Source organism: Rattus norvegicus, chromosome 4 (genome assembly GCF_036323735.1).
Source record: "Rattus norvegicus strain BN/NHsdMcwi chromosome 4, GRCr8, whole genome shotgun sequence".
In the NCBI taxonomy this organism is placed as follows: domain Eukaryota; kingdom Metazoa; phylum Chordata; class Mammalia; order Rodentia; family Muridae; genus Rattus; species Rattus norvegicus.
This window is the reverse complement of record NC_086022.1, coordinates 37,192,244-37,604,692: the sequence shown is the minus strand read 5'-3', so window position 1 is coordinate 37,604,692 and position 412,449 is coordinate 37,192,244. Positions and strand designations below refer to the sequence as shown.

General features: G+C 39.3%; 3 protein-coding genes and 1 long non-coding RNA gene across 11 annotated transcripts; 2 read left to right on the top strand and 2 right to left on the bottom strand.

Annotated features, from left to right (window-relative positions):
- Positions 1 to 2,794: 2,794 nt before the first annotated feature.
- Glcci1 (glucocorticoid induced 1) lies at positions 2,795 to 330,422 on the bottom strand. Of its 5 annotated transcripts, NM_001177442.1 has the most exons (11): positions 330,342 to 330,422; positions 312,154 to 312,253; positions 209,386 to 209,447; positions 165,297 to 165,511; positions 48,826 to 48,977; positions 30,252 to 30,338; positions 21,304 to 21,417; positions 17,464 to 17,616; positions 14,522 to 14,732; positions 6,940 to 7,060; positions 4,526 to 5,681 (listed from the first exon to the last, which is right to left on the bottom strand). In NM_001177442.1, the coding sequence occupies exons 4-11, from the start codon at positions 165,403 to 165,405 to the stop codon at positions 5,336 to 5,338; spliced, it is 1,293 nt and encodes a 430-aa protein (NP_001170913.1). In that variant the 5' UTR covers positions 165,406 to 165,511; positions 209,386 to 209,447; positions 312,154 to 312,253; positions 330,342 to 330,422; the 3' UTR covers positions 4,526 to 5,335. The 5 variants fall into 5 exon arrangements, with proteins under 5 accessions (XP_038963188.1, XP_038963189.1, XP_063141794.1 ...); XM_039107260.2 differs by lacking the exons at positions 165,297 to 165,511; positions 209,386 to 209,447; positions 312,154 to 312,253; positions 330,342 to 330,422 and adding an exon at positions 74,875 to 76,821 and having other exon boundaries at positions 2,795 to 5,681; positions 21,304 to 21,420; XM_039107261.2 differs by lacking the exons at positions 165,297 to 165,511; positions 209,386 to 209,447; positions 312,154 to 312,253; positions 330,342 to 330,422 and adding an exon at positions 74,875 to 76,821 and having other exon boundaries at positions 2,795 to 5,681.
- LOC134486727 (uncharacterized) lies at positions 300,304 to 306,567 on the top strand. 2 transcript variants are annotated; one of them, XR_010066099.1, is made up of 3 exons: positions 300,321 to 300,548; positions 303,531 to 303,594; positions 305,520 to 306,567. It is a non-coding gene; the product is annotated as an uncharacterized LOC134486727 (long non-coding RNA). The 2 variants fall into 2 exon arrangements; XR_010066100.1 differs by lacking the exons at positions 303,531 to 303,594; positions 305,520 to 306,567 and adding an exon at positions 300,749 to 300,944 and having other exon boundaries at positions 300,304 to 300,548.
- Positions 330,423 to 330,695: 273 nt separating the features above from the next.
- Positions 330,696 to 333,727, top strand: Rpa3 (replication protein A3). The gene is made up of 4 exons (NM_001106584.1): positions 330,696 to 330,825; positions 331,900 to 331,974; positions 332,859 to 332,967; positions 333,425 to 333,727. Exons 1-4 carry the CDS (start codon positions 330,727 to 330,729, stop codon positions 333,505 to 333,507), a joined length of 366 nt encoding a protein of 121 aa, NP_001100054.1. The 5' UTR covers positions 330,696 to 330,726; the 3' UTR covers positions 333,508 to 333,727.
- A 15,103-nt stretch (positions 333,728 to 348,830) lies between these two features.
- On the bottom strand, positions 348,831 to 375,160 carry Mios (meiosis regulator for oocyte development). 3 transcript variants are annotated; one of them, XM_039107768.2, is made up of 12 exons: positions 373,968 to 375,160; positions 371,757 to 371,815; positions 367,250 to 368,583; positions 366,878 to 366,976; positions 362,212 to 362,466; positions 359,927 to 360,096; positions 357,885 to 357,950; positions 356,808 to 356,966; positions 353,471 to 353,623; positions 351,726 to 351,930; positions 350,632 to 350,761; positions 348,831 to 349,735 (listed from the first exon to the last, which is right to left on the bottom strand). In XM_039107768.2, the coding sequence occupies exons 3-12, from the start codon at positions 368,541 to 368,543 to the stop codon at positions 349,639 to 349,641; spliced, it is 2,628 nt and encodes an 875-aa protein (XP_038963696.1). In that variant the 5' UTR covers positions 368,544 to 368,583; positions 371,757 to 371,815; positions 373,968 to 375,160; the 3' UTR covers positions 348,831 to 349,638. The 3 variants fall into 3 exon arrangements, with proteins under 3 accessions (XP_038963696.1, XP_006236152.1, NP_001167025.1); NM_001173554.1 differs by having other exon boundaries at positions 348,833 to 349,735; positions 374,198 to 374,408; XM_006236090.5 differs by lacking the exon at positions 371,757 to 371,815 and having other exon boundaries at positions 374,198 to 375,160.
- Between the last annotated feature and the right edge of the window lie 37,289 nt (positions 375,161 to 412,449).

Sequence of the window (412,449 nt, the reverse complement as noted above, 5' to 3'; positions counted from 1 at the left end):
TACACACATACACACATCCCTGAGGTCAGGCAGTCAGGAAGAGCAGTTTAGCTCAGCATTCTGGTCCAAAGTACCTGGTGAGATTGAACTCATCTCTAACCTCATCTGGTCTGGCAGATGTTTCTACGTATCGGTGGGCTGAGGCCTCCATTAACCACAACTCCATCTTTCACAGACATCTTCAGTTTGGTTCCTTAAGCTGCACACTTAAGACACTAGTCTTTTTATAACCTACCTTCAGAATTAATATCCCATCCCATCTGCCATATTCATTTTTCAGAAGAAGCCACTTGGTCCAGTTCACACTTAAAGGGACAATTAGGCTATCCTTTAAAGAGAAGAGTTTTAAAGACTATTGTAAAGGTTTTTTTATAAATGATATTACAAAGGCTAGAGATGGGGAGACGTGTATGGCAAGGTATAAAGGAAGAATTCATGCTCCTGTGAGCATATCACTCTCTGAAATCTCTCCCTGCTTAGCCATTTGGAATCCTCCAAATCCTGTCCTTGGAGACTTCAACGTATAGGCACACGTTTTGTTTGAGAGGAAGAACTGAGTTGGTCCTATTAAGGGTCTAAGTTTTAGATTCATTTTGGTCTCTCATTCCTCTTCCAGGCTATGAGACAGAACTCTTCTGAATAAAGAGAGAATGGGGAGAATGTCTGTGGCCAATACCGAGACTTTGCATGACCCACTTGAGCAGAAATTCTAGTTTCTGTGGCATGCCTCAGAAAGGAAGCTATAGGCCAGGAATGTAAACCCAATTGTGGGGTGATGTCACAGGTGAGGCAGGTATAAGATAGAATGAGGCCTGTCATTGGACAGGAAGGAAGAATGGGCGGGAGAAAAGTTTGAGGGAAGGGGAGGAGACTGGAATGGAAAGGTAGAGACAGAAAGGACGGGAGAGAAGCCTTGGCAGAGAGAGAACATGGAGGCAGACGCTAAGATTACACGCTGTACCTTTACAGGTTGTTATGAATGTTCTTAAGGGATGGATGTGTATTGGGTTTTGTATGTTTAGGTGGGCAATTATATCTTATCAATTGGATCAGGTTATTGTGTTGTGTGTTCTTTCATGTATCAATTTAAGTGTAAGAAAGTGTGCAGCGGTTAGAGACACTGGGCCGCCTTGGAATTGGGATGTGTGTTTCCGGCATGGAAACCTGCCTTGGGAGCTAGATAGGTAGAGAGATTGCTGCCAGGCTCAGAGAGAGGCCTTCAGCAGTGTGATATGGGATGGAGCAGAGCAGGTGAGCAGCTTTGCTGACTGAGGCTTAAGATATCTAGTGGTGCTGGGCCTAGTGGGGGATAAAAGACAACTTTTTATTTTTATAATTTTACAACACCACCCAATCATGCATGTCATGGGCTGCTTCCTAGGGTTTGAACACAGGTTTTGTCCTCACTCAAAGAGGACATATATAGCTTAGAAGACTCTGTTGCATGGTTAGTAAGGACGAGAAGATCTGGCCTGACGTAAGGGCAAGGTGATATTTTTATTATGTTTAATCATTTAGGATGAGATAAGCTGAAAGTCTGAGAATAGGTACAGGTACAAACCAGATACCACATTAAGAATTTAATTTTGAATGGAAGTATAAATTAAGCAATTATTTTTCCAAATAAGTGTGCAGGTTCACACATTCAATGAACCAAGAAGGAACATACAGGTGGGTACAAGAGTTCTAAGTATTAGAGATGGGTACAGAAGGCAGAAGTCACCTATAGAGCAGCAGGAAGTATATAAAGGTGGCACTTTTCAGTGTGGGATGACAGGCAGCCATGTAGTACTCACAGATATAGCTGTTTTAGGTAGAGATGGCCGGAATACCTACATTCCTGGGCTCCTTTCTCTCCCCACTTGCTCCTAAAGCTTGGTGTACTTCTCATGGCTACTTATACTAGGTTTATGATATAATTAAGTCAAATAAGAGGATGAAAATGTAACTTTCCTTCACATTTAGTTTCTCTTCCTTTTCTTTTTTTTTTTTTTTTCTTTTTTTCCGGAGCTGGGGACCGAACCCAGGGCCTTGTGCTCCCTAGGCAAGGGCTCTACCGCTGTGCTAAATCGCCAACCCCCACATTTAGTTTCAATTAAAATGTAAAAACTCTTAGAATATTTTTCTGTATGGACTATATACCCTTAGTAGATTACTAATACATAAATCTCAACTTCAAAAACTTTTATATTTTGTTTTTCCTCAACCAAAAAGGCAATTGTTTTTAAGTTTAATATAAATGTCAATTTTGTCTAATTCTTCCATGTATCAGAAACAAACAATACTCTGGGGCAAATTGTTCTTCACAGTGGCTTCCCAAAGTGTTTTGCTATTTGTATAATTGTTTACTTGCATAAAATATGTATTTTCTTTGTTTTGTTAAAATTTTTGTCCTTTTTATACTGATCCTAGTAAGATTAAAACAAACTACTATATAGTTTTGTAGGAAATATGCAACTTCTTTGAGATGATTTCATTGAATTTAAACTCATTCCCTATAAATTCGTAGGCATATGAATGAAACAGAATACTGTTTTCTCTGTTAGAAATGCTCACAGCTGAAAGGAGCACAAAACTTTGGACTCCAAACATCCAACTTGTTACCTTGGATGCGAAGTATGCAAATTAAATGTCAAGAGGAAACCAAACTGGAGAAACTGATCCAATGAAGACGCCCCACAGATCTACATGTACAGGTCGGAACTCAGCACCAACACTGCCATTACCTAAGGCAGAATTCACCTCTGTGGGTAACGTGCCAGCATCCAGTCTTTTAAAAAACACATGTAAACTATTCCAGTTTTACTAATAACTTTATTTAAATAAGACACAGGAACTTCTATACTGAAAAAAATACAAAACAGAAGCCACACATTTCTTGTGTAAAGCCTTATTATATAACTTGAATACTGTTCAGCGCAGTGGCTAAAATTAAACAGTACACCTATATACAAAATTTAAACAGTTTCTGACAAGTGTCTACAGCTGGTGTAGGACACGTTTGAGCTCAACAACCTCTGGGAAATTTACATGGCAAAGCATAAGCTTTAACACATTTGGTTCAAAACTTTAATATACGCTAAAAACAAATGTACAGCACAGTATTTAGTTTCTCATGAGAAAATAAAAGCACATCACTATAAATATTGTACATAGATTTCGTCACCAAGAAAAGCATATTCAGTCCGTCTTTCTGAAACTGACAATGATTCCATTGCATCTCAGACAAAAGCAGAGCACACGATCAACACATCGGGTAATGCTAACCCAGTGTCACAAGTTAAAGGGAGCTCATATTTCTCTTACGGAACTAGTAATTTTCTTCCTTTAACCATAATCTACAAAATATAGTATTTTCATCAAGGCCTGAGATTATTAGGGTTAAAGGTGTCTGCTGCTGAAAAGATTGTTTTAAAAGGTTCCCCTGTGAAAATGGCAAAAGTCAACTGAGTCCTTTCTCCTTGACAGTCTCTGTAACACTGCCTGTGAGGCAGAGCGCACCTGCAGGAGAGAGTATTACTGCAAACTTTGGTGGAAAGGAGAGATTGAGGTGACAAAATAACACACGGAACACACACACACACACACACACACACACACACACACACACACACACATACGGTGCATGTGTATGCATGCACACACACGGACAGCATTTTATAAAAGTGAAAATGGTGTCACTTGTACCAGCTCATGTTTCTCCTACTCATCGACTCCGTAGAAGAGTCCAAAGAAAACCTCAGGAATGATCTAAGGAAACCAGAACATTAACTGTAGGCAACTTGCTCTCCTAATTCTAAAAACAAAACAACAAACAAACAAACAAACAAACAAACAAACAAACAAATGTGCCACACACTTTAGGTGGAGATGAGTGGACTCTAGGCTCCAACTGAACAAAGCAATGGGACACGAATACAAAAGCTTCCCTTTACTTTTGCGAAAGCTATGCTGCAGAAAACAGTCTCAAGTCAGGCTCTCTTCACACTCTGTGGAGAACTTCTGTCAAGTCTGCACGTTCAAGGCTATTTACTTGGGGTTCTGCTCCACTCCACACATTCCAAGTCTTAACAAAATTATTCATGATAGTGTTATCTGAGGCTTAAATGAGACAGCTTTAAGCTATTGCTCTTGTAAGTTACAAGAAATCTGCTTGCTTATGCTGCATTGGTTCTGAGACATACACATTCTCTCTACATGAATACAACTCATTTATCAAATACTCGAGGAAAACAATAACCAAAATGCTTCACTTTGTAACCAGCAAATTAGAATTTCCTAAAATGAAGCTAAACATAAATATGTCTTTAGATAAAAATAGTAGCAGTTATGACCCCAATGGCCAATATAAGCAAAAATCCTTAATTATTTATTCCTGCAAAACTTCACTTGCTTTGAAATCAAATCCAGCCATTCTTGCATTTAAATTTCATCACACACAATGTGGAATGTTTATGTACAGTCTACTACTGAAGCTTTATTTGCAACATTGTAACAGTCATTAACTGAGCAACACGACTTTTTTAAAGCCACATTTACACATGTTGAAACAGTGAATGCAACAGTTGTTCTACTGGTAACCACATGACAAAAGTGATGTCACACACCACAGATTTGCTGGTTCTCCTCATGGTCCCCATATCCAGGATTACCATCTCCTAGGGATGAATGCACTTCTTAGTCTAATGTGGAATGGAATGAAGAAAAGGAAATGCAGAAAATAAGGAAAGGCAAAGAGTGATGTTCTCTCTTCAGCTTGGTAGCTGTGAAATATTTACTATCCCAATATGACATACATTCCAAGTTACCTGAGTTTAGACTTCAACTGAAGTACCTGAAGCTAGGCCATAGGGTGGGCACTGTGCAACTGTTGTGGCCATTTTTTTTTTTGCATTGTATGTATTATAGAAGTTAGAAACAAACACCTGGATCAATTGTAAACATAATCCTGAAGTACAGTATTTTCCATAGGACAAAACACAGCAAGACATTTTCTACTTAGACAGGCAACTTTTTGAAGTAGAGCTTATTCATACTGAAAAATTTGGAACAAAACACAGGACACAGTACTAGTCTGTCAGACATACTATGAAATGCATAGTCTCCACTTAAATGCTGAATGACACACACATTTTTGCAAGCATTACTGCTTTCCACAAAAACTGCTGAATAGAAGTCGGTCCCTGCCAAGATCAGTGTTAATAGCTATTTTATGATGCTAAGTATTTTGCTGTTGGTGGTGGTGTTCAGAAAGTTTGTCACTCCATGCAGATAGATGTCTGAGATCTCATTCCCGATCCATGGAACATGGGCGGAGGCCAGCTCCCCCTCTGCTTTAGATCATCACATAGTTCTGAGTGGAGATGTGTTCCTCTGCCTGCAAATCCTGCAGGAGCTGCTGCTGCTGAGATGGCTGCTGGACAGAGGGCTCCAGGGAGTCTGCGGTGCTGGTGTCATCAGAAAGGGACGTGAAGGAGACCCGGGAGGAGAGCTGCTCTACGGTTAGTGTGGCCAGAGCTGAGCTCTGGCCAGAATTAGGAGAGTTCTTGAGCATCAGGTCAGAGGCAGGTAAGAGAGGGCCTAGAAGTTTTACAGGACAGAAAGCTGATCCGGTTGGGATGAAATTAACCTTGTTTTTGTCAGGACATGAAAAGAGAGGGGCCGAGATAGGCTGACGAGACCTAAAACCATAAAACAGAATTAGTTTTTGGATCACTGTAAAAGTACTTTGTGAATAAACTGGAGTTTTCTAAAACAGCTGGAATGTGAATGACAGGGATGATGAGTTATGTGCACACAGAGGAGAAACATCTTCCATAGCATAGGTCAGCTGGGACAATTATCACATACAGGGCACTGAAACTACACTGAAGGAAAAAACAATTTCCAAAAGGGCCAGGCAAACTTTTAGAAATCTTTGGTTTGCTTCCAATCATTGAGGAATATAAAAGAAATTCTACACTGTACTTGGATATTACACATATTTAATATCAACTTCACTGATAAGGGTAAATTGAGATGTTACTTATCATTTATTTGATTTTTAAGCCCTTTCCACAGCTTTAGATATATCAGTACCGATGGGAGGGGGGTGTTTTCTGTGGTCTGTCAATCAGCCACAGAATAACCTAGGCCCCACACCACACCCATTCTCCAAACTAAACCAAAAACTCCAGTACAGTGTCTGTTTCCTTCTGGGATGCAGAAGAAATAGTCTGCATTTGCTGCCCACAGGGACAAAGGGATGAGTAAGTTACACGAGAGCCACATAGTCACCTTCTGAGTGATTCTAGATGCCCAAGATCAACACCACGAACCTCTTTTTCCTAATTTAATTTCTAGCCTGTCCATATTGAAACTTAAAAAGGACAGAAAACATGAATTCATGAATTAACATGCTAGATAAGTCTACAGAGAGGGAAAATACTTTCCCCTTGACTTGCAGACTCACAGACCGTCTGTAAGCTACTTGCGTGTGGACACTAGTTTTGCTCCTAAGTGCATTTCTATTAGTCAGCTAAACTAACAGTTTTTGAAAGAAATATCTTAAAGATTAAAAATGGAGTTTTTCAAAAACGGAAATAAGGAGAAAATAAAAAGGGAGAATACAGAGAGGAAGAAAGGAAGAAAGGAAAGGAAACAAAGAGAAAGCAAAGAGAGACCATTGGGAGAAAGCAAGAACAACAGGCAGGGAAGGAGGTAAAGAGGAGACCAAGGGAGAGTCTAGCCACACGGGGAACCTCTCTCTCCGTTTGTAATACTGTCTCATTCCTTTCTAGCAGCTCTCCAATCCTCACTGTAGGACCTTTTGTCTATTCAATTCTCTTTTCCAAATTGCTTTTGAAACAAGTATCAGCTGGACAGAGGAGTTGATTCATCTGTAATCAACATCTCAGTAAAAAGTTTCAGATCCCAGCTGACAGAGAAGACATTACTTACGCCATTTCCTCAAAGACCTTCACTCGCTCACATCCCTCTGGGGGCTCCCGTTTGAACATGTAGCTGTTGTTTGGTTTGGGAGATGAAGCATACTTGGGTAACGGTGAGCTACTCCCACTGTCTGTAAATTTAAAGCAGTTATATTAACTAGGAGTTGACAGTGCTTTTAAATTAAACTTGATTTCCAAATAGACCTTTTTGTTCACCACAGAGCCAGGCAGCCACCTGCCATTGTAAGGGTATTTCTAACAGCCTTGTGTAGTACTTTTTTTTAAAAAATAATAATTTAAATTCAACAGTAATCTGCCATACCACAGAATATAAAAGGTTGACATTTTAGCCCAGAAAACTTCATTTTGAGAAAAATCACAGTTGTGATCTGAAAAAAAAACATAAACGAATGTAGCAATATGCATTAGACAGAAGAAGTATGAGATAAGTGAGTTCTCTACATGATCTCTCACTGTCTAACCAATTTAACTGTGTATTTTTGTATATGAATAATTTTTAATTACAGAAGTAATAAATGGCACTTTTATAACACCAGGAATAATAACCATACAGGGCAAAACAAGATTGCAACATGTCTTCCATTTCTCCATAATAATTTTAAAACGGGTAATGTGTCCAGGATTTTGCCTTTAGAGTCTATAAAATAGAGACGTCAGCACAGCTTGCAGCTTAGGCACTAAGGACATGAAGAAATCCAGAAACATCACTACCAAATGTTTGCCTCATATTTTTTGACCCAAAACAAAATGGTCTATTCATAAAAAGCTTTAAAACCCATGTGCAACTTCTCCTTTTCCTATCTGGCAAAAGTGTGTGGAAATCCAAGTCCACTAAGATGTGTCATTATCTTTGTAAGATGCCAAATTGTAAACAAATCTGTATAATAGTCCTATTTACCTAAGATCTGGCTTCAGTCAAACCAATGAATGCTCACTGCTAAAATATCACATACTCGATCTAGTGACATGTATCATTTCCATGAAGTTTGAAAAATAGTATTAACAACAAATTACATTACAATTTCGGTGACTTGCTTTAGTTTAGGATACAGAAAACAGCCCAGCATTCAGAAACTGAGTAATATGAACATTTTTATCATCACAAGGTACACAATACATGCTTAGAAAATATGTACTCTAATACTGTGTCTTGTGAATATTTAGAATGTTCGTCTTAGAAATGCAGATCTAGGCTTATATTTGAAAGTGGCTGTCTCCCTGGCTGGGAAATCACACACTACTAGAAAAGCTACAAAAGCACATAGTGTATCACTACTAGACATATCCTTACAGAATATGCACAGAATAATCTCTTGGAATGAATGAAATCATAGGATGAGTTTAGGTTTTACAGATTTAATGATTCATTGTTATGTATAGGTTTATTCAGATTTAATGACTTTCTTAGAATAACCATTTACTTCTTTCTTACTCACACACACAGAAGAGAGGAGGGGAAGAGGATCTCTTGCCTAGGTTAATGCAGTACACTCAAGAGCTCAAGTTTAGTGCTGTCTCTGAGAAGAGTTAATCTACTAGGACTACTCAACTCCTAAGTGGTTGTGAATGAGACCTTGAGGTCCCCTCTCAACCTCAACCTTCCTTTTCTAACAAATGGGCGGCTGAGGCATTGGGGTGCCTCAAAGAGACTGCTGATGAGTACAACACAACCCACCGGTAAATGGATCCACTTAAAGCTATGACTTTGATATCTTTAACAAGACTTTCACGCCATCAATTGGGATGTTGTTACATAGCAATCAAGAACCCACCCTATTATCATACAAAAAATGTCACATTGGTCTCCATTACATAACCAAGCCTATTACACAACGTCTCTTTACACTTTTATTATAATTTCAAAGGACTCTCCAAAATTGAAGCTAGTTGTGAGCTAAATAACTTGAAAATGGATACATTTTTTTTCTGCCAGTATTTTAAAATAAATTATTTTCTATCCTAAAAGTTTTTCCTTATAATTTCAGAGGTAGTTTGTTTTGTTTTAACTTATCCAATTAAACATTCATGTTCTTTCTTTTTGTAGGATAGTGTTAATGTAAAAACACACATAAATATGTTCAATACCTTAAATTTTTCTGCTTTTTTTAGTAAAAACCATTTGGTTATATATGAGTATTTATGTTTAATATTTGGTGACCTAAAAAGACAACTATAAACAATAATAAACTATAAACAAATATTTGGTAAATCTGACCTATTTCTATGAAGTTAGCATACACTTAATTGCTTATTATTATAGATCATACTAATGCATGCATAATATTCATACCAAATAGAACTAATTTTCCAACAAATTAAAGCTTGGAAAATTTTAAATTATTAAAACTCGGAATTTTATACAGAAAGTTTTCATTGAACCATGTGTATCTTTTATCATTCAGAAATGACTTTTAGTATCTCATAGACTACATTCTATGACTCACAGTTCAGTCATATATATAATCAGGTACATAAAGTCTTTATTATAGCCCTAAGTCTTTACATATATTTTATTCCTATGAATTATCAAATGATCTTAATTTTCAAGCAAACAATCCTAACTTGCAATGCCTTTGCTCTGTGATGTGCTGCGACTCGAGTGTCGGGCCACACACATGCTAGACAACTGTTCTACCACTGAGCCACATGCCTAGCCCAGGCAGTGACTCAGAAGAAGCATTTTAAATTCCAAAGTTCACATCTCATCTCTCAAAGGAGCCTGCCTTTTTTATTTTATCCTTTTGAAAAATCTTCTAAGTGCATCTGAAATACAGGCAAATTTGAGAAACGAGTGTTAAGAGAATTGAGAATTCTGGCTTGCAAAGAGACTACCTGACTTACCTGTGCCTATTTGCATGACCCATGCTGTTGGTTCATTTCTGGCTTTTGATCCATAAACAGGAATGACTAATGAGACACAGCTGTTTTAGAATACAATATAAAAGGACTAAGAAGGGCCTAAAGCACAGTATGTTCTCAAGAACATCAACAATAACAAAATCTCTAATGTGCACATTTCAAACCAGTGCACCATTCAAAGATTGTCTCTGTCTCTGTCTCTGTCTCTGTCTCTCTCTCTCTGGCAGACACTAGTAAAATAAGTGTTGTTTTAAATAGATTGACACATACTAATTGCTTAAGTTACACAGATAATATTCTATTTCTTTCAAGAAAGCAAGGGTGTGTGTGTGTGTGTGTGTGTGTGTGTGTGTGTATGTTCCCACCCACGCTCGTGCTTGTGTACAGGTGTATCTGAGTGCATGTGTCAAAGACGGCCAGAGGAACATCCTAGGTGGGGTGTGGAGCAAGATTGGCTGGCTGGGCAGTAATGCTCAAGGACCTACATGTCTCTACCTACCTGGTGCTGAGATTACAAGTACAAACAACTGTGCTAGGTTGCTCTTTACCTGGCTTTGGGGACTTTTGCATGGCGAGCACTTTATAGACTGAATCATCTCCATAGCACTGAACATCTTTGGAATACCAGATTCTCCAGGAATGAAGCTATCTAGTATCAACACTGCTAGCTATTGACTGTGAAGGCTAGACTGGGAGGTCTAATGTCTTGAAATTATAACCCTGCCTAAACCATTAAGAATCTTCAGACTACTTTGAAAAAAAAATTTGAGGATATATACAGCAGTAACCAATCAAGAAATAAGAATATATTTATTCACTGCCAAGTAGGTAGTAGTTCACTAGGAAAATGGATTTGAACAAAAATATTGAAATAAAATACTAATATAATAAAAAGCCTGTTAGCCTATGAATTAGGTTAGAAATGAGACTGACTAGATACATGGGTCTAAAAAGAATTGCTACTTTGATCAAAATTGCTTCAAGATCAAAATTTACCAATCGTCAACTGGAGTAACTGTAAGGGAAGAGGGCATGTCTTTCTTTTTTTTTTTTTCTTTTTTCTTTTTTCGGAGCTGGGGACCGAACCCAGGGCCTTGCGCTCGCTAGGCAAGCGCTCTACCGCTGAGCTAAATCCCCAACCCCAAGAGGACATGTCTTAGTGAAGTTATTTTCTTTTCTTTAATTTCACCAAGAAATGAGAACTTTGTGGCTCCCCAACTCCTTCATCAAAAGTACCTATGCCTACATTTGTCTACCTTTTTATTCACTAAGAGAACCACACTTCTCATGAACATTAAAAAAGCGTAACACATAATATAATAACTTAAAAAATGATACCAGTATTTTCAAAACAGTAATAAAGACATAACCTTTTAAATTTGAACATATTATAAAGAAAGTTCTGGTAAGAATACTTTTAAAATCTCTACTTAGCACCACACCTGCCAGGTATGACTGAATTTGCTGTGGAGAAAAGCAATGAACTAAAGTAGGTCGGCCATCATTACTGAAATTTACTAGTTAGTAAGCAGGTAACAGCAGGCCAAGTAAACTACACATGAAGGAATGTTCATCTTCCGTTTGCTTGTATTCTAGCTGAGCTCTAACAGATACGACTGACTCATACTTACTAAGTACTTTGAATTATGAATAATACAACATTCACACAGACTGTCCCATTACCTGCTGTCGGTACAGTTCAACTGTAAAAATTATAGAAGGATAAGAATATGGCAGTTTCTAGACTCTCACACTTCCAGACACTGGAAATGTGTGCAATGTTTCATGTTGTCTTAAAAAAGATAAATTGGCAGAGCTTAGTAAGATAAATCTACAATTGGGCAGTTTTAACATGTTATATTCCTTTGTTGGAATATTTTCAATCTATCGTTTTACCATTAAGAAGTTCTTCTAACACAACAGGGCAGTTTTGTCATGTGATATAAAGCTCTTTGTGGGAACAGCGCTTTTCATCTTAGTTTTACCATTAAAAGGTTCCTCTAAGGAGTCCCAGTGAGGACCTAATACTGATGGTGTCGCAGAAGCCAGAGCTCTTGGGGCAGACTCAACACTCACTGCAATGAACATGTGTAAGTGAGGATGTGTGGACAGAGGGGTCACTGTAGGACACACTCTGACCCACGACAGTTTTCACAACGACATGTTTCCTGTGCTTCATTTTTTTGTTGCTTGTTTGTTTATTTGGGGTATGGAAGGCTCAAGGGCAAAAGGAAGAATATGAAGGGAAAGGGAGATGAGTGGGATTAGGGTGTATGATGTGCAACTCACAAAAAAAATCAATAAAAGGTTAAAAGAAATTACTCCAAATCATAAAAAAAATTGATAAACAGATTCATGTTAAAAAATGGTGGTTTTCAAGATAAGGTAGCTAAACATATACTCAACATTTGATTTCATAATATAAATCACAAAAAAGTTACAAATCTGAGGTTATGATTAAAGGTTAATATGGCTAAATAAGAAATAGAAAACAGGAAATTAAAAAAAGTCCAAATGGGCCATTACACCCTATACTTTCTATTTGTTCTCTGGGGACCAATGATTGATTATGCTTAAAACCCAAAGTGTAGTAATACTAATATTTATGAGTCACTCACAGTATGAGTTAAATTGCTTTATATGCCCTAGCATTCACATAGCATATTTCCTCCAAGAAAATATAGTTTAAACCACAAGTAATCAATTTATTGATTCTTAGAATATAACTTTTATTAGTAGTTGGCCTGAACAAAATGGTTCCATCTACTTCAAAATTATAACAATCAACGTTTCTACAATATCTTGCAACATGGCAGAACTTTGTAACAAGTAACTTGTGCCTAAATAACTTGTCCCAAAGACTCATGACAAGCCGCAGACTGAAGTCTAGGTTTTACGGCTCACCCAGCCCTAGTTTGGCTACCATCAAGGAACATTGGTAGAGCTGCTAAAAGAACTAATATTTGGATGCTGCCATCTGTACTATATATTTCTCCCCTTGCAAATTGGACATGCTGATGTAGGACTTAGGCCAACTCTTGGGATTTATTTTTGACAGTGTTGATATAAGAGGTGTCAAGATGCGAGCTCTTACTCTGAATTGGAGTTCTTCAAATGAGGTTTAGGTATCATTCTCTATTAGGTTAAAGCCAGCCTAGCGGCTCAGCACATGTGACCAGGCTACTTTAAGTCTTCAGAAAATAACAGGACCCAACACAAACAAACAAACAAACAAACAAACTCAAGAAGAAAATCTCCACCTGAAACAAGTTTCTCCAACAACTGGCCCTTTCTCAACGAAGTGTTTTTGTTCTGGCATTGCAACTGATCTAGTCAAAGAAAAAAGCCTGCTATTAACTAAAATTCTTTAGTTGAAAATTATACATGATTCATGAGGAACAGATATTATAAATAGGTAAAGACAAAATATCAGTTTTCTAACAGTTAGCAAGAGTCTATAAACCTTAAGAGGATGCTCTGTAGACACGCTCTCAAGCTTCTCTGGTTACTTAAAAATACAGCCACGGGACCCGAGAGCAGTGCATGTCTAGAACTCTGGAGCTCGACGGCCAGTTGGCTTAGCTGAGCTCCAGCTTTAGTGAGTAATTCTATCTTGAAAAATAAATGTATTCTTCTCTCGTATATTACAGTTTGACTATTGTCCTTCCTTCCATTACCTCTACTCCTCTCTCCTCTCTGACCTCTCATTTTCCCTAGATCCAACCCTTCCAGCTTCCCTCAAAGGGCATGCCTTCAGGGGACATCAGCCATGCATGTAACACACTACAATAAAACCAGGCACATACCATAACATCAAGGCTGGACGAGGCAACCCAGTAGCAGAAAAGGGATTCCAAAGGCAGGCAAAAGAGTCGGAGACAGTCCCTGTTTCTACTTTTACAAATTCCACACCAAGAACACACAGCTACACAACCATAGCACATATGCAGAGGTCAAGTCACAGGGGCTTCTTGATCTCCCCTTAATATTGGTGGTGGGGCCCTGCATTTGTTCCCATCAGTTGCTAGATAAAGTCTCTCTGATGACAACTATGCTAGGCTCTGGTCCCAGCATACCCCACTTCCTACATCTTAACTGGGCAGGGCTGCATGTTCCTGCAACCCCCCAGACTGGTAGGCACAGAGGCAGGCAAATCCTAAGAGCTCATGGCCAGTCATTCTCATCCAAAAAAGCAAGCTTTTGGTTCAGTAAGAGACCTTGTCTTAAGGCAATGAAATGGAGAGAAAAACAGAGGAAGGCATCTCATGTCTTACTTGAGTCTTCATATATGCATACACACACAAGTAGTACCTTCGCACCACACACACTCATTCTCTCAAGACACTCTTAGAAAGTATTCCTCCAAAGTCACTGAATATAAACTCTACCTTTAGACATAAGAAATACAAACTGTATCATAACCATCATCAATTCTGAAAAAAAAAGAAGAAAATACTGACATGTAGTTGTAGCCAATCCACTTTATAGCTCTTGTTAGCTGTTAGAACCAGGCACTGTGCTTATCTGACACATTTATGGAAGATGTTTGAGAGTTACAGAGGAGGAAAGTGAACCACTGAACAAACAAACCTGTAATAACTCATCCTTTACAATCACCACTCAACAAAGGGGAAAGTGGGGTAATGGTCTAGGACACAGACTACAGTGAGGAACAGCAAGCCTTCTGTGTAAGTGGGTGACTTCGTTCTCACCTTTATCACGATCATACAGCAAATCTTCTGTTGAACAAGGACTTCCATCCTGGGATTCCGGAGGACAAAATGGGGACACACAAGGGGAGTGGCTGCTGCAGCTACTGCTGCGCTCTTGGACAGAAGGTGTCTGGGTATCTATGCTTCGGGTACTACTGCTCCTGTAGTGCGCAGGGAGCGGGGCTCTTCGACCATCTGGTATATCCAACGGCTGCAAGAGGAACACGAGTATTATGTAGGATAGAAAGTATATTCTATTTATCACAAAGCAGGAGGTGCATCATCAGATTTTATATTCCACCAGTATCACCACCATAATTTATTCCTCAGTCAATAAATACAACGTTTGCATCTTAGAGTGACTTCTGGGCATGTTGCCTTTATTGAAGTTAACATTTGTTTCAAATTGTTTCCCTTAAAAATTACAGGATTCCCTGTAAATCCTTCCAGGCAGTTGCACGAAATTCCTTAAGAGCAGCACGAGTTTACCAAGGACTCTACACAGAGTATCCTGAGTGCACAGAACACTGAGGATAAACTCAACATTCAGAGACATCATTTTCACAGGCTAATAAGGTAAATCAAAAACCTCATAGTGGTGAGTATACATTTTCACTTTATTAATTCTATACTAATTAGATCCCAGGAACTTTTGTTTCTTTTGAAATCACATAAAATATCTAATAAAATTTTACTACTATTCAGTGGAGAATACAAATCTCGACAATTCTGTTAATCTGGCATATTACTAAGTATGACTATTTAAAATTTTGCTTAGTTCTAATGTGGAAGAAGTAGAAAACAGGAAACTATGCTTTGAACTAGGGGACTCATTAAAATTCATCAGTATATTATTTTGCTTCTATAAATAAAAAATCTACAGATTAGAGTTGATGGTGACTGTGCTAATTAAAAATATTTTAAAATGCAGAAATACCCCAAATACAGAATTTCTAAAAAATTCAATGTTTTGAGTTATAAGTGTGTAGATAATTCTAGAATAATTCTGAATGTGCATCCTTACAAATTAAAATACAATTCATTTTCAAGAAAAAGGTTTTGCTTTGAAGTTCTTAGCAAATAAATAAATTTGTGAATGATTATCTTCCAAATATAAGATCAATTTATTTCGTTTTATTACTATTCTAAGGCAAACATTTTAGCAGCAAATAACTAAGAGATGTAAAAATCTCCACTCCAATAAACTCCTTTATATCATTCTTTCTATAAAATAATGTAATTATGATAAAGATTAAAATAGCACAATGTTTTGGGAGGACATACTCTTCAAAACTTAAATATGAAAATGCCTTGACAAAGTAATTTCACCACTAACAGCCTGTTTGCAGAAGTACACAATGTTTTATAAAGCACGGATCAAGACAAAGATGGGAAACAGTCTAAATCTGATAGAATTTTAAGTTATAGAAATTCATATGTAGAAACTCATTACATACTAACGAGTATAGGTACAGAAGAACCTATGAATATTGCTTATATCTGCTGATCTATAAATACTAAGATCTAGAAGATTCAAAATGGATCAAAGACTTATATGTAATTGTGCTGACTAGTCTTGTGTCAACTTGATGTGCACTCTGTACTTTTCTGAAAGGAGGGAACCTCAACTAAGGAATTGATTCCATAAGATCTGGCTATAAGGCATTTTCTTAATTAGTGATTGATAGGGTAGGGCCTAGCCTACTGTGGGTGGTGCCATCTCTAGGCTGGTGGTCCTGAGTTCTGTAAGAAAGCAGGTTGAGCAAGCCATGGAGATCAAGTTAGGAACAGTGGCCCTCCATGTCCCCTACATCCGCTCTTGTCTTGGTCCTTGTCCTGACACCCTTTGATGATGAACAGTAATACGGAAGTGTAAGACAAAGCCTTTCTTCCCCAACTTGCTTTTTGGTCATGGTGTTTTGTTGCAACAATAGAAACCCTAACTAAGACAGTAAGAGAGGGACAAATCTACAAAACTCACAGGCAAATAATGCAAGAGAAAATCATGGGACCATGGATTAAGGAATGTACATGGAAAATAATAAGCTAGACTTCATCAAAAATGTTGTTCTTCAAATAAATCATCAAGAAAATGGAAAAACGACTCTCATGTTTCCACATGAGGTATTTGATAGAGAATTTATATCTATAAAATAAAGAACTTGGCAGAGAACATTTACATTTATAGCTCTCTAATAAAAAAAAGACAGTCTAATTAAAAATGAAACAAGAAATAGAAATAAAAATCTCCCTAATGAAAACACACAAATTATCAATAACTCATGAAAAGATGTTTAGTATCATTAGCCTCTAGGAATGAAAAGCAACATTATGATGAAATGCCACTCTGCTCCCAGTAGAGGTTCACTATAATAAACCAAGGAAGATCAGTGAAACGTTTAGAGAAAATGTAGAGAAATCTCAACTATCCTACATTACTGCTAGGAATGTAAAATGGTACAAATAGTTTGGAAACAGCCCGAACATTCTTTCACATCTAAACACATAGCTATAGTACTACTGCCTGTTCTAGTCCTATGTCCATACACAAATGAAAAAAATACATGCATAAGAAAATTTGTACAAATGTTTATAGAAGCACTGACCATATGTGATGTGTGATATATGATATGTGCTGCAACCAAGATGAATCTTAGACTTCTATGTAAGTGAAAACAGCCTGTTACCAAAGGCCATTCATTATATGATGCATTTATTTGAAATGTCTAGGAATATTATAGAAATATCCACAGACCCAGAGAGTACATCATTGGTAGCCTATAGCAAAATATACTAGCAAGATAGGAGAGAAGCCTGACAAAGACAACAACCTGTATGGTATGGACATTTTATTTCCATAAAGCTGTTTCCACTCCCTCAAAGTGCTTTTGAGAAACACTATAACTTTAGAGAAAAAAACAAACTATTCCATGTAACCTTACCTTGGATACTTCTTCCTTCCCATTGTTTTCTTTGATGAATACCTTTTCCAGTTCAGGACTTATCCCTTCTACATTGCAGGGCACACGGGAAACAGAGGATTTTGGCACGGATATGTTTGACAGAGGCATAGGGACTGACCTGGACCCAATAGCCTTTGAGGCAGAAGACAGAATGGAGTCAAGTCACTTACTGTCGAAGAACAACCAGTGGGAGCATGATACATCTTAAACATCGAAGGGCTGGGGATGTAGCTCAGCGGCACCCTTTGTTTAGCGTATGTAAGCATATGTAAGGCTCCTGTGCGTGTTCTTGCCATAAAAACAAGACGTGAACAAAAATTCTTTAAAACATAACGTCATTTAACAGTTATTTCTGACACTTCAAATAGAATAAAATTTCAAACACATATACAGAAATTTAAATTAAAAAGGAAGTTAAAAATAATATGAAATCAAAACAATCCTTCAAAAATCTTTAAGTGCAAAGGTGTAACTGTACGCACTTGATCAGTACAACAGCAGATTAAAATTTTCAGCATTTATTAATGTCTCCTTTTGTTTATTAGGAAAGTATAATTAAAACTGTGTAATTTATCATGTGACTCAACTGATAGTCCTGGGATATACCACAATATTTACATGTTAGTACTTTTGTTTCCATTTTGTCAACTGATTAAGACAATAACTGAATTATTAAACAGTATAAAAACAATACTATTAAATTTAACACTCACTTAGCAGCTCTAGGTTGTTGTCAAAAATCTTCTGCAGGGTTTTCAAAACTTAGCCACTTCTCACAACTACTATTAAAGTTACCAAAGATGCAAATGGACATTTTACAACTCAAGGCTATTATACAATAAGGACGTGAGGAAAAACAAAGACTGAGAAGGTGAAGGATAATAATGAAGAATAATCTCACGCAATGAGCAGCTGGGGTTTATACACATAATCTGTAATACAGCAGTCGGCATGTGAATACCCCATGCTTGAACTGCCCCGGGTGAAGGCGCTAATGTGTTACACTTCATGGACCCCTGAGTGAACGCACCGAATCTCTAGCTCTATCACACATTTCCATTTTCTTGTTAAAAGTTTAGCTTTATAGTTTTCGTAATAAAATCTTACATCATCGTTTACTTCTGTGTATAGGTGAGACAGTTTTAGTGCCACACCCACACATTGACCTCACATTTCTTCATGAATTTTCTATTTATTTCTTTAAGCTATTATCTAATAATCTCCATACAAAGCTCATTTTAATGTAATGTTTCAGCAATTTTGGATAGAAAAACGTCTTTTAAAAATGTTTTCCCTTAGTTATAGCTGTATTTGTATGATCTTTGGGAACAACTACTTAAATAATAAAAGCAATACGTTTTCAAATTTTCTTTCTGAGCAATGGGTGTGTGTGTGTATGTGTGTGTATTTATAGTTTGATCTTTGAAAATAACTATTTTAATAATAAATAATAAAAACAGTTCCTTTGAAGTTTCCACTGGAACTCATACACAATTTGTATACTAATTTGGGATGAATAGGTATCTTAAAAATACCTTCTCATCAACTAATGAGTTAAGACAATCAATTTTCTGTTTTTCATTTTATAACCTCAATAAACATGTATAACTTGCATATTTCTTTTCATGTGAATTGGTGGGATTGTGTATTTTTAAAGTAACCCAAAATAATACTGTTAAATTTTTGCATGGCTATACTTTTAATCATTTCATTAAATTTCACTTTTCTTTTTTATCATACAAGATTCTAATCATAAGCATAATTAGAATAGCAACAATGCTTATGAGTATATATGTACATAAGCGAGTTTAAATATGCTGAAAATTTCCTAATTTATTAACTTATTTTATTTAAATAGCTGCTTTTATTTTTTAAAACATTTCAAACTTGAGTCCATATTCCATGACAACTATTTATATAGCAAAAGTAAACAGTTTCTATGAACAACCAGATCCCAAGAAGTTAAATGAAATTTAATCATCTTTAAGTACTTAACTGAGGTCATGGGATAACATTATAGTTGGTGCTTACAACAAAGTTGCAAATATTAATTTTACCAGATTAAAAAGCAAAAGGAAAGCAAACTTAACTCACACTTTGAATGTCTTGGGATACCAGTTTGTGGATCTCAATGATCAAAATATGACCAGATATGATCAGTGACATACAACAAACCGCCCCAGTTTAACATGAGGCTGGTTGAGCCCTGCTAACATAAGGTGCCTCCAGCTATCAGTACAGTCACAGCGAGAGCCCTCATTACTCAAAAACATTCTTTAGGGCCTCTCTCTATCAGTTCCCACTCCTGGCATTCAGTTTATGTAATTATACCTTCGTGAGAATTTAATGTAACAAATCATACGTTATACAGTTTCTTCATCATAATTTCTTTCACTTAGCAAGTTTTGAAATTCAATTCTTCTGTCAAATCTATGAGCTTCTTTCCTCCATTCTATAGAATAATACTACCCTGTATAATTATGTAAAATATTTGTCCAATCACTAGAAAAAGAATATTTTTCATTTTTTTATTATTATGAATAATGTTTCCCCAAGTACTCATGTAAATATGTCTTAATTTGTAGTGGTTACTTGAAAGGGAACAGTACTGAGGAGAATAATCAGTATATGTGTGGCAAAGTGGTTATATTACTGTGTTCTAACAGCAACACACATTGTTCTTTTGTTTTACATTTTCATTACCACTTGGTATTGTTAGTATTCTCCATATTAATGATCTTATAATTAGTTTTTATAGTATGGCTATTCATTTTGATAATAATTGTATATACAATATAATATACAGTTGGTGATGTCTTATTGCCTTTTATAACATGTCACTAAATGTAGATCTTGGCGATTTCTATCTTGACATTAATGCAACCAGTGTTTTAAGGATAAGATCTTTGCACACTCAAAATCACATAGAAAATTTTGCTGTTTTGTGTTTAATTAAAAACTTTTTTTTTTTTTGGTTCTTTTTTTCCGGAGCTGGGGACCGAACCCAGGGCCTTGCGCTTCCTAGGTAAGCGCTCTACCACTGAGCTAAATCCCCAGCCCCTTAAAAACTTTTATAACCACAAATGGATACTATGTTTCACCAAATGTTATTAAACATTAAGAAAATCCAATTTCCTTTTTCTCTGCTTTGACTTTCGGATATAGTGAGTTATATTAATATTTCCCCAGTGTTGAATTATCCTTATCTGTATGAACTACCAATATGCTATTAGGTTGTGGATCAGATCTAATTCATTAAGATTCATTTCTCCAGAGCAGCACTGGTCAGCTCTGTTCCATAATATGTGTTAGTGCAAATTTCTTGAAAGAAAATAAAAAGTCTACTTTTAAATTTCTTTATATGGAAAAAGATGCAAAATACCCAACACAAAGCAGGTAGCTTAAGGTACCTTGTACTCATAGAATGATTAAACAGGTTACTCCTCAGTTGTTTAGTAAGCATATTACCTGTGATTTCAGCATAGGCAAAAATCATTCTTAGCTCACCACTATACCATGTTTTGTCTGTTATTAAAACATTGTTAAAATACAATTTTAAAGCATTTTTTGAGAATTTATTGGGGAGTGGAGGGTGACAACTTAGAGGAGGCTTCATCCTTTTCAAAAGAGCAGGGGAAGGTAGAATGGGGGGGACTGAGGGGATTACTGGGAGGAGAGGAAGGGCTGATATTGGTTTGCAAAGTGAATGAATGAATGAATAAATACAAGAATTTATCTAAGTAAAGTGATTTGGTGAAGGTAAGACTTTTCCCTTAGTAATACATTAAAGGAATTAAAGTCTGAAAGAACCTAGCCTACCTGAGTATGACTGATCGGTATGTGGTTGCCATGGAGAGGTGACTGTCGATCTTTCTCTCTACTGTGCCGACTGCTCTGCTTGCTGCGCTGTAACTGCTGCCTGAGTTTGGCAATCTGCTTTGGGAAGAAAAGAGAGAAAAAGAAAACAAGTGAATACCAGGGCTTTATTTTTCCTTCAGTTTTTAAAAAAATTTTTTAACTTTAATAATGTTTTACCACAATGATTTACTCTTCAAGTTGTTATGACTGATACAACTGAAAATAAAAAAAATGTTTCATTTCTGCAACTTTATATGGTGTGCTGGTAAGCAGGTAGACTAAAATTTCTTGGACTCTTTCAGATTTTACCTTTATAATGCTACAAGTCTCTTCCTTTAAAGAAGAAACAGTGTTAGGAATGAAATATTTCAGGCGTCTGATTAATTTGTCAAAACTGACATCTGTTTTTCCCCCTGGTTTTCCTTTTAGACAGAATCTTACCACACACAGTCTCAAACTCACAGAGATCTGCCTGTCTCTTCTTTCTGAGAACTGAGATTAAAGACCCACATCACTATATCTTAAACAGAGGCTGCATTAATTTTCATATTTCAATTTTATAAACAAAAGAGATACAGCTTATCTACTAACTAAATGTTCTAAACTATAGATTGCAATGGTAGCAAAGGCAATCAAATATTTAGTATCTTCTTGGTCACTGTACATAATATTGTGTTTCATGAGGACATTTTTAAAGTTCTAAACTATAGATTGCAATGGTAGCAAAGGCAATCAAATATTTAGTATCTTCTTGGTCACTGTACATAATATTGTGTTTCATGAGGACATTTTTACATATTTAATCTTATAATGTATTATTTTTTACTCATTTAAACAAAAATGTATGTTTGGATATAATCTCCTAAAGAGATCATATTCCAAATTTAATTGCAAAGTGTTTACTATAATATGATTTAGAACTTACTAAACTGCTTCCGTACTGTAGGTGATACATAATGTACGTTAAGACTTCTCAAGCATTTTAAAAGTATATGGCTATTGTTCAAAGGTGTGGGTGAAAACACTGGTCACTAAATAACGGATATGTTGTAATTTGGTCTTAGCGTGGGACTCCTAAGTCTCAGTAGACATAGGGGCTGGAGAGATGGCTCAGCAGTTGAGAACACCCGCTGCTCTTGCAGAGTAACAGAGTCCTGGTCCCACTACCAAACAGTGGCATCTGTAATATCAGTTCCAGAGAACCTGACACCCTATTCCTGGCTCCACAAGCAACAAGCATACATGTGGTACACATTCATAACATGCACACAAAATATGTGTGCACATCAAATTTAAATGTCTTTTTTTTTAAATTATATTAAGAAAGCCTCCACGAAACAGAGCTTAGGAGGAGTTGATATGAAACATTTTTTAAAAAGTGGGGGCCATGGAATATGACTGCATCATTAGAGGTGTTAGTTCACCCTTAGAAAATTATGTGCTTCTTATGGGATTCTAATTCTCATGAAGGTTCTTGTTTCCTTATGTGATTTCTCTTTCCTGAACACCCTGCCACCTGCTATTCGATCTTCCATCATATGACTCACCAAAGGCCAAACAAGATGGGGGCTGTCTACTCTTAAGACTTTGACCTCCTCACTTTCTGAATGAATCAACTTTTTTATTTTATACATTACTCAGTCTCTAATGAAGAACAGATTAACAAAAGAACCATTAACAATTTGGGGGAAGTCTTTAATACTAATATTACTTTTTGTAATAAAGAAGATGACAATGACAACATCAACCAATCAATAATTATTCTTTAAAAATCTAGGATAATAGTAAGAGCACCAGTGGAAGGGGAAGCCCTGGGTCCTGCTAAGACTGAACCCCCAGTGAACTAGATTGTTGGGGGGAGGGCGGCAATGGGGGGAGGATGGGGAGGGGAACACCCATAAGGAAGGGGAGGGGGAGGGGGATGTTTGCCCGGAAACCGGGAAAGGGAATAACACTCGAAATGTATATAAGAAATACTCAAGTTAATAAAAAAAAAAAATCTAGGATAAGCGGTTTTATATTGTCTACTAAATCAAATACAAGCACCAACTGTTAAAATGTATGAATTTTCTCAAGAATATATATAGCAAAACCACAATTTACTATGAAACTACATAAATATGTACCATGAGTAACTGAGACATCAGAAAGCACAATAAGACAATTAGTATTAAAAACCTATAAATGCTCAAGGTAAAAAGATATGGCTTGTTGAGATAAATGGGGAAATAGTACAGTCAACCAAAAAGGGGTATAACTAGTCCTTACTATCAAGATTTTACACTTTTTCACATTTGTGACTTATCGATCTCTCATACAGTATCTTTGTAAAAGATATACAAGTAAGACTATGATAATATTTCTGTTCCTGGCTCTAGTTTTAAATGACTTAATTTTCTTCTGGAGCACATTAATTTTCATGAGAAAAGAAGTCAAAATTAGTAGGTAATTATTATTAAATCAAGACAAATTATGCTCTATGATAGAAGGTAAACAGGATCTCAAATTGTACAAGTTATTTTATTAGAATATATTAATGATGTTTTAGTGGCATTTGAAAACTGGAAGTGATTATATAAAACAGTTTTGCATGCCTAAAAATTAAAGCAATGTGTGATTATGCATTTTAAAGATAAGTCTTTAAAATTGGTTAATCTTAATTAGTCTCTTGTGGCTTCTTACACATTAAAATGAACCAGAAATTTTTTTCTTCTATGTGGATTTTAAAAACTCTAGAAAGAGAAGCTTAAAAAAAAAGTTCCTATCCCATAGTTCGTGGCATGTCAATTAAAGAGTATAGATTCATAGTTCTTAAAACTGTTATCTTTGTTACAACAGCTATGCTCTTGTTTCCAATCGGTAGGCATCAACATAAAAGGAAAGCCTATCTTCCCAAATGTATAGTTAAAACATTGCGAATTCCATGTTAGACACATATATACGACAGTGAGATCGCCATTCCACAGCCCTTCTCTGCTTCAAAAGGCAGAGACTCCTGCCTTTCTTTATTAAGCCTACAAAGTCAAGAGGGCACACTTACACAACACGGCAACTAAAACCACTATAGCTTTGTATAGTCTTTGTTTGAAAGTTCTTTCTTTTCCCTTTGACAGGCAAAGAGCCTCCCTGTTATCTGAAGCCACCTCTTCTCTCCATCCCCAGTACCCATGAGGAGCACACACAAGTGTCCGTTGGAGGAAAGGCAATGGAATTGTGTTTCTGCTTAGCCTTGGTGCCTAATTCTGCCTTAACCGGCCTATGTAAGCCCATACCCGGCTGCATTATATCAAAGTAAATCTTCTTGTCAGTAAGTCATCTACTCGGGCTACCGTGATGTAAGGCCCAACACAACCGTCCATTCAAAATAGAACATGTAGTTATATAAGGTATGCATTTTTTAAAACTATGAACGGTTATTTTTTTCTCTAAAAAATTTATTTTCTACTTTGTGGCCTTAAGAAAACCAGAGAGAAACTGTATTGAAAATCTGAAAGGAGTCTTAAGTGTTCAAAAACACTAGGAATAAGTAATCTTGGGTCACTAATTACAGATAATAGCATAGAGAACTAAAAAATTCTCAAAATACTGGTTGAGCACATTTGTATCAGGGACTAGGAATGGTCTTAGTTCTCAGAATTAATTCAAATCCATACTAGCTCTGGGAAATGAAAAATCATAATTTAAAAAGATTAAGTAGTAGCACTGGGATGGGGTTCAGTCTTGGGACTTTTGCAAGAGAAGGCATAAAAAAGAAAGCCCATCCAAATCAGAGAAATTACATAAGTTTACATCAGCAATATATATATTGTTGCTAGTGAGTCCTTGCCCACAGTTATCACGGCACCAAGATGAAAGCACGACCACAGGAAAGGTTCTGAGAACGTCAGGGTTCTTAGTTCTGAAGTTAAAATAAATTGCTAAGTATGTGTGTCACTGCTAGTCTAAAAGTTCTCAATAGTATTTGCTACAAAAGACTATCGCCCACAGTGGCTAATCCATCCATAGCATGGTTCATAAGTGACACTCCAGAGTAAAACTAGGACTTGAACATACCGCACAAAGTCTGATGACTTGAATTCTACCCTTCCCTACGAAGTGAAGGGAAAAATCTAATTCTGGCAAGTTGTAGTCTGACCTTCACTAGCCTGTGGAGATATGCACGTCATATGTACAGATATGCATCCACACCAACACAATTGAATGAATAATATAATAAAATGTAAAGACAGGAAGACTACCCTAGAAAGACATAACATATATTCCTCAAGTATAACGAAACTGAAAACAATCAGTCAAAGATTCAATGACACACGTGGGTAAAGACAATATCCAAATGGCTGATGTACAGAGAAGAAATGTTCAACATTATTCTTATCAGAAAAAAATGTAAGTTAAAACAAACTGAAGAAATAGTAAGCACCAAATTCTGGCAAAGACATAAAACAACTGTAACTCTCCATATACTACTGAGATTGGGGCTGGGAGTGTCTTTTATTTTAATGTGATAGACTTCACTGTATATTTTCTTCTGCAAGAACTATTCTCCTCATCTTTAACATAAGGTGCAAAGTAACGGCTCAGCAGCGGGAGGCAATGTCCACTCTAGTGAGAAGTGTTAGTGCTGCTTTTCACACGGGGAAAACTGCAGTTCAAGTTCAAGTTATGCTCTAAGCAACCTAAAGGGAAACATTTAAATGAAGAGAAACCTTGATCCTACATCAGGAGTGCTGGGAGTTATAGTTTCCAGAAATGAGCTAGCAGTAGGAGACCTCAGAAGTATATAGCTATAATATCCTAATTTTGTTATTGATATTTTTACAAGTGACACACTAGAACATACTTTTTTGTGCAAAGAGACATGCTTATATTGTGAATTTATCACTTGTCAAATATAGGTGACAAAACCTTAAACATATTACAATTAGCTATGCTGACATGTTCTAACGATGTATATTCTGACTGGTAGCATATATTTTCTAACCACTGTTCAGAGCAACTTGAAGGCTAGTTTGCTTATGATGATGTCAACCACTAATAAAAAATTATGATTAAAGGTTAGTAACTGCTTATTGAGCACTAAAGCACCATAGGAGTTATTTTATCACTTAAGACATTAATTGTGTTTGGTTTTCAACAATAGAATATGAGGTAAGTACATTTAAGAGGAATGGACATAGGATAGCAAAACTTTTAAAGCTTGATACATTTGCATTAAATGTTGAAACGCAAATGTGAATCAAATGAAATTCGGGAGTCTACTCTCTTAATATACTATAGTTACGGTCTAGAATGTTCTGCAAAGGCCTATGTGTTACTAGGGCTGGTTCTCAGCCTCCGGTGCTACTTGAAGGCTGTGGAAACGTTAAGAGGTAAGCCTCATGGAAAAAGGTTAATTCACTGGGTGTGTGCTGGGATTATACAGGTACCCAAATCCTTCCTGTCTTTTTCTTCACTTCCCAGCCACCATGAATTAACAAAGCCTCCTCTATTACATGCTTCAGTATGCTGAGTTTCATCACCACCATCCAAAGAAAAAGATCCCAGTGAATACGGACTGAAAAATTTGAAACCATGTGCCAAAACAAACCTTTTTTTTCCTTTTAAACTGATTATCTTACACATCTGATATAGTACTGGAAAGCTAAGACAACAACCAAACTATATTGGCTAAAGAATCAAGATAAAAAGTAAAAAGTTAAGTTTTATAAAAGTAAACCAGAATAAAATATTTAGCAAGAGTTATATTGTTATATATATCATATAAGATATATATTATGTCACTTGTTTTTTCTAAATAATCACTAAGACAATCTAATTTTTCTGAAAATGAAACTGGCTTTAAATCTCAGGCTGTTAGTAATTTTGATATTAAATAGGGACTATGTAACAAGCTTTAATGCTTTTAAAGATCAAGTATATCCTTAGAAACAGTCTACAGTCTACCTAAAAGCAAACTGATTCCTATACATCTATGTATCTGTCTATATACAGCCTCACATAAATGACCCAGGGAGAGAAGAGACAGATCACATACAAAAATCTCAAACACAGCTTGCTTTAAGAGAACTTTCATAAAACAAAGTTTTAACACAGAAGTATATTTATAACTATCAATACAGCATTAACAAATGTAGCAGACTGCTGATTCGTTTTTGTTGCCAGCTTGGCAAAAGCTAGAGTCTCTTGGAATGAGGGAACCAACCTCAATTGAAGAATAACCCCGATCAGACTGTTCTGTGGCCATGGCTATGAGGAACTGTCATGACTGGTGATTGATGGGGAAGGCCGGGCCTACTGTAGGCTGTAACGTCCTAGGTAAGCGAACTAAGGCTGTATAAAGGCTAACTTATCATGAGTCAGGGAACGAACAAGAAGGCAGACAAGGCAGGAGCAGTGCTTTGCTGTGGTTCAGACCTGTGTCCCTGCCCTGACTATCCTCACAATGAACTGTGACCTGAAAGATTAAAATACAATGTTTCTTTCTTTTAAGTTGCTTTTGGCTTACTACAACAAAGAAAAGCAATGAGACCACACACTAACTTTTCAAAAATATTCACAAATCTGCTTGATCTCTTAATTATATCCATTTTACAGATGGCAAAACACTTAAAAATAAAGTGCCTTTCCCATGTGAGAAGCCTAATAAGTAAGTGGTAGATCCAGTCGTTGACCTTCCATTTCTAACCCTTGTTAGTTCTTCACAATGCTGTGCAATCCAGCAGTAATGCTTAACTACAAATATGTACTGGCCTGGACCACAGCCACTTCACCAAGCAACTTCCTTAGTGCCAGAGACACATGAGCTCGAAAACTGAAAACTGTGTGTGTGTGTGTGTGTGTGTGTGTGTGTGTGTGTGTGTGTGTGTGTACACAGGACTGCCTTTTAAGTTACAGTCTTTTACAATCTTAACTGCCTTTTATTTCCATCAGCATCTAGACTCTCCTTTGCAATTATTCTTTCACTTCAACCAAAAATACACTATTCTAACCCTAAGTTTTCATAAATAAAATTGCTCAATTATTTTCATTACATCTGGAGCACTGAAATATTTATTTTGACAATTTTGTTTGGCTTTATGGTTGTTTTCCAGGGAGAACAATCAATTCTTCTACTTTCAGTGTTCTCTTTTAGTAGCACATATCATGTGTTACTATAGACATTCAGTTAGAACACAGCCATGTGAGATGTGAGCAGATGTCTGAAACTATACTGAACCGAGATAAAATGGCAAATTTGATTGTCCAATATATATACATATATATATTCTACGGGTGATGTCTATTTTGGCCTGGCTGTACTAAACCAAGCTTCTTTTTATTCTGTTCCTGATAAAGAATTCTACTTTCACTATGTATTTGGAAAGAGGTATGCCAGAATTACAGACTTTACACATTCACAACACAAACAAGTGGCTAAAAATGAAATCATAGACAATATCATGCTATTAGACCATTTGGTTTAGACATCACAGTACATGAGAAACCTGACAACTTCAAAGTATATAAAAAATGAATACTGGTACGTGTGAAACTGCGTAAGAAAAACATTGGAGAGAAATGCTGAGAGGAAAGGGCGGGCTCAACAGTTACCAGTACTTGCTGTAGTGGGAGACCCAGGTTTGCATCACAGCAACTCCAGTTCCAGGAGAGCCAGGGACATCATGAGTCACAGACATACAGGCAGGCATATACACATATACACATAAATAAAGTCTGAGAGAACTTCTATGCTGAACATACAGCAAAACTGGTTTACTGCCAAACTTTCAGAAATTTCAAGGAGACAACACTGATGCAAGGGTTAGGAGTCAAAACTAAGTGACTCCATTCTAAGTCCGAAATATAAAACTAGGCAGGTTAGCATTTGTCAGCTTAACACAAGCTACAATTACCTGGAAAGAGGAAGCTCAACTGAGAAAGGTTGGCCGTAGGCCACCTTACAGGGCATTTTCTAGATTAATGATCGATATGGGAAGTCTCAACTCACTGTGAGCAGTGGCACTCGAGAGGTGGCCCTGAGTTGTATAAGAACAGTAAGTAAGCCATGTATAACCACAAGCAAGTTAGTAGCACTTCTCCACTGTCTCTGCTTTAGTGCCTGCCTTGGTTCCCCTCAATCTGTAACCTGTGATCTATAACCTGCAAACTGACATAAACCCTTTTCTTCCCCAAGTTGCTTCTGGTCATGGTGTTTTATCATACCGTAGAAAGGAGATCAAAGCATCGTTAGCAACCTCAGCTAAAACTAGTACAGTAGTTCTCCTAAAAGCAATGCACTCTCACTACCGAGAAGATTACAAAGATGAGATGGTCATCTTTGGAAGAAGTGCTTACCTAAGAGATCTCTGGACTAGATATTTTAACTCTAGGTATCTATAGCTTAGGACAAATAGCTAAGAATTAAAATGATTTACATAAATAAAACAGAAAAACACCATAGTATAAATATAGACATGTTATTCATAATAATTCACAGAGTAGACTGGCATCCACTGTACTACTGGGCCCCAAAGGGTCCTAATAACCTACATACCATAAAAAGCTGTCAGGAAACAAAAAGTGCTATCTTACCATTGCCTAAAGGTATGATCTATGGTTCAACTTGCTGTAATTTTTTTTTTTAAATCAAGCTAAGGGAGAAATATTGATAATTTAAAAGGATGATATAAAAATTATTATACAAAATCAGAGTTCATTCTAGAAGTGCTACAGTTGATGGGGTACCTAAATATTTATTGAGAATATGAAAATTACAAACATAAAAATTCATTTTACCAAAATGTAAGATTCAACTCTGTATGAAAAGTAGGTTATAATAAATGGAAGTCTCACAACATTGGGAAATAGTAAAAACTAACCCAGGGAGAGCTAAACAAGTTTTAGAATGAAGTAAAAAAACAACAACTTACCTCTTTCAGTTGATCAGCACTTCCCCATGACGCAGAGCGCTGATGTGATCGTTTTTCTGCTCCCTCCTCTGCCCAACAGCTAGGTGTCTTTAAAACCAACCAGACAAACCAAATGTAAGGAATGGAAATGGCGCTACTACCTAAATTCAAGTAACTAAAATATTTTCTTAGTGTTAGTAAAAAATTTTAAATGCTAATTAATTAAGCCTGATTAATCTGAGATGTCTGTATCATCTATATTAGAGAAATCATTCGATACTTTCACATCAGCATTAATAACACAGCAAATTCTATTAAAACCGTCAAGATTGATAAGGTTTTAGTTTTGGAGTCAGGGTTTCTCTTTGTATCCCTGGCCATCTGGAACTGACTCTGTAGACCAGGCTGGCCAAGAAACCAGATTTGCCTGCCTCTGCCTCCCAAGTACTGGGATTAAAGCCGTGAATAACCACTTCCCAGCTTACATACTGAGATTTTATACAGAACAAACTAAATGAGAAATAGATATTCTACTTAAAAGATAAAGAGAACTTTCAGAACCGTTTGTAGTATTGATAGCTTACATAACAAGTATCTAGCTAAAGGGTTAATTTTACTAAGAGAAGAAAGTATTGACAGGATTCTCTTTGGGGGAAGGATTAGTCAACTTCATCTTAAAAATACAGTTAATATTAAACCTAACAAAAGAATTAAAAATAAGTATAACTCAAGTGCACTGATTTAAAAATGAAAGTAATGCAGCTTTTTTTAAAAAAACTAAGCTACTAAAAGCCATTTTAACTAAAATATAATTTTTCAATTATTTAAGCATTAATAGATATTAACTAAATTGTAACACTAAACATTTAACCTTGAGCATTGCCATAAAGAAGAAATTTAGGAGTTGTATTGAAAAAAACTCAAACATTAAAATACCACACTTTAACATTTGAGAAAAGCCTAGTAAATTAGAAAAAGTAAAATCCAGGAGACAGATGGGTGATGGGTAATGATTACCACAATAAATACATGGAGCATTAAAGTACTTTATGAACTGCATGCACTTGGGCATCTCCATGATGTGATGAAGAAGCCATTGTTGCAGTTTGTTTACAGTTCAAAATGCTTATGAGCGTCTTTAAAATCACTCCCTCTCAAAAGTCCCACTGTCCAACACCAAACTGGTGACAACTGGGTACAGAAGAGGGAAGCCACCTGAAGGGGTCGCTATTAAAGGGAGCCATTTCGTCAGCTGACAAGAAAAGGGATAAGAAGTAATACATTTAATGTTTGTCAAAAATTACCAAAGTTTGCTATGTTCAATCCTAGATAGGACAACCAAAAAAAATTTAGCCCTCCAAATAATATTTTTAATAATCTATTACAGGATTTTTCCCTTTATGACCACTTTTGTTAAAATTTTGAGTTTTTGCATGACAACGCTTTTATATTTCTTCTAAGTAACACTCTTTTGTCACAAAAAGCAACAAAAGATCACATTTATAAACCAAAAGCACAGTGTCACAGAAAAAGTGAGGCGAAATTTAGTCATGTCCATGAATATGCTAAAGAAGAAAAGCTAAATAAATTTTAATCCAATTTCAATGTTGAATATTTCATAAATGTTTAAAATTTGTAAACAGAAAAATAACTGGACAAAATAAAGTAGTAGAGGTTCTTTTCTTTGGTATCAGTGAGACCCAAGGTCCAACTGCCATTATTTTGTCTACAATGTGGACTAGAATTTTAGAAAAAGTGCTCCTTATAGCTTTGCTTCTAGATATTAGTAAGATGTTTAATAAGAGTGTTCCACGGTCAGATAAACTTGGGGGAAACCATTCATTCTATTTTTCTACTCCACACACAACATAATTTAGCATTCTAAAAACTCAAATACACACTTTTTTAAAACCTGCATAACTTTTTCCTACTTCCATGATTGCTGGACACTTAAAAGTATTCTTACTAACACCATGTGGAACATTATTCCACAGAGCGTTTGGAAGCACAGTCCTCACTAATATTATTATTGTATATAATTCAATGCTCTTAGGCCACTATACTTTAAGAGGTTCCTCTTCCTATCCAAACTGCTTCCGCTATCAAGGAAGAAAAAAGGAACTTTTTAGGCATCTAAACAACCAAGTGTAAACTCTAAGACTACTGATAAAGAGAGATTAAAGCCTGCCATGTTGGCCACTTGTGTATCTTGCTATATTTTAGTGTGTAATACTTTACAATTCTCTTATCCCTGATAATCAGTAACTATTAGATACTGCCAAATATTTTTCACACCATTCCAATAAACTCCACTTAAGCCATAAAAACTAACCACGCTCAGATAATGGTAAACTTAAATAACAGCCAAAGGAGAAGTTTTCATAATAGAAACTCAAACTTCCACACCTTTGTCTGCAAATCAAAAATACAATTTATTTGTAAAATTACAAAGAAGACAAAAAAATACTTGACTAAATTATAGTTCTGACCCTACAGTAATTATAGAATTACAGGGCCTTTTCAAGCTCCAAGGTAATCTATCGTCTTTAAGTTACTTCCTGCCAGACAAGACTTACTGTTTGTAACTGTACAATTCTATAATAAACTGTTGGTACTACTAATGACATCAATATCAGTGTATTTAACCTTTATAACAATGAAATATTCTATTCTATTCCACAGGTCACTGTATAGGGCAGTGTAATAGATAGCGGAGTGTTACTTTGGTAAAGGATCTTGGTTCAGTTCTCAGCACCAAGATGGTGGCTAACAACCATGAGGGCTAACAACTTTCACTTTGGTTCAGAGGATCCTACATCCACTTCCGGCCTCTGCAGGTACTGCACACTCACAGTGCCCAGATTATTTATACATACATAGTAGTTGCATGATATGTAAATATACACATATATATACTTGTATTTATATAACATATAAAAATATATAAATATATACATACATCATTTACATATATAAATAAAAGGAAAAACACCTATACACATAAAATAAAATCCTTTTAAAAAGTAGCTAATATTTATTAGCATCATAATGTCTAGATAACCATGTTAAAGCTTAACATAGATTATTCTGCATAATCTTCTCTGTAGTAGGTAAAAGAATTATCCTGTAAATTCTGGAAGCACAAACATCTTTTCAAATGGTTTACATTGTTCCTCTCATGGAAAAAACAATCATTGACACAAAAGAAGTATTAGCATCTAGTTCTCATATCACTCCTTCATGTTCATCTAATCCTAAACTGTAATCATATTTAACTGTAATCACACTCGAGTTAAACAGGCAGTCCGCACCAAAGTAGTCATGGTCCTGGTTTGGGTAGAAATTTTTGTTGTTTAAACGATATATTTAACTGTACTAAGAAAAAAAAACATGAGTTTCTTAAGTATATTTCATTCAAGTATATCATGCATTTTGATCATATTTACTTCCAAAATTTTCCAAGATCTACTTTTACGCCATTCACATATAAATGATTATATATGCATCTGTCAAGCCTAATGTCCTTCTATGTGAGAAAACATGCAATAACCATTCTGAGTCTGACATTTCATTTAATAAATTTAAGTTCCATCCACTTTCCTTCACACGACATTTTTTTCTTCATGGTTAAAGCTCCATAACTGTGAGTACACATATGCCTATCAGATTTATCTATTCATCTGCTGATGGACACCAAGGCCGATGCCAGCCTGCCTACCATGAACAGTGCAATAAACAAGGACATGCAGGTGCCTCTCTCCTGTCCTCTTAGGTAACTTAGAGTACATTCCTCGTAGTAGATTGATTATTATATGGGAGTTTCACTTTTACTATTTTTGGTATTTCCATAGTGGCCATGCTCATTCACGTTGCTGCCATCCCCATCTTCACTGGCATGTTGTCTTCTTAGAGACAGGGACTCTAACCGGGGTTTAAAAAAACCCTGACGTTTTGATTTGATTTGGTCCTGATGGCTAAGAATGTTGAACACTTTTTAAATGTTTATTAGTTATTTGTATTCCCTTTTCAAAACGGTCTGTTCATTTAATTTGCCCTTGACTGACTGGAGTGTTTGGTAATCCACTTCAACAATCAAACGGTGCACAGAAATCTGGAGACCCACAGCAAAGAGGAAAATAACACCTATTTCTCACCCTGTCACAAACCAATTAACAATAGATTGAAGACCTTAATATAAGACCGGAAACTCTGCTTAAACTAGAAGAAAACATTCTGGAAGTTTAAGACCTATATAGGAATAGGCAAAAGCTTTCTGAGAAAAACTTTTATAGTACAGGAAAGAATCAAAGAATTGACACATTTAGAGGGGAGGTGGTAAAGAAATGGTTTAGTCAGGAGCTTGTCACAAAAACATGATGACCGGAGTTCAACCCCTAGAACCCCTTAAAAAAACAACTGGGCATGGTGACACATTGGTAACCCCAGTGCTTGGGAGGAAGAAGAGATCACTCCATGAAGTTCCTTGGTAAGGTAGCCTAGTCTAATTGGTAAATTCCAGTCTGTTGAGAAATGCTGTCTCCATAAACAAGGTAGACAGTGCCTGAGGAACAACACTTGATGTTGACCTCTAACCTCCACACTTACACCTACACACAAACTTTCAAGTTTCTATACCCACACCCACATGCACACTCACACACATACATGCACAAACAGAAGTAACATGGGATTACATGAACTGAAGAAGCTTCCAGACAGCAAAGGGAATAACAGTATGAAAAAAAAAGCCCACAAAATGAGAGCACTATGACCACTATTAATCTGACAGATTAATATGTAGAACATATAAAGTACTCAAAAGTTAAATACCAAATAATAAGCAATTACTGCTTTTTCTTAAGAAAATTTCAGCTGGTCAGGTGGGCACCCCTGAGGCTGCAGAGCGGAGGAGACCACCAACACTGCGCACCCCTGCCCACATCCCTGGCCCAAGAGGAAACTGTATAAGGCCTCTGGGCTCCCGTGGGGGAGGGCCCAGGAGCGGCAGGACCCCTGCCTGAGACACCGCCGGACCCTGAAGGAAACAGACCAGATAAACAGTTCTCTGCACCCAAATCCCGTGGGAGGGAGAGCTAAACCTTCAGAGAGGCAGACAAGCCTGGGAAACCAGAAGAGACTGCTCCCTGCACACACATCTCGGACGCCAGAGGAAAACACCAAAGACCATCTGGAACCCTGGTGCACTGAAGCTCCCGGAAGGGGCGGCACAGGTCTTCCTGGTTGCTGCCGCTGCAGAGAGCCCGTGGGCAACACCCCATGAGGGAACTTGAGCCTCGGGACCACAGGTAAGACCAAATTTTCTGCAGCAAGAAAGCTGCCTGGTGAACTCAAGACACAGGCCCACAGGAACAGCTGAAGACCTGTAGAGAGGAAAAACTACACGCCCGAAAGCAGAACACTCTGTCCCCATAACTGACTGAAAGAGAGGAAAACAGTTCTACAGCACTCCTGACACACAGGCTTATAGGACAGTCTAGCCACTGTCAGAAATAGCAGAACAAAGTAACACTAGAGATAATCTGATGGCGAGAGGCAAGCGCAGGAACCCAAGCAACAGAAACCAAGACTACATGGCACCATCGGAGCCCAATTCTCCCATCAAAACAAACATGGAATATCCAAACACACCAGAAAAGCAAGATCTAGTTTCAAAATCATTTTTGATCATGATGCTGGAGGACTTCAAGAAAGACGTGAAGAACTCCCTTAGAGAACAAGTAGAAGCCTACAGAGAGGAATCGCAAAAATGCCTGAAAGAATTCCAGGAAAACATAAATAAACAAGTAGAAGCCCATAGAGAGGAGACACAAAAATCCCTGAAAGAATTCCAGGAAAACATAAATAAACAAGTAGAAGCCCATAGAGAGGAGACACAAAAATCCCTGAAAGAATTCCAGGAAAACACAATCAAACAGTTGAAGGAATTAAAAATGGAAATAGAAGCAATCAAGAAAGAACACATGGAAACAACCCTGGATATAGAAAACCAAAAGAAGAGACAAGGAGCTGTAGATACAAGCTTCACCAACAGAATACAAGAGATGGAAGAGAGAATCTCAGGAGCAGAAGATTCCATAGAGATCATTGACTCAACTGTCAAGGATAATGTAAAGCGGAAAAAGCTACTGGTCCAAAACATACAGGAAATCCAGGACTCAATGAGAAGATCAAACCTAAGGATAATAGGTATAGAAGAGAGTGAAGACTCCCAGCTCAAAGGACCAGTAAATATCTTCAACAAAATCATAGAAGAAAACTTCCCTAACCTAAAAAAAGAGATACCCATAGACATACAAGAAGCCTACAGAACTCCAAATAGATTGGACCAGAAAAGAAACACCTCCCGTCACAAAACACCAAACGCACAAAATAAAGAAAGAATATTAAAAGCAGTAAGGGAAAAAGGTCAAGTAACATATGAAGGCAGACCTATCAGAATCACACCAGACTTCTCGCCAGAAACTATGAAGGCCAGAAGATCCTGGACTGATGTCATACAGACCCTAAGAGAACACAAATGCCAGCCCAGGTTACTGTATCTAGCAAAACTCTCAATTAACATTGATGGAGAAACCAAGATATTCCATGACAAAACCAAATTTACACAATATCTTTCTACAAATCCAGCATTACAAAGGATAATAAATGGTAAAGCCCAACATAAGGAGGCAAGCTATACCCCAGAAGAAGCAAGAAACTAATCGTCTTGGCAACAAAACAAAGAGAATGAAAGCACATAAACATAACCTCACATCCAAATATGAATATAACGGGAAGCAATAATCACTATACCTTAATATCTCTCAATATCAATGGCCTCAACTCCCCAATAAAAAGACATAGATTAACAAACTGGATACGCAACGAGGACCCTGCATTCTGCTGCCTACAGGAAACACACCTCAGAGACAAAGACAGACACTACCTCAGAGTGAAAGGCTGGAAAACAACTTTCCAAGCAAATGGTCAGAAGAAGCAAGCTGAAGTAGCCATTCTAATATCAAATAAAATCAATTTTCAACTAAAAGTCATCAAAAAAGATAAGGAAGGACACTTCATATTCATCAAAGGAAAAATCCACCAAGATGAACTCTCAATCCTAAATATCTATGCCCCAAATACAAGGGCACCTACATACGTAAAAGAAACCTTACTAAAGCTCAAAACACACATTGCACCTCACACAATAATAGTGGGAGATTTCAACACCCCACTCTCATCAATGGACAGATCATGGAAACAGAAATTAAACAGTGATGTCAACAGACTAAGAGAAGTCATGAGCCAAATGGACTTAACGGCTATTTATAGAATATTCTATCCTAAAGCAAAAGGATACACCTTCTTCTCAGCTCCTCATGGTACTTTCTCCAAAATTGACCATATAATTGGTGAAAAAACAGGCCTCAACAGGTACAGAAAGATAGAAATAATCCCATGCGTGCTATCGGACCACCACGGCCTAAAACTGGTCTTCAATAACAATAAGGGAAGAATGCCCACATATACGTGGAAATTGAACAATGCTCTACTCAATGATAACCTGGTCAAGGAAGAAATAAAGAAAGAAATTAAAAACTTTTTAGAATTTAATGAAAATGAAGATACAACATACTCAAACTTATGGGACACAATGAAAGCTGTGCTAAGAGGAAAACTCATAGCGCTGAGTGCCTGCAGAAAGAAACAGGAAAGAGCATATGTCAGCAGCTTGACAGCACACCTAAAAGCTCTAGAACAAAAAGAAGCAAATACACCCAGGAGGAGCAGAAGGCAGGAAATAATCAAACTCAGAGCTGAAATCAACCAAGTAGAAACAAAAAGGACCATAGAAAGAATCAACAGAACCAAAAGTTGGTTCTTTGAGAAAATCAACAAGATAGATAAACCCTTAGCAGACTAACGAGAGGACACAGAGAGTGCGTCCAAATTAACAAAATCAGAAATGAAAAGGGAGACATAACTACAGATTCAGAGGAAATTCAAAAAATCATCAGATCTTACTATAAAAACCTATATTCAACAAAATTTGAAAATCTTCAGGAAATGGACAATTTCCTAGACAGATACCAGGTATCGAAGTTAAATCAGGAACAGATAAACCAGTTAAACAACCCCATAACTCCTAAGGAAATAGAAGCAGTCATTAAAGGTCTCCCAACCAAAAAGAGTCCAGGTCCAGACGGGTTTAGTGCAGAATTCTATCAAACCTTCATAGAAGACCTCATACCAATATTATCCAAACTATTCCACAAAATTGAAACAGATGGAGCCCTACCGAATTCCTTCTACGAAGCCACAATTACTCTTATACCTAAACCACACAAAGACACAACAGAGAAAGAGAACTTCAGACCAATTTCCCTTATGAATATCGACGCAAAAATACTCAATAAAATTCTGGCAAACCGAATTCAAGAGCACATCAAAACAATCATCCACCATGATCAAGTAGGCTTCATCCCAGGCATGCAGGGATGGTTTAATATACGGAAAACCATCAACGTGATCCATTATATAAACAAACTGAAAGAACAGAACCACATGATCATTTCATTAGATGCTGAGAAAGCATTTGACAAAATTCAACACCCCTTCATGATAAAAGTCCTGGAAAGAATAGGAATTCAAGGCCCATACCTAAACATAGTAAAAGCCATATACAGCAAACCAGTTGCTAACATTAAACTATATGGAGAGAAACTTGAAGCAATCCCACTAAAATCCGGGACTAGACAAGGCTGCCCACTCTCTCCCTACTTATTCAATATAGTTCTTGAAGTTCTAGCCAGAGCAATCAGACAACAAAAGGAGATCAAGGGGATACAGATCAGAAAAGAAGAGGTCAAAATATCACTGTTTGCAGATGACATGGTAGTATATTTAAGTGATCCCAAAAGTTCCACCAGAGAACTACTAAAGCTGATAAACAACTTCAGCAAAGTGGCTGGGTATAAAATTAACTCAAATAAATCAGTTGCCTTCCTCTATACAAAAGAGAAACAAGCCGAGAAAGAAATTAGGGAAACGACACCCTTCATAATAGACCCAAATAATGTAAAGTACCTCAGTGTGACTTTAACCAAGCAAGTAAAAGATCTGCACAATAAGAACTTCAAGACACTGAGGAAAGAAATTGAAGAAGACCTCAGAAGATGGAAAGATCTCATATGCTCATGGATTGGCAGGATTAATTTAGTAAAAATGGCCATTTTACCAAAAGCAATCTACAGATTCAATGCAATCCCCATCAAAATACCAATCCAATTCTTCAAAGAGTTAGACAGAACAATTTGCAAATTCATCTGGAATAACAAAAAACCCAGGATAGCTAAAGCTATCCTCAACAATAAAAGGACTTCAGGGGGAATCACTATCCCTGAACTCAAGCAGTATTACAGAGCAATAGTGATAAAAACTGCATGGTATTGGTACAGAGACAGACAGATAGACCAATGGAATAGAATTGAAGACCCAGAAATGAACCCACACACCTATGGTCACTTGATTTTTGACAAAGGAGCCAAAACCATCCAATGGAAAAAAGATAGCATTTTCAGCAAATGGTGCTGGTTCAACTGGAGGGCAACATGTAGAAGAATGCAGATCGATCCATCCTTATCACCCTGTACAAAGCTTAAGTCCAAGTGGATCAAGGACCTCCACATCAAACCAGACACACTCAAACTAATAGAAGAAAAACTAGGGAAGCATCTGGAACACATGGGCACTGGAAAAAATTTCCTGAACAAAACACCAATGGCTTATGCTCTAAGATCAAGAATCGACAAATGGGATCTCATAAAACTGCAAAGCTTCTGTAAGGCAAAGGACACTGTGGTTAGGACAAAACGGCAACCAACAGATTGGGAAAAGATCTTTACCAATCCTACAACAGATAGAGGCCTTATATCCAAAATATACAAAGAACTCAAGAAGTTAGACCGCAGGGAAACAAATAACCCTATTAAAAAATGGGGTTCAGAGCTAAACAAAGAATTCACAGCTGAGGAATGCCGAATGGCTGAGAAACACCTAAAGAAATGTTCAATATCTTTAGTCATAAGGGAAATGCAAATCAAAACAACCCTGAGATTTCACCTCACACCAGTGAGAATGGCTAAGATCAAAAACTCAGGTGACAGCAGATGCTGGCGAGGATGTGGAGAAAGAGGAACACTCCTCCATTGTTGGTGGGATTGCAGACTGGTAAAACCATTCTGGAAATCAGTCTGGAGGTTCCTCAGAAAATTGGACATTGAACTGCCTGAGGATCCAGCTATACCTCTCTTGGGCATATACCCAAAAGATTCCTCAACATACAAAAGAGACACGTGCTCCACTATGTTCATCGCAGCCTTATTTATAATAGCCAGAAACTGGAAAGAACCCAGATGCCCTTCAACAGAGGAATGGATACAGAAAATGTGGTACATCTACACAATGGAATATTACTCAGCTATCAAAAACAACGAGTTTATGAAATTCGTAGGCAAATGGTTGGAACTGGAAAATATCATCCTGAGTGAGCTAACCCAATCACAGAAAGACATACATGGTATGCACTCATTGATAAGTGGCTATTAGCCCAAATGCTTGAATTACCCTAGATCCCTAGAACAAACAAAACTCAAGACGGATGATGAAAATGTGAATGCTTCACTCCTTCTTTAAATGAGGAAAAAGAATACCCTTGGCAGGGAAGGGAGAGGCAAAGATTAAAACAGAGACTGAAGGAACACCCATTCAGAGCCTGCCCCACATGTGGCCCATACATATACAGCCACCCAATTAGACAAGATGGATGAAGCAAAGAAGTGCAGACTGACAGGAGCCGGATGTAGATCTCTCCTGAGAGACACAGCCAGAATACAGCAAATACAGAGGCGAATGCCAGCAGCAAACCACTGAACTGAGAATAGGTCCTCCGTTGAAGGAATCAGAGAAAGAACTGGAAGAGCTTGAAGGGGCTCGAGACCCCAAAAGTACAACAATGTCAAGCAACCAGAGCTTCCAGGGACTAAGCCACTACCTAAAGACTATACATGGAGTGACCCTGGACTCTGACCCCATAGGTAGCAATGAATATCCTAGTAAAAGCACCAGTGGAAGGGGAAGCCCTGGGTCCTGCTAAGACTGAACCCCCAGTGAACTCGACTATGGGGGGAGGGCGGCAATGGGGGGAGGGTTGGGAGGGGAACACCCATAAGGAAGGGGAGGGGGAGGGGGATGTTTGCCCGGAAACTGGGAAAGGGAATAACACTTGAAATGTATATAAGAAATACTCAAGTTAATAAAAAAAAAAAGAAATACCCAAGTTAATAAAGATAAATTAAAAAAAAAATTTGCAACAGAAAGGCTTTAAAGCAAGGGTAAAGGAAACCCAAATTGTTCTATCAATTGTGATTTAGGGTAAAAACAATAAATTTCTGATCTATGAGGTAAATTAAAAGTTCTCTATTTTAATTATTATTAAGGTTTATATAGTCACTTATTCCTTTGATTACCTAAACAAGCTATTTTCAGGTAAACGGAGAAGAGGCTGAACATTTTAGTACTATTCAAAGGATGTATATATTTTAATTCAGAGCTGTGACTGCTGAGTGATGGCAACAGCCAACTCCTAGATAGGTATTCTCAAAGACTGGCTCTTCCAGAAGGCTATTGTAGATCATAAACCTCCCTGTACAAAAGCTTAATGGAATTTAAAAAAACTTACATAATGTATCTTTAGTATGTTGAAGGTTCATAATTTAACTAAAAATCATTTAAAATAACAATTAAAATCAATAGTTTAAAATAGGAGATAACATCATTTAGAGAAAGAGCACACATATACGAAAATTGCATTCATGTTTTTGTTTTTGTTTGGGTTTTGTCTTTTGTTTTATTTGAGACAGGGTTTCTCTGTTTATCTCTGACTGTCTTGGAACCACTTAGGTGACCAGGATGACCTTGAACTCATACAGATCCGCCTGCCTCTGCCTTCTGAGTGCTAGGATTAAAAGGCATGTACCACCACCCCTGGCATCATTCAAGATTTAACAACCCACTTTTCATCCTTAAAGGATACAATTTTTAATGGGGTTGGTTGTTTAAAATAAGAGTGTTTACCATATCACCCAGGATGTTCTCAAACTCCTATGCTCAAGGGACCATCCTGCAAGTATCTGGCTCATGGAACGCATGTATGGACATTTCTTTCACATATAAACAAAGGACAGAAAGAGTCATGACAAATGATTGAGGTGTCTTTGCTACAGAACACTAATCTAAAAACATACTAGGCTGATAAACTTCATGGAAATGTAACCTATGAAATTTTTTCATACTTAAGTGACAATTCAAACAGTATACATACCATGCTAGAACACTAAAGAAGGAAATCTTGTAAGACATTTTCACAAACAAGTATAACTAACAGTAACGTATGTATTACATCATTAAAAACAAACTTCAGGCTTTCATGATAATCTTCTAAATATTTAATACCATAAATATTAATAAATAATTCACATGTTACTGTATATTTATTTTAGGTCTCCATAAACAAAAGTATTTTTCTGAAAACGTTCATTAGAACAACCAAACAAGTTCAGTATAGTCTATTACTGAAATTCACGACAGCTAGAGAGGTGACATCGGCGGAACTTTGTCTCTCATGCTTGAAGTAATAGGTCCAAGCATGGAATAAACATTTTTAAGGGAGACTCATATAGAATGCTATCTTATATAACAATAAAATGTCGTTTTTATATAAGTAATCCATCATATACACAATTCCTCTTGACTAAAATAGGAAGCAAAATTAGTAAATAGGAATATAAGTACTGGAAGCATACCCAGCGCATACTTACATCACAGCAAAACAATGCCCAGAGAATACATTAACTTAGAGACAAGAACAGGATCTGCTAGCATAATAAGTAGTGTGAATGGTTGAGAATATTAACACATGCAATTATAAGAGAACTCTTATAACAAGAAAAAATAATTATTTGCATGATATCTAGAAAGCCAAAAAAATTATCTGAAAATGTATTAGAAACAAGAACATTCAACTGAGATACAGTAAAAATAAATTAGAAGAACTTCATTACAATAGCAAACCATAAAACAAAGTATTAATCAATATTTAGATGATCTTATAGTTAACAAAAATAACTAAATAAACAGATAACCTTTTACTTAGGTAAGATTCAATATTGTAAAGTTGATAGTTTCAAAGCAATATTACAGCAGAAAGTAGTCTATGATAAATTTAATAAGGCCATGAAGTCAAGACTGATGCCTAGGATCCACAAGCAGAAAAAGTAAATTAGAGTTCAGTATAAAATACAATTACATCAGCATGCACATATTTAATGCTTTTCTACAGGCACAGACACTCTCAGAGGACCTCTGTTAATAATGAACAGTTAGAGAGGACTCAGGAGGTGGCAGCTGTTACTCATGCTCTTCCAAATCACACGGACCATCCTGACCCCAAAAGGTTTTAACTTAAACACATTCATTAAAACCCAGAAATCTAACCTGAAATAGTCCTACTTTTTTAGTACAGATGAATTAAAACACTCTGGGACAAGTATGAAAGCTCTGTTAATGCGCTCCTGTGAGAAATGAAAGTCTGTGGGTTTCATGAGCTATTTTAACAGCATGGTATTCTTGTCCTATAACAAGTGGTACGGGTGGTGTCCTCGGTGAAGTCTCTCTTAGGCTATATGTAAAAAAGGCTGACTTCACTGTCTTGTTAGAGTATGTATCTGAGACGTTTTACATTTTTGTTTAAAAGAAAGGTATTGTTGGTGGTGTCTCTTAAGACTTGAACATACCTTATCACCTGGAATAAGCTAGAGAACAGTAACATATCGAGGCCCTAGCCCATTATTTGGATGGATTACTCACACAGAGAAAACTGTCTCTACTGAATGAGGAAATGATCAAAGTAAAGCTCAATGGTGAACAGAACAGTAAACTATTAAAACTTTGTTTTTAAAAATTTGAGTAAGATTAAGAGAAAAAGTAATTGTTAGTAATTTAAGTTACTAACAAAACTGGGCAGGAGGACTTCTACTTTATGTCTTTCATCTATTCATTTTTTATATTGATTTTATGTCCACATTGAAAGTTTTACAAGCTTTTTTTTTTTTTTTTTTTTTTTTTTTCCGGAGCTGGGGACCAAACCCAGGGCCTTGCGCTTGCTAGGCAAGTGCTCTACCACTGAGCTAAATCCCCAACCCCGTTTTATAAGCTTTTAATTAAAACAAGCAGCACCATGCTCCTAGAGATTTATAAAATTGCTTGAAATGGTTATGCACTGCCTATCAGTCTACGGGATTATGAGATGGTAACTATTCAACAGTCATACAAATTAGAATTAGGAAGCATTTATACCTGCTCATACCAAAGTGATAAGGTCAGGAAGAAGCTTATACTTCGCAACGTCACTCAGTAACCTAGATGGATGGAGCAGCAATAGAGACAGGAATTTTCCTTTGTTATAACAAATATATACCAGCTTTTTAAAGCTATTCTCCAAAGTCAGCATCTGCGAACAGCTATAATTATAATGTGCCTGGGAAATTATAGAAAGCACCTTTGATCATTGCTATAGACGGTTTTGTTTGTCTACTTTACTCATATACACACACACATATACATGCATACATACATGCTTTAGTTTCAAACCCAGATTTAAAATATGATCAGAGAATGAATATACTTTACACTTTGGGGCAAAGGCTAAAAAAGCTGTCCCTGAAGCTTAATGCCAAAGTCAAAATATTTAGATTTATTTATTTTTATTTTATGTGAATGAGTATTTCTCTACATATATGTCTGTACCATACATTTGTGCCTGGTGCAGACAGATGTCAGTAAATGGTGTGACATTAGGTCCCCTGGAACTGGTGTTACAGATGGTTGTGAGTCATACCGTAAGAGCTAGGAACTTAACCTGCACCCTCCCTCTGCAAGAACGAGAGCACTTAACTGCAGAGCCAGCTTTCCAACCTCCAAGCTAAATTTAAAAGATTATAATTTTTCATTAAAAAGCACTATCCATTCAAGGCTAAAGAAAAAAATTACAAAATTTTACAGATGTTTTTTAGTTCTTTCTACTAAGAGAAACAGGGTAAGCTAATAATCTGGCAACAATCCATTTCTCCAGTGGACTTTTCTTTTAAGACTCACAGTAAATATGTGATTAGGTCAATCAAATATTAAGTTTATAGAAAAGGATATAAATGTGAGAATCATACAGTAGTTAATTTAATGTTTTTTGTTCTGTTTTGTTTTTCTTTTAGAAAAGTTACCACTATGTAACCCAAATCTGCAGGTTTTCCTGTTCCAGGCTCCCAAGTACTGAGATTATATATATGTACTACCCACACTATGCACAGGAGATGACAATTTTTTCTTCTGAAAAATTTAAGAAGTGTTTCAAATAGCAAAGTTAAAACCTGGTGGTGTGGTTGTGGGTTCTGAGGTAGTACTTGTTTCCCATACAGAGTACTATGGGTCCAATCTCAACCACAGCGAAACATTTCAGTGGGTTTCTATACAGCAGGCATTGATCTGAAAATAAGGTCTGTCTCCAAAATTCATATTCTTTTGACAACCTTAGGCTACTTCCTTTTTAAAGACCCACATGTATTTTTTTTGAATTAAGAATTTCTCTCTAGCCATCAACTGTCACATAATTGAAACATAGAAATATGAAAGAAGGTATTACCAATGCCCTTTACAAAGGAAAGACAAATATTTAATATCTGTAGCAAGATGAGAATATACTCTCTACCCAATTGACATTCATCAAATTAAGGAAAACTACTCCCCGTAAGAGTTCAAGAGTCAATCCACAAACATGTATATAGTCATAAAAGTCATTTTGCATGTTCATCTCTTGTGTCTTCAATTAAACGCACGGATGCTTTGGAGGCAAGACCATTTCTTGAGCATATGAGGCAAACACTAGATTAAATGCTATATAACTTAGTATCTGTTTGAGAACTGAAAAATTGGAGAAAAGCCAGGAGCCTAAGAATCAGCACAATCTGGGCTCTAGTCTCGTCATACATAACAAGCTATGCAACATGTATACATTAGTTAAGTCTTTTAAGTCTTAAATTCATCAACTCAGAATTAAGTCTTTTATTTTCAGTATCAAATTTCAAATAAATGACCTATATCCAGACCAAGGCATGGAAAGCCCTCTTTCTGTTCTTCATGATTCAGAGGAAACTATGCTGACCCTATTCTAGACATATGCAGGGTGAAAGGTCCCTCCCTCAGAGACAACACACATACACATACACATACAGACCTTAACCTATATTCCTACATATAAGGGGATGTAGATGTAGATGTGCCTGTTTAAAACGAAAAAACAAGAGTCCTCACCTCCACAGTCTGAGAGGACCTACTTCCTGAGAGAGTATGGATAGAATGTGACTGTGAGAATGAGAGTGGAGAAGGATATACTAACTATCTATAAATGTATAAAAGCACTTGAAATCACATAATAAAGTATGACACAGAGAGCAGTTTAGACTTGAGCTGGCCCACGCAGACATTTTCTGCCATGTAACTCTGAGGAATCCAAGACCCCGCAGTTCAAGCCTGACTCTCTGGTCCCTAAGAAAAATTTGTCAAAATGGAAAGATGAGCCATATTTTATGGAACTATAAAAGTTATACACATGTGCTTCATGGATGCTCATATTTGATAAAGACCCCGCAAAATATCAAAAGTGGTTTTTTTCTAACAGCTAGTACGAAAACCTGGTGTTTCTGTATCATTTGCCACACTTAGGTATCATACTTAATCATGTAACAAAACATTAGGTTTCAAGGTACCAACTGCATGGGTAGAGACATGTAGGGAACTTTCCAGAACTGTCTCCTTTCCCTCTGTACTACTATCCACTTACAGGTTTCTTGGCATTCTACCCCAGTGCAGCATCAATCTTATACAATCTGCTCTTAATCCCTAGATCCTTATTCTCTGTGACTTCTCAATACCTTTCTTAGAAATGTTTCCTCTTTAGGCTTCTAAGACTACACTAATCCAGGTCCTCTTCCTGCTTTTTGTTCCTAGGCTCCTGTTTCTCAGAGTTGTTTTGAAAGGTAAATAAGATACTGTTTTTGGATATTGTCAGCACAAAGCATATGTTCAATAAACAGTAGATATTCTTGTCTTGGTGGTGACTAAGAACAGCAACTATTTTCAGCATCACGCCAGCTATTACACTAGGGAAGCCAGGCAATCTGTGTAAGAAATCTAGCTTTGATATCACTCGGATGCATGGCCATTGCAAGTCATTTTGTTTCTCTGAGTTTCTGCTTCCCATGTGAATTACAAAGCAATGTTCTTGTAAAAATTAAACAAGATACAGGTAATAAGACAAACAGTTTATAGTATATAGTTTATGTTTGCTCCCTGTAGTTGCTTCCAAATGAATAATCCTAGTTCTTTCGTCCCTCTGTGTACCTTCCTAACACCATGCTCTTAGTCATTTGTCATGTTCTTTTGTCCTTTATGCCCACACTCTTTCACAACCAGAATCTAACTCTTCTAGAAGATGGCTCTCAGCCATCTCCTCAGGTGCCTCCCTCTAAATGCTTAGGCCCACGTGTGTAAGGTGTGCAAATCATTTCTGCTGAGCATCCTACTGCTTGCTATATCGAATTTATGCTTGTTCTCATTAAAACAAGAAAAAGCAAAGATTGCATCATAAAAAATTATGAAGTAGAGCTGACAGGATGGACGAGAATAAAGCAACTCGTTTCAGTTTCCAAGCTCGCCTGCCATAATGACAACAAACTGATAGGGGGCTTCCGAGGCCACGTCCAAATGTTCCACCCTTCATCAGACAAGAACTCGGATTCTTTTCAAACTATAAAGCCCAAAATGTTCTTATTCTGGATGTCCTTACATTTTCATATTCCCTAATCTAATCCCTACTTAGTATTTTCTATCCCTACCTGTCTAACATGTTCTTTATGTCCAATAATAATCATTTACATTTTTAATAAAATTCATGATTTCTCAAGAAACACTTAGTGAAGATATAGTTCATAATAAATGAAGATGTTTAGTTTTTTTTCTGATATGAGAGGAAATATTCTTCAAATCAAAAGGCTAGGGAACCTCCTAAAATAGGATGTTAAGAAAATGGCAAATCTCCTATTTTACTGTATTAGCACTGCCTTTGCAACAGGAAAAAAACCTTTCAACATAGTTCATGTTGCTAACATTCTATAAACTATTTTTCAAGACCTGTGCAAACTTTTCTTGAAAAAAATTTCAAAAATGCTCCCTAATCATTACCTCCATTTTATTATAGAGCAATTCTTAAAATGACAACATGTCTCCAAATTCATAATACTGCCTGAATTTACTTATTAAATACTAAATAACTAAAACTTCTACAGCTGAGTGACAAATTATTATTATTATGCTGCATATTTAAAACAAGGGATTTTGCTTTAGTTGAGTTTATTTCATATTCAGGTTAATTTAATTACATTCTAGTTTCAAAGTCAAAGAAATGGTTTTGATTTTCTCATCTTACCTGAGTCGCTTTATCTTTCATGCACGAAGGGTAGTGAACATGAGGGTCACGTGGCCACTGTCCTGTGAGGTAAGGTCCTGTTATCGTATCCAAAGAAGAGGTTCGCCTTATTGTACTAGAGTTTCGAATTTGCTGAGATTTTGGTCTGTCCACTAAAAAAAAAAAAAAAAAAAGTAAAAAAATTTAGATTAGATGTTAGAGCCTATTTTTAAATTCATAAACTTCAGAGCTTGTAAATGTCACTTTACCACTTTCTCCCGTAACATAGACACCCCAAACACTTCTTGTATAAGCTGATGAAAGTTATGGACCCTTTTCCAAGGAAATGCATTCATACATATAACAAACACGTTTTGAGGATTTTCACATACCCTTGAAAGCCCAACTATTTTAGGCATCTGTAATGAAATCCACATATCATCTCTATTACAGCTTTAATTAAGATTCCATCATGCCTTACAAACTGCCAGTTTTGTTTGTAAATGCCATGTCTGCATTTATTTCAGTTAAATCTTACAGTGGCTCCTCAGTACCACTGTTAAATCCAATTCCGTGGTTATCATCTATTTTACGAAGTAAATGATTTCCACAATTTGTTTCCCGTTTATCCCAGTGTTTGTTATATTGCTATTCCTCCACGTGCCTATTCAAGAGTCGCATGAATAATTTCTGTCTTTTCACAAGCAGAAGGCGCTGTCTCTGTCTCTGACCCTTCAATGTCCTCAGCCTTTAATCCTGTCCTTCCAAGTTCACCTGAAAAACTGTACTGACCTCCAAGGCCACTTCAGATGTCAGACATCACACCAATGCAATGCCCAATGTCATGAAAGCTTGCTCAACATCCTTGTCTCTCCTTTCTAGTGAAGAAATTCTCAGTTACTTCTGCTTTCATGGCACCCTAAGCTTGTCTTTCCCACAGAAAGACAGTTTCAGATACTGCAGACTGAAAGGAAGCTGATGTTTAATACTTAATCAAATTTACTAATGACCATACAAATAGCATTCACAAAGAACTTCATATTTTAACTCAACATCCATATTTGCAGATGAAGACCTCAAAGCAGTAGAGGGAATTCACTGTGTAATGACATAGGGCAATACGAAAGGAAAGCTGAACAGAGAGACCTCTATATTCTATACAGTTCTATCCATATGCTTCAACAATTTGTCTTCCCCAGTGAGGTTCCATAAGTATCAGCTGAAAACCAACATCACATGAACACCTAACATATAAAGAAACGAGAAGATTTTTCCACGTAGCCAACCCAAATAACCTACTACCAGTGTATACACCTATAGTAAGTCCAGAGATTGAGAACCAATACTGTTCCCAAGACTCAGGTCTGATCCAGGCCCATTTTAAGTCAGGCAATATATTGCCTATAACAATAAAGATCACAAAATATTTTGGTTTGTCAGTGTCACTTAGCTATTTTCTTAAAACCAGAAAGCCCTACTAGTTTATTAAGATAGAGAAAAATAATTATACTAGATACTAGACAGCCACTATCTTAATAATGTAACTTTTGTTTCATCTAAGAATTATTTGCAAAAAATCTGAAAGTTACCAAATTCCCTCCTTATTTTTATAACTTAATGAAAGTTTAGTGTACACTAAAGGCAGAAAATCTAATGTTGCCTATTTCTGTTTAGAATTATTTGTAATTTTCTTTGTGATTAATTGTCCTGCGTAGTGAAGAAATTACATTTTGTTTTTAGAAGACAAGGCAACTTGTCACTTTAAATAAAACCCTATAATGCAGAGTCACTTGATCTGTTACTTAGGAATGTAGTCTAATACGTCTAAACTATTAAGTTCTAAAAACTTTCTTTGTGAAAAACTTCATTTATATTTTAGTTTTTCAATTAATTAGTTAATTAAATAATTTTGCACTCAAGATTCTATCCCCCTCCTAGCCCACCCTCTAGTTGTTCCACACACCCATACCTCCCACCCCGACCCTCACCCCGTCTGTCAGTTTGATACATGTACAATTCTTAACATCATCATGACTTATACGTACTGCAACTAAACTCTGTTTCATTTACTGCTTTTTGCTTTTAAATAATGTCAAGCTGAACATTATGATCCCCTCTGCTCTATATAATTTATCTTGTATGTTTATTCTTTAACTTTCAGGATTTACCAATCAAATTTAATATTCATATTTTGTACATATTATCTAATTGACTTTTCATTTTAAAAAGTGAGTTTATCCTACTGATTTCACTTGTTACAACAGCATGTAGTATATTTTTTCCTATTTTATAATCCTTCCTACTTGCTTTTCTTTTAGTATTTTTCCCATTTCCTTTTCTTACTTCCTCTTAATTCTTTCCAATAGTTTTTCCACTTTATAAAAGCAATATTTACTAATTTTATGAACTGTGAAAAACAAAATTAATTTTTCCCACAGAAAAGAATGAAAACAATTACTCCTTTAATGGTAAAGCTAATACTTAAGCAGTTGCCCGCTAATAAAAAAGGACATGGAAAAACAAAAGCTATCAGTAGTAAAATTTACATACCTCTACTTAATCTACTCTAAACTATTTGAAAGCTGTACATAGTTTTCATGCTTTTAAAACTCTTTTTAAGCTGAGGATGTAGATCATTTGATCAGTACCTGATTCTGGGTTCAGTACCTATCACTACAAAAAAAAAATACAAATTCTTCTTAATTTAAAAGTAAATAAACACATTTAAAAAATTATTGTGTGCATATTTATGTATGAATGTGCTCAAATATGTATATACATGTATGTGTGATCATGCATGTAAAGGTCACAGGTTGATGTAAAGTGTCTTCCTCAACTGACAATGACAGTATTCTTCCATGAATAGCCATAATAGCCCCATTTACCAAATAAAATTAAGACCTTAGATTTATCGGAAGATTTATCATAAACAGTTAAACTATTTCAATAAACTCAACTGTTCGTATTATGTAAATTGTCAATGAGATGGGGTTTTGACTCCTTCAAAATCTAACCCTAGATGCCCTTAAATTTTATTGATTTGTATATATTTATCACTAATTCCAGTTTTACATTTTAGCATAACAAATCCAACTGCTAATGTAATTCAACAGGATGTCTAACTAACTTGTTCCCAGCATTTGTGTATGTTTTTTTCCAGTGTCAATTACTGAAGATTTGTAATTTTGAAAATCTGATATCTTAAGATACTAATCTCCAGTAGAAAGTTAACAAAGTAGAATTTCTACCAAAACCAACCAAAAAAACAAACAAAAACAAAACAAAAAACAAAAACAAAAGTAAACTAAATAAAAATTCCCAAAGTTTAAGAATGTTAGAAACTTTAAGAAGTTTAGATACAGGGTGATACAAGTCATCAGACCCTGCAAACTATACTTAAAACATAGTAAAGATCTATTTCTGGCCATCATGCATAATGTAAAGCATACAATAAAAGTACTCCCATTCTTTATTAGGCTAACACATTTCAGTCTGGTTACCCTATATTTAGTTCATCTGTATGTGCAAATAAAAACTGTCAATTCTCTGTGTCTAGGCCCCAGTCAAATCGGGGTGAGCCAACGCATTCCATTTACAATGACACAAACAAAGCACAAACTTAGATCATTTCTATTTAAATCTTTAAATGGAGCTATCGTTCCCTGAAGTATAGCATAAACAGATGTCACAACAGCACTAACAGGAATCAACTGCTTTATCCTTAAGTCAAGAAGCAGATTATTACACCTGCAAAGTATCTAACTAGAAAAGTATTCAGTAGCATGTTTGATACAACTAAGCACTAATTATTTTGGATGTAGAAATCATATTAGCATTTTATTACAAATAATGAACTAATAACACCAGCCAACAGAAGCAAGCAGTAGTGACCATCTGTCATCCTGGCAACATAACCTTACAGGGAAATGGAAGCGGAGGAAGGAACATCTTCAGAAACTCTCAGACCAGCTAGCAGATCATATGCAACAAAGAAGTGACCTTTCTCAAACACAATGGAAAAGCAAAGTGACACCTGAGTTGTCCTCAGATCTTCACAGACATGCCGTGGTACACAAACATATCCAAACACAAAATACGTCTATCACCAAGCATGATTTGCCTGTTAGTCCTAACACTCAGATGTCGAGCCAGAAGGATCCTGAAGTCAACAATATCCTGGCATGCATAGCAAAACCCAGCCTAGGAGAGTTTGACAGAAGAAATCTGAATTTTTCAAATAAACTTTCTATGGTACTAGATCAACCAAATTCTACGGAAGCTCAAAAGCCAATGGCTAGAAAATTGGGACTGAATCTTTAGGATCCAGGTGCTCAAACACACACACACACACACACACACACACACACACACACACACACACACACACACACACTTTATTCCACTTAAGGAAGCTCAAAAGCCAATGGCTAGAAAATTGGGACTGAATCTTTAGGATCCAGGTGCTCACACACACACACACACACACACACACACACACACACACACACTTTATTCCACTTAAGGGCACCAAAAGCTTGACTTAAGAAAATATCCTTCTACATAAAGGATTATCAGTTCTTTGAAATTTGCAATGACAAGCTAAGCTTCTAGAGCTAACTAATTAATTCTAATAACCAGCAGATCTTCCAAAGGTCACTTTCCAAACTAAGCACTGGCTATACATCAACATTTTAAGTAAAGGCTAAAGTGAATGTTTATGAACACTAGGAAGATAAAAGCTGAACGAAGATTGGTTAACATTAAGGTGTTTTAAAAGCATATAGAAACATGTTTTATTATTTACTCATATAAAAGAGTTTAATTGGATCTATGCTACATAAGGGATAATGGTCATCCCAGAAGCTTTATTTTACCAAATAGAAACCCTAATGCCACATACAGGTACATCATGTTGCTGGTCACAGTTAAACTAGAGACACCCCTCTGAATGAATGAATGAATGAATGAATGAATGAATGAATGTTATAGATAGATGATAGATAGCAAACAGACAGACACAGGCTGTTGCCCTTTCTCTTGGTTGAGCGCCAGAATTTGATGATAAGAACTATTGTTGAAGACCTCACATATTTTGCTCACAGGACATGGAGAAATCAAGTGGGTACTGACCAAGAAGCTTCTTTGCTGCCAGTTTTCACAGTACCAGAGGGAGCTAATATAGGTTGCTGAAAGGAAGTTAGCAACAGCTTTACCCAACTGAGAACTTTGTGAACCACAATAACCAGTGTGACACGATATCCCCATGGGTGCAACAGAAGCATGGAGTGTTACAATGGTAAACAAGTGCTTTCTGATTGGAGTCAAGACCCACTCCACAAAGGCAAAGCATTTCCTACAGCGAGAACCCAGTTAAACCCATGGTTGATGTGCTCATGGGCCTCAGGGGGAGCCTATTATTACTTTGTTAAAAACCACAGTCTCAAACTGTCCTGTAAATTCATAACTATCTATACATTAATGCAGCCATCAATCCTCATTTTAAGTTTCTTTGTACAGTGGGTGGTGCTTACTGCAGGAATTCACAACTGATAAATGTGCACAGAATAAATGTGCATGTGCTCCATCATAAACAGAACATCTTTATCACCCCCTCCCCGGGCTTCATGGATAAGGCAGGTTTTAAGAGCCAGAGGTTAGGGAGAACAGAGTGAAACAGTGTCTATTAGACATAACAAGATAATTGCACTCAGGAACTCACATTAGCTGTGGCTGCCTGCACAAGGGTAAACAAGTCAATGCTGTAGTATAGAAGAGGGAGGGGCTCATGAGTCCCCCTACTCCTGAGATCTACTGACAGTTTATGGTTTCTTGGCAAGGATAAAAATAGCTTTTTTAAGGAAATGGTCCCTATTGGGTGAACCATACTCCAGTGGCTGATCCTATACCCATTGAGAATAGTAATAGCATAAATAGGACTCCATGGGTTATTAAAAAACAAACTGGGGCGTGAGGGTGGATCTGGGAGGAGTTATGAGAGCTGAGTGGGAGATGAAGGTGATCAAAATACCATGGAAAAGAGGAAAAAAAAGTTGGGTAACAATTTAAGCATTTAAAGTACTTAGAATGTAAATGAAATCTGACTACAATAAAAGTCATTTACTATAAGCAAATCTCAAAAAATGTATTAAATAGACTTTCTTATACAACCAAAATGTCAGGACTTTAATATGTAAGCAAGGTGAAACTTCAACCATAACAACTTAATTTTATTGAAGGATTTAATCCTGAATCTGAAGTTAGAATCCTGTGTATGGATCTTATAAAACAACCTTAACCCTTTAAAAATACTATTTTATAATGTTTAACCTATTTTAATCTTCATAGAAATCAAAACAACAAGTGCATCAAAACTGCAAGACATTATTTATGTGGCTTTTCCCCAATTTCAAAATATTCAAAACAGATATATGTTTTGATCTGAGATTTGAAATATAGCCATAAATATATACTACACAGTAGGGAAGTCCCACCATTGGTTTATTATAGTTAAAGAAAAAATTGACAAAGTTCCTCAAGCTAGGAAATTCAAAGGCATGGATGGTACCAGCTTTGGCTGGCCTCTGTGAGAATGTTATTGTAGCTGGGATGAGCCTGAATGCTCAGCAGAGGCAAAAGGGCAGTTGGGTGTGTGCAAAAGGCAGAAAATAAGGGCTAACTTTGCTGTAACTAACTGATCACCACACTAGCTAGCTATGTGGATCCAACAGAAGCAAGAACTGGCTCCTTCACTCTTGTGACACATCAATAAACTAGTCAACAGAACACTAATGATCTAAGCACTTAGATCATTCCTAGGCTCCTTCTCCTAACACTCACACTGATGTACTCGGCCATTATTTAAAACCGATATCCAACCACAACAGTTATACAAAATAAAATCACGAGTTCAAATGAACTTCAGATAAGAGAAAAGAAGGGAAAATGACCTGAAATATGCTATTTGAAATAAAACTGGAAGGCAAGAACCAAAGTCCTTTCCTATCAGTAGACACAATTTGGTAAAATAAATGCATAGCTGACTGATCACATAGGCAAAAAAGTTCCAACACATGCCTAACGAGCATTAAAAGAACAGAATAAGGGAAAATAATTTAACAAGCGCTCCTAAAATAAAACTTGAAACTATTTATTGCAAGAAGAAAAATAAAAAAATAGCCAAATGATCCAGAAAAATTCAAATGAAATTTATCTTTCTGAAGTATGTTTCAATAAAATCAAAATGACCTTTAAAGTATAGCCATAGTTAAAAATTACAGGGGCTGGGGATTTAGCTCAGTGGTAGAGCGCTTACCTAGGAAGCACAAGGCCCTGGGTTCGGTCCCCAGCTCCAAAAAAAAGAACCCCCCCCCAAAAAAAATTACAATTGAGGGAACATCACAGAAGAGGATGCAGACTGAAGATAAGAGGAGGATAATGGAGTGGAGTGCTGTGAAACACTTTCCTCAGGACATGACTAAGCTATTGCACCCATTAATTCATAGCTGGTGTGGTTATTTTCATAAGACCTGCTCAAGAGCAAGCCAGCCAAATTCCAGTGCGGGCAACAGATGCTCTGCAGCCTCTGCCACTCACTGACAAGCTATTGGCTGCTGACAGGTGCCAGAGGAAGGAAAGTCATTTTCTCTGGAAGTGTGGTCACTAGTCAGCTTCTCTGGCTCCGTATGGACACATGGGCACCCCTAATTGGACTTAATAGGTTGTACCAAAAAACCCCACACCCCAAAACATTGTTGGGGGGAGACAGATTGAAAAGACTACAGGGAGGTAGGAGAAATAGGAGGAGTGGTTAAAATATTTCATTATAAAGATGTATGATACTTTCAAGAATAAAGAAAAATTAAAATGAAAACTACATCTGGGTTTTTACTATTCTAATTAGCAAAAATTAAAATAATACTTTTCTTGAGTCTATTTGGAAAGAATCTACCACGGATGGAATTGAACCTAAAGTATGCAAAGCAATTAAGGATGGTAGGAATGTATGGACCAAAGTTAGCATCTTTGAAAGAGGAGAAAACATGTTCAGGTAAAGCAAATAAATACTGAACTACATAAAGGAAATCAGAGTTCTTCTTAACTACTAAATCTAAGACTAAAGTATCAGAACATGTGATTGTGTGATACTGAATTCTTTCTAAAACCAGACACGGAGAATAGCTCTGTGTGTGTGTGTGTGTGTGTGTGTGTGTGTGTGTGTGTGTGTGTGTGTGTGTGTAACTGGTATTCAACTATACTTTCACTGTGTTTGGCTAGGTTTATATAAAGACAGAAATGAGTTTCTGCTCAATGTAGAGAGGACACTGAAGTCCGAGTACTCACCTACACCTTACTAATCCGGTTCTGGCCTACTCTCGTCAGCTCTACAGTCCTGGCCTACTCTCCTCAGCTCCACAGTCCTGGCCTACTCTCCTCAGCTCTACAGTCCTGGCCTACTCTCCTCAGCTCTACAGTCCTGGCCTACTCTCCTCAGCTCTACAGTCCTGGCCTACTCTCCTCAGCTCCACAGTCCTGGCCTACTCTCCTCAGCTCTACAGTCCTGGCCTACTCTCGTCCGCTCCACAATCCTGGCCTACTCTCCTCAGCTCCACAGTCCTGGCCTACTCTCCTCAGCTCCACAGTCCTGGCCTACTCTCCTCAGCTCCACAGTCCTGGCCTACTCTCCTCAGCTCCACAGTCCTGGCCTACTCTCCTCAGCTCCACAGTCCTGGCCTACTCTCCTCAGCTCCACAGTCCTGGCCTACTCTCCTCAGCTCCACAGTCCTGGCCTACTCTCCTCAGCTCTACAGTCCTGGCCTACTCTCCTCAGCTCCACAGTCCTGGCCTACTCTCCTCAGCTCCACAGTCCTGGCCTACTCTCCTCAGCTCCACAGTCCTGGCCTACTCTCCTCGGCTCCACAGTCCTGGCCTACTCTCCTCAGCTCTACAGTCCTGGCCTACTCTCCTCGGCTCCACAGTCCTGGCCTACTCTCCTCAGCTCTACAGTCCTGGCCTACTCTCCTCAGCTCCACAGTCCTGGCCTACTCTCCTCAGCTCCACAGTCCTGGCCTAGTCTCCTCAGCTCTACAGTCCTGGCCTACTCTCCTCAGCTCTACAGTCCTGGCCTACTCTCCTCAGCTCTACAGTCCTGGCCTACTCTCCTCAGCTCCACAGTCCTGGCCTACTCTCCTCAGCTCTACAGTTCTGGCCTACTCTCGTCTTCTAAAGCTCACAATCACAGACGAAATCTAGAGAGCATCCATAGAGAAGCCTTTGTCCAACTCTAAAGAGGGACTAAGAAACAGAATCAGGCATTCCTTTAAGGGAAATGGCTAAAGACTTACAAATTACAGAAGGACCTTTTCCTTGCCATGGAAGAAGCTAAAAGGAACTCTGAAGGTCCAAAGAGAATAACCAGATTTCCCCACAACTACCCAAAATGACAAGGAACAGAAAGAAATTAGTCTCTTTAAAAATGTTTACATTTCTCTATCTCTGTCCGTCTGTCCGTCTCTCTCTCTCTCTCTCTCTCTCTCTCTCTCTCTCTCTCTCTCTCTCTGTGTGTGTGTGTGTGTGTGTGTGTGTGTGTGTGTGTGTGTGTGTAGGTCACAGAAAAGCTTGCAGGACTTGGCTCTTTCCTCTCACCACATGGGCTTCAGGGCTGAAGTCAGGCTTCAGGCTTAACAGCTTTACCTACTGAACCATCTCATCTATACCTGAAAATTCTTAAAGCAAGGAAAAAATGATCTCTGTTAATATCATAGAAACTCTACAAAAGAACAATCAAATTATGTCAACTTTTTAAAGTACAGTATGAACAGATATGACGTGAGAAATATAAGAATGCGACGCGTACATATCTGCATTACTATAGTTTCTTTGACTTCTAAAATGATATAAAAACAACATTCTGGAAAAAAACATAAGCTTTCTATTTGAGCAGCAACAAATGATTTAATATATTGCTGAAAATATCAGTCTGTCTCAACAAGTGAAGAGTTTCTCTCAAATTAAAATGAAAATCTTCTAAATTATAAATTCAAATATCTTTTGGCATATAATTTGTAAATGAAAAGGTTCAATTACTTAAAGTGCTTTGTCCCTACAATAGCAAGTACAAGTTAGGAGGCCAGTAACAGTCCAGTAACTGAGTGAGCAGCTAAGTCCACAGTAACCTACAGACGAGATGAAGCAAGAAAGGTTTAGGCAAAGAAGGACTTAAAACCTTATGGACGTATGACTGTCCTTTAGGTTAACCTACTGATGCCATGATTATAAACAGAAATCTGTGCTAATATACATGCAAATCTATCAATTTTCTCAACATAGAACAGCCTAGTAAATTAAATCTACCCTACAAGTTGTAGTTTCCACAATAATATCCTTAGGCCCACCAAAGGGAACACACACAACCACACTTCTCCAGAGTAAATAGGTTCAACAGACTCAAGACTCCAGAAATAGGGAGGTACAAATATTTATGTAGCATTTACTTTCATAAATATTGACACTAAAGAACCAAATACGTAACTATGAAGCAGTTTATCCAAAATTGAGTGCTTCATTAAAGCTGGGATAGCAAAAAAAAAAAAAAAAAAAAAAAAAAAAAAAAAAAAAAACAGAAGAAAACATTCTGAAGGAAAACAAAATGGCATCTTCATCAAGGTCAGGGTGCTGGGGTGGGGGTGTTTTCTGTTGTTTTGAAGAACAGATAAAACACTATTAGTTCGTGTTTGCATACACAGAACAACATTCTACCAACATTCCATGCCAACAATTCTACCAATATTATACATAAAAGACTTTCAAGAAGTAATGCCAAGGATTGAAAACAACTTGAAAATAAAGTAAATCCACTGCTAGAAATATTTTAGAATAGCATCTTGCTTTATTCCTCTAATCATAGAACTGGTCATTTCATCTTAGTCAATAACAGCCTATGAAAATAACTGAACAGTCCCTGAGTCAAGACTGGCAATCCCCAATAGAGAGAAGTGGGGGGCCAGTGTTTATTGACATCTAAGTTTAAAATTTTACCTTAAATAATGGGATAACTTTATTCAATTCCAGTGCCCTGCAACATGAGTGAAATCATCCAGATTTTAGTTTGGGAAAAAAAGTGTCATTAAAAATAAACATTAGAGCTGGGACAATTGGACAAACATGAGCACCACCCCCAGATATACTGGAGATTCATCTGAATGTGGGAGGAAGATGAAACCACACCAACCTAATTATACAAAAAGGATGACTCAACTGTTTTTTCCCTCTCTCCCCTCTCTCTCCCTGTTTTTCTTAATCTTTTCAATGTAGTGTTGAGATGGAATAACAACTGAACAAAATGTAAAACCATTTAGCAAACAAGTTAAGTTCCTTGAGCTTCCCAGGTACTCTGGTAAACTGGTCTTATTTCTATGAGGCAGCCATTACTTAAGAGCTCTCAAAATGTTTTTAAAGATTATGTTTTAAAATTTTAATCAGAGAGTAGCTATAGGTGCTTTGGTTGGTGATACCAAACTACTTCCAAATATATTCTATCACAGTCACACAATCAACTTGATGGGTTATCTTGAAGCACTGACAATATATATGCCTATTTAACAAACCGGACAAGAAAGAATGGGTCTCCCAAGGAAAACTATCAAAGACAATTGCTAGTTAACCACCTTTCTTTAAGCTCTAAAGTAATGTTGGTTAATGCTAACTGCTATTATTTGAAAAGCTGAGTGGATTATCTCAGTAACAGTCTAATGTGTATCTTCCTGGCTGACAGGTGGCCCTCAGTATTATCATTCAGTGACTCAGACTTCCTCCACCATTTAATCACTATTCTTCTAGACCTCCTCAGTCTTCTGCAGGAATCTATTTCAGCTAGCAGAGAAGGGCAGATCAAGAATAAGGAAGATCGGGCTGGAGAGATGGCTCAGTGGTTAAGAGCACTGACCGCTCTTTCAGAGGTCCTGAGTTCAATTCCCAGCAACCACATGGTGGCTCACAACCATATGTAATGAGATCTGATGCCCTCTTCTGGTGTGTCTGAAGACAGCTACAGTGTACTTACATATAAATAAATAAATAAATAAATAAATAAATAAATAAATAAATCATTTTAAAAAAAGAATAAGGAAGATCAAACTAACAGTTTTTAATTGAACAGGATAAAAGCATCATATGCCATTTAGCTTGTTTAACTGTAAGGAGTAAGACTACAAAGTATTCACTACGAGTAGACTTAAAGGAGGAAATAAAAGAAGATTTAGCAAAACCACAGAAATCCTTAACATCAGAAGGGTCTGAGTTATCCCTAGGGACAGTTCAAATCAAGTGTCTAAGTCAGTCTCACTGGGCTATCATCATCATCTGTCATTGCAAGCAGGATAATCTCAATTATTCAACACTATCTTCTTAGTAACTTTTTTGGGGGGTTATTTTCAAAAGTCTTATTCACCCCTACAAAAGATTCACTTTCACTGAGAATACCATAAATAAATTGTTCTCCCAAAAAGATTTAAAAAAAAAAAGTTAGGTTACATATGTAAATCCTCACTGTGATCTTCTTACACAGGTTTGGAGAACAGTACACTTACCTAAAAGTTCTACAGGTTTAACCATCAGAGATATGAGGTATGTCATTTCAACCAGATTATAACTACACATGTATGCATGTCACATTTAATAGAAAAAAAATACTTTGCTAAGCAACATTAAACAAAATACTGAAGCTCAATCAATACTGAGAAAGTTCATCAGAAGTTTACTGAACATACTTTCAGACTACATTTTAATGTACTGTGGGCTTGTGCTTATTTGCATCACACAGGTCAGAGGACACTCTCAGGAGTCCATTAACTCCTTCCACCACGTGGGTCCAGAGGACAGACCTGAGATCAGGCTCAGAGCAGACATCTTTGGCTGCTGAGCTACCTCACTGGTCCTACAGAACACCTCTGATAAACCACAACCTTTGGTAAGCAAAGACTCCAGTGCTACTGTCTGTTCTATGTCTTAGAATTGAGAGCCTCTTGAAGACTGGATGTTGTATTTTCGAATGCCTAATACCATCAATCTTACTGAAAGGTCAGCACTTTCTATCCATCATTCTCTTCTACTTTTAAAAGAACATTCATTCTCTTGGTAGCGTTTCTTCTTATCTACTTAGCACAAGGGAAATAATTTAACAAGTCTCAATGTCCTTTCAGAACTTTTCAGTAACTGTCAACTCAGAAGAATCTTTAATAACATTCCAAACAAGCTGATAAAGAAACATTAAAACATCTGAATAAAGGAAGATATGTGTTGGGTAGGGACATCCAAAAGTGACTATTCTCAAGAAACTGACACTTTTAGTAAGACCACAACTGCTTAAATAGACACAACAGAACAAAAAGAGATGTAGTTTATGCTTCAAAAGATAACAAGAAAAGAAAAGATAATGAGAAATAACAATTACCTCCATCGGGAAAAGGTGGGGATATTTGAAAGCTACTCACAGAGATTTCAGGAATTTTCAGCAAAAACGCATGTATGTTTGAGAAAGAAACATTCCTAACAGGGACCTTGAATTCAAAGCAAAGAGTGACAAAAGAACATTCACTTAATAAAACAAAACTGAACATTTTATTAAAAACAGCAAGTTCAATCAAGCAGGAACACAGGTACAAAATGGATATGTCAAGAGTGAATTTTTTATGTCAAGTTAAATATGGTGAATTTTATTTCATATTAACCTTAACTTAGAATCCAAAAGAGATCTTTTATAAAAAGCACTTTTGTTTCTTCTTCTACAGATAGACTATACTTAATTATAGACAAATAGCAAAATAAAAGCCTAGTGGCAGGGAGAGGCCTAAGTTGTATCACTTCCTAGAATACTAAGCAGTCTATAGTCTAACAGGAGATAGTTAGGTCCTGGAGGGAATGTAAAGAAGCCAAAATATTGAAAGGAATTTTGAGACTGAACAATATATGATAATCAGAATGGAGAAATAAGTTAAAAAGAAAAGTCAAGCTTTATGCTGACACAAAACTAATCATTATCATCACCACCACCACCACCACCCCAGCAGCACCACCCTCCCAGCACCACCAGCCCCCAGCACCACCCCAATACTCTAGGTTTACCAAGCTGTGTTCCACAGTGCCAACAAAGAAATCATTTCCACATCAAGTCCTTGACTTTAAACTTAAATCACTCAATATCCTGATCTTGAAAACTGCTCTTCTAAATTGTATCTCTGTACAAATGAATCATTAAAGCATGATTCAAACTTGAAACTATACAGTTAAGTATTTATTACATTATTTTATTCTCTTAGTAGCATAAAACAATTCAAAGCATGTACTCTGAACAACCAATTTCCACACTAATAGTATAGTGTACTCTACTCTGTGGAAACATAGGTCTAAGAAAAAGGTACTAACAAGCTTCCCGAAGATAGTTATGTTTAAAAATACTTAGATTTTTAAGTTTAAAGACTATAGAGAGGTCAGTTTTAATCTTTAGTAAGTTTTACCTGTCAGAATAATCACTCTATTCCTTAGAAATGCCACACTTTTTAAAGATTTGTATGTGTATAGGTATGCCCATATGTGCCTGCAGAGGCTAGAAGAGGGTGTCTGGATACCTGAAACTGGAGTTACAAACAGTTGTGAGCCCCCTAACCCAGGTGCTAGGCATGGGGTTCCAATTCACTGCAAGAGCAACAAGCACTTTACTTCTGAGTTATTTCACAAGCCCCTATACTTTTTGTTTTAAATTCAGACAGGATCTTTTGCTCAGAATGGCTTTAAGATCACTATTTTTCTGCCTCTGTCTCTGGAATACTAATATTACAGGTACACACAGCCATTCCTAGCTTATTAGTATACTTTGCAAAGATTGTTTCAATTTTGAATATAAAAACCAACAAAATTTGTGCTCACAAATTATGAAGCCTTTAAGAGAAAAGTAAGATGCATTTGTTAAGACTAAGCAGGCTGGAAAGATCCATTAGTGGTTAAGAAGAGTCGAGTTTGATTCCCAGTACCCATCTGCCAGCTTATAACTGTGTGTCAACTCCAGGCCCTGGGGATCTGACACCTTCTTCTGGCCTCCATGGGTATTAGGCACGTGCATGGTGCAGAGATACATATGCAGGGCAACACACCCATGCACATAAAAAAATAACAAATTTAAAAAGATAATATCCTGGAAACAACCATGACTTTAAGTTATGTTTAATGATTCACAAAAGGTAACATGTTGAAACTAAATTCTCCAAACCCCAACACAACAAATCTACTCTTATCAAATAACTTCAAAGGAAGTAGTTTAGTCCACAAGTACAACACCTAAACCATTCCTCCAGGAAAAAAACATAACTGTAATGACATAAGTTACCTCATAATCACGGAATGTCAAAACTGAACCTGGCTGGTTCTCCAATGACTTTATCTTATATGAGCGGGCAAACTTTGAGTCACTACCATTCACTGTACTAAAACTGGAGTACTACAAAAAGATGACCATGAACCTCTATACTATGTGGAGAGAGCATCAGCAACTTCTTATCTGGTGACCGAGAAAGGAATGTGATCTTCAAAGCACCTTGGCACATGAATGTATTCTCATTCTCCTCTTCCCTTCCTCCCCTTCCCTCCTTCCCACAACCTGGAAAGCTTCATATTAAAAGGAAAAAACAAACAAAACACAAAACAACACCCTCTAGGAATATCTAATTATAAACCAAAGAATCCATTCCTACAAATAAATGACTAGTCTTTTGATGTTTACTCATTGTTTTGTCTTCTGACGGTGATAAGAATATAAGGGTTTCTAAAAGCTCTTCCCAAGGAAGGAGTGCTACTTCCTAAGGCTGCTTAGGAACAGCGCTATGATGGAGTATTATACAGAGTAATGCCTCTTTACTTTTTATTTGTTTGTCTAGTAAGGACACAACTACAGAAAAAACCTTGGAATATTTGTCTAAAAAAACCACATCTTTTCACAGGATAGCAGGTGGGGGGGGGGGCTGTGATAATTAGTACAGGAATCCTTTCCTTTTAGGAGTTATTTGAATTCCAAATTTCTAAGAACTTCCAAACTCAGACTGGGGAGGAAATGGAAATGATATATTTGTATTCACAAAGATCTATTAGAACCTTTATTCAGCAAAGAGAAATTATACTATTTAGTAATATGTTTTAACAACCTCAATGAACCTCAACCTTGTGCAACTGACTTCCTAAACAGTTTGTGCAAATAACATTTTGGTAAATTAAATCATTTTACTTGTACATTAAGTTAGAAAATCAGTAAAGCAAATAAGCATCTGAAATACGCCTGACACTTTAAGTTATCCATCATAATAAAACTCAAATTAATATATAATTCACATCTCCTTACCTGGGTTTTACAAATAGTACAACTACATTTCTAACTTAAAGAACCACTGAATTTTGGCCATGATGATGTTAAATCACTGGAAATAAAATAAATTTAGATCCTTATTCCACGGAATAAGCTGCTGAAAGAGGGAGAATTGGTCTTCCCCAGGGATGAGCTCCCTAATTGGCTATCCATATAGGAAGCAGTAATACACATACAAGCAACACTAAATGTACTTGGTAGGCTGCACTTATGTAGTTATACATTTATATATAGAAAAGTGGTCTGAGTATAACACAAATAAAAAGGAAAACGAGCCATGAGTTTGAGAAAGTGGAGAGATGTGGAAGGAGCTGAAGGGGAAAAACAAAATCCAACAACAAAAAAGGATAGTCTGTACATGGGTCAAAATATAAGAAAACTGTTTGTTTACATTTCAGACTTTTGGCTTCCTACGAAATTGTCTCAAGGTCAAAGTTCGTTTACATATTGGTTTGTGTTACTCTTTTGAATAACTTTGTAAGCAATAATTTTAAAGTCATTTAGTACATTCCATACTTTATGAAACATGTTTAGTTGTGTCTAAACTTTATATGTTATACAAAAAAAGCACTCTATAAAAACCTATGTTATGTCTTTCAAAATATGAACACTTGTGTAAAATTCATTTTTGTCCAAACTATTTCTATAGCAAAACACTGATTCCTTCTACACTATACAAAGATCTAAATCAGTGCCTTCCCAAGCTTAACCATATTTGAATTATGCCCAAAACAAAGACAGAATTCATAAGTGACTCAAATTAGTTAATATTCTATAAAAGGAACAGCATAAATACAACCTATTAAATTTAAACTATCATGTACTTTTAAGATTTCATGTCTTATGATCATTCTTCAGCAATTTCATTCCATAGTATGCATTCTTGTCTCTCAGTGTGTACACATGTGTATTTATATAGCTCAAACAGAAATCTCTGTAAATCCTATATACGGATTTAATAAGTATTTACTGCAGGGCCTTTTAAATACCAAATATCAGATTACATACCATAATACTAAAAAGAAACAGGTGTATTAGTTAAAACAGACACACCCACCAAAACAGTGATACAATTTTAAGATAAATGAACCAAACTACAGCTAAACTGTCAAGGACTTGCAAACAGCTACATTAATTATGGACTATAGGGGCAGTTATGTGCTAAGGTCCAGTTCCCCAATTGGTTCTTAATCTGTCAATAAAGAAAGCCATGGGCCAATTGCTGGGTACAATTGGCAGGACTTCCGGGTCCCTGGAGCCAAGAAAGGAGACACAAGGAAGGAAAGACAGAGTTCCACATGCTTTGGAGAGATAACAGGGCAGCCATTTGAGGAACAGTGGACTGTGGCTGCTCCTATAGGCAGATGGTCAGAGATGTTTAGCAGGGACTAGATTCAACTGACCAACTAAAGTCAGGGCAGGTAGGAGTTGTGAAACTAAGAGTAATGATAAGAGCACACTGTCGAGGTTGGAGATTGTAGCGCCCAGCAATTGTGCAAAGTAGGCAAGCTAAAAATGAACAACTGTGTGTGTGTGTATGTCTTTTATCCCTAGATTCAAGGGAAGCTGGAAGTGGGCTGGTAGTATGGCCCATTCCTGGAGCACAAGTTGGGTAGCAAAAAGCTACATGGAACAATGGACTAAAAATGGGAATCAAACATAAAGGATTCATCAACTTCGCTGTGTATGAACTGTTTTTTCTTTTTCTTTCCATATTGAGAAACTTCAAGAGTAAAGTGTTTTAGTGAATATAAAACAGCAGTAGTTCACGTATCGCTTTCTATGCCTTATTTCCCAAATTCCTACTTAAAATTTCACATGACTTACCACATGGTCATATTCAGGGTCCATATACTTTTCTTCAATATTCTATTTGCATTAGAATAGAATATAGTCATTAGAAAAGACTGACCCCTAAGAAGTGCAGGCTGACAGGAACCAGATATAGATCTCTCCTGAGAGACACAGCTAGAACATGTCAAATACAGAGGCGAATGCCAGCAGCAAACCACTGGACTGAGAACGGGAGCCCCGTTGAAGGAATCAGAGAAAGGACTAAAAGAGCTGAAGGGGCTTGAGACTCCATATGAACAACAATGCCAACCAACCAGAGCTTCCAGGGACTAAGCCACTACCCAAAGACTATACATGGACTGACCCTGGGCTCCAACTGCATATGTAGCAATGAATAGCCTAGTAAGAGCACCAGTGGAAGAGGAAGCCATTGGTCCTGCCAAGGCTGGATTGTTGGAGGTCGGTAACGGGGGGGGGGGGGGGAGGATGGGGAGGGGAACACCTATCTCGAAGGGGAGGGGTTTGAGTTAGGGGGCTGATGGACTGGAAACCAGGAAAGAGAATAACATTTGAAATGTAAATAAGAAATACCCATTTAATAAAAATGGGAGAAAAAAAAGACTGACTCAAAAATATGATTTACCAAGCATCTGTTTGTTCTTCCATAAATTAGGTGTAAATTTTAATCCTTAAATAGTAATTATCTGTATAAATATTTATAATATAAAATATCTGTATAAATAACACTTTGAGTGCATGTCTTATAGAAAGTGAAAAAACACAGCAACCATCCTAAAGACAAATATAAGAGTAAGTGTAAGGGGTATAATGCTAATATTACCTTAAAATAAAAACTACAAGTGAATAAAAATAAAGACATGTAAATTCTGAGTATAAGAAAAACAAACAAGTCATTGAGCACTCCACAAAAATAGCACATAAATGCTACTATAGGAATGGTTACTACTTTACATTCTCATCAGTAGTAGCAGGTATTTTAGTGAAAGCCAAGTCAAACTCGTTTCAATGGTCTCAAAAGGCATCATTAAGTATTGCTACAGTCTACAATAGTGCACAAGAAACCACATTCAACAACAATTCAGACTTCTACAACAAAGTGTGTGTGTGTGTGTGTGTATGTTCAGAGTACACAAAGGTCAGTGACACTACCCTATGTCAAACTGCAGAAGAACATTATATATATATATATGAAATGAGTGTATTCTCAGTTTCAAAAATGAAAGAAAAATATGTAACAGAGTGATAACTTTAAAATAACTCCCTGGACCACTACACTGTTCTGACATTTGAAAGAATGCTTTTTAAATGTGCACCTACAGACAGATACTAAAGATTCTTAAGGAACAACAGAGACTGGGTATTGTATAGCATGCCTGTAGTCCAAGAACTCTGGAACTTGAGGCTGAAAGATAGCCGGCTTGTGCTACCTAAACTATACCAGGTGACCCTGTCAATTGAATGTTCTCTTAGGACCTATATTAACAAACAAATTTTCTAATAATGGAAAGATAAAAATCAGTTAATGAACTCTTCAACAAGTTTTCCCATGACCATACTAGATAAAGAAGACAAATAAGATAATTTATTAGTATTAGCAGTGTATGGGTACTTTTGACCTTCAGCAATACTAGGCTACAAGTAGCAGTGCTTTTCAGTTTTTTGTTTAGAAATAGTGCTAGATGACTGCTGAATTATGTAATTGTAATAACTTGGCAGACAACCTTGAACACTAACCTTGCCACAAATACTATGGGGTTCACTAGCTTCTTCAACTCATTCTTAATTTTGGCAAGTAATAATTAAGGCACAACGTGGTAGCACTCCGTTAAATTATATATGTGGAGCTCACACTCACACTGCAAGCATGGCTGTTAGCTTCCAAAAAGCTGAATAAAAAAGCTACTGCCAGCTACCGAGACAATTACTTGAGACTAGTACCTACTTAGTAATTCTTTAGGCATTAGTCAAGTCAGTTTACCACCACATATAACTAATTCTTAAGATTTATGAAGAGAAAACCACTTTGCACAGTATAATGCGATTTAAGAAACAGCTAGTTAGATGTAAATGAGAACAGACACAATAATGTTTATAACCCTGAGCTCTCCCAGCCCACGAACAAGGTGCAATGTTCATCTCTATTTCCTCCATGTGCATGTAAGAAGCAAGAATAGAAAATAGCCATCCTTCCGTATTCCATTTTAGTTCCATTCAGCCAACTATCTTAACATTTTTAGATACCCTGAAAGTATTAGAGCATGTCCCAGAACAACAGAGTAGTGCCATGGAAATACAAAGGGAAACCCATGTTTTGTCGTTCTTTTACCTAAAAATCCCAGCAATTCATCAACTGTGAAATCAACACAGAATCCAGAATTAAAAGAACAGAATTCTAAACCCATTTTCTTGCTAAATTTCAAAGTATACATAGCTTGGCAAAGAGTCATCTTCAAATGTGCCCTTCTTTTCTATCTATAGCAACTAGAGAGACAGGACAATACAAAGGAAGCCACTGAGTATTCATGAACCTGCCTCCTCCTGTCATTTGCCTCAACAATATGGACATGAAATAAGGCCAGTGATAAAAGTATCAGCCATTCCCTATTTCTATAAAAATGACAATTCTGGATAAGTATTTTTTGACAATTTGCTCATAAGTAATATTCTTAACTTCAGTCTTACTGTTAATCTACTAAATTTTACTTTGCAGAATGAACACAAAGATTTTCCTAAATTGTCAGGAAAAACTAATTCTGTTTTGGTCATTTCTAGAGGTCCAGACAAAGGGTAAGGGACTTTGGTGCTCCAGCCATTCTATCAGTTCCCTAGACTTTACCAGCAAATGAATAGTATTCTCTTTCGTCAGCATAATTTTAGCAGACCAGTTAATAGACCATATGTTAGATCAGTTTCTTTTTAAATAAATAATATGTAGGATGTAAAAAAAAAAGACTGTCAAAAACTTTGTTTCTTAGACATTTAATAGGAGAATAAACAATATATACTAAACACAAATGACAACAGTGCCAGGAACAGATCCAGGACAGGTGTTACAAAGAAGCCAACTTGGGTGGTGTCTGGGAATTCTAAGTGCTGGGAAAAAGACTGAACTAAAATTAAGACCCAGAGCCATTGGTACTATAATATGCATCTTGACACAGTATTTGCAGCAAATAAGTTTGGTAAAATTGACTTTTCAATTTCTTTTTAAATTTCAGACTTAATTTGAATGTTGTCTTATTTGTTGCATGGAGATGAGTTTTGTTTCCTCGATTCAAATATAACCTACATTATCACAAGTAAAATAATTAAAAGAATGCTATTATCTTTCAATATTTATCTAATGTATAAACCATAATAAGCCTTTTCAGAAATGTAAACCAGAGTAAATGAGTTATCCTTTTGTGAAATGTACTCCAACTAAAATTTCAATTTAATAAGCCCATGTAAGACTTTATGTACAGTTAAAAATTCATTAACCTACTTCATACATCTTAGGTATTCAATGTTCTATATGTTTATGGCAATAATATTTGGGAAGAATATACTCTTTGAACATAAATTGATAAATTTACAGCATAAATTACTGGTTAACTTTGCTACTCATTTACTAATTTTAAAACCTTATGCACCATAAGGTAACTGAAAGGGGAAAAAAAAAATCAGAGCCATAAATTAACACTATTTAGTTCAACTCTAAGAGATTAAGAACTTTCTCCAAAATCAGAATTCAAAGATTATTCTGGAAGCCTAAAGCTTAATGCATTTTCACTGTACGCAGGGATGTTTAGAAATAAGTTCCCATAATGACTCTAATAAATTTCAAATGGAGGAGGGTAGTACAGAGAGTCTCAATCTCTATAAATGTCAGCCAGATAATCAACTTCCAAAAGGGAAACTGAAGAGTATCTTTAAACAGAGGAAAAATACCAAAATGTTGATATTTCACAACTAAGAACATTAAAATGACTCAAAAAGAGGAAATTAATGAAGAGCTTAAAACTTAAAACAAATGAACAGGTTAAGCACACACATATACAATACAGTGTCCGCACTTACACATTCTGTGCTGGCTGGCTTTGAATTATCTTTTAAAACACACATAATTTTTTTACATATGACAAAAGCCTTTCAAGATTCCCAAGGAAAAAGTTCTGATCAAATTTCACACTTTAGAATTGCCAATTTCTTAGGAGTGGGAGGCCTAAAAAAAATCTAGTAGGTTGAATCAAAAATTAACACACTTTTTCATAGAAGAAACTAATAAATTATCAGATCTTCAGAATTTTTGTTACTAGATTTGGTAAAATAAACATAAGCAGGATTCTCTAACTAGAGTACTCTAATGCATTTAGTTTTGCCTCTTTTATAACCTATAATTCTTTAATTTGGATATTTACAGACATAAGGATTTCTGTTACCTACTGTCTTATTTGTTTACTGTTTAAATCCATGGGTTTATTCTATTGGCTTTGAGAAAGCAACTACTTTATATTTTCTTTAGGTTATTCCTAATGACTTTTTCTCAAAGATCATTAATTTTAACTCTAACACTCTGCTTTAGTCTCATTTGAATTGTTATACTTATCTCAACGATAGAGTTTGTGTATTACCATCACAAAAATAACTATTTGCATAATACTTTATGATTTTACATCTATTACAAACACATCACAGGGAGCCATGGGATGCATTCAGTAGCTTGTCATTTACCACTTCAAGACCCTTCAGAATCAAACAAGGGGAAGGATGACATTTTGTTAATAGCAGAAGTTCAGAAATGAATATAAATAATAACCTTGAAGTTTTGAAATACACAAGAAAGAAAAAATACAAAAAGAGAATGGTCCAGGAACACCAACAAAACACAACTTTCAGTTTGTAAATTTCCATGTCTTTTAAATAAAGCATGATGTTAGCAGGTTTATGCATGTTCCATTATGGTAGTCATTTAATTATCTATCTAAAGTTATGGTTCAAAAATAAAGAGAATCACTATCTTTCCACTGGATTTTTAAAATACAATAAATTTTAAAACTGATTGTTCCTACTTACAGAATTCAGTTTTCTCCCCGCTTTCTGACATAAGCATCAACTCTCTATTACTTTAGCTTAACCCTATAAATATATATGCTAGGAGTATTTGAGAAAAACACTGACACTAGATTCAAAATTCTGCTTATAATTTGTGATAAAAGAATCAGAAAACTTAGTTTCTATATTTCCTTCCATAATTAGACAAAATATGAAAACAATTCTGAATGCTTCCTTGTCACCCACAATCCAAATGCTCATAGCTCTTAAAGCTTTTTGTAAACATCTATCTCCATGAAATACATATCCCTTGAGTCAATGTCTACCTATGTCTATCTTTATGTGTAGTCTCTCAAAGCATAATATAATATCTACCCCCCCACCTTGAAAGGTGCCAAAAAAAAAAAAAAGGACGGAGGAGAGTAGAGGGAGATTGATTGGTGCACATTGCTGTTTTTCATTCATGCAGTAGAGTGATGTCAGTGTCTGCAGCAGCAGCAGAAGCAGCAGCAGCAGCAGCAGCAGCAGCTTTGGTCAGTGGAAACTAAAACCCACTGATGTCAGAACCTTAGTGAATTCAAAAGAAACTAGTGAAATTGTTATGTCACAGGATAGATTTGAAGTGGCTAAAGAGACAGACCATGATAGTTGTATGTTGTACTTTCACTATGGGCAGAGGAGAACAAGGCAGAATGTGAACAAGTAATATAGCGGTAATACAATCAAAAACTAGGAGCACAAGAGCATGGCTTTCAAAAAGCACTTCGATGTAAGAAATGAACAAAACACCTGATGTTATAAACAGCAGAATACAGCATAGAATGTTCATCCCCAGCACAAGCTGACCCTGCAAATCTGTACTGTGACAGACACAAAACTAAGTGTTTTCATCATGATTGCATTAAAATTGCATTAAACTCTGGTCTGCCATTCTACAACAAAGAGAAGAATTTAAGCCTGATCACAAATTTCATTAAAAGTACTTCATGATGGGGCATGTAATTCCTAAGCAATTAGGGCTTTTGAAGGATGCAGAAAAACAAGTTGCACTATTATCTGTGGTAAGATGTTACTGTTTTATCAACAAAAAGAAAAGAGGTACTAGGAGGCCATTATATTGTTACAGCAATTGCCAAAACTTCTCAAACTCTGCCCACAAAATCCTCTGCATACGATCTACAATTCTTATTTTTTTTACATCATTCCTAAAAGAAAATCCCCCAAACTCCCATTAACGACCTGCTAAAGCTAAATCATTCAAAAATGTCTGTGACTACTGCTGTCTTCTTTTCTTTCTGTTACCTCTCATTTAACACAGCCCCAGAAAATGTGCAAGGGAGTTGCATATGGCATTAATCTGTTAGAAAATGGTGGACTTTTCTATAAAATACAGCCAAAGATGTGTGTTCGGTTGTGGTCATTATTAGGGCGATCACGTTGTTTTCATTCATTCATTCAGGATTTGCTGGAGGATGTCAGTTTCTGCAGCAGCTGGCCTGACCTGGGGGAGGAGTTGGGGAGCAAATTCCTCCTGGTGCATACAGATTACAGGATGTATTTCTTAGTGCTCCCGCACTTATTCCACTGCACTACATCCTACCCAGAGGCTTACCATCAAGGGATCTGAAAGCAAGTGCTTCAGCAACATGCTAATCACAGGTCTAAATTAAAGCTAAAAATACCTAAACTTTGATCTATCCTATTGCAATCCCTTTCTCTAATTCTAAACACCTTAAGAATGTCCACCTTAAACAAAAACCCCACATACCACATAAACATTGTGTGAAGCTTGGTAATATTTTCCTTCCGAGCAGGTTTTGTTTTGTTTTGTTTTGTTTCCCTACTCCGAATGATTCCTTCCTTCCACAATGCTGCAGCAGCAGCAGCAGCAGTAGCAGAAGCAGCAGCAACTGTAGCTCCAGGCTGCTATCTGAGAATATTAGGTACTCGACTCTCCCTCATGGCCTTTACGTCCCTGTTTTGCCTAATTTTCCTTTTCTCCCCCAGGAGTCAACTAGTTCCTGCACTATGTCCCTAGACATAAACAAAACCAAACCCAAACAGAAAACATTAAGGGGAGCCCACAGCATCCACCCCCTGACCATTACCTTTGACACCTAACAAAAAAGAAAACTTGAGATCCCTACACAGCTCAACTGAACTGGTAAGTATACTTAAAGATGGAAGGAAAAAGTGAACACACTCCACAAACAGGCTTTAAGAAATTCCCCACGAAAATCACCATTCAGGCATAAGCCATTTGTAGTGCAGTAGTGATCTAATGCATGACTATATAAAGTAGAGGAGAGGGGTGCATAAACCCTATACACTTAAAACTGTCTCCCCTACACAAGCAGAGGATATCCTAACTACCGCAATCAAGTCTCCAAAACACAAAACCAACAAAACACACTCCAGACGAGAACTTTGTGGGAAAGCACAAAGGCTGCAGAGATTACCACTACCACCTTATTCACCGCTAGAGTTTGTGTGCGTGTTTAAGGGTTTTGCCCCGCTCCTCCTTCCCCGGCTCCAAACACAGAAAGCTAATAAGCTATTAAACCGAAACACTTTTCTTTTGCAGGCGAGGGATGCAAGATAAAATCTGAGTGGCGGTGTGAGGGTCAGATAAAAGTTGATTTTCAGGTCACTCCTTCAAGCCCTGCAGCGACCTCAGGAGGGGTTGAGATTCCCAAAGCCACTTTCACACCTTCGGTAATGCACTAGCAAACAGAAGCCCGGAGAGGCTGAAGTTTCCACGCAGGGCACCGTCGGGGAGACGCAGCCCGGGAGGACGGGAGGGTTGGGCTCGCTACCTCTGCACACGGGCGAGCCGGGACTCCGTCTCTCAGGTGAGCTGCTCCTCCGCTGGCTCTCGGGGGACCGTCTCGGGCGGCCCTTGGCGCGAGGCGCCTGCTCGGCTGGGGCAGTGGCCGGCGGTGGAGTCGGGCTGGACGGGCTAGGGCCACGGGCCCCGCTGGGCCCTGGGAGACTGCCGAGCGCGGCGGCGGCGGCGGGGCGCGTGGGGCTGTGCTGGCTGCCCCGCAGGAGCTGGTAGGGCACCGTGGCGCGGATGGGCTGCAGCAGCCGGCCGGCTCCCGCAGCCGGTGCGCAGCTCACGGCCGGCCCCGTCCCGCTCCCGGCAGCGGCGGGCGGGGAGCCCGCGGTGCTGCGCCGCATCCTCTGCGGCGCGGGGTGAGGGGTCTGAGAGGAACTGGAGGACGCAGTGGACATGGTGGCTCCGCGGGCGGGCGGGCGGGCGCGCGAGCGTGTGGGAGCCGGCGCGGCGGTGCGTGCGATGTGTACGGGGGAGGGGCGGCGAGGGGCGGAGCCGCGGGGCTCCCCTTCCGACGCGCACCCCGCCGCCGAGGGGGAGGGGACGCCGCGACGGCCAACGTCCAACGGCCTCAACCGCCCCGCGGCGCTCTGCGGGGCGCTCACGGCCGAGCCCGCGTCCAGCCCATGGCCGCCGCCGCCCCGGGCATCGCGCTGACAGGGCACTCGCCGGCTTCCCGGGGCTCCTCAGCCCTCACGGGGATCGCCCGCGCGACAGGACCCGGCGGCCACGGGTAGAGCCGGGACTCTGGCCTCTGAGGAGAGAAAGGGGCCTCGAGGCGCCTCGCGCTGCGCGTAGCCCGCGCCACCGCAAACGCCGCCGCCGCAGCCACCTCGACCCGGTTCTCACTCGGAATGGCAACTAATCCTGTGTCTGCGCCCCGCCTCCGGCCACGCCTCTGGGCGGTCCGGACCCGGCTCCTGCGGCTGCAACTGATCTGATTGGCAGAGCCACACTACTCCGGAGTTCTAAGGATTGGTTATGCAGCCGGAGTGAAAAGAGACTTTGCCAATTACGGTACGAGGTTTCCGCTCTGGGGCGGAGCGTGAAAGTGGATGAGAGAGGCGGACCTGGCGCGGAGGGGAGGGACAGAAGAGTTGACAGCCTTTGAGGTGAGGGTCAGGCTAGAAAAGTGGGTCCATACGTGCGCTACGCGTGCTCTGACGCCCAAAGACAAGCGCGCTCTACGATAAGCAAGTTGCAAGGGCTCCACCCTCCAGTGCTCTCTACAACCTGAGGCTGAGGACACTGAAGCCAAACTAACTTTACAAATACACCTGCATCCGGTGAGATGTTTTAGTTAAAGCTGAATAAAGGATCCCTAACCCTTTTAATCATAGAAATGTCTTTAAGTGTCTTAGTCGTCTTGTGAATAAAAACAACTTCAGGAGTAGTGTATGGAACTGAACAAAATGCACCTGCCATTACAACCTGTCTTAACGTTTGTAGTTGCAGAGTGGGGTGGAGAACATCACATTCTGAATTGTAGATGTCAACAAGAAAATTTACATCATCGCATCATCAGATTTATTAATGGAGGGCACCTAGTTTACTACCCAGGAGCAGATGGTCTCTTGGGAGAAATAAATACCAGGCATAATGTAACAATTCATTGTGGTCATTTCCTCTGTGTGGTGGGGGTGGGCAGTTATTCTGCAAGGAAAATGAGAAGTACAAAGATTATAGATGGGCAAAGGAAAGTATATAAAACCCTAATTAGGAATAATTAAAGTGCTACATCAGATACCTCCTATTAATGCTCATGAGATTCAAAAAATATGGTTTTACAAAATAAAGAAATGGGATGTCAGAATGGTGTACTCCTGGTGTCTGCCCACACTGAGAAGCTTCCTGATTCCAGCCACTAAATGGTCAGTTTCTCTGCTTCCTTGTGTGGTCAGACTAAAAAAAAAAAAAAAAAAAAAAAAAAAAGAATGATGCCTAATATAAAAAGTAGCATCTTGTACTATATCCCACTACATTAGTCATAGTTCCACACTTTATCACATATGAAAATACTAGCTAATATTTACTAAACATTCACCACGTGCCAGCCACTGTTCTAAGGACTTTATTATGTGTTAACTCATTCATTCTTCACATAATCCACAAGGTATGTGCTGTTATTATCCTCACTGTTTTCCCATCTGGGGCACAAAGACACTAATTGTCTTGTCTGAGATTACTCAGCTACCTGGAAGCTGAGAGCTGAGTCCAGAGGGACCAAGGCAGGCATCTGAAGAAACCCTGTGCTCCAAGCATAAGATGTATGTGCTCGGCAGACACATGATCAAGACACTTTTCTTACTTTCTAGAACAACATATATTTTGATTATATATAGAACAAAATGACCTTAAAATTTGACATAATTTGTCTATTAGGTTTTCTATCTAAAGATTAATGTTTTCATATTAAGTTATAACCTTTTGTGAATAAAAACAATGGAATCTTTTGGTGCTTTTTTTTGGGGGGGAACAGCAAGAATAAGATAACAAATTTATACTAAAAATGTATAAAGTTTTTAAACTACTGGCAAATATCTAAAGTTGGTGATTTGATTACAGCATAGCTTCATCATAGAAATGTCATTTCTGGTCACTTCCATCCAAGTGTGGAACAACTTCAGCGCGTTAGCTTATGATGATTCTAAAGTCATAGGAAGCCGCAGATGGCAATGATCGGTAGCACTTCATTTGGAGCTAAAACAATATAGCTGGCCATGATTTTAGGTTTCATGTTCATTCAGATCGAACATCATAAACTTAAATTGTATCTAAAATATAAGTGAGAGAACTTGTATGAGTTTTTAAGTGCCATTTTGTTTTGCATCTGATGCTGGAAATCGAACCCAGAGCCTTACATAGGAGGCTGCGTGAAGTGTTGTGCCATTGAATTAATTACACACCCAGGTACTATCTGTTCTTACAATAGTATTTTCAGTTTCCAGAAAGTTATCATGAGTTATTTGAATGTCCAGGCATTTTCTCTTTATTCAAGAAAACATGGTTCCCTCTAAAAACTTTATTCTCAAGAATTAAGGAGTGATGGTCATACCTAAGAATTTAAATGCAGCACCTGCCTTCAAATGCCTGTGAGTTAAATGTGTGATAATTTATTCATACTGATAAGGGTAACAAAAGCCAAGAGAATATAAGCATTAGAAAAAATAAATTTTAAACCCTGTAGTCACAGTATGGGTTGCTGGGTTTGAAATCCACTGTGAATACTACTGTAGCATAGACAGGCCCAGTGCAATTTTCCTGTCCATTGAGTGTGAGTGTAATGACCCCTGAGCATTTTACATAAGGCCTAACGTTAGTAATAAACCCATTACTAACTGCTCTGTCTTGAAGAAGTAACAGCACTCATTGATAACTTTAGAAAAACCTCTGTTGGCTGAGTGGGTAAAAGCACTTTGTCAAACCTGACCACATGAGTGTCATTCCCCAGGACTCATAGAATACAAAGAGAGAGCCAACTTGCCCAAGTTATCTTCTGCTCTAGGGTATGCAAGCACACCAATGCATGCACACACATGAACACATACACACAAAGGAACACACACACAACATTCCATCCAAACTAAGTGAGTGTAATTAAAATTACAATCATGAACACCTTTTTCCTCAGGCCTCATGTTTTGGATATTTATGGAACAACAATTTGCAAATCCCAGGACCATCCATAGACTAACTTAAAACAGGAGTAAGCAGAACTTTCCAACTACCTGCAATTAACAATACAATACGCTGCCCCTCAGGGAGAGCAAACAAGATGAGAAATTGTGAAGCCCATAGAGCTACCAGTTCCAGCTGCTTGCTTCTGCCCATGCTTTTCCGGCTTAGGATCTCCCACAGATTGAATACGATTTGTCCCCTAAAAGTCACGCTGAAATTTATGTGAGATATTAAGAATGGGGAAACTCAGAGCTGGGGAGATGGCCTAGCTGTTAAGAGCACCTGCTTTTCTAGAGGACCTAGATTCAGTTCCCAGCATCCACACAATGGCTCACAACTACCTGAAACCATCCCCTGTAATTAGGCACCAGATGTCAGTGTAACTTTTATTCTCCTGGTAAACTGTCATCTCCAAGGCTTATTGCCCCAGTCTGCTAATCTAGGCCTAGCCCTGGAAGCCTCCATATAATCTAATGTAGGCCTAGAACGTTTTTCAGTCTCTGAGAGCTGCAGCTGAATAAACACCCCTTTTTCTAGTTCTTCCTGAAGTTCTTGCTGTTTTGACTCAAAACTCCTCTCCACACTAACCGATTCAAGCCTCTCTCTCTCTCTCTCTCTCTCTCTCTCTCTCTCTCTCTCTCTCTCTCTCTCATCTCTATCTCTCTGCCTCTCCCGAATTGCTGTTTGACCTCAAACTAGCACTAGGAATCTGTTCTAATCTTCTGCTCCTTCTCATTCTTTGGCTCCTTCTGTGTTTACCTGTGTCTAGCTCGTTCTCTCTTTAACCTGTGTGTATAAAACTGCCTCCCTCTCTGCTTCCCCCTCCTCCTTGCCTCCCATCCCCTCTTTCCATTGCCCCTTAAGTAGCTTCCCTTTTCTGTCTCGTGAGAGTTGGGCACATCCTATACTGTCAAATCTTTTTTTTTTTAATTTTTTTTTTTATTAACTTGAGTATTTCTTATATACATTTCGAGTGTTATTCCCTTTCCCGGTTTCCGGGCAACATCCCCCTCCCCCTCCCCTTCCTTATGGGTGTTCCCCTCCCAACCCTCCCCCCATTGCCGCCCTCCCCCCATAGACTAGTTGACTGGGGGTTCAGTCTTAGCAGGACCCAAGGCTTCCCCTTCCACTAGTGCTCTTACTAGGATATTCATTGCTACCTATGGGGTCAGAGTCCAGGGTCAGTCCATGTATAGTCTTTAGGTAGTGGCTTAGTCCCTGGAAGCTCTGGTTGCTTGGCATTGTTGTACTTTTGGGGTCTCGAGCCCCTTCAAGCTCTTCCAGTTCTTTCTCTGATTCCTTCAATAGGGGACCTATTCTCAGTTCAGTGGTTTGCTGCTGGCATTCGCCTCTGTATTTGCTGTATTCTGGCTGTGTCTCTCAGGAGAGATCTACATCCGGCTCCTGTCGGTCTGCACTTCTTTGCTTCATCCATCTTGTCTAATTGGGTGGCTGTATATGTATGGGCCACATGTGGGGCAGGCTCTGAATGGGTGTTCCTTCAGATTCTGTTTTAATCTTTGCCTCTCCCTTCCCTACCAAGGGTATTCTTTTTCCTCATTTAAAGAAGGAGTGAAGCATTCACATTTTCATCATCCGTCTTGAGTTTCGTTTGTTCTAGAGATCTAGGGTAATTCAAGCATTTGGGCTAATAGCCACTTATCAATGAGTGCATACCATGTATGTCTTTCTGTGATTGGGTTAGCTCACTCAGGATGATATTTTCCAGTTCCAACCATTTGCCTACGAATTTCATAAACTCGTTGTTTTTGATAGCTGAGTAATATTCCATTGTGTAGATGTACCACATTTTCTGTATCCATTCCTCTGTTGAAGGGCATCTGGGTTCTTTCCAGCTTCTGGCTATTATAAATAAGGCTGCGATGAACATAGTGGAGCACGTGTCTCTTTTATATGTTGAGGCATCTTTTGGGTATATGCCCAAGAGAGGTATAGCTGGATCCTCAGGCAGTTCAATGTCCAATTTTCTGAGGAACCTCCAGACTGATTTCCAGAATGGTTTTACCAGTCTGCAATCCCACCAACAATGGAGGAGTGTTCCTCTTTCTCCACATCCTCGCCAGCATCTGCTGTCACCTGAGTTTTTGATCTTAGCCAATCGCACTGGTGTGAGGTGAAATCTCAGGGTTGTTTTGATTTGCATTTCCCTTATGACTAAAGATGTTGAACATTTCTTTAGGTGTTTCTCAGCCATTCGGCATTCCTCAGCTGTGAATTCTTTGTTTAGCTCTGAACCCCATTTTTTAATAGGGTTATTTGTTTCCCTGCGGTCTAACTTCTTGAGTTCTTTGTATATTTTGGATATAAGGCCTCTATCTGTTGTAGGATTGGTAAAGATCTTTTCCCAATCTGTTGGTTGCCGTTTTGTCCTAACCACAGTGTCCTTTGCCTTACAGAAGCTTTGCAGTTTTATGAGATCCCATTTGTCGATTCTTGATCTTAGAGCATAAGCCATTGGTGTTTTGTTCAGGAAATTTTTTCCAGTGCCCATGTGTTCCAGATGCTTCCCTAGTTTTTCTTCTATTAGTTTGAGTGTGTCTGGTTTGATGTGGAGGTCCTTGATCCACTTGGACTTAAGCTTTGTACAGGGTGATAAGCATGGATCGATCTGCATTCTTCTACATGTTGCCCTCCAGTTGAACCAGCACCATTTGCTGAAAATGCTATCTTTTTTCCATTGGATGGTTTTGGCTCCTTTGTCAAAAATCAAGTGACCATAGGTGTGTGGGTTCATTTCTGGGTCTTCAATTCTATTCCATTGGTCTATCTGTCTGTCTCTGTACCAATACCATGCAGTTTTTATCACTATTGCTCTGTAATACTGCTTGAGTTCAGGGATAGTGATTCCCCCTGAAGTCCTTTTATTGTTGAGGATAGCTTTAGCTATCCTGGGTTTTTTGTTATTCCAGATGAATTTGCAAATTGTTCTGTCTAACTCTTTGAAGAATTGGATTGGTATTTTGATGGGGATTGCATTGAATCTGTAGATTGCTTTTGATAAAATGGTCATTTTTACTATATTAATCCTGCCAATCCATGAGCATGGGAGATCTTTCCATCTTCTGAGGTCTTCTTCAATTTCTTTCCTCAGTGTCTTGAAGTTCTTATTGTACAGATCTTTTACTTGCTTGGTTAAAGTCACACCGAGGTACTTTATATTATTTGGGTCTATTATGAAGGGTGTCGTTTCCCTAATTTCTTTCTCGGCTTGTTTCTCTTTTGTATAGAGGAAGGCAACTGATTTATTTGAGTTAATTTTATACCCAGCCACTTTGCTGAAGTTGTTTATCAGCTTTAGTAGTTCTCTGGTGGAACTTTTGGGATCACTTAAATATACTATCATGTCATCTGCAAATAGTGATATTTTGACCTCTTCTTTTCCGATCTGTATCCCTTTGATCTCCTTTTGTTGTCTGATTGCTCTGGCTAGAACTTCAAGAACTATATTGAATAAGTAGGGAGAGAGTGGGCAGCCTTGTCTAGTCCCTGATTTTAGTGGGATTGCTTCAAGTTTCTCTCCATTTAGTTTAATGTTAGCAACTGGTTTGCTGTATATGGCTTTTACTATGTTTAGGTATGGGCCTTGAATTCCTATTCTTTCCAGGACTTTTATCATGAAGGGGTGTTGAATTTTGTCAAATGCTTTCTCAGCACCTAAAGAAATGATCATGTGGTTCTGTTCTTTCAGTTTGTTTATATAATGGATCACATTGATGGTTTTCCGTATATTAAACCATCCCTGCATGCCTGGGATGAAGCCTACTTGATCATGGTGGATGATTGTTTTGATGTGCTCTTGAATTCGGTTTGCCAGAATTTTATTGAGTATTTTTGCGTCGATATTCATAAGGGAAATTGGTCTGAAGTTCTCTTTCTCTGTTGTGTCTTTGTGTGGTTTAGGTATAAGAGTAATTGTGGCTTCGTAGAAGGAATTCGGTAGGGCTCCATCTGTTTCAATTTTGTGGAATAGTTTGGATAATATTGGTATGAGGTCTTCTATGAAGGTTTGATAGAATTCTGCACTAAACCCGTCTGGACCTGGACTCTTTTTGGTTGGGAGACCTTTAATGACTGCTTCTATTTCCTTAGGAGTTATGGGGTTGTTTAACTGGTTTATCTGTTCCTGATTTAACTTCGATACCTGGTATCTGTCTAGGAAATTGTCCATTTCCTGAAGATTTTCAAATTTTGTTGAATATAGGTTTTTATAGTAAGATCTGATGATTTTTTGAATTTCCTCTGAATCTGTAGTTATGTCTCCCTTTTCATTTCTGATTTTGTTAATTTGGACGCACTCTCTGTGTCCTCTCGTTAGTCTGGCTAAGGGTTTATCTATCTTGTTGATTTTCTCAAAGAACCAACTTTTGGTTCTGTTGATTCTTTCTATGGTCCTTTTTGTTTCTACTTGGTTGATTTCAGCTCTGAGTTTGATTATTTCCTGCCTTCTGCTCCTCCTGGGTGTATTTGCTTCTTTTTGTTCTAGAGCTTTTAGGTGTGCTGTCAAGCTGCTGACATATGCTCTTTCCTGTTTCTTTCTGCAGGCACTCAGCGCTATGAGTTTTCCTCTTAGCACAGCTTTCATTGTGTCCCATAAGTTTGAGTATGTTGTATCTTCATTTTCATTAAATTCTAAAAAGTTTTTAATTTCTTTCTTTATTTCTTCCTTGACCAGGTTATCATTGAGTAGAGCATTGTTCAATTTCCACGTATATGTGGGCATTCTTCCCTTATTGTTATTGAAGACCAGTTTTAGGCCGTGGTGGTCCGATAGCACGCATGGGATTATTTCTATCTTTCTGTACCTGTTGAGGCCCGTTTTTTGACCAATTATATGGTCAATTTTGGAGAAAGTACCATGAGGAGCTGAGAAGAAGGTATATCCTTTTGCTTTAGGATAGAATGTTCTATAAATATCCGTTAAGTCCATTTGGCTCATGACTTCTCTTAGTCTGTTGACATCACTGTTTAATTTCTGTTTCCATGATCTGTCCATTGATGAGAGTGGGGTGTTGAAATCTCCCACTATTATTGTGTGAGGTGCAATGTGTGTTTTGAGCTTTAGTAAGGTTTCTTTTACGTATGTAGGTGCCCTTGTATTTGGGGCATAGATATTTAGGATTGAGACTTCATCTTGGTGGATTTTTCCTTTGATGAATATGAAGTGTCCTTCCTTATCTTTTTTGATGACTTTTAGTTGGAAATTGATTTTATTTGATATTAGAATGGCTACTCCAGCTTGCTTCTTCTGACCATTTGCTTGGAAAGTTGTTTTCCAGCCTTTCACTCTGAGGTAGTGTCTGTCTTTGTCTCTGAGGTGTGTTTCCTGTAGGCAGCAGAATGCAGGGTCCTCGTTGTGTATCCAGTTTGTTAATCTATGTCTTTTTATTGGGGAGTTGAGGCCATTGATATTGAGAGATATTAAGGAATAGTGATTATTGTTTCCCTTTATATTCATATTTGGATGTGAGGTTATGTTTGTGTGCTTTCATTCTCTTTGTTTTGTTGCCAAGACGATTAGTTTCTTGCTTCTTCTAGGGTATAGCTTGCCTCCTTATGTTGGGCTTTACCATTTATTATCCTTTGTAGTGCTGGATTTGTAGAAAGATATTGTGTAAATTTGGTTTTGTCATGGAATATCTTGGTTTCTCCATTAATGTTAATTGAGAGTTTTGCTGGATACAGTAACCTGGGCTGGCATTTGTGTTCTCTTAGGGTATGTATAACATCAGTCCAGGATCTTCTGGCCTTCATAGTTTCTGGCGAGAAGTCTGGTGTGATTCTGATAGGTCTCCCTTTATATGTTACTTGACCTTTTTCCCTTACTGCTTTTAATATTCTTTCTTTATTTTGTGCGTTTGGTGTTTTGACAATTATGTGACGGGAGGTGTTTCTTTTCTGGTCCAATCTATTTGGAGTTCTGTAGGCTTCTTGTATGTCTATGGGTATCTCTTTTTTTAGGTTAGGGAAGTTTTCTTCTATGATTTTGTTGAAGATATTTACTGGTCCTTTGAGCTGGGAGTCTTCACTCTCTTCTATACCTATTATCCTTAGGTTTGATCTTCTCATTGAGTCCTGGATTTCCTGTATGTTTTGGACCAGTAGCTTTTTCCGCTTTACATTATCTTTGACAGTTGAGTCAATGATTTCTATGGAATCTTCTGCTCCTGAGATTCTCTCTTCCATCTCTTGTATTCTGTTGGTGAAGCTTGTATCTACAGCTCCTTGTCTCTTCTTTTGGTTTTCTATATCCAGGGTTGTTTCCATGTGTTCTTTCTTGATTGCTTCTATTTTCATTTTTAATTCCTTCAACTGTTTGATTGTGTTTTCCTGGAATTCTTTCAGGGATTTTTGCGATTCCTCTCTGTAGGCTTCTACTTGTTTATTAATGTTTTCCTGTGTTTCCCTAAGTGTGTTCATGTCTTTCTTGAAGTCCTCCAGCATCATGATCAAATATGATTTTGAAACTAGATCTTGCTTTTCTGGTGTGTTTGGATATTCCATGTTTGTTTTGGTGGGAGAATTGGGCTCCGATGATGGCATGTAGTCTTGGTTTCTGTTGCTTGGGTTCCTGCGCTTGCCTCTCGCCATCAGATTATCTCTAGTGTTACTTTGTTCTGCTATTTCTGACAGTGGCTAGACTGTCCTATAAGCCTTTGTGTCAGGAGTGCTGTAGACCTGTTTTCCTCTCTTTCAGTCAGTTATGGGGACAGAGTGTTCTGCTTTCGGGCGTGTAGTTTTTCCTCTCTACAGGTCTTCAGCTGTTCCTGTGGGCCTGTGTCTTGAGTTCACCAGGCAGCTTTCTTGCAGCAGAAAATTTGGTCTTACCTGTGGACCTGAGGCTCAAGTTCGCTCGTGGGGTGCTGCCCAGGGGCTCTCTGCAGCGGCAGCAACCAGGAAGACCTGTGCCGCCCCTTCCGGGAGCTTCAGTGCACCAGGGTTCCAGATGGTCTTTGGCTTTTTCCTCTGGCGTCCGAGATGTGTGTGCAGGGAGCAGTCTCTTCTGGTTTCCCAGGCTTGTCTGCCTCTCTGAAGGTTTAGCTCTCCCTCCCACGGGATTTGGGTGCAGAGAACTGTTTATCTGGTCTGTTTCTTTCAGGTTCCGGCGGTGTCTCAGGCAGGTGTTCTGCCGCTCCTGGGCCCTCCCCCACGGGAGCCCAGAGGCCTTATACAGTTTCCTCTTGGGCCAGGGATGTGGGCAGGGGTGAGCAGTGTTGGTGATCTCGTCCGCTCTGCAGCCTCAGGAGTGCCCACCTGACCAGGCGGTTGGGTCTCTATACTGTCAAATCTTTCTCTGATTCATCACTTTGTCTACTACTCAATTAGACATCACTTCCAAGCATGGGCGCTTTCTTCTCCAAACTAACTTTACCTTCATTGTTTGGGGACTCAGGACATGTCATTATTCAAGTCAGAGGGATTAAAGGGATCTCAGGGTTCACGGCGGGAAATGAATCTATCCTGCAAAAATCACCCTATTCTGTTCTCTGAGGGTACAAGACACACACATGCTACACAGATAAAACATCTACACTAAAAAAGTAAACAATTAGTAGTCGTGTTGCTGTTGTTTTTTGTTTGTTTGTTTGGCTTTGCTTTCCATTTTGAAAGCACATGGAAACACGAAGCAGTGAGAGAACGCCACAGGTGAGGGAGCCTGGGCATCAAGGCTGAAAGCTAGAGTTCTATCCTAGGAACCCAGCTGAAGAAAAGAGAGAACCAACTCCTAAAAGATGTCTTCTGGCCTCCTCATGCACACCACGACACACACAGTTGGTGTACACACATTCACACAAGTAAATAAGAATGTGAGAGTATGGAAATTGAAACTGACTGCTTCAGAAGTAAGCACGTTAGGGTGGAGCCCCGTGATTCAATCTGGTGATCTTATATGCCTTATAAGAAGAGGAAGAGAGACTAGACATACATACACAAAGGCTTCCTGTCTCTTGCTCTGTGATGCTCTACACCGCTGCCAGAGTTACCAGCGACACTGCCGACACAAAGACTATCAGTAAGAGATCCCACCACCACACCCCCACTGCCACTGCCACCATAGATTTTACATGTCCCAAACAATGAACCAGCTGTGCCAATTACTTTGTTTCGGGAATGGAAAACAGTCTAATGCAGCACTGCAGACTAACCCCAATCTGAGTAGCATCCAGGCTGCCCAGATTAACAATGAGGTCATGGCTGAGAGAGAACGCTGAGCAGATCTGCACTAATGTTCACCTTAATCTGATTATATACTCTAGTAGTGGATCCCTAATAACAGCAACAAAGCCTTGCCTGGTTTTTACTCCTGGCAGATGCTTAAAGTAAAATTCTTCATTGCTGGTGTTAGCCTTTCTCTGTATTGGGCATTGCCTTCCTTTAAAATGCTTTTGCTCCACACTCTGCTTCCTATCAGTTTTCTGCTCAAATACCTCTTTAAACCGGGAAGCACCCTTTAGGCTTCTTCTACTCGGTCATAATTTCTCAACGTACCTATAACCATCCAACCCATTATATAATATTTTTGTTGTGTCTACAATAAAAAGGTCTTAAAGATTTATCAGATTTACAGCCTCCCCAGTGCTCAGGACATAAGAGATGACAATAAATATTGTTCAATGGTGAGGGAGAAGTGGCAACATTTAGTCATTCATGAACTAAAAATTGGGCCTTGCAAATGGTTGTTGAAACTTACAAGGAAAAGAAAAGAGAACAGAATTGATGGAGAAAGGCAGCTGAGGAAGATTAGTTAATATGTGACATCTGCTGACTGGTAGGTGGCCCTATCTGGTTTTATAATAGCTATTCCCAAGAGTCAGTGTAAGGGAACTGAAAAATCTTTAACTCTGGCACAGACCATCACCTTTAAATAAAATAAAAATTAAAAATAAAAAAAACCACTTTGTTTGATTTATAAAAGAAACTCAGAAGAAATAATAAAAACCAAATATATTTTAATAGAAAGCAAATATATTTGTAACTGGTAATATGATAAAGTTCACAAATATCCAATGATCCCTGAAAGGAACCACAAGTTCCTTTTTTCTTTTTTTCTTTTTATTCCAATAGCAACCATGATTGCCAAGTGGGAAATTGATGCCACACCCAAAGGCATGCAGATAACTAGTGGCTATGTTATAGAAACCTACACATGAAGATAACCCAAGGTGGGGTTAAAACGTCAATATTCCCTTCTGCCCTGGAACATTGCTTCTTGTTTAATTACCAAGGACACGGGATCTGTAATATATTAAAGCAATGGTAGTCCTATGAAAGAAATCTGTTTTGTTATATTTTAGATGAGAGTGTATAAAGATTACCATGTGTCTCTAAATTAATTTCCTCATCTATCAATGAATTTTTTCAATCACCAAAATGAGTGTGTGGAAGGGTTGTTAAAATGCACTCAACCTCCGGAGACTGGCTCCTCAGCTGAGCACGCGCTGCTCTCTCAGAGGATGTAGGTTAGATTCCAGAACCCACATAACAGGCTCACAACTGTCTGGAACTCCAAGCCTGGGGGATCCAGTTCCATCCTGTCCACTCCAAGGGCACCAGACACACAGGCAGACAAACCATCATATGCACGAAATAGTAAAAACAGAAATAAACACTCGTCAGCAGTAATGAAGTTTCTTTATTATTCTAGGCCTTTGATACCATGTCCACTCAGCATTCTACTGAAGAGGTCCATATGGATGGATCTAATAAGCATATAGGGAGGCTTAGTAGCAATAACACCACACCAAGCCACAGTAACTCTTCATGAGGTTACTTATTAAATATCTTTGAAGTGTCTGACCTCTATTCTACAAACTGCACACTATACTCATTCTCACACTTTGGTAAATTTAGATCTATTTAGGATCAAAAGAACATGGCTCCAAGATAAAAAAGATAGAAATGAGGTATCATGGAAACCATGGGAGAGGAAAACTCCCTCTTATGGAAAACTTTTAAGGCATTTATACAAGGCAGTGCATGGGACCTGCCTGAAGACTGCAGTGTGCCTTGGCTGACTGACAGTGGAAGGTAACATTGCATCAGGGAAGGCTCTAGCTGTCCAGGAAGACATGCAGAGAGCACGCACTAAGAAACTCTTGGAGATTTTTGAATACATGCAAAAACGTGTGAAGCTATACTTTAGAAAGATGAATGTAATAATAATTAACATGAATTGGACAGCTAGGGGACCATGTAGGAGGTGCTGAGGGTGGTCTGTTGTGAGGTCAGTGGGCTAAGTAAGGAGAATGGCAGAGCCCAGGGAGAAAGGTGCAAAGATGAAAATGGTACTTCCTGGCTGCTGATCCTGTGAGCCTTCAGAGACGATTGGACAATTCTGAGGCTCCAGGTTCGGATGCCTGAGAAGACAGGGATGGCTTTAATAGGAGTGTGCAGCCGTGCTACACACTGCATACTCCCCTCCCCCACCACCTCCTCCTCTTCTCCCACCACCATCACCACCACTTTCTCTTCCTCATTAGAATTGAACTTGAAAATGGCAGATGTATGGATTTGGTAATTACCCAGGTACAAGGTATTGTATTAAAAGCCATACAGCTAAAGTTGGCAAAGCAGAGAAGCTTAACAAGGAAGAGAGTCAAGGAAACGAACTGAAAGTTAGACATGGATGGGAAGATTACAGGAGGAGGAAATGGGGGAAGGGGCAGAAGTATTCTTCACAACGCTGAGAGTTTGTGTTTAAAAAAAAAAACGTAAGTTTAGTAGATGTTTTGTAAGCTAGCAAGTTAATGACCTCCATGAATCCTCTCCCAGCACAGAAAGTTGGGGCCTGGTTGCTGTATTTGTACCTAGTAATCTTGCCCCCCTGACTATAGTTAATTTGACTTATTTTTAATGAGTGACTAAAGCTGTGGCAATCATATTTTCTCTCCTGGGAATTTCCAACTAAGAATTGAAAGATAAAGCTATACCACTTTAAAGTATACACCCAAAACAACCAGGCACTTTGCTTCAGGGATACCTGCATGAACATATTTTTGCTGCATTATTCATAACGTCACCAGCTTATTGAATCAGCCTAAGTGCCTATCAATAGAATAATGCATAAAGAAAATATGGATATACACAATGGGCTTTATTCAGCCATCCAGAAGAAAGAAATTATGTCATCTCGAGAAAAATCAATGGAACTGGAGATAATCATGTTAAGTGAAATAAGCCAGACTCACAGAGACAGGGACCGCATGGTTTTCTCTCACGTGGGTCTGTGCAGGGGGAAGGAGAAGAACATGAAAATAAAAGGAAGACAAGATGGGCTGAGGAAGAGGAAGAGGCAGATGGATGGCCTGGAAGAGAAGATAGAGTAAAGGGGCAGGAGAGACAGCTTGGCTGTTAAGATAACCAGTTGCTTAACCACCACACCTGACCAGTATTGTGTGACTCGTACAATACTGAACTGACAGTGAGCCCCAGTTTAGGAAAGAGGGCTGTCCTACATATGAATGTTGAAAGCATGGGAACAGCCTAGAAACAAGTAAAAGAGAATCCAATGATATTGTCTCAAGATTGTACTAAGCAGGGGGAGGAGGGGAAGAGAGAAGAGGAGGGAGAGAGAGAGAGGGAGAGGGAGAAGGAGAGGGAGAGGGAGAGGGAGAGGGAGAGGGAGAGGGAGAGGGAGAGGGAGAGGGAGAGGGAAAGGGGATAGAAGAGAGAGAACCTGCTGTTCTTGCACAAGATCTAGGCTCAGTTTTGAGCACCTATGTGGTAGCTTACAACCATACATAACTCCATTTTCAGGGGATCTGAACCCCTCTCCTCTGCAAGCATCAGGCACACACATGGTGTACATACATACAGGTAGGCGAAACACTGATACACATAAGAAAAAATGAATAAATCTAAAGAGGAAGTTAGAGAAAGAGTAAGAGGGAAATATGATAAAGTCCATTGAATGCATATATGAGGGCATTACAGTGAAATCCCTCTGTACAATTAATACATAGTAATAAAAAGAAGCAAAAGGTTAATCTATTAAAGACTTGGGTTAGGTAAACACCGAAATTTGTGCGTAACATGTTCACTTTCTATTACAGGTCCAAGGAAACAAAAGCAAAACTCTAAAAGAATGAAGTGACTTGTATAAAAGGAGAAATGAGGCCAGATGTTAAGAAAAGGAGCTCGTGATGACTGTTTGTGTCTTCCCCACTCCCTTCAGTCCTGTCAAACTACTAGCATCCCACCTCCTCCCAGTAGATACAACTCCAGTATCTTTCTGCCATCAGATCTACATTTACATTCGTTTCTCCCTCCTTCCCAAAGCCATCTCTTCTACTTGTACCTTAGCTTCTCTGTGTACCTTTCTTCTCTCCTAGTTTCTTACCTTCTTGCAAAGTTCATCTCTTCAGTTATTCCCCCCATCTCTACCACCAGCTGCTTGACTGTTCCCAATAATACATGCTAACATTACAACAGAGAAAAAGGTTTTCATGACATTTCTTTCTATCATTATTCAGAATTTGATGATACTCTAGCAGCAATACATCTTCAGAGAGATGTCTATTCTTCACTTCCGATTTCTTACCCAGACTGGCTTCTACCCACTCACTCCATGTCACTGACAATCAGTAGATAGTATCAAGAGAGTCCATCTTTCGGGGCACAATGGATACCATCAGCCCTGATCTTACTCCAACCCTCAGCCATTTTGCACACAATTGGTTGAGCTCAGATTGTTGGAAGCATTCTCTATCATTGAGATCTAGGACACTGCAGTTGCCTAGCCTGTCCTCTTCTCTAACCACCACTACTTGATGCCTTCAGGGAGTCTTTCTCTTCTATGTAGCTGTAGAAATTGAACTGAAGTCTGCTTTCTTCTCTATTGCTCATGCCCCTGTCAATCTCAGCTTTAAATACTGTAAAATGCTGGCACCTCTTAAATCTATTTCTCCAGGCCAAACCTTTCCTCCAGGTTCAGTATTCATACAACCAATTGCCTCCATGAATGTGAAGTCTTCACCAATGCCTTAAATAAATATGTTCACAATAGAAATGTTTTTAACAACCGTGTTCTTACTTTCTCCCAACAACCCTAACAGTTTCCTGACTTCATTTTTCTTCTAATTTTCATAAAGGTGTTACTACCTTTCCAGTAATTAAAATTAGAAACTTGGACAATATTGATTTGTCACTCTCCCTCACTTGCCATCTCCAGCTCTCAGTTAAGCTTCTTTATCCCTTATACATAGATATCTAACCCATCCAACCGTCTTCATCCCTTCTGCTGCTACTTTAATTCCAAACAGCATTACCTTTCTTTTCTCCTAGTTTCTTATCTAAGTGATTGTTACAGTTCTACAGCTGCAGGTCCATGCTGGTTTCCAGTTATCAATTATTAGTAAAGATAACCTTGAAAGTATGCTGGACAACCCCTTCCAATAACTTTGCAATGAAATCCAAATTCTCTAACATAGTTTGTAAAAGTAACTTTTATTCACCAGATGTATTTGCCAACTTGGAGGTATATTGCTGAATAAGCTCATCCTTTCTAGTTCTTTCTGAACTCTGGCTGGCTGGTTCAACTCAACAGTTCTGGCTCAAACTCCTTTCCAAGCTGACTGATTCAATCTGGCTTCTCTCAGCTTTTCACTGCATTGTTCTGCTTAGCCTCAAACTAATTCTGATCATTTGTTCTAATCTTCTGGCTTCTCCTTATTCTCTGGCTTCAACTACCTCTGCTGACCTGCACTGAGCTGCATGAACTCAACAACAAACTCAACTCTAGTGCACTGCACTCACTGCTGACTCCCAACTGACTGAACACATTGTTTGGATCGTCTTCACGCTCTCTGCACTGCTCTTAAATAGCTTTTATCCTGAGAGTTGGGTGTAGCCTATCTCTGACTCATTCTGTCACATCTTCCTCTGATTTGTCCCTTTGTCTGCCGTTCAATTAGGCTGGGACTAAAAGTGTGTACTACAGCATTCCAGCAAGATGGATTAAACGTGTGTACTAAGGGCTTCTTTACCTTCTAACTAGATCATACAGGCCTAGAAGGTCTTCGGTTGTGATCAGAGCAGTCTGGATTAAAATTCCTCTACAAGGGGTTGGGGATTTAGCTCAGTGGTAGAGCACTTGCCTAACAAGCGCAAGGCCCTGGGTTCGGGCCCCAGCTCCAAAAAAAAGAAAAAGAAATTCCTCTACAATAGCTCAAAAAGACCTGGTCTGTTTCTTATTCTACCTCCCTCTTCACCTGATCTTGCTGTACCTCTTCCTCCCCTGTGGGTTCCAGCCACCATGGCTTCCTTTCACTTCCTCTGAAAGGAGTCTGCAGAGCCCGTTCACAGGTGTGTCCTCAGCCCACTCAAATCCTGAGGGCTTCCCTTACATTTATCAAGTCTCAAAAGCCAGATATCTAAAATGTCCTTTCTGAGTCCTCATTTGTCACTAATAATTCATCATTAAGTCACTTTGTTTCAACCACAGTTCTCATTACAAGTTATAAACTTGCCATGTATTTGTATTTCTCTACTTCCCCATGAGATTGTAATGTCCCCAGGGGCAGGGACCTTGTTCTTGCTATTCATTAACTGATCACTTAAGGCTTACACAGTGACGAAAATACAGCAGGGACCCAGTAATAACTGAAGGTAATTGTCCTGGTTGTTGATAGTTTCTCAGTTCCTTATAGTTATTTCTACAACTTTACTGCACTTTCTGCGTGAGCTCCTCTGTCAAGAGATCACATCCACGGACCTTCTAGGTCTGTGTGGCCTAGTTGGAATACAGACACTTTTAATCCCATGAGACAGAGACAAGCAGATCTCTGACTTCAAGGCCAGCCTGGTGTAGAGCCAGTTTCAGGTAAAGGAAAGTAAGTCCAGGCTTGGTGGTATAACACCTTTAATCTTAGCACTCAGGAGGTAGACATAGCAGATCTCTGAGTTCTAGTTTGGTTGAGTCAGTGAGTTTGGAGGCAGTGCAGTGGAATGGAGTTCATGGCAGTTCAGTTTTTGGAGTTCAGAGGCAATTTTTACAGGGACAGTTTTATAGAGGCAGGATGAGGAGAGAACAAGCTAGATGGGGCAAAGACAGACTGAGCCAGAGAAGAAGACGGAGCCAGAGGATTAGAACAGATTGCTAGAGTTAATTTGAGGCCAAACAGAACAATTCAGTCAGAAGCTAAGAGAAGCCAGTTTTAATCAGTCAGCTTGGAGGAGAGTTTAAGCCAGAGCAGCTTGAGTTGAACCAGCCAGCCAGAGTTCAGAAAGAACAAGAAAGGGTGGGCTTATTCAGCAGTAAGTGTCTGAGACTACAATTATGTCAGACGAATAAAAATTACTTAGACGGGCTCATGATTTCAGACATTTCAGTGTAAAGACAGTGGGGTCTATTGCTTTGGACAGAAACCAGCCACACATCACGGTAAATGAGGCATGAGAGAGCAGAACTGCTCATGGCAACCAGAAGGCAAAGAGAAACATAGATGGTCAGGGGACAAGATACATTTTCTGCGTGATTGTATACCCTAGAGACTTTGTTCATTAAACACCACATGATCCCCTTTACTACCTCTTTAAAATGCTATCATATTTGATTCCTCAAGGAATTAATCCTTTCCTTAGCTTAGAGTCCTCATGATCCAGTCATTTCCCAAAAACTATCAGCTGGTAGCCAAACCCTCCTCAGCACAGGACCCTGTGGGGACACATCAGATTCAAAACATAATAGTAGGTTTCTGCTTTTACATCAAAAGGCCTCTGTTTGACCAAGATTTTAAAAGGGTGAGGTGGTTGGCAGTGTCATATGATGTTGAACAGGCTCTGTGTTGACTTTTACTGGGGAAATGTGAGTACCTATTCTAATCCTGAGAAGGTACCAAGCACAAGGAAATGATTCCACACAATTCTGCATCAGTGAACCAATAAACTTGTAGGAGCATGGCTAAAAGATCATCTCCAGAAGGACAGGCAGCATTTAAAAGGCCACCCACCAAAGGAAACGACACTACTACAGAGCAGCTGTTCGTGAGTATTTACCACCTTGTGAGCCTTCCCTCTTGCTGCACAAGGGAATGTCAATGGGCTCAATCTTATAAGGCTCTCATGTGGGTAGTCACAGCTGACCTGGTTTTAAGGAGTCGGTGCCACAAGATTAAACAAGCTCTCTCGGAGATTGGTATGATCAGGCAACTGGGAAACACTAGTTTGGAAATAAATGTTTTTCAAGGACCCAAATAGCTTTTTTTTTTTCAGTCAGTTGCACATAAGCACTGATATATGCTATTTAGTTGTGAAAACTGTCAAAAGAAAGCTTCCACAAAGTTCTACCTGGCTTACTACAAAATAATCTAAGGGGTCTGGCATTTCCTGCAATTGGTGTCTAATCATATGGTTTCAAATAAACTACAGGGATATTCAAAATAGAAATCAGCAGTATAAAAACCTCACTATATTTCATTTTCTGTGCAAGGGTGATTTGCTTGCATGTATGTCCGTATCACACGCATGCCTTGTGCTCTCTGAAATCAGAAGTGGGTATCTGTTCTCCTGGGATTGGAGTTACAAACAGTTGTAAGGCATCATATAGGCACTGGGACTTGAAGTGCTCTTAATTGCTGAGCCATCTCTCCAGCCCAGGACAGATGTATCTTAATTACATAGAATTTCCCCGAGGAACAGGTAAATGGGATGGACTCCCTAACAGTTATTGTTTGTAATATGATAATGACCCCAACATTTTTAAAGGGTGTCCTGCTTCCACATTGTTTATATGCCAGATTAGTAAACTTAAGTATAATAAAACCCAGGGCTGTCATTGGCCTCAACCATTCCTGAGAACCTAAAACACAATCTTTAGCACCCCAGCAGTAGTAGCACCCCGAGAGTAGATCAAGTCCGTGAAAACAATTCTTCCTCCCTTCGGAAAGAGTGCTTTGCCTCGGTGTGGAACCACTGTAGCACAGTCACTTTCTGGGATGATAGAGCCACTCGCCGATCTTTCCCAGTTTTCTTCTACTGTAGCTTGTCTCGACCAACAGCTATAAATGAGTGTTAAGTCAATATTAGCTGTTATTTCCCTAGGTGTAGGAGGTGAGGAAACCCAATCTCATGAGTAAACTCAGCCTTCCTGGCTGCATGGTTACAGCTGTTAGGTTGTAGTACACTTTAACTGTAGTTTCTAATAAAGTCATATGTACTGTTTTCCAGGAATGGATATGAAAAGACTCTACAGAGATGTTGGGTGTCACAAGGGAAACCTACCCTAAAATGGTTTTTAAAGCTAATTGAAGAAGGGTCCCTAAAGTAAACTGAAGAAATCCTCAAATCTTCTGGCTAAGAACTTAGAAGTTACCAATGACTGTTGCAAAAGACAGATAAAAGAGGGCTTAAAAAGCACAACTGGATGACCTTGAGAAAGGGCTATTTTCAGAGGGCCTGGATGGACAGCAAAGAAATCAAACCAAGCTCTTAAATAAAAATTTATTGACAATAAATAATTTTATACATTAAAAAAGAACCCTTAACACACACACACACACACACACACACACACACACACACACACACACACAAAGACCATTGTTGTTATACTATGTGTGTATGTGGCTGGGAGAGGGGTAATTCTTTTCTTGAGAAATCTTATGCCATTCCAACTTGTATTAACCAGGTAGGCTGCAATCAGTAGTCAGAATGAATTTCCACTTAGAGACTTTCCACCAGCATTCTCATCTCCTGCACTTCCTATTTCTTCCTACCCCAACTGGATCATCTGCTCCAACCCCCCTTTTCTTCCTAGACTGCTTACTTATGGCCAGGGTTGAGTGGGGGAGTCAGGGTGACTGAGTTTACACACATACCAGCTCTGATTGCTCACCTTGGGTGGAACAGTGTCCTAAATAAACTTTAGTTTTGCCACAGCATCATTACTCAACAAAGTATTTGCAGAAGTGTTGCTTAATAATACAAAAAAATACACAAGGCCCTTAAAGTTATTACTGAATAAAGAGGTTTGAGCTGCCTTCTTTCCTTCCTCTCAGACCAACCTTACTACACTTGTTCTTAGAAAACTCACACGGGGGAAACTTTGAAGAAAGTCAGAGTGCACAGGCACACCGAGCCAGCTGTAAGTGGCCTAACCCCTTGTAAGGATTAGTCCCTTTGTTAATTTCCAAAGGAAGGTATGACTTCTTTCAACACTTCTCAGTCAGAGCTATCCACAGTATAGCCATGCATTTGATGTCACCATAAATATCACACACATACATGCTCAGTACTTAGCCACAGATGGAAACCGAAACTATTCAAACATACAGAGAAGTGACAGCTCTCCCTCACTTCCCCCTTCAGTCTCCTGGATCTTCTAGGAACCTCATGGGACTCATTAAGCACTCTCAAATCTATGATGTTTTTATCACAAGGTAGACCAGGAACACTCTCTTCCTTATTCAGATGGGGAAACAGACCTACCACCTTGGCTGAGGTTACAGTTAGCACATGGGAAAATGACTACAGCATAGAAAACAGGTCTGCCTGACCCAAACCAGCGGTTTTCCTTCTTTTAAACTGTCTGTGTAGCAAGAGACAGGGAAGTGATCCTTATGGGGCACAGGGGCACGTGCCTTTCCCCCTGGACTCTGATGACCTATAAGTCAATAACACATGGATAAGAGACATGAACACAGAAAGAAGCACAGTCCAGAACAGCAGTCATCAGTGTCATGGTGGTCTATTGGAGTTAACAGGACCAAGGCTTCAGTTAAAAACCAAGATCTTACTAGAGTCCAGTGGCCACACACTGCAATGTCCAAGATCCAATGGAATCTCTCACCAGGTCTATCACCAGCCATAGCAATTGTAATATATTTATCTAACTTGGTATCCCACAATTCTGGAGGGTCCAAATGTTTGGAAAATTATAAAAGCAGACTCTGGGAAGAGTCAAGTGGACTCACCTTGGAGAAGAAGTTAAAAATGGACTTAGTTCATAACCCTCAAGTGTATTTAGCACCATAGATACTGGTGTCTGAAGGTAGTTCATTACAGAATGACTGCACAAAGATGTTATAGGTCTAAGAGAGACAGGAAAATGGAAGAAAAAAGCAAATGTTTAACACCTGCATGTACCAGGGACATGATGTACTCTCTCTCTCTCTCTCTCTCTCTCTCTCTCTCTCGCTCGCTCGCACACACACACACACACACACACACACACACACACACACACACACACACCGATACCAAAAATCAAACAAATAAAGCAAATGCCTCCTGCAATACAGAAACTGAGAATAGAGAAGAGGGAAGTAAAGTTAAGGCCAAGGCCAAGGTCAAAGGTCAAAGGTCAAAGGTCAAAGTCCTTTATCTCGTATTAGTAATAAGGACCATTTATCTTCTAAGCCTGTGCTAGCACACCTAGTCCCTGTAATATTACATTGGGCAAGTCAGTGGAATCTTTTTCCTTCATTAAATGCAAAAACATTTTCTAGAGACAAGTACCTTAAGTAGTGATCTAGGCCAGTCTCGAAACAGAAAAAGGAGCTGAATTCCTATGAGACTAACTGCCTTAAGCCTTGTAATCTTAGATTAAAATTCAAACCAACACAGATGTAGTCCAAGGTTTTTATTGAGCACACACTTTATTTATTTTAATCAATAGAGATGTGAAGCCTACAGCATGAGTAAGATTTGGACATTTCTGTCCAACATTTTCTCCACCTACTTAAATATCTGAAATAAGAATTCAGTCCAATCAATTAGAGCATAACAAAACAATGGGCTTCTTCATTATAGCTAGATTAGTGTGGTAGAAATTTTAATGACTTATGCAAATGTTTAAAATAGTTTACCAAATGAATCAAAGCTCAGAAAAGAAAACCAAATTATTAAGTGTCTCTTAAATACCTATCTACATATGCATGTATGAAACCACTGGGCAAGATGTAGGCCAGAACATTAACAGTGGTTTCTTATGGGTACTAGAAAATCTGGGACTTCTGTCCTATACTTTTGTAAAATGAACATGTCCTTACATATATTGTTAGAATGCTTTACGCACTGCACAAGCACACACAGTGTTTCCTGCAAATGTCTTGAAATGTATAAATAGGATAATAGTGTATTATGAGTACGATTATAAAGGAAAGTTTATTAAATGGCATGAAGCCCATAATTGGCAGCAAATGTGAACTTTGCCCACACTGCAAATGAAACTGGCACCCATGTAGTTTCTTAGTATGCTAGAATGACCATATGTAACTGCCAGACGTCCTTTAACTTTTGCCTAAATTCCCTCTCTTCAGAGTGCACAGAGAAAACACAGCACAACTTACAGTTGTACGAGAATTGAAACACAACTTACAGTTGTACGAGAATTGGTATTTCTTAAAATACCAAAAGTAAAACGAGACTTCTAAAGCCCTTAGCACGGTGCCTGGACCGTCGTAAATGTTCAGCAGGTGTTAGCCGTTTGGGGAATTATGTGGTTACTGTTGAAGACTTCAGCATCAGAGAAGGGTTGCTGATCCAAGAAACTATCAGCCGCCTACTACACATACTTCTTTTAAAATAGCCTTCAATTACTAAAGGCGGAGTCCAAAGGAATCTTTGACACATCATAATTATATAGCTCATTTTATTCTCCATACTTAATGAGTAACAAAAGCAAGAAATTAAGCCATGACATAATTCAGTTTTTCTTCCTCTGACTTATGTTTGTAACAACAACAACAACAACAACAAAATTAGAATAAAAAAAGCATTAGGGTTAAGATTTGATCAACGGTTTTGATTTAGATACATCCTTCAAAATTACTTTTTAAAACATTATTTAAAAATTTCCATGAAAATATCATCGCCCATCTGAGGACACACACTTACTAAATGTGTTTTAATCACATATGTTTAGTTAAAAAAAAGAAAATGTTTAGTCCCACATTTTAACTCAAGACTATAGATTAAGGTAAGTATGGTTAATACCGATGTCACTTTACAGGTTCTAGAATCTAAGAGACAAACCTTTGGGCATACGTGTGACACAATTTCTAGTCTGGGTTAATCGAGGTAAGAAAATCCATCGTAACTGTGTCTCCACTCCATTGCTTGAGTACAAACGCGAAAAAATGAGCTAAGTGCTCTCATTACCCCTTTCTACTTCCAGACAGAGGATATCATGTGACCAGCTCATATCATGTGACCAGCTCACCTCTGTGCTTCTGCCTGCATTCCTTCTTGGCAAAAGTGGACTGCATCCTTAAAATGTGAGGCAAAAGAAGCGCGTGCTTCCTGCTGTTAGCTGCGTTCCTTTTCCTTTCTTTTCTTCTGACACTATCTCACCGTGTAGCCCTGGCTGGACTGTAAGTCACTACATAGACCAGGTTGTGCTTGAACTTACAGAGATTCGTCTGCCTCCCGAGTGCCGAAGTTCAAGTCGTGTGCCATCGCATCTGTCCCTTTAGTCGCTTGGGTCATGTGTTTGGTCACAGCAACAAGAAAAATAGCTCCTATGATCATTATCCCATTTCAAGATTAGGAATGAAAGCCTCACTGCCACTTCCTTAACCTAGGATAGCTTCTAACCGTACCCTAAACACTGACACCAAGAGATAAATATAGCTCCCACCCTCACCAGAGGAACTTCCTTTGACAATGGTCCACACCTGGCCACAAGGCAAAGAAGAAATAAATGATCAGGAGTATGCCCCCCAGTTGGTATACATACAACATAACCCCCATACCTAAAGCTCAGGGAAAACTGGGGAGAGTGACAAGAAAGATTGTGAGAGCCAGAGAAGCGAACATGCCTGCTGGGAGATACTATCTTCTAGATGTGGTTGGGACTGCACCCCTGAGTTCCCAACAGCGTGCTTGTCTAAATAAGACCGGCATAATGACATTACCAATTGACATGCCAATTCGGATAGGGGAAATGTCACAAGGCCCCACTCCTAGATGAAGAGATACAGGCAATTACAGTGACTTCCGAGAGAGGTAGAACCAGTTTTCTTCAGGGCCCAGTCACCTGATAGGTCATCCAATCAATCCCAAGCGATTGGCCCTACGCACATGCAAATACAATCAATGCTAAATAGATTCAGTCAGTTTTATATATGTATAGAAGTAAGTCACGTGTGTGTGTGTGTGTGTGTGTGTGTATGTGTCTTCATATAGGTGTAAGTACCTGTAGCAAACAATAATTAAAGAAGAGGCCATGAATTTGAGAGAGAGTTGGAGCAGGAGAAGGACAGGTAGAACTGCTGTAAATATAGTCTACCTCTATGGCATTCTCAAAACATGAAAAATTTAAAGAAACAAACGTACAAAAGAATAAAAACTCCACTTACCTAGTGAAGGTGACATTGTCATAGTTGATAAAATAGTTCCACAGAAATGTGGGGTGATTTTGAACCTTTAAATTTATTTTTATTTATGGTTTTCCTCTGATTGTAGGGTAGGGAAAAAAAGAAACAAAACAAAAAAACAAAACAACCAAATGACTAGATGGCAGGTTCTTCAGTTATGTGAAAAATAACAATCTCTCCTACCCAATGGAACCATTTCAAATATGCAATTAGGAGTCAGTCATGGCAGTGCACACTGCAATCCCAGCACACAGACGACTGAGGCAGAAGGATCGTGGGGTTAAGGTCAGCCTGGGCTAGAGAGTGAAGTTTCAGCTCAAGAATGAGAGGCTATACCCAGCATCCTGTTTCCTCTCCTCCTCAGAAATTCTGCATTCTCCTCCAGGACCGATGTTAATGAATGCTTTTGGAGGTGTGATCCACCTTCCTGTGGTTCAAGAGCCCTCTCCTTTCTCTCAGAAGTCCTCGGTGATGGATGCCAAACCTTGCCCACGCTCATCTAGCTCGTTTACTAGCCAACAGGTTTATTTTGTGCCCCAGGAGGCAAGATATTGAGGGAAGAAGGAGGAGAAGACTGGAGGTCCCTCAGCTTCTCGGCACCATTCAGGATGAAGTTGGGGAAACAGATGCCAACAGGTTCCTGTATTTCTTGTATGTGCTCAGTAGGATTAAAAAAAAAAAACTTCATCCAAATTTCAGATTTTAAATATGTACCTTCATGTTCTTTTCTATTCCTATCACGTAACTTACATGCTATTCTAAGCATGATGTCATGTGACTTTGCATGATACACAATACCATGTAAAGCAAGAAATTCTAGATAAAATTCAAAGGGAAAAGGACGAGAACCTATGGAAGATTATGCCCACATACTACAGCTGCTTTCTATGATTGCCTGGTGGTTCTGGGTTTACAGTCCAAGTACTGTAGAACTCTTGTGGATAATGGACCCTCGCTCCTTCCCTTCCTCCCTCTCCTCATCCCTGGGGAAGCTGTATGGCTCTACCTTTGGAAAGCAGACAGCAGCAGCTAACAGGAGGGAGAATACTTAAAAGAGCACAGATTTCCATTTCAGAGGACCTGCCAGAGACAGACTTCTCAGGGAAACAGAAAGAAGGCATTTGGCCCTGTAAGATTAAAGGCCCCTTCAGGAGGACCAGACTTCTGTGGATAGACTTTCCCAGGCACAAGAGCCCACCTCAGTGATGAGAGACACATCAGATGCCTGGCTTGACTTTCTTTGTTCGTCTCAAAAATCTGAGAATTAAATTGGTTTAGCAAATGACATAATATTCATAATTGGGACGAGTCTGCATTTCCTATCCTGATGAATTTTTTTAGAACTACATTAAGTGGCTAACTGAAAACTTGAAGATCAAAGAAAAGGACCAGTCATGCTTCTTGAGGTAAAAGGGTGTCTGACAGAACCTGCTGTCTCTGAGGACAGGAATATAAAGAAACGGGAATCACATGATGCCTTTCATATTCTACTCTAAGAAAGCAATGGAAGGCATGGTAAAACAATCTCTACAGAAACATAAATGTCAAAATGTGAGCATTTTGCCTTTTTTTTTTTTTTGGTCTAAAAATCAATAAATAAAATGTCAAAGAGTCCCGTTTTAAGTTGAACTTCTCTGTACAGAGATGCATATGTACCGAGTACTGAGAAATCTGTTCACAGACTGTGACTGAATATTCTCCGTGCGATGTGTAGGTGTGGAGCAAATTGCTACAGTTGGTTTACTCTAAGATACTGGTTCACATTTCTGTATCTCTGAGAGACGGATAAAGCCCAAAATGAACAATTTGTTCAGTAACAGCATTGTTTTCTTCATTCCCCTTCAAATGATGGGATAATCTGTAACGCCGTCTTAGATTTGAGGAAGCATCCTTTCAAAGAAATGAAGTGGTTGATAAACTTTCCCCATGCAGTCTAAACCCCAAGCCCCTGTTTAGAGTCCCTAGGGCCTTCTAGATGTCTTAACACTGGGGAGTTAACTAAAGAGCTTCCTGGAAAACACTAAGGAATGCTTCCAAGAAGATCCCCTGCTGGGGACACAGGTGGCAAGCTCTGTCAGGGGATGTTGGGAGACACAATGAGCTGAAGTATCTTTTTTTTAATTAGATATATTTCTTTATTTACATTTCAAATGTTATTCCCTTTCCAGGTTTCCCGTCCATAAGCCCCCCATCCCCTTCCACTCCCCCTCCCCCATAAGGGTGTACCCCTCCCCATCCATCCCCCTTACTGCCCCCACCCCCGACATTCCCCTGCACTGGGGGTCCAACCTTGACAGGACCAAGGGCTTCCCCTTCCACTGGTGCCCCAACAAGGCTATTCATTGCTACCTATGCAGTTGGAGCCCTGGGTCAGTCCATGTGTAGTCTTTCCGTAGTGGTTTAGTCCCTGGAAGCTCTGGTTGGTTGGTATTGCTGTTCTTATGGGGTTGCAAGCCCCTTCGAGCTGAAGTATCTTGCTGCGCCTTTCAGTCTTGTCTCTCTGATTCTCTTACCGAGCTCCAGAGAGTCTTGGTCTCTTCACACTGGACCAGAGATTGTCCCTATGCTGGAACCCATGGATGGTATTCGTTTTCCCCAAAAGTGTTCAGAATAGTCCAAATTTATCCTAGTTTTGGTTGTAAAGAGGTGTCTTACACTTTTAAAAGAACTAGAAACGTTAAAACTCTTAAAAAGGAGATGAATTTTGTAAAATGCTTAGTTAACACCCCAACAGCACAAGCTCTTCAGAGAGATCGTAAGGGAACAAACCAGAGTCTCAGTAGTATGGAATACCAGAACAAGCTGGTTTGTATTTTTAAATTTTATTTATTTATTTGAAGGAGTGGGAAATGAACTCAGAACCTCTTGCACACTAGGCAAGTACTGTACTGCTGTGTTATAGCCCCAGCCCCAATAATAGGTTCTTTTTCAAATGCTGAATATATATACATATATATATATATATGTTACATATGTATAAAATATTTAGATGCATTGGTGAAGCTTAGAAAGTTTATCATATCTGCATGAAAATTACTGGAGTTTTTTTATTATCTTTCTAAATTTAGTCACAGTAAACATGTACTTAGTGTATCATATAATTGTATTATATAATTACAAGAAAGGAGCAATAGTGGTTTGGTTTTCAAACAATTAAATATTGAATGCTATAAACTACAGCTGACATCTTTAAGGATGCAGTTATTTCATTAGTTCTCCCTGAGAAGTTACAGGTACCATCCAGTAAACCCAGAGTCCAACCACACTGAGTCAAGCGTGAGACCACGGGGCCCACAAGCTGATGCAGGATGACCTCCACATGCTTCTGTATTGACAGCAAGTGTGGACATCTACAACCTGCCTGCCCCAGCCAGCCCACAATTTTGTTCCAAATGCTGGAACTGAAGAGTCTTTTATTTGAGTGTTGCTTTTATACCTTAAAGCATAAGACCGATTTAGTAAGGCCGTCTTCTTTGTCACAAATGCATTTGTCCCAAATTTCAGATACTGATAAGCACTAGGTGACTAGAACTGAGACGCCCTTCTCTGTGGGGCCAGCAGCGTGACTCTGGAATACTGTGCTTCCCGTACCAGATATTGGGTATAAAATTACATGTCTGCCTTGTATATTCTCCAAACATAAAAGTTGATATTTTGTATATTAGTCAAACATAAAACTAGATAGTTTGGGTTGTTTCCTCAAATCATGTTCCTAGCAATTGTTGAAATACACCTCTGTGCTTTCTTCTTTTGGGTGTATATAATCTCTCTAGCTTTTCTGAGAAGGCAGACACCCTTAGGGTCTGAACTGGTATTTAAAGAGATATGCTCACTTTTAGTCCTGGCCAACAATATTACATTACTGTTTAGAAAGAGATAGCAGGTTATGTCTTATAAATTTAATGTACTCTTTCTGTCATCAAATAACAGTTAAACTATTCTATTGATAAACACCAGGGCTCACATCAAGCTCTGCTTATGTCTAGATTGCTCCATTTTTTTTTTCTTTCCCCCAGTGAAGAGCGGAGAAAAACATGCCAACCCCAGCATTTCAGGGACATTAGCAACCAATATGCAGTTAGTAGCTCTTCACAAATTGTTCAGAAAACATCTCACTAGGGGAGCCGAAGGGGCTCAAGGGAGAATTTATTGGCTATTTGCAAAACTGATAACAAAACCTCTCTAAGCCTCCCTGGTAAGTAAAGATAATCCCCCCTTCCATCACGGTATCAACTGTTAATAGGATGGTGTAGTTAGGAGACAGTTTGTAAGCCCGAGCTGCTGTTATCACCATTGGTCAAATATCAACACTGAGCATATTAAAGCAGGCCTCCTTAAACCCAGTGCTTTAGATGTGGAAGAGAGGGCTGCAAAGGGAACACACTGCGTACCATTAACACACTTGAGCTCCAGATCCACTTTGCTTGTGGTGGTGCCCCTCCTGGTCTTTCCAGGTAAGGTGTTTATTCTGCCTGTTCTGCCTCTCAGCGAAGGAGCTCCTCCCTTTAGCAGGAGTACCAGACAAAGCTGATGTCTGCCAGTTGGACCTCCATAAACAGGATTAGTAGGAGAAAAGATGTTGGTCATCTTCTGAGGGCAACCAGGGAGGCTTTTTTTCCCCTTCAACCAGACATTTATGTGGGCAGCAAACTATGATTTAAACGACTAACAAGAGTTATCCGTGTGCCTCCAAAACAAAGGCTGGCCTGAGGAAATACGCATCAAGTGCTCCTGTATCTAAACACACAAGGGACTCCCATGAGCTCAGCAAGTGAAGGAGTCGAAGGCCACTGCCCTGAGCTATGATACTCACAGAGGCGCAAACGCTCTGGCCTGCTTTCGGAAATCTGGGAGTCCACTACTCCTGTCCACAGAGACAGCAAAAGGGTTTTCCTGAGCGGTTTGAGTGAAGAAGAAATGAGACCAAATGTGGAGAAACTGATGGGCGTTCACTGAAGAGCACGGAACATGATTTATAAGGCCGAAGGGACTGCCTTCGGGGAGGCAGAAGAAGGAAGACAGTCTCCCAGCATGACCACCAGGGGCCAACCGTCAGGGACTGGCTCATTGGCCACAGCCAAGAGTACTTGACGGGTGTAAACAGCACGGATGGAAAGACGTTATTTAGTGTGGTCCAAGGGGACAGGAGGAAGAAGGATGGAAATGAAAGTCAAAATACAGATGATTAAGGTGGCAGAGCAGGTCACACGCCTTAATGGAGGGGTCTATTATTGACCGTGTGGCGCTGTCCCCGGGGAGAGGCAGAAACCCTTTCTCTTGCACTATTTGCAATTGGAAAATGCACTAAAAAGTAGCCAGGCATACGGGGGAGGGCAAAACCACCATGTGCCCTCAGAGAATCACTGAGATGGCTTAATAGGTCTTTCCTATCTCAAATTACTCTGATGTAGCTAGTGTACACAGGGACCTGAGTCGCCTGAATCATTTTTCCACCACCCGAGAGCTGCTTCTTTGTTACTATAAAGAGGCGGTGAAGAAATCATCACAGGTAATGGAAACAAAGCCTGGGCTACAAAGAGAGGCCTACAGATCCAGACGCTGTCGTGCAAGGATGGGACTGACTAGGATTCGTTTCCCATTGTGATGTAAGCCTACAGAAACATGTCTACCAGCTGAGACCTGGGACGACGCGCTCATATTGATCCCGATCTGAGACAAAGAAGATGTTGGCTCCAAAAATAAAAAAGAAAATCAAATAGATGGCTTTCTAATCTAGAAGAAAGACTTGAGGTTTATCTTTTCAAACGCCATTAAAAAACGGTGCAGAAAGCAATTACTGGGTAGAAACTCGGGCACTCATGTGTTGAATGCGCGCATCCGACGTCTCTGTTTACAGCTGCAGCTGTGACGAGCAACTGACACATCCTAAAACCTGTGGTGGCCCAGAAGGGCATAAGCGGGCACGGGCTTGAATGCACCTGGGATGATGGCTGCAACCGAGAGGAATGAGTACAGCATGGTCAGATGGAACCTGGACCCGGCAGGCAAGCCCTAGTGTCATCGTGATTGCTGGAAGGAAGGCACACACCTGTGACCATCGGGGCCCCCTCTCACCCAGAGAATGATGAAAGCAGGAGGACAAACAAAAGAAAGCAAGAGGCTAACAGGGGGGAGGGGGAGTGAAAGATGAAGCAAGAGAAGTTAGAGCCGGGGGAAGCCCACGGATGTCAGCATTTCACAGGTGTGGGGTATCTCACTTCCTGATAAAATCATGGTACTGTGGTAGGTACTAAGCGAAACTTGGCGTTCTAGAAGACTGAAGCTTCTACAAACAAATTCAGGGGTTGACCTACAGAGGACAGATATAGGTCAACCCTCATCCTGCTACTCGCAGCAGCTGTGGCGAACGAGAGACACAGCTGCCTCACACATTGAGTTAAGCTGCTGCTGAAATCAACAGAAGCCATTTCCTGCCTCTTTGCTGGCTTTACTAGTCTGGTTAGGACCAGTTTAGGTGCAAGCTGCTGGCTTGCTAGAATCCCTGGAACACTTTTGAGTGGCTTGGCCTGCTGGCCTGCCTGTTCCTAACTCATTCACCTGAAAGATCTGTTTCTGTCTTTAACGGAGGCTTAAGATGCGACAGTTCCTCATTACCCCACCTGCTAGCACAAATGTGTAGAACCCGGGAGACTTTATCTATTTTTACCTCAAAATAGTAGTTGGAAAAAGGGGAGAGTCAACACAAGGACCTATTTCTGAAGAGGACATGGCAAAAATTGTTAGGTGGCTGATTCCAGATTACCCAGAAAACACACGGTTAAGACAGAAGGAGAACTGAGGGAGTGGATCTGGGAATCAGAAAATTATGAAATCAGATCCAAAGACAGAACGTCACTGGCCCACACTAGGCTAATTAGCTGTTGGAGATCATAGCTCGGCTCCACATGTTCCCACAGGCTGACTGATTATGAGGCTGGCACTCCTCTAACAGGAGATTTGACCTGAGTTGGTACTAAGTTGATTAGATAAGGCTGAGAAGGAATACTTTCCAATGGCTTCCAGGAAAGAAACTCCCCTTCTCTGAGCGAGGTAGTAAGATGGCATTCCAGCACCTGTTGCTGCTGGCCACCATTGGGGATCCTGAGAAAGAGCCCTTCTGGACTTCTAACTACATAAGCTAATGGTTTCCAGGGCAGGAGAGATGGCTCAGTGGGTAAAGTACCTGGCACATAGGCATGAGGATCTGGGTTCAGGTCTCCAGCATTCGTGTAAAGGTCACAAGGCAGCACCTATCTGTAACTCAGAGTTAGGAGTGTGGGAGGCAAAGAGTCAGGACCTGTGGTCTTGCTGGCTGGGCATTCTGGCCAAGTGGTGAGTTCTAGGTTCAGTAAAACAAAGCAATGGAGGAAACACTGCTCCTCGCTCCACACGTCCTCCATCCCACATCACCAATTCAATTCTTTAGTGACTACATCAGCCTGATCAGCTGACTGATGGCTCTACATTTTATAAGAATCTGTCATACTTATTTTTTGTTTCTGGGGGTTCTTGTTTTATTTCTGCCAGTCCCTATCGATAATTGTCAATAATGCAATAATTTTACTATTGATAAAGGACTTGGTTTGCTTTGTTTTATTTTTCTCTTTGCTTTGTGACAGGGTCTTTTTCTAAAATCCAAAGATCCCCAAACTTAAACTCACTATGTAGCAAAGACTGGCCTGAGATTCAGGTAGTCATTCTCCTGCTTCAGACTTCCAAATGCTGGGACTATAAGTACAGGTATAAATGACCACCCCAGCTTAAGAACTCTGACAATGCCCGTCTTTACATCTCCAAGACAATTGTTTCTCTCTTTATTTTTATTCAGCATAGAAAAAGTAATTCTAGTCTAGTCTAACAAAATCACTAACCCCCCCCTGTGTGTGTGTGTGTGTGTGTGTGTGTGTGTATGTGTGTGTGTGTGTGTGTGTGTGTGTGTGTTTACAGGGCCTGCAAGCCAGACACTAAGAATACTAAGCTTAAAAGAATGGTCTGCCCTCATGAGTGCACATCCTACAGAGAAGTGAATGTAGGTCAGTCACTAGCTACAAAGCCACATAAATGAACCTGAGCTGCTGGTGGATGGCTTGCACACAGGAAGGTACACAGTCTATGAGAAGAGAAGAATGAGTAGACTTAACCAGGAAATTCAGAGGAAGCTGCCTGAGGAGGCAGTGTCCACAGTCTGAATAAAAAGGGGCTGGGTAGTTAGGGAAGACCATAGCAGAATGTGAAACTCCTAAGTGCAAAGACCTAAGAGGCAAACACAGGAAGCATGAAGGCCTTTAAAGAGTGTGAATTCAGATCAGATCCCAGAGGGGGAATTGATATAAAGTGAAACTGGAAAGGTCCTCTGGGGATGCTGACAACATAGGTAGGGTAAGTGCACAGATTCCTAAAGTCTACAGGAAACCTTTCAACACATCACAGGGACAGTCACATTACCTTCCCCCTCAATGGTCAACCCAACCTGAGTATTATGGATTTTCTTTTTTTCTTTAGTTCCTTTCATCCACATCGCTCCCTTCTTTCCTTCCTTCCTTCCTTCCTCCCTCCCTCCCTCCCTCCCTTCCTTTCTTTCTTTCTTTCTTTCTTTCTTTCTTTCTTTCTTTCTTCCTTTCTTTCTTTCTTTCTCTCTCCCTTTCTTTCTTTCCTTCTTTCTTTCTTTCTACCAATGCCCTCTAGTTCATTTTATTGATATTATCTCCTCTTATCATACAGCCTCTATGATGATACCTTTGTGTACACCTACTCTTGCCCTCCTCCAGGTCATTCCTACATGAGAATACAGAGCCAGCACTGATAGCATCCAGTGACCTAGAAAAAGGGGTAGCCTAGAGGACATTGCACTGCACATGAGATATTTGCTACAAGAGCAGATTCTAGCTACTTTTGACACATATACACAAAATAAGTAGCCATGTGGCCAGGTTGATTTGCTTAAGTATAATAATCTCATGACTAATATGTATATCAAAACACACCATACAACTTAAATATCTATGCAATGTTTTTTCATTCAGGAAGATAATTTGTGTTGATAAAATAAAGGAGTTGCTGAAAGTGTGCTTTGGAGTTTTGTTAGTGTTTTGCTTTTGTTTGTTTTTAAGAGGAAAGCCTTTGGAGCAAGTACTTTGAGTTCAATTTTGAGCCTGTTGACTTCGGTATGCCTTAGAGAAGGAAGAGAGTGGGAAACGAAGGCTATGTTGATGTCTTCTGCTGGCTGACTTAAAGCTATACTCTTTGCTGCTATGTCCAGAGAGACAGCCTTTCTTTTTTTTTTTTTTTTTTTTTTTTTGGTTCTTTTTTTCGGAGCTGGGGACCGAACCCAGGGCCTTGCACTTCCTAGGCAAGCGCTCTACCACTGAGCTAAATCCCCAACCCCGAGAGACAGCCTTTCATAGAACAAATGGACATCCCACTCATCACTAGTAGTCCATTCCCTTATCTTTTGACTTCTAGTTTGGTTCAGTCACTAGGAGACAGAGTGAAGGAAAGGGTGAAGAAGGGGTATTGGCCCCATGTTCTTACCAGACTGCATTCTTTCCTTCCCATCTTCTCTTGTTTCCTTTCTCCACCTCCTGTCCACCACACTCTTCCTTTGTCACAGGCCATCCTTCTAATCTCCCCTTCCGCATCAGCAGTCCTCTCCACCTCAATATTTTGTTTTTACCTCCAGGCTCTTTCGTGTTTAAGACAATGATTGTCCCCTGAAATACTGTATACTGTCATCATTGGATGCTTTGGAAATGATCTCAACTAAAACATGTAGAATGTGCCACTGTTTCCCTGCCTGGAGCCTAATACTGATATTTTAGAAATAGCTGAGTTGGGGTTAAGTCCGTGAGTCACCTGAGTAGAGGTAGTAATTGGAGCTCTGCATAGGTATGAGAATACCTCAGGAGACAGTGTAAGGAAGGAATGAGCCCCGAGGAACTCAAACATATGGGTCTTTAGAAGAGGCAGATTCTGCAAAAGTACTAGGGACAGAGTAGCCCTGGTGTTAGAGGGAAATCAATAAGTAATGAAAGCAGGAAGAAGCAAAGGGTTAGCAGTCCAGAGTCATTAGAAAGTCACACCATTCTAAATCTAGCACACATTTCTTGCACTCTTTCCTATTTATACTACTTTTTTCCTTTATATTTCTTTAACTTATTTAGAATTTACTTTGGAATACTTCAGGTAAAAAGACACTTGCCTTTAAACAGCCGTCACTACGATGTCATTTTAGTAAATGATTCACCAAATTTTTCACTGTATTCATTTCACCACCCACTTTTAAAACACAATGATCCCACCAGTCCTGAAACCCACAGGCCACAATAGCATGGCAGGATAACCGTAAGGGTGCAGCAGTGGCACAGATATCCTGCTTACTAACTGGACTTAAGGCCTTTAAACAAGAGGGAACCCATACCTAGTACTAGACACATGGCCAATTACCCAAAGCTGGTGAAGTCATAGATCATTGAGGAAAACCTGCAGCCACCACTTTACTAAACTGGCATAATTCTTTACTATATTCTACACATTCCTTTACATGCCCAGATAAGTGTCGTTCTCACCATTAAGCAAGAAAACTTCTCTTTGCAACAGACAGAGACCATTACAGAAATCCCAAACCAATACAAAATGCAGAGTTGTGGAACCCAGTCCTAGTGGCTGCATCTACAAAACAATGCCCACACCTAAGGCTTGGGAAACATTGTGCAAGAGTGGGCAGACAGACTAAACGCTAGAGGACCAGTGAGTGAGACTGTGTCTTCTAGTAATGTCAGAAGCTAAGGTCTCACCAACGAGACTTCCTAGACATGAGTTAAACAAGGTCAATAATAATAGACATGCAAAAGTAGAAAATGGAAAGCCTGGAAGCCTCAACCCTGTACAAAGAATCATAGGCAACTAGCAACTAAGTTGGGACTGAGCTGAGAATGGGACAAAGCGTTTTCCCAGAGAATAACACATTAATTGTTTATTCCACACGAAAAGGCAAGTCCTGAAGGCATACATACAAGTAGCATTATGCAGACTGAACAGGCTATATTGAGGAATATGTATGCATGCATACATACATACATACATGCCCATGATAGCAACTAATGAAAAAAGGAGCCACGAATTTGAAAAAGAGCAAGGAGGGGTATATAGGAGGGTTTGTAATAAGGAAAGCAGAAGGGGAAATGCTATGGTATTTCCTTAAAAACTTTAAGGAAATTTAAGAAATACAATGAGATGTGCAGCTTTCATTGATGCATAAGAACTTCCTCCTTGAATTATGATGGAAAATGATTACTGCTTTGCCAAGTATCTTAATATCTATAAGAACAAATCTCACCTTGTAATTCCTTAATTTTCAAAAATATATAATTAATAGTCTCAGTTTTATCCCCAGATAGATTTTGGAATCATTTTACCAATTAGAAAAATCAATTGCAGTTTAGTTTAGAATTATTAAATTATGTTGAAAAGAATTTAACTTTATTAAACTTAAGTCTTTTTAGCCAGAAACTTATTGTACACTGACCACTGACTGGCATTCATAAACACCAACACACACACACACACACACACACACACACACACACACACACACACAAACTCCACTTCCTGCTAAGTCTTATTTTGTATCAGCTCAAATAATTCAGTGATTTTTCTTCAAGTAATATACTAATAATGTTTTGTGAAAGTCATGTCCATATATTTTATAGTTATGTTTATTCTAGTTTTGATTAGCCTTAGTTATTTTTGTCTCCAACTTGTTTTCTGGTATACAAGGAGCACATGTCCATGGTATAAAAATAGGAGAAATAAAGAATAAAAACATATATATAGTCATAATAGACCACACTCTGAGTCCAATATCATTAACTTTTTGGTGTGCCTATTAAAAAGTGACAGCCTTGTCTACATGAATCTATCTTCCTGCACAGAAGAGACGTCAGATGGGATGGTGCATTACTCTACAATTGGTCCCTTTCACCTTCCCTGGGAGACCCATCTTCTCATATCAGTACATGCATATCTGTATATCACATTTCATTGCTGAATGGATTCTTTTTATAGAGCCATACTTAATCTATTTGAGCAGTCTCGGGACCTTTGTCATTTCTGACTTTCTAACATAAAAAAATGCTGTGATCTTATTTTATTAAATATTGACTGTAGGAGCTGGGGCATAGCGCTATAGTGAAGCACATACTTATATAGGGAAATGCATTTTCAAAATATTGACCTTTTAAATTACATTTTTAGGAATTATAACGTATATACATTTTCCTTCAATGTCTTTACAACTTATCATTCCACAATGATCCCGTGGTTTCTGCAATCCTTATAAAGGAGGTATAAATTTTTGTGCTGTCTGCTTTTCTCCTATCTGACTGAAGCTGATGAGTGACATTCAGCCACTGTCATTTCTGTTCAGTGTCACTCACAGTGTTCCTGGCTCCTTAACTGTGGGCTCATATTTCTTTGGGAACTCTTTGAAGCCTGTGCTGAAGGGTTCATTTAAAGAGGATTTGCATTTGTTCCTGCCCAGATGCCAATGGGTACTACAGAGGGAAGGCCACTCTAAACTGAATTCTCAGCTGGACATTTTTTTCAGACCACCCAGAGAGTGAGATTCAGGGAACAAAACACACATGAGTGCTGGCTTGAACTTAGAAACTTCCAGGGAGGTCTTTCTCCTGTTTTTCCCAGTGCCAAGTTTTGAGTTTTTCCTGTTGGTTACTGTGGGGGACAATTTTATGTTTAGTGTATTCTCTTGAGTGTTACAGAGATTGTTTCTCTATTTTTTCCCTTCTACCCCGTGTGTGTGTGTGTGTGTGTGTGTGTGTGTGTGTGTGTGTGTGTGTGTTGTGTGTGTGCGCGCGCGCGCGTATGCATGCACATGTACAAATGTGCACATGTGTGAATATGCACGTGACAGACAGAGGACAGCCTCAGGTTATTCTTTAGGTGGCATTCACCTATTTAAAGACAGGGTCCCTCAGTGCCCTGGAGCCAGCCTAGCTGGCTAGCCAGGGAATTCCAGGGATCTACCTGTCTTGACCTCCCAGTCAGACATAGTTTAGAATAACAAACTATGTCACCAAACCCAGAATTCTTTTTTTAAATAGGAGTTTTGGAGACTGAACTCAGGTCCTTTATTGACTAAACCAGTGCCCACCCTACGCTGTTATTTCACACCACCTTCTTTGGCTTGGTTCCGAGCTTGATGATTTATGCCTCTCTGACGGCATCAAAGACTGGAACTAAAAACCACCTGTATCTGTTGGAAGTACTAGGTGCAAAAGAACATCAGTAACTTGTCTCCCTAGAACACTGACTTGAATTCATTTCGACTTGACTTTGTTGCTAGTCCATGGATGCATTTAAAAAATGTGTTTTGATGGAGCTTGTAACAGTGTTCAGAGGTAAGGTTTTTGCCTAGCATATTTGAGATCCTAATTACTAGCCATACTATAAAATATTCAAATAAATAAGTAAATGCATTTTGCCGTATTCATAATTTAAAATTGTTCAGTGGAAGGGTTAGTATAAGAATCAAGCTTTTCACTAGAATTTCATCCACTCTACTCCCACATACCCTAAAAGTTTTAATTTCCAGTACCTGTTTTAATTCCTAACCTCAATTTCAAATGTCTACTCTACAACTGTCATTTCCTGTCCTGAACAGTTCCTATTTAGCAAATTGTCACCCCAGATGAGACTTAACGTTTCAACTACTCCAAATGTTTACAGTCCACCTTTTAAAATCATATGGGGTCATTAGGTGGCAAAATCCAATGTAAATTGTGTCTTCTGAAGCTGCTCCATGCAATCGGACTGACTTTGTAGACCAGCATCTTAATCACACCTGATGCACACACCTCTACCCTTATGTCTTTTCTAATATCTAATCTGACAACAATTATTGGTTGAATTAAAACCTATCTCTTTAATGTGTACACAGATCTGGAAGAAACTGACTGGTTTTCTCCTAAATTTGTATGGCTTCAGTATGGTCACAGTTCTACTGTTCTTCACTAACCAATGGTGTGCCCTTCGAAGCAAGATATTCACACCTTTCTGTAAATCACAACGCTTCCCTGACCTTCTTCTGCCCTGATTGGTTGATTCCCTTCCTGTTTCATTAAGAAAATGGAATTTGATACTTGAGACCTTCCTCATGTACTCTCACCATACCCACAGACCTGGGAGATTTGTCATCTAATCTTTTTTATGACTTGTGAACTTGGTGTGGATCCCATACCATTTTCCCACACCTATCATTATAAACTGTGCTCTACTAGCATGTTCCTCTGCTCTGAGTGTATGCACTTGCTGTCAGATGTCTTAAGACATAACAGGTGATGCTGCTTCTGGGAGAGGAACTAGAAATGCTTTTCCTTGCTGCTACAACTAAGAGAAATGGGGAAATCCTGGAAATTACATATAAGAAAATAGACAGGTAGAAAGAAGACAGAGCAGTTAGGAATACTGGGGGAAACCCAGTGGCTAAATCCTTTGGCTTTTTGTTCCTTTTGTGTATGTGTCCTAGAAGCTGATCAAAATAAGTGAGCAAATTGTAGACTTACCAGCAAAGTTGAATGGTCATAACAGAGTCTTTCTGTTTTGCCAAGGAACCAAAAAAAGATCAGCCTAGCAAAAACAGAAAGTCCATAGACAATCAAGACTCTAATTTGGTGAAAACTACAGGGGGGGGGGGGGGGAAATGTGGCCTCTCTTCCATTCACACCAGCAAAATCATGTTGGGGAGGCTAGACCAGAACCTTCCACCATGCTGTAACACATTCAAATATGCTTGCTGAGAAAGTGTGAGAGAATGCTTTGTACATTTCCTGTAGGGCAGTAGAGACCCATTCTGCTCTCCAGTGTGCGAGGAGGCAACTTGGGGAAGCTAAACTTCACACAGAACTTGGTAATGACAGTTTCTCCTCCTTCCCTGTTGGGGCGCCATCAGGGGAGGCCTTGTGTTTTCGCTATGGCCCAGGACATTTGCCTTTGGGTGTTAAAAGGAAGTTTCTAGGAAAGAGGATGAACATTGTATCTCTGTTCCAATACCAAAGAGTGGAGTCTGGGCCCATGTCCTTACTTAACTCAGTCCTTTTTTGTGTCAATCTCTTCCTTGGTTAAAGAAGAAAGAGCAGAAGAATATTTGCCTATAGATCATTGCATACTAACTATGTTGATACATATAAAGCAATAGGCCAGTGCCAGACACTTAGATATCAATCTTTGCTGCTGCTGTCATATTTCCCTTTTTGATTTGTGCCTTACATGTAACGTTAGGCATATCCCATGACTTTGGATTTGTTTTGTTTTCAGTAATCTTATTTTCTATAAATTTATAATTGTAACCATAAACTGTAACACTATACCCAAGAGTGTGTAGATGAGTATTTTTAAGTTTCCAAGTGAATAGGAAATTTATGTTTAAATGTTTGTTCTTAATTTGTAGCTTTATTCTGTGGTCAGAGAATATGTCTTTTTCTTTGTGCTATAAAAGGTTTTATTGGCCTGTCCTTTATAGTCTAGTACACAAACTATTCCTCTCCATTTAAACTAATTTCTCTTTTCTTCATTGTGAAGTCCATTATGCATTGGATTTAGTCTGTAAACATGATTTCCAATAGACCAATCCAGACAGTTAAGTGAAATAAGAGTTCAATCCTGTGGAGTTAAATGCTTTGTTCCTGTTCAATCTGTAGTAAGTACAGCCTGTGCAGTTGCTGATGGGGAGTGGTGTGGAGCAGGCATTTTAGCTTTCAGGGATGATGGGCCATTTCCTCTACCTGCAGAGTTCTTGCAAAGGTTACCTTTATTCTAATTTAGCTGAGTGTAATTTTAGAATGGGAATACATAACAACATTGTCCCAAATGCCTTTTTAGGAACCTCAGGAAGCTAAGGCAAGAGGATTATAAATTTGAGGGAAGGTTTAGCTACATAAGACCCTATTTTCCTAGACAAAGACGTCTACTACCTTTTCCCTTGAAGTTTGGAGCATCTTTATAACTACAGTAAACAAAGGGTATAAGACACATGTGACATGTGCCTTCCAATGAGTCAGAAGTTGCAAAATGGCCTCGATTTTCTTCTCTGTCTTGTGGTGGTCATTCTCGGAAGCCCTCACCATATCGTGAGGAGGCTTTATAAGGAAAGGTGTGTGTTCAGGATCCCAGTTGGTAACAGAAAACACGGAAGTGAGCCTTTAGTTGATCTCAGCTAAGGCACAGAGTGAAGATCAGAGCTGAACCATCCTTGAAGAGCTAGCTATGTGCTATTGTGATGCACAAACTCAGTGGGCTAATTTATTATTCAGCTGTAGCAATTAGATCACTATAAAATGGAGTATCCCCCAACTTACCAGAAAATTCATGCAGGATGAGGGTTTATAATGAGAGAAACATTGGACATATATTGTAGGTTACTCATAACTCCCTATGGTCCTTGAACACCTTATGTAGCCTCTCTGAGTTTTATCTGTGTCTCTCAAAACATGGAATTTGGGCCTTTAGGCCCTTCTGCTTCTACCATTAATGGCTCCATATAGGGTATATGACTTTTAGGACCCTTCAACTTCTATCATTAATGATATATATATATATATATATATATATATATATATATATATATGTATATATATATATACACACACATATATGTGTGTGTGTACATTTTATTATCAGAAAAATTTAAATATATAAATATAAATATATATAAATATATAAAAATATAAATATATAAATATTTAAATTTTTAGCTAACCCTGGGAGGTTAACCTTCTTACCTAATATCCAAACTATTGGGAATAATATTCCAAAATGTTGACAGTACAGGATAGTACAGGATCATTTTTTATGGGCTCAGTTGTGGTATAAATAAGTTAGAAAGCTAGTTAAGGATCCAGTGTCAGCTCACAGTAATGTAATCATTTTGATTCATGGTTTTTTTGTTCTTTTTGAGACACATCTCTCATAGACCAGGCTGGCCTTAAATGTGCTGTATAGCAAAAGATGGACTTGAACCTAGAATCCTCTTGCTCTCATCTCTTGAGTACAAAGATTATAGCTATATACCATGATTCCCAGTTTATGTAGTGCTGAGATTTGAACTCACTACCCTATCATGGCAGGCAAGCACTCATCAACTGCACTACATCCTGGCCCCAATTCCTGAACTGTATGTTGCCTATTTGGGGAATTCTTCTTCCGTTACAAGATGAGATATTGCCAAATATGTCACTAAGGTATCATTGTCTCTGTCTACAAATTCTGCAGCTTAAGAATTTCGTGTGCCTTTTATAAGCCTAAATCTGTTGTATAAGAAGCCAGGCCAGCTTCAGAGTCACACCTCTCTGAAAGCTGCAGCGTTCCCAGGGATGATCTATTATTCCATACACCACATTCCAAATGAAGCTAAAGTAAGTGTTTACTGCACAGTTTCCAACATCCAATCCTCCCAGATCCCTAGAGTACGATGACTTGAGACAGCTGCCTTAAGTCACTATTCAGAGGACCCAGTCCTGCTGCCAGCTTTGTCAGTGACTCAAAGGGCACAGCTGGGGCCTGTAAGAGGCTTGCAGGACCCTTGATGACAAGCACTATTCAACCTGAGCCCCCTTCCTGAATTTTCCAGAATGACTGTTTTCCCTTTCTATTTTAACATCCTGAACACAGAGGGAAGCAACAAGGTTGCTACTCTGATAAAAACTGGATGCTCCTGAAAGCCCTTGTCACATGTCCCCATCTGTTTGTGACAGTTGGGCTTTGTGATTAGAATGGTGTGATTTTATTAAATATTGTACAAATAAATGAAATGAAAAGAGCTGTTTCCATGAGAATCATTTAAGAACTTGGCAAAATACCTTGTCTAAAAAAGATCTCCTGCCTTTGGCCCTAGGCAAGTCTCTCGTCCAGCGTCTAGTTCTTTCCAGTCCTTCCCTTAAGCAGTATGTATCAGACACCTGTCACGTGTCAGGCATAGTCCTCATTACACACTGTGTAGGAGAAAACAACGTGTGGTTATTCTTATTGTCAGAAACAGAGACACAGTATCAGCAAAGAACAGTGGCCATTTGTCTTTATTGCTGATAAACTTGAAAACTGACAATCCCATGGTGCTTCTGCCTAGGGAAATATTTTTCACTGTTTGTGTTATATATTTATGTATGTATGTATGTATGTATGTATGTATGTATGTATGTAAATGGTATATTTAGTATAAGTAACATTTCAGCTTTATTTAGGGGCTGGCTAATCTTTTCTATAAGAATCCAGAGAGAAAATATTATTGTTTAGTGAGTCATAGGTTTCCCACAATTACTAAATTATGCTGTAGTACCATGAAATCAATTGTGAATAATGCATAGAGGAATAGGCAAATAAATACGATTTTATTTGCAAAGCTAAGCAGGAGTTCCAATTTGCTGGCTCCTAAGATCTATCAAAATCCCTTACTGGTTCCCTTATTTCTAATTAAAGTTGTACAAATAGCTTCCCAGTAGATATAATAATATTAATAATAATAATAACAACAACGACGACGACATTCCCCAACCCTGTGAAAATCCATGCACTTCCTATTTCTTTGCCCTTGCTTCTCACTTATTTTCAGAGCAAGACAGCGTGACCTCCTTGCTCTCTGCCCACTAAAGTCTCTCTTGTCAATGTCACACGCAATCTCCATGTTGCTACTTCCCTGAGAGATTTCAGTCCCTCTTTCTTAATCTCTCTACAACTTTCAACATAGCCAGCTACTCCCTTCTCCTTCTGGAAAGCTCTCTACTCTTAACTCCTGTGAGCACTCATGACTGCTTTTTCCTCCTAACAGCTACTCCCTGCTCATCACGTGTTTCTACTCTCAGCAGTCACTGAATGTTGGCAAGGCCAGGGGCTACGCCTGGGTTCTGTTGCTCCTCTCCCCACTGTTTCCCTGGGAGACCTCGTCTGCTCTGTCACTTTAAGTGGCATCTTTATGTCCCCAAGTTTATGTTTCAGCTCGGCTCTCCTCCCTCCCCCATTCTTTACTCTTATATCAAATGCCACTTGTATGCCAAGTCTCTGGATGTCTTAAACACAAACTGGTAAGGGAATATTATTGAATACATAAATTACTTTACCCCATTGCTCCAACAGGAACCAGAGCCTAGCCACTAAGTTCCCTTTTGCTTCTGCTTCCATTGCTAAGAGGCAGGCTTTCTCTTTCCTGTTTATCTCCTTAGTTTTTCCCAAGATAGCTGTATTTTTCCCCCAAAGGAAAATATTGAAATCCTCCTAACACTGGTTACAAAGAGCAGCTGGCCCAAGTCCCTGTCATGCCTGCTCCACCTCTGGAGATAGCCTGGTTCTGCAGAGGCCAGCAGATTCTACTCTGGTGCCCAGGCCAACAGCCATTCTAATGGGTCAGTTCTCAAGCCAAAAGGGTTGTTAAATACTTGACCATACTTCCCCCTTGCCTAATGCTGCTGCCGCCAAGAGATTCCGGTGCTCACACATCAACTCTCACCCAGTCGAGTGGAAAAGCCATCTAACTGCTCTCCCTGTCTGCTGCCTTGTTCGTCTCTGCACTCTGCTTTGCAGCCAGAAAGGCAATGTCTGAAACAGCAAGCTGACTCCGTCTCTCCACTGCTTGGAACCTTTAAACACCGATAAGCCCAACATAAAAATTCCCGCTTCCTGATAAGTCTCAGACCTTCAGGATCTGATCCCGTTCCTCCCTTTGGTCTCATTACCTAGACAGGGACTACCCTGACCCATTCAAGGAGGTTCTTCCTGGTTGCTATCTTCTAGAACTTTGTTTGTTTCTCTACTGGGTATTTTGAACCTGAACATTGCCGCGTGGATTATCTTTCAAAATCCATCTGTCTTACTCAACTATAAGCTCTCTGAGGGCAGAGAGCATGTTTTGCTTGGACATTGGTTCCTACCAGCTTTAAACTTTTTATTATTGTTTGACCATTTCTCTGTCTCCCATGCCCCACCTCATATGCAAACATATACATCAGCTTCCATTACCCTCTAACGACCATCTCTTATCCCTCCCCCCTCCCCCGCCCCTCCTCCCTCCAAGTCTCCCTACAATCAGTAGTTTTATATTTGTTGTGTTACTCACTGAGTTTAAATAGGGCTTGCAGCATGAGCATGGTGTGGAGTTAGCCACCTGAGCATGGGCGAGTCACAGTGGCTACATCGCCGGGACAAGAACTCCCAGTTCACAAGCAGCCACCAGTTGCCAATAACTCACTAGGGAGGGGCCAGGCTCTAAAAGCCCTTTCCAAATCCATGATGGAATGTTGATGTGTTCAGTCTTGTGCACAACCTGTGTAGACAACCGCAGTTGCTGCGAGTTCGTGAGTATGCGACCATGTTCTAGCCAGAAGAGAGCGTCTGAGTCAGCCCTCCTTCCCATTGAATGGCTCTCACGTTCGCTCTGCCCCCTCTTCTAGCATGTTCCCTGTGCTTTGGAACAGGTCATATGGATAGCTCCTTCCTGAATTCCTAAGTGCCTTCTAGTTTGGTCTCTCTCTATAGTTTTTCTAGTCATTGATGTTCAAGGAATTAATATTTACTTAATAATGTGAGTATAGACTATTCTCATTTCTTAAACATGCATACTGACTGCTACTCTGTGCCTGATATGTTGTACTTCACGACCTTTCACCTACTGAGCTTCCAGAGGTCACCCAGTGATATTCCATTCATTCCCGGTATCCACACTGTCGTTAACACCAGGAAGCCTTGACCTCTAGCTACTCCATGGTAGAATTCTTCAAATTGCAATCTAAACATCAGATTCATTTCTTATTTTTATCAATTATTATGAAGTAAAAAACTACATAAACTCTTCTTTTTTAACAGACGTACTGGAAGCACTCCTGTTCTGATAAAACTTACTGAGTTCGGAGGAGTCATTGACTGGTTGGTATGATTTGGTGTGTCTTTTCTCTAGTAATACAGTTGCCCTTACCAAAGTGCTTCAGTGGTGGTCAGTGGCCCCACTTGTAAAGTCACTGCTTTGCTATAAGGACAGAAACTGACTCATAAATCACTCAATTTATTTATAGCTTTAGTGAGAGAAGCAAAGTACAGATTAATAGAAAGATCTATTTAATAAAAGAAAAAAATCTGTTTTAGGGGTAGCAAGATGGCTCGATGGGTTAAGACACTTCAATGGTTAAGTTTGAAGACCTCAGTTCAGTACCAGGGACCCACTTGGTGGAAGGAGAAAAACAGCTCCCAGAAGCTCACACGTATGCACTCACCTGCGCACCCCCCAACCCCACACACCCACCCATCCCCCACATACACACAAATAAATAAATAATCATCATTCTCAACTACCCCAAAAGAAACTAGAAGGCATTACAGAAGAATGGTAGACTCTCCTCGCACGGTTTTTGTACATGTTCATCATAAGTCAGTGTGATTTAGTAAAAAGCAGAATGCCTTCCTTCTAGTTGTAGATGGCAGTTTTTATGGTCTCGTTCTGCCAGGTGTATAACTATGTTCCAATGTAAACAAGCCCGTGGTGTAATGAATCATTTCAATCTCATTGTGTGTATAGTTTTACTACAAGTCTGGGGGGGGCAGCTATTTGAGTACTGCATTTTAAAATTAATGCTAGTAGCAATATTCATTATGGTCCTGCTTACTCTTTATGATGAATTCAAGATGTGTAAGTCCCCAGTAATATGTGGGATGATCCTGATTCGTGCTTGAGACCCAACCAAGGCATTGCTGATGAAGTTCAAATAACATGTTAAAAAGTTGTATGTTCAGAAGATTTGATTGCCTAGATAAGATTATATAAACTAATAAAATAAACATAAATAGGATTACCACAGGTTTTTTTTTTTATTCTTCTGCCAAAAATGTTAGCTGCTTTAAAATGCGCTTTTACCAGGTTGGCCAGGTTATTGTTTTCACAGCAAAGGCATAACAACAACAGAGCAAATTGCTATTAATGCTAACAACATGAAGTCACATATGTTCACAGTAGCAACCAGGCTAATGTAGGCTTCAGGACAGATTACCCATTCCTGTATTTTGATGTTGTTTTGGTAAGGGAAATTTAAAAAAAAAAAAAAAGAGCAAGTGACATTTTGACTGATTATTATGACCCAAAGCCAGATTGCTGCTGCTGGTTTTTTGCACAAACTCCAGCTCGGAGAGAGAAGTGGAGGTCAGGAAGAATAGGAATGTATCTCCTTAGAATCTAAAAGCAGGTCAAGACACTCAAGACTTGGCAAAGAGTCCAAATAATAAGATCCAAACCAATTGCCTTGTGATCTCAGGATACTATTCCATTTGCAAAGAACGAGAAGGAAACTCCTTTGTTTTGAGAACTGCACCCAGGCAGCTAACCCCAGGGACAACTTAGCATACTGTTGAACTCTACTACACAAAGAGTTTTGTAATAGTTAAAAATTAAGTAAAATTCCAGTGGAATGTTTTCTGATCCCTTGAGTGTCCACAAGAAAACCACAAGGGTATACAGTGTGACCACTCCATTACGGCTGTTTGTTTGTTTGTTTTGTTCTTTTGCTTTTTTGACTAAAGTTTCTCCATCACATGAACAAGCAGTTAACCCCAGATCTGTCAGTCTTCTTTGCCCTTTATTGCCAAGCTATAGCATAAAGGATGTTTCCATTTTTCAGTGTTCTCTATCTCAGTGGGATCAACATGTTTGGACTTGGAGTTCTCTTCCTCACCCTTACCAGACAATAGCTGGTGAAACCCTTTCCATCCCACCTCCAGCACATTGCATCTGTATTTGCCTCTGTTCTCTATTGCTACCTTAATGGCCCCCCACTCCCTCCCCCACCCCACACCCCCCCACTCCCACCCCCACCTCTTCTGAAACACACATGTGGCTGTGCCAAACTCTTACTTCAAAGCTGGCATGACTCTTCTGCTTACTGGATGAGATCAAACCCCTTGGCTATTACCCTTCCCAGTCAGACCCTAACTTTTCTAACCTCATCTGCTGGTGCCCCTGAACCGAGTATGTTCACCTTAGATTTTGATTATTGTGGGTTTGTTTGTTTTTTGAGACAGGGTCTGTTAGCCTTGGATGGCCTAATACTGATCTGTCTGGCCTTGAACTCAGAGAGATCTGCCTGCTTCAGCCTCTGAGTGCTCTTTCCTGAACTTCTTTATCCTGTCTGCTCCCAGGTTCTCTACTTCCTGGTGTTTGGTACCTCAACCGGAAGTCATTGTCCGTGTGGTTTCCATGTAGATTTTTGGGAATGTGCTAATTCTGCTTTAAAACAGAGACTCTTTTGTATTTGCCTCCTGCTTCTGATATCATCTATAATCATTCCCAAGAGAGCTTCTCTCAAGCAACTTGCAAATGGTGGGCCTCCTGACCACACAAGCCAAAAGATTCTAAAGCAACGCTTCTTTGAATTCTGTTTATGGATTGATGTATGTGTCTGTTATTGCGCTGTTGTTTTCCTTTCAATTTTTACACTCTGTAAAAGTCCCTGACCTTACTTCTTTCCAAATCCACACGTTTATTCTCCCTGATCACATAGATATTTTATAGACCTTCTCATCTTTCATGATTTTAATTGAAGAGAACAGAGTAACAGTCAGTAGTATGGTTTACCCTTGCTCATCCACTCAACCACTCCCACCTGTTTTTTTTTCTTTTTTCTTTTTCTCTCTCTCTCTCTCTCTCTCTCTCTCTCTCTCTCTCTCTCTCAGCTGTAACACTTCTTATTTCCAATCCTCCCTGGGTTTGGAAAGAGAAGTAGCTTGGTAATGGTTCACTAAGAATTGTAATTTAATCCTTCAGAGTAACAGGCTTTTCATGTGCTCCCTGCAATGATCCGCTGATCGCCACACAATCAGTTCCTTAGAAAAGAACAATCAACCCAAAAGAAAAGAAAAGAGCTAGCAACATCAGAAAGAATAGGAGGCCTTTTATAAAAACGTGTAAATTGAAATTAACCTTTAAATGGCACCATAATATGAATTCTTCTCCTTTAAAAAAAAAAGACATTTTTTTGGCAAGCAAATGCAAATGAAGCCGACTGTCTGTGCTTTTGATCCTGACTGTGTAAACACAGGCTTATAACTAGGTAGTTTCATGTTTATGTTGGTGGAGTCTCTAAGTCATGCTTACAGACCTGGGAACAATGCAACATTGAACAAAGAGCAAACACAGCCTTAATTTTTCCCTCCCAAGGATCTTGACCTCAAGAGTGTTTGTCAAGTCCTTTGGTGTCCCTGTGTTTTATGAAGCAGGTTATATTGTAAAACGGGGGTGTGGGTTGGGGGAGATCCAGATATAGTCCTTGTATGTCTGTAATGCTGGACGCATATTTATTTATGTGGGGCTTGTCTGTTATGAAAAGTCCTTCTTCCGAGACAATTAGAAGCTGTCAACAACCTGCGTCGTAATTTTTTCTCCTCCTTTTCAGTCACTGTCACTGTTCATCAGCCATGGCCCCAACATCACAGAGAGTTCACCAAGGTTCCGTAGGTGTTTAAAGATTCATTATCATCACCATTATTACTACAAATTGCACCATTTACTTAGCACCAACAATCTGCTGAAGAAAGCAGGTTGGCTCCACTTTTAAGTGGGTGAGAAATAGAACTCGTACATAAAAGGAATGAGCTGCAGAGGAGGGCAGGTGTGGGAAGATGACTTACTGAGCCACTTAGGACGGGTATAGGAGTGATTTCCAGAAGGAACACTTGGTGAGAATCCTTTTCTTTCTCAACCCAATCTGAGACATAGAAAGAGGAACTGTTAATTTTGTTTGTTTGCAAAGCCTCTTGTAATTGGAAGTCTCTCAAGTTTGTCCGAGTCGTCCAAGATAGCGTATGAATTCTCAGAATCCCCACTCGACCTAAAAGGCCCCAGCTAGTAGAGTGGACCATCCAGTGCCCTGAGGTGGGTGGTGAAGGGTTAACATGCTGGCCAGCTGAATATTATAATACAAGCATGCACTGCTTTCTGATCAAACTATTACTGCCAGGGAATGAGGGTCGCACCTTCAATTTACTAAAGACACTAACCTTAATCCTTTCTCCCCCTTTGCTGTAAAATATAAACTCCTCTTTCCTATTTACTTATTATTTACAAAGACAGAGTCTCATGTAGCTTAGGAAGGTCTTGAACTCCCTACGTAGTCAAATATGATCTTAAACTTTCTGATTCCCCTGCCTCCGCTTCCTAAGTTCTGGGATTACAGGGTATATTTTATGTGTGCTTTGATTATAGCCGGCCATCAAATGTAGGAAGGGCTTCATGCATGTACTCTAAGAGCCAAGCTGCCTCCGTAGCCCTACAATGTAAAGTTAGAAGTTGAATGTCTATATATGAGACTAGACATTTAAATTAGAAACTTTTATTTTCATGCTGAAACTTCCCCAGACTTGGCCGTCTCTTTAAGAAAAGTTTGACAATAGTAGTGATTTAGAGGTGATGTTCATGTTTCTTTTTATACTTCATCTAGTGATTTTGAACATTGTTGAATAGGGAAACAATTCTTATCTGAATCCATTACACTGAAATTTTATACTTTTTTAAGAAACCATCTTGTATTTGCTGGTAAGTGAGATCTGAAATCTGAATGACATTCTTAGCTTACATGAAAACCTCACAGTTCTCCTATATGAAGTAATATAACGACTATTGCTTTGACAGATCCAGAGATAAACATCTATTGTCACTGGAGCATGATTTAAACAACAAGCAAATATTTGATCTTTCCCAAACCCTTCGGACTTCCTGGTTACAACAATACTGAGTTAAGTCCAGAGACACTCTATATTTTACGGAGCCCAGGTTACCCACGACAGCATGTTTTGACTGACAGCACCTTCATTTTCCTCAAGGTCACATAGAAATGAACCCGAGGGAGAAAGGATAACTTTGTTTCCACCTGAGATTCCAGGTGGCCAGAAAGCAAGGATATTTTACAGAAAAGGCTGCAGGAGCAAACAGAAAGGGTGTTTGAAAAGATAATAGAGTCAGGAATTCTTAGGAATCTGGAAAATTTTTATTAGTAAATATAAAAAAAGAGTTGCTGGGCTTTTCAGGGAGCAAAGTAAGCCAAGACATGACATTATTCACTTATAGCTTTGGATTTTTTTTCCCCTGTAAACTTACAGAGGCTAGAAAAATAATTGCCAAGAATCACGGTGACTGGCACCATTTGTGAGGTTGTGTGGTTGTGACTGGCAGACAGAAAGAACTTCAGAGGACAGTGTGTGTGTGTGTGTGTGTGTGTGTGTGTGTGTGTGTTTGGGGGGATATAAAGTACAAATATTGTGGGGTTTTTATTGTTTTTATGAAAAAATAATATTTCTCAGACCTTGGACCTGGGAGGCAATTTGGCATGGCCAATTATGGGAGCTCTCACAAAATAACTGCACACCTGCATTTAGTGAAACAGAAAGAAAAACTTCCCTTGTTCAGTAAGGTAGCATATGCAAATGGAAGAATGAGGAGACAAGTAGGACAGCAGGACAGCTGGCCATAAAGGATAGCTTATCATTTTTTAATTATTGGTTGTTTTACTTATTTATATTTCAAATGTTATTCCCCTTCCCGGTTGCCCCTCTGTTATCCCCCCCATGCCACCCACCTCCTCCATGCTTCTATGAGGGTGCTCCTCCACCTACTCCCACCTCAGCACCCTAGCATTCCTTTACCCTGGGCATAGATCCTCCACAGGACCAAGGGGCTCCCCTCCCACTGATGTCAGATAAGGTCATCCTCTGCTACATATGTGGGTGGAGCCATAGGTTGCTCCTTGTGTGCTCTTTGGTTGCTGGTTTAGTCCCTGGGAGTTCTGGGAGCTCTGGTTGGTTGATATTGTTGCTTTTCCTGTGGTCGCAAACTCCTTCAGCTCCTTCAGTCCTTCCCTTAACTCCTCCATTGGGGTCCCCGTGCTTAGGCCGATGGTTAGCTGTGAGCATCCACGTCTGTATTTGTCATGCTCTGGCACAGCCTCTCAGGGGACCGCTGTACCAGGCTCCTGTCATTCTAAGGGAACAGTTGCATGGAAACATTGGGGAATCACAGCAAGCTGGTAAAGTGCACGGAGCAACTTCAGGAAGCTTAGCTCACATGAGAAAATGCTTTTGGAAAAACATATAAATGGCGTGGCCCAAGCCCAGAACTCATTGACACGGAGAACTGAGAGCGGAGTAAAGTTGAGAGAGCCACTGACAGATTCATTAAGCAAGGCACATGTCGTGTTCCGACATAGAGCTGACCGTGCGTGATCCGTGGCTCTTCCTAATTTGCTTCGGTCCTTAATGTCAGATAATAAAGGATCTTTGCTTAAATTCCATAAAGACATGGCAGTAGCATGCTTCTTACGCTTTTAGGACACATCTCCAGTTAACAGTGTATGATATGGAGGCTCTGCCCTTATCTGAAAAAAAGTGATTTCTCAATAGAAAGGGCAATGCACCAGGATATATGGGAAGAGCGTCTCTGGACTGCTTGCAGCTTCTCCTTGCTCATCTGTGAAATGGGGTCAATAAGACCCGCCCTGCTCTCGTCACATAGCCAGTCACGTGACATGGAAGCTGGTATGCAAATGGCCAGGATTTTTTTTTAAGGAATCAATTCACTGACGGCTTTTGTTTATTCATCGACCTTGCCGAAGTCCAAAGAGTTAAATGCAATTACATGTAATTTGCCGACCCCTCCGTTTGCTTAGGTTAATAACCACGTGTATCTCTGATTTAGACAAAGAAAGCTGGACTGTCTCTTCAGGCTGCCCTTTTCTCCTCATTCAAACTTGTTTTTGTGTGTGTTCCTTCAACAGGGAGGTCCAGTGTTTATTAAAATGGCTTTCACTAGTGCTTACGTCCTAAATCTAATCACAATGACAAGAGAAAACAAAACAAAAAGATGTTCATGCAATTTCAGAAACCAGATCCTCCCTAATTCTTGGTCTGCTGACAGAAATAAAACAAAACAAAACAACACCCACCCCTCTCAAAAAAACAAAAAAAACCCAACCTTACCATTTTATGCAAAAGTCACACTGAACACTGTTTTTTTTTTGCATTAGCTATAAAATACAGCACATTCATAATATACAAGCAAGAACCAGCAGCGATGTCCAGCTTTGTGCTTACAGAGCATAACTGACTATTGCAGCTTCTATTTTTCTTTTTCTAGAAAACAAATAAATCATAAAGGTGCATCTCCTTGTGCGGTTCCTGGAAACTCTTAACCTGCACTGAAGCCGAGAGGATGAGAGGGGGGAAACTGCTCTGCCTCATTTCCTATGCTTATCCTTTGGTTATGGTTTTTTGGTTTTTCTTCTTTTTTCCTCACACATCTCTTCTTCTAGAGGGTGGAGGTGTAGTAACTGAATGTATGATTTGCAAAGAAGGCATGACCTTTGGTTATAATAAGCTTGTATTAGAACCATCGCCATGTGGGGTACAATTTTTCTTCCATTTCTCGGCAAGAGGCCTGGGAGAACCGAGTTGGCATCAGGTGAGTGGGCTTTCTCGGTTTTTATAAGCCCTGGGCGAAAAGCCTAATGGGGATTTGAAGCCGGTTATTTGTTTTCGCTTTTTCATTTGCAAAGCAAGCACCCTTGAAGTGTGGCTCTCCAGTCTCCATTTGGCTCTTAGATACCTCCAAAGATGACCTACTTCATTCAGCGTTGTAAGCCTGGCGAACATACTAACAAAACTCGAGTCACTCCTGGCATCTATTGTGAAGACTTCCATTTCCTTTTTAAACGACTTATTTTTCTGAGGCCATGGGGCGCTCACAAAAAGGGACCTATTATGACTGTCCTCCAAAAGACCCAACAAGCAGCTGAGAGAGTCAGAGGCAGATATGTGCACCCAACCAAGGAACAGAAGGAACAGAAGCTGCTGATTCTAGTTGAATTGGGGAAAAGCTGGAGGAAGCCGAGGAGGAGGGTGACCCTGTAGGAGGACCAGCAGTCTCGATGAACCTGGACCCCTGAGATCTCTCAAACACTGGATCGCCAACCAGGCAGCACACACCAGCTGAGATGAGGACCCCAACACATACACAGCAGAGGACTCCTGGGTCTGTGTTCAGTCAGAGATGATGCACCTAACCCTCAAGAGACTGGAGGTTCCAGGAAGTTTAGAGGTCTGGTGGGGTGGGTGGGGTGGGTGGGGTGGGGACATCCTTGTGGAGATTGGGAGGCAGGGGTGGTGTATGGGATGTGGAACAGTCAGAGGGTAGACCGGGAGGTTAATAAAATCTGGAGTGTAAAAGTAAATAAAAATTTAAGACCCCATATGTACAACAATGTCAAGCAACCAGAGCTTCCAGGGACTAAGCCACTACCTAAGGACTATACATGGACTGACCCTGGACTCTGACCCCATAGGTAGCAATGAATATCCTAGGAAGAGCACCAGTGGAAGGGGAAGCCCTGGGTCCTGCTAAGACTGAACCCCCAGTGAACTAGACTATGGGGGGAGGGCGGCAATGGGGGGAGGGTTGGGAGGGGAACACCCATACGGAAGGGGAGGGGGGAGGGGGATGTTTGCCCGGAAACCGGGAAAGGGAATAACACTCGAAATGTATATAAGAAATACTCAAGTTAATAAAAAAAAATTTAAAAAGCCTTATTTTTATTGTTTTTAATTATGTATGTGGAGGAGTATGCGTATTTGAGTGTAGGGATCTGTGGGGCACCAACCAGGAGATCATGGGCAATAAGAGGCCATGGGTTTCAGGAGGCCACGACATCAGATCCTACTGGAACCAGAGTGGCAGGCCCATGTGAGTCCTGCGATGGGGGCGCGCTGGGAACTGAACTCAGGGCCTCCTCAAGCGCGGTGCACGCTCGTTACCACGGAGGCATTTCTACGGCCCCCTTACACTTACGCTTACAACAGCCATCAAACAGCAACAAAAACTCTCAACTAAAACCATGTTCTGCAAAAGACCGTTCAAGACAGGTCTCTTCTCAACCACGTGTCCACTTCATAAACAAAGGATCACATTCTGGATTGCAAGCATTTACTGAGATGATAGAATGCTAATTATTAGCTAGCCAGTCTAACAGGCTAATATCTAATCTAAGCTTTGTTATTAACTGACCAAATAACCTAGAATAAGTTTTCCATTTCCTTGTCTGTAAAGTGGGAATTAGGCCAATGATCTAGTAGTTTAAAAGCACCTAGAATCTCAGAGAGCAAATGTCAGAAGGCAGTAGATAACTATGGAGACCATCTGAGACTGTGTGGGTGAGGTGCATTCGCTCCTTGGGGCCATTAGAAGAACCATTTAGGACTAGAGCCATGGCTTGCTAATGTTGCCCCAAATGGCCCCAAAGAGTTAATGCATTTTCCATATACCTCTTATCTTCTCCATGTAAATCAACTTACTAGATGGTGCTTTTGAGAAATCAATTTGCTTGACATAGGTGGACATTTTACTCCCAGAGTACTTGTCTCTTGGTTCATAAAAGAATCAGGGGCTAAACGCCAATAGGCCTGCACATAATACTGAGGGCCACAGAGTGCCTGGGATAATTTACAAAACAGTAGCACTGCTCTAGCAGTGTTTCCACTACCACCTAATCTTGAAAGCTATGCCAATGGGTGGTGCTGGAGTTATTTGACAAAGGCTTAGCTTTAACCACTCATGAATAGTAGCTAGTGGATGGGAACATCTGTATACCACCCTCCCTTTTCATGTAGACAAATACTTATTGTGGAATTTGGTACATTTTAATATTTGTGATAATATGGGGCAGGATCCAGAAACCAGCCTGTTCGAGATCTAGGAGTATTACATGACACTGATCAGATGACCTAATTGTCACATAGAGTAGGCCATTTTCGGTTCTTATTAAAAATGAAGCAGAACTTGATACTACTGGCCATGTTCACCCTTCTCCATGCTCTTCTCCTGTTTCTACATTGTCATAGTTCCCCTTTTTATCAGTTTCATTGACAACTCTAATTTGCTCAGTCTCCACTGGGTTCCTATTCTAGCCCTGGAATTACTTCTGGTTATTTCTATGTGTTGTCTTCATTCACACTCAGGCAATTTATTGATTGATTGGTTTTGGAGACAGTCTCCTGTAGCCCAAGCTGACCTCAAATGGGCTAGATGGCTAAGGCTGGCCTTGAATTTCCTAATCTGCCCACCTCCACTTCTAAATTTCTGGGCTTTCTGGTATACAGTACTTTGAATGGCTTCCATGTTTATATACAGTCTGATCTGTGTTGGTATCCATTCTGAAGTCTCACCTTCATTTGTTCTCATTTTTGGCCCTAAAGTCTAATGTTTGCCTCATAAGTGACACGTGATCTTTTTCAATAACTGGATCACTCCTTCAGTTTGGGATTCCTTGAACCTCAGATCTGGTCAGTACTCCATCACCATCAACCCTATAGTACTCCTGTTACTCTGAAGGTCTCATCTCCTGTGACTCTCTATTTTAGTTATGGTTCAACGTCTGTTTTCCCCAGTCATGAGCGTGCCTAATATTTCCTGAGAACTTTGTGTAGACGGATTTACATACAGTATCTCATTTTAACCTTCACAACCACTATTAGTTTCTATCATTGTCCCGGTTTTACAGATGAAACTAAACTAAACCACCGAGAAACTGAAGGACACACAACTGATTGGGGTAAATTATTACTAGAACTCAGAGAGCCTGCATTCAGAGCCTGTGATCATTCCTGTGTCAGTGGAACAGTAGGCCCCAGGAAGTGCAGAGGCCAAGGTGCGCCTCTCTAGACCCCAACAGGAAATGGGCACATAATAATTAGCAGAGGACTGGCACATGGAAATGCTCAAATATTTAACACATTTCAATACATGGAGGGGCATAAAAGTTATTCCATAATCTTACCTTGACCCACCTCACCAGTCTTGCCCTTTAGCAGGCCCAGGTGTCTAGCTGTGATCAGGTCAGAATGGTTCGAAGTTCTGCCCTCTATGTGTTAATTACCCTTCCATTACTCACACACCCACTCCTTCACACACTTGTTCTCCTTCATTACTGAATTTTTCAAAAGTAGGGCAGAGAAAGCCACCTTAGTGACAAACACATGTTAAAGGAACACAGACAGAGGGGTCAAGAGATTCTCCCAAGAAAAATCTCTGTCATCTGAACATCAGAAAGGGGATTAGTATCTCCTATACATAAAGAGCTGAAAACCTTAAATTCTAGACACTTCTCAAAATGTAAAATAGGAAATGCCCAATGCCCAATCATATATAAAAACATGTTCATTATTCTTAGCCATGAAGAAAAGGAAATCAAACTATATATATATATATATATATATATATATATATATATATATATATATATATATACTGATTTTCATAATGACTGGACAAATATACATCCTATAGCAATATAATGGTTCCTTTCACCCCTAATGCATCCTAACTTTTCCCCTTTTCATGTCAAGCATGCACATATGTGCATGACATGAAAACGGGGGTGCGATTTTGGACAAGGAAGGGGTCTGATGGAATGGATAAGGGGAGGAAGGGGAGGGCATGATGGTGTGAATATGATCAAAGCACATGCTACACTCAAGAGAACGTTTTTATGCAACTCACCGCATGTACAATGAATATATACTAATTTTGAAAATTCTCCCAAGAGCAATGACATGAAAATTGATGGTTCATCTTGTGGAGTGTATATATCTTCATGGCAAGTCCCTGTTCTCTTTTCAAGGCTCTCTCAAATATACCTTCAGCCCACCCACCCCATGTCCAACCCTGCCAACCTTGTACTGCATGATGTCTTTAATGTGATGACACAGCCACCCCCAGCAGACTGAGATCTGCTTTCTGCTTTGTATCTCAGCTATTTCTTGAATACACAATTATTTGGTGGCAGAAAGGAGACAACCAATAAAGAAAGCCAAATAATGACCTATTTTGAGAAAGTACTTTAATTCATTGTATGAAACAACAGAATTTAGGTTCCCTGTTTACAAAACATATATCTTTTCCTTTATGATAAATAAGGGAGACCAAGGGTCAGCTACCACTATCACACAATTTTACTTTAAGCATGGAGATAAATATGTTTTTAAAATGTATATAAACCTACAGACACCTGCCCACAAGCTTTTGACAGTTTCATGACTTTAGCTTGAGAAAATCAGAATTTGTGCCACCAGTCCTGATTTTTTTTGTAGGCTCTGCACATTGGAAAATACAGCCTGATGTAATGCTAGTATATTTTCTGAAAGGAAAAAAAAATCATCCATTACTTCTTCTATCCATGGACTTAGTATAGAAGCGGGCCCCAGTCTTGGGCTCCTGGTACACTTCATAGGTGTGTGGAAAATATGTCATCTATACATTTTGGACAAACATCAAAGCACACTTCAGATTTACTACTCACTCGAGGGTGCCTGTGCCATTTGAAAGGGGTCTTTGAAAACTGTAACGAGTTCCAAGCTTACACCAATGTTCTTCTCTAACGTTCTGACGCTTTGGCTGGGGCAGGAGTTGGTAAGTGAGGCCTTCTCACGCTGCCTCTGTTGGAATCTGTCTGAGATGCCTCCCATCCTCAGGGCAGATTTCTCATTTAAGTGAATAGGTTGGACCGTGTCAATAACATTTTCTACTTTTTTATTTTTTTATATTTTTGGTCAATAGTGAGTAATGTTCTTGGCTTTAGAACATGGTTGGTCTGGCATAGGTGACAGCAGCCAAACAATATGTAAACAAACGGGCGTTGCTCTTTTCCAATAAAATTTTTTACTTCTAAAAATAAGCACTGGGCCAAATTTGGACAAAGGGCCATAGCTAGAATCAACAGCTAGTAGAGGTTTAGAATCCTTGTTAGTTTTTCTCGACTATGCCGTTCCGTTTCTGTGACTGCCTGTAGGCTTAGGATTTGGGGGAGGGGCAGCAGGAAGAAGACAGGGGCATGCTTTAAAGATTCACTGGTGGATGAGATTACTATATTTGACTTATCTTCTCACTTGGAATCTTTTAACTTTTCAGCATAATGCCCCTATTATATTTAGCAATTAGAGTGCCGTCACAAGTAAGATGTAAAACCATTATTCCCTGAAGAAAGAAAACGCTTGTGGTATGAAATGATGCCTGCAAGGAGTGTGGGTGATAATTTACACAGGTAATCATTTCTATTTCAGTTCTATGGCAAGTATTTCTGGAGGTGGCTCACACAGCAAGGGGATCTTCAAGACGTACATACCATAATTAACCTTTTTCCATACCCTGGTAGAATTAACCAATGGCGTTTTAGCAGTTTTAACTTTACTCGTGTTCTGTGAAAATTATTTCAGTTGAAGAAAATAATTATAAGGGGACAACTTTTACCTTAAATTTTAAACCAAATATACATATTCTTTCTGTTATTTTTATTTTGTGGCTAAGTTCTGGACATTCGCAGATAATATTTTCTGTCCTGCACAGGAGATTAAACAGCTACGTCATGCATTGGTGCTGTATAGGTCAGTGAATCGGGGTGTGGTCTCTGGGCCAGCACATCTGTTGTGGTAAAAATTAAAAAGGGCAGAACCGGTTCTGGTATGTACCATGGCGGTCCCTATTTCCGGCTCCAACGGACCATTGGAACTAGCTTATCTAGTTATTAACTAATTTGTCTCAGATTAGTATCTCTCCCGGCAGCTCTCTGCTAGCCTCGAACTCTCTGGTTCCAGCTACCCAGCAAAATCAGGGCTCTAGAAGTCCAGCAGCGACTGGCTTATCGTGGCTCCCTGCCACGGACTCTGCCCACACTCCCAGCAACCGCCCCCTGGTAGTCAAAGTATAAACTCCCAACTGCCCGATAAAATCAAGACTCAACAAACTGTAACCCAACAATCAGATTTATGTGTTAAATTCTCAATCTACAATACATCCATACAGTAAACTTAAAACAATTGATAAGAATACAAACCGTCCACCTAGATAAGATAAATTTGCCTATAGAAATTTATCCCAACTACCTTGGCAATTTAAGACCACCCGGATCTGGGCCATCCTTCTCCTCCATCTTGATTCTCCCTTTCTTCTCCTTCTCTCCACCTCACAAAAGCTTTGTCCCCGCCTTATTTTTTTACTGTCCAATCATGTCCTTGACCTAACTTGTCTGCCTTCACCTGCATAATGACATCAAGCTACACGCATCAGCGTCAGTGCCAACATCACCTGGACGTTTGTTTACTTCCATATGTACTGACTTGAATTTGTTCCATATGTACATGTGAGAGACGTAGGACTCCCAATTTCTTAGCAAGTGACTCTGATGCCTAGTGAAGTTTGGGAACCACTCCTATGAATTAACATCACTTAAAAAAAAAAATCCAAGTTAAGGGGGAAACATTCACCGTGTACCATGCAAACACCAGAATGAGCCTACAGCTGACACATTAAGAAAAGCAATCAGCCCCTAGCTGTATTACCAGAAAAAGCCCGAGCAAGAAACCCAACAGCGAAGAAAAGGAAACGAGACTAGGAAGAACTTGAAAACCACAGCATCTTAAGTGCGGTAAAGTTCACAGCCATGCTTCCAGTCAAGACAAGCACTCAACAATCAACCCCAGGTAGATGGATGGGAACTCCTCCAGCTGATAAGAACACAGTGAAGAAGATGCTACTTTTCCCAGATGCAAAGTGCTCATGGTTTTGGAGAAAAAAATAAAGAGAAAAGAAATGGCTCTGTTAAGAGTTTATAAAACAGCCAAAAAGCCAGGAGACAGAATAAAAAGAACAAAGAAAGCAGGAACTTTTGAATCCCACTAGCCACCACATGCCAAGCTCGGCTTTGATTTAGAGGCACAGTTCTCTACTCCTCTGTCCCAATTACTGTAGTACCCAGAGCCATAGAACTACAGCCAAAAGCCTTCTCTTCCCTTCTGTGGTTATACGTGTCAAAGCTTCCGGCAAGCAGTGTTAGAGACTGAATGTTTGTGACCCCACCCATTCATATGCTGGAATCCTACCCAGCCTCAAGGAATGGTGGCTGGAGTGGGTCCTTTGGGAAGTAATTTGGAAATGAAGATGGTGCTTTTGTGAATGGAATTACTGCTCTAATACCTCTGGTACAAGAGACCCTAGAGAGGTCCCTGTTTTGCCATGAGGACACAGAGAGATGTGATCATCTATGAACCAAAAAATATGATCATCAATGGGTACCGAGTCTGCTTATTCCCTGGACAGGGACTTCTTTGCCCCTAGAACCATGAGATAAATTTCTAGTGGTTATAAGGCATCTAGTTGTGGTATAAGTTGTAGTAATTTAAAATTAAGTTATAGTAACTTGAATGGACCAAGACAGCCAGGATCAACATATTCCTAATGCTGCTACAAGTGGATGATTTTTCTAGTCCTGTAACATAGTCTTGGAGTCTCATCAGAAAATGCTCTGGACTCATAAGGAAACCCAAAAGGGGAATGACATTTTATTAAAAACTAACAGCAAATAGATCTGGAGTTTGATAGCCTTTGAGTTCACACTTTGTCAAAGAGTCTTAAATCTTTTAAAGAGGGACTTCCACAGTTTAGTAAATGATACAATATTAATTTTTAAAAGTCAGACATTACAAAATGCTACAAAAAGGAAATAATTTCCCTAAGGAAAGACTGATAACATTTTGTGAACATTAGCCATATAATTAAAAATGGACTCAAGAGGGATCATACGATATGTACTACTTTTTAAAATATGATTTCTATTTTGGAGTAAGTTTGGGTTTAGAGGAATGTTGCAAACATAGCAATATTCTAAGTATGCTCCATTCAATCTTCCTCTAATAACATTTCATAATAATAAACAATAAAATACAATACGACAAACAAAGATATTTGTTAACAGACACATATGAACATACATAAAAAGAGATTTATCACAAATAATTGGCTCACAGGATTAAGCCAATTTAAAAATCTCGAGGGCTGCAGCCAACAGGCTGTAGACCCAGGGAAGCTGATGTTTTGATCACAGTTTAAGGCAGTCAGGCAGATAAAAATCCCTTGTATTTAACCTCTTTGCTTTACTCATGTCTCCAATTGGCTGGGTGGGGTCCATCCACATTAGGGAAGTCAGTCTGTTATACTCATTCGAGTATGGATGCATTAAGATGAGTCCTGAGAGACACACGGGATAATGCTCAATTAAATGTCTAGGAACCTTGTGACCTCATCAAGTTGTCACGTAAAATTAACCATCACAGATATACATGCTAGTTTTAATCTATTAGTCTAATATAACACTCAACTTGCCCGATCGCATTGTCGAGCACAGCCTTCACTGGAAATGCTCACAGCAAGGCGACAGGGCTCCAGATGTCTCCTACTTCCGTCTCTGTCAGATCAGCTAGGTAGCTGGACGCTTTCCACAAATCCACTGTGCTTGAACTCAGATATTTTTGAATTGTATAACATAGCTACATGTCATAAAAACGGATAAAATGCAAACACGGGAATGGGAATTTTGCCTGCATATAAAAATAGAATGAATATGCTAAAATGCTAATAAAGTATAAGGTATTCAAAGTCGCTTCCAGGTAGGACGTGACAGTGATGGAACATGAGGTACGGGAGGGTGTGTCCCTCCCGAGAACTTCAGTCCTTCCTTCCCTTTAAAGAGAACAGAAGCTGGAAATCCTCGCAAGAGCTTCATGGCTGTGGTCCATGAAAAACTGATGGCCTAGGGAGCCTGAGTGCCCACTCTATTAGAAAAGGATATAAACCCTAAACTGAAACACTAGGAAATGCCAAAGTGCAATGTATACAGCTTACACTGAAATACACTTCTGCTAGAGAATATGAGAATGTTTTAGATGGCTCTACAACCATGACATGTAGATCACAGAACTGCATCCATAAAACGGTTAAGAATATTGTTATATGCATGTCATCACAATTAAAGACACACTAATGACTAAGTAAATATTGTTTAGCTTCCTTACTTTGACAAATGTTATTAATATGTTACGGCTGCATCAGATAAGGTTTAAACTTACTGTCATTTGCTTTAATAAAATAAGACTCCAGCTTGAAAACAGATGACTTGTAGGCAAATTTCTTCCTTCTGAGACTTTTAAACCATAGGATTTTAATTCTCTCACATTTTTCTGAATTTAAGAGAGAAACATGTAGTTAGAGCAGAGGCTCTTCACCAACGCTGTGCCAGTTCCCCAGGTACACTAAGAAATTGACATGTGCATGTCTGTCATGGTACAGAGATCTAGTGATACAGAGCTGCCAACTCTCCTATAGAAAGCAATCCTACACACTGACAGACACACAGATAGACAGACACATGGTTAAATTACAAGCTAACGCCTTAAAAAGTTATTTCATGTCAAATGTGGGTTTTACATAAATTCATTTTCCTCTTGCCTTTTTTAGTGGATGTGCTGCCAATGTTGCAGCAGATATGGTGAGTTGGTGAAAAAATTCACCCTGTAGTTTGAAGTAGAAAGAAAGCAAGTTTATCTTAACAGTATACTATAAAGAAAGCAGATGACATTGAACTAGCAGGACTGCTTATGTATGGCGGTGAGTGGGGAAGGGTTGGTTAGGTTCTCTTCCATTTGCAAAAGCTGTTTTGTGTGAAATTTCTAGGCACACACCTTCCACTATGCTGAGGAAGGCGGCTCTGTGGTTAGGCTGCATTTGACTTTGATTCTCTGTACCATGGTGCTATTCCACTGTTCTGCTGTTTGGTAGAACTGAGCCATGCTTTGTCTGTTGAAGTAGGAGAGGACTGGGAGTTGGGAGTGAGTTGCTTTCTGAATGAATCTTGCTTTGAGAATCCATTCCATTTGCTGGACTCTCAAGGATAGCATCCTCCCATAGATGTAGACATTCAGCATATGTTTAAAATTTTGTTTCTAGCACAAGGAAGGCTAGACATTTAATCCTCAGTACACACACAGTATAGTTTTAATTTTGCACAATATCGATGCCTTCATCCAATGTGGAAAGACATAATTTCGTTTTCTTCAACTTCTACAATCAGATCTGTGAGGTTAGAATACCATGGCCCCTGTAGGCTCATATATGCTTAGTTACCAGGGAGCGGATCTATTTGAAAGGATTGGAGCGATTAGAAGGTATGGCCTTGTTGGAGGAAGTGTGTCACTGGGGGTGGCTTTGAGGCTTTAAAAGCCCATGCTAAGCTCAGAGTCTGTCTGTCTGTCTGTGCCTATAGATCAGAGTGTAGAATCTTCAGCTACTTCTCTAGAGTCATGTCGGCCTGTGTGCCACCACGCTATTGGCTGTGACAGAAATGGATTAACCTCTGAAACTGTAAGCCAGTTCCCAGCTAAATACTTTCTTTTATATGAGTTGCTTTGGTCATGGTGTCTGTTCACAACAACAGAATAGTGACTAAGACAAGCTCTGCTGCTGTTGTTAGCTATTCTCTATATATGGGAGTTTCGAACATTGACATGTAGTCACAACATTGATTCTGGCACCATAGTTCATAGACTTGTACATTCTTGTGGAAAACGACGAAAGGCAGACTCATGGCAACTATAAAGGTGTGTGTGTGTGTGTGTGTGTGTGTGTGTGTGTGTGTGTGTCTGTATGTCTGTCTATGTGTGTGTCTGAGGACAAACTCTTTAGGTATTGTTCCATAGATACTGTCTGTGTGGCCAGCGAATCTCAGGGATCTTCATATCTCTACCTCCCATCACTATGCCCAGGAGGGTCTTTTCTTTTTTTTGTTCATTCTTTTTTGATTGTTTGTTCTGTTGGTTGGTTATTGCTGTTGTTATTATTATTTATGTAGATTCTGGGGCAAGTATTCCACTGCCTGAGCTATTTCTTCAGTCCTACAACCTAAATCATTAGAAGACTGAAATTAACTGTTGAATGCTATGAGATTCCATCTGTAAAATTATATGGGCCTGTTCTTAGAAGATTGTAAGTTCAAATGCTTTAGGAATATTTCAGTTTTTAAAAATTCTTAAATTGATTTTGGTAAGTTACATTTTCCTAAGAATTATTTTGTCCAGGTTTTGAAATGTATTGGAATAAAACTGCTCACAGCATTCTGCTTTCAATTGCTGCTAGAGCGTATACACGCTTTAAAGGTTTACACCTCCCCACTTTTCAACCAGCCTTGCTAAAGAATAGCCTATTTTATGAGCGCTTTCAAAAGAGAATTTTCTTTTTATTGATCCTCCCATTGTCGTTTTGTTTCCCATTTCTAGAGCTGCGTCTTCTCTTTGTATCTCTGCCTTTACGTTGCTGTCTAGTTTCTTGTTCTGTAAATATTTAGGATGGGCATTTGGCTAAAGCTTTATGAACAATAACCTTCCATGAAAATACCGCTTTTGAGATGTGGTTTTGTGAACTTGGCATAACCTGGAATCACCTGGGAAGACAGTCCCAGTGAAAGATTATCTATATCCGGTGGCCTGCGGTCATGTCTGCAGAGGATTGATCACCTTACTAGGAGATTGTGGTTTGACACGGTCTGCTTGTTATAAATACTAAGCACTCATCTCTCCGTGCTGACTGTGACGTGCTACCTGCTTCAAGCTCCTGTCTTTGCTTCTCCACAATAATGGTCTATGACCTTGAATTAAGAGCCCTGGAAGTTTCTCTGTAAACCAGGCTGGCCTCAAAGTCAGGGGTCTGCCTGTCTCTGCCTCCCTAGTGCTGGAATTAAAGCCATGTGCCACTACTCCCATTTTAATTATTTAAAATTACTGTGCTTTCTTTTCTTTTCCGAGTACTCTGCCTGGAGAGATGCTTATATGTGCACCACATGCCCTGATGCCCTGGAATTAGAGTTACAAATGGTTGTGAGCTGTCGTGTGGGTGCTGGGAATTGAACCTGGGTCCTCTAGAAAAACAACCCAGTGCTCCTAATGACTGAGCCATATCTCCAGCCCCCCTACTCTGACTTCTTAAATCAGTATCTTAAAGAAAAAGATATGTTTTCCAAGCAGATGAGAATTTCTCAATCTCTTTTTTAGCAATTGACTTCTTTTTTCTTAAATTACCATCAAACAACTCATGGCTCTAAGCCGCCCTTAGGTTTAAGGCTATTACAGTGCAAGTGCTTTGATGAACTCACCTTGTGTTTCACTCAAAATGCCTTCCTTTCATGCTTGATAGGCTGTGGCTATTCGCTCTCCAGACTTAAATATAGTATCCTGTTGCCTTCTATTGCCTGGTATCACTACTGAGCAGCCCGTAGCCCATGAAGTGATCATTTCTTTGTGTGTGATCTTTCTCCTTTGTGACCATCTCTGCCTCTGTTCTTCCACAGAACTCCTATTTAATAGCCAGGAACTGGTTTTCCTTTTATTTTTCATTCTTTGGGAAACTACACTCGAGAAACAGTACACTGGTAACTTAAGCCTTTGGGGGAGAAGCCTGGCTCCCCTCACTTTCTGATGAGAGTTAGTCCCTCTGTTGCTTTTTGATCTGATGTATGTCAGAACTTCTCATTTTCTCCTCCATATATCAAACTATTCTAATATTTTGTAGACACCCTCCTTTTTACAAAGCAGTTGTATTTTGGTGAATGCATTCACAGCTTTGTTTCACTCACGCATTTGCTATTAAGACAGACTGCTTGGTTGTCTTTAACATGTAACTGCCTGGTCATGGCTGATTGCCTTCTATCGCTTGCTCTTTATCTAGGCTTAACCATTTCTCTAGGTTTTGCACCAGCAGCTCTTCTATCTGTGATGATGCTGTACAGACAGATTACTTTCTCATGTTCTTACTGGCCTTTCTTGTTACCTGTTATTCACCTAATTATGTGGGTGGAATCCAGCAAGATGGCCGACAAGTGGTTGTCTATGGGGAATATATTCTAGCTGCTGGGAAGACATCAACCTGGGGCTACAGTGACCCTTCTTGGTGGGTGTTGGGTTATGCCAAGTGTCAGTTTCCATTCCCCTTCCCTGCATCTCACTGTGGGCTCAGTATCTACATTCTCCCCTCAGTAGGATACCACAGCTTCTCTCATTTGCTCTTTGCTCAGCCCACTTACCTGTTCATAGCTCCAAAGTCTAACACTGACCCTACTTGATGTTCTTTCTTTAGTTTAGGCAGATGACTGGATTTTGTGATGATTTGCCCACCTCTGGGAAGTCTAGGAACAAACTCAGATGCTTTCTTTTGGATTTAAGATCTAATTACTTTTCAGCAGACAGGGTCTTGTCTTTAGATAGCAGAAGTCCAAGTCTTAATCCATGAAACTCCACAAAGAAAATACATGGTCTAGCAACGTCGGCACAGGACATCCTGCCATGACTTAAGGGATCAAGTCTCTACAATTGGTTTTTATTATTATTATTGTTATTATTTTTAATTTTAAAATCGGAGTTAACTCAAGGGTAAAATGACAACTCATGTGACTGTCTTGTAAGAGAGCAAAGAAGACTCCTTAGGAGTAGTCCTCATCAGCGGCCCTCTAGGAATCTGCCAATGAGCATGCCACTGAGAATCCACCAATCATAAGGCAGTCGGGGAAGCACAGGCAGAGCTAGGGGTTATAAGCCATCTATAAAACAGCCTGTTCACAATGTCAAGCAACCAGAGCTTCCAGGGACTAAGCCACTACCTAAAGACTATACATGGACTGACCCTGGACTCTGTCCCCATAGGTAGCAATGAATATCCTAGTAAGAGCACCAGTGGAAGGGGAAGCCCTGGGTCCTGCTAAGACTGAACCCCCAGTGAACTAGACTATGCGGGGAGGGTGGCAATGGGGGGAGGTTTGGGAGGGGAACACCCATAAGGAAGGGGAGGGGGGAGGGTGATGTTTGTCCGGAAACCGAGAAAGGGAATAACACTTGAAATGTATATAAGAAATACTCAAGTTAATAAAAAAAAAAAAAAGGGAAAAAAAAAAAAAAACAGCCTGTTCAACACAGAGGATCACGCTGGCGGGGAAGCAGAGTGAAAGGATTATGAACAGGTACACTCAGAATTGTAAGTAACTACCAGAGTCTCCTAGGGCTTTCCTACTTAATAGCTGATGGTATTTGCTTGTTTTCTTTAGTAGATGTACTGTTAAAATTAACTTGACAAAACTTAAACTTCATTTTACACACATCATAACACACACACACACACACACACACACACACACACACACACACCCCACACACACACCCTTTTTTTTTGAAGATTTAAAGTTTCTAAAACTTCTTTTATGATAACTTGGCCATAAATCTCTCCTTTTGAAAAAATTTTTATTGATTTTTTTTTTTACCAATAAAGCCATTCAAGGACATTTTGATGTCTATGATTATTTCCACATTAATATACTCTTGTCACCTGCTCAGCTTTTGATACCCACCCACCTCATAAAATCAGCTGCATCCCCAACGACACCCACATGTAGCTCTGCTTCTCGAAAGCGAACACTGCTTCCACCAAACCCAGCTGAGCTCGACTGCAGCCGTGCCTGGGAATTGTTGTTTTGAGGAAACTTAAAAACATCTGTATTGCTCAGTTCTTTCTATGGCATGGGCCAAATATGCTATAGTCTTGAACACCATGAGCAGTGCATTTATCTGTGAGGTTTTGTATGCTTTCTGTTTGTGTGTTTATGCACACACGCGTGTTAATCCAAGTGGGTACCAGCCATGCAGTGCGTGTTACTGCACATGTGTGGCCAGAGAACAATTTCTGGTGTTGGTCCTCACCTTGTGTCTGGTTTAAGACAATGTGTCTTTGTTGTTCACAGCTAAATCTCCTAGGCAAGTTGGGCAGTTAGCCTCCAAACAGCTTCCTGTCTCTTCCGTCCATCTCTCTACTGAAGCCCTAGGGTTACAGACATGTACTACAGTCCCTGTCTCTTCCGTCCATCTCTCTACTGAAGCCCTAGGGTTACAGACATGCACTACAGTACCAGTCTTTCCTTGGGTTCTGAGATTCACACTCACGTCTGTATGTGTAGCACGGTCTTTCCCCCACTGAGCCATCTCTCCAGCCCTATTTTTAACTGCAGTGAGTCAGGGTTAAGGGTGAAGCTTGGAGTAGCAAGGCCCCTGTCATCCTTTAAAAGTCAGGAGACAGGAGGGCATTAGAAGAAGGCAGTCTTTTTTCCCCTCCAAATCTCATTTTTTAAAAATAATTAATTAATTAATTTTTACTTATTCATTTTACGTCCTGCTCACTGCCTCTTCCTGGTCACCCTCTCTCACAATCCTTACCCCATTCCTCCCATCCCTTTCTCCTCTGAGCAGGTGGGCACCCTCTTGGTATCCCCCTACCTTGGCACTTCAAGTCTCTGAAGGACTAGGCACATCCTCTCTCGCTGAGGGCAGACAAGGCAGCCCAGCTAGAAGAACATATCCTATATCAGCTTCTGGGGTAGCCTCTGCTCCAGTTGTTTGGAACTTACATAAAGACCAAGCTGCACACATCTGTTACATATATGCAAGGAGACCTAGGTCCAACCCATGTATGTTCTCTGGTTGATGATTCAGATATTCTGAAAGCCCGAGGGTCTAGATTAATTGATCTATGGAAGAAGGCAGTTACCTTCCAATTCTTCAGAAAGTGGCTTGCTTTGGACATAGGTCAATTTTTTACTTTTAAGCTTTAAGTGTTGCAATATAGGGCATCATAGAAAATGAATAATTTAAATTATACCTAATTTCAAGTCTACTATGAAGTTTAAAATTAAAATTACTGATTTACTGCACTGCCTCTTGGTGAGCCTTGAGTTTCTAAAACCCAACACTAGGAGCTTGTCTCTGTACCTGCACGATTCTCACAGCTGTTGTCCTGGAGGGCTGCAGGTCACCCCACCATCAACAGTGACATCTCCACTTCAGACTGTATTATTGCTTTTGTTTTCAGTAGAACCACTAATTTCACAGTTTGGGGAGACGGGACAAATTCAAGTGGCTCCACAATGTTTATAAGTTGGTGCCTAATAAAACAACATATTGTTTCGAATCGCTTTGGAAAATGGTCTCCTAAGGCAGTGTCTAAAGTCAGGACAAAGAGACAGGCATCTACTCCTGGAACCCATGGTCAGCCTCAGGTGACAGACGGCATTTCTCACGAGACTCGGGTATTCAATATTTTGGTGTTTGTGCTAGTGAACATCTTCAAAGTGAAAAACTGATTTCCCCTTTGGATTATGTTGGATACTGTTTCTAAAGCTGAAGTTTTCCACACCATCCTAGATCCACTTTTCCTCCCAGAATGGATGAAAACATCACATGGTTATAGCCAACAGCACATAAAAATAGATCAAAAAAGTCCTTGTTTCCCACGATTTTATTAACTGTTTTATTTACTGTTGTTTGTACCCTGTGTGTACATGTGTCTGTGCATGTTTGTGTGTACCAAGGTCATCCCTAAGCATCAGTCCTCAGAAGCTACCTACCTCGTTTCTGAAACAGGTTTCTTGCTGGCCTGGGGCTTTCTGAGTAAGCTAGACTGACTGACTAGCAAGTCCCAGAGCCCTGCCTGGAGCTGAGATTGTAAGTGTCTACCACCACACTCAGCCTTTAACACTTGGGATCTGTGGGTCAGAATCTGGTCTTCTCTCTCTCAGGCACTTCCTTGTTAACATTCTTAGTGGGAATCTTGATTTAAAGAAGAAAGAGGACTGGTGGAAGTAGAGACAAAGGCATTTAGTATTATGCATTAAAATGAAAGTTAAGTGGTTTATTTGAGGGAGGAAGCATAGGTTTCTCCTTAAAGCTTCCAAAAACAAAAAACAAAACAAAACAAAAAACCAAACAACCAAAAAAAACAACAACAACAACAAAAAAAAAAAAAACAAAAAAAACCCAAAACCACCCAAAATCCCCAAACCAAAGTGAAACACTCCTAAAACTTTCAAATAATTACACGAAGCTTTCAAACTGTAGGCAAAGTCTCGGGATATTAAACCCTTTCTGCATCCAATGGAAGTCAAGCCTGTCCATTTGCATCTGTTGCTCCAAATAAGGCCTGCTATAGAACAGCAGGGACAAAAGGCCTTTCTTGATATGTCCAGCTGCCTCCCACTCCTGCCAGAGCATCTCTGGGTGGAGGTTACAGTCTGCAGGGCACGCCAGAGGAGCATGAAATCAACCAGAGCTTTGACCTCTCTCTCACTGCTCCCGGAGCAGCCAGCCGACCCGGACTTAGGAGCAGGGCTGCCCAAGCTCCTCTTGGCCAGCTCTGCACACAAGGCAGCCTCTGGAAAGAAACACATTCCAAACTGGGAAACACTCAACTTCGGCTCCCTCAGCCCTGATCAGTCAACACTGTGGGGAATTTGCTGCCGCTGAGGGACGGATTACAGGGAGAAGTTTATCATGCCTTTGCAAGGCGTGTGCAAGACAGCAACAAGTCATTACATTACTCTGGTGGTAGAGTGCACCGTAAACTGGGTGGGGTGGTGTAGGTTTGTAATCCCAGCACCTGGGAGACAGAGGCAGGAGAATTCTTACAAACTCTAGGTCAGTCTTTTCTAGATAGTGAACTCTAGGCCAGCCAGGCTACTACATACTGTGGGTATGATTTCTTATTTGCATTTTACTACCCACCCCCATACCCCAAATAATGTAGGCAAGTTTTAATCCTGACTTTACGGGAATTAAGTCTTAGAACATTTATAGTTTGGGACCATTTTTCCTCCTCAACTACATCATCTCCTCAACTACATCATCATGCCTTAGAGCGGAGAGAGAACAAAATGAACCAGATATTTCAAAGTGAAAGGAACACTTGAACACAACCACGCAAAACCCAGGAAACCATAATTAACAGCTTCCTGTAAAGGATGGAGGGTAGCTGGCTGAGCTATTAAATGAGCAATGTGGTGTGCAGAAAGGCTAGCTGGGCTATTAAATCGATGTGGTGTGCAGAGAGGGCCGTAAGGGGGATTTACTGTTGGCAGGAGAGCTTTCGTCTGGCATTTCACAACTTCAGTGCTTTTAACTTTATATTCAGACAATTCCATCCCTACAGTTAAACAAAGCTGACATATGATAAAATCAATACTATTGCAGGTAAGGAAGAGGGGGACACAGAAATGAATTTCGCTGATGGGTAGAGGACTGCTTGGGAAGATTTATGTTTGTGAACATATGTTTCTGATAGAACGGGTAAAGGACATTGAGCTCTCTGGACATCAGCTGCTGCAGTAGCTGCAAGTCAAACACTTGCTTCCCTGTAACCCCCAAGCCAGGGTGGGATTGGGTACAGCAGCAGAGAAGACAGAAATCCCATGCGGGGCTAAGAATATTTTGTAAAATGCTCTCGTGACTCTTCATGTGTTTGAATTATCAGCAGTGCCTAGGCCAAAATTTACTTTAAACATGCTTCTTTGAGGCCAACAGCTATAGTGACTTTTAAACCACAACCATCGCTAAGGAAGTGATGACACCCAGATATATTTAAGTCAGAAATATAAAATAAAGCTTCGGATACTTGTCTTGTGCCTCCTTAACATTAATACCTCACATACATTTTAAGAGTTGCTAAAAGCGTCAGAAACATAAAACACAGAATCAGAGAAAGGGAGAATATTCCCTTTCTCCACCCCTAACTACAGTTTTAGGGCCTCAAAGAAATCTTAACTAAACAGTAAGGCCATTCTCAAGAGAAAAAAATTAAATATACTATTCACTCAAAAATGATCTAGTTGTTTATCGCTGTCCAACCCATGATAGTAACCAACTTTTCTCTGAATAATTTATCTAAAACCAGTAGGTAATTGCATCATGTGCCCATGAGTATAGCCGATTATTATTTCAAACTACCCACTTGAGACACCCAGGCAACAAGGAGCATCTACTCTCTGAAGGACATCAAGCAGTATAACATTTAAGTTACATTTTAAGTTGATGAGCTTTGGATAATGATGAAAACTGGGGACTTTTCCCCTAGTGTTTGAACATATATTAAACCAAACAAAGAATTTCCAATAAGAGGGTACAGTGGCCAGTTGACAAATAAGCAGATGTTCACTGAGATGGTTAATACAGTCACATTGGTAGGCTTTCGACTGACTTAGAAGACAGAGTGCAGGGCGTGCCTGTGAGGGGCTTTCTAGACTGGATTAAATGAGTTGGGAAGACTCAGAAATGGCTGGCACCATGCCATGGGCTGGAGTCCTGGACTGAATTAGGGAAAGAAAACATGAGCTAACCAGCAGTGCTGAACTGAACAGCAGAGCGCATCTCTCCTTCATGGGAGGATACAATGTGACCAGCCACCCCAAGAGCTTGCAGCCATGTCTGCTGCCATGGTAACTGTACCCTGGGAACTGGGAGCCAAAACAAACTCTCCTTTCATTAAATTGCTTTTATGAGGTCTTTGGTTGTACCTAAGAGTTAAGTCACTAACTGGTAAACCCACTCTGTGTGGATAGGGACTCTAGCATAGTCTATATTACACAAAATAGGTATTAAATAATGAATAGATTTGATCTCTTCAAATGACCCCACAAGGGAAGAAAAAGGCAAGAACCATCTTTCCAAGTAGGATTCTGATGAACAGCTATTAATGGATTTACTGTAAATGGTGGGCAATATTAACTTTGTGAAGAGATATCAGGGACAGGTCCAGTCTGTCTCTCTTTTAGATGGACCGTAGGCTTTGTGTGCTTTACAAGAACCACGGCCTGGTTTAGAACAGGTCCAGTGAATCCTAGCCTATTCAACCAGGACAACCTCTGATGTAAGTGGTACCTTTCAGATCACATGGCTGTGAGCCACTCCCTCATATACTGAAAGCTTGAAATGAGAACAAAGTTGCTGTGTTAAATAGCATTTTCAGCCATGATTGTCAGTAGCTGCCATGTGTAACCCTTACTCAGTGCTCTGCTCTCTGTTAAATCGTTGAACACAATAATCTTCCTTAATTATCATCTCAATACTGTAAAGAAAGTGTTATCTCTATTTCAAAGATATACTTTAGTCCCCCCAAGATTAAACAATTTGTCCAAAGTCAAGGAACCGAGTGCAAACCTATCAATTCTTATGATTCTGAAGGGGACAGGGGGAGGTGGGGAGAGGGTATATATTATCAAAGCATCTTGTATGCACATAGGAAATTCTCATGGAATTAATGAATATTAACAACCTTACGGTTATTTTTCTTGGAATGTATCCTACTCTGTGATTTGAGTAACTATTGATAATGCAAAAAATTTGAATGCTGTATTCATCCTTGTCATATTTCTTTCCTAAAGGAAAATTTAGAGAGCCTACCTCTTTGAGGTAAAAAGGGGTGGGTCTTTTGTCAAAGACATCTTTCAAAAGAACTGATGAGATTCGAACAATGTGTTTTATTTGTGGAGAGAATGAGAGTGAACGGACTGAGATGGTTAGTGACTGAACAACAGCCAGAGGGACACGTCCACTGAAGACCACCAGCAGGCTCAAAAGCCACTCACCTTTCCTGTCCCAGATTCCCACGTCATCTCATTTTAAGAAAAAAAAAATCCTCTTTCTCTGAAACACTCCTTGCTCTATGGAGCTCCTTAAGGTACAAAAGTGCTTCTTGGTTTTCATTACCACTCCTTCCCCAAAGTTTTCACTTAAATGAGAGCCTTGCAATACGTAACATTTGAGTCAATAACAAAACACCTATGTCACAGTGGCCCCGTTCTCAGGAGCTGGTGGTTTCCAGCTGCCCAGTGACACTGAAGTGCTATGCACACTGGTGGCAACACTAGCGCAAATAGCCCAGTGTGCTGCCGGCCACATGAAAGCAGGGCACACGTAGATGCACAACGTAAGACTTGGTGGCAATCAGCGGCCGCTGGTTTGCATGTTTACCGCATTGTAGCTTTGATCATTATTTAAGAGCAAAACAGTCACAGGCAAGTCCTTCAGGAGGGATTCTAGAAAAGGTCGCTATCCTTGAAGACCCTTCTAAGACGAAAGGATGCATTGCTTAAGTTTCTAAAGCTCAGAAGCCATAAAGAGCTATGGCTTGTTTACTATGGGAGAAGACATTTTAAAATAAATGTAGTGTGCCCTAAGTGTGCACTGCTTCTCAAGTGCACAGCAGGGCAGTCTCGCCTCCCTTACCTCCATATTCACGTTTTGCTACTCAATGGCACATTTGCCACAACATCCAGGCTTGCACCAGTGTGGTAAGTGGTCCATGTGGTTGCATGTTTCTAATGGTCTACTTTTACTATACCCTTTTTGTAAAAGTAACTTTTATTTGCCTGATATAATTGTCATCTCCGGGGCTTCTGAATGGCTCTGCTTGGCCTCATACTAACTTTGGCAATATATTCTAAGGTTCTGGCTGCTGGACTTCTGACTAGCTTGTTCTCACACCAGTCTTATGCATTAGCCAAGCCGTTGAGTTCGTGTGTTGTTTAACACATCAGGAAGTGTTTCACGGAGGGCCTCGCTAACTTCTGTTTCTCTCTTCCTGGTCTTCCATGACTGCTAAGCCTAGATGTGATACAGATGTGATCCATTTAGGGCGAGCACCCCATAGTCTATTATCTCTTAGCAGATATATCTAACTACAAATCTTGTAGCTTTCACTGAAGAGGTTGGGAAAGTTGAATACTCTTTCTGCTGGTGTCTGTCCCTTGGACCTTGTGATATGCCCAATGAACACGTATGCCCAGAAATGACACAGGTGGAATTAAAAGCATCCACGATGGTAGCTGGTGTCACCACTTTCTCCTGTCCCGACCTTGAATGTAGACGGCACAGGCAGAGTTACAGTAGGCATTGTTCTGATGTCATTTTGAGGAAAGCCAAGGGACCCATGAAGACAACAGCTCTGAACAAAGCCATGATACCCAGACTTCTCATTGTGTTGAACATATGACTCCTATTTTTCCAAACATCTACACATATACAAATTTAGAATTAGAGTAATACCAGGGACTTTTTTTTTGTTTTTTTGTTTTTTACTGGTTTTAAAATTGTAGCAAAACTAACTAGTCTGTAGTATAACGAACATAAAACCTACTGTTTTAATAATTTTAAATATACAATGCAATATAATTATATAATCACATTTACGATGTTTTTGGACAACCAGTACTACTCAGTTTATCACCTCCCACAGCCTTTACTCTCCTCTGTTCCCACTTGCATCCCTCATGTTTCTAACCTGCTTTCCCTACCTAGTCCATGTATGTGGAACAGTATTTGTCCTTTTGTGCCCATCTGACTTTATTGTTTTCATATATCCTATGATTCATCCATGTTATAGCATGAATAAGAAATTTATCCTTTTGTGGTTATCAATATCCCATTCTAGGCGTATACCAAATTCTGTATGTTCATTTGCTGGTTGATAAAGATGAATTGCTTTGGGGAAGTTCTATCAGGGGAGTGCTGCTACTTGCTTACCCTTGACCTACCAAGAGTCTTCCTCTATTGGGAAAGGTTAGCCCCCTTAAAGAAATGTGCAGCTTTGTGGGGAGTGCATGTGGAATAACAGGGGAGGAAGAGGTCACTCATCTCATCAGATCAGCCACAATAACTCTTTGATCAATGAGGTGATGCCTATTGTGGCCAGAATGCCCTCATATGTGCCTTTCTACCTTTGACACATAATAAGTTTTAAACTAAGCTAATACATGTAAAGCACTTAGAACAGTGCCTCACATTGGAGAAGAGTTCCTAACTGTAAGCTAAGATCATAATCTGTCATTGAATCCATTGAACCCACCATATCCATTTTTGTAAACTTTCTTTTATTCCAAGGGCGAACAGAATGGGATGTGGGTGTCTTGGTATAAAACCATCATTAGAAAGTACTGTATAATTCCCAGAAAGCAATAATCTTAAATTTGGTGGCTGTTTGCAAGTATAATAGACAGCCACAACCTCACCTCCATTATCAATCTATTCGTATATCCATCTGTCATTCATATAGAATTTATTTAGCAGTGTCTGTGGTAGAAACACTATCTATCTAACCTGAGCTGGAGGGGTACATAATTAAACTTGGAGACCTGACAAACAAGGAAGGCACTTAACCATTTCTGGGCTATAGTCAGTAAAGTATCTGCTGTGTCATGGCACATGAGGACCTGAGTTCTATCTCTAGAATGTGTTAAAAAGCTGGGTGTGGTGACACACTCTTACAATCCTAGTCTTGGGAAGGCAGAGGCGGATCTCTGGAGTTCCTTGGCTAGCCTTGATGAATCCAAGAGCCCCAAGCCATAGAGAGACCCCATCTCTGTCCTAAGAGGAGGGTGCAACACTCATGGTTGGCCTCTGTCCTCTACACAAATGCACTCTAGGATTGGGGCCTACTGTTTTGACCTGGTTATCAATCAAGCATGCATCCACCTTCTGAAGCTCTCACGTATCCTGTGCTCCAAAGACAAGCTCCACACACTGTGGACGCACTGTCGAGACTGGTGCTACCAAGAGGGCTCATTTTAGTGGACAAAATGTACTTCCAAGTACCGTGACTAGCGAAGAGGAGTAGGCCAGAGTGTAGGAGCACCACAGGCCATCCTTAGCTGGTAGAAGCTTAGCTTTGAGGGAAGCATTTTATGTGAGGAAGATACAATATACCCCTGAACACATTTAAACAGGGAGTGGAAAGAAGTGGGAAGATGGTGATGGCTCCTACTACTATCAGAACGAAACCTTTACTCTGAAGAGCTTTCATTCACACTCATGAAAGTCATCTGAGATCCCTCAGCTGGAATGACACCTGCCAGTCAGGTGGTCACTGTAGCGTGCTGTGTGGATCCTAATTGCCAACTTTCCCCTATGAATCTTAACAGTTTATAATAGAGTTGAATCTTACTATGTCATATCATCAGGAAACAAGTAGTCGAGACGGAGAAAACCAGGATGCTATGGGCTCATGACATAGCGGCCAAATGCCATTGATCCTGGAGAGCATCTGATGTGCACGGGCAGAACAGAAATGCCATGGGCAGTGGGATGGTGTGCCACCGAAAAGGAGATGGCTGTGTGGCACTGGTACCACCTGGCCTGTGGACCATCAGACTCAGTTATGAGTGGTGCCCCAAAGGAGACATGTGGCAGGGAGGTCATCCTTATAGTCTAGTACCCCAAAAGCACGTAACAATTCTAGATGCTGGGGGTGCTCAGTGAAGTCTCCCTCACCACCAAGCCATTCTTGTCGTGTCTTGTTGCATTTCAAAACAAGCCCTCTTGGCAAGGTAGATTTTTTCTCCTCAAAGAATAAACAGCCTAAGCAACATTGTTTGGGATTCTCAGAATAATCACACTTCATTCTCCAAATCTTCTCATGGTCGACAGCCATCAGACTATAGAGACTTCACGGTCACATGGCCAAGCAGGCGTCATTGGTGCTGTCGGCAATTTCACATTCTGGAATGACAAGTGCTCAGGATGATGGATGGGGACATCATCTTCTGTACGTGTCAAGTGCATGCTACCTTTCTGGCACTTTGTCCCTGAACAAGCTCAACAAAGCACCCTCCAGGCTGGAGGACATGGCATGTGTCAGTGAACTGAAACAGGCCTTGAGATCTCCCGTCTTAGGGTGGTGACAGGCTACACTGCAGCTAGGCCTTTATCAGAGTCCATGTGAAAGAAAACACCTATTTAGCCCACAACCGCCCCCCAAAAAAGCCTCAATGAAAATAACTTACTCCAAAGGCAACCGCTTTGCCTAAGGACAGTTTTGCTTGTACAGCTACCCTCTATGAGCAGAACACGGGCAAGCATGGAAACTGAAGCAATTAAAGCGGCTCAGGTGATGAGACTCAGGATGGGGAAGAGAGAGTTTCGGCCGACAGCCCTTCAGTCAGGAACCGGCTGACTCTGGTATTCATTTAGCATAGTATTTTAATCAAGGACAGGAAGGCAGTAAAGATTAAGATACCACTTATAAAGTTCAGGGCTGGAGAATACGTGTGCAAATCGTTTCTAATAAAAGATGACTTAGTGATGCTATAATGTGATTGCAACTTGCTATTTAGATTACAGAGTTCTGTTAAGCAAGTGTAAGAGGGTTCCCCTACACCCCATTTTTCTTTATAAACTGAAACTTTTAAAAAATTTACTTAATCTTTTTTTAACACTCCAGATTTAATCCCCCTCCTGGTCCACTTTCTGACTGTTCCACATCCCATACCTCCTCCTTCCACCCCCCACCCCCTAGTCTCCACAAGGATGTCCCCATTCCTTCACCCCCAACCCCATCAGACCTCTCCACTTCCTGGGGCTTTCAGTCTCTTGAGGGTTAGGTAGATCTTCTCTGACTAAACCCAGACTCTGCAGTCCTCTTCTGTATTTGTTGGGGCCTCATATCAGCTGGTGTAGGCTGCCTGGTTGGTGGTCCAGTGACTGAGAGATCTTGGGGGAGGGGGAGTTCCGGGTTAACTGAGACTGCTGGTCCTCCCACAGGGTCGCCCTCCTCCTCAGCTTCTTCCAGCTTTTTCCTAATTCAATCACAGGACTCAGCAGCTTCTGCCCATTGATGGGGTGTAAATATCTGTATCTGACTCTTTCAGCTGCTTGTTGGGTCTTTCAGAGGACAGTCATGATAGGTCCCTTTTTGTGAGCATGCCATAGCCTCCGTAATAGCGTCAGGCCTTGGGGTCTCCTTGAGCTGGGTCCCACTTTGGGCCTGTTGCTGGACCTCCTTTTCCTCAGGTTCCTCTCCATTTCCATCCCTGTAGTTCATTCAGACAGGAATAATTATGGGCCAGAGCTTTGACTGTGGGATAGCAACCCCATCCCTTCACTTGATGCCCTGACTTTCTGCTGTAGATAGGCTCTACAAGTGCCCTCTCCCCCCTGTAGGGCATTTCATCTACGGTCCCTCCCTGTGAGTCCTGAGAGTCTATTACCCCACCCCCACCCCCAGGTGTCTGGTACCTTCTGGAGAGTTCTGCGACCTCTTACCTCCTGAGTTTGCCTGTTTCCATTATTTCTGCTGGCCCTCAGAGCTTCAGTCCTTTTCCCCAACTCAATACCTGATCATCTGATCATGTTCCCCTCTTCCCCTCCCTGTCCCTTTTCTCACCCAGGTCCCTCCCTCCTTCACCCCTCCTGGGACTGCTTTCTTCTCCCTCCCAAGTGGGGTTGAGGCAAACCTTTTTGAGTATTCTGTACTTTTTTTTTTGTTTTTTTTTTTTTTGTTTAATATCCACTTATTAGTGAGTACATACCATGCATGTCCTTTGGGGTATGAGTTACCTCACTCAGGATGATATTTTCTAATTCCATTTGCCTGCAAAACTCAGGATGTCCTTGTTCTTAATAGCTTTGTAGTCCTTTATTCTGTAAATGAACCCACATTTTCTGTATCCATTCTTCTGTTGTGGGACATCTGGGTTGTTTCCAGCTTCTGACTATCACAGACAAGGCTGCTATGAACATAGTGGAACTCGTGCCCCTGTGGCCTGGTGGGGCATCTTCCCAAGAGTGGTATGGCTGGTCTTTAGGTAGATCTATTTCCAATTTTCTGAGGAACTTCCAGATTGATTTCCAGAGTGGTTGTACCAGTCTGCAATCCCACCAGCAATGGAGGAGTGTTCTTTTTTCTCCACATCCATGTCAATGTGCTGTCACCTGAGGTTTTGATCTTAGCCATTCTGATTGGTGTGAGGTGGGATCTCAGGGTCGTTTTGATTTGCATCTCCCTGATCACTTAAGGCCTTTGAACATTTTTTTAAGTGCTTCTCAGCCATTCGGGATTCCTCTGTTGTGAATTCTGTTTATACACTATTTTTTGAGTGGGTTGTTTGTTTTTTTTGGTGGTTAGCTTCTTGAGTTCTTTATGTATTTTGAATATTAGCCCTTTATGGATAAAGGATTGGCTGTGCTAGTCAGTGTAGTCTCTGTGCACCCTTATATCTAGGGAAAGGGAAGCCATTTGATAATGGGGACCTTAGAGGTACAAAGACATGGCCATGCTAGTTAGAAATCAGTTTACTGGTGTAGTACAAGGTCATGATCACTCAATATAAGAATTAAAAGGCTGAATTCATTCAGTAAGTTATCTGTCAAATGACTGGACCAAAGTGTATTTCAAAGTCTGCGTTGACTCAGAAAAATGAGTCTTGTTTCTTCAGGTAACTCTTTCTCTTTGAGAGCAAAATGCAAGCATCCTCTAGACCTACAGGTCAGCTACAAAACAGACGGTATTTCCACTTCCTTCAGTAAGGTTTGGTTACAAAAACAAAACAAAACTAGACTATCACAGCCCACCAAAGAATCAGGCATTCTATTTTATGCTATATTTGAATCTACAAAACTACACGAATTAAAGCAAGCAGTGTGACTTAATTAGCAGTAATTGTTCACAAGAAAATAGAAGTTTCAGGTAGACATTAAAGGAAGCTAAAAAATAAAATGCAAAAAAATACACAGATCCACAGTACCCCATACATCAACGTTTAAAATGCTATCTGAAAGGTTTGATAAACACAATGTGTTTTTATTATATCAGTGCTGATTCAGTTAATCAACAAAATGGAAGTTTGGGATGCTGTGAAGAATATTAGATAAATCTGAGACTATTAAGGATATGAACATTAACTGTCTATGGCTTCTAACAGACTCCTAGGTGAATTCTGACACAGATAGGATGTGAACCTCATCCTCTCCTTAAATTGTGATGGACTAGTTCACCCATTTAACAAACGGGCCCAGCACACTCTAGGTGTGAGGTAGCTTGTCAAACACGGAAATGTGTGTGTGATGATCCATTTAGACTTATGAAGCAGACACACACACACACACACACACACACAAAACCTGAAGAATCATGCAGAGGAGAGCACAGGTTAGAACGGGAGCATGGAAGGGCCGAGATGTGGGCTAGAATGTGCCTGAAGGAAAACACATGAGAAGAAAATGCCCGCCAGTCAGATAGGATTAATAAATTCTGGGACAGGAGAATTCACAACCAAGAACACACACAGGGGAAAGTGGGAAGTGCGATCCACAGCACCAAAACCCACTCTAGAGTCTGGGCCAGTTCTCACTCATTACACACAGTCATTATGGGAAAACACAACCCAATGATGGAAACTACCTCAGACAGACAGACCCAAAACACCGTTTAGAGGACTGGTCAGCTAATGTTATTCTTAGCTGCACGGACACGGCTTTTATCCAGGTCAGAAAGCTGCAAGTCTGAGCTGTTTGTGAGCTGGTTTGAATGGGAGCTGTCTCTTGCAGGTTCATCTATCTGAATGCTTGGTCTCCGCTGCTGGGACTGTTTTGGGAGGTTTTAGCCACAGGAGTTAGCTGGGAGAATTGAGCAGTTGGGACAGTGCTTGGGTTACAAGCAGGTTTGGCAGGTTCTGGCCCTAGCTGTCTGCTTCTAGGCTGCCAACATGGTGTACCACTGCCTTATCGTCCTCTTTCACAGAGCGAGCTGCTCCCCTTCCCCACGCTTTCCTCATCTTGATGGTCTGTGTGCCCCGTAACCATCGGCTCAAAGAAATGCTTTCTCCTTTCAGCCATTTTTCAGGTATGTGGTCACAGCCATGATAAACATAACTGACACACTGCTTCTGGGAAATCCCATTCATAAATACCCAATGACTTCTTTCTTTGGTTCGCTTAGCCTTCTAAAAAGGGTGGATTTCTTATTGCTAAGTAGGGATCTACGAGACCATCAACAAGAGAACAAGAGATTCTCAGATGGACTGGAAGCTGGGGTTCTAAAAGCTCACTAAGCCCGTCCGTTGTCTTTGTGTACGTGCTACTGAAGTGAGCACATACCTATTTTTTTTTTTTTTATAGTAAGAAATCATGAGTGAAGCCTGACCAAAATCTTTCTAGCTGTTGGACTAGATGGATGATAAAATGTTTTGTTAAGCTCACTGGTTTTATTCATTACTCAACCACTATTAGTATTTTTAGAGTTCAAGCTGGCTTCAAACTAGTAATCTGCCTTGACTCTTGAATTCAAGAATTCCAGACAAGCACTGCCACAGTTTCTGAAACAGTTTCTTAAAGGGGGAAAGACAGTGGCTGGAATGGTTTTCCTTCGTAGAAGAAACGCACTATGAAGACGAAAGGTGAAGATTCCTTCCTCCTCCATCCAGTTCCAATTTAAGAATGTAGTGCACCAGAAAATGGAAGAGTATGAAGACAGAGACATCGGCTTCTTACACCCCACACACTACTGGTTCTTTACAGCTCTTACCAGTGCCATTCTCTATTTTCCCTATTGCTGCCTATGTCTTTACAATGAGGAAACTGAAACGCCAAGTTCAGGTAGAACACATGGCGATTTTCCTACCAGATCCGACCCAGGCTTCTGCAGGAGTCGAGGCAGGGGTGGTGGTGGGTATGGTAGTGTTCTTGTTTTAAGCTGTGCTAACTGACAGCTGCAGCTGGTACAGTCTGAGCTAGAAGGGCAGTCTGTTCCAGGTTCAAATATGTGTATAGACAAACAGGAAGTCTCCTCAGAGCCCAAATCTGGGATGAGGGGAGACTATGGGAGGACGATGAATATTCAGGCTTCATTTCAGACCGACTGCTACATGCTTGTCAGCTGCCATGGTTCCCCTTTTGTCTTGACAATGCCCACTGCAATGTGCAGTATACCTTGGAGGTGAAGAACTCAGTTCTGTCTGGCTTTGCTCTTTGACAAAGCGAAGCTTGAGTAGCTTCCTAAACATTCCTAGCTATTATGGGGGAATACATTACATTTTTAAAATACAAAGTAAAGAAGGCACCTTTTGAAAAACAAGACTGAATGGAAAACCACATAGCGACAGTGAACTCCACATGGTGGCTCCTTCGCTCGCTGATTAACCCTTTAGGGTTATTGCCCATATTGTGGTCACTCCAGACTGTCCTTCTGTGGTCGCAGTGCTGAGCGGAGGGCCAGTCTCCTTTACTGGCCCCTGAATGGTCCCTTTCTGCATGGGAGGTGAGTGCCAAGTGTGTGGCCAGTTTAGAGTTTGCTGTGGATGGACATTCTGGGTGCAATTATCCTTTGTTTTAGGTGACTGTGAGGAATTTCTTCCTTTGTAAGGGTAAAAATTGGATTTGGGCAAATACTTGACAGAGAATTACATTCGCAGTTCTTTCAAGGATGAAATGGTTAAACTTGGATGAGATCAATGCTGTTTTAGCACAGCACGTTTTCATTCATCAGAAGCAGAATTTCTTCGCTCTCTCTCTTCTAAGAGCAGACAGAACTTCCTTTCCCTGCTCCTAAAAATCACCCTCACAGATAGAAGTTTAACAACTGAGGAGCCATACATCTGCTTTTACTAGTATTAAAAAATAAATAGCTCGTATCAGAGAGAAGAGCCCAGTGTCACGGGACTGCTTGGTTGGTTCCTTAGACAGGAAAATGATCAGTCTGTCATCTCATCTCCCAGCACTTGCTTTAGGATGGCATTGTATTATGGTAGGGCTGTCTTAGGTAACTGGTGACCACATGACTTCCTCATTGTGTGACGATCCCAGAGAATTTAGAGAACACTAGATGGTAGAGTCTGCTGCTTATCTAGGCTACCAACCTGAACTGCATGTTACTCCACTGCATACTGTAACACCACTGCAGTTACCTTGCTGTACATCCCAGCAAGGGGCCCAGCAGGAATGCTACGCAACAGGGACCTTTCAGTCCCAGTATAATCCTACGACGCCTCATATTACCATATGTGCGGCCTGTTATTGGCCAAAATGTCCTTATGTGACTTGTGACTGTGTACACAGTTAAAGTCATGGCAAGGTAAGAAGAGATATATACTTGATATTTACAGGAAGAGGGATCTGAAGGACTATGAAATTGAACATGATATCCAACATCAGATGGTACTCATGCAAAATGTTTCAGATTTTACCAGCTTCTGTAAAAATGTACATATGTCCCTTGGCCACCACTAATTTATTTTTGGACAGAAAACAGAATATTCATGAATTCAAACTAATGTAAGTAATTGGTTAAAAAAAAAAAAGCAAACTGGGTGTGAATAGATAAGTCTACAGAAGAAGGCCAAATAATTATGTACTATGCCCCCTCCTTAAGAAGATGCAAGTCTAATTCCATGTTCCTTGGGGATGTGTTGTGCTTTATGATTTTACTCCAAAGAGCAGAGGATATGCAGAGTCTCGAGAAAACAAAGTTGGAGGGGACCGAGTATGCTAGAGAAACCTGGAGACGCTATCTTGGCCAAAGTTAATGCTGGAAGGTCAGGTTTAGAATATCTACGCTTGACATGGCACGCTCTCATTGAAAGGTGACGTCACGCTCACAGTTTTGTTTTGGTTTGGGAGACAAGAGTCTGTCTATGTAGTCCTGGCTGGCCTGGACTCACGGAGATCTTCCTGTGCCACCTCCTGAGTCCTGGCATTAAAGAAAGGCATGCACCATATGAACCAGTGCTCTGTGCGGTGGAAAGGTGCCACAGCCTCCTCAACAGTTATTAAAACAAAAACAAAAACAAAAACATTTAATTGGGGTTTAATTAAAGTTTCAGAGCTTTAATGATCATCAAGACAGCGAGCATGGAGGCATACAGACAGACATCGTGCTGGAGAAGTTTAGAGTTCTATATCTGGGTTCACAGGTGCAGAAAGGAAAACAGCTACAGGCCTGGCTTAGGCGTCTGCAACTTCAAACCTCTCCCCCAAGTGACACCATTTTTTGCCAAGCAAGGCTGCACCTACCCCAGCGAGGACACAAGTCCTAATCCTTTCAAGTAGTGCCACTTCCTAAGCGTTCAAATATATGAGTATATGGTGACCATTCGTATTCAAACTGCCAGATATAGTCCAGTAGACCTAAACCAGTATTTCTCAGCTTTGTCAACATAGTAAAAGAAAAAAAAAAAAATCCGGGCGAAACCGCTGAGGTGCATAAGGAGGGGACAAGCAGATAATAAAGTGCAGTTGAAAGTTTGGCAGGCGAGGATGCTAGCAGACAACTATGACATCGGAACGGTGTGTGTTGACTACTGTACTGTTGTTGGTTCCTTAACTGTGGCAGACCTCAGCAAGAGGGGACGAATGAAGGAAGCCCTCCTTATCTTTGTCACATTTCTATAGGTGTAAAATTGCTTTAAAGTTTATTCACATTTGCAAGATTAACATCCTGCTATGCTGACGTAACAGAGTTCCTATCTATCAATCAATAAATACATCTTTTTTTTTCCTTCCTGCTCACACACATCCATCCGCCAAAGCCATATGGCATGAGTAACTTTCTTGAAACATAAGAATATTCCATCTTTAGAGCCAAATGTAGTCAGCCCTATTTTTGGAGTCTTAGATTTCTCAGGAATAGTTGGGTCATGCCCTCAGTAATGTGTCACAAATGCTCAAAAGATAACATCCAAGAAACCAGAGTTCTCAGTGGCTTGAAAAGATAGGACACCCTCCAGCTTCCTATCCAGCATGACTACACTGTGTGCGGCTGTTCTCAGGACAGGAGTGATACTGTAGCACATTAATCTTGGAAAGTAACGTTTGTGTGAAACAACCCCCTGGCACTCCATTGCTGAGCCGCCCTTCCCAGGACGAGCGCAAGACTGAGGAGTCTCTATTCTACCTTGGGAATGGGATCATGTCTCTGTTGGGCCTCACCTACCCATTAAATTATATAAAAATGATGCTCCTGGGAAAACAGGATAAAAAGTTGGTGTCAATGATATTTCCTTAAAAAAAAAAAAAAAAACAAAGACCTACTGTAAGGTTTTTAGGATTTTTAGTAAAAAATATGTTTTTGTTAACATTTTAACTGCACAATTTGAAAAGTTGAGCCAATAATTTAACTAACTACATAACAAATTGGCTGAGATTACTGCTCTACTTTTAAAGAAAACAGTACAAATGCTATTAAAGAAAGTTGGCAAAACACCATGTGACTTCCTAAATGTATTAGGATTTAAAATCAAGTCGGTGAAGTCACATACTCTACACTCAATGATTCTCATCACGAGAAGACCCGTTCTTTGACAGTAAGTGCTTACTATGGTGTTTTAGAAGAGACAGAAGAAACCGCTGACATTACTGAAGTGAATGGAGTAAAATATGAGTGTGGGTAGATCATTTTAATTTTGGTCAAAAGAAGTTCACATAACATGTATGTCACAGCATGTTACCATCCTGTGTGCACACATAATGAGGTCAGTCCCTTTAACAGGATCAATGACGTTCTCGTTATCAATCACTAGGTTACTGGACATCTAGCAATCACCGCTTACTTCTCCACATGGCTCCGCAAGGTAGAACACTGGGTATGTAACAAGCAAGGGGACAGATTCCAAGGCCTCAGTGGCTCTCTGGCTGTCTGATGCCTCAGCTCTTTCTGTGTGTTCTACTTCCTTTTCACTTATTTACACGTTTTTCAATTTTTGAGATTATAATTAAATTACATTTCTCCCTTCCCTTTTCTACCTTTAAGCCCTTTAACTCCTTAAAATTCATGACCTTAAAAAAAAAACCCAACTAATTGTTACCAAATACATGTATGTATACATATTCCTAAATATAACCCATTCATTCAGTCCACACAATGTTACTGTATGTGCGTTTTCACAGCTATCTGGAACTGGACGACCAATGATGTGTTTTCTCCTGGGGAAGGCCCCTCGCTTGCTCCCAGCCTTCCTCAGTTGCCTAAAGTTCATGAGCTTTTCTCCATCCAGTCTGGGATGGTCACTGGTGTCAGCCGTGTCCAGCTCACCTTCAGGAAGGCACCACTTTTCCAGTATATACTTAACTAACTGGGTGTTTTAAGACAGCTACATTTCTAGGCCTCAGCTTTCTCTGGGGTAAAATGGAGTCGGCCAGCTTGCTGGTTGATTTATAATCTTTTTTTCAGTTTTAAAATAGCTACATGATTTATATAACAGAATAACAAGCTGCAATTCACAATGTACTTAACTCTGCCACCTATAAAGTCTACGAGTTGTATTTACTAATGCAATGAAAGCCATTTTGTGGATCTGAAAACAATCAAAACATTTATTTCAATTCACATTCTTTAAATATAGTACTTTTAGACAAACAGAACTTATAAGCACATTTATAACATGGTAGACATAAATATAAATGAAATGTATAATTATATAAATTTTCACACATTTTTAGACCAAAGAACAACCTCTTTACATTCAATTTTGAAAATACATTAACATGAATAGTTAAAAAGGATGTACCATCACAGAAGTGCTACAAAATGTTCACATTTGTGTCAATAATAAGGCATATTTCCTATGTAGATGTTTTATGAAAACTATGGAATTCCCATTAAATCATTAATCTCACATGGTAATGTTAATTGTAAATGAAGTACACTTTTGTCAGTACCAACGTTTCTTTAACTTTAAATAACAGTACTTTTTATCAAGACCACACCACGTTTATTAAACGAACATGCAGAGCACATTAAAATTAGAAAAATTCTTGTACTTTTCTGCACAGTGTTTAGTTTTCCTGATACTCTCTTTGTGAAAAAATATACTTAAAAAACTTTGGCACAGAATTAATAAATTATAACTAATGAAAAGAAATGACTTAAAATTTTCATGGCTCAGAAACGACCCTGTTACTATTTACCAGCTCTCTTTGTAGTTTATCGATGGATGGCAGGCCTGCTCAGTGTTACTTGGAATAAACACTGGGTATTCTAGTCACCTCTGGGTGTCTGCCTAATTGGAGCTAGTTAAACCGAGTGTGTGTAGCAGCAGAGCCCTGCGCCTGTATGGAGGCCAACACATTTCTAACCAGGTTTGTCAGCAATGGTCTGCATCTCCATGGGATATTTTCATCAGGAAGCAGAAGCGGTGAAAGCATGGGAACACGCGGTAAGGAAGACAGCCTAGTTGACAAGTGGGGACAGTTCTCTAGGAGCTGGTTCAACCACACCCAGAAGGGATGAGAACAAAGAAGGAACACACAATCCTTCAGGAGGGTGGAGAGGGCCACATGGGTCTAAGAAAACCAAAGCATCCCTGTTGTCATGAATCAGCAAAGAATTGCTGGTGTTTTGGAGAGGTTTCACATTTCCCTGCTGCTTTGTCTGACCTAATTCATAAACACTGTGGCAGTAACTGCATAACATCGTAGCCTCCTCTGAACCCCAGAACCTGCACACCTGCTTTAGGCTTGGTGAGCCTTGGTAACTGAGGGAAGCCTCGCTTCTCCTTCACTGTCCTGTCCTCAGAGACAGCAAAAGCACCCTGCACCTCTCATCCAATCTCAACAACTGGAGATCCGTCACATGGGAAATATGAGTGGTCTGAATCGATATTCTTTTTCCAAAGTCAGTTCCATTCATTAAATTGTTGACTTTAATTTCTATATAAATTCACTTGATTCTGAAGATAAAACTATGGCCATGATGCTATTTTATTTATTTCATGCTCCTTGCTTGCCTCAAGGCCTTCACCAGTGAAATGACAAAGAACATCAAACAGGTTCCATAAAACAGGCAGCCTCGTTTCCTTTAAAGCTGCTAGGTAGGGTATACATAGACACAGACTACAAATCACAGAGGACTGAATTTTCAAGAGTGAAATCATACCAGAATCGGGACAAGTTGTCGCCAACATCGTGGGACAGTAAGTGGTCAGGAAGGTCACTGATGATGCCCTGCGCTGCCAGCACATGTGGGGCCAGGGTGAACGGCACATCGCTCAGGAGCTCGGCTGTTAGTGAGTTGTTCTCTGGAGTCTGGCCTGCCTGGTTTCCTGTCTCGGGGCCTGATACAGTCACACTGGATGTGTCTTCTTTGCCGGTCTAAAAATACATATACATTAAAAGCATTTAGAACATATGAACTGTGAGGTTTAGAAATGGTAAATACGGCATCAGTACATCAAAAAGCCTGGGAGATGTATAATAGTTAAAAACTGCCAGATTTGAACCCATTTGAGAGATACATGCATCCAAATCTCTAAAGATTTAAAATTCCTACAGTCTGCTCTTACTGAGTGGCCACCCAAAGCTCCCCTAAATGAAAACTCGCTACCCCGAGGAGTCCCCGAGCCTGCTGCTGCTTTCACAAATCCATGGATGCTTTGGGCTCTGCTTGTTCAGCTTCCTTGTGAGAAGTCCCATCAGCCCTGCCTACTCTGTAACACCTACGAGGCAAAATTGTCCGAGACATTACTAGTGTTCCGATGTGAGTTCTTACTTGTTGCTCCTCTCTATGCATTTTACCTTCCAGCAGATGCTAGGACGTTCAAGTCAAGTGACCTAGGTCCCTGCAGCCCAGCTCTGGTACAATGCACTGATCTGTGGGCCACATGTGAGGTTTGACTTCAGCGCGTACCACGAGTGCAGGCTGAACACAGCACGGTACTGCACAGAGGGTCAAATAAACGCCCATGTACCTTGGTCTTTACATTTCTTTTAAATTGGCACATCTTGTCCACACTAGCTTAGCAAAGGTGAGCACTGACGAGGATGTTCAGAGCACCCTCCATCTATCTGAACACCTATTAATGGTAGAGTGGACAGGAAAGAAGTGTCTGTATAGCAATAAAATGAATGCTTGCCCCCACAAGTGGCTGGAATGTAATAGAAATAATCTCAGAGAACAAAGTCTCCTTTTAGTCTTCAGCCTCATGCAGAATGCCTCTTATCTTCACAGAGACTTCGGTCTCCTCTTGAGCAGGTCACCAGGCCTTGGCTGGTCACCCCCAGCCAGCCTACCCTGGCCAACAGTTCTCCAATTTTACTATGTCCTGGCTCCTGTTACTCCCTCCCAGGCTGTTCCTTCCCAGAGCTCATTGCTTCTTTTCCTTCTGCCCAGGAGGCTTTTCTATCAGATCTACATTGAGCTCCTAGCCTGTCTTCCCTATGGGGCTTGGCCCATCTGTCACCTTCTGAGAGAAGCTTCTCTTCTTATTTAAACTGAATACTACCCTCTCACCTTTGTTCCATCTCCTGCCTCCCACTTCTGCTTCTGTCTCTACCCCTTAGTGTCTTGCCATATGCTTGTGACTCGTTCTAATTATCATCTCTCAAAAGCAGGTTTTATCTCTTACTGATATCCCAATGCCTTCATCGGGACCTAGTGCTCAAAAAGGTTCATTGCATGAACGAAAGCACAGACAGAGCTTAGATTCTAATGGTGACAAATGCTGACAGATTCCTTGTCTAAAAAGAACAATTTTATATAAGAGAAACAGCATTTCTGTCAGACCTTTTATTGAAGTATACAGTGTATACAGGAGAGGGTATATTTATTGTCACTGTAGCAATTCCTAAATTTTTACAAATGGAACGGACAAGAGTAGCCAGCCCTATGAAAAGTACAGCACACACAGGATTCTTTTCTAGTTGCAATCTTCTCTTCCCTCAATCACCATCCTGACTTCTAATAGTATGGAATTGTGTGATCTGTGTTTTAATCTTCAATGAATATCACCACCCAGGATGCATACTCTGACGTTTTTCAGTCAACATTATGTGTATATGATGCATCTATCCTGTTGGATGTTGCCTGAAAACATGTTGAAGACTGTCTTAGTGTAGAGGATGTATACTAATAGATATCTTAGAAGTCTTTTGGTTGCTATTTGACAGAGCACATTGGGTAGGAGGAAGGGTAGCCTGTAAAGTCAGCAAAAAGATGGCTAGAAGCTGAGAGACTGTCATGTTCTCCAAGGTTGTCACAGCAAAGGTGAGATTAAATGATTGAATTTTGGATAGAGTTTGGGTGTAAATTCAACAGGATACTAATGAAATGGAGCTGACAAAGAGACAGGAGTGTAGTCAAGAATCAACCCAAAGTTCCTGGTCTAACAATGAGAAGACGGAGCCGACCAGACCATGTGCCAGAAGAGTGCTGGGCGCTGGTTTGGGCAGCAACACTGAACGTTGGTGGTGGTGGCTTGAGGCACCTGAAAGACATCACATATAGCATTCAATATGTGCTTAGTCTACAGCCAGTGAGACCTGCTGGATGAAGTTGGGGAGAATATGCAGTAGGTGGGTCAAGTGAGGTGGCTTTGGAAAGGTGTTTGGTGTCAAGAGATGCTTCTTTTCCCTTTTGTTTCCATTTTAAATTGGGAGACACAGTTAGGAATAAGGAGAAGAAAAGATGGAAGTCAGTAGAACAGGAAACGTCCCCTTCACAAGGTGCCTTCAGCAGTCTAGGTAAGGGCCCTTGAGAAACACTAGTCTAGGGAGTGAATCAGAATCAACAAAGCTTCCAAGACATGCTTACAATAGTGGTCTAATAATTTCATAGAATTTGAATTTTAAATCATTACTTTCTATGTGCCCAGTACTGCTTACCCATAAACCTGACCCCATAACTTTAACTTTATTTAATCCACATAACGATTTTATAGAATGGGTGTACGAACTTTCTAAGGTCTGCAATGAAAACGAATAATAGCACCTCCTGTTATGACAATGCTTGCTACAAAGACACAGGCCCTGAACAGATCAACTCTAACTTGTCTCCACAATGCTCAGTATCCTAGGGTCAGCAACTGGACAGAAAGGAGCTAAGAACAGCTATTTCAGACATGTACAGGCCCTCACTAGGTGCTGGCTGGTGGGAAAAACTGAAAAGGAGCTAGTATCTGTGTGCACCAAAACCCCCTGAAGATTACATATGTGACCGGGCTTAGGTTATTGAAATCATGATGGTAGCGCAATCATGAGCACGAGTTCTAGATTAGACTGTTGTGGTAGAAAAACCTACAACAATAAGCAGTGGGCTATCCGACTTCTCTGTTTCTTTAGTATGGTTTTCAGATCAAATGCAGGCCCTTTCCTTTTCTGCTTTATGTTACCTTGTTTCTCAATCTCAGTAGCAAATCCTTCCTAGATTAGCTCATCTTATACTCTAACCTCCATCCCTCCCTCCTTCCCTCTCTCCCTTCCTTCCTTTTTGTTTTGAGAAGGGTCTCTCTACATAGCCCTGGATGTCCCAGAACTTACTATGTAGATCAGGCTGTCCTGCAACTCATAGAGATCCACCTGCCTCTGCCTCCTAAGTCCTAGCATCAAAGACATAAGTCACCATACCTGTCAAATCTCTCTTGTGCTTGTACACAGAATACTATTGTTTAGCATTGAACTGCCAACTTTTCCACTAAGGAGGTGGTATATTACTCATTAACATCTTCCCCTCTAAAGACAGAACTTTGAAGCTTAACTCTCCAGCAGTATTTATTCCCCTATTTGTGCATTTACCAATCCTTTTGTATCTCCTTTAAAAATCTTCTTATCTAGCAAAAACAGTTTTCTAGAGAGCAAGAGCATACCAAACCACATCTAGTGGTTTATAGTAATAAAGGACTTGGGCTCTATGGCATTTTGTTCAAGTTCTGGTAAGGCAGCTTTCTGGGCCTCAGCCCTCCAGCCTTATGAGTGATAAGAGACAATTGCATTAGCCATGGTGGTGGTGACGCAGACAGCAGCTATTGAGTACTGAACATGCCCTGGGGGCTAGGCTCTACCTAAGCTACTGTAAAAGTGTACATGCAGTGAGATCACACAATGGATATGCAGGGTGTGTGCTATGTGCGGGTGTGAAGACAAGGAGGCAGGGCACTTAACTAAGACGTCTCAGTACATACAGATTGTCAGCAATGAAACGGAGAAGCAAACCAATGGTCTCTTAATGCTCTGTCCTATGAACCTACACACTTCACTTGTGTTCTGCTAGGACTCCACATCAACTGAGCTGTGACAGCTTGAGATGATACTGCAAAAGACAGTGATCACTAAACAGCATACTTTAGCTTAACTTAGAAGGAAAAAGATTCTAATGTCTTTTATTGTTTGGAAGAAAGGGATGGAGAAACATCCTGCAGAGAGACAAAAAGGGATGGAAAAGCAACAGTAAGTGAAGTTAAATTTACCCCATGGGAACAAGTCTACTAGCAGTCTGGATAAGCCATGGGAAAACCCAGGGACAGTGAAAGATCCCCAGGACGATGACGGCTGAGGCAGATAGGAAGGCATGTGGGAATTCTGCCCCACAGTATTCCACTTGTCTCCGCGCAAGTTTGAAGTTTTCAAAGTTTTGAAAGTTTTCTTTAGTTGAGAAAATACCACTAACAGCAATCTACCAAATGCCTCCTAGAACGATCTAAACTTCAGCTGTGCCGGGTATAGGACTCCAGCTCCCATCTCTTAACAGTTGGCTTGGCGCAACATTACAGTCTCCAAGGAGGGCTGCCTGCCCTCTTGGCAGCAGGGTGAGTGCCATGATGCAGCTGCTGTTGGCATGCTGAGAGCTAGAAGGAGAGAAATTATATGGCAAAACAAGAGTAAGTCGCAAAGAAAATCTGAGTCAAAATTCAAGGGCCCCAGACCAGCTAAACCACACCACTGAATCACGAGCTTGGCAGCTCATGGAGGTGGAGGTGGGGGCGGAGGGCAGGAACAGGTGCACTGGGTCTCTGCAGAAAGCAACCCTCACTCAGACACGAGTCTTGTGATTTTTTTGCATTTGCATAATGAAATGGATCTTTACTGGGAAGAATTAGTATGTTAACTACAATGGGGCAGAAGAAAAGAATCAATTAGCCTTTTGGTTAATAGCCAAATTGCAGAAAACCATTTCAAACATGATGTTCAGACGGCAGACTCGCTTCTTTGTGATTACTCCTGCTCACAGAAATGGCTCTGGGTCATGGTTCCAGGCTCCGAGTTCCTTCATCTGGCTCTGAAACTTCTTTTCCAGTGCAGAAGTTTCCCTCACATTGTTACAGATGCACACCATGCCAGGCTTTGTTCTTAATCTCACAGGGAAAATTAATGTCCATATCTATATCACCAGCAGCCGTGCTCACAGCGAGCTGGTTCTCTAGGTTCTGTAAAAACCATTTCTTGGCCATCAGGTAACCTGTTAAGAACTGGCTGGCCAGATTCACTTTGAATTCCTTCAGAAAGGAGGGCCATAACAATTCATGACTTCCATTTGAAGAGTCCTCTAAGTGGTTAAGGCAGAAAAAAACAAAACAAAACAAAACAAAAACACCAAGAATACACAGCCAGTTCCCTAGAGCAGCACTCTTGTGAACCTCTCCCCTGGGTGTTTGGAAGCAAGGAACTTCAGGATCTGAATAGCAGACTACACCCCCAAACCCCTAACCCCCAACCCCTGCTCACAAGTCCAGTCACCACTATGGAATCTACTGGGAGGTACCGACTTTGCAAACTTACCGACATCCACCTTTTTTCTCATCCCCAAGTAAAGTATGAATGTTGATTAATACAAAGCCAATACTTCTGGCATTATAGAAAGCTGCCTGACCTTTTCTGCAACTCATGCTTTAGACAAAGATAAAAGAGAGTCCTGGAAGAGTAAATTATGGATGCACTGAAATTAAGAAATCAACCTCAACAAAAGTAGCAACAGAGTCTACTAAAAGAATATACAACTTGATACGACACAAAACAGGGAGCCATATCAGGCACAGGTTTAGGAAGCAAGTCACACAGAGAAAAGGTACTATCAAGCTCTGGCCTTCCATGCCTTTAAACTGTAATGTCTATAAATAAAAGACATGCTTCTCTGAACAATGGCTTGAACAAGTAACACTGTCATTTTATCTCCCCAGATAACCATCCATTCTATTCTGGCTTCAGCTGGCATCTGCTTTCATTACATCAGCTTCTAGCTGGTGGGGTGAGGTACAGAGGCAAATCTGAGTTAGAGGCACCAGGCGATGGAGGTCAGAAGGTGACACAAGATACAGCACAGATAAGGAAAGACTGTTCAGGCTGTTCCTCCCTCCTCCTCCTCCTCTTCGTTTTACAGTTTGTTGCTAATAAAACTTCCATAGGACTGAACTCTGCCCCTTGCAACTATAGAAGACCCAAATAATAGCTCTTTTCCCTTGGAAAAAATTATATTGCTAATCCAGAGACTGCTTTCTATTTTTCTCACATTTGTGACGAGCAGTGCTCTGATAGAAGCATCTGACATAAGTACTCAAACATTCTAAATGGAACCAAACCCACCCCTCTTTGTTTCTCGTGTGCTTTTGACACTTCCTTAGTTTTTGGTATTAGATATGGAATCCAGAGTCTCCAACTTGGGAAGCACATGCTCTACCACAGAGCTTCACCTCCAGCCCAGACTTGGTTTTTCACTGAGGGGTTGGAAAAGTCTAGAACATTTTGCCACAGATAGAAAAACATTAATTGGGAGAGAATAGTCCACACACAAAGTGGCTTGAACATTAACTCCCTGGTGCTAGAGATTCCAGTCCAAGAAGTCGGCTTCAGTTGCGAATGAAGATTGGATTCTTCAGTCTAAGAAGGAGGTTAGAGAATGCTGATCTCTGATTTCTCTCCTATTCTTGGTCTTTGACATCATCTTAGTTCACATTCTGACTTGACTTTTTTCAGTATTTGTTCCCTTTTCTGTCTTTTTCCTTTACCACTTCCACCTACTTGTGCTTCCTGCTTGTGCCATCTTTCTTGAAACAGAATAAGAGGAAGAAGAGGAGGAGAAGGAGGAAGAGGAGAAAAAGAAGAACAAGAACCACCAGCTTTTCTTTTTTCAGCACTCCAGCTGAGACACCACCACCACCACCACCACCAAGGACAACATCAACATCAACAACAACATTAACAACACCTGCCTTCCTGTTCTCCGCACTCCCCGACCGTGCCCTAGAAGAGAAGGGGAGGTTAAGCAGGCTGCCACTCCATTCTGCAGTCAGTTTCATGCATTGGAAAAGTGGCCTGACTGAAGCTGAAAACTGACGTCTACTAGCCAGCCCGAGAGGGCACGGGGAGGAGAGGAGAGGAGTTTTTCAGAAAAGGAGTGAGGCAAGGGCAGGTTCTAAGCACAAAAGGCTGACCCAACCATCTCTTTTATAAAAGCAGGTTTAAAATGACTTCATAAGCAGTAATGACGTCTGGCCTGAAATCATGTCCAATTTCCCCAGCAGGCCTCCCTGCCATTATCATAGCATGTGTGTATGCCACCTTTCTCCTCTCCCCTGGCCTACATCACCTTCTCCCTGCTGGGCAGCTGGAGGAGGCTTCAACTCCTCAGATGAAAGGAGACCATCAGAGGATTCCCTCCTCCCTCCGCCATGCCCAGAAGCATATCTGGTTTTGCGCCTGGACTCTGATGCAAAGAGAACTAACTACTCACTGTCCCGGCTCTCCTGAGACACAGCTCTGCCCATCAGGAGGCTTCTTTGCACTGCGCTTGCCTTTAAGCAAATCAGACATTTATCAAAATGATCCTCACACCTATCACTCAGTGGGGTGTCACCTGCTCCACCACCGTGCTCTTTCTTTTACGTTTATATGAGAAAGGGAGAGTTGCTGACACCGGCTGTCAGTCATTCACTCTAATTCATCGAAATCCCTGCCTTCCATGTCTGCTTCTCTACTGGGTTTCACTAATAACTATTCAGGTGTGCACAAGTGCTGATTGCCTCTGACCTGTGTTGCTTAGGGCTCCTGGCTCTTTCTAAGCTTTGAGCTCGGGGCTTCCCTGCTCTTACACAGCTTGGCCCTCTCCTTTGCAGTTCCTCCCATGTGGTTTCTGAAGAAGAGTTGCAGGTCTCCTCTTTCCTTCACCGTGCCCTCAGCACACTTTCTGGATGACATCTCTGATGCCAGCTGCTGCTCTTCCATTCCCAAAAGCCCACAGAAACAGACTCTTGGGCGTGCGCAGTGGTCTTCACTCAGATTCCTCCGACCTCTTTCACGGAGACTCCTGTTGGAATCTCCCAGGTCATTTCTCAACCCAGAGCATCCCTAGACTTAATGCTCTTGTAATATTTTCTATAGTGCTGCAGAATCTCATATATGTTATTAGTGACACTCTTTCTTCCCTCCCTCCCTCCCTCCCTCCCTCCCTCCCTCCCTCCTTCCTTCTTGTAAATGAGTCTGACGACATTACCCTAATCAAAGCCTTCTAATAAGGCCAACCAGGAAATAACTTCAGAGGTGACTCTGTCTGGCGTATGCTCATTTTACTTAAGGATGTATATTTAGCCAGTTCTCCATGCATAAATGCCAACTGGGTGGACAGTGAAAGTCCAAAAATACAGACCATGCAACTACTGAAATAAGGGTTTACGCTAGCAGTTCGATAGGCAGTTTGTACTGGCTTCAATCTACCAAGCTGCCATGTGGCCCTCATGTGAGAACCACAGTATCTGGTCACAGTCAAGGTGACAAAGCAGCTCAGACTTTGATGCAGACATTCTTTAAGCTTATTACGTGCACGAAGAATTTGATATCCCCTATTAGTCATACTAGACTCGACTTAACTTCCCATTTAAACAGCTGCACTTATTGTGAATATCTCTTCAACTTCTTCAGTGTGCAATGCAATGGGATCACATTTTTCTCCAGATAATTTCAAAGGGCAATAATGAATTTTTCTATGCATACTGAATATGTATCTCATTGAACAAATGGTTTCCACACTGTAAAACAATAAAATACTTTAACTGCCTACATATACAATAAACTAGGAAATAAACAGAAAGTTTCTTTTGTTTTGATACTTTCTACTTTTAAAGCTCATAAGAAAATAGTTATGTTACACAAGTTTGGATTTATATATTGAATAGACACAATTTACATATATTGGTTGAATATAAATAAATATAGTCAGAAACACAAAAAGTAAATATAAAGATTTTAAATTATAATTCTTTTGTTTACTTTTTTTAACCTTTCTTTCTGGCCTTCCTTTTCTCAGAAGGGAGCCATCTTGCAGACCCGCAATGTGCATTCTCACATATGCACAATGAACAATAATGACTTTTGTTCATTTTGCCTGTATGTTGATGGAATGAACATCTGCAATTCTTAAGCTAGGTAAAGTAAATATTTTTTGGAACATTTAGATGTTGTGACTATATTTACAATAATTAATGTAATTAGTTCATGCCACGCCAGTTATTTGAGGACCGAGTTAACATGCTCTGTTGTTTCAACTTATTCTGGAGGTTTACGCTGTCACTGTTTCCAGTATTTTGAAAAACATATTATTTTAAATATGTACTGAAAATTCAGATGCAATTATCAGGAGGATATTATGCTCACCTGCAGATAAATATAAAATCTGAGTAACTAAGTTAACCCTGAAGGTCTAATGTCAGAAAATAAATTATTCAACAAATAGGGCAATTAATTAGAAATGAAAAAGCCCATTTTCTTTGTAATTTGATGTGATGACAACTCCTCCCACATTTTAAAAAAGTTTTTATGTTTATTTGTTTCGTGTGTGTGTGTGTGTGTGTGTGTGTGTGTGTGTGTGTGAATGAACAGGAACACACAGGCGTGCTACAATTTGTATAGGTCAGAGGACAAGGTGTGAGGGGTCAGTTCTTTCCTGCTATCATGAGGTCTCCAAGGACTAAACTTGTGCCTTCCAGTGTGGCAGCAAGTGCCTTAACCACTGAGCCATCTTGCTGGCTCACATTGTGCATTTCCATACGTGCACAAACATGAAAGGAAACATGTTATACCACTCTGCATACAGATGTCCTGAGGGAGGCAAATTCGATTCTACCACTGAACACACAAGTGATGGTTACTTTCACTGGCTGCGCCTAGCCTAGAACTCCGCTAGAAAAACAATGTTTGGCAAACTGAAGAGGTGAGCAGAAAGTTGGGTTATTTGACCCTGGCTCTCATTTTTAAACAGGTTATATTTCAAAATAGAAGATGGGGTTGGAAAAGTAAATACAGCTGTGTTTTTTCCACCCCTCTGTGAGAATGAAGGAGCCATTCAGAATGGCAGGAGGCCGGGTCGCTCCTTTAGTGTACACTTGGAACCCGAAGGAGTGTGCTATTATTTCATGTCACAGAGAACTCAGGTCAGCATTGCTTTCTTACTGTAGCAAAACATGCACAGCATAAACCTGCCCATCTTACCCACAGATGAGTCTAAATGACAGGCTTAAGTCCCTCACGTTATATAGGCCTCACCACTTTCTGCTGCTAGAACTGTCATCATCCCACACTAAACTGTACTCATTAAATAAACCAGTCCTCATTCTTCCTTTCTCTGAGCCCATGATAATACTTTTCTTTTTATTTCTATGAATTGGTTTCTTATAGGAATCTTATGCAGATGTAAGTGGCTTATGTTTAGTAAAACATTTTCAAGATCCATTCACACATGTTGTGTCTTGTATCAGAGCCTTTTCAAGGTTGAATAATATTCCACAGACTGTATGTGTAAATTTCCAGCTGCTGATGGAAATTTAGATGTCTACCACATTTAGGATTTTATAGGACAATATTTTTATGTAAGAGTATAAAATCAAGTAGATGGAAAGCTAGGAACCAACAGGGATAGCAGGAGCCAATGGGTGAAGGAACCCTGAACGTGTAAGAATGGGGAGGTCAGGGAACAGGAAGGTCAGGTGCAGACATGTTTACACTAAAGTTATTGCATAATTTTCTAAAGCATACTTGGCTTGACTTAAAAATCATAATTCAAGGTTTTACAACTAAATATTTTGAGAGGTAAAATCTAAGCATAAGTGAAACCATTTCAAACTTGATTGGGGCAGTTCATAATCCCTAATCCTTCAAGCCCAACAGAGTGCTGGGTTCTTTTGCATTGCTATGCAGTGCAAGGTGTGACTACCTGCTCTTGAGGAAAGTCCACCCAATAAAAACAATGGTGTTACTAATGTTAACAATGAATTGAGAACGGGCCAAATATCCTCCACAGTACGAGAAAAAGTTTAAAGGCCACACAGTTTGTGCATACTTTTACAAACTACAATGCTTTAACAGAATAATAATCTTTCTAGAAGTGACTAGGAAAATACACCTTATCGTGAGAAAACACAGTACATCAGATCATCAGCAGTAAACTACAAGTGTGTAAATAACTCATAATCATCCGTCCACAGGATTCTCACTGTGTCAAGGAGAGGGAATGGAATTGAGAGCCAGATGCATAACATTGTTTGTGGATTTCTAGTTGAAAATCAGTACCTGGACCTTGGTGCCAATGCTCCCTGCTGCTAAGCCACAGGGCTTCAGCAAGACTCTCAGAGGTCCTGGATTCCATTCACTTCACTGAAACACAAGCTCACTGGACCAGACGAATCAGCAGTAATGAGGCCCAATCTGAAGAGCATTAGAGTCTGCACTCCTCTAGCCATGATCCATAGGAAACAATCTTTAATCGGTTCAACTGGAAACTGGAGGGGCAGCGGCTGAGAGGCTGAGGAGTGTGCAAACTCAAAAGTTATGAAAAGAATTTTATAATGGAAGAATGCCCATCTTTATAGTGTTCTTGAATATGTAAGAAACAAACACTTAGCTAATGAGAAAAATGGCAGGTATTTTCATCTTAAAATGGACTTTTGCAGAGTAAAAAAATACAACGGATTCGATTCTACATATTTGTAATAATTGTAAAAAATTTAGTATCAGTATTATGAACAGAAAAAGAACAACCATACTAAGTATATTTAAATGAGCATGAATATCATTGTTTGAAAATAGCAAACTCAGCTTGAAGGAGTTGAAATTTGGTACCACACTGAAAGGATTTTAGGATCTCTTTCTGGATTACTGATCTCTGTATGGTGTGAGTTGGTATATCCATTAGAAATGATACAGGGATCTGGAGAGTTGTGGTAAGATTTTTATTTTGTTCCCACTAATAACAATATGATAAAGTAGAATTTTCCTTGGGTAATGGCAAAGTTTGGAGAGGGAAGGTAATTAAGAAAGATGCATATACACAAAGGTAAGCACATACTGCTCTTCTAGGTGAGCCAAGTTTGATGCCCAACACCATGAGATGGCTTACAATGGACCTATTAGGAGGTCTGATGGCTCTGGCTTCAGTGGGCACCTGAACTCACGTGTACAGACCTGTACACACAACACATAAATTAAAAATAATAAAAAGTACATACTTAAAGAAAGAAGGAAGGAAGAGGGAGGGAGAGGGGCAGGCAGGCAGGCAGGCACTTTGCTGGAGGCAGACACTGCTCCTTTGAATCAAGTATGGACACAATCCACCTGCTGGCTAGCAGAGCTAGAAGAAGAAATGTGATAGGGAAGGGATGCACACAGTTCTTTTCATCACCGGTCAGCTTTGTTTCCATGATGTCTGGGCCAGGGAGCAGAGAGGCTGGGGGCTGAACAGCAGGAAGCAGCATGCATAGCTCTTCCGGGCCCACGTGTGCACACAGTGTTTGATAAGCAAAGATGGCTTTCAAAGGCTTGGGATTTCACCAGTTTGTAGGCAGCCACTTTCAGAACCTTCATGAGTACAGATTTTCCTTCTGCCTTCTAGAAATAATTGCTACAGTTTCAACTGCTAAATTGATGCAAAAGTGTACACTTATTTCTAAAAGTGGTCTTAAATGTACCAAAAGCACACTTACAGTTAAATAAGGAACTGTTTTTCTTCCCCCACTCTTTGCAGGTAAGCCGATGATGGGAATTCTCTGAAGACATGAAATAATTTACAGTCTGCCCATGAAGTTGGAAATACAGCGATTTGGAAAAAGAGCTCGCACACACTATTAAGAAGTGAATTATACTAGCTGTTACTGGATCTAGTTTTGCTAACTTTCTTCTAGGTAAATTGTAAGGTGGGCTTATTTCCAGGATTGCAGGCATTAGCTCACAATGAATGGCATTTACTTGCCAGTCATCTTAGATAACATCTCATTAAGTTTTCTTTATGTGGTAGGTAGGCAGCATTTTAATCTCTGTCGAGGCAGACAGGGGATGCTGAAGTGCAAAGAAGGTACACAGTCAGCCAGTGAAGCCTTGCTTACCCACCATTCTCCGAGGCTTCTCTCCTCTGACCAGTGAAGGAGCCTTTTGAACTTAGTGCGCTTGCTTCTAAAGGCCTCACAGCATCTCCTATAGGAGGCCACAAAACGCTTCATCTTTCTCTCGCAACCAAAGGAGGCACATACAATGCAGAGAAAACCAGTTTTTTTGTGGGGTGGGTGTTGTATTGTGTATCATTTTATATCCAGCTGGATATGCTAATTCTATGCAGATCTTAGGAGCCCTGAAATTACATACTGTTTAGACTATTTTAATCCCTGAAAGCACCGCTGTGATCCCTGAATAATGTATTTTTAAAATAACTGCTTTACCTTCACCAAATATATTCAGTTAAATTTAAAAACTTAAAGTGACAGCACACTGCTCTTTGTTCAGGAAGACGATGCTTTCTAAAGCAAGCTCTTTGTGGTTAATTGTCCAGCCACTGGCACTGGCTACACTGCACTGCCCAAATTTTCTAGCCCACAGCACTTGTGGGACAAGGGCAGCAAGGTGCCAGATGGCTAGGACTTGAGCTGCAATCTGTTCTTAGGAAGTTAAAGGTACTGTCCCTTTAATTGGTTTAAACACGAGCCCTGTGCCCATTTAACATGATTCCATGCTAAGAGATGATATCAGAGGCTACAAGAGGGAATGAGGACATTTCCGGGACTCTATGTAGTTGCCAGCTTTTGGGTGGACCTTGACTGTGGAGAAAGAGGAAGAGCAGCAGCACTATTTACGTTCAGACCAGCACAAAGGAAGAGGGCCTTTCAGACTTGAGGAGCATAGCTGATTGCTTGGACGACCATGAATATATATAATACATATATTATATATATATCACTTCCTATTTAACTGCTTTAACTGAAATCCAAACAAAAATTGATAAAGGTAATAGAGTTCAAGCTAGAACTATCACTGTGATTGCTTAAAAGATATAAAAAATATCTGGAATCATAAAATAGCAAAAGTAAAATGAATTGTAAGTCAAACAACCTTAAAATTCTGAGTGAATAATCAGTCACTTAAAAGGAAAAACACAGAAAATAACTTCATTTGTGCAAAAATGTACTCAGTTGGCATTGTTCCTCTAATTCCAGTAAGCAAGAAGTTCATTCTCTTTGAAACCCACAGCACATGTAAAAGTTCTTCATTTTTTTTTTTTTTTAATTTATAGTGTGAGCTTTGTACTGCCTCCTAACAATGAGTTCTGGGCCAACTACATCAGGGAAAATTAATGTGATACACGAGATCAAGAAAACATAAGCCCTGTGATTACCTTGTATGGTCATCTCAGAAAATACAGGCTCACAAATATACTTGGGCGAACATGTGTGTGTGTGTGTGTGTGTGTGTGTGTGTGTGTGTGTGCGTGAGTGTGCGTGCACACGTGTGACACAGAGCACATGTGGAAGTCACAGTACAACCTTGGGTACCACTCTTGTTTTCTACTCTATTTGAGACAGGGTTTCTCTTATGTTAGTTGCCAGTGCATACTCCAGACTGGCTGGCCCATGAATGTATCTAGACATTTCTGTGTCCAACTCTCATCTTCCTGTGGAAGCATGGGAATTACAGAACTGTATCACTACACCCAGTTTTCCATGGCTTCTGGAGATTCAAACTTGGGTCCCACATCTATGTGGCAAATGCTATTACTCACTGAGCAATCTCCTCAGCCCTCAATACCTTTTTATGCTAAAAATCAAACTTGTGTGGCTAATGGTGAAAGCCTAGTCACTTTCCTGCTGACGGGAGGGTAAGAGAAGTGAGTCTTCTACTCAGCACTGTTCTCAAGATTTTAACCAGGATAGCTAGGAAGAAAGTAAGAGGCATCCAAATTGGAGTAGAAAAAGTAAAACTATTACTATGCGATGATGATAGGATTTTTCTGAATAGAAAATCATGAGGAGTCCATTAAAATTCAATTGCACTCACTATGAACTAATAAATTTAGCAAGGTTATAGGACACAAAAGCTCAATTCTACAAGGTGCTGGAGAGAAGGAAAGAACAGTGTCTGTGCAAGAATGACACTTGTCCATCCAGTGCACACATACAAAGCCAGGAGTGGTCATGCATGTCTGGAAGAACAGGGCTGAGTGGGAGAGGAAGAGGTGGAGATAAAGGGCTCACTGGGGCTTGCTCACCACCAGCCATATACAGCCAGGTTCAGATGAGAGGCCCTACTCAAAGAAATAAAGTAAAATCTGATGCAGCAGAATACCTCACATCCTCTGACTTCCACTGACTGTGAGCACACAGCCACAAATGTTTGTATATACAGTATTAATACAACACACACACACACTTTAAAAATCAGATGGCTGTAAGTTAAGCAAAGAAATTTTTGTAAACAATGGACAAAATATACCAAACTAGTCATGTAAAATTGTGATGGAACTGAAAAACTGCCATGCCATAGTTACTATAATCTCTGTAACATGTAATACATATAAACAACATGTAACTCATGAGTCTACGGTGGAACTGGTATAAAGAAATCTACTTACTATGTTACCACTTGGATTAAAGTGCAAACCAGTATATACAGTACATAATGCTCGATTATGATAAGTGCCTCTTATTGTTTTACTACAAAAACAGTAGTTGTAGTCACACTTCACACACACACAGACACACACAGACACACACAGACACACACAGACACACACAGACACAGACACAGACACAGACACATGCACAGACACAGACACACAGACACAGACACACACACACACACACACACACACACACACACACACACACACACACACACACACACACAGAGGAAGAATTCCAGAAGAAAGTAATGTTCTTCTAGGAAATGGCAGATCGAGTTTTAAGGCTGGTCTTCCTGCCCTGTGTGCACTTAGAACAACAGCTGTGTTTACCTGTAGTTGTAACAAAAAGCCTAAACGTAAAACTATTTAAAAACGGAAAGCTACAGAGAAGCTATGAAATAATTTGTATAGTTAATGTGGTGCTTTGAATGGGAATGACCCCCACTGGCGTTTTTATTTTCCTGTTTAGAATCCAGATTTAGGAGAGTTAGGAGGTGGACCATGTTGGAGTGAGCATATCCTTGTTGGAGGATGTGGGAATGGGCTTTGAGGTCCATGTCAGGTCCACTGTCTCTCCCTCTCCCTCTTTCTCTACTGCCTGTGGATCGGGTTGTAAAGTTCATAGTTACTTCTCTAGTGCCTTGACTGCCTGCTTCCCACCATGAGGATCGAGGACCACCAGCCTTCCAAAACTGTAAGCAAGCCCCTACTTAATTAAGGTCCTTTCCTTTTCAAGAGTTGAGTTGGTAATGGTGACTCCTCAAGCAACAGAACAGTGACTAAGAAAGCAACACAGTGTGTGTATTTTAATCTGTTATTACAACAGCATTAAAATAAAAGTGTATAAGGCAAAAAGTTATAGTAGGCTAAGGTTAACTTTTATTGATGAAAACTATTGGGATTCATTTGTCAGAAGGTCACAGAGCTACAGCCAATGGAGGAACAGTTAGTCGTACCATTCAGTGCCTCACACAGAAACTCCCAGTTCTGTACTCTACTCATGGCCAGCACATATACAGATATGTAGTTTAAAAATGTTGATAGCATGGTTTTTATGTGCCGTTTTGCTGTCTAGACATGTTGAAGTGTTTTAACTGCCAACACTATTCAACGCTAGTAGCATACTGGGTAGATGTGTACTCTGGGAGCAACGGGCTACAGCACATAGCTTAGCTAAGTAGTGGCTTCTATCAGTAGCTTGCTGAGTACACTTGATGTTTTCCAGCACTTGAAGATGCAGCTTACAGAACACATCCTTGTTGTTAAGTAGCACATAAATATATGCCTGTACATTGTCATAAACAACCCAGAAATGAAAAGTGAGACGAGGCCATCAAAATCAATTCCAAATATTTAGGAATCCTTTAACAGAAGCACAAGATTTACATTCTGAAACAATAAAGTATTTTAAAAAGAAAATAAAGACCTAAGTAAATAGAAAAGCACCCCTCACTCAGGGATCAAAATGTAAAGTTGTTCAAATGGAGCTCCTTAAACTGAGCTTCGGAATCAATGCAATTTCTTTCAAAATGACAGTGGTTTTCTTGCAACAGATTCTAAAATGTATATCAAATAGCCACGGACCATGAATCACGAAAAAAAATTGTGGAAAAGTAAAACAAAATTGAGATTTGAGAGTGATTTCAAAATTCCAGTTGTCAAGAGTGTCCTTTGACATAAGGTTGAGGATATCAATCATTGGAATAAAACTCAAAGTCTGGAAATAAACCCACATGTCAACAGTCACATGCTTTGTCACTGGAGTGCACTGTACCATGGAGGAAGGTTTTTTTCAGCATTTAACACCGAAAAAGCTTTTTATTCATATGGAAAAAAACTGGTGCCCTGTATCACATCATAAAAAAATACTAGGCCAAATGAATCAAAGTCCCATGAAAGCTAAACCATAAAACTATTAGAAAAAATGTAGAAGTAAATCTTCTACAATGGACTGTCGCTATGGCACCCAATATAAATAAAACCAAACCAAGGAAAGAATTGATTACAGCATTTCATCAAGGAAGCTGGAGAGCTCTTCCAGAAGACCCAGGTTCAATTCCCAGCACCCACATGGCAGTTCACCTGTCTGTAACTCTAGTTCCTGACCCTCTTCTGGCCTTCTAGGCAGCACCAAGCACATGAATGACACACAGACATACATGCAGGCAAAATAACCATACATATAAAACAATAAAATTATTAAAGGAAATGTCCTTAAAATTGTAAACTGTCCTTATAAGGGCACTATCAAGAAGAGATGAAATGTTTTCAAGCCATGCATTTGGTAAAGGGATTACATCTGCATATTTAAAGAGTTTTGTTTTGTGTGAGGGAGTATTTATCTGCATGTATATCTATGCACCATGTATATGCCTGGGCCCCATGGTCCTTCACAAAGGCAGCAAACACTCTTAACCAATGAGTATTTCCCCAATCCACATGTGTATTTTTAAAATTCTTACTAATTAAAAGATGACCTATTGGATAAAGAGAGGATCTGAATAGATATTTCTCCCAAGCAGATGTGAAAAACAAAACAAAACAGTAAGAAGATGTTGGTCTCCAGTCATCAGGAAATGCAAACGAAAACCACAGTAAGATATGACTTCACACCTCGGAGCTATAATCAAAATGCCAGATAATAACAACTGTTGGCCAGGAAGTGGAGAAATTAGTACTCTCCCACACTGCTGGTAGAACAGAAACGGTGTAGCTACTTTGGAAAACAAGTCTGACAGTTTCTCAAGTGGTTAATCACAGAGCTACACAAACTCTAGCAATTTACTCCTAACGATATCAAAATAAACATTTTTATACAACTGTTCATAGTAATATTATCCAAAGAGCCCAAAGTAGAAATGATCTGATTCTCAGGAAGTGATGAACAGATAAATAAAAGGTACTCTACCCACATAAGAGAGTATTACACAGTGCTAAAACAATAACAGGACGGGCATGGGCAAGCTAAAAAGACTGTGCCTAAGGGGGAAAAGCAAGCACCGTGTACTGTATGATCCACTCATATGAGATACTCACAACAGATGCCGTCACAGGAAGGAAGGAGCGCAATTGGGCACAGTCCCCTTTCAGTAGGGCAGGGCTCTATGCTCAGCCAATAGGGACATATAATGGCATTTACATTAGTCATTCTAATATACATTTAGTCATTCTAATATAACACAAGAAATCAGTTTTATTTTATCATAAGTTTATATTTTTAAAAAATTATTTAATCTACCTAAGATATTTAGGTGAGCTTAAACATACTGCTGCAGATTCTGCTATATATATGTACCTACACTAAGTAAAATACTCTGTAAGCCCCTCCACTTACTGACGTCATTCTAGGCATCACCCACAGATGCAGAACTCAGGGGAGAAAAGTCACTCTTATCATATCGTCATAGAAAATGCCTTTAAAAACAACCCAAAACTTTTCATGTTTAATCATCACCAGAATTACAAAGTATTCACATTGCTTTGATTAGTTATAGACTGCTAACAATCAAAATGTGAATTAAAAGAAGTTTTTAAACACTGGACCCTAGGGTCATGGCAAATGTAATGTTTGAGAAGATTCTTACATTAATTTTTGCTGCTAATAAATATGAAAATTCCTGTGGTATATATGCCCACAAGGTATGATGGCAACTATAAATGCCATTGCAAAGTATTTAAAAGGTGGTGTTCTTCAGAGGTGACTAGGTCATGAAGGCAGAGTGCCATCATGTTGGGAGTGTTGTCATCTGCTACAAACATGAGATGGTCCTCACTCGCAAGCTTCTTCATGCACTTGCTTATCCTGCCTTTGCAACACAGTGGTACCGCCAAGAATGATCTCTTTGGGTATAAGCTTTTTGAGATCAGACATCCGGGCTTCTCAGAACAGTAAGAAGTAATTTTCTTTATAAGTTTCTTCTGCTCTTTATAAGTTACTCACAACAAGACATTCCATTAGCTCATCACAGAACATACTATGATAGGAATCAGTAAAAGGCTCTCAAGACAGAGAATATAATTCTTTGGGCAAAAGTGGATAGAAATTTAAGCTCAAATAAAAGAATGATATAAAATTTCTGATTGATTAAGAGCTTTTTCATGCATTTTTAAAATGGATGATGTCATGTATCAGATTACTAGGGGATCACAAGTATTGGAAATATCAGAAAGAATGATGTAAGAGCTTTGTGATTAAATGTTAATCTGTATAACATATGAAAAACTCCACCCTTTGCATCTACTACAGGTAGATGGAATTCTTTTCTAACACATTAAAAATGGGCTTTTAGGACTTGAGCAACAATTCCTGTGAGATTTACTTGAAACCTGCATCTTTATATCAGGTTAATATTGCACATTGCATCTTTATATCAGGTTAATATTGCACATTGCATCTTTATACCAGGTTAATATTGCACACTGCATCTTTATATCAGGTTAATATTGCACATTGCATCTTTATATCAGGTTAATATTGCACATTGCATCTTTATATCAGGTTAATATTGCACATTGCATCTTTATATCAGGTTAATATTGCACATTGCATCTTTATACCGGGTTAATATTGCACACTGCATCTTTATGTCAGGTTAATATTGCACATTGCATCTTTATATCAGGTTAATATTGCACATTGCATCTTTATATCAGGTTAATATTGCACATTGCATCTTTATATCAGGTTAATATTGCACACTGCATCTTTATATCAGGTTAATATTGCACATTGCTCTTGGGTAGTTGCATAGACTTACAATGAATATGAGGGTTTTTCTGCCTCTAGAAAATCATCGAAAATTGATGTTTTCAGGCTTTCAAAACTTTGCCAGTCTATATGTAAACTCTTGTAGCTCCTGAAACACCCGCTTAAACGCACAGCACATGTTCTTCCCTTTGCTGCTCTTGCCCTTGTCACCGTGTCACTCACCCATGTGCACTTCGCTTAGTTTCTAGTCTGTTCTCCTACTAAATGGTGCAGTGAACACAGTGCCATCCCTGTGCCCTCTACTGCATGGCAGGATGCAGCAGACCACCTGACATACAGCACATGCTCATTACTGTTGAAGGGACTTCCCACAACCCACTGGAACCACAGTTTATAGTCTACCTCTTGGGCATGCACAATATTTTATTCTGTGTGACCCTCTATGCTCACATCCCACAAATACCTTCGTAGTGAACGGTGCTGAACTGTAGGAGAGAAAACATAAATACACCAGCTTAAATATCCCCAACTGTGAGACCCCAGAAAAGCTCCCTTATGCTTCAGTAGCTCTTTCTCCACAATGTTGTGAGAAGATGAGCTAACAATGTTGTTTGTTATCTGACTATTCAACATGGTTTCTGGAACACTCTGTTCTATTATGTTATCACATCCGTCCCATCTAATAATAAGATCAGAAGAAGCAGCCAGTGCCTCTGAGCTCAGCATCACCTCTCATTTTACAGAAAGCCTGGTACTCTAAGGAGCCAAAGTAATATAGAATCTGACCGCAACTTAAAGAAAGACTAATATCACCATAAAAGTCTGGCGAACAGTGAACTAGACTATGCGGGGAGGGTGGCAATGGGGGGAGGTTTGGGAGGGGAACACCCACAAGGAAGGGGAGGGGGGAGGGTGATGTCTGTCCGGAAACCGGGAAAGGGAATGACACTTGAAATGTATATAAGAAATACTCAAGATAATAAAAAAATAAAATAAAATAAAATAAAAAAAAAAGAAGAAGTTAAAAAAAAAAGTCTGGCGAAGAGGACACATGAAATGATTTTATTCAATTGAGAATATAATTCAAATATAGCTGGCAGGAAATGTGTGAGTTATCAAAGTATATATAGTTTTAAAAAAGTAACTCCTTAAGAAATACTGATAATCCATCTTTAAAAAGACCTGACCTGACTTGACTTCCTCACCATCTTTTCGTTTATGTATAATGACTGGATATAAAGAACCAATTACAATCTTTATAGTGACTTCCTGGTTTCTAAACCAGATGATGTGGACCAAGGGTGTACTCTAACTCAGCAACCTTCGCAGACCTTTTCCTCCCTTTCATGAACAGCATCTGAAAGATGGCTACTGAAATAACAAGTGAGCATCCAGTTAGAGCGAGCTTTACTCAGCACACACTCTACGGGATGTCTGGAACACACCACAGTGACATCTGATTTTCTCTCCCTTAATCCTATGACATACTTGATATGGTTAATACTTTTAACCAAGCTGTGTGCACTTTAGACACAAGATTGATGCATGAATTGGAGACTTCCTAAGTGACCAACACTTTCAAGACAATTATCAATTTTATTTCAATGTATTAAAATTGCCACAATGTGGCATCTTTTTGAAAACATTACTGTGCCATTTTACTTTCCATAAAGGGAAAGACAGATTAGTAATGTTTATCTTAATATATTTTAGCTTAACAGATTTTACTAAAATCAATTATAGAAAAAAATGACTGACTACTAAAATGCTAAAAGTCACATTTATTTATTTGTTTATTTATTTATGATTTTTTGAGACAGGATCTCTCTATGTTTTCCAAGCTCTCGTTGTGTAGACTAGGCTGGCCTTGAACTCACAGAGACTCATTTACCTCCTGAGTGCTTGGATTAAAAAAATGAGTTACTATGCCTAGATAATGTTATTTATAAAAGGCAGTAATCTAAATATTTTATTATTGACTCCAAAGAGTATCTGAAAATTTGCAATTTCTTTTTTATTCTAGTAGTGTGTTAAAAAATTCTTCATTGGCTTTAATTCATTTTGGCTGAGTTACATCAAAGATGAGTATCAAATGAAAATTTGTTGAGAATCTTATAATTCTATATAAAGGAACTAGGAAACTTAAAGAAATTTGGTCTCAAGTGTTTAGATAACAATTTCAATTTTTACAGCTAACCCATATTCATCCATTTAAAAAGTATTTGAGTATTTTTCATATATACTATGTAACACAGAGTATATATTAATAAGCAATAATGCTATTTTATAATATATGTTATTATATAATTATTACTACTACTATTAATATAACATTTCAACATTAAATGAAACGATATAGTATATATTTCCATATAATTATGAATACTATTACTAAATATATTTGACATATACATTAAACAATATGACAAACAATAAAGATTAAGTGTACACATTATTTTACTAATTATTTAAACATATTTCTGAGGTAGGATCTTATCATGTAGCCCTTGCTGGTCTGGCAATTGAGCTGTGTAGCCCAGGCAAGCCTCAGCTTCACAGCAGTCCTGCTGCTGCCTCCCAAGTATTGGGATTGCAGATTGCCCCTGCACTCGCTGTAGATACACTGTTTAATGAGGAAACCCTCCTACAAAGCACTTACTAGATTCCATTGACAAAACAGGTATCTTTGATCAGGGGTGAGAGCTACACTGTGGGTAAAAGGCCAAGTACTTAGAATGCAATTTTACTGGTTTAGGAAGTGGAAGGAGCAGGTTCTCTTCTAGTGTCCACAGCCTCACCAGCCACAGACAGTCGGCCAAGTTTATGTACTGGGTATGAATTCCCTCCCATTGAGAAGGCCTAAGTTTGGTTAGATGACTGCTAGTTATTCCTAGGCTTTAAGTGCCACCAATGCACCTGGAGGCTTTCACAGACAACCACAACTGATCAGAACACAGAGGACTAGCCTAGCCCTACCTGGTATACCTGTAACACAACCCCTACCTCCAAGGCTCAGGGAATGGCATGGAAGAGGAGATAGGGGTGAGGCCCAGAAGACCAGGACATTTGGTGTGCGATAGTGTCTTCTCTAGGACACGAAAGGCACTTTTCTAAAATCTCAACGAGATGATCACCTAAATGAGACCTGACACACCAGTGTGGATAGGGAAGGTCTCAAGGTCCCACCAGGGCACACAGCACTATAGATAGTTAATGGCTGCTCTCTGAAAGGAGAAAGAATCAGTCTAATGCCAAGTCATCAGACCTGAACACATACATATAAACAAAGCTAACGGGACTCAGCAGGTTGCTCTTGTAAGTTCATGTGCATGAATGGACAAATAACTACAGATCATGAGTATGATGGTGGGGGGGGGGTGACCTAAACACAGATTTCATATAGTAACGATAAATGAACACATTCCCACCAAGACATAACTCTGTTAAAGTGAGCTCTGGTTGTAATAAAACAAATATGAATAAATCCACTATCAAAGAATATTTACAAAGCAAGAAATAAGGCACAAAGGACGAGGCAACAGTCAACATGCTGAAGGAAACAGTCTCTTATAGATGACATTATACAAAAGCAATATTCAAAAAAAGAAAAAAAGAAAGGACACAAAGTTGGATTGGGAGAAGCACTGTATAAAAACACAAACACACTGTAGGAAATTTTCAAACAACTAAGAAAAAAAATCATTACTAAGCAATTAATTCATGAAATAAAAGGTTAGATTAGATAATTTAGATTGAAAAATTAAAGTCTAAGTGTCTACATTAGACAGATGTAACCTTTTCATAAATATTAGATTTATTCAATATCTTAGAATAAAGCAATATAACTTTAAACAAATTTCATAAATATCTCCTAAGTAAAATGGGTCAAAAAATGGGAAAATCCTTTCTGCAGATACAAGCATGGTGTCTGTCATTCTCTAGAGCCATATTCAAGAGTAACTCTGGCAGATTTGGGGATATATGTCAGTAGTACAGGGTTTGCATATCATATGCAAATATCAGAATTCAATCCTTACCACCACAAACAATTAAAATTTTTTTCTGCATCACAAACTGTCAAATTTGATTTCAGAATGCTGTGTGAATTTCTATTACAGATTCCCTGAGACACAAAAGGGAAGAATAGATATTTACAGGGTGCTTACCATATGGTTACATATTATTTAAAAATAAATGCGAAGGTGAGATTTCTCTTCATAATTAATAATACTTTCCTAGGTCATGGGTTTACTAATTTTCTTTGGGAATGCATCCTCAATCCCCAAATAATTCCCCACTCTACAGTCTTAGGTACCAATGAAATCGTATTCGGAGATGGGGCCCTCCAGGAATTAAGAATAGATGAGGCCACGAGGGTGGGTCTCTAATGATGAGAGTAGTGGCTTCATAAGAGCAAGGCACAGTGGTCTCTGCTCCATGAAGATACATTGAAGTAGCAACTGAAAAGAAGCCTCATCAAAATGGAGATGACAGAAATCTTGATCTGGGACTGACCAGCCTCAACAACTCTGAGGAAAAAAAATTTGCTGTTTAAGCTATCTAATCTTTGATATTTCGTTATAGCAGCACAGACTGATTAAATCCTTGTCTGATGATATGAAAAACTTGGAAACACAAAAGGACCGGAAAGACAATAAAATGGTGTGGCTGACAGAATCATATCAGGTTATTGGAGGTTAAGAGGGATAGAGTGTTGGAGCCCCACAATCTCTAGGCTGAGGTACCACAGATTATTCATGTGCCCTCCTTGGAAGCCAGCGTTAGAGTGAGCTAGATTAATACACGTTTGAGCAGACTGTATGCTCTGCTTTTTCATGGTAAGCATTCAGACAAAGTCTGAGAAGATGTCACCATGTTCTAGGTGCTGTACAACTAAAACCATTTATAAGCAGAGCTGAAGTTTTGCTCAGTTAGTTAAATATGCATGCCTCTCCATAACACAAAAGTTCTATGTTTCAAAGAAATGAGTTTTCTATGTGGCCACCTCAGTGTATTTGCTTAAATCTGGCACAGTACAATAATTACCAAGGGGCAGGTAGGTCTCTCATGCCTGTAATCTTCCTGACACCAACCCTATTTCAATTAAAGCTATTTCCCTCTTTCTTCCTGGCTACCTCTCTCTCTATTCGATGCTGGGGGTGGAATGCAGACCACCTTGGACATCAGGCAAGTGCTCTGCCACTCAGCCTCAGCCGTGGCACTTCCTAGTCATCTGACAGCTTGTCTCCCATCTCTGAAAGGACTGTTGTCAACACTACAGAATGCTAAGGCCCGGTCTCCCTATATGTGTTATCCCTAGTCAGAGAAGACTCTGGCTTTCATGTTGGGAATATCTCTAGACACATCTCCTTTCCTATGGTCTGTCACTGTGTTACTCCTCTGACAATCGGGGCCTTTCAATTTCACAGCCTGGCTCTGGGCATGAGCACTGCCTATCAAAACCATGGGACAGCCTCACACTCACAGCTGATTCATATGCACTTTCTCCCTCTCTTTCAGGGCCTTCTGCTATATTCCACTCATGTCTCTTATACCTTCCTTACAAGCTAACTACAATTCTATCTAAATCAATTGCTTACCTCTGACCTCGGTTGTGTATTGGTAGCTTTGTTTTTACTCACATAAAAATGTCGACAAGTTCTTACTCACGTTTTCTTTTCAGATGGTTACCTGTGTTAGTTGCTATTAGAAGAGAAACTTTCTAAGAATTAAGAACAAAAAAAAACTTTTTAATATTCTTAATGTGATCACTACCTTCAACATACTCCTCTGACCCTTTGGATCACACTCACTGGAGCCTCCAAAGAAAGTGTCTTTCTGTTTTTAAAAAAAATTATCTATTTATTTATCTATTTATTTATTTATTTTTACACCCCAGACTTTATTCCCCTCCAGTCCTCATCCCCCTGCAACAGTTCCACAGCCTTTCTAATCTTATCTCACCTTCAGCAGCTTACTCTAGATCCTAGAAAGCCTGAGACCCTGGGCTTGCACTCCTCTCTGACTCATCTTGGTGCTCGCTGGTGCTATATAAGCCCTATCGTTACCAGTGGGGACGACTGAGGGAGAGTACACTCTTCAGTCAGGAGTGGTGGCTCGCACCCGCCATCCCCACGACTGGAGACTAGGGCAGGAGAATCCCTGAGTTCAAAGCCCACTACAGGGGAATCCCTGAGTTCAAAGCCCACTACAGAGTGGGAGCCAAGATAGCTAGGGCTACAGAGGGAGACAGGGACAAAGAAAGCACAAATAAATAAATGATTAAATAAAAAGTAATGTGTGCAGGAGGCGAACAATAAACATCAGTCTAATCTGTCTGTTCTCCATTCCTCAGGAGACTGCGACACCAACGCTCATACAATCTTCCTCGTCTCTTCACATTTTCTCTTTTTATTTCTTCTTTAAAAAATATTTTTTGAAAATAGAGTCTTTTCTCACACAACATATCCTGATGATAGTTTCCTCTCCCTCTACTTCTCCCAGTCTCTCTGGATCCACTCCTTTTCTGTTTCTCATTAAGAAGAACAGGCTTCTAAGAAATAACAACCAAACAAGACAAAATAAAGTATAATTAGAGGAAGCAAAAGCTTTCATAGTGAACTTGGACACAGCAACCCAACAAGAAGAGTCCTAAAGCAGGCACAAGAGTGAGTCAGGGACGCACAGCTAGGAGTCCTATAGAGATTCTAAGCTTGGGCTGGAGAGATGGCTCAGTGGTTAAGAGCACCGACTGCTCTTCCAGAGGTCCTGAGTTCAAATCCCAGCAACCACATGGTGGCTCACAACCATCCGTAATGGGATCTGATGTCCCCTTCTGGTGTGTCTGAAGACAGTTACAGTGTACTCATATACAAAGTAAATAAATAAATCTTTAAAAAAAAAAAAGAGATTCTAAGCTAATAGCTATACTACATACACAGAAGACCTGGCGTAGACCACCCAGGCCTGCGATTACTGCCTCAGTCTCTGTCAGCCCCTATGAGCCCTTCTTAGTTGATTCATAAGGCCTTGTTCTCCTGGTATCCTCCACCCACGCTGGCTATTACACTCTTTCTACCTCCTCTTCTGTAGGATTCCTTGAGCTCTGAAGGGAGGGATTTGGTGGAGAAATCCAATTTATACTCTATCTGAATAAGGCCTGGCTGTGGGTCTCTGCATCTGTTCCCATCTGCTGCCATAGGAAGCCTCTCTGATGTTGACTGGTAAGGCACTGATCTATGAGTACAGCAGATCATTAGCAATCACTTTATTAACTTTTTGATTTTTGAGGCCAGCATTGTTGGTTTTACCTTAGGTGTCCGGTCATCTAGTTTCTAGTTCTTGGTCACTCAAGCAGTGTTGGGTATGGGTTCTTTCTCATGGAGTGGGGCTTAAGTCAAGTCAGACATTGGTTTGCTTTAAGACTCTGGTCTTACAAAACAAAAATCAATAAAAAGATTGCTAATGGTCTTCTGCTATACTCATCGATCACTGCCTTATCCAGTTCTCATCAGAGAGGCTTCCTCTCTTCCACATAAATGCACATTATAGTACAGCGATTAAAGGTCCCTGTAAAAATGTGCCACTAGGCGATGTGCAGGATGAAATGGTAAATGCTAATCTGTTCCTTCCTTACTCTCTAGTGAGTAAAGGGATGTGAGAGGGCATATTTGAATTAAGAGACAGAAAGGAAATGGGGGTTTTACGTGGGGAAAAGTTACAGAAGAAAAACCTGCTTCACAAAATGCAGTTTGTGGAAAAATCAGTTGAATGTCAAGATTAAAAGGAAAAAAAAAATCAATAAAACCTTTGAAACTAGAACCATGTTAAAGGCCTTTTAGGCTGATGGCAAAATACAAAGCCAGAGATTTAAGAATGTGAAAATCTTTCTCCAGTAACCGCAAAAGCAATTCCTCAATATTCAGGAGCCAGAGTGGCCCCAAAAGATGGTCGGCATAAATTGCTTAGCACAGAGACAGAGACAGTCAAGATTCAAAAGGCCAGCATTTTCAAAAGGACTCTCACAAGGCTGTAATTAGTCATTCAGGCAAAAACTGCATACACTTCGAATTGCATACATAATTGACTAATTGTATCTTCAAAATAAAGGGTAAAGGGTTAATTGTATCCACATCTGGCCATAAAGAAAGAGATTGTCCTTTGAAAATATGACACTATACTTAGAAGAAATTCACATTAAACAACCATCCCTATTACGACTAATAATTATAATACTAACACATGCTTACAAATTAATACCTTTCACTGAGATTCTGAAAACACTGCACAAACAGTCTTACAATGCTCCTGTGAGGTACGGAAGGTGATGTCAATGAGGAAGCACAGCGAGGTTAGGTAATTGTCTAAAAGCCACAACGGGAGGGAGCCTCCAGCCCTGCTCTCAACACAAGCTCTAGTCTTCAGAGATGCTCGGATGCAGAGCTGAGGTCACATAAGCAGCAGAAACAAGCGTAGAAAATGACACGGAATGTCTTTGTACAATTTCCAAGGACTGAAAACGGGTCATAATTTAAGAGATCATGTTGACTTCTTTCACGTATAAAATTTTCTGAAAAAGTGTGTGTGTGTGTGTGTGTGTGTGTGTGTGTGTGTGTGTGTGTGTGAGGTGTGTGCTGATATGTGTGGTAGAAACTGAAGTTGGGTCCCTTGGAAGAGAAGCAAACATTGGAGCCATCTGGAGAGACTCCCTACTTATTTGACTCAGATGTGTACTGAGAGACTGGAGCTAAGAAGCAACAATTCACTGTTCTTTAGTTGGATTTTATGGTCAAATAGTTCAGCTGTTTTTCTTAAAAGTACAGAAAATTAGGTTTTATAGTACCAACAACAGCTTCACACCCATGTAGAAGAATAAGTTTCTTTTAGAGAATGGTACTTGAAATGGTCTGGATCCAGGAAGAACAGCACAAGGATGGGATGGACCTAAAAACATCATTGAAGGATTTTTATAAAGTAAAACTAATGCTACCTTAATCTAGCTATTTAGATATATAAAGCATTGCTGGTCAGTAGTATCCAATTTACATTATCAAGAATAGTATATACAACAAAATAATATAATTATACTACTTACACATCAGCATATTCAGTGTAACTTCAGTGTTTAAGATACACATTTAACAACCAAATATATACTCTAAAGATTTTTATTATTATTACTTATCTGGTACTGAGGATTAAATCTAAGGCGTCATGTGTGTCAGGCAGGCTCTTTACCACTAAGCTATATATAGCGCTGAAATTTTCCTTGTATAATTAAAAACATCCTCATAGCCTCATCAGGAAATGTTTGATGATTACATACCAGAAATAATTATAAATTCTCTGCTTTGATTCAGTTCAGTTCTTCTGTCCAATGAGGCTAGACTAACAGAAGATACAAGGAAGAACAGAGCCAAGCCCCAGGTTTCATGGAACTTCTGGCCCACTCATGATTACTCATGGAAATAGCCCTATTATGTTTCCCTGTACTAAGGTTTTGGGGCAATGTCCGGCCTACTATAGCAAACCCTGGTTCAAAAGTCCATACAAGGAAACTAGAAACAGAACATGCTCAAGATAAGAATTAGAAAAATGAAAGTTGGCTCAAAAATCACTGTACACACACAGAAGAGACAAAAGAAAATAAAAGCAATGAGAGAGAGAGAGAAAGAGAGAGAGAAAGAATGATTTACTTTTTAGTAACCGAACAGTAGAAGTCAGTGCAGCATGGGAGAGCTTACACCACAGAACTAACCTGGGATGGCTCCTGTGGAGAGTCACATCCTGAGCTGGGCCTCAGAAGGCTGGCCTTCGTGATGGCTGCCATGAAAAGAGTAGTCTACACTCAGCACAGAGCAAGCAGACAGCGAACTGCAGGCATGTGCCACGTTAGGACAAGGGAAACTGACTCTAGCACTCTGTAAGCATCTGATGCAGACCTGGAGGATCTGGGAGAGCGGCGGGCATATTTGCAAGTGTAGTTGAGGAGCACAGGACACAGATTCCTGAGGTATGGGAAACTAATATTACCCTTTCTTTCTTTCTTTCTTTCTCTTTTTAAAGTAGAGAAGTCTGTAACTGTGTTAAGGACTGAGCAGGTAAATGTCAGGCAGAAGACCGATCTCACAGAAGACAGTGATAAAGAAAGGAGGTGATAAGGGCCTGAAGTGAGGTGCTGACCTGAGGGGTAAGAAGAGGACAAACAGCAGATGCTCTGACATGCCAAGTGAGTAACTCGGCATGAAGGAGTAGTGGTGCTAACTGCAGTGGCCCTTCTCTGTGGCCAGCATTACTGAAGGCCGGCCGGCACTGCATGCCTTCCTAAGGCTCACTGGGGCTGCTCGTAGTAGAACTGACACACGTGCCTCTGCATCATTAGATCTGCAAACTGAGACCTAATGCACTAGGGTTATCGTCTGCATCGGGTTTAGACACTTTTCTACTCATTTATTAATTTATTTTACACACTTCTGTATGTGGGTAGCATATGTACGAACATGTTCCATGTGTGTACAAATGGTGTATGTGTATGTGTGTGTGAGAGAGACACACACACGGAGGGGTGTGTGTGAGTCAGTTGTCTTTCTCGAGCACTGTCCATCCTGTTTTGGAGGCAGGCTCTTTCACTGATCACGGGCTATGCTTGCCGGCTGATAAGCTGGAGGGATCTGCCTGCCTTTGTCCCCACTCCACACTCGGGTTACAGTGTGCTAGGGATCTGAACTCAGGTTCTCTTGCTTATGTGGTGAGCATTTCCCCTATCGCTAGTCATTTACATTTAAAAACAATGAGCTACATTTTTTCCAGTCACAGGATTTGTAATTACTGAGAATCTTGTTCTCTGCTTCTTATAAACCACGATCCAAGAAGATGGTTAAAATTTACTTGCTGAATAAATACATTTAAAAAAATTAAAATCAAAGGAAAGCCATCTGTTCCCTAAACCTGGGTAGAGCTGGTTGCTGTGGCTAGCCAGGGACTAGAAGGCCAGTGTGGAAGTGGTTGCTGCTTTTTAGTCAACAACAATCTGAAGAGAACATTAGGAAAGACCTAAATGACGTACCATTATCTCCACATTGCTGTGAAAACTGCTAGGTGTTCTAAGCATGCAATGTTCCTTATAATGCTAGGACTAGAAATCTCCAGAGGAAGAGCACTGATGAGCTGCAGTGTGTACTGTTCCTACAGACCTCAAATCCAGTTCACAGCAGCCATATCAGGGTCTCCTAACCACCTGCGAGCTCCAGCTCCAAGGGCATCTGATGCCTCCCCTCTCCTCTGGCATGGGCACTCCCAGACCCTGGCACGTGAGTAAACGGGGTCCATGTGTGATGGGAACAAAGGGGAGAGTGTAGGAAGAGGAGAGGCAGGCTGGAACAAGAGAGGGTATGGGAGTGAGCACAATCAAAGCAAAGACACACGTGTGTGAAAATATCATCATGAAAGTCATTGGCATAATGCACTTATGGTGATAAAGCTACTGTTTAGTTTGCAGCCATTTAGTTTTATGTGTATGACAACAGCACACACTATTTTATTCAGATCCATGGACTAAGGTAGTATGAACCCAACTCAAGTGCTTATTCTCTTAACACTCAGATAAGATGTAAAGACAGTAAGTTTGGTGCCATCCTGGACTACAAAGCCAACACACACACACACACACACACACACACACACACACACACACACACACACACACCCATTTGCTTTTGATTTTGTGATACTTTGTTTTTCTGGGTTTTGTTGGTATGTATGTGTTTCTTAAGGTTTTTACTTATTTTATTTTATATTTTGGTTTGTTTGTTTGGTTTGCCAGTTTGGTTTTTAAAGAGGGAGAGAAAGAAAGGGATTAGAAGTGGGTGGATGGGTAAGTTTGGGGACTGGAGATCTAGGAGGGGAAACTATCATCAGAAAATATTGCAAGATTTTTTTTCCAAAAAAAGAATTCAATAAAATATTGAGAAACACTTTTTAAAATGGAAAGGACTTATATGGCATAAAGATCTTAGTGTAGATACCCTAAACTGACAGGTAACAAATGCAATGTGTGTATTGTCCTCTTATTCTAATTTTCTTGCCAAATTGTTGCAGTCCTAAATTCTACAGGCCTTCCTTAGGTACTAAAGTTGCCCTGATCATGCTCTGTTCAGCCAGTGTCCTACTCAGTCTGGTCTACAGTAAGCAAGACCAGGCTTCACTGGCTGGTCAGCATGCGATCCCTTCACAGTTCCCTTGTTTGCATTTCCCATCTGTACGGCTGGACCGGTGCACTGGTGAAGACTCTGACAGAATGATTCATTTAGCCCCTTTGGCAGCACTCACAGCATTGTGCAGCCAGTGGGCATACTAAATTATCTCCTGAATAGTCTTCAACTCATTGAAATAACTGTATCTTAGGAACATTATACTGGAATATGGATTAAACTAAATTTTAAAACTAAATAATTTTAAAGGGAAACAATAAATGATTTGACCTAATTTAAATTGTTTTATGGCTACTGGTCACCCATTTGTGGACTGTTCCCTTAATTGTGGAGAAGACTCTTGGCAGGTTTCTGGCCTTCCTGGCTGAAACTGGCAGTTTATTAGATGCAAATGAAAGCTGTTGAATCAGATTTTGAAAATCTCACTTAAACGGCCAATTCTCTCAAAGGTTTTGCCCAGACTTCCTTCTGCTACGATGGAGATGCACCTTGTAATCACCAGCACATGGGAGTGACACTTTAAAGGTGGTGACTGTCTAAGAAAGGTCTAAGACATTAATGGCATCAAGGAGCCATTGTACTACTTGTCAGCTGCACAACTTGGGACATTTTTAGATGAAGAAACATAACCTCCTGGTTTAAGTCACCAGTTCAGGGCTGTCCATTACTTGTGTAGATAAACGGATTTCCTATTCATTTATATATGTGAATATCTGAGGTACTACCGCACTCCTTCAAAGGTAATTAAAATAGCTCAGCTTTCTCAAAAACATTTTCCCTATACTTTCTATAAAGTTGTATATCATGTTAATATTATTAATCCTTTGAAGATTGGGGATTGGGAGCTTCTGTTAAAATGCACGTGTAGATTGACAAGAGTTACATTTCCAGCTGTCAATATAATGGACAGTAGCATTGTGAATCAGGTGCCTTTGGTAACTGGGTAGGTTCTAGGGGAATGGAGCTCAAGGCCTGTAATTTTTTGTGCAGGAAGATTATATTTCCACTTTATTCCTATAAAGAGACACACTGACAGCAGCATTAATGAGGCTGGGAACCAAAGAGAACAAGGAAAGGAGAAAGGGGAGAGAAGAGCTAGAGTACTGCTGTGAGGGAAGGGAGGGATGGAGCAAGGACAGGAGAAGAGGAGACTCTCCAGTCCTGGGGGGCGGGCGGTGGGTGCCAACGGCAAAGTTATGTCACTTCAGTAAGAAGACCACATGGCCACCCTCCATAAAGGCACACTTATCTTCTCAAACCCAAATACTAACAATTCAAGAGTGACTATATTATTTATCTAGTTGAAACCTTAAAACACGTTCATATTCTCTACTGTGGCACAACAAGCTGTGGTAGGACACGAGATCAGTTTCAGAAGAGCAGATTTGCTTGAAGCTTCGTCAAGGAGACAGTCATTCCATTAAGATGAAAACCTTCCTCAAAGCCTGGGAGACTGGACTAGACACTCGAAACTCAAAACGATGATTTTAATCACAGCCTCCCTTCAAAACTCTAACGGTCCCTAAGAAACAAACAAGCAAGTCTGACAACATGTCTGTGTGCATGTGCATGTACGCCCGTGCACAGATGTACCCTGAAGCTGAAGCAGGGCAGCAGGATTCACTGCAAGGGTGAAGGTGGGGGTGAGGGAAAGCCTCGCAGGAGAAGTGATGCCTGCACTGGGGCTCCACGGATGAAAAGGGGTTTTGTAACACGTAAGGAGAATGTGCCTTCCACCAGACAAACTGAACAGATGGCTCAGGAGATGAGCTTCTTCTCTTTCTTCTTTCTGGATGAGCCACATTTTACCCAAAAGCCTCACTATTCGTAGGAAACACATGTTTTTAAGGGCCTTAAAGTTTTAAATATGTGGTTATATTATTAGGAATTCCACGCTAAACAAACCAATATAAGACCAGAGGAAAATGGTTCTGCTGTATGGACCCCTTTACCTGTGTCAGTATTCATATGTAAGCATTTCTGTTCTAGATTAAAAAGAAATCAAGGGGAAACCCATAATCTGACCCTTCTTATCTTCCCAACTATGTGTGCAAGTCAGAGCACAGCCTGCAAGCACACCGAGCCCCTAAGACTGTCCCTGGCTTGGGACAGCAGAAGCAAACAGCAGATACAGGCAGGCCACACAGAACTCAGCATTCTTCTGAGTTAAGAGTTGCCAGATCAGATAAAGGCGACTTTCTGAGTATGTTCAAATAATACATGGGGCAAATGCATACTAAAAAGTACCTGTTGCCAGCTTGGTGGCACACACCTTTAACCCTAATACTTGGGAGGCAGAGGCAAGAGGATCACTGCAAATTTAAGGACAGCCTGTCTAAAAGGCAATTTCTAGATGAGCCAGGGCTACATACTGAGACGCTGTTAAAACGAAGTGTGCCTGCTGAAATTCAAATTTAAATGGACCCTTATTATTATTTTTATTAAAGTAACAATCATAATTTATAAGGTATTGCATTCTAATGAAAAAATTAGCAGTTGGATGAAAGATCAATTCTATTTTAGTGGCATTTTGTCTTCCTTAAGGGAATGCTATTAGCCGCATATGAGAGAATTACAACACATAATATAAAAAATTAGGCTTAATTAGCTAGTAAGCTATGAAAACTTTCCCCACAGAGGTGGGATCTCATCTTTAAATACTGCTTCCTGTTAAAACCCTTGGGAGTCACTCTTGATTAAGAAAAATGGAATATTAATACCTTAAAGAAATATTAAGTGGTGTTCACTGACAGGTTATAAGTACTAGAATATCAAAATTGTCTGTTGTATTTCTAAAAGACAAATCATCCAACTAAAATATTCAGTATATTTATATACTAAAATAAACCATGTTCTACACATATGTTATTCAAAATAATTCTGTCAAAAAAGAAGCATGCATTTTGATCAATGACAATAACTTAAAACAGGTACAAGAAAATCTTTTTCATGCTCACAGGGTTCTTATTAATAGATCTTCTACTGGTGGCCATAAAAAAAAGAGGGTGCTGAGCAACCCTGGAACCCTGGAAAGGGGAGAAACCTAGCTATTCCAACCCACTGTGGTTACGTTCTCTGCACATTAAGCTTTCTTTTGTGACTTCCAGAATCCTTTATTCATTAAGGTACACAGAAGAACTAGGAGTACCTTACAGAGTGACTGCTGGAGTGTTCTGCTGGGATACAGGTCCACCTGACATGTAAAGCAGCCAAAGAAAAAGGCGTGCTTGTTCATCAAATTTAAACTGAATCCTCTAATTTCATGCTAATTGTATGGTCCCTTTGCAGGGCAAACAAAGGACTGCCTAAGATAAAAGGCTTTCTTAAGAAAACCATCAGTCTTGAAGTTTTAGGGAACAGATCACCTTGTTATCCCTTTTAGAGGAAGTATGTGAGTAATTCAAGTATTACATTTACCTTCACAGGAGGACTTTACAAATCTCATTATTACGAATGTTTTCCGATTGTTTCTGTCTGTTTAATATAATGTGATTTCTGTTGACTTGAGTACTCTACAGCCCTTAAGTTAATACTTAATAATTCCAAAGTTAAAGAATTTAAAATAAGTATACACTGACTTTAGCTTTCTCATTCCACAAAGAAATAGTTATATGTCACTAGAAAGCAGAGGCCGGTTGACAATAAATGTGTGTGTCCTTCAATACACAGGTTCTGCTTTGGCCAGTTGATCTCTTTACAGACTCACTTTTGGTTGCTGACACAGATAATAATATGGGCTAAGAGAATAACTGACAAATGATATCCAAAGTCGTTTATGATAATTTACAACATAACTTGAGGTATAAAAACATGAAGGACATCTCTGGAAACTTGAATTCACTTAGAATTGTGCCATCGTCAACAGCACAATATGAACAAAGCAGAAAAGTCCTCAGGAGAAGAGGTGGAAAGTGAAAAAAAAGCAAGAAAAATACAGTCATCTGGCTTTAGAGCCGCACACTGAGTAGCATTTGTGTGTTCATCACCTCCAGTCACCTAAGTCAGGGCTGGCACTGCCAAGGCAAGGCTGCTTCACGCTATAGGTCCTGGCAAGGGCAAAGAGGAGTTGGTCTCTGAGACTTCCGGGAAGTCACGGCTCGGGGAAGAATGAAAGTAAACTGCTGCTGACAGTTGGCATCGATCAAACGCACTCGAGCTCTGATAACAACTCCTTCTTTCTGGTAGCCAAATTAGCAGCCATGAGAAATAAGAGAAATTAACTTACTGCCTCACCTTGAACACAATCTATCAGAAACAGCATCCTACCTGCATATGATATTAATATTGACACAGGTTTCCATGTCTAACCTTTAAAGGCCCGTCTGTACTTTACTTCTGAATGCACAGTAGGCTCATCCCACACGTTCAACGGCCACCGTTGACAAGTGGCTACTGCATTGTGCGGTGTTTAAAGTCAATGTTTGGAAGAGCCCAGGTCCTGATGTTTTCCTGTGAGGTGGGTGTCAAACCCTTACTGAGGCTGTGCTCTTTTATGTAAATGAACAAAGTTGGCTCCAAAGTACAACATGTTAATACACTGGAAACAGACATGGACTCTGGCAGGCCACTCTGACTTTTCAGTGATGCTCAGTATGCATGTGCTACGCTACCTGCTTTTCCTGCTTAATATTTTTTTTTGATTGTGCCAAATTTCAGAACTTAGGTTTTCTTTTAGGATCCAGTTAGTGGCCACATTACCCAACATTCAGGAGAATACTCACATCTTCCCCACTTGTTGGCTTTTTAAATAAAATGGTACTTCAAAGGAGTTAAATTACTTAAATATCTAAATCCAAAGTGGTATATCGCAACTGGTAAGAATCACAGATTCTTGTTATGACAATAACTTGAAAAGAATCACAATACTAATAACTACATACAAATACAAAAATACACTAAATTCCAGGCTAACAAGCCCTCATGAAACTACAAAGGACAGCCGAAGGGTTTGCATGCTGCACTGAGACTGCACAGGCCTTTCTGACAAACTACGGCAGAGACGATCATTACGAGAAAAGTAATTGAGGAGTGCCAGCCAACATGTCATCCTCAAATCTGAACACAAAATGTAAAAGGGTTTGCTTTGTAATGACTGTTAGCTCATTCTTGTCTTCTCACTTATTGTTAGAAAAGTTTTAATTGAACTTTGTGCTTTTAATTGCCTTCCAGGCAACATAATAAAAACCAAGAAGTTAGTACAGTATAGATTTTACAATCTTCTAATGCAAACAATATTCATCTTTATGATATAAAATGAGATTAAGCAACACAGTTAAAATTGTCATAGCATGCGCCAATGTATACTTAATTTATAATTTAATTGTAATTTTCAGAATATGTTATTCAGGTGTCTCAAACACGTGCATATTATCATCTCTGCATTACAAACTCCTTCATACTTGAGAACAGTGGCATTGATTCACTCAGTTAAATTATGATAACCTCTGTAATACCCTACATTTTTCCTAGGTGACGGAGGCCTCTAAAGACATCACTATACCTTTAGTCCTGGAGTTTAATCATGGTCAATGGTTTTGCTTATCTTCATATGGTAAAGTTTTAGGAGTATAATCCAAGACATTTTCAGACACAGAGAATATTTAAAAGAACCTTGTTCAAAATAGATTTTTAATGAACTATTTGTTAAAATAAATGAAGCAGCCTGATATTTCAAAAAATATATGGCAACAAGCCAGAAAATTATTATTTATTGTTTAGACTGTTAAGTCTAAACATGTTTTAGTGAGGTAGTGGTAAAATGCAAATAGTTAATTCATCAGACCTTTCTATGACGAAATTGTCTAACCAACTAAATATGGCCTACTTATCTTCGAGCTAATTCAATTATCATTTTGGTTAGTGTTTCCTTTAGGATTCTAGCATTTATCACCAAACCATCAAAGCTCTAATACAAATCCCAACTCTCAGTTCTCAAGAGTCTTACTGGTTCTCTTAGGCTGGCAGGATGGCTCAGCAGGTAAAGATACTTTCTTCAGACTCAATCCTGGGAACCATGCCGGGAAAGGAGACAACCAGCTCACTCAAGTTCTTGTCTGATGCAACACCCACACACACACGCGACGCACACAATCTAACTCCTCTGGTGATTACATGTAATTTGCACTACATTATATAATATAAACAACTGTAGACAGCTCCCCGTTCGTACCCATTTCTAAGTGGTTAGCCCTGAAATCATAGGCGTACAAGTAAGATATAGAGAAAGTAGGTTGTATTTTATATTTAGGAACACACACGCACACGCACATACACACAGACACAGACCCAGACGCGCACGCGCGCGCGCACACACACACACACACACACACACACACAAAGAAAAAAGAGGCCACAAACTTGAGAAAAAGGGCAAGGGTCAGGGGTAAATGGGAATGGTTGAAGGGAGAAAAGAGAAGGTAGAAAAATGATATAATTATATTTTAAATTAAAAAATCATTAAAAAGGAAAAAGTAATCTAATCTGTTAATTATAAAATGAGATTTAATTAGCAAACTATGTTTGGCTTATTTGCCAAACTGTGAATTGATTCTGGGGAAGCATGAGTTTGAAATACAAAAATTAGATGTAGAATAGTGTTGAAAATACTTCCAAAATTTCCTGAAATAAATACTATCCTGAAATAAATGTTAAGAAAAACAAACAAACAAACAAGAAAACAATCCTTGGGAATGACTGATTAGAATAATTTTTAAAAATGTGAACACTTAAAAATCTGATTTGTAATGTGTCTTTATGTAATGGATGAATGCAGAAACAGTTATGACACAGAAAAAAAAGAAAGAAAAAAAATACTCAAATACAAATGAGTGTTGAAGAAAGGTGTAATAGATAGACAATAAAAGATGGCTGCAGGAGGTTGCATTGGACAAGTAAGATAACATTCAGTGTAGGATATGGAAGTAACTACAACCCAGGCAAGTGTTCGTGCAGTATCAACTTACAACTCCAGCTAGCTATTAGCATGCTTAGAGAGCCCAGCTGAAACCATGAAAAACAGGCAGGAATAGTTATGAGAGATGAACTGTCGTGTACCCATGTCCTCATCACTCTAACACTGAGAGGTAAAGTGCCTACTCCCAGTTTTTCAGATATGAACTGGATAAATTCCCTATGCTCTAATTTAAGTGTTTGTACAGACCAAATATTGAGCATTTATTGAATGGCTGATAAATACCATGCACGGAAAACAAAACATGTTTTGAGAAAATATATACATACATATAAACATGCACATATACACACCTAAAAATATATACATGTATACAAATATAAATATACAAATCATGCACACAAACATATATACATTTATACATATAAATATACACATGTATACAAACCATAAATATATACATGTATACAAACATACATTTATGCACACAAGTATATAGGCATTTACATACATATAAATATGTGCATGTACACAAACATAAAAGTTAATAAACATTAATATATATTTACATACATATGTACATATGAATAATATACACATTTACACACACATACATAGGTATATGTATGGCTACACACATAAACATATCCATCTATACACACAAACATACATGTGTATATGTACAAACATAAATACTAAAAACATTATTCTTAGCTTTATGGAACCCCTTATAATTTATCAGTTATATTCTTATCATGTTATTTCTACAGATATTATGCCTGAAATTCAGCCCTCAAGAGTCTGAGGCAGTAAGATCACTGAGATTTTGAGCTGCTCTAAGCTATTCTGAGTTCTAGGTGATCCTAGCCTACAGAGGCTCTGTCTTAACACATAAAGCAACTAACCAGCCTGCCTGCCAGTCAGCCGACCAACCATTTCTGCATTTCTTAGTAAACTCTGAATCTCTCTGCTAGCATCTTAATTATAATTTCTTTATCGGATATATACTCGTCAAAACTATCTTAAATCATTAACTTTTTTGTTGCTAATGAAGAATGCCAAAAGTAAGATTTTTTTTTTAAAAATGGGTAACTACTAAGAAGTCAAAACAAAACAAAACACAAAACTCCTTTCTTTTTACAGGGAGAAGAGATTAAATGTCTAATATAAAGCAGAAGACAGAATTTGATGAAGAGACTTACTTGTTAAGAAGACCACTTAACTGAGACCATAAACTGAGAAGTCACTGGCAGGGCATTTATGTCACAGCACAGGAGGCTGAGAAGCTAATGAAGGGGTGTACTCCACTTTCTGAGCATGGGATTATAGTGACGTCATCAGGAACAGCACAAGAAGTCAGAAGTAATGGGGCTGTCTTTGACTGCAGGAGCAGAAAAAAGGGTTTATAGGAGGTAGTGATTGAACAGTCTCTCAGGTTAGGCTCTTACTCTGTGGGTTTCAAGGTTAGAAGTACTGAAGTACTGAAGGCTAGAAGTTTTCCATCTTTTGGAAAGAGATCTGGGAAAGAAACAGTGGTCCAGTGACGGTCCATGCACTGATGAGTCCTGGCTGAGGGAAAGGGACCTGCTAGGAAAATGCTCAGGAGGCAGAGTCGTCAGGACCTGACGAGGAGGAGACAGAGAAGCATTCGAATGACATTCAGGGTTTTAATTCGGTTGTTGAATCCATCACTAACATAATTTTTGTGAATCTGAGTTATAAGATTCTAGACAGATCTTAATTCTAGACAGGTGGTAAATATGTGATCAGAGACAGTGATAAATGTTGTAGAAAAGATGAAACAAAGATATGTGGTGGTGACTCGGGGCAGGACATCTTGGCAGAGGTAGTCATGGGAACTGCTAGCAAAATAAATGCTAACTTTTATGATAAGGCAAGCTCTGGTAATGAGTGTGAGTTCCAGGAACATATAGGACGAGAAGATAAACAGCCCATCATCATGAAATGACAGGAAGGCCAGGGGCACGGAGGGAAGGGTGGGATGTGGGGAGAAACGATGATGGATGGTGCATGACTCCTGGAGCCCACGCTGGGTTTAATGCTCATTCTCTTGGTGAGAAGTCAGCTAGTCTCAAGCCATGGTGTGAGCCGGCGCTTACTTTTGTTGGCTATGTGACCAGTGGGCTCTAAGGGAACACTGAAGGTAGAAACCTGGCACGGTGGTGGCTTTGACTGCTCTAACAGTGACAAGGCTGAGGGACTGTTGGGATCCAGACACCGAGACTTGAAAGAGATAAATAGGAATGTGAAGGACAGAGTGGAGCCAAGGATGCCTTAGGGATTCAGGTCTACACCATGCCATAGATGACGGTGATATCTTGAGATGATGAAAACGTGGGCAGAGATGCTTTGGGGGTACAACAATCAACAAGTAAACCTCTCTATGGTCAAGTGAAAGTTGAAATGTTTAGGTATAAGCAAACGTAGTCAGCTGGGTAGACAGTGTCAAACTCGGGGCCATAGGCTCATAAATAATACACTCACTGTGGGAGCTGAGAGCCTCTTACCAGAGCTTAAAACACCCAGATTAGATGATAGCTTTGTTTCTACATGACGGTATGAGCACTACAGAGTATACAGCAATGTTTTCATTGTTGGGTTTTTAGAGGACAGAAATAAAGAAATACATTTTAGATGTTTAAGGTAAAGATAGATAATTTTGGCTTTTTAATGATAACCATAGACAGCTTCTTACGCTGTGATTTAATAAGTGGTTTCCTTTGTAGCACCCCTGTTTCTTTTGTGCTCTCTGATAGCAAGCACTGGCTATTCCATTGCTCAGAGAGCACCGCTGACTCATCTGAGCACGTACACTGGCTCTAAGGTACTAATGGAAAGTCTGGAGCACAGCTCAGCAAGGAGCCAGGTCACTTTCCTGTGACTGCCACCTTCTAATGCTCCTTTCCTTAAGAAGGAGCCTTGGAAGTCTCCATGCTGATGAGAAAACTTAACAGCAACAACAAACTATCAAGCTGTACTGACATATCCGGTACGTCCCATAATATGCTGCAGTGCCCCCAACCCCCACATGTTTGTCTGGTGTGAGGAAACTGAATTCTTAAGGTAATAGCATTAAGGGATGTGGCTTTGGGGAGATCATCAGGTCCTGAGGGTGGAACATTCATAAGGTGGAGCGTTCCCTTTAACAAGGGAAACATGAAAGTCAAACTCCATGTTGTGTGACACGCAGGGACTACGTGTGAACTAAAAAGCAGGCTCTTAGAAGACAGCACAGTTGCTAGCACGTTGGGCTTGAGCTTCCCACATCTAGAACTTAAAATACTTCCTGTTGTCTATAAGCCAGTACTGTGACAGTAGCCTGAGAAAGACACTAAGCAATTCAAAGAAAGAAGTCATGTGGTTAGTTCCCAAGCCTCCAATGCAGCAAGCTCTATTGCAGTTACTGAAGGTATTCACGGTCAACACTGAGCATTCACTCACGCTCGAAGGGCAGCTAAACTGAAGAGATCAAAGGTGCCTTGGTGTGGACGTAGATAGTCTTCTTGTCTTGCATCCATTTCTTTACCATTATCTAACCAGTTCTTTGTGCTGTGTTTTAGGCATAGTCACTACTTAGTAAATATTTGTGGAATGAATGAATGAAAGAATGGTAAGTGAAAAAAATAAAATGACTTTTCTTCCTATTCATGAATCTAAGTAAGTTTTCCCTTTATTATAAAACATTTGCTTAGTGAAAATTATTAAAAATCCCTTAAAGGCAACTTTCTCTTTATAGCCCATTATTAATTAATTGTAGTTAGTGTATTCATGTGGCGATCTTCCTGAGCACACGCTGTGGATCAGGCACAGGGACCTGTGCTGAAGCAGACGGGGCAGACCCTGACCCCTGACCTCACTGATGTGCTCGCTCTTGTGCTGCTGGGAGATGTGGGGATGAGTCGCTGAGCAGAAAGCTGCAAAATCATGTCTGTCTCTTCCTCCTAAGTATTAAGCTAATACCTAACATTTCCCTAAGTCTTAAAGATAATTACTTCAGTGATTAAACACTTTTAATACATTGTGTAACATTCCCTCAAGGAGAAAACAGCTTTTTTATAAAAAAAAAAAAAGAAGAAGCCATAAGTTGGTTTTTCTCCAGTCAAGAAATATTGTCTGATGCAGAAATAAATAGTAAGACAATAGAATTCTCAAAGTTCACTCAGAAATAGTCAGACCATTCTAACTCAAGAACTGTATTTTTCTCTTTTATGCCCCCTTCCTCTTAATGTCCCCCTGCCTTTTCCTTCCACTCTCTTCCTCCGTCCATCCCTCTCTTCTTCTTCACCTCTTTCCAAGAGGTCCCATTTCTTGCAGTAGAAACCGCAGGAGAGCTGGGAAGCCACTCCCAGGACTGCCCATCACTGGCTCTCACAGGCCACCTGTTTCTTGGTGTGAGTTGTCACTGCCAATCATCTGGGGACTCTGAAATCATAGCGATCCCCCAGTTTTACGCCCAAAGGATTTCTACTGCATTTTCCTTACCTCCGAAGACTGGCTGCCTTCTGCTTCGGAAGTTTTGCATCTCACTTCATTGGCTGTATCTCCTGTGAGATGAAAGAGAACAGTTATCTTGGGGCTGTTGGCAGTGTTTTTGGTACTGTGTGCTTCATGCTTTGAAGCAACCACTATTTTCTTTGTTACGAAGTAAAAAATTAATTTTAAAGAGTAAGAAAAAATATTTTTACATGGATCTCATGAATTATTCCATAACACATATTAAAACGTATCCTGCTTTACACAGGTTTACACTGAAAAATTAAAATTAATTTGTGTATATCAAGTCATATTTTAATTAATGAAGAAAGCTATGACTTAAAGACAAGCATACAATTTTAAAGTACAAATTTCTTTATGACATGAATGGTTGTCCTCCAGATTGGTTTTCATAAAGCTTAATCCTTATGGCTTTGTTTGTCCCTGTGGATTAAAGTAGGTGCGCATATTTCTGTGTGACAGTGAATCAAACAGAAGACAATCTTCATAGCAATTAAGAACATGAACAAACATATAAACAACCTTCAGTTGGAACTATGATTTCTAAGTCTGGTGCCTCAGTAGAGTCTATCACTAAATTAATTTGGAGCAGGCTGACTTAAAGGACACAGAATTGATCCGCAGTTGAGCAAGTATAATCATAACAGGTTATTAATGGGCTGCTTTAATTTGCTAATTACTAATAGTTGGTGATTGGCACACGGACAGTACATACCCAATTAGCCTACTTCTCTGAAGCATAATCCGAAGCTAATTTAGTAATTTGTAAATTGTTCTCCCCATAAAATTAGGTCAATTTAAGAATGTACACCACAGTGAAATCATGAAGCTTTTGGATGGCGGTCTGACTGAAATCGAAGGTCAGGGATTTGCTCACACTAAGGAGTTATGCACAGCGCACAGAGGTAAAGCACAGAGAGCCTTACTGAGGTAAATGTTTTCTTATAAGACACAAACAGGTTATCAATGAGGACGATTACAGAAAGGCTCCACAGAACTAAATAAACCTTGTTGTACCTGAGAACCACAGACAATTAAAAATTTTGATGCTAGGGACTGTCCCCATGTGTTTCAATACAGAGTAATCAATGTACACTCTAGTCTATCAGGTATGCTTGCATTGGTATGCGATATTACTTAGTGACAAAACAGACATCCCATCGTCATTGCTTTAATGAACAGCAAATTTCTCTCTATAGTATTTCACTTATAAATCTGTAGCAAAACACTTAAAAGGTAGCTAATAAAAACTGTATTTGAGCATGTAACATACCTTCTAAAATTTTTGAGATTTAAAAGACAAATTTATAAAATATTACTTTGATATTTTGTTATCTGTAATATAATTGTGAGATCAGTTTTAAATTTCAAAAAGTTAACAGTATTTTTAAAAAATCATACCGAAAGAAAGCCCTTACAAATTTGGCCTGTATATAGTACCCATAATTATTGCTAAGACGAAAATTCAATCAACCTATTGTAATCCAGGATGTCCAGATTTCCAATTGGCTCTTTAGGTGGCGGTTTACAATGATCGTTCACTGACACATATTTGTCAGGACCCACCCCCGATAGGTAAGTGGAGAAACTAGAATATAAGCAGTTCAGTTTGCCCAAGTACAGCCATGGGCATTGCAGTGAACTGAGCTGTATGATACAAATGCTTGTACCATGTAATAATGCACATATAAAACCAAACAATATTTAAGGAATCAGGAAAAGCTCAGCAGGAAAAGTTACTTACTCTACCAAAGATTACTCATGTAAAATATCTATCACTCCACCCATAGCCACGCCTACCCTGCATAGAGGGAGAATTATCCAGCACATTTTCTTGTTTCAGGGTGAGTATATGCCATTTTCTCTATTCCCCTACTGCCAGAACAGCCGGAAAGGTTGTCAGCCAGCGTTCTTGGAAACACACAGCACATCTGCCGGGAAGCAAAGCAGAACTGTTTACTCAAATGCTACTTGGGGTGATGGCTCAGGCAGGATGGTCACTGATCACAGTGGAACTGCCATTTGCAAGATCATTTCATTAAGCAAAGACACAGAATGAAGCAAAATACAGCAAAGGAAAGGAACAGGTCACGGTGAAATACAGCTTCTGAATTTTCTCCCAACTGAATAATTTTATCCTGGTGAAAATTCAATTATTTTGTATCCACTTAAGAGACTAAATAACATAACAATAAATAAGAACAAATGGAGAAATATAAACGAGATGCTTTGGTTTTGAAATACCACTTATACTTTACATAGACTCAAACAATTCATTTTTAAGTTGACTGTTTAGAAGGAAGAAAAAAATCATGATGACTTTGGCAGATTCCTCTTTTGTAAGGAATGATAAGATCTCCCCCTCCCTCTGCTAGGCAACTAAAGTTCAGGAGGTAGAGGCACTCAGTGATGGAAGGCAGCCATATGTGTCAAAAGAACCCATTTCCAGAGCTGATCAGGAGGCAGAGGCGATCAGTGATGGAAGGCAGCCATATGTGTCAGAAGAACCCATTTCCAGAGCTGATGAAGGCGTGAAGAGCCAGCTGCTTGGAGAGGAAGATGTGAATCAGGATGTGGGGCTGGCCACCCCCTCCACCCCACTCTCTCTGTTCCTTTTTGTCGCACTAGGCACCACACATTCTGTGTCTTCTTCTCTTCCAGTGGTAATGATAACTCCCTCTGAGGAGAGTTAGCCTCTGCCCTTCTGCACGGCCCTTTAGAGCAGACATTCAATGCCCTTGGTGTTTTCCAGAAGTTTTAAAGATCAGAAACGAAGGAAACTATGAGCGTGTCAGTTTCTGGGTTTAAAAGTATAGATTTTATTTTCAGTAAGTGATCAAGGCTACATGTACTACTACTACTACCAATGCGCATGTGACCTCACAGAGGACTAACTGTGACCTCACAGAGGACTAACTGTGACCTCACAGAGGACTAACTGTGCCCTCACAGAGGACTAACGTGGGATCTGTGACGTCACAGAGGACTAACGTGGGATCTGTGACCTCACAGAGGACTAACGTGGGATCTGTGACCTCACAGAGGACTAACGTGGGATCTGTGACCTCACAGAGGACTAACGTGCGCATGTGCCCTCACAGAGGACTAACGTGGGATCTGTGCCCTCACAGAGGACTAACGTGGGATCCGTGACGTCACAGAGGACTAACGTGGGATCCGTGACGTCACAGAGGACTAACGTGGGATCTGTGACGTCACAGAGGACTAACGTGGGATCTGTGACCTCACAGAGGACTAACGTGCGCATGTGCCCTCACAGAGGACTAACGTGGGATCTGTGACGTCACAGAGGACTAACGTGCGCATGTGACCTCACAGAGGACTAACGTGGGATCTGTGCCCTCACAGAGGACTAACGTGGGATCTGTGACGTCACAGAGGACTAACGTGGGATCTGTGACCTCACAGAGGACTAACGTGCAATCATTTGCCCCATCTTTGTTGTGAAAGGCCAGATAGTAAACATGTTGGGCTTTGGCAGCCATATGGTCTCTGTCACAACTTCATAACTCCACCTCTGTAGCCAAGAGCAGCCACAGACATCATGTGAGCTAGTGAGTGGCTCTGATCCAAGACAATGTTATTTATGAAAACAGCTGGTAGGCTGAGAGTTTACTAATCCCCATTGTAGAGGAATAGGGACACTGTGCATTTTATGAGATTAAAAGAAAAACATTTGAGCTCTTCAAGTAGATGAGAAGGGGAGGATCATTAGAGGATCCCCATGACCCTAATTCTATTGGGGGAAGATCGGGGTGGGAGAGGAGAAATGGCATAAGAAAGTGAGCACTGGGCTAAGGGAAGGTAGACGGCAGAGAGATTTGCAGACATGGGGAAGAAGACCAAGCGTTTCCTCCATCAAGGGAGTCCAGTGCAGAGGGTTGGATGGTAGGCAAGTGAGGGAACACTTCTCACTCCTTACGCCTATTACCCACGTTATCCTGGTCATTCTTCTCTCTGTGGATGGGTGAGTATGGGAAGATCTAGTTCTCTCTTTGGTTCTACCCTTTCTTTAGTTTCTCTTGGTAAGAGATAGTGATAGAGAACATGCTTCTCCACCGAGTCCTCCCCACAGTAGGGGGGGGGGGGTGTCTTCCCCAACTCAGCATATCCAGCAACTGGAAGAGATCAGTCTAATGGGACTCACATTAAGAAACCCACGTCTTCTTGATTTAAACCACATATTTCAACACAAGTTTCTAGGCAAAAGGATTTGGTATCTATCTATCATGATGTTGTCTCAATTGGCCACATTTGAGATGGAGGAGGATTATTATCACCAGCACATCCTTGAGCTCCTAAGAACCAGGACTGGACTGACATGGGCATAACTGCAATTTGCCTCCATATAAAGAGACAGGAGTAGGATGCCACTAGAAAAGATAATATTGAGCGAGTTAACTCAACAACAGAGAGGCCATGCTTGTACTGGAAATCAGCTACCTAGAGTTATTACAGTTACGGATCTTACAGACCTAAAACCAATTTACTAGATTAGCACAATTCCTAACTACGTAAATATTTGACCTTATACCTAAGGTCAATGTAGTTCTCACCCCTAATCAAGGAACCTTCTCTTTGCAACAGATACAGGCAACCCATCAAAATGCAGAGTTTTGTACTCTATTCCCAACTGATACACCTACAACACAACTCTTGCACCTAAGAATGAGGATCCCTGTAGAAGAGGGCTGGAAAGATTACAAGAAGAACAGCAAATCTGCTGTGAAACTGTCTTTCTTAGAAACATAAGCTACACACACGAATTCTAACCAGCAAGACCTAAAGGAGGATGACACCAATGGACATGCTAACAAGGAAGGGAAACATTTTAAGAGGCTTCAACCCCAACTCTAGACAAAGAACTACAGGCACCTGAGGAAAGCTGAGAGTAGGAGAAACAGTCTTCTCCAGACAAGAGCATACCAACTGGTTATCCAATAGCAAACAGTTAGCCCTGAAAGCAAGTTCACACAAGTAACATTATACACAATGAGTAGGTTATATTTAGGAACACACACACACACACACACACACACACACACACACACACACACGTAACAATAAAAAAAAGAGGCTATGAATTTGAAAGGGGGGGTGAATGGGAGGGTTAAGAAGGAGGAAACAGAAGAGGGAAATGAGTATATATATATATATACACACACACACACATATATACATACATATACATAGACACATATGTATCATATGTATATATATGTATATATTATAATCACAAAAGTAAAAGAGGTAGTAGAAAAATTATTTTTCATCCTTTCTTTATTAGAAAGGATTTATTTCTAGAATTTCTTACCCAAGCATAATCTACAAAAACACTGTCCCAAGGAATTCACATAGAAAAATGTTTCTTTGGTCAGAAGCATGAGAAAAACGTGCAGAGCATAAGTTCTCAGTTGATTTTTACTTCATTTTAGTATCTGAGAAATTATGCAGTAAAGAAACGACAAATCTCTTTTCACAGTGCTTTTTTTTTTAAGTAACAATAATGGAGCAATTTAGTCACCTTATGCCAGTAAACAACTTCATTACCTCATTAACACTGTATAGGAAATTCAGATAAAGCATTTTTAACAATGTTGGCATAACATCGATCTTAAAATGTATCTACCTGACAATTTATGCCTTTCTATTCATTTTTTCACAATGCCCTGTTAATTCATTCTGTTGCATTTGGAACATACTAAGCAGTATGTGGCTGCATTCTACTGCACAACTTATTCCAGAGTAGTTGATGATCTGCAGGGGAGAAAAAGATAGCCAGCTGCCTTGAAGACACGGGGGAAAAGCCCCAGTTTAAACTTAAACTTAGTGCGCACGTGCGTGTGTGCGTGTGTGTGTGTGTGTGTGTGTGTGTGTGTGTGTGTGAGAGAGAGAGAGAGAGAGAGAGAGAGAGAGAGAGAGAGAAGGGAAACTAATAAGAACAAAGTTATGCATGAAAATGCTGTAGTGAAACCTATTACTTAGTATGCTAATTCACAAACTAATATGTTAGAAAAAGATGAAAAATAAAAATATTACTGCAACAAATTCAACCAATTACAGACTCATTAGAGTAATGAGCACTGCTTTTAAAATGCAAATACCGTCTGGGAGCGTTCGCCCATTAGTCATTCACCAAGTGAAGTCGTGGGAAGAGCAGTGGAATGGCCACACCATTAGCTCCATTTAAATCTTCAGTCACATTCATTATACAAAGCAGTCTGGAAATCTAGACAGAGAACCGCTTTGAAATCTGTCAGAGTGCCACCCAAATAGTTTACTACTTCAAGACCTTATGTAAGTTACTTAAGCTCTTTCAACCTCAATTTCTTCATCTGAAAAATGGGTATGATGATATACAAGGTGGCTGTCACAAGGATCCAATGAGAGAAAACAACAAACACTAAGTGTAGACAAGGCAACTACGTGTAGGTGTCATTGGTATCCTACGTCAAGTACCTGTTGTCTTACCTTCAATTCAGTCAATGAACTGAATGTCAGTGTTCCCTCAAAATCCAATTGTTGACACCTGCCCCCAATGTCATATAGAAGGTAAGGCTCTGATTGGGTCATGAGAATGAAGTGCTCACGAATGGAATTACACTATTACAAGGAGCTTGTGGTGGTGGGAACATGCTTGGTCAAGAGAGTGGCAATATTAGGAGTGTGGCCTTGTTGGGGTAGGCGTGACCTTGTTGGAGGAAGTGTGTCACTGTGGGGATGGGCTTACAGAGCCTCCTCCTAGATGCCTGAGGATGACAGTCCTCTCCTGGTTGCCTTCAGATCAAGATGTAGAACTCCTCCCCCCCCCCCCCAACACCATGCCTGCCTGGATGCTGTCATGCTTCCTGCCATGATGATAATAGACTGAACCTCTAACCTGTAAGCCAGCCCCAATTAAATGTTGTCCTTATGAGAACTGCTTTGGTCATGGTGTCTTTTTCTAGCAATGGAAAACCTATTTAAGACAGGGTAAAGAGGCTTCTGTTCTCTCCTTCCACCATGAGGGAATGTTCTTATATAGTCTGCATAGCATAATGCAAACCCTCGGCAGACAGCAAATCTGTCAATAATTTGACTTTACACTTATCAGTCTCTAGAACTGAGGAATAAGGTTTTTTTTTTTTTTATTTACAGACTACCCAGTTCATGGTATTTTAGTATAACATGTTGAACAGGAAGAGACAGTGCAAATGACAAGAGGGTCATACATGTTCTAGGAGTAATATGAGACAGGCTTCCTTAGATTCACTCAACAGAGGCAGTGACCTATTAGAACCCGGTCTGCTAAAGATTCCATTTGATTCTACAGCATGCTCCTCATTATGTCTTAGGAATTGGATTACGGTATCCAAGCTAGCTGAATATACAACCACATCTCTTACAGTTCAGTTTAGTTCTTCCAGTCTTCTCTAACTTTGTCAGTCTATCTGCGTGTTTTCTGTCATAATGAAGAAAAATGGAATATAGACCTAAGCAACCCTAACTGCCCACATGGCATGCCCACAAGTCTGGTCACATCGTGTCGACAAACATTATAACCTAAAGGAGCCATGAATAGAAGATAAACACTGAAGGGTGGGATGCAGTTAGCAAACAAATGTAAGAAGTTCAAAATGACACCAAAGAACATGTCAAATTAGAACACTAAAATTACTAGGAGGACTCATCAGCAATGGATAGAATAAGCGCTGGGATACTGACATCATTCTGGTGACAAAGTTAATGCTCGACAAGCATCTGCTGGATTGGCTGTAGGCAAAAGGAACAAGGAGAATGGACTCTAAGACTGCCCAAGGTGTTGAAAGAGATAAACATGGCATCCTTAGCCTTCCTGAATCTGAAAGGAAACACCTGAACTGGGACGGAGAAAGAGGTGAAGAATGAGGCGGCAAGAAAGGGTTAACTACTTACTGGAGAGAAACAGGTAAAGTAATGACCAGCTCTATGTGAGGTTTTTTGACCATGGAATTCAGGTCACAGCATTGGGGGCAGCAGAACTAACCTCTGCCAGCTTGGAGTCAGAAAACCCAAGGCAGGAGGAAAGCCTTCAGAGCTAAGCGCAGAGATCACTGTGGACAGGAGATCTGCGTGGGGAGGGGAGACTCTGGAGCGAGCTGCTGCCCAGTCATGCTTCTCTTCCTCCCAGTGCGTGTGAAACTCTGGGAACCCCGCCTGGGATGCCACATGTTACCGATATTTTAGGATCACCTCTGGAGATTTTCAGTCTCATTAATAAAAGAAATTAAGAATGGACTCAAAAGAAAGTCTGAGGACAATTGTATTGTAGTTTAAAAGAAAATTTCTAGGACAGGCAAGCTGTAAATCTCAGCAGGCTGGAGATTGGAGGTGGGGAAGAGAGAAAGCCACTCACTCACTCTACTTGTAATTAGCTCTGAGGCAGAGAGGAGGGCACACCCAGTGAACCTCACAGAGATGAGCAGAAGGCAAGCATTCTGGGAAGGAAAAGTGCATTATCTCACTAAGGAGATAAATATTCCTATCACTTGGCATGGCATTAATAAGCAAATCTGGGTTCCTGGGCAGTGGCTCCTTAGTCAGCCCAGCTGCAATGTTGGGTCTTCACCTAGGACAGACTCCATTCTTTTAATGAGAAGGATAGAGCTTTCCCTTAGGGGGCCTTTAATGCTACTAGAATACCAGTCTGGCAAGAAGGAAGCTATTTCTCAGTGAGACCTGTTATCAAACCTCTGGGTAGGAGAGCAGAAAATTTAGTACTACCATATCCTCAAACTCCAGGACCCCTATACCCTCCACAGACTAAGCAAGTGGTCCTGGCAAACATGGATTTAAAGACATACTCAGCAAAGCTGAGGGCTGTTGGCAGAAAACCAGAAAAGGAAAGAGAACCAGAAGCGAAGGAAAGAAACAGACATTGCACCAGCCTTCGATGTTGAAGACCACTTTGGGAAGAACAATTACCCTATTTGCCAGAGAGGAGGCTGTAGCTGGAGAACGGGGGAGGGGGCAGGTACTGAGGGGAGAAACCTACATGACAACTGAGAAACCCTTAAGGAGAGATGGCTCTTGTTTGGGAATCTGTCCAGGCACTGAAGACATTTTGGTTTAACCCTGAATGAAACAGAGACTAGCAGATTTCTTCCCACTTGCGAAGGCAGCTACAAACATAAGGAAGGTACTGGGACTACATTCATGCCAGCAAGAAAGAAATACTGACTGATGGTATCTTTTTATATTACTAGATTTCCTATTTTTATTTAAAAAAGCTAAAACATTTTAAGATTTAAAAAAATATGTTGTTCTATTTTACTTGATTAAACTCTTGTGACTGTTATTTTTGTGTATATTTTATATGATGTTTTCTTTATTAATTTTTAAAATACTCATACTTCCCCCTTATTTATAATTTATTCCTTCTTTTTTACTTCTTTATCTAATATTTTTTATTTCTTAATTATTAATACCCTTAATTTAAAGAAACAAAATCCAAGACAAAAGAATTCAAACTTACATTTAACCTAACAGTATCCCAGCTCATTTATTTCCAAAGCTTCTCCAAGGTGAAAATGAAGCCCAGGAGAGTGCTTTGTATTGCATTTTACTATTGGTCTTGTTAACAGACTGCTTCTGTCACTCATATCTGCTTCATCCTTCTAATGACCGGGCAGGATCAGAAGCCCAAGTACAAACTGTACACCAACTTAGAAATAAATAAACCATAAGAAAAGGAAATATGCATCTTAACAGCGAAATCACACAAAGACTAAAAAAATTAAGTCAGGCCTCCAAAATCCCTCCAAAGGTTCACAAAGAAGGTTCCAGTAGGAACAACAGTAGTATAGTTCCAATCAGGTTCAAGTCAAGTCCTTTCCTTCGGTAAGTGTTTAGTGAACGCCTTACATGCCATGCAGTAGGCTGAGCACCATGTGAACTAGAACGAGAGACCAACCCTCCTTATAGAACTCACATTCCCTACAACATCTCACCAAACACATGAAAGACCACACAGAGTGGTGGTATAATAACACTTACATAGAAAATACTGTGAAAAGGGCACTTAGCTACAACACTCACAACTGTCTTCATTACAGCTTTCTCCCTTCTGTGTCTTCTTTTTAAATTTTAAGATCGTAGCAGGGCTACTCACAATAATGACAGAAAAGAATGTTGGATCCCATGGGATTGAGGTTACAAATGATTGTGAACCTGATAGAAGAACATCACACACACACACACACGCGCGCGCGCACACACACACACACACACACACACACACACACACACACACACACACACCACACTCCGGGTTATATCTGTGGAAACCAGAAGAGGCAGTTGTAAGCCACCCAGTGTGGGTGATGGAAATTGAACTCTGGTCCTCTGTAAGGACCTGACCCCAGAATCCAGATATTAGTCAGGATCACTACACTTAATGGAATTCAAATATAACTATGAGTTTATAGGATCACAAAAGTTATGAGAACATTTCCTAAAAGTACAACAGCATTGCACCGGAGAGATAGCTCAGTGGTTAGTGGCACCTGCTGCTCTTACAGAGCACCAGAGTTCAATTTCCATTGCCCACACTGGATGGCTTGCAACTGCCTCTAACTCTTCTGGCTTCCACGAATATTACCCCGAGCATGGGCATGCATGCATGCATGCATGCATGTGCGCGCGCGCACACACACACACACACACACACACACACACACACACACACACATACACACACACACACACACATACACACTGGTTGGAAGATGGCTCAGTAGCTGACAGTGCTTGTTCTTCCACCAAGTTCACAATCATTTGTAACCCCAGTCCTATGGGATCCATCATTCTTTTCTGGCCTCTGCATGCACCAGGCACTCACATTGTGCACAGACATACATGTAAGCAAAACCGTGTTCAAAATAAAATTTAAAAATTATAATAAAAATCTTAAAAAAAAAACAAGTTGAAAGTACATCATGTTTTTATTAGTTGATGATTAAATATACCCATTGCATTAGGTCATATGAGAAGCAAAGACACATTAGACATAATGACATGGCATGATGTAATAAGTAGATCTAAGTTCAGCTTCAAATGCAAGGATATTCGTGGTTTTTTTTTTTTTAAAGGTTTATTTATTTATTATGTTTACAGCATTCTGCCTGCATGTATACCTGCAGGCCAGAAGAGGGCACAAGATCTCATTATAGATGGTTGTGAGCCGCCATGTGGTTGCTGGGGATTGAGCTCAGGACCTCTGGAAGAGCAGACAGAGCCATCTCTCCAGCCCAGGATATTTGGTTTTATTAAAGATGCTATATTTGTCAATAAATTATATAATCTGAAATATGAAATAATGTCCTGAACATTATGATATGCAATATATAATGGAGATTCTCACGTAAGAAAAAGCATTTGGTTCCCATAAGAATTCATGAAGGAGTCAGTGCTTATAGTCCCGACAACTGGAAGAGGATTGCTTGATTTCTACCTCTGAAATCCCAACTAAGAAACAGAGTGGGATGGGGAGACAGAGAAGAAAATGAGGAGCAGGACGCAGGAGTAGTCATGCTAAACATGGACAGTTTTGAGTAACTTAAATCAAGAACTCTGAATTATGAAGTGCAGGGAATTGGAAGTGTGATAAAGCATAGTAACAAGTTATGTAAACCTCTGTGTATATACAGCTCTGTGTATATACAGCCCTTTAAATCAAACACTGAAACTTCTCAACTAGAGACAGCTCCATCCTCCTGATCCCGGATGTTGATGATAGAACTCAGTATTAAAGACATTCAAAGGCCCTTATTGCTGCCTCCTTGTGCTTCTTTAGAAACCAAAAGCATTCTAGAAGCCCAGGAAAGAAAAGGAGGAATCATAGGGCAGAAAGCAGTAGACAGATCATACTTTGGGGAACTGCTGCTGACAGATTCTACTTTAACAACTCGGAAACTTTGTCTAGAGAACTGTTGACACCACAAAATCAAAATTGTAGAAAGGTGTAAAAGCAACAGTTAATTGATTCCCTAGTGAGAGTGAAGAGGCGGGCTATGTGAGCTGTCTGAAGATTTGCTTGCTTTCAAAGTGGAAAGCCAGAGAAAGAGGAAGGACCAGATTTTTTCAAGAAGGTTCCATGAAACAAATCACAGATCACTAACAGGTACTTAATCACGCATTAACCTCAACCTCACTACATCTAGATCTCCTAAGGGAAACCAATGCCCCCTTACATGTGTTTTCATGTGTTGTAACTCGTCCCTAAGTCACTCTATACATCTGCACTACCATCTATACAGATTCAGGTAGAGGCATTATACTTGCTGAATGCTGTTCCTGTGAGACTAGCGGTCCACTGGGCCAGTGACATGCTTATTTGACTTGCTACAATATCGTCTACGTTGATACAGTGAGAGGTCTAGCGGCAATGCAGCAGGCCCTTACTGAGGCCCACATTTTATGCACTGCAGCAAGGGTTCCCAAGGTCAAGAAGAATGTGACATACAGGAAAATAAGATTGTGACGTAACTATGGCTTAGATAAAGGAAGCTGAAGGGGATGTAGCTTGACTGCTTAAAGGAAATAAGTTTATTAATAGCACTTTGATCTGGGTGAAAGGCAAAGGCTGAACAAATGGCTTAAGGAGAAATCAATAAGCACAGGTTCACCTATGGTTTGACCAGGGTTTCTGTACTAGGAGAGGATGGGATCCCAGCTCCACAAGACAGGGAGACATCTCCCAGAAGAGTGAAAGGACAAAGAACCAACAGTGGCTCTGAAACTGCCTTAAGAAAACTGAACGGTCTCTACTATGTAGAAAAATGAAAGAAAAGACCCCACTGGGTTCCACCCTGTTACAGTGGTTTTGAAAACAGGCGGCTAAGACACTAGAACTCTGTAAGCATTCTTACCTTATGCCATCACTGCATTTGTAATCTTACTACTGATTAAACCAAATTTAGAACATTAGCAAGGTACAAATGCTTTCAAATCTGCAGTATTTTTAAAATTTAGCAAAAGTAGTAATTAGAAACACTTATTTCAGAGTATAGAGAAGGAATTACTAATTTGACACTTGTTAAACCTTATTCACATTTGCCACTCTAAAACTATAAAAGCTTATGCATTTAATGTATTTATGTATTTCTAATTTATGACCATCTAATTCTGTATTACTTGGTTTTGTACACATTTGTACAACAAGACTCCGATGTCAGGTAAATTTCATAGTTTTCTAGTGAAAGGGATAAGTGAAATTTAAATTGACCTATACAAATGCCTAACTTCCAAGCATTTAAAATAATTCCAACCTCCTGTAGGACAGAAAAAAAGAAAGAAAGAAAGAAAGAAAGAAAGAAAGAAAGAAAGAAACAGTAAACACCAGCTCTATGCAAAACTGTCCAGAAGAGCTACTTCAGTCAGGTAGATCAACTTTTCTCACTTAAATTTCTTCTATTTTCCCACTTGTGCAAAAATTTAAATGTAATGCAATCTCCCATGAATGTCAGGATGTTAATCTCTCTCCCTCCCTTTCCCCCATCTTTCCCTTCTTCCCCTTTCTCAGAGAGAAATTACATTGACCATGTTGAATGGTGCTTAGAAAATCAAAGCAACTAGAGAGAAAAGCAAAAAGTATTTCTTCAAACAAGACCTCCACATTAGGACAAACTGAATGTTGACATCTCAATATGATTCTATGTCTTCTGGGAACCATCGGTCTACCTATGAACCCTATGGTAAAAGGAGCTAAGAGGAAAAGGATAAAAATATGGCTCCTTGTTGAGCCTCTGACTCTAAAGGTTAAAGCAAAAGAGATGATAAGCAGAAGTTCCTCGGTGCAGGAGGTAGCAGGAAATCAATGAAGAGCGAAAAAACAGGTTGAGCTGCACCCAGGGTTCTACAGATCAGTAAGTAGATTTATATACAAGTAACAATAGAAAAGAAAAACATTGAAGTTTTAAAATAATTTGGAGCTAATCTATTATTTATGGTTACCCAAATTATGTTTCCCTATAATATTAGTACGTTCATGTTTTATTTCTGAAATTAAGCACACAGTCGGTCTATCTGTATAGAGGTCTGTCACATAGATCCTGCCTCCAAAATAGTTTAAAGCCCCAGAAAGGCAGGATATTGAAGGCCGAAGAGGAGAAGACATGGGGGAAGCAAGTGGTACTAGAGCTCAGCTTGTACCATTCACGTACAAACTGGGTGGAGAATGACTGAGGTCAACTCTCACTCAACTAGAAACAAAGTGCGCTGAGAGTAAAACAGACGCATTGAAGGGACTTCAACTGTCCCAAACTGGGAGATTAATAAGTAACAACAGTGTCATTATAATGTATTAAATGGAAATCAACACGCCAGACTGATATACATAAATGAAAGAACGAAGATATCAATGACCAGAGGAAACCTTTTCTTTTAGTATACTACAAATGATTTAAAGAGAAGCACTAACAATATAAAATCATTATTTAGCAGCTGTGACAGTAATAGTTAATTCATCAAGATTAATTCAGCTAAAACTAATAGATAAATGATGAGGAAGAGATAATACAGAACTTTAGAGAGGAGAAATCTGGTCCATATAACCTTAAGGAAATGTCATGCTGCTATCTCCAAAAACGTAATGAACAGGAGCTGTGCATCCAACATGGTACGATGAGAACCACTCCCTTCCATGATGTTCCTAACTGAATCTCCTCTCAGAACCCAAGTCTAATTAAGAAAATGTCAGAAAATCCCAAATTGGAGTCTATTTGAAATAATGACTTGCCTACTATCTTTAAACCTCTGTAGACATTGGAGGTCAAGGAACTACTGACAAAGGGAGAACAAGCAGCCTAGATAGATATAGCCCCCTGCACAATCCCAGGCACGAGTGAAACAGAAAACCCCAACAGAAGCCAGCAGTGACAAATTCTGCTCAAAAGATGTTCAGAGAAGAGTAGAGAGAGGTGGATCAGGGCACTCAAGACTCTGGAGCAGTTAACAGGACAGAGGCCTAGGCTCCCATGCTAGGTGCACAGCCAGTTCCTTCAGCTTAGAGAACATGAGGAATGTCAGCCACTGCAGTCTGTGGGGCCAGGACACAAGGAATTCTGGAGAAAGCCTGGAAAATATGAAACATATCCACCCATGAAAACAAGCTTCTCAAGTACTGGCAACATGGATTCAGGGTTAATATGTGACTGAAATCTTGGTTAAGTATGGCTTCCATTTCATGGTATTGGGAAGTCTTGCTTTCAATGTCACAGGAAAGAAGGAAAGCATAGGCCCCATCAAGGCCACTCACTGTACCAGTAAACGTCATGTGCTGCTCCAAGCAGAAGTGGAAAGAGACCATCTTTTCCATCAAAGAGATGCCCTCTTCTATCTAAGAGGCCAATAAAAAGTTAACAGAGAGAACATATGTGCGTACATATAAAGAGATACATGAGAACTGACTGCAGTGGGGATTCTAAGTTAGAGCCCTTTGCTGGAATTACAGTATTCAAGCAAGCACAATGAATGAAAACATAAGTAAGGCTTGGAGGGAGCTAACTGCTAATTTCCTGCTTTTGATGGTTTGTATACATGGCTTTTAGAATGTGATTGATTCACTGATTGCTTGATCTCTCTCTCTCTCTCTCTCTCTCTCTCTCTCTCTCTCTCTCTCTTTCTTTCTAAAGAAAGTACTAAAATAGTTGGAAGCAATGCTCGTTTCTTTAACTTCGGAATTATTTCCAAACAAAAGATTTAGAGAGACGGAGACAGGTAGAGGGCTAAGATGTACTGATAGACAGAGCTAGACCACAAAGCCCACTAACCCAAACTGAACATTTTTGGCCTCCACTTTCAGCTTTCCAACTCACTGAGCCCACTGTGGCTCAGGCCATTGTCATTTCTCAGTCTTGTTTCAAGTAGAAATGTCCCCTTTCCTTCTACCCATTCTCCTGAGCCCAGATCTATCTTCTCTCTACCGCCCATGTCCAGCTAAGATAGCCCCATCCTGTTGGAATGAAAGCCACATTCCTTTACAAAGCTTCCCAGTCTAGGATAACATGATCCCTGCTCATCTCTCTCAGCCCTCAGCTTCATACCCGTCATCTGTCCAACCCCACCAACGTCAATTCTATATTCCAGACGAAGCTCTCGGTTTCTTAAGAATGCTGCCTCTCAGATGGGTCATTTTCCCATGAGCCATGGGGCTTTTCTTTATAACATTTCACCTCTTCCACAAAGCATAAAGTCAAGGAATATTAAAAAATGTATATGTGTGCACGTATGTGTATGTGCTTGTATGCATCTGCATGTATGTACACATACTTGAGTTGTGTCTATGTGTTTGTATGCTATGAGAGATAGTATGGATGGACAGCACTGTTTGGCTATTATACCCCATTCTCTTTGCAGTAGGGACAGTGATTTTATTTTTTGACCAGCAAAATTTGTATTTTAATAATCTTCTTGACAAGCAGGCCACTCAGAGCAAGACAGAGCTATCTATAATTGATCTGACCTAGTTTCATTTTACAAATTAGACAAGATGGATATAACCGGCCTGTCTTTGTAAGGATTAAACGAGACCCTATAAAGTCTCCTCCTAAAAATCGGCAAACTAGCATCTCAAAGGAGGGCAGTTAATCTCGGGCTCAGCCTCTGCCAGTGAATCTGTGGTCTCCACAAGAGATTACACACGAGACACTCAGCTATTGTTGCTGTTGCAGGCACAGAAGGTCAATAATGTGGATTAGCTAGGATTAAAGTATTATTTTCTGATTAAATTTGTGGTTCAAGTTTCTAGGTACTTAAAACAACCGACCTTTAAAGAAAGAACATACAATTTAAAATGATTACACAGGAAATAATGAAATAATAAACTTTAAAGTTTTACATATTAAGAGAAAACAGCAATATAAGGTACATAAAACTAAACTGAACTGATGAAAATTTTGTTTTTATTATATATGCAATAGAATATATTAAAACATATGATAGAGACATTTGTTTTGAGAAAATAAAAATAAGACAATATTTCATCAAAATCTGAAAATTGCATGCATATATACATATAAATGATAAAAGGAAGGAATCAGTAAAAGAACCAGAAGCAAGATATAGGGAAAAAATACCTGAAAACAAAAGTGGGAAGAAATGCACACATTGCTTTGTGTACTTCAATGTTTTCACTGACAGTCAGAATTTCTTCTCACACTGCTGCTTTCTTGGAACAAGCAGAGAATGGAAATAAAGGACAGGAAATGGGATGTTTATAAGCTAAGAGACTGGAAAATATAGAGTAATGCAAACAGTAAATGTCTTAAAATTAACTACTTTATCTAATGTGGCAAATGTGTTCATATTTACAACCTTATTTTATATTAAATTGTATAGTTTGAGTCATTATTCAAATTATAGGGCTAGAGAAAATACCTTGTCTTTGACAAGATGAACATTTGAAGACAAAAAAAATTAAAAATTCAAATTATAAGAATTCTATATTTCTATTTTAAAAATAATTTCCTTAATTATTTTTTCAATTACTTTATTACAGATGTCAATTTTCCCTCTGAACTTAAAAATTAAAATGTGTCAAACCCAAAAGCATTATAGAAGAAAAAATAACTGCAGTCATTAATAAGAGTTCACTAACATTAATACAAAATTAATATACAAAGTACTATCTTCGTATAACTAGTTATAAATGTTAATAGAAAGAAACTGCTATTCCCAAAAGAAATAGAAAACTTGAAAAATAAAAAAATAAAAATTCAGGTCCTTATATATGTTGACTGGCCTTATATATACATGGCCACATATCTGTACTCTAGAATATTCCATAACAACTAGAATACTAAGCTATACCTGCACAGAGCAATGTGGAGGACTCTCACCAACACAGCACCTTTCAGTGAGAATGTCAGACAGAAAAATACATAATCCCACTCATGTGTTTCATTGATATAAAACAATCCATGCTGTTACTTATGTCAAGATAGCTTTAGAAGTTAAGTAAACAAAAAGGATAGGCTGAGAGATGCTGGGATCCTATAATTTGCTTAATGTACAATAAAGTATATCCTTGCACAAGTATCAAATATAAACAGTGCGTGTACAATCACCACAACCAACAAATGATACCCATAACCCGTCCAAGTTTCCTTGTGAGCCTTCACCCTACTGACTAGTGCTCATGGTACCGGAAGGTACTCTGCACACTCCCAGAGGAACCTGCAACTTGCAAAAGTGACCTACCTGTTAGATACGCTGGGGTAGTAGTGACACAAACACTGTGAGCACAGCCAAGCACCCTCTGATTGGACTAAGCCCACTTCATGAGATGAAACCCATGTCGGATACTGCTAGGGTGGTCAAGAACCTGGGATTGGATAGGCCATATGAATAGGGAAAACCAAATAATTTATTATCCTGCTAAAGGAACATAGCCATAAAATAGTTCCTAGCAATATTCTTATAAACCCAGAGACTAGTGCTTTACGCAGACGTCTTCAGAGAAGCTGCTCGTTGCAGTAAATGGGAACTAACACAGAGACCCACAACTAGACAATGAGCAGAGAGTGAGATTTTTTGGCAGTCTCGGTCCTAAAGAAGGTGTCTTCATCAACCACTGCCTCCCGACTCCTAATCACCACAGGAGCTCAGGGAGCTACAGGGCAGAGAAGGTGGGGGATTTTAAGAGCCAAAGGGAATGGATGATTTCTAGAAAACAGTGTCTTCCAGATACCACACGATTGGTAACACATATAGACTCACAGAGACTAGCACCACGCATAGGGTCTACATAGGATCAAGCCAGACAGGGTCCAGCACCGAGAGGGGGAAAGTGGGCACAGGCCCCCATTCCTAACTAAGAAGCTATCTGAACCTGACCCGCTCTCGCAAAGGAAACAATTAGGTTTCTCCTATGCAGTCTCACTGGGTACATTTTCAGGCTTGAAGGTAGGCCCCATATACAGCGAGCAGTAGATGGCCAACGCAAAACAAATACAGTGGAGCTTCTGTAGAGCTTTGTCTCATATTGCTTTGTTTGGTCATTTTGTTTGCTTGACTGGTCTTTTGCTTGGAGATTATGGTTCAGATTATGTACTTTTAAGGGGTTTGTGTGTTTCTTTAGTTTTCTTTTGTCTTTCTTTTTCCTGTTTCTTATTCTAGTTTGTTTGGGCTCTTTTTGTTTGCCTGGTTATTTTCTAAAGAGAGAAAGAAAGAGTCATGAAGTTGGGTGGTCTGGGAGGAGTTGGGGGAGGAAAAACTGTGATCAAAACATATTGTATAAAATTATTTTTCAGGACTGGAAAGATGGCTCAGCAGTTAAGAGTACTGGCTGCTCTTCCATAGGTACTGAGTTCAATTCCCAGCAACCACATGGTGGCTCACAACCATCTATAAGGGGATCTGATGTCCTCTTCAGGCATACAGATAGATATACATGCTGATATATATCTATATCTATATCTATCTATCTATCTATCTATCTATCTATCTATCTATATCTCATCCCTAAAGAACCCACTTTGCTTTCCTTTACTAAAGGTTTATGTTTTCTGCAATTGAATATTCTATTCAGTTCTGTTGGGTAAAGATCCTGGATAGAATGGTTAGTAGTTAAGGGAAGAAAGCAAACTGCCAAAATTCCAACATGGCTGCCACATTCTCCCTTCCTAGCAGGAATAGACACTGGGACATGAGCTAAGGTAACTCAGTCCTTCTAGTGGAGGAAGTAGTGTCTTGCAATGGCACTAATTTACATTTTTTGAATAAGTGATGATGTTGAACATGTTTTCTGAAATAGAATTCACTGATCTTTAATCAGATTCTAATCAAGTCACTCAAATCTTTTGTTAATCTTTTAAAATGGAACTGCTTCCCTATTAAATTTTGAAAGCTATATATTTTCTGAATACAACCTTTTTATCGGGTACATTTTCTTCCAATCTGAGAAATTTTTCATTTTTACCTTTTGAAGAGTAGATTAATTCCGATCAAGTCCAATTTAGCCATTTTTTTCTATGATAGCTCCTTCATTATTTTATAATTATTTCATTATTTTAATTCAATATTGTAAATATTTTAGTTAAGAATATACTGCAGAGCTGTCCTTCCTATTTTGTACTTATGTTAATCAGGTTGAGGACTGTGACTTTACATGTAATACTACCAGCAGTGGTGATCACTGTGTGAGCCCTGGTCTGACTCCTAGGGAGGATCTTATGGGGAGCTGAGAAGATAGTCATGGACACAGAAGTCAAGGAGGGAGAAAGCTTCCAGCATAGGAAGCTTCGGCTGTCAATGCACTCATGGAGACTAACATACTAAAGCCTACTGGACTTGACAGGGAAGTCAGCAGTGGCCTCTGCAACATGAACTTCACCATAATGGGGAAGACAGAAGACAGACAGCAATGCATTGCACTAAGCATGAATCCTGATGCAAGAGTTCACATCATTTGGCAGAAAATGTTAGCAGTGAAAATGAAGTAAAATGTGACTCTGACAAAAGGTTCAGTGACCCCTGTCCTGACAGGCAACCTGAGCTGCTGAAGCCAGGTGCACACAAGCAGAATGAGATCCCTGTATGAACTGACATCATTTCCCACAAAGGAGAGATAGAAAGGAAAAAGGATAGGAGACATTTGAGAAAGTCCCCTGAAGCCTGGCTCAACTTTTCTGTAAAAAGTGAGGAGAACATCTACTGAAACAAAGAAAGAAGAGGCTGGATCTGTGGTACACAGGGAGAGAGGGGTTGGGTTAGCACTGTGAGAAAGTGATGGGCCGAAGGCAAATGGATTTATATTATGGTATTATTGAAGAGCTTTGAAATCCTCACGAAGGATCTATACTTGGAAAGTTTAGTATTTGCTGTGTTCTTTTTCTATGGCTGCCAATACCCCCTACACCACCCCCCTGAAAGAAAGGAAGGAAGGAAGGAAGGAAGAAAGGAAGGAAGGAAGGAAGAAAGGAAGGAAGGAAGAAAGGAAGGAAGGAAGGAAGAAAGAAAGAAAGAAAGAAAGAAAGAAAGGAAGGAAGGAAGAAAGAAAGAAAGAGAGAAGTGGCTTCCTAACAACACAGTACTAAAGGTGCCTCATGGCACTTTTACTTATGTTCTCTTCCAGGGTTGTTTTCAGAACCACAACCTGTTTGGTACAACAGGGGTGCACATGAACAAATGGAGATCTAGAGAATGCTCCTCCGGAATGTTCAGGAGCTGGGACTTGAATCCAGATCTTTCCTCATTTGAATTTCCAGTTAGTTCTCTTACTGGATCATGTTGCTTTTTCCTTTAGACATTCCTTGCAAGTCTTAGCTGAAAGTGTGCCTCATACAATTCCTTCAAGTCCACAGTGCATCCTGCTCCATGTGGCCTTCGGAACAGCTGCCTGTGTCCTACAGACACCGTATCAGAGGATGCCCTCACCCGTCAGCGTCTGAAGCTGCAGGCTCCTCAGATGGGGAAGAAGAGTTTGGTACACATCAGGGTTCAGTTTGCTTACAGGAAAACAACCAAACCTCTCAAGCTGCAGCCATGGTTTGCCATTTAGGCTAGCTCTGACCTGATTCTGTGGTTTTTCCTAAGATCTGTGGAAAGGAGGAAGGAATCCAGAGAGCAGCCGGGTAAGGCTGAGAAGGAAATGGCTGCTGACTTCTTCCTTTACAACACTCACTTTCTTGCAAAATCTGCCTAGCTAGAATGCTTCTTTAGGGAAAGGCCTCAAGAGTGGCAGTAGCCTGGCCATCTCCATCTTAGTGCTCCAAATCCCCCAGCTAAAATGCAGTCTGGGGGCGTTTGCATAAAAATCATCAGTCTATAATAAAATCTTCCAAGAAACCTACAGCTGGCACCTCTATTCTGGCAAGGGTGAAACTTTGTATTTTAGTGTTGGGCAACCGGGATAAAAACTCACAATGGGTGCCTAACAGCAATCTTGCTTATTTGTGCACACAACGGTTTTCTAATTCAGCTCCCTCTGACCTTGGGACAGTTATTTCACTACTGTAGACTGTGATGCAAATTAAGGCATTTCTATTCTTATTCCCAAGTCTGCTGCATAAAATAGTGTATACTTTTCAAGTCAGCTGACAGCCTGATTTTGAGGGTTCCCTGCAGCCTCTGCTCTTCCCTAGCTTATCCCACTACTCCAATTCATCAAGGACAAATGTGATCTTTCACTTCTCAGAGTTTCTAATCTCAAAAAGCAGAACGCACTGCCACCTGTTTATAACGTGGGTCTAAGAAGCTGACTCAACTTTGTTCTCCAGAAGATCATCAGATTCTTAAAAGACATTAAAGTCAACAGAAACATTAACTGTTAAATTCCCACTGTAAACGGTGTTTTGAAGGTACATCTTTCAGAAGTTAAATCATCTTGAAACTGGTACTTTTTAGTTAGCACTCTTTACAAAAACAAACACTGTAGCAGAGTACCACATGTTTCCTAGAGCTAAGCAATACTGCAAAGCAGCAAAACCTGTGCAGAAATTATAGCGATGGCTCCACTTTTATGCAAGAAAGAAAAAAAAGTGAATATGTTTAAGATGAAATTCCCCTTTTTTAGGGTCTTTTCTGTTATATTTAATCCACTTTCACACAGTTTTTCTTAATTACACTACAGCTGTCTGGTAAGGCACAACTGACCACTTCCATCATGAAAACAAACTGTACCCTGCCATCTAAAGTTCTCGATTAAAAAGCGAATGTTTTTGTGAGCCCAGAGAGAACGGTGCAGCTGCTCCATTTCCCGAGGCGGGCACCTCTACTCCATTCAGCTGTGAAGAATGGCAATGACTGTAAATTGTTCTTCCTGATCGGTTCCACAATAAAAACAAACCACACGACTTTCAATTTTTCAAAGCCATTTTTTTTTTAAGCCTCCAGTACGCTGGAAACAAGAGTTGTGTTCTTGTGACTCATGGCCTTTGATTTCTACATAAACGTCCCGGTATGCATGTAAAAACAGGTCCCTGCAGGATACTCACAGACTGTATATATTAACTTACCAGATGTACCAGAAGATAGAAACTCCATCAGCCTACCTTTTAAAGCAAGATACTATTTAACAGCTTAAACTGCCTGTGACTAAAGGATGGCTGCAAGGAACGTACTGTATGCAGGGGACATTAGGTAGTTCATGAGAAACTTCAGCAAGCTTACAAAGGGTACAGCAAATGTTTGTGAACTTGTGCTTAACGGGCCTCTTAAGAACCAGAATATATAAATAAGGCTGAGGCATGTATCTGCATTTTGCAACCCAATTGCCTGAAATCTGATAGGTAAAATGGTTGATAAAATTTTTGTTTAAAAGCTTCTGGATGTTCCCAATTTATTTACTAGAGTCAGGGAGTCACTATGACTTAAAGGTTAGAGCCTCCAAAGCACATTTAATCACACACACACTCATACAGTGATTTAAACATTTTAGACCTTCTGCCTCTTGATATTTATGTAAATCATATATATTTACAAACACGAGACACTGTACTAATACATATACTGAAAAACAAAGATTGCTATCTAAGTGTAAAGTAATTTACAGATGTAAGTTTTAAAATCTCTTTGTACTTTAAGTAGGGACTCTCGGGCACCATCTCCTCCTCCTGAGCACAGGGACCTTAAGTGGACCTAAGTGGACTGTGGCTACCATCAGCCACGATGTCCATGACACTGGATACATTCTTTGCTTTAAAATTCTACCCTCAAGAGTCTACTTGTCTCTGTCTTCCTCTGAACCCCAGTGTATGTGTGTGTGTGTGTGTGTGTGTGTGTGTGTCTGTCTGTCTGTCTGTCTGTCTGTCTGTCTGTCTAAGCCTAAGGATATAACCTCCTTCACTGAAACAGTATTGCAGTGAAATGTACACCTGACAAGTGACCACATATGTGAGCTTCCACTTAAGCAGGAAGACTTGCATGCAATGAGCCCTGTCTCACACAAGACAACAATCTCCCGATTCAATAAACAGGTTTCCTGTGACGGCAACAGCCTATGTCTGCTAGAGTGATTGCACCTTTAACCATGCTGTCACCCAGCCTCCATATGCCACCCACTAACAAATAACCTTCCCGACTGTCTCTTTTACAAACTGTTTCTTTCCTGAAATGGTGGCTGAATAGTCTTAGGCAAAGATGGTCCTTGTCAGCTATGGGTCATCAGTGATGGCAGTTGTATCTGGGACTTGTGCATGAGAAAATGCCACAGATATTTAAGGATACAGTGTGGTCACAGTTTGTAAGAAGTTGGCTGTTTGATCCTCAGGAAATCTTTAAAAGCTGTCAAAGCTACACAAAGAACCCACATACATACTTTGCATTGGCCATATTTTTCTGTGGCTGTTTTTCAGGCTCCTTTGTAGTTCTTCTTCCATTTCCAGTGTTACTCTCTAGGGCTAGCCTTTCTTATTCATCTCTAGGGAATCTTATCCAAAATTGAAACTCAGAATATACCAACATGTTTCCGACTATGAAAGCAATTGCTAAAGAAAAACATTTTCTTGGGTTACAAGGCCATCCATTCCATCTTGCTGACTATTTACATGGTTTCTGCAACTGCACGTCTCCAGGGCAGTTAAACAGCACTTCCCACAGTCCCTGCTCGTCTCTCTGCAGAACTAGCCCTGCTTCTGTGCATGCTCGCAATGGCAGGGAATCACCACGCACTGTGCTTTATGCTCAGCTCATTAGCAGTGTCTCCCAAACCTCCCTCCTAGGCTCCATCGCCTTCTTCCCCTTATAATTGGTACCAGGTTTCAGTCTCTCTAGTCCAGATATATCTATTAGGCCAATTTCCTCATCCTCCTCTGGAATTGATGTTGCAGCCGTACAGAACCTGCCATGCTATCATGGACACGCTACTTCCTTTATCCACATTTACTTCCATGTATCTCATTGCTTTCCTTAAGCTTCCGTTATTCTCTAGGAACAAAAGGAATATTCCACAATAAATCTCATCAGTCGCAGCCAACATGCTACCAGCTCAATGAGTTGCACAAAGTCTGCCAGTCCACTATAAAGTGTTGATTATGAGGAAGCTCTGATTAGAAGAGGGGAGAAGACAGCAGAGGCACAAGGGAAGAAGTGATGGTCCAGGAATAATATTCCAGAAAGCAAACCACAAACAGGGGAACTGGGGAGATTCAACCCAAAATACCCTCCTAATATACTTGGTAAGAATGTGGGAAATCTCTTTTAGAAGGTAAGGGTGAAGGTTGTGTCCATTTTCTTCATAGGGACGAAGGCTCTCACTATTTCAGAGACTTTTCCACTGTTTTCCTGAGATACAGAAAAATATAGTTTTGTAGCTAATGATAAATTTTCACTTAAATTTGATATATTTAAAAGAGTAAATGATGAAAGTACTATTTATAAGAAACAGAAAAATTAAAAACTAAGCAAACAGAATAAAGGGCTCAAACCAAATGAGTTCCAAGCCTCTTATCCTCTCAGATGACAATGAAGAATAAAAATGCATTTCTAAGAACAGCTTTATAGTAAGAGGGAAATTCATAATGAAAAGAAAGGCCAGTGAGAGAAAGAGGCTGATATATATCTAAGGGGATGCAATGTCAGCACATGCAAAGGCCCGAAAGTACACACTGAGGTGTGAGAAACAGTGGGGTAGAGCCAGAGGCAGAATGCTCAGGTCTCATCATGGCCTCGCTTCTTACAGTGCTGGAACACCGGGCGAGCTATGAATTTTCAGCACCTTCTTATATAATATGAATGTGTAATAACAGTTTCTACCTCAAAAGCTGCTTTGAGGACTAAAGTCAGAAAGAACAGCATTTAACCATGAGTAGAAACTGCAATGCTGTGAAGTGGTGCTGGCTGCTGAGGCCAGGGTGGCCTGGAGCTGCTTACTGTGCTATAGAAGCCATGCCAGCCATGGAGGATCCCCTGGAAAGATGTTATCAAACTATACGGAAATGCTGCTTTCTGGCTATTCCAGACTTGAACCCAGAATAAACAAGCTTAGCAATGCATAATGTTTAAGCCTATTTTAGGTTTAGAACTTAACTTCTTGGAATGCTCACTATTCACAAAAATATAGTTGAAATCATTTCTGGGGCCACACCCTCATGGCATCTCCTGGGTAAAAAGATTTCAAAAGACAGGGCATGACTTTGGGGTCTGCATTTCCCCAGGCTGGAGGCTACATGGCAGCAGATGATGAAATTCACAGGACATAAACCTCACTAGAGAAAGTAAGGGCTTCTGCTGGGCTCACCAGTGTCACCAACATCTAGATCTGCAGCAAGAATATGGCAAGATCTTATTATCTCAAATAAATGAATACTGTGGCTTAGAATGAACTGTCTAAATCTTATATAAATGATCAAATGCACAGTTGTTGGAAAATAATATATGGAGCTAATTTTTAAAGTAATAATACCTTTGTGTTTAAGTAAAGAACTGTGTTTAGCCCCAATGCTAGCCTAGTTACAGTATCAGAAGAAAAAGAATATTAACTGGAGAACCTATTGACTTCCCAAAGAAGGGTGTGTGTTCAATCAAACTAGCACATGCGCCATTCAGGAGACTAATTCAACAAGAAATATCTATAGACATTAGAAGGCTCTGGAGCTCTATTATTATAAGATTAACATAAAGTATCCTCAAGACTTGTACCTGGTGTACTATTTCTTAGCTACATGAAACCTCATTTTTTATAAGAAATTTTAATATTTGAGGTAATGGTTTATTAATCAGACAAACTTCAATGTCAAACAGTAAAAGTTTTATTTTCTAATATCAACTGCTGAACTGCAGATATAAGAAACAAATAGTATGCTCTTATGCATATCTGGGATAAACATTAACTTGTGTCAACTTATATTTTTAATTGATTGGATTAACCATGTATATATCCTGGGAGAAAAATGGGCAAGGAACTTTTGCTCCTTATTTGCAACGTTTTTCCATTCAACCACACGTCCTAGCCCAATCAGTCACAGCTACTACGTTTGGGTTCGAATACGACTCCAACAGAGAAGCATTTCCCAAAGAACCACGTACTTCAGCATTTTCATATGCATGACAGCTATTTCCTTGACTAACAATTAGTAAGTGTAATCCCAAAAGAAAAAAAAATCCCAAAGATACTCAATAAGAAAGGAGTAATTATTTCTACAGTTTGCCAGGGGGTGTTTATTTTCAACAGTTCAGAGGCTTATGTGCTGAGCAGGTGAGCTTGAAAGAACCCAAGGTCTTTCTTTAGCTGGCGACCCCTTTTCTTCTGCTCTGTCTTTAAGAGTAAAACTCACATCCAGTTTCCCCTGACAAAGGTCCCCATGCAGAGCAGCATTCTCCTGTCACTGCTGTGTGGCAGGTGAAGTGTGCACACATTCTACATTTCCACTGCTGCTTCCTGGTCTGTCTCTGTGGAGATGGAAAGCCACGTCGATGGAGGCAGGGATTGCTCTTCCCTTCCTCTCTCTTCTCTTCTCTTCTTTTCTGTCTGGCTCACTATACCTATATCCATAGGCCTAATTATTACCACAGAACTGAGTTCAATACATATTTATTAAATACATGCATGTGTTTTACAAATTATTGTTTAGAACAAAAATGTGAGCTTCTTAAGGTTACATGAATTTATTTATAATCCTCACTACAGGCCTAAGCCAGCACCTGACAAAGAGGTGGAACTCAAGAAATGTTTAAAGGGTCAACTGAAAGTACATTTTAGTACCAAAGCAGTTTTTCATTATTAAAAAGCAGTTTCAGGGCTTTAGTGTTAAGTTTCAAAAAATATTATGCTTATTAAAGTCATTTTTATAAGTATTTTAATAAGTACCAGAAACATAAATTTAACCTAAATTGGAGCTTTTGGTAAATTAGCAATACTGTGATTTTACAAACTATCATTAGTATTTAGGAATGGAATATTAAACTAGGAACTAAAGAGCACGTTGAGGAAATGTTCCAAGGCCAGACTAAGAATATGGCACGTGGGGAAAAATAGCTGCATGAAGAACAAAGTAATCCGAGGAAGAATATGAACATCAGGGAAACAGAATTCAGGGCTTTTAGTCACTTAAAAGATGTGTTTTGTTGGGACTGGCATAAGGATACTGGGAATATGACTTCAAATTTTACAGGCAAAAAGCTAATACATCAGATTTACTCATTCTTAAAAAATGACACTGAGAACTGGAACAATTAAGTGTCCCCAGTAGGTAGTGATGGAGTGCAAGGGTCAGGGCTGAGACAGGACAGAGGGTACATAATGGAGAAGGAGGAAATGATTTCAAAAGAAGCAGCAGGACGGCTTCAGGAATAAAGGGAAATTCTAGAAGCCTACATCAAAACCATTGCTAAGAAAAAGGGCAGGTCCTCTGGCAAAGACATCTGAATGGTTCCTGAATGTATACACTGAGGCACAGATGATAAACACTGAGGTCGAGTAATCTTACCAGGATAGACAACAGTAGAACGTGACCTCATTGTTCAAACATGCTGCTGCCAATCACTTCTGGCACTGTTGACAACTGTGGCCTTCAGGTAACCCAGCTCCCTTCGTCGCCTTAAAATGTCACTTGAGCAGCTGTATGACTGGCCGAGACACTGAGAACTGCCTACAGAGGGGTTCACACCACTCCCACTTTCCATGGGTCTCAGCTCAATTTAAATAACTTTGTTCTGAATTCAGTCATGCCATCTCTACACTTAGACCGAGCTCCAGCAGCACAACTCCCTCACTACCTTTGCTGGATAAGTGTACTGGCTGTCATGCCCCATCACAGAAGCTTCGCTTTCTCAGCAAATAGAAACCAACACAGAAATCGACAACGGGTCAAACTTCAGAGAACAACTGGCCATGGGCTGACCCAAACCCTACTCTTAAGGCTCAGGAAGCACTGCGGAAGAGACGATGGAAAAATTGGAAGCCAGAGGACTAGACATCTAGAGCAAGGCATTGCCTCATAGATACTGAAATCTCAAAATATTGTCAGTTAAGCAAGACCTGAACAATGACAGTATCAGCTGACATGCCAATGCAGATGTGGGCTGTACCATTGGATAAAGAGCAATGGGCAGTTAACGGCTGCTGAGAGAGGGACACTCAGTCTGCTCTCAACCAAGCCTCGTGACGAGTTACCCTATCTTAAGCAGTCAGCTGCAAATGCATACACTAAACCGAGTAAGCAACACTAAATTGACTCAGTAGACTGTATTATACACACATGAACTATGTGACAATAACAGAAGAGGTCAGGAATTTATTACGGAGCAGTTCAGGGAGCACAGGCATTTGAGGCGGGGAAGAGGGAAGGACAAACATGGTCTAAAGAGAATACTCACATGTGAGACTCAAAAAAAAATGGACAGAAAATAAATGTGTCTTCTATCAAGTTGTTTACATCTGATTAACTTCACATTGTTTTATTTCTTAACCAGAGTTCTCCTCTTTCTCCTCCTCATTTTTTTTCCCTGTTGTGACAGGGTTTCTCTGCATAACCCTGGCTGTCCTAGAACTAACTCTGTAGATCAAGCTTGCCTTGCACTCACAGAGATCAGCCTGCCTCTGCTTTTTGAGTGCTTACATTAAAGGCGTGCACCACTACTGCCCAACTAAAATGCTAAGATACTTCAATTTTTAACTCTTTTTAGGTCAATTCCTCTCTTATAGAAACTATAATCTTCCTTTGTTTTCTTTTTCTTTTCTCCCTCCCTCCCACCTCCCCTCCCCTCCTTCTAAATACTGGGGATTAGATTCAGTGTCACACTAGAGGCACTCTACAATGCATTGTAATTTCTATTTTCTAAGCCCTACTGTTTTGATTGTTACTGGACAAATGTCTTAATATTTAATATTTTTAGGTGGTTTCTGCTTTCCTACTTTACTGTAATAAATTTACAAAATGATCTCCCAATCACAATGGCTCTCTGTAAATGTCACCTCCACTACATCTTAATATTCATTCTGCTGTTTCACATTACCTGGGCTCCCTTTCAGCACTACTAAGCATTTTCTCCGATTGAACACCAACTCCGGCTGTCTGCTCTCTAGAGCAGTATTTGGTGTTTCTTAGTCTGTTTCCTGCAATAGTCCTAAAAATTTCAGGCATCACTGTCATTTTTTTAAATTGCTATTTGAGATGATCCCAAATTATCATAGTATTTCGAAAGTATTCATTTTTATAGGATGTATATGCTTACATCTAGTGTGTGTGTGTGTGTGTGTGTGTGTGTGTGTGTGTGTGTGTGTGTGTGTCCTGGTTTTTGTTTTTGTCCTTGACATACCATCCCAGCCGGTAGCATAGCATCGGTATGCAGATAGTGATGGCCTTAATCTCATAACAAACTTCCTGCCTCAGTCTCCCCAGTGCTTACCCATGCCTGGCTCATTACAGTTCTTTTCTTTAGACTTAGCTAACACAGAGGTAATGACTACTTACAAAGAAACAAGAGTAGCATTTTAGCTTAAATTCCAGATATTAAATCCTTCAAATTAAGAAAAATTCAGATGCCTTTGACTTTCCAATAACTATAAAATATATCATCAGTTTTAATAAAGTCAAAGGCATCTTAACTAAATACCAGAAATCCCCATTATTTTAAACACAACTTAATTATATTTATGAAGGTTTGGAATTTTCCCCCACTAGGTTGTTTATAATTTATTTCCTGTGCTCAAAACATTTTAAAAATATATTTTGGCTATGGTATTTCAGGATATTTATTTCCTCAGTACTAGTTTCACGTAAACATAACTCCCGTCTTATATCCTTATTTATTTTAATTTAGCATTCCCTTCCTTTTGATAGAGGCAGCTTAAAAGCATTTTAAAAGTCAAACTAGCTAAAACAATTTATTCATTGAATTTGAAATTAAATTTTGCTAAGCCAATTATTCTACTATGCTTTTGATTCAAAAGGCTGGGGGGGTACATTTTACTATGAACAACAAAAAAAAGTTAGGGGTTAAAATATGTGCATTGTAAATTGAAGTGAAGCTAGTTCCTGTATGTGGCCCAGTGACAGTAATATTAACTGAGGAAATCCTACTATCAGTATTATATTATGACCCTTGTCAACACCTGACTTGAAGCAGTTACATATGTGTCTACTCCTGCTAAGCCAGCCTCTGAAACTGAAACACTGGTAACTTTCCAGGGGCTTCCCACAGCATTTGCAGAATGAAGTTCTTGAGTTTGCTTTGATACACAGATCATACTAAGAATGAATGGTGGGAACCAGCGCGGAACCTCAAAATACCTAAACCGGGATGGGACGTAACCAATCATCAATGTCCTTGACTGACTTGAACAAATTTCAAAATCTCAAAAATAACTTCCATTTTTCCCAAGTTATGATCCCAAGTTAAGCTCCACTGTTTTGTTTAAAAGCAGTTTCTATATTTACACTTCTATGTAAAAAATTAAAAAAAACTCTTTTAAAAAAGTAAAAGTAGACACACCCATCTGAAAGAGCCAATAGCATTGTTCTCCCAGTGTTGATGCCAAAGGTCCCCTGATGAAGAGGAGCAACGGGATTTGATTTCTCAAATAAAGGCTGGCCCATTGTGAAGAAAATGCATTTTCTATTTCCTTAACTCTGGCACACCCCTAGTCTTCAGCTTCCTAGGAGGGAAAATCTGTAAGCAGCTCTCCAAAGGCAGCACAACTCAGTGGATAGTTAGTGTGCACACACAACATGCATGAACAGCCGAGGGAAAGCGGTACTGCAAGGGAACTGAGAGAAAGCAGTGTTCACAGGAGAAGGAAAAGATCCAGGGATATGGGCTATGGAAGAAAGGGATCTCAGTTATCACAAAGAATGAACATAGCTGAGACTAGAAGAAAAATTCCTTCCAAAAGCAATAGAATGAGTAGGCAAACAAGTCTACTAGAACTTCTATGTTTGGAATGACCTGCTTTGTGACTCTCGACGAAGATCCACTTTTACTAATGTAATAAGCAAGCTCACTACCACCAGGATTAACTTAGGTTCACTTTGATAACAAATGCAATCAGCCTAATCAGTCCTATTATGAGGGCATCAGAAGGACTGATAAAAGCTGTACAATGCACAAGGGTGTTTCACCCAGGGAGTGACAGTCACACCATAGATGTGTGTGTACTGTAATCATGTAGCTGGTCAAGTCAAGTGTCTTACCCTAACTAAAACATCTATATTGATACCTACTTCTATGTACTACTTATAACTTATAACTTCCTAACAGACAGAAATAAAATGCCATGAAGAAGAGCTGTTTTTGTAAGTTCCAGAACGCACACTGAGTGGGACGGTAACAGGGCTTCCCATTTAGTCATCAGACCGTACTCTGGCTGCAGGCATTACCAGCCTGGATCACATAGCATCTTACATTAGCTCCCACATTGCTCCCCATTTCCGCATACTTCAGTCTACCCAACAACCAACTGAGAAAACTCCTAAGGAATCTAGTTTCTCTTACGAGAGGTTCTTAGTAGTCCCATGTTATAGAACTGTTGTCAACCTTTGTACCCTTGTCCTTAAACTCTTCTTCCAGTCCAGCCTTTGATCGTCCCTCTACTTTGTATACACCCTGTCAACCTTTACTTGGCTATTTTTGTCACTTCCTCGAATGGGAATTCTTTCTAAATATTCTTCCTGCTACAAGTTTGAAATCGTACTTAGCAGTATGCTGGGAGAAGACATTCCTAAAGATTAACAGTCCTAGGAGGATGCATATGACTCAAATGTTAAATGTGATGCTGTTTCAATTATTTGCTGATGTGAGACAAGCCACTTTGAATCTAGCTTAAAACAATGGCTAACTTATTATTTTCTTCCCAAGTACGTGAATCAGAAATTGAGGCAGAGGTGAGTGCTTGCGTGTAGTGAAATGAGAGGATGCTAGGGGCAGAACCATTCAGACTACACACAGGCTGCTCTGGGGAGCCCAAAAATGCCCGTCAGACAACAGAGCAGCCAGAGGGCTGAATCCCAACTACAAACCACATCGTTCATGAAAACGCTCTCTACAGATGTTGGCCTCCTGTAGCTAGTTTAGGTAGATCAGATACCTTGTGACCAAAATTTTTGTAGAATCAAATGGAGGAACTGACAGAGGTTAAGATGAAACCAGATGAAGCCAATCTAGGATACACAGATAACGTATTTTAGTGTACAAATAATTACTCTTATCTAAATTACTTATAATTACTATAGATTCTAGAAAAGATAAAATTGGAAAAGGAAGGTTTTTTTGTTTCATATTATATTTAATAATTGCTAATGTTAAACATTCTTTGAACATTGGTAGAAGGTGCCAGTCATTTTAGGCTATATCTACAATCTCTGTATTCTCTACGCACAACAACTCTACAAGGTAGGAAATGCTATGTTCGTTAATAAAGGTTAATTCAACTACAGCTGTGAACACAAGATTCAAGCCTAAGCTAGACATGCAATCAGTGCTGCCTTAGAGGTGCAAATTAACTAAACACCAAAATGATTCCTTTCCATCTGCTTCAAAACTAAATTGAAATAGCGTTACATTCTGCAGTGAAGCATAAAAAACAAAACAAAACCAAACCCTGGGCTTTATAAATCTCTCATGAGGAGGAGGAAGAGGAGAGCACCACCTCCTCTTCCTGTGCTACATTCACATACTTTAATGATTACAAATTGAATATGAACAATAATAGAAGAAACCCCAAGGGGGAACTTTTCTTCTTCTGAGAAAGATGATGCAATGGAAACATACAAAAAAGAAAAAAGAAAAAAGAAAGGTAGCATCACCATTTAAAAAAAAAAAAGGATCAGGGTGTTTTTAAAGGTTGGTGGCCTCAAGATCCTAGACTTAAAAGAAAAGAAAAGAACGATAACTGTTTATGAATAGATATCCTCTGTTGAGTTTTTCTCCACTGACCAACTACTAACACATTTATATTTTCCTTTCTTCATAACAGAAACTCCTATTACAAAGAAGGATGGGATTTCATTTATTTAAATAGAAGATGCACATTAATTGAGTATAAAATAGGATCCAAATCTCAGAAAAATGTTTATCATTGAACCCAAATGCTATAACCTAACAGTATTGTAGAATTATCTAGAAACGTTTAACAGAATCCCAAGCTGATTATAAATCCACATGTGCTTATTAAAGCAGTCAGCCTAGAAAAGTGAACGAGAATGTATGTTCTCCATACTGAAGACAAGGGGCTGTTTTCAGAAAATATTAACCAAAATAAGAGAGACTGACAAATATATATTTATCCAGACACCTTGGCAGAACAGGAAGGTGATGCATAGTACAGGGAATTAACGTGACTAACACTGTAAATTAAAGACCTCTGTGTTCAGGCATCTTCCAACTAGATTGACATTGAGCCCTAGGCACAGAGGGAATGGAAGGGAATTTGCTGGGGCATGACTAGAACCTAGCACTGTCTAATGCAGTCCCAGCCAAGGGCTGACTTAGGAATTCATTGATGTTGTGTTTAATTCAAACCAAGGCTGAGCTAGGTTTTCTGTCAGCACTGACATCAGTAATCTCACATATTACCCAGGCCACTCACTCTAATTCTTAGTTTCTCTGAATGTGATGACAAGCTCCTTTTTTAGTAAATCCACCAGCCTAGATCAGTGTGTCCTCATTTGTGATTACATTAAAATTTCAGTCTAAAAGTCCTGGAATTTCTGAACAAGTTTTGTCACTTTTCTGAACTCGCACACACAGAACTACTTTTTCATTTCTCAGTAATTATCTTCAACCCAATGGGGCCTACTTCATACTATCATTGAATTTTGTAGTCCTTGCTATCTGTCAGCACTATATATAACTTACTTTCTACACAATACTCTTTGATGTCACTAGTCCCCTGCTCCAAGGCTACAAGGTTCTAATAAATATTACTTATTTGAAAATTAAAGGATGTCAACCTGGAGTAGACCTGGGGCCTGGCTGTGCACTCACTCCTACAACACTCAGAGGGAGCCCGACTCTCAGGTACTCTGAAATGACTAGGATCACAGGTGAGGCCACAACATTTGCCCTCCTACCAGGAGTAACTGGGACACCCGGGATCCAGGGACGCAGGAACCCCTGTGCAGCCTGAGGCATGGGTCTCTTCTGGTTTGAACATGAACTCAGAGCAGACCAGGGGCACTGGCTCTGCACCCACTCCTGCAACACCCAGAGGAAGCTTGACTCCCAGGAGCTCTGACACACCCAGGAGCTCAGAATCACAGGGTCCCAGAATCACAGGAACACAGAGACAGCTGGACTCCGAGAAGTTCTGAGACAACCAGGATCACAGGAGGGACAGACTCCAGTCAGAGACAGCAAGGACAGTTGGCACTAGAGATAACCAGATGGCGAGAGGGAAGCACAAGAACATAAGAAACAGAAACCAATGCTACTTGACAATATCAGAACCCAGTTCTTCTACCACACCAAGCCCTAGATACCCTAACACACCTAAAAAGCAAGATTCAGACCTAAAATCCCATCTCATGATTATGATAGAGGAATTTAAGGAGGACATAAGTAACTCACTTAAAGAAATACAGAAGAACATAAGAAGTAGAAGCCCTCAAAGAGGAAACAAATAAATCTCTTAAATACAGGAAAACACAAACAGGTAAAGGAATTGAACACAACCGTCCAGGATCTAAAAATGGAAATAGAAACATTAAAGAAAACACAAAGGGAGACAACCCTGGAGATAGAAAACCTAGGGAAGAGATCAGGAGTCAGAGATGCATGTATCACCAAAAGAATACAAGAGAGAAGAGAGAACCCCAGGCATAGACGATAACTTAGAAGACATTGACTCAGCAGTCAAAGAAAATACAAAAAGTGAAAAGCTCCTAACTCAAAACATTCAAGAAATCCGGGACACACAGAAAAAGACTAAACTTAAGGACAATAGATATAGAGGAGAGTGAAGATTTCCAACTCAAAGGGCCAGCTAACATTTTCAACAAATTATAGAAGAAAACTTCCCTAACCTAAAGAAAGAGATGCCCATAAACATATAAGAAACCTACAGAATACCAAACAGATGAGACCAGAAAAAAATTCTTACCGTCACATAATAATTAAAACACCAAATGCAAAGAACAAAGAAAGAATATTGAAAGTGGTAAGGGGAAAAGGTCAAGTAACATATAAAGGGAGACTCATCAGAATTACACCAGACTTCTCAACAGAGACTATAAAAGCCAGATCTTGGGAAGATGTCACACAGACTCTAAGAGAACAAAAAATGTCAGCTCAGGCTACTATATCCAGCAAAACTCTCAATTACTATAAATGGAGAAACCAGGATGATATTCCATGATAAAACCAAATTTAAACAATACCTTTCCACCAATCCAGCCCTACAGAGGACAATAGAAGGAAAACTCCAACACAAGGAGGGAAACTATACCCTAGAAAAAGCAAGAAACTAATCTTCTCACAACAAACCGAAAAGAAGAGAACCACACAAGCATAATTCCACCTATAACAACAAAAATAGCAGGAAACAACAATCACTGGTCCATAATATCTCTCAAAAGACTCAATTCCCCAATAAAAAAGACAGACTAGTAGGCTGGATACAAAAACAGGACCCAACATTGTGTTGCATATAGGAAACACATCTCAGTGAAAAGGACAGATGTTGCATCAAAGTAAAAGGCAGGAAAAAAATTTTCCAGGGAAGTGGTCCCAAGAAACAGGTGGAGTAGCAATTCTAGTATCCAATAAATTGGACTTTTAACCAAAAGTTATCAAAAAAGACAGGGAAGGACACTGCATACTCATCAAAGGAAAAATCCAAGAGAAACTCAATTCTTAGTCATCAGGGAAATGCAAATCAAAACAACCTTGAGATTCCACCTCACACCAGTCAGAATAGCTAAAATCAAAAACTCGGGTGACAAAAGATGCTGGCAAAGATGTGAAGAAAGAGGAACTCTCCTCCACTGTTAGTGGGATTGCAAGCTGGTACAACCACTCTGGAAATCAGTCTGGTGGTATTCTTCAGAAAATTGGAAATAGTTCTACCTGAGGACCTAGTTATATCATTCCTGGGCATACATGCAAAAGATGCTACAACATATAACAAGGACCCATGATCCACTATGTTCATAGCATCCTTGTTTATAATAGCCAGAAGCTGGAAAGAACCCAGATGTCTCTCAACAGAGGAATGATACAGTAAATGTAGAGTAGTACTCAGCTATTAAAAGCAATGACTTTATGATATTTGCAGGCAAATGGAACTTGAAAATATCATCCTGAGTGAGGTAACCCAGTCACAAAAGAACATACATGGTATGTACTCACTGATAAGTGGATACTAGTCAAAAAGAAGTTTGGAATATCTACAATACAAATCACAGACCATATAAAACCCAAGAAGAAATTAGATCCCACCAAATTGTGGGTGCTATCGTACTACACAGTAGGGAGTAAAGATTAATCTCTGGGAAGTACAGGGAGAGAGGAGGAGGGGGGAAAAAGGAGGCCAGTTCATATATGGGAGGAGATGGGGGGAAAATACGGAGAGTCAGGAATTTGAAGGTATGTGTATAGCTGTCGGGGAGGGGTTTCTGGGGGTAGCCCTAGAAAGTCCCAGATGCCAGGGTCCCAAGAGGTTCCTAGTACCCAATAGGGAGGACTTTAGCCGAAATACCCAACAAAGGGGAGACAGAACCTGTAGGTACCATAACCAGTGGTAAGGCATGACCCGCAGTTGAAGAATAGAGCCACACACCCACCTCAAAAATATTAATCCAGAATTCCTTCTGTCAAAAGGAAATGCAGAGTCAAAGAGTGGAGCAGAAACTGAAGGAAAGGCCATCCCAGAGACTGCCCTACCTAGGATCCATCCTATCTTCTGACACCAAACCCAGACACTATTGCTGATGCCAAGAAGTTCTTACTGACAGGAGCCTGGTATAGCTGTCCCCTGAGAGGGTCTGCCAGAGTCCAACCAATACAGATGCAGATGTCAAACATTGGACTGAGTGAGAGGACCCCAGTGAGGAAGTTGAGGCAAGGACTGTTGGAGCTGAAGTGGTTTGCAACTCCCATAGGAAGATCAACAATGTCAGTCAACAACCACCTCCCCCACCATACCCCCCAAGCTCCCAGGAACTAAACCACCAACCAAAGAGTACATAGTGGGTATCCATGGCTCCAGCTGGATATGTAGCAGAGGATGGCCTTATCTGGCACCACTGGGAGCGGGGCCCCTTGGTCCTGTGGAGGTTTGATGAGCCAGGATAGGGGAACATTAGGCTGCTAAGGCAGAAGTGGGTGGACAGGTGGGGAGTACCCTTGTAGAGGCAGGGGGAGGGAGGAGGGATAGGGGGCTTGTGGAGGGGAAATTGGGAAGGGGGATAATATTTGAAATGTAAATAAATGAAGTAACCAATAAAAAAGGAAATGAAAGGATATCTATTTTTTAATTTGTTCTCTTACTACATCTATTCAGTTACATATGCTAGTATAACCACATATAATTATTACTCTATCTTGCATCATAATCACATTAGCTTTCATAAAACCTTAAGTCCTCTGAAATGGTGCATTCTTAAAAGATGAGAAGGTCTAAGTGCAGTGATAAATTGACACTGTCCACACACATTTTAAATATTTAAATATTTAAAAGTAATTTAAAATGAATACATTTTAGTTATCATTATTTAGTTTAATAATTTTTTTGTCTTTTACCACTCTAATTTCTTCTGAAAAAATCTACTTTTCATATGCTTAGAAATCATCTTGGAATCTGTTTGCCAATATGAAAGCTTTTTCCTTTCGTTGCACATGCTAGACTGTAGCAAGATGCATGGAGAGAAGGGAGACAGATTTTTCTCCTTTTTGCCCACTGATTAAATGTAAAAGAGAATATTCAGACTTGAATGCTGAAATCCAACCTTGCACTAAGGAAGAAGCAAATTCTGTTTGTGAGTGTATGTCATTTTGCATGCATCTGTCATAGTGCCCATGGTCAGGAGGTCACGAGATAATAGGAGGGAGGCAGTTCTCTTCTGCCACCACGTGTGTCCTGTGGATGAAATATGGGCGGGGCCTGGTGTAAACATACTTACACTCTGAGCCTCTCACCAGCCTAAGAAAAGCCAGATTCTTATGACAGCTATCAACCATAACATAGTTTTCTTCCTTCAATGTGCTCCTGATTGACTCCAGAGGGCCTCCGTTGTTTCTTTGTTTGACAAGGCTTCTGTTACCTCAGTGAAGGCTATTAGTGAGGAGGCAGGATGACCTTATGTAAAAGGAGCTAGTGATGGTCAGAGAAGTGAGGAACTAAGTAAGACTGTAAATGTTATAAGCAGAGATACAACTTGTGACAGTCCAGGCTTTAAAAAAATAAAAGAGACCCTCCCATCGCAGATGAATAGACACCTATCCACCCCAAACAGAGTAGAACACCAGTGACGTAACGGATCTCATTACTCTAAAACTTGGGATTTGGTTTTGAGATGTATTTAAAGCTACTGTAGGGTTCTGAGCACAGAAATGACATGGTCTTACTTATCATTTAAAATAAACAACTTCGAAACTGAACAGGAAAGACTACAGAAATAGAAGAGAATACTTTATGACTAATAAACAGATATCAATCAGAAGTTGCTCTGGAAAGGAACATAATACAAATAGTTAAAAAGGCAAGGTTAGGACTGTACCTAAGAAGTATTTCTGTTTGCAACTGCACACACACCCAGGCTTCCCGAAGCTTACTGCTAAAGAGGAACGGCCATGTCTCAGTCACTCTAAGTATGCACAACAGAATGCCATTCGTCAAGTTATAGAACATTTAATAGCTTAGTGACAATTCAGATTCTCCGGAGTCTTCATTTTTTGACTAGTGGCCGTTAACTAGATTTTTAGCAATCCATCAAGGCTGTTTATTAGCCCCATTCAAATGTAACTCTAGTTCTCACTGACTTAGTGCTCCTGGCATGATCCAGCCCTTTTGGACAGTATACCTTTTGATATCAGAAAATCTTCATAATTCATCTTTATTGATTTGGTTTTGTGTTCCATTATCTGAAGTCTACCAATTCTTTAATAAGTAAACATGAAGGTGAGAAAAGACAGCACACAAAAGACATTTGTGGAAATCCGGAATCCGTAATTATCAACAGGTCCACCATACTGCAGTTGCAGGTATGTGTCAGCAACTCACTGTCTCTTTGGCCAGATTGGAAAATGCCAATAATCACTTCAAGGCAATCACATGTAGGGAAATGTGAGAGAAGGGTCAGGGTAGGAACAAGTGTATGGTCTTAGCTAAAAGTGGTTTAAATATCTTAAAATGAGATAAGCTTTGCCAAACCATAGGCAGAGACATGAGCACTGCTCCAGGTCCTCCCAGTAAATCAGGTTTGGTCATCCTGCCTTGCTTACAGATAAGCAGTAGTTAGAAAGCCAGTACAAGATGATCTTGAGCTTAAACCCAGAAGAACTGGTCACCTCCACCCCAGGAACAGTCCATTCCAAGCTAACAGAAGGCACTGCATCAATTCTAATTTCCTTTTCTGACTCTTTGCATCAAAACTGGAATTGCTTTAACTCAGTTTCTTAACTGAAATTTCTAACCTCAGAAGCCTCTTTAGTCTCGGTTTCACCAATCTATTGTTTTGATTGGCATAGACAGTGCTAGTCTCTTCAAAGTATGGGAACCTTGGAAACGTCAGCCTAGTTTAACATAACAACTCTAAAAGTTTTATTTGCCCCACACTTCCATAAATATCCCTCTCATTTATAGCAGACACTGAAGCAGTGGTACACATGATTAAGGAGAAATGCTCATCACAGAGTTGAGAATTTAACTGACTAAACTCATGTGACTAGTGGTTCAATACGGGCAACAATGTGGTGTTATATTCCCTCTGCTCAGCTCCACACAGGAAGGGAGGCTGCCCAGCACCCAACAGCTATGTAAAGCAGGTGTCAACTGACTTCAACACAAATGAAACTAAAGCCAGGTTTCGGTTTCTCTTTACAACTCAACTTATGTTCTACTATAAAGAATTGTAAGATATCCACAGAGGTTACTGCTTCACAAGTGTCTGACTGATACTAATTGCATCTCCCTTGAGCCATTCCTATGTGTATGGTCAGCAGCAGTATTAAAATAGTTACTGCTTTTGTCAAATTCTATACAATCTTAAACCTATAAGCATTTAATAGCACAAGCCCTTGGGCCAATGTAATCATCCTTAGCAGCTTTCAATTGATACAACCCTAAGCAAGCTTCTTAAATCCACTGGCAATTCTATTTGTAATTCTATTTGTCCAATAGTAATATAATACCTACACCATAATGATACCAATAACAATAAGTTTATGGATATAAATACCCAGAGCACAGTCAGACACAAAACAGGAACACACATACATGTTAAATATGAGAAAATATATCAATGTGTAATATGAAATAACAGAGAAACTGAATCAAGAAATAGGGTATCATTACTAATTTGAATGAAGTTTTACTATTTCAAGTGCTATAGTTCTAACTGCCAAAGACAGTTACATTAAATTGGGTCAAATTAATACATCATGAAGACCCTATTTCTGGTCACTGTCAAAGAGTGATGATGAGTTGATGAGTTCTAATGTATGCAAAACTGACTTTACTGGGGCAGCTTCAGACAAGTCAGTTAGTTTCTTGGAGCTCCAGTTTCCAGGTTTGGGAAAATGGTATGATGGTTTGTATATGGTAGTCTAGGGAGTGGCACTATTAGGAGGTGTGGCCTTATTGGAGTAGGTGTGTCAGTGTGTGTATGGGCTTTAAGACCCTCATTGTCGCTACCTGAAAGCCAGTCTTCTAGAAGCCTTCAGATGAAGATGTAGATCTCTTAGCTCCTCCAGCCCCATGTCTTCCTGGATGATGCCAGGTTCCCATGTCAATGATAATGGACTGAACTTCTGAACTTGTAAGCCAGCCCCAATGAAATGTTGTCCTTATAAGAGTTGCCTTGGTCACGGTGTCTGTTCATAACAGTAAAACCCTAACTAAGACAAATGGGTATAGCACTATCTGAATTTCCTCCAACCTGTGCTAGAATCACATTATATTAAATATTCATGGGCTAAGAAGATGGCTGGGTACAGAAAGTACTTGTTAATTAAGCCTGAACATTGAAATTTAGATTCTAGATCCCAGATGAATGATAGGTGGGCATGGAAACCCACCTGCAATCCCAGCAGTCACGAGGCAGAGACAGGGATCCCTGAGGGCAAACTGGTTAGTTAGACTAGCTAGTTGGTGAGCTCTGGGTTCAGTGAGTGTCTTTCTTCAGTAATAAAGCAGACAGACACTAATTTAAAAAAATCCCACCAGCCTTGGCTTATATATGTAATCACTCACACATATGTGAACAAAGATATATAAACATGAATACACACATGTAACCACTCAATATGTCCATATGAATTCAAAATAAATCCCCAATTATATACAAAGATGCAGTAGGTCGCATGGATCCTGGCAGACATGCACCAAGTAGTTATTATAACTAAAATCAACCATTACCATTCTATCTATTCTTTCAGTATTCCTCTTTACATATTAGATTATAGTATTACAGATCAAAGTAACTTACAAAATAAGGAAGAGAATTTATTTTCTGCTCATTTCTTACAGTTACTGTATGACCTTGTCTTGGACTAAGCCTGAATAACCCTGGTGAAAGAGACCCTTCATGGATATTTATGAATGCAAATGTGACACACTGGTCCTTTCATGAGCACTCACATTATTAATTTTTTACATAACTTGTATATGCTATCATAGAACAAATTCATTTTAATCTTAGATGTTTTTTGTGCAATAAATTTTAGTTTATAGAACATTTTACAAGAACTTTCAAATTTTTCAATATATATTACCTTATGAATCTTTTCATCATATCTGCACACAGATCACAGCAAATATTAATGTTCAGTTTTACTTTAGAAAAATATGAAGTCAAGGATTTATGACTTGCCTTCCCAAGCATGCCAAAAAGAGGGATCATTTTATTTCTCCCTGGAAAATTTTTTTGCCCTCTAAGAATGCTATAAAATTAAGCAGTAGAGTCTAAAATGGCTAAAAATTTCATAGGCTATGAAACAAATGGTTGCCTACTTCCATTCCTGGAAAAAACATTAACTAATGTCCTCAAATATTTTTCCTTGTACTTGGTGGCCACAGTTCAGACCTCTCAGAAAAGCCATTTCATCTTAACCTGGATAATGGCCACTAGAATGTAGTGTTGGAAAATAATTACATCACAGTGTGTGATCACTTAAAGGGAGATTATAAAAACCTCAAAAAAGAAGCTCTCCAAGGAAAAAATGTTAGGACCTTTTCAAATAATTTATCACATCAAAGTCCATCATATCTTTTGCACAGTTGTAGTTATTTTAACTTAAAAAGTAAGTAACTGGTAAATGAATTTATCTTTGAATCTCAGTTTTGCTTATGGGATACCAACACTAAGGGTGGATAGGCCATGCCTTGTAAAAAAGACCATTAAGGAAAACAAGAAAAAGAAAAGTAGCTATGGAAACTGCTGCAAACATACTGACCTAGCAGGAGTGGTCCAAGTAGACCAGCATGGTGTATAATGGAATGTTTTTCACGCAGTGATAAAGGGAGAGAAGAGAGTATGAAGTGTATAGGAAATCTGTTAGTGGCCAGGTATACTGGACCAGGCACAGTCCCATGCTGATAGAACTAAATCCCAAAGAATTCTGAAAATTACGTCCCTCTCAGATATTTGCTTCTAAAAGTAACAAAAAAAAAACAATTTACATACAGATATTATGATTCCCAACAGAATCCACACTATAAACCTTTTTACCAGTTATAAAAAGGTAATGATAGTTCACAAAATCTGTTAAATGGATAAACAACCAATATAATCAAATTACTAATGTGTCATACTGCTTTGCTGTAAACATAACCACCAAGGCTAAGTCCTCCCTCATCTATGAGATCCCCAGTCACAGCAGTTCTGGCAATAATGGTGACTGATTAACTTACCTTCCAATTCTGGGCAAGTACGAGAATTCTATGTTCAGTAGCAATTTTAAGGATTCATTGTTAGTCTGTATACTTCTATAAGAATTTCTTTTATAGATGAAGACTACATTTATAATTCATTCTAATTCATGACATAGAATTTGGACTACAGGATTATTGCCCATAATCTTAGGAGACAGATATTCCATGAAATATAAACACAAAACAGTAAAACTACAAAATAATCCATTAACCATAAATAAAGCCATCTTAGATGTTCATAATTGTCTCCTTATTTTTGGCTTAGAATCAGTATATTTTCTAACAATGTCATGGTTAAACTTTAATTTCTATCCCCCACGACATAGGAAATAGATTGTCTTTTCACTATAAAATATTTGTTAAAGTGAGAAAAATAACAGGAATTTCTCCACTGTAAGGAAGACAGGACAACTTAGTGAAGAGCGACACAGAATTCTATCTTCCTGAAACCTAGACCTAGTGAGCACAGTGATGAAAGGATAGGAAATCTGCATTTCTGCTGAGGACCTAGTGCCCTGGCATCCTTTCTGGCTGTTTCAACTGGCTCAAAGGTATGTCATATCTTGGAAAAACTGTTTCAGATTTGCCGAGTGTTTCAACAACGTGAGAGTCAACACTTCCTGGCTGAAACTACCATGCAGGGAGCCCCCTCTCTCTCTGCAGTCTGTGGTCATGACTAAGTCATGATTCTAGTCTCAGGCTTTTTCATTCATAAACCAGGATGAAACATTTGCCAGGCCTTGTTGTAGGCATTCATGAAAATATCAAAGAAATGCACGTATAAGAAGTGCTCTGCAATATAAAAAGCATTTCAAATGGAGCACTGATTGCATGTACTCCCTACCTAGATACTGGTGTGATGGATATTACATAATAAAATGCAGTATTTTGTACAATTAACATCGGCTAATCCAAATGAAAAGTATCAGTATCAGTTTCACAACATATCCAAGACATGACAAATACATGTTTTTGTACATCACGAAGGAAGGGAAGGCGACTACAGGTAAGGGAGTTGACAAAGAAGTAGGAATTATAGATCCTCAGCCATCCAAGGTAGGTCACGCGTGTGATCCTGGCAGGAGGAGTGTTGGAGGCTGCCTGAGTAAACACTTGAGCTGAGGTGGGTTATAGAGTAGGATACCACACAAAAAATAATGGTGAAATAAAATATGTTTGAGTGTAATTGGGCCTTCTAGAACCTTTGGTTTTGAGAATCTTAACAACTATGTAAAAACAAAATAATAGATTTGTTCTGTTTTATTTTTTAGAAGACAACTTCCAACAACTACTGATAGCAAGCAAATGCAGGCTAATTTCCCCTGCCCTAAGGCAGATATGAAATGCTCCTATATAGCCTTGTATTTCTGTGATGACTCCCACCGAATACTAAAATCATCAAGTCCTTCCTTGTCTAATACTTAGGAGTGGGTCCTCATGGCCTCGTCATACACTTTAAACCCTTAGCACTCAACAGCCTTTCCAGTTCTATCTACACATAATACCCAAAATGTACACGGCAGTATCATTGAGCAACAATTTACACACATGCACACCCTTCACCTAAAAGGAGCAGGAACATTGAAAAATCCTTTAACTCTAAAAGACCTTAATGTCTGACAGTGGCATAGGGTTGTTCCTATAAACTAGTCTGAAGTTGTAAGTCAAGCTCTTTAAACACAGACATCGTTCTAGAGGTCTAGAGGGTCCAGATAAAAAGGTGTCCCACGTTTGAAGGACAGGATGTCTGTTGCCATGCAGCCACTTTCTACACCACATCATTTTGGCCACTGCTGCTTTTGTCTCTTATGTTTTCATTTTCTCTCTAGGGAAGTCAAACCCATTCCCTTGCAGGGCAAATTAAATGTAGTACTGGTAACTACTTCACAAGGTGATAAGCATTTACAAGAGGCTTTTCTCAGGCCAGTAGCCCATGCAAAGACTGCATACACAGATTTAGGCAATATGTGTGAAATAAAAACTTGAAAACAATTGGAGTTACAGCCTAGCATATTAAAATTGCCCATCAGGAAAAGGCTGGAGCAAGAGGATCGTGGCAAACAAGATAAAATGGAATTGTGAATTTGTACGTTTGCTTTCAGTTCAAGTTATCAGCTAATTTAATTATTTATATTAACTCTTATACTTTCTTTCGCTGTCCTGCTTTAGCCTCAATATGTTACCCTCTATCACTTTTCCAACTGCTTTTTGCAAAGTTTAACATTCACATCATTATCACCACCACCACCACCACCACTACCACCATCTCCTCCTCCTCACCACCACCACCACCACCACCAGCACCACCACCACCACCAGCACCACCACCACCACCACCACCACCACCACCACCACCACCACCATCATCATCATCATCATCATCATCATCATCATCATCATTTTTATGTTTCTTCTGCTCAGTTCCACAGTGGAAATGAGGAGGACAGTTAGGCATTCAGTTCCAACACCATCGGTGTCATCAGGACTACACTTTTTGGAAAAGAAATGATCATCTGTTTTGAGAAACACATCATTCATGAGGCCCTTCAAAGTGGATCTTGATGCCAAAGACACTTGGGTAAGTGAGGAGAGAAGAAAGAGTCCAGGAAAAGAAGAGAATAATGATCCAAAATAAGCATCTGTGGCCCAGAGAATGTGAGGTACGAGCCTGAGAAGGGGCAGTGGAAAATGTGGAAACAGACGAGATTAGCACTAGATGAGATTAGCTTTTATAGACCCCGAAGTGAAATATACCCAGTGATATTCAGTTCTCCTTCAACTACTTACACAAGTCTCTATCATAAATCTAATAAGATAAACTCTCTTTGGTTTGGAAAGATACAGTACTTTTCCTGATAACTTGTTCTGACCTGCCCACTAAACAGTAAGCTCACTGAAATGCATTCTTTCTTATGCTCCAGAAGCCAATATGCTAGACACCACAATGCCTTCCGAATGGTAGGGAGCAGAACGAGAGCTAAGAGATGGACTTTGCTAATACGAGCACCATTCCCAGTTTATCATTGATAGGTACATCCTATAAGCAGCTGTTCCTCAAAATAAAGTCACAACGTAATTAAAAACCAGAGGAAAGAAGCAATAAAACATCTCAAAAGAAATTATTCACATCTTTCTCCGTGTGTGTGTGTGTGTGTGTGTGTGTGTGTGTGTGTGTGTGCGCGCGTGTGCGTGTACTGCATGAGGTAACCAAGACCCAGAAAGACAAATGTGAAATACTCTCTGGCATTCCAAATCTTTGGATCTGAGTACATATCCTGGAGTAACAGCAGAAAGCCAAAAAGTAAACATAAAAGGGACATTCTGTGGTGGGTGGGTGGGCAGCAGAGTAATAGAGAAGGAATAGCAGGGAGCGATTGCTCAGATAAGGGAAACAGGGAAATATGAGCAGGCTTGAAATATGTAAGGAAGGCTATAAACATTAGAATAAGGAGAATAAAGTAACCTTTTAAAAAACTTGTAACACATCTAAGTCTGTGTATAAATAGCATATGTAGTTAAAATTTTCCCATCTGGGGTAACAATGCTACCTCCAAGAGCCAAAAAAATCATCTAATAAAAACTTTAACACCAGGCATGAGAAGCCCTTTTGTAAGCTGTTTGTCAGGCTTGTCCAAGAGCCTCACAAAATGTTACAGATTACTTTTATTACCCTTGGTTCCCTCCCAGAGGTTGAAGGTAAGTCCAGTGATTACGGAAGAGAACATGCATTACAGAGGCAGAGAGCCAGAGGCCCTTGAGCTGGAACTGATCTGAAAACATCTTCCCTGAGGACTATCTTTCAGGGTATCAGAAGGTGCCATGCAAACTTCCGGTGGACGAAAGCAGCGAACAGTCCTGCTCAGCTATGATACCTACAAACCAAATAATGACCAGCAGGGCATGATACCCCTCAGGGTGCAGTAGTGGTGTGCATACATTGGTGGCAGCCAACAGCTCTCTAATTGGACTTAGAGGAAACCTAGCCAACGACTGAGGACTAGTAAGGTCATGGGTCTCAGAGAGGAACCTATAACCACAACTTTACTGAGGCAGAAAATCCCTTACTATATTCAAAGTCTTTGTCTCGGTGGTCACGCCTGTAACCTCTGCACTGAGCCAAGAGGCTACCAAGTGAAGTACCAGTTTGAAGTACCTTGTTAAAGAGAGAGAGAGAGAAAGAATAATCAGTGGGAAACTAATAATTTTCTTCATTATGCTTACTGTATAGAAATAGAAGTTATAATACATTATATTTATCTGATTTTAACTTGGTCATTAAGAAAATTCACTTTCCTGAGATTGCGATTCTAAGTGTTGAGCTCAATAAGTAATGGTACCTCAGAGAAGCTTCTTTTCCACTTGCTATTGTTTTGTTTCCCTAGATTATTCTATATTGGGAAGCCATTTCCTAACCATTCTCTCCTCACAGTGATCAATGGTGTCTTCTTAAAAAGCACATGTTGCTTTAAAATCATTCCACAAGTCTTCATTGCTCTATAGAAGAACCTCAGTCCTACAAGCTCATGTGCTCTGGCTTGCCCATTGCTCTCCATCACTATGTATCCCATACTCTTTGTCTCTCTCCTCTCCAGGCAGCATTCATGCTCTATTAGCCTCTGCAGTGAACCAACATCTTAACTGCCTCAGGGCATCAGTGCCTGCTGTATCACCACCTTACAATACTCTTCCTGGTGATCATGGCTCACCCTTTAGTATCTGATTAAATATTTCCTGAGCCGATGAGATGATCCAGGTGATGAAGTGTTTGCCCACAACACTGGCAATCTGACTTTGATCGTGGAGCCCAAAATCAGAGTGGAAGAAAAAAAAAACAATTCGATAAATTTTGTGCCCTGACTTTCATACATGCGTGAGGATGTGTGTGCATGTGTGCACACACACACACAAAACTATTGCTACTATTAAATAAATAAATACAATTTCTTTGCAGAGGATTTCTGTAACTTCTCACGTTAAATTAGTTCTCTTTTATGTGACACCCTTTCTTCTCATGTGACATCCTTTCCTCCTCTCTTTTTTTAAATTCATTACTATATGTAATAAAATGAGCATGTATGCACAATGTATATGCATAAGCGTCGTGTGTTTAGGCATATAACATGCAAGTATAAAATGCTGGCTATTCCATTAGGTTATGAGATGAGCAAACACAGGGACTACGTTTGTTTTGGGACCTATATAGAGCAACCCTTTTACTTAGCATCTGGCACATAACGAGCTGTTTAAAAGGACTGCTGAATTAATTATAAGTCCCCTTCTCCATTAACACCCCATTTCCAGGCACTAGAAAACAAACATAAGATGTTTTAAAGAAATATTTCAAGATATAAAAACATGTTTAAAAGAAATAGAATTCAAGCACAAATATATTTTAGTATATTTTCCTACTACCAATTTTTAAATGTGAATAAAATGTAACAAAACACTTTTAGAATAGTAACCAGATAGAATTACAAAAGAGATTAGATAATTAAAATTTAGCAAAAATGGCTGAAAATTTAACTAGAAACATAAATTTTATACAAAAAACTCCTTTACGATGTAACTTTTGACATGTCAGCAAGCATTTACTAATTGATACAAAACAGAGATTTTATACAACAGAGATAGTTCAAGTCAGTGTTAGTTTAGTGACAACATGCATGATAATTTTACATTTCAATTTAACTAAATCAGCCAACCACATTAAAAGCATAATGGAAAAAATCACAGAGAATCAATCACATTATCTATCTACCTACCTAAAAGTATATATAATTCACAGAAGTCTATGTATATGGCTGAAAGAAAAAAACCCCAACTGGAAACCAGTTAGGATACAGACAAGTGATCAAATGGTGTCCGTCCCAACGGATACATCTACAACTGCACTGAAGGCTGAGTGATCAGAGCAGAGAAGGAGGCAGGAAGGCTGGAAGAGCCACAAGAATAAGAAGTCTGCTGGGAGCTTTGTCTCCTACATATACCAGAGCAGCTACACTCAGGAGGTCTCGCCAACATGGCAGCCTAGAAGATCCGAACAGGGATGACACTGCCGTCAAGCTCATAGCTCATCAACTTGAGACAAAGAACACAGACAACCACGGAGTGATGAGAAGGGGAGGGAGTGTCCCCCAGGGGAAATCCCCCAGATTCTTATTCACTATCAAGTAGTCGTTCTGAAATACTTTAATTTTTTTAAAAAATATATATATATTTTTAAAAAATATCACATCTTTAACATATAAGACCAAGGAGGAGAATGATTTGCAGAGATGGAGGACAAGGACAAAAATAATACATAAAGACATATATGGAGAAAAAAACCCAAAACAGTAGATATAGTCAAAATGCTCAAAAGCTCTGGTGATATTCAAGAGACCAAGCCCAAGAAATCATGTAATAGGAAAAAGAGCTGAATTACAGTTTAAAAGGGTTAGGTTATTTATTCAGTGAAGCTATAGCCATGAATTTCTTAAATGTGGAGAAAGAAATTAACATTAGACACTAGAAGCGTTTAGAACCTCAAATAGATATATGAGCAGAAAATAGTCACTCCATGATACCATGGTCAAGATGGCAACAGTACAAACTCATTACTTACTTCAAAGAAACACTCATTGCACTGGCTACCAAGAACTGCTGAGATGTACATCCAAATGACAAGTATTAGGAATGAGGAAAGTGCCAATCTCACTGTAGATAACAACTTTGAAATATGGCAGATCCCTCAGGAACCTGTGAGGGAATGTAGTAAAATATAAAATCCCTAATGCCTACTGATCTAGCCACTCTAAGAACTTCTACGTCCTCAGTTAGCACACAGAGTTGAAAGCTAACCACCTGTTCATATCCTGCTTTAAATACCAAGCGATTTACATTACTTAAGGCATCTAACAAGCAACAGTTAAATGTTTAATTATTGTAAAAGCTTATAAACTGTTGATATTTTGTGCCTGAATAATGGTACTGAGATGTGGACATTTCTCATTACTTTTCTTAACATTTCTGTCTCCTTGTATTAGATCAATTAAAAGAATTCCCTGCACTTAAGTTTCCTTTTTGTTTCCTCTTCCCAGATTCTGTACTAATCTTCTCCAGGTATCAACAAAAGTTCTTAGACACGATATCAAGTCGTCTGTATACAGTAGCCATACACCAAGTACTGCATAGATAAAACACAATGGCAGATGGGGATATTGTTACCATTCCAGAAAAGATGACCACTGCAGAAGAAAGATATAAAAAAGTTTCATAGCGTTACACTACAGAGCAAAGAAAGCCCTGGTACATTTAGTTACCTTTCCTTGACATTCAGGGTTAATGGAAGTTAAAAAAACAACATACTGTTTTGTACTTGTGATACTGCAGTAGATTTTGAACAACAGTTCATTAAATAGCAAGAGATCCTGTCTGAGCCACTGGCTAGTAACCCATGCCACAGAAAGATATCTGACTCAAATAGATGATGTAAACTCAGTGACTTAATTAATGCCATAGTGATTTAATTTTTGGCACAGAAGACTCATGAGAACAAGTCTCCATTTTGTTTGTCTCACTTCATGTGCAAGTCAGTCCTCATAATGGAAAAAACAATTAGAAAGTATGCCAAATCCATCCAGCATCTATACTCGTCCGTAATAATATTAGAGAGCTTTAAGAGACTGAAAGTTTTCAAGAACTACAGATTTATACTCTACAGAATTTCATTTTAGGCAAAGCTTTATATTTTGTTGTTTTGTTTTTAACAGGGTCTAAAAGTTTTGGGGATCTAAGCAGATGCATGCTTGTATGCCCATCTTTTGTTTAAGTTACCACACTGATGGCACACTTTATTCGCATGAAATTCTACACCATATATATTCACTGTAGACTTTTTATTCGATTCAAAATGATTATATTTGTACTTGTACAAAAGTGATGTGGTGTCTTTTTGTTACCTTGGATACAGAATCCAGTTTCTTAATTGACAGGATCGAAGACCCAGGTCTCCCCATTGCTTTAAGATGAATTTTAGAGAAAGAGTTGTAACACTGACACCTCCAGTACATATAATAACTGCTAATATTTATTGACAAGTGCACAGAAATGTCAGGCCAGGCTTTTGCATATAGTGAACTCCATCAAACTTCTGATAAATAGGATACCACCATCATTCTATTTCATGGATAGAGAAAGGAAGGCACAGAGAAAGCAAACGGCTTGTAAGCAAGATGGGATGAGAATCAGATATGAGCAATAAGAGCAAAGTCTCCCAAGCTCCAGAGGTCAGGTCCCTGGACACTAGAGTAAAGTGCTCTGCCTGGACTCTCACACCGTATGAGGTACACCCCACAGAACTGGCTGGATAAACTTGCCTATCTTAGACTACCTTCCTTAATAAACAGGCAGCACCATTCCAAAATGAAAAGCCTAAATTATAAGGTAAATTCTTTAAATCAGATCCATTAGTGCATGCAAAAAGACAAAAGATAAGGCCAAGGAAACAGGCTTCCTGTCAAGAAAAAGAAAACAGTAAAAAACAAGCCAATGCTCTATGATTTTGTTCTTTACTGAAAAATCGAATTACTTGCCCATTTTCTTAAGTTACTATACATAAAAAGACAAAAGAGCCAGATTAAAGGCATCACCTGAGCAAAGATGTGTGGGTAAACAAAGTAAAATATTTTATGAGCTACAAAAATGTAACAGTAAAGTTTTTTTTTTCAGAGCATGTATGTATGTGTAGTCTATGTGCCTGTCTTTGCAAGTGTGGGAGTGCATGTATGCCTGCAGATGTGTGTACTCAAACATGTGGAGACTCCGAGTTGCTATCAGATGTCTTACTCTATTCTAAGGCTTCCTGTTTTAATACTGAGGCAGGATCTCCTGCTGAGGCTGGGGCTTGGCTATCCAGCTAGTCTGACTAACCAGCCAGCCCCAAGGATCTTGCCTCTGCCTCTGTGTATTACATAGGCTAACATCACAACACCCCTACGGAGACTGTGTCATCATCCTCATTTCACGGCCAAAAGTATAGAAGCCCAGAGAGGTTAATTAACTCACTAAAGTCCCAGGGCATAAGTAACAGAGCTGAGATCCAGATTCAAATGTATAACTTAGTAGGTAATGGGGCTTTCCCCTAGGGATAGGTGTGTGTGTGTGTGTGTGTGTGTGTGTGTGTGTGTGTGTGTGCGTGAGTGTTTTAATTTCTTGCAGCTTTACACAAGTAAGGGAACCCTCAGGGAGATAAGAAGCCAGAGAGGTACAATAAGCTCTAACCTGGGTTGGTATCTGATTATTTCCTGCCACTGTGGAATGCATGGTGGCCAGCTCTACAAGCAGTCATTGGAAGCCACAATTCAGCCAGCAAGGGGGCCATTGGTAATACAATATTTTTGGAAATGTTCACAAAAAATGGCATATTGACTCCCATTTTTACATATTTAGGAACCAATCACTCTGTTGCTTCATGTACTGCTCTGACACTATACATGAAGATATTAAGAAACAACTAAATGTTTGCCTGTAATGAAAGCTCAGCAGTTAAGACAGCCGGCTGCCCTTCCAGAGGATCAGGTATGATTACCAGCACCCACATGGAGGTTCCTAACTGTTACGGGGATCCATGCCCTCTTCTCACCACCATGGGCAGCAGGCACAGACCCACACCATAGGCAAAAACTCATACACATAAAAAAATGAAATAAAACAAGAGCAGTTTTTTTCTCAGAGAAAGTTGAGATTTTCAGAAGGGAGTCTCATAGACACAGTAAGAAAAGCAAGTAATAAATAAACAAGGACTCTCATGCACAACCAGACATCTTTATTGCCAGAAATCATTCGAAAAACACATTGGAATAAAATGAATAAAAACAACTGAATTTTGAAGGCATTAAGGGAACAGATGTAAGTTAGGCAGAATGCCTTCCTTTGGCACTCAGCAGGTGAGAAGCATTTAAGTCATCAAATTGGCAAAACTAAGCTATGACCTGGGGGGTGCACAGTTCAGAACAAGAACTGAACTTAAGAAAAGAAATCGATCTGTTTTAAAGTAGAACTATAAATTCAAAGGACTCAATCTCAGCAAAATGGTTCAACAACAGACACCTCCAAAGTTGAAGCTTTTCCAGTGCTGACATATTGCAGCCACTGTGGGAATTGAAGAGAGATCCTCGACCTACTACTGAAATCCCCAGCTGCAACTAGTCTTCACCCACAGGAATGTACTGAAGATACTGGATAATACAGCACCGCATTACGTGAGGAGCATTTACCACAACGTTTAGAAGATATGCACCCCCCCCCCCTCGCCAAATAGTAAAGCTCTTTGGAAGAAACACCACAAATTCTCTTTTTATTGAGATGGAAAGAATTTTATCAAAAGGAAACCAAAATACAATGGTGATTCTCAAGCAATGAAAGACCCATTCTGAACAATAGCATAAATCCTTTGAAACAAAATGTATGGCAAAAATTCTACTATAGGATTGTTTGCAAATTCTCCTCAATTTAATAAAGCAACGTTTTCAAAAATTAAAATTACTGGATAAACAGGATGAAAGCTGCCTTCATAGGAATGAACTCTGAAGAGGTCTGTATCTGAGCTGAGGGTATGGTATAGCCTCTAGTGGCTGTTCAAGAAATGTGTATGACAAACTAATGGTGGACTGTATTAAAATACTGCAGAAATCTACATTATACTTATCTGTACATATTATACCTTTCAAGCCACCACAAGACAAACTGCTTTCTGCTTAGATTTAAGGCCTGTCCTACAGGAAAAAACCCAACCTTGCCAAAAATCCATGGCTAGATCATCTTAGGCCTTAGGTATCTAAGTCTACTACTATTTTTTTTTCTAAATGGACATAGAATCAAACTGCCTTCTAAATATACCTCTATCCCCACTGATTATTAATAGAGCCCTCAGTCTTCAGGAGAGAAGCATCTTTGTTTAGTGGACAGTAGGCATGTTGGTTTGAATAGGTATGGAGTTGTGTTTTTGAATGCTTGGCCCATGGGGGGTGGCACTATTAGAGGTATGGCCTTGTGTCACTTTGGCTGCAGGCTTTGACGTCTCCTATGCTCAAGCTACATCTTATGTGGAACACAGTCTCCTCCCTGCTGCCTGTACCTCAAAATGTAAAATTCTCAGCTCCTTCTATAGTACATGTCTGCCTGCTACCATAATAATGGACTGATCCTCTGAAACTGTAAGCCACCTCCAAGTAAATGGTTTTCTTTCATAAGAGTTGCCTTGGTCATGGGGTCTCTTGACAACAATGAAACCCAAACTAAGACAGTGAGTAAGACAGAAATTCACAATTGGTCAAAGTGTAGGGAACAAGTGTCTGTGAAGTGCTTATCCATAAATGTGACAAGGCTCAGGATAAATCCTGAATGGGGCAGAAAGATTCTAAGAGACAGTGGTTGGGGAAGACTAGGGAAGAACTATGTCTTCTTGACATTACAGTTCTTGTTGTACCATGAACTCACAAAACTTGTGGTCCCCTGAATAAGACCTATACAAGGTCAAGCCAATAAACATGGTAGCATGGATAGGAGAGGAGCACCCAGCTCCATGTCTAGCTGAGAAGCTACTGAGAATCAAGGGAAGGAAAGTTGGTTTTCTGATAGGCTGGTGGTGCTCCAGTAGATGACCCCACACCCATGATATCTGAACTCAGGTTATAAACAAACCAACAAAGATTAGATAAAGTGGAAAGGAACATACAGGGGTGATCTGGTTGGAGTTGGATAAGGGTGGAAATGATCGGAAGATATTAGAGGAATGCATGACATTCTTAAAGGATACATAAAATACTATATTTACCTTAAGAGTTGGTGATGTAGCTCAGTGGTGAAGGCCTTGTACAACATATGTGAGACCCTGCAGTAAAGTTTCAGCAACAGAGTAAAGTATTTAAGTAATAAAAATTACTTGATATCAAACTATGCTTCTTTGTAATCTGATCCAATTATGTGCCATTTCTAGCTAGAATATCTGTCTTATCAGGAGTGGCAGCAATCACCTAATGCTAACCTTTATTTTTGACCTTGCAACCATCTTTATTTAAGTCATAATCATTCTTCATGGACAAATCAAGAATTACTAAACAGTAATTCCCTTCACTTTGACCAATTGTGAATTTCTGTCTTACTCACTGTCTTAGTTTGGGTTTCATTGCTGTAATTTAGTATGCTCCTAAAATTTTTTTCATGTCATTACTGTCTTAGGACCTGATTGTTTTATGGCAAGTCTGAGAAAAATAACAGTGTTAACAATATATTCATTAACTACATCTCTGGTTAAGTAATTTTATGTTTAGTCTAAAAAATACAATTCAACTGAATTGAAAACAATTTTGGTATAGTAAGTAAGTTTTGTGTCTTATATCCTTTCTGAACATTATGGAAAACTTCAATGAAATTTTAATCAATGCATTTCGAATTTAAAACATTGCAAAGAATTCAAATGGATACTTCAAGCTTGTATGTCCAGAACTCTGAATGCTAAGGAAGAAAGGAGACCTGGACTTTGAGGCTAATCTGGGAACAGAGTGTAAAACCTTGTCTCAAATACAGAACAAGCATTAATGAATGGAAAATAAGTGCTAGCTAACATGTAATTTTGTTTTAAAAACCAAAAGATATGGCATGGGTTAATGAAAATAATATGCAATTATTTCATTTTAAGGAAAAATGTAAACTGAGTCCTCAAGAGAATAAGAGGCTAGGCATCTAATTTCAATGTAGTGTGGAAAATAACCAATTTTAGCAGTATTCCTTGTAATTTTTTTATTGTAAAAACATCAGCACACATATTTTAGTGAATATTTTCCAGGTTAAAATGCAGTTATATACACATTTACATAATTCTTTTCAGATTTTTTTAGGGTAGCAAATAATATCCTTATTACTTAAAATTGGACCTATTTACAGGCACTCTATGATGCTTTAAAACATGTATACACTGTGCAATGATCATGAAGTCTTTCCTCAAACAGCTATCATTTCTTATGGTTAAAATATTCAGAACCTTTGTTTTAATCTTGTGAAACTCTGTACCTAACACTATCTTTTGTCAACACCACTACCTTGCAGTCAACCCCAGAACAACTACTCCTTCATAACTATACCTTGGTCTTCTATTCTCTTCCCTCTTCCCAACCACCAGTGGATTCTCAACTGGTCACTAACATTCATACTGCAACTTCAAATCTGTAATAACATTATATAGTTTTACACATAAAGTGGGTAATCACATCTTCTATTTAAGGAGGCATATCAATGTTAAAGGTATAAGCACTAAAATAAAGCTTAAGTAAATTAGAGAAAACATTTTCAAAAGTCTAGCTACCAATATTCATGAACTTCTTGAAATAAAACACTTAATAAAAGTTAGCTATAACCTCAAGTACAAAAACTAGACTATTTCTGGGTATTAAGGGAAGATTCAAATCTGCATTAGGGTGAATCTAACAGCTAAATTTGACTTAGCATGCTCAAAGTCATCCTCTAAGATTCCATTGACTTGGAATCTCCCCAATATCATAGAATCAAGAATAGTAACTCAAAGGCAATTTTAAGGTCTAGAACAACAGCTCAGTGATAGCGTGCTTGCCTAGCACATATGAGTCTCTAGCTCAGTAGTTCTCGACCTTCCTAACGCTGCGATTGATCCTTTAATATAGTACCTAATGTTGTGGTAACCCCCAACTATACAATTATTTAATTTTTACTTCATGACTGTGATAAATCATAATGTAAATATCTTATAGATGATCCCCCAAGGGGCCCATGACCCACAAGCTGAGAACTACTGCTTTGGCTCAATACTAAGTATTAGGGGAAGGAGAGAAATTTTACAACATAGCCTGACAGTAGCTTCATAATATTTCTGCTAATAACACTGATATGTGTCACTATAAACATTTAAAGTTCAGTGACGTTTAAACTTAGTGAGGTATCTTAACAGGACACTTAGCTTCATTGATATGGCTGGTAGCATTAAAGTGTCTTTGGATTAATTCTGTGAGGTACCCGAAAACACATCAGCCCACATTTCGTAATAGTCACATACTGCTCATGTTTTCTGTGCATTATTTGCACCATCACATTAATTTCAAACATGAACAATATCTACTCCAACAAGAGAACCATAATTCTAATTTGGGAATATAAAATTTACATTGTTTGGCTTCATTTTCTATAGTAGCAATAATCGTGGCTAGGCGAATGATCTTCTCACTAAAGCAGTAAATAAAATTAACACAGGAAAGACATCAGTAAAAAATTAACACAGGAAAGACATCAGTAAAACGCCCCCAAATGCATGCTTACAACTTCACAATTTCTAAGGAAAAATCACTAAGAGCACTGAGTCTTTCTATTAGACTTAACTTGGCATCCAGCTGACTACCCAGAGATTCTGAAGTCTCCTGCCAAATAAATGACAAACATACCAACTGGGTATAGTGTACTACTTACTGCTGTGAAAAAAACCCACCAAACAACAAAACAATGATAGATTACAACACCCTTTGTCTATAAAAATGCCTAACATTTCTGGCTTAAGACCTTTTGAGCCTAATAAATAACTCTATTTCTTCTGACAGAGGTTTCTTTCATTGATGGGTTTATTAAATAACTACGTTGTTCATCAGTTTACAGAATGTGTTATTTCACACAATTTAATATGAAAGAAGTAGCAGGTGGTACTATTAAGAACCATCAGTAGTGGGAACTGTTTCATAGATGACCAACTTAATCTACCTTTGGACCGTGGCCATCCTTTTATAAGGTTTTTCCATATAACACAACGTTTTAGTGCCCATCCACTCAGGGTGTTTATGAAATCCTTGTGCAACTTTAAACTTGACCTATCCCACTGAACTGTATTTTATGGGACTGTGCTAAAACTATGTGTATTCATCCAGACCACATTCTTTAAAGAAACTTCAGGCCAGGATCATGAATGCAATTTATGAAATCACCCGGCAGCAGCTGGAGAATGTTCTCAATGAGGTGGAAAATCAGACTGAATTTCGGATTACCAAAAAATGGTGGTTATGTTGAAGTCGGTAAGTTTACACTACAGTGTAAAAGTCTTATGACTTCAGTCATTTATAATTTTTTCTTCCACAAATAAAACAAAAATTAAGGTTCAAATTTAACATAAAAATTTAAATATCTTAATTGGCTGTTATTTTCCCATGTTATTAAAATAATAGGAACTCATTAGAAAATGTTTTATAGCTGTTTATCTCGCTGGTTTATTTCCCACTGGCTAGGACTACATTCTTCTTATTATTTTTTTATTGTTTATCCAGCTCAACCTCTAAGTTTGGAGGACTTTCTTACTCAACAAAAGGTCAATTCATCGTAATAATCAAATTAAGAGGAAGCTTATGTGCATTGTAGAAGAGTTTACAAACAGAATGGAAAGCTTTGTTTCTCTACCTATTTTCTATTTGCAGAATTTATAGACTACAGTCACACCAGCTACATCTGGGCAAGGTGCCATTGGGTTTCTTTTATATCATCCTATGAACAGCATAGAGTGTACTTGATGTGGCCTCTGGATGCAAGCAACACATAAACACTGCATATATGAGGCTGCTACAAGCATATTATAACATGTTGTTTCACAGTATACCTTCTAGTTAATAAATAGAGACAGTCTAAAACAATTATAAAACTATGAATTCAACTAAAAGAAAGCCTAATGGTAGTAAAAGAAAAATGTGGAGGAATTCTAATCCAGCAACATGGCTGCTCTGTCAAGAGATCACATCCCAAGACTTCCTAGGTCTGTGTGATCTACCTGGAATATAGGCACACCCTTAGTACATACCTTTAGTCCCAAACAGTGAATGTAGAATTAGTTTGAATGTGACATCTAATTGAGGGGTAGACAAAGTGGTGAATCAGAGAAAGATTTGACAAAAGAGTCAGAGATAGGATATGCCTAACTCTCATGAGAATAGATAGGAAAGGAAGGCTACTTAAAAGCATCATAGGAAGCGAGTCAGTCAGTTGGGAGTCAGTGTGGTGAGTGCAGTGTAGTGGATTTGAATTTTTCCTGAGTTCAGGCATTTCAGTGTAGATCAACAGAGGCAACTGAAGTCAGAGAATTAGAAGCCAGTAGAACAACTTGCCAAAATTGATTTGAGGTCAAGCAGAGCAATTCAGTGAGAAGCCAAGAGAAGTCAGATTGAATCAGTCAGCTAGAAAAGGAATTTGAACCAGAAGAGTTGAGCTGAAATGGCCAGCCAGAGTCTAGAAAGAGCTAGAAAGGGTGAATTTATTCATCAGTAAGACTCCTAGATGACAATCACATCTGGTGAGTAAAAGTTAGTTTTACAGGAAAAGGTCAATTGAAGTAAGAATTAGAAGAAAGCTTAAGAAACATCAAACATGTCCATCAACCTTTGTGTTCTAACCTTGACTGCATGTTAGAATCACTAGAAGAGTCTAAAAGTCTCTGCTAGGCATTTTCCTGGTCAATATGTCAGGTTTCCTAGAGCTAGAACCCCAGATAGTATTTCAGCATTAGAATACTTTTATCACTAGAACCAAAATGATTAAGAAAACTACTTAAGTAAAGGAAAGCTTCTAAACTCAGTTTCAGAAAGTTAGGTCCAAATGATGGGAGAATGTGCTTGAACAGCTCCCAGCTGCAGACAGGAATCAGAGAAAAAGAAACTGGAGACCAAGTGTACCTTTAAAAGTATGTCTCGAGACTCACTTCTTTTAGTTAGGCCTTACCTTCCATATTTCCATTACCTCACAACCATCCAAAGCACTGCAATCATTTGGGGACCAAGCATTCAACATGTGAGCCTGTTGGGAACATTTCATAACACTACCAGTGCTTGTAGAGCACACGCGAGTGATTCCAAGAATGGACAAGCAGATGAAAGGCAGTATAAGGGAGAACTGACCCTTCAGATAGTTAGAAAGCAACAAAGTATAGTGCTAATAAAGCAGTGGGAGATTCAGCTCAGTAGCAGAACACCTGCATAGCAAGAACAAAGCCCAGAGTTCAACACCCAAGACTGCAGAACAACAATGAAGACAACAACAACACATAGCACCATAAGATCATTTTAATTTTCTCCAGAATACTTAATATCTTTGAAAAGGGGTGTGTACAAAATGTTGGAGGAAACTAAGAAATACTTAGAGTGGGAGAAACAGGATCCTCCAATTCCAATACCAAATGGTCAGCCAAGAAACATATATCCAAGTAGCATTATGCAGACTGAGCAAGTTATATTTAGGAATATAAATGTATATACATATTCATTTATTCATGTAACAAAAATTAATGAAAAGGAGAGGTCATGAATCTGAAAGAGAGCTAGAAGGACATATGAGAAGGCTGGGAGGGAGAGATAGGAAAAGAAAAATTATGCAATTATATTATAATCTTAAAAATAAGAAAAAATAAAGATTTTTTTAAAAAGTGTTTGATCTGTTTAGAGTAGAAAGCAGGCAGAGATGATAATAATAGAAACTTAATGGCAATATTGCCAGCTTCACTAAAGCTCTGGAATTGATATGATGTCTAGAAGTGATGACGGACTGAGCAAACAGCTCTCAGTGAGTTAGCTGGTGGTAAAAATGGTCCAAGGGAGACAAAATTGGTATAAGAAAGTAGGATTTCTGGGATTAAAATAAATTATTTCAGAGGTGACACTATTTTTAGTGATTGTATAATCTAGAACAAGACCAAGTCAGAGAATTGCTGGAGGGGAAAAGTAGACGTTGTTGGCAAAGTAACACTTGAGAGGAGAGATGGTAGCTAAAGGACGCAGTGTCATGGACTTTAGAGCACTCCTGGATACAGGGAGGGTAGAAACTATGGTAATGGGTTCTGTGGAGTTCAAGGCAGAGTCAAGAGTGGGCAGAGAACAATGGCAGGCAAAACTGGGAATATCATGCTCAAAACACGATGTCTTAATTATAGGTGAGAGATGCTAAAAGACATTAAAGAACTTGTCTATTGTCTCTCACCTGAGTAGTATCAGACCGAGGATTTTTACAGGTGTAAGTATCCTTACTTTATGTAGAGGTGGCCAAAAGCATTATACCTAAGTTCAAATCTCAGTTTTAAAATCTTTTGATGTACACACATTCTAAATATGCAGCCAATATGACTGGCTCCACACTGGTATTCTTCTTCATACCATTTTGCAAAAGAACCAAAGTCCACAGTGCTAGAAACTGGGTCAGTGCACAATTTTGTATGAGAAGGTCTATAAAATAAAATGGGAACAGGTATCCAAAATTCACAAGGGTATCATAAAAGATCATGGAGAGATAAAGCAGCTGATTCATTCACTCTGTACAGAGATTGTCCTTAGGGTGACAGTAGTCTTCCTGCTGGTGGATATCATGAAGGAATCCTGTATCTATGATGATAAAAGTCTCTTCTATATCAGGCAAAAATTGAACATCATCATTTAATATTGTTCATATGCATGAAAAAAATATGAGCCCTAATGGCAGTAATCCCAAGGATTTGCAATCATGCAAGGGTCACCTGGGTTTCCACAGGGAAAGGATGTGACAGACTCCATGACATTTTAGATAGAATCCAAACTTGACAACATTAGCAAATTTAAAATAAGCAAATTTCAATATACGCATATAATATATGAGGTTTTAAGTTTTAGGTTTTAGTGTAAAACCCAAATCAAGAAGAGATGTGCTATGTTAGTTTTATCAAGCTGTCACAGCAAGGTACCACAAACAAGGGTTTAAAATGATAAATTCTTCCTCTCAACAGCTTGCAAGCAAACTTCAAAGTGGCAGGAGGCTCACACCTTAAGAGTCTCTAAGGTAGGGGGTTGGGGATTTAGCTCAATGGTAGAGCGCTTGCCTAACAAGCGCAAGGCCCTGGGTTCGGTCCCCAGCTCCGGAAAAAAAAAAAAAAAAAAAAAAAAAAAAGAGTCTCTAAGGTAGGTTCCTTCCATCCCTCTTCCTCACTCTGGTGCTCCCTATAATCCTAGATGAGTGCTCCGAGGTGAGTGGGTGCATCACTCTAGAATCTGTTGCCAGACATTTTCCTCTTTGTTCATACTGTCTTCTTTTTATAAAGATATCACTCATTGGTATGGGTCTACTCTAATGCATATGGCTACATCTTGACTGCATCTGTGACGATAATTTCCAAATGATTCTTAATAGCAGCTCTAAGTATGTTCACCAAAACATCCTTGCGGGGAGGAGCAAATTCAACCTACCCATTCTTCTGGGTTCTCAAAGGTTACATTTCCAAAACTTCAGAAACCAGAAGGCAGCATACCTATGCTCAGGTCGCTAAGCCTTCATTTTCTTCAGCACTTTATCTTTTGTTTTCCTGATACATATAAATGTTAAAAAAAATTCTTAAGCCAATTAAATTTAGTCACAACCAAAACATCATTGCCTTGGCATAAAAACCAACTCATGGACCAAGAAAATAGACGAACAAGCCTAGTATTTATAAACAAACAATTTTTCTTTTAACAAATATGCCAAGAAAATACATTGGGATGAGCATAGTCTTTACAATCAATCATTTTGGGAAGTTTGGATATCTACATACAAAACCACAAAATAGACCCCCTCTCTCTCATCAGTTACAAACAATCAACTCTAAACAGGTTAACAATTTAAATTAACACTCGAAACTGTGAATGGGACTAGAAGAAAATACAAAGAGATGTTTCAGGGATAGAACGGGCAAGGATATTTTGGTAACAAAAATCAAAATATAGAAAAGAGGGATTATATAAAATTAAATGTTTTTATGCAGTAGGGAAAACAAGTAGGCATCATTAAAAAAATATGAGAAAACATGTGACAGCAATGCATCTGAGGACGGCAGGATCTAAAACACACAGGAGTGCCAAAGATAAGGGGGAAGTACACACCTAAACATACAGTCAAAAACAACTCTAATGATTAATGTGTATACAAAAAAAATCAACATCGCTAAGTACAAACAGAACTACACTGAGGGCTTACCTCACTCCATTAAAAATCTGTATTATCAGAAAGACAAGAGACAAGTGCTGGCCAGGATGTGGAGGAAGCAAATCTGCCCACTGTTAGAGATGATGTTTATCAGTGCAGCAGTTACAAAAGGTTCCTCAAAGAAAAGTGAATGTAGAGCTACCAGATAATGCAGCAAACACACTATTTAGTCTGTCAAAGCTATCTGTGCTCCTAAACTTACTGTAGCTTTAACCGTAAGAGCCAAGATACAGAGTAAACTAAATGCTCGTCTACTAATGAATAAAGAAAATGTGGTACACATGCACAAGATAACACAATTTGGCCAGAAAATTAATTGAATTATACAACTTGTGATAATACGAATAGAACTGGAGGTCATAATACAGGTAATAAGTATGGCACATAGATATGTAGAATTTAATATACTACTCTCACAGGAGCTGAGAGAATTATAATTACAAGAACCTGGGAGAGCTGAGAATAGGCCTTAATGGAGACTAAGTAATCGGAAGCAGGGCAAAGTCCTGGGCTGCACTGGGCTGCACTGTGCCTTGGAGTAGCTATGGACAGCAAGGACACAGGTTTCCCGAGCACAGTGTGAAGAATCTTAGGATTTCCACTGCTGGGTACAAAGAACTATCTGAGGAGGTGAATGTTTTCTCTAAAGGAAACATTACACACTCAATAATGAATATGCATGATGGGGAATTGCTTTATCTCTATAGATACAACTCTTCATTGAAATTTAACTCTTCAGACAGACACAACTCGTATGCTTTATATGTCTGTATAAAGTAAAATTTTAACAAAGTGTATTTGAGCAAACCAAACGACTTTTTGCAAACAGGACCGTTTCCGGAGGCAGAGCAGACTTTGAAAACTTGCATCATTGCCGCAATCAGACATTTACAAAGGAAATACTCAGAGGCACAGGCATGATTTGGTCAGTCAACTAGTTCCCTGGCTACAGGTCATCAAATTGTTTATAGCCCAACCAGTTAACAGGCTATAGGACGCTGTACAACCAGCCAAAGCACAGGTAGTATAAGTATAAGTAAACAGTACCTTGGTCTAGTCTCTTAGGCCTAATGCAGATGCCAAGTTCAGTTTGAAAGAGAGCAAGGAAGAGTATATAAGAAGGGAGGAAAGGGATGGCAAAAATGCTGTAATTATTGTATAATCTCAAAAAATGCTATTTAATTTAAAATGTATGAAAAAAAATAGCTGCTTTCACAAAACCAACATAGAAGCCAATTAACTATGATGTTTTGGAGATGTCCCTTGTTGTCTCAGGCATTTGAGTACTTGATCCCAATTGGTGGTACTGTTGCAGGAAGCAACAGGAGGTACGATTTTATTGGAAGAAGTATATTATTGGAATTGGGCTTTGAGAGTTAAAAGAGTTGTGCCCACCTAGCATCCAGGTCTAGCTCATTCTCTTTGCCTTGTTTGCCTGGTTCAAGATGTCAGCATCGGTCTGCTTCAGCTGCCATGCCTGCACCTGCTGCCTCCACTCCACCTTCTTGGACTCTAATCCCCAGAAACCATAAGCTCAAATCAAACCCTGCCCCTTCTATAAGATGCCTTGCTCGGAAGTTTTATCAAAGCACAAAAAAAAAAAAAAAAAAAAAACCCAAAACAAAACAAAGAAAAAAACCTACTATCATAGAAGTTATGGATTTTTTCTATGAGAATTTGATGAACTATAACCAGGGAACTAGTTGATTGATTAGATTATGTCTGTGCCTCTCCTCAAGTATTTCTTTTATGAATGCTGCCTGATCATGTCATTGATGGGAGTTCTCAATACTATGAAAATATTTCTCTTGCTAATACTGAAAATTTTCTGATGTTTGGAACCTCAGTGGTATGGACTACAGATTGATAGCTAGTGCCCTCTAGTACTATAGTACTGTAGTTGCTGGTGTTTATCTCATTTTGGCATGTATCATATTCATAGGGAAAGGGGTGAGGGAGGGAAAGGATTTAAAGCACAAATGCCTGGGATCCTCTCCAAGCTTACAGATTCAGAAGTGATGGGGTGAGGTCCAGGCTTGCTTACTTCTGACATGCTTCCAGTCCCACTCCTGGAATGTGTGAACTACCAAGCTAAGAGCTCTCCGCATTTCTTTTACCTTTTATTCTCAAAGGTAATTTGCAAATTCTATAACTGAATGATCTTGTGGAATTCAAGTCCTTTTGATTGCAAAGTTATATATCATTGTACCATAGACTTTCGGATGCTAACAATTCATATAAACAGGTGAGTTCTAAGTATTCTTTCCAGCTCCCCATCAGAAATTCTTGTGACTCTATTTTTGGCTCTGGTAGCACTTCTTTCCAAAGATGACATAACGTTCTGACACATGGCTTTCTGACATCCTCACCAAGTCACCCTCTGTGTTACACTGGAAGAAGAAATTATTATTCTATTCAACCATTAAAAGGAAGGGCTCAGATCCAAGGCAAGCTGAATATTTATTAAGCACCTTTAATATTCAAGACACTGCTAACTGTCACCTCATCAGAACAGGTAATAGCTAGACAGTGCCTCTCTGACTATGCAGAGTGTACCACTTTCCCTTCATAACACACTCCTTGGGTTACCAATTCTTGTTTGTTCAGAGTGAAACAGAGTGGACAGTTTAATTATTTTAATTGATTATTGTAAGTAGCTGTGAACAGTTCTGAATAAGAGCTTCTTTCCATATTATTTTTCTCATTTTCATTTCACATGTGAACACTAATGAAAGCCTCTCAAACTTAGGATTATAAAGTACCACAGGCACCGCAGAAGGCAAAGGACGACTTCTTCCTATGCCCTCCTCTGGAAGAAAAGAAATATATATTTAAGTCTTTTGTGAAAGCCCTCATGAGACTCAACTGTTGGCTGTGGTTAGAATACATTCAGCAGTATAATCAGATTGCATCACCACCATCACCTGCTCGAAGGCCAGTGGAAGAAACAAGTGCTCATGAGTCTGAAGCTGGCGTATTGTACTACATCCTCGTGTGGGCTTGCCAGAGATTAGTCACCATTTTGCAGCTGGTTCTCAATTCAGTTGCTGTGCTACAAGTGCAGATGCAATGGTTTATCCTAATTATATTGCTCCAGTTTAATCTTTCCTTTGCAGCACTAGATCAAATTCAGGACTCACAACTCTATCTTTTGTATCTTCCAAATCTACTCAAAAGGTGATTTTAACCACAATTTCACTTGTCACCTAACACAAATCCTGTCACCTAACAGAAAGGCAGGAAAAACTATTATTTTTTTTTAATAAAAGAGAAGTTATATCATCCACAGAAACACTAGCTTTGTATGTGAAAGTTTTCCATTTTTCTCTCTGCCAGGAATTACATAGACTAGCAAATCTTAAGGAAATTAATTCTAATTGGTGGTTCCTAACTTTACTGTTACTGTATCAAGAGTCAACAAAAAAGGACCATCATAGGCTGGTGTTTATTGCACTACCGCCATCTTATGAGAGTGCTGTATCGAGAATAATGCCTACACAAAGAGATGGAACAATCGAAATTTAAAAACAAACAAACAAAAACAAAAAAAACTTTAAAAACAGAAACAGAACCCTGAGGCAGTTTTAAATATGAACAATAATGACAAAACTTAGAGCTAATATATGTAATTTTAGGTATCCTTAAATTTACTAAATGTACTTAGGTTTTTTTTTTTACCCGAAGTTACTTAAAGCTGTGATTTTGAAGGTATACATCTTTAAATTCTGATTTTGCATTTCTACTCTCTTAATTCTTAGTAATTCACCTATTCCTGGTAAAGATGGAGAGGAGCAGCAGACATGGCATGCCCTAATAAAGACAGAGTCAAGGCGGTGTCACAGACACAAGATGATGCGTTCAAGGTACAGGGGACATGACTGGGCAGACCACTCCAGGTCTCTATTGTTTCTTCTCTCGCCAAATGAGCAGTACCAGTCTTCCTGTAATCTCTACTATTACATTATTACTTCACTTCATTATCTGACTTAAATTCTGTTTATCATATAAAAGTATGAAGCCAATGAATGCATATGAAATGATAGTCAACCACACCGCTACAATGTCAGCATATTGGTTATAAAAATAAGATTTTCTTTTAATAAGTTCACAACCATGACAAGCAGAATCTATAGTATTTATCATTCTTCTTTGAAAGAGCAAAGTTGAAAATAACTATTTAAAAATAAACACCCAGCTTTACTGATAGGGGAGCATACTTAGCATACTTTCACATGACAGAACGTAGTAACAGGACATTATTTATGGGCAGCGGTAAGATTCAGCATGCACAGCAGTAGTAAGTTATAATGAAAATAGTGAGGCCAGTAATTCAAGCTCACCCAGGACAGAGTTATTAAACTGTATGATTGCATACTAGCTTCTTTTAATGTCCTAAGTTATAGGACATTAAAAAACATGTTCTTTTCTAAACGAAGAATAGTGTTGATGACCAACAGTAAAAATGGACGCATTAAGAGGAGGCCTTCAAGAGAATAGCCTTGTTGGGCACCAGTGGAAAGAGAAGTCCTTGGTCCTGCCAAGGTTGGACCCCAGTGTAGGGGAATGTCAGGGGGTGGGGGGAGCGGTAAGGAGGGTGGATGGGGGAAACACACATATGGGGGAGGGGGAAGGGATGGGTGCTTATGAGCAGGAAACCGGTAAAGGGAATAATATTTGAAATTAAATAAAGAAATATATCTAATAAAAAATAAAATTTCAAAAATAAAAAGAGGAGGCTTTCTTACTGGGATTGGAACCATCTTTCACTTAGGGAATTTCAGTTAAAGAAAGATTAAAAATATTATACCTTCAATATTTTATTTTCATTCAGAACAAATGAATTGTATTCACTTGGTGAAATGACTACTTTAATAATTTACAACATAGGTAGATTCAATCTAAAACTATGCGTTTACTATAGTCTCTTTTAATTTTTAATGGCAACTAATGCATCTTCTTATGTTTAAAGCAGCAATTGCCATTGATAAAATTCTAACTTAGCTGCAAGAAAATAGATCTTGTTTGTATTTTACATTACTGACTGCTCAACACCCAGTACTGCATCTAGCATGTAGAAGCTATCCAGTCTCTGAACGCCTTAATACTACATAATTTCATGGAATAGTAGCCCAATAGTTAGTAAAGCAGATTAGAAACTCAACATTTTATATATACATATGTAACCTTTTTAAATTTTTTGAGAATCTCATATATGAGAACTGTAATTACATAATACCATCCTATCATTTTCTCCTCCAATTTGGTCCATGTCTTGCCCCTGCCTACTCCTTCTCAAATTATTGACGTCATCTTCTTTAATTTTATATATATACATACACACACACACACACACACACACACACACACACACAGAGTTGTACATACATAGGGTCACACACAATACACATAAGTGGCTGAATTTATTTAATAAGTATGGGAAATGTAGGTATGTTTTGGTGGATGACATCTTGGAATTGAATAGCCCATCAGAGGATTCATGTCTGGAACAAGCCATTGCCTGTTGCTCCTCGTCAGAAAAGGGTTTATGATATTCCCCCATCCACACTAGCATGTCAATTGGATTTTTCAGGTATCATTTAAACGACTGTAATTTTGAGATTATGTATCCAAATGATTAAAGGCTATTAATTAGGGGTAGGGGACACAACAAAGAAGAAGCTAGAAGAACTAGATGATGTGGATACGGTACTCATATTAAAATTTCAAGGAAAGGTAAAGAAACATTAATATTTTATAGCTTATCCATTTATTCATAAAAGCCAGTGATTTTCAGGTTATATTTTCAATCACTATTTTAATAAATTATGTCATAACCTCCAAAAAATATAAAACAAAAAAGAAAGAGTTCAAGCTATGAATATCAATATGGAATTGGATCTCAGCCATGTGATATTGGCAGAAGTGAACTGTAGAATATTTTATGTGCACTGTGACTGAATTCTATTTATATGGATCTCTAACACATACAAAACTAAAATAGAGAGACAAATAAATATGCTAAAACTCTTTTAGTAAGAATCAGAAAATACAATTAGAAAATTTAGCTCTGAGGTGGGGCACTTCAAGATGAATAATAAATTATTTATTTTTAGACAGAATGGCTGATACACAGGTGTTCATTACATTGTCATGTGAATACATTCTCATTATTAAAAAAAGAAAAAGCATTTCAAGTGTATATTAATTTTTTGTTGCATAAGCATGAGCAAATTAAAACAAGTCTGTTTCCTTTCTGTGGTTTTATTTATTTATTTATTTTGAGACAGTTGAACCTTTTTTGAACTTTGAATTTGCTTATCAGCCAAATATGCCTGTATGACCTTAAACTAGTGATCCTCCTGCTTCCACATCTCAATTGCTGCAATGACAGCCATATATTACCAAATTCTGTTTCCTATAGTCACCTAAAAAGGGTTTTTTGGGACCTTCCGTATGGTGATCAGGAAGCAGTACTGCACACTGTCATACGGAGCAGATCCAACGGGCCGCTTAGGAAGGACGCTCTGAGCAGAGAGGCCTTACTCATCTCACCAGCTCTACTGTGTTTGCACACACGGGTCCTGACTTTCCTTTCATGTTTCCTTGGGCTCTCCTTGTCTTCTGCTTTCTCTGACTGCACACGTGCCCTCCTCAGTTGGCACTAATTGGAATGGACATCAACATTTGACCTCTCTGGATCACTCACAGGACTACTTCACAAAGATGGCAAGAGGATAATGGGCAAATCTTCCTGACCCTTGTTGATGAGTATCCATAACTGAACAGTTTTCCAATATTCTTATCCAAAGTTTGTGTCTAAAGCCTCAGCAAATTTTCTTTAGAAGCAACTCAAGGTATAATAATTCACATATACATAATGTATATAATATGATAATACACATTAAAAAGCAAAGGAATGAAAGCTCACTTCAAACAACTACAAGTAAAAGTTTTTAATCACAAAGTTCTTTAATTATGTAAAAATTTATAAAATATGTTAAGATACAAATAGAATAGAAATAGTATTTTTTTTTGGTTCTTTTTTTTCGGAGCTGGGAACCGAACCCAGGGCCTTGCGCTTCCTAGGCAAGCGCTCTACCACTGAGCTAAATCCCCAACCCCTATATTACTGTTTTAATAACTGAATCTGCTTCTGTATTTGAAGTCCATCCTACAAAAGGCAAATACAATGATAAATCTTAAAAGATTTCCTTTAAATGTTTCGAATTATAAAGCACTGGTGCTTTTGTTTGTGTATTAATCTCCTAACTTAATCTCAGAATATCCAAAACGGTAAACACTAATACTAAACACATGAGTGATTATGAGTCACTGCACCCGGGTAGCTAGTATAGAAACAACTTATAACGTATATGTGTGTGCGCGCGCGCACACACACACATACACACACACACACACACACACACACACACACACACACAACTAAAGCTGAGCAATCAATTTGGTCTTTCTCAGTCTCTAAGAAGCTTATTCAACATTATCTGGTAAAACAAGGATGAAAGGCAGGGTTCTAACGCACAAAAAAAAAAAAAAAGATTCATTTTATTCCTAATTCCCACTTGAATCTCTGTATAATGTTAAGTTGCAGACAGTTAAGGAGAAGCTGTTGTTTTTGAATATGTAATTGCTATTTAGATGATAATGGCATGGGTGTAGCAGTGGAGCCATGATCCAAATTTGAATATGGTCTTAATGAAGGAGGCTCAGGGAAGAATGAGGAATGAAACACAACAGTGTCAGCAGCAGACCTTAATGAAGCAAATTGCTTTCAGTACCTTTGTAATTCAGGAGAAGCTGCATAAAAGGAGTGACAACCAAGGATCAAAAGCAGGACCTCTGCAAACTAAACATGCTTAAAACATGACATCACTGTCTAGGCAACAAGGCCGTGTGGAAAGCAGCCTTGGTGTTTGGGTTTCAAGGATCACATTGCAAAATAACTAAATTACAAGATCTGGCTAGGCAAACCAGTTTCCTTAGAAAGCATCTTTATTTTTCAAGCTAATGACATTTTTGAACACAAAAGGAATTTAAATGCCCAAAGGTACCTTGGCTGATTTTTAAAAGCATTAGATATTAACTCTAAGAATAGCTTTAAGACAAAATTAAACTGGAATCTAGATCAGAGAAAACAAGAGATATTTGTTTAAGTTCCAAAATATCTACTTTTTGTTATATTTATAAAGTATAAGAAAGATATTATTTAATAACTGATTAAACCATTTACATAATCATACTTTAAAATCAATTTCATTTTAAAAACACACAAGCAATCTAAGAGCATATGGCATTCCCACTGCCAAATGGAGCATACGTTTAACATGTTTAAAGGATTTAACAAAGGTAACATTGATGTGCTAGAAACTGAAAGCAAGACTCTGACTTCCCCGCAAGCCACTCAAGGCAGAGGACACGTGCCGAATTACAAATTTAACTCAATAGTTAGAAGGATATTTTTTCGCCTCCCTTAAGTTATTATACTGTAGTGGTAAATTTTCTACTACAACTGCAGGCACCACAGTTAGCCATGATGGCTAACATAGTGTTTTCTGCACAGACTCGTAAATACATAGCTATGAAAACATATTTTTGCCTATTTATCTCAATTTCTCAAATACAGACATACATGATAACTTTACCAGTCAAAGAATGCTAATGAAACAGGCTTATACTTATAACCAGTAAACTATTCATCGATATTGCTTGATCAATTTATTGATTTTAAGGATTGACTTCAAAGATAAGGAGAAAACAATATAAACCTGACACTCTAAAAGACTGACTGTCATTCCCTGGGCCACTGTTAGGATCACCACTGCAGCAACATGTAGTATATTGGATTTATTTTTAAAACTATATAAGACAAGATGGTCTAGCCTAAACTATGAAAACCAGCAGACAGGGTGTAATCTAGTTATGAGCACTGACAGGCTGTCCAGCCTGAAATCTCAGCTCTGTCACGCAGTAGCTGCAGTCTCTGGCAAGTTAGTTAGCTTCCTGCCAGTCCCGAGTCTTTAGTGCTGCTGTGGAAATGTGTTCAGGCGCCTTCTCATCATCATCCACGGCATGTGTCTCTGGACGTGATACTTAAGTCTGTATACTTCACTTGCCCCCAACTCTCAGGAAGAAAAATAACGACGACTCTGGGATACTTGCAAGGATGATCTCCTAAAAACTACTTAACAAAAGCCCAACATATATTGTTCATATTAATGACTATGTTTTCCATCCCTGTTAGAATCACTGAGCTACTCCAGTTCCCAAGTCCCTCTGCTATTTCCTCAACTTTCTCTCCTCCAACCAGCAAACCTACACCTGGATAATACGATCAGCCTCACTGACTCCATCTAGGTTTTCCTCAAGCCTATCAATAATTAATGTTTTAGAAATGTGGTTTTTAATCACTCGAAAGATAGTGTGCATCTTGAGCCTATACATTTCACACATATTCACTATATTTCTCTTTCTAATATAGACCAAAATCTACTAAAATTTAACCTAATTATTATGATTAGAATGTGTTCTCCCAAAGATGTTGGGACAGTAATTTACAGTGCAAGAGTGTTGGAAGATGAACCCTGCTATGAGAAGTTCAGCTCATGATGGCTTCATAAATGTATTAATGTCTTTACTTTAGAAGTGAGCTATTATCATAGGCTTTTATATACTGGAGTTTGGTTTTATTGAGCCCCCTTGACCTTCATGATGCTTAGTGTGGACTGTCAACTGGATGAGACTAGCAATCAGTCGGCTAGTAGAGCAGCCATACTTCCCAGGCACACCTCAAGAATCTCTCAGACTGGGTCAGCTCTGCGTGCGTCTGTGAGGGCCAATAATCAGGTTAAATAAGGCATGAAGATCTGCTCTAAAAGGGGGCAGCATCTCTACCTAGCTTTGGGTCCTGGACTGTGTACCAAGAAAGGAAGGGGGCCGAGTCGTCATTATTAATCACTCTGCTCTTGAGGCTCGCGACCACATTTCCTCCTTCCACTCCTTCCCTGCCCTGAGGAGTACTTCACACTGTGAACCAAATCAAACCCTCCCTGTCTTGTTACTGTTATAAAGGGTCGATCATCTTGCACAACACTCAACTCCAAGTGGATCAAAAATCTCTAAGACAGGGGCGTAGAAAATGACTTCTTGAGTGCCCAGTTCAGTCTAGAACAACCAGCAACAGCAACAAACATGGTCATGGACTGAAACATGGAAATTAAAACAGCTACGAAATCTCTTTAAAAGTGGTCCAAATCCTTAGCTACCAAGAAAATGTAAATAAAAGTGCTCTTGAACAGTTTTAAAAATTGTGACAACAAATGCTCACAAGGATGTGGGAAAAGGGAAGTCACATTCAGGACTGATGGGAGGGGAGATTAATCCAACCATGGGGGAAATCAGTGTTGAGGGTCCTCAGGAAGTCCCAGCACCTATGCCACATGGCCCAGCTATAATACTCTGACAACCACCCACAGGACTAGCTGGCCTTCTACAGAGACAGCTATTTGGCCATGCTCACGGCTCCTCCATGCCTTTCCAGCTGGCCAATGGAAGCAGCCCAGAGCTCTGATTGCTAAATGCATAATGGGAATGTCATAGACAAACACAATGGAATTCTATCCATCTGTACAGAAAAATTAAGTCATGAAATTTTCAGTAAATGTATAAAACTGAAAAAAATATACTAAATGAGATAACCCAAATCTAGAAAAGTCAAAACCCTTTGTTCTCCCTTATTTGTGGATCCTGGCCCCAAACCATTCCATTTGAATATAGAACTTGGAGTAACTATAGCTGCCAGGAATGGAGAGGAGAACCATTAGGAAAGGGGAACAGAATGATCTTTAGAGATGAGGACAGTAGGACACAAGTGCTTTATAGGGGAAAGAGAAAATGGGGCACCTAACTAGGAGGGTGAGGAGGAATATTCAAAGGCATAATTTTTAAAAAGGGGGATGCTTGAAATCTAAGAATGCTTAAAATGCCATCGGAAATCCTGCTATTTTAAAATGCATGCATTATTTAAGCCTACTATTTAAAATGCACATATTATAATATGTGTGTATATAGTTAAAATAGAGTTAACCCACATGGGATGATAAAGTTTATCCCACAAGCTATAGCCTAACAACCACTCCTTGATATCCTCCTTCAATTTTTTGATTAGAGAAATTGAAGGGACTGAAATAATATAGGCTACTTCTACTTCCGCTGTTTGTCTTTCAGAATCTGAAAGTAATACACCATCACTGAAGATATCACATACTTTGGTCATGGGACTTGGAAAAATCAAGCCTGGAAGCTTCCTTCCTGATGGCTAACTGACAGAGGTGTGTGATGGTGATATGTGAATTGTGTGGAGAGAAAAGTTATCATCTGTCATCTCCTAGCTGTGAATTCTAGGAGTTATAGCAACAACTGTTCTAGAAAGATATGTCCAACATAACAACAATGTTGGAGGAATAAACAACTGTGTAACCGGAATTAAGGTCCGTTCAATAATAGAGAATGCATGCTTCGTACTGTAAACCTAACCAGAAAGCTGTGGCTGGAAATGTCATGGACCCTAGAGGAGAAACTACTACTACTATTTTTCTAAATCAATATAAGCTTCCAACTAAGTGCAGCTCTTACTCCCTGTTAAAGAAGATTTTGCAGCAGACAGAGGTTATTACAGAGATCTACAGCTTGTCAAAATGGAAGGAATAAGGAAGCATGGGGTGCCTAACCCCAAATGGAGCATCTACACAACCCCTGCACCTAAGGTTCAAGGAACATTATCAAAAGAAAGGTAGAGGGACTGGAGGGATGGCTCAGTATTTAAGAGTACTTGCTATTCTTACAGAGGACCTGGGTTTGAAACTCAGAGCACCTACATAGTGGTTAACAATCATTTGTCACTCCCAGCTCCAGATGATCTACTACTGTGTTCTGACGTCTGTGGGCACTAGGCATGCATATGGTGCACATACATACATTCAGGACAAACACTCACATTTTAAAAGGGAGGTGGGAAGATTGTAAGAACCAGAGGAACAGATGAATACTCTTCAATAATGTCTTCTAGACAAGGGAGAGAGATGCTGTACTCATGTACTAAACAACATGGCAGCCTATACAGGACCTATAGGTACTACACCAATCAATACGCCAACAGGGATGAAAGCATAATTTCCCACAGTCCCATCTCTAGATGAAATGCTAATAGGCAGTCAATTGTGATAAGGGAGGGAGAATTAGTTTTCTCCAGAAATGAGCCCAATAGGTTTCCCAATACTAAGTAGCCAACTATAAAATGAACACAGACACAGACACAGACACAGATACACACACACACACACACACACACACACACACACACACACACACACACACACACAAAGGCATCTCAAATTTAGCCTCAACAGGGCATATATTTTCATATGTAAAATAATAATTAAGAATGAACTTGTGAAGGCAAGAGGAGTAGAGGGTAAATGGGAGGGGTTGGAAGTAGTAGAGGGTGGCAGGGAAATGATATAAATATCTGGGCACACACATGCAGAATATACTATAATATATACCTAGGTAGTAAGTCTCACAATAGTAAAAGAGTAAAAGGAATAAATAATAAAGAATATATAGAATTTCTGTTAGAGAACTCTCATTTTTAAGTACATTTTCAAAACCTATACAAAAACAATTATAAACATAAAAAGATTTTAATCACTATTTTAGTGGGCAACAGTAATTCTCTCTGGCAAATAACATAAATTAGCTGTACTTGATTATATGAACAGTCATTGGTGCAAGTTTGGAAGTAAGGTTTTTTTAATTTTTAAATTCAGTGTTCTATTAACTAGAAACCCGGCAGATGGCATTATCTTGAAATTCTGCTGTGTCTCCTCACATCTCTTCCAGCAACACATGAGAGACTCATATTCCAACAGGAACAAAGAATGACACAAGTAAGAATCAAATGGTTTTCCTCAATGGCTAATGTAGTATATTTTCAGATGGGTGAGAGAGTAACTGTTCATCAACACAAACACACTATGTGGCTTGTTGCTCAGAATTTTTTATATAAAGCAATGGGTATTCATGGTCATGAGTCAATATGAAGCCCTGGTGTCCTGCCTCTCACACTAGGATTCTTACATTGTGTTCCAAAGTCTACCTGTAACATGTCAACTCAAAAATTAGACCTAGTAAAGTCTGTACCACTGAAACTATGCTAAGCCTAGCTCCCACTTCCAAGCTCTGAGGAGGGCATTGAGGATTATATCCGAAAGTGCAAAGCAGTTAGTTAATGGGAGTCTGAACACAAGTCAATGTGCAGTCCGTGGACTGACAGCAGCAAATGCCATGACTCAAAAGTCAACTATGAATAACTCATCCTTTAAAATCTGGGCTCAATCATAAAAAATAACAAGAGTGGGGGAATGATTAGCTCTTTATACAATCACTTCCTGACCTTGAGATTGCTTATATAAAATTTAGCTGTATTTCTGTATACTCCCCTTCTGACTGAATTCCAATAACAGTTTTGGTTCTACATTTTACAATAAATGAACATCTCTTATTGTGACAATTTATAAGGGAAGACACATAAGGCTGGGGATATAGCAACAGGAAATAACTAGAAGAAATGGCACAGCCAAGTACTGTAAGCGGCAGGTATGGAGCGATGAAAGAATGCCACACGCTGAGGTGGCCTCAGACAGCAGCCGATCAGAGACGTAGGGGACATGCAGGAGACAACCAGGAAGACAACTACAATACTCTAATTACTCTAATACTCAAATACTCTAATTAGTCTAATCCTACTTCTAAGAGATCAATAACGAAGAGGACTCATAAGTCAACTCTGAGTCAGTATGGCAGAAGAGGATGGAGGTGCAGACATTGCTTGGAGAGAGCTTGCCTAGGATAGAGATCCTGAGTTGGATACTCAATGCAACAAAAAGAGCAAGACACAGACAGACACAAGCAGACACTCAAAACTACCATGTCACAAATACTCAATCTTCAATCAGAAATTGTGAGAGAGTAAGATTCGGCAAGTTCGGGTTGGGGATTTAGCTCAGTGGTAGAGCGCTTGTCTAGGAAGCGCAAGGCCCTGGGTTCGGTCCCCAGATCCGAAAAACAAAACAAAACAAAACAAAACAAAACCAAAAAAAAAAAAAAAGATTCGGCAAGTTCTCTCCCAAAAAGGATGGTAAGTAAAGCAGTCCAACTTTTATACCCAAAGCCGAGGATGCACAGAATGTCACAGAGATTAGCTTTGATGTACCAAACAACAAAACAACAAAACCTGTGAAATCTTCTAAGGCTCTTTTGCTTCCTTTTCCACTTAAGATTCTAAGTTCCTTGCACAAAATTTGTCTTAACGTAAGTTTTCAAGGCCCTAAGCTCCACAGTTTTAAAGAAGTATATAATATGTATGTGTGTATGTACACACACACACACACACACACACACACACACACACACACAGAGAGGTATATATGTGTGCATATATTTTAAACAATTTAGACTCCATTCCACCTCACAGGCTTTCTCTAGGATATTGAATATATTATTAAATGCTAATAAACTAGCTGCAGGGATTCAAGTGTGAGCTACACGTGTATGAATTCTCTTATTCTATATTTTGAAGCATTTGATGCTTTTCCTCCCTTTTATGAACTGAATATTTTTACCCTCCAAAAACGTGTCTGCTGGAATCTTAACCTCCAAGGCGAGGATTTTAGGAGGCATTCGGGGACACTGAGACACTGAGGTTGTAGTCTTTATTCAGCTATTAGTGTCCTAAATAAAGGCATTATTAAGAAAAGCTGACGTATGAGGAAGAGAGGAGGCATTGTGCAGACTTCCGGGGGACCAGCACCTTTATCAGCTCTCCCAGCGTCGGTACTGTGAGGAACAACTGTATGCTAAGAGCCACGGTGCTGCACTTCCGGACATGAAGACCATGCAAGGATGGTCGGAGGTCGCCTACTTGTGAATGCCTCCAAAACATCTGAATGGCTTACAAGTAAGCAAAACCACGAGAGCAAATACTTCACTGCTCTTTTCTTTCACTTTACCTCGGGCTTTATTTTTAACCATGGATTTCTAAATATGATCTATGAATAAGCAACAATAACTGCCAACCTCACTTCAGTACGAAAATCAGTAATACTAAGTTCAGTACAGAGAATTCCCCATGAGAATTCATCCTTTCATCTACTCTTCGTATTTCCTGAGCACCCAGTGTACAATTCCAGAGTTTCACAAATTGTGCTTCCCCAGAAGTTGTGGAGACACCCACCTCCTTGCCATACTCTGTGGGCTAAAGGGGATCAGCCTGGAGAAAGAAACAGGCTTTTCTGCTCTTAACCTCAGAGCTAACCATGTCAAGTCTGCCTTAGAGAATGCAGCATCACAGCCACAGTCCCCCCTGCAGACTACAGAGCCTGCAGTGAAACTCCGCAGTCCTCTTTACTATATAGTCTGCCACTACTATTTTAAACAATTTAATGATTCTACTATTTTAATACAAGTATAAACTAAACAAATCTAATTTATAAATTCTTACAAAACTCTAACTTTAAGTTATGAATGATTAAAAGACTTAACTTTCAAATCAAAAGTAGAAAAATGAATTTAAGAGACCCCGAAGCTAATTCCAGGCAGGCATGGTGGCTCACTCCTGCATGGTGACACTTATTAGTGTAACACAGGAGAATACCATATGTTCCACACAAATCATGGGTACTGTCTTATGATTTCTATTACTTCTATAAAAACACCATGTCCAAAAAGCAAGTTGGTGAGGAAATGGTTTACTTGGCTTACACTTTCATATTGTGATTCATCATTGAAGGAAGTCAGGACAGGAACCCAAACAGGGCAGGAACCTGGAGGCAGGAGCTGATGCAGAAGCCATGGAGGGGTGCTGCTTACTGGCTTGCTCATCATGGCATGCTCAGCCTGCTTTCTTATAGAACCCAAGAATGGCCCCATCCATAACAGGCCTGGACCTTCCCCATCAGTGACTAAAGAAACACCATACGGCCAGATCTTATGGGGACATTTTCTCAATAAAGGCATCCTCCTTTCAAATAACTCAAATTTGTGTTTAAGAATAGCCAGCACAGCAAGAGAGTGAGACTGTCTCAAACAAAGAAACAAACCAGGGAAGCCTAAGGAGATGATTTGGTCAGAAAGATGCTTGCCTTACATGCATGAGGACCTGAGTTCAATCTCCAGAACTAATACAAAGAAAGTCAGCTATGGTAGTGTATACCTGCAAGTCCAGCCTAGGAGATAAACAGACCCTTGATGCTTGCTGCCCAGTCTAGCCTACTTGGGTATCCCAAACCAGTGAGAGTCCCTGCTCCCTCTCAAAAAAAGATGGATGCTGGACATCTCTGTTCTCCACATGCACATGTATATATTTTTATATACATATACCAAACAAACAAGCCACAAAACTATATTATCTTATTAAAAGTAGTAAAATGGTTTCCAGTGATCTGGCTAGTGGGTAAAGGTGCTTTCTGCTAAGCCTCAAAACTTGAGTTCAATCCCTGGGACTCAAAGGGTAGGAGAAAACTGATTCCAAATTGTGCATTGTAACAATCAAATGAACAATCACCAGAACAGTGGAATGTAAGAAACTTCCCCAAAAGGGAAGACCTCCTAACAACTCTTGCAAGGGTAACCTGGCGGAGCATCAGCATTTTTATCTAAACACACTCTTGTTCTCATTAAACAAGAGTTGTTTAAGCTGTTAAAGAGCTCTGAGTCTCACTTAAAACTGCAAGTGTTTATTACAGATCACATGCAGCATGTGAGAGGCTCTTGACCGTAACAGAACATCTCCTGTGTGTTGGTTACTGCTGGACACTTTGAAATTCAAAGCACTTTGCACTAAAATATCCACAGCTGTATTATATACTAAGTATAAAATTCATATGAATATAAATTAATACTGGCAATAAGCAATGAAAACAAAAATCCTTCTGAAGCTGTCCTGGGAGATGCATGTTTCTTCCACAACAAAATAAAATAGCTGTTCTAGAAGCCACAATAGCTTTTCCAGTTAGATTTTATGTTTGCCTTAAAAAAAATCTTTAAGAGAAAGCCATAAGACAAGTAACCTTTAGGAAAACCTTCAAAATGAAGTTATATTTCACAGGCCTTTTAGAAATGATGGGATGCTGCAACTCGCCTAGGAAAGTAGACGAGCCTGATGTCATACTAACATTTCTGTGTGCATGTGTGTGTCTGTGTGTTATGTTCACGTCGAAAACAGGGAGTCCTTAAACGGGGCGGGGGTGTCATCCATTCTGAGTCTGGGTTGAAAGGCCCCTATCAAGGAACCAACACAGGTAAACCAGTTGGCCAGGGTCAACAACAATTATTCTGAGCTGACTCAAAGCGCTCTCTCTCTCTCTCTCTCTCTCTCTCTCTCTCTCTCACACACACACACACACACACACACACACACACACACACACTCAGATAAACATGAAGAAAATCTTTATAGAAAGCTCATCCAGCTTGAATTGTGAGTCATTCATTCTGTATGAGAGATCTACTGGGAGCAAATGAGGCCACAACTTGAGATCCATACATTTTAGACAGTAGACACTGGTTAACAGCCAGGGGAGAAGGCACTTTCTCATAATGGCATGGAACCTAAATATCCACACCTTTCTCATCAAATTCAAATAACAGGTTAGTCACTTCCAAATCAGACATCATGGCAAATTCTAGAAATTAAGTGTGGATCTTATGAAAGTATTTTTTCAAGACAATTTTTTATTTTATACTAAGGCACATCTAATCAGATTCCATGTAGTTTTTTTTTTGATTCCATGTAGTTTTGAAAAATGTCTTTACTGCAATACTTCACAAATCACAGCACAACATTATTTTACTGATTTACTTTGGTTTTTTGTTTGTTTTTAAAATATGTACCAAAGTCAGTGGGGAAGTACATCACTGTAGTTCTAACACTGGGAAGTGAAGGCAGGAATACTGTTAGTTCAAAGCCAGCCTAGGCAACTTAGTGAGTTCAAACTTAACCTCAGCATGACCTTTTCTCTATCTCACACTGTCTTAGTTAGGATTTCTACTGCTGTGAAGAGACACGATGACCACAGCAAGTCTTATAAAGAAAACCATTTAACTGAGTCTGGCTTATACTTTCAGGGGTTCAATCCATTACCTTCTACACCTACATCCACAGGCAACTAGAAGAAAACTGGATTGGATTTATAAGACCACCCCTAGTGACACACTTCCTCCAATAAAGCCACACCTTCTCCAACAAGGCCACACCTATAGGCCAAGTATTCAAATACATGAATACAAAGGCCATTCATATACAAACCTCTAGACAGACAGACAGACAGACAGACAGACAGACAGACACACACACACACACACACACACACACACACACAAAAACCTCTTGTTTCAACAACAACAAAAGATACCCGATAATCTTGACTAACAGAGTGAGTCTCGGTGTGGAAGACGACTCAGCAGAAGGCACATGCTGCCAAGCATGCTGATCTGAGTTCAGTCCTTGGACCTACATAGTAGAAGGAGACCACAAACTTCCACAGTAGCCCCTGTTACCTCCCCACACATGCATGGCATGTGATGCCCTCATACACACACACAAACTGCATATACACACACGCATGCATACATACATACATACATACATACATACATACATGCAATGAAAAGTTTTTTTAAAGACCTTGAGTATCATCAACTTCAGGGCAAAAAAAAAAGATATAAAATCAGGTATTAGTTTATCATATGATCTTCACGTGTTCCATATAAAGGTCAATGATCCATATCAATCTTTCATGTCCTTGCCATTTAAATCTATAAAATATAATATTCAAAATGCTGTTGAAAATATAGTCGAAGTTAAGCATTACAGAGGACAGCTACAGAAAAACTAAAAATAAAATTTACAGATGGCCCATTTATTACCAAATATGATAGAAAAGATACCATGTCTACTTAGAACATAATTTACTATTGATGGCTCCTGCAGAGGCGCACATGCTCTGAGCAGAGTTAATCTACTCAAGACTGTGGTACAAAAGGTCAGATTCTGTTGGCAGAAATTCCACTGGCAGAAAAACTGAATGTGTTTTAGAAAGGAACGCCAAGGGCTCTGAAGAGCCTGACTGTCCTTGCTCTGAGACTAAGCACTCAGGAAGTTTCATGCATGAATGTGACAAGGAAAGGGCATGGCTGAAAAACATGCCACAAAAGTCAATTGGACAGTATCAGATGAACCATCATTTCAGTCTAGCCAGAGACAGAGAGACCAAAGTTGGCACATGGTGATTCCTCCACATCCTTTCTTATCTGATAGAGTATAACTATTATGTATTATAAATCCAATGCCAAAGTTGGCTGGTCCTCAGAACTCTACATGAGATAAACCATGGTGAAGAAACATTTATGACAAACAAACTCTTGCCTGCTTACTTGGCGGGGAACAACAGTGCTTCTCTCCATGACAAATCAAGCCTAAAGCCTTCTTGGGAATGCTCTGATAGCATGTAGATAAATAAATTCCCAATTTCTTAACAGTGCTACCTTATATGTATAGAAGGTCATCAAAGGTTAGCTTTTATCCTCCCTCTTTTTCTTTTAGTTAAAATCTGACCAAAAATAGCTTCCTTAAGTCAATACAGTTTTAACAAACAATCCAGATCAGTTGATAATAGCAGTAGTTAAAAGGCCTCTCACAGAGGATGGCTCAGTGGTTAGGAGTACTTGCTGTTTTCAGGACTTACACAGTGACTTACTGTCTATAACTCCAGTCCCAGGGGATAGATGCCCTGGCACAGGCACCTGAGCAGTATACAGATATACATACAGGTAGTCACATATAAAATTTAAAACAATAGTTTAAATAAAAAAAAAAGACAAAGGTCTCACGGGTGGGGAAAATGCTTAATCAGAATTAGGATGGAGCTAAGTTACCCCAGCACCCATGTAAAAAGACCCAGTACTCCCTGTAACCCCAACTCTGGGGAGCAGAGCTTCCTCGGAACTCCCTAACCAGGCAGCCTAGCTAACTTGATTAATGCCAGCAACTAGGGAGACATTCTTTGAAAACCAAGGTGGCTCTTGACAACAGCAACTAAGGTTGAGCCCTGGCTTCCAAACTACACATACACATCAGTGCATACACCAAAATGTTACATGCACACATACACATGCTTTACAATAATAAAAAATTTAAATAATAAAATGAAGAAAGAGGTATCATTCCTCAGTTCAAGATCTTTTTAATAACTGACATTTTAAGGTGACATGTGATTCCAACTTAACTAAGCAGTCAATACAAAAATCCACTGTAGTGGAAAATGTATATTTACTTAATAGTAATTTCTAGTAATATAATTAAAGACTTAGAGCAAACAAACAAGCAAGCAGCAACAAAATCCCTTCAAGGCAGGTGAGGGGCTCAGTAAGTAAAGCGTTGGCCTGGATACACTGATGACCTGAGTCCCTGGAACCCCTGTCAAAAGCTGAACTCAGTGGAGTGTATCTGTGCTCCCAGCACTCTGTGAGGTGGGAGGTGGGGAAAGAGAACTGCCAGAAGTTTGAGGACGAGCCAGATGGGAGTATGCAGTGAGATAGAAACAATATTCTCCCCTAACAAGGCCAAAGGGGAAACCAGACTTTCCTAGAAGGTGTCTTTAAACTCGCACCCATGTGCTCCCTGTACTTGCAAATGTACACATTACAAATGTATGTGTGCATACACAGATAATAACAAAATAAACACGTTCAAAAAACAGTAAGTTTAAAGTTTCAGAGAAATACTTTACAGATTAATTTAAGGAAAGGATTATAAAACAATATTGCTATTACCAAAACTGCTAAATCACTGAAATTATGATAAAAATTATCACAAAATAAATGGTATAGGTTTGTATAAACCATTGAAAATATAGTAAAATCTTAGCAAATATTGACCTTAATGTTTAAGATGCAAATGTTGGCTTCAAGAAGCTACTTTGGGAATAAGTACTGTCAACATCTATGAGAACATTGAGAAACCAATAAAATCCTGGCTAGTTTCTCCAAGACATTTTTTACCCTTAGAAATACTTTAAACTATTACATTATTATAGGGCAAATGAAAGTTTGAGGTTTTTCTATATTATAGCTTACAATTATCAGGTAAGATTCATAAATATTGCTCTAAATATCTTAGAGAATTAAAAACATTTATAGAGAACCTATAAGACATATAATTTCAACAGTAATAGACAAAAATTAAATCACCTGGAGTAATGTGACCTGTGATTCGATGATTTCCCTCCAGGAGCCATATTAGACATATAAAATACATGCAACAAAACCATACTAACTATCTTATCTTTGTAAGCTGCAGTTTCCTAGGCCTCAGAGATTAAATAACTGAAAGTGAAATCACCCAGGCAAAGAAAACCTACTCTGCTAACGTCTAGTGCACATTGTCGACTTCATCTCCAAGCAAGACACTACAATTATAAATTCCCAGGAAGCAGCAGCAGCAGCAGCAGCAGAAACACAGCATGTTACCCAGTCATCTGCTTTTCCTGTCTGTAGCTCAGTGCAGCTCTTCTCTCCACTAAAAGGTAGCTTTCTTTTTCTACTACCCAGCTCTGGAGAATACAAAACAACACCAAGAACAACAACAACACAACATATACTTCCTCATGCTATTGTTATGTCCCCTAATTCTACCTCTATTTCTATGCAAGTCACTTTTCTTTTGGGGTCTAGACTTATTCCCCATTAACAACTTTGACCAATATTGCCTTCTTTACTTGCTGACTAACTGCTTTCATGAGACCAAAGATGGTAGCTTAGTCTAAGTATGTATTTTGTATAATATAATATCTTTTTTATTATAATATTCTTTAACAGAATACATATGAATAGGTAATTGATAAATAATGGGGATTTATGTCCTATGATTGTAGAGATCAGAAAGGCTCAGGCTGATGAGCTGACATATACTATGGACCAATTTGAAGCGCTGTCCATAGCAGAGAGATAAAAAAGGAATGCCAGGGAGAAAAATTTACCTTTTGATCGATGTGACAGTTTATTTTACAAAACTAAACACCTGAGGCCAGGTAGTTTATAAACAAAACAGGTGTACCAATGTTAACATTTCAGAAGGTAAAAGTCTTAGATGGGGTATACCATCAATTTGGCTTATAATGAGGGCCTCTGTATCATAGTACGGTGGAAGATTTTATAGTAATAGTTCATGTGAAAATAGTCACAAGAACATGTGGAAGGGAGAGAAGATACATGGTGGTAGAAGGAAATAAGGAAGCAGATGAAGCCAAAAATAACGTGGTCCTAGAGCAAACACCTTTAAAGTTAAGCATTAATCCTCTCTGCAAGAGGTGTTTTGACCCAATTTCCTTCATTAGGCTTCTTAAAGATTCACTACCTCTCAGTAAAATCTATCTTATTCTTGGAATCAAGCCATTCACCACACAGATCTTTAAACTATGTCCAAACTGGGGCTGGAAAGATGGCTCAGCAGTTAGGACACTGGCTGCTCTACAACAGAGGACCCAGTTCAATATCCAGCACCCACACAACGGTTCGCAGCTGTCTGTAACTCCAGTTCGAGGGGACCTGATTACCTCCTCTAGCATCTGCTGGCACCACACTAGCATGTGTACACAGTCTACTATGTAATTAATATATATATATATATATATATATATATGAAGGTGAAACAGACACACACACACATTTTTAAAAAAACCTTAAAATATGTCCAAGCCATAAAAATCAGGAACCCATTTCTATGATCTACTCCAAACAATGACAACATTAATTCATCCTTGAGGACAGAAAGTCTCTGGTCTAATTGCCTAATATCACTGGCAATTAACTTTCCAATAAAAGAACTAGGAGCTAAACTGAGCCCATAGAGATAATGATGCTAGGAGAGATATAAGAGTAGAGAACAGAGTGCTCTCTTCTTTCTAGAACAGATGTCCGAGGATGCAGAAGAACAACATAGGGTTTAACTATGGAGATCTCAATAATTTATCACAGCAGTTCTCAACTTTCCTAATGTTGTGACCCTTTAACACAGTTACTCATATCATAGTGACCCCCAATCATATTTTTATTGCTACTTTATAACTGAAATTTTGCTAGTTAAGAAACATTAAGAAAATATCTGATATTTCCAATGTTCTTAGTCAATCCTGTAAAAGGAGTCTCAAGAAATGGTTTGGGAACCACTGCTATAACAAATCTTAAGCTAGTTTGTTCTCAGTCAAACTCTTCCAAAGTTTCTACCTGCCTGCCAGTCTCAAGTTTGTTATGGTCATAAGTTTTCCTCTCTATGATCTTAAGAGAAATTTAGTGAAAGTTTAGTAATGGACAAACTGGAACTACTAATCAAGCTAAATTGATAGACTGCCGATATACAGATTTATTGCTGTCCTGAAAAAGAATTCAATATATATTCAATCTTTCAATCTCTTTGAATATGCAAAAGAATATAAGTAAAATGCAATGCTATATTTAAAAAAAATTAAGAAATAAAAGCCCAAGAACCCTGCACCCAAATCCCATGGGGGAGAGAGCTGAACTACCAGAAGTGCAGACAATTCTGAGACCTCAGGACAGACCGCCACTTCTGCCCACTTCTGCTCAGATCCCTGGTCCAAGAGGAAACTGCATAGTGCTTCTGGATATAGGAATATTGGAGCAGGCAGCAGTAGGAACCTGCTGATTTCTGCCCGTGCCCAGAACTGAACTGAACTGGTCACACAGCTCCCTGAACCCAAATCCCGTGGGGGAGAGAGCAGGACCCTCAGAAGTGAAGAATTCAGAGGAGACAGCTACTTTCTGCCCACATTTCAGAACCAAGAGGAAATCACCTAGTGCCATCTGTGCCCCCTGGGCACAGGGACCTAGGAGCAGTCAGGGGCAGGACCCTTTGGGTTTCTGCCAGAGCCAAGAGCTGAAAGCTAGTCACCAGGAGCGCCTACACACCTGAGAGCAGAGCTCTCTGTTCCCAGATCCAGCTGAAAGAAAACAGGTCTACAGGAGTGCTGACACACAGGCCTATAGGAGGGGCAAGCCACTATCAGAGACAGCCAGACAAGCTAACACCAGAAACAACTTGATGGCTTGGTTTCTAAGCAACAGAAACCAAGAGTACTTGGCATCATCAGGGGCCCAATTCTCCAACTGAAGTGGATACTGGATATCCAAGCACACTGGAAAAACAAGATTTAGATTTAAAATTACATTTTATGATGATGATGGAGGACTTTAAGCTGGACATAAACAACGCCCTTAAGGAAATACAGGACAACACAAGTAAACAAGTAGAAGCCCTTAAAGAGGAAACACAAAAACCCCTTAAAGAATTACAGGAAAACATAACCAAACAGGTGAAGGAATTGAACAAAACTGTTCAGGATTTAAAAATGGAAATAGAAACAATAAAGAAAGCACAAAGGGAGATAGAAAACCTAGGGAAGAGATCAGGAGTCATAGATGCAAGCATCACCAACAGAATACAAGAGAGAAGAGAGAATCTCAGGGGCAGAAGATACCACACAAAACATCAACACAACCATCAAAGATATGTAAAACGTAAAAAGCCCCAAATGGTCAGGAAATCCAGGACACAATGAGAAGATCAAACCTAAAAATAGTATGTATAGAAGAGAGTGAAGATTCCCAACTTAAAGGGCCAGTAAATATCTTCACCAAAATTATAGAACAAAACTGCCCTAACATAAAGAAAGAGATGCCCATAAACATAAAAGAAGCATACAGAACTCCAAATAGATTGGTCCAGAAAAGAAATTCCTCCCATCATATAATAGTCAAATCACCAAATACAAAAAACAAAGAAAGAATATTAAAGCAGTAATGGAAAAAGGTCAAGTGACATATAAAGGCAGATCTGTCAGAATCACACCAGACTTTTCACCAGAGACTATGAAAGCCAGAAGATCCTGGGTAGATGTCATACAGACCCTGTGAGAACACAAATGCCAAAATAGGCTACAATATCCAGCAAAACTCTCAATTAACATAGATGGAGAAACCACGATATTCCATGACAAAACCAATTTTACAAAAATCTTTCTACAAATCCAGCTCTACAAAGGATAATAGATGGAAAACTCCAACACAAGGAGAAAAACTATTCCCTAGAAAAAGCAAGAAAGTAATTTCTTTCAACAATACCGAAAGAAGAAAGACACACAAACATAATTCCACCTCTACTAACAAAAATAACAGGAAGCAACAACCACTATTCCTTAATATCTCTTAACATAAATGGATTCAATTCCTCAATAAGAAGACATAGACTAACAGACTGGGTACTTAAAGAAGACCCAGAATTTTACTACATACAGGAAACACACCTCAGAGACAAAGACAGACACTGCATCAGAGTAAAAGACTGGAAAACAACTTTCCAAGCAAATGGCCCAAAGAAACAAACTGGAATAGCCATTTTAATATCGAATAAAATTGACTTTCAAACAAAAGTCATCAAAAAAGATAAGGAAGGACACTTCATATTCATCAAAGGAAAAATCCACCAAGATGAACTCTCAATCCTAAATATCTATGTTCCAAATACAAGGGCACCTACATTCATAAAAGAAACCTTACTAAAGCTCAAAGCACATATTGCACCTCACACAATAATAGTACGAGATTTCAACACCCCATTCTCATCAATGGACAGATTATGGAAAAGAAATTAAAGAGACATAGAGAAACTAATAGAATTTATGAACCAAATGGACTTACGAGATATTTATAGAAAATTTCATCCTAAAACAAAAGGATATACCTTCTTCTCAGCATCTCATGGTACCTTCTCCAAAATTGACCATTAGTCACAAAACAGCCCTCAAAAGATACAGGAAGATAGAAATAATCCCATGCAGCCTATGAGATCACCACGGACTAAGGCTGGTCTTCCATAACAGAAACAACAGAAAGCCCACATATACATGGAAGTTGAACAATGCTCTACTCAATGATAACCTGGTCAAGGAAGAAATAAAGAAAGAAATTAAAGACTTTTTAGAATTTAATGAAAATGAAGGCACAACATACCCAAACTTACGGGACACAATGAAAGCTGTGCTAAGAGGAAAACTCATAGTGCTGAGTGCCTGCAGAAAGAAACAGGAGAGAGCATATGTCACCAGCTTGACAGCACACCTAAAAGCTCTAGAACAAAAAACAAACAAATAACACCCAAAAGGAGTAGAAGGCAGGAAACAACCAAACTCAGGGCTGAAATCAACCAAATAGAAACAAAAAGGACCATACAAAGAACCAACAAAACCAGGAGCTGGTTCTTTGAGAAAATCAACAAGATAGATTAAACCCTTAGCCAGACTAACCATAGGACACAGACAGTGAATCGAAATTAACAAAATCAGAAATGGAGACATAACAAGAAATCTGAGGAAATTCAGAAAATTATCACATCCTACTACAAAAGTCTTTATTCAACAAAACTGGAAAATCTGCAGGGAATAGACAGTTTTCTAGACAAATACCAGGTACCAAATTTAAATCAGAAACAGATTAAACCATCTAAACAACCACATAACTCCTAAAGAAACAGAAACAGTTATTAAAAGTCTCCCAACCAAAAAGAGCCCAGGACCAGATGGGTTCAGTGCAGAATTCTATCAGACCTTCATAGAAGACCTCATACCAATACTGTCCAAACTATGGAAACAGATGGAGCACTACCGAATTCCTTCTATGAAGTCACAAAATACACTTATACCTAAACCACACAAAGACTCAACAAAGAGAACTTCAGACCAATTTCCCTTATGAATATTGATGTAAAACAAACAACTCAATAAAAGTCTCGTAAACTGAATCCAAGAACACATCAAAATGATCATTCATCATGATCAAGTAGGCTTCATCCCAGGGATGCAGGGATGGTTCAATATATGGAAATCCATCGACATAATCCACTATACATGGACTGACCCATGGCTCCAGCTACATATGTAACAGAGAATGGCCTTGTTGGGCACCGATAGAAGGAGAAGCCCTTGTTCCTGCCAAGGTTGGACCCCCAGTGTAGGGGAATGCTGGGGAGGTGGAAAGAGGGATGGATGGGGAAGGAAATACCCGTATAGCAGAAGGGGAGAGGAATGAGATGGGGCCTTATGTCTGGGAAACATTTGAAATGTAAATAAAAAGTATCCAGTAAAAGAAAAATTTTAAAAAAAGAAATAAAAGCCCAATTTCACCCTTATTTATCAGGGGAAGCATCTCACCCAGGAGGAAGACCTGAAATATGTAAAATGGGAAAGAAAAGAAACAGCAGAAGGCCCATCTCTGCCTCTCCAATGCAATCTCTACACAGAGTGAATGCTGTCAGATATTCACAAATGTGCAGAACATTATGAAATTCTCTTACACTATAATATTAATTATCACATTAAACAAAATTATGTAATTGATGGTTCTAGTTTTAAATTTCAATCAACGTTCAATTTATTTCATGTGTAGGTTATAAAACAGTGTATAAAATCAAGACTATAAGCAAATGCCTGAATAGGAGAACATCTCCATACGTCGATGCTGGGTGGTGGTGAGTGGCTTCCTTTTGAGCCGTGTCCACACACTGTGTCTGCCTAAGAGTGGCCTGCCAAATGCTGCATTTCTCAAAAGCTACAGGAAAATTTTAAAATGAAAAGCCTGAAATGCGAACCCTTGTTTGTCCTAAAATTGTGAAAAGATCACCTTTACTCAGTTTGGCAGTGCTATGCCTCTCCCTGATTTCAGGAAGGTACATACAGACCATTACTTGAGAAATGCCGTTTTGTACCACACTGAACTCTACATGCTTCAAGGTCCTGTAACCTTGGAGACCTAAAAGGAGTTGAGAGAAATTGCGTACCTTTAAGGCATGGAAAGCATTTAAGTAGAGTGGAGCTGAGAATATTAAAATGTATTTGGATACATTAGCATATTTTTATAACAGGTATAAACCATAATTAAATTTCTATGGTGATATATTTAACCCAGCTTTAGCAATGAAAAGAACCCTATAGGCGAGAAAGACATCTCACAATGGAGAGCATTTCCACTGTAACTGGTTCAAATGTAATTTTGACATTTTTTCCTAATTAGGTAGTTCTATTCTATATTTACCAGACGTCTCTTAGCAAGGCTATATGTATATATGCTTTCATTTACTTTGAATACCTATCAATTATATATGTGGTTTTATTTTTACTTTTTAATAGAGAAATATTAAAATGTATACCTCAATTTATAATGAAATACTTAATATTTTAAAATAAAATGCTTTTCATTATATTTTAAAACTTCATTATGTGATATTTTCAGAATTATTCATGTGTAATGTGTATAATTCATGTAAAACTGCTGTGATTTTAACTTAAAAACAAAGAGGCAAACAAACAAAAGCAGGATCTGGTTCCTAAGTCTCCATCAGCCCCATAAAGTAAAGGCTTAGGAATCTCAGGGCTCTAAGGTACAGCGTCTCGCACAGCTCACAAGCATCCCTGGTCCTTACAGGCACATCCTCGCAGGGACACTAGACTCCTGGACTCCACAGAACTCTTTCACTTTCCAGCTAGAAGGAGTTTTTCTTCCAACATGGTCCTTCCGTGACACGCTGCCTCATCACACTCCTCAAGCCACATGCCAGCCTAGCATGGACGTCACGATCGTTCCAAAACTGCGGGCCCAAACAACCTTTCCTTTTCAGAACTGAGTTCTCACGTACCTGTTAGGGGAACAAAGATCTGTCTAACAAAATGCACAGCCCAAATGGCTTATAGAGCAAACTAGCATCTAGAATATGGTTCTTGGCCTTTTTTAGCGTAGCAGACATTTGAGAGTCTGAGGCTCCTAGTATAAACTCTCTTCCCATAAAATTACATCTAGTTTTGGGGTCTTTCCAGACCATTCCACTCAGCTCCCTAGACAATGATAACTGCTGAGACAGCACTAACAGCAGGGATAATGGTTGATTGTCACCGTTATCAATTTCTTCAAGTCATCTTTCACCAAACCATTTAAGGCTTCCCATTTTCCTTGGGGTTGCCAAGCATATTTTTAGCTTGTATCATTATGCATCTGAAAATGGCAGGCTCAGAAATAAAATGAAGTCAGTTCCTAAGTCTGGAGCTTAACCCTTTGACTTAGAATTCCAAAAATTTTTACAACGATTCCTGTATATCATTGACTTAGCATAGTAAACACATCATTAACAATGTGATGTGTATATGCCATAAAAGTGTAAACCATTCTAGACGAAAAGAACAGTTTATGACTCAGTGCTGGGGAAAAACCAAATTTTTTCTCTTCCTTCCTTCCTTCCTTCCTTCCTTCCTTCCTTCCTTCCTTCCTTCCTTCCTTCCTTCCTTCCCTCTCCCTCCCTCCCTCTCTCTCTATCCCTCTCTCCCTCTCCCCCTCTCCCTCTCTTTTTAAAATATTGTTTAATGAGTGCTCTGCTGCATATACATCTGCAGGCCAGAAGAGGGCACCAGATCCCCATATAGATGGTTGCAAGCCACCAAGTAGTTTGCTGGGAATTGAACTCGGGATCTCTGGAAGAGCAGCCAGTGCTCTTAATTGCTGAGCCATCTCTCCAGCCCCAAGCCATATACCTTCTAGGAAAGTGCTTTGTCATTGCCTACTACACTCTTTCCCACTGATTCCCAGGGCCTGGCAGCAATTTTCAATTCTTTAGTCATGTTTCTCTGCTTAATGCAGACATAAACATTTCCACTTTCAGTGGACAGTGATCATATTATAAGCAGGAAGGACCTCCAGTCGGGTCTAAGATCAGTAAATACTTGTTGCCTCCCAAGTTCATGTTGAAAAGGAATAGTGTCACAGTATTATGAGACAGAATTTTCAAGAAGAGATTTACTAGGAGGTCTGTATCTGCAAGAATGGATTAATGTCATTATCACACCACCAGTGCATTATGAGACCAGGTTCCTTAATAAGGCTAAGTTCAGTGTCTTCTTGCTAATTTGCTGCCTTCTCTCCGCCTTTCCACCAGGATGACACAGCAAGAAGCCCCTTATTAAATGTCAAGCCCTTGATCTCCCATTTTCCAGCTTCCAGTAAGTGAGTCAATAGATTTCTGTTTATTATCAATCACTGAGTCTGTGGTATATCAAGCACTGGTAAAGCTACTAAAACTTTCTTTCCAGTTTTGCCTAAATGGCTAAGGATAACTCTAGACTGATTAGAATTAGCAAACAAATTAAAGTTTTTGTTCAGAGGCTTCCCCATAGTTTCATTTTACCCAACAAGATAATGAGGTAATCACGAAACTATCCACATTAAAAAAAAAAATAAGACTGAAATGACACCTTGATTGAAATAATAAAGCATTAAATGACAGAACTTAAAGAAAATCTCAAATTACTATGGTTTCCAACTGAGTGCCTATATTAGTTTGGGCTTAGTTCATCTGAAAAGGACAAAACAAAATAGTTATTTACACAGAATGGAAACTTATTCATGTTTCAATAAGGGATGCTCAAAGGGAAGTCTTAAAGGACTGTCTGACAGCCCGCAGTCTTCAAGGACACAGTTCCACGGGGCATACTCTATAGTTATCTTCCCAATACACTTAGGTTTCATGGCCAAGATAGCAGTTAGAGGTCTCCCAACTTACCATGTCCACAATCCAGCAAGATGGAGGGGCTGGGCAAGAAAGGAAAGTGCATACCAGTTACACTTTTTACTTTTGGTATTTATTTGTTATTTATTTGTTTTCTTGAGTAAGAATCTCTGTTATGTAGCTCTGGCTGTTCAGGAACTCATAGAGATCCAGTTGCCTCTGCCTCTTCAGTGCTATGATTAAAGCCATGTGTCATCATGGCCAGCCCAATTGGGTTTTTAAAAGGTCTCCTAGCATCTTCAAACAGAATAACCCCACACCTAAATGCAAAATGGCCACAGGGCTAGAAAAGAAATGGAAGAAAGGAAAATAAATACAACTAGTATTTTCTGCCTTGTATCATATTAAAACTGAAAGATAGGAAAATGTTCAACTCCAAGTACCCCCATGTTGTGTGACTGTTGTCTCACTGGCATATGTGTCACCCTAGTGTGCACACATACTAAATACAGAAATATGTTCAAGGCATAATATTGTGTAAAATTTTGAATAGTTATTGGTCTACACAGACTGACAAAAGTTAACTTCTTTTTTAAAAGCTATTACTAAATTTGAAATTAAAAGAGATTAAATCATGGATGCTTTAAAATGAACTAAAAGTTCCTTACAGCACAGGGGATACTTAGCTCATCACAAACTACCTTTCCTGACCAGTTTATCCACAGTGACCCAGATATACTCTGTCTAGCAAGACAGCAACCTTTCAAGGGCCCTAAATAGACCTTATCTTGTCCTGCCTTATCACTTAAGAATGCTTTGTTCTACCACCACCTTAGAAAAGAATGATTTCAGCAACTCTCGAACATTGCCATCCCTAAAATACTGCCCCGTTCCGTGTTGTTTAAAAGGATGTCATACTCTGGCTTTAGTTCTAAGATTCTATTTCACTAAACATAGGTCAAGGCTACATATCAGCAGCTTTCTAGCAAAACCTGGGTCAGAGAAAGAACTCAGATGCCATCAGGTTCCTCAGATGTCCAAGTTCTCATAGATAAATGATGTGGTATTTGCATGTAGCCTACGCATATCATCACATGTACTTTAAATCATCTTTACACTATTTATACTATAATAAAATCCAATAAATTTAACACAAAAACAACTGTTACCCAATATATTTTAAGGAATGATCACAAGGGGGAAATTCCTGTACATGTTTAGTACAGACATACTTTTTCCTTCATATTTTTGACAGATGGTTAAATAATCTACAGATATGGAATCTGTAGATACAGAAAGCCAATTGTGTTCTGAAAATTATCAGAAAGAAATTTAGGTCTTCAAACCCTACTTGAATTTCTTTGATAGGATACTCATACTTGGATCGTTTCCTTAGTCTCTGCTTTATTTCCTCCACAGATAAGACAAGAGTAAAATTAAAGTAGAAACTACTTACCACAATTTTTCAGTTAGTCTCAGGTAAGAAATCCTGTAAGACACTTGTGGGGGAAACTCATAATGTGCACTCCCATTTCCCTACTAGAAGCATCTTTAAGAACACGCTGTCACAGAAACCCAGCCAACTCTCATCCCTACAGCTATACAAGAAATATTAGTGCCTGGTGGCTCTAGACAAAAATAAAAATAAATTTCAGATATTACTCCGAAATATCTGTCAAAAAAACCTCACCTAAAGACAAGAGAGGTAAACTTTAACTACACAGAAAAGTCACAGAGCACTGAGAATATGCACTATGGAACCAGTTAACAAAATGCCAAATGATCCAATTGTTTAAAAAAAAGCCTGTTTCCAAATTTATTACATGTATAGATGGACGTCACTTAGGAGAATTATGCTGCTTTCTGCTCCTTCCTAGAAGTTTGGTTAGCCAAAATGTTTGTGGTCTCACTTGCTTTTTGTTAGTTGTTTACGGTTCAAGTGAAGTAGAAGAGAAACTAGAACTTGGTGATTTATGAGGTGTTTCTCAAACTGTCTTAACATATATTTGATGGTGCACAGTTTTTAAATTATAAAGAGTGAGCTATAGTATTCCTTAACCCTGCATATCCTCTGAACTCATCTACAGGGGGGAAATGGCTACTCCTAGTAGTTCAAACAGAGAGCCCATTTGATGAGAACTTAGTGATGGTTCCCAGTATCAGCATATTCTCCAAGCGATGCCTTAATGGGAAGAATTAGAAATAGATGAGGGACGGAGAGTCCGAAACTACCTTTGAGTCAACCAAATTCCCTGGGCCCAGAAAGAATGAATAGCTTCCCTGCAATTGTTTAAAATACAAGAGTTTGCTCTCCTTCCTGTATAGTTAGCATCTTTCCCATATCCTGTATAATTAATTTCTTTTTGCTCTATATATCACAATATAGGAAGGGCAGCACACCCCCACATAGGTTCAACATCCTGAACTCCAGTGACTAAAACTCTGTTGGATTATCAGCTAGACCAGAATTAAGTAACAAATAATGTGAAAATTCCAACCATTACACACGGCTGGGAAAATAAGAACTTTCATTACCTAATGAAGTTAAATGCAAAAATCCTCCTGCATTTGCTTTGGAATTTAAAGGTCAAGAGTAAAAATATAGAGAGATCATTATGTTAAATTAAATATATTTGAGTTTGTCTGGTTATAACTATACAAGGACAAGAACAAATTACTTTTTAAATCTATGAATACTTTTTAAAAATCTGTGCATTTGTTTTGTAAGAACAGGAGTTAAAACAGGAAGCACATAATGAAAACCTATTTAGCTTTGCTGTTACAATTAAAGCCTTTGTCTCCACAGAGAATTAAAGTTACTTACTATCCCCCATTATGTGGATGTATGCTTTCACTGTACACAGCTAAGTTTTCATTTAAGAAAAAAGAAAAAGAAAACCATAGAGATCAAAAAATATCTTTTAAAAGTCCTAAATAAAAATAACATAGGCTTACTGAATTATATGTATATGCTTTAATTCCCAGAATAAGGAATATAATAGGAAAGAATCTTTAAGACAACCGATAAAATCTAATTTAATATTTAGGCTACACAAAAAGGGGAAACTAAAATACATACTTCAATATCAATACTTAAAGATGAAATCCAAGCTACTATGAATTACTAAAATAGCTTTAATTAAAAGGAGACTGAGAGCTCTTGTGCCCTACTTTAAGAAGTGCCTGCATGGACCAAAGAATGGGATGGGTTTCAGCTGTATTGTAATCCAATTCTTTTTGTCTCTTTGACAGTTTGCTTGCCCAATTTCATTCTGTCTCCTCTAAAATTATATTCAATATTTGGTCAACAATATTAGTGGAGGCAAGAACAATAATCTACACTGCTTCTTTTCATTTTATATTCTGTTTTTGCTTTAACATAATAAGCTATTGCCTTTGCCTTGGTAGTAGATGGAATTATCTGCCAACATCTAGGCAAAACCTTTCCTAATTTAAAATAACTACAAGGCTGCACATTACACTAGTAAATTTGTAATCAACTTAAAGATAATGTGTTAAAAGTACAATTAAATGTGTCATAACAGAAGAAGGCCTTGGTAATTACAAACAGTGCCAAGCTCACTAGCTTTTAAACAGTAGCACAAGACTGTGAAAAATCGCCACCCAGTGATGCAAATGAAAACTGCAATTTGTTTTTGTGTAAACTGAGTACCCTGGAGGATTACTTCAACTTCATTACTGAATGAACTCTTGCCTTCTTCTGTTGAATACAAACTGGTTACACAAGGGAAAGGATGTTTTCCTACTAACCCCATCCCCTCACTTTATGCGTATTCTACATGTTCTGCCATCTACAATGGCCAAAAGCTTTAGAATCTTTGTAAAGAATGAACATGAACTAATTAGTTGTATATGACTACTCTAGATCTTCCTGTTATCGAGTAAAGTGCGTTGGCTGTGCCTGGACCTGAAATTTCAAGTGAACATTAAGCAGGACTACTAGCTTAAAGCTAGTTTTACACCTGGTGTTCTCAGGTGGAAAAACAAAGGAGAAGGGTGCCATTTTCAGATGTAACAGTGTAATGATTGTGGCCTCTTAGAAACTGTCTATAGAGGCTAATAAGGAGATAATCTAACTGAATCTGAACAGCCCATATTAGCAGGAAATTGTTTCTAAGTCATATACTTTCTCATTGAGAAGCCAGATGATAAGAACACAAAACCAACCATTTTTTGTTCCTATAATGTACATGGTTCAGATGCTAATTTAAAAATCCTATATGACTATATATTAGATAATTTTGGTGAAATGTATCCCTAGGTTCATGGGTGCCCGGCACGTGGGACTGCTTGGGGAAGTTATGGAAGTTTCGGACCTGAAGCCTTGCTGGAGGGAGTCATGGGGAACTGGAGTTCACAGTTTCAGCTGACTTCCAGTTCTTTCTCCTTGCTCTCTTTTCTGATCCCTCAGCTTCTTGATCTGGCCTCAGGCTACCATACCTTCCCTGCTGTTATGGACAACTAGTCCTCTGGAAATATGAGCCCAAATAAACTCTTTCTCTTAGAAGTTTGCTTTTGGCTGTGGTATTTTCTCACAGCAACAAAAAAGTAAATAGTACATATAAAATACGTGAGTATGGCACTGCATTAATAAAATCATGAAAAACACACCACTGAACTTACCTTGTCAAAATATTTTCATATGGTATGCCCTGAGACTAAAGTAAATATTGCATAAAGAGATGGCTATAGAATGACATGACAAAACAGGTAGCTTACCACAACAAAAAAATTTTAAAGTTTGTCTTTATACTTTTTAAATACGAAAATTCCTAATAATGGTTAGGATTTTTATCAGTGAGGTTGATTAAGTCTGTGAATGCTAATGATGTTTTACTACAAAAACATTAATAATATTGTAAGGCTCAAGATGAATCTTAACTACGGGGAGACCCCCCCACCCCAAATGAAACATAAGAACAGAGTTTGATGCAAATGCAAGAGGTTTATTTTCTGGTGTGTTAGGGTTGACTTTCAATCAGCCCCTCGTGGCAAGTGACTGGAAGGCAACCTCAAATGGCTATAACAAGCAATTTTTATATTTTTTAGGGGTATAGGTTGCATCAGCAAGGCTACAGTTTAAACTTATTGGCTAAGCACATTGACCTTTGAATCTATTGGCTAGCAAGCATATGACAAGTATTCAAACTCTATCTGGGACCAGAGAGTCAGGTGACTATGTCATTACATTCTTAGGATTATCAAGAATGTCCCTGCTCCTCCCAAGCACTGTGGGTGGAGAATGGAACTTGGCCTAGCCTTGATCGGAGGCAGGAAGCTGGTATTTGGCCTAATCTTGACCTGAGGCAGTGGGTGTAAAGCTGGTGAAAGCCCCAAGGGTCCCCATAACCTTCCTACTTTCTACCAGGCCAAACCTCTTAATAGCTCTTACACTTTAGTAAGAACTAGGATCCTTCCTTATGAGCCTTCAACTCCCATGTTAGTTTTAGTTATTTAAAATATCAGACAGTAAACAGTGAGGTAGTCAAATTAGGAGACAAACTTAATGAACAGTAATACAATGCCAAAGTCTCCTTTATATATAAAAAAAGTACTTTCATGTTTAATAGGTAAAGGACACAATTTAATGTTTTCAGGGTTTTTTCTTTATTTTCCCTTAAACTATTGAGAAGGCTAGGCTGATTCTTTGACAGGCTTCAAATTGGCAGTTCAGAAGACTATGCGTAAGAACAGGCAAAGTCCAGGCAAGCTCAGGCAAGTCAGTTAGTTACTAGAAGAAAAAAAAACACACAAAAAAACCCAAGCTTCAGGCAGCCAATCAGAAGCTGCCCACCCCCTGGCCTGAGGCAAGGAGAGTGGGTCAGCAGCAGTTTCCAGACTTCCTCAGCAACAGTTTCCAGCCCCCACTGGGTTTTGGAACTTCCCTAGAGATGAAGCAAGATAAAGAAAGATTACTCCAGAATCCCCTAATGTGCTTTTACCCCTCACTTCAGGGTCTCCACCTTGGAATGAGAGCCCCAGCATGCTGAATGAGATACTCTGCATTTGCATACTACTTGAGTCTGGGGTATCATTCTTCAATGAGTCCTGGACCCTTTTTTTTTCTTTTCTTTTTTTTTTTCCGGAGCTGGGGACCGAACCCAGGGCCTTAAGCGCTCTACCACTGAGCTAAATCCCCAACCCCCCCTGGACCCTTATACTATCACTAATAGCTTAGATTAAAACTGAGGACATGGTGAAAACACTGAAACCCGTTCTTCCAGCTCTCTGACATTTTTGGAACATTAGCATTATCTACAGTCACCATATTGTCAACAATTCGTCACAACTTCATATGCCTCTTCTTTTATATCAATAAACAAATAATTTAAAAAATGAAATGCTGACAGTGTAGCATTTTAAAACTGCAGAAGTACAGAGACTAAAAAGATAGGCTCTGGCACCCATTTACCCAGGTTAATTCCAAATTTGCTTCATGCAAGGCAAAGAACCTGGAAAATTAAGTGCTCTGTACATGGTGACAGTACCATATTACTTATAAGATATTCTAAGTATTTATGTACATTAATTTACTCAGTTCCACACTAACCCCATTGGATCAGTACTGGTAACGTGTTTTGTGACACCTGGGATTCTTAAATAACTTCTTAAAGCTGGAAAGTCTAGTAGGCTGTCAAACCAATGGCTCTGCCTGGAGTCTCTACTTAACTGTAAACCTGTGCAGTGCCTCTGAGGAAGGCGTGAGATGACATGACAGAGGAAAAGGAAAATGAGGCAGGAAATGAGAGCCCAGACACCACACCGACTGATAGCATCAAACTGCAGGAAAGCTTACAAAGCCCACAGAACACCAGGCATACAAAGATTTTTGTTGTTGGTTTTCCCTCAATAAAATCGGTGAAACTGGAAACTTTGCATTTAAAACCAAACGCAGTTAATCAGGCAGCTCCTGAGAAACATGGATGCCTAGGCTGATAGCTGTTGGGTCATTTGAACAAAGTGTATGATCATATCAACTACGCTACATATTTTATTGTTTTTCTAGGATTTTGACAGAATTGATTCCACTTCATAAGTGTCAAACTTCTAGACATATGGTCCTGGGGACTACATCAATCACGCTCAGCCCAAGATGGTCTTGGGAAAACTTGGTCAAAACACAGCATGTCAGCTTTTGAGAAAACATACCATTAGAGTGGGGATAGAGCAGGCAGAACAGCTGGTACCGAGCATATTAGAGTAATTAAAGTCTTGGAAATTCCCTCATGAAATAGCAAATGTGGAAACCTATGAGACTTCTGAGTCTCAGTCAAAGATGCTTCTGCCAGTCTTCCTAAGAGTAGGAAAGGCAGGCCACCCCAGATGGACTTTACCTGCTAAGGCAGGTGCGAAGTAGACACCTACTAGGGCAGCTGTAGATGAACAACGAAGCATCTGGTCAAGGCTATATGACAACAGGGATTGTACAAAGCGGAGAGCCACTTCACCCACAGAGGGGTCTTGTCTCTGATACTCCATGCTGGCACTGAAGGGGTAGACAGCAAAAGGTACAGAAACAGCTCTACTGTGCGTGTGACCTCACAGCTACAGGGTGCCACTGTCATGATCTTTAAGAGAGTGCATGGTGAGAAAGGATAATGCTACTTCTAAGAGTGCACAGACAAAAAACTGAGCAAAGTTCTTTATATATTTCCTAACTTTATAGATATTTTTAAAATAGAATTACAGAACAGTGGTTGGAAACCAGACTTAGCTGGAATAAACTCCTGTGAGAAGAATATATTGCCAAACTCTAGAAGACAATAGTTTCTAAGAGGTCTAAAGGTTTTCCTGAAGTTTTGTCATTAAGGGCAAAGGGAACAAAAACCTATAGCTTTCTAGAAACTCTCGCTGGGGCCGACAGAGCCTTGCTGACTGTCAGGCACAAACTCCTGACGTTGCAAAAGGTTAGGGTCAGAGAAAAGTCTCAACTTGCTCTGAAATTAGAAGACACAGTTTAGAAAAAAGTATCATTTCCAACTAATTTTTAAAATAATTCATCGAGTTCGGATTTTGTTCCTTAAAAACTCACCTAAGAGGACAAATCCATCGGCTTCCGGTTCCGGCACGGAGGGCTTTTTGGATTCTGCAGGCTTTCGGAAGAAGTGAAACATAGCCGCTGCCGATGCTATCTGAAACAGACATTCTGAATGAGGTCAGCTCAGACAGGACCAAAAGTCCTGCCGCTCTTCTCAGGAAAGAGCTGTCATACAGTAGCAAAATGATGACTGCGGAATTCTACAGCCAGACTGAAAAGCATCAAACTTTCTCTAGATAGTAAAGGATAGAAGGTATAAAACAAGGTATATCTGCTTACAGTCTAAATCTGTGCCCTGAAAGTCTGCAACCTCTTTCAATTTCTGAAGATTCAGAAAAATACGTAGGAAAACACTCTATGAGAGACTGAAATCAACTGACAACATCTGAATCTAGAGAATTTTACAAACCACAGAAGAAACATTAGTTTGAGGGGAGGAAAAAAAAAAAAGACTTCTCTAGGCTTCTTTTCTGCCATAACCTAGCTGAAACTTCAGAAAGCTAAAACCACTTCCAGGAAAAGCAAGGAAGGAACTGTAGACACCCTTTGTCCCCCTTACCTGCTTCAGGCCATGTACTGTACCCATTACATACTACTACCAACCCCAAACTCCCATGTTGGTGTTGATGATCCCCCCTCTACATAGTCCTGTAGAATGAAAACCTTAGAAAACAATTGGGATAAAAACTGAAGGGTACCAGGGTGGAAGGACACATTATATGCTGCCTCAGGCCCTCTGAGCAAAAGAACGAAGGGCAAAGAGTCCTAAGGGTAGAAAGCACAGCTGATTTCAGGGTTCATAAATTCCAGCCCAAACATTCAACCTGAAGAAAAGCCCTGTGCTGCTGAGAAGTGTTGTGGGACTTGGGCAGATTTTCATGACCAGCGCTGGAGACCCAGAAGAACGCTAAGCCCAGAAGAAATAAATGGTGAAGGACTCTAGCTGTTGACAGAAAACGGCTAGTAATTCTTTCTCCTTTTCCTCTCTTTCCCTCCCACCTTCCGTCCCTCCTTCCTTTCTTCCTTCCTTTCTTCCCTCCTTCCTTTCTTCCCTCCTTCCTTTCTTCCTTCCTTTCTTCCCTCCTTCCTTCCTTCCTTCCTTTCTTTCTCTCTCTCTCTCTCTCTCTCTCTCTCTCTCTCTCTCTCTCTCTCTCTTTCTTTCTTTCTTTCTTTCTTTCTTTCTTTCTTTCTGGGGTGTAGGGTGGCAGGCTGTGAAAGTTACAGTGATTCCTGGTTGAGATAGGTTGAATCCCTGGAGACCCTAAAAGGACGGCAGGCACATTCCCAGTCCCTTATGAGATCAAGGCCTCACTAGCTGCAACCCCACACAGACCTCTGTGGAGAGGTTTGAGACAGACCAGTCCTGTAGGGCAATGCCCCAAGCCCCTCCTCCACAGGTGAGGATGTGACCAGAGGTCACAGAGACTCAAGACAGATCAATCATAGAAGCAGGACCACGCCTCCAAATATGTAGATGAGGTCTTCCCAAGTTCTCAGGCCAAACCAATAGGAAGTACCTGCTGTCAGACCCTGACCCATCCAAAAACTGTATTTAAGAATCCTGTTCAGAAGGATTAAAGGTGTGCAGGAATTACTCCATCGTCTGAGAGTTTCTGTCTTAAGAGCTGTAACACCGCCGCTTGGGGAAGAGATCTGCTCTCCCGAAATTGCTCCCAGAAGCTCCCTTCCACCCTCACTGTCTAGTCAGTCTCCTGCTGGCTCAGCCCTGCCAAGCAACCAAAGTGGCAGCCGCAGAAAGGAGAAGAACTAGCAACGAGGCAGTCAAAGCTGTTCCCCCTCCCTACCTGAGTTCTCTCCCCCCCTCTCCTGAACCCGGGTCAGAGCTCTCCAGGGGGAGCCCCCAGTGAGCAGCCCCATACTGTGGTTGTTTGCATTTAGTTACTTTTTAAAATAAAACAGGATTTCACAATTTAGCCCTGACTGGCCTGGAACCTTTGTAGACCAGGCTGGTTTTGAAATCAAGAGATCTATCTTCCTGCCCTGTTAGCTCCTAATCTCCAGAACCCAGAGATGAGATTTAAAGTGTATGCCACTACAATTAGCAGATTTCCCTTTTAAAAGGAATAAAAGGGCTGGAGAGATGGCTCAGCGGTTAAGAGCACCCGACTACTCTTCTCGAGGTCCTGAGTTCAATTCCCAGCAACCACATGGTGGCTCACAACCATCTGTAAAGAGATCCGATGCCCTCTTCTGGTGTGTCTGAAGACAGCTACAGTGTACTTATATATAATAAATGAATAAAAAAATTTAAAAAGAATAAAAATTGGAAAGGACAAAACATCACCCATGAGGAAAAGACAGTATTTTAATACAGGAAGATGGCCCTCACCCCAACTCCTCAAAGATAGAGAGCTTAACTGTATATCCCATGATAGAGTCAAAAAAAAAAAAAAAAAAGGCCTGGAAATAGGTTGGTACCCCTCCAGAGAATACCATGATACATGGCTTCTGAGGGATGGTGAAAAACAAGATCAAAAATCAAAACAAAAAGAAGGAAACGGTGGCACGTGCCTAGAATCCTGGCACTTGGGAGGTGGAGGCAAGCTCTCTGAATGGTGAGGAGGCTCCCCTCACTCATCTTGCATCCTTAGCTTCTAAAACAGGTAGGACGATCGGCACTCACCACCAAACTCAGCATAATCTTACTGAAATCTGCTTTTTAATCAACAGAACATCAAAGCTAGGTATGGTGGTTCATGTCTGTAATTCCAGTCCTTGGCTATCCAGAGTAAAACAGATCACACAGTAAGGTAATGACCAGCCTAGTCTATATTGCAAGTTCCTGGCTAGCCAGGGCTACACAGTGAAACCCTATCTCAAAAATAGGTGTAGAGACAGCTCAGTGGGTCACAGCGCTTGCTGTGCAATGAGCCTTACGACCTGAATTCAGGCCCCTGACACCCTTGGACAAAGCAGGGTGAGCAACTCCCAGCATAATCCTGATCTCCCATGGCAAGATGGGTGGCAGAGACAGGAAACAGCAGAAGTGCAAAATTCCCATGCTGGCTAACCTAGAATTAGCATCTACATGGCAGACCAAGAGAGACACACTTCAAACAAAGTGTAAGATGTCCCCAAAAGTTGTGCCCTGACCTGCACTCATGCATTCTCATAATGCATTCCAGCATGAACACACACGTGCGTGCACACACACACACACACACACACACACACACACACACATCTAAACACCAACAAACCCTGAAAGATAAGAAGGTCTTAAACTTCTGACAACACTAGCACTCCTCAGTACTAGTCAACACATTTGATTAAGTCTACATCCGTTTTTATGAATACCCTACTTTCCCAGGCCTTGCTCCTCTGTTTTCAAGATATCTATAAATTGCACAGCAACGAAGGCCAGGATTTGATGTACTCTGTATTTCTACTTGCACTATTGGTTAGGTGCATAAGACAGAGACGCAGCACTGCTGCAGCGCACTAGACTCATATTTGGGGGCTGGGGGGGGACTGTCACCTCAGCCTGCCAGTCTTCTGAGACAATCACTAGCAAGACTTTAACCTTAGAGCAGCGTCTGGAAAGTGAGCCGAGCCTGTAAGGATCAGTGCTGCCGAGTGCTGGGTCTGATAGACAGGAATGATGACGTCCACGTGAGCTCCTGAATATGTTCCAGGCTCTTTCCCTTTTCCACTACTTTCAGCATTTAAAAGTTGTCTATAATAAGCAAATTTTACCACTGCAAATAGAAGAAAAACCATAATTTATTCTTAAAAACCTATTATTTGCTAACTGCAATATGGTTCCTGGCTAAGTTAGAAATATACCCTCCTACTAGGCAGACATAGGATCTCAGAGCTACACCAGGACTGACTTCACATTCTCAAGCTGAAAACTGGGAGAAGAAACATACAAATCACATGAATATTCATTATTAGCATATTTAGGTATTAAATAAACATTTTAGTTCACAATTATTCAGAAAATCATCTCAAAGTTGTAAACCAATTTGTGTTTGGTACAGATAATCTCTGTGTAAAATAGTGAAAACATTTCTTTATGCATTCAACACAACCGAAACATAAAGGGCAGTGTATTTACTTAAGAATACACACAAACCACATCCAGCAGGTAAGCTAGACGCCAGGCAAGACAGAGCTCACAGGGAATGATAGAGTGTGTAATGTAATTAATTTTTCACACTATTCTGAGGATTTCTTCTTAAGTAACATCACCCATACAAAATAGATTAAGACATAAATACTTTTTTCGAGTTTATTGTCTGTTTAATTTCACTAGTTAATGTAAATAAATCAGAAGTGAAATTCAATAATGAATTTCACACTACTAACAAATTAAACCCTAAACAATATATAATCATCTTCTTCCATATGATAGATTATGAAATGAGTGATTATGCAAATAAAATATAAATGTAGATGAACATTTACTAATTCTTGTTGAGAGTACAAAATAAGAGTAGGGCTGTGCTTTATGCTTTCTGTAATTTTAATCTAAGACAAGAATTCATTAAATGGTGTAAATCATTTCTAAAAGATCACAAAAAATCCTAAAAGCCCTAGCAGACTGTTTTTTAGGACATCTGATTGATAGGGCATCGATACAAAGGGAAGGAGAAGGAGGTTTGTAAGAAGAGCCAATAAGAATAAGGGTGTGTACAGGACAACAAAGGAATTAACCTCACCTGAAAGTACTATGAGGCTAAGCCATAGAAATCAAGACTGCAGAAGAATAAAGAAAAATTATTTAAAAGGCTGAAAAGTCAAAAATACCAGAATATGTATGTGTGTTTTTAATCCTGCAGGCTCCATTTGTCAATGCCCACACCAACATATGTAGATCAGCATATCAAGATTTGTTGAATATTAAATTCATTTACTCTAGAAGAGTCTTGTACAAAAGATTAATTTTTTAAGCAATGTTGGGAAGTAAAGTGTGATAACTAGAATAAGACAGGAAATATCTTGGGGGAAAGAGGGCGGTGTACTAAAATAGCTCAGCTATTCTACTTCACAAAATAGAGATTAAAAAAGAGCCAAAAAACCAAAAGAAACAAACAAAAAACCTGGAAATTCCTGCCTTAGAGGACAAAGAGAGTGATAAGTTGAGTAAGAAAATAGGAAAGAAATGTTTAAAAGCAGAAAAACAGTGTGAGGAAGATCTTATAATGATACCCATTCATTACTTTGTATCCTAGCCTAAAAAAAAGTTAACAACAAAAAAGAAAACGGGAATTACATTTCAATATTTTAGGGCATACTAGAAATTCAAGTATTGTGTAAAAACCTACTTTTTATATGATAGCAACTACTTCAATTTTGTAAAATATTATGTAAACTAATTGAATATTATGCAAATGGAATTTTCCTCAGATGACAGTTTTAGAACTAAAATGAGCATTTTTAATAGCCTAAATCTAATCAACAAAGGAAATTCTCTGAAAGACTTTAGCTATTCTGAGTCACTCCCAAGAGTCTGTCCATTCACGATTGTTTTACTATTCTGTTAAGTCTACAACAAAATGCCCCCACTGTTCCAATAGAGGCAAGACTAGGATGGAGGTAATCAACCACTCTGTGATTTGATTTAACATGTACTTCATCATCCTGTGATGATATTTATGCCTGGTATTGGAACCCTGGTCAAAAGCTTGTGACTGGGGAAGTAACAGGCCCTAAAGGGAACCTACCACCATTTTGTTAAATCAACTTGGTGTCAAATGAATTCTACATATGGTTATATGCTCTCAGTTTTGGTAAGAAGCTTCTGTTTGCAGTGGGTAATGGTTAACACAGAGACTTATAACTAGTAAAATGCTATTAATAAGTGACTGTTAAGTACAGGCCTCTAAGAGGAAAATCTGTATGGGCTCCCCAAGGCTCAGTGAGCATCACAGAAGACACGGGTAGAAAGATGAGAAGAAGTGCTAAAAGTGCTGGTGTCTGGAGATGGCATGGGTGTTACAACTAGAAACTGCCAGTAACTGTGAGTAGCTATACAAGATATGCACAAGATGAAGCCCTGCAAAATTCCATCATGGATAGGAAAGGAGCTATGAGTCCCCACTCCTCCCCCAGGAATGATCACCAGTTAATGATAGCTGAGCGAAAAAAGGGATTTTATTTAGTGGGCTCCGTAAACCAGAAAATATCCCATCCCCAATCCATGCTGGAATTAAACTGAGTGGATCACAAACAACAACAAACAAACAAACAAGCAAACAAACAAGACAAAAGTACGAGAGAGGCTTGGTGTGAATGGGCTCCACAGAAGTATGCAGGAATGAGAAAGGGAATAGCAGTAGTGGCAAAAATGACCCAAACCCACTGTACACAAGTAAGAAACCATCAAAGAATAATAAATGTCTTTAAGGTCTCAAAAACTACTGATTGTACCAGGGCTCTCACACGGTCCATAAAGTTTTTAAAGAATTATCTGCTACCACCTACTCTAGTTTATAACTAAAGATTTTCATTAAAAATTCTAAAAGACATTATAGTGCCTGGTATTGGAACCGTGGTCAAAGCTTGTGGCTCGGGAAGTAATTAATGGGCCCTAAGGGGGAACCTACCACCATTTTGTTACATCAACTTGGTGTCCTATGAATTCTAAATATACATGGCTATACTCACCCAAAGGTGAGTGCTGCTCTCAGTTTTGGTAAGAATTATGGAATGCTGCAAATATTTATGTGTTGAAATCAAAGCCTTATATTACCCTTTAAGACATACCCAATGACATCTAAACAGTGCATTTTAATACCCACTCCCAGCCATTTAAAACGACTTGAGTGCAGCTGCTTGCAGAGGCTTTGTTAGGCTGTACCACAGAGCCTCCGCTCTGAGGCCTGTCCTAACTCAGAAAACCCAACCTTTTCTTCTCTTCTCTTTATCTCTTCACAGATACTGGCTAAACACAAGCATGCTTCTCCTGGCATCTGGGGTTTTTCCTTCTTCCGCTGAAAGCCAGTTCTTTTGCTTTGCTGCTGCTTGCTGACCTCCACTGCTAACAGCATAGCTTTCTCTTACTTTCCCCTTCCCCTGGCAGCTGCAGTCCTATAGCGGGCCTGTCTCGTTGTTTTTCTCTCAAAAGCTAATGAAAAATAACGTTGATCTTCAAACTAAGCAAACAAATGTATAAAGACACGTTAGCTTTTCAAAGTGTGGGAAACTTCTCCTTGTTCTTTCTTTTTCATTTCTATTTCCTCTTCTGGCCAGGAGTAGCGTGGAAACTGCCTCTGAATGTGTTAGGCAGCACATAAAGACACAATTTGGTGGTGGTAAGTGCACCATCCCCCAAAAGCCTTTATACTTTACTACTGAACCAACCAACCAACCAACCAACCAACCAACCAACCAACCAACCAACCAAGGCATGTAACAAAAAAGGAAAATCAGATTACCAATTAAATACACCCAACTGTCTAGAGAATGATGACATTTTCAACTTGATATGGCACAGTTATGACTCTGACACTACATAAAGAAGTGGCAACTCTTATGGACCTAGCTTGGTTCTTTTCCTTGCCACTTACTTACAGCTGTATTGGACTTGATTACCAGTTTCATCTGAGTCTGTAAGACCATTTTGCCTCTGTTGCCATCCATAATCACCCCCGTTTCCATTAGTGAGAAGACGCACGGAAAAGCAGAGTCAAGCATGCCATAGCCTCACTTTAAAGAGATGCCATATTCCAACTTAGCACTTCTAACCTCTGCACTTGTAACCTGAATTGAAGGTGACGTCATGTAAATATATTTCAACAGGAAATGAAAACATTTAAATGAAATGTACTCTCCTAACATGACCTTATGGATATTTTAGCAAACTTAAAACAACACTTAAAAATATTTGTCAGTTGGATAATCATGAATTACAAGCTACATAGACAGCATCGAGCTATAGGGAATTCTGGAAGAGTACAAGGAACCTCCAGAGACCAGCACAGTATAAGCACTGTGTTTGTTCAAGCAAAGGAAGCGCTACCCACTTGGCCAAGGTGGAATGGCTGTGGAGTCATTTATCATCATCTATTTATCCAGGTCTGTGATTAGCATAATGTCTGGAACAAACTACTTTCAACAATCCTGGCTGGGGCTCCACCGTTAGAAGTCAGGGTAATCAGGTGCAATCTTTCAGATATGTCTCAAGGTATTGGGGAAGTGCTCCATATGGCTAGTGACTGTTTTACTGATAGTCAAACATTTGTTCAAGAATACTAGGGAAGCAATAAAGAGTGTGAACAGCTGTGAATTAGGAGTCTGACATCTTTCTATATTTACAGGAAAAAGAACATCAAATGGAAAGTTATGGTATAAACATAAAGAACTTGTCATTAACGCTAACGACTTCCACAGATTCCAACTATGCTTTAACGATGCCCAGGGAGTGATGCTCTCCTTCCCAACCTCTGCAAGACTGTCTCACAGTGATGCTATACAGTGCACGTTAAATAGAATCGGTGGTCTCTATCTACTAAATACCCTCTATTGCTTATGTTAGGAAGACCAAAACATTAACAAAAGCTCCCTGCATATCAAAACTACCCTTAGTTGAAAGTCAAGGCATGTGATGAAAAGGATTCCTGCAATATTTACCAGTGATCAGAAAGAGCGCACCGGATAAAGAAATTCCCTGAGACCTAGGAATGTGAGACTTTACCTGGGATGGAGAACAGTGTCCCTTTCTCCTCTGTGAATGCTGGCATTGCATACTGATACATGCAGTGTACTAATCCTGATGATGTGTGCCATCATCACCTGCTATGGGATGAGTTCCAGTCAAGAGGGCACCTTCAAGTCAGAGGTTTTATTTAAAATAAAACAAACTTACCCTCTTTTTAATCAGTGAAGTGGAAAACAATATTTGTTATCATATTTTGTTCACACATTCACACACACCAAGGTGTAGATGTGGAGCTCAGATGATGTGTGGGAGGTGTTCCTCTCCTTCCACTGTGTGGTACTGGAGGTCAAATTGAGGCCAGCAGGCTTGGTAGTAAGCACCTTCTCTGCTGTGCCACTGACCCATCATGTAAGGCTCCAAAGCCTAACTTTTTTTTGTGATACAGAGCCTAAAAGATCAAGTTACTGACTTCTGAGAAACTGTAAGTTGCAAATTATCAGCCAAGTCTCAGTTATTCACTAAGAAGATAATTTTCTGCTTTTTGTATCATATTGATCCTTCTAAGTTAATGATTTAATGATATATTTTTCTGTTTTACTAAAATCACAAACAAAATTCTACATAAATGCCAAAAACAATCCTTGCTAGTTGGGAATAAAAAAATCTATACAGATCATCAGAACAATAATGCCTACTGCATTTAATTGTGCAACTCTGAAAGAAAAACACATAAAAGGATTCCAGACAATTCCAACACAAAACATCTCTCCAGTATAGCCAATATCTCAGATAAATACCATGTACGGTAATGGAGGAATAAAGTCATGATAATTAGCATGCCGGTGCTCCAATTAGAACTTAAAACAGAAAAAGCTCTGTAAGTGGAGCACAGGACTTGTCTAATTTCAAGTTCAAAGAATTACAAATCAGTCCTCATTTTCCATCTCATTTAGATTCCTTTTATAGCCTAAGCCACGGAAGACACAATTATTGCCTAGAAGAGCCACACATGGCTAAGGTTTCTTAGCCGCTAGAATTGAATGAATCAAAGAATGTACATTCAACTGACTACCAGGACTAGACACAGAGCAAGAAGCGGCCAACAAGAGAAAGCTACAGCAGCAACCCAGTCTCTCCATCAATAAGTTCACCAGAATGAGATCTACACAGCCAGGGAACATGTGGACCCACAGACTACTAGGAAGAGTGTCTGTCTGATAGTTTCCCACAATAATAGATGTAAATGTAGAACACATCTTCTTAAACCACATGAGTAAAAGAGATCTTTTATCTATCCGGGCTGCTAGGGAGAAGTAGGTAAAACACGACCCAAATGGATTTAGATACTGCAGTCTCAGGCAATGCCTTCTGAACAAGTGGCTTGAATTTTCTTTCCACACTCACTGTCTTGGTGCTCATTACCATTAAGATGCTCCACAGAGACTTAAGGACAATTTAGCCATTCCAAAAACAACTTTTGTTATTTAAAGTTCATAAGGTTCACAAGGCTTTTAGATCCAGTGCTTTACATACATGACACCAATGCTTCTAACAATAATTTTTTAAAGCTTTGTTTTCTGTTAATACAGAAAAGTAGAGATCTGAATGGTCGTGTGACTTATCCAAGTCACTTAAAACATACCAGAACATAACATATACGTGTCTACTTCCAAGTCTATATTCCTCACTCAGTGCCATTTACTCTCTTTTGATGGCCAGGCCTCGGTCAGACTTGCCAGCACAGATTCCTCTACTCCCTATCTCAGGAACAGTATTGTGGCCCATCAGCTACTAGAGGCAGATCCTGAGAACTACCTCAATTTCATTTTCAGCCTTTACTGCATGTCCACCAACCACTCTCTCCCGAAATGTCTTAATTCCTGACTTTGGTTTCTCTCTTCTCCTATTGTCATTACCAGGATAGATTATGACAACCAAACCTGGGTATCTTCTAATCTAGTGGATTCTCAGAAGTCATATTTGTATTGAATCCTTTGGAAGCATCCTTTTATACCCTATCTGTTTGGAAGAATATAGTCAAATGACTAATTAGATAAGTGGCAAACTATCTAGATTTTTTTTTTTAGATTATTTTTCCTCAAGAGCTTGGTGAGATGGAGGTCTTTGTGAACAATAATACAACAGTTTGGCTACTAAAATGGTGATAGTGTAAAATGATGGAAAATGATTTGGATTCTCACAGCTTTCATATTCATGGTACCTGTCCATGAAAACATGATGTTAATACCTTAGAACTAATTGAGTCAACTCATAATGGCTTTTATCTGTTCTTTTTTACTTAAATATTTAAGCTGCAAGATGTATACAGTCCAAATGTCCACCAGTAGACAGATGAATGGACAAAATATGGTATATTCATACAATGGTGTTTTAGTCAATGTTGAAATGAAATACATACTACGACATAAACCTTAAAGATGTTGCTAAATAAAATAAGCCCATGCAAGAGGAAAAATATTGCATTACTGTACTTGCATAATACCTAAGAGTAGCTACATCAATACAGGTAGAAGGTAAAAATGCTAAGGGATGATTGAGTTATAGTCACAGAATATGAGTTTTGGAAGATGAATTCTGAAAATGGAAATGGTGGTTATGGTTGTATAACAGTATGAATTTACAGAATACACTGCATTGCAGGGTTAAAAATAGTTAAGAGAGAAGCAGTAACTTTTATGTATATATATGCAGAATTAGTAAATAAAATCTGGTGTTCCTTGTACCAAAAGCACATTCACTAGGCTGTTCAACCCATTCTCCACTGTAAAGTATCAATGTTCCTCCTAAAATGTGAACCTTGTCATTTTACTCTTCATCCAACCTTCTCTCCCACCATCATTAAGCCAATTCTTTCACATCACATTTAAGGAAGGCATTCCAAGCTATTATTCCAACTCACTTTTACCCCTTAATACATGTCACTGCTACTATACATTAAAGCTTTGTGTATAGTTAAACTTGTTGTCTTCAGCAACTAGGATTCTCCCACAAGCTCTCTTAGGTAATTCACAGAATGGAAAACCAGGCATGCAGCTCTTACTCTTAGCCAAAAATAACACTAGTGTATATACATTTCTGGTAACATGAAAAATCAGATGTCCAGAAAAGTTGTATCTTGGTACAACCTATATAAAAACCTTGGGATATGTTAATACCATTTAAAAATGCATAACCAAACTATTAAGAGGTAAGGAAATTCTACTAAGGCTAGAAAGAAGGAAGGGCTACAAATCTATAGGGGGATATCTAAGTACTAACAACTAATATCTTTCTCATGGCCAGTACTGACTTCTGATGGGTACAAGCCTAGATTTTAGTGAACAGTGAACACACACAAAGCCTGGGGCAAAACATTGTGCAAAGAAGAAAACAAATCTTTTCTTGAGAAACACAGCCTGAAACCAAACCACAGAAATCAACAACAAAATGTTCCATAAAACATGAATCTATAATTTTAAATTACTAAACAAAAAGTAAAAAAGTGCCAGAGCAAAAAATTGTCAGCTTCAAGATCAAAAACTCAGGTGACAGCAGATGCTGGTGAGGATGTGGAGAAAGAGGAACACTCCTCCATTGTTGGTGGGATTGCAGACTGGTAAAACCATTCTGGAAATCAGTCTGGAGGTTCCTCAGAAAATTGGACATTGAACTGCCTGAGGATCCAGCCATACCTCTCTTGGGCATATACCCAAAAGATGCCTCAACATATAAAAGAGACACGTGCTCCACTATGTTCATCACAGCCTTATTTATAATAGCCAGAAACTGGAAAGAACCCAGATGCCCTTCAACAGAGGAATGGATACAGAAAATGTGGTACATCTACACAATGGAATATTACTCAGCTATCAAAAACAACGACTTTATGAAATTCGTAGGCAAATGGTTGGAACTGGAAAACATCATCCTGAGTGAGCTAACCCAATCACAGAAAGACATACATGGTATGCACTCATTGATAAGTGGCTATTAGCCCAAATGCTTGAATTACCCTAGATCCCTAGAACAAACGAAACTCAAGACGGATGATCAAAATGTGAATGCTTCACTCCTTCTTTAAATGAGGAAAAAGAATACCCTTGGCAGGGAAGGGAGAGGCAAAGATTAAAACAGAGACTGAAGGAACACCTATTCAGAGCCTGCCCCACATGTGGCCCATACATATACAGCCACCCAATTAGACAAGATGGATGAAGCAAAGAAGTGCAGACTGACAGGAGCCGGATGTAGATCGCTCCTGAGAGACACAGCCAGAATACAGCAAATACAGAGGCGAATGCCAGCAGCAAACCACTGAACTGAGAATAGGTCCCCCGTTGAAGGAATCAGAGAAAGAACTGGAAGAGCTTGAAGGGGCTCGAGACCCCATATGTACAACAATGTCAAGCAACCAGAGCTTCCAGGGACTAAGCCACTACCTAAAGACTATACATGGACTGACCCTGGACTCTGACCCCATAGGTAGCAATGAATATCCTAGTAAGAGCACCAGTGGAAGGGGAAGCCCTGGGTCCTGCTAAGACTGAACCCCCAGTGAACTAGACTATGGGGGAGAGGGCGGCAATGGGGGGAGGGTTGGGAGGGGAACACCCATAAGGAAGGGGAGGGGGAGGGGGATGTTTGCCCGGAAACCGGGAAAGGGAATAACACTCGAAATGTATATAAGAAATACTCAAGTTAATAAAAAAAAAAAATTGTCAGCTTCTTTGTCCGATGCTGAAAAACATAGCATCGGACAAAGAAGGACTGTGGGTTATCACAAACAGTATATAAATATCTACCTTAGATCTGAAATGCATTAAGAGTTAAACCTAGGACCAAGGAATGAGGTGTGATCAGAATCTCAGAATAGAATGATTATATATCATAATAATGGTTATATATGACAAGCTTATAGTCAATATTGTATTAAATGAGGAAAACTCAAAAAGAATTTCCACAAAAAAAATTTAGGAACAATACAAGGGTATCTACTTTGTTCACTGTCAGTATTCTCAATATAGTAAGAATTAGCTAGGGCGGGGCTGGGGATTTAGCTTAGTGGTAGAGCGCTTACCTAAGAAGCACAAGGCCCTGGGTTCGGTCCCCAGCTCCGAAAAAAAAGAACCAAAAAAAAAAAAAAAAAGAATTAGCTAGGGCAATAAGACAAAAGAAAAAATAAGAAAGTTACAAATAGGAAAGGAAGAAGAAAATCCATCCATACTTGCTCCTGTTATGCCTCTCTAAGAGATCCTAAAAACTCAACCGGGAAACTCTTGGAACTATAAACAAATCCAGTAAAGGCCAAGACACAAAATCAACATACAAAAATTATAGCATTCCTCTTTAACAATGACAAGCATACTAAGAACAAAACCAGAAAAAACAACACCATCCATAAGAGCAAAGCAAAGCAACAACCGATCTTGGAATAAGCCTCACTAATGATGTGGAGGATCTCTCTAATGAAAACTTGAAAACACTCAAGAGTGAAATCGAGGACAGAAGTGTGAATGAAAATTCCTGAAAAGAAGCTGTGTCTGGCTTTAACAAAAACTCCTGGAAGGAGTTTGTGTCTGCAGAGACTGATGAACTTACTTAAGTATTGTGAGAGATTAGAATTTTGTAGATTTAGAGATTAATTACTTCTCTTGAGCTAGTTTTAACCTTCTGGACCAGTCAGCCCAACTCTGAATGTGACTAACACCTCGGGATAATAAATACAAACCTTTTAGAATCTATTAACTTAGCAGAACACTAGCTTCCACCCACCTAAGAGCTAAAAATGCCACCAGACATTATCTTAGGCTTATAAAAAGCTCCCCGATCTTTTTGTAGCCACCAATGTATTCTAAAGTTGCCTTAAAGTTGGTTTATGTAAAGTTGATTTATGTCATTATTCTGTAAAACTATAAAAACTTTGTGAAACTGCTTCTATGGTGGAACCTCTAATTGGAGGTAGCCTACATATGTGTTCCTGGGCCATGATCACCGATATTGACTTGAGAATAATATCTGTCTTGTTCTCCTTAACATGAGAACTGTGGTTTTTACATCCACAGGTGAACTTCCCAGGTTCATAGACTAGAGGAATTGATATTGTGAAAATGGTTATCCACCCCAAAAGCAATTTATAAATTCTATGTAATATGTGGGGAAATTCCAGCAACATTCTTCCCAGAAGTGGAAAAATAACCTTAAAATCCTATGGAAGCACAAATGACCCTGTATAGCCAAAGCAATCCTGAACAAAAAGAATACTACCAGAAGTCTCTCCACAACTGATTCCAAGTTACATCACAGAACCATGGTAATGAAAAAAGCACGGCATTTACACAGAAAGACACACATACATCAATGGAATAGCAGAAAAATGCAACTACGGCCATCTGAGTTGTAGCAAATATGTCAAAAACATACACTAGAGAAAAGCTAGCATCTTTACCAAATGGTGGCAGGGAATCTGTGTATGAGGAAGAATGAAACTCGATCTGTACTTCCTACACAGCACAAAAAGTCAATGCTAAACAGGTCAAGGGCCTCAATACAATACCTGATACTATGAAAGCACTAAAGAAAAAAGTAGGGAGTTCAATTCAATATAGTAGAGACCTTCTGAATAGAATTTCTATCACGAAGGAGATAAGACTAATAAGCAACAAATGGGACTCTGGAGGAAAGAAATGTTTTGTATAGTAAAGGAAACTGTCCAGTGAATGAAGAGCCAGCTACAAAGTGGGAGAAATCTTTGCTAGTTATATTATCCAACATAGAATTAGTATTTAGAATATACGAATAATTCACAAAAGCAACCCAAATCAAACGGGTGCTGTAGAACTGAATAGAGCATTTCCAAAAGAATTAATACAAGTGGCTAATAAATATTTTAAAGGTGTTCAACATTATTAGGGAAAATGGAAATTAGAACTATCTTGAGATACCATCTCACTCCAGTCAAAACGGTTGCCATCAAGAAAACACTTGAGAGGATGCCAAGAAAGGTAAACATTTATCTACTGATGATTGGAATATAAATTACTAAGTCACTATTAAGTGTCTTCGATAATTTTATGTCAATTTGACACAAAGCTAGAGTCATCTAAGAAGACAGGATCATAATTGAAAAAAATGCCTCTATAAGATTGGGCTGTAAACAAGCCCACAGAATATTTTTTTAATAAATACTTGATGTGGGAGGGCCCAGCCCATTGTGAGTAGGGCACCCCTGGTCTGGTGGGCCTGGGTTCTGTAAGAAGGGGTTGAGTGTGCCAATAAGCAAGACTCCTCTATGGCTTCTGCATCAGCTCCCACTTCCAGAAGCATGGTTTGAGTTTTTGCCGTGGCTTCCCTCTGTGGACTATGACTCAGGATATATAAGCCAAACAAACCTTTTCTGTACAAGTTGGTTTTGGTCAGGATGTTTTGTGATAGCAGCAGAAAAATAAATAAGAAGGAGGTCTCTTAGAAAGCTGAAAGAAAACTACCACATGATTTAGCAATACCATTCCTGGGTTTACATTTAAAGTACTCTATATCCTATTACAGAGATATTCCAGTATCCATGTCATTGCTGCTTATTGACAATAGTGAGAAAATGGAATCGTCCTGAATGCCCAGCAACTGAGGAACAAATAATGAAGATGTTTACATATACATAATCAAGTTTTATTCAGCTGAACAGGAAAAAACAAGATTATGAAATTTACCAGAAAATTAAAGGAACTGGAAAATAGTTTCATACTTAATGAGGTAATTCAGGCCAAGAAAGACAAACATGATGTGTTCTCTCACATATGGATCCTAGCTTTAAGATTTTAGACTTGTGTGCTTACTTGTTGGTGTCCTTAGAGGTCAGGAAGCTACAAAAGGCCAAAGATGGATATAGAGGAATTTTAAGGATCAGAAGGGATAGTAGAACATGTGTGCTATAAAAGTAGTTTGTTGGGGGAGAATATTAGGGATAAAAGGCTTAAGTGGAGATGGGAACAGGAGGTTGGGGTAAAGCAGGTGGGCTAACCAAGACTAAGGCTGTATGTAGAGGCCTCAAGGAAACTACTACTTTGTAAGCTAACTGAAATGTATAACTGGGTTTAAAAGGAGTTTAAATGGAGGTACCCTACAAGGGTGAAGAATGCTTCCCCTAAAGGCATGAGTTACTAAACAAGAATCTCAGGGCTGGAAAGATGTGATATACCTCCCTAGGAGTTATTGAGAAGGGTGCCCCAGAGGCACCCTAACAACACAATTTACTACCATGCTCTTAGTTGTCCACCATGAGTAGAAGGTAAGCACCTATGGCTGAAGACAGGGTACCATTTGCTTGCAGCACACAGAGAATGTAAACTGGAACTCAACTGGTAACTTACAGGGTGCTATGCACCAGGGTAGAAAAAGCAGTGGTGTAGCCTGAATGCTTCAATACCGACTTTCCAGCACCCAAAGGAAATGCAGTCCACAACTAATGAAATTCTTTAAACTTGTTTTATTAACAACAGAATTAAGACGAACATATTAAATGCTACATAAACACTAGGAAGAGCTAACAATCATTTAAATAGGGTAGATCGGATTTCACTCTTAAACTGACATATAAAAATCTCAAACCAGATCTTTGCATTTTATTACTTAAGGCAACAACAACAGGAACTACATTGGAACTCCAATTAGGACCCTGAATTTGAAGGCTTATAAACCCGTGGCTTTAGAAAAATCCAGACACTGTTCCACATAATTATGAGACTCAATTAAAATTATGTTCTAAGTTCTGCAACCTCTTTTGAAGGTATTTTTATGTGCATTCATTTTGAAATTTCCCAGTACCAATCCCTTGCTGGTGAAATCACTAAAAAGCAACAGCTACCAGCTTCCAGTCACTCTATGAACCAGGAACACATCCCACAATTTTCTTCAAATCTTGGAATACACTTGGAATACATCTTTCAGTCAGCCGGCTCAAAGTACTTCGGGGAACTAGATAATAATATTACAACCCAAAATTAGAGTTAGCTAGGGCCTTACAAACAGTCAACCCCTCATCTGCATAAAGAGAAAATGTGACGCCAGTGGAGGAGCACTAGCTTAGGTCCAACAGCTGGTGTGATGCCTGTCTCCTCGAATCCTGCCCAGTGGTCCTCCTCTACCGCAGCCCCAATGCACGCTCGCCCGCAGTAGGTAAGGAAATGGACACCTCCGTACCGCCAAGGCTAGCAAAGGTCCAAGGTAAAGAAAGGAGCAGCACCTCTTGCTGCCTGTGGGTGAAGTAGGCAGGTACATTACACGAAGTGCTACAGAAATGGACCTGTCTCCTAGCAACAACCTCCTGAGGGAGGGGATAAAGACTGATGATGATTCCCTTCAGGTAGAACTCGCTTAAAAATAAAAACCCAAACTCCAGGTTAGACACACACCCGCTCCACCCATGCACAAGCTGGCAACTGTCACCACCGGTACCGTGGCATTCCGGGACTAGAAGCCTGACTCCGCCCCCTACCCCGACCGTTCAGCCCTCCGGAGGAGTGGGGCTGGAAGATCCAGACGCCTCCCGCAAGAAAACTACCTGAGAGTCCGTCCGCCGCTGCCCGTAGCTTGCCGCTCGCCCGGTCCTTCAGCCTACTTCCGGGGTCAAGTCAACGTTTGGCCGCTTCAGATCCCCGGTCCCAGGCCTCCGCCCCTCTAAGTCCCGCCTCCACTGACCACTGCGTTTCGGCCACAGCAACTTCCGGAACGCCGCGCGTCACTAGGCAGTAGACCAGTACTTCCGGAAGCATTGAGCTCCGCTATCCGCGTGCGCGAGAACTAGCTGCTCCTGTGGATTTGATTGGTGGATCTGAGGCGCATGTTTCCTCTGATTGGTGTTCGGGAAATCTGCCGGGTTGGCGAAGCCTGCTGGGTGTCAATCATAGTCCGCTTTCCTGCGGGTTGTGAGTTTTGGCGGCAGAATCATGGTGGACATAATGGAACTCCCCAAAGCGCGCGTCAACGCCAGCATGTTATCACAGTATATCGAACGACCCGTGTGCTTCGTGGGGAAGCTGGAAAAGGTGCGTGCGGGTTCGAGCGACACGACGGGATCCGCAGCCATTAGGGAATGGCTGCGGGGTAGGGAGCGGAGGTTGGGAGCAGGTAACCTTTAAGCAGCATTGCCTTCCAGCTTGCTTTAGTTTTCACAAGAAGAGCTTTTCCACGGCTAAGCCATTGCCTCTCCATTTCGGTGCCGCTTCTTTTATTTCTCAAAAACTGTTTCGAAAGATCTTTTAGTTCCGAGCGCTCCGCGCCCCCTCTCTGTATTTACCAGAAAGGTATTTACAAACTTGGCTCCTCTGTTGTCCTAGTTTTTGGTTTAGCCAGACTTAGCTGATGAATCTTCTTGTTTCCCTGTCTTTTGCAACCCTCTCTACTTACGGGCCTGGTTTTTCTGCTTTGCAGTCTTTTCTCTAGGAAACATTTCTTGGTAGCCCCTCCCATAGACTATAGATACCTTGTATCTAGTTCAGTCTTAAGACTGCAGCCTGGTCCTTCCTATAGGTAAGAAATAAGCCCAAAGTCCCAGAAATTGAGAACGCCGAGGGAAAGAAAATCATTTATAAGACCTTATTTGCTAGGTCATTTCATTCACACATTTCCTAAGTGAAAGGAATGTCTAACTTCACAGGTAGGCTGACTGAGCTAACTGAAATGCCCAAGAGTCACATCAAGTGGCAGAGCTCAATTTCAAGGGAAGTCATCTTCAGATCTGGCAACCAGTTCTTTTAGATCGTCTTTCTTAATTTTAAGAGAAGGTATTCTGTGAGATCTACTAAATAATTAATGTTTTCAGAATTCCATTAGGTAGTGATTGCCCCCTTTAATTTTAGTGTACAGTGGCCAAATTTACAAATAAAAGAAGCGACACAGAACACTAAGAAAATATTCATTGTATACTAGAAATTCAGAATTGACCGGGCTTCTAGTCATCAAATCAAGTAACAAAATTAAAGCTTGAACCAAATAAACTGTCCAAAAACCTATCACTATATGTTCAACGGAATAAAACTTCAATGACTCTTTTGAATATCTCATTTCTGTAGATTCTGTTTTCTAAATCTACGGCTTTTTGTCTTGGTTTCCTTTTTTAGATTCATCCCACTGGAAAAATGTTTATTCTTTCAGATGGAGAAGGAAAGAATGGAACCATTGAATTGATGGAGCCAGTATGTTTAAAGTGATATACTCTCATATTTAATTTGGGGGGGGGGTTCTTGTTATTTCTGATTTAGGTGATGAAAATGTGAAGGCTGCACTTGTATGATTTTAAAAGTCAAATTCATGCTCTCATATTTTGTCTTATTTCCATTTCTAACCTTCAGTGATTCTTAGGGCACCAACATTTCGGAAAGTATCCCTTAAGTATTGATTGGATAACAATTTTTACTCCTTTAAAAAATAATCCAAAAGATACATATGAAAATCTTTTTTCCAAACTACTTCTTTCTTCTATAATCACAAGCCTGGTTTTAGCTATATGTGTGTGTGTGTGTATACATACATATGTGTATGTATATATATTTGTTTTTATATATTATATATACATATTTGTTCTTTGAAAAACCTATTCCTTTGTACATATTTTTAAATTTTTAAAAATTTCATGTTCAATGTGCTTAAAACATCTTTGTGATCTTTTATGAAGACAAATCCATATATCATTTGGTTACTCTATATAGAACATGCATTGTAAAATTTATATATAGTTCTTCTCGTGACTTTTTAAATGGATATGTGTTGATAGGAAACCTGAACATCCTCAGTGTCTTTAAATGACTTTGCCTTCAACTTAAATGTGTAACTGTATCTCCAGAACTTAAGGCAGTACTAAAGATACCATCCTCATCCCATCTTTCTCTGTTATATGTGCCAACGTCTTTGACAAGCTATATTTCCATTTTTATGTTGGTTAAATGTAAAGTGTCTTTTTGCAATGAAATATTAGTGAACTATGAATGAATCTGAAAAACGAGGAAAAAGTAGAACAACTTTCCGAGGTCATTATCAACTGAAAGGTTAATCCCTAATTGGCATTTCGTTCAACGTTTAGCTGGATGAAGAAATCTCTGGAATCGTAGAAGTAGTCGGGAAGGTGACAGCCAAGGCAACCATACTATGTGCATCTTATATCCTGTTTAAGGAAGATTGTAATCGCTTTGGTAAGTAAAGCATCTTACTATTTAGCAGTTGTGTATAAATAGGAGAGAACTTTTATTTAATGTTTTTGGTTTTAAATCTCAGCCCTGGTACAGTTTCAAATTCTATAAAATGAGAAGAGACCTTGTAAATTAGTCATTTCTCACATATGTAAAGAAAACAGTAAATACCACTAGTTATAGAATAAAAAGGGCTTAAACTACGATAAAGTTAATATTTTAATATATGAATTGGAGGCTAGAACAGTCTAGTAACACTGAAGTAATGACCCCAGCAGAAAATGACAATATAATGGTTTATCATCTCCCCATTCTTTGGTAGTACCACAGTTAAATAAATATGGATTGTGAAAATAAGTCGACTTCTGAAAAGGAGAGAAATTCATAGAAATACTTCAGGTAACAGTTGATACTGCAGATTCCATTGTAGATTAAGTGTTTGCTTAAATGTTTCTTTCAGATCTTGAACTTTACAATGAAGCTGTGAAAATTATCAATGAGTTTCCTCAGTTTTTTCCTTTAGGGCTTACACAACATGAATGAGCTTCTTGAATTTCTTAAGATTGCCAGTAAGCTACATTGAAAGTTATTAAAGAAGACTCCTTCAGTTTAAGGGAGAGACTCCTATAATTTCTAATATTTAATTTGCTTTTTTATATATATTTTTTGTAAATCTACTATGACAGTTTACATCTAAGTCTTTTTATAAATTTTTTAAAATCGATACTTCAATATATGGTCTGAATAAAAAGAAAATTAAAATATGCTGTTGGTCAATTGTTTTTATTTTCAGTCTCAAACTTGGAGTTTTGTAACTATAAGGTTTGGTCTTTCATCTACCAAAGGGAAGCCTGGGTCAGCTGTGCTACAGATTTTCTTATCATCTACCATGCTGATTATTCCTTATTAGGTTATTTAGAAAGTACTTTTGGTGACTGAAAAGAACAGGCATATATCTAATTTTTCAAGTTTCTTCATTTTGGATTTTAAAATGTGATATATACCAGTGACAAACGGTTGATATATGATCATTGGGTTGGCAGAATCTTTGACTTTTTGTTCATGCCTTTAAACTTGTCATTATTCTTAGTATGGAATTCTCATCTACCATTTTTCGGTCCTGAATATTGGATTGTCTCTCACAGCTCAAACTATTTTGAGAAATTCTGGAGACTTTAAATGTGTCCTAGTTAAAGGAAGTATGTCACTGGAGGGTTGCCTATCAAGGTTGTAGTTGGTCTCTGATCCCTTCCTCACTCTCCTGTTTCTTGGCCACCACGTTATAAACTTGTCTTTTCTCCCATTCCCAGGCATCTATAACGTACTAAGCTCTCTGAAAGTGTGAATAAGCCCTCCTTTTAAATTGTGAATATCAGGTGTTTTGTCACAATGATAAGACAGTTATTTATACACACAAATGATACCAGAGAAGTAGAGTGGTGATTACTGTGATAAATCTAACTGTGTGGTTCTTAAATCTTAAGAAGGATTTGGGGGAAGAATTTGCAAGGGTTTGGAGAACTTATTAGAGAAGTACATTGCGAATAGAGTTTATTGATGTAATGCATAATGGTGGGAACTTGAAAGTCCAAAATGCTGATAGGAATAAAGACTGCTCATAAGACTTCAAGTAGATTTGAGACTTTTGGGAATTAGACTGGAAAAACATTCTGGGAAAGGATTTGTCTAGATTTGTGTCTATGTCCTGAGACTAAGTGAGGTTAAATTCAAAATGAAGACATGAATTTGGAGGAGATTTCTAGACAAATTAAGAACTGGACTGTGAGGTGTTCATTGCACACCTTTTAGATGGGTTTACAGTAAGAATAGAGTAAAAAGCCATGCTGAAACCTGTGGAGTTTGGCCAGAAGGGAATGTTTCAGGTGGGCATAAAGAGTTTATGTTGTTCTGAGCTTAGCACCATGAAAAAGAAAGCAAATGCTTGCCATTGGGATAGTGAGAGAGATACCATTAGGGCATCACAGAATAAGTTTCTGACTTGTTGGGAAAGTTTTACATTCAAGAAGGGAGCTCCAAGGAATGTTGTAGGCACAGCTTTAAGGGTGTGTGTGTGTGTGTGTGTGTGTGTGTGTGTGTGTGTGTGTGTGTGTGTTCAGCTACTCAGATACTCTTTAGTCAATGCAGATGTGGCCTTAGGGGCCTGGCTCCTGCCCAGGCTGAGAGAGGATCTTGGCATCATTCATACAGTGCTTGTTTTTCCAGGCATGTGAAATAGAAGAGTCGCAGGGCTATGAAGGCTTCCACCTATATTTCAAGGGAAGGGCTGAAAGTCTAAACAGTGTCAGAGTCCCTCCAGGTAACATCGGTGCGATGTGTGAGCTGAGAGCTTGAAACCTGAGCTGCAGTGGAGAATCGAGGGTGTTAGATGCCAGAAACAAGCAAGGTCTGCAAAGGAAAACTACAGGGGACAAATAGAGCTAACCTAAGAGAGGTTACATGGGCTACAATGGGCAAGGACTGCCCAGACCTATTAGGACTTGAACGATGCCATGTGCTACAAACGCTGTAGTAGAACACAAGAATTTAACTTTTGCCGTGATGGATTTGGTTTTTGATCCCATTCTTCCTGACTGTTCTGAACTTTGTGTTATTGTGTATTGGAAATATGTAGCCTGTTTTTCATCTTATAGGGGCCCACTACTAAGAGTTTAAACCTGTAGAAATTTGAATTTAGAATTTTCAAAACTGGCGGCCAAGAGGAGGTGGCATATCTACACTGTGAAGTGCCCACATGTGTAAGGTTACCATTTGAACACAAAATTGCCCCCAGGTTCATGAAAGCATTTGATCCCTACTTAGTGCTTTAGTTTAGAAAGTTCTAGACAAAGTAGATTACTAGGGGCACAGCCTTGAAGGGGATAACCTGGTTTCCGGCCCTTATGTGCCATGATATGAACCATCTCCCCCTCAAGTTATGCTACTGTGATGTTCTACCTCACCATAGGTCCAAAGACATGGAGCCAAGTGACCACGAGCTGAAATCTTGATTTACGTTGTCAAATATTTTGTTCAGTAGAATTTTGTTATCTTTGAGTTTTATAGGCTCAAAATAATCTGCAGATTACTTAAAGAATATTACCATAGGTGGTTATAGTAAAGCCTTTTATTAAATGAAATAAATATAGTTTGAAAACAAGGAGGGACATCGCAATTCTCAGGAAGTTTTGCCTTAAATACTAGAGAAAGTGTCAGTCTCTGGTTCTATGTTAACCAACCTGGTGTTATCAAATGTGCCCTCAAGTTATACTAAGTCAGCTGAGGATCTCACTTTCTGAGTGAGTCCTTTATGCTAATGATTATGGTGCTGTATCTAAGCTCTCTCATGTCTGAGCTGCTTATCTGATACATCCGGGTGTCCCATCAGCCTGGCACCTGAATGAGTATTGTCTGAGCAATTGGTCCTTCCTTGACACAAATTCCAGATTTTTCTTGTGGTGACTTCATTGAAATATTATTCATAAATTATACAGTTTACCTATCTCAAGTATATAATTGAGTGGTTTTTGTGTAGAATTGCTAACCATACTCAGTTTTAGGATGTTTCTCTTGTGCCAAAAGGAAATTCTACAATATTTACATGTTAATTTTTTTACTCCTAGTAAGTGCTCAGAATATCAGGGAAGGTAAAGGAGAGTACACTCATTCATTTATAATACAGCACGCGTTAAAAAAAACTTGTTTATAAAACCAGGAAACATAGACAAGAAAACATTGTAAAAATGTCAGCTCTAGAAGTGTAATAGTCTTAAAACTTACTGGGACACTTAAAATTGTACAAGGAATATCAGGATTCAGTGTAGGACATGACAAAATCCAGAATGTTTTCCTGTTGTAGGATGGTTTTGCGCCCTGTGTATTTAGATTCTGATTTCCGTGCCCAGATGTCTGGTTGCAGTCCAGATGTTGGCATGGTCAAGCATCTCTGGGCTGTGTTAGGTAAAATTGTTTTCCATCGCCTCTGATTGGTTAATAAAGAGCTGATTCAGCCAATAACTGAGTAGAAGGTAGGTGAGACTTCTGATCCCAGTCAGCAGGGTTCCAAAGAGATCAGAGAGAGGGGAGGAAGAGATATGGAAAGACCATGAGGAGGGACTAGGAGGAATACCATGAGGATACACTTGGAGCAGAGCAAGCCTGAACAAGACTCAGAGTACAGGTAAAGGACCCCATGTCTGTGAAGTAGATAGGCTAGCATAGTAGGGTTAGAATAGATGAGTACCTGCCCAGTTTTAGGGCTTGAAACATTTTTATAACTTAATTAGGTCTTCATGTAATTTATTCGGACACTAAAATGGGCTAGAGCTGGTGCAGAAGTGCCCCACATTAGGTGTACCAACTGTAAGAGTAATTTGGAGTATTTTGCCCTGTTTGCTCCTAAATAACCTCTTCTGGTCTCTTAGGGCCCCCTGACTGGGATTAATACAGCCTTTCTTCTCTCCTCTCCCCAGACATTGGTTGAACTGGCTCTTTATTAACCAATCAGAGGTGATGTAAGACAATATTTGCATAGCACCAGACCAGAGAGTCTTGACCATGCCAACATCCAGACCAATGTCTGAGCATAGAAATCAGCATCTGAGTGCACAGTTGCTCTGGATGCAGATCCTTAGGGAAGCAGCTACTGAGGTAGGTAGTCAGTGAAGGTGAATCTAGCAGGATGCTGGAATAAATTTGTCTCAGCATCTTTCTCAGCATCCTCAAGGGTGAATCTTGTCAGGACCACTTTAACTTAACTCTGTCTGGTTGTTTTTCTCGGTGAACATATAAGCTTTCAAAGGTAATATATAATTTCTGCATTAACACATATATAGAATGTACAGTGTGCACTATTCACTTAAAGATGATTCTCTGCTCTTTGAACATGTAAGGCATCTGTCTTCATATGTTAGTTTGGACTGTATGACCACACTGAAATACAAATTTTCATCCATGCCTTCTGAAAGGATGGCATGATAAGTCCTGAGGATTTTGTGACCAACATTATGCTTAGATAAAGGTTGGAGACATTTTCATGTCTCAGCCAGTCTGAGTTGTCCGCATGCAGAGGGATCAGCAATATATAATATATGTGACCTAGTTTGTTGATCTTGATTTCTTCCCCCCTGCAGACAAGATCTTCAGGGAAGGTCTTAGCTGGTCAAATCTGATTTTTATTAATTTAGATGGAATTCTAGATTTTCTTCTGTTGAAACAAAGACAAAACCTCTTCCCCATCACAACATATTTCCTTCCTTTCATTCTGAAGTTATAACATATATATGCTGATCTATTCATAAGTCCTTTAAAAAAATCCAGTGTATTTTAGTAGTGGTATTACCTTTTTCACTGACATTTAAAAAATTGAAAGTCAGTAGAGCATTATTTAGGCTATCCCTGGGAGATCTTATATCCCCTTTTGTTTTATATCTTTTATTTCTGTATCAGTAAAAGCCAAAGACTCAATAAACCTTTGGAGTTTTTTTGTTTTTTTGTTTTTGTTTTTGTTTTAATCAGTAAGGGATTATTTCTATGAGGTATCTCCTTAGTAGCCATCTTTAATAAGCTAATAACTATTCTATTAACAGTGGCCCTCCATATAAATTTTGAGAGCCAACTTTTGTCATGTCTTGTTATGGACAGTTTAGACAGTCGAAACTGTGAATAACACTTTTAATACCTTTATCGGGAATATTTGCTATTTTAGTTTCCTTAAGTGTTAGTTCCTTGGAGCTTCAGTTTTTTCACCTGACAGAATTATATACAAAACTGAAAGCATTTCATTCCGAGTTAAGTGTAGTGCTATTAGTAGACACAGAGAATTTGGAGGTTGTGTTTTTATTAATATGCATTTTCAAACCACAGATACATGATGTTAAGCCACACCCTAATTACTGAAGATACATACAAGAATCTGAAATCAGTCCTTTGAAGTCTGTCCACAGCAGCCTAGCATACTCTCAAGGTGTCTTATCTTACTAGCTAGTTAGTTATTTAATTGGTCTGAGCTTTCAAAGGAACACTCTTGATTATTAGCAGTCAGATATGGTTTTACTTGGTGGAACTTAAATTTGTTTTCTTCCTTTATCTAATTTACCTGGAATTTTATTCTCTGTTATGAAGATAACGTCAATCCTAATGCCATTAAGTTGCCTACCTTGCCATGAAGATGGTGTAAAACCTAGAGTATCAGTGAAACACGTGTTTTGAATTACTTTCTAATAGTGATGTTGGCTTGAGGTAAGCCATTTATGATTCTTATGACCCCATTTGATCTACAGCATAGGGTCATGAGATGCCTAATTAATACCAGAATCATAGAGTCTAAACAAGTTATAATGTAATGTTCCTCTTGATTGTAGTGATTAAAGTTGCAAATAATATTGCTTCTGCTTTCATATTACATAATGTTAGCATGGCATTAAGTTGTATAGAAATTCCCCATTTTAAAAGATGTAGGCTGAAATACTGTAGTTTCTGCATATTAAAAAAATTATGTTCCGGGCTGGAGAGATGGCTCAGAGGTTTAGAGCACTGACTGCTCTTCCAGAGGTCCTGAGTTCAAATTCCAGCAACCACATGGTGGCTCACAGCCATCTGTAATGAGATCTGGTGCCCTCTTCTGGTGTGTCTGAAGGCAGCTGCAGTGTACACATATAAATAAAAAGAAATCTTAAAAAAAATTATGTTCCAATATGATTGTTTCTTTGGAATCATTGGAGTGAGCGTTTCAGGCTATAGTGTAGTAAACCCTGATTTAAACTAGTCTCATCTTCCAAGCAACTTCATTTTTCAGTTTGAATTATTACTCAAGGAAATCTCACATCATAAAATGTTACGGTAAAACAAATCTTAACAATTAGTTCTAAATGAGGAGACAGTTTGCGTATCTTGTTACCTGAATTAGCAGTGAGAATTTTGTTGATGGATAATTAAAAGTTAATACATTAGACACTGTTTCAGTATTAGACACCAAGCTTATTCTTATTAGTTCAACTCCATACATGTACTAGTCAATTTATGTCAAATTGTGTCAAGTGACAAACTGAAACAGCACTGTGTTTCACTGCAACGTTTTAATATTTTTTCTCTCCCTTGTGAGAGACTTTAAATGATAAGAAAACATTGCACCTGATAAGTGAATCCACTATTTAAGAGCTGCATTTGCCCTTTGAAATTATCAGAGTTCCTTTTAGCAAATTATTACTTCCATATGTCTCAGAAATGTTATGGTTTAGTTGGTCATGCAGTTGACCTTTTATGAAGGCAGACAGTGGACCATGGATTGCCTCATTTTTGGAATCTCCTTAAAAATGACTAAATGTTTTCCAGATGAACATACTGGAAACTTAGAGAAGAAATAAGAGTAATTAGAAGTCATTGCTTCCAAACCAGATTTTTGTGGACTGCTCTTTCTATTGGAAACCAGTGACCTAAAAGAATTGGCCCTCTGGGCAGTTTGCTTCACTTTTAACAGTACAAATAAATCATGAAAATTAGATGGGATTAAATATGACATTTATACTGTCCTTATTTCCAAAAAGTGAGTTTAAAAAAGCTGAGGACATGTCTGTGTCTCCTTGGTTTCTCATTATACATGAACAGTCTTTCCTAAATGTAAACTTGAGTTACCAGTGGAGGTAAAGTGGGGGGATTGATTGTTGGTTTTCACAGGACCACTCTGCACTAAAACTGGCACTAGTGGCCTACCTTATTCCTTCTTTTTGGTTGTTGTTATTTTTGTTTGTTTTTTGTTTGTTTTGTTTGGTTTGGTTTTGTTTGGTTTTTTTGCCTATTCCTTCTTAAAGAAAGTAAAATCTCTTTTCAAGGAATAAAAGAGGTTAAATGTTGTCATTGTACCTTTATCTTTCATCACATGACCTAACTTTTGACATTCAACATTAAGGATATATTTTAAGCAATCCAGTGAAAATGCATCACAAGAACAAATGAGCTTTAAAACTCCGAGATGTGTTCAAACAAACAAGCAGAGTACTCCTGTTTAGTCCATCACCCAACTGACAGCTCAAAGGAAAAGCCACTCAGGAAAGAGAAGTTTGTAAGCTTAAGACATTTTGTACACATCTGTGACTGCTTAATTAGAGGGGGACATGAGGTTAGACACCATGTCTCCTAGGTATGACTGGTACACAAACACACATGACATTTGACTTTCAAAATATCTGAAAGTGGGATCTTGAAACAGGTTGTCTAATGAGTCTCACTGGAAAGGAGGCTAGGAAATTTCATGGATTTGAAGAAATAATATGACTCCTGTAACAAAATTCAGATTATCGAAAAATACCTTGCAGACATGGGTGATCAGGATGGGTGTATTTCAGCTTTTAACAATTTTTTGAGTTAAAATCGAAGTCAGTGACATTTAGATCAGCACTGTTGCCTTCTGTGTTCCCTACATATTCTAAATTCAGCTACATGGATCTTGTGATCACAAGATATGGTTACAAATAGAAATAACCATTGCAAAGCATATTCCTTGGTGGCAAGGAAAAACATTTCACCTCCAGCAGACAAGGAGTGGATTATCTCACTCATAAACCCTGATGGTTATATGATGAAAGACAGGAGAATTTAAAATGAAAAGGGAGTATATGCTAATAGCTAAATTGCTAAATCAAAACTAAAAACCTACCCCTTGTTTTAGGCAAAACATCTGAATATACTGATGAAAAACTTTAGACACAAATACTTAAACTTCTATGGAATCTGTAAACTTTTATAGAAGACTAATTTCTCAACTTTTTTGTCTTTTTTAATTTCTTGAAACAGGCTTTCACTGTGTAGCCTAGGTTAGCCTCAAACTTAATTCTCCTGACTCTATATACTGAGTTCTGAATTTTAGGTGTAAACCACATCTGGCCTCAATAACATTGCATATGAACATAATCATGCAAATGAAGATCCCATTTATATAGGCTTTAAAATATTAATTATACAGCAATACTTTATAACAAATTCATTTATGCAAGATTATGTACAATATCATTCATTTTATATGTATAAATATAGGAATTATGTAGCAATCCTCTCAAACTGAGACATAAGTCTTCCAGTTTTTTGATGTCAGTTCCTGATTCTTGTGCAGTGACCTGAGGGACTTGGGCTACTCCCTCTGTTCTTTGCTTCTCAGGCCATCAACCTTAGACTGAGGGCTCAAAGGTTTTCAGGTTTGAACTGAGTTATTTATCTAGATTTTTTAAAAATGATTTTTATTCCTTGAGAGTTTCATATAAATCCTCGCAAATCCACTCTCATCTCCTTATCACTCCAGCCAAGTCTCTGTGTGTGTATGTGTGTGCACACGCACACTCGGGCTTTAATATCCCATGGAGTTCCACTTGTGTTACCCATATACTTCTGGGGCCATCCACTATAGCATGGCCAATCTACCAGAGTCACACCCTTAAAAAGAACAGACCAAACAGTCTGACAAATAGACAAGTTCTAGATTTCAATCTAGACCCCAGACCTAATTCTAGCTATACCACCGAATTAGAACATCAAGATGATCCTTTAGTTTTCTTCCAGTTAATAATTTATTATTTTGCATGTCGTATTGTTCAGACTAAACTTTGTTTAATATGGCCAACAGATCAAGTATGTGCTGGTAGTTGTTGTCCAGCATGCCTTGTTGAAGAGGGTTCTGAGAAAGTGTGAATGGTAAGTTATCTGAATCAAGCAAAGAGAAGGCTGTGCTCTTGGCTTACTCACTATCTGGTCAGAGCTTGGCCTAACCAGCTCATCAGTGCCTGTAAAGGTACTAAGTGTTACTGGAGAAGCTACAGACTGAAAGAATTATAGAAGCCCCCCCACCCCTTATTACCCCAATGCCTTTTCTTACCATGACCCCTTCCCATTTCCCCAAATTCAAGAAAAATGCAGCAACATTCATGCATTAATCAATATTGGGTAAAAATGCCCCTTAGCTAGCAGTCCTCAATGCAGCCTTTTCAACTGCTTCTGAAAATGTACAGAGAAAGTTCATGGCACCACCAACCACCACTAACTGCTAGACTCTGGACACAATCATTAAATAAAGGGATGGTTCCACTCCTTGCATCAGTCTTGGCTCTGGGGTCATAATTACTTCAGCTGGGTGAATCCAATTCAAAGGTAGGTTAAATGCTTAGTCTGAGAAAATTCCAAGTGACAAAGAAAGGATAATACAGGTGGCTTGGCAAACTGGGAGCTGGAGGTAAATGAGTAATTTAAATTCAGGAAGGCTGAGAATTCCAGGAGCAGAGATGCTAAAATAGAAGTTCTAAGTCCTATTCCCTTTCCTTGTATCGTTCACCAAACCCACAAACTGTCCCTTTTCCTAGGCTATACCGGCCCACATTTTCTGCCGCCTGCTTTAGAGTGCAGCCCACATCACCCTGACAGCTAAATGTTCTTATCCGCCCCTTCCATCATCTGCTTGCTCAAATACAAAAGCCTATGTGAAACGCTTTTTAGTGTAAAATAATTTGGCAGTTGTATTCCTCACCGTACAAGTTGCAGGGTTTCATACCTTTGCATTTCACTCAACATGACAGTGACTAACAAGGAAAAAAAGCAAAAAACAAACAAACAAGCAAACAAAACAGGCTTAATGGTTTACACCGGAAATCCCAGTATTCAGAATACTGTGAGGTAAAAGGAATTTTGGGCCAAGCAGCAAGACCAGTCTCAGAAAGCCCAGAAGAATTGGAAAGCTGGAGATCCTCAGTTCTTGAACAAGAATAGTCCTGCTCTTCCTTTCAAACTAAGGTTTTGTAATGCTCCCTGAAAGCAAACAAAACCTCCTTGCCAGGTAAGACAGTGATCAGAAATGAGCCTTGCTCTATGCAGTGCTATAGTTTTGAGATGCTGATTGTCCTAACACAACTCTGTAGTGGCCTTGGCTCTGGCGACCCAGGTTTAGTGAAGGTACTGATGACTTAAATATGATCAACCGAAGCTCCAGTCAGTCCTCAGTCCAAAGGAGTGGGAATGACAGGCAGCGCATTAACCATCTATCCCAGAGATGAATGTGATCTGGTGCAGACAGAGGCCTGGAGGTGAATGCAGCCAACGGGAGACATGTCAATTGTCAGGCCTCATGCATAACCACCATGGAGCTAGTTTTAGTAGCCTTGCAGATTAAAATTGTGCTCCTCTTCCCTACAGTTCCGTCACATATGCTTGGCAACTTTGTTCTATGAGAGTTCATTTTCATTCTGTTCAAAGTCTCTGTGGGAAATAAAATATTCGAAGTCTAGCATATACATTCAAAAAGATATCTAGAAACCTCTAAGTTTCACATACTTGGAATACAATCCAAATGAAGAACAGTAGAATAGACAAACTAATAAATCGTGGGGGGAGTCATTCTTTCCTGAGTATGCTTTATCTGGATAATAAAGAGTTTTAGTCTAAAGGTTCTAAAGGGAAAATAATCATATACTTCATATAATACTTCCTAAAGACATGAGTAATAAAATCAATATAGCAAACTTAAAAATTATCATTCACCCATTAGGTTTGGAACCTAGGAGTGGCTGTCTCATGACCCTAAGAACCTGTGCCAGTTTATTCATTCCCAGTTATCTACCCCTTCTCCTCCTCCCCCTCTCTCTCAAGATTTATTATGTATACAGCATTCTTCCTGCATATATGCTGGCCAGAAGAGGGCACCAGACCTCATTATAGGTGGTAATGAGCCCACTTGTGGTTGCTGGGAATTGTACTCAGGACCTCTGGAAGAGCAACCAGTGCCCTTGACCTCGAACCGTCTCTCCAGACCCCTAGTTATGTCTTTCTAATGGAGAATAGTCTTCTCTGTTTGAAGCACTATTTCAGCATTCATTGGAAGAATTATATTTTTTAAAATGTTAATTTAGTTAAGCATTCAATACTGCATGCAGAAGGAACAGACAAGATCGTGTGCTCAAGGCCAGCCTGGCTACCTGTCTTCCAAAGTGTGCAGGTCATAGAAACCAATTTGTATAGTCACAATGGACCTTACATGCTGTTATTTTTATCTACAGTCCCTCTTTGATGAATGGAAAACTAGAAGATATAAGACAATTTTTTTGTAACAGACATGTCTCTCAAATGTATAGTTGCTTAATATTTATATTCATATGTAATGTATATTTTATGTATAACCAGATTTGTACAAATATAAAGTATTGTCTAATGTGAATTTCCAAATGGATGACAAATAATTTTTCATTAAAGGTAAAACACAAGAACTTCAAAATAATTCATTTTTTTCATAAAATACCGCTATCATGTTAAAAACATGACTACATAATTTTAAGAACATGACATTTGACAGTGGCAGCTTACTGGACAAAATACATAGCTGCAGCAAAAATGTAGATAAATATGAATTTGGCCATTTGTTATTTCAAACTTCAGCGTTTCTTGCATACTAAAATCTGTGTTTATGTGTGTGTACATGTGTAAAACATGCATAAGTGAAACTAATATTCTTTAAGTCAAAAGATGCAAGGCCAACTTTTTTTGTGAATTCATATAAAATAGGTTTCACATTTGAGTCATTAATCCCTTCAAACATACTTCCAAACAATTCTGTCTTTGTAGATTTGTTTTAAGATTCCAACTTAATTAGATTACTCTATCTGAATTTCCAGTTAGGAAATTACATTAAGGAAGCATGCTTTTCATAAATTGGATGAAAGATTGAATTATTATTGCCATTTCTGGCATTATACAAATTATCCATAATTCTAAAGAAAAGAATTTAAAAACATTGTCCTATCAATGGTATTAGTAAGGAAATTGCATTTTGGAAGACATTATGTGCAACTATTTCCTTCAAGTATTTGAAAATAATTTTTAAGTCATTTTAAAAATTCAAAATACAAGTGAAACTGACTTGTTGGCTGTGAAGAGGCAGACGCTATTGGATCCTCAGTCTGTAAATAAGATACCGTGAATCCAAACACTGATCTGAGTGTTGGAGTCTGGAGGAACTGTGCTTATGCCTGTGACTTTCATTACACACATTGCTTTCATAGCAATGACGGAGCCTCTGATCATTTAATATCATGACCTGTGCCCACCAATCAGGCACACAAATGTTTACTGATTTGTTAGAAGCCTGGGCATCTCAGCACATTCAGAATTCATCACTTACTCTAAACAACTTACTGGAACCGAACTGTGTGTGTACACTCCAGGTTGGATAACAACAATGGAGAGAGCAGACTCCTGCCATGGCCATAGGACCAAAAGAGAAGAGCCAGAAAACCTAGGAGATACATCATTTTCTCTGCTATACACCACTGACTTCAGGAGAATAAGAAAACCTAGGAGATACATCATTTTCTCTGCTATAAACCACTGACTTCAGGACAGTTAGAAGTTTATAACCATTTCAATGTGCTAAGTGGAGAGAGAAGTACAATTCTAACTATCCTGAGTGCTGGACTGAGAGCTGTTACTGCAGTGTTAGTACTAAGGGACACAAAAATGTGGAAAAAACGCTTTCTGAATAAATTAGAACTGTATACAACTTTGTTATTATGAACCACAATTTGTTACCTCATGGGGTAAATTATATTTGGCTGTTTTATGATAGCAATACGATGATCATAGTTAAATTGTAAAGGCTAGGAATGTGTGACTAGCTTATTAGCATTCCTTATGTATGTGTTCAGATTTACTGTCACAGTGGACATTTAAGTTTTTACTGTAAATAAAGTGAAGAACTACATCATACAAACATCTGAGCATTTATCCAGTTATAACTCATAAAAATGTTCTGCCCTTATGACAAAGAATATGAATATTTCTAAGGCGTCTAATATGTATTTGCCCACTCATTTGAGGAACACCATAGACTAAGTTGTTCTTGGTGTTCTCTCAGATTGTTTCGTTCCCATAGTCGTTAAAATATAGATTCTCCTTTTTAATAGATGCAGACAGGTGAACAACCCCCTATTTTTTCCCTTGTGTACATGTGGTGGTACTGAGAAACCTCCTTGTGAACTTAGCCTTGTGTGTGCTGAACACATATTTGCAACGACCTCCATTCTCTGCCCTTTACCATCTTTTTAATTAGTACACTATGTCAGATGTCATCATTTATTTTGCCAAAGAAAAATAAAAATGATCCTCTGCCTGTTACCTCATGTACAGAATGGCAACAATAACATTTGTCTCACAGAATTTGTGGAAGTTGAATAGAAATTCAATAGGCCAAGTACCTGAAATATAGAGTAGGCACTAACAATAAATATTATTCTCAATAACATGCTTTTGGACTTAATTAGCTTTACTTTATCATGGTAATTGTTATATAGTCAGCTGATTTTGCATATGTATGTATGTATGTATGTATGTATGTATGTATGTATGTATGTATATGTGTATTTGTGTGTAATTTTGCCATTGGTTTTGATACAGGGCTTTTCCATGCAGCCTTGATTAGTTTAGAAGTTGGTGTGTTTACCAGGCTGGCCTTGCAATCAGATATCCTCCTGCCTCTGCCCCTCCCCTGAACAATGCCCTGAGGCCTAGGAGTAAAGGTACATATATGAGGCCTAGCGTATATATGTGTATATTACCTCCTGTGGTTTATTTGTAATACAGTTATAACTTCTATAGTTGGTTACCTGCAATCCCAATATTTTAAAAGAATAAAAACATGTTCTCTAAATTCTTCTATTCAACAAGTTTAGGTAAAATATCTTGTTGAGTTTATAGTCTCAAATACCAGTGACCTAAGGAATAAAAAATTAGGGAAATAATTAATTTGAATCTATTTTCATTCCATACACAATATAAAGTAGATAAACAGATATCATATAAGCTGTATGGTTCGGATCAAAAGAAATATTAGGATGCTACTAAATAGAACAATCTTTAAATTTCATCAAACATCACGATTACAAATAAAAGTCTATATTTATATATTAGACTTCATATTTATGTCTTATACTATATGGTAAAAAGCTTTAGGTAATTATATTAACTTTACATAGTACTTTTAGGAAAAATAAAAACATATATCTAAGAGCTTGACATTACTTTGAAGCTCATGTTAAGAACACAGTAGGATTAAAAAGAATATCTTAACTTATGCAATATTAAAAAAAACTCTTATAAAATGAAAGCAGCAAAGTTTATAAGACCAGTAATCTCCTGCTGGCAATTTAAGAAAGAAAAGTCATTATTCCCAATGTTTTCCTCTGAATACTGTGACCCGGCAGACATTTAGAACACACATACACTTTTCCCAGCGTTATTCACTATGCCTATTGCTTCAGATCTTAGGTAAACAAGGTTACAACTCAGTCTAGTCTAATGGATCTTAAGTCTTTTGTCAGCCTGCTACTGAAATGAGGCTGTGCAGCTTCAGATCTCTCTCCAAAACCTACAAACAGGATCCCCTACGATCGTAACTTCAAACACAAAATTCAGTTCAGTTCCTACACACAGTATTTACAAAGAAACATGGTACAATTCCTTTCTCTTGAATATGTCCAGTTATGCAGACAAACCAGAGTGAAAACAAAGTCCTTGAACTGGCCCCAATACACACACTTTTAGCAACTTATATCTAAAGTAGACTCCAAGAATGCCCTTGTTTTGCCCAACATCATGTAGTCTACCTTGGAAAAAGAAATGCCAAAACCTGGAAGGGGTCTGACAGCACCATCAAATGGTGTCCTACTTATGATCTTGCATAGACTTCGTAGTCAGAAGTACCTGGTGGTGGTGAGAATGGTTAAGATGATATCCGGAGACAAATGAGAACATTGTAAAGAAAAAATTAAAACTGAAAAAGTTATCATTATGTTTTCCTGAAATTTTACACATTTTTCTCTTTCAAAAGGAAAATAAGTTTCAAAGTATATGGTTTTAAATTGTTTTATTATTCTTTATTTTCTAATGCGCATGCGTGCGTATCTGCCTGCCCCATGCTGCAGCACACTTCTGGGGGTCAGCTGAATCACTGCTTCCAACACATGGGTCCCAAGGACTGACTGCACTTAGGTCTTCTGGGGTGGCAGCCAGCCCCCTTCTTATATGCTGAACCATCTCACCAGCCTGCTCCTAACTTGGATTTTTGAGGAAGACAAGAATGATCTATGTCAAAATCTTTTATATTAAAATACAAATGTATGAGGTTGAAGATTCGTTAAATATGTGTGTACACATAAGCACATGTGCATGTATTCTCCAGTGTGGGTCAGGAGCTAATTCTCAATGTAAAAATTCACATTTTCTCTGAAAGCATATTTAAGCATGAATAAGTTTACATTGATAGATGAACCACTGAATTGGCATTTGGCTTTAAACATGTACAGATTTTTATCAAAAGTTATCAATTCCAGAGTGAAGATACAGGCACAAGGTCTGTTTTTATTCTAAAACCATCTGTACACATAATTTTGACAAAAGCCTAGAAAGTTCTTTCAAATAAACTTTACCCTACTGAACAGCACCAATATTCATGCTCTGATGTTCATATCAGCAGCGCGTTTGCCTCTGAGAAGTTCGTCAAAATCACTCAAAATATCAAATTGCTAAACTGATAGAATGATTTATTTCCCCATTATAGGAAACTCATGAGTGACTTGTTCTGAGGTATTTTTTTGAACTATGAAGGACATCTATTAAAGACTCCACACTTGAAGGTTTCTCTTCAGATGTAACATTTCATGGCTGAAGAGTCTCTGCTGGCACCAGATTTCCTGTTGTATCCAACTGCATACATTTACACGTGCATGCAGATACAGGACACTCTGCATGGTCCCTGAAAAAGGTGAAGTAACAGTTAGGAATCCAAGCTATACACACACAAATATATCTATATACCAATTTTCAAGATGCCACTGGGTTAAGTATAGGAATTAAAACCCACAGTAAAAAGTGCATTAAGAGCATCAAACTAAAAGCAATCGCCAAGGTGAACTTTTAAGAGAAAGTTACTAGAAAACAAACAGTTTTAGTCTATACACTAATAGACCAAAATGGCTTGCTCACAGTTCCTAGGTGATGGGGAAATAGTAAGAGCTCAGACTAGCGCAGTTGAGACAAGGCTCATGTGAGTGTGATGTTAATGAAGATGGCACTGCTCACACTCAATGGTAAGTTTATCTTGAGAATCTCCATTCCAAGAGCTATTCATACCAAAGAATTAATGCAGTAGATTGGTGTGTGTGCACGTGCATATGTATGTATACAATACATTCATAATTTATATGACAAATTGTGAGATGTAAAACACTAAACAGCCTGTCCCCCAGTAGGGTAAAATAAGTTTAATCCTGTCAAAGGGTTTCATATATAAGTATAAAAACCTGAGGCAAGTTCTCAGCATGTAGCTCTGGCTAGTCAGGAATCTGCTATTGTCAGGCTGTCCTTGACCTCATCTCACAAGGATGCACCTGCTTCTGCCCCCATGTGTTGGAATTAAAGGCAGACACCACTGCACCCCTGGCAGAGTTATTACTTTAAAAGTTAAACATTATATAAGGTAATGATGGAACCATTGCTACTACCTTTATTAAGTCAAATAAGCCACTGAGTAAAAACATTTCATCTTTAACTAGACACAAGACAATGATACCAAGAGCCTAAACTATTTAAAAGATTGACTGTTCTATGTCTTGTAATATAAAATTATCAAGGAAAGAAAGAACTGCTTACCTGAACCAACTTAGCATATGTCCGGCATGCCCACCATGCCGACAATTGTGACACCAGGTAAACCAATTGTTAAACTGAGCTAACTTTTTGTCCTTGCTCAAGTCCACTTTTTCATCTGATTTGGATCCACCTATGGGAAACAACATGATCACCATCAGCCACACTGCGGCAGTTTAAGTGCCTTAAAGGACAGCTCTGAAACCGCGTTAAAATATGAGTCATACACCATACTGCAATAAGAATGTCAATGTTAAGATCTAATGCTGAATAACAGTTTACATACATGACCCTATAGTTTTCTTTTGTTTTTGCAGGACATGGTCTCACTATGAATCTTTAGCTGTCCTGCAAAATCCCCCTGCCTCTGTCTCTAGTGTTGGGATGTAGTGTTATGACACCCAGTTTACTATATTTTTAATGATCAGCAAAAATGGGAAACTATACCTTATCCAGACTCACTAAGGAACTATCTGAACTGAAAAACTTTAAACTAAAGATCTTTCCAAAAAGAAATGTAGACTCAGGTTTCAAGTGAGTTTTACTAAACACCAACAGGACAGGTAATTCTCATTTACACAAGCTTGCCTGTTCTACATAATGAGACTTCTCTCAACAAACAACAAAACCCACATCTATTTATTACATAACTGTCAAAATAACAGAAGAGAGACTATAGCTAAGAAGTCCATCGGTCTGGTTTCTGGGCCAATAGTTTATATATTAGAAGTGAGGATGAAATAAGAAAGGAAATGAATGTTCTCAGACACTATCAAAGTATCTTTATGGATACAAGGTTTTGTTAATAGCTGGGAGCATAATGAATTTTAAATATCAAATCTGAAATACCAGTAGGAGCCATGAGAATGGCATAGTTAGAAAAATCACTCATATTTAAGCTTTAATCATCAACTTTAAGTTAGCCAGTATCTATGAGATTACTTAAGTTATCATAAATATAAATGTGTATTTTTAATGAATAGACTAAATTTAATAAAACTTTCAAGAAGAATAATACAGACATTAACTAATATATATTTTACTTGCAACATGTAGGAAAAATGAGTTCAGAGAAATATTTTGTGCAATTGTCATACCAGGACAGCTAGAAACAGGTGTTCCCATATTAATGAGGCAAAGTGCACATCGAGGAAGGGGTTTTCGACAGCCAGGGCAGCTTGTGACTTTGGATTTTGTTGGTGAGCCACTCACACCATACTGACTAAACCCTCTGCCCTGATGAGGCACAGAGGAACAGCTGTAGGAGATTGATTTGCCACAAAAATTACAACTCACAAACACCTATAAAGCAAATGAAAAGAGCAATTTAGTGTGAACTATAATGTAATTATAAAGTCTGATACTGATAAAAGGTTTTAAAATTTTACTTTACACTGCAAAATGATCCAGTGACTAGCTCTCAGTTCATGTCTCCATGTAGAAGTTACATTATTTAGTATTTCCTGTTACCTTTACTGAATTACATTCTTTCTAATACCATTGATAATTGTGAATTACTAGAAACATTAGACCCCAATGTTTTATAATTATCAAGGATATTGGAATGCAAGCAAGGCCACTACAAAATACTCCAGTTGTGGTTTAACGTGAAATGGTTGTGAACACTTGGTCCAAAGCTGGAAATAGGTCTTGATATAGTGGCCAGCTAGAGAAAGTGGGTCATTTGGTGAGGTCCTTCAGGTTTCTTAGCCTGGCCTCACTTGCGGACTGTGGACCCAAAGTGGTCTTTCTCCCATGCTTTCCCCACCATGAACTTCCCCAGAACTGCTATCCCTTAAGCTGCTTCTTATTAAGTGTTTGCTCACAGCAACAAAAAGGAAACTAATGCACCGCTAGCAATCAGTTCAGTGACCATCTTCTGAACAAAATCTTATAAAGGCAACACTGAGCTGAGCTTCCTACTCAAGGTAGCTGAGGCAGAGGGATCAGAAGTTCAAGGCCAGCCAAGTAATATATGCAATTGTAGCCCAAACGGAAAAAGAAAAGAAAGGGCTGGGGATGTAGCTCAGTATGAGATTAACTGCTTAGTGTGCAAGACCCCAGGATCCATTCTGAGGACAAAACAAAAAACATCCCTCCTCCCCCATCCATCATGGCCTTTCTAAGATGAAAAGGAACTGAGGTTCCTGCAATAGTGCCTTAAAAGTTTGGAAAAAGTTGATGAGAGTGAAAACTGCCACAGAAGGAGCTCACTGGGTTTTATGAGAACTCCTCAGCTCTTCGACAGACTCCTCACATATGGCACAATACTATATTATCTTGTTAAAACACCTACTCCAGCAATAACAAACATTTTCTGCTTCCTACAAATTAAAATAGCACCATCCAGTGCTCAGAGTGAAGACAACCAAGTATTTAAATCTGAAGCATGTGATGTTATATCATGTACCTTATGTGATAATTGATCTCATAATAAAATTTCATGCACAGACACAGACATATGTTTTTACTTATTCTACTTTTTAAATCTCCAAATTCTGCTCTACTGAATATAAATAATACATAAAAGCAATATGCAGATGGGACTACGGACAGTTAAGATTCTGAAAGTCTGGCAGACACTGATGAATTTCAGACAGCCCTAGGAGTTAGGGTTTCCTAACATCATCTAGGCCTACTATCCTTTTTTTTTTTTTTTTTTTTTTTTTTTTAACCTCAAGTAAAGTTCAGCTGTTAAAAAATAGGAATTAAAAAAATCAGGAAAAAATAAGAACAAAGTGAAGTCTGGGATAGACAAAGACGACAGACATAAAGTAGGGTGATAGTAATTAATCTGGTGCTCACATGTTAAAAGTTGATTCTCTTAGAACAATCAACTTACCTGTGCTAAAGGCTTGGAACTGGGATCCAATTTACTCCTATGAATATCAAATTCAGCCCGTTTGTGCCAAAACCTCCAGGCATCTAATAAATTTCTGTAATTCTCAATCCAATATTGAACCCTTTCGTCTTTCAGAACATCTAAAGGTGAACCCTAAAAAGAAAACACAAAGTATTTCAAATATTTGAAATGTCCTGGTTTAAATCAGAGAATTCCGGGTAAAATGTGAGTCTGAATAACTCAGAAGTAATAGACTTCACAAACTTCTATCCTAATGAGGATCTGAATAAATCAATGAAAACCTGGTGAATACATCTTTAACTGGGCCTCACTAGAGATATAAGCATGCACATTGTATAAATACTTGACCAGGAAGCAAAATCTCTTTTGAGTTTAAGGAGCAAGCAGCAAATGATCCACTTTTATTGATAATGTAGTTAATCCACTTTTATTGATAATGTAGTTAACCCACTTTTATTGATAATGTAGTTAATCGTGATGAGAAAACCTTTTGTTCTAAGTACTAAAACTTATGGATTCAAAATCTCTGCTTATAATGTATCCAAATTGTACATCAAAACTACTTAATAACATTTAAACCAATACTGAGCCTGGCTTCAAATCTGGTAGTGAAATGCTGCTTTTGAGTACTTTAAATGTGAAGTGCACATAGGCACTAGTACGAAGCAAGCATTGGTTTTCCTTAAGTTTACAGTTCTCATCAGAACATCAATTCTAGACAGTAAGAATATCTCTAAAACGGTTTTAGTGTCAGAGTCGGCAGTCAAAATCTTTAATTCAGGATGTAGCACATTCAAAGAAATAAGCTCAAAGAAAAATATTACAGACTCATGGAAAATAACCCCTTCAACTAGTGAGTAAATAAAGAATCTAACCTGAGAAATGTAATCTATAACAAAGCTGACATTCTATGTTTGAAATGGAAAATAACTGAAATTAGGAATTGCCTCAATACTAGAAAGAACAGATCAGAAAAAAATGCAACAAAGGGGGATGATTTAGAACAATGCATAAATTAAAACAAATTATGCAGTTACCACAGAGAAGTCCATTACTTTGTATGTTAACTTAAATAACTAATTTTAAAAGTACTTTTGGACGTGGGAGAAAAAAATTCCCTGGCTAGTTTAATGGCCAAAGCCAGTGTAGAGAGAACAAATAAACAAACCAGCATTAACTGTCTAACTGAAGCTGGCATGGAAGCATTCCAAGTCACTCAGCACTCAGAGGCACAGTCTGTGATCCCAGCCTGGCCTGCAAAGCCAATCCTGGGCCAGCCAGGGTTAACAATGAAACCCTGTCTCAAAGCAAAACAAAAGGAGAAGAAAAGAAATTGTCCAACTGAAGAGAGGAAAGTAAATAATAAAAAGAAGAAAGAAAATGAACAGAACCCTAAGCTCTGAGTAAAACTTATTTACTATATGCAGAATAAAATGAAGGAAAAAAGGAGCAAGTATGGAAAAGAGAACGATACACAGAAATAATATACAAACCACCCCAAACCTGATGAAAAATGTTAATTGAGAGAGCCAAGAAGCTCAGCAACCAGTACACATGATGCAAAAGAACTGTAACTGGGTACAAAGGTGTCATTTTTTTCTGAGAAAGGGGGCTTCTTGAAAGAAATCCATGGTAAGGTAAAACACCACATACAGGAAACAAGGAAGAGAGCTGATTTCTCAACAGAATCAAAGGAGGCAGAAGAAGATGAAGCACTTCTTTAAAGTGCTGCAGGAAAAACTAAGATAAACTAGATGCTTCTGTTAAAAAGCCAGGACAGTCACCTGTATTACAAGAAATGCTAGAGAATAAACAAGGTGATGAAATAAGATTAAGCTCCGATCCACAGGAAGAACAGACACCAGGAACACTAATTAAATAAAAAGTCTGTAATCTTCTAATTTATAGAACAGACAAATCATTGCCTAAAGCAAAAGTAACAATGTACTTTGGGGCTTAGACTCTATATAGATTAAAATATGTGATCTCTGCACAAAGAAAAGGTGCACCAATGAAATTGCACTGTTAAAACACCTGTGAAATGCAAAGTGTGAGAAAATTCAGTGCTGGATGTGTGGTAGGAAAAAGACAGGCATTACAGCATGCCGGGTCTGAAATGCAGTCTGAGGGGAATGTGATTCTGAGGAGTTCAGGATGCACACTGTGAGACAAAGCACCAGCTTTGGCAAAAACCAGTAAAAAGGATACAGCTAAATGACAATAAAGAATTAAGATGAAATAAAAAACTGATACAAAATAAGGTGGGGGAACAAAGGAACAAAAGGAAAGAGGACAAACAAAATGAAAACAGCATGATGGTGGAGTTAACCTTGGCCACATACAAGGAAAAAAAAAGCATCCCAACTAAAATAAAGCCATTATCATACTAGACTTTTTAAAAGGTCACTCACTTTACGTACTGTCTGCATTTTAACAACATTTTACAAATTGTGCTCTTACCAACCCATCTGCACTCTGTAGCCATATATCAGCAGTTGATTTTAGAGACAAAAACTCATCCCAATGAGAAAATTGTATGGAGGCAAACCCTTTCTCACAAGTGGTGGCTTGATACCTTATATAAGCAGACTGCATTTTGAGCTAGCATTACGTAAGTTCACAGGAAAGCACAGAGAAAGGGAGTGGGGTAAACACATTTCAGTTTGTTCATCAACATAAAGCAGGCTTTCATACAAAAGGACTAAGGCACCAAGGAGTGAGGCACTCCTAACAAAAAAGGCTAAGACCAGCTGGAGGCCAACTATGTGTCATAGCAGTGACACACTGGATGGATTTATGTTCTCACACAAAAGTAAAGTATTAAGTAACCTTTTCCTGGAATCTGGTTTAACCACTGAACAGGTAAAGCAATGAAAAAAATGTTGATGAACTAGTTATTCAAATTACTCTGCTGGTAATAAAATGGACACTGGGGAGTAAAAGAACTCAAGTATAACTTCTCTTCTTCCATTCAAATGAAACCAAAACCACTGTTCAGATCAGGCCAGGGAGTCCTTTATGGAAGCTGGGTTAGACTCGGATATGAGCCCTTAGAGAGAAGTTTCTCTGCCTCCACCTGAGCTTTCCATGAACTCAGACACAGCCAAGACCGGTATTTCGGACTACAAGAAAAACCTGGATAAGCTAATGAGGTGATTAGGGCCAGTAAGATGAAACACACTGTCAACAGAACGATGCAGTCAAAGTGCAAACTCAAAATCCATGTGTAGGGGGGAGCATATGGCCTTTAGTGAGGAAACACGGATCATGTGGAATGAGGCCGGGTTTTTTGAAGCCAGTGTCACCCCACACTAACCTGTAACATGCAGTAGCTTGCTGTTTGGACATCTCCAGTTCTGTCCACATAACTCTCCATCAGGTCCACTCCATCTTTAGTGAGGCCGGTCAGCAAGATGCCTTCCAAATTCCCAGCCTCTTTCATTTCATTGGTCAGCTTTTCAATGTATTTATTTAACTGAAAAATTCATAGTGATTGTTCTGATACAATCTGTTTCACTACATATTTTATAGCTGAGAATTACTATATTTAGAACAATTTTATTCTTGATGGAAATGATTTTAGGTCAGAAACCCTTGCCAAACTCTAATATGTGCTGAGAAGTCTACATCAATTTCAAGTTTCAATATAGTATCTATCCACAATCAATTTAGTTTTGTGTGGCATGTGTGCCCTAGGACAAGTACACAATGCTGTACTCAGGTTTTTCACGGGCTCTAGGGGATTCAATTCAGGTGCCTTGAACTTGCACAGTGAGCACCTTAATGACAGTGCTATCTCCCTAGTTCCCACAATCACTTAAAAAACTGTAGGACATTTCCTATGTTTATAGGTGGCTAATGAGAGAAATGTCCTCTTTTCAGCAAGTTCTTGTCTATTATGGTAGTATATAACAGTATCACAGAATCAGAACTATATGTTTATAATCATCAATAAAAACTATTTCCTTTCCACAGTCTCACTTCATCCCATGCAAACTCCAGCCTGCATTCCTCCACATTTCCCTATCACCTGTCACTATTTACAGCACCGCTAGCCATCTGTGTGCATTCCATCCTCACTACCCTCAGAGGCAGCAGGTAAGTGTGAATATACTGAAAACGGTTCCTGTGTATCACATTACTAAAACCTGAGTTTAAAATTTGTATCTGCTGAGTTTTCTTCAAAATGCAAAAATAAACTAAAACATCAACTCAACATTCTAAAACAAATTTAGTTATTACATGCCTATTTATAATTTCAATATAATAACTGCCTTCTTAGATTTTATATAGAAATCTTATAGGCACATAATTACATGTAAAGATTAGTTTCTTAAGAATAATTCATAGTAAACATTAATCATCTCAAATATAGATTTGAATCAGTTCTCACCTGAGCATCACCAAGGAATTTACAAGCAAATGCCACTCTGTCCCGTACAGCAACTTTGTTTTCATACTGAGGGGCGGGGAGGGGGGAGAGGAGGAGATAATTATACATGCCATTTATTTATAAGTTTATTTTCAAATGTATTACAAAGGTACTGATCAGATGCTGAAAAAAATCAATTGCCAAAGAAGCCTTTCTGATGTTATCATTAGGAAACACAGTACAAAGGTCATTGTCCTGAACAGTAAAGATTTATCTTTCAAACAGACCTACCTAATTCAGTTATATAGATGTAAAAAAGCAGGCCGTTTTCTAACACTAACATAAACTATAACTAGATGTCATGTAATTTCTCTCAAAGCAATTAATTTTAGAAACAGCTACATAAAAATTAGTCACCAAACCTAGAAAAATCTATGACCTGGGTATACCAGTACAGATTTAAAATATTAATAACTTGGGGTTACAAAGATGACTCAGTGGTTAAGAACACCGGGTACTCTTCCAGAGGATCCCGGTTTGATTCCCCAGCACCCACATGGTGGCTCACAAACACCTGCAACTCCAATTCCCAGGGATCCAATGCTTACATCTGGCTGGTCTCCTTAGACAATACTAACATATGGAGCAGACATACATCCAGGCAAAATGTGCATACACATAAAAGAAAAATAAACCTACCTTTTAAAAGCCTACCTATAACTCTTAATGCAAAACCTAAGACTTGTAAACTGACACCCTGTCTCATACTGCTATCTGAGTGGTTTGCAATAGGATAATTAGAGGTAGCATTTTATTCATCAACATTATTTGAAAATTTACTTTGATAATGTTACTATAAATTTAGAAAGTTCCAACAAATTTTGCATTAAGAAAAAATTAATTTATAGGTAGCAAAAAGATGGCTTTCTATCAAAGTCTTTCTTTGAAGGAGTTTTCCTTCTTAAAATCTAATATTCTTTTCATTGATACTCATTACCGTTCCTCAATTATAAAATGAAACTCTATCTTTAAGAAGTGAGTAAGCTCTTCGACTCAGTTGCATGTGCTACAAAAACAAATGGGTTTATCAAAAAATTGGGTCCATTTTATATCTGAGAAAACTAGAGCCCTAAAAGTTAACTGAATAGCTAAGGTTAAACACTGTGGCAGAATAAAGACTTGAGCCTTTTCTGACTTCTAAAGTCAGTATGTATGTACTTATGGTAAAATATAAAAAAATAAAATTACGTAGACATTAAATTAAATACATTCTTAAAAAGTTTGGATATATGAATTTCCTTCTCAGCTCTCGCTGTGGGGATAAGAGAAGGGATCTTATTATAGGTCACTAATTAAATACAGAAATGTAATATTTAAACATTAAGCAATCAGTTCATTTCCTTTTCGACTCTATCACTCTCTAGCTCATGCTGAAAGTTTACTGTTAGCTCAAACACAACAATTAAAATCTTCTGTTTAACAAATGTAGTAATAAGTTTATGATAAATCAATAAAATATATGCTTTTACAGATCTTATAGAATGACAACCACTGAAACAATATACGTCTTATAAACCTTAATAAAGAAAGTTCTTTTCATTACTGGAAAGATGACAAACAGTACAAAGCAAAGTGGCTTTAATGTTTTAAGTTAACAACTGAAATGGATAGGGAAACCTCACTTCATTCTTTCCTCAGTTATGACAAGGGACATGTGACATGTTTATATAGTGACTAAATCAGGAAAGAAACAAAGAGACCTGAAAAACTGAATAAAATACAGATTAGTATAATTAGCATGATTACATGGTTTTCCAAACAGGACTTGTCTCAAAATGACTGTCTATTTAAGATGTAAAGACACCTTAGCCAAAACTAACTGAGTGAACATCAGCTGTCCTCGCATGCAGGCACGCACACAGTATTAAAACAGTAAATACATGTTATGTGTTTACAGTTGTTTTTCGGTAAAGCGTGAAACAGTTTTAGTACTGTATTAACAAAACTATAAAAAAGCAACCCTATTAATTTAAAGGAGGATCTGGGGAAACAAACTAACTCACCAAAACTCCGTCATAGGCCCCTGCTTCACTTGTCAGAAATGCAAACATGACACACAGATAGGGGTTGTTGAGCTGCAAGCGTAGTGTGCTGCACATCTCCCTCCACAGGGAGTTCTTCTCGTCCGTATACCCTGATAAAGCCATTGCCACCACATTGAGATTCAGATCTCCTGCAGGTTAAGAGTACACAGCTAGTCAAAGTTAACAGAAGCTTAAGAGCCCCCTTCCCCATAGTTCTTAAATCCTCAACAGTGACCAAAGGGTGAATTTGCATAAAAAATTAAAACTGTTAAATTTGGTTGAGTACAAAGAAAAAATACATTCTTAAAAACAACTCATATACACATGCATGAAAAGACTGTGCAGTTAAGTACTTTCCCCCACAGTACTGGAGACTGAACTCAGAATCCCACTGGCATGCTCTACTGAACTACTTCCACAGCAGCGAGAAATGGTTAACTTTCAAGTTCTTGGTCCAGCAGTTTCTTATGCTGTTGTACAATTACCTGGTATAGAAATGGAAACAGTGACACCACCTCACTAAAATCCCTGCCAGCGGTACCAGGAAGGTCATCACGCTATGGCAGAGTATTGAAAGTAATGCTACTTTACCACATGATCATAATTGCAAAGGTTTCTTTTTTCCTACTTCTAATGATATCCTGATGTACAAAGAGTCAACTGGAGGAAAAAACAGTATTTTGGTATTTTTATTTTAATATACTTAGAAAAACTTCTAGGCCAAAAAGAGCTATCAGAATTGTCACAAAACTGCATGTAGACACGTTCACACAAAGCATTCCTTACCAATGACTTTTTTTTTTAAAGATTTATTTATTTATTTTGTGTATGAGTACACTGTAGCTGTCTTCAGACACACCAGAAGGGGAGGGACATCAGATCCCATTACGGATGGTTGTGAGCCACCATGTGGTTGCTGGGAATTGAACTCAGGACCTCTGGAAGAGCAGTCGGTGCTCTTAACCACTGAGCCATCTCTCCAGCCCACCAATGACTTTTTTAAACAGTTGTTCCGGGTGGACAGTGCTGCTATGAAGCTGTCAACCAGCTCTTCAGTTCTGCATGGCCTTCTAAGCTTCACTCCACAGGAGAAAGCTATGCTCTCTGAAACACAGCCTTTCTTACACTTTTCTTATGGCTCTTGATTCTAACCATTCTTCCATTTCTAATTAAAACAATACTCCCACTTTCTGTTCTTAATAGCCTTATTATTCACTTTTACAAAAATGCCTAGTCTACTATAAAGTTTGAAAATCTTTTAAACTGAAAGCATACAAATACCAAACTTTCCAGGTATACATGATAAGAAAGTATTCTTTCAGGTTGCAGCAAAATTAAATTAGAAATAGAATCCCTCTGGGGGTAGAGGGTGCTGCATGCTGATCCCACAGTCTCATATATGTTCTTCTTTTTTAATGGCACTACATACCTCTCAAACTGTCAAGTACAGAGGCTTTCCCTGAAGCACAAGCAAAGACGCTCAGGGCAAAGCATTAACTTTTTTAACTTTAGAATGAAACTAAATATATTACAGTCAATTTTATGTTTTTTTTAGAATAGAATAAAACTAGAATGAACTAGAATAGGTTAAAAGTTGGCCAGAACAAGTAAGAATTCAGTACTCTAAGCACTCAGAAATAATTTTCTACATGTATTAAATATAAATAGCAATATACCCTTTAGGAATGTAAGTGAACTACACCTGAAAATCTAGACTGAAATGAACAAACCAACCAACCAAAATTCTTTGGTTTTGACCAATTTGTTTCCCTAAGGATCCTCTGGCAAATTCTCAAAGAAATTTTATCATCACCCCCCTCTGTAACAAAGAACACGCTTTAATTGGACTCAATAAGAAATATTTTTCCAGATCAAAATATGCTTTTCATAAGCATCTTTCTGGTCTACGCAAAAACATCATTTAATTTCATACCAAAAGAGAAAGTACACACTAGAATATATTCAGCCGTTTGTAGTAAGAGTGCTTATAAATGAAGCAGTTCCATTAATCATTCCTTAATGCATATGATCTGTCTTTAAAAGGAAAACAAAGAAATGCATGCTATAAAACTTCTTAGTCATTTAAGAAGCATGTGTTTTTCCTGACCTATTCCAAGACATATATAAATGGCTAGTGTTTACTGTTCAGCTCTATATACTTCCCCTTTGAATAAAAAAGATGTTAATTAGAAAATTAAAAATTGCCCACATCCTTTCTTGAGAGAACTCTATGAACTGCCAATTCTCAGAACATACCCTAATACCTTTTTCTGAAGATGCCCCTTCATTCAGGATTTGGATTGCTCGCCGAATATCCAAGTTGAACAAAGCCACGGCAGCAGCTCTTTCCCATTCTCCTTCTTGTACAAGGGAGTTCAAAAATGGCCCCACATCTACATCCGTTCCTTTCTTTATCCACCCACAAAGCTGTAACGCTAAAATCCTCTCTTCATTTAAGTTCTGAATATCAGTTTGTTTATCCAAGCCACTCCAATTATGTCTGCTGCTTTCTACCATTCCTAAAAACAGAAAAGTTTTACATTGTTTTGTTTATGGTTATTTTGAAATACATTAGGAAACGCTTTACAAAGAAACATTTCAACATTAGAATATTCAATTTCTCAGCATAACAATAGCATAAATAAGCAATATACCACAAATAAAATGCTTTGCTCTATAGTTGAGTTACTAAGAAGCTATTGTTTATATCTAAGTGTTTAGGCGCACTAATCTGAGTCTCTGCTTCAACCCTTTAACCTAAGACAGATCCCTCTGTTATCTAACTCACTTGTTTCCTTTATGTCCTGCAGACACACTTAACATAAGATTCTAGGGAAATAATAGAGAAAATACAATGGGAATAACCTGACTATGTCTTACTCTATTAAGTTAGAAAACTATATATTATCTTTTTAAATGAAAAATAACTCACATTTTCATAACAATATTATCACTGAAAATATGGGAGCTGGTTATAATGGCAAAGTAGTACATTTACGATACTACTTAAAGGGCAAACAGATAAAACATACAAACATGAAGTTCATGAATTCTCTCAACTACAACCAACTCCTAAATCTTCTAGAAAGTTTTATGACCAAATTGTCAAAAATACATTATTTTCAGAAAAAAATTAAATTATGACATAAGAAACCTGAGTATCCATATGCAAACTTCCTTTATTTAGTAATTTATATTTGTAACTTACAACAATTATACGTATCAATGGCACTTATATAAATAACTAGATCAATAGCAAACAGATGAGCTTTTAGAATTCAGTCTGCTGACTGTACACAGAATAAAGTAGGGCCCCAAGGTCCTTGGGGAACAGTTTGGAAACCATATCCTTGAATAATCCCCTTGTGTGGATTTTAAGCTGAATCTGTGATTTGCTTCTTAACAACAGCAGAGAAGAGATGAAAGAATTTTACAGATGTAGCTAAGGTCCTTGGCTGTGAGTGACTCAATAGGGAGATATGTGGTCTAGGCCTGTATTAGTCAGGCCAACCCTTAAAGAGTAAACAAGTATGAGAAGCAGTAGAAAAGAGATCTTCTGTGGTCTTAGAGCAGGCAGGGTTGCTATATTGATAAGGTAATCTGTGAGAAGGCAGCACAGCAAAGAACTGTAAACAGCTTTTAGAAGCCATGGGTGGGGCCTGACCATCACCCAACCAGAAAGAAAGGCATAACTCAGTTCTACAATCACAAGGACCCCTCAGTCTCTTAGCCCCTGGTCATTAAACCCTAAGATTGCCACCTCCACTCCTCCCCACCCCCAGTTAACAAGGATATGTGCGTCCCAATCTCATCCAAATCCAATTCCTTCCCATTCCTAGGATTTTCCTTTATCTCCTACATTTATCTTCAACCTATTTTGTGGTTGCTGAACTTGACCAACAACCACTAGAATTTGGAAAAGTAAATACTCTACCTCTAGAAGGAAACAGCAAAAGTTTAGCTACAATGTTCATTTTAGCTTTGTGACACTTTGAGCAGTGCCTAGTCTTCTGTCGCACGGAGACAATGAGATTCTATAACAATCTATACTATATTAAAGCAGTAAAGGATCCAAAGCTGACTGATTACAATTCATCTGTCAAGGGATCCAAAAATTAAAAAGAGAAAAGTAGCCAGGTGTGGTAGTACATGCCTTTACCCAGCAGTAGAGAGGCAGAGGCAAATGCATGTCTATGAGTTCTAGACCAGCCTAGTCTACATAGTGAGTTTCAGGAGAGCCATGACTACATAGAAAGAAAGATCCTGTCTCAAAACAAAGAAACAGAGAATTAAAACTTAGTTTTCACTTTTAAGTTAAACTTTATATATGTACATTTATGTATATAAATAAAAATCACTTAATCTAAACACTTACAAGGAGTAAAAGTAAGTCTAAGCTCTCTACTATACCTAAAACTCATACTTCTAAATAACTTGTGTGATTATCACCTTGATGGTGGTTTGTGATAAGTCTAAAATACTTTCCATGTTCATATTTATTTTAAACTGTATCGTTTTGCTTTATGGAGAAATTGTAAGGTGGGTTGTTTAAAATTAATTACATTGGAAATTATTATTTGGTGGTGCTGTAGACAAGCCCTGGCCTTGGCTATGCTAGCAGGTTTTCTCACTGAGCTTTATCCCTAGCCACCAGTTTTTCTCTGTGAGGTGGGGGATGGAGAGGTTGGATATGGAGCATGAACTCAAGACTTCATGCAGGCTAAGTACCAATCTATTACTGAGCAACAAACGCTCTCATACCAAAAGTACTTTTCTCCCCCTGAGCCAGGTTCTCAAGTAGTCCGAGATGACCTTACACTTCCGAGCATTCTGCCTCCATCTCCCAGGATTTGGAATTACAGGGTTCACCAACACACAGTTTTATGGAGTGCTGGGAATTAAACCTGGAGCTTCCTGCATCCTAGGCACATATTCCCCAATTTTTTTTTATTTTTAAACAGACCATTTTTAATTTGATGACTTGAACTCAGGCAGTTCAGAGATTCTTTCTTAGCTTGGCAACTATCCTATGGGTAATTAGGATTTTCAAAAAATATGATACCATGAATTTCAAATGTATCATTGTATTACAACTTTAACAACTTTAAACATATTGGTGTGGGTAAAATGGCTTAAACAGTTAAGTTCTAGGTACAGGCCCAATGACCCTGAGTTCCATTCCCTAGAATTCACATAAAAGGCCAGATAGAAAGTATGTGTGATTCCAGCACTCCTATGAGAGATGAGCGGTAGAGAGGAAACTCATCATAGCCTGGTAGTATAAAGTTCATAAACCGTCAGAGAAACTTCTGCAAGGTAGATGGCTAGAACTGACTCCCGAAAGTTGTCCTCCGACCTCTACATGTGCAAACCCACTCACACATACACACGATAGAGAATTGTATCTATAATACTGTGAACATGGTTTTTCCAATCAGCATTTAAACATGCTTAAGTCTTATGCTGAAACCAAAACCAAAGCAACAACAGCCCTCCCTCCATTCTAGGCTAGCTCCTGCTACTAGTTACCATTTTACCCTCCCTATGTTTTTAATTATTTATAATTGATGATTTCATGTGATGCTGTTTAGTTGTTTCAGTTAATTGGATCTAAAGTGTGAAGTGACTTCTTACTCTTGTCTACACAAATATATGATTCCCATGTGTTTTCTACCTCACCACCATTCTCTCCTTTCTGGTCTTACTCTGAAAAGTTTCATCTATCTCATAAAATATCAGTATTTCTAATATACTGCCCTCTGGTTATATTCTGCCTCCACTCTAGACTCTTATCCCATTGAACAATACTCTAAGTTTTATCAACATAGTACTTAAATCTTGGTAGCTGTGGTTTGTAACTCACAAATCATGGTATATTTAAGTTTATATATGGTGATCATATATATATGCCTGCCTTTTTACTTCTGTTAATAAATAAAGCAGTTTCTCATTAAACTTGCTCTGTTATTTCTTTTGATAAAGGTTACTCTTTCTGGTATAGCTCTAATGGGAAAAACACCAAAATGAAACAGATCTGAAGCTGTTTATCTTTCAGCACTGTATATCAAAATAATTTTAAAGTCCTCAAAAAGAAAACCCACTATTTAACTGAAGTGTTAAACAAACTCTAAAACGACAACAAAAACCATGTTATTGTGTATTCTGTTACCTGTATCATAATGAAGAAAATCCTATGAAGAAAATCTACTTATTTCTACGATGGCTTTTACCAAATAATGTGAATTATACTTTTAACCTGGATGGAGTACAAATAAACTAATAATAATAATAAACAATATAACATCACAATTAATTCTAGTAAAAATAGAAGAACGAGTGCTTAAAGCAACTACCTTAAAGGTTCTTTGGAAGGTGAGGGGGTTCTAATTTTTAAGTAGTTTATCAATTTAAATCTTAATTTTTTCCATTGGCTGATTCTTTCACTTACTCAGCAAGGACTTCCAGGCATTCTTCAGGCTAGGCCATACTTCATATCATATCATAGTCCTTATGAAAGTATTTAGAGCAAATAAAAGGGATCTTCAGCCAAGATTCTTTTACTTTAGTCTTTACAAAACAAGATGCTGTGATAAAATTCAAACCAACAAGCAGCATCTTATAAGTGAACTTGTAAAGCACCTCTCTTAAAGTGGGTCTTCAAATAAATACCACAGAATCATAAATGAATAGATTTTTTAAAAGATCTATGGACATCAAAGAATCAAAGTTCCTTCCATGAAACATTCCAGACACAAATACACTCAATACACTTAATAATTCACTAAAATATCTAATCAGAAAGCCAAAAGGGATAAATGATATTTCTGTTCACAGTCTTTTAAATTTTAAATAATCTTAATTTTAATCAAATAGGGATCAAATAAGAGTACAAAAGTCACAAATGTACTTAAAAATATAGAATTTTCTTACCTAATGATGATTTTACTATTGATTTAATTCCTGCATAAACCAATGATCCTTTGTTGCCTGGAGATTTTTGATCCATCTCTTCTGTATACTGCTTCATAAGTATTTAAATGCATAGGAAACACTGGCAATTATGCATAATAAAATATTTCAAAATTAAAATTACTTTAGTTAGAAGCCAATTCATATAATCTACACAAATAAGATAGTTTCACTTTACTGACCACTTTTCTTGCCCCTATTCTACAAACTAAAACTTTAGAAAATTTTAAATAATTTTATCACAGAATTTCAGATTATATAATTTGTATTTGTATATAAAACATTTAGCATGCTACCCAATTTGCCTGTTACCCAACTTAACAAAAAGGATATAGTGCAGAGTATACCAGAGTGACTTGAGCTGTGGGTCTTCATTGCCAGCTAAAATGTGGTTTCTCCATACCTGTTCGGTATCAAGTCCATACCTTGATAAAGCCCGAAGGCGCATTTTTGTTGCTATATCTTTTTCTAAGGTATTATCACTTTCTTCTTCTGCACACTCATACAAATGGCGACCACAAGCCCACATTAAAGATGTAATCGGGCTCCAGGCAAGAGATATCCTTTCAAATACAGTGAAGTCAGACATTGTTCGGTTGGGAGTCACAACTATCATTCGATTTTGACTCGTTGGGTGCCATGCAAAGGAAGCAATGTAATTGTCACAAGGTTGCACACTTCTTTCAATTATTGTGGGCTCAGTTTCATCCCCAATGGGAGTGGGTGTGTGCTGCATATCATACAGCCTAATAATATTACTATCCCTTGTTAAAGTAGCAAGCAGGCCTGTCCTAGTTGGACACCATGCTACTTTTGTTAAGGGCTTTGGTTGTTCAGTCAAAGTCAAAACTGGCTTCTCAAATTTTCTAAGATCCCATATTGCAACCTGACCTTCATAGAAGGAAGCAACACGATCATGGAAGTAAGGGTCCACTGTCACTCCTTGAACAGCTTTTGTATTTACAAACATCTTCTGGCTTGTGTTCCGAAGATCAAATATGGCTAGGTTACGATGCATGCCAGCAAGAAGAAGCTTCTGGTCTCGTGGAAGCCAACAAAGAGATAGACAAGCATCATTCTGCCCTAACTCATACAGTGGTTTTGTTACTAATAATGTTGTTTCAGCTTCACCTGCTGAAAGTCTCACTTTTTCCATGGGAACAATATCAGGAGTATATTTGCTGCAGATATCCCATATCAGAACTGAAAAGTCAGCTCTGTGTTTGTCTAGACCAGCAGCAAGCCAGTTACTATCCAGTGGATTCCACGCAAGCGTATTGCATTGTCGAGCATGTTTTGGAACAAATTCTTTTCCTATCAAATCTTTAAACTTAGAGTTATGATCTTGACCAAGACTTGTAAGTACAACTCGACCATTTGCTTGTCCAACTGCTAGGAGACACTCAGGATCATAATTGAGATACCACGCAACACATTTCATATAGGGTGTATCTGAGTTTATTGACAGTAATGTAGCTGCAGAGTCTTCAGATAAACGTAATGATCCAGCTTTGAGTTCTGAATTCACAGCCGATTCCACATGATAAAGGCTCAGCTCTGAGTCACATACAACGAATCTATCAACCTGGTGTGGTGCCCACAAAATATCAGGCTTGGTACCGCTCATGTTTATTGATGGGCTTAAAAAGTCCAGTCAGGTCCATTCACTGAAAGTGTTAAAAATACGAGGTTTAAAAATAACAAAACCACAATCCTTATGTTCAAATCTCTACACAAGAACTTTCTTTTTCTCTGTGTTTGTAATTTTTCTCTCCTCATACAGATTCAGGATGATATTCTTTTGATTAAAAATGCAGACAGAAGAATAACCACTTCCTCCAATAAAGTGATCTAGTAGGGATCTGAGAACTCTATGCTGGCTTTATTTCCCATGATGAATTATCCTAATTGTACAGTTACTAGGGCCTTCAAATTAACCTTGGGTTATAATAACTTCACTATGATCAGTAAATTAATAAGTACCATACCATGATGGGGGAAAACTTAAAAGGAGGATGACTCACAATACTAAGTACAGGTTAGAGCAGCAGCATTTAGTGGACCACTTCTCAGTGGTAAATGTTGTCTGTACTAATATGGGAATGCCTAACCACAGAGCTACTGAGCACTAGTAACTCCCTCCCTCAGTAATTTAACTACCTGGATAAAATACAAAGGACAACATAAACCTGAGGTATAACACCATGCTACAACGCTGGCTTCTTCGACTTTCAACATTAAAAATCAGGCAAAATAAAAAATGGAATATATAAAGGAGATATGAGATTTATTCTAACTTCACAGGATTTTTAGATTAGTACTTGTCAAATTCTACTCATTCATGGACCACCTATAATGCTACTAGTCTCTTTAAACTGATTCTTTTTCAAAAGCTAATCAACTTTAACCTCATATGTAGTTTCAGCAACCATGAGTAAAGTGTATTGATTATATTTTAATGTACATTAAAATAAATATATTATAAAAATGTGTTTGATTGTATTTTATCTAAAAATCATCTCTTTATAATCAGCAGTACACATGCAACACATTTAAGAAAATGAGTTAGGGGACCATTAGAGGTTCTTAGTTTTCAATTTTATAAGCTTATATAAACTTTAACTAAAACTGGAATAGTTTTAAAATTTTTTGTTTGAAAAATAAAGGTTGGATGTAAATATTAAGTACTACCAAGAGGTTGGCAAGAATAGGTTAGACACAAAATTAACAAAACATTTACAAATCTCACTGTGGTTATTTTCATTTTTCAGAAGGTGAACATACAGTCCCCATATATCTACTACAAGTATCAAGTATAGAGATGAACATACTTTCCTAATAAAGATATTCTTTAATAAATATTAAACTGTCACATAACTGCTTTACTTCCTGATCTTGCAAACATTTTTAGGCATGAATTCTTAATATAGAATTTTATAAACTCGACAACATATTTATCTAGCTTTTAAGAAGTCTTTTATTTTTAATTATGTACATATGTGCATGTCTGTGTACTTGTGCACATGAATGCAGCACCTTTAGAGGTCAGGAAACAGTGCTGGATCACCTGGAGATGGAGTTACGGGCTATTGTGAGTCACCTGATGTGGGAGCTGGAAACTGAACTCATGTCCTCTGCAGGAGCAGAGTGCTATAACTTCTGAGCCATCTCTCCAGTTCCCATATAGTTTAGATGATTAGAAAATAAAATTCAGAAATTCTCATACTGACTCTATTTTCTTCTTTAACATTTCTGAACCCTGGGATCAGTCACTTCAATTATATCCTTAATATCACTTCTGACTTTTCTTATTTCCTTTTTCACTTTGTCGTATGTCTTTCCTTTATCAGAAACTATTTACCTCTTTCCCTCCTTGACTAGGATACTACATTAAACATATTCTCAAGGTTCTGTAGACTAATTATAAGAGATCAAGGTACGTATAATTTCTAGTCTGTGATACTAGCTCATCAATTCATCTTTCTACTCTGATCCTTTAAAAGTCAGAACAACCTTTGTCTTGTGCATGTGTGAGCATGTATGGTTTGTGTTCATGTGTACAGGTGAGTATATATAGGCCCCAAGTCATGCTAGATGTCTTCTTCTAGCAAGTAAATTTTCATCAATTATTTGAGCTGTTCATACACACAATGTATTTTGAACATTCACTCTTCCTCCTTACTCCTCCCAAATTATTTAAGATAACCAGTTCAATTTACATACTTTATTTTTTGAGGCAAAGTCCTTTACTGAATTTGGAGCTCACTGATTTGCTGGCAATACTAGTTGGCCAGCAAACCCAAGGGATCCTCATGTCTTTGCCTCTTCAGTGCTAAAATAATGGGTATACATTACCATGCCCAGTTTTGCACATAGATTCTGAGGATCCAAATTCATGTCTTTATGGGTATGTAGCAAGCACTATACTAAGTCATCTCTTCATACTAGAATAATCATTGTATAAAACAAGCAAGCAGTTGACACAATTAATTTACAAATCTATAATACCTTCAGCCTCTACCTGTTGCTCTGACCTCCTGGGATACCCTTGTAGTGTTTTAGCAACACTGATTTTCTCTTCAGTTCCTTGAATTTACACCTTTCTCCAGACATCTTACCTTTGCAAATGATGTTCTCCCTGGCTGACACGCCTCTCACTTTTGGCTAAGAGCCTCAACTTTTATGTTCTCTTGTCTAGAAATATATTCTCATCAAATAGTATTCTTTCTTTAAACCTCGCAGCTGAGTCTCTTGTACTAGATTAGGCCTTCTGATACAAAAGATGAAATAGCTTTTGTTGCTACTGTACTTCTAACACACAGCACAGAACTAGCCAGTTAGTTGGTGGTTAAGATCTACCTCATGAAGCTATGTGTTCAGGGGTCCATGACCACTTCTCACCACTATCATTTCAAAGTCTCATGCTTTCTTCATGCTTCCACTTTTTCCTACCCTCGAATAATCAACATTTCTTTTTTTTGTAACGGAACATGACTCTAAGCCAAAAACAAAGCTCTTACAGTTATAGTTGGTTCTAGAGATGGGAAACCCAAAAGTAAGGCATCCTAAAAGTGGACTTCTCTAATACATTGTACTCTGTTTATCCTGTAGCTGTTTATTTAGCACATTGTATGCACTACGCATTGTTCTCAACTATGGGAATACAGTGATAGACAGGGGCAGATAAAATCCTGTTCTAACAAAGCTGCATTCTAAAGAACAGACACATACAATAGAAAAAAGTTGAAAACTGAAAAACGAGGAAGAAAGAAGGAAAGAAAATCATATAAAACAGCAAAGAAAACTAGATACTGCCAAGTGTAAGGGATAGGGCCCATACCTAGATTCTCACAAAGAAAGGAAGCTTCTTAACCATGTCTTGAGAAGCTTGCTATGTCCCTGAAAAAACAGAAAAGAAAAACTCAATACTTATATAAACACACTTTAACCTAGGATTCCATCCTACAATCTTACTCCTGATACAAATTATATGGTAAAACAAAACAAAACAACCATGTAGAAAAATCCAATTGAAAAGTGTTACTGTAAGCTAGGTGTGGTAGTGTGCACCTTGATCCTGGCATTTGGGAGGTGGAGGGAAATGGATCAAGTGTCAGAGTCGACCTCAGACACATGAGATTCAGTCTCAAAAACAAAGAACAATAAGGTTGCTGTGTGTGATGGTTACTTTTAATCACTAACTTATCACAATCCAGAAGCAACTGACAAGAGAATCTCAAGGAGTGATTGTGTGGATCAGGCCCGCATGTGGCCCATCTTGATTATATTAAGTAGAGGAAGATCAACCTATTGTGGGTGTGCCAATCCAGTAGGCAAGTAGATCCTGAGTTGTCTGAGAATGGAAAAAGCTGGCTGAGTAGGAAGCATGTACACATATTGATTCCCGCTCCTAACTACAGATGTGACTAGCTGCTTCAGGTTCCTCTCATGTTGACTTCTGTAGAATGATGGACTGTAACCTGGAAATGTAAGCTAAAATCAAACCTCTTCCTTGAAGGTGCTTCTGCCAAAATATTTTATCACAGCAACAGAAATGAAACTAAGACACTATAATTTGAACAGTTTGATTTACATGATGCTCAATGAAGAACCAGTTAGCATTCCTGACGCTGTGCCAGTAAAATACTGTTACCACTCATAAAATTATGGCAGTGACACAACAAAATCATAGAGCTTTTGAGTAAGAAAGGAACTAATAAATCCTTCTCACTTTGTGAGGGACTGAACACAAGAACAGATGTTTTGGGTTTTTTGTTTGTTTGTTTTTTGTGCCAGATCTGTCAATTTCCATCTTAGATCAATGGTGAAGAAAAGATCGGTTTCCTAATTGGCAGGGCCCAGTGCAAAATGAAAATGTCAAGAAGCGACAGTGCAGCCATTCTAAGTGCTATGCTCCTGCATGGGGCTGCACATTACAAAGATGGCCCTAGAAAACCAGTATGTCTATAACCATCCTGTTAAGACATCTCTCACTCTATACAAATGAGATCTTGCTTATTAACATACATAATATGAATCTGGAGGAGAGCAAAAAACAAAACAAGCAAACAAACAAAATCAACAACAAAAAACAAACAAACAAACAAACAGTAAGGGCTCAGAAATTCTTTCAGCCACTTGTTAGCTTAGACCATTACAAGTCCCTTACTACTTGGGTACCATCTATGTAATTTCAACCTCACAAAGTTCTAACATCAAAGATGATGAGTCCTCTGCTTCATACAGATGTTGGCGTCCCTACTGTTCTTTCAACCAGTCCTGGAAGTGAATGCTTTCAGATGCTGGAGACAACTGCAAAAACCATGGAGGTAAGAGTTGACAATAATTTAGGTCCTCACCTTCAAGTTTAGTAAGTGTTCATTTCCCTGAGCAAATGAAAACCATCAGAGAGTCCCTGTTCACCACCAGAACATCCATAACACTATCCAAAAGGAATTCAGTGAGGAATTCACCTATAATTCTCTAGCAGGCGCATTTCAAAAGTAACAAATAAAATTTAGAACGTCTTTTAATTTAATCTATCTAATTGAAAAATAGTTAAAAATATACAACCAATGTAAAAAAATTAGCCAGGTTTTTATTTTTTTATTAAATCTTGGGAATGCACTCTGTACTTTTCACTTATAAGGCACCTCAACCCCACGTGGCAACTGGACACACATTCAAAACACTATAATAAAGCAAAACCTTCAATTATATGCTTTGGGGGTTTGTCTTCTTTCTTACCGCGCTAAATAAACGATAGCAGTTTCAGGAAATTTGCAGTACTATCATCTCCAAAAAAGACATTGCACATCTATATTTTCGTAAAAATATAGTTATTCAAAAGAGCCGACAAGAGTAGTCATTTGCTGAGCAATTCAGCAGAGAGGCTCCATTCCTCTTAAGGAATTTGCATTATTCGTGTAGGTAGGGAACAGAGCTCACGGGGTGACAGGCCCTTTAACAAGGATTTTATTGGGTACAACTGGAACTCATCGTGTTGTTATTCCGGGTAAACCAAGAATCGTGACTCCCACAGTTCAGACACCTGGCTCGGCAGCGGGGGACGCGACTCCACACTCCCGCCGCGGCCGCACGGAGGGCGGTCGCCACGCGGCCGCGGGACGCCCGAAGGCTCCACACGAGGCCCGCCAGCCGCCCTGTGCCGTGACCATCCCACTGACCAGAACGCCACCCTCCGGCGAGGCTCTGAGGAAGCTGCCGCGACTGCGGCCCTGGGCCTCACGCAGACACCCGCTCCGGGCCGCACTCACTGACCTGAGGAGGTGGCGTGTCGCCACACAGACGTTTCCGGCCTGTACGCCGCCCCCCCCGCCGCGGGAGACGGGCGCGGGCAAGATGGCCGCCGAAGAGCGGGCGGTGACCCGGGCCACCCGCTGGGCCCACTACCAAACCTCTTCAGCCGCCTCGGAAGCAGACCTCCTCGCCGCGAGCCCCGCCTTCCTCTCGCTCGGCACCGCCCCTGGGCGGGGCCACCCTGAGGAGACTCCGCCTTCCTCCTGAGTTCTCCGCCCTTGACTTGTGCCCCTTCCGCCGCCTTCTTGTGGGCAGGACCATAGCCTAGAGTCCCCGCCTCCCTCGCCAGCGCTCCGCCCAGTGTGGGCCCTGCTCTGGGACCCCTCCCACCCAAGCAAGCCAATTTTTAACCCTGGGCTCATGGAATTTGATTATTTCTCAGAAACCAGATACCGTGGTCGTGGTGCTACACACACTTTGGCATATGTGATCCGTTTCAATTTCCACCGAAAAGTGATGGGCGACTTAGTAAAAATTTCAGGATTTGGGGCTCATCATTAGTCTACTCACGTTTCATTCCAAAAAGAGGTCATGAACTCCATGTTGAGTTGGGCCACACTGTGTTGGGATACAGGAATGAGTAAAAAGACACTTGTAGGAAACAGGACAAAAGAGTGATGGCTTTTCAAGCTACCTGGGAGAGCATCTCCCTCAGGGTGGGTCAGGGCGTCAGCAGAACTTCTTTGAGGACCACTAGAAAGAGAAACATGGGTTGGTCATGAAAAAGTAAAAGACAGAAACAATTGGAAGAGAAAAGCCTTCTAGCACCGAAAAAGAGCAAATACTGAGTCAGGAAGCAGGATATAGCAATGGAAAAGCAAGGGTCTCTCATTTACCTGTAAGTTTGCTTTTGAAGTTTCAGTTACCACTAATCAAAGTCTGAAAATATTACATGAATCATTCCAGAAATAAACGACTCACAAATTTTAATTTCTGAATGTGATGAAATCTTTCTGAGTCCTGTTCAGTCCAACCCTGAACATCATTCAACCACCTATAGTCCCAAGTGTACCTAAGCTGCAATCTGGGCCGTCAGACCAGTCAGTGCTTACCATCAAATAACCCTTCCCCAGTAGCTGAATACTCACAATACCTACATCAATCATTTCATTTTGCCTTAACATGTAGGTATTGACAAATCATCACAGGAAGGGTAAGCATAATACAAGGAACGAGAGAGAAAGAGAGATTGATTTACATATTCACATACATTTTATTATAGTGTTATTGGCCCTCCAGATCCTCCGGCTCTGCACTGCAGGTTTAACCACCACAGATCAAAATGTTTTTAAAATTGGGTACGGTAGTGTTCGTCTATAATATCAACACTCCAGAGATTGAAGCAGAAGGATTGAAGAATTCAATCTAGTGAGTTTGAGCTAGATTAACTAGATAAAAATAACTTTCTCTCTTTCATATCTGTCTGCCTGTCTGTCTTTCCATATACATATACATATATCTTTCATGTATGTCTATATATATAATTTATGTCTATATCAAACTTGTACATTTTCCTTGTCATGGTTTACTAAAGAATGTAGTATAGCAACTCTTCATATAACATTTACATTATGTAACTATTATTAGTAATTTAGAGATGAGGTACAGAGAATGTATGTAGGTTATATGCAAATAACATCAACCAAGATGAAACATTTGGGCATATGCAGATATTATTATCAATGGAGAGTATAAAGGGACCTCCGTTTTTGTGATAACCATTATATTATTGTTGCTGTTACTGTACCTAATTTATAAATTAGATTTTATCATAGGTACATATGCATAGGAAAATATAGTGTATGTGAGTCTGACATTAACCACAGTCCAAGGTGTCTACTGATAGACTTAATATATAACCACCATGGTTAAGGGGAAACTAATATACGAATACCCCAAGGAGGTGAGGAGAGATTGAGACGTCCTATTATTATTATATAGAATTCATTGAGAACTAGCTTACTGCCTTCGCATAGGCTTTTTCATAAAGGAAATTGTGGAGTCACTGGTAATTTTAACTAGGATGGTGGTATAACCAGTTTTTCCATGGAGACCTAGGATGGTAGCCAAGCGAAAGATGGCGAATACTCAAATTGCCGGTGGTGTAGGGACAAGCGGGCCGGTCGCCTGGGGGTTAATTCAGAAAGGGAGCTAACAATGCTTAGTGATTGTCCCAGTGAGTGCTGAACTCTGTAGGTTGTGGTGATGCTGCAGTAGGAGCTTCAGCTCTGACATCCAGACTCCCTTCAGGTGGCTGACAGCCAGCCTGTGCTTGTGTCTTTGGGCTGAGGTATGCTTGCGCTGGTGGAACCGCTGGATCATTTTGGTAAGAGGATGAGTTTGGTTTTTGATTCCAGCCATGTAAAATACACGAAGTACAGTCAAGGAAAGGTAAGACTCGTCACTGCAACGTGAACCTGCCCATCTTCTAGGTGGGTTTAACCTAGGACATATGTCCTACATAACGCCAAGTTCGTGTTTTAATAGCTTTATCAACACCTGCCATGTGTAGTTGAGGAATGACTTCTTACCTTCAAAAAAAAAAAAAATCAAAACTACTAGGTAGGGATCCTGTATTAGTCAGGGATCTCTAGAGTCACAGAACTTATGGAATCTCTCTATATATTAAAGGAAGTTATTGGAATGACTTAGTCTGCAGTCCAACTAACCCAACATTGGGCAGTGGTAAATGGGAAGTCCAAAAATCTAGTAGTTGGTCAGTCTCAAGAGGCTAGTTGCTGGTCTTCTGTATAAGCTGGAACGCTGAAGAAGTTCCAACAGATGTCCTGGCAAGTAAGTGCAAGCATGAGGAAAAGAAGGAAGTCTTCCTTCTTCCAATCTCCTATGTAGGCCGTCAGCAGAAGGTATGGCCCAGATTAAAGGTGTGTATCACTATACCTGGATTTGGAATTTGCTCTCTCCCATGCTGGCCTTGAACTCAAAGATCTGCTTGCCTCTGTCTCTTGAAATTAAAAGTGTGTACTTTTGATTGGCTCAGGATTAGCTCAAAAGCCTCTGTCTTCTAGCCTCAAAATCTGGACTTAGGTGTGCTTACCATTTCTAGATTGTAGTTCATTCTAGATATAGTCAAGTTGACAACTGGAAATAGCCATCACAGATCCCTAAAGCCCCCGCCCACTGCTTTTTGTCCACCATCCCTTCTTCAATCATTATCACACTTCTAGCTGACATGGAGGGAAACATACTTCTGCTCTTGTGAGACCTGAAAATATCAGGTTTTTCTTTGCATGCTCTCCATTTCCACTGGGACTCAACCATTATCTACTCCAACCATTGTTTTCCCCAAAAGACAGGGTCATACTTGCCCTCTCTAAACCCACTTTCTTGTGTCTTCCTGAAATTTGCTCCACACCATCTTTCATGCCTACCGTGCTATGTGCCTAGGTCAACACTGATATTCACTCTGCCAGTTCCAAAGACCAAGGCATGTCATACACACTTGACTGCTTGTCCCTCTTGAAAGACTTTCTCCACTTGGCTCAACATTATATTCTTTTTCTTTGTTTTTGGTCCCTGGGAGTTGACCGATTTATTGACAGCGCAAATTGACTGTTGTGTCTGTGCTCTGCAACAGTGTCTTTCTTGGAAGTTGGAAATTCAAGACTGATTACTTATCAAAGACTGCATAAGACTTCACGTATGCAGTCATGCCTTATTTACCTACAGTTATTCTCTATTAAGTTTTCTGGTTCAATGTGTTCAGATTCCATTGTCTTTTTCTTCCTTCCCTTCCCTGTTGGTCTTAGGGTTTCCACTGCTGTGAGAGACACCATGGTCAAGGCAACTCTTATAAAGGACAACATTTAATTGGGGCTGGCTTACAAGTTCAGAGGTTCAGTCCATTACCATCAAAGTGGGAAGGAGAGCAGCATGCAGGCACACATGGTTCTGGAGGAGCTGAAAGTTCTACATCTTGTTCTAAAGGCAAACAAGAGATTGGTTTCCAGACGGCTAGGAGAAGGGTCTCAAATCCCACCTTGAGAGTGACATACTTCCTCAAACAAGGCCACACCTCTAAATAAACAGTTGCGGCTCCCGGTGCCAAGCATATTCAAACCACCATACTTTCTCATATTTCTTTCTTCCTTTCCTTATTTTTTAAATTCTTTCTTTTGTTTGTTTGAGACAGGATCTTCTTTTCTTTACCAGGCTGATCACAAACTTCGGAACCTTCTATTTCCACCTCCTGAGTGCTGGGATTACAATTGTTTGCTACTTCATTTGGACCATCTATCACATTAAAAAAGCATACCTGCCTCCAAGTTTTAGGAAAACATGTGGTGACTTGGTTTGGAGGGGTGGGGGAAAACCTTTGACTTCCCTTTCCACTGGATGTAAGCAAAAAGCTATGAGCATTGAGATGTGAGTAAAACTGGATCATGTTCCTTAAAAGAGAAGCTTCTTGTATCCACTGCTTGGCAAATGGCAATGACAAGTTATATATTAAAACAGGGCAAAGGCAGCTCTTTAACCCATGTCTTAGCATTATTTTGAAAAGCTGAAGACTACTTCCTTGGATCACTCAAATTTCTGGAGAATTATACAAGACAAAATTAACATCATTTTTAAAGTTATAGTCTCTGTTCTAGATCTCTTATTATTACAGTAATTGAGTAAATTTTATTTAAGGCTTAGAAATAGATGTCATTAAATTCTGATAGTCTCTCTGCTCCCGTAAAGACTCTGTTTAGATATTTTTACTTGAGAAGGCAGTAGTTTTGCCAAGTGGGTTCTGATCCCTTCTTCCTGCTCCCTTCATCTGTGTAGCCTAACTGGCCATATTAAAAGCCCCTTAAGTAGCCCTTTAGATTATTTGCTTATTACACAACTTTTCAACCCAATCTCAAGATGCTAGTATGGCAGGTGGTTATGGTTAATGTAATGGTCAGTTTTTGTTAACTAGACATAAATTGGACCCATCTGAGACAAAGGACCCTCAACTGAGGAATTACCCTCATCTGTTGCCCTGTAAGCATGTCTGGGTTGCATTTTCTTTGTTGCTAATTGATGCTGGAGTTGCCACCCAGCCCACTGTGGAGGCTGCCATCCCAAGGCAGGTGTGCCTGTGTTGAATAAGAAAGGCAGACCGTGTTCCTCCACAGTCTCTGCTTCAATTCCTGCCTTGAACTTCTACCCTGATTTCTCTTAGTGATGAGCTGTCACCTGAAGGTATAAGATACAAAACAAAACAAAACAAGAAACAACAACAAAAAACACTCTCTTTTATCAAAGTTGTTTTTGGTCATGGTGATTATTTCAATGGAAAGCAAGCTAGGTAAGAAATTTGGACCTGGAGTGTTGGGGAAGATGGCAATCATTACAAAATTGATCAAGCTTAGGGCTAGAAAAGAAATTATGTTCAGAGCTTAATGAGCCTTTATTGTGGGAGTGTGGAAGATAAGAATGAATGCTGGTAAAAGGGCAGATAAGTAGATCGATCCATGCCTATCACCCTGTACAAAGCTTAAGTCCAAGTGGATCAAGGACCTCCACATCAAACCAGACACACTCAAACTAATAGAAGAAAAACTAGGGAAGCATCTGGAACACATGGGCACTGGAAAAAATTTCCTGAACAAAACACCAATGGCTTATGCTCTAAGATCAAGAATCGACAAATGGGATCTCATAAAACTGCAAAGCTTCTGTAAGGCAAAGGACACTGTGGTTAGGACAAAACGGCAACCAACAGATTGGGAAAAGATCTTTACCAATCCTACAACAGATAGAGGCCTTATATCCAAAATATACAAAGAACTCAAGAAGTTAGACCGCAGGGAAACAAATAACCCTATTAAAAAATGGGGTTCAGAGCTAAACAAAGAATTCACAGCTGAGGAATGCCGAATGGCTGAGAAACACCTAAAGAAATGTTCAACATCTTTAGTCATAAGGGAAATGCAAATCAAAACAACCCTGAGATTTCACCTCACACCAGTGAGAATGGCTAAGATCAAAAACTCAGGTGACAGCAGATGCTGGCGAGGATGTGGAGAAAGAGGAACACTCCTCCATTGTTGGTGGGATTGCAGACTGGTAAAACCATTCTGGAAATCAGTCTGGAGGTTCCTCAGAAAATTGGACATTGAACTGCCTGAGGATCCAGCTATACCTCTCTTGGGCATATACCCAAAAGATGCCTCAACATATAAAAGAGACACGTGCTCCACTATGTTCATCGCAGCCTTATTTATAATAGCCAGAAGCTGGAAAGAACCCAGATGCCCTTCAACAGAGGAATGGATACAGAAAATGTGGTACATCTACACAATGGAATATTACTCAGCTATCAAAAACAACGAGTTTATGAAATTCGTAGGCAAATGGTTGGAACTGGAAAATATCATCCTGAGTGAGCTAACCCAATCACAGAAAGACATACATGGTATGCACTCATTGATAAGTGGCTATTAGCCCAAATGCTTGAATTACCCTAGATCCCTAGAACAAACGAAACTCAAGACGGATGATCAAAATGTGAATGCTTCACTCCTTCTTTAAATGAGGAAAAAGAATACCCTTGGCAGGGAAGGGAGAGGCAAAGATTAAAACAGAGACTGAAGGAACACCCATTCAGAGCCTGCCCCACATGTGGCCCATACATATACAGCCACCCAATTAGACAAGATGGATGAAGCAAAGAAGTGCAGACCGACAGGAGCCGGATGTAGATCGCTCCTGAGAGACACAGCCAGAATACAGCAAATATAGAGGCGAATGCCAGCAGCAAACCACTGAACTGAGAATAGGTCCCCTATTGAAGGAATCAGAGAAAGAACTGGAAGAGCTTGAAGGGGCTCGAGACCCCAAAAGTACAACAATGCCAAGCAACCAGAGCTTCCAGGGACTAAGCCACTACCTAAAGACTATACATGGACTGACCCTGGACTCTGACCCCATAGGTAGCAATGAATATCCTAGTAAGAGCACCAGTGGAAGGGGAAGCCCTGGGTCCTGCTAAGACTGAACCCCCAGTGAACTAGTCTATGGGGGGAGGGCGGCAATGGGGGGAGGGTTGGGAAGGGAACACCCATAAGGAAGGGGAGGGGGGAGGGGGATGTTTGCCCGGAAACCGGGAAAGGGAATAACACTCGAAATGTATATAAGAAATACTCAAGTTAATAAAAAAAAAAAAAAATAAATAAATAAATAAATAAAGATCAAAAAAAAAAAAAAAAAAAGGGCAGATAAGTGAGGCGTGGGTTGTGAAGCTTCAGAAGGAAGTTTCACCATCCCTCAGAGACTCTCTCCGGACCCTTTGTGTGATATATTTGAACTAAGAAGTGCACACTTCTGTGATTTACTGGAACAATTTATGCTGGTTAGCAGGAACTGAAAAATCAGCTGTGATTAATATGAGACCAGCCCCATTAAAATTGTGAAATTGTTTAGGACATGTTTCCTAGTGTTCAGCACATAGGAATTGTGATTCAGAGAGACCCAAGATTGCATCACTAGCTGGCAGCTGGACTTGGGGATCCATAAGAGTTATTTCACATGGTATTGGTTTGGAAAGTGTGAAGGAATCATGGAAATCAGCTGAGTTGTGGCAGCGTAATAGGTTTCATATCTCCCTATGATGAGGTCAGGAGGCCATTTGTGAAATGCAACTTTAGTGAGTTAGAGAGTGCAGCAGTGGAAACACCAGTATTTTAGAGATGTCAGTCTGATGGGACCATCAAAGACAGTAGTATGGAGAGACATAACACTGACCTTAGTAGATAAGGTGCCTATGCGGTGGCTGGCAGAGTCACAGAAGTGGGGTTACCCAAGCACTTTGGAGCACAGAAGATTATAAGTCTTAGATGTCAAATATGGAACTAATATTCCGTTGGACTTCTGTTTTGCTTTGACCTGATCGTAACTGTGGTTTGCTGTTGGGCCCTACCTTGGGGTGTTTCCCTTCTGCTTCGCTGAGCCATTAAGCCTGCTATAGCAAGAAGTTGTTATCACCCTTGGCAGCTGCTCTCCACCCCTGATTTGGGCCCGGGACTTTCCATGGCACCCTTCTCCCTCACCGAACCTTTCAGCTTGTTGTTATTAAGAAATTGTTTAAGCCCCTTTTTTGGGGCCTGGACTTTTCACGACACAGATTTTTCCTGTTCTCCTGTTTTCCTGGTTGGGGATTTTCACTTGCTTTGTTGTTGTTCCACAGCTTTGCCTCTGGTATATAAGGAGATCTCAATAAAGCCTTTGTGGCACTCTCTGAAAACGGGTGACCGGTGTCTGTTTTCTTTCAGTCCCGCAGACCTACGCCGGATATTCACACACTGGCAGCACAGGCGTGGTCAGTTAGTTCTTCTTAGAATAAGAAAGTATAAATTATTTTGTACTTTATAAAGCCTATAGTTAAGAGACATTAGACTTTAAAGAGATATTAAATAATTAAAATGTTGTAATGTTTAAATTTTGTGGGACTTTTAAAGTTATATTGTTTTATAACATGATGTTAACATGAGATCTTGGGGGTCGAACAGAAAGGAAAAGTTAGTTTTAATAGTGATGTATTTGTGTGTCAGGTTGACTAGGAGCCAGTTGTGCTGGCTAGCTTTTGTCAATTTTATACAAGCTAGAGTCATTTAGAAAAAGGGAACTTCAGTTGAGGAATTTCCTTTTTAGACATTGCCTGTGGAAATGTCTATGGAACATTTTCTTAATTGCTACTTGATACAGGGGGCCCAACCTACCCTATGTGGTGTCATCCCTAGGTAGGGTATGTATAACAAAGGAACATAAGGCATGTAAGCCAAAAAGCAACATCCCTCTATGGTTTCTGCTTCAGTTCCTCCATCTGGACTTTAGTTGAGGGCTTCTGTTCTATCTTCCCGCTTGATGACCTATTACTAGTGGTGTAAAATAATACAAGCCTTTCCTTCCCATGTAACGTTTATACATGGTGTTTATCACAGCAATGGGAAGAAAACTGGACAGTCGATGAGAAAGAAGCTTTATTTTCAATGAATAGAATGAGCTAAGAATTAGCTGGACCAGGTAGACCCCAAAGCAGTTATATTTGCAGCCTTCTGTTGGTAGTAAAATAAAGAGTGAAAAATGATTCTTAAATAATACTAGAGTGTAGATGTAATCCAACTGAAGATAATGAAATCAAAACCAGCATATGAGAAAAAAAAATTAGGTCCCAGAAAACTCAAAGTCTTCAGAACACTAACAGAAGAATCAGTGAGGTTACCCCTAGTCAGGGCCACTGTCTCAGGTTTGATTTCTTCACTCATACGAATTCCTGCCTACTGAATTGTTTACAGTTACTTTCCCATAGACCTTTCTCTATAATGTCTTTGTTCCTCCTTTTCCTCCTCCTTCTTCCCAACCCTACTTTTCCTCTCCCTACTTTTCTTCATTTTCTTCTTCCTCCTCTTCCTCCCTTTCATTTTTATCTTTGTCTTTATCTGCCTTTTTTTTAGAATGCCCTGGTTAAAGACTGAGAAAAATCCAAGTTCATCTATGCCTCAAGACACATACTTTAAGCTCCTCTTTAAAGTCCTTTGTTCCTAGAAGTAATGCCTTCCCATGCCTTCATTTGTTGTACTCAGACCCTGAGACTCTTTGTATACAGAAATTGTTTTACGACGTTGCAGTATTATGGCTGTACTGAAAATTCTTTGAGGGTGCTGTCTTAGGGTTTTACTGCTGTGAAAAGAAACCATGACCAAAGGAAGTCTTATAAAGGACAACATTTAATTGGGGCTGGCTTATAGGTTCAGAGATTCAGTCCATTATCATCAAAGCAAGAGCATGACAGCACCTATGCAGGCATGATGTAGGAGGAGCTGGGAGTTCTACATCTTCATCTGAAGGCTGCTAGCAAAATACTGGCTCCTAGGCAGCTAGGACAAGGATGTTAAAGGCCACACCCACAAAGCCACACCTACTCTAAGAAGCCACACCTACTCTAAGAAGGCCACACCTCCCAACAGTGTCACTACATAGCCAAGTGTGAACAAATCATCACAGGTGGGATACAGCTATAATGAGCAAAGCTCTTCTCATTATTCATTAAATTAAAATATGAATGGATGTAAAAATCATGCAAAAAAATGAATACCTTTAATCCACGTATGGGCTATTCCTGGTTGTCAACTTGACTACATCTGGAATGAACTACAATCCAGAAATGAAGGCCACACCTGTGATCCAGATTTTGAGGTTGGAAGACACAGGTTTCTGACCTGGGTCTTGACATGGGATGACACGTGCTTTTGATCCAGATCTTGAGGCAAAATGCCCATGAAAAAGGCCCAGGCAAGGTCATACATGCTTTAATCCCAGGAGTATGAAGTAAGCAAAGTTCTGTGAGTTCAAAGCCAACATTGGACAAAGCAAGTTTCAAATCTATGCGTGGTGGATTTGGAACTTTTATCAGGGCCACACCTTTTGCTGGAGGCCTACATGAGGAGATTGGAAGAAGGAAGGCTCACTCTTCTCTGCCAGCTTTCGCTTCCTTACCAGCATATCTGTTAGAACCTACTTCTTCAGGATTCCAGCTTATACAGAAGATCAGCTGAAACAACCAGCCTCTTGGAACTGAGCATCTACTAAGAGACCAGATCTTTTGGGTTCAAACTTTATCTTAGAGAACCTGACCTAAGGTTAACTATTAAGCTGTTACCTAGCACCAGTTTACATGTAACCCCACCTCCCACCACCCCAACCTCCTCCCACCCCCGTCACATCTACAACTTCAGGTTACAAGCCTTGCCCTGACATTTCACTTCCTAACAACCATCAATCGGGAGGAAAGAAGAATTTAAGTTTATGGTTTGGCTCCCAGCACCAGTCAATTCTGTTAAAGGCCATAATAGCCCTCCAATCAGATGTGTACCAGGCTAGATACTCCCTTCTAGCCTCTATAAATGCTTGCCTAAAAGTGGGCTCGGGGACCGTCCCCGCACATTTCTCCTGTGTCACAGACAGTGGTGTGGTCCAAGTTCTAGCTTGAATAAAGAGACCCCTAATGCGATTACACCAGAATTGGTGGTCTTTTGGAGGTTCACAAATGATTCCTGGCACAGCGCTACTAGTTTCTTGAACTTCCCATTCACAGCTGCCCATTGTTGGGTTAGTTGGACTGCAGACTTTAAGTCATTACATTAAATTCCCTTAATATATAGAGACGTTCAATATGATCTGTGACTCTAGAGATCCCTGACTAATACAGTCCAAGGTTTTTGTTTTTTAAAAAATATACTGTTACAATAATGTTGAAAGGAATATCTTAAAGTTCTGATGTTTCTACCATGCACAATTATTATTTTATTTTTTTGTTTCTCTGTGTCTCTTTCAGGATGTTACAAATGAGATTTTTATTTTTAGTTCTACCTTTAGCCTTAGGGAACTAGAACGGAGAACTGAAGACTGGATATTCCCAGCGGTCAAAGTGAGATGCCACTGTCTATGCAGAGCTGAACGAGATTCTTCTAAGACCTGAACTCTCTTGAAGGATATGAAGTACTTTGGGCTGGAGTCTGTGAGAGACTACTAACTAGTTTTGTAGTTGAGGTCTAGGGGTGTTGTTCTCTGGGGGAAAACTTGGTTTGTACATCTTGGAAGAGGGAAGTGAGTAGAAAACAGGGTGAGCAGCTGTTATATAGATGCATGACTGCAGGAAACAGGATGAACGGCTGTTATATAGAGGCATGCCTACAAACTTGTAAGAGAAGGCATGGGTGCCAGCTAGTTTCGAAGTCCAGGAGGTAAAAGTTATGTGTTTCCTTCCCCTTTCTGAGTTAGGACCATAGCATCCATACTTTTGTCTTCATTCTTCTTGCGTTTCATATATATGATCTGTGAGTTGTATCGTGAGTACTCTGAGCCTCTTCTTGGCTAATATGCACTTATCAGTGAGTACATTCTATGTGTGTTCTTTTGTGACAGGGTTACTCACTCAGTATGATATTTTCTAATTCCATCCATTTACCTGCAAATTTAATGAAGTCGAGTGGTTTTGTTTGTTTGTTTTTTTTAATAATTTTTCTTGGATATTTTATGTATTTACATTTCAAATGTTATTCCCTTTCCCTCCTCTCCCCTGTCCTCCCTCCCCTGGCTTCTATGAGGATGCTCCCATTCCCACCCACCCACTCCCACCTCAGCACCCTGGCATTACCCTACATTGGGGAAACAAGCCTTCACAGGACCAAGAACTCCCCCCCCCATTGATGCTGGACAATGCCATCCTCTGCCACATATGTGTCTGGAGTCATGGGTCCTTCCATGTGTATTCATTGGTTGGTGGCTTAGTCCCTAGGAGCTCTGGTGGGGTTTGCTTGGTTGATATTGTTGTTCTTCCAATGGTATTGCAAACCTCTTCAGCTCCTTCACTCTTCTCTCTAACTTCTCCATTGGGCTAAGAAGAACCCATATATATATGAAATGTTCTTTAGATGTTTGTTAAATCCATTTGGTTCATAACTTCTGTTAGTTTCACTGTCTCCATTTAGTTTCTATTTCCATGATCTCTACATTGATGAGAGTGGTGTGTTGAAGTCTCCTACTATTTTTGAGTGTAGTGTAATATATGCTTTGAGCTTTAGTAAAGTTTCTTTCATGAATGTTGGTGCCCTTGCATTTGGAGCATAGATGTTTAGAATTAAGAGTTCATTTTGGTAGATTTTTCCTTTGATGAGTATAAAGTGTCCTTCCTTATCTTCTTTGATAACTTTGGTTGAGAGTTAATTTTATTTGATATTAGAATGACTACTCCAGCTTGTTTCTTGGTATCATTTGCTTGGAAAATTTTTTCCCAGCCTTTTACTCTGAGGTAGTGTCTGTCTTTGTCACTGAGGTGTATTTCCTGAATGCAACAAAATGCTGGGTCCTCTTTCTGTATTCAGTCTGTTAGTGTATGTCTTTTTATTGGGGAATTGAGTCCATTGATGTTAAGAGATATTAAGGAATAGTGATTCTTGTTTTCTGTTATTTTTGTTGTTAGAAGTAGAATTGTTTGAGTGGCTCTCTTCTTTTAGGTTTGTTGCAAGGAGATTACTTTCTTGCTTTTTCTAGGGTGTAGTTTCCCTCCTTGTGTTGGAGTTTTACATCTATTATCCTATGTAGGGCAGGATTTGTGGAAAGTTATTGTATAAATTTGGTTTTGTCAATGAATATTTTGGTTTCTCCATATATGGTAATTGAGATTTTTGCTGGATATAGTAGCCTGAGCTGGCATTTGTGCTCTCTTAAGGTCTGTATGACATTTATCCAGGATCTTCTAGTTTTCATAGTCTCTGTTGAGAACTCTGGTATAACTCTTATAGGTCTGCCTTTAGATGTTACTTGACCTTTTTCCCTTAGTGCTTTTTAATGTTCTTTCTTTGTTTTGTGTATTTGGTGTTTTGACTATTATGTGATGGCAGAAATTTCTTTTCTGGTTCAATCTATTTGGGGTTCTGTAGGCTTCTTGTGTGTTTATGGGCATCTCTTTCTTTAGGTTAGGGACGTTTTCTTCTATAATTTTGTTGAAGATATTTACTGGCCCTTTAAGTTGGGAATCTTTGTTCTCTTTTATGCCTATTATTCGTAGGTTTGGTCTTTCTCATTGTGTCCTGGATTTCCTGGATGTTTTGGATTAGGAGCTTTGTCCTTTTTGCATTTTCTTTGACTGCTGTGTCAATGTTTTCTATGGAATCTTCTGCCTCTGAAATTCTCTTTTCTAGCTCTTCTATTCTGTTGATGATGCTTTTGTCTATGATTCCTGATCTCTATCCTAGGTTTTCTATCTCCAGTGTTGTCTCCCTTTGTGATTTTTTATTGTTTCTATTTCTATTTTTAAATCCTGGATGGTTTTGTTCAATTCCTTTGCCTGTTTGGTTGTGTTTTCCTGTAATTCTTTAGGGGATTTTTGCGTTTCTTCTGTAAGGGCTTCTACTTGTTTACCTTTGTTGCCCTGTATTTCTTTAAGGGAGTTATTTATGTCTTTCTTAAATTCCTCTATCTTCATCATGAGTTGTGATTTTAAATCCAAATCTTGCTTTTCTGGTGTGTTTGGATATCCAGTATTTGCTGTGGTGGGAGAACTGGGCTCTGATGATGCCGAATAGTCTTGGTTTCTGTTGTTTAGGATCTTGTGCTTGCCTCTTGCCATCTGCTTATCTCTGATGTTAGTTGGTCTTGCTATCTCTGACTGGAGCTTGTCTCTCCTATGGGCCTGTGAGCCTGTGATCTTAGGAGTGAAAGAGCTCCTGGCAGACCAGCTTTCTGTAGGCAGGTTTTTGGTCTGAGAGCTGTGGGATAGCCCCTGCTCCAGGCACAGATGGAGACCAGAAGGGTCCTCTCCTAGGCTGCCCTGCAACTCCTATTCCCAGTGTGTTCCAGGGGTATCTCTCCTTGAACAGTCTTTGGGGAGAAAATGGGATCTCTTCTGTAGGTTGTGGGTTTAGGAGAGAGAGTGTTCCTGTCAGACCAGTTCTCTGTGGGCAGGTTTTGTGTCTGAGGGCTGTGGAACAGTCCTGGCTCTGGGCACAGATGGAGATTGAAAGTCATTGTTTTTAATGGCTGAGTAGTACTCCATTGTATAGATGTACTACATTTTCTGTATCCATTCCTCTGTTGAGGGACATCTGGGTTCTTTCCAGCTAAGGACTGAAGGAGCTAAAGGATTTTGCAACCCCATAGAAAAGACAACAATATCAACTAACCAGACCTCCCAGAGCTCCCAGGGACAAAACCACTACCAAAGAGTATACATGGGGAGACCCATGTATGTAGCAGAGGATGGCCTTATCTGGCATCAATGGGAGATGAGGCCCTTGGTCCTGTGGAGGCTCCATGACTCAGAGTAGGGGAATTCGAGGGCACTGAGGCATGAGTGGGTGGGCAAGTGAGGGAGCACCTTCATAGAGGCAGGGGGAGAGAGAGGGGATGGTGTTTTGTGGAGGAGAAACTGGTAAGGTAGATAACATTTGAAATGTAAATAAATAAAATCATCAATAAAAATTAAAACAACAACAACAACAACAACAACAACAACAACAACAAAACAACAACAAAGAAAAAGAGGTGTGGAGAATAATGCTGACTCCAAGTGTTAGCACTGAAGATTCCCAAGCCTGCCCTGTCAACAAAATGGAACCACCACACTGGGGTCAGGCTGGTGTTGTCAAGAGATCTTTCTAGCAGGAGTAGAACAGTCCCAGGAGAGAGATGTTGGAAGCATTCTGTTGAGGACAAGATGCTATGTTTGGGGAATTTTATTTGATACCCAGGAAGAGGTGTTGCATTAAAACTGGTATTAAGAGAACTTGGATATGAGAACCCCAGGAAAGCAGTCTCCAAAGAATATAGAATACAGAATACTTGGACACTTTCTGAAATCAGAGTACAGTATAACCAAGTACAGTGGTATGAGAAGAGATGTCCCCCATAGTCCAGATATTTGAATACGTGGTCCCCAGTTATTGGCTGTTTGGGCAGGCTTAGGAGGTGTGGCCTTCCTGGACAGAGTTTGTCACCTGGGATGGGTTTTCAGGTTTCAAAGGTTACTTCCTGGTCCAAGTTTGGTCTCTCTCCTTCCTGCTTGTGGTTTAAGCTGTGAGCTCTCAGCTGCTCAAGCCTGTCTGATGCCATCCTCCCCTGCAATGGTCATGGAAATGTGAGCTGAAATAAATTCTTCCTTCTATAAGTCGCCTTTGTCATGATGTTTTATCTCAGTGAGAGAAAAGTAGCACACCAAATAAGTAGGTTTTGTTGCCCCTCACTTCACCCTAAAATAGCCTGACACTGGTAGTCCTAAGTTTGGGGAAAGCAGAATGCCACAAATTGGGGAAATTTTAATGCCCCTTAAACAAACAAACAAACAAACAAACAAACAAAAAACCTTCAGGCTTCCATCCAGAAGCAGCTTGAGCTGATCAAGAGAAAACCTACAAGCTCAATTCAGTCAGTCCCATGGTGCAAGCATTCCAAGGATAAGAACACAATGGTTTTTAAGATGAAATGAGAACAGAATCACTGCTCTGTCAAAGACTGGCCCAAACATTTGTGATCTCTGCCTGCATTCCAAGTGGCAAGGAAAATTCCAGCTGAAAACGGAGTATGAAAGTGAGGGAGCAAATTTGCATTTCGATGCAGTCAACGGCTTCCTACTCTTTCTCTTTTACTGAGATAGTAACACGGAGCTGCGATCAGAAAGAAAAACTGTTTTATGCAACTGAAATTTGCAGTGCTAGGGTTGAAATGGAGCTTTGTAATGCTGCGAAAGTACTCTATGACTGGACTACATTTTCAGCTGTAAAAATGTAATTCTTCAGTCAATATTATACCGATTATAAAATTTAATAATCAGCATGTAAAACTTGCTTCTACACCCAGACTGGCTTGAATAAAGCGTGTGATGTTAATTGCGTGAAGGTTAATTGGCATCATTCATAGATATTCCAGACTGTCATTGTAGGATGACAACTGTCTGCAAGCAAGGAACATTCTCAGTGTGAAGCAGCACTGGAAATGATACTGGGTGTCATGAGAACCACTCACACATGGCTTATAAATTACCGTGGAATGGATGCTTGGATTTAGGTTTAAAATTTTTCTCTAGACGATTCTAATTTTACTAATGTGGAAAAGAACCTCTGTGCTTGTTTATTTAATTGTGTAAGAGTTAATTAAAGGGGTTGGGGACTTAGCTCAGTGGTAGAGCACTTGCCAAGAAAGTGCAAGGCCCTGGGTTCGGTCCTCAGCTCTGAAAAAAAGAAAAAAAAAAAGAGTTAATTAAAATTCCAATCCATATTTGTTTTTGACATATCAGCCAAGGGGATCACACTCACTTCTTTGTAAGTATGTCAGAAATAAATGTATTGAGCATGAACTGAAGAGTGCTGAGTGATGGTATATATGACTGCAAGGAGCTGGGCTATTTTAAAAAGGAAGCTGTCCAATAGTTTTCCACAGACAACCTTAAGCATTCTTTAATACTTTCTGGAACAGGCTAAGTTCATATTTAGGACATAAATATAGGGGTTTTTGGTGTATGAACTTTAGTATGTTAATTTTTAAGTGTCATTTTTGGATCCTAAATATATATATGCTTCACCAGCATATTGGATGATTTAGGGCATCTTATGTTTATGTAGGAATACTTATGTTAATTCATATACATGTTAAAAATGTTTTTTAAAACATAGCCTGTCTTATTGACACAGAGTTCTTCTCTCTTGTAACTCTATGTAAATGTTTGTAGAACAAGACTCACATTCACGAGCCTATAAAGGATGCAGAGGTAGTAGCAGCTGCTTTGATGTTATATTATTACCCACAATATTCAATAGAGATCCACAGTATTAGTCATTTCAATAAAAGCACTGACTCCAGAAGATTTTGTGGTTGGAATTAAAATTGCTATTACACCTAGCTCTTTGAAATTTTGATTATTAAAAATGATTCCTTTGAAGCTAAAGTTTTCTTTCATTTGTATTTATTTTACCAGGTAGAGTTTGGGAAGTGGAGAGTATCCAAAGGGATGAAGCAATATAGCGTTACTTTGAAACTATGTCTACATAGGCACACAAGGTCATAGTACTATAAGTGATTGCCTAGAAAATTCTTCCTCTGGGTTTAGAGTCAAATAAAAAATACACTTTACATTCAGAGAGAAGGAAATCAGCTGTCAGTATGTCTCACCGAATGTAGCTTGAACCCCCCCTATGATCAAAACTAAGCTTCCTAGCTCCTGGTCTTATACTTGGGCTTAGGGTTCTTGGCAATTGGACTTAAGGCTCTTGGCAGTCTATTTTGTATAAACTGCAGTTTTAGAAGATCTCACTCACTGTTTCTCATTCATGGGTTGGAAAATAAGTATGGAGAAGATCAAATATATACATGATTTTTATCACAGTTTTATTCTTCCAGTTCAAGCAAAATGGAAAGGTGGCTATTGGTTTTTAACCTTCATCGTTCAGAATAAATATCACACTTCTCCAATAGGTACAATTGAAATGGGGGCAGAAAGATGCCAAAAAATACACACTAGCAGAAATATTACAGAATAGGAAGGTGGAGGAATGGGATTCTTATATATTCTAAGGAATTGTTCAAGGTTAAGTAACCAAAGTCTTTGGAGAGGGAAGAAAGTACCAGAGTGTATACAATTTCAAGTAGTTCATTATTCCGCAACTATTAGTAATGAATAATTGTGTGTGTGTGTGTGTGTGTGTGTGTGTGTGTATGTGTCTGTTTGTGTGTGTGTGTGTTGCTATAGGCTTTAAGACAGAAATAAAATAACATTGAGTTCCTTCCCTTGTGAGAGATAACATTAGGTAATAGAAAATGTTTATATCTCAGTACAAAATGCTTTAATTCTTGTAGAATGCTTCCATAGATAATGCTGGAAGGAATCAGAGTAGAAAAAAGGTTTGGGTAGGCTTCAAAGGGAAATTCGGGTTGTGTATTATAAGTCCAGAGGTATAATGTGCTTCCACTAAACTTCAGTGATTGAATGATGCCAATAGGAACCATGGGGTTTTTTTGTTTGTTTTTGTTTTTGTTTTTGTTTTTATTCTCTGGGTTCTCTATTAGCTTCAACAAAGGGCTGATTCTTTAAATGTAGGTATTTCTTTGTATGAGAGATCATTTCTAAAGGGTCCTTCTCTAGAAATCACCAGCAAATATCTTTGTAGTCTCATTGGTCTGAATTAGGTATTATATTGTATCCTTTTCTAAATGAGTCACTATAACCCAGTGGTCCTCAACCTGTGGGTTGCAACTTCTTTGGTGGTCGCATATCAGATATTTATATTATGATTCATAACAGTAGTGAAATCACAGCTATCAGGTAGCAACAAAGATAATTTTATGGTTCAAAATCACCACAACATGAAGAACTGTATTAAAAGGTAACAGCATCAGGAAGGTTGCAAATCACTGCTATAGTCAAGAGATGGTATTATGCATATTATTAGCCATATGCATATGAATCAATAGAATATGTGCATTCTATTTTGACTGTGTTGATAGTTGAACAATGTCTTAGCAATAATCAAAAATAGGTTGGTGCTTGACTTGTAGGAAAGTGCTCAGGAAATCAAATTAAATTTGAATATCAGGTATGTAATAAATTTTTAAAGTATGTCTTAAATATCATAAGATACACATATGCTAACAGACCATGTATTTTTTAACCAAAACTCAACTTCAACCGGATGGCTGACATGTTTTTCCTTCATGTATATATGATAGTGAGATTTGAACCCAAGGCCTCATGCTAAGCAAGCCCTCTATCACTGAAGCATATTTCCAGATCACTTACAGTCTTTATAGAAAACTTGGTCAAAGGAGATAACTGGAAGTCAGCCACAATGCTCACTTCACCTAGGAGAGCCAGGGAAGCTGTCATAGAAAAGGTGAGACATAAGAGGTTTGATGGATAGGTAAAATGTAGTTACAAAGATAAGGCAAAGTGCCGTGTAGTAAGCATGATGTAAGTGAGTTTAGTTTCTAGTGTGTTAGAGATAGTGCCTGACATTCATACAATATTTTGGTCCTATTTTCCCCTTTGCCACTCCTGCCAGATGCTTTCTACCCACTGAATTCATGCTCTCTCTCCCTTTCCGTCTCCTTTCCCCCTCCCTCTCCCTTCCCCCTCTCTAAAAAGGAAAACAAGAACTACAAACAAGCAAACAAAATAAAACACATAAGAAATCGAAACAAAGCAAACCAAAAGGCTCAAACATACACACAGAAATTAGAGTCCAGAGACAACGCCGGAACCTGAAGGAAACAGAACGGATAAACAGTTCTCTGCACCCAAATCCCGTGGGAGGGAGAGCTAAACCTTCAGAGAGGCAGACACGCCTGGGAAACCAGAAGAGACTGCACTCTGCACACACATCTCGGACGCCAGAGGAAAACACCAAACGCCATCTGGAACCCTGGTGCACTGAAGCTCCCGGAAACAGCGGCGCAGATCTTCCTGTTGCTGCCGCCGCAGAGAGCTCGAGGGCAGCACCCCACGAGCAAACTTGAGCCTCGGGACCACAGGTAAGACCAACTTTTCTGCTGCAAGAGACCTGCCTGGTGAACTCAAGACACAGGCCCACAGGAACAGCTGAAGACCTGTAGAGAGGAAAAACTACGCGCCCGAAAGCAGAACACTCTGTCCCCATAACAGGCTGAAAGAAAACAGGAAAACAGGTCTACAGCACTCCTGACACACAGGCTTATAGGACAGTCTAGCCACTGTCAGAAATAGCAGAACAAAGTAACACTAGAGATAATCTGATGGCGAGAGGCAAGCGCAGGAACCCAAGCAACAGAAACCAAGACTACATGGCACCATCGGAGCCCAATTCTCCCACCAAAACAAACATGGAATATCCAAACACACCAGAAAAGCAAGATCTAGTTTCAAAATCATATTTGATCATGATGCTGGAGGACTTCAAGAAAGACGTGAAGAACTCCCTTAGAGAAACACAGGAAAACATTAATAAACAAGTAGAAGCCTACAGAGAAGAATCGCAAAAATGCCTGAAAGAATTCCAGGAAAACATAAATGAACAAGTAGAAGCCCATAGAGAGGAGTCACAAAAATCCCTGAAAGAATTCCAGGAAAACACAATCAAACAGCTGAAGGAATTAAAAATGGAAATAGAAGCAATCAAGAAAGAACACATGGAAACAACCCTGGATATAGAAAAACCAAAAGAAGAGACAAGGAGCTGTAGATACAAGCTTCACCAACAGAATACAAAAGATGGAAGAGAGAATCTCAGGAGCAGAAGATTCCATAGAAATCATTGACTCAACTGTCAAAGATAATGTAAAGCAGAAAAAGCTACTGGTCCAAAACATACAGGAAATCCAGGACTCAATGAGAAGATCAAACCTAAGGATAATAGGTATAGAAGAGAGTGAAGACTCCCAGCTCAAAGGACCAATAAATATCTTCAACAAAATCATAGAAGAAAACTTCCCTAACCTAAAAAAAGAGATACCCATAGACATACAAGAAGCCTACAGAACTCCAAATAGATTGGACCAGAAAAGAAACACCACCCGTCATATAATAGTCAAAACACCAAACGCACAAAATAAAGAAAGAATATTAAAAGCAGTAAGGGAAAAAGGTCAAGTAACATATAAAGGCAGACCTATCAGAATCACACCAGACTTCTCGCCAGAAACTATGAAGGCCAGAAGATCCTGGACTGATGTCATACAGACCCTAAGAGAACACAAATGCCAGCCCAGGTTACTGTATCCTGCAAAACTCTCAATTAACATAGATGGAGAAACCAAGATATTCCATGACAAAACCAAATTTACACAATATCTTTCTACAAATCCAGCACTACAAAGGATAATAAATGGTAAAGCCCAACATAAGGAGGCAAGCTATACCCTAGAAGAAGCAAGAAACTAATCGTCTTGGCAACAAAACAAAGAGAAGAAAAGCACACAAACATAACCTCACATCCAAATATGAATATAACAGGAAGCAATAATCACTATTCCTTAGAACTCTCAACATCAATGGCCTCAACTCCCCAATAAAAAGACATAGATTAACAAACTGGATACGCAACGAGGACCCTGCATTCTGCTGCCTACAGGAAACACACCTCAGAGACAAAGACAGACACTACCTCAGAGTGAAAGGCTGGAAAACAACTTTCCAAGCAAATGGTCGGAAGAAGCAAGCTGGAGTAGCCATTCTAATATCAGATAAAATCAATTTTCAACTAAAAGTCATCAAAGAAGATAAGGAAGGACACTTCATATTCATCAAAGGAAAAATCCACCAAGATGAACTCTCACTCCTTAATATCTATGCCCCAAATACAAGGGCACCTACATACGTAAAAGAAACCTTACTAAAGCTCAAAACACACATTGCACCTCACACAATAATAGTAGGAGATTTCAACACCCCACTCTCATCAATGGACAGATCATGGAAACAGAAATTAAACAGAGACCTAGACAGACTAAGAGAAGTCATGAGCCAAATGGACTTAACGGATATTTATAGAACATTCTATCCTAAAGCAAAAGGATATACCTTCTTCTCAGCTCCTCATGGTACTTTCTCCAAAATTGACCATATAATTGGTCAAAAAATGGGCCTCAACAGGTACAGAAAGATAGAAATAATCCCATGCGTGCTATTGGACCACCACGGCCTAAAACTGGTCTTCAATAACAATAAGGGAAGAATGCCCACATATACGTGGAAATTGAACAATGCTCTACTCAATGATAACCTGGTCAAGGAAGAAATAAAGAAAGAAATTAAAGACTTTTTAGAATTTAATGAAAATGAAGGTACAACATACCCAAACTTATGGGACACAATGAAACCTGTGCTAAGAGGAAAATTCATAGCGCTGAGTGCCTGCAGAAAGAAATAGGAAAGAGCATATGTCAGCAGCTTGACAGCACACCTAAAAGCTCTAGAACAAAAAGAAGCAAATACACCCAGGAGGAGTAGAAGGCAGGAAATAATCAAACTCAGAGCTGAAATCAACCAAGTAGAAACAAAAAGGACCATAGAAAGAATCAACAGAACCAAAAGTTGGTTCTTTGAGAAAATCAACAAGATAGATAAACCCTTAGCCAGACTAACGAGAGGACACAGAGAGTGTGTCCAAATTAACAAAATCAGAAATGAAAAGGGAGACATAACTACAGATTCAGAGGAAATTCAAAAAATCATCAGATCTTACTATAAAAGCCTATATTCAACAAAACTTGAAAATCTGCAGGAAATGGAAATTTCCTAGACAGATACCAGGTACCGAAGTTAAATCAGGAACAGATAAACCCCATAACTCCTAAGGAAATAGAAGCAGTCATTAAAGGTCTCCCAACCAAAAAGAGCCCAGGTCCAGGCGGGTTTAGTGCAGAATTCTATCAGACCTTCATAGAAGACCTCATACCAATATTATCCAAAATATTCCACAAAATTGAAACAGATGGAGCACTACCGAATTCCTTCTATGAAGCCACAATTACTCTTATACCTAAACCACACAAAGACCCAACAAAGAAAGAGAACTTCAGACCAATTTCCCTTATGAATATCGATGCAAAAATACTCAATAAAATTCTGGCAAACCGAATCCAAGAGCACATCAAAACAATCAGCCATCATGATCAAGTAGGCTTCATCCCAGGCATGCAGGGATGGTTTAATATACGGAAAACCATCAACGTGATCCATTATATAAACAAACTGAAAGAACAAAACCACATGATCATTTCATTAGATGCTGAGAAAGCATTTGACAAAATTCAACACCCCTTCATGATAAAAGTCCTGGAAAGAATAGGAATTCACGGCCCATACCTAAACATAGTAAAAGCCATATACAGCAAACCAGTTGCTAACATTAAACTAAATGGAGAGAAACTGAAGCAATCCCACTAAAATCAGGGACTAGACACTCTTTCCCTACTTATTCAATATAGTTCTTGAAGTTCTAGCCAGAGCAATCAGACAACAAAAGGAGGTCAAGGGGATACAGATCGGAAAAGAAGAAGTCAAAATATCACTATTTGCAGATGATATGATAGTATATTTAAGTGATCCCAAAAGTTCCACCAGAGAACTACTAAAGCTGATAAACAACTTCAGCAAAGTGGCTGGGTATAAAATTAACTCAAATAAATCAGTTGCCTTCCTCTATACAAAAGAGAAACAAGCCGAGAAAGAAATTAGGGAAACGACACCCTTCATAATAGACCCAAATAATATAAAGTACCTTGGTGTGACTTTAACCAAGCAAGTAAAAGATCTGTACAATAAGAACTTCAAGACACTGAGGAAAGAAATTGAAGAAGACCTCAGAAGATGGAAAGATCTCCCATGCTCATGGATTGGCAGGATTAATATAGTAAAAATGGCCATTTTACCAAAAGCAATCTACAGATTCAATGCAATCCCCATCAAAATACCAATCCAATTCTTCAAAGAGTTAGACAGAACAATTTGCAAATTCATCTGGAATAACAAAAAACCCAGGATAGCTAAAACTATCCTCAACAATAAAAGGACTTCAGGGGGAATCACTATCCCTGAACTCAAGCAGTATTACAGAGCAATAGTGATAAAAACTGCATGGTATTGGTACAGAGACAGACAGATAGACCAATGGAATAGAATTGAAGACCCAGAAATGAACCCACACACCTATGGTCACTTGATTTTTGACAAAGGAGCCAAAACCATCCAATGGAAAAAAGATAGCATTTTCAGCAAATGGTGCTGGTTCAACTGGAGGGCAACATGTAGAAGAATGCAGATCGATCCATCCTTATCACCCTGTACAAAGCTTAAGTCCAAGTGGATCAAGGACCTCCACATCAAACCAGACACACTCAAACTAATAGAAGAAAAACTAGGGAAGCATCTGGAACACATGGGCACTGGAAAAAATTTCCTGAACAAAACACCAATGGCTTATGCTCTAAGATCAAGAATCAACAAATGGGATCTCATAAAACTGCAAAGCTAATGTAAGGCAAAGGACACTGTGGTTAGGACAAAACGGCAACCAACAGATTGGGAAAAGATCTTTACCAATCCTACAACAGATAGAGGCCTTATATCCAAAATATACAAAGAACTCAAGAAGTTAGACCGCAGGGAGACAAATAACCCTATTAAAAAATGGGGTTCAGAGCTAAACAAAGAATTCACAGCTGAGGAATGCCGAATGCCTGAGAAACTCCTAAAGAAATGTTCAACATCTTTAGTCATAAGGGAAATGCAAATCAAAACAACCCTGAGATTTCACCTCACACCAGTGAGAATGGCTAAGATCAAAAACTCAGGTGACAGCAGATGCTGGCGAGGATGCGGAGAAAGAGGAACACTCCTCCATTGTTGGTGGGATTGCAGACTGGTACAACCATTCTGGAAATCAGTCTGGAGGTTCCTCAGAAAATTGGACATTGAACTGCCTGAGGATCCAGCTATACCTCTCTTGGGCATATACCCAAAAGATGCCCCAACATATAAAAAAGACACGTGCTCCACTATGTTCATCGCAGCCTTATTTATAATAGCCAGAAGCTGGAAAGAACCCAGATGCCCTTCAACAGAGGAATGGATACAGAAAATGTGGTACATCTACACAATGGAATATTACTCAGCTATCAAAAACAACGACTTTATGAAATTCGTAGGCAAATGGTTGGAACTGGAAAATATCATCCTGAGTGAGCTAACCCAATCACAGAAAGACATACATGGTATGCACTCATCAATAAGTGGCTATTAGCCCAAATGCTTGAATTACCCTAGATGCCTAGAACAAATGAAACTCAAGACGGATGATCAAAATGTGAATGCTTCACTCCTTCTTTAAAAGGGGAACAAGAATACCCTTGGCAGGGAAGAGAGAGGCAAAGATTAAAACAGAGACTGAAGGAACACCCATTCAGAGCCTGCCCCACATGTGGCCCATACATATACAGGCACCCAATTAGACAAGATGGATGAAGCAAAGAAGTGCAGACCGACAGGAGCCGGAAGTAGATCGCTCCTGAGAGACACAGCCAGAATACAGCAAATACAGAGGCGAATGCCAGCAGCAAACCACTGAACTGAGAATAGGACCCCCGTTGAAGTAATCAGAGAAAGAACTGGAAGAGCTTGAAGGGGCTCGAGACCCCATATGTACAACAATGCCAAGCAACCAGAGCTTCCAGGGACTAAGCCACTAGCTAAGGATTATACATGGACTGACCGTGGACTCTGACCTCATAGGTAGCAATGCATATCCTAGTAAGAGCACCAGTGGAAGGGGAAGCCCTGGGTCCTGCTAAGACTGAACCCCCAGTGAACGTGATTGTTGGGGGGAGGGCGGCAATGGGGGGAGGATCGGGAGGGGAACACCCATAAGGGGGGGGGGATTAGGGGGATATTTGCCCGGAAACCGGGAAAGGGAATAACACTCGAAATGTATACAAGAAATACTCAAGTTAATAATAAAAAAAAGCATAAAAAAAAAAAGAAATTAGAGTCCAGTCCGTGTTGGCACTAGGCCTGCCCTGGAGTAGACTAGATTCACCCAGTGACACTTCCCTGGAGAAAACTGATGCTTCCTTTCCCAGAAGGTATCAGTTCCAAATAGCCTCTCTTGATTCACAGTGGGACTTGTGTCCACTTCCCCTTCCCACTGCTGGGATTTTGACCGGTTTCAACCCACATTAACCTTGTGTGTGCTGTCAGTCTGTGATCTGTCACATGCATCTGCCCTGTTATGTATGGAAGACTATTTCCTTGGAGTCACCCATCATCATCTCTTCTCCATAGAGCCGTGAACCTTGAGAGGAGTTTGAAGACATTCCATTCTGGTCAAAGTCTGCACATTGTCCAGTTGTGAGTTTCTGTGTTACTTATCACCTACTGCAAGAGGAAGCCTCTCTGATGAAGGCTGACCAATGTCAAGCGTTATCCCATAGAATAGAAGTTGGCAAGCTTCCCTGAAAAGGGACAGAAAGTAAATAGTCTTTGGGGACTATTGGCCTCTGTTGCTTTACACCACCAACAAATAGGCGTAGTTCAGATCTGTTTAATCTTTATTTTCAGAATAGCTGTTGAGCTGTCTGAGGAGCTAGCACTAGAAGTAGTGTTATTCCTACTGCAGCCCCAGTCACATTTATGCCAAATCTTCTCCAAGACTTCTTGTCAAGGGATTAGCTGGGTTCCCCAACTCTGTGACAAAGAAGAAAGAGAACAGCAAAACAGCACAAACGTTCAAATTGCCATGGACTGGAAACTAGACAGAAGGCAAGCTATTTCTCACAGATGTTACTATTGTTTATCCCACAATACAAAAATTCTTGCAGAGAGAAAGAGAAGCCAGGAGCTCCACCATGGGAAATTCATCCACACAGAGGCGGCTCTATTAGGAAGCATAGAGGATGGAAACAACTTCCCTAGTTGGGTTTGTTTGTTTTGGACGTTTGGTAAGCCCCCAATTTGATTATGTCAACTTTCTGCCATTACTTGTCCTTTTACTTGGAAGTCTTATCTGAGGGAAAGCTGATTTGCTTGGGACTCTATCAGGAACTCCAGCTGATCTAGTCAATATCTCCTGGCTATTTTGGGCCCTTGATTTGATGGTATCTATCTATCTATCTATCTATCTATCTATCTATCTATCCATCCATCATCTGTCTACTATCTATCAACCTATCATCTATGTATCTATCATCTATCTACCATTCATCCACCAATCATCTATCTTTTACCTATCATCTATCTATCTATCTATCTATCCATCCATCATCTGTCTACTATCTATCAACCTATCATCTATGTATCTATCATCTATCTACCATTCATCCACCAATCATCTATCTTTTACCTATCATCTATCTATCTATCTATCTATCTATCTATCTATCTATCCATCTATCAATCATCTATTATCTATCATCTATCTATTATCTATCAACCTATCATCTATGTATCTTATCATCTATCTACCATTCATCCACCAATCATCTATCTTTTACCTATCATCTATCTATCTATCTATCTATCTATCTATCTATCTATCTATCTAACATTTCTTTCTCTTCATTCTTTAACTTTAAATTGCTATATACTTAGCAAATTCACTCACTTGAAACTGTGTATTCGGTTAGTATAGATCATTCTCCAGACCATAGGGAACAGCAGGTTTGGCACAGAAGAAAGTTTGCTGACGTATGTTGTACCTAAAGGGGATATGCACATTGCTCACCTATATTGTATGCCTTTTCATTTCTTTGCTTTGGTTTATTTTTGAACTTTCAGCTATTGCCTTGCACCATAGCTGATGCTGGCCTGGAACTCATTATGTCACATTAGCCTCTAGGGTGATCTTACATCCTCAGCTTCCCAAGTGCTGCCATGCCTGGCAAAGAACAATTGCAGATGATGTTGCATTTGGCTACAAAGAACCCCTTTCCTTCTGTGAACTACTCTACATAGTTCACTGAGACCATCAGCTACACTGCTTCTAACAAGGATGGAAAGTTATCCACATACAAGTTGAGCAATTGCAACAGAGAACAATTAGTCCCCAGAATTTAAAATGTTTACTCTCTGTCCTTTTACAGGAGAACTTGGCAACATCTTTTTTACGTGATAAGGTTTAGCATTACTCAACCCTTGTCAGAGAAGCTTCTTGCTGAAGTAGATGGGAATTTACACAGGGAATCTCAACTATCAGAGACAACGTGCAGAGAGTGAGAGACTTTGGAGCGCTCAGTCCCAAGTAGGATGTCTCCATGCAACCCCTCCTCTCAAGGCTCAGGTTCTATGCAGAAGAAGAGATGATGGAAGATTCCAGGAAAACAGTGTCTTCCTGACACAGCAGATCAGAACATACACTCATCTGCTAGTGTTAGGTTAGCAGTGAATACATGATTCTGGGACTTTTGCACTATAGATCACAAAGAAGACAGTCTCTGACCCCCGCCCCCCTTGTATGCTTGTCTTGGTGCTGAATTGATGTGCATCTAGAGGTGTCAGTTGTGTCTCCCATTTACAGGAAACATATTTGAATTGAGAGAAACAAGGCAGAGCTGAGAAATGCACTAATGGAATGTGCTAATAGATTGGCTAAGGCTCAGATTCACTTTCCCAGTGCGTTTGTCCTGCAGAGCGTCAGAATCCATGTTGCATTCAGACATGGAGCAGCTCAAGCAGGTCTTTGTCATTACTGGTCACAATGTGAACCTTAACAGAGCCAGTGGCCTGGGTTTTGCTTAACCTAGTTCGAGCTGGACTTTTGTCACTAATGGTGAGAGAGCATATCATCTTCAAAGATGTAAGTACAGAAAGTCACTCAAAGTTGTGCTTCTGTTAGATGCACTTGGTATCCAGGATAGATTGTAGAAGAGCTGTAATGAAGGAAGATAAGGGGCAAGTAATCAACTTAAGCAGTATGCTGCCTCAGCTGGAGTCTAAAACCTACACTGTGCCCTTAACTTGGAATTTCATGTGTTTGGAGGTATTTAGTGAGTGGATCAGGTGTCCCTAACAATACTCCTCAGAATTTCATTCATAGATTTTACAAATGTGTCATAACATCTTATAACCTTTCTAGGACTTATCTGCCATTCTGGACAATGAGTAAAGAGTGAGAGACTTTGGAGCGTGTATAAACCAGCTACAGTTGAGAAAATATGATCAATTACCAAAATCTATCATGCTGTCTACTTTTAAGGGAATGTTACTGGACCGTTACTGTGCCCTTTTGCTTACATATTTGTCTGAGGCTGCCTTTGTGGTATAAAGGTAGTTTTGCATACTTGTGGCATTCACCCTGTGACCTGTCAAACATGAAATAGTTATGCGTCCTTCGACTGAAAAGGTTTGCCAATTGTTGAACAAGACTGATGGAATTCTTGCTCCCTTGAAGTCATGTTCTAGCGGAAGTCAAGAAAGAAACAAAAGCATTTCAGTTCAATGAAATATGATTAAAAATAATTGTGAGTGAGTGAGTGAGTGTGTGTGTGTGTGTGTGTGTGTGTGTGTGTGTGTGTATGAGTGTAGACAAGGAAGTCCTCTTGAGGATAAGAAATATGAATGTAGAGAGCTTTCCATGACAGTGTCTTCTTCAGGCTGAGCATCTAAGCATCCTGTGCAAAAAGAAACTGTAGGAGCAAATAGTCTTTGTGATGGGATTGTCTGAGGTAAGAACCAGAAATATGAATGTGGGTCAGAAAGTAGAGAATCATAAGTAAATAAATCCAAGAGATGTCAGAGTGTGTGGGATCTTGCATATGACCCCACTAGCAAGTGTGCTAGTTAGCAGCAATAAACTTGGGGTGCAAATATCTCTATGGTAGGGTATAGAATTCTTTGGATATATGCCCAGGAATGAAATACCTACATCACATTGCAGTTCTAATTTAAGTTATTTTTGAGAAATCTCCAAATTAAATTTCACAATGGCCGTATTACTTTCACCCCCACCAACAGTAAATAATTCTCCACATTTCTCTCCACATCCTCAGCAACATTTGTTGGTAGCCACTCCGACATGGATGAGGTGGTACCTCAAAGTATTTTAATTCACATTTCTCTGATGGTTAGGGAACAGTTCAAACTGTTTAAAATAGTTATTGGCCATGTGTATTTCTTTTTAAAAGCTGTCTATTAGGTTAATTTGCCCATTCCCTTGATATTTAATTTTTGCAATTCTTTGTGAATTTTTGTAATTAGCACCATTTCTGAAGTGTAGCTGGTAAAGATTTTCTCCCATGCTGTGAGCTGTCTGTTAAGTCTGCTGACTGTTTCCTTTGTTCCTTTGCTGTACAGAAACTTTTTGTTTTGTAGTCCCATCTGTTAATTCTTCTTGGGGTATTGTTATTCTACCTAAAAATTTCTTGACTTCATTATCTTGAAGGGCATGCTTCTTTTGGAAGTTTCAGATTAAAGTTAAGTCTAACATCCATTTCGAACTGATTTTTTTTATTTCTATATTTTTTTTATTAACTTGAGTATTTCTTATATACATTTCAAGTGTTATTCCCTTTCCCGGTATCCGGGCAAACATCCCCCTCCCCCCTCCCCTTCCTTATGGGTGTTCCCCTCCCAACCCTCCCCCCATTGCCGCCCTCCCCCCACCAGTCTAGTTCACTGGGGGTTCAGTCTTAGCAGGACCCAGGGCTTCCCCTTCCACTGGTGCTCTTACTAGGATATGCATTGCTACCTATGAGGTCAGAGTCCAGGGTCAGTCCATGTATAGTCTTTGGGTAGGGGCTTAGTCCCTGGAAGCTCTGGTTGCTTGGCATTGTTGTACATATGGGGTCTCGAGCCCCTTCAAGCTCTTCCAGTTCTTTCTCTGATTCCTTCAACGGGGGTCCTATTCTCAGTTCAGTGGTTTGCTGCTGGCATTCGCCTCTGTATTTGCTGTATTCTGGCTGTGTCTCTTAGGAGCGATCTACATCCGGCTCCTGTCGGTCTGCACTTCTTTGCTTCATCCATCTTGTCTAATTGGGTGGCTATATATGTATGGGCCACATGTGGGGCAGACTCTGAATGGGTGTTCCTTCAGTCTCTGTTTTAATCTTTGCCTCTCTCTTCCCTGCCAAGGGTATTCTTGTTCCCCTTTTAAAGAAGGAGTGAAGCATTCACATTTTGATCATCCGTCTTGAGTTTCATTTGTTCTAGGCATCTAGGGTAATTCAAGCATTTGGGCTAATAGCCACTTATCAATGAGTGCATACCATGTATGTCTTTCTGTGATTGGGTTAGCTCACTCAGGATGATGTTTTCCAGTTCCAACCATTTGCCTACGAATTTCATAAAGTCGTTGTTTTTGATAGCTGAGTAATATTCCATTGTGTAGATGTACCACATTTTCTGTATCCATTCCTCTGTTGAAGGGCATCTGGGTTCTTTCCAGCTTCTGGCTATTATAAATAAGGCTGCAATGAACATAATGGAGCACGTGTCTTTTTTATATGTTGGGGCATCTTTTGGGTATATGCCCAAGAGAGGTATAGCTGGATCCTCAGGCAGTTCAATGTCCAATTTTCTGAGGATTCTCCAGACTGATTTCCAGAATGGTTGTACCAGTTTGCAATCCCACCAACAATGGAGGAGTGTTCCTCTTCCTCCACATCCTTGCCAGCATCTGTTGTCCCCTGAGTTTTTGATCTTAGCCATTCTCACTGGTGTGAGGTGAAATCTCAGGGTTGTTTTGATTTGCATTTCCCTTATGACTAAAGATGTTGAACATTTCTTTAGGTTTGAACTGATTTTTTTATATAAAGGAAGAGATATAAACTAATTTCATTTTTTATAGGTAGAAAGCTGGGTAGTCTTTCCCTTTAGACATTTTAGTCTTTCATAATTCAAATTTTGTTACTTTTCAAAATAATGTTTGAATTAAGTGGTAAAGTTTAAGGGCACGGGATGCCAATTATAAATCACTGTATATTGCATGCATGTATTTAATTATCACACTGTATCCCACAAAATATGTGCATAGCATAAATATATATGTCTCTTTATATAAACATTTTTCATAAAATTTGCCATTGTCTTTTAAATTAATAGTATTATTTTATGTTTGGGTATTTTGCTTGCAATATATGTTTGTACACCATGTAGGTGCCTTGTCCCATAGAGACTAGAAAACAGTGTCGTCTCCCCTGGAGCTAGAGTTGCAAGCAGTTGTGAGCTGCCTTGTGGGTACTGGGAATAGAACCCAGTTTCCATGGAAGAGCAACCGGTGTCCTTAACTTCTGAGCCATTTCTATAGTCCCCTCCCATTGTCTTTTTACTTGCTTGCTCCTTGCACTAGACTACAACAACTTTGTTACTTTTTTCTATCTATGCCTCACATAGGAAGAAGCGAGTTAATTTACATAACTTTTGAATTTCATCATATGTTACATTAGCCAGCTTCTCTAGTCATATAGAAAAGTAGTCTGGCCACGAAGAGATGGCTTCCAAAGGACCCAGGTTCAATTTCCACCCGACATGGCAGCTCACCACTGTCTGTAACTCTAGTTCCAAGGCATCTAACACCTTCACACAGACATACATGCAGGCAAAATAACAATGCAATAAAATAAGTGAAAATTTGTAGAAACCGATTTCCACTCCACTCATTCAGCACCACAAGCAGTGATCAATTTTAATCCGTTGCCAACAGACTCTTACACTTTCTACAAAGTTCCACAAGGTGGTGCCCAAATATCTTTTTCAAACAATAAGCCTAGGCGTCCCCATTGGTCCTGGCTAATTTGTGCTAGTATTTGATAATTCTGAATTTGAGCAATTAACAAAACACGTAATATGGAATTTTAAATAAATAAAAAACACTCATAGTAAACAAAGTCTCATATGTATAGTTTCGGGATGTACAATTCTGAATACAATCAGTGAGTAATTATTATAGCAAGTAACTTTAGTATGCAGTTCAATATTATTAAAAGCTTCTATAATCCCAATAGTAAAATAATAATTTTTCTCAAATTATTTTTGCTGTAAGCTTTACCTACAGCTGATTTCTCCTTCATGTAGTAGTTAAAAGACTGGAAGAAAAAAGCTATCGTATTGGAAGAATTACACTTTTGATAATGACTTAAAAATGACTCTATGACCTTAATTTTGGAAAATACTGTGCAAAACAATATGTATGGGCTGACACAGCATGAGTCATGGTGAGGGCAATAAGCTACATAGTATTTTTAAAACATTCTTGTCCAGAAATTTAAAAATTACTCGAGCTTTTAAAATCTCGAAGTTATTTTTCATATCAGTGCTGAGCACTAACTTTATTTGGTTAGGTATCAGTAACGAACTGTAGATAATGTATTCACTGTCAAAGCTCCAGCTAGTAGGATAAAACTGCCCAGTCCTGGGGGGCACAATTTCTCTGCTAACAGAAAGTTCTAAAATGGAGTGTTGACGGTCAACCGCTAAGATTTACACAGTGAGAAGTGAGATTCGTAACATGCTGGAATTTGGTCCATGATGATTTTTCCTGAGCCACTTGCCCCTAACATGAAACTCGTATTTTTCCACTTGTAAATTTCTTGCTGCACAGGCTACCCTTTCTCTCGCTCTGCCATAAGCCCGGAAGCCCTATAGGCTTCCAAGGTATTTAGGAATAACAAGAAGTTAACTAGTGCCTGCATAAAGAGCTGAAATTTATTTTCTCTCTGACTTTTGCTTATTCTTTTCTGTGGCTATTTACATTATTCCCTATTTTATCCATCTTGGAGTGGAAAAAATTAAATGTGGTCTGTCTTTACATTCTACTTTGGGGTTTGATGATATTATTTGCCCTCCATATAAAAAATTTAAATACCTTGTACTGAGAAAGTAAAGACTTCATCAATGCATAATACAAACAATTCTCTGATACCAGAAAGTAAAGTCTGATTGAAGACTCATAAATACTTTCTCCATAAAAAGCAGGACTTAGGGTTGGGAGAGGGTTTGCAACCCAAGTGTGAGGTCCTGAGTTCAGATACCCAGAAACTGCAGGAAAGCCAGTGTTAGTAGAAGGAGAAAACAAACGCCCATGCTACTCCTTACATCCAGAGATGCAATGTGGTGTGCATGCATCTGTATTCCCACACATGGACACAGCACACACACACACACACACACACACACACACACACACACACACACACGTCATACATGTTCATATGCACAAAGTTAGTTATTTTTTTAAAGCAGGAGCTAATCCTTGTTATTAACAGATCTAGTCTTCTCTCAATGAGTGTTGGAAGAAAAAGTTAAGAGTTCTCTCCATTGAGTGAAGGGAATAATTAAATTAAAACTGAACTTTCAAACCTAAGATTTATCCAAATTCCCCCTTTTGGTATTTATTAGAAAGAAAAATTTGTCTGTTTGTCCATTTTTCTTTTCTAGATAGCATCCCAATATCTGAAGTAGTTGGCTTTGATAGGGAAAAAACAATACAGAAGAGGGAAATATAAAAGAGACATTTTAGTAGTCATACTATTGGGGGAATTTGTGCTGTCACTTTGCCCTTTGGAGACACTGTGTGTTACATATGTGACAATTACTCAAGCTGGGAACCAAATGCCAGAAGACGAAGGAAGATATATTAGGGTACAATGATGTAAGAAAACCATTGTGTCAAATTGCTGCACATCTAAGGTATTCTAAAAAGAAAGTTTCTTAAATTATAATAGCAATAACAAAAAAGAAAGGAGAGGGCAAGGAAAATGGTTAACTTATTCAGAATTTAGTGAGGAAGCTGGGACTGGAATCTACCGTTCCATTCTTAGGCAATGCCCCATTTCCCAAGTCTCTTTGCCATTGACAGTTTTCTTTTCCTTATTATCTTTGAAGGGTTTAAATTTTTTTTCTTTGCTGACAAATAGAACCAATACTTTCTTGATGTTCCTCCGGTTTACTGCAGAGGAATACAAGAAAATATCCAAGCCCTGTTCTTGGGACCAAGAAACATAACGAGTCCTGGAAACTTAAGAGCTTTGAAGCCGTTGTTACAAGTTTGGCCACACCAAGTTTTCTACTGGAAAAAAATTAGCAAGGAACTTTTTTTTTAAATTGGATATTTTTTATTTACATTTCAAATATTATCCCCTTTCCTGGTTTCCTGTCCAGAAACTCCCTGCCCCATCCCCTCTTCCCCTTCTTTATAAGGGTGTTCCCCCTCCCCAACCACACACCCTTCCTGTCTCCCAACCCTGACATTCCCCTAAACTAGGTGGGGGGGGGGGCTCCAGCCTTGGCAGGACCAAGGGCCTCTCCTCCCTCTGGTGCCCAACAAGGCCATCCTCTGCTACCTATGCAGCTGGAGCCATGGGTCTGTCCATGTGTACTCTTTGGATGGTGGTTTTGTCCCTGGGAGCTCTGGTTGGTTGGTATTGTTGTTCTTATGGGGTTGCAAGCTCCTTTAGCTCCTTCAATCTTTTCTCTAACTCTTCCATTGGGGACCCCGTTCTCAGTTCAATGGTTGGCTGGTAGCATTCACCTCTGTATTTGTCATGCACTGGCAGAGCCTCTCAAGAGACAGCTATACCAGACTCCTGTCAGCATGTGTATTTCTTGGCATCAGCAATATTGTCTGGGTTTGGTGGCTGTGTGTATATGAGCTAGATCCCGAGATGGGACAGACTCTGAGTAACCATTCCTTCAGTCTCTGCTCCAAACTTTGCCTCCATATCTCCTCTTATAAGTATTTTTGTTCCCCTTTTAAGAAGGACTGAAGCATCCACACTTTGGTCCTTTGGTCATTCTTCTTCTTGTGGATTGTATCTTGGGTAATTCGAGATTTTGGGCTATTACAGTTATCAGTGAGTACATTCCAGGTGTGTTTTTTGTGATTGGGTTACCTCACTTAAGATGATATTTTCTAGTTCCATCCATTTGCCTATGAATTTCATGAAGTCATTGCTTTTGATAGCTGAGTAGTACTTTATTGTGTAGATGTACCATATTTTCTGTATCCATTCCTCTGCTGAAGGACATCTGGGTTCTTTCCAGCTTCTGGTTATTGTAAATAAGGCTTCTATGAACAAAGTGGAGCATGTGTCCTTGTTATATGTTGGGGAATATTTTGGGTATATGCCCAAGAGAGGTATAGCTGGATCCTCAGGCAGTTCAATGTCCAATTTTCTGAGGAACCTCCAGACTGATTTCCAGAATGGTTATACCAGCTTCCAATCCCACCAACAATGGAGGAGTGTTCCTCTTTCTCCACATCCTTGCCAGCATCTGTTGTCACCTGAGGTTTTGATCTTAGCCATTCTGACTGGTGTGAGGTGGAATCTCAGGATTGTTTTGATTTGCATTTCCTTGATGACTAAGGATGTTGAACATTTCTTTAGGTACTTCTCAGCCATTCAACATTCCTCAGCTGAAAATTCTTTGTTTAGCTCTGGATCCCATTTTTTTTTTGGTTCTTTTTTTCGGAGCTGGGGACCGATCCCAGGGCCTTGCGCTTCCTAGGTAAGCGCTCTACCACTGAGCTAAATCCCCAGCCCCTCTGGATCCCATTTTTATAGAGTTATTTGGCTCACTGGAGTCTAACTTCCTGAGTTCTTTATGTATATTGGTTATTAGTCCTCCATTGGATGTAGGAGTAGAAAAGATCTTTTCCCAATCTGTTGGTTGCCATTTTTTCCTAATGAAAGTGTCCTTTGCCTTACAGAACCTTTAGCAAGGAACTTCTAATAGCAGATTTTTTAATATGCTTAGGAAGATCACTGCCTTTTCTGTCCTCAGTCACTGGTGGCTGGTTTCTTTGACACTCAAACTGAGAGGAGCCTGTACAGCAACATGCTGTGCCTTAGTCTTGCCCCAGATATATCCTTTGGATACAATGTTCAGTTGATTTGTGACCAGTCTTTCAAAATGGTTTAATTAGTTTTCTGGAGTATGTAAGGCAACAGCATGGTGCAATGCCATGTCCTACACCTTATCTCATGTATATCATGTGAGTGTGAAAAGTGGCTACCTTCTCAAGAAAAGAAAGCAAATATATGGTTTTGACTATAAATTTCACTATCACTTGAAAGCCCCTGGGAATTTCTTGAGAAGCTACTTTGCGAGGGGATAATAATGAAATCATTAACATTCACATGGAATCTTCATTTGATAAAATAGTTGTTAGACATGAGGCTCAAAGGATCTTTTAGTTTGTGATGTATATACATGGTATATGCATGTGTATATGTGTGTATGTGTGTGATATGGTGTATGTGCTTGTGTAAGTATGTATGTATTATGTGTGTGGTATATGTGTATGAAAGATGGGGACAGTCTATGTATGGCAAATGTTGCAGTGCATGAGTGTGACGTCCAGAAGAGGATGTTGGATGTCCTGCTCTGTCACTCTTCTGAGTCAGGGTTTCTCACTGAACCTGGAGCTAACCTGAAAGCCAACCCTCTGCCTCTGCTCCCCAAAGGGATGGGATTACATGGTTGGCTTTTACACATAAGTCCTGGGATTTGAGCTCAGGTCTTCATGATTGTAAAACAAGTACTTTTATCTCTTGAGTCATCTCCCCAGCCACTGTAACACCATTCTCTAAGTTTAGGATAACAGTAAAATATGAATGAATGATACATTTTTTGACTTAATGTCTACAAAACCTGAATTTTTCTTTTTTTTTTCTTGCATGTACATGTATGTACACATTCACACATGTGTGCATGCACTGCATTCATACATATGGAGGCCAAGGCTTGTATGTATGCCTTTCTCAATTATTGCATTCCTTTTTAGTTTTTGAAGTAAGGACTCTTTCTAATCCTGAAGCTCACTGATTGGCTGGATTAGCTGGCTAGGGTATCCTAGGAATTCTGTATCTACCAGTCCTGCACTGATAGTGTAGGAATGTCCTTCACAGAGACTCTGGGGATGCAATTCAGATTCACACACTCTTTATTCACTGAGCCATCTCCTGAAACCTCTTCTTATTTCCTGTTCATCTTAAATTATTTTTTAACCAAGAAATAATTATAGGGTCACACTCAATTCTAAATAATAATAATAATAATAATAATTATTATTATTATTATTATTATTATTATTGTAGTGGCATGCAATCTGTCCTTAACCTTCCCCCATTGGCAGCATCCTGAAGCACTTACAATGTCATAGGCAAGGTGTTGACATTGATAGTCACAATGCAGCCCTTCTGTCATCACAAAGATTACTCGTCTTGTCATTTATAAATATGTGGACTTTCTTACCTCTACCCATACCAGCTGT

Excerpts from the sequence above, each read along its gene's own strand:
- Rpa3 (NM_001106584.1), top strand. The coding sequence starts at position 330,727 with ATGGTGGACATAATGGAACTCCCCAAAGCGCGCGTCAACGCCAGCATG. Across the intron at positions 330,826-331,899 it reads TCGTGGGGAAGCTGGAAAAG|ATTCATCCCACTGGAAAAAT; the intron begins GTGCGTGCGGGT and ends TTCCTTTTTTAG. Across the intron at positions 331,975-332,858 it reads CCATTGAATTGATGGAGCCA|CTGGATGAAGAAATCTCTGG; the intron begins GTATGTTTAAAG and ends TTCAACGTTTAG.
- Glcci1 (XM_039107260.2), bottom strand. The coding sequence starts at position 75,292 with ATGTCCACTGCGTCCTCCAGTTCCTCTCAGACCCCTCACCCCGCGCCG. Across the intron at positions 48,978-74,874 it reads CGGCTCGCCCGTGTGCAGAG|TGGACAGACCAAAATCTCAG; the intron begins GTAGCGAGCCCA and ends TTTTTTTTTTAG. Across the intron at positions 21,421-30,251 it reads GTGCTGATCAACTGAAAGAG|CAGATTGCCAAACTCAGGCA; the intron begins GTAAGTTGTTGT and ends TTCTTCCCAAAG.
- Mios (XM_039107768.2), bottom strand. The coding sequence starts at position 368,543 with ATGAGCGGTACCAAGCCTGATATTTTGTGGGCACCACACCAGGTTGAT. Across the intron at positions 366,977-367,249 it reads ACTCTGGTATACTCTGCACT|TTATGAAGCAGTATACAGAA; the intron begins ATATCCTTTTTG and ends GCATTTAAATAC. Across the intron at positions 351,931-353,470 it reads GTTCCAAGCCTTTAGCACAG|GTGTTTGTGAGTTGTAATTT; the intron begins GTAAGTTGATTG and ends TTTGCTTTATAG.